Consider the following 569,912-nt stretch of genomic DNA (forward strand, 5'->3'; position numbering starts at 1 on the left):
CGTGAATTGTTTGAACTATAGAAATATGTAGAGTTTTATATAAACTGGTAAGTTATATCATAGACAGATACTTGTATAATCATATATGAAATGAGATCCTTAAAATATGTGATTCGGTACAAAACCACCATGTCGCCGTCGCTAAAGATTACACGCTATTTTACATTTCCGTACAGTTTGGCAAGGCAAATTGAAAATTTCAAAATGATGGATGAATTATAGATATACTAATTGAGCATCTATTTTAATAAGAAACTGAACGAAGAACTATATACAGTTTGATGCCGGTACATTCTACTTTATGAACTAAAGTCGCTGGTCAAAAAGGTTGTTATAATTATAATTCGGTACAAAACGATCGGGCACTTCAGTCAGATTGGGTCCGGTAAGAATCGTCATTATTAAAGCTACTGACGCATTTATGCTCGAGTTTAGGTTAATAACTATGAGCAAGACATTTTATTTTAATTTTTATTGTTATCACATTTTGAATGGAAACATGCATTCTATAAATACGATAAATAAATACGACATTCATTGGAAACGAGTCGTTGATTGCACGCTTTATAGGTGCAATGTACATAAATCAGCACAACTAATAAACGAAAACAACCTGAAAGTTAAACCATATGAACAGAGTTTAAACACAATGTATCTCTCTTGACAAATACAGATCTATACCACAATGGGTTTTTTGAATGATGATATAAAAACATCGTGAATGATGTAGCCTAGACTCTGTATAATGAAGCACTTGTCAATGTGTTTACTGAGCTAATATTGCACATTTGTTAACCAATGTAAACTGAGCAAAAATTAATCAACAAAGCCTACATACGCTCTCTCACACCGACCGCAACCGAACACAAACGGAATTGACAATCCTCCTTTCGGCAAAATACGTAACGTAACGTAACGCTGTAAACACGTTTTTGTAAGTTTACCGAAATATGGCAGTTAAGATTTATCACTGAGGTATTTGGAAAATTTGGAAGCACAGGGATGAATGGCACGTAGGATACGAAAACGTATTTTTCGTGAAACAATTCGTTAATATTATAATAAAAAATATACATCGTGTGTAAATAAATCTTGTTGATATAAACAGAAAATAAATTAATTTAGAAACACATAAATAATCAATCAAAAAATACAGATCAGCACATAATGAAAATTACAATTTAGCACAAAATTATATTTTTATAAATATACATGACACGAGAAACCGTTTAAATCTGAAGTATAAATTAGTTACATACAAATATAAAGTAAACATATATAATTTATTAAGGTGCACGAACACACCTAGGATGGGGGCTCAACTTTTTCTTGTGTATTTTCGAGATCAATGGTTGTATCTGTGCTACTTAGCGTTTTTTTGCCCAGTGCTAATAAATCAACAGCGTCCTTGTATGATGGCGGCGGCGTCTGAACGTAACTGAGATCGGGGGATTGCGGGGACGTGGGTTCCTGAATGGAGGGCAACCGTAATAGTTCAAAACGTGATAAGTGCATGTTGGGAAACCGCGCACGCCATGTTGAGCTGCGCGGCTGGGCGGGTCCCTGAGATGTCCTGTCCCCCTGGACAGAGTTCCGGTACTCCCCAAGGTCAGGCAGACTGCCGCTGCTAAGACGGCCCTGAGAACCGTCCACTGGAGGCGGCGCGATAAGATTCACTGAAACTCTTCCACCGTTGGCGTGTCCTTGTTCTAAATTAGCCTCGCTATTATCGCCATTCGGTACGTCATTTCCGTTAACGTCACTTACACGGAGATCCGGATCGCTTCCAAACAAGAAAGAGTAGGAAGGTGGGAAGTTGCTATAGTCGGTCTGGACGGACTGCTCAGCGTTTTCCGTGGCTGCGCTCTGCTGGCTTTGGCTGCCACGGCCCCGGCAGATTCGGACTACGTGCATTATAGCAACGCACAGGATGGGGACGATGACGGACAACCCCGCAGCTGCACCAATCACACCAATGTTTGGGGAAAGCATGGGCTCTATCACGGCTGAAAGATGGAAAATATAGAAAATTAACATCGTTTTTAATAAAACCACATCTGTATTTCTTTACCGTAAAACGGTATAATTGTTAGAACGTGAACAAACAACAACACTTTTCTCACAGTTTTAAAAGGAACGCTTTATTGAAACACTTGTTATGCACCAGTCAATTGTAAACCACGCCCCCCCCCCCCCCAGGTCCGGGGTATAGCGGAGAAGCCAAGCCCGGGTATAATCTCCGCCCTGCGGGAACGGACTGCTGGTAAAATCCCCGCCAAATGCCCCCGTACCCCAGGGACCCTAGGTAAGGCCCATTTCCCGCTATTTTTGGCGCGAAGACAAAACCACCGCATTCAACCCGGCACTGCGGAGCCACCTGGAAGGTAAAAACACGGCCCATTTCCCCGGCTATTCCCGGTATACCCCCGAACCTTGGGGGACCGTGGTTACAATTGACTGGTGCATTATAGAATCTAAATTGGTGATATTGTTACCTTGCAACGGATTTTGAAAATATATAAGCATGCGAAATATATAAAACTAAACTGCACTTTTGCATTGTTAAGTGGGACTGTTTGTACAGGAAACCTTTAAAAATGGTAAACATGAACCAGATACTCAAAAAGTGACAGTATGAACCAGTTTTATCTGCAATGATTTAGATATTTGATCATCATAATAATATATCTAGTTTAAACATACATGTGCAGTAAATATATGCTATTTTTCTAGGTTAAGAGATCGAAACGGCCTGCTCACTACGCTTGAAATGGAGAAGTAATCAAAATCGTAATTGCATACGATTCATTTAAATGCTTTATCATTTTCAGCTATAATTTGTATTTCAATAACAAGATATTATCAGCGTGGAAATCTACTGCTTTAATGGTTTAAAAATTAAATGAGTTTCATTTTCTCTAAATACACGTTTGTGGTGCAAACCGTTGTATTTATCAATATGGAACGAAATACTGGCATTCTCGTATGGTCACAGAAGGCAACAGCAGCTGCTGTGAAATTAATTGGTCCAAAAAAGACAACGCTGTTTTTGTCATTATTTGACATCAACATGATTCCTAAACTTTTCAAACCCACTGAGTCAAATAATTGTGTATATACTTACATAAACACTCAAAGCGGATCTGATAGTCCAAACACTTCCGGGATCCCGTTTGATCGGCCGCTCTGCACAGAAGTCCCTCCGTCGTGCATCGCACGTACAGGATATCCGGTGCGAGGTGCGCACTCTCCTCGTTAAACAGCACATGGGGACTGTTCTTCGCGCGACACAAGACGTCAATGGGCGCATTTCCATCACAGATCTGATGTCCGCGCTGAAATGAAAGTGCGCTTTTGAGTATAGTCGAAACCCGTTCGGTCGAACTGACTTTGCTCGATGTTCTCCCTGGCTCGAGGCTTACTTACTTGTAATACTAACTATACTCTTGATTTAAAGAACTCGCGGCAATGTCATTTTTCAACCATTTCTGTGCTTTAGTTAATATCCATATAGTTCTCTCAATGGCGACGAAATAAAATTGCATTACTAGTAATTCTTATAATATCAATAAGTGCAGTCATGCTCTTGTGACGTCATCGGCAAAACGGACCAGTTTACATTATGCAGTGCATAAAACGTGTCATTCGGAAACATCGAGCCTGAAGTCTGGAGCCATAGTGGGAGAGGTTTTGAAACAAAGAATCAGAAAAGAGGCAATAGTTATGACCACAAGTCCTTTACAAAAGCCATGTTCAGTTTAGCAGTTGAATATATTATTCAATGAACCAATTATGGAAAGAAATGGGTTCTTCATATAATGAACACAGTATGGGTTGTATCAAATATCATTCACGGTATAAAACAATGTTTATGATCTTGGCAAACCGGTGAATGACCACAGAACACGTTGAAAATGGTATCGGTCGTTGAACCCTTATTTTATGCAAAAGCTATGGTCATTTCATTATAGGTTTGATGTATTGCATGTATTCTATAACATAACGGTTTCTTCATCTTACCATTAATGACACCTGTGAAAACTCAGACACATGCAATGGTTACAGCTACATTGATGGCGTTGTAGTTGCCATCCAACTATAATGTGCGCGGCAGTCCGTACAGAAAGGGGGGAGGGTTAATGGGAGGCAATGGTGATCTACATGGTCATGATAATTTACTTGAATACAATGCCTAAACATGTTTTCACCAAGTTCGTTTGTGAAACACTCGAGAGACTTGGAATTTGAAATATTTAATAAAAAATGAGTTTTTATTCATCTACAATTGGTCTAATCTTACAGAGTCATATTTCTTTGTCGTACTAAATATTAGCGTTTTGACCCCTTTTTTTGAAGTACATATATGTGTAAAAAGTAAGCTTTTGGCCATAAAACTTTAATTTTAATCTCAGCATGAAAAAAATGCTCTTACCTTGCGTATACTAATGACCCTTTCATCCTCCTGATCATCGGAAGTAGGTGTGTCCGTGTTGTACCAGCCCGACCACGTGCGCACGTGCGTTTGTTCTATTTGTATCCCTTTTGTTGTGTTCGCTGAAAAATAACAGTGAATTAGCAAGGTGTACCTCGAATTATCGACAAGTTACTAGTGGGGGGTTTCGCGCTGAAAATCTGTAAAGAGACAATCCTGTATAAAGCCTGTATAAGCCGGCATGTAGCCTGTAGAAACCGGCATATAGCCTGTAGAAACCGGCATATAGCCTGTTGAAATCGGCATATAGCCTGAAGAAACCGGCTATTAGCCTAAAGAAACCGGCATTTAGCCTGTAGAAACCGGCATATAACCTATAGAAACCGGCATATAGTCTGTAGAAATCGACATATAGCCTGTATAAACCGACATATAGCCTTAAGAAACCGGCATATAGCCTGTAGAAATCGGCATATAGCCTGTAGAAACCGGCATTTAACCTGTAGAAACTGGCATATAGCCTGTTGAAATCGGCATATAGCCTGTAGAAACCGGCATATAGCCTGAAGGAAAAAGCATATAGCCTGTAGAATCAGGCATATAGCCTGTAGAAACCGGCATATAGCCTGAAGAAACCGGAGAAAAGGATTCAAGGACCACCCACTGCCACTCATTTGATACTGCGTCAGATTTTCCGTTGTCAATGTGTCACCATATGAGGTTAATATTCTAAGTCAGTTAGGTGACCTGAATCAAAATCGGAAAGATTAAGATGGGCTCATTCGCTACGCTCGCTCACTATACTTAATAATAAATAGTTTACTTCATGTAATCTAACTATAACTAGGAGTTTCTTAGATTGAAAGACATATCACAACACCTAGCTTATTCTCTAAGGAGTATCTTGTTACTACTTTGCATTAGTAAAATATTTTTCATTATACTCTTGTAAATTTGAAAGTAACTCGGGACATGGTGGCGTATAATGACTGCATATGTGGGGTAATTGAGAACAAAATGTAATCTGACCTCACTATCATTCGAGTGTACTCGATCTTTCTTTGTCGGTGCCTGTTATGTAAACGTAGAGGCAACCTAGTATAATATATGGTAGTCTAAACAAGTCTTCAATGCATGATGATTGTCCAAAAGGCTTTATTTCCTGGAGATGGTTTAAATCACATACAACCAATCGTTAAATTGATTAACCAAATGGCCAAATGTTAAATTTAATTTTATTCACTGACCGATAGCCAATATACCGATCGACTAACGATTGACCGATTAATCGATTGACCGACAGTTCAATGAGTATACATACTAATCTGCAAAAACTTAATAAGTGATATGATTGATTCATTGATTTATTTATAAATTGAAATATTGACGTATACATACATGGATAAACTGATTGATTAGTGGATAATTCGTTCAACATGAGACAGGATGATAAATTTAAGTTATAAGCCACAACTATTCAATAATCAACCAAAACTCATTTGAGAATGGTGACTGCTAGATAATGAAGTTTCTTACCAAACACTGAGTTCCATATCAACACAAACAAGATGTAAGACGCTTGTAATGTTACTGGATACATGTGCATTTCCACAAACATAATTGACTAGAACAGTAGATCCAACACTATCATTCACCTGCTGTTGTTAAAATGTGTTCACGATTCCAGTGATCACAATGTTCATAAAACTTATATAATAGAGTCAATAGCGTTTAAGTATTTTGTCACGGTTGTGTAGCATTACGCAACGAATATACATTTGTTCATGGTTGAGTCAGATGGTTAAAATGAATTTAAAAAAAAAATGACAGTTGAAAATAGAAACAAAACAATTGATTTGCAAACTACCTCACGTTAAGTTTGTGAACATAATATCAAACACTAAAAAAGAGAAATGAAAAACAATATATCAGTCCACACGTGTATTTTCACAATGTCTTTATATCTGAATGCCGGTTATTTAAGTAATGTTACCTGTAGTACGTCACAATTACTCAATTTTCATCCAGGGGCGTAGCTACCACATTATAGTATGTATAACAAAATGCATATGTAAAGAAAATGTGTGTATAATGTGAACGCATTCTATCATAATTTCAGCTTACTACAAAAGTTCATTGTATAATTTAAGTATTGCTCTGTGACTTAATATCATGTATTTCATCTCATAAACTATCATTCTCTGCTTTAATAGAATATCTACTTAATATTTTCGATAAAAAAAATCCATTCGCTGAGTCCGAAGACATAGAATTCATCATTTTCTTTTCTATTCACAATATAGAAATAGTACGCACTGTATATTATAAAATAGTGTTGATTTCATACATGTTGGTCACAAGTAGTATTTAAATATCTGATAGCTTCACATCATTTTGGTTCGTACTAGTTAATATATTCAATGAATTTATATATCATTTGAAGACAACACATATCAAAGATGCACTCTTACTCCCAATTAAGATATGCAACACTTAATACGATTGCTTAATATACCAAAAAGGATGAATAAATGTCGAAAACAATGATTCTTTTGAAGGAAACAGAGTTTAATTTGAAAGAAACGTACAAAAAAACACGGTATTTCTACCTTATGAGACGACAGTAGATCACAGTAAATCTTTTAGCACTCACCTGTTATTTAATATTGTACATTTCAGCTAAAAAATACACAGTTACCATCTTGTTATCAGCAATTACTATTTTCCATAAATGAATATTTAGTAAGTAGTTAGAGGTTTATCACTCAAAATTTATGTTTGTTATACATGTGTATGTACTGATTTTGAATAAGGGTGTCACTTTAATGTACACACTAATTTACCAAAGAAAAAAACTCTCTCAGAACTCATCTCATTGGGGTACGCACTTGCACATAATTTGATTAATTTTATTACAACAAAGATAAACATGATACCATTTAAATATAAGGCAAAATTTACCACCACCTTACTGAGGTACGCACCTGTATCGAAGATTTATTTTTATAGCCAACAAAGAGGGAGATGTGTCACCGCCTACACTTACCTGCTCTGGGTTTTCCACACTCAACTGCCTCAGCGATGTCAGTACTCCTTCAAGTTCGCTCGTATTGCGGGCGTCTACCCCAAGTATATAGTATGCTCTTCACATGTAAAGAAATTGAATGATATGATATGTTTACACTACCTTAGCTTAATCATTATGAAATATTTTAATATTGATCTAGAATATAGCCGATTGACATTCAAGGTTAATGTTGGTCGATATTACTTTCATTTTAAGGAGGAGACATTCTGTAAGAATACAGTCTGATGGCTTTGTTAAATCAATATCATGTTATACATTTTTTCTATGATTCATGAAAATTTACAATTTGTAAATTTGTGCCGTTTATAGAATTTTATTTTGTCGAGAACCATGTTGAAGTATTAATTGATCTAGAATAGAGTCGATATTGTGGTCGATAGAACTTTCGTTTTTAAGAACAGAACAGAACAGACAGTTTATACATGTGTACATCGTCGTAATACATATAGTTATACATATAAACATGTCACGTATCTAAACTTACAAACATAATATAATAAAATAAAATATAAGTAAAAATATTATGTAAATTGAATACCAAATAATTATTATGTTAACTTTGGCAGTGAGGGAATGTTTCATAACTACTATATCAAGTTAAATTATTTATAAGTGAGTTGCGTATAATAAATGATTCTTTAATATATTTACAAACATTCATAACTTCCTTTTTATCACATGATACCAATAATTGATGGAATTTGAATACAGATGGATTAACATAATAGCATCGTTTTATATAAGTTTCACGTAACTGACGATAGCATGGACAAATACATATGAGGTGATATTCATCCTCTATATCCCTACTATTACAACATAAACAATATCTTTCGTTACGAGGTATATTGTAACGTGCATAACGTCCTGTTTGTATTCTTAAAGGGTGTGCAAAAACTCTCAATCTAAGAAAGTATAAATGTAAATTCTTTGGAACTAAATCTAAATATATTTCATAATCAAAGGAAGTTTTGAAAATTCTATACATATCCAAAACAGAACTGTTACTAATATTATCATACCATTCTTGTTTAAATGTATCTATAATTGTACATTTAAAGTCGTTTATGAATACATTAACATGCACAATATTTGGGTTATCAAATACGTATGCAAAACCATAATCATTTTACAGTTTTTTTTTACCTTAGAAACCCAGTTTATATTACCCTTATTACAGTCATCAATGGCCTGTTTATACACGGACTTTATTATAATGTTATTACTGTTGCAAATCTTAAACCAGTATCTAATAATTCTTACATATCGATTAATGTATGAAGGGTATCTACCTAGTTCTCCATACACTGTAGCATTACATGTGTTTATTTTAACGTGTAACAATCGCTTACAAAATTTTAAATGTATACGTTCTATTTCTTTTGACTTACTAAAACCCCATATTTCACAGGCATAATTCAATATTGAGCCAACAAAAGAATCAAATAGTTGACAAAATATTTTAGGTTTAAGGTCGTATTCTTTGCATTTATATAATAAAGTGTTTATGGCCTTAAGAGCTTTTCCAACCAAATGCTCTTGATTCAATGTAAAACTTCTAGTGTAATTTATCACAGTACCTAAATAATTAAAGTTATCAACAACATCGATAGTATGGCCATTATATGTCCAATGCTCGTTACGACGTATTCCACCCCGTTTACGGAAACCATTATTTTTGTCTTTGATGTATTTACATTTAATCCCCATGCTTTGCAATACGAATAAAGAGTGTTTAAATGGTTCTGGACTTCCTCGGCCGATTTCCCTAAAATGGCCATATCGTCAGCAAATAGCAACATAATTACAGTCGAACCTCGCTATGTCGACGTCGGATAAGTCGACTTTCCGGTTATGTCGAATTTTTTCCGGTCCCGAATTTATTCCTTCTTATTCCATATAACATAAATATGTTTATGTCGATATTTTTATCTCGACTTTTTCGCTATGTCGACCTCGTTTTTAGTCCCAGTGGTCGAATTTCACACATTTCCAATGTTCTTTATGTCGAACTGTAGATCGAGACATAGGTGTGAAAATATTCATGACGGTTTGCGGCATGTCGCAAAATACCGTGCGTGTCAATATAACAAACTGTCATAATTGGGGGATACAAAAATGTAATTGGTAAGTGCGAATAATTAAAGTTGTTTGTTTATGTATTTAATTAAAGAGACATTTATTGCTCAAGCTCTTTGGTATCGTATAAAAGATTAACACTTTATTGATTAGATATAGATCCCGAATGGGAACAGAAAGAATGACTTCAAAATGTCAAATGTTAGTTCCACTGCTCTGGTCGACCAATTCAGAGAAGGACCCGGTATAAAATCTTACAATGTACACATGTATGCAATTGTGGTTTTATATGTGTTTTGTGTGATCCATACACGTAAAAGAAATAAATTTGACACATATAATTCTTCTTTTGTTTCACTTTATTTTTCAATAATAAGTTTGCTGTTTTCACGACGAAACAAGACCGTTCAATTGTGGACGTAAACATCGTACAATCCAACTCAAACGACTTTTCGTTATCTCGACTTTTTTCACTAGGTCCCGAAAAAGTCGGCATAACGTGGTTTGACTGTAATACAATGTCATCAATACTTAAACCGGAAGTGATGGGAAGAATCGGGGACATAACCTTCCCCTCGCGCAGGCCAACGGCATAACTAAAGTATTCAGAGTAAGATGTACATTATTTCACACAAGATTTAACATTTTCATGTATATCTTTCACTATTCTAAGTAATTTACCTTTTATACCAGATTTATACAACTTAAGCCACAGAGCATTGCAATAAATACTATCAAAACACTTCAACATGTCGACATAAATAACATATAATCTTTTATATATCATTGATATATTTCTGCACAATAGACATTAAAATATGAATTGCGTCAACTGTTGAGCAACCTTTTCGAAATCCGAATTGTGCATCCGAAATAGTGGCATTAGCCTCACAAAATGACTCGATGCGCTTATTTAAAATTGTTGTAAATACTTTTGAAAAACAAATAACAAGTGTAATTCCTCTATAATTATTGACATCATTAACAGAACCTTTTTATGGAGTGGAATGATGACACCTTCTGTCCACTTTTCTGGAAAAAAAACACAGTACATTTAATATACAGTCGCTACCAGCCGATTTATTTCGTTTTAAATGCTTTATTGCGTTACGTACTTCAATAATAGAAATAGGTTGGTCTAACTCTGGAAATGTAGTGTTCATCAAAATCATTACTTGAACAAAACTGTTCAGCCTCGTCGTTATTGCAATCAAACGTATTGTTGCTAAGATTTTAAAAAAATCTTCCAAAGGGATATTACAATTCTTAACTTTATTTTTTGTTTAAGAAAGGGAAATTTTCTAAGAAACCAGTATGATGACTAAGCTTTGTCATGACAACATCTTGTTTTACAATGTTTTCTATAAGTCATTAAATTGGACGGTTTGTTAATTTATGCCGTTTTAAGGATTTCCTTTTGTCGTGATTCGTTTGAACTATAGAATTATGAAGTGTTTTATATAAACTGGTAAGTTATATCATAGACAGATACATATATAATCGTGTATGAAATGATATCCTTAAAACATGGGATTCGGTACAAAACGATTGAACCATGTCGCCGTGGCAAAAGACTAAACGTTAATTTACATTTCCGTTTAGTCTGGCGAGGCAAATTGTAAATTTCGAATGGATGGATGAACTATAGATATTATAATAATAATAATAATATTAAATAATTATGATTCTATTTAAATAATAAACTGAACAAAGAACTATATACAGTTTGTTGCCGGTACATTTTACTTTATGAACTAAAGTTGCTGGTTGAAACAGTTGTTATTATTATAATTCGGTACAAAACGATCCTTAAAATATATTCATTACTAATGCCACTAGGTAAATAAAAACTACAATCCTTTCAAAAGGGAAAGGGTACATACTTCATTCAAATCAGCAGTATTTTCTTCGAGTGCATTTGATATAAGATAATATAGCCGCGTGAAAATTATGCGGACAAGAAGGCATGAAACGCTTGTATTCATGTTTAACATCTGATACAGTATACTAGCTAGCACTTGAAATGCGAGATCCGTGTTTCATGGGGTACAAGAGTACGTGTGAAGTATGAAGTAATATTTAATCTCTGATCTGTGGCGCAGAGATTTACATCGCACCTAGCTTATTCCTCGTTATGAAATTAATCATTTTGAATTACAATATTTTACAAGAAAGACCATTGATGCAAAGCATCAAAGGGCGCCGTTTAATAGTTTATGCACTTGTTATATGTTGAAAAACAAGGAATGTCAAGGCCAACAAGCATATTATGGTGCATTGAACCGCGTCTATGAAATTCTCAAAATGTTTGTAGTTTTCTGCATGACAATATAGGCAAAAGCATTGAAATTGAAGATTTTCAAGTTGAACATTTCATTAGGGGTGGGGTACATTAATGAACACGACAGAATTAGGGTGCTTGTGCACTGTACTTTTTGTCATTGCCACATACCCATATACCAAGTTTTATTTCAATACCATAAGTAGTTTGAAAGTAATGCTCTGGTCAAGAAAAAGCGACAAAGGCAATAATTATGTAATTAGCTCAAAAACAGCTATATTGGTTGATATTAACACAAAACAGCATGTGTCTTATTGGACAATGGCATTTTTTTCAAATATGATAAAAATAACGCATTCAAACTGAATATGTATCAGACTATGTATGAAGGAAATAATACTGTTTCTATTTTTCACAAAGGTTTTGAAATACAACAATGCACATATAAGAAATAGGCCAAATATGCAAAAAAATAATAGTAAACAATGTGTGAAAGTGATACTGAACACTTAAAATAATTTCTTTGTGCATTAAATGAATATATACCAGAAAAGCAATACTAAATCAAGTCCAAAATGTATAATAACATGAAGAACACCCCTTTATGAATATCTTCATAACAAATCAGAGTACATGTAAACAATAATCATTTATATCATTAGTATCAAATGTGTCCAGTTTAAAGTGTGTTTTCATTTGCATTAAATTACATTGTAATATATACCAGAAAAGCAATTATAAAAATCCTTAAATGTATAAGAAACTGAAGACAATAAAGAATAACACCCATTTATGAATATCTCCAAAACAAATCAGAGGTCACCTATATATAAAACAATAATCATTCGTATAATTAGTATCAAATGTGTCTAGTTTTTGTGTGTCTGTTCATTATCTTTAAATGAGCATCTTTAAAGTGAAACTCTTATTTGAAATCAATACATATAATTGTATATATAACACACATCAAATTGAATGAAAAAACAATAACTACTTACTAAATAATGCATTTACTGAAATATCGTTTACTGATAACAAGCTTGTCACCCTGTTTATAATAGCAGAATGCATGACAAATATTAAATGATCAATTGGTGATTGCTAAAAGATTTACTGTGGTCTACTGTAGTATCAGAAGGCAGAAATACCATGTTTTAAGTTCATTCTTATTAGCAAATTGAACCCAAGATCCTTCATTAGAAACATTGTTGTTGACATCTATCAACCCATTTTGAAAAATGAAAACAATAATATTAATTATCATAAGTCTTATTGGAGAGTAAGAGTGCATCTTTAAAAATAGTGTGTGTGTTTTTTCACTTAAATATGTAACAATTCAATTTGACAAATGAGACACAAGTTAGGAAATAGAAGTAGTAATTGTACATAAAACAAAACATCAACACAAATTGACAAAGCTCAATATAACAGGAAATCTATATTATGAAAACACAAATCCTTAAAGGCCATAATTATTTTAACTGAATTAAGGTATAAGTAATACACACTTTTATAAAGCTTTTACGGACAACATAGTTATTATCATGGTACACTATGGGACTTTTATCCAAATTTTGAAGATTTTTTACTGTTAATTAAAAATATTTTGTCTTTATTTGATTTCTTTTTCACATTATCAGAGATTATGAAATAAACACAACAGTTTCTGGTAAAATAAACTTCAGTTAACAGAAAAATTACGTTCAACCGAACATATTATTGATACACATGGAAAAAAATCATGTTGATTGATCTTGTGAGTCTTCGAAACAGAGCAGTATTTCGATGTTTGAAAATATATAGCAGTTTTATAAATTCATAAAAATAGTTAATAATAAGACAACCTGCTGAAATCATTTAAATATTTTCTATGATGTCTAATGAACAATTCAAAAGACAATTTATGATAGTTTACCGTTCAGTTTTGAAGAAAATATACATAATGTCATGTAACTATACATTTTTATAACTAATAAAATGCTTAAAAATCAACCTTTTTCTTGTAAAAAGCTCAATTGGACTTATTCATAAAATGTAATCATTCAAATAAATGAATTTTACTTATGATACTAACTCAGAATTCAGATTTAAAAACAATGATTGTACTTTTAAATTAAAATATGTAAAGAAACAAGAACACTAAGTAGGCGGTAATGCCCCTCCAAAAATGTCAGAGTGAAAGTTCTCAACTAATGTCTTTTTAATATTATAACATGTAAACAGTCTCTGTTGGTAATCGATGTCTATTTGTTTTATTTAGTCAATGGTATTCTAACATTTAGAACTTTTCACAATAATTCTTCACTCTTCAACATTTGAAGTTTGGTTTGTTCCCATGCGTTTGTACTTGTAGTGTCTGCACAGATGAAAATTACTCAATGCTGAGTCAATGCCGATTTAACAGGTCTTTACCCATCTAGAATGTTTAGTGCTGTAAAAGAAAAAAAAAGTACTTTCTAACTAATTTGTATAGATAATAATACTGCCATACATATACAAAATAAAGTATAAACAGTTTAATATTTCTCAACATTATTTAAAAATAACAGCAATAAGCTGATACATACATGTATATAATATAAAGAAAATTACTAAATTTATCAATAAAATTCATCATCACCATCACCATCACCACCACCACAACCACTGGACTATTGAAAACAGTGAGTTTATAAAACAACAAACACCAACTCAAATATGTTTTATATGAAATACTCACATCATCTCTATCAGATGTGGATAGACATGGATGTCAAATCTGTCTCAATGATCCAACAAAGTATTTCATGCAGGCTGGAATTCTTCATATAATAGTAATATTCAGTCATTTTCCTGCCTGAAAGAAATTAGACTTCTGATTATCAACCAACAGAAACTACAACCGTAAAATACAAATGCACATGTATTAATTATACATTCTGCACTAATATCCGTTTTAGCCAAGAGTAAGGGTTGGTAGGCACAAATGTGTAGATGTTGTGCATATGGTTGATAATGATTCACAACAGTATGGCGTTCAACGAGACCTACACCAAGCAAATGAATGTCGCTTGTGTCCAAGCTGTTGTGGCTTCCAGCCCGGAACCATGTACATCTTTTAATACAGGTTTATTTTGAAAATATGCAGTTTGTACATAAATAATGGGTATTTTTAAGTCTAATATTTTTCTAAGATAAAACAATCAAATAAAAGATTACATACTCATATCATATACATAAATGATGTACATAAGTACATTTAAAAATATGTAACATGTACATAATGCACCAGTCAATTGTAACGACGGCCCTCCAGGTCTGGGGATATGCCGGGGAAATGGGCTGTGTTTTTAACTTTCAGGTGGCCTCGCAGTGCCGGGTGAATACGGTGGTTTTGTCTTTGAGCCAGATATAGCAGGGAATATGCCTTACCTAGGCTCCCTGGGGTACGGGGCATATGGTGAGGATTTGACCATCAGTTCGTCCCCGCAGGACGAGGATTTTACCCGGGGTTGGCTGGACAGAAAGTCAAAGTCCCAGCTATTCCTCGGACCTCGTGGGGCTTTGGTTAAAATTGACTGGTGCATTATAAGTCAAGTATGTAACATGTATATTTATAGTACATGTAGAAATATTAAAACGCTGTCTTAACGTTTAGCAAATAAAAATGATTTAAGAATTCCAAAGAAATTAAAAAAACAAACATTTTTGAACACATAAACTTACACAACTACTCAAGGATACTTACATGAATAGCCCTTTGATACGAATATCCCATGCTGATTTTTGACATTAGTTTTTTCGACAGAAAATCTTCTCTTACGCGTATAATTCACTTATAATCCATGTTTTACTGTAATGACTCAAATTGTTCGATGTATCGTAATCAACTGTGAGTGTGCACTTTTAGTGTTTACTTATTTTAAACGTATATTCATGACAAAACCGAGTTTCCAACTATTAATCGACGATGTAGAAATTCCATTATTGACCTATGAATAGCGGGGAAATACCTTCTGGTTCTAAAAATAGCAACATCCGGATATGTGTAGTGTTCTAAAAATAAAACAACTCGGGGGCAATCGTAATACAATTTTACTAATGTCACCTTCAACACATAAACAAATAAAGTTAGGTGAACATTTAATCCAATATCGATTAAATTAAAGAAAACAGCTTACCTCATTGTTTATTAATGCAGTAAACATAACAAAACAACATAAAACATAATTATTCCCATTCACATAATTACCGGTCCACACATTTTACATTTCATTCGGAACTCCTCCGAATATTTACATTTCCGGTACAGTTAACCAATCGGAAAACGTAAACGAAACGGGAACAGTTATTAAACTTATTTGTCGTTCTTCAAATATAATGTTTTGAAGATAAATTGAAGACAATCTATTCAACCACAAATAGCATTTTTAACACCCATGCAATCGCCATCCATTTGCATTTTTTAATCATAATAAAATAACAGTAAAACCCAACTGTCAATCAACTTAAAAACCGCTCTTACCACTAACTAAAATAAATTCCCATTCCATAATAGGCGCGCTCTCCAGAGCGGCGCCAATCATTCTTAGCCTAAACCAACTAGAATTATCACAGCTTAGATCACTACCCCCGCACGTTGCCTTATATATTCTGAATTAACTCTACTCAATTTTCGCCTATTACAACACCAACTAAAATTATCACAGGTGTGAGCACTTCCCCCGCACGTTGCCTTGTCTTTGTTCAACTCAACTCAATTTTCTCTTATTACTCTACCAACTACAATTATCACAGGTGTGAGCACTTCCCCCGCACACTGCCTTGTCTATTCTCAACGCATCTCATTTTGCTTTCATAACTATACCCATATTTGTTTATTTTTGATTAGCTGTTCATGTAAAATGCGGCGCAAATTTATCATAATCGAATGTTCGGGCCGGGTCGTATACTATGCAAATATGGGGTATTTGAGAACAAAATGTAATCTGACCTCAGTATCATCCAGAATACTGAGTGTACTCGACCTATCATTGTCTGTGCCTGTTAATGTGAACGTAGACGCAATCTAGTCTATTTTATAAGATATTAATGATATTAATGATATTTATGCATGTTGTATTCTAAACAAGTCTTCAATGTATGCTGATTGTTCAAAGGGCTTTATTTCCCATCTAGACAAGATGGTTTTAATCACGTACAACCAATCGTTAAACTGATTAACCAAAAGGCCAAATGTTGAATTTAATTTTATTCCCTGACCGACTGTTAGCCGATCAGCTCACTTGACCAGAAAGACTGCCCGAATAGCCAATATACCGACCGACTAACGATCGACCTATTGACTGACAGTTTAATGGGTATACATACTAATCAGCTAGGAAGTGATATGGTTGATTCATTGATTTTCATTTATTTATTTATAAATTGAAATATTGAAGTATACATACATTGATAAACTGATTGATTAGTGGATTGTCTGCTTAATATAAAGCAGGATGATAAAGTTATAAGCCACAACTTTTTTTAATAATAAACCAAAACTCAATTATGAAAAAGTGACTGATAGATAATGAAATATCTTACCTAACACTGAGTTCCATATCAACACAACCAAGATGCACGTCACATGTGTATGTATTGATTTTGAAAAAGAGTGTCACTTTAATGTACACACTAATTTACCAATGAAAAAACTCTCTCAGAACTCATCTCATTGGGGTACGCACTTGCACATAATTTAACTTATTTATTACAGCAAAGATAAACATGATACCCTTATAATTTAAGGCAGGTTTTACGACCGCCTTTAATACTGAGGTAACGCACCAGTATCGAAGATTTATTTGTATTATTAAGCCAACAAATAGGAAGATGTGTCATCGCCTACACTGAGCTGTTCTGGGTTTTCCACACTCAACTGTCTCAGCGAGGTCAGTGCTCCTTCAGGTTCGCTCGTATAGCGGGCGTCTACCCCGAGTTTATATTATGCTCTTCACATGCAAAGAAATTGAATGATATTATATGTTTACGCTACTTTAGTTTAATCATTATGAAATACTTTAATATTGATCTAGTATATAGCCGACTGGCATTCAAGTATAACTTTGGTCGATAGTACCTTCATTTTCTGAGGGAGAAATTCTGTTAGACAGTCTGATAGCTTTTTTGAGACAATATCATGTTTTACATTTTTTTCTCTATTATTCATGAACATTTACATTTTGTAAATTTGTGCCGTTTATGGGATTTTATTTTGTCGTGAATCATGTTGAAGTATTTTTTGATCTAGAATAGAGTCGACTGACATTCCAGGAAACTTTCATTATTAAGAAATGGAAACTTTCTATGAAACCAGTATGATGACTAAGCATTGCCATGACAATATCTTGTTTTACATTGTTTTCTTTAAGTCATAAATTTTGACGGTTGGTAAATTTATGCCGTTTTTAGGATTTCCTTTTGTCGTGAATTGTTTGAACTATAGAAATATGAAGATTTTTATATAAACTGGTAAGTTATATCATACACAGATACATGTATAATCATGTATGAAATGATATCCTTATAACATGTGATTTAGTACAAAACCACCATGTCGCCGTAGCAAAAGAATACACGCTATTTTACATTTCCGAATCGCTTTGCAACAAGGCAAATTGTAAATCTCAAATGGATGGATGGATTATAGATAAACTAATTGTGCATCTAATTTAATAAGAAACTGAACAAAGAACTATGTAGTTTGATGCAGGTACATTTTATTTATGAACTAAAGTCGCTGGTTAAAATACTGTTGTTATTATTATACATTCGATACAAAACGATCCGACACATCAGCCAGATTGGGTCCCGTAAGAATCGTCATCATTTAAGCTTCTGACGCATTTATGCCCCAATATAGGTAAATGAATATGAGCAAGACATTTCATTTTCATTTTTATTGTTATCACATTTTGAATGGAAACATGCGTAATTTAAGGTATATACATAAACACGACATTCATTTAACAGAGTCGTTCATTGCACGCTTTATAGGTGCACTGTACATAAATCAGCACAACTAATAAACAAAAACAACCTGAACGTTAAACCATATAAACAGAGTTTTAACACAATATATCTCTCTTGACAAATACAGATCTATACCACAATGGGTTTTTTAAATGATGAGATGAAAACATCGTGAATGATGAAGCATAGTCCTGTATAATGAAGCACTTCTAAATGAGATTACTGAAGTAATATTGCACATCTGTTTACCAATGTAAACTGAGCAAAAAATAATCAACCAAGCCTACAAACGCTCTCACACACCGACCGCAGCCGAACACAAACGGACTTGACAATCCTCCTTTCGGCAAAATACGTAACGTAAACGTGTCACGCTGTAAACACGTTTGTTTAAGTTTGTCGAAATATGGCAGTTAAGATTTATCACTGAGGTATTTGGTCTATTTGAAAGCACGAGGATGAAAGGCACTTGAGATACGAAAACGTATTTTCCGTGACAAAAATACGTAAGTTTTTATACATGTAATTAAAATATATAAATCGTGTGTAAATAAATCTTATTGATACAACAAAAAATAAAATTATTTCAGAATCACAGAAATAATCAATCACAAAATACAGATCAGCACACAATGAAAATTACAATTTAGCACAAAATTATATTTATATAAATATACATGACACAAGAAACCGTTTAAATCGCAAGTATAGATTAGTTACATACAAATATAAAGTAAACATATATAATTTATGAAGTTGTTCGAAAACACCTAGGATGGGGGCTCATATTTTTCTTGTGTATTTTCGAGATCAATGGTTGTATCTGTGCTACTTGGCGTTTTTTTGCTCAGTGCTAATAAATCAATAGCGTCCTTGTATGTGGGCGGCGGCGTCTGAACGTAACTGAGATCGGGGAATTGCGGGGACGTGGGTTCCTGAATGGAGGGCCACCGGAATAGTTCAAAAAGTGATAAGTGCATGTTGGGAAACTGCGCACGCCATGTTGAGCTGCGCGGCTGGGCGGGTCCCTGAGATGTCCTGTCCGCCTGGACAGAGTTCCGGTACTCCCCAAGGTCAGGCAGACTGCCGCTGCTAAGACGGCCTTGGGAACCGTCCACTGGAGGCGGCGTGATAAGATTCACTGAAACACTTCCATCGTTGACGTGTCCTTGTTCTAAATGAGCCTCGCTATTGCCGCCACCCGGTACGTCATTTCCGTTAACGTCACTAACGCGGAGATCCGGATCGTTTCCAAACAAGAAAGAGTAGGAAGGTGGGAGGTTGCTATTGTCGGTCTGGACGGACTGCTCAGCGTTTTCCGTGGCTGCGCTCTGCTGGCTTTGGATGCTGCGGCCCCGGCAGACTCGCACTACGTGCATTATAGCAACGCACAGGATGGGGATGATGACGGACAATCCCGCCGCCACACCGATCACACCAAGGTTTGGGGGAAGCATGGGCTCCAGCACGGCTGAAAGATGGAAAATATAGAAAATGAAAATCGTTATCCATAATATCACATGTGTATTTCTTGACCGTAAAACGGTATAATTGTTAGAACATGAACATGCAAAACCTTTCTCACAATTTTAAAAAGAATGCTTTATCTAAATACTTGTTATTAGTATCTAAGTTGGTAATATTGGTACCTTACAACACAATTTGAAAATATATAAGTATGCGAAATATATAAAACTAAACTGCACTTTTGCATTGTAAGAGGGACTGTTTGTACATGAAACCTTTAAAAAAGGTAAACATAAACCAGATACTCAAAAAGAAACAGTACGAACCAGTTCTTTCTGCAATAATTTAGATATTTGATCATCATAATAATATATCCAGTTTAAACATATATGTGCAGTAAATATATGCTTTTTTTCTAGGTTAACAGATCGAAACGGCCTGCTCATCACGCTTGAAAGGGGAAAGTAATCGAAAGGGTAATTGCATACGATTCATTTAAATGTATCATCATTTTCAGCTAGATTTTGTTTTTCAATAACAAAATATTATCAGCGGGGAAATCTACTGCTTTAAATATGATTTTAATGATTCATGAACATATAAACGTGTATTATTCCGTACAAATTAATGTACGAAATTGTTTAAAAATGATTTTTCCCCTTTAAATACACGTTTGTAGCGAAAACCGCTGTATTGATCAGCGTGGAACGAAATACTGGCATTCTCATATGGTCACAGATGGCAACGGCAGCTGCTGTGAAATTAATTGATTCAAAAAGACAACGCTGTTTTTGTCATTATTTGACATCAACTTGATTCCTTAACTTTTCAAACCCATTGAGGCAAATAATTGTTATATACTTACATAAACACTCAAAGCGGATCTGATAGTCCAAACACTTCCGGGAGTCCGTTTGATCGTCCGCTCTGCACAGAAGCCCCTCCGTCGTGCATCGCACGTACAGGATATCCGGTGAGAGGTGCGCACTCTCCTCGTTAAACAGCAGATGGGGACTGTTCTTCGCGCGGCACAAGACGTCAATGGGCGCATTCCCGTCACAGATCTGATATCCGCGCTGAAATGAAAGTACGCTTTTGAGTACAGTCGAATCTCGTTCGCTCGACGACTTGGCTCGATGTTCTTCCTGGCTCGAGGCTTACTTACTTTCGAATAATAATTTTACTCTTTATTTAAAACAAACTCACGGCATTTTGAATGCCACAATCTCTGCGTTTTAGTTAATGTCCATAAAGTTCACTCAATGGTGACGAAATCAAATTACATTACTATTTATTATTATATTATTAATAAATGCAGTCAAGCTCTTGTGACGTAATCGGCAAATCGGATCAGTTTACAATACGAAATCCAAAAAAAGGGCTGCAAGTCCTTTACAAAAGCCATGATGAGTTTAGCAGTTGAATACATTATTCAATGATCGAATTACGGAAAAATGGGTTCTTCATAATTAGAATGAACACAATATGGGTTGTATCAAATATCATTCACGGTATAAAACATTGTTTATGATCTTGGCAAACCGGTGAAAGACCACAGAAAACGTTGAAATTGGTATCGGTCGTTGAACCCATATTGTATGCAAAAGCTACGGTCATTTTATTATAGGTTTGATATATTGCATGTAATCTATAACATAACGGTTTCTTCATCTTACCATTAATGACACCTGTGATAACTCAGACACATGCAATGGATACAGCTACACTGTTGGTGTTGTAGTTGCCACCCATGTAAATGGGCAGTCCGTACAGAAGGAGGGGGGGATAATGGGAAGGCAATGGCAATCTGCATGGTCATCATATTTTATTTAAATACAATGAATAAACATGTTTGGATCAAGTTCGTTTATGCTACACTCAAGACACATTGGAATTTAAAATATGTAAAGAAACAATGAGTTTTTATTCATCTAACATTACAGAGTCATATTACTTTGGCGTATTAAATTTTAGCGTGTTAACCCTTTATTGGAGTAATTGATAAAGGTAAGGGTCATTTCAGCATAAACTGCAGAAATTTATTAAAAGATGCTCTTACCTTGCGTATACTAATGACTCTTTCATCCTCCTCATCATTGGAAGTAGGTTTGTCGGTGTTGTACCAGCGCGACCACGTGCGCACGTGCGTTTGTTCTATTTCTACCCCTTGTGTTGTGTTTGCTAAAAAACACCAGTTAATTAAGTTATAAGTGGGGTTTATCGCCATTGTCATTATTTTCACTGAAAATGTGTATAGAGAGGAACCCGTATATAACCTATAGAAATAGGCATGTAGCTTGAAAGAAACCGGCGCATGTAGCCTGAAGAAACCGGCATAATTATAGCCTGAAAGAAACCGGCGCATACAGCCTGAAGAAACCGGCATATAGCCTGTAGAAACCGGCATATAGTCTGTAGAAACCGGCATACAGCCTGTAGAAACCGGCATATAGTCTGCAGAAACCGGCATATAGTCTGTAGAAACCGGCATACAGCCTGTAGAAACTGGCATATAGCCTGTAGAAACCGGCATATAGTCTGTAGAAACCGGCATACAGCCTGTAGAAACCGGCATATAGCCTGTAGAAATCGGAATATAGCCTGAAAAAAACCGGCATTTAGCCAATAGAAACCGGCATTTAGCCTGTAGAAACCCTCATTAAGCCTGTAGAAACCGGCATATAGCCTGAAGAAATCGTTATATAGCCTGTAGAAACCGGCATATAGCCTGTAGAAACCGGCATAAAGCCTGTAAAAATCGGCATTTAGCCTGAAAAATCCGCCATATAGCCTGTAGAAACCGGCATATAGCCTGTAGAAACCGAGTAAAGGATTAAACGACCACCCACTGCCACTCATTTGATACTGCGTCAGATTTTACGTTGTCAATGTGTCAGCATATAAAGCTATATTCTAAGGCAGTCAGGTGACCAGAATCAAAATCGTAATGATTAAGATGGGCTCATTCGCTACGTTTGCTCACTATTCTTAATTATCAATATTCTAATTCATGTTATCTAACTATAACCTGGAGTGTCATAGATGGAAGACATATCACCTAGCTTATTCTCTAACGAGTATCTTGTTACTTCTTTGCATTAGTAAAACATGTTTCATTATACTTGCGTGAATTTGAAAGTAACTCGGCATATAGTGGCGTATACGGACCGCAAATACGGGGTATTTGAGAACAAAATGTAATCCGACCTCACTATCATCCAGAATACTGAGTGAACTCGACCTATCATTGTCTGTGCCTGTTAATGTGAACGTAGGTCTACGCAATCTAGTCCAAGATATTTCTACATGTTGTATTCTAAACAAGTCTTCAATGAATGCTTATTGTTCAAAGGGCTTTATTTCCCATCTAGACAACATGGTTTAAATCGCGTACAACCAATCGTTAAATTGATTTACCAAAAGGCCAAATGTTGCATTTAATTTTATTCACTGACCGATTGCGAGTCGATCAGCTCACTTGACCAGAAAGACTGACCGAATAGCCAATAAACCGACCCACTAACGATCGACCGATTAACTGACAGTTTAATGGGTATACATACTAATCTGCTAATATAAAAGTGTCATATGGTTCATTCATTGATTTATTTACAAACTGAAATATTTCCGCATACATATATGTACATTGATAAACTGATTGATTAGTTGATAATTCGCTTAATATAAAAGTGAGGCAGGATGATAAAGTTATAAGCCACAACTATTTAATAATCAACCAAAACTTATTTAAGATTGGTGACTGTAGGATAATGAAGTTTCTTACCTAACACTGAGTTCCATATCAACACAAACAAGATGCAAGACGCTTGTAACGACACTTTATCCATGTGCATTTCCACAAACTCGTATGACTAGAACAGTAGATCCAACACTCGCATTCACCTGCTGTTGTTAGAATGTGTTCAAAATTTCAGTGATCACAATTTTCATGAAACTGATATAATAGAGTCAATAGCGATTAGGTATTTTGTCACGGTTGGGTAGCATTACGCAACGAATGTTCTACTTTCGACTCCGTATTTTAAGTGTAATTATTGAACAATACTCAAGTTACGTTGTTCGCATCAAAATAGCTTTGTTCATGGTTGAGTCAGATGGTTAAAATTATTAAAAAAAGACAACTGAAAATAGAAACAAATCAATTGGCTTGAAAACTACCAACGTGCAGCACCTCACGTTTAATAAGATCGTGAACATAAACTCAAACACACAAAAAAGAGAAATAAAAAACAATATATCAGTCCACACGTGTATTTTCACAATGTCTTTATATCTGAATGCCGGTTATTTAAGTTATGTTACCTGTAGTACGTCACAGTTAATTATCTTCACCCAGGGGCATAGCTTGTCGCGACTTTCGCGAGTATTCCGCCGGGTCATATCCGACGGATATAATCCTTTCGGATTGTGCACGTTTTTCTCGGGCGTTTCGTGCCCGAGTGGCGGGATAGAAAGGTATATTAAAAACGTCAATGATAAACGATTTATTGTGTATTATTTAGGAAAATCATATGAGAAAACCATATTAAATTTAAAACAAATTAAAAACTGTAAAAATTAAATTGTGTTGTTTCTTGTGAGAACATTCAAAACCAAACCAATGTGGCAATTAAATCTCAGGGGGCAATAACTCAATTAAACTTCGCCACATAGCTACCACATTTAAGTATGTTTATCAAAATGTTTAACAAAATGCATATGTAAAGAAAATGTGTGTATAATGTGAACGCGTTCTATTATAATTTCAGCTTATTAAAAAAGTTCATTGTATAATTTAAGAATTGCTCTGTGACTTATTATCATGTATTTTTTCTCATAAACTGTAATTGACTTCTATAATAGAAGATCTATTTAATGTTTCCGATAGTTTGTTTACATTCACATTGTCCTGACTCCGAATACATAAAATTCATCATTTTTTCTATTCACATCAGAAATATGATGCACTTTATATTATTAATTATAGCTTCACATCATTTTGGTTCGAACAAGATGATATATAAAACGAATTTATATATAATTTGAAGACAACACATACTAAAGATGCACTACTACTCCCAATTAAGATTTACCACACTTAATACGATTGTTTAATATGCAAAAAAGAATGAATAAGTGTCGAAAACAATTATTCTTATAAAGGAAACCGAGTTAAATTTGAAAGAAAGGTACAGAAAACACGGTATTTCTACCGTATTAGATGACAGTAGACCACAGTAAATCTTTTATTAGCATTCACTAATTACTTAATATTTAGCTTCAGCTAAAAAATTACACGGTTACCATCTTGTTTTCAGTAATTACTATTTTAAATAAATGCATTATTTAGTAAGTAGTTAAAGATTTATCACTCATTTGTTTGTTTTTTATACATGTGTATGTATTGATTTTGAATAAGAGTGTCACTTTAATGAACACACTAATTAACCAATGAAGAAAACTCTCTCAGAACTCATCTCATTGGGATAAACACTTGCACAAAATTTAACTAATTTATTACAACAAAGATAAGCATGATACCCTTATAAGTTAAGGCAGGTTTTACGACCGCCTTTAATACTGAGGTACGCACCAGTATCGAAGATTTATTTGTATTATTAAGCCAATAAAGAGGAAGATGTGTCATCGCCTACACTGAGCTGTTCTGGGTTTTCCACACTCAACTGTCTCAGCGAGGTCAGTGCTCCTTCAGGTTCGCTCGCTTAGCGGGCGTCTACCCCGAGTTTATATTATGCTCTTCACATGCAAAGAAATTGAATGATATTATATGTTTACGCTACTTTAGCTTAATCATTATGAAAATCTTTAATATTGATCTAGTATATAGCCGACTGGCATTCAAGTATAACTTTGGTCGATAGTACTTTCATTTTTAGGAGAAATTCTGTAATTGCTTTGTTGAGAGAATATCATGTTTTACTTTTTTTCTATGATTCATAAACATTTACATTTTGTAAATTTCTGCCGTTTATAGAATTTAATTTTGTCGTGAATCATGTTGAAGTATTTATTGATCTAGAATATAGTCGACTGACATTCCAGGAAACTTTGGTCGATGGAACTTTCGTTTTTAAGAAAGGGAAATTTTCTAAGAAACCAGTATGATGACTAAGCTTTGTCATGACAATATCTTGTTTTACATTGTTTTCTATAAGTCATAAAATGTGACGGTTGGTAAATTTATGCAGTTTTTAGGATTTCCTTTGTCGTGACTCGTTTGAACTATAGAAATATGATGGTAGGTTATATAAACTGGTAAGTTATACCATAGACAGATACTTGTATAATCATATATGAAATGATATCCTTTAATCATGTGATTTGGATCAAAACGATTGAACCATGTCGCTGTAGCAAAAAGAATACAAGCTAATTTACATTTCCGTATCGCTTGGCAACAAAACTAATTGTAAATCTCAAATGGATGGGTGAATTATAGATGAACGAATTGTGCATCTAATTTAATAAAAAACTGAACAAAACTTTATAGTTTGATGCCGGTGCATTTTATTTATAAACTTAAGTCGCTGGTTAAAATACTGTTGTTATTATTATACATTCGATTCAAAACGATCCGACAATTCAGTCAGATTGGGTCCTGTAAGAATCGTCATCATTTAAGTTTCTGACGCATTTATGCTCCAATTTAGGTAAATGAATATGAGCAAGACATTTCATTTTCAGTTTTATTGTTATCACATTTGGAATGGAAACATACGTAATATAAGTTATATACATTAACACGACATTCATTGAAGAAGAGTCGTTGATTGCACGCTTTATAGGTGCACTGTACATAAATCAGCACAACTAATAAACAAAACAACGTGAAAGTTAAACTATGAACAGAGTTTTAACACAATGTATCTCTCTTGACAAATACGGATCTATACCACAATGGGTTTTTTAAATGATAGGATGAAAACATCGTGAATGATGTAGCCTAGACTCTATATAATGAATCACTTGTAAATGAGATTACTAAAGTAATATTGCACATCTGTTTATCAATGTAATCTGAGCAACAATTAATCAGCCAAGCCTACATACGCTCTCACACACCGACCACAACCGAACACAAACGGAATTGACAATCCTCCTTTCGCAAATAACGTAACGTAACGTAACGTAACGATGTCACGCTGTAAACACCTTTGTGTACGTTTACCGAAAGTTGGCAGTAAAGATTTCTCACTGATTTATTTGGTAAATTAGGAAGCAGGAGGATGAAAGACACTTACGATACGAAAACGTATTTTCCTTGACAAAAATACGTAAATATTATATAAGTAATAAAACAATGTAAATCGTGTGTAAATAAATATTTTCGATATTAACAAAAATTGAAAAAAAAAGAGAAACAAAGAACAAATCAATAAAAAAATACAGATCAGCACACAATGAAAATTACAATTTAGCACAACAATATATTTTTATAAATATACATGACACAAGAAACCGTTCAAAAATTAAGTATCAATTAGTTACATACAAATATAAAGTAAACATATATAATTTATAATTTTGTACGAAAAAACCTAGGATGGGTGCTAATCTTTTTCTTGTGTATTTTCGAGATCAATGGTTGTATCTGTGCTACTTGGCGTTTTTTTGCTAAGTGCGTATAAATCAACAGCGTCCTTGTATATGGGCGGCGACGTTTGAACGTAACTGAGATCTGGGATAAATATACATGACACACGAAACCGTTTAAATCTAAAGTATAAATTAGTTATAAACAAATATAAAGTAAACATGTATAATTTATTAAGTTGTACGAAAAAACCTAGGAAGGGTGCTCAACTTTTTCTTGTGTATTTTCGAGATCAATGGTTGTATCTGTGCTACTTGGCGGTTTTTTGTCCAGTGCTAATAAATCAACAGCGTCCTTGTATGTGGGCGGCGGCGTCTGAACGTAACTGAGATCGGGGGATTGCGGGGACGTGGGTTCCTGAATGGAGGGCCACCGGAATAGTTCAAAAAGTGATAAGTGCATGTTGGGAAACCGCGCACGCCATGTTGGGCTGCGCGGCTGGGCGGGTCCCTGAGATGTCCTGTCCCCCTGGACAGAGTTCCGGTACTCTCCAAGGTCAGGCAGACTGCCGCTACTAAGACGGTCTTGAGAACCGTCCACTGGAGGCGGCGCGATAAGATTCACTGAAACACTTCCATCGTTGACGTGTCCTTGCTCTAAATTAGCCTCGCTATTTCCGCCACTCGGTACGTCATATCCGTTAACGTCACTAACGCGGAGATCCGGATCGCTTCCAAACAAGAAAGAATAGGAAGGTGGGAGGGTGCTATAGTCGGACTGGACGGACTGCTCAGCGTTTTCCGTGGCTGCGCTCTGCTGGCTTTGGATGCCGCGGCCCCGGCAGATTCGGACTACGTGCATTATAGCAACGCACAGGATGGGGACGATGACGGACAACCCCGCCGCCACACCGATCACACCAATGTTTGGGGGAAGCATGGGCTCCAGCACGGCTGAAAGATGGAAATATAGAAAATGTAAATCGTTATCCATAATATCACATGTGTATTTCTTGACCGTAAAACGGTATAATTGTTAGAACATGAACATGCAAAACCTTTCTCACAATTTTAAAAAAGAATACCATATCTAAATACTTGTTATTAGTATCTAAGTTGGTAATATTGGTACCTTACAACACAATTTGAAAATATATAAGCATGCGACATATATAAAACTAAACTGCACTTTTGCATTGTAAGTGGGACTGTTTGTACATGAAACCTTTAAAAATGGTAAACATGAACCAGATACTCAAAAAGTAACAGTATGAACAAGTTCTTTCTGCAATTATTTAGATATTTGATCATCATAATAATATATCCAGGTTAAACATACATGTGCAGTAAATATATGCTATTTTTCTGGGTTAACAGATCGAAACGAGCTGCTCATCACGCTTGAAAGGGGGAAGTAATCGAAAGGGTAATCGCATACGATTCATTTAAATGCATCATCATTTTTAGCTAAATTTTGTATTTCAATAAATGTAATTTTTGTCGTTTCAGTTTACGAATTAAGCAAAAATTTATTTCCCTTGTTTGTATGCCTCTGATAGGTGTCGCTAGTTTTGTACAGGAAAAGCACGAGGATTCCGTGCATTTGTAGTGTGTTATCTCCATTCAGCCTTTGGGTACAACCGTATACAGACGTTAATTTTTTCGCTTAACGATATTGGAGCAAAACGGTGGTGGAACTCCAACACGTGAAACAAACGATAGTTCACACGAAATTTTGATAGAGTTGCGCGGACTTAAAAAGGACCTTTCGTCATTGAAAGACGAGGTACGTGAAAATTCTGTCTCAGCAAGTGATTTAAAAAAGTTGAAAACCGAAAAAGACATTAATTGTAGGTTTGAAGGAAACTGTTTGCAGTACGAATTTAACTCGGCAATTGACGATAACTTGAGGCAGTTGGATTGGTCTGTTAAAAATATTAAACTCGAATATGCTTCGGAACTGCTTTCTGAGGTACGTGAGAAGCTTCGTGTCCGTTACAAACACATCCGCATTGCCCACGGAAGTGAGGGCGGTTGGACGACCGTGCGTGAATACGAGTCGCACCCTCTCGCAAGTTCCACGGAAGATGTATCCCGTCTCACTAAAGCTGAATCTCGAGCCATCAAAAAGAGGAAGAACAAGTCCACCAAGAAGAAGAAATCCAAACCTGCTGTTGCTTATGGTTATTCTGATAGCACTGGGTCTACTAGAGTGCTTGGTTCACAGGTCACAGGAACCGGGCATCCGTTTCTTCAACAGTTTACACAGCAGTACGGGGGGAAGCCTTATTCCTTTCCAGGCCCCTACGGACTCTGTTTCGCTTGCGGAGAAGCCAACCACATCAGACGAAATTGCCCATACACCAATAGGAACAGCCAACCTGAACTACCCGCTAGAAAGTGAGACGTTCCATATAACAGGAAATCCTGACAGTGAGATTCAAGATGAGTATTCTAATTTTAGAACTTTTACTTATGATCGGGACCGTTTCACGGATGACTTTTTTGTTTACGGGCAAGATCAAAAAGAAATCATAGTTAGAAACAGGTTAAAAGAGCATTTTAAATTTTGGGAGAGTATAGGAGCAAGCCAGTTTATTCTAGACACTATATTGTTTAGGTACAAAATTCCCTTCTATTCCTTACCTATAAAATCAATAATGAGAAATAATGCGTCGGCATTGAAAGAGAGTGCGTTTGTTGCACAAGCAATTAATGATTTATTGGATAGGAATTTGATGAAAAATGCTTGCATGTACCTACTGTTGTAAACCTTCTTTCTGTATCCGTTCAAAATAACGGAGATCTCAGGCTTGCTTTGATGTATTTAGAAAAGGGTAGCTGGATGATTAAATATGATATACATTCTGCATATCACTTTTTAGATATTTATTCTGAGCATACAAACTATTTAGGATTTTCATTCACCGATGAAAATGGTGATACTTACATATTACAAATTTTTAGTTTTACCATTTGGATTAGGTGTGGCACCCTATTTATATTCAAAATCTACTCGTGTCCTAGTAGCAAAATGGCGGGGCGAGGGGAAAAAGGTGAATATGTTCTTAGATGACGTTTTTGGAACTTCATGTAAGTTTGGGTAGTACTAGACAGTTAGCTTTTGATATAAAACAAGATCAGCTGGACTCCGACCTTGTGCCAAAATTTGATAAGTCGATATGGGAGCCAGTGCAGATACTTGAATTGTTAGGTGCAATTTTCAACATGACTGAATATACAATCTGTATTCCGCAGCGCAGAATAGATAAAGCCTTGGTCACACTAAATGAGATTAATTATCGGTCACGTGTCCCTGTTCGGACTGTTGCTAGTTTTATAGGCCAGATAATTTCCATGAGCATAGTTAATGGTCCGGTTTTTCAAATTATGACCAGGTATTTAAGCATGGATGTTTTCAAGCTCGAACCTGGAATTCATACATCAAATTATCACAGGATATGTAATTTACTTAGTTTGAGTTTACGAATTAGAAGTAAATTATCTTCCTTTCAATTTCGGACAGTCAAACGGACAAGACATAACTTTTCTTTGTTAATTTTTGAAAACCGGTTTTGATTACACTGTGGGCGACCACGTGGTAGATTATGACTTCGGGGTCCATTCTAAGTACTGAGGATACGAGTTGTGGAGATTCGAACCCTATCCAGTTGCAATTAAGAACTATTTTAGCGGAGTTAAGCAGCTTGAAACAAGAAGTACATGGTAACAGTTATTCAGTGTCATCAGAAGTGAAAAAGTTAAAAACTGAGCAAGACATAAAGTGGCGTTTTGAAGGAAACAACTTTAACAATGAATTGTTGGATGCTGTAAAACAAGCAACTTGGGCGTTAGAACATGGAAAGATGGAATATTGTATTGAACAATTAAGCGAGTTTTCGGACAAATTGCAAAAGAGGAATAAGTTAATTAGGATTGCTGATAGTTCCGAGGGCGGATGGGAGACGGTACGACAGTACGAGTCGAATCCGGTAGCGAGTGATAGTGAAGATGAGACCAAGATTCACCGAGCTGAGAGCAGAGCTCTCAAGAAGAAACGCTCTTCAAGGGGTAAGGGGCGTGATTTTGCTAACACTCGTCAGCCTGTGCAGTCGCCCTTTCTTACGGGAGGTGGGCGAGGTCGTTTTCGTCCATACGGGTCCTTCAGCAACGCTTCCGGTTACGGTCCAGGATCCACTTCCGTTTTCGGCTACAACGCAGTCCCAGGCTTCGGCAGACCACCCGCGCCCGGCCCATGCTTCGCTTGTGGAGAGACCACCCACTTCCGGTGGAACTGCCCCCACGTTCGGGCAGGTGCCCAAGGCGACCAGCCTTCCGGTTCCAGAAAACGAGAATTCTGATGTGACATTAAAAGAGGAGAATGATTATAGACGCTTTACTCATGATTTTTACGAGTATGAACAGGGTCAGAAACATATGATTGTTAAGGGCAGATTAAAAGATCACTTAAAATTTTGGCAAAGCATAGGTACTAATGATTATATATTAGACATTATTAAAAACGGTTTCATGATACCTTTGTATTCGGAGCCAGAACAAATTTTCTGTAAAAGCAATAAGTCTGCTATTTTAGAGCCAGAATTTGTTACTGAGGCCACAGAAGATTTATTAGATAGATGCTTAATAGAGAAATGTAGTAACCCCCCATATGTGGTTAATCCTTTAACTGTTTCAGTTCAGAGTTCTGGTAAAAAACGTTTGATATTAGATCTAAGAGAGGTTAACAAACATTTATGGAAGCAGTCTGTTAAATATGAAGATATTAAAACTGCATTGGCTTTAATTTAGAAAGGATGTTTCATGATAAAATTTGATCTTACTAGTGCTTATCATTTTGTACAGATTTACGAGCCTCATACAAAGTTTTTAGGGTTTTCATGGAATGACAAGGGAGGTAATCCTGTATATTATAGATTCGTAGTAATGCCATTTGGATTATCGTCAGCGTGTTATTTATGGACCAAGTTATGCCGCCCATTGATTAAGAAATGGCGTGGTGAAGGTTTGCTTGTTACCATGTTTCTAGATGATGGCCTAGGTTGTTCGAGCACATATGAAAGTGCGTTGAGATTGAGTAGTCATATTAAGTCTGATTTATTGAGATCTGGTTTTATTCCTAACGCGAAAAAATGTATTTGGACCCCAGTTCAAAATATGGAATTTTTGGGCTGTGATCTTGATACTTTAGAAGGTACCATTTCTGTACCAAAACGTAGATTGAGCAAAGTAAATTCAGCTATCAAAGAGCTAATTGTTTCTGCAAGCAAAAAGGTTCGTGTTTCTGTGAGGAAAGTTGCCAGTTCAGTAGGACAGTTGATTTCAATGACAGTAGTTATTGGTAATATTTCTCAAATTATGACTAGGTATTTGAGTGCAGATATTTTGAATGCTAGTCATTGGAATTCGTACATTTTTCTGAGTGATGAAAGCCAACAACCGTTGTTGTTTTGGCAACAAAATTTAGTGTTAGTAAATAACAAAATGTTTGAGCAGTCAAAAACATGTACAAAGGTGGTATATTCAGATGCTAGTGACATTGGTTACGGAGGGTATGAACTTCATACTATGAAGTAAATACTGTAAATGGTGTTTCTCAAGGTGTTTGGTCACAGGAAGAGAGCATAAAATCGTCTACGTGGAGAGAGTTAGTCGCAAAGTACAGAGTACTGTTGTCTTTGGTACATTTCGTAAGACACCAAAAGGTTAAATGGTATACAGATAATCAAGGTGTCAGATCAATTGCTGTCAACGGTTCTATGAAAAGGGAATTGCAAGATGTTGCGTATAGTATTTTCCAGTGTTGTACGGTTAACTCTATTTCACTTGAAATGGAGTGGGTTCCAAGTTCGGAAAATGAAAAAGCTGATTATTTGTCGAGGTTATCAGAGTTTGATGATTGGGGAATATCTGATGTCGTTTTGCAAATGATTTTTGAGAGATTTGGTCGATTACAGGTAGAGTGGTTTGCATCATATTATAATGCAAAGTTACCGAAATTTTATTCCCGATATTGGAATCCAAATTGTTCAGGTATAGATGTATTTGCAGAAAACTGGAATGGTCATATAGGATTGTTTGTGCCTCCAATTGCTGCCATTCACAGAGTCATCATGAAAATGGCTAACGATAAAGCGAGAGGTATTTTAGTGTGTCCGTGTTGGAAATCGTCTTTGTTTTGGACATTTTTGTGTAAAAACGGTGTATTTATCGATGAAGTTGTCGATTGGTTTGATTTACCGATCGAGAAGCATTATTATGTATAATGCAAAAATGGAAAGGGGATGTTCGGAAATACTGATTTGAAATTTAGAATGCTGGCACTACAGTTTGATTTCAGGAAGGGGAATTAACGGTGATTTTGTAAATATGTAGTATAACAGTGAATAACCTACCCTGGTTGGGTAAATAAACGAGTTTTGTAATATTGCAGCTTTGCTGAGAGGCGGTATCGCCGAAACAATAACATTTGTCATTGCGGTATCGCATAAATGACTTAGCAGAATTGCTTTTTATTGCTTGGTCGATTGTATGATTAAGAAATTGCCACAATGCATAAAAATAAGGCGCATCCGATGATTGTTTGTGAGATTATTACAATGCTTATAAGAAGAGGACGATTGTCTTTGTTCATGTTACGTTGTAACTAGGCAAGTTCCATTTAAAGAAACAAGACAAATGCTTATTTTGATTTTTGTTTTATACATTTATTTTTCCGGGTTCATGAGGAAGATATTAATAGCCTACCTGATGTCCTGGCGGATAGAGTGAACCTGCTCCCGGACCTGCTACGCCAGTCACGCGCACACAGTACGGACACAAAATACCATGGTGCTTTCATGCGTTTTCATAAATGGGCGTTGTGTAACGGGTTGGGGAGTAGGGACATTTTACCTGCTAGGAGTCTTGCAGTTGCTATTTATTTAGCATCTTTAATTCAAACCGCAAACACACCTAGTCCTGTGATTGCTGCTTTTTACGCAATAAAATGGTTTCATGACATAATGGGTTTAGAATCTCCTACAAATTCTAAATTAGTAGTAAACATTTTGGAGTCTGCAAAACGCATATTATCTAAGCCTAAAAAGAAGAAAGAACCGATAGATATTAATATTTTAAATGGTATATACGACAGATTGTATACACAAGAAAACATTAAAAGCCAGCGTATTATTTGCGCTTTTTTGGTAGCTTTCGCAGGTTTTTTGAGAAGTTCTGAGTTATTAAGCATTCATGTGTGTGATATTGTATTTCAATGTTCATATATGGCTATATTTATGGAGGGGAGCAAGACTGATAGATATCGTGATGGTGCTTGGGTAATGATTGCCAAAACAAAAACAAAGTTGTGTCCAGTCGAGAATGTTAGAAAGTTAATATTTTGGAGCAAATTGTCAGATAACGATTATTTGTTTTGCAATATATGTTTAACGAAAGACGGTTACAAAACTAGAAGTGCAAATAAGAAAATGTCTTACACCAATCTTAGAGAAGTTTTTCTAGAGGCTTTAAAGCCGCATGTAAACGATGTGAGTAAATACTGCTTTCATTCTTTAAGATCGGGTGGTGCTACTGTTGCTGCAAACAATGGTATTAAAGACAGACTCTTTAAAAGACATGTTCGGTGGGTTAGTGAAAGTGCAAAGGATGGTTATATCAAAGATGATATACATGAACGGTTATCAGTGTCTTTGAGTTTGGGACTGTAGCGATTGTTGTTTGTTGTAAACTTATGAATGTTTGTTTTAACCATACGTATAGAGTTTATAAGGTCCATCAGATTATTATTTTTTCAGTGCCCGTTCTTTTAATTCAGTTGACTGTCCAGATGCTTATTCAAATACAGTATTTGTATTTCTCAAAATGTTGTTCGTTTTTTGTTAGAAAAAACTAGTATCCACCACAAATATAGTGGTCAGTCATAAGTCTTAAGGTGTGTGTGTCAAGGTCATGAGGTCAATGAAATAAGTGAATGGAGTTGTACGTCAGGAAAGCATTGTACAGTTAGAATTTTGGGAGAACACCATTAAGCTTTTGAATACTAAAAGTCTTGAACATTCGGGTGTTCAAAAATTGTATATAGTGATGGGTCGGGAACAGGTTATGCCGGTTTTGAAGTTGGCACAGTAAATGGGGTATCTCATGGTTCATGGTCTGTAGAGGAGAATGTTCGATCCTCGACATAGAGAGAATTGTGTGCTGTTTACAGGGTGCTTAGATCGAGGACACATAATCTCAGTAATTAGAGAATTAAATGGTTCACTGATAATACAAGCGTTTGCAGTATAGTTTAGAAGAGGTCCATGAGAGGAGATTTGTGAGATTTGGCAAAGAAGATTTTTAACATCACTTCAAGGCATTCTATTCACTTAGAATTAGAATGGATTCCCCGTTATGAGAATGAAAGGGCCGATTATTTGTCAATGGTTATAGAGAAAGATGATTGGGGTATCAGTTATACCATTTTATCTATGATTCAGGCTAGGTGGGGAATGTTAGATGTAGAATTTTTCGCCTCGGAACACAATGATAAGTTACCAGTTTTTTATTCCAGATTTATGTGTTATAAATCATCAGGTGTTGATGCATTTACTTATGACTGGGGCTCGGCTTTTGGTTTATTTGTTCCACCTGTCATAATTGTTGCCAGGGCGCTTACAAAAATGCGCAGTTTCAAAGCAAGTGGTGCTCTGATTGTCCCTGAGTGGAAAACGGCAAGTTACTGGCCTTTGATATTTGATAAGTCCGGGATTTTCAGGTCAATTGTCAAGAAATGGATGTTCTTGCCCACTGATAAGACATATTATACCCCTTGTAGAAACGGAGTAGGTATTTTCAGGAATGAAAATCTAAAGTTCAATATGTTGGCCTTGAGAATTAAATTAACGTGATCAGTTACCAGTTTTTACGTGAATTGAAAGGCTGCTCTTGCTTTTATAGATACAATGCAGTTACTTATTCAAGTTAAGTGAACTTTTCTGTAAGACGTATGTCGAAAGTTTTGCAATGAGCTGGTAACGGCACATTGGTTTACTATGAGCGGGTATCTGCACATAGTGTGAATCTAGTGTATTTTGTTGGATGATTATATGCTGACATGTACATGTATATTCTTTTTATGAGTTGTATGAAACAATTCGTTTTTTTAAATTAGGGCGTTTGCTATATTATTACAATGAGCTGGTATCGGCACATTGGTTATTATGAGTGGGTATCCGGGCATTGTATTGAGATAATGAATTATTCATAAAGTAATGAATGTAATAAAGCGAAACAGTTGTTTAATTTGATATTATTAACTTTTGTTATCAATAAAGACACATAATTTATAACTCTTAATTTCGTCTATGAAATACTAATTCGTTTCTTTTCTTTTTTACATGTTATGCTGAAGATATTGAAGAGTTACCTGACGTCTTGGTGGACAAGATCTCCTTGCTGCCGGATTTACTCAAAGAGTCTTGAGCTAGAAATACGTGTTCCAATTACACTAGAGGTTTTAAACGCTGGACAAAATGGGCTTTGAGTAACGGACTTAACAGCAAGAAGACCTTGCCTGCTAAGACGTATCATGTGGCTTTGTATTTAGCTTCTTTAGTTCAGTCAGCAAATACACCTAGTCCGATAGTTCAAGCATACTATAGTATAAAATGGTTTCATGATCTATTTGATTTCCATTCTCCAACGGATTCTAGTTTAGTAAAAAGCACCCTAGAAGCAGCAAAACGGAAGCATGCTAAATCATTTATTAAAAAAGAGACGGTTACTATTGATTTGTTAACTAAGATTTATGAAACATTATTTGTGGAGGGTAATGTTAAAAATCAGAGGACAATTTCTAGCATATGCTGGCTTTTTACGTAGCGCAGAACTGTTACAGTTACGTAGACACGATGTTGTGTTTAATCCTGTTTACAAGAGTTTGTTCATAGAGTCTTGTAAAACCGATAAATATCACGATGGTGCGTGGATCCTTATTGCTAGAACTGGAACTATTTTGTGCCCAGTTCTGAATCTAGAAAAATATTTTTCATGGGCGAACATTCATTGTGATTCCGATACGTTTGTTTTTTGTCACTTAACAGCAACTAAATCGGGTTACAAAGTTAGAAATGATAGTAAACATTTGTCATACAGCAACCGTAGAAGGTTATTTTTAGATGCATTAAGACCTCGTGTTAAGGATACAAGTCAATATTGTTTACATTCTCTAAGGAGTGCAGGTACTACATCTGCTGCGTATCGTGGTATACCTGATAGATTATTTAAGCACCATGGCAGATGGCGGTCTGAGAATGCCAAAGATGGCTACATTAAAGACTCGATAAATGAAAGACTAAGAGTGTCTAAGTCATTAGGACTATAAGGGCAAAGATTTTTAGTATTACATATAGTTTGATTCATTCATACTACATTTGCCCGTTCTTTTATGTTCAGCCGGTCTGTTGGCACCCACTAGGCTAATACCAAAAAAATATATACTTTTTTGTTTTGTTTTTGGTTTGAGGACATTTGATAGGTGTCGCTAGTTTTGTACAGGAAAAGCACAAGCATTTCGTGCATTTGTAATGTGTTATCTCCATTCAGCCTTTGGGTAGAGCCGTATACAGACATTATTTTTTGTTTCTTATTTATTGATAAATAAATAGCCGGTCTGTTGGCACCCACTAGGCAAATACCAAAAAAATATATACTTTTTTTGTTTTGTTTTTGGTTTGAGGACATTGGACGGTGGCGGTAAATGTTGCATTGGTTTACACTTATAGTGTTTTGTGGTACCAGTGTGTCATTTACAGCAGCTGGTTTGTTTTTGGGCTTTCAGAGGTGTGGTCCATAAGGGAACAACAAAATATCAGCGGGAAAATCTACTGATCTAAATATGATCTTAATGATTTACGAAAATAGATCTCTATATTCTTCCGTTCACGGACCACAAATTTTAGATTCGTGTACGAAATGGTTTAAAAATGAAATGAGTTTCATTTTCTCTAAAAAAAACACGTTTGTAGCAAAAACCGCTGACCACCCAAATGATTTCTTAACTTTTTAAAACAAACAGTGAGTCAAATCATTGTGTCTATATTTACATAAACACTCGAAGCGGATCTGATAGTCCAAACACTTCCGGGAGTCCCTTTGATCGGCCGTTCTGCACAGAAGCCCCTTCGTCGTGCATTGCACGTACAGGATATCCGGTGCGAGGTGTGCACTCTCCTGGTTAAACAGCAGATGGGGACTGTTCTTCGCACGACACAAGACGTCAATGGGCGCATTCCCGTCACAGATCTGATATCCGCGCTGAAATGAAAGAGCGTTTTATGTGCAGTCGAAACTCGTTCGCTCGACTTTGCTCGATGTTCTCCGGGGCTCGAGGTTTACTTACTTTCGAATAATAACTTTACTCTTTATTTAAAAAAAAACTCACGGCATTTTGAAGGCCACCACCTCTGCGTTTTAGTTCATGTCCATAAAGTTCGCACAATGGTATGAAATCAAACTGAATTATTAGTAAGTATTATAATATTTATAAGTGCAGTCAAGTTCTAGTGACGTCATCGGCAAGACGGGCCAGTTTACAATACGAAATCCATAAAAACGGTCATACGAGATCAAACTTGAAGATTGGAGCCTCTCGTGGGTGAGGTTTTAGAACAAAAAAGCAAAAGAGTTAACAGTTATGACTAAAAGTCCTTTACAAAGGCCATGTTGAGTGTAGCGATTGAATACATTATCCAATGAACCAATTATAGGGGAAAATGGGTTTTTCATATAATGAACACAATGAGTTGTATCAATTATCATTCACGGTATAAAATAATGTTTATGATCTGGGCAAACCGGTGAATGACCGCAGAAAACGTTGAAATTGGTATCGGTCGTTGAACCCTTATTGTATGCAAAAGCTACGGTCATTTTATTATAGGTTTGATGTATTGCATGTAATCTATAACATAACGGTTTCTTAATCTTACCATTAATGACACCTGTGATAACTCAGACACATGAAATGGATACAGCTACATTGTTGGCGTTGTATTTACCACCCAAATATAGGGGCGTGGCAGTCTGTTTAGAAGGGAGGTGGGGTGTAATGGGGAGGCAATGGCAATCTGCATGGTCATTATATTTTATTTAAATACAATGCCTAAACATGTTTGCACCAAGTTCGTTTACGATACACCCAAGACACATTGGAATTTAAAATATGTAAAGAAAACATGAGTTTTTTACCATCAACCATGGGATCTAACCTTACAGAGTCATATTTCTTTGGCGTACTAAATATTAGCGTTTTAACCCTTTTTGGAGTATTTGTAAAAAGTAAGTTATTGCGCAAAACTTAATTTCAGCATGACCTTCAGACTTTAAATTATGTAAAAAAATGTTCTTACCTTACGTATACTAATGACCCTTTCATCCTCCACCTCATCGGATGTAGGTTTGTCCGTGTTGTACCAGCGCGACCACGTGCGCACGTGCGTTTGTTCTATTTCTACCCCCTCTGTCGTGTTTGCTGAAAAGACAACAGTGAATTAAGCTATTAGTGGCCTTTATCGCTATTGTCATTATTAGCACTGAAAATGTGTATAGAGACGACCCCGTCTATAGACTGCAGAAACTGGCATATAGCCTGTAGGCAGCGGCATATCGCCTGTAAAAAACGGCATTTAGCTTATAAAAACCGGCATTTAGACTGTAGAATCCGGCATTTAGCCTGTTGTAACCGGCATTTAGCCTGTAAAAACGGCATTTAGACTGTAGAAACCGGGTTAAAGGATTAAAGGACCACCCAATGTCACTCATCCGATACTGAGTCAGATGTTGCGTTGTCAATGTGTACGAGGTTATATTCTAAGTCAAGTATTTAACCAGAATTAAATCTTTATGATTAAGATGGGCTCATTCGCTACACTCACTTCGCCCAATCTTACGCATTAAGATTTTATTTTATATCATTTAAGTATAACAATTTAAAGAGTTTCTTAGATTGAATAACTTATCGCAACACCTAGCTTCATCTCTAGGGAATATCTTGTTACTTTAATAATTGCAATAGTAAAATATTTTTCATAAAACTCGCCTGAATTTGAAAGTAACTGGGGATATGGTGGCGTATAAGGACTGCATAATTATATGGTGTATTTGAGAACCAAATGTAGTTTGAGCTCGGTATCATTCAGAATACAGAGTGTACACATGACCTTTCATTGTCGGCGACTCATTATGTCCATATAATTCTAAATTCAATGTATGTGAACGTATAGTCTACACGTTGTCTATCTAAACATCTCTATAAGTTGTTTTCTTTATAATACTGCAATATATGGTGAATGTTGGAAGGGCTTTATTTCCCTGAATACATCTAGACAAGATGGTTTAAATCAAGTACAACCAATCGTTCAATTGATTAACCAAAAGGCCAAATGTTAAATTTAATTTTATTCACTGACCGATTCTGAGTCGATTAGCTCACATGGCCAGAAAGACTGACAGAATAGCAAATATACCGACCGACTAACGATCGACCGATTGACTGACAGTTTAATGGGTATACATACTAATCTGCTAAGAAGCGGTCTGCTTGATTCATTGATTTATTTATATATTGAAATATTGACGTATACATACATTGGTAAACTGATTGATTAGTGGATAATTCGCTTAATATAAACACAAGAAGGGTTGATAAATTTAAGTTATAAGGAACAACTATTTAATAATAAATCAAGACTAATTTAAGATTGGTGACTGTAAAATATAAAAAAAATCTTACCTAACACTGAGTTCCATATCAACACAACCAAGATACAAGACGCCTGTAACGACACTTTATCCATGTGCATTTCCACAAACACGTATGACTAGAACAATAGATCCAACACTCTCTTTAACCAGCTGTTGTTAAAATGTGTTCAAGATTTCAGTGATCACAATTTTCATGAAACTTATATAATAGAGTCAATAGCGATTAGGTATTTTGTCACGGTTGTGTAGCATTACGCAATGAATGTGTTACTTTCGACTCCGTATATTAAGTGTAATTTTTGAAGCGTACTCAAGTTACGTTGTTCGCATCACAATAGCTTTGTTCATGGTTGAGTCAGATGGTTAAAATGAATTTAAAAAAAGAATGACAATTGAAAATAGAAACAAATCAATTGTGTTTAAAACAACAAACGTGCAGTACCTCGTGTTAAATTTGTGAACATAAAATCAAACACACAAAAGATAAATGAAAAACACTATATCAGTCCACACGTGTATTTTCACAATGTCTTGGTATCTGAATGCCGGTTATTTAAGTTATGTTACCTGTGGTACGTCACAATTGATTTATTTTCATCCAGGGGCGTATTCATTGAATAATTTAAGAATTGCTCTGTGACTTAATATCATGTATTTCTTCTCATAAACTAAAATTATGACTGCTATAATAGAAGATCTGTTTAATATTTCCGATAGTTCGTTTACATTCTCAGTGCCCTGAGTCCGAAGACATAGAGTTCATCATTTTTTTTTATATTCACGTCAGAAAAATTATGCACTGTATATCGTAAAATATTGTTGATTTCATACAGGTTGGTCACAATTAGTATATAAATACGAACTGATAGCTTCACATAATTTTAGTTCGAACTATAACATACAGGCAATGAATTTATATATTTGGAAGACAACAAAGATTAATGTGCACACTAATTAACCAATGAAAAACCTCTCTCAGAACCTTCCCCACTGGGATACTCACTTGAACATAATTAACTTATTTAATTACAACAAAGATAAACATGATACCCTTATAATATAAGACAGATGTTACGACCACCTTACCGAGGTACGCACTTGTATTAAAGATTTATTTTTATAGCCAACAAATAGGAAGATGTGTCATCGCTGACACTTACCTGGTCTGGGTTTTCCACACTCAACTGCCTCAGCGAGGTCAGTGCTCCTCCATGTTCGCTCGTATAACGGGTGTCTACCCCAAGTTTATATTATACTCTTCACATCTAAAAAATTGAATAATGCGATATGTTAACGCTACCTTAGCTTAATCATTATGAAATATTTAAATATTGATCTAGAATATAGCCGAGAAACATTCAAGTATAACTTGGCCGATGGTATTTTCATTTTCAGAAGGATAGATTCTATAACAATACAGTCTGATGGCTTTGTTGAGACAATCTCATATTTTACATTTTTTCTATGATTCATGAACATTTACATTTTGTAAATTTGTGCCGTTTATAGGATTTTATTTTGTCGTGAATCATTTTGAAGTATTTATTGATACGTAGTAGAATATAGTCGACTGACATTCCAGTAGAACTTTAGTTGATAGAACTATCATTTTTAAGAAAGGGAAATTTTCTCAGAAAACATTATGACTAAGCTTTGTCATGACAATATCTTGTTCTATATTGTTTTCTATAAGTCATAAAATTTGACGGTTGGTAAATTTATGCCGTTTTTAGGTTTTCCTTTTGTCGTAATTCGTTTGAACTATAGAAAAATGAAGAGTTTTATATAAACTGGTAAGTTATATCATAGACAGATACATATATAATCATATATGAAATGATATCCTTAAAATATGTGATTCGGTACAAAAAACCCATGTCGCCGTCGCTAAAGATTACACGCTATTTTACATTTCCGTAAAGTTTGGCAAGGCAAATTGTAAATTTCAAAATGATGGATGAATTATAGATATACTTATTGAGCATCTATTTTAATAAGAAACTGAACGAAGAACTATATACAGTTTGATGCCGGTACATTCTACTTAACGAATTAAAGTCGCTGGTTAAAAAGTGGTATTATTATAATTCGGTACAAAACGATCCTTAAAATATATCCATGACTAACTCTACCAGGTATTAATAAAAGCTACAATCCTTTCAATAAGGGAAAGGGTACATACTTCATTCAAATCAGCAGTCTTTTCTTCGAGTGCATTTGATATAAGATAATATAGCCGCGTGAAAATTATGAGGACAAGAAGGTATGAAACGCTTGTATTCATGTTAAACATTTGATACAGTATACTAGCTTGCACTTGAAATGCGAGATCCGTGTTTCATGGGGTACAAGAGTACGTGTGAAGTATGAAGTAATATTTAATCTCTGATCTGTGACGCAGAGATTTACATCGCACCTAGCTTCTTCCTCTTAATGATATGAATCATTTTGAATTACAATATTTTATCATTGTAAACCTCATATATCTAGAGTTATCACAGGTGAGATCACTTCCCTCGTACGTTGCCTTGTCTATTCTCAACTCAACTCAATATTATATGAGTATTCTTAACTTGAACAAAATACAATTAGCACAAAAGAGATCACTTTCCCGCACATATCCTTGTTTATTCTCAACTCAACTCAACTCAATATTATATGAGTATTTTTAACCTGAACCAACTACAATTAGCACAGGAGAGATCACTTTCCCGAACACAACCTTGTCTATTCTCAACTCAACTCAACTCAACTCAATATTCTTTCACTATTCTACAGTTTTATACAAATAAGTAAAACATGTGAAAACTCAATATTAGATTGTATACATGTGGTCAGTGTTATAGAGAGGACGCATCATCATTATATAGAACGACAGTCATTAAAATAAAAATAATATTATATGATTTATGAATTATTTCAAGGGAAGTAATTTTAATTAGCCACCGACGCAATGCAAAAATCATCTCATTCAACATATCGGTCACGCGTAATGCGGAAAAGGTCAAAACTATATCAGACACAAGTACACTTCATTGTGATAATATTTTTGAAGTATCGAAGAGCTCCAAAATTGTATTATACACGCTACTCAAAAACTACAATAGACAATGAGTTAAATTGCATTACTTTCCTTTAATCATAAACTCTATTGCATGTATTGTTGTATAGTTATTTTATTAAAACTGATGTTGTACACTTTCATAGCAATCGCACTTCACAGAGTAAACATGTAGCCAAAACATTGTGTCTTTGTACATCCCACATCCATCCCAAGGAATACAACATGTTGTCAGAAACGGTTGAAATATAGAGTTGATACATGGATATTATAAATATCTTTTTCAATAGTGACAATTAATTAGATTTTATACTGGATTTATTTGACATTGTAAAAATATGAAAAATATGCAAATCCAAAGACAACACCCGCCCATGAACTAGGATGGAAGAGATCTAGCACTTGAATTCAAAAGCTTTAAGGTACACTGTGGCTCTATGTCCAATGGTCCACTCCATGACCAGGATGAGCAGATCAAATATAACTATCTAATTCTTTGGACTGAACTCTACACAAAAGAACACATATTGTCAAAATACACAGGCGCATTTACTGGCTTTGGTAAGGTACCAGGTGATTTTCAAATTTATATGAAACACGAAGCTAAATCTGCCATACATCCTGCGTGACGTGTTCCATTTGTTCTCCAAGGCAAACTAAAAAAGCAACTCGACAGAATGGTCAAAGTCATTGCAAAGGTTAAAAATCCTTCTCAGTGGGTGAACAGCATGGTCACTGATCAGAAACCCAGTGGAACACTGAGAATATGTCTAGAACCGAAATACCTTAACGATGCGATCCTAAGACCGTACTATCCCTCAAGGTCACTAGACGACATACTAGCAGATCTTATAGGAGCGACTGTATTCTCAAAACTTGATGCCCGAAACGGGTACTGGTCAGTTAAACGGAGTAAAAAGTCCTCTTACTTGACGGTATTCAACAATTTATTTTTTAGCAAGCGTAAAAAAAATACGCTCACCATACGGACTTTTATAATGCAAGTGATGCTTTTGTACAGAAAATTTCGAATGTTTAGAAAGTCTTATAAGGGTCAAGGTCACTGTTGGTGACATTGTATGTTTTGGCAAAGGCAGAGCCGAACATGACGCAAACCTCGACATGCTAATGCAAAGACAATTGTATCAAATAAAGGCTGACAAAACAGAAATCGGAAAGACTAAAATTCCATTCTTTGGGCATTTACTAACGCCACATAAACTTTAAATTGACCAAAACAAGACCAAAGCAATCAATGAAATGCCATCACCGACTAGCAAATCTGAACAAGAGACTGTTCTTGGCATGATAAACTATCTGCAACGATTCGCTCCAAATATTGTAGAGATGACAAGTTCATTGCGAAATATGCTAAAGAATTACATTGTATTCCGCTGAGATGCGGAACATGAAAATGCCTTGCAAAAGAATATGACTGTTATAACACAACAACCCGGTCAAGTACTAGCCTTCTTTCATCCGAATGTAGACGTAATATAACACTACAAGTTTACGAAAACCAATATGGTCTTTGATGTGTACTGTTAGAAAATGACAAGCCTATAAGTTTCGCCTCGAAATCACTGACCAATGCAGAGAGAAATTATGCACAGATCACAAAAGAACTGTCTTATTTGGCCGGAAAAAGGTTCACCTTATAACCTATGGACGACACGTGACATTTCAGAGAGACCACAAACCACTGGTCAGTATTTTACATAAAAGCATGAACGCAGCACTTCCTCGTCTACAAAAATAATACAAAAATATGACTACGAAATTGTCCATGTATCTGGAAAATCTATCCCAATAGCTGACGCTCTTAGCCGCAACTACTTGTCTGATAAATACTTCTGGGTATTTTTAAGACAAGTAGTTGCGGCTAAGAGCGAGTGGTTAGACGTACATGTAAACGCAGTCATGGCAAGCATTCCGATAAGTGATCCAAAAATGAACATGATCAAATCAGCAGCCAAATCAGACACAGAAATGCAAAACCTGAGAAGCACAATTCTATTTGGTTGGCCTGAAAAAAGTGAGAACTGTCCCAAAAACATACTTCCTTACTGGAATATCCGGGATGAAATTACGGTCATTAATGACGTACTGCTCAAAAGCAAGAAGGTCATTATATCTCCAACATGTACACAGACGATGTTAGGTAAGATTCATGAGTCACGTTTGGGTGTAGAAAAATGCACTCAAAGAGCCTGTGAAATCATGTTTTGGCCTGAAATGGCAAAATACATTAAGAAACTTGTTGCCTAATATGTCTTGAGAACAGAAATGCTTACGCAAAAGAGCCTTTGCGTTCAAACACTATTCCTGCTCGACCTTGGGAAGTCCTTGCCACTGACATATTCCATTGGAATGACGTATACTACAATCTTTTAGTAGACGTATATTCAAGACTCTTTGAAGTTGGACGACTACCGAATCTCAGATCAAATACTAGCATACACAAGATGAAAGGATTATATGCAACACATAGTATCCCTTTAAACTCATATCATACAAAAGCGAAGTCTTTGAACAATTTGCAAAAATGTGGGATTTCGAGCGCATTACATCTTCACAACTTTACTCACAATGCAATGCCGTAATGAACGATGCATACAAACTATCAAACGCATCTTCACAAAAGCGAAAATGGAAAAAAATATCCATACATAGCCATACTTGAGTACTACAACTCACCACTTTCATGCGTAAGTAGCCCTGCCGAACTATTGATGTCTCACCAACTAAGGTCAATATTACCATTGACATCAGATCACCTACAGCCCAAAACTCACAACAAAAACAAAATGAAAGCAAAAATGTAGAAAACACATGTCAAAATCTTATTATGATAGGTTAAAAAAACCTTGAAATACTATCCAAAAGTTATGTTATACGCCTTAGACAAGGAAAGAAATGGGTAGCAGCTATTGTAAGGAAATTAGTTGATGGTAGGTCGTACGTTGTTGAGACTGCCGATGGAAGTTCGTATCGAAGAAATCGAAGACACTTGCTTAAGACTAATGAAAAGTCATTTCCGATAATAGACTTCAGTGCACACACATCACATTCACATGATACACAGTCATCCGCCTCGTAAATTCTTGAGTAAGAATTATCTGATCAAATACCATCACATGATGGTACATCATCGCAAAAAAACAATCACACACAGTTTAATGACATCACAACCATTGACTTTCCCAGTAGCAACAACAGCAAAGGCAATGAGTTGATGATAATAATAATAAAAGTGATGATGTCACTCGTACTAGGTCAGGAAGACAAATCAGGTAACCTGAGCGGCTGGATTTGTGAAGTTTGACAGGTTTACGAATAAAGCAGTGCCTCTACTACAATTATTGTGTAAATATTCATATTTTGCTATTTTTATATAATCTGTACTTTATTTGTTTTGTGTGAAATAGACAAATTGTGGAAACTCTGCCATTGATTTATGATAACATCATACACATGTATTCATTTAACATTTAATCTGATGTTTCAAGTGAAAAAACAGCTCCAATTTAACCTAATGTGTTGATAAACTTAACGGGTGAAAAAAGTGTCAGCCACAATTATCCAGACCTATATATAAACTGCATATCTTTAATATGCTTTCTTAAGTGAAATGGTATTAAACTGGATTCCTTCAATTTTATTCATGAAGAGAGATAAGTTGTATTATATACACTAACCAAACACTACAATATATATTGAGTTAAATTGCATTCCTTCCCTTTAATCTTTAACTATTGTATGTATTGTTTATTATGAACTGATATGTTGTACACCTTCATAGCACTTGTTAATCGGACTTCACACAATAAACATGTAGCCGAAACCTTGTGTCTTTGTACATCCTACATCCATCCCAATGAAAACAACAGAGACGCAATTTAATATTTTTATTTCCTTCAATAATTGATGATTATTAAACATGAACAAAAATGCAAATGAAATGAGAGGAACAATCAAACATAAACATATGGATTAGCAAGTATACATCATCCAAACAATTTACAGTGTACAGAGATAGTAACAAAAGATAAATATTGGTTTTACACTACATACGTTATAGTATTTACTCACAAGCCTCAAACGACCTTAAATAGTCGAATGAATTTATGTATTATTATCAATAGGATGTTGGAACAGAAATCATTTCGTCAACACGCTGTGTAGTGATTTTTAGCCAAAGAGGTTCGGTTAGATATTGATTAGGCATTTCCTCTCAAAAAGGGGGATACTTTAATGAAATCCGATTGTAGACTTCTGTCCAATATACATTCACAAGGCAACTAATCAGGTTAGGTAAAACCTCTTTGCGTCCATTAACAGCAGTTCTTCTGTAATACGTAATCCCATTTCTGCTTCCTCGCAGAGAAACTGCCACCTGGTTCGTTCGGTTGTACTGCAAGCATACACGAGGTGCACTTCTTCACCATGCACACAAGAAGGTGAACAGTTAGTGAACCACTGGTAAGCTTCTTTATACAACCGAGTCCATAGTTTTGCGACACACAGTTCAATGTTCTTATCCCTATTTTTTGTCCAACACTTCATAAATGACAGCAATATTGTGGGATGCAGCATTTGAAAGTAACGAAAGTCATCATCCGTTAGAGTTTTGATATTATACTATTGATAGTAAAACTATCATGGTTATATTCCACAGTTCACTGCCATATAAGGCTATAGCCAATTTGCATTTCATGTAAAATTTAAAGAAAAAAAATGGATTTTAACCAAAGCCTTGTGCAGACATAGCAAAGAAGGCGGTTTTGGTTTTTGGGCAGCGTTCCTTAAATTTGAATTATGTCTAATTCCCAAATGGTTTGCGTTATCGGACTGCTCAAGAAATTTGTCCTCGTTTAAAATACCAACAGGCGGTACATTGGGTTTCTTTCTGAATTTTGAAACGGTCGATTTCTTATGCCATTTTTCCATTCCGTGCAGTAGTGAAACATCCCGTCAAGCATGCGTTGTAAATTCAAGGGAGATAATGGGACGGGTGAAATATCATCAGCGAATGATGAATTACCTCCCTTAGTTGAAAACACTGAACATACAAGATTACTTTTCCCCAGTTTATGTAAGAATTCATCTACAATACATAAGATAATATAAAGTTGACAATACGCCTTATTGTCTTTTTGATTTAAGAACTGGTATTTCTTCGGAAAGCTCCCCGTACAGCTGCACTACACATTTTAATCCCATATAGGCAGATAGCAACACACGTAGCAATTTTCCTGTAATTCCTAGTCGTCCGAGCTTGAGAAAGAGACCTTATCATGCCAAACCGCATCAAATTCAGATCTCTGATCGAGCATGCTAACATACACACTACTGTAACGTTCGATCTGGTGGTACACAGTTTCTTGGAGGTTTATGTTTAAAAGCGGCAGTAACACAGCTTAAGTTTTTCTAAAAGCCTTGTTGTTGGTTTGAAGGGAAAATGGCTTGTTTTACTAAGAAAAAAGTCATTGAATCTATTAAGTAGAACTCTTTTGGAAATTTCGGGGATACGGGTCTATAGCTGCTTCGGTCGGATCTGAGTTTCCCCTTGCTTTTGTGGGATCAGTAAGCAGTTTTTCCATTTTGCTGGGTATTCTTCTTTCTAAACAAAATGTTGATGAGTATACTGCCTAAACGATTCTAAATGCAATGATTGTTGCCATGCTGGCTATATTTTGCATCTCATGTATGTAAAATATATTCACTAAGATTATCTGTTCAATGTTGTAATATATTTAAACTCCTACTTTACACTATTTTTTTAAATGTTGTTATTCCTTTGATTTCAGGATCTGATTCTCAAACATATGCGTTTCTAAGTTAATCTGAAGGTGTTATTTTCTGATATTATGATACATCGTTTAATTTATTTTATTTTTATTTGCAACTACAATTTGAAACAATTTTCTGATTGCCAGAACCATAGAGACACTATAGTATCAAATGAAAATTGATTAAACATAAAGATGCACTAACAGCTCCAACCTATTATATATATATATAATTGGTATGTTTATCAAGAATTGTTATGTACCGCCTTGGAACGGTCGGTAAAATGTAAATTTACTGGGGGTTTAAACCAGTTTATGTGCACAAACCTCACTCTTATCCCAACAATTCTTAAAAAAGATAAAACGCAAAGGGTAAATCTTACCAAAGTATGCATTAACTGGAGGAAACTTATCAATAAAACAAATAATAATAAAGAAACGAAAAGGTAAACCCCAAGTACTTCAATGATTAGAGATCCCAACTGTATCTGCAGACGGAGGGAAACAATTCAGAGCACCTAATGCAAATACTTTTCAAAGATACGATGCAGGATCGTTAGAAACAAAAAACATCACACACAGTCTGCCTTATAAAATAAAAGGTTTAAAACTGTGTGATCATAGAGTTTCATAATTAAAAGCATCATTGTACTAAAACTGGGAACAAATAAAGAAAAAAACATTATTAAAAATAAAAGCGACTTGTATATGTCGTTCTCTCCTTCCAAATGATTTGAAAACGTAAAATATTTGAAGAAAATTAAGTCACAGCCAAAACAATCGGAGTCAGTCAACACGTGTCCGCCAAAAAAGGTTTTAAAGATAACATGAATTAGCAAATTCTTCATAAAAATCAAAGCACTGAAAGTTAGTTATGAAAGGATGCTATATTCAACCCAATATTTTGTTTCAGGTATTCATCTTCAAAAACAAGAAGGCAAGTGCTCTTCAAAATATTGCCTTTATATCCACGATTTAAATAAAATCCAAGTAATTCATTAAGTCTATCTGCCCAACTACATACTGGAAACATTTTAATTTTACGAATTATCTTTAAAACATCACCATAAAAATCGGGATTAGCAATACTATCAGCAATGAGCGATATAAGACTACTATTGTACTTTGATATGAGATTATAATGACCATTAACAAATTTTGAGAAAGTTTTCCTTAATTTAAAATATCGGAAACCCTGTTTTAGAAGTTTTTGCGTCAAAAGATTACTGCGAGAGTTGATTTTTTTTTACATCTGTACATATTCTAGCAAATCGTATTAACTGCAATAAAAACACCATATGATGGTGAAATAGGAAAATCACCATCTAAAGAAGGGTAATTAATTATTTTAAAATTAAAATTATCACGTTTATCATAAAGATTGATGCTCAATATTTCTTCCTTTTCTTCTAGTTGCAAATCTAAATAGGATGCTTTTAAAACGGTTGTATTAGATTTATTAAGTTGCAATTGTGAAGGGTATATCGAATGAATGTTATCTGTAAACACAGAATTATATAAACTTAGAATATCATCAATATATCTAAACGTGCTATTGAATTTATCAACAAGAGCTAGATCTCCAGACTTAAATAATTTTAACATATATTCACTTTCATAGCAGTATAAAAAGAGGTCTGCAAGTAAAGGTGCATAATTGGCACCCATTGGAATTCCAATAGTTTGCTTATATAAACATTTACCAAATTAAAGAAAAGAATAATTGAGTACAAAATTTAAAACTTCAATGACATCTGTGCATGTCTAATAGATATATTTATCTGAGCGACCATTAGTAAAAAAAAAACCTTTTTTACATTTACTGCCATGCAAGTAGTTTTCTCCCTCGCAAAAGTTTTTTCGATAAGAAGAGTCAATTTGTTTGTAACTAAATATTGTGGAATAGATGTATAGAGCGTTGAAAAGTCATAAGTATTAAGTACTGAGACTTTATACCGTCTATTTTCAAAATCATTAACTAAATCTAAAGAATTATTGATAGACCAAAAGAGATTAATTCCAGAATTCTCATAAACTTTACTACAGTATTTTTTCACATGAAACTTTATAGCAGTTAAGCAGGATGTAAGTAAAATTGAAACTTGCTTAGTAGAGCAAGAAATAGAATTAACAATAAATCGTGATTTATACGGATTGTTATGCATCTTAGGCAACCCTAACTTTCACTGTCCACCAAGTCTTACTTTCAGTTTACAATACAATTTGAATTAAAACATAAGCGTCACCTTAATGCTCTACATTTACATACTCCCGCAAAATGTTACATATATTAATACACGTAATGTACTGAAATGGTACCTGCTACAGAAATAAATAAATAAATGGAATAAATATATACATATATAATGAAACCGTTGTCAAATACGAATGTTTTGGGGCTTGTGTGTTTGTTTGTTCATTTGACCCCGGTGTCGTATTATGAGTTCCGTTACTTGGCAGGGAGTGTTCCTCCAGTTTTTATGATAGATAAAGTTAGCGGCGTTTACGACGCATGTCACGCGTATACATTTTTTGTTATATGTATTTTTACTGGGTAGGTTCTAATTATTTTACAACGTAGTTTCAATTTTCTAAAAATGAATGCGTCTGCATTTTCCATCTAGGTCAGGTTCTTTAAAATTGCACTGTAACATACCAAACACATGTATTCATCGCAGCATATTGCGTATCTGAGATTTACAAAGGTCGGTACATTCCGGTGTTACCACTTTCGACTAGGAAGTGATCGTTTATCAAACCTCGCGATTATCGAAATAAATATGTCCGTTCTCGTACCGAGCTATTTGTTTTTAATGATATCCCGCAATTTATCAGTTATTCGTTGTTACCGCACGACCTTTGACAATAACTGTTGGATGGAAACGGACTGGATCAGCAGTTTCAGTGTATCATATTAAGGTAAGCCTTTTTTGAATTACAGACCTTGCATTTATTTTTTTGAAAATTGTGCTATATCAGACAAATATATATTTTCCGCAAAATTACTCATTAGAGTACGAAATTTCTTTACATTTCAGAGCCGCAGTAGGACTAAAATACAATAATGCTGGGAAGCAGCTCTATCCTGGTAAGTTCGTTACACACACCTCTGTTTTACTGTTACACACACGTCTAACACTAAATACCATCATAAACTATTTGTTGCAATAAATATTATAGTTGTATGTGTATAATGGATATACTTTAACGAATCCGTATCAGTCACATATAGCACTGTAACGACCCAAACTCCTCCACCGTACTCTACTTCTTTGATTTCTGAAGTTATTGCTGCTTCCATGACATTTGAATAGATTTTTTTCTGGTTGTTTTTAGTGTTTGGTAGTGATCAGCGCCTGTCCATTCCTGATCTACGGTCAATATAGCGAAAGCTTGTGCCCGTCCCAAGGCGTTTCAAGCAGATGCCACTGTACAGAAAACGTCATCGAGTGTCGTAATCGAGGACTTACCAGTCTTCCTAATTTCCAAACTTCTCCTTGGCCATTTAAGCGGCTCGACCTCAGTAAGAACAACATTACATACATTCCTGCTAGAGCGTTCGAGGGTATCAACGTAACTGAAATAGATTTGTCATTCAATATGTTAACTGGCATCCATAGGGAGGCATTTATTAATCTGAAAAAGCAGCTTAATGGTGTAGACCTTCACAACAACTTGTTGTTTGCCCTGCCTGAGGTGCTGTCAACGCTTGAAAACATCACGAAGTTAGACGTCAGTTACAACCCCATACCACATGACAACTTCACCGACAATGTAATGCGTCTCATCGGTGATTGGATCACTGAATTCCATTTCGGAGATCAAGATTTACAGCAGTGGCCGCATTCACTCCATCATCTTGCAGAATTGCAGTTCCTGAAATTTTACGGTGGCAAGATGGATAGGATTCCTATAACGGCTTTTAACGGATTTGAGCACACTTTGAGGAAACTGTGGATGCAGAGCACTCACTTAATTGCTGTTCCCATTGCTCTGCAGTACTTACACAATTGCAACGAGCTTCACTTTGACAACAACGTGTTTGTTAAGGACGCTGGAATCTTGATACCCGCTTTCGCCGGAATGACGAAAACCTTGGACACATTATCGTTGGAAAACAACAGTCTATCCACTTTCCCTCCTGTGCTTCGTACGCTGGTTTCACTACACAACCTAAGTCTGGCACGGAACAACCTACAGATAGTCAGCGATCAAGCAATTAGCGAAGTTGGAAGCAACCTTACAACCTTGAACCTGCAAGGCTGTAACCTCGATCGTATCCCCGGCGCTCTGTCAAAACTATCCATGCTTAAGAACCTTGACTTCTCCTACAACAAAATCACAACCATCGAAAAGAACGACTTGCAAGCAATGAACCACCTGGCCAGCCTCAATGTATCGTACAATCCATTAGCGTACGTGTCCAAGAGTTCGTTTCATGACCTAGGCTCTCTGGAAGAGCTGGTACTCAAGAACACAAGCCTATATGAGGTACCACAAGCAATCACCAACTTGCCGCACCTTAAGATTCTCAACTTGGAACAAGATCAACCAAGCATTGAATGTAACTGCGATCTCAGCTGGCTTTATTGCTTTACCAAGACAAACAACAGTGCCCTAACCATAGTCGGGGCTTGTTACACCATCGTGCTCGATATTGGATTATACGTTAAGAATGATGTACGCACAACTTGCCCAAATATGTGCTGACAGTTGAAATGAATTATTGTGCATGTATGTGTCAATGCAAATCAAAGGTTACCTAACGTACTCATATGTGCACGTGTACACATACACCTATTAGTATGTATAGTTTTTTTTGCATCACCTTCGGGATTGCTTTGTCCGGCATCGCCGCCGTTTTTAACTGCGTCGTCATTGGCATCACACTCGTTTCCGCTTGATAACTTTCGAAAGACTTTATGTACGGTCTTTATACTTGATATATCTTTTTGCATTGTCAGTTTATGACCCCTGATTGATTTTGGGCAATATATCTAATGTCAATGCCATGGTGACCTTTAATAAATAAATACTTGAGATTCCAAGATATGACCATGAAACGACATGGTTTAGTCTTCAAACATTGTATGCACTTTGGTCATGGCTCGTATTGATTTTACCTACAGGTAAATGGTTAAGGTCATGGTGCCCTTTACTACAAACAATATGAGCGCTTCTGACAGGTGACACTCTATAATATTCACAATTTTACTGTACATATAATAATAAACTTGAAAGCAGTTCTATTTGTTTGCATCTAGAAATATCTTGTTTCACTTTCCATAGATAATACGAATAAGAAAAACATATTATGGATGTTCTATTGGGTGTTCAACGGATTTTTGATATCGTTATTAAAATGATAAGGGTCGGAAACCAACATAAAAACAAGAAACAGCAACATTTATATTGCGTTGGCAATTACACATATCAACAGAAAAAAATAAGTACATCCAAAACTAATCGATGAAGGATATACTCATTTAAAATTTTGCAAATAAGGATATATATAATTTATATAAAGTACTACTGTTTGCACATGAACTTAGTATATCAAGGTTTTGAAGCATTAATTGAGCGTAGCCTGCCCATCGAATGAATTTCGAATCAAGTGCAACATCTTTGGCCTGTCAACTGACTGCACATATTAAACGAAATCCATCTGCCGTTTGTTTCCTACCAGGGAATTTTTAAACATAAACCCGGTTTAATGGCACTGCATATCACCATTTAGCTGTCTTCACAATCCAGCCAAGATCAAACCAATTAGGCAATGAATATACGATTGCCGTTCAAATTTAAATAGACAATATTTGCCCAGGCATGTAGATCTGGTCAATGGTATAACAATATACCTGCAATTATGCTGGTGTTCATAAGAAATGAGATATTTTAGTATGCCTTTATCATTTTAACTTTTTCGAAGGGGAAAAACATTGCATGGTGAACAATTCGACAAGTCTTATTAACACGGTTATTCTGTTTAATTCATGTACAACACGCAACTTCTGAGGTGTATACTTACGTAAGTGTTGTATAAGTTTTATTAAAACATCAATAATTGCAAACTAAAAATAAAGATGCAATAATTGTAAAACAATATTGATTTTTGTTAATAAATATGCACTTTGTACTGTTATATATTCCCACAATATAAAGCCATTACAAAGTGCATATTTATGAGAGAACAAAATATATTTCAATAATTTTTTACACTTTTGCATCTTAATTTTTTAGTTTGGAATTATAAGATTTAAAATAAAATTAAAAATATGTTGAAAATCCGGTGCAAGTGGAACATTTTGGGGATTCGATTTTGACATAACGTAAACGATTAGTGTAAGGGTTAGTTATGAATCACTCCATCATTTAAATAATTCGAAAACATTTCCAATATAACCTCCACCGTATAAAAAGACTATGCAATGTAGAGGTTCGAATGAATTATAAAACTTTAAGATATTAGCATGTTGCCATATTTAACTAAACAGCATTTTAATATAGCATCTTAATCATAGTTTTCAAGCTGATAAGTAGCCAGTAAAACAACTAAATTAGTAAGCACTGTAGCCTCATACAACATTTAATTTGCGGAACCTCAGTTGTATTCTTGAGGACCAGTTACTCCTGAGAGCGTAATCATGGAGAAGTACTCTAATTTGATGCACGACGCAAAATATATTATAGGCTTGTCAGTCGGTCCATTGCTTTGAGATCGCTCCGTTTGATGTAAAATTATTCATTACAAAACATGCTGTGGTTTAAATATGCCAAGTAGAGAAAACCCCTTCATATGGTTCTACATTATAGACTATCTCGCACTTTTTTAACGTATGGCTACAACATAAATGGTGATTTTTATTTTCACCTATTAAGAGCTAAACAGCATTATCTCAAAGTCTTGTGTTCTAAATGAATTTTTGTTTTGACCGACTTCAGTGAGCTCTAAGGGGAATTTATACGTTTTCCCATGAAATGCTGATAACATGGTCTTATGTGGTGCCACATTGAACTTGATAGACGACAGGGGAATTTTCGAAAATTCAAATGTGTTAAGGCAAACATTGTGCAACATCATGTTTATCTTTTTAAGAACAGGGTTATCAATGATATCATTGAAGGTCAATTTGATCACTAATATCAAGCATGCAGGAAATCCTCTTTTGGTTTTGGTAATTATAAATGTAATATCAATTATCCCGACGTATAGAAAAAGTATATTTTCGATTTAAAACAACGTGCATTGTTTTGCATGTTCAGCACGAAGAAGAAGAATTTTTATTCAGTACCAATGTTTACCATATATTTGTTCGAAAAAGTCAATATGAACCATGATTCGAACATTTGAAAAAACAAAACAATGCAAACTTTTTATATTAACATTCATATTGAAAAATCGTATTACAAAACGTAGTATATAATACAATTAATACATATTGGACACGACTTTAACGAAATAATTTCGTGTTTTTTTTAATTTCTGCAAACCGAATGAAAAAACCTTGACATTATACAATCAATGGTAAACTAATGAAATTAATATCGTTCGGGTTTTTTTAAAGTAAAAACAACAGCACCTAAATAAATGTTGCCTTAACATTATTTTCCGAGTCTTTATTATCTTAATTTAATTCGTATGTTCAGACGTGACATAGTGATTTTCACAAGCTATACAGACTTGCAAACCAGCGCCGGAGCGTTCAAAGTGCATGAACTGTTAAACAGAAAACAGTTATCTTTACGACCTAAATAACTTGCGGGACTAAAACTTCCTAGTCCTGCTATCGCTCTGGTTTGTCAGGTGTCCTAAAAACTCTTCTTCCTAACCCGGTCTTATCAAAACTGACGACATTTGTGATTGCCCTTACCCTTGAAATTACCATTCAACCAATGTTTTTTACTGCAAAATTTGCAAAACTTTGAGGAACCTATTCTACTGAATTGTGGAGGAGAAGGAGAAGGATTGCAATGGTAAAAATACTTTATGTATGCTTTAATTAAAATGAAATAAATACTTTTATGATATGTTCCATGTGTTATTTTGCCGAATTTATATATGTATTAGTTAAAATAATCATTACACAATAAAAGTTAATCGGGCGGTACTCCAATTTTACGCTCTGATTAATTTCTCGACGACCATCTTAATGATTATTGCAACATTAATATTTCTATAGTAATGAGTGTCAGTCAAATTTTTTTTTAATTGCAATAGATGGAAAACTTATTATTTTTTTTGTAATGTATACGTGTATTTACTGTGCATAATTCTTATGCTGTCCTTATTATTTACAGGGTTCGTATCCTCTTGTTTTTGTCATCCTTGTGGCATTACCATTGCAAAGCAAGGCTGCAACTCCGTGTCCAAACACAGCCCAATGCAGCTGTTCTCAGAATATCATCGAATGTCATGACCGCCATTTGAGCGCAGTTCCACATTTTACATCAGACTCCACCTTCACCGAGCTCCATCTTCAAAACAATGATATTGATACAATACCCGACGATGCATTCAAGAATTTGCAGGGGGTTGTGCACATCTACCTTCAAAACAACAACATCTCCGTCGTGGAATCGGACGCGTTTAGAGGAAATGAACGGACTACCTTACTCGTCAATTTCTCTCGTAATAGTCTAACGGATTTTCCAACAGCACTGGGCGTTCTCCAAATTGTTCAGAGTATAGATGTTTCCTACAATCCAATCGACCAGAATCATTTTGATGAACATACAATGTACGAACTGGGAGATACACTCACAAGTCTTGTTTTTGGATCAAACGATCTTGAGCAGTGGCCAATAACTCTTCGCCATCTACAAGCACTCACAGTCCTCAGCGTGCTAGGAGGATCGTTTTATACTCTCCCTCCGACTGCGTTTCACGGTTTTGAAGGGACCCTCAAAACACTGACAATACAGAACACAAAGTTAATTGCAGTTCCGTTCGCTCTTTCAAAACTCAGGTTTCTTACCCACCTGTATTTTGACCACAACCACGATATTGGTGACTCAGGAATTTTGATAACTTCTCTTAGCAATAGGACACTCAACAATCTCGAATTCGTATCGCTAAAGGATGACGCACTGACCATCTTTCCATCTCTTCTGCAGTATCTTCGAAACGTGGACACTCTTATACTTGATTCAAACAGACTTGCGTTTGTCAGCGATTCGTCAGTACAAAATGCCGTCGGTACAGCCATTCGATATTTGAGTCTCCGAAACTGCTCTCTGTCCAGAGTGCCAGGGGCCCTTTCAAAGCTTACCAACTTGACCAAGTTGGATCTTGCAGAGAATGACATTAGGAGTTTCGAGAACAGCGATTTTACGAACATGAGAAAGCTACAAGAACTTATAATAACCAGAAATCCGCTTGAATTCATCGCCAACGAAACATTTAAGGACCTATATTGTCTAGAAAAACTTGACATCAACGAATCAAACATCAAAACTATGCCGCAAGCCATCAAATTTCTTAACAGTCTTACAACACTACGCCTTCCACTTGACAAAATCGAATGCACGTGTAACATCGTATGGTTGAAGCAGTTCATGGAGAAATGTAACACCAACTTACATATCGATGGCTCGTGTGAAACAATCGACTCGTCAGTAGCAGATTACCTGAGGATTCACATACCGAACTGCCCCAATTTCAGTGGCAACTCTACCCTGTGCTCCCCTAACCATTGCACCCCGTCTGGGTAAGCAGGAGACGCATGAGACCACAAGTATTGATTATGACTTTGAATATTGACATGAGTTACCGCATTGTTAACGTTGTACATATATCTAATAAAATATTTGATTGCATTGTATGTTTATTATCAGTTTGTTTGGCTAGAAAATATAGTTAAAAGTAAACCTTAAGTTGATGAATCCCAACCCGTGTTAAAGATGTTTTACGAACTCGAGATTTACCTCTAAAATATTCGAAGTTATGGCTGGGATAATCTACCTTCAATGAAGGAACGTGGTAGATGCTTTTTCTCCTACGCTGTTTCCAACGAAATGAAATGTAAATTGGTCTACTTGAACTGTCATCACATGTAAGCTTGTATCATTGGCCATGTTCCCGGCCAAGTTTTTATGAATGTCCATAAACAATCAGAATAATAGAACACCCCTTAGCATTTATTGGTACCCAAATAGTCTGAATACCTCTTTTGACAGCGTGTGTATATCCAATTTATTTCGATACCATTCCATTAGAGGAATCGACTCAGTTTGAATTGGAAATCGTAGATAATTGTCCAAACGCATATCCGAAATGAATATCTATGTGTTCAAAAGTGAATTTGACCATGGATAAAAAGGATAATATATAAACAAGTCAAGAAGCCTTAAATGTAACCAAGATCCTGTTTAAAGGCTCAATTATCAAAGCCAAGATAAAATTAAACAAGAGTAATATAACGTCGCATAACAAACACATTCTACAAATATCAAATAGTTTTATTTCTTAATATTGGGGTACCCAGCGTGGAATGGTCAGCGAAAACTAAGGAAGAAATAACCGGAGGTAACACCGGTCTGTGAGCGCTTAACGTCACATATTCCCCAATATTATTAGATGTATAAACAAACTGTGCAGATCATCTAGACACGCACATAAACCAAAAAGGGCTTGTGAACTAGTGAGCAACGAACTATTAATGCATCAACTGTTTTATTAATAAATATTAGGATTCCGCTTTAAAATGGTAAATGGAATGACTAAATAATTCACGAGTAATGAACCTCACGTCCCAACAATTATCAATTCGTGAAAAATTAAGCATATTAATCGCAAAGAAGCAATAAACACTTCGAGGCAATACACTTTAAACAAAATCATCTCAGCTAATCAACTTACTTCAGGTACACAGCGGACCGGTACAGGCATCTCTTGCAAATGAGGTAATCGCATCGGGGCAGCACTGCTGGTCCGAGGCACGATATCACCTGTCGAATTCGCCTAAAACAAGTGTAAAACTAAACAAGCTAACATTATAAAAAGTCTAAAATACAGAGTATGTTAAAGTTGAGGCACTAGATACAAACATTTCACAGCAAACTGGCTGTTATGATAAAATGTTACACATATCAGCAACATCGAATGAACTAGTGTTATTCCACTAAAAGCACCTAAAGTGTTGGCTGCGTATATATTGTCCTGATGTCCATGGGAAAGGCCATCAGCTGTGTTTGGGTTGTTGCCGACCGTAGCGCCGCCTTTGCAGAAGTGTTGGCTGTTTTTTGAGAACATCTCTTGCCCTTGCAAACTCAATGACACTTCTGAGGGACATTTTGGAATTGGTTATTCGAAGGTGGCGATCAATGCAACGAATGAATCCCAAAACGTGGCGGGTTCATACTCAAAACATCCTTCTTCCAGACACTCCAAAGAAACCCGTAATGTAAAAATACTAAATTTTAGGTGAAAGCAGTTTCATTATTTTTCTTCATTTCGGTGAAGAAGGAATAGTCTGTACAGTTGTATGTCATGTTATGTATTCGTTATGGTGTTCACATTAATATTCTCAGTCAGGAAGTTATCCACATCCACGGACATAAACAGGCTATCACCAGCTGTATTTACAAAAATAGTACATCAAATAAATCTGCATAGATAAATTGCAATTCATTTTTAATTAATTTCTCCCTTTGTGTGTATTGACTTATTACTGTTTGTACGTGTTCTGTATGGCCTTTACCGCATGCCTCTAAACAGGTTACTAGTATTTGTTCTTGTATCTACTGGTCTTGTCACTGTTCATCCCTTTAGTATATTGTCCATATTAAATGCAAAAATTATCAACAGCGAAACACTTGTTGGTATCAAAATGTTTATGAATGACCAGAACATGCGTTAAAACAAAGTTATCACTTTTAAACTAAAAGCGACGTCTTTAGTTAGGAGCTCCTGACATATGTAAAGTGTGAGATAAGAATTCATTATCAAAAAGGCAGAGTCTCGTCATGGCATTGTTTGTGGTAAGTCATCTGGATTTATAAAATTGTTATTTGTATTCATTATGTTATGTTATTATAAGTCACAAATTCATGCCGTCTAAAGCTTCAAAATGTTATAGGAATATTAAAAAAATATATGTTCTTATATTTTTTCTAGCTTCTGCTGGCGGTTTTAACGCAATTGCGACCGACTGTGGCACAGCAAAGCGTTCCCTGCCCTATTACCGGAGTCAATAAATGCGTGTGTACGGCTCACATTGTAGATTGTAACAATCATGGGCTTTCGAACACTCCTCCGCTGTCAAGTTCAAGTGAATTCACAAGTCTAGAATTGTCAAACAACTCTCTGACTGTTATTCAGGCGGCTTCCTTTGCCGGTCTTAATTTGACCAATTTAGATTTGTCAATGAATAAAATATCTTCGGTGGAAAACAATGCATTCTCTGGTATTTCAAACCAGTTGAAAAGGCTTGATTTGTCACACAACAATTTGAGATTTCTCCCCAATGCGATTGGATATCTTACAACTATAAGCGAGTTGGACGTACGCTGGAATCCAATGCCTGGCTACTCAGGTGGACGCCATGGTACAGATGGACTGACTGACAGCGTTATGAGAAGCATAGGAAACACCATTAAGGTCTTCAAATTCGGCGACGCTATGATGACATCTTGGCCGCAAAGTTTGAATCATTTCAACAGATTAGCAGAACTCGTCGTGGCTGGTGTGAACATACCGTACTGGCCACCGAATGCCTTCCATGGGTTTGAGCAAACGCTTAAGAAATTGACAATAGAAAACCTACCGATCGGTTCTGTGCCATATGGCATAGCTGGACTGCGACATTTAGAAGAGCTGCACCTTGACAATCTACTTTACCCATTCGGTGACAGCAGTCTTGTCTCCCTTCCTTTTACTGAACTTGGTGGAACACTCAAAGTTCTTAGCCTGAAAAATGACAGCCTAACAACATTTCCGGAAGGCATTAAACAACTAACGTCCCTACAGGAACTCTACCTAGATGGAAACAATTTGGATTTCGTCAGTGATGAAGCTATAAGCCTGCTTAAAACGGCCAACGTCACGCTGTTAAGTCTTCGTAACTGCGCTCTGAAACGTGTTCCAGGGGAGATTTCAGATCTTAGGAACCTGGAGACTCTTGACCTCTCGGAAAACCTTATAAGAAGCATTGAGAGCACCGATCTTCAGAACCTCCATAACCTTCACACGTTGCGTTTGAACGCGAATCCTCTCTTGTATATTTCTGACAACTCCTTGTGTGGCCTCGACAATCTGAGGGTATAGTTTTCATATTTTAGTCGATTTACGTGCTTTTTTCAATTTTGTACAATATTGGAAAGCGTTCTGTTTGTGCTTTTCGGCTAAATAGCATGATATTTTAACTCCGTTTATTGTTTCTTAGTACTGCTTTATTGCTTAATTAATCGTAGTAACGAAACGTCTACTATGCCAGTTTTGAGAACAATGTTTAAAATGACGTTCTCAAAATAATGACACGAAAGAAACAGGCTGCGTCTCTCGTGAAGATATTCATTTCTTTGATGTTCGTTCAGTAGTTCTCATAAACAAACGGTGACCAAAAGGAAAAGCTCTTACCGTGAAATTACAACGATATGCTCAAATTAAAACATAATATGGTACACACGCTTTTCACGCCATTTAAAGTTTATAACTCGCGTTTCGCGCTCATGTTCAATTTCTATGATTGAGATAGTGGTTGTAGCTACTGTTAGTTAACTCTAGATGTATTGTGTGCTGTTAGTTTATATGAATTGAAGTAGAGTGTGTTCTGTAGATGTATTGTGTGCTGTTAGTTTATATGAATTGAAGTAGAGTGTGTTCCCTGGTAAAAAGAAAACTGATTTGGGAAACAATAAACGTGCAGGTGGTTGCGTTCGAATCTAAAACCTTTTGTGCAAGATGAAAATATAATATATTCTATCGTTAGTCGATAGTTAAAATTCAGACGGTTCATGAAAAAGTAAATGATATTAAGATATTCAAATATTGTCCGATGTACAAAACTGCAGCATATATTTGCTGTATGTTTATATTTGTATTGTTTTTTTCAATGTTGCAGGACTTTTTCTTACAAAATACATACCTAACAGAAATGTCTGTGGCGTTCAAAAACATGAGGAGATTGCACAAGCTCGATCTAAGTGGCTCCCACATTGACTGTACGTGTGATCTGACATGGGTCAAGTCTTGGATACAGAAGTGTCGGCTTGACGAAGGAACGCCAGAAATCGAGGTAAGATAAAAGAAGTTTTTTAATATAATTTAGAACTTGTGAATATTCCGAATTCCGACCGGAAACTCAGGAACATCTTAAAAGTACTTGCATAACTATTCATTTAAGGTATTGGCCACGACACACTTTTTTAAAAGCTTAAATCATCAATTTAATTATAATCTTGGTAAAATATTGGACTTTTATCAAAATTTTAAAATATTGTAACCATTAATTCAAAAAGTTATTCGTGTTTCTTACGCACACTCACAAACTTTAAAGGCTACAAAGAGTGACAAGTTAATGTATAGTATATCTTTGAGTTTTTATCACATTATCAGAGATTTAGAAAAAAAGCACAATAGCACCTGGCAAATAAACTCTAAACATGACTATAAATTACTGAAGCTTAGCAATTTCTCAGAACTTTGTTTAAGTTATATTACACCTCAACTTCCATTCCTGAAATGAACTGCCTTTCGGCAATTTTAGAGTTTGAAAGTGATTTCAAGTGGTTGATCTTTTCCCGCGTTATTGTGACGAATTTGAATCAAACTTTTTCCGTTTCCGGTTGGGTCGTTCTATTTACATTTGGGTGAGAAAGAATAACATCAAGGTTTTCTTAAATGGAAGTATATTTTTAAACAATTATTGAATGAAATAATGAACTATTGGTGTAAATATTAGTAATGAATTGCGGGGTTGATGTCAGTATCGGGGATATGAATACAGTTGTGCTGGTTAAAGTACGTGTGGACTCAACATACTTTAACCAGCCAAACTGCGTTCATAACCCGATAATTACATCAACCCCGAAATTCATTCCTTATAAAACGCTGTTAACGTAATCTTTGTTTATTTTCAAATCGCTACTGCTCTGAAAAATAAATGGGTACACTTTGTGTTCTGTGGTATTTAAAACAATATTTTAGATAATTGTTTTACCTGTACTTGTTTATATATTACTATGTGAACACACCTTCCAATAATTGTTTACGTTTAAAAGTTAACAACAATGGCGTTTATCACGTTGTTATACTTTGGTGTTAACAAAGTTCTAAACAATCGGTGTAAACAACATGTGCGGATACTCTACATTGAATATTTCAAGGGTATTTGTGAATCAAAATGTATCCGATATTGATGGTATATGTGCTACAGATATGTACAAAATTGATGGTATATGTGCTACAGATATGTCTGAAATTGATGGTTTATGTGCTGAAGATATGTTCGAAATTGATGGTATATGTGCTACATATATGTACGAAATTGATGGTATATGTGCTACAGATATGTACGAAATTGATGGTATATGTGCTACAGATATGTACGAAATTGATGGTATATGTGCTACAGATATGTACGAGATTGATGGTATATGTGCTACAGATATGTACGAAATTGATGGTATATGTGCTACAGATATGTACGAAATTGATGGTATATGTGCTACATATATGTACGAAATTGATGGTATATGTGCTACAGATATGTACGAAATGGATGGTATATGTGCCTGAAATTAATGGTATATGTGCTACAGATATGTACGAAATTGATGTGCTACAGATATGTACGAAAATAATGGTATATGTGCTACAAATATGTACGAAATTAATGTTAAATGCGCTAAAAACATGTACGGATACTCTTGTATATTTTCAGGGCGATTGTGAAACGATAGACAACAAGCTGATGACATATGTCAACAGCCGTCTCCCGAACTGTCCCGGATTCCATGAGGATGACTTGGTGTTCTCGTGCACAGGCACTTGTATTGAGCACTAAAGTTGTACGAAACGTACGCTCTGTATGTCAGAATATAACCGTTGAATACATTTGCGTGTTATTTATTTAAACAGTGTACTTGTGAACTATAATTAAATCCCTTAGCCACTTTGCTTTCACTATATGATGAGGAAACAGTTGATTGATACGTTCAGGTACAACAAAATATAACATGAAATATCAAAGAAAGGACATTATTTGGACAGCCTTTTTGTATTCGAAAGAGTTTGCGTCCTGTGTAGCACGAACGAAATAGTATTAGATCATGCAGGCGCGTAGCTGCCTATACGCGAATAGGCGGCTGAATCCACATGATTCTGACAAAAACATCAGCCAAAGTTGTAGTATGCGTACTTGACTACATGATCCTTAAACTGTCCATTTTCCAGTACTAAATAAAGCAACTCAGAACGCACAGAATGCACCAGATTCCACCATGGTTTTCAATATTTTCCGAGGGTGTATGCCCCCGAACCCGCATAAAACAATTATAAATCCACATTAATATATGGCTAGCTACGCGCCTGACATGTACTAAGCTATATCTTATTATTTGAAATCCACTTTCCGCAACGAATCCTAACATATAAAGAACGAACTAAGAAACAACTCTCTGTAGAAAACATTCAATTCTTTAGTACGCATGCGTTTTAATGATAAATGGCTAGATATCGGCCTTATTCCGATTTTCCGAAGACCATTTTTCTTAAAGAGACATGTGAAACAAACAAGATCGAAAGTTGCGCTGTATTATTTGAAATTGATATCGAAGATACCAATTTCTAAAATAGTACCGAATACATCGTACTACAAAGAGCATGCACTCGTGTAGTTATAGCGAAAATTACTTTATATTAAGAAATTTCATATAGTGTATATGAAATCTAAATTATAAGATAGGTACAAATGATCGTTCACATTGTCGTCACGTAAGAAATAGTACAAAGATAAGGATCGGTTTATCCTACATGCTACATTTAAGGAAGGGAAAAGTTGTAACTAATTCGAACTTGTGAACTTTTATGCGTTTGATTTCAATTCGCTTAGTTAAATGCAACTGGACTTAGAGAACCCTACTACAACAATTCAGTAAAGTTTATTTACTATGAACACATGCGCATCTGTATAGAAGTGTAATCTGTCTACAATTATATCTTCAATCTTCCAGATTGCTTCATGCAATCCAGTGAATTCTACAGCCAGTGCTTTTCAGAATGAGTTACAAACGAGCTGGAATAATAGGTATGTCAGTTGCGTTCATCATGATCCTGACGCTTTTCACGGCGGTAATATCCAAAGGCCTCCGTCCAACACCTCTTACGGACGGCTCAGTTTGTGAGTGTGTCGGAGAAGTAATCAACTGTAGGGATCGAGACTTTTCTTTCGTCGAACCATTTGAGTTTCATAGCAACCAAGCAGAATTTACTACTCTTGACCTGAGTAATAATCGCCTTTCAGATTTGGGACGAAGCGTGTTTTCTCCTCTAGAAGTATCCACCTTGAACCTCAGCAGTAACAACATTTCCCACGTTCAGGCGGACGTTTTTAACGGCTTACAGCGCTACCTCAGAAGAATAGATATCTCTCACAATCGGCTCCACACACTTCCTGACATGAGCCAGTGTCTGTATGTGCAGTTTGTAGATGTTCATGACAACCCTATTGATGGATCTCTGACTGCGGGTGTACAAGCAAGCAGCAATGAAGAGGGATTTCTGGACCATGTCATGCGAGCGCTTGGTCGAACCATCGAGGAACTTACGTTTGGTCATGAGACCATGTTACAACACTGGCCGAAAACGCTTGATCATTTGCAACGGTTAAAGAAATTGAGTATCATCGGTCTTAACATAGATATGCTGTTTACTGGATCTTTTCATGGATATGAATATACTCTAAAGTCGCTAAGGATTACAAATGCAAAACTTCAACAAATACCTGTAGATATCGGCCACTTCCACTTACTTGAGGAATTGAGCTTCAGTACCATAGTGCCAAAATACGATTTGGGTATCCATATTCTACTGGATCAGCCGTTCCAAACATTAAACGAAACACTAAAGGTATTGTCATTAGAAAACAATAGTTTCACAGAGATTCCATCCCAAATCAGATTCCTGACATCTCTGCAAACTCTTAGCTTAAACGGAAACCCTATTGAAAGTATAGCAGACGAATCTATTAGTTTTCTCCGGCGCACCAACCTCTCAGATCTAAGTTTAGCCAACTGCCACCTAAAACGGATACCAAACCAGCTCGGACATATAGCCACCCTTTGCAAACTCGATTTTTCGTTCAATAAAATCAGTGTTATTGAATCAGGGGATTTGTCAAATGCTGGACAGCTTCATACATTGTCTCTTAAAGGAAACCCGTTACAGTTTATAGGACGCGCAGAGTTCTTTGGTTTGAATTCGCTGACAACGGTGGACCTTTCCGATACTCTATTGTCTGAATTTCCAAGAGCTGTTCAAAATCTGCCAAATGTAAAGTTGATCAATCTCGCAGGAACGAGGATTGAGTGTATATGTAATATGAGATGGGTATTTACTTGGATAGAAATGTTTCAAAAGACCACATTAGAAATAGTGGGTAACTGTGAGTCTATTGACCAATCTTTACAAGATTATATCAAAATAAGGCTTAAAACGTGCCCTGGTCCTGGTATTCTTGGATGAAAAATTGGGCTCTCTCGTAGAAACATTGAAGAAAATAGTTATATACAGGATAAAAATGCCTTTATTGTTATGAATTCTCACATGAAGTGCTTGGAAATGCGATGCCATATAACGCCAGCATTATTTCAAACGCATGTGCAAAACATTTGGTTATTTGATACATATCATTATCATATGCTTTATAGTGGTTTATTGAGATTTATCAGTGAAATAAAATTGATATTCTTCAGGTTTTTTTTACTGTATTCCGCAGGCCTACATACTTACGTAACACTTATCGTATTTAGGTATCGTGATATTTACTTTTTGACAATGCCAGGCTGAGGAATCACTCGACTTCAAAGGGGTTGTTTGATTTTAATGATGCAATCCTTGGCAAAATATATTACATGTATTATCATACTTGACGGAACTTTGTAAAACGGTGCAACACTGAAATAAAGGCCGAGGATTGCATCATTAAAATACATGCAAAATAATCTAAAATAGAAATTGAAAGACCACGTCCTTTTAATACGTCCATAAGATTGCAACGCTCATGTGAATTTGAAGGAAAGACAAAGAATCTTTAATAAATCTTGAGAGGGGATAAATAAATTACAAATGATTACGCAGAAAAACGGAAATATATAATCAAAACGTCCTGAGCTAAAACGGTTTTTCAGGTTATGACAGGCAATTATCGGTTACAGTTTGAGACCACTTCAAATATCATTTTGATTCGAATTTAACGACCTGTGAACAAAATTGTAAAAATGAAGTAAAATAACGCTTGTCGAGCCAACAGCCTTTTAACGCTTTTAGCACTTTCATAAAATTTAAACGGGCTTTTATTTCCAAATCAGACACTAGCTCGCACAGGGCTGGGGCACAATTTCAACGACGTTATGCCGACGTTACGTTACTGGTCCATACATTTTGGCGCTCTTTTCTGAAACTCAAATTAAGTGTCATTTCATTTTCTACTTTGGCAATAATAAGAAGAAGAACAAAAAATAAGATCGCAAAATATTTCACCTCGTGAACACCAAAAGTAAATATTTCACTCGTGGCTACGTCAATAGTGAAATATACCTTATGGTGCTTGCTCGATGAACTAGATTACGATCCAAAGAACGTAGAAAAACACTTATGGTTCCCGATCCTGATCTTAAGTGTCTGACTGATTGGCTGATTGAATTTTAAATGAAGTGTATGGGTTAGTGGCTGTGTTGTCAGTATCTAACATGAAACCGATTGGTAGTTATAGCTAAACGAGAACCACATCCCGGATATGATGTTAATGTTGAACAGATTAACGTCCATATTTATTAAGACTAAAGCTGTATACACGTGTTTAAATGTTGCGCAAGTAGTGATATTGGACAGCCAAAACATACATTTAAGTCCCTGTCTAAGTTGCATATCCTGTTTGTTCAAATATTTCGAGAGTTGATAATAATTTCAAGTGAATACTTCCTATAACACATATTCGAATTATATACTTTATATTTAGTAATATGCATTATTCAGTAGCCATTTCAGATGTGTATAAAGGACATTTTTGCTACTCAACGGCAGACTAAAATGCACAGTGCAAATAGTGTTTAGACTTGTAAGAATCACTTTTAATGTACAGTTTTGATCTATATGTTATATGTGTTTGTGAAATAAACGAATGATGGAATCTACTGACGATCTGAATAAACGTTACGCGAACGCCTTATTGCCATTGACAGTGACATTCGGCCTCTTCACGATTTGCGGAGTCCTCGGGAATATTATAGTTCTCGTCGCGTTCTCTCTGGGAAGAGCGAGTAGAAACAGCACATTCCGGGTTTTCGTCATTTGTCTGGCAAGTGTGGACTTGTTAACAAGCGCTATTATATTTCCTTCCGAGATGGCCAAGCACCGGAATTACTACAATTTCAAGAGTCTTCCGATGTGTCGGGTGAAGGTGTTTATCAATACTTGGGCGGCAACCTCCGCAGCCTTTGCGCTGCTAGTGATATCTGTTGACCGGTATAGGAAGGTGTGCCATCCGCTGAAGACCCAGATGACACAGAGAGTTGCCTTTTGGCTGTGTATGGGGCTTACTTTAGTCGTTGCGTGTGTGGTTTCGACCCCTGGCCCGGTTATGAGCAAAATCCTGGAGACAAACAAAACTAACATGCATGGAACCAACACTACAGTGTACGTGTGTGGTATGCATGAGGAATATGAGAATCACCCCCTGAGATTCGTGTTCAACATGACATCCGTCGTTATACTGGTCGGAGTATCGGTATCGACCGTAGTCATGTATTCCTTGATCGCGTGTCAGCTCCGCCGGCACTGGGGAGCGTTTCCTGTCACATTTCGCCAGGACTCCGGCAAGGAGAGCCACTCAGAATTTACATCTGAATCTTGTCCTACACACTCGACAGTTACCGCCAAGTCTTCAATGGACAGTGCGAAATCTCATGCAATAATGAAGGACATACCACTAGATGATGTTAAAGACAAGGATGGGACGTTAACGTCGAAAAGTGGTAGCCTTACAAGAACACCACCGCCACTACTGAAGCAAGGCAGCTCAAACAGTATGGTGAAGGAAAAGGGCGTATTTCGTAAAACGCTGCTTAACAATCGTGGTGAATCATCGGTCAAATCAAAGACAGGCAGCATCTTTTCAACACGAAGCACGATTTCTCGCCAGGGCTCTAGAACAGGGCTGCGACGATTTCCGTACAAAACGCTGATCTGGTTCATTCTCACCTTGGTCTTCATTCTTACCAACATCCTTTCAATCGCCCTGGCTTTCGTCTTCCCTCCCCATATCGTGATGAACATGCATCCACAGCCCTACGCACTCTACTCCGCTTTCCAGAAGCTGTTCTACATCAACAACATTATCAACTTCTTCATCTACGCCATATTGGATAAGCATTTCAGACACGTGTGTAGGAATATCGGACCAAGACTTAAAGCCCGTTTTGCTGAGTGCTGGGAATAAAAAGCAAGCTGCGGAGCTTTTGTCTATGTAGAAACAGCTCTTATATATTTATATATATTAATACATCTATGATTTGTGTTATGCTTGATATTATTTTCAAAAATAAGTTCAAAAGGACACATTAGGACTAACATGGAATGTAATCGCGCAATATGCAGTGGTCTAAATTAGATTTCCCTAATTAAGTATATGGTTGATTTGATATTGTATAGTACATGTATATATGATCTATGATGTGTATAATGTATACTGTATTAAACATTAAATATTCACAAATGTGTAACAATAGCTTGCCAGTACTCATGCGGAAATACTTACCAGTGTGTTGGTCCGCCGTCTGCCGCGCATCCAGCATCAATCGTTTTTAACATATCGCTTATAGCCACATTTAAAACTCTTGGTCAGGACAAGTGGTCATATCTAATATCATTCGGAACTCCTCAGCCATTTTTATCGAAAAAAGCCTCGGATGTATGCCGGTTACACCAGTTGAAGTAGTTCGTTTTTTTAATTATATCACTAATTAAATGTCGTGTTTTAGAGTTGTATTTATTGATCTAAGTTTAATTAATTGTCAGTGAAGTGTATTATTGCAAACATAGTTAAGTTTTCCAAGAGTTAAGTCATAAAGTTTAACTGCTAAATAAAAATACTACGCGATCTACTTGCAAACGTACCACTTTTTGTGTATGTAAGTCGTCCAAATACATCCGAGGTTGTTTTCGATAAATATGGCAGAGGGGCTCTGAGTGCTTTTCCCGAAGTTTAACGAGATCTCGCGAAAAAAGATGGCGCCTCATCCCGATTATCTCCTAATTTACATAGGATGTCCTCGGGGTGCCAGGGCATTATGCGGCGATTTTACCAGTAGTTTGTCCCCGAAGGCGGAATTTTACCTCGGATTGTCTTGACCGAAAGTCAAAGTCCCCTTCTATATAGATGGAATCCATGTGACTACCAGATGGAACCAATGTGACAACCAGATGGAGCCCATGTGACACCCAGATGGAACCCGTGTGAGACCCAGATCGAACCCGTGTGAGACCCAGATGGAACCCAGATGGAACCCGTGTGGGACCCAGATGGAACCCGTGTGAGACCCAGATGGAACCCGTGTGACACCCAGGTGGAGCCCATGTGACACCCAGATGGAACCCGTGTGAGACCCAGATGGAACCCGTGTGAGACCCAGATGGAACCCAGATGGAACCCGTGTGGGACCCAGATGGAACCCGTGTGAGACCCAGATGGAACCCGTGTGACACCAAGATGGAACCCGTGTGAGACCCAGATGGAACCCATGTGAGACCCAGATGGAACCCGTGTGACACCCAGATGGAACCCGTGTGAGACCCAGATGGAATCCATGTGAGACCCAGATCGAACCCATGTGACACCAAGATGGAACCCATGTAAGACCCAGATTGAACCCTTGTGACACCCAGATGGAATCCATGTGAGACCAATATGGAACCCGTGTGAGACCCAGATGGAACTCATGTGACACCCAGATGGAACCCATGTGACACCCAGATGGAAATCGTGTGAGACCCAGATGTAACCCATGTGACACCCAGATGGAACCCATGTGACACCCAGATGTAACCCATGTGACACCCAGGTGGAATCCTGTGAGACCCAGATGTAACCCATGTGACACCCAGATGGAACCCATGTGACACCCAGATGGAACCCATGTGACACCAAGATGGAACTCATGTGACACCCAGATGGAACCCGTGTGAGACCCAGATGGAACCCGTGTGACACCAAGATGGAACCCGTGTGAGACCCAGATGGAACCCATGTGAGACCCAGATGGAACCCGTGTGACACCCGGATGGAACCCATGTGACACCCAGATGGAACCCATGTGATACCCGGATGGAACCCAGATGGAACCCATGTGACACCCAGATGGAACTCATGTGACACCCAGATGGAACCCATGTGACACCCAGATGAAGTCCATGTGACACCCAGATGGAACCCATGTAAGACCCAGATGGAACCCGTGTGACACCCGGATGGAACCCATGTGACACCAAGATGGAACCCGTGTGAGTCCCAGATGAAACTATGTGAGACGTGTTATTGTTACTGAGAGGACGTTATCCATGACTACACAATAAGTGTTTAGTAACCAAAAATCGAAATAACCTGCAATCATTTTGCGAGATAACTAAAGGATATATGTTTGTTTCAATGTAGTATCATAAAAAAATCAGCGAATGAACACCGAAATATAGTCTAAGGAAAATGAATCTTTAGAATTTTGGCGCATTTCTGAAAATAAAAGAGGAGATGGTGCGTTTTTGTTGTTGTTTTTTAACCCAAAACAAATTCTGCATGCATTTGGCAAAAATAGGCAATGAGTAATTCATGTTAACAGCCATTATCATTATATGTTTACAGATTTTAAAATTGTAAAAAAATAAGTTAAAATATCTGAAATGCCTGTCTTATAAATAAATTTATCATCGATTGCAGGAAAACTCAAATAATCGCATACTTATTTTCAAACATACTTTTAAATAATATTTATTAAAACCAGTATAACAAGTTATTTTTGCGGAAGCGACAGTAGCGTAGCTACCTTTACGCAAGATGCACGGTGTTTGAGAAACTAATATTTGTTTTGCCTTATATTGTAGGAGCATAAGTGCACTTGTGATTATTGGATGCAGTGAAATTTATTGTGAAATATTACCAAGGCAAAATGGTAAAAAAATGAATTGATTTTTTTAAAAACCCGTAAAAAATCGATGTTGATGATAAATGAATTTATAGCATATCAATAATATCAGTAGGCGGACGCAAAAACCGGACGGCAGAATAATATCAATTACTCCATCAAATGTGTAACCGACACAGTATTGGTGAAACATCATTTCAGATAAACATCTAAACATAAGTTACTATATTATGTGGTTTTGTGTTTGCCACTAAATGCACTTATACAATTTATTATTTCCACGGAAAGTGATACTGTATAGTTATCTGTAATTTAACTGTAATTTCGAATATTAGTTGATAAACAATTTCACAGAATTTCATAAGTTAAAAAACAAAAAACAAAAACATTTGCATGGGATCAGGCGGTGCTGGTTTTCGAGTCTGGAACTCAGATCCACCGTTTGTACGTGTGGTCTTGATTAGTACAATATCTCTCATTGCAAATCTGTAGTCTTACGTCGACAAGGTTCGACCCCCGTCTCGAACAGCACTAACAAAAATAACCATCTTCCGGTAGAGACGTTAATCGGTGGTACCGTGTGACAGTGTTATCATGACACATGTTCAATTTAGGTCAGTTCAATTCAATTCAATATTTATTGATAGTCGGGTACTATGACCAACAGTAAACGTAAGCTTTGTATAGCCATTGACCGACATAAAAGAACCAGAGTTGCTCTAACCAGGATAACATCCTGTCTGAAAAAAATGACTTACAACGTTATTTCAATATTCCCGGTGCCGTCGAAAAATAAACGTACATCACTCTTCCGAACTCGTATAATGCATCAATCAATTGTTACCACGCCCCCCCCCCCCCCCCAGGTCCGGGGGTATACCGTGGATAGCCGGGAAATGGGCCGTGTTTTTATCTTCATGGTGGTCCCTCAGTACCGGGTGAATGCGGTGGTTTTGTCTTCACGCCAAATTTAGCAGGGAATGGGCCTTACATAGGGTCCCTGGGGTGCGGGGCATTTGGCGAGGATTTTACCATCAGTTCGTCCCCGGTGCGGGGATTTTACCCGGGCTTGGCTTGACCAAAAGTCAAAGTCCACGCTCAGATTCCCCGGACCTAGGGGTGGGGGCATGGTTACAATTGACTGGTGCATAAGTGCCACTTCTGGATCTTTTTCGGCTCAATGCAAGAGTATAATTAACGTCCTAAATCGACCGTCTATCTTCAAACCACTGTGATGAATCTTGAGTCATAAGTTTCTGATTTAGTTGAGTGTAACCATAATGATACAGGCGATTTTGTTAATTCTTTAAATAATTTTAATTAAGCTTCTGAGGTTTTAATTTTTCACGTAAGTTAACTCTATCTGATTAATGTAAGGAAATCGTTTTCGTTTTCTTAATAAGTTCGTTAATTTGTCGATTGAATATCTCTGTATGCATTTTATATCCAGACGATTCATCAGAGTTCGACACTCTGTGGGTACGAAACGCCTTAACATCGATCACTTCCGGTTGTGCGCATTGTTTATGTTGGTTGCTTCCTTGGTTACATTGTAAGGCAAACAGTTCAAGAGCAACAGTAGCAGTAACCTAAATGCATTTTCTTAATTAATCGGACTGTTTATAGATAGTATTACAGCATGTCACTGCCTTTCCTACCAGGAAATTCATTCAACCCAGCGGTAAGACAATTTATTTCTAACATTTTTAAGAAAAATAGCATTTTTACTCTTTTATATATATCAATTTCAAGTCAATGAAAACATCGATTCATGATGATAGTATAGGCTACATGGGACTTCTTAACTATCATTTTGTGGAATATTTTAAGTCATCCTAGATAATTGTCAGTTGGTCACTCATGTTAACAGCTGTATTTGTTTCACCTTTAATGTGTTAAGCAAATATCATGGCAAACCTTTCCTCAAAACTTGACATTGGCAGAATTAAGCAGTAAAATCTGAGAATGGTTACATGCTTAATTTTGTTCATGTGAACAAATTGTTTAATATCATAATCATTACAGGTTGGGAAGAACAAATTTCACAAATCGCACCATTTCGATGTCAGCAATGATGTCTCAATGCTTGTCGGTCATGAGAAGCCTGGCATTGGAGGAGAACTTCTTAGAGGGCAGAAGTTAAAGGCGAAAAACAGTAACTACCCTCGCGGAGAGGGTTCCAATCTCCCGGCATGGGTGGCCTTCGATAGGCAGGTTCTGTGTTTTGATGCTTTCTTTCAAGAGGCTGTGTATGAGAAGAGAGAAGAACAATACAGAGTTAGGAACTGTAAAATATATTTCTACCTTGAAGATGACTCCATTCAAGTTATTGAACCGAGAGCAAAGAACAGTGGAGTTCCACAAGGTATGCATTGAATAACTCCATTTTAAATCTTTAACTTAGTTATAAAATAAGCTACTTTTTGTTACTGATTTTTGTTTTCAGTAATTACTTAGTTCAAAAGCTACTTTTTGTTACTGAACTTTGTTTTCAGTAATTACTTACATTAAAAGCTACTTTTTGTTACTGAACTTTGTTTTCTGTTATAAATTGTATATGTTCACAGATACATGTCCATATTTTTTTATATAGAAATAAGGTGCGGTAAAAAAAAGTCAGAATGTATCATAATTGGTCAGCTGTTGGTTCTGTATTTGAGGATGCTAAAATTGATTTCTGAGAAGTTGTATTAAAAATCCCAGAATATAGGGTTAAAAAACATTTTGTAAGTCATCAATGTAATTTAGTGGAACAGAAATATCTCATTAAATTAAACAACTTGATTTTATTCAAATTTTTGAAAGTTGTACATGATGATGTACTTTTATATTTTCTCTTAATACAGGAACACTCATCAGAAGGCACAGAGTTTCCAAACCACCACCGTGTGATGATGAGTATTACACAGTAGAAGACTTCAATATCAACAAAGAGATCAACCTCTACTCTAAAGTATTCAAGATTACCAACTGTGATGAGTTTACTCGCAACTTTCTCAAAAAACTTGGAGTCCGAATCCAAGAATCAACAACTGGTCCAAATGATCCATACTCCAACTACAGAAAAGCTGTAAGCTTTAAGTTCATTTTATTTTATTGGACATAAATATAAATAAATATTGTTGTCTTTGCTACTTTTCAATTTGGTCATTGACTTTGACAGTGCCAGCTATATATAGAAGTGGTTTTCAGAGAATGAGATGCATTATATTGAATTTCATGTTGATGGATTTTTTTTCTTTGAGTATGAAAATTCATTGAATTTTCAATACATTTTTTATTAGATCTGAATTATTCTTTTACCCTTTATCACACTTCAATATCATTAAAAATCTTTGAATAGCTAATCTTTGTGTATGTAATTTAATTAACTGTTTAGACAAGATCATTGAAACAAATCAGTGCCCATAGAAAAGTAAAATGTACATTTCCTTGAAAAATATCCAAATATTTCAATCTTTCCTCCAGATGGATGAATCTATGCAGCCCCTGCGACCATATGAGAAACATGACACTTTGAAACAGTTCCTGGATCACGATCGTCACGTCCTAAGGTTCTACTGCTACTGGGACGACACAGAGGCAATGTTCGGTGACCCGCGCGAGATGGTGCTTCACTATTTCCTGGCTGATGATACCATCGAGATTAGAGAAGTAATCCCAGCAAATTCAGGTATAAAATTGTTTTAACTTTCAAAGTTTTACAGATAGACTAATTACTGTCAATATTGATTGACATCAGTAAATGTTAAACAAAAGATCTAAATGTTTTGAGTTGATGATTTAAAAAATTGTATTGTTGGCCGATAAGTCATGGTTGAAGATTGCTAGTATGTACTTACAAAAATAAATGTTTTTATGCAATACACTTGCAAAACCAATTATTTTGTGTAAGCATGCACCAACAATCATTAATATTTTATCATTTTACATAATAGTTTGCTAACAACTAACTACATGTAGCTGGGCCAGCCACTGTTTATATCTACCTCTTTAGCTGATTAAAATCAATAACTGCTGACTGCTGATTTAAATAAATAAATGAATTGAAGACTTGAGTGTCTGTTGTCATTTAGAAGAAATTTTAAACTTTATATTTATTTTATTACAATTAAAGACAGTAATTGGTTATTGTCTTAACCAACCATTATAACAAAATTTCATAAAAATCTTGTTTTCTAGCTTTTACCTTAAAAGAGTAGTGTTTGCAGTATATAAAACAAACTTGGTTTTAATGGACACCAAATTGATTGTTAAAGACAGCAGTGATTAAGAAAAGTATTATATTTTCTATATAAATCTTCTTAGGTCGTGATGCTGCCCCAATGTTTCTGCGACGAGGCAAGCTGCCCAAGAATGTTGAAGCCCTGAAGCAGCCTGGCAAGGTGACCGACAGGACGGTGCTTAACGTTTTCGGCCCCACTGGACATGGAGGAAGATACATTCTTGACAGTCTTAAGGTTGGTGGCACATGAATCATGCTCTTCAGAGCTTATGTTACTTGTCCATCTTTGCGCAGTAAAGTAAGTTTTATCGTGACCTAAAAAAGTGGCCATCAATGGTTATATAAGAATACTGAACATTCATTTCTTATTCATTTTCCTTGATCACCCTTTCATTCAGTGCATTCAGCCAATATTTTGTAGTCTAAGAATTTAAGACACAAATTTCCCCCAAATCTAAGAACATTTAATGTGGTCATAGATAGAGCTTCTTTAAACCAGACCATATATATGCAATTTGTGGAAACCTGTACTATGATGCTAGAAGCTTAATGCATGCAGATGCCTAAATGGCACCCTTATTTAAACCCTTATAACATCAATATACTTATGTTTATTACAGACTGGCGCAAGCCCCACAGAATTCTACAATGACAGTGACCTGACCCTGGGTGCAGTTGTTAACGTGTGGGGACGCAAGTATCTCCTGGTCGACTGTGATGACTTCACCAAGGAGTACTACAAGACCAAATATGGCATGGGTATGTCATGTAATGACCTGATATGTTTTCTTGTTTTGAGTATCTTATTTTATTAGATTGAAAGACTTCATCTGTATTTATTCAAAATTAATAATAAACAAGATGAAACAGTTAATTTATTAATGTCCAAAAAAGACAACAGGATTTTTACATCTGTCTGTTTAAAGACTTCTTTCCAATGATTTTATTTTAATTTTCTATTACAGAGGAATTCCCAACCATCCAGTACAAGCAGAACCCCATGGGTGGCCCGTCCAAGGAATGGCCACCTTACAATGGCTGGGGTAGCGAGGAAGACTCTCTGTGCTCTTGTATGGGTCTCCTACCCAAACCTCCACGCAGGTATGGGTTTATAACCTATTAGATTAATGTCAATAATAATCGTTATTCCTCATCTTGTCTCTTGTAAAGGGTCAATGTTAGTCATTTCATGTAGCCTTGGTTGGTAGTTTCAGTATAGGGTTTTAGCTGGATGTTTTAAAATGGTCATGGTACTGCAGGGTCAGGGTCTCCGAGGGGTGTAAAGGGGAAATTAAATCAGGCTCTGAAGAACTTCAACATTATGTATTTGACAGATTTTTGTTTAGTTAAAGTAATGTTAGGTATCATTTACTGGCAGATATGTAAAGTTTGTATAAAAGTACAATAATGTTAGAAAATTTATTCAAAACAAAACAATATATGATTAATTATCTTAAGCATTTAAATCTATGAAGGCAGAAGGTGCCTATGTTGGTCTCCTTTAGGCCAGACAGGTGATACCAAATGGACAAGGTGCAGCATCCTTCCATATCTGACTATAGCTAAATCTCTACAATAATCTATCCGCCAGAAACTTGGTATGCATGTTTGAAGAATGTAATTTGTGAAGCAGATTAAATTTCTTTGATTAAAGTACGTTGGAGGTATTCCCCTTTATCAAACTTCTTTGGATTGTATAACAGCCGATGTAATTGAAGGTTCAAACAATTTAAAACCATAAAGAGCTTTCAAATTAATTATAACATGAATTATTTTTAGGGACTTTATCAAGTTCATGGAGAAGGACCGTCGTGGTCTGGACAGCAACGTTCTCCGCTTCTTGGCCCGTATGGACACAACAAAGCCCATCGACATGGATCGACGATTCATCATCTCCTACTTCCTGTCTGACGATACCATCTTGGTGTTTGAGCCTCCCGTCAGGAACTCTGGTCAGTAGTTTTGCATTTTTTGTCAAAAAACATGACTGCCATTTAGTTTTGCTTAATGAAAATGCTTTTAAATGATGACTAGCAAGTTTTAGTCAGTTTAGGTTCGACATAAGACTTAAATGTAAAGATCTCAAGGAAGTTTTATTATTACTACCCCTAAATTTTCCACAAATTTGACGTGGAAAAAGGGTGGCTTGAAGGAACCATATAAAATCATATCCCAATCTCAACTCATTTGGCAACATTATGAAGAGCAATTATTGGTATGATTCAAAATCTTGAAAGATTTTACTATTTCTAATTGTGGATCTTCTCACTGAATGTGTTGATATAAACTTCTGGCCCCAGTTTCTCAAAAATGTACTGTATTTGAGTTGTTAACTTTATGATTCATTAAACACCTTTATTCATTTGCAGGAATTATCGGTGGCAAGTTCCTAGAACGTACCCGCATCAAGCAGCCTGCCCAGCCACTGTACAGTACGAGTATGTCCGAGTATTATCTAGCCCAGGACCTTTATGTGGGGGCTCACGTTGACTTTAACAGCCACAAGTTCATCCTGATTGATGCTGACGAGTACGCGTTCAGATACATGGAGGCTAATTCCTCAGAGGTACGTCACCGAGTGTTACATTACTGCATGTATTTTGGGCCCATCTGGGTTTTTTTGAAGAAAAAGTCAGGGTATTTAGAAAGCTTTGGTTCTGTTGTCTTTAGCATCATTTAACCTTGGCCATTGATAAAACTGTTCATTTTTTTTTAACTGAAATGTTGCCAAAGCCAATGCACACTGGTACAAGGCCCATAACTCTGCCTTAAATAGTAGAGTTATGCCCCATTCAAGAAAGTAAAAGCAGCATACAACATAATATTACAAACAAATCCTTTAAGTAAACTGATTGAGGCCTATTTCAAGGTACATTATACTCCAAACTTTTTGAAAATTAAATAATAATAAATACAAAAAAAACATCATTATTTCATAAATAAGAATGGATTGGCCTGAAACATTGCATAATATTGTAAAAATTATTTGTCAAACTTCTTCTTCTGCACATTTTTATCATTATGTTAGTGTTTTTCAGTGATAAAGACTTTTCCCTTCATTTTCTCTTCATGGCAACATTTTTCTTCTTTTCAGTTTGAAAAAGCCAATGTTGAAGCCATTGTGAACAGGGTGCGACAGTCAGTTGGCAACAAGCCGGATGATGTACGATCCTTCTTCATGCGTAATGACTCAGGGGGAACCGGAATCATCCAGTACGACCAGCTTGGTGCCCTTATACGCCAGATTGTTCCTGGCATCTCCGACCACGAGATTATGGCTCTAGCTAGGATGTATGCCGAGAGGTAACATAATGGCTTTAGTGCAGTCATCAAAATTAGTCTTTTGATTTAGTCTTTTGATGAACAAGCCCGAATTTATATACTACTGCTTGGAATTACATTTTTTAACGAGCCCTGCAGTATCAAACTCAGAATTTGAGCAACCCCAAAAAGCATTTTACCAGTGCAGGGCTTGCGTGCTTGTGCTAATTTCGACCACTGCTAGTGTTGTCTTTGAAACATAGAATATTTAAGATCTTTAATTGAATTAAACCAAGTGTCACTATTATCTACAATATAATTACCTATGTATTTATGTACATAAAAAGCAGTCTTGCTTCATATCTATAATCATGGATTTAGATGAGTAATTTATAAATCTAAATAACATCTACTTGTAGTTAGGAGACTTTTGGAATAACCGTCAGCCAAGAGCAATAAATTAATTTTATTGTAAAGCCCATTTCATCCCAAATAGTAAATGCAAAGCCATATTTTGATATACAGAGAATGTATTTATGTTTTATATGCCATACAACCAATAACTGATACTTATTCAAGGTCCAGCGATGACGGTGTTGATGCCAGAAAACTTGTTGCCATCGCCCAGGAGCAGCTGAGGAAACGCAACTATGAGGGCTTTGCTAAACTCATTGAGTCTTTCCAGCAGGCAGATAAGGAAAAGTATGTACAAATGTGAAAAAGTGTGACACATTTGTTCACTGCTCAATGGTCACTAGTCTATGTTTGCAAAGCCGAAAAGAATCTTGGTTCTTCTTTATTTAGATTTAACTTACAAAACCCTGTTTAAAGGGAGAAAACTGTTATTCCTGGGTTTTCACCAAAATAAATTTCCCTTCATTTTAGCATAATGAGAAATTCTGACATTTATTCTTACATTAATACATAAATCTTATTAATAGAATGTTTCCTGAAACATGCTTTACAGTTCTTTTTAGACAATATAAAATCATGATAAATAAAAAGGATTTTTCACATACACCACCAAACAGTTTGAAACACATATTTTTTCAAAAATATGTTGCCATTTCGGGAGAGATTGCTTTATAGGATATTTTCTTCAGTAGCCAACTCATTGTACATTGAAATATTTCCTCAGGATTATTTCCCCTTATTTTCTCCAGGAGCGGATGCCTTGACGCCGAAGTTATCAGGAACGTTTTCCAGGCCCACCATGTCCCACTGCCAGACGACATCTGCCGTGCTATCATGTGCCTGTAAGTGCTCAACCAATGATCTTACATTAAAAAATAGAAACAAAACTTCTCACTAAAATCTATGGTATACAAATATTTATGAGTTTATATGGTATCAAATACATTAGACAATTGATTTAACTTGGGATTTACCTTAATAAGATATTTCATGAATATCAACAAAATCCCAGTGGTCGAAAATTAGCACAAGCCTGCAAGCCCTACACTGGTAAAATGTTTTCTGGGCTTGCTCAAATTGTTGGTTTTATACAGCAGGGTTCAAAAATGTTATGCCAAACAGTATAAGCATATGAATTTGGCCTTGTTCATCCAAAATACTAATTTCGATGACTGTAACCCCATTATTGTTTTCTTAGCTGAGCGTCTCTGAACTTTATACACATTCACATTATTGAGCAGTTATATAGCATTAGGATGTATGATCCTCTATAAATAAGTTTGTTCTTTCACATACTGTATGATCATATCTAAAAATCTCTTTTTTTACATCCCACAGAGCTGTAGTAGAGAACGGCAAGGTCATGTACCAGGGCCTCGTCGATCAGCTTAACTGGCGTGATTGCCCTGTGGCGCCTATGCAATATCAGCCAATCACATCGGACGAGAGCTGGTCGGGAAATAAGCCAGGAACCGTCGTTAGCAGGATACAGTATCAACCACTTCTAGATGACATCTTCGGCAAACAGACAAATAATTGAGAACTGTTTTTGTTACACCTGAATAGGACATAAAAGACAATTTTAATCGGTGGATTTTGAATATTTTAACAAAAAAGTGCAAGTGTGCAACTGTTTATGATAATGAATCATAGAACATGAAAACAATGTTTACAGAATATATAAGAAATAAAACATCCTCAAGCTACCAATGGTTTATAGATGTGGCTAAGTGTTCGGATTGATTTTATAGGTACATGTATCTCTGTTTCCAATCTGACGAGAACAATCTATCAGTACATCAAACAACTATATTATCAGTAGTCCAGTACATAATTATCTTTTATATATACATTTATAAAGTTGTTTAAATTAATTAAAATGGAAGAAAATTATCATTTAATGTCACAATGCTATTTAAAACATGATTATATTATTAATAATCAATTTACAAATAAAGCTTACTGTTAGTTATTATGAAGTAATTCGCTGAGTATGTGGCAGTGAAAAAAATGCTTTGTTAAATTCTTATATTTGTGATAGATTTACACTATACATTTTACTTGTTTGTCATTTAATACGTGTTTTGCAGATGATACAATATTCTGCTGTCATGTTAAGAATAAACCTTAAATATTATTTTTGTTGTGGCTGAATTATTACAAACAAGAGCATTTGAAATCTGCTGACTTCTCAAAGATGCTGGGCCCATTTCAATAAACTTGATCTTAGTAATGAATTTTAAATATCTTTGTTTCATATCTTGCATATATATACAGTTGAACACCCTTAATCCGAAATCGTAGAGACCCAACAAATTATTTCGGAATAGCAATATTTCATATTAACAATTTTCAGAAAATGACAGCGTTGTGCAAATTGAACTTAAGCCAGTATTAGAAAAGGACACAAAGTTGATAAACAATCTACATTTGTGACTTATACGGATTGATTATTTAAGATTATTGAAGTTACAACTAACATCCTTTTTATGAGAGGCCACTGGCGCCTAAATTAGCAAATTAATGCAAAACTATTCCATATTTAATGTCTGGACATCTTGTTTTCATTACAGTATTGTGACCTTGGCCTTTGCTCTACTAAACCCAAATTAAAAAGGGTCAATTATTTTGGTTAATTTATGACGGCTACAATTAAAAGCAAATACTACACAACATACTTTATCAACTTATTTTGTTGTTGACAGTTGTTGGGAAAAACCTCTGGCTTGACCACCTTCCAACATGAAACCAGAATTCAGAGAGTAGGTGTCACCTGTCGATTACCAAATCCTTGATCTTTGACACCAAAATCAAAGGGGTCATGCATTTACTGACCATTTTCAAAGTGCATACAAAGTTAATGCTTTGCAGATGACACAAAAAAATCAATTCAGTATCATGATCTTATGTTCAGATTTTTCCTCTAATGTAGTTAGTGGTATTTGTATAATATTTCATGATCCTTTTATTTAACCATTCTCTAATACCAACTTAACGTTATTATTAAGTTCAATGTTTCCTTAAAATGTTTTATTTGACCTTGACCTTTAACCAACTGACCATTAAATGAGGGTGATCTGTATAAGTAAGGACCATTTACTATCCATTAGAATGTAAACATTTGCAAGGCTCAATTTTAGATAACTCTCTTCTTTCAATGGTGGGCTTCGTAATTAAACAATATATGTGTCATTTGAATGCTTTTTATTTATAATAAAAACGAAAATAATCACCAAAAATTCTTTAATACATAATATAACATTATACGGTAAGCAACCCTAAAACATTCACTTTTTAAACAACAACTCTTCATTTGACTAACAGCACATAGTAACAAAATGGTTGAATACCATTTGACGGAAATTGTTCTCTGCAAACAGCATGGTGATTTGTCATTCAAAGAATCTGAACAAATGGAGAGTATTTTCACAAGGAGATGCTAGATGACAATATTTATATTTAATACTGTGACTGACTGTTAAAATGTTTTACTCAAGGTCACAAACTGTTCACACCAGGCTTAAAAGCGATCAGTTCAGGTTTTGAAGCTGTTCAGACAACTTGGCTACCTCAGCTCTTGTTGAATCAAGGTCCTTGTTCATCAAAGTCCTAAAACAAATGGTAAAAACATTTAAGTAAAGCAATCTTAATCAGACATACAAGTTCTGAATGTGATTTGAACACCGAGATGAGGTTCTTCAATACTCTTTTAAACAAGGTTTTCTTCATCATGGTCATTGCTTAAAAGAGCATTTAAGAACCTCAAATGAATCACAACATTAATTTTGTCAGCTTCTCTACATGTATGTAAAGAGGCCTAACTGAAGAATATTTTCACAAGATTGAAGGGATCATCATTCCCATCAAGCATAAAAATTACTAGTATTGCAACTGTTTACACAATTGTGGACCATTCCTCATATTCTTGCATAATTTCAGAATGGCAACCAAGACAAGACTACATGGTGTTCTGGGGCCATATTCAATAAGCAACTTAGATTGAACCTATATTTAAGATTAAATTAGTATTTTGATTGGCCTGTATACTCAGCTGACCAACAGGCTGAATGGAATCACTTAGGCTAAGGATAGGAATAAGATCAATATTGAATACTGGCCCTGGTATATTTCTATGGCTGTTAATGTTATATCATGATTTGCATGTTCAGAGATATACTCCACATATAGCCGTATGTATTTAGTCGCTATAACAAACTCAGTATACAAACATCACAGTTGTTGATCCTCATAGACGAATAAAAAACAGATGGTGTTGCTGAAACCATAGTCAAGAATTGACCTTACAATTACCATATTCATTTTCTTCAAAATACACAGCTAGTCTAATAAAAGTTTCATAATAGATTCATAACTGTAATGTCCCAAGGGGTATCAAGCAAAGCATGACAAAATATTGCAAGATCACAAATTTCAATAAAATACAGAGGGAGTGTAAGAAATATATCTAAAATTTTGCCTTGTAAATATCATTAAAGATAAGCCTAGAGTACTAATTCGAGCAAAAGTACTTACTTCAAATGTATCTTTTTTCAACCAACAAAAAAAGGCTCAAAAATGAATTGTATAATAAGATGGCACAAAAATGGTCAATCCGTCATTATCAATTTTCCTCCTAGCATCGACTGCCTACCCGTCTATCCTTCGTTTGCCCTCTTGCCCTACATCTCAGCCTTTCAGGGTCATTGTTTACACCTACCCCCAACTTTTTTAAAAACTATTTGCTTTACAGTCAGTCCAATCCACTTCTGCACTTACCAGACTGCCTGCCTGTCCAACCCGTCTCCCTCAGGCCCTACTTCACGTCCCTCAAGACTCCGAGAATAGCTCGCAGCAGCCTCCAATTCTTTCGAAACTGTTTGACCTGGAACATAAATGGAGTGGTACTGAAACAACTTCTTCAGTGAGTATATTCTTGTAAAGGAACATTCATCAGCCAATAGCGTGAAAGGTGGGATTTTGACAGCCACGAATCCATGAATTAGACTTTGCACGTATCTTCTTTTTTATACTTAAAACATCTCAGACCTCTGAGATTTCATAATCCTTCTCTGCTGCTATGAGCATCATTGTATAAACAACAGCATTTGTAAATTACCCTATACCGACAGTGTTCCACTGCCATTTGTCACCAAATTTTAAGACCATATTTCATTATGGTTTGTAGAATTCAAGTATTCTACTGTGTACCAGGTGTGGCACAGAGCAAAACTCCAACACATGTCTGTTGCTAATATTCAGTCAAATAAGGGCAAGTTATTGACTGATGTCCTTGCTTTATATCAGTGTATTGTCTCTGAGAACATACAAGTGTGCCAAGTTTCATTTGAATATCTTGCCAACAACCATGCCAAGGCTATGACAATTTTGCAATCTGGACCTTTCTTCGAAATATAGGCAAGCTAATGAAATTTAAATAGGGCATAAAGCATAGGAATATTATATATATAAATATGTTCTTCTGGCAGTGGTCTACTTTTCATGGTTATCAAAGCAGAGCCTTCTATTACTTTTATTATGACATTACAATTGATCAACATTGAGTGATTGGTCTGACTACCGGTAATAATTGATTTCGCATAATCATTCTCAGTCTCTTTGAGAAAAGTAAACTAACTTTGTTTCTGCAGTTTATTGAACTCCTCCAGTCTTTCCTCAATTGTTTTCTGTAGATTCGCTTCAGACTGAAAAACAGAACCTTTTTATGAATGGCATTAGCATTAAAATTCTGCAAATTGATTATGAAGCCTGCTTGGGGTGCTCTCCTTTCAGAACAAAGAGAATGGTGCAATCTGGTGGTAAATGATATCTTACAAAGTAGAGATACAAAGTTTGGTATAGATAAAATGAGAAATGCTCAAGTTTAGAGAGCAGAGATGAAAAGAGTGACAATTTGCATACACAACTTGACAACATCCCTATATATTGTGTGTCATACAATGTAAGCAAAACAAAATTTATGTATTTAAAAGAAAAAAAAACACTCAAAAATAAACTCTTGAAATTCACTATTCATTTAATCGTGTATCATAGAGAGCTGGGTCTTACATATTGCTGTTTTGCTGCGATCAAGGCCTTTGTCAGCTGACTTAGTGCATCCTCAAAGCTGCGCCTACAAAAACATTCATCTATTCATTTTTACATTCCAAATATTTCTTTCAAATCAATACATTAAAGTTTGTATTTCAGCCAGTGTATTTTTCAAAACAGTTTATAGGAAAGAAATTAGTTACAGAGCATTTTTACAATTATTTACTTTAATAATACAGGTACATACTTAAAAAGACAAACAAAATACAGCAAATATTTTGTAAACACATTGTTTCCTTTTTTTACTTTTAAAAGATACATGTGTATATTTTTCGACTTATGTAATAACTTAAGATTGACAAAGTAATAATAAATTCATTGTACAAGTTGTCGACGGCTACAGTGCTTTAAAGAGGATAGACTTTTCTTTATATATTAGTGTTGCAATTAGCTTCATTACTTAATTTTAATCAAAGTTAGATGGCTGTTCATCAATATAGTTTGTACTAGTGTTGGGAATCAGTCCCAGTTTGACTATAAGGATAATCAGTTCCACTCAAGTAAGCCAATTATTGATTAAGTACAATCAGTTTCTGACAATATCTTAATTCAAATTTTATTCTTGTACAAAGTCTTAAATAACTAAGTTATTTAGTGTTGTTATTCTGTCTGAGCTTCCGGCCAGTTTGTAAATGATTTATAACAACTAAGCACTTCCGAATGTATAAATGAAACCAAGGCGAAAAATTGTCAGACATAAACCAAACGCAAATAACAAGAGGAATTTTAGACGAAAACCAACTTGCTGGTTAAATCCTTTATGACCGAATACAATCAACTGTCCCCGATTTCAGGCCCAACTAATCAATTTTCAATCATCATTTAAACATCACTAGTTTGTACTTCCCAAAGATTATGCGAATTACTCATTCTGTATAAGATCAAATAACAGAAATGTTCAATGAAATCACCTGCCAGTGTTACATAATTGACAAGTACCCCTTTAATAGCGTAGCATAGTTTATATACACATACATGTCTTTCACCATGTTATCATTTTCATCAGAGATTTGTCGATCAATTTTCTGCAGCAGATTCTTCTTGTCTTTTACAGTAGCCTCAAGGCTGAAAATATTTTAGACAAGAATAAATATATATATAAATATAGAGAGATTTTAGCAAAATGAACTACTTTATAATTTCACACAATAATATTTTTTAATGATCAGTCGAGGTCACTGTAAGGCTCAGAAAAGAGTGCAATGGTTCGCTCTACCATCTGAGCCCTGATAGCTCACACAATCTCAGACTTGTATGAGTCGGTACCTCGTCATTCTCCTAAGGTGTTCTTAAATTTCAGCACACCAGTGCTGAAGTGATACACAATTAAACACTGATAGCACATTAGTATGCCAAACTGTTCTGTTACAGTCTCATGTTGGGTGCCATGGTCAAAGACCCAGAAAAGCAAGATTTTAGAATTAATACTCTACTATATAAAATTAATCATAGTACTTGTACCTGTCCAAGTATGCCTGACTCTGGTTTGTCTTGTGCTTAGATATTTTTAAAGACTCTGCAATACAAATACAAGTTTTAAAATAGAACTCAATTGATATACAAGTTTTGTTCTTTTTTTTCTGTCATGTTTAAACTCCTATAGAAAAGTATTCAAACAGATGGTTTAAGATATTGGACTTATGTGACAAAAATTGTTTGCTTTATTTCTGTTCATATATGAAGATGTTTTAAAAAGTGCAAATCCTCATCCTAGCGCATTTAGGCCATTCCAAATCATTTCTTTGTTGAGCGTACGCAGACAAATAAGTTTTGGTCCTCCTGATACCCACCCCCCTCCCACATTTTACACGATCAACGATCATGCCAAATATTTTTAATTTCCTTTTTCTATAATTCTGACTACAAAACACAAGTGTTTACGACATGCTTCATACTTTGTACCAGTATTCTTGGCATTGATATCAGAAAAGGATGCATTCTGTATGATTCACATGATTAACACACTTACATCAAGTTTTATTTGAACTCATTTTGCAGTGGAAATCTAACCATTGAGAATGGTCTAAAATTGATTAAGGAGGCTGTGGTGTCTATATTCTACATAGGATGTCACAAATTTAGTATTCATGTTATTTTTGGGGTTTCCTTTGTTTTTCAGGATAGCTAGATGAATTTTGTACTAAGAGTTGATGGTAAACATAAAAACAATTTGGTATGGCCTAACTTAATAACTGCTTAAAGAAATAGAAGCAGATAATGGGTTTTTGCATCATGGTGATGAAATATCTAATGATCTTACCTGATATTTTTGTGTGGACTGCAATTACATTTTTATGTTTGTTTGATGCTGAAACAAAAAAAAGTGAAAATAACCATCTGGAAAGAAAAGAAAATAATGCTATTATAGGAAATGAATCATACTATATTGAGTTTTAGTAATTTAGCCTTTCCTAATTATGTTTACGGCTGGCTGTATTACTTATAGCTTTACATTTATGCATAGGGCAGTAGTCATGGAAATTTGACCCTCTTATGAACAAGCCTTAGCCTCGGGTAACGGTTCCCTCATGTTGACCAGGAAGCCATGCGATATTTATATAATATACATAAGCACAAACTGTATGTTGAATAAATGACAAAATTTATCAGGCATAATCATATACCTTCCTCTGCAGCTGTTTCCAGGGTTCTTCTGGCTTGCCGCTGTTCATTCAGCAACCTCTCTAGGTTAGATTTGACTGAAAGACACAATCTTTCCAAATTTAATAGGACTTCAAAAATAATCATGAACATTTTTTATCTGTTTGAACCTTTGGGGGTTAGCCTTTGATATACCAGAAAATATAAAACGATTACGGAGAATACAAAACAATACTGGATAATACAAAATATTAAACTACTAGTGATACATTTATTTGCAACGTTTACTTACAATTATATACTTGAAGATAATAAATATGGCGTAAAAAGGTACATTTTAATTGTTTTGATTGCTTTTTTAAATCATTTTATAATATCCAAGATTTGTCTCCCTTTGTATTTCCCCTAGATGTGTATCAATGTTGCCTCCCTTTATTTGCCACTTTGCATGTAAATGTGTTATAAAATGCTTTTGAAAGAAACCTTTTATCCAGTGATTGAAATAAGCACAAGCCCTGCACTGGTAAAATGCTTTACGGGCTTGCTGAAATCCTGGTTTTTATGTAGTACGGCTTGTTGATTTTTTTTGTTCCAAGCATTAGATTAAGATTTTGGGCTTGTTCATCCACATTCTAATTTCAATGACTGTTTACCTTGATTTTATTGTATGTATTCAATTATTGATATATATTTGAATTCATACAAAATGGTATGGAAGTTGGAACACTGTATTATTTGAATTCTATTATCACGAAAGACTTCCGACGAAAATAAAAAAATTGGGATTAAGTAAGATTATCGGCGAAAAGAAAATGTTTTTCAACAGATTTGGAAAACATATTTTCAAGAAATGAATAGTGCTGAATGATACGAAAAATAAATAAAAAATGTACTGCTCTGAGGCTAAACTTGAGTTACTGTAATATTAAATTTTATATTATTTATAGATTTAGTATCATTTCTGAGCCCCAGAATCCAGGAATAAGCCTTAAGGTAATGGGATTTGTTTTAAAGTCAGGATGGTCAAGAATAATATATTTAGGTATTTCTCCGGATATTAAGTACAGTTGAACACCGCTATTCCGAACATCGTTTATCCGAAATGATCGCTATTTCGAAATTATTTTTCGGTCCTGATTTCCCTTCTTTGTTTTACTAAATTTTTGGTCTTTAATCCGAAATCACTATTCCAAAATAAGTAAAATTACGGTCCCGATTTGGTTTTTCTCACCTATTTATCAATTCTTATTTCGAACTCGATGGTGTCAAAGTTTTTCACACCATTCTGCGAATGCACTCGGGCATCGGCTTGAGGTGACAATGGAGACAATGGAGCACGATTAGCGCTTGTTAAAGAATGACATTGAGCACGCGTATGTTACAAACATCGATGTCAGAAAATGAACGATTCATTGAGGTGATGTAGTGTGTATGTAATTGCTGGTTAACACAATATTATTTGAAAATGTCTACCTCATCTGATTTGATCGCTGCATTGCATACATGTGCTGTCATTTAGTTTTAAATGTTTTATGTTGTTTTAATAAAGAAGTATAATAACAAATTACTTGTCAATTATTAAACACTAAATCAACAAATATTTTTGTATACGAAAGATAACTCAAACCGAGTGTATCATATTGGTAACGTGTAACCAACATTGCAATCTTCACGACTTAGTATTTCACGTCATCTATAACTCGCGAATGCTGTCATTTGCGGAAAATTGTAAATCCGAAACATCGCTATTCCGAAGTAATTTGTTGGGTCCCTACGATTTCGGATTAACGGTGATTAACTGTATAATATTAGTTATGGTATAGATTTAATTGTAACCGTTACCTCGCTTACTATGCGGTTCATGTTTGGATGATCCGGGGAATGAGGTTTACGAGGATCATAAATAGAAGGGTGGTTACAAGATTTTAGGAAGATTGACAAAACGTCCCCGGATTTGTGGGGTTTATATACAAAAGTAGGGGCTCCGGTGACGTCATCAATAAGATGACATACATCGGAGAAAATAATCGAGCACAGCCATTTTCGTCATACAAAGACATTACCGATTACCACTTTGGCAATTCTCGGTTTTAACAAGGATTCCGAGCATAGAAAATGGCCCTTGATAGGCTACCTCTAGGTGGGAAAGGTGTGATGATTAAAAGGTTATTTTATCTGTTTGACCGAGAACTACGGACTTTTCCTGAAGTAGGAAATACTGTACTCAATCATTGAAATTAGGCTTTTGGATCAACAAGCCCAAATTCATATACTATATAGCTTGGCATCAAATTTTTGAACAAGCCCTGCTATGAAATTCAGAATTTGAGCAAGCCCGGAAGACATTTAACCAGTGCAGGGCTTGGGGGCTTGTGTTAATTTCGACCACTGTGTACTAAGTTCTACGATATTTAGAACTAACTGATAACCTATGTTAACTGGCTAGGGGGTTTTAGCTATACAGAGAATATTGGATATGGGCCGGAGAAGATGGTGTACATGTATAAAACGATTTGATTATGACAACATGACGAGCACTGACCATAAACTGACAAAAACAACTGTTTCACACTAATATATAGTAACAAATAGCGATCAGTATAGAAAAGAACACTGATTTTGACAGACCAAAACATTTTTCTTCTTTGACAACATCATCTCACTGGCATGTTGTTAACAATTCCCTGACCTCAATAGTATTCTGAACATATTATTGTACTGTTTAACTCAGTATGTGCATGCCAATGCATTTACTGTGATATTCAAAACGAAATTAAATCAAGAAATTGAAATGAATAGGGACACCTTGTTGATGTTTATGCCATGTAATATCCAAATCATTCAGAATAAATGTCAAAGAACAGTTGCAAATTATTTTAAAGTGGTTCAGGAAGATAAGTTGTTTCAAACCCTTTCCTAGGTCATTACCACAAATATATAAAACAGACATTTTTAGAGCACCATATGCTAAAAAATGGGTTTTCATACCATAATTATATAATTTTTTTATATATTTCACCTCTAATCATATGATTATAAATGAGTACACTTTGCAATGTAAATGTATTCTTTTGTAGTTATAGCCTAGTTACCGTTTGTGGATCAGTAAGGAGACAATGTTGTGCATTGAACAAACGTTCAGTATTTTGGAACTGCAGTGTTTACAGTCCAAAAGAAAATTCTTCACTTACATGTAGGGAGTTTTATGAGCAGTTCTCCCAAAAAGTACATGTCACATTCAAAATGGGGCTGGCATAAATGGGCCTCATGAACACATGCATCAATCATTCTAATGCTACTGACAATTTTTAAGTCTGGTCAACAAAATATTTATTGTACAGTAAATTTAACTAATTTTGTGTTTCTTTTCATTTCCTGCTTCGCGACTAGTCCACATGCAGTCATTGAAATTAGACTTCTATTCTTATACTATTGCATGGAATCATATTTTTGAACAAGCCCTGCTATATAAAATTCAGAATTTTAGCAAGCCCGGAAGACATTTTACCAGTGCAGGGCCTGCATGCTTTTGCTAATTTCGACCATTGAGTCCACATAAATGGCTGTCAATGAGTCTTTTGACAATTTTTTTACTATGAAAGACTTGAGACGTCCACCATCCCAGCAAAAAGTAGCGAACGGTCCTTGCGCAGAGATCCATGCGGCCACAATTTTTGAAATTATCTGTTATCAATTCAAATTTCTAAGAAAATATTGTTGCCTCCTCTTAAACACATATTTATTTATGTCATTATGCCTAAAAACATGTTCAGATATCATAAACCAGTAATGTGTGTGGATTGTTTATCAAGTATCCAGATATCTGTAAATCTGGGACAAATCTGACAGGTTGTATGTGTATAAAATGGTATTCATGACCAAGAATATATTTATGTGAAAATAAGACTCTATTGACCATACATGCCATATTTTCTGGAGCCCATTCAGAGGGAATTTGTTCAGAAAGGCTGAAAATTCAGGGGGATTTTGGTAATATTCAGGGGGACTTTTTAGCAGGTTTAAATTGGCGAAATTTCAAAGTATTTTTAGACGCAAGTACGAAAAAATGTATTCACTTTATTATATTTTGCTATGAAAACCTCTAACTTTTTCATTATACTGAATTATTTAGTCATGATTTATCATATATTCTTATGATACACTGTCATGTCATACTGTAATACTGTAAATTAAATTTAATTTCCTCCAAAGTCTTTTAAAAAATTCTGCTTAATACTATCAGCTATGATGACGTTCAGACACTAAGAGAATGGAATGAAAATTATTAATTTCTTCCTTTTCCAAAATAGTAATATTTCTTTGCCTTTGATCATTACTTCAAATTAATTGATCACTTGTTGTTATTAAAGGTTTCACCCTTGCAGAGTTGTTTCTTTACATTCAGTTTCACTCACATACTGTGATTTCACTTTGTCATTATTGCCTGATGTAAAAATATCTAAAAAAAATAAAATAAAAAATAAAAAAAATAATTTTTTTTAAATTCTGGGGGATTTTTATCTCCCGCCGGGACACCGAGGATGGATCGAAATTCCGGTGGATATGGCATGTATGATTGATAAATTCAATCCAGTTTAGATCACTGTCACATATATATATTGAACAATTGTGTAATCATTATTCAACATTGATGCATAATATTACTGTACTGTTTATTTTTTCGCCCAGTGTAAAATGGTAGAGAGTTGTAGCATTACAAGGATACATTTTTATTTATATATATATAAGAAGTGTCAAAACAATAAAAACAAGTATCCCTGATCGCTCATTATTGCACTTGCAGCTAGCTTCGCGACCTATGTTTTTTTAGATACAGCATTTTTATCTACGGTAAAACGAAAATGTAATAAATAAAATGCTTTTGTGGATTATAAACAAAAATACCTGTTTGGGCATCTTTAAAACTGTCGCGTAGCTCTTCTAAACGAGAGGTTTCCATATTATTATTTTTGAATTTCCCTCTGCTGCAAACTTAACTTCTTCAAAACAGCGTCCAAGTGACTGTGATCAATAAACGCCATCTAAAATAGGCTACCGTGTTGAACGGATTTGGCGTACTAACAAACGAAATACACTTTATCCACACAATACAGAATACCCTTGATTTATGAAAACGTCTAACGGAATTTTTTTATCTACAAATGTTTTATTGATATAATTTAAACAATATGTACACAAAATTTAACCAATTGCCTTTATTATTATACAAATACAATTTCACCAAATTCATCAAATGTTTATGTATTTAGTTCTATTTAATGGAACCATTTATGTGGGTTTTTTTACTAGTTGAAGGGACTTCTTTTACGGACATATAAACATTGTATAAAAAAAGAGAAGTAACATGACTTTGCAATTATACATAGAAAACTCACATATATACATATGAAAAGTAATTAATAAGTACCTCATTAAGTTTACAAAGATAAGTTAATGTTGTGTGTTTCGAATTCGATTTTCATATTTACATGTATTTAGCGAACACGTTAAAAAAATATACACTATTGAAATTGGTCCGAGCATCATAAATATACAAAGCAAATTTAAAATTGTGATATAGTATTTATAAAGTCATGGCCTACTTGCACTTTGTATACATGAACATGTACGTCACAAAACGCGCTTTATAATCATATAACATACTTTTTCACAATTTCATTTGTAAATCAACACATATCAACCGATATATCCATTTGCTATACACACATGAACGGATGAAAGTAATCAAAATAGCAGCAAACAACAGGATAATGTTTCCGACAAAGGAATTCCACAGCACCATGGTTCTCATCAATGAGCACATAGTTCAACAACAACGTGTCCCATGTAATATTTTGATTGCACATAGTTCGACTTGCGAAGTCCCCTTCAGGTGTGAAACTTCGGGATCCACTGTAAGTCTACCCTTAGTTGTCTTTTATCTGCAATAAATTACAATAAATGTTGATAGCCAAATATAAATATACGTACATGAACTAGAAAGGCCGATAAGTCATTTTGGTTTTAGATGGACATATGCTCTGAATTTCGAGAGGTTGCCAAACACGACGCGCAGGTAAAGCTACATGTAAAAGTTGCAGTTGTAATTTTCACTTTAAACTTGTGCATGTAGGATCACTCATACTTGTATAAATCACTGCTTTCCTCGTTTTATCGTTCATGTAATTCTAAACTAGAAGAATGAGCGCATATCTTGATGACGTAGTGCACAGAAAGTAGTATACAGGTACACGTACCCGTACAAGCACTATTCCGAAACCTCTCTATTAGAATACAACCTACATTTTCAGCCAATGGTATCACAGATAGGCAACCATTAGGTAGTAGACTTAATCATTAAGAATTTCGACATTCGCGGGTGTTTAAAGGTCCGCCTGCTGTCAATCATCCGATACACACTACCTGCGTCAGATTTTGTGTTGACAATGTATCAGTCAATGAGGTTGTATTCTAAGTCAGTTAGATGACTTGAAGTGAATTCTTAATGATTTAGAAGGACTCGTTAACTACGCTCACTCCGCCCATTCTTAATCATTAAGAATTCTCTTCATGTCATCTACTACATAACACACATTCATTGGCTTGCGAAAATATTGTGCAATTGAACAAGGATGGAATAAAAGGAATCATACAGGAAATTAATAACAATACAGTCCATGAGTAAGACATTAAACTTAACTTATTGCCAATGAAAAGGCGTCATACAAAATCAGGCTCTACCAAAAACCTTATTCGCAAAGTATGTATTACTTTGTTTATTTTAAACCTATGCTGCGAGTTATGCACCAGCCAATTGTAACCACGCCCCCCCCCCACCCCTAGATCCGGGGAATAGCGGGGACTTTGACTTTCGGTCCAGCCAAGCCCGGGTAAAATCCCCGTCCTGTAGGAGCGAACTGCTGGTAAAACCCCCGCCAAATGCCCCCGCAACCCAGGGACCCTAGGTAAGGCCCATTCCCCGCTATTTTTGAAGGCCGTGGTTACAATTAATTGGTGCATTAATGCAGTTTATTTTCCAAAATTCACTCGCTCTAACAATTTCTCTAAACCTGTGAATTAAGACACATAAAGTATGGCATAAACACTAAACAGGGATGGTCAAAAGGAGGTTGTGAAAGAGCAACGTACCATGATCGATGTCCCTGCTGCGGGGAGGACGAGCCCCGGCTTTACGGAGCGGAGTCGGGTTTAAGGTCACTGGGCCACCTGTGATTACCTCGTCTGTAAAACAGAACATAGACGAAGTTTTGTTTCATAACCACTTAGCCATACGGCCCATGTGGACAAATAAAATATTTACAAATATTTAGAATGCAATACATAAACCGAACAGGTGGATTTTAGTACACATACATTGACAATATATAGCCCCGACAACGCGTCAGGATGGGATTGCATGAAACAGAAGGCCACCACAAATATCAACACAATTTATTATCAAAGCTGGGAGTAGGGTCCTAGATCAAAGTTAAAAATACCTCTACCTCTAGGCAACCGAAAGCGCTCAGAAATTGGGTGATGGACCAGCTGACGTCGGAAGGAATAGGATGGACCGCCGCTTCGAGTCAATGAGTCTGTGATCGAAATTTATAATAAATTACTGTACAGACTGATTTACGACTTACAACAAGAGAGCATCCGATGTTAAGACAACAACCATTATACCAATAATATTAAAGAAGTGTATGAACCTTCACCAGTAAATGAGAAAAACATTCAGGCTGCGTGTTCTTACTTTGAAACTGATGAAAAAAAGAAGTTATCTATTGCATTAAAGCTGCACTCTCACAGATTGAAAAATGCATGTAAACCAGTCATAAGACTTCTGACAAAAAATAGATTGCAGATTTTTATATTTAAATTCAAAAATTGATGTTTTATGCATTTTTCTTAAACCGTTAGTAACGCTTTTAAATAGCCATAAACATATTAGTTTTCGAACGGAAATATTAAAATTTGCGATCTGATCTTTTTCAGCAGCCTTTTATCACTGGTTATCAGATATTTACGCGAAAGTGTGCGCATTCTAAGACAAAAAAAAATTAAAAAAAAATGTAAAAACAATAAATCTGTGAGAGTGCAGCTTTAAGTGGTTTACTGGTTAAGACGATAAAATATCAAAAGAAAAGATTGCACGTTGAAACTAGTATACACACAGTCCATGATAACAGTATTAATTACGACAGAATACAAACCTCTGCAAATGCATACGAATAAGGTTAGAAATAAAATCAATAAAAGTAAAGCTGCAGATCGATGTTAGAGTTACTGGAAGCCAACAACTGATAAGCCAACATAGTTTACACCATCCTCGGTACCCACTCTATTCACAACTTTTAACTCAATAGAATACCCTGTGTAAATCTTTACTCGAATCCGAATATTTGGTTGACGCCATAGACACACCTCAACAGTGTGTGTATAGGACGTGATAAATAACGTCATATATTCTACGTCTGAAAGCAACATTTTGCTTAAAATGAAGACTTGAAACAAGAATAACTTTTCTTTTTCGTCACCATTTTAAATGAAACAAAGGGCAGGTTATGTTGATTAAAGAGCCCCACCATCGTTTTGTTGTCAGAGTTTTATAAGTTGATTAGATTCCTCAAACACTTCGTCAAATCTGTGGTTTTGTGAAAAGGTTTGTCGAAGTGTTTTCTGAAACTAAACTCTCAATCAAACTCAAATAAAAGACCGAATGCGGGGCTCTGTAAGCGGCGTAGAATGCTTTGTGTTTCATTTAAAATGGTGAAGAAATAGTAAAGTTATCTGTGTTAAAAGTATTCCTTCATGGCAAAACATTGCTTCCGACGTAGCATTTATGACGCAATTTAACACGTGGTATACACACACTGCTCAATCGATACGGAAATGGCCGATAATATACGGTTGAATATGAATATTCATCCATTTCGTCATTAGGAACTCCTCGGCCACTTTTTTCAAAAACAACCTCGGATGTATATGGACGGTTTACACACTTAAAAAGTGGTACGTTTAAGTCCGCTGCAATTAGATCGCGTAGTAATCTTATTTAGTAGTTAAAATTTATGACTTAACTCTTGGGAATCGTAATTATGTTTGCAATAATACACTTCACTGGCAATCAATTTAAACTGAGAGCAATGAATACAACTCTTAAACACTACATTTAATTAATGCTTTTATTCAAAAAAAATACGGACTACTTCAACAGATGTACCGGCATATATCCGAGGTTGTTTTTGAAAAAATGGCCGAGGAGCTCCGAATGCCATTTCGTTAGCCCTTTTTCCCACATTACATTCTTTAGCTTAGAGTAGAATGGGTTCCGACGATGAATTTGCACAGTCCACAACAAAACCTTCGATACCTTTATATTTTTTACTTTCTACAATGCTAGGTAAGGGGGTTCTCATGATTGGCAGCGGGTTTAACTCCGCTGGACCGCTTGTTACGTACAAGCCATCTACAAAACATATGTTGTGTTTCAATCCGTCATGTCCCTTTAATAGCTAAGTGTTTTGTATTCTTCAATAACGTCAAATGGAACTAAATCGCATGCATTTATATTTGCAATTTAAATTTAATACACGTTTAAAGATCCGACGATTTTAAAGCTGCTATAATTAAATGTGAATTTATTGAGTGTCTAAGATTTCTATTATTAAGTTAGGTTTTATTGAGCTTTTGCATTACATGCTCAATTACATTTGATAAAAAGATGCAGTTAGTACTGTGAAGGAAGTATTCAACAAAAGTAATAGTTAGATGATATTCAGTGAAATCTTAATTATTAAGAATGGGCGGAATGAGCGTAGCGAACGAGCCCTTTTTAATAATTAAGATATTATTTCAGGTCACCTATTTGACTGAGAATACAATTCTCATTGGCTGACACATTTACATTTTCGACACAAAATCTGACGAATGAGTGGCAGAAATTTAAACAACCTCGAAAGTTGAAATTTTTAATGATTAAGCCTAGTACTTAATGATTGCCTGTCTGTAATTTCATTGGCTGAAAACGAAGGTTTTTTTTCTAAAAAATATATATTTATATGTGTCGCTTACATTGTTTTCATATATAAAATGTGTGCATCAGAGTATAGAACGGTATAAGCAACAAGTGCGGTGCCAGTAGATAGTTATACGGTTATAGGTTGGTTACTGACAAATGTAAGCGTTAGGACAACCGGTACCTTTCACATGGGATTTGCTGGGTTCTATATTAGGAAGTGGGGTTCTATGAACCGGAAGTGGATTAAGAGCTGCTGGGCCACTGGTTATATCTAATCCCTCTAAAGACAGCATAAACGAAATGTCATTTTGTTAAAATCTTACCACAAATGGCTGAGTGTTTGGTGGAGACCCAAAGTTAGGCTACATGGAAGGCAACCCAACACAATTCAAATAACTAAAGTAGTTGAAAAGTTCGAATACTCTGTAGGAAATATAACTTATGTTACCAAACTATTTTGTTTCCATTAAAAGAAATAAAATGAATTCAGATTAATTAAATCTCTTACAGAATGCAAAATATATTCTGAATCAAAATGTTTCCATCATTTTCTTTGCTTATATAGTTTGGAATACATTTAGTTAAAATTTTATCTAACAGTTTAGGTTATTCTAGACTTTTTGAATTAACAAGCCAAGCCTAGGAAGCGTACCAAGATCGGCCCGTTCTCCATTGAGAAGCAACTCAGCACCCTCCGTCTGTCGTGTGTACTGGTCCTGAGCGTCTACCAACCACTTCCGGATACGTCGCCGTTCGGCTGTTGGGTGCCATGCATGTATACGTGAGTCAGAGAAGCGAGAGGGACACATGTCGACAATGAACAACACAAAGTTATACACCAGGCCCAATTTCTCGAAATGGAGGGATTAATATAGGATTAATATTTTGTTTGGGTAAAGTTTGTGTTATATTCCCATATGAAGAACTTTGAAAGGAAATGTTATTTTTGATATCACCAAAATTACTATTGATTGTGTTAAATGAATATTAAATAAAAAAAATTCTAATTAAAATTATATTCTTCAGCTTGAAAGGCTGTATATGTTTTGAGAAATCGGGACCTTGGAATGAAAACAAGTTTGTTTTCAATGTATAACAAATGCAGGAAGAACACAAACAAATATCGTTGATGGATAAAATGACTTTTCACACAGGATTTGCACATCCCTATTGTTTACAGCCCTTCCCCTTTGGTTTGAACAAATTCAAGGCTTGAATGTTATTGAAGCCATACTCGAATAACAGAAGTTTGCATTCAGATAAAAGAAAATTCTTTGCTTAATCCCGTGAATAAAACCTGACAATGATGTTAATGCCGTGAATATATGTCACAGAAATACTCTTTTGTATTCGGTTTCCAATTTAAATAAAAACATAACTTTATATTCCAAAACAAATTTTGTTCAGTGTATCTTATGTTCAAGCCATGTGTATGAAATCTGGGGCATCATGCATAACACACAGTTGGTAGCAATGCAAAGGTGTACATCGCGATAAAAGGGATCAAAAGCTCTGAAGTAAGTTAAAATTAAAACTAAGATTCCATTGTTCTTAGAACCGAATAAAACATCGTGAACATCTACAAGTATCTAAAAAAAACATACATAAATTTTTGCTGTGCATAAATATCAAAAGCAATATTCTTGTCCGTTTATCGTAAAAAGCACGTGTGATGGGGCTTTAACAAAATGTTTGTGTCCGGTCCATGCCCCCAACAAATATTAAAGTAAGGTAGGATTTAATTTTTTGGAATATTTTTTAATAGCCATTGTTTCTTGACAGTTTACTGTTATCAACAATTATAGGTTTCGACTCAGTATAAGCATTACTGGCATTGTCCAAAGCCAAAAACACACCATTTTTATTTTTAATAAGATTAAAATCAAACAAATGAAACATATATATATATATATATCGACAATAAAAACGTCTATGGTCGGGGGGAAAAGGGTACGGCGGGAAACCGGATACAAACATATTTTACGCCTTATTAAGTATGTGAAAGAAAAAAGGGATGCATAAGTTACAACAGACAAGGGACTGTTAAACATTTATAGGCATACCTGCTTCTTTTTGTTGAAATATATCTGAAAAGAAAATTGTCTTTAATATGGATATACAATTAAATTTGATGAGTTGATGTCGGTGCTTTTGAAGACTGTTTCCAGGAAAATGAAACAGAGTTACCTATTTAAGGTCCTCTCAATATTCAGTTACTTTAGTTTGGTACAATTAAACAACCAGCATGTCAATATTTTTTTGGAATGGCATTGAATAGTGTGTGCCAATATTGTCAAAAATGCATGAACTCACTGACAAATTCTTCTCTCTTTTCGCGCTCGGTTTCCATGGTTTCGCATGTTTCATCGCAGAAGTCGCCTTCGCCGTCTTCCGTAAGCCTCTTGGCACAATTCCGGCATCGTCTTCGTCGTCTTCCGCGTCTTCTTCCGCCTGAATAATGCAGAAAGAAGTGAACGAATGTCGAATGCGGAACACTGGAAACAAAACCATCACATACTGTTAAATGCATTCTTTATGCTGCAACTTATAAACCAGCGTACATATTTGATCAATACAAGAAATGTTCGTTTCACTTAAGCATGAACCCTTGAACAGTTAACTGAGAAAACAAATTGGACCATTTTGTTGAAATTTATGAATATTATATTTCTAAAATAGATTGAATGCAAAAAGAGTGTTAAATACCTGCAACCGGGAATACTATGTTGTTTTTCCATTAACAGTCCTTGAAACTCACTTTTAAAATCCAATCATAACATAACAAACATTATAATAAAATGTAGCGCTTATGTAAATATATCTATTAAATACAATCGGCTAACACTCAAAAAGCTTTTATTTTAATAAGCTCCTTACAATTTGAGCGTAAATGAAACAATCCGTTAACCTCTAGTCGCTTCTAAATGAACTACAGTATAGTCCAAAGGTGAATGTCTGCGACTTGAAAAAGAACCATTTTTTACAATATATTAGAAGCGCTACAATGTGACGAAACCAGGATTTCAATACGGGCAGAAGTTATAGTAAATTCATTTCATGTATGAGGAAAAACTGACAGCATTTAGCTTTACTTTTATCAAAAAGAGACGTAACTGAAAATTACACTAGTTAGTTAGTTTATGTGCTTTGTTTCCATCAATTATCTATCAATCTAAATTGTTGGGCGGAAACCATTTTTCTGTTTTTGTAACAGTGACCTTGACCCAAACCCCCTCAAAACCACACCAAACTTGCTCTTCACATAAGCTACTTACACATCAACTGTGATAACTATTCATCAATTCTAACTTATGTCTTGGGCGAAAACTGTTCTTCTATATTTAAGAATAGTGACCTTGACCCCGACCCCCTCAATTGCAATCCCAAGCTTGCTCTCCACATCAGATACCCACACACTTAAGCAATTTGGCGGAAACCAATGTTTGTCGCCCAAATACGACATCCCTGTTCTAACAACCTTGTTTTCGTTGAAAAACAGGTTAAAAATACCGCGCTTATCAGCTGTGCAAAACGAGTAACTCAAAGAATGCGCTCGCATGATCAATGACAACAAACTAACAAGAATACGGGTAAAACTTGATTATCTATGTACGTTTTCATTTACTTGCATACATGTTACACACAGGCGAGAGAAAATGCAACAGAGTAAATCTACGTCTTATTTAATGCGCTGGTCAGCTGCATGTTTACCGCTGAAGGGGCTTAAAAGAAGGCTTTGTTGTTGTTGACCAGCTAGGATGTTGACACACGATCAGTATCATGAGGACCAACAGTTAATCTGATATAATCGACAACGTACTTTTATCTATTGATTAACTATTGACAGAGCGTAAACATAAACTGGGTAACGGTGCTTATTTCGAATAAAAAAGAGGAGTAAACTGCTGTTCAATATAAAAGTACTTGCCATCACTATGAAAGCGCTTACCTGCATAATCACCTGACGACCGCTGTGTCAAACCCTCTGGAAAAACCAAAATTCCTTCTGTATAACAATCTATCAATCATATTCATTCTAACAACATTGGTTATTCAATCAAATTGTTACTCTTTTTTCAAAATGTTCATATTTGGACCTGGTTTATGTACATATCTACTCAAAATAATATTCAAAGCTTCTGTATACACCAAACTAAAATGATCTTATTTAAAAAAGAAAATGATCTTACAGCTGTTGTACAATTAAAATATAAATCAGAGATAAGTTAGTTTAATCTAAATAGCAAAATAGCAAATCTCGAATTGTATGGCATCTAGTTCACGTGGCCACACATATAAGACATTCATGGACTCAATATGATTTACAATCACGTATTAGTACCGTATCTTACCACCCCCCAAACTTATATTACCTTCGCCTGAAGCTATGGGCAGGCCTTGGATGCTTAGCTTCACGTTACCATAGTAATCGACCGAAATGTTGAGGTTCTGAAACGTATAAAGATGTTCACAAGTTAAATGAAACAGTAATAACCTTCCAACATACTATTTGTAAGAGATCTCACTCAACGTATAAACTATTTTCAAATGTCAATATAAATGTCCAATTGTTGCACTCTAGAACTGTTCACGAATGCATAGTTTCGTTACTGCCTGTTTATAGATTATTTGGAAAACACCAATAAAGCAAGATTCAGGTAACCGCGTTGACATGGTCAGTCATAACACACAGGGTGCCAATTGTATTTAAGGATAGAAACCTGTTTCTCATCCCGACGTCGTTGACAGAGTTTGAACTGTGCTGCGCAGTCGGCGGAACAAAACTGTCGTCTCTGGCCAACGTAAGTCAAGCACCACTTGCACAGGTAGTCTGAAAACGATCACAAAGAACTGACAGGGTATTCCACACGCACCATACTTCCTCAAATGCAGGCAAACGACGCAACTCCTATGGGGGTTTTTCTTTATTGTACCGAACGTCAACCTCAGGAGTTGCTACGGCACATCGTTGTAAACAGTTTAAAAACTGTTGATATCGGAATACGTTGTTTAAATGAGGTATGTGGGAAAACTGCAACTTAAACATGGTAAAAAATGAGAAAGTTTGGAATAGGGTGACTATGTTGTGTCAGTAATTTAGCAGAGAATAAAATGCAAAAATTTGTTCTGTAATATACATTTATAAACTAACGTTCATGCTTTTGCTCGAGGGTTTTTCGGTACGTTTTGAGTTTGTGTTTTATAAAAGAACTCATACTATCTTCACAGATGAAATGTGCATTTATTGTAGATTATTCCTGTAGGGTTCCTGTACGGTTCGTTTAATGTTGAGTGGGACACTACAAATAACAGACACACAGATACATAAGGGGCAGTGCATGAAGGCATCACGGAGGAACAGTATGTAGTAGACCGATGTTACTCAAAGTTGTCAAATAATAAACACTTGCGCATCTGCTTCAAAATTATTCATTTAGCACAACTTATTGATGAATATAATTCCTTACTTATGATAAAATAAACATGTGCTCAACTATCCATTTCGATTGCAGTACTAACACATTTAATTTATTATCGTGCACCATTGTTGATCGTTACTAGTCCCACATACGGCCAGTGGCATCATGACAGTAGACTATCAATAAAGAGAAGACCACAGCTTAACGTGTATGTTAAATCACAAAAAAAGTCACACGCAACTGCATGACTTACATGGCAATGTTCCAACATTTTAACTGTATGATTAGTTGCATTAAAACGTTGCATGTACATTCCACATTGAACATGTCCTGCTGAACTCAATATAATGGCTGTACATCTTTGACGTCATTTACTGTAAATGCCCGTTAATTAATCAACTCGCACACTAATGCTGAATTAACTAGCACAGCCCAATGCGACCTATGTCTGAAAACAAATCAAATGCAAAAGATGCACCTGTAAATGTCAGCGTGGTTGTGAATGGTGGAAGGTGTTCTTTACTATCATCTGATCTATCCGTGTCCATACTCTTGAACTCGATGTTTACCATCTTCATCCTTCCTCTGGATCGCGCCCCGCGTCTTAGTTTACGAAAGTGGGTGGTCAACGGTTTCAGTGGAGCGAGGTTACCCTTGATCTTGAACGTCGTCGGTCGTTGGCTTTCCCTTTCCGGGGTATCCGGCTTGGTCAGGAACTCTGGTATATCAGAACCACTTAGACGTATAACATAGCGACCCTGTGGCCCGTTTATACCCACTCGCGGACGGTTAAATCTCCGAATCGCCTTTGTATGTGGCATCGATGCTTTATTAAAAATTAGCGGTTATATCTCGAACTCTGAATTTCCGAATTACACACATTATGTCTATTTCATACATTAACCTTAACTTCACCACCACACCACAGCTCCTTTCCTTTCCTCTTCTTCCATTTGATAACTCACATTGTGTTCGCGTTATATGTTAAGAATGTTGAACAATCACTCCAAAAACTAATGCCTAATTAAACCGGTATATCTTTTCACTATTACATCTTAATTACTTGAAGATAGCTTTGAAAAATAATGTTTTAAAGAGTTGTTCAATAGCTTGTATTTGAATACTACAAATACGTCTGGATTACTGTTTACTCGGACCTTTTAAAATCAGTCATTTACATATTTATTATTCATTAAGTGTTGGATATTTGATAATATGGCCACACAGACCCTGATAAAATTTGGAGATATCATTGACTGTGAGATATTTAAACAATCAAGTATATTTGACATCCTCTATACAACTATTAGGTGTATATCTACCCTGTTCAATGGTTAATTTGTATAACAAGAATGTTTTTGTGCTTTGTCATTTTTATTTATTTTACATTGGCTTTTATAAGAAACTGATAGAAAATAACTAAATGGTTCTGCCATGTGCTACATAAACATTGATGGACAATAGTTAAATGCACGAGAAATGGTCTCATATGTAGTTAGAAATTAGGTTTGAAACTGGTAATCCATTTTATTTTACTTGATATTCAGCAAAGATGGCTGTATACCTAATTTAGACTTATAATGTTGGTTGGCTGGGGATAATATAATTATCCTTATTAATTGATTGGCACCAATTACCTAGTTACTACATCAATCATTTTTCCAAGATAATCACCAAAGGCAAGCTGATATGGCCATATGATGGTTTTAACGAATCCGATTTGAATAGCTCTTTGTAAATACAGAATTGTCTACTATATACGTAAGTTAATACACACAAAAATATACAGCACTTTCAAGCTATTAACGGTAGATTGCTGACACTTTCGTAAGACCTAAAGAAATACTGTATTTACCCATTCATATAGGCATGTAGGTAATGCAAATCTGTAAAGTATTTGGCTTTCTCGCACATACTAACGTATTTATTTATTCATATGAATGCGTTTTTCAAAATTTGTCCAGGGAGGAAGTGATAGTTATGCTCTAAGACAACTCAAACACTTTCAAACACGAAATTGCAGAGAGGCATTACAAATATTATACGTATATTAAAAGTTGATGTCGTGTATACTGATAAATCTATACAATTTGAAGACGAAGAAAACACACATTGAATAAACAGTTGTGTTTGTATTTTGTCACAAGACAGTCATGTCAAATAGTTTGTTTTTCCTTACAAAATTTAAGTAGATATAAGTAAAATTACTTGCGATTGTCGACAATGCATGTGAAAATTAATACTTCAATTATTCATATACGAATATAATGATGTCAAAAAGAAAGGCACACGTAGAAGGACGAAAGTGAAAGAGATCCATCTTTCCATATAATAATGTTGTTACTTTTACCCCTTTCGACGTGGGAAGCCTATGATACTAACCTGGAATTGCTGGAAAGTCCTCCAATACAGACGTCAACTCCCGAGACTCGTACATAATGAGGAACACCACCTGATGCAAGTTCCTTGTACTAATTCAACATTAATGAAGGTTACTTATTGTCAGAATACACGAACCGCTTCACTTATAGTAGTCTCTTTAAAAAAAAAACTCGAATGAAAACATGAGTGTAAGTTGCCTATAAAAATATCTTCTATACGAGATTGCTTATTTCTTATTGTCATTTAAAATTAGAAACCATGTGCTCATTGTCACAATAAATATGGAATCAGAAATAACTTCACGTTTGTGCTGTTGACAATTAGACTAAATACTTGCATTGAAAACGATAGAAAGAATAATTAAAATGGAACCAAAATATAGACTATAAAATTATCTATTGCTCCTTTATGCGTACATTTAAACAGAAAATTGAGTAGCAAATTTTAAGCGCACTTGATCAGATTAATTTTAACAAAGAAGAGTGTTTGAAAAGAAAGCCATCCTATTAGCATTTGAACATTATTTGACAATAAAGATAAAGTACAAAACATTCGGCATTAACTTAATGATCAAATAACAAAGCAGAATAGGCATCGAAATGTCTAAATATTGATTTCGCTTCTGTTAATGTAGTTTTAACAATCGTTGATTGGTAAACATCAATAAATCTAAATGTAAATGGAATCTGAAGATCACAGTTATTTAAACAATAATCAATGAACTTTCTTCATGTTTTTTTCAATGGATAACAATGCATTCATTTTAAGTAGTACTTTTATGTTCGTTTAGTGACAAAGATTTACGTTTCTCTTTTCACAAACCTGTGCACATCTGAATTTTGTTCATATGCTCTTAGTTTTGTATTTCAGCAATATTTTAAGAACAGCTTCCTTGAAAACAATTAATTTGTATTACAGACTTATGTATTGAAAAGAAAAGCATACCGAAATAAATCGTCAATAGAAACAGTGACAACGATAAATTGAATATGAATCTGTACATTAATTGCTATTCGAAAATTAATATCCTTAACTCTTAATTGCAAAATAATCATGCGAATCACAAATAATCCTTCGCAATTAACATTAAACACAACATATAAATAAGTGAATAACGAAATACCTTGCTTAATATTTGGGGAGTTCTTGGCTACAGTTGGCGAATCCATTCACACAGGTGGACAAGAATCACAAAACACTTTTATGGCATCCATTTAACATTTTAAACAATGCTATTTTATCACGTCGTCACATTAGTAAACAAGAAGTCAGAATAGCCCTTATCATTACACGTACTACAATGTGGCTTTAAAAGAGCAATTCAACTCCATACAAATGAAGTTGGCACATGAAACACTGAGCAATGAAGGCTTTATGTGTCAACAAGTATTGGGTTTTTCATTGTATCATTTCTATGTTTTTCTTTAATTTCAATGCAAGATTAATATAGATAGTAGCAAAACAAACAGATGATAGGGACGTTCTCATATTCGTTCAAGATTGCTCCGAGATATAATCATCACTTAACCTATCGAATGTCTTAAGATAAATTTGAAGCATGCCATATAATGGTAGTGTTTATGAAAAATTAATTTGATTTCGATATTGATGGTTAATATTTTACTACAAAGTGCATACTGACTTGTATTTTACTAGCAAAAAATATTTCATTAGTGAATTGTCGATCTTGTATTATCACTGACACGGCGCATTTCATTAGAGAAATGTCGATACTAAAACAATGCATTTCATTATGGAAATGTCGATCATATTTTGCCACTAAATTTGTGCAACTCATAAGGAAAATGTCGAGCATATTATGACACTTATTTAGCGCATTTCATTAAGGAAATGTCGATCATTTTATGTCACTGACTCAGTGCAACTCATTAGGAAAATGTGGATAATATTTTGCCACAGAGTGCATTTTATTCTGGAAATGTCGATCATATTATGTCACTGACTCAGTGCATTTCATTCGGGAAATGTCTATCATATTATGTCACTGACAAAGTGCATTTCATTCGGGAAATGTCTATCATATTATGCCACTGACAAAGTGCATTTCATTCGGGAAATGTCTATCATATTCTTCCACTGACAAAGTGCATTTCATTTGGGAAATGTCGATCATATTATGTCACTGACAAAGTGACAAAGTGCATTTCATTCGGGAAATGTCGATCATATTATGTCACTGACAAAGTGCATTTCATTCGGGAAATATCGATCATATTTTGTCACTAATGCAGCGCATTTCATCAGCAAAGTAAATGTCTATCGTGTTATGGTACTTTTCAACAAAGATAAAGCAAAACAAACCTAGCGTCAGAAACATATATATATATATAACTATGATAATGCCTCGAAAGATAACGTTCCCATACCACAACAGAAGAAAATAAAAGAAACACACAAATTTGGCGTCAATATCAATAATCGTTACACAACATAAGGCGGTTGACGGAACCACAGAGCTGGGGATAAAACCGGTTTGTGAGTCCTAACTTCGCACTACTGTTCAAACAGCGATGTTTCCGACTGATTTTATAAACGAGGACTATTCGACGGCAACCAAAATGTGTGCTTCTGGTGACATTTTTCTGCAAGCGTGATGTCTGTTATTGATCGCGTACGTATATTGGTCATGGGCTGAATTTTAGATATGGTCGCATTGTTTGTGTTTACGAAATAGTTTGTTATTGTCGTTGGTCATTTGCTTATTTGGTTAGGAGTTATATCTTCAATAACTGTTTTTTACCTTCTTATACTATTTTTACGAAATATTCAGTATTGTCGTTTTGTTTGTTAACGATAGCACAGTTGTTAAAAAGTTATTTCAGTATCGACGTTTATGTGTTCGCTTCGGGTGTGGAAGGTCATTGGTTCAATTACCCGATCGCGACATACCAAAAGACGTTCAATAATTGTTACCAGTAGCTTCATTGACTACCTATTCGAATTAATAGGGTAGTTTAGGGATACATCATGGGATAAGTGTGAGGTTATGCACATTTAAACCAGTTTAAAAATCCAAATGAACGTGTGTTTCAGTGAATTTATGTTCCATCGGCCGTTCAAAGGCGACAATATCGTCATTTATTGATCGAGACATGTCGAAGCATGCGTGGTCTGTTTGTGGTGCATGTACGTTTGTGTTTCTTACTCAGTGTCGTTTTGGCCCGTACCTTGAGCAACTTAACAGGGTTAATATCATTCGGAGCTCCTCGGCCATTTTTATCGAAAACAACCTCGGATGTATGCCAGTACATCAGTAGAAGTAGTTCGCATTTTTTTTTAATTATATCATTGATTAAATGTAGTGTTTTAGCTTGTATTGATTGATCTAAGTTTAAAATGATTGCCAGTGAAGTGTTTTATATCAAGCATTATTAAGATTCCCAAGAGTTAAGTCATTAAGTTTAACTGCTAAATTAAATTACTACGCGATCTACTTGCAGCGGACTTTAACATACCGAGTATGTAAACCGTCCATATACATCCGAGGTTGTTTTCGATAAAAATGGCAGAGGAGTTCTAAATGGGTTTATATTTGAATTTTGACTACTGGGTTTGTCCCTGTAGTTGTCATTGGATTACTGTTTAGGATAAGCATATTCGCCTTATACTGAACGATTTCTTCTGTTTGCTTTTATTGCGGTCTAACTGGTAGAAGGTTCGCCATGTTCATTTCGATTCGCCATAAAGTATCTTTCTAACTAACGCGATCTTGTCCCAAAAAAGTATTCTATCAAGGAATATCGTCGCCACATATATGCATCTGGAAAAAATGCGCATAGTCATGAATACTCTTTTAACGAGTTCAAATCTTTACATTGATTATTATTTTTTATTAATATTATGAAATATTCCTAAAGCTGGCGTGGTTAGAACCGCAGTAGTCCGTATTAAGAGCAGTATAGGCCAAAATCATTTAAGCATATCGTCTCATCGAGATCGTAAACGCAGCACGCATGCATACATCTATAAATACACATGAACAATTAAGAACACCGTTTTCTTTATAAAAAACAACAACAACCACATGGAGTATATATACACTTAGAACTTAGCATGGTTAAGACAAAACATTTAATTTTTATTTTCTTTGTATGTATTCTCTGCAGCGAGTGTTTTAATTCATGGCAGTAGTGGTAATATTCGTCGCCGGTTTTATATTCATCAGGAAAATATGCAAATTAAGGAAATGATGTTGACCATGGAGAAAAGGCTATGTCGGAGCATGCTTACATTGATATTACAGTCTGGTACAAAATCATCATAACACCCGGTGGAACAGATTGTGTAACGGTTCTTCAAGTGGAGAGTATATAGCTACCTAACTATAACCTACAATTTAATACGATATAGTTATTTACCTTGGTCGTATAAATGTATCATACATGGATACCGTATACATGTATTGTGTGCTATTTTATAAATGAAAAAAGGCTAGGCAATGTTTCGAAACGTGTGTATTACTAACTGGATGTTATATAATAAAGTATATATCGATTGACATTTTGTTCAATACATAATAGCAAATTGTTTTGGCGGGAATTTTCCTTTAAATGTCTAGTGCAAAGGACATGGGTAGCGTCTGGGAAACTAGATTCAATAGCCTTGACCAAGGTCTTTTCATCGTCAGTTCCAATGGCCAATTTGTCGGAACTGACGCCTAACTTGAGCTTCAGGTGATGGAAAAGGTGACTGTATGATTCATAACCACTGTGGTCGTGTATGAACATGGGGCCTAAGAAAATTGGTATACAATGTATAGGTGGTTCACTTGGGTAACCAAATGGTTCACTTAGGCAGTGGTTCACTTGGTTAATGGTTCACTTCGTCCTGCACCCCTTTCATATATGATGATTAAGTTGATATATAAATAACACGAACCCACTTTATCTTTGCATATTTTTCAAATATTATTTCAACTATGTTATCATTACCACAGATATTTTAATCAGAGTCTTTGCTCACACCGACATGTTTCGAATATTTTGTTTACGCTGTTTAGGAATACAGTTGGTCGGTAGTTAGACAGACAAAGGTAATGCAAGCGTCTGCGAAACAACCTTGATCATGTCAACTTCCGTCATGTGTTAAGAATTTTAACTTTCACTTTAGAACATTAAGACATTTTATGCAAATCTAAACTAACTTTAGAAAAATGAGACTTCTATTAAAGCCAAGTTACTTTACACAATCGTGTAGAATTCTGTTTGAAAAGGTATGTATTGGCTTTAATGAAATAAAGCTGGTTAGTCGCTAGCCGGTGTGTTAATGAAGTGGGTGGGGAGTGTGATATATCGTTGCATAATGTTTAAACTTACATTGAATTAAATGTTCACTTCATAACGAATACTTTTAAGACAAGTTGAATGGAAATATGACCGAACTTGAAAGAAAATCTAATCTTAGATATTCATACAACTCTGCTTGACTGAATCAGTGACAGATTTATCCAGTCTTGGTTGGGTCCATCTCTAGTCTAAAATAATAGACGTGTTATACGGGATTCTTCCAATCCCTAACGTCTAAACGGGTTAGTGCTAAAACCGGGGGTGTTTTAAAAGTATTGAAATTGTTTTAAGTGAAGTATTTTATGGTTGAAATTGACCATAAAGGTTTATATTCATATTTTACCATGTAAGTGAAAAGTTATTTTGCACTGAACAAGCATTTAATGCATTAAAACACGTTGTTTACCTTTCCAATAAAACGAAAGTTGACTGACACAGACAACAATTATGCCAAGGGGAGCAACTCGATTCAATCGTAATAACTCGGCCTCCTCCGACAAGCTTCGAGATAGACCTCGTTAATACAATCGTAACAACTCGGCCATGGCCGAAATATTCCGAGCGTTTTAAAATTGTGACTTGAAAGCCTTGCAGGTGCCCTTCATGTATATATCGATGTGTTTTGACAGCAAGCAATAAAATAAACACGTCAAACTCATAATTATTCGAAGGATACGACATTTTAGTGTACGGAACTAATATAAAATAACATAATCTGGTAATATTTCTTGTTTTTATGGTATTTTTTAGATGTTAAATGCTTTAACCCGGAATCCTGATCGGAATAACTACCCACTTTTGATACTAAACAATTTGTACGTGATGGATTTGCCATATCAAAAATCGTAAAAAAAATCCGTCAAAGTACAATTATTTGGACTAGGTCCATCTCTTATTTTAGTCACTGGTGGCAGCCAAGTGGTTAGCATGTCAGTGTCTTCATCAGAGAGTATACGTTTGATCTTCATTCTAAGCTTTGATAAATGGTTGTTTATAAACTCTTTCTTAGGAACTATGTATACCTGAACCACAGTGGCTTGATGGCAAAGGCTCATTAAAGTCACAATAAATAATTTCAACTAGCCAAAATTATATTTTATACATACTTGAACATGTATTTTATCAATATAATACATTGCCATAAACATAAAATGAGATTTGAAAAAATAAAAAATACCCTATACTGTAATATGAAACAAGTGAAGAATGTTCGCTCTGCGAAAACGTAAACAAAGACCAGTTCTCGTTGAAAATTATAACTTCTTCGTAAGCTACAAACAAAATACCTGGCTCATAGATGCAGTGGCCCGTTATATACACATTAAAACCGGTATTCTTGTCGAGAGAAACAGTATACGACGAAAATGCTTCAAAATGCGAATTTTCCCAAGCGCTAGCCAGACTGTCAAAATGACGTAGTACCAGGCGCGCCTTAATCGAATAGCGAAAGCGGCCGAAGGGCGGGAACCATCGGAAAAGAGTTGAGTGTTCCGGTGGTTCCCGCCCTTTGGCCGCTTTCCCTAATCGATTAAGGCAGGCCGGGTACTACGTCGTTTTGACAGAACAATGTCTGGCTAGCGCTTGTGATAATTCGCATTTTGAAGCATTTTCGTCGTATACTGTTTCTCTCGACAAGAATACCGGTTTTAAGGTGTATATAATGGGTCACTGCATCTATGAGCCAGGTATTTTGTTTGTAGCTTACGAAGAAGTTATAATTTTCAACGAGAATTGGTCTTTGTTTACATTTTCGCCGGGCGAACATTCTTCACTTGTTTCATATTACAGTATAGGTTATTTTTGAATTTTGTCAAATCTCATTTTATGTTTATGGCAATGTATTATATTGATTATATACATGTTCAAGTATGTATAAAATATCATTTTGGCTAGTTGAAATTATTTATTGTGACTTTAATGAGCCTTTGTCATCAAGCCACTGTGACCTGAACTAGGGTTTTAACCCTGTACCTCTCAACCTGCAATTGACACCAAAACCAAATTGCATTATGATTTAAATCTAGCTAAACAGTGAGTCTGTTGTTAGTGCTCTTTATGGCTACACTACACTCCACCCTCTTTAACCTTTTTGGGGACCAGACCGGAACCCTCTTGACATGGATGTGTTGACTTTAACAAGTTCTGATACAGCCCCATTACATTCATGGGCTACTGAATTACCTCTTACACCATTTAAGTGCTGTGTTTGTCTATTAAGAATGCACGTTCCTTAAATAATATAACACTCATTAATCGACAACACTTCTATCAGAATGGTTAAATAACTCTCAGCAGTTCAATTCTGTCAACCCAAACTTTTATCCAAGACCATCCTAATCTTGTCGTAAAACATCCCAAAGAACATGAAAAGTAGACGGCAGCAATTTTGTATCACACAATATAACACTATTAGCCCAAAAATCATTATAATATTCATAAAAACAAAATGTGTTCTGGTTAAACATACTTTCATCTTCTCCAATTACTTTATTTTCAGAAATTTCACACGCAGGTCACAGCATTTTCGGCAAAGAAAGTTGGTGTAAGTATTAAAAAATGTAATTTTATTTAAAACCAAGAATTTGCATTAGTGTTCTGTATAATTCCTGTAAGCCTTATGATGTTATATGTTAAATTGATAATCAAGTTATAACTGACTCTTAAATTGATCCCAAATATGATCATTTCTTAATATCCTAAAACTGTTCCATTTATGTAATGTGAAACTTTGCCATGAAATTTTTAGCATCAGAGTAATTCATTTTCATAATTGCTTGAATGCATCCCTTGGACAGAGCCATGGGCTTAAGCCCTACACTGGTAAAATGTTTCCTGAGCTTGCTGAAATTCTGGGTTTTATACAGCTTGGCTTGTTCAAGAATGTAATGCCAAGTAGTAGTATATAAATTCAGGCTTGTTCATCCAAAAGACTAATTTAAATGACTGAATACTTTCGATCAATGCATTTAAGAATAATGAGTTCTCAGGAAAATAAATTAGTATAGGACGTGGCATGTGTTATAAAATAAAAGCTCTGAAAATAGTATGAAAGTTGTAGTACATTTGTACATACATGTAGACAAGAATTGGCAAGACCGGTCCTTATTAATATATATTTTGTTGCAGGAAGTGATCAAGGATGTTGAGCGCATCAGAAACATTGGAATCTCGGCTCATATTGACTCGGGCAAAACCACCCTGACAGAACGTCTTCTGTTCTACACTGGTCAGCTAGACCAGATGCACGAGGTAATAAAAAGACTTAAACAGAGAATTTTTAAAAAAATTATGTAATCATAACAATAATATACAATATTTGTTATTTCATTACTTATTACTTCAATGGTAAAGCAAACTTTCTCTTTTGTTACCTCCATAGAGGGGTGAAGTTCATAATTGAAAGTATGATTTTGTTATGGAGGTACCAGGTTTGGATGAGATAGTGGCTTAGATGGACTTTATTTAGCTAGTATCACCATCCAGTCTGCCACCTCCTATGTCTTATGGGCGAATATCAACATCATACTTAGAGTCAAACTTGTATAAGCTGTCCTATCTTTCAGGTATAAGTTCAGGACGAAGTTGGAGCTAAGATGGACTTTTTGGAGCTAGTATTCCCATCCAGTCTGCCACGTTATGTCATGTGGGCGAATATCAACATCATTCTTAAGAGTCTAACTTGATTTTAAACTATCAAATCTTTCAGGTACGAGGTAAGGATGAGGTTGGAGCTAAGATGGACTTTATGGAGCTAGAGAGGCAGAGAGGTATCACCATCCAGTCTGCTGCCACCTATGTCATGTGGAAAAACATCAACATAAACATCATCGACACACCTGGTATATCTCATAGTGTTATTCTGACAGTTAAATCAGTGTAACCTTTCAGCTAATGATTCTGTTTAAGTATGTTATATTTGAATGCAAGCTTAAATTTATCTTCAAATGACATTACATTTAAGCATTTACCAAAATTTTTGGCTGACATTTATTCTGAATGGTAGTGAAGGGTTATTAAACATTCTTGGCCAATCGACACTGGCCTGAAATCTTCTTTAAAAACTAAGTGATATTACACACAAGAATACTACATTATATCCACTAAATTACATTAAGCACTTACAGAATGAAAATATTTCCACATTACAGGCCACGTAGACTTCACTGTCGAAGTAGAGCGAGCCCTGAGAGTTTTGGACGGTGCGGTGCTGGTGCTATGTGGGGTTGGGGGTGTACAGTCACAGACACTCACAGTCAACCGACAGATGAGGAGATACAATGTACCCTGTATAGCCTTCATCAACAAACTAGACAGAACAGGTGCCAACCCCCTGAGAGTACTCAGTCAACTTAGGTGGGCATTCTCTCAAGTTGTTGGTGAAAAAGAATCAGGCTTTCATTTGAATGTTATTGTTTATTGGTCAAGTAAACAGAGTTCATCACTATCTGAGACTCCTAAAGTTTGGCTCAGACTGGCTTGGAGTTTATCCTACTCTTATTTTATGCAAAAGAAAAAAATTGTAATTAATGCTTTTTTTTGTATTCATAAGCATTATAAAACCCAATTTTAAGCTGAGGTTTGCTAAATATTGCTCATTAAAGACATAATAATTAAAAATATTCTCCTTTCTTTATGATAAGGAATTTTCTTTAACCACTGAGCCCATTGATTACGTCTTTGACACTTAAACCTTTGTAAAGTGGGAGTCTTGACAGATTCATATGCAAAAACTGTGACTAACACTGGTTAACGTGACTGTTCACACCTTGTTTGTGTATCAATGAAGCATTGTCTATGTGGTCTTGAATTGTTCAATTGAAAAATTTAAATTGATTCTTTTCTATACTAGAAACATTAGGCTAATGTTAAAAAAGAAGTTTAAAGGTTTTCATACATATATAATTTACTAAAGCATAGATGGTTAGGTAACAAAGGTTTTGTGATCTTTGTTGAATTTTGATTTGGGCATATAATTTCCGACCAATTTGTTAAATAACCCTTAGATCCAAAATAGGTCACAATTCCACCTTTCCACAGCTGCCTTTTGACTAAATTGGAGTAATTGACCTCATACACAAGTTTGTCTTTGCTATAAGACCCTCAGCGATTGATATATTTGCTTTGCAATATGAGCCTCAATTTTTATTTTTTGTCCGACATTCATATCCAAGCCCAGTCATAATGCAGCCTTCCTACAGCTGCATTATGACTAAAAAGGAGTTATTTACCTCCTATAAATGTTTGTCTTTTTTATATGACACACAGGGATTGTTATATTATGTGCTTGGTTTATAAAACCCTCACACTTATTTTTTGTCCACCATTCAGATCGAAGCTAGGTCACAACGCAGCCTTCCTACAGCTTCCTATTGGATTAGAGGAGCACTTGGAAGGAGTCATTGACCTTATAACGATGAAGGCCCTATACTTCCAGGTTAGCACGGATACAATCTGTAGTTCATTCATGGCTTTTGAATTGGATAGTGCACATTAAAGGGACTCATTGACTGTTTTTATATTGGCAAATTTCCCTTTCAAACTTTGTTAAAAGGTATTTATTTCATTACTTTTATTCACATACACCAAACATCAACCAGATGATGCTCGTTGAACCAAAAGTTTATAATTTTAAGCCTTATATCAATTTACAATAGTATTACTGAAGCTTTTCTCCAAAATAGAGCATTTTTTTGTCACATTTCTCAATATATGTTGACAATTGAGCTCTTATTTGAAATTGTGAGGATATTTTATCAACGTTACATGCTTCACTCGAATTATCCTCTTGACACATCAGAGTTTACGGTCTTGAAAGATTAGTGTATAGATTGAACATGCGCCAGTGTTAGGACCTTTTTAAAGTTGTACACTGCTTGATAGCAAAAATAGAACAATTCAAAGAGTTGTGTATACATTTGAACTATCAATGTTATACTGGCACAAGTTATTCAATGAGTTGGTTCAGTCTTCTAGTCCACCTTTCACCCTACAGGTTTTGCGCTTGATTTCCACCAGGGGTTCTTTCTCTTTGCCTCTGAAAAAAGACAAAGTACTGGTTTCTACCCAGGAAACGGACTGGAGAATGATTCATATTACCTCTCTTATATCTTCTCAATCAATATATAATGAATAAGTGTAAACCAAAAATATCAATACTGTTTGCTTCCAGGAGCCCCAGGGAATGAAGATAGTGGAAGAGGAGATTCCCGAGGACCTGCTGTCACTGGCCAAGGAGAAGAGACAAGAACTTATAGGTATGTGGTGGTAGTTCAGTTTTAATGGGGACTTCATCTCACCAAAGACCATCATAAGAACGAATCCAAGCCGATGAAGGTTTTTGAAGAAGTTTGATCCTATCACGGAACTTGGCATTTGAAGGTTTGAAGAATCGAAAAATTGTGGCATTAACGAAATGTCAATGCTTTATTCACACAACGATTTCACTGCTGCTACTCTTTAGTGACTATCACATGACGATAACTATAATACTATACTTAGGAGGTTGGGGGGGGGGGGGTGAAAACCCAAGTATCATTTTCTACTTTGGAGCACAGCTTTTTAATACAAGGTATACATTGCAATTTCGGTAATATAAATCCAAATGCATTGATAATACCAACTATTAGTATGATAATTGATTGACAATTCACCTCAACAGACCATTTAAATCATTGCCTTCAATGTTCACTAGAGCTGAAGCAAGAGCAGTGGTGATTGTCAAAATTCATTTGGAGTGTGGTAATTTGAGATATTTCTGGGCAGCACCATTTGACGTTCTCCGCTTTGAAAAATGGCATTCCAATTTTATTTTGTTTTACTGGTCAGCAAATGCATTTTGCTAATAAAATCCATTTGCAAAGTAGTAAGTGACTTCAGATAGTTTGAGAATTTGGGGCCAGCTGAACTCATTGATATTTAGCTCAGTTTAAGAAAACCTCATGACAAGGAGCTCCTGTAACATAAGAGGACGATTTTCATGTCTAGTTTGAACTGTATGTATACATATTGGTGCCAAGTGGTCAGCACATTGAAAACTGGATCAGAGGGTCCCAAGCCCATTCAATAGCTTCATCAAGTACTAGTTATTACCAAGGAATGGTTCTTAACTTCTTAGTCACATGCGTATACAGTTGAACCCTGTTTACTCGAACTTGTTTGGCTTGAAATCCTCGTTGGCTTGAACTAGATGTAAAGGATCGATTTCTATATACTGAAGGTAAACCATTCCGCTTGGCTAGATTTTTCTAAGGCTCGAAGTATTTTCACCTGTCCCTGTTAGTTCAGGCCAACAGAGTTCAATTGTAGCAAATTTAAAAAAAAACATGTACATAGCTTATGTTTCATGTCCATCATCACGCTGTTATACAAATCTCGCCTTCATTTTTACCACTGCTAACAATGCATACTACAATCTCACTGTTTTTTTCTACAGAGCATGTAGCAGACGCTGATGAGACACTCGGGGAGATTTTCTTGGATGAGAGGGAACCAACTGTGACGGAACTCCAGGTATTGGCTTCACGTAGTTGAATTCACAAACTATAAACCTGCAACCAGTTGTATACAAAAGGATTAGCTATCCAGATGTTTTTCTTTTGGCTAGTTTGCATATTGAAGCAATTTGATTGGTTAACATTGATTATTAAATAAATATTGACCATTGAATCAAATAACATTTTGGCTAACTTTAACCAAACCAAAGAATTAACTAGCTTCATACCCTTCAATAACTAGCAATCTTATAGTTTACTGCACTTCATCCATCCCTACCATAGGAACAAGATTTTTGGACATTGGAAGTGCAGATTTTTGACAATCCACCTCAAGTGTAGTGGTATGAAAGTGCATTTTTTTAGCAGCTCTCTGCTCTCCATTGTTACACAAACACTTTACATCCTTAACCATGGCTAGGCTGATAGTGGACTACCGGTAGGTTTTTGTTCAACCAAAACTTCTCAGCTTCCTGTATATTGCCTGAGCTGTGTCTTAGGCATTTAATCAAATGTCTGGGTCTCGCCCTCATTAATTAGCTCTACTGGCCAAAGGCCAGAAGAGCTTATGCGATGGTAATGTGTACGTAGTATGTGCATCCGTGCGGTCGTGCGTTCGTGCGTCTGTAAACAATTGCTTGTGAACACGATACAGTCTTCAGTTTTGATTGTATCTCCATGAAACTTGTACAGTATCTAGATATCCATTAGAGCTGGGTTCCTTTCGAAAACCAGCCAGATCCGCCCATGCATGCCTAGATTATGGCCCTTGATAGTATAAAAAAATGCTATTGTGTAAACAATTGGTTGTGAACATGATACAGTCTTCAGTTTTTATTGTATCTCAATGAAACTTGTACAGTATCTAGATATCCATTAGAGCTCGGTTCCTTTCGAAAACCAGCCAGATCCGCCCATGAATGCCTAGATTATGGGCCATGAAAGTTTTAAAGAAATGCGCTTTATTTTTAGCCAGGTCTGCATGAGCGAATTCTATTTTTAGCCAAGTTTACATGTACATGTAAATTCAAGTCTAGAGTTAAGGGAGACAATTTGCAAGTCTAGGATTTTGAGAGACAATTTGCTTTTTGCTTCTGCAGCTGATTTTGTGAATTACTCTGCCTTGTTCTTGTTGAAAGCCCAAAGGCCATTTTTTAGCTTTAAGTTCTGTAGTTTGCGCATTCATCTTAACAAAATTGGTTGTGAATGTTTAAGTTATGCACCTGGTGTCATTACTGGCCACACCCAGGGTTCACAGGTTTGGTAAACATAAAACTGGAAAGGTTTGAAAATCTTTTTGTGTGTTCGTGCATCCATCTCAGCACAATTGATTGTGAATGTTTGTTCAAATTGATCAATGTTGTCCTAGGATGCCCTTGACTTTGACCTTTTGACCAACTTTTTTTAACTTTTAAAACTACAGAAATTTTTACTTTGAGTACAGTTTTGAAAGCATTTTTTTTTTGTCAGATGACTTTTACTTGGCACATATTAAAATAGTTCATGGAACTAATCTGCTTACAATACTTTCTGGGCTCAGATGTTGAACGTGCTTCGTTTTCAGGTAAGCCAAACACAAAACATAAATCATGTGTCTGTTGCCTTTTACCCATACATACATGCTCTGGATTGATATGACCACAAAAGCCATGCCAGTAGAGCATAGGCCCTTTTGGGCCTCTTGTTATTTTAATATATTAGCAGTATGAAGTTTTTGCTGTTTATTTGCCCAAGGTATTCAATTTATTATAATCAACTGGGTACAGAGGATGATTAAACAACAAAAAGTCAAAACAAAACTTGATTCAAGCTGATCATACTTTTGTATCCAGGATGCTATCAGACGTGCAACTATCAAGCGTCAGTTCACTCCTGTCATGCTGGGCTCGGCATTGAAGAACAGAGGGGTACAACCATTGCTGGACGGTATTCTTGAGTACATGCCGAACCCTTCGCAGGTCACAAACTACGTCATTGACAACAGTAATGAGTAAGTGATCGTCAGGGTTATAAAGAGATTCTTCAGTCTCCATCTATTCAAGAGATGTTTATAAAAATAAATTGTATATATTTTGTTTAAATAGTTCAAGGACCATGGTCATATGTTTTTTTGTAAAAACTGTATCAGGTCTTAATTATTTGCATATGAAATCAATGAAAGAATTGATTTATATTGTACATGAAGTCAACATTTCAAAAAATGAAATTGATAAAATCAGTAGCAAAAATGATGTTGAAGCTATCGCAGATGATTAACCCTTTAGCGCATGTATACGAGATAGGCCGACATAGCTCATTACCAGATGTATACGCATTCGGCCGACCGTATCCATTACTGGATGTAAACGCATGGCCCGCATATTTCAATAGGGTCATTTCAATATTTCAATTTTGCATCTTTCTTTTTGTAAACAATATCCCGGATGTTTATAAAATTAAAGTTTAACCTTTTGTGTATTGATTTTCCCTTGAAAATATCGTCTGCTAAATTGAGGTGTTTATACTCCCAAACGCAGGTGTGATATCCCATTGTGACGTAATAAGACCACGAGCTAAGTACTGTATGGAATTTCCCCCAAATTCATTGATGCGTAAATCATTAAATATATTACGTCAGTTCAGTTTACCATTAAAATCAATTGAGATTATATTTACTTAAAGGTAATTAAACAATAATTATTAGTAAATGAGAAAATGATGGGTAAATTTTCTGTGAAGCTTATATAATGTCCATCATAGTTTTGGCTGTAAAATAGGTCATGTGCAAGGGTTTTGTTTGATCTAGATCTTTTTATTCATACCGGAAAATCATTTATCGGCTTTCTTTTTTTGTAAACAATTTTATGAGGGGGTAATAAAGTTAAACAGACACCTTGGACTGGATCTCTCAGCTGGATGACACCGGATATTCCTGACATATTTCTGTGTATTAATACACAAGAACATAAATTGTCGGCTTTTTAATCCAGATGGGTCTTTTTTTATGATAGGGGTAATAAAAATTAGATCGATCCCAGCATTTTATTACCCTTTGATTTAATGCAATTATGACATTTCAAAGAAATGTTACAAATCCATCTTGAAAATACATTCACAGATGAAATAAAATAATTTAATATTTCATCATTGACACCATTTATTAGATAATTTAATTATCTATAAAAAATGAATTCACATAAAAAAGATTTGGACAAAATTATTTGGAGTAACATTGATTTTAAGGTCATACTGCTGTATTCATTTTCTCATTTTCAAATATCCAGAAAAGTACCTATGCAGATAAGGACTGCTTATCAGTAAGATGGCTATTGACTGGGAGGTGTAATCTGGCCACTTGTCTATGTGCTAAAGGGTTAAGGAATTGTTGTAAATGGAAAAATGAACTCTATTGCAGGGAAGAAATGAAGACAGTCATGGATCCAGAAAGAACTGATGAGAAGCCTTTAGTAGCACTCGCCTTCAAACTCGAGGTATGGAACTATATAATACATTGACGGCTATTTGCAATTTGATATTTGAGGGTATAACTATAACAATACAGACATAATTTTATATAAAGATAGGTGTTACATCGGTCATGTGCTGAAATCTGCATTTGTAAATAATTCAGCTTTAGAAAATTGTCACTTGAATACAAACAGCTGCATAAATATATGATTGCTTTATTGGAACTAATACCCTTTTACGTATGGTCAACTTCATCGTGATAGCATTGGCCTAGTCTGTTATAGGAGAGACTCACAGTTTTATGGATTACATGTCTGGGGCCAGTTGCTCAAATCCTCTGTTAAATATAATGCTAAGTTACCTTAACAGTCTGTTAAATCCCTAACAGGGCGTTACTTAACGCTCTGTTAAATATGAGTTGCTCAATGCAATTTAACGGACTGTTAAGCATTTAATGCTGCCGTTAGTTAACGTCAGCATTAAATGCTTAACAGTCCGTTAACTCCTACTTCCTGTCCCATAATGCGTCTTCAATCCAAAATATCCCATTCCAAGATGGTGGACTGCCAGATTTCTTCAAAATCTGAAGAAAAAGATAATTCTTTTTAAAGAAGTGAATTGGGAAAATGTATCAAAAAATAATAAGAATTTGAGAAACATGAAAGATTGGTGGAAGAAGACAAAATCAAATGACGAAGTTATAAGTAGAAACATTATAACGGAAGAAGAAATATTTTATATTTTTATGTTTTATTTTACATGGACGTGAACTAATCTTATGTATTCTGGGACCAACAGCTGTATACTGTATTATAGAAATCAGTATCAATGACATGAAACTCACAACATAGTTTACCTTCAATAGTAATTCCATTATCAATAATCCAAAGTCAATAAATGTATTTTCGTCTTAAATGTTTATTTTGCTAGCTGTCAAATCTGCAACTTTATAACCTTGTAAAATTTCCAAAGAACTTTTGTCAATACGTCCAGTTAATAAAACGGGCTTCGTGTCCATTACCGGAGTGCATTGGGGCCGCAACATAAATTGTATGATGTATTAGGCACCGAACATGGTTAGGGGAGTTTCATACCCTACACAGTTCTTATTAAAACATTATAAGGATTGAACAATGACCGTTACCTGTATGGTCAAGGAGACTTATAATACATTGTAGGATATGAAATGACCAACTGTAGGGGGTCAGTTTGTGGAATTACCGAAAAACGGAATAACCGGAAAATAATACGAGTGTACAAGGTGTGTAGGAGGAGGCTTTGATTCATACTGAAGTGTTGTGAGGGGCTATATCGTGTTTGAGGGGGAGGTGGCTATAGAACGGTTTCACATATATATATATTTATATGTTTTAAAATAATATATATATAAACCCTCACACACAATATGGTATAAACCCCAGCCACCCACATCACCCTATCATACAATATTGAATATGACAAATAAACATCCCCCAACCCCCACTCAAACACAATATACCCCCCAACACACACTAGGTAAATAACATTTTATTGGTAATTAAAAAAATATTTGCAACCATTTTATAGTACCTCCCACCTCTTCCACCCCCTTCAAAATGATTTACCCATCATTAAACACAATACAGTACTGAGTGTACACCCGGCCTCCCCCACCCCTTACATACTAAATTACATATATTTATGGACATTTTAAGTGATTTCTGGAAATTAAAGTAGCATTAAAATCTTTCAATATAGCTCCCACCCTCACACAAGATTTATTCACCTCATACACACTATATATGATGCAGGCAAGACACTTGTAAAACTGGCTTATCAAATGAATTAAAAAAAAAATGGCATTGAGGCAATACAACCATGCAAGAAGTCATCTCACTTTAGGTAAAGCATTGTTGAATTATACCACTCAGTCAAACAAACAAACGTTATATATATATATATATTGTATGTATAGCACACTTTTGCAATGCCCTTGTTCTAGGAAGATAATTTATAAGTTTTTAATCTTGTTCTTTCAGGCAGGAAAGTTTGGTCAGCTAACATACATGAGGATGTACCAAGGAGGTTTGAAGCGCGGAGACACAATATTTAACACACGTACAGGCAAGAAGACCAAGGTGGCTCGACTTGTACGCATGCACGCTGATGAAATGCAGGTGGGTGCTGCCTGGGTTCGGAAAGACTTCTCAGAGTGGCAGTGAACAGTTTAAATTGTACCTTTGTCGAAAATGCTTTCATATTTAAATTTGATCGAATAACATGCTCAATATATTACTCATAGATCCTTAAGATTTTTTTGTGAAATTTTCTAAATTGGAATATAATGATTCTCATGCTTCAAAATGTTAAGTGGGATTCTTTGACAGTTGTTCTGTTTATTAAAATGAATGCTATTTTGTTCCTGCTTTTAATATATGTTGATAAGGCATTATATTATTTTGGTCGGAAACCTAGATGTGTAATTCAGAAAAAACAGAGCCATCTTATCAATGTCTGACAGTATTTGGTCAGTTCATGAAACTTGTAACTACTTAAGGCTACTTTTATGAAAAATTGGTCATATGGTATGATCTTTGACAAGATACTTTTTGTTTTTAAAATGTGCACAATAATTTCACTACTCTTTCAGGAAGTAAGTGAGGCCTATGCAGGTGACATCTGTGCTCTGTTCGGAGTGGACTGTGCCAGCGGAGACACCTTCGTCACCAAGGGAAACATGAATCTCTCCATGGTATTGTTCCATTAGTATTAAATTTCAGTATGAGTGGACAAAAAGTGGTCATTTTAGAATGAGTAAATTTCAAGATGTATTAAGATAAATCTTTGATGAACATTATTTAAAACCTTTACACAATGAGGTTATCCTAATTCAATGATGTAGTGGCATATTTGTCTTTTGCTCACTTAAAACAATGTGGTTTTAAGCCGAACCAGGTGAAGATTGTCATGGACTCTCATAAATGAACACCAATGCTGGATTCAACCCATGAAACAGAGATCAAAGAGATTCATATCATATTAAACAATAAAAAAATCCTGATTTTTTTATTAAGCCTTAAGGTACATGTATGTTGTTGTGTGGGCCTGCAGGCATTAAACAGGATTTTTCTGCTCAAGTTCTTTATTTCTAATCAATAGATGGTGTTGGTATGTAGGCAGCTAATGTGAAGACGCAGCATTGGCTCGTCTCCGGGAGTTGGTTTGGGCAAGGTTGCTGCTACAAAAAATAAAAAAATGGTTTCTGACAAAGAACTAAGATGGAATTGCCATATAGTGTTGAAACTTCTTGTTCAGAAAGCTACTGTAAAAATGTACTTCGCAAATGCTTTAAGAGTCAAGGTAAGAACCTTGTTACTAAAAAAAAGGGAAATGGTTTTGACTCAATACGACTAAATTACTTCAGTAAGGATTAAATTATTCAGCATTACAAGCTTAAACCAATCGGTATACACAATAAATTAAAAAACATTTGCCATCTCTTTAATAAGATGTTCAAATAGTTTAATAACTTATTTTTTTACGACAATTGTGAAGCAAGTTATTATAACATTATATTAATCACTCACGTTGGCACCGTGTTAGGGGAAAAAGGACTACCTATGGAAAACCCACTTGACCAGCTTGGTGACCACAAACCAAACTCATGCGCCCAGATCGGGAATTGAACCTGGGTCGCCTATGTAAGAAGTGAGTAAGCTAACCACTTTGCAAACTGGACAACCTATAAGATGATGGTACTGGTAAGGCAAGGAAAACAACACTTCACAACTTTCTATTACTATCCCTGTCAACATATATACCTCATGCAGGAGTCGATGTTCGTCGCTGAGCCGGTGATAGCCATGTCCATCAAGCCAGCCAAGAACTCTGACCTGGACAACTTCTCCAAGGGAATTGCAAGGTATCTTTCTCATTTCAATCTACCAGGCAACCACAAATTATGTACTAGCTATTTGGTCCAGGATTAAACAATTGGCTATTAATCACACAAGAATTTTATATTTTGCAAAAACTTGCCAGTCTCTTTACATTCCCTAAAAAGTATGATGACACGGTTTCTCTTTTTTAACATCAAAGAATATCTACCAATGAGCATTTGGAAAAGTCATTGACTTGGCATATTCTAGAATGTTATTATAAGTTACGGGGTTAGTAGGTGACCTGATATGGGATATACGGGGCAAAGGACATCATATCAGGTGAGACTGAAACTCAAACCCGAATATGGTTTTCTGTGCCCCGTATATCCCATATCGGGTCACCTACTAACCCGTAATGTATATATCACGCTGACAACCTGTTAACATGTTTAAATGTTTCATTTATTCATCGGAATATTCATCGGAATCAGAAAATAGACACCATTTTGGTACAATATAAATTTGCTAGCCCAATATGGAAAAATATCTAGTCACTGTGTGACCAGTCCTGTACCAATGGTGTTGTGTCTTTTATGTTGGAGGTGGGATATTTCTAATTACCGGTCATTCCAAAAAAATGATATTTTCAAGGTATTGAATTAAGATCTACTTTTGAAGTAGCCCACTGTTGTCTATGTTCATGTGAATTCACTGTATTTCAGGTTCACGAAGGAAGATCCCACATTCAAGGTCCACTGGGATGATGATAACAAGGAAACTATAGCCCAGGGAATGGGGGAGCTTCATCTTGACATTTATGCTCAGGTAGACTAACATGAGTACCTCTTATCAATCTCATTTGTGTTTATGAAGTGTTGGAAGGGAAGGGAGGGGTAATGTGTGTGTTGACCTTTGTAATGATAACAGAAACATAATAGCACTGGGAACTGCATTTCAGTGGCATATCACATATATACATATTTATCAGGATAATGGATTATTCCTGCAATCGGGATTGAGAGCTTTCAACTTCAGACTATTGTTCAGGAGTATAGACTGTTTTTTGCTTCAACATTAGCAGTGTGCAAAATTAACCTTTTTTCCCTGGTAGCCAATGATGCTTCAAACTTTGATATTTCTGTAGCCCAAGCCAGATTTCCGTAGCCAATCAGTTAAGAGGAAAACATGCGGCATCTTTAAGAGGGCGGGGTCTCTTTCTGTAAACCTCTGTTTCAAACGGGTGGGGGTGTTTGTGTAGGGGGGTCGGGTGGGGGCTGGTTCTGATATGGCTGTAATATCAATCCATGTGAATGTAAATATCTATTGCAATACACTTAATATTGCACATTGATTTATAAATGTGATGAATAATTCCCAAGACTTAACATCCATTAGAATGATGAATAAACATCAGATTGGGAAAAATATCATATAGTTTGCTAGGGGAATAGGTCCAATGGTCGGAAGTTAAGAAAAAGGCCAGTGTCAACGTATGCTGCGTGTGCTTAAGTAACAAGATTTCACTGTTAGTAACAGGATTTTTCTAACGTCTTTTTCATATTTTTCTGTTACTACAGAAAGTTCATTAAAAAATAACTCCATCAAATCTTCAGTATATCCCTACATCAAAAAGAGTATTGTCAGTCTGATTCATAATTTCGGTCAAAATAATTATTTTTTAGCTGTACATATTGCTAAACAAGGGAGACTACTCTTAAATTCTTTTATCTGTACCAATTAGAAATTATCCAGAAAGCAGTAATCGGTGTCGAGGTAAACATTTTTTTAAATCATCAAGCCTGATGATTTTATCGCAAATCAGGCAATCGTAAAGGATTTTTTATAGCCTGGGTCATTTTTCTGTTGCCTCAGGCGATGGGGCTACCGTTACACACACTGCATTAGCATCAAAACCAATAATTAGCTTGAAATTATAATATAACTGATTGAAAATATTTTAAAAGGGGTGTAAGAGCCTGAACCCTGCTTTGGGAATGAATCCCTCATACTTATTATCAGAATTGACAATGATCATCTGTTAGAACCCAAATATATACATATGAATACAAGCAGAAAACTATACAGTATTTGTCTGTATAGATGTGCGTGCCATAATAAATGTCCTGTTGGTGTTTTCTTACACACGTTTATTTCAACCATGTGCATATTTCTGTTTTAATAGCAATTCCCATTGGTGGCTCAAATTTTGTTTGAGTTATGTCCTATTGTCAACTGACAAAAACAAGCTAGAATTTATATATTGTTTTAAATTGATGATTCCTCGTCGAAAGCCATGTGACTTAAAACTCAGTACTTTTATGAATTTATTGTGAAAAGTGTTCAATAGCTTAACAATATGTACCGTATGTCTGTGAAATACCTTTGCCCTGGTTTACAGTAACTGGAGAGGTGGTCTAACTATAAGATGGTTATGGAGAGGTCCTCTCCATAACTCCTTGTATTATATACACTATATGTATATAGATGTTCATTCTGTATTTTTTCAGAGGCTGGAGAGGGAGTTCAACTGTAAAGTGGTTCTGGGTCGTCCCCGCGTCTCCTTCAAAGAGAGTCTGAAAGAGCCAGTCTCGTATGTGTTATACTTTTTAACTGTTTGATTTGAATAATGTAAAAGTTCTTTTTTGATTTCATTGGTCTAAAAACTAATGATGTACCTAGAACAATGATAAATTGATTTTTAACACAGAAAAAGAGAGAAAAAAATCCCCTTTTTCACTTTTTCTGTTTAAAGGAAAACTGATCCTATTTGGTGTGTAAATACTTTGTTTTGCTGATTATTTGGTGTGTAAATACTTTGTTTTGCTGATTATTTGGTGTGTAAATACTTTGTTTTGCTGATTATTTGGTGTGTAAATACTTTGTTTTGCTGATAATTTGGAATGTGAATCCTTTGTTTTGCATGTACAAGTATTTTGTTTCCTTCTATAAGTAGGACTTCAGCGTATTTAAGGTAATCAAGCACTGTCGTGTTGCAGTGGCGAACTGGTTAACTTATCCGACTCTTAATCACAAGGGGGGACAAGGTTCAATCCCCACTTGATTAAACAGATTTTGAACAAATGTACATATGTTCATCACTATTAAAGCTCTTCAGCTATTCTCTCTTTTTCATTAAAGTTAAATCAATCCTGCATTTTATATATTCCAGGTTTGATTACCTGCACAAGAAGCAGTCTGGAGGTCGTGGCGAGTTTGCTAGGGTGTCAGGAGATGTAGCTGTAAGTGATTATGTATCACTTTGAAATATCTTAATCACTTGACTTTTCATTAATTTTACCATTTCTTAAAGACAGAATATGTTGAAACAAATTGCAGATACTGTATAGGAATTTTGCTTGTCTTTATTTTTGAGTAATAAGCGTAGACATTGTCATAGCCTAAGTCTCACCGTCATTCAAAAGTTTGAAACATGGCAATGACTAAAAATGATGTTTAAGAGATTCAAATGAAACTTGGTATACATGTTGCCAGAGACAAAATACACATTCTCATTAAGCCCAATGGCCTATATATATATATATCTGTTGAGCTATGCCGCTTTTCCAGATAATACAAAAGAGCATCGGTGTTTGCTTTTCAGTGCACTTGTTCTAACATTTAAACTGGTGGACTGGCTTTACATCAGACATGAATGTAGATTGAAAGTACTAAGGGTATTTGTATCAAGAAGAAAAAGTGATTAAAAATATAATTTTGATACATGATTATGGTTTGGTTGCAGCCATTACCTGTGGAAGAGAACACGAAGCTGGACTTCCAGGATAAAACAGTGGGAACAAATGTGCCCAAACCCTTCATACCAGCCGTTAATGTGGTAAGACTGAGGCTATTATATGTATAGGGAGATTTCTGGGGAAATTAGGGCTGGACTTCCAGGATAAAACAGTGGGAACAAATGTGCCCAAACCCTTCATACCAGCCGTTAATGTGGTAAGACTGAGGCTATTATATGTATAGAGAGATTTCTGGGGAAATTAGGGCTGGACTTCCAGGAAAAAATAATGGGAACAAATGTGCCCAAACCCTTCATACCAGCCGTTAATGTGGTAAGACTGAGGCTATTATATGTATAGAGAGATTTCTGGGGAAATTAGGGCTGGGCTTCCAGGATAAAACAGTGGGAACAAATGTGCCCAAACCCTTCATACCAGCCGTTAATGTGGTAAGACTGAGGTTATTATATGTATAGAGAGATTTCTGGGGGAATTAGGGCTGGACTTCCAGGATAAAACAGTGGGAACAAATGTGCCCAAACCCTTCATACCTGCTGTTAATGTGGTAAGACTGAGGCTATTATATGTATAGGGAGATTTCTGGGAGAATTAGGGCTGGGCTTCCAGGATAAAACAGTGGGAACAAATGTGCCCAAACCCTTCATACCTGCTGTTAATGTGGTAAGACTGAGGCTATTATATGTATAGGGAGATTTCTGGGAGAATTAGGGCTGGGCTTCCAGGATAAAACAGTGGGAACAAATGTGCCCAAACCCTTCATACCTGCTGTTAATGTGGTAAGACTGAGGCTATTATATGTATAGGGAGATTTCTGGGAGAATTAGGGCTGGGCTTCCAGGATAAAACAGTGGGAACAAATGTGCCCAAACAATTCATACCAGCCGTTAATGTGGTAAGACTGAGGCTATTATATGTATAGAGAGATTTCTGGGAGAATTAGGGCTGGGCTTCCAGGATAAAACAGTGGGAACAAATGTGCCCAAACAATTCATACCAGCCGTTAATGTGGTAAGACTGAGGCTATTATATGTATAGAGAGATTTCTGGGAGAATTAGGGCTGGGCTTCCAGGATAAAACAGTGGGAACAAATGTGCCCAAACAATTCATACTGGTCTTTAATGTGGTAAGCTTAGGGCTCTTATATATAGATTACTGGGGAGTAAGGGTTAAAATAAGGCTGGACTTCTAGGATAAAACTATGAGGATAAATGTTTCCAAACTGTTAGATACAGTCTGTTAATGCGGGAAATCTTGGGCACACAAAGATAAACTACAATTAGTTTATCAATCAGGATGTAACACTTAAACAGATGTGCACAAACCCTCCATATATCAGTTGTTAATGTCATAAGTCGAGGACTCATGGATGACTTGCAGTATGAATGATCCTATATTAAGGATTAAATGCTAGCCAAACATGTTATCTGAAAGTGGCACTATATAAAGTGTAATTGATAAAGATGTTTTTTTAAGACATCAAGGTATCCTGTGTATAAGTGTGTGATTTTTGGATGCATGGTGACCCTACTTTATTTGGCAATATTGAAAAGGGTTTGATTTATAGAAAAAATATGAACACACTTTTTCAGCTTTTAAATGATTCGAACATTTTTCAGGGGTAGGTTTCAGCATCAGAATTGAACATTGTAACAGCAAAAGCTGATTTGTTCATTGGATACTATAAATAAAATCATCACTAAAAGGAATTGAATTAGTGCAAAGTGCACTTTTATGATTCATACGAAAACTGGACATTCATCACCTGAAGAAACAATTATGTCACAATTGTTGAGTTGTCATATTTATAATAACCATAAGACCTATATCTGCTTGTCCTGTTCACATTCTACACCTTTAAAATGTTCTGACTGTATTACTCAAATTCCCTGCTCATATCTGCAGGGTTTCCGGGATTACTGTGAGAAAGGACCTCTGACAGGTCACAGAGTATCAGGAGTGGTGTTTAACCTTCGAGACGGTATGTTTTACTTAACCTGTAGTAGTTGGGTTTAACCTTAGAGGTGGTATGTCTAATGTTCCCAGAATTTTAATAATGTACATTTTATAAATGGGTGTGAACAGGTGCGTGTTCTTGTTTTAACATATCAAACTATGAAATGTTACTTATTATGAGGCAATAACGCTGGTGTAACTGATCAAACCAGACCAGGCTTGAATGTTTATAACAAAACTATGGTCATACACGACATGCAAGTTTTGTTTATTTCTGTCTTTTAAGAAAATAGTAATAACTATCGGCTCCATTTGGACAGATGGACAATGCCAAACATATATCCCTTGTCTTGAACCTTAGTGTTAAGAACCGTAGTACACAAAACAAAAATGTTTTTCAGGTGCCAACCATCCGGTGGATTCGAGCGACCGGGCTTTCCAACATGCAGCACATGGCGCCATGAAACATGGTATGTCAATGACAGATCGATAAAGATTTAAGTCAAATTTATTTGTCAAGCCATCTATTAGGTGAGCTTTACTTACTTGTTAACAATGTATTCAAGGGCTGATCCAAAGGTTATTTACTTGTGACATCCAGTTTTAATGACCTGATGTGGATTCTGATCGATGATTATTTTGTACATTTATCTTCTCAAAACATCTATTATTGTATTTCCTATAAGGTAGAGTTTGCAGGTTAAGTCAAATTTTACTTTAATGATTATCTAGTTTAGAAAATGTTCCTAATTTTGAACCTCAAAAATGTGGCTAAAACCAAAAAGGACCTTGCAAATAATCTTCAGTATCGACGTAGTTCTGTTGTTCTTACATCGTAAGTTTTAATGAGTGTGTGGTTATGATGATTAAACTTGATATGACATTAGTTGACTCTGCTAAAACACAAGATAATTTGATAAAATGAAGTTCATTAAACGATAATATTTTCTTCCATTCTATCCAGTGTTCACCCATGGTGAATGGCAGATCCTTGAGCCGGTGATGATGGTCGAGGTGAATATTCCGGAAGAATTTCAAACAGCTGTTATGGCCGGACTCAACCGTAGAAATGCCGTAATCACCAGCACAGATGGCATAGAAGGATATGTGACCATCTTCTGTGAGGTAGGACAATTTTGTGTTGCTAGTGAAGCATGACACACACGGGAGTACTTTGTCCATGTTGTTGACTGCATCACACTTTCCTTTCACTTCAATAACATTTCATCTATTGGTTGTGAAGCCTTCAAGCTGCACATTGGTCATGGTCAATAAATTTTGGGGTCAGTAGGTCAATGTTAACCTTTACTTAAAAAATATTGGGCGCTGCCGACAGGAGATACATCTGATTCACAGAACACTTAATTATTGAGCAGTCTTTTATGAATTAGTTTTTTGATGTATTTAAAAATTCATTGACGAGATTGGAATTTTTCATACAAATTGCCATACACCCTATATAGATCAGTGAGAATGCTATTTATCAAAGTTTTGTACCACCTTGTGTTCTTTTATATGATTGTTGCATTACATTTGGGGGAAATAGTGCGAGTATGACCGTTCAGAATTGATTATTAATGATTGTATATATTTAAGCATATTTTACGAATATCATATACTTCATACCAAAAGAAATGATAATATTACAATATTCAATATTCATATCAAATGCATACACTATTATTTATCTCTGAACCTTTCCCATCCAGGTTCCTCTTAACGACATGTTTGGCTACAGTAACGAACTGCGATCCCAGACCCAGGGGAAAGGGGAGTTCACTATGGAGTACAGCAGGTACTGTCCTGTTTCCATGGATACGACAGAAAAACTCATCCAGGAGTTCCAGGAGTCAGATGAACAAGGGAAGAAACGGAAGAAAAACTGATGTGTAGTTTAACTTATTGTCTTGAATTCTCATTTTAATATACTAGGATGAACTCTGTGGGAAGGCTAAATGACTTTCTGAAATGAAGTTCAGGATAACATCAAGAGGAGAATACATAACAAACATGTTTTCTCTGGTGTTCTTGATTTGGGCAGTTGGAACTTTCATAAAACCTACAGAATATTACCTGTGTACAGTGATGGAATATAGCAATAGCCCAAAGCAGGCCCGGGCTTACGGGCTTATACAACAATATTGGTTTTGTCATGTCCATACGATCGGGCTTGTGGGCTATAATCTTATTACTATATGATTAAATAATAGGAACATTCAGGCTTGTTGAAGGATTTCATTATGTTTATTGTTGTGTATAATGACAAGGATCCATGGTCGTTGTACCATTCTGGTTATATTTGAATAACAAAAAGGACCAGATGTGTTTTTCTACTATTATTAAATAAACTTGTCCTTTTGAAAAAAAGAAGATAAAAAATACTCTAAATGTCATTTGGAGTAAACACACTTGCATTTTAATGTCAGTGCAAATTATTCACAAAATAAAATAAACTGACAATAAAAAACAACCTTTGCTGCATCACATTGAATAGCTTAAATGACTTTGATTTTATAATGATATATGATGAAGTGTGTCACCAGTGGTCGTATTTATTTGTTAAAGCGTCTTACTGAAAATAGTGGGTCAACTGTTACATAAGTAATTATAGTTATTCTACTTTTAAATGAATTGCGTGCTTACCTACATGTATGTTTAAATCACTTGTTAAAGAACAAACAGCGGTGTTAAAGGAAATGGGTTGTAAGTGGTATGAAATAAAGAATCAGATAGAGGCTTTTAGCCCCACCCCTTGAAATGTAAGATTCCACTATGAGGAATCTTCACAGTGTCCACTATGAGGAATCTTCACAGTGTCCAAGAGACTGTTTGCCAGTCTGCACTGGTCTGATCATAAAGTAGTTCCAAAAGTCGTTGTTGAAGCTTTTACCATGACTAGGTCTTCGTATATTTTTCACCTGTTCTGCACATTACAAAAACTCACAATTAATAGATTATTTGTTTAGCGTTTCCCGACTCACACACAAAAAAACTGTGACCTAAATGTTTATTTAGCCTCTCTTGTGGTCTGTTTTCTTCCTATTTTGTTACGGAATGAATGGCTTGGGAAATAAAAAGTGAAAAGATCTACCTACCCACAACTCAACTTGTGCATAGGTAAAAACTATTGATTATTAATCGTCACATTGGCGTTATTGCATACATGTATGTTACACGCATGTTTTATGTGACACTTTGAAACCAAATGAAATATTGAATCATGTTATGCTAAGTTATATCAAGTTTAAGTTATTGTTCCATTTTGTTCTACTGAGCTCATGGTCAATGCCTGTATGGTCACTCTCATGTCTTTATGGTCAATGCCTTCATGTCTTCATGGTCATTCTGATGTCTTCATGGTTAATGTCTTCATGGTCATTATCAATTGTCATATCTGTGATAATAAATTTTACAAAAACTATACTTATTTTTGTTTATGATATATTTATATAAATTATGCAAGATTTGGTATAATCGTGAACCTGAATATATTATCGAATGAGTTTAGTTAGCTCTGGTGCCATCTTATGAACCCATGTTTTGTACCATCGATTGCTAGAATAAACATTTCTTAGAAGATATAGTATCACTATCAATTTCAAAACTAAGAGGTTTAATTTATTGGTTAGTTCAGGTGGATTTCTTGATATGTGCAATTAAAACATTTAATTTGATATGTGACAATTAAAAAATATTTAGTTCAAAATCTTGATGTTACAATATTTTGGTGTATGTTCGTGGATAAGGTGGCGCCAATATCCTAAACTTTGAGAGAACTTTACCAGACACCTTGAACACCAATATTAAAACAATGTTATTTGATCACATGAGAAAAATATGCTTCAGAATGTACATAGATTACCAATGAAATATGTACCAAAGCAAATATATTAAAAAAAATCTGCACCCTGGCAGTTTACTTAATTGAGCAAGTGGCGAATAAGAGTGCTTGCGGGTGAGTGAATATCAGCTTTGTAATGAGTAACAAAAATCTCTTGTTGGATTAGGAATACATGTGTGGACAATCAGTCATAATGAAATTATTCTGTGAAGTTTATTTTAAATCATATTAGTTTGTATTTATTATATATTCTAAATATATTTAAAATATAGAATGTAGTAATCACAAATAGTCTACAAATAAAGCCTTTACAAACGTCGCCTAGGAAGTGAAATTGTTATTTAAGGTCAGGAGCTGTATAATTAATTATACATTTTGTCTTCAAAGGGAGAGAATTATCGACCAACTTTATCAGTAAATAGTCTCCCTTAATGTTCGCAAGTAAACAGAATTATCAGTATTTGTTTTATTGTCGAGATTTCGTCGCATTGATCGGTAGTTTTCAAGTATGTCAAGTTTTCAACTTTGTCTAATACATCATCGATAACACTGGCCCGACAATGGGATAGATTAAATACCGGGCTGAAATTGGAAGTAAAATATAGGAATAATACAACTGTGCTTTAATGACTGCATGGTCAGTTAATTTTCAAGTTTAGTGAATGGATATTTTCTACATCGAGGTTTGTAATTACTATGAATTTATATTAATATTCGTAGTCTGTTATCAGTACGTTATCTTCAATATTGCCCCACCTTTATATAGGCCTGCGCTCTTGCTGTTTGATCAGTGAAAAAGGGTGATATATCATTTATAATGATGTTTACTGCATTTTTGCAAAATAATTTGTGAAAAGTCACGCATGGCAGTATGTTTTCATGAATTTTAATCAATTTAGCCATCCCGAAACGCATTAAAATATTAGATACACATTGTGTGACACCGTGTTTTCGAATATCAATTTGTTTAAACACTTAAAATATCAGTTGGTAGTGTATGAAATACTTCTTGTATTTGTCTTATCCAAATACAAATATTGGCTCAACTATTATTGTTTATTTTCGATGCCCTCATGCATGTAAGTCTTTATAAATAAAGGAATACAATCGATTTGCCGAGCACTTAAACAATTTCCCAATACTATCGTACCCATAAGCTGGATAAAGTCAATGTAATATACACGGAAAGGTGTGCAATTTTCATTTTCGAAAATGCGATAACATTTTCAGTGTTGATACAATGTTCATTTCCTAGTATCATTATTTCAGTCAATATACACGTCACAAAAGAATGTGAAGAAACTAGCTTACTTCTTGAATGTCAAGTCCGACGTCAAAGGCTCATACTAGCAAAGATGTGAGGCCAAGGCTATAAACAAACAGGAATTAAGCGAGAAAACGGAAGTGTTAACGCAAAGAATAGTTTGTCACGTGTTGAAAAAAACATTCATCTTGCCAAAAGCAAACAATATTATACCAAGTTAGCTACGGTACGTTACGTTTCAAAGTCAACCTGAGCTGTTTAAATCTAGTGAATGACGTGATCACTTCATTGGCCGATAACACGTCATAGAGTGACGTCATCATCGAAACGTCATTATGGGCGAACAGTGGGTGACGATACAGGAGACGACGTTCCGGAACTGGTGTAACGAGCAGCTTCGCGTGAGCGGCCGGTCAATAGGGAACCTGCTCACGGACCTGTGTGATGGCGTATGTCTGGTGGCTCTGGTCGAGGCGTTACAGGTGAGATGGGTTGAAACTCCAGCAGGCCCCAGCTTCTCGAAACTTCTTAAGTCCCTTATAACAGGATTAAGCTCATCTCAGGCACTGTTTTGTCTTTAATTCGCGTAATATTAACTTCATTAAGAGTTATTAGACTTTAAATAGCAATTACTTTTATGGTTATCACAATAAACCATATTGTATGTAGCAAAATCACATTTGAGTATGTGTTTTGTCTAATTGAAATAAGCTACTTAAGCCTGTTAAGCTTAAGAAGTTTCAAGAAATTGGGACCAATATCCAAGTTGAGTTACTATCTTTACTTCCTGCTTTAGACCATATATCCGAATGTTTTGTTCCCAGTATTCTACGGTATACGGTAGACTTTCAATTTTAATATGCATTTTTCTACAGATTTCGGTAACACTTTTAAATATATATGATTCTCGAAGTACTTGACAATGCCATAAAACAGTATTTCAAAACTTAAGCCTGTCAGATAATGTTGATGCGCCTTTGCCCTTTAAGTCAGGAGAACTTTCTCGTCAATGGCTTCTTTCGGGAAGTGGATTTCTTAAACAATTTAGCGATAACAAATCAGTTAAAACTAAATAATCAACCGAAATGTGCATTTCATAAATTGTAACTCGGTGTTTTCCCGCCGCAGCTTCGTAAAATCGGGAAGGTATACACAAAACCGACGTCGAAGATCCAGCAGCTCCAGAACGCCTCTCTGGCGCTCAAGGCCATTGCCGACGACAACGTCAAACTCGTCAACGTAGGTGAGTGACATCACGCTACATAAAAGTCAGTATGTTCACTGGCTCGGAGTCTTAAAAAACTAGATTACATACTGAGTTTTTTCGATTAAACGTGATCAATAGAGGTGGTTTTTGAGTTTTAATTTATTACCTGGTGTCAATAGTTTAATCATCCGTCGATGACCTTGATTTTATTATTAATTATTTTTTAAATTTAAATTAAAAAAGTATAATGACAATTATTTATAAAGGCAAATGTAAATATGCATTAAAAGATGTCAAATGTTCGTGCCACCTAAGATTATATAAATCTTCCATATATAAGGTTTTCTATTATTATCAAATGGTTCACATCATATGTTTGAATACATTATAAACTTCATCTTTAACAAAAGCAAACAGCGGCAACCCACACATAATTTGCACGCAATGGTGACTCCATTGTGTCACCCACCCACCCGACTATAGACGTTACAAAGCTGTTTTAATGAACCACTTACCTGCGGTCCTTTACACTACATATATGTTTTGTATTTTATCTTGTTAACGCTTGATTTGATAGAGGTTTTATCAGTTTTTAATTTGAATTTAAATCTGAACATCTATCAATTTGATGTAAACGTTTCTATGTTATAAATTTGTTTTAGCAGAAATATTTTTTTCCCACAATGACCATCATTTTAGATTAAAATAACTCCTTAATGGTCGTTATCGTTTGCCTGAAAAGACATCCAGCATACCATCTAGAAATTATTCAATTATTTTGCATTCTTCAAATGCTATTAGTCAATAAAAAGAAAAAAAAATATCACTCAAATCTCTCTTTTACAACTTCAGGCGGTGATGACATAGTAAATGGGAACGTCAAAATTATCCTGGGTCTGGTCTGGTCCCTGGTCCAGCGGTACCAGATCGCCGGCCGGAAGGGCAAGGCGCCGCCGCGGAAGCTGATGACGCTTTGGTTTCGGGCGTTACTTCCGGATCTTGACATCACCAACTTTACAAGTGATTGGAATGATGGAGTTGCATTGCAGTAAGTATAAGAATTCGGGTGTTTAAATATGACATTGTCGTTATTCATTTCATGAACTTCGAAAGAGTACCGAATGCCATGAAACTTTTTCCGTTGGTTAAATATGTGTGAGGTGTACACTTTCAATGGTTCCAATTTAAACTTTGTTGAAATAAATCCAACTCCATCTATAACCTACTGAAAAAAGTTCTTTGCATGTGCCCGTAGGTTATCATTGACATTTGGATAAGGTTTGCTATTTTTGAATTGTCGTGCTTCCAAAACACCATGTTGTATCTGATTCGTAGCAATTGGAGACATACATACTAACAAGAACGATGGTAATCATATAAAGTGATAAACATGTTTATCTCCATTTACAGTGCCCTCTTGGATCACCTGAAGCCAGGGACATCCCCAGACTGGAGAAAACTGAATAGATCAAATAGGTGAGGTAAATACATCAGAGGCTGTATCATCAAGAGTCTAGGAGCGATTTCGCATGTAGGAGAGACAGTGCACTACTACTGCTGATAATCTCTTCTAGATGCGAAATCTCACCTTGGATTGTTGATGAAACAGCCCATGATCTGATTGAGTTGAATCGAATGTGTAATTATTTTCTTTCCGGTAACATTTATCTGTGAAATATGAATGGATATTTTCACTGTGTTGAAATTTAGCCAGTTATACTATCGAATTCAAACATCAGCCCGCTCAGGGCAGCGACAACATATCAACGACATAATTTCCGTGATGACGTTACGTGCGCATACAGTTGGTCACGTTTTTTTTTCTTCTAAAAAATGATATTAAATGCCATTTAAATGGCATACACCGCTTATAGGCATTGTTGGTTTCCGTGTGGATCGCAATATATTTGATTTCGTGAACACCAAACAATCCATTTCGATGCCCTCCTTTCAATGAATGTATTTAGGCTGGTTGGTATCCGACGGGGGAAATAGTCCCGTCGTTCAAATGCCTTTTTGTTCACCATGTTTTCTTTCAAACAAACACAAATCGTACGACGGCGAGTTTTGGTCAAAAACCGAAAAAAACATACGTTCTTCAAGATACCAATACAGAACTGAATTGTTACAATCAAATATATGTACCCAATTATCCCCCTTGAAAACAATTGTTGGTTGACACTTGCTTGCTGAACTGTTCATGTAGTTTGGGAACATAATTATAGACGTCAGCACTCCTACCTCTTTGGTTTTCCCATTCGACAAGGGTGACAGCTCAAATTTATACAACTTTCTTTACAGTCGTTGTTGAATAAATTTCAGAACTATTCAATTCTGTTGACACAAAGGTATGCAATTCACCAGATAGTATCAAACATATGATCGTCAGATGGAAGACTTCTTTATTTCAACATTGGTTTATCACAAGTGTCTTGTATATTTTTTATTAAGATTTTTCACCTTTTCCAGAGAAGAGAATTGTCGACGAGCCATGGTTCTTGCCAAAGAGCACCTGAATGTACCACGGGTTATCTCCCCTGAAGATTTCGCCAACTCTGCTCTGGACGAGTTATCTGCCATGACGTATTTGTCCTACTTCGTGAAACACGAGAGCGCCGGATACTATCATACACTGAACTGGGCGTGCAGGCAGCTCAGGACCACTAATATTACTAACCTCACGGTAAGAGTGAATGTGATCTCGTACATTTTCGGAGATTTTTGGAAGATGTACTTCGGGGACGCAGATTTTCTGACTTACTTTAGTAGCTAGTTTATTAAAAAGTATAATTTAAATGACTGTAGAAATCTTAATACAAAAGCGGACAAGAGATTACACGCTCATAAACGTTTGTCACATAAGTTAAACACAGATTTGGCGTATTTAAAACAACTGTTCTGATTCAGACTGACTGGAATAATGGGTACTTCCTATGCGCGATCGTGCAGTCCCTGGGCGGGGAAATACCCGGATGGCCGAACCTTGACCGCTCCGAGGCCGTGGAAAACTGCCAGAAAGGTGAGAAGGCAATTTGTAGACATTCCCAGAAAAAGAAAAGGAAACGAAGCAGAATCCAAGATTTCACAAAAACCTGGTGATGTCATGAATATTTCAATATTTGGACATTTCTCAATATTATGGGTTTTTTTAAAGGTTGAAATTTCTTACGATTATATAGTTCAGCAAAGCTATTGGCATGCATTTATCATTCACTGGTGTATAACTGATATTTATAGGACTTGATGGTGCAAAGGCGCTGGGTATTGAGCCCCTGATGTCGGCAAAGGAAATGGCGGACCCTAACCTCGACCACCTCACACTCATGGCATACCTCTCAAGGTACCTTGGTATAATCATTGGGATGAACGTGGGAATTTAAAATAGAGGAAACTCGTCATTGGGAACTCCTCGGCCATTTTTATCGAAATCAACCTCGGATGTATTTTGACGGTTTACATACCCAAAACGCGGTAGATCGCGTGGTAATTTTATTTAGCAGTTAAACTTTATGACTAAACTCTTGAGAATCTTAATCATGCTTGCAATAATACCCTTCACTGGCAATCAATTTTAATTTAGATCAATAAATACAACCTAAAACACAACATTTAATTAATGATATAATTCAAAAAATTATGAACTCATTCAACTGATGTACCGGCATACATCCGAGGTTGTTTTCGATAAAAATGGCCAAGGAGTTCCGAATGGGAAACTCATATGAGAATAGGGCCGATTGTTTAGAACGTTCCGAATGGGAAACTCATATGAGAATAGGGCCGATTGTTTAGAACGTTCCGAATGGGAAACTCATATGAGAATAGGGCCGATTGTTTAGAACGTTCCGAATGGGAAACTCATATGAGAGTAGGGCCGATTGTTTAGAACGTTCCGAATGGGAAACTCATATGAAAATAGGGCCGATTGTTTAGAACGTTCCGAATGGGAATCTCATATGAGAATAGGGCCGATTGTTTAGAACGTTCCGAATGGGAAACTCATATGAGAATAGGGCCGATTGTTTAGAACGTTCCGAATGGGAAACTCATATGAGAATAGGGCCGATTGTTTAGAACGTTGTTGAAGCGACTCGTTCGTGTTTTATAAGGTCGCACATAGTTTTATTATTATTCGTGTGAAATGTGAACAGAATGCTTGTAGCAATCATAAACCTGCTACAAAAGTTCAAATGAGCTCTTTTTAATGATCGTTGGAAAATGTGACAAAGGATATTTTTGCCGTAAATCGTTAGTTACGCTAAGGAAAATTGAATCATTTTAGGCTTTGATTTACTTAGTAAAACAACTACAGTTAAAACAGTCAAATCTTGTTAGAAATACTGCTGCAGGTCATATCCCTGAAACTTTGAGAGCAATACAGGTTTGAAAGTTGACGTTAACAACAGTATTTGCCCGCAAAACATCGTCGGATGCATTTCTATGCATAATATATATATTTTTGACCGGCTTTGCATATGAAAACTGCTTTCAAGATTTCAGACCATACAGCCAAGAAAGTCCAAAGCAGAAAGAGTACAAATTCGGTTCAACTTTGACAACATCAAAGCTGGCACTAGGGTATATTTATTCAATATCAAAGTTAGAATCATCAAATATTTTACATTAGATATATATTATGAGTTTTAAAGTAAAAATTTATTTTAACTAGATATAAACCTTGAGATGAACGTTTAAAACGACTTAATTGCGGTTAAAAATAGCAACTCAATAAAATGTGTATGAACAAATAATAGTATTTTAATAGTATCTTTATTTCACAACTGTAAATACAGCTATAGTTATGTTTCGTCAAAGAATTAAAGCAAACTGCCAATCAACGAAAATGCATCGTTATGGAAACGTCTTTATTTCGATTGGTTACCGACAGTTTCGATGATTGTTTGTAGGCGGAGTTTCAGCTGATCAAAGTTGATGAGGGCGTGGTCACCGGCAAGGTCAAGGTCGAGCTAACCTGCGAAGCGGGTCCCGTGCCTTGTGACATCACGTGGGCCACAAAGATCGCCACGTGCTCATTCTTGCCAACGGTGACTGGTGACCATAAGGTAGTTTAAGCGAAATCCTTCTTATTTAAAGTTATAGTAGAAAAACAATGATGTTTTTTATTTAAATATTATGTTGTTTTTTCTCAAACAGTTGCCGGTACGGACGAGGACATAGTTATCCACAGCTGTTCCTAACCGCCAAGGTTGATCCTGCTAAGCTCAAATTGCTAACAAACAACTCTACTTTTCGCATGGATATTGTCAACTATAATCTTATTAACAAAATGCTTTATTCTCCACAGTTGTCGATGCTTTATGGGGAATCGGATGTCTAAGGCTATCAAGTTTCTGGCCAAGGGTGATCCTGCATATGTCAATATATTACCGAACTACTCTATTGGGCGCATGGGCAATGTGTATACTTATACTTTTTTCCGCAGTTGATGGTACATTGAGAAGAATCGGTTGTCCTATCTTGTTTCTTGCCAAGGCTGATTATGCAACGGTCAAAATGATTACCGTTTCTGCAATTTGCCGCATAGGTAACAACCTCTAAATCTTAATAATGTTTTATCATCACAGTTGACGGTACAGTACGAAGAGACAATGATCCAGGGCTGTCCCATCGAGTTCCTGGCAAAGGGTGACCCTTCCAAGATCAAACTACTTACAACCCACACAAGTTTGCGCATGGGAGATGCGCACGAAATCAAGGTATACACGTGAGATTTTAAATATCTCTTAATACAAAATCAAGCAAATTTTGCACATCATGATGTATTTTTGATCAGATTGACACGTTAGTTAGTGGTCAAGGGGAGGTTACAAATAAATCAACCCTGCATATTGAAGAGTTACGGTACATGACCAGTGTGATAGAGGGGACTCGTATATGGCTCTATGGCATTTACTTATCTTTCTCCCTCCACAGGTTGATACATCAGGGAGTGGTCGAGGGGAGGTCATCATGGAATCCACCTCGCCGACGGGAGATTTACGGTATTTGACCAGTGTAAGGGAAGGGACTCTTGTCACAGCCACGTGCCAGCCGAAGGAAGTCGGTAAGCAACTGATGATATACTTTATTACATGTTTTATCAGCGTGTCTGTTTTTGAAACATAACCGTCGAGGTATTGTCATAGCCTTTGTATCGGCGGTAATGACGTCGTTGGCGATGCAGGCGTTTTCTGGCAATAACTTGGAATTTATTTAACTCAATTATTTTCATGAAACATGACTAATATAATGGCAGTACGCATATGCCTAGCAAGTCCTTTAGTCTGGCTTAGCCTTGATGATAAACTTTGAGCTATTCTCCTTGGATACCTAAAGAAAAAAGAACGGACGAGCGTCGGCACTCCGTGTAGTGCTCACTCCGTGTAGTGCTCATGATGTAATTGCATGGCTTCTCTGTGTATAATCCATTGAGACTTCTTTATTTTTGCGTGTAGTTTTGCTTTGTACTTATTGTTATTGCAAGATGTCTGTACTGACCACCATGCATATAAAGAAGGCATCATGTTTATAAGTATATATTGTGCAGGTGTCTGGATTGTGCACGTGTATTTTGGGGAGGAAGAGGTAGAGGGTAGCCCATTGCAGCTGAAGGTTTACGACCCGCAGAAGGCCTGGCTCGCTGGACCGGAACAAGGCTTCGTGGGGGATCTTGTCATGTATAAAGGTAGGTAACCATGACAACCGTTTGTATTATATTGTTTCTTTTTACTAACTCATTGTCAGTGTTGTATCTTAACAGTGTTAACAGGCGCGCAGCTAGGGCAAATTTGGGATTACGCAGGTCGATGCCTTGTGGGTAAATGTAGGAGGGGGTATTTCAAATTCGTTTTTTTTTCTTTTTTTTTTTGGTATGACCTGTTAAAATTTCATTACGCAACTGCGTATTTGCGTACAGTTGGCTACGCGCCAAGACTGCCTAGAATGTACTCGACGTAGATTAATACCTGTAAGATAAACCACACATACCTCTTTTCACTTAGCAAAACACTGTTAGTGTTGTTGTTGTTTTTTTCATTAATAACACCTCAGTAGTTATTTCATTTACATCTTGCACATATTTACACTGTAGTTTTAGCCACATTTTATTTCTTTACTCACACTTGTTATAGCGTTTGTATTGACATTAACCAAATACTAACCTATACTAACCCAAACCATCTCTAGTGAACTGCAAATCCGCCGGAGAAGGCGTAATCAAAGCGGAAGTGACGTCAGACCACGTGGATGTACCACATGACATATCACGTGACTCCGCGGAAAAAGACGTACACGTGGTCATGTTCACGCCCGAGGAACAGGGCTTGTTTGAAGTGAAGGCGTGGTTTAATGACATTGAAATAAGAGGTACCAGCAAACATTGTATCAAAAGAGACCAGATTTATTTTACATAATTATCATTGTTTTATTTATAAACTGTCCTTTTATGAAGCTGTACTACTTGACGTTCAACTTCGGCACATTATCTCGGAATTGGCGTTTAGAACAAGGTGCTGCCGACATATATAGTTTGTGTTTCCCTATCATCTTCGTTCTCAGTCTGAAACAGAAGAAAAACAATCGAGTTATTGACAGCCTTGGCGACATTGTCGGTGGCGTCATGGTCGTTGGCGTCATGATCGGTGGCGTCATGGTTGGTGGCGTCATGGTCGGTGGCGTCATGGTCGGTGGCGTCTTGGTCTACGTTATAAAGTATTGGCCTTTGTCATAACTAAAAAGAAACATTTCAATCTATTCAAATGAAACTTGGTACACATGTTGCAAAAGATGATAAGGACATACACAGCAAGATCCATAATACTGCTTTAAGCAAAAGACGGGTCATGGCTCTTGTTTTAAGTAGATGATTTAAAGTTGATTTACATTTACAACTATACAATGTTTGTTGCCACCAAACAATCGGGTTAATAGAAACATAACCACCAACTTTGTGTTTCCAGGTTCCCCATCTCGAGTCACTGTCGAGGACCCGAGCCAGATCACAGTGTCAGGGGAGGGAATTTTACGAGCAACTAGGGGCGACGACTCCTCTTTCTCCGTCAACGCTTCCGGTGTAGGTGGCAACATCACTGTCAAGGTCAAAGGTAAAATAAAATTAACGTTATGTCTTTAGACTTTGTCAAATCCAATGACCCTTTTCATATTATATTCACCGGCAAATTCGAAACGACTCGACATACTTATGAAATTAAAGTATCAATGATTACCACCATTAGAACATTTTAATGAGAACGAATATTAAGCTTATCGACGAGACAAAAGTAAAATAGTATCTGCAAATGTATCGTACAGAAAATGTTTGAAATCCTGTTTCCATGTTACAGACGCCGAGGGCCGTGACGTAGAATGCACGTGGCGTCAGGAGAACCCGGATGTTTACCTGTTTACGTACCGTCCCCTTACCGCGGGAATATACAGCGTTGACGTCATGTGGAACGGAAAACCGCTTCCAGGTAACGTAGCGTTGACGTTCGTATAGGTTAAACTCTTTTTTAAAATTGTCCAGTGCTATATGACTTAAAAAAGAGTTAAATACCTGTGGGATTATCATGTTAAAGTCTTTGAACAGACGTACAGTAGTTGATGATAGCAAAATAGTAGGCAAAACAAACACCATAAAGATACAGAGGCTGTTTTATTTCGTTTATATCGTCGTTACCATTATCAAAGTTTCTAGTTTAAACATTAGACAAGTCAATCGTCAATATTTGATGTGAAACTTCATCTCATGAAAAGTAATATATATTTGATCGCCATACAATAAACTAGTACATGTACTTGATGTCAGAAATGATCGCATTTACGTCTCTATATATTCCTAAAATATCATCTTTGGTGTTGTTTTTTTCATGAAAATTAAGGATAATACACACGAATAAGAGGTTTTGGTTAAACGATCTATTTTTATAGTTAAATTGGTGCTATTTGGAGTTGAAATAAATGTTTTGGTATACGAACTATTGAATTCCTTCAAAATACCGTCACCTCTAACCGTGTAAATTGGAGTCGATATTGGGAGCACGTTTCGAAGCCGGTGACGAGACTGTCCAACTTACCATGCCATGGCGTCGTCATTATACTAGTCAAAACGTCACCAATAACAGGTCCGTTATCAAGTTGTCATAGTGTAATTCAACACTTCTCTGGAGGTATATTTCAGCTACCGTTACGGACCGGTCAAGCGTGATTACTTTACTTTTACCGGATATCCTAGTCATGACGTCACTGAATGCGTATTTACAGGGAGCCCGTTCCGGCCCCCAGTGACGGACCGGTCACGCGTGGTTCTGATGGACGATCTGACAGACCGGAAGGACGAAAACGATCATTTGGCGCTGGATTGTGGCACCGAGACCGTGCTTAGCTTCAACACCAAGGACGCTGGACCGGGTAAGATCAGATAATGGGTGTTGTTGTGAAGGGCGGGGATAAAATACACCGAGACCGAGGTTAGCTTCAACACCAAGGACGCCGGACCATGTAAGATCAGATAATTGGTGTTGTTGCGTAGGGCGGGGATAAAACACAACGAGACCGTCCGTGTTGTTCCAACACGAGATACATCTGACCGGATGAGCGACAGAGGGTACAACAGGGAGGGGGGGGGGGGGGGGGGGGTAGTTACTCTCGTTGTATCATCTAGCGCTCAATTGTATAATATATTCGACAGTACAGTACGTCTTTCGAAATACTCGTTTTATTTGAACCGTTTATGTAAAATTGCAGTTTTATTCTTATATCTATATACTTATTATCGCAAAGGTTATAAAATGTATCTGTTTACGTTAACGCAGGGAAGTTCTCAGCGGAGGTGCTTTCACCAGATGGTCGACTCCCGGTGAACATACGTGAACAAGATCTGGGAACAGTGCAGGTCGGCTTCACCGCGAAAGTCGAAGGTTTGTGCGTCAAATTTAAATTATGACTATGTTCTGGTATACATGCACACAATTGCAGTTGCGTCCACGAGCGGATGCAGGGGTCGTCCAAGTTTACTTTTAATTTCAATAAAGGAGCAATAAGAATAAAATACACCTAAAATGCACCATTTCGCACAAGAAATTGTTAAATGTCATGGGAGAGTACCCCAAGCTAACACTTTAAACCATACTGTATAAATCTTGGACGGACGGGTTTGTATGCCCCTCTAACGTCAATTCCTTGATCCGCCCCTGGCGTCGGATAAGTTTTGTTAAGCCATGGAGCGAGTTCTTGTGACAAACTAAAGCGTTTAACACATCCTTATTTCTACTTTTTTTGCATGATAAAGGTGTAAAGATTTGATATAAGTAAGTGCAAGTGTAAGTGTAAGTTTAGTCTAGTAATTGCCATGGTCAATGTGTTCGTACAATCTGCTTCAGTACACTCCTATCCTCCCATCTAGGTGACCATTACATCCATCTCTACTGGTCATCGGTGCCACTTGACCGCTCCCCAATCCTTGCCTACTGTCCTGGACCCGTACTTCCGGTAAACCACGCGCACGTGATACTTAGAGGAGAGGGCTCGTCCACCGCGAGGTCCACGGTTCCGGCGGAGTTCATGGTCGACGGGAAGAAGGCGGGGCCAGGTGAGTTATATGTATTTACTAAGCCACGCGCACGTGATATCTCAGGAGTGGATGCGTATATCGCCAGTTTCACCGTTCCGCCGAATTCTATGAGGATGGAAAGAAGGCGGGCATAGGTAGTAAACTACTAACTATTGGAAAACTGCATGCTGTTCTTAAGTTTAAAGATATTTTCTAGTGTGATTTTCCTAAAAAGTTCGCAAATATCCCTTATGATGAATGCATGTACTTCACAACATAAAAATACAAAAATAGCTACTTTGAGACAAAGGGAATTAAAAGCATGGCTTACAGGCTAAGTATTATTTTGATAGTCTCCAACGTTAGTTTGATTATATACATTTAAGTACTACAAATTATTGAACACATGTTTAAATGTTCTCTGAATGTATCGAAGGTCTAGTGAAATACTTAGGTTCACTGAAAAATTGCTTTCGCGCAGGTATCCCCCGTGTCCGTATGACGGGCGTACGGACGGACGTGGACGTTGAGATGCGGGCGATGAAGTATGACCGTTACAAGTGTAAATACGCCGCCCCATACCCCGGTACGTAAAATCGGAGCCGGGTTCATTGTATTTGTGAACGTAGTAGTAGTTTGCCCTCCAAATCGATTCTATGTTGAGTTCTACTTCACGCATTTGCATTGATTACAGTGTTATCCCGACGTATGCTTATGTACTATGTATATAGCTTAGAGTTTATTAAGTTGACCCAAGGAGCGGAGCGCAGCGTAGCGGCTGTGGTTTCTTTTTAGTGAATCTGTACAGTTACAAATGTTCGTAAAATCAGGAATTATTAAAGAAACCGAAGTTGATGATATTGAAAGTACTTTAAGTATTTATAGCATTGTTTTGAAAGTTGATGTACACATTGGAGTTTTGCAGGCGGCTACTTACTTCATGTCGAGTGGTCGGGTTTCCACATTCCTGGGTCACCGTTCAAGGTCAATGTGACGAACAAAGGTCACAGTGACAAGGTCACAGTAGAAGGAGCGGGGCTGAGAGGAGGTTACGTTGGACAAGAGCTGAGGGCTGTGGTCGACACCACAGCGGCCGGAAATGGTAAGGGCTTTGAATTAACATGCTACCAAAAGGCTGCAGTGTTTTTACATATTTACCATTCGATTTGTTACCAGATTCGTATTATTTTAGAACTGAGTTATGAAACTTTGCAACACTACTTTATAATAGTGTCTAGTTAAGTTTCGCCTGACAATTAACCAAGTATTTTAGCTTTACAAACGGTTAACATGTTTATAGAATGACTGTTAAATTAATTTATAAAATTATGAGCTCTTGGCAAGGCCTGTGTTACACGGCATGGTGGTACTTGATCGTAATTACTTGCCATGCTTTTTATAACTTTTCTCCATTCAAAATAAATAAGATTAAAACCACCCGCTAATATCTTGCAGGCGAGGTGGCAGTCGACTGCCAAGGCCTGCGTCACACGGCGCGCTGCGACCTGATCGACCACCGGAACGGGAAATACACACTGCGCATGTTCCCCACGGAAGCATGCAGGCACCGCCTAGAGGTTAAATACGACACTGAACACGTGCCAGGTACGGGCAGGGCTTCATTCACTTATGTCTGTGTATCTCTATGATACATTTTATATTATATCTACAGTGACTTTGATGTTGTTTTGTTATAAAAAATCGAATGATGCATTATCTTAATACAAGCGACAATAAAACAATTTCTAGCAGACAACAAATGATTACCAGGTGTAATAAACGTTTGTATTGTCAACAATAGTCTTCACGTACGTCGCAACTCACTTAAAAGAGCCGGTCTACTTTGAAATGATTGTTTAAGCATTAAACTGATCTTGTTATTTTATCTCAAACCACAGGAAGTCCGTTTATGATCCCGATCGGCGAGCCGCCTGATCCCCGTAAAGTTCGGGTCTACGGCCCCGGAGTACAGTCAGGGGTCATCCAGACGTTTGAGAGCAAGTTTATTGTGGAGACTTATGGAGCCGGCGCCGGGCAACTGTCCGTCCGTGTGCGGGGACCCAGGAGTGAGTCTCTGACTGTTTTTGATCTTTGTTGTAAACAAACAAAATGGCACTTTACAGTCGCTCACGTTAGCAAACTGTGCTGTGTTGTTTCCATGTTATATCGCATGCGAGGAACCAATTCTCTCACATCAGCAAACTGTGCTGTGTTGATTCCATGTTCTATCGCATGCGAGGAACCATTTCTCTCACGTCAGCAAACAGTGCTGTGTTGATTCCATGTTCTATCGCATGCGGGGAACCAATTCGCTCACGTCAGCAAACAGTGCTATGTTGATTCCATGTTCTATCGCATGCGGGGAACCAATTCGCTCACGTCAGCAAACAGTGCTGTGTTGATTCCATGTTCTGTCGCATGCGGGGAACCAATTCGCTCACGTCAGCAAACTTTGCTGTGTTGATTCCATGTTCAGTCGCATGCGGGGAACCAACTCGCACACGTCAGGTAAACTGTGCTGTGTTGATTCCATGTTCTGTCGCATGCGGGGAACCAACTCGCACACGTCAGGCAAACTGTGCTGTGTTGATTCCATGTTCAGTCGCATGCGGGGAACCAACTCGCACACGTTAGCAAACTGTGCTGTGTTGATTCCATGTTCAGTCGCATGCGGGGAACCAACTCGCACACGTTAGCAAACTGTGCTGTGTTGATTCTATGTTCTGTCGCATGCGGGGAACCAACTCGCACACGTTAGCAAACTGTGCTGTGTTGATACCATGTTCAGTCGCATGCGGGGAACCAACTCGCACACGTTAGCAAACTTTGCTGTGTTGATTCCATGTTCAGTCGCATGCGGGGAACCAACTCGCACACGTTAGCTATCGTGATCGACTGTAAGCCTTAACGGAACTCAGGGTTGATGCATGTGTTTCCTCATTCTTTTCACCGTAAATGCTGTTTTAGTGAAGTTTGTATCTTTTGTCGACGACTTGAACTGAAAACCACTATCATTCATATTATTTTAGTTACAGTCAAACCTGTTTTAAGTGGCCACCTTTGAGAAAAGGTCAAAGTGGCTGCTTAAGACAGGTAGCCACTTAATCCAGGTGGGAAAACAGAGGTCGATTATATATCTTAACAGTTACCCCACACCACCATTATTATCATCATCATTATAGAAGTTTAAATACAAATGTAGATAAAATAACTATGAGCTACAGAATTATGCCATGCTTTTCCAGGCGCGTTCAAGGTGGATATGCGCCGTGACCGCGAGGAGGAACGTACGATCGTGTGTCGCTACGACCCCGAGGAGCCCGGCGAATACCACATCATGGTCCGCTGGTCGGGCGTCAACGTACCCGGAAGTCCTTTCGACATTAACATCTTCGAGACCATGGAATCGCTGTACAAGCATGTTCGCGAGACGAAACAGGTACAGTGCAGTGTTTGTTTTATTTCATTTAGTTTTCAACGCGCATTTTTCTTCATACACATGATATCAATAGAGCTCGACGCATTCAACTTAAACCTGGTTAATGGTTAAATATAAAGATTCAATTTATAATGTACCATTTCTGCAATATTTTTTTCACTGATTTATGAACATTTTCCTTTATCTCATTAAATCGTCTACAAAAGATATTAACTGTCTAAAGAAAGATTATATTCTTGTTGAGCATTTGTTAAGGCAATATTTTTGTAGCTGGCGTTTGTTCGTACCCATCCTCTTTAACGTGTTTATATTTACTCAACAGGTGGAGCTAATCGCTGACTATCAGTGGAAGGAGGAAATCTGAGCTTGCGCAAAGCGACATACTTCCGCTTCCGGTGTTATAATGAAAAATGGTGCTTATGGCGTCGCCTAATGACAATCATTTTCTGACCTAGTTATCAGAATGAGTTATACTAATCAGTTAAAAGAGAGATAGTCTGTGATGCCAAAACTGTTGAACAACCATTTTATTATTGCTTTCATACACAAATATGCCCCGGATATACCGTGTACATGCGGAAGTGAACATGCAGCAGACTTCACTGTTTAACAAACAAGTTATGTTTTTATTGTCATTTAGCAAATATTTACAATTGTGTGTATGCAAAGTTTATAAAGTAAGCATTCCTAGACTGTGTTCAATTACACTTATGCTGTGATTTGAACAAAAAAAGTGTTTGTGCCAATGTTTAACATCCGGTATTATACAAACAGAAACCGTATTGAATATAGCCTTTATTTGAACATGCATGTTCATGTGTATCCGTAATAAATATTGCATTTAATGTTTTGCATGTGTTCTTCTCAGTGTAAGTAGTGTAAACTGGGATGTGGGGAGAATGTTACCTTTATAAAAGATTTGCCCCTCAAAGGTTAGAGTAAGCACTTATTGTAAGATTTGCCCTTTATGTAAGATTTGCCCCTAAAAGCTAAGATTTGCCCTTAGGGGTAAGATTTGCCCCTTAATGCAAGATTTCCCCTCAAAGCTAGGATTTAACACTTATTGTAAGATTTACCACTCAACGGTAAGAGTTAGCACCTGCTATTGAAAGATTTGCCCCTTTATGTAAGATTTGCCCCTAAAAGCTAAGATTTGCATCTGAATTTAAGATTTGCCCCACAGAGGTACAATTAGCCAAATTTGTTGCCCCTTAAGTGAAAAATTATCCCCTAAAAGGTAAGATTTGCAATTTGCATCTCAAAAGTAGGCTTAATCATTTGTGGTACAAGGACAAGAATTGCTTCAAATTTTATATAGAATACCGTAAGGAGTTATTCGTCTGAACAAAAGTTTAACTCAACTTATATGTAATTATTTTTGTTGAAAATATTGATTTTAAATACCATTTTTTCCTGAAAAGCTACAGCTTACATGGCACCATTACAATTTCTCAATTGTTTCTCAATCTTCTACACAATAATCTTCCTGGGCGAGCAGCGACAAATGAACAACTACCCATTATGCTAAGTTGATTGTTTTGCACTGTCATTGATTCATTTGATGTATAATCATTGATTTCCCATTAATTTACTCTTTGCTGTAGCTATGTGAAGTTAGCTAAACATACGACATTGGACATTGGACATTCAAAACCGAATGTTGTGCTGGCACGACATTGGACATTGGACATTCAAAAGTGAAAGTCGTGCTAGCACGACATTGGACATTGGACATTCAAAATCGAATGTTGTGCTGGCACGACATTGGACATTGGACATTCAAAATCGAATGTTGTGCTGGCACGACATTGGACATTGGAAATTCAAAAGTGAAAGTCGTGCTAGCACGACATTGGACATTGGACATTCAAAACCGAATGTTGTGCTGGCACGACATTGGACATTGGACATTCAAAAGTGAAAGTCGTGCTAGCACGACATTGGACATTGGACATTCAAAATCGAATGTTGTGCTGGCACGACATTGGACATTCAAAAGTGAAAGTCGTGCTAGCACGACATTGGACATTGGACATTCAAAATCGAATGTTGTGCTGGCACGACATTGGACATTGGACATTCAAAAGTGAAAGTCGTGCTAGCACGACATTGGACATTGGACATTCAAAATCGAATGTTGTGCTGGCACGACATTGGACATTGGACATTCAAAAGTGAAAGTCGTGCTGGCACGACATTGGACATTCAAAATCGAATGTTGTGCTGGCACGACATTGGACATTGGACATTCAAAAGTGAAAGTCGTGCTAGCACGACATTGGACATTGGACATTCAAAATCGAATGTTGTGCTGTCACGACATTGGACATTGGACATTCAAAAGTGAAAGTCGTGCTAGCACGACATTGGACAATCAAAATCGAATGTTGTGCTGGCACGACATTGGACATTGGACATTCAAAAGTGAAAGTCGTGCTAGCACGACATTGGACATTGGACATTCAAAACCGAATGTTGTGCTGGCACGACATTGGACATTGGACATTCAAAAGTGAAAGTCGTGCTAGCACGACATTGGACATTGGACATTCAAAATCGAATGTTTTGCTGGCACGACATTGGACATTGGACATTCAAAAGTGAAAGTCGTGCTAGCACGACATTGGACATTGGACATTCAAAATCGAATGTTGTACTGGCACGACATTGGACATTGGACATTCAAAAGTGAAAGTCGTGCTAGCATGACATTGGACATTCAAAATCGAATGTTGTGCTGGCACGACATTGGACATTGGACATTCAAAAGTGAAAGTCGTGCTAGCACGACATTGGACATTGGACATTCCAAATCGAATGTTGTGCTGGCACGACATTGGACATTGGACATTCAAAAGTGAAAGTCGTGCTAGCAGTTAGCACATTCAAAACAATGTATGACATGTTTTATGAATGAATGGTTTTTTTTACCGACTTTAAATTAATTTTGATGGCATGCAATATTCGGATTTTTTATTTGTTTGAGATATTGTCATGAAATTATTTGAAAAGGGTCAGAGATCACAAAGCAATGAACCATTATAAAATTTATTAGCACCAAGAGAGCATTGTCATGACGATTCCATCGAAATATTTGAAACTTAAGCATGATTCAGATATATAAGATGTCACATATGCAGAGAAAGATTCAAATGAATATACTTATGAATGGTCGTGGATTATATGTAGACAAACAGTGATAATGTTTTCAAAATGGCATATTTTTAATAAGCTTAATTGTTTACACACCACTGCTACACATCTAGTACCATTTATAAAGGAAGTGAATATAATTATATCCACAGTATATAATGACATATGGAAAATATAGACATGCATTGATGATTCCTACAAGTATAAATGTAATCGTCCGTACATCTTTTTTATCTGGTTTTACGTAAACACAAAAAAAATATTGCCAATGAGTCGATAAAGTAACCTATTCCTGCCTGTCGACTTGTTTTTTTATCGACTCAGTTAGTCGAACATGCTACGTCGTCTTCATTTGGTAAAGTTTATATGAAATAATTGTGTTCGATAAACCTTTTTGATAAGTCGACAGAATTACACAAAGCGTTTTATAATCAATCGCATCGACATTAAAGAATTCAAAATGACGTCTTCATCACATACGACATACGTTCTGATAGGTTTTACAGAATATACAATTTATACATGTAAAATGTGACACCAGAGCCATTGGAAATGGCATCTTGGGCAGAACTGACAATGGTTAAAGGGTTGAAAGGAAACAAAGCGCAAATAATTATATAAACCCAACAAATGTGCACTTCAGTATGTGTTTATCTACAGAGCTTTAGAATAATTATATTACATTAATGAATGTGTCTGCATTTACATGGGAATATGTATGTATATCAATCAAAAGGATTGTTTTAATACAACTCTCAATGACAATGGATGTGACTTAAGGCAACATACACACAGTTAAACTTGTCAATGCATAAACCATTGGCGATAATGCTACATTTTGATGCATGGGGATCCCATATAATTTTGGTATTATTTTAAAGGGTACTCCTGACAGATAATTAATGAGTAAAAATGACCTATGTCCAACAATTATTATTTGTATACTGGTTGTCGTTTCATTATATTTTTTCTCTTAATAATTACCACTTCCAATGGATGCCTAAATAATATTTGGTCACTATGAATAGACAGATATACGTTATAATAAACCATATTTTAAAAGATAAAAGCCAAGTTGAATGTCGTTATTTAACACAATAATTTGAATGGACAAATTAGAATTGCAGCCTTATCACCAGTCCAAGATTTCGGATATATATATTTCTGCCACCTCAGAACAGTAGATTCAAACATTTGTCCATGTGTGAAATTCTTATCTTCCCAACGGGCAAAGATAAACAAGTACCCGTATGGAACTCTGTTTTATTGCCTTCACTTTGCTGCATCCAGAACTATTTAAAGAACGATTTGACTATTAACATAATCTGAATCACTGCGCGAATATCTATGACAACCAGGAATTGTCATATATCTATGCGCACATTATTTTCACTACGCACAAAAAAGTTCCAGCGATAAAATACATTTTTACATTATTTTGTTTAACTGCGGTGAGAGAGAAAAACATCTACCATAGTCGCTCGTGTAAGATAGGTTCATGCCAACCCTCGCACAGGGTGTTCTGCGGAAACAGGTAAACCTCGTTTCCGCAAAAGACCCTACGCTCGGGTTGGGCTGAACCCATCTTACAATCTCGGCCATGGAAGATACTAATAGGCTACATAATGTGATTCTTGAGAAAAAATAAACTTGAATGCTTCTACACTTGACAAAAAATAGCGTGAGACGGTGTCCAAGTGTGCAGGTCGTGTGGTAATGGACCTAGCTGTCCGACCAGCCCGTCATACCACACGTTTCCAAAGGTTTCTGAATGAAGTACTGCACAATAGTGCGTCTCTCTGTGCATCGTGACTCCTGCAAGTTGATACACGACTTTCACTTTTGAATGTCCAATGTCCAATGTCGTGCCAACACAACATTCGATTTTGAATGTCCAATGTCGTGCTAGCACGACATTCACTTTTGAATGTCCAATGTCCAATGTCGTGCCAGTACAACATTCGATTTTGAATGTCCAATGTCCAATGTCGTGCTAGCACGACTTTCACTTTTGAATGTCCTATGTCCAATGTCGTGCCAGCACAACATTCGATTTTGAATGTCCAATGTCCAATGTCGTGCTAGCACGACTTTCACTTTTGAATGTCCAATGTCCAATGTCGTGCCAGCACAACATTCAATTCTGAATGTCCAATGTCCAATGTCGTGCTAGCACGACTTTCACTTTTGAATGTCCAATGTCCAATGTCGTGCCAGCACAACATTCGATTTTGAATGTCCAATGTCCAATGTCGTGCTAGCACAACTTTCACTTTTGAATGTCCAATGTCCAATGTCGTGACAGCACAACATTCGATTTTGAATGTCCAATGCCGTGCTAGCACGACTTTCACTTTTGAATGTCCAATGTCGTGCCAGCACAACATTCGATTTTGAATGTCCAATGTCCAATGTCGTGACAGCACGACTTTCACTTTTGAATGTCCAATGTCCAATGTCGTGCCAGCACAACATTCTGTTTTGAATGTCCAATGTCGTGCTAGCACGACTTTCACTTTTGAATGTCCAATGTCCAATGTCGTGCCAGCACAACATTCGATTTTGAATGTCCAATGTCCAATGTCGTGCCAGCACAACATTCGATTTTGAATGTCCAATGTCCAATGTCGTGCTAGCACGACTTTCACTTTTGAATGTCCAATGCCCAATGTCGTGCCAGCACAACATTCGATTTTGAATGTCCAATGTCCAATGTCGTGCTAGCACGACATTCACTTTTGAATGTCCAATGTCCAATGTCGTGCCAGCACAACATTCGATTATGAATGTCCAATGTCCAATGTCGTGCTAGCACGACTTTCACTTTTGAATGTCCAATATCCAATGTCGTGCCAGCACAACGTTCGATTTTGAATGTCCAATGTCGTGCTAGCACGACTTTCACTTTTGAATGTCCAATGTCCAATGTCGTGCCAGCACAACATTCGATTTTGAATGTCCAATGTCCAATGTTGTGCTAGCACGACTTTCACTTTTGAATGTCCAATGTCCAATGTCGTGCCAGCACAACATTCAATTTTGAATGTCCAATGTCCAATGTCGTGCTAGCACGACTTTCACTTTTGAATGTCCAATGTCTAATGTCGTGCCAGCACAACATTCGATTTTGAATGTCCAATGTCCAATGTCGTGCCAGCACAACATTCGATTTTGAATGTCCAATGTCCAATGTCGTATGTTTAGCTAACTTCACACAGCTCTTTGAGCTGTAGTGTGTTAACAAACTGACATTGAATTTCTGGACAAAGTATTTCTGGCGGTGTGATTATGAGTCGTTTATTTGTATAATACACAGCCTTCTTCATCATTATTTTCATCGTGAATCTGTTTTTTACCGACGAAAACATCACCAGTCACTTTGCCATTTGTTGACACTTTGCCGTCGACAAAAAAATCGGTCAGCGCTAAGTTTGGAGGCGCTACCTCTAAGAGGACAACTGTATTTAAAATCGAAGGCTACCCAAAGGAAGGATATATCACAAGGTCATTAACGATATATCACCAGGAGAAGGAAGATGACAAGTTTTCATTTAACAGGGGTTGTATTCCAATATGAACGATGAACTAGTTATAGATATACGAATGCAATACGAATGCCCTCTAATAAAGATATATCTATTCATCTATTAATCGTTTATTGTTCTGTCGCATACAAGTTTCCGGCACACACAACAAAAACAACATTGAACAACGACGAGATATCCACGACTGAGTTGTGTCACAAGTCGAACGAGCTGTAACCCCGATATTGGTCATTGGTTAGTACATACCGACAAATGCACATACGTACGTTTGTGCGGACAGGTAAACGCGAACATGGCATATTAAATCGAAAGGTTATTAAGAGAAAAGCCAGCGTGATTGTTTCTCCGTAACTCTAATGGTATACGAAATGTTCAATCAGTCTTGCACATTGTGCAGTATGTTGCAGAGACAATACGAACGCGCTCGTGAGCAAATATGATGTCAAATAAGTTTAATTTATGAAGAAAAAAATATGACGCAAAGAAATATTTCATTGTTTTTTGCAAGTCTTCAACGTACACGATCCACTGCCTACCTATCCAATATAATCAATACGGGTCGAAACAACTGAATTAACTCATGATTCCAAATAGTTTCAACAGTTCACATAATTACAATTGGCATTATATATGTCAAAAGTGTTCATAATGACCTAATATAATATAGATATACTAGTAGTTAAATGAACAATTCAATAACTTGTTTCATGTTATGACAGTCCGCACAGTTATATAATGTAGCGACGCTAACCAAGCCAGGTGGCAATATGTTTGGAGATCCGCAGACGGGCCTCTGTGAGTTCTTGCGGGTCCGTGGACATCGGGGGAAGCATGTCAGCACAGTGGGATGTACCTAGAAATAGAAAATAACGTCTGTCTGATGTTTAACTCAAAATGATTTTATACTTCGACAAATAGTCAAATGTTTTAAACAAATTTAATAAGTGAGGTGTCTCCTATCTTATATAAAAAACTGTTTGAAACATAGTTATAGCTAAAATAGTGTTCCATTACCGAATTCATCTCACTGACAGGTATAATTGTTTAATCTATGCACATTTCTGAACATGACAATAAATTGATGACACTTTCAAGATCACATCTAGATTATGAGTTGAATATATCAACCCTTAGTACTAGAGTATCCCGTTGGCTCGAACTCGCTTGGTTCGAAATCCTCGTTGGCTCGGACCGAATGTAAAATACCGATTTTTATAATTAAAGGTAAGCATTCGCGCTTGGCTCGATTGTTACGAGGCTCGAGGTAATTTTGGCGGTCCCTGGGAGTTCGAGCGATGAGTGTTCGACTCTATTCAATTGTCGAAGATTTACGTCACAATTCCGCTGCCGTTTGAAAGCGACTCAGGATCAGGGTCATTTATGGGTATTTTTTTTCACTCTTTTAACCCTTACTTTCGAGAAGAATGACCTCGTAGTCTCCGCTAGCGTTGGGTAGCTGCCCGGTGGCGCTGATGCGGTGCCAGGGATCCACAGCGCCGTTCACAATCACCACATTGGAGACAGGAAGGTTAAGACCGCCATAGTAACGGTTCGTCTCCGCACAGTTGTCGGTCACCTAAAATATAAAAGAACGATACAAATTGTCAAAAGCTTACTGATCTCTAAGCACAAAACGAATTTAATCGAAAAAAATCGTTTATTTTTGAAACGTTTTAAACGTTTACCGATCTTAGATAATGTTATAACTTTAACAGCATGTTTGTGCTAAACGCTTCAATTTTCAACTATTTTTCATCTATTTTCGTTAAATGGCGTTTCTGAAACAAAATATATGAATACATCATGGTTTATATTTGAACTTTTGACTGCTGGGCGTATCCCTGTCGTTAACATTAGTTATATTTATTTACTATATGTTTTTGTTGAATTGAATTATACGACTAGTCATTTCATGGAAATTTGTAAAAAACAAAGTACTTGCTCTCCGCCGAATATCTGTTGGAAAGCATCGATGCATTGGTCTGTTGTAAAACTGAAATTTCAAATGAAAAGCGTTATTCTAATCGTGTTATATTTCAATGACCGGACATTTGCCAATGGGAAATATCTATGAAAGACAAGAAAATGTCATGACAAAAGAGCACCATTCAAAATTATTTTAAACTATATATGCCTGTTTTTGCACTTGTTAAAAAATAAACTCAAAATGGAACATGGGCATCCAGCGGGAATATATCAAGGTATGCTGTAGCCTGTATCAAGGTATGCTGTAGCCTGGATTACTTGTCCTTACCATCTCAACTCTTGGAGTGCAGAGTACGCCGGGTACCAGAGTAAATGTGTTGATGCCACCTTCAATTAGGGCTAAATTTTGCAGCTATTATGAGATGTTTGGACAAGTGGAAGATTGAGTCCTCATAAACTAGTCTCACTGACCGTTCCCAGGCGGTAACACCAACGTTTGCTTATAAATATATGTAGATGCATGTGTGGGATGTCTGTGGTGATTTGAATGTACACAGTCGAACCTCATTGGTTCGAGCTTCCAGGGACCGGTGAAAGCCCTCGAGTCCCGGAAACATCGAGCCAAGCGGGAATGATTAACATCATGGTCATTTACATCCATTTCGATCCAACGAGGATTTCGAGCTAAGCGAGTTCGAGACAACGTGGTTCGACTGAAGTATGTTTATGTTGTTTCGAATGTTTTGTTTCTCTCGCTAAGTGTCTGTTACGCTTTGACATGGTACCATTAAAAGGGTCATAGTAAATTGTTTAGCTACTGGGCTTGTCCCTGTAGTTTTCATTGTGGCATTGTAGTGAATAAGGAAATGTGTATACTCTTACTTCCAAGGAAATGCATAAAATCCGAATGGTTGTTTCATTGAATCACCGCTTCTTGCAAAACCAAATTCAGCACACTGTTGGTATAATCGTTGTCGGCCTGAAAAGAACGCATCGTGTTGCTTGCTTGATGTCCACAAATATTGTATATCGCGCAAAATTCATATCTTTTAAACTAAACGCAAACCATTTGCTGTTTCTCGAATGTCATTTTTGAAATAATTCCGTCTAAACCATCTGGTTCTTAAATAGTAAAAGATGAACACAAATACATTGTATATGAAAAGAGTGATTGGCCTATACCAGCAATATAAATCATGAATAGAGTATTCTTATAAATAACCCTATTAAATGTTTTATATACATTCGAACCCCGTTGGCTCGCATGTGCTTGGCTCGAATACCTCGTTGACTCGAACTATAGGTAAAGAACCTATTTACTTTAACTGAAGGTAAATATTTCCGCTTAGCTCGAATTTTTAGAGGCTCGATGTTTTTCCGCGGGCCCCTAAGAGTTCGAGCCAACGGGGTGCGACTGTGCATATAACTGAGAGGCAACATATTGCAGAGCGCATTGATACCATTTACACCGTGTCCAATCCTTACGAGGTAAAGAGGTGAAAGTAACGTTGGTTAGTGGTTGAATAACGCCGAATGATTGGGGAAACGATGATATTGGGGAGGAAATCAAATGCATGTATAAACTCAATAATAAAAGTGGATCATCTTACACCTATTATTGAAAAAAAAAGTTTTAATTTCTCGATCAATCATATGCAGTTTATTGTCTCTGGTATTGATTGGTTACCATCACAAACCGGGCGTTATTCCACCACTTACAACATTATTTTGACCACTTCAACGTTGGGACACGATGATTTACAAGCATTATTTGTTCGCAATAACACTCGCGAAATGAAGTTAATGAACAATACTCCCGTTTGTTAAAGGTTTCTTTGTTGATTTTATAATGACTTTTAATGGTGTCGCGCCGATATTTTGTGTGGTTTCGCGTCGATTAGCTTTTCCTTCCCTGACAACAATACACTATACTTGTACAAAAATGGTGCTCTTTTGTCATGTCAGACACACTACCGCATATATAAATATAATGATCTTAGTTTTACAAATCGCGAACTTCGCGCGCCTTACTTGAACGGAAAGGCGAACCACGGGTTAAACACTTTGTTAGTCCATGAACTCCGAGACCATCCGAACTCTGAACATTGTTGGTACAAGCGCTGTCGACCTGTCGTGAGCCAATTGTATTACACTTTGATAAGTTGGGTGGATGCTATTTTTCGGTAAGTTTGCAAATTAAGTAATTGGTTGGATACATATTGACCAATCAATAAACGATTTTGTTAACATTCATCAAACCAAAGAATTAATCAGTTTTATACAATATAAACTGCTAAAAGATCTGTACGAGATATCAATTTATTGTATTTGCAAGTACAAACTCAATTACAGCAAGGTAAGGTATTACACATGCGTCAGAGGACAAAAGACATTTCTTGACACTGTACTACATAACACCACATGTTTCATGATTTTTTCAAGAAACGTTGTGGAGATTATTTTATAACTGGGTGAATATGTTCGTCATAACCTATTTTATAAATATGACACAATATATGCGCTTACTCTTAGTTTACAGTACATATGTCTGCACAAATAGTACACCAAGCAAAGGCGTTCGGGGATGTGGCTGGCAATATAAATGAATGGATAGCTATATATACCTCCCATGGCGGACCAGCTGCCCCATGTGGTTTGGTTGAGGGATTGCACAAGCTGTGGGTACTTGATGTTGGTACACTGTCGCCCGTCCGTGTCCAGAAGCAACGAGTTCACCGCAGCGTATCGGTGAACCGGGTCGCCTGCAGAAAGTTGCACTATCAACTAAGCTTGACGACCATTTGATAATTTGTAACTGCTCAATAGGAAGCAAAATGTTTTTGAAAGTTCACTGTTTCAGCATTATCGGATCTGATGTGTTTCTAAGACGAATTCATGTATGTTTTTGAATTGCAATTATTTTCATATTCTAAAAAATATTCTCTAACATATATCAAATCATTTTTTTTAACAATATAATTACTAACAGGCTCAAAACGTTCTAAAGTCTGTAAAACTGTAATAGACCTAGTGACTCATCCGTCATAATGGCGCATACGTCATCCATCGTGACGTTATTGTTCGTAATACCCTGAAATGAGAAAAATGGCAAGTAAATAATGAGCGCATCTGAACTTGTAGAAAAAAGCGCAGTCAGTTACATTCAACTGACTTGCAGTATTAAGATATCCTTCAAAACTAGAGAGTTAGTTTAACGCAGTAATTCCCGATTTATTTAAGAAACACTCGCTTTAACTTTCTACTCCTTGATTTTTAATTAGACAAAACATATCAGGTTTGGTCTTTAATCAACCGTGTATCCCATTAACACGATCGTTCCAGTAAAAACATCGAGGTTTTGACGACATATCAAACCTTTTTAAAGTTTGGACAGGTTTAATGTAAAAGGCAACTCCTACCATGAACGAGAGGTCAAGCTTGTTATACTGAACAACACGAGCGAAGTTCTCAGCAAATCGCCAGAAGAACATGGTGAGATCCATCAGGCTGCCGTGGTTGATCTTCTCACACAGTCTATGGTGGAAGACAAAAGATAAGAAGGAGAAATAAGCAAATGGTACAGTTTAAACGTTTTCAAACTATTGACTAAAGACCACAACCTTTATGAATGAACCAAGATCAGTGTTTATCTTTCCGCATACTATATAGTTAGCGGGGCTCTTCTCCAACGTTACTTAGTGACCACATCCAGGTGAACATCATTGAATAACATATTTGAATATGGAATATGTCTTCAGAAACAGAAAAGCAACAACAACAATCATGAAGACTTTATTGTAGCAGGTACAGGCATTATTGTTGGTGGTCTTCTATTACCTACATAATCATTAACCAACATTTAAAATGTAAAAGCAACATATCATTATCACCTAAATATGTTGTTCATGATTGAGCGTTTTTCTGGCTGACCGTACCACTCGAACATCGTGTCTGTAGCCGTCTTAATGTTCGCCCGGCAGGCTGGGCTCACAGAAGAAAGGCTGTTGGCCACACCGACGTAGTAATCTGGTATAAAGCATTTGTCGGTCTTTTTATTTTTGCAATCAAATGATCTATAAATGGCAAAGAGTTGACTTTTAGTATCGGTCAATTTTGCAGCTGATTGTATAACGTATGCACCTTTTATAGTCCATTGCTTGCCGCCTCTTTTATATGGAATCATTCGTGTGTTGTTGTTTTTCAACTGGTTAAGAACAATGCGCGGGTCGTTGGTTATTAACTATTATGTCACTTGTAGAATTTTAATTTACAATTGTGTTAGACCCTGGCAAGCAAGGACATTGCGGTATAAAATCATTATAACATATTAACAATATACTAGTAAGCATATGTAGAAAACAATTCCTTTATTATATAAATCAAATAAATGATACCCGCAAAGTCCATGATCGCAGTCAGGGGCGGGCTTGAGGCCACAGCACCATCCACCACGTACGGGTACTTGGATCGCATCCACACCGCTAGGGAACCTTTTTATGTATAAACTTAGCAATCCATGACTGCAGAACACGATGCAATGAAACCACCCGCAGAAAACAATATGTACATATGAATGAATATTCACTTAATTCATTGTCAACATATTCAACTCCTTGACCATGACTTTTTTATGAAGGGATTTTAGGGAGTAGTAAGGTATTTTTGGGCTGTATATGATTCAACGTTACATTTCAGATTAACTAAATAGTGAATACCAACCGGCGTATCCGCCACCGAACACGATGACTTTGCTGCCCTTGAGATGGTACATGTAGAATTCCTTGATGTAGTCCACGAAGGATGCCACGTCGGCTAAGGCCTGTCGTGAACTCAGGAATCGCAGACTTTCGCTAGTAACGTTACTGAATGGAAACATATCGAGTATTAAAAACGGCGACCTATGGTTTCCTGTGTTTGAGTTTATTCCAGGTTATAAACTGGTTGTGCATCACAGCGATACTCTCTGTAGAGCTTCTCCATCAAAGCTACAATAATGAGCGAGCACGGATACTTTTGAATTATTTTGACATTTTTTATCCCGTGTCTGCCATAGTCAAAGACTCGTCAAAAGACTCGTTGACGGCCATAAAGGTGGGCTTTAAGCTTGGTTAAGGCTTAGTTAAGGCTCCCGTTAGCTTACGGTTTGGTTTTGTATCTCTGTTAAATCATGGCAAATACACTGCAAGCAAGAAACCAAATTTTGAACTTGAAGAAAGTGTTGTAGGGCTTAGTTAGGGCTGTTTTCAAGACTTATATTGAAATAACAGGTATGACTCACTCGGTAGGTTGACTCTCGCCAAAGAACCTGTGCTCGAGCATCACCATGAGGGCGCCATGTTGCCGTGCATACTCGTGCCACGCGCCCGTAACCATCCACACTGGGTTTGCTGCAGATTGCCCGTGCAGCATCAAGAACAAAGGCCCGTCCGGGCGGTACGTAGCGTTGTTAACGAAGTAACGCTGAAGATAGGAGTGGGAATATATACACAATAGCTGAGAGGAAGAAAATAATTGTAATATGGTAGCGACGCGTTTGGGTATTTATGTCGAAAACTTATGTTATTATGTTCAGTCGAACCCCGTTGGCTCGAACTCCCAGGGACTGGCGAAAATACATCGAGTCACCGGAAATTCTAGCCCAGCGGGAATACTTGCCTTCTGTGGAAAGCAATCGGTCCTTTACATCCATTTGGAGCCAAAGAGGAAATCGAGCTAAGCGAGTTCGAACCAACGGGGTTCGACTGTATATGTTAGTATGTACATGCTAGTATGTTCATAGTATGGTGTTGTTATGTACATTTGATAACATTATCAGTGTTAAAATTGACGAAAAATTTAAACAGTGTGACAAATGAAACATATTTGGAAATAATAACTCCATACAGAATGCCCAGTTCCATATACTACATGTGCATTGTATATACAACTCGAAAACGAGTGGTATACGAGACTCAGTGGTATACGATGGATTTATGAAATACATGTGAATTTAATGGATGCTTGCAAGACATACCTGTCGCCAATACTTGAAGTCGCCTCCATCAAAATGGTCCAAGGTCTGAAATTCGTAATACATTTCCACCGGAAGTCGAACCCCTTCCGGTGTATGAGCCTTCATTTCCGGTCCATAGCTCCAAGGATCCGACAGAATAAATCCCAGCGCCGACCCCGCGTAACAGGCGAACACTATTCCGTATATGTATAATGCCACATACATTTTCCCTAACCCTAACCCTGAGTTGTTTCAACACCCGAGAATTTAATTTTGGTTTGTTTACTACAAATTTCGTTTATATGCACGTATGTAATATATCGCAATCAAGTGTAACTTCAGATAATATTTAGTACATGCGATAAGTTTGTACCCGATACATAGACTCATTTTCATAAATGTCCAGCATATAAAAAAAATTCAACGTCTAATGAAGCGAATAACTATTTACTGATTTTCGTTTTACTTTTTATTTAACGCTGAATGCAGAAAAAACAATCCATACGTTTAAAGTGGCCGAAAAGGAGTACGTTTTCTCCCACCGTAGATAAGTAGATCCCAAAATATTTGAAAAGTAAATTAAAATACATTTTATTATATTTTGTTTTACTGAGGTGGGAGAAAAAGCATCTACCATGACCTCGTTTAAGCAAACACCCTACGCTCGGTTTGTGAAACATTACGCTCTGTCATACCCGTTTTACTTACGCTTTGTCATACCCGTTTTACTTACGCTATGTCATACCCGTTTTACTTACGCTCTGTCATACCCAGGGTTCTCAATTACGCTCTATCACACCCAGGGTACTCAATTACGCTCTGTCACACCCCCGGTTCTCGTTTACGCTCTATCATACCCCCGGTTCTCCATTACGCTCTGTCTTATCCCCGGTCCTAGATTACGCTCTGTCATAACCCCGGTTCTCGATTTCGCTCTATCATACCCAGGGTTCTCAATTACGCTCTGTCATACCCTCGGATCTCGTTTACGCTCTGTCGTACCCCCGGTTCTCCATTACGCTCTGTCATATCCCCGGTCCTAGATTACGCTCTGTCATACCCCCGGTTCTCGATTACGCTCTGTCATACCGCCGGTTCTCCATTACGCTCTGTCATACCCCCTGTTCTCAATTACGCTCTGCCATACCCCCGGTTCTCAATTACGCTTTGTCATACCCCCGGTTCTCGATTACGCTCTGTCAAACACCCGGTTCTCAATTACGCGCTGTCATACTCCCGGTTCTCAAATACGCTCTGTCATACCCCCGGTTCTCCATTACGCTCTGTCATAACCCAGGTTCTCCATTATGCTCTGTCATACCCCCGGTTCACCATTACGCCCTATATCCCCGGTTCTCCATTACGCTCTGTCATATCCCCGGTTCACCATTACGCTCTGTCATACCCCTGGTTCTCGATTACGCTCTATCATATCCCCGGTTCTCGATTACGCTCTGTCATACCCCCGGTTCACCATTACGCCTTATATCCCCGGTTCTCCATTACGCTCTGCCATACCCCTGGTTCTCGATTACGCTCTATCATATCCCCGGTTCTCGATTACGCTCTGTCATACCCACGGTTCACCATTACGCCCTATATCCCCGGTTCACCATTACGCTCTGTCATACCCCTGGTTCTCGATTACGCTCTATCATATCCCCGGTTCTCGATTACGCTCTGTCATACCCCCGGTTCACCATTACGCTCTGTCATAACCCCGGTTCTCCATTATGCTCTGTCATACCCCCGGTTCACCATTACGCTCTTTATCCCCGGTTCTCCATTACGATCTATCATATCCCCGGTTCTCGATTACGCTCTATCATATCCCCGGTTTTTGATAACGCGCTGCCATACCCCCGGTTCTCCATTACGCTCTGCCATACCCCCGGTTCACCATTACGCTCTGTCATACCGCCGGTTCTCCATTACGCTCTGTCATACCCCCTGTTCTCAATTACGCTCTGCCATACCCCCGGTTCTCAATTACGCTTTGTCATACCCCCGGTTCTCGATTACGCTCTGTCAAACACCCGGTTCTCAATTACGCGCTGTCATACTCCCGGTTCTCAATTACGCTCTGTCATATCCCCGGTTCTCCATTACGCTCTGTCATACCCGCTGGTTCTCCAATACGCTCTGTCATAACCCAGGTTCTCCATTATGCTCTGTCATAACCCGGTTCACCATTACGCTCTGTCATAACCCCGGTTCTCCATTATGCTCTGTCATACCCCCGGTTCACCATTACGCTCTTTATCCCCGGTTCTCCATTACGCTCTGTCATAACCCCGGTTCTCCATTACGCTCTGTCATACCCCCGGTTCACCATTACGCTCTTTATCCCCGGTTCTCCATTACGCTCTATCATATTCCCGGTTCTCGATTACGCTCTATCATATCCCCGTTTTTTTTTGATAACGCGCTGCCATACCCCCGGTTCTCCATTACGCTCTGCCATACCCCCGGTTCACCATTGCGCTCTGTCATACCCCCGGTTCTCGATTACGCTCTATCATATCCCCGGTTCTCGATTACGCTCTGTCATACCCCCGGTTCACCATTACGCTCTGTCATAACCCCGGTTCTCCATTATGCTCTGTCATAACCCAGGTTCTCCATTATGCTCTGTCATACCCCCGGTTCACCATTACGCTCTTTATCCCCGGTTCTCCATTACGCTCTATCATATTCCCGGTTCTCGATTACGCTCTATCATATCCCCGGTTCTTGATAACGCGCTGCCATACCCCTGGTTCTTTATCACGCTTTGTCATACCCCCGGTTCTCGATTACGCTCTGGTATACACGCGATTATAAAAGGACGGTCGATTCAGTGAATCGAAACCATATATGGCAGAAGTTATTAATGCATAATGTTAACGGTAACTTATCTCCATTTTATTTTCAAGAGTTTGGAATGATTTTACTCAATTCGCGTCCACAAAATTTGATGGCTAAGCTTCAATGTCCATGGCTACATGTACTTTGGTATGCCTTAGTGATGACCCAGTGTCCCCCTTAAATCGTCCAAATTTACCTTTAGTATCAATATAGGAGGGAAAAAAAGTAACAAAATACGCCCAAAATGCACAATTTCGGACTAGATATGGTTTCAACTTTTTTAGATCAAGGTTGCATTGCTTTTGTGGCCTCTTTTTAGTTTACAAGGTTTGTCTTTGATTTGACCTGATGACTTACATGTACCAGTGGGTCCAAATGGCCCAAGTTTATTACAAACATTCCGACCAAGTTTCATTTAATTTGGACAATAAATGCAGTCTAGAGTGTTAACAGGGTTTTTCTTTTTTTATACCTTGTAATTTAGTTTTTGACTGCACATAACCAAGTAATAAAATGGCATACACTGTTGGCCAAAATTGAGACCTATGAAGTGCAAACAAGATCTAGTGTCCTACATTTTAAGCCCAAAATGACCATGTAGCAACTCAAATTATACTTTATAAAGACAAACATTCTGACAAAATTTCATTGATTTTGGACTAAAAATTGTGGCCTGAAGTGTTTATGAAGTACTGATAATTGTGGGCAACGGACATCGAACGAACCTTAGAAACAGTCCCATTTTCTGTCAATAACTTGCATGAAACTTTACCAAACTTGTCTATATACATTTTTGTCAATTTTGAATATTGACCAAATTTAAGTTTGGTATCAACAGTTTTTCTAGCCAACACCAAAAGGCCAAAAGGGGGGGGGGTACCAACTCTGATCCAAAATGAAATCGTTTGAACATATTTAGTCAAGTTAATCGTACTTTCAAAATATATATAAATAGAGAATTTATTTGATTGAACATTTTATTGGATAAAATACATGTACATGTAGATATGTATAACATGATTAAAATAACTTAAATCCCAACAGCAAGTGGAGAAATATATGAAACATGATACAGTGGTTAACACCACTATGAAGTAATACCATATGTGGAGAAGTCACCCCATATATACGAGTATATATATATATATATATATATAATTATATTTATATATATATAGTAGAAGTATCCTGTATACATGTAAAGTGTGGCCAACAATGATGACAATCGGCCAGGAAACCCTTTAGCAAAGAAATTGATAACCGGAGATTAAAAAATATTTCTTTAAATTATTTTCAATTCCTTATGGACCTCATTACGTTTCTGGTAATTCATTTTGATCTATAAGTATTATAATTAAGTCTTGTTTTAAATGATATATTACTAAGAAGTTTTACTCTATAACATGTAAGCGTATACAAATGTATATGTGACTACTGCCCCGTTAAAGTGGTACAGGTTTGTGATTGTATACGACCTCAGTTTCTGAACATGTAAATGATGCAGACTTACTGTTCTTGAACCAAGTTTCTTATTCCTAATCCACTGCACCCCGCCATTTTACAACCATATAATACATGTAATAGAGATACAAATTTAACAAAGCGTTTAACAGAAGTATTTTAAGTGTTTTTCCGTCAGTCAAATTTGTTGTATATATAATTATATATATTAATTCTTATCAAGGAACAGTGAACTATCATACACAGACTAGAATGAACATTGTATGCGTAGAATTTGAAAAATAAAATAAAAAAAATAAAAATCACCATTTATATGGGACAAGAAATTCACAAATACTGGTTATAAATGAAGTATGTGAATTTTGTTTCACATGATAATACTTTGCAGAATTGTTCACTAACAAAGATAAACAATTGTTCACTTATATCAACTATCAACTATTTAGACCAGTGATATACCTAGAACTTTTCAACAAAGCTACACATGTATGTAAGGGCGATTTCTCCTCAAGTAATTTATCGCCTTAAAATGAAAACAGTTTGAAATAAACAAGGCATACGGTACTTGACACATTATTCTTAAACTGATTGACGAATTATTTAAATTATGTTTGAAAAATTATGTAGATAACTCTTTCATTAAACCAGCACTGGTGAATTATATCTATAAATAACATATCAGTAAACAGAACATAAACAGATGTCTATCAAACACATTTTGGATCAATTATATCACAGAAAAACTTTCATAAATAAAACAGTAAAGTATAAATAAAATGGCAAAATTGATACAAATGTTTTTATCACAGTCATGTAAAAAGCCTTGGTGCTAACTAAAAGCTATTTCATGGACATATCCTGTGTTAAACAGACGAACATGGCATATTGGCGATTCTCAAGTCAGACACATGAATTTCTTCAATAATTATTATTATCCTGCATTTTCAACCAAAGGCAAATAAGCATAGGGGAAAAAGTGGTATGGTGGTGTAGGTGTCTGCCTCTCACCCAAAGGCTGTGGGTTCAATCCCTACCAGAACTATGTAGCTAACTGACAAAGGTCACAAGTATTAAAAACAATTCTGTTTTAACCGTCAAACTAGAGGTTTTGAATTATAATAATTATAACTAAATGGCAGATTACAATTATTGATAATTGTGACAAATATGACAAATACGATATTTAAATGAATATATTATATGGCCTAACAGAGATGTCATGTGAAAATTTATGGCCTAACAGAGATGTCATGTGAAAATTTATGGCCTAACAGAGATGTCATGTGAAAATTTATGGCCTAACAGAGATGTCATGTGAATTTTGTTTATCAACATAAATTTTTATACACATCAAATATTTCAACAAAAATAGAAGAAAATCAGGTATATATACCTTTATTTTTTACTTATTCAATGGAGTTTACCGTACACTAACAGTATTGAATACTTACAAGTACATCATAAAATTCGTTACATTAACGAATTGCACAGTCTACGGAAAGAAAAGGCAAGATTGAAGATTCAACCAGTTTTCTTTACCTAAAAAATACTAAGATCGACACTTTCACATTTATCTAAGGAAGCACCCAGCTTGTGTTTGAAATTGAAGCAGGTTATTGCAAATAAATGGTGAATATATTTTGACATCAGTCTCTGTCTGTAACTGTCATATCACCTTTTGAGTAAGTTGTCATAAGCAGATCTCTGAAAGTCCCATCACCCTTTAAATGAGTACCGTAGTCATTGGTTCTGAGAGATTATCCATTTCTTGAATTTAAAGGGAGACAACTGCAGAAAAACAACTAGGTTTTCATGGTGAATGGGTTAATGTTCTTGATTGCAGGCAACGTTATTTTCTCCTGTTTTGAAATGGTTGGCTTTTTCTTGGCCAGGTCGGAAGGGGCAATGTCCAGCTCTGGGCTTGGTCTGTGAACAGATTTAGCATCCTGAAAGAATATAAAATAATATGTACCTAATAGTTGAAATTAACTGCAATTTACCTGTAATTATAAAGTTTATAATAGTGTTACAACTTACATTAACTTCAGTAATAGCAGTTATTAACCAATAACTACTATGTCAAACAATAAGGTCATTGCCATAGATTGACCAGTATAACACATGAAAGAAAATATGGATAGGTCTGTGATACTGTTTGAGAGCAGTTGAACTAGCGAAGCATAGAAACCATTAACATGAGAAGTCAGCAACACATTTACATTGACAACACAAACTGAATCTGTCCATGTGTTTAGGCTCAGAGGTAACGACAGCTTTAAATAGATGTTAAACTTTTTTTAGTCTGTTTCCTGGATGGAAACAAGAACTCATTTTCAGAGGCCAACAGAGAGCGACCTGGTGGAGTTCAAAACCAGACCAACATCTTCAGCTAGTCAGGCCAACACCATGAGCCCACTCGCACCTTCAACTAAAGGGAATGATCAACCTACCGTCATTTCGATGATTTTCGACTGAAGGTCCATGATGGTGTAATCCCCAAGGCTCTTGGCCATCTCAATCTGCTCCTGTTGTTGCTGCTCTTCAATCTCCAACCGCTTAACGCCCATCTGACAGGAATACAATTTAAAATGAGTGTTCAGGTGCAAAAAGAAATGAGGTCGCCTTATAAGTATTAAGGTGTTGTGTAACCATCTGATTGTTGTTATACACTTGGGCAGTGGATTATATTAAGAAGTTAGAACACTGCTGCACTGTCAACAAAAACGCGAGAAGTGCAATTATTAACAAAAGAGGCAACTGAATTTGCTTTAAAATATTTCGTCAAGGTAAGCCTTCCAGAACTTTGAAACTAATACTGCGGGGGAGACGCACCACACCACTATAAGGGCAAGTATGTGTTCAAGAACATATATTTACACCTCAACTTCCATTCTTTAAATGAATTTTCGGCAATTGCGGTTATCATCCGATGAACGCAACATCTTCGGATATGTTTTGATAACATTCATCGCTTAACAATATACATGAAAATTGTTCATCTTGTTGTTGTTTGTAAGGTCTCAACAAGTCCGGTAAAATATAAATCAACATTTAAGAAAGTGTTAATTTATGATATGTTAAATGTATTGTTGTCATAAGTGTTTCAATTTTACATTTAAATGTGATTTCAAGTAGTTGATCTTTTCCCACGTTATTGTGACGTCATTTGATAAAATGTTTCCGGTTACAGTCGGGTCGTTCCATTTACAGATTGTGTAAGAAAGGATTACTGAAAGGTTTACTTAAATGAAATGAAGTATTGTTTTAACTATTCTTGAATGAAATAGCTTCGAACTATTGGTGTAAATATAAGTAATGAATTGCGGCTTTGATGTCATTATCGGGGATATGAACGCAATTGGGCTGGTCAAAGTATGCATGGAGTCCTTTGGACTCCACACACTTTGACTAGCCCAATTGCTTTCATATCCCGATAATGGCATCAACCCCGCAATTCATTCCTTAAATACATACATATATACTTATAATAGTCCAGAGAAGATTTATATATGACAAACCTGGATATGCTCAAGAATGTCTTGCCGTTTGATGAGGGTCTTCTGTCGCTTGACAGAGGGTTTTTCCCCTGGGCCCATCATGGATTGGCGCCTGTTGTCGCCCATTTCTGAGAATGAGGTATTTTATTTAAGTTTAAATTCACATAGTATTTGACTATAAAGGATTTCTACATTTATGTGCTTGTAATAAGTGCAAATACAGCTATAAATAACTTGGCACTCGTTTGTGAACCAATAATAGTCGAGGAATTTTTTGTGGTTTCATTTGAAGTTATTATACAAAACCTTTACATCACATAATCAAGATGTTATACTGATTCTAAAATTTTCCAGGTAGACACCACTTCAATTGAAGGCTGGTGGCAATAATTGTAAGATATATTTTTCTTACTTTGCCAACATTGTTTGGAAATCTAATCCACTCTTTATTCGTGATATCACTTCATTAAATATCTTTAAGGCTATATATGCATAAAGAATACCTTATGGCAAACATGAGTAGATTAATATTACTGTGACATCATTCAAAATGTATTTTCCTGATAATGAACACTCATATTTCTGATTATGATCAGCTGTCGCATTATGAGTATTGTTGATGCATGTTTTCATAATGGCTGTATTTATGTGTAAATGATTGATGATTTGTTTTAATATAATTATTGTCAAATCAATTCATGTACATTGTATTCTCTATATTTATTCATAACTGAAGACCAGATTATAAACAAGGTACTGATGTACCTTAATGTGTTTTCCACATAAAACAAAGTTCTTCTTCCTATGATTATATTATTCTATATGAACAATCTTACATTAAAACCTGTATTAAGTGGCCACCATTGCGAAAAGGTCGCATTGGCTGCTTATGACAGGTGGCCACTTAATCCAGGTTGGAAATTACTGCCACTTATGCTTTATTTAAACAGAGTGGCCTTTTAAAACAGGTAGACCTTCAACCAGGTTTACCTGTACCAGGTTGGAAATTGATGCCACTTACGCTTTATTTAAACATAGTGGCCTTTTAAAAAAAGGTGACCTTCCAACAGGTTTGCCTGTACCAGGTTGAAAATTGATTCCACTTAAGATATATTTAAACATAGTAGCCTTTTAAAACAGGTAGACCTTCCACCACGTTTGCCTGTACATTGTAATATATGAATCAAGATACAAAAACAACACATACTCAAATTGTCTGTTTGATCCTCTTGTGATTCTGTGGTGGACAGCGATATGAGGCCCTTCCTGGGAATAACAGCAACCCCAACCTTCATTTCCTGTTTCCCGCCAAAAGTGCCACTATCCCGTTGCCCTACCTCGTTCAGGTTACTAAACTGATTGTGCACCATGGGTGACTTCTGGGAAAATCAAAGTATGCATGTAAATTTACAGTAGGGACTGTTGGAAAGTTTAAAAAAAAGCGCTACTGGCCCAAATAATTAGCAATAATGACAAAAAATTATGTTCAAGTGAGACATCATTTCTGAAGGTTACTTCTAACACAAATGTGCATATATTTCAAGAATATGCCCATATACGATATAGTTATGGCTCTTTAAATTTTCCATTTTTATTATCTTTTCTGCCAAAAGATCTAAAATTCAAAACCTTAGCATTCAAATTAAATAAATGATATAAAACAACACATTTTTGAATTTTTCTATGCTTTGAATCCACAAATCTAAATATTAAAGCTAAAATAAATGTGACCTTGACCTTTGAGGTAGTGATATGAGTCTTGCACATGACATGTCATCTTAAAGTTCTGAACACTATGCTAATAAATTTTCAAATCCCTCCATGCATGACAATTGATGAGGTACAACTAGGACACGACCAATAATACTCTATGTGCATCTATTCATACTTCCATAATGATTAAACTCAAAGTGTGACCTTGAACTTTGAGGTCAGGATTAGGGTTTTGCATGCGACACAACATATTCATGTACTGAACACATGTGCTCAGTAATTTCAACATCCCTACCTCCATAACAGAGTAACACTGGAAATGTAATGTTATTATTCACAATAAATGTGTTGTGACCATGCTTGAAGTCATTGTCCTACATTCCTTCCACAACATAAACGTTAATTATGCAAGATAACAAAAGCTGTCGTATGACAAAGCACTCGACTATATGCTGCTTCGTCTTATAAATGAACACAATAATGATGTAATATGTGCCAGACAAAAGCAATAAAAAAAGTCAAATTAAAAAGTAAACAAGAAACGCTGCAATACAACAAAACCAGGTCTCTAATGATTCAGAGAAGAACTTTAGCCTTTGTTGTGAGATTCAGTTTCAACTGTTTTTCTATTTGCAGTAACAGTGACCTTGACCCTAGAGCCCAAAATTAAATCCCACAGAAGTCCTCAATAAACTCTTCCTTACAAACCAGATTACATACAAAGTTATTCAACACCATATATCTATTTTTTGTAAAGATGACCTTGACATTGACATTGACCCTAGGTGCCCCAAATGCATATCCACCTTGGCACTTGATTTCTGAAACGCAATCTCATCAAACATCTCTATAAGCTTGTCCAACATACCAAAGTCAAAATACATCAACCCTAACTAAAGTTATTCAGTACTTATCATTTTTCAATTTTTAGTTAGAGTGACCTTGACCTTGACCATGACTCTTATTGGGGCACCAAACACAATCCCACTGACTGGCGTTTTAAACTGTTTGCACCTTTTTGACTCACTAGCTCCGCCCTTATTGTAGTCGAGGGTTATTTTTGCATGAAGTCGTTCTTGGCTTTTATTAAATCAGTAAAGGAATGTTGTATGATAAGTAGTAAATTGTCAAAGTCTTTCATGGAACATTCCATGAAAGAAATTAAAAGCAGTCGATCGTTGGTTGTTTAAAATTTTTGTCGAACACTTCATCCAAGAATGTAAGCGCCATGCCCACCTTGTGCAATATATCCTACATGCAATACATTTTTTACTTGTAACTGTGTATAAATTAGAACCAATACCTTCTCAAACACACTTCCTCCCATCAAGTTGAAGCCCTGACCCCCTAGGAGGGTTTCCCGCGATGTGTCCAGATCGGATTTGGAGCGCTGCATGCTGAGGACGTGCACCGTTCTCTTTAATTTCTGTTCAGATTCCTGCAAAAGAATTAAATGTGGGGTTAATGCGAGAATGTACCAAAACCTGCTATATTTTAATGTAGCTTGCTACCTTTTGGCATTAACTCCATGAATTATAATGGATGCGAATAGTGAAATGATTTAAATCCCTGAATTCAACAGTCCAGAAAAAAAAAATCAAGGACCATAATTAACTCGCTAGTGTTTATACTTAAACTGAAAAATCAACTTTTCCAAATCTGTGAGTGTGAGGAAGAAAGTCACAGTGCCAGCTTAAGTTTTACAATGGGTATTATGTGTCTTCAAGTTTTTGAAGGACATAATAAACAGGTAATGCATAATTTCATTCAGATATAAAAAAATAAGAGAATTTAAAATTAATACGATTTAGGAGAGTGAAAAAAGAAACAAGGCGAAATAAATGAATGATAAAAACATAAAAAAGATAAACCATGCATAAAGTACTAATGTAAATCAGAACAGTCAGAAAGAGTTATACAAAGAGACAGACAACAACAAAAGGCTAGATCTAGAAATAGACAAAAAAGGCACAAGGGTAAGTCTAGACAGTAGACAGAAAGAAAGCAACACTAGTCTAGACAATAGAAGAAACAACAACAGTCTAGACGGTAGACAGAAAGGCAGCAACATTAGGCTAGACAATAGGAAAAACAACATTAGTCTAACCAGTAGACAGAAAGGCAGCAACATTAGTCTAGACAGTAGACAGAAAGGCAACAACATTCGTCTAGACAGTAGATAGAAAGGCAACAACATTAGTCTAGACAGTAAGGCAACAACATTAGTCTAGACAGTAGACAGCAACATTAGTCTAGATAGTAGACAGAAAGGCAACAACATTAGTCTAGACAGTAGATAGAAAGGCAGCAACATTAGTCTAGACAGTAAGGTAACAACATTAGTCTAGACAGTAGACAGAAAAGCAACATCATTAGTTTAGACAGTAGACAGAAAGGCAACAACATTAGTCTGGAGAGTAGACAGAAAGGCAGCAACATTAGTCTAGACAGTGGACAGAAAGGCAACAACATTAGTCTAGACAGTGGACAGAAAGGCAACAACATTAGTCTAGACAGTGGACAGAAAGGCAACAACATTAGTCTAGACAGTAGACAGAAAGGCAACAACATTAGTCTAGACAGTAGACAGAAAGGCAGCAACATTAGTCTAGACAGTAGACAGAAAGGCAACAACATTAGTCTGGAGAGTAGACAGAAAGGCAACAACATTAGTCTAGACAGTAGACAGAAAGGCAGCAACATTAGTCTAGACAGGAGACAGAAAGGCAACAACATTAGTCTGGAGAGTAGACAGAAAGGCAGCAACATTAGTCTAGACAGTGGACAGAAAGGCAACAACATTAGTCTAGACAGTAGACAGAAAGGCAACAACATTAGTCTGGAGAGTAGACAGAAAGGCAACAACATTAGTCTAGACAGTAGACAGAAAGGCAACAACATTTGTCTAGAACATAGTCTAGACAGTAGGCAGAAAAACAGCAACATTAGTCTAGACAGAAGGTGAAACAACAAAAGTCTAGACAATAGACAGAAAGGCAACAACATAAGTCTAGACAATTGACATGAAGGCAACAACATAAGTCTAGACAATAGACAGAAAGAGTACAACATCAGTCTAGACAAAAGGAGAAACAACAAAAGTCTAGACAGAATGAGAAACAGAAGATTGAAACACACTGAAAAACATAGAAACTATCATAGAAAATTCTCCCTTTATGATGCAATCTTTGAAAGAAAAGATCCACAAGTCATAACAAACGAAAGTCTGATGCACAAGATCAAGCTATTACCTGATTGCTGCATTTCAAATATCTAATATAATGTGAGGTGCTGGAGTCCACAAAGTGTTTATGAGGCTTGAAAACCTGCTGTTTCTGCATATTTGCAGCCTGACCCAACATCGTTGTGTGACAACGTCGCAACCCTGACCTTGGTAAGGGCGTTATCACAGGAATATTCACAGAGTAGCGTCCATATCCTTGTGACATTTTCGTTGTCGGCCGAGATAGGCCTGTAAGGCTCATTGGTGCCGTCTTCATTTCGAGACGTGACCAGCCATTTACTGCAGCCCAGTCGTGCATGGTGAATCAATAATTGTAATTTTCCAAAAAAATCAGCACTTGCATCAAAACAATAACTTAACCAAACATGTACTGTAACACACACTTTAGTACAGATGTTTTCTCAAATTCACTAGTTGACATCATTTTAATGAATCCTCTTATTCTTTAAATAATTTCACTCACTGGCACTGCCATAGAAGTCAACCCATCTTGTTTAGACTTTCCCCTGTTCATTTGATTTTTATTCATTTTCGCGGCATGTTTTGTATAACTGATTAATAGATCCTTTTCACAAAGGCTCAGAATTCATTCTCTGCGCGTACTGGGTTTTAAGCTTCAATCACACAGCCTAAGTCTCTGGAAATGAATAATCATTATTATTATTATTATTTTTATTATTATCAATATTATTATTAATATTATTAAATATTATTTTATTAAACTTTTATGAATTGTATTTCAATGCAACATATGAACAAATATTCATCAAACATTGTTTAAGTTAAACATTTTCTATTCAAAGCGATCAATATTCCTTAACCAGCACCTGATAGAATCAAGCTACTAGCTTACTTAACCAAACATAATCAACAACACTCTGCATCTCGAACTGACTCGGCACTTGATGCCAGACAACATAAATTATTCATCTTTTTCCTGATTTACTTTTTCCTTGGACAGATAAAAGCCAAAAAGTATAATCCTTAGAAACAGGTCAATACAATGTAATAATTATTGGTGGCGATGGTGGTGGCGATGGCGGAGATGTCTATGTTAGGGAATCAGACTCTTATTCAGAGAGTCCCTGGTTTGATGCCCAGCTCAAGAGCTTTGTCCACGATTAAACTTGCTATTACCTCACATATTCACAGGTACATAACAAATTTTACAAAAGTTGTTCATTCTTTTATATTTATATATATGTCCTTTGATAAAAATAGCTCATAACACAGCTTATGTTACAAAATCATTCTCATCAGTGCCACATAAAACAAATCTTATCTATTTTTATTTAACTCCACCTTTAATTGTTTTTGTTTTTTTTATTATTTTACAATAACATGCATGTTTTTCAATGCCCTCTGCCAATAGTTACTTCGATCATTTAAGTGGCCTGCTGCGAAAATAATGGTACAATAAGAAAGCACAGTCATCTTGAATATAATTGTTACGCAAAAAAAGATTTTTTATTATTTATTTTTTTCAAAAATTCTACTTAACTCTTCTATCAATCTACCAAATTTGTGCAAACTGTATATCAATATTCCATTCAATTAAAGATTACTAAAAAAATTATAGTGGAGTCTTAGAAGTAATACATACAGTAATATAATTATATTAGCTTTTGTTTATATTTTTTCAACAGCTGGGCTGGGAAAATATAAATAATAACTTACTCAGTGTTGACGTGAATGCCTCTATACTAAAAGCAGTGTACATGAGCAAACTGCTATATAATACATTTAAAAATCCAATGGATGACTGAATGAAAATTTTGTGGTAACATTTTCATTAGAGCCTTTTTAAACAATTAAATAAGAATCCATCCGGCAATCCCATTGGCTGAAGCATAAGCTCTAACACTAAATAAGGTCTTACAGCCGACACAACTATAAAGCTTTAATCCTTAGTTCCTATTGGAGAGAATAAATGTTGCAACTGAAAGTTGCTGCCACAGGAAGAACAAGAACATATCTAGCAGTGAGAGCCATGGAGATGTTTTGTTGATCAAAATAACAAATTATATGAAGTGTTCTCCAGAGTAATGCGACTCTGTTTAAACACATTTCCATGTTTTATCGTGCAAGCATTTAACCATAATCAATTCCATCAGTCTTGTTTCTATTATGTAAATGGCATGTTCATCAGCTTAAAAATATGAAATGGCTAACAGAAATTCAGATAGAACTGTAATCAATATACAGGACTTCAACGGCAATTAATTGGAAGAAATAATTGTGTCAGTTAATGCAACAAATCAATGCCGAAGATCTGATCGTCACCATTGAATTAACACTGTCTTATCACATATTGTGATCATCTTCAATGGTGCTTGCATGGTGCAAAAACATTCATTTCAGACTGTTGAATTTCTGTTAACCTAACGAGATTCAAGCAATGGGTTTTTGCCAGAAATATATATCAATATAGGGTAACATTGTAAGGGGCGCTATTATTTCTCAATGTGCATGCATCAATATAATGACTAAATATGGTAAGAAAATTAATTTAAGTTTAATACTTTTAGAAGTACTTGTTACAAATTAAAATAAAGGGGTTGCTTGCAAAATCAAATAAATTCAATAATATTTAAACTGACAAATACAAAAATTACATTCAAATTAGACATTATTCCTACAAAGAAATATAAATTTGAAAAAGCAACCATACAATCTAAGGATCAATGATAAGATAACGCCTGCCACTACCAGCAGTAGAAACAGTGTGTGACGATCTTAGACTCACTTTTTGAATAGTCCGTAAGATCAACTAAAACTGTGTGACCATCTTAGACTCACATTTTGAATAGTGAGTAAGATCAACTAAAACTGTGTGACCATCTTAGACTCACATTTTGAATAGTCCGTAAGATCAACTAAAACTGTGTGACCATCTTAGACTCACATTTTGAATAGTGAGTAAGATCAACTAAAACTGTGTGACGATCTTAGACTCACTTTTTGAATAGTCCGTAAGATCAACTAAAACTGTGTGACCATCTTAGACTCACTTTTTGAATAGTCTGTAAGATCAACTAAAACTGTGTGACCATCTTAGACTCACATTTTGAATAGTCCGTAAGATCAACTAAAACTGCGTGACCATCTTAGACTCACATTTTGAATAGTCCGTAAGATCAACTAAAACTGCGTGACCATCTTAGACTCACATTTTGAATAGTCCGTAAGATCAACGAAAACTGCGTGACCATCTTAGACTCACATTTTGAATAGTCCGTAAGATCAACTAAAACTGTGTGACGATCTTAGACTCGCATTTTGAATAGTCCGTAAGATCAACTAAAACTGCGTGACCATCTTAGACTCACATTTTGAATAGTCCGTAAGATCAACTAAAACTGTGTGATCATATTAGACTCACTTTTTGAATAGTCCGTTAGACGCATTTCAAGCATGCTCTCTAAGCTCAACTTTACCTTCGTGACAACCTTTCTTAGACTCATTTCAAGCATAGCCTCCCAAGCTCTTGAACAAACTGTATGACAATCTTAGACTCATTTCAAGCATGCTCCCTCAGCTCAACTAAAGCTATGTTACCATCTCAGACTCGCTTTAAGTATAGTCCATAAGCTAAACTAAAACTCTGTTACGATCTTAAAATAAATATTCCCTTATATTATATTATATCATCACATTTACATGCATCCTTGTTCAATTTAATGGTGCCAATAATTGTCATAAGACTGAAAACAAGTATTTAAAACACTTTATGATGAAAATACATCAAAGAGATCAAAAGATGATTTAAATACTAAACTGTCCACAAAATTCCGATTCTGACCATTCCATAAATCCAATAAATTGTAAATTGCTATGTAGATCAATTCTGCTAATATTTAAACAAAAAAGGCAGACAGCTATCTAGGGGACTATTTAGACAAAGGGTAAATAATGTTTAAAATTACTAAACAAATACATGGCCAGCGCTGGCCTCAATTTACCATTAAAAGCCTTTTGACTTTGTCTTTAATTACAGGGAAAACAGCCATCATCTCCATTTCAAATTTATTTAAATAGCAAGACATTTCATTTCAAATAATGCTGAAAACGCAAACATATTAAATGATTGGTGAGTGCTTAAAGATTTACTACGATCTACTATAGTCTCATAAGGTAGAAATACCGTGTTTTCTGCACCTTTCTTTCAAATTAAAATCAGTATCCTTTATAAGAACCATTGCTTTCGCCATTTATTCATTCTTTTTGGTATTTCAAAACAATAATTATAAAATGTACTAAATGTGGTAAACCTTCGTTGGGTGTAAAAGTGCATCTTTAAAGCCACAGTTAAGAGATCATTCTTGAACTACTTGGCCATCTCCGGCAAGCTTCGGGATAGACCTCATAAAAAGGCTACAAGATAAACAAAAATGTGATGAGGCAGCCTGCAATTAGCTCATTTATCAGTATGCTAAGTAGACCCATTCGATAACATAAAAAATGTACTGGAATGGTAATTTAAATTTATGTCTTAATTACGCTTTGGAGAAACTTGAAATAAGACTCAAATTAAAACAAAAAACATCTTCGATCACTACTACTCCTCTCTAAAACATTAAATATGTCAATTGAAAACACATAAAATAAGTTTTTAATAGTGGTGCAGCCATGATGGTTTTATAATTTTGAAAGACCCGTATTATTCTGTTGGATAATTGGCCGAGGTGTTTTGGTTGCTAAGAGATTTGCTTAAAGTAACTTGTACTTTTTGCATGTTGCTACTGGTAGAAGGAATACTAATTTAACATTCTATAATGTCTCTAACAATGGGGTTGCCATAATTATTCTAAAAACTTCTAATGTAAAAATGTTCTCAAAAGTTTCACTAAGTCCTAACTGGTTTCCTTGCACGGGCTGTCTAGTATAGGAACATTAGTGCCAAACATTAAGATATTTATTATCTAGTTTTTGCTAGAGTTAGGTTTAGGGTTATTAAGTCAGCAGCCTGGCATTATAATATCTTGAGAGAAATTTAAGTTATGCCCAAGTTAACATTTTTTTCAACATAAGCACACACTTATTATAATGTCAAGCCATTGACATTATCACAACTTTAGTTTAAAACAGACCAGCTAAAAATATAACATAATACCAAGTCGCTCAAAAGCAGCCCAACTTTCTAGGGGTCTAAGGTTATTTTTAAGCGTTTATTTAAAATCATTTAAATACACTTAAAGTGATTTCTATGTGTGGTTCAGCTGGTAAGTAAATATATTAACACAACAGTATCAATATTTGCCAAGTATCATAAAAGTCAAAATACCTACAAGGCCAACAAATATGGCTACATTATTTAGGCAATCGGAATAAAATGTTATGGTAATATAAAACTTAAAATAAACTTATGAGCTATACAATTATAATTATATTTGCATGTGACAATAAATACAATCCAAAAATAAATTCCTACCTATACCAACTGAAACCAGCTTTACAAACATAATATACAATGGAACTGTAGCATAATTATGGCCAGTTTCAAAGGATTCAAAGTGCCTACAACTTTAAAATTTTGACAATGAAAATCCTTAACTCAAATTAACTCAAACAGTTCCCGAGTCAGAGCCAGAATTAAACAGAATTTTCAACTACAATGAAACCCTGTTGGCTTGAACTCCCAGGGATTTTGAGCCAAGCAGGAATTCTTACCTTCAGTATAAAGAAATGGGTCCTTAACATCCAGTTCAAGCCAAGGAGGAATTCGAGCCATTTAACCAGTTCGCGCAAACAGGGTTAATTCAACTGTATTTCACATTCGGAAATTAAACTTAAAATAAATTCCATGTTATGAAACATAAGGGAAAGGAATCAAAACAAACATGCCTTATTCCTTTACAGATACATGAACTGTTTATAAGACTATAAGAAGATAAAATTACTGACATTTTATGGTTTGTCATTATTACATCAACAAGAATTCACAGACAATAGGGTAATTGACAAGTTCCCACCGTTAAATCACTAGTGTCAATGCTAAAGCTTCGGCCATCCTTATTGAAAATCTTTAAAACTATTCTTTTGCTTGATTCAGAGATATAACGCAAACTGATATTATCGGAAGAACCATGGATGTGACCATTTAAAGCAAAGTATTTCATACAGTCCTGGGGGTGACCATTATAGATAAAATGAGTTATGGTTCTTGAATAGTTAAAAGCTTTTTTTAACATGATCCACCAATGTTCTCTGTATACACTTTTCTTTTAAATATTACAGATTTTCTGAGTTTGTGTTATTCATTAAATATAACATAAAGGAATTGCTTTTAATTCTCTCAAATAATCACAACATGCATGCATTGAAAATTCCGAACACCTCGCCTAACAACCTTGGATGTATGCCGGTACATCAGTTAGAAGTAATTTTAAATAAAAGTATTAATTAATTGTAGTGTTTTACCATGTATTTTGTATAACTAAATTTAAATTAATTCCTAGTGAAGTACTGTATTATTGCAAAATTAATTAATATTCCTAAGAGTAAAATCCTTAGTTTTAACTTCTTTTTTTTAATTACTACCCATCATCTACTTGCATTGTTAAATGTAAAGAATTCTGACATTGTACTGTCCATATATATTGTACATCCCAGGTTTAAGTTTTCGATAAAAATTGCCGAGGTATTCCGATTGACTGTTGAAAATGCATTAAAGGGAGATAATTTGTTGGCTCTAAATCCTGAAATGAGTACTTGCCCTTTGTATACTAATTGCCTCCTGGTATAATAATTCCGTAATTCAAAATCGCTATATCCGAATTCCTTCACCTTTCCATGAGGCAAAGAATGATTAATACCATGTAAAGCATCTCAGCTTGAAAAGTTATGACAAAAACATTCTTTAAACAAACCTTGTTGAAAAGCAAACTTTAAATTTAGTCCTGGCATGACAGTTTAAAACAAGAAATAGTTTCGACAAAAAATATTTCAAATTATCAAACCGTGCTCCTGTCACCTTCAACAAATTTATAATCAAACTTACAAAGCTGTTTTTAACACCCGTTTATGACACATAATCCATTTTGAATTGGCAGTGGTAAAAGGTTTGCCTAAGAATTTGCGTTTAATAATATTTCCCATTTAGCTACAATTAATCAATTATAGAATAATGGCCATTCTGCCTCCTCTGAGTGTTTACCTATTTACAGAAACAAATAACAAATGACAAGTCTCAGAAAGGCACTGTAATATTTGTCCTGTGCGTTTCATAATAAAATGAACTTTTACTGCTCATGTAATTGTTTGAACACAGTTTTAAAACCTGAGTACGTTTTTTTCATTTTTCACTCAATAATTTCCTATGAAGAATTAACAGGGAAATTGATACAGATATATCTGTACGCACATGCCTTATAAAACGTCTGTTAAAATACAACCTTCATTCTCAGCCATTGAAATTGCTGATAGGCATTTATTATCAATAACACTACGCTTAATTATTATAAGAATTTCTCCTTTAGCGGGTGTATAAAGGTCCCGCTACTGCCAATCATCCGATACACACTCCCTGCTTCAGATTTTGTGTTTATAATGTGTCAGCCAATGAGGTTGTATTCTGAGTCAAATAGATGACCTGAAATATGCTCACTTCCCATATGCCCATTCTTAATCATTAAAATCTTACTTCATGTCTATAACTTGGAAACAGGAAATTAAAATATCCCCTCAAATATTTGTAATGTACATTACATAATTTCACACATTATATTCTACAATAATTAGCCCTCTAGGCCTAATTTTCATGAAAGGATCTTCATTTTTATACTGGCTTAAGTTCAATGTCGCACAAATATGTAGCAATATAACAAAATATGGCACTTAGAGATAGTTGTAATTTACGACTAAGATTGACCAAGATTTTTATTGAATCGGTCCATATCCTATTACAACCATTGCCTGGTCTGTGTAGAGGCTTATAAGCTGCAACATTCACTTCTCATCAATATCACTAAGATTAATTATAAGTTACAATTTGGTTTCATTTGTCGCTGCGTGCATGCAATTTGGTGAAATATCAATTAATATCCAACTTTAATATTAAAATAAAGACACTAAATCCCTTTTAATAAAATTTACAATACATTCATTTACAGTATTATATCAAACTTTTCTATGAAAGTTGATAAAGCAAAATTTACTAAGTTAAATAATGAAAACCAAATTTGTAAGTGGCATTTGAAGAGCAATATCAATGTTTTTACAGTACAAATGCAAATTTGACTTAATTTTGTGCATCAAATTCCATCATTATAATGCAATATTTTATGCAAATCATATGCAAATTTTGAAATTGATGGCTTATAAATGACCACAGCTTCGTAAAAATCAATCTCAATTGTTTGAATATGTATTCAAAATCATTTTAAATATATTTGTACAGAGCTAGTGCCTTTATTATGTACACCCACTTTAAAGTGACTTGCATATCATTAGCCCTTATTGGTAAAACAACATTATAACACAGAGACTTGCATATCAAACAATCACTTTTTATTGGCGCCATTGGTTGTTTAGAAATAACCCTGAAAGGATGGATGGACTTACAAATGTGCAGACTAATGAAGAAGCAAATATATATCAAAGGCTCAAAAATGATGAGGCCAGTCTGGTGATCAAACCCAAGCCAGGGCCCCCTAGCCTGCAATTAAGTCAAACACGCTACCAATTCCAATTAAACTAACCCACCCAAATAGCTCACATGACCAAAGTCAGCATTCACGTCCTGAATCTAAGTTTCAGACTCAGAAAACTTAACTCACATAATATTATACTCTCTGACCAAAGTCAGCATTCATTAATGTCTTGAGTCTAAGTTTCATACTCAGAAAACTGAGTTCTTGTTTCAAAAAATCTATAATGTAATGCACCAGTCAATTGTAACCACGGCCCCCCCAGGTCCGGGGAATAGCGGGGACTTTGACTTACGGTCCAGCCAACCCCGGGTAAAATCCCCGCCATGCAGGGACGAACTGATGGTAAAATTCCAGCCAAATGTCCCTGCACCCCAGGGACCCTAAGAAGGCCCATTCCCCGCTATATTTTGTGCAAAGACAAAACCACCGCATTCACCCGGCACTGCGGGGACACCTGAAAGGTAAAAACACAGCCCTTTTCCCCGGCTATCCCCGGTATACACCCGGACCTGGAGGGGCCGTGGTTACAATTGACTGGTGCATAACTAACATTGACAAAAGTTGTGTCCCTAATTGTAGAACAGATTATTTGTGATATAGATACAGCAATATTTACCGTCTTTGCTCCCATAATAACATTTTTTGAAACAAAAGTAAGATCTTGCTTTTTGGAGTCTGTCTGTCTCAAACTTAGACTCAAGAATTAAGTGTATACCGACCCTGTGTGAGTCAGTTCTTTGAAAGATAATGATACCACATTTTTTTACAGAGAGCTATAAATTTAACTATTAAGCCTCTTTGAAATTTTCATTTAAAAAAACTATCATGCCTAACACTGGGACTAAAATAGGTTTTTATGATACCGATTATCAACATTTTGAGCTCTTATCAAATCCAAAGAGGAAAGCTAAAAGGTGGAGGAAAGAATTAACGAAAAATAATTTAGCAACCTTACTTTACATAATGCCACATTGAAATCGCGATAAAGTCGATCTGAATTTTGTCATAAAGAGGCAATTATTCCTTAAAGAGATCTTTAATGAAATCTACCTGTATACTTATCTTATAATAAATCACAAGTAATAAATTGGATATTTATTATTACATGTCAATAGGCCTTTGTGACAAATTTGATGAAAAACATACTCAATAATTTGAATATCGCTGGTAATAATTATATTGACATAACTAAGCTAAGGTTTTTACAGTTTTAGAGGTATGAAAGTGAACAATGCTTAATAAAACTCCAGATTTTAACACTGTAAAACACAATAAAAGGATTTAATTGAATGATAAGACAGAAGATATCAACCATCAGCGATATTTTTCATTAAGTTGGGGGGTTGGAATCAATGAAATTCAGAAAAAAATTCGTAAATTATTAAAATTTGAAACAAGGTAGAAATTGAGTTTTTTTTCTATAAAGTTCACACAAATGTCATTTTTGGCCAGACTGAAGGGTTCCTTATATTTTACCAGCCCAGCTTTAAAAAGAAAACATTAGTAACCAAACACAATTTTCTTAAAAATTTAAAGACAAGACTTAGTAATCGGCATACTGTGTTGCTGGTAACTCGGCCGCTGAAGCCTCACATAAACATCTTCCATGCGTGCCCTCCGGTCATATTTATTATTCATACCACAAGTATATCATAGATATTATTCATTGTAGCATGGATTTACATAGAATCAAGATGTTGTAATACATAAACGCCATTTATATTTTGATTACCATGAAATTTATGGTCTGCCTAAGATAAAGTGAAACACAAGAGAATATTTTATGTCCGACAATAAGGGATGGTGACAAAATATAAGTCAGCAGTAGTTTCATGATGTACTCCATTTAATTCCATTACCCTGGGCGAATTGTTACTAGTCAGTACAAGTGTGATAACTCGAGGACGCCAGGGCCCAAGCTAAAACCTCGAGTGATCCGATGTTTCGAACAACCCAAGTGTCCATTTAAATCCCTTATGAAATGTCATACAATGTATTTTCAAAGTTTGAAGTCATCATACAGATTGTTTATTTCGGCACCAATTATATCTTGCATTGTGGAAATGGCTCATATGTTCAAAGGCTGTCTTATACTAAATGTGAAAATGTAAAAGATGAAAACATGATAAACTGCAAAGTTTATTTTTACAATTTTTTTTCTCATCCAGCAACATTGGAATATGACAGTACATGTCATTGCATCACTCAGATTTAAGTTTTGCAAAATCAAAATCAAGGATGGATAATCGGCGCATCTTGTCTTTCTCATGGAACTGTTAAATTATAATATCAATATATTTCAGTGTTTCAGATGTTGGACCAGGAACAATATGGTATGTAGGTTTATTCATATATAACTGATTTACATTTCTCACAATTAAATGTAATCATTACCTTCTCACAATTATTTTTTCAAATTCTCTTTATCAAGTAATAGCGGTCATGCATAAACAGTGATAATCGGTTTCACACCTTATCAAACTTCCTTTCATCTGTTGTTGCAATTTTTACAACTTGCAGAAATTTTAACACCTGGCAATTGTTTGTCTTTTTTGGAACATGCTTTCGGTATAATGAAATTATGACCTCAAGGTTATCATAAGGTTTTGAGCATGATTTGTGTATTTGGGACCAGTAATAGTGCTGGATTCCTCGACTTATTTAGGTTTCGATCCAGCGTCAGTATATTTTATATGAAAACAGAAGGAATAATGGTCGGGACTAAGCCTCGACTGTTCGCCAGTTCTTGGATGACTGCCTGTTCGAACGACCACTGTTTTACTGTAAATGATATTCTGTTTTCATACCAAATATTAGCATAACTTCAGTGTCACCATTATTAGATTAATGCATTGATGCTCGAGGCCTTGTAATTCAATAAATATTTTAATATTACATTACTTCTATCTGAATTCCAAATAATAATGAATATATTATTTAATACACTATCAAAAACATCACCATATAAGGTATATAATAGTTCCACAGAATCATTAAGTTCTGATCTATGTACCAGACACTTTTAAATTTCACAATTTCTTCGTCGTCATCCATAGGGAATTAGTCAAGTAATTCAATAATAGTTATTTTAACACAATTAATATGTTGGGCAAAGTCCTGCCTTGTAATTCTCTATTATAAAGTTCAAAATGGCTGCGCCCATAATGTAGAAAATAACTGAGATTTGTTAAATCCTGATGAAGATCTACAAACAAAATATTTATTTAATGTGTTAAAATGACTATTGTTCAATGAATTTTTTAAACAGAAATAATGATAACAAGAGATGTTAGTGAAACATTTATGCCCCCTTGGGAGCCAAATTGTTAGTAGGATTTGGACACTTAAATAAAATATGGACAATCAGAAAACCTTTTTTCAGCTTACAGTCACACTGACCTTGACCTTTGACCCACTGACCTCAAAATCAATAGGGTTCATCTGCTGGTCATGACCAATAAGCCTACCTAGTATGAGGTCCCTGGGTCAAAGCGTTCTCAAGTTATTGATCGGAAACCGTTTTTCATGTTAAGGTCACACTGACCTTGACCTTTGACCCACTGACCTCAAAATCAATAGGGTTCATCTGCTGGTCATGACCAATACACCTACCAAGTATGAGGTTCCTGGGTCAAAGCGTTCTCAAGTTATTGATCGGAAACCGTTTTTCATGTAAAGGTCACACTGACCTTGACCTTTGACCCACTGACCTCAAAATCAATAGGGTTCATCTGCTGGTGATGACCAATACACATACCAAGTATGAGGTCCCTCGGTCAAAGCGTTCTCAAGTTATTGATCGGAAACCATTTGGTATTCCGACCGACCGACAGACAGACCGACCGACCGACCGACCGACATGTGCAAAACAATATACCCCACTTTTTTCAAAAGGGGGCATAAAAATAATGTACTTACATTATGAAACTTAACATCCATTAATTTCATTTAGCGACATTATCACTCCAGAACAAAAATAATGCTCTTAAATTTGTAAACGGAATATCAAATTTCTGACTGTATTGCCATAAATTGAAGCACTTATCCTTAAATTAAATACTTCTCCTTATATCAAGATAAAAACCTTTCAGTGTTCTGTATCTACACTCGAGTCGAGAACAAAACTTGGGGATCAAATAGGAAAAAAAATACGAATGATCTAAAATTGGCACTTCACAGCATAAAAATATTATTGGTCCTTCACAGTAAATCATACTTAAATGCAACTTGTCAGGCTGGATTAAAGTTTGTCTTTTTGATATCGTGGATCAATAGTTATCAGCATAATGAATCAGTCTAACACATCTAATTGATACAACTCCTTATTAATCCAATTATATGGTCTCTTTAGTGCTTCTGAAATTTGTAATAAGCATATCGTGCATACAAGAAAAATTCTTAATGCTAGATCAATATTTAATATCAAACTTAAGATCCCGATGTTTTTCTTTATACGTGCATGATTGTGTATAACAACCGTTGACCCCAAAATTTAAATAGGAATAAAATCAAACATATTTAAATTAAAGTGTTGAAATCTGCTGTAGTGACTATCTCAGCTTGATTGATTGATTGTAATTGAATGTGCATATGTTATAACATTGAAACATTTATTGGCATTTAAGCAGTAGTTTAAATACATTACTTGCATAGAATTTCTTAGCTCTTATATAAAATTCAGATTGCAAAAACTATAAAAATGTAGGTGAGAAATGGTCTGGAACTAACAGGCTAATGATGGCATTGACCCTGTTATATATGGCCTTGACCCTGTTATATATGGCCTTGACCCTGTCATATATGGCCTTGACCCTGTTTTATATATGGCATTGACCCTGTTATAATTATGCCCTTGACCCTATCATTTAAGGCCTTGAAGCTATTATATATGGCCTTGACCCTGTCAAATTTGGCCTTGATCATGTTGTATATGGCCTTGATCTGTCAAATAAGACCATGATCTGTTTATATATGGCCCTTACCCAGTTATATATGGCCTTGACACTGTTATAAATGGCATTGATCCTGTTATATATGGCCTTGACCTTGTAATATATTCCATTATAAATGGCCTTAACACTGTAACATATCCTGTTGTATATGGCCTTGACCTTGTAATATATCCCATTATAAATGGCCTTGACCCATCATATATAGCCTTAACCGTGTTAAATATCCTGTTATATATGGCCTTGACCCTGTTATATTTCTCTTCATATATGGCCTTGACCCTGTTATATATCCTGTTATATATGGCCTTTACCCTGTTGGTCTTGACCCTGTTTATATATGGCCTTAACTCTATTATATTTCTGATTATAAATTACATTGGCCCGGTTATATTTCTTGTTATATGTTGCTGTTACATATATCCTGTTATATATGGCCTTGACCCTGTTATATTTCTCATTTTATATATGGCCTTGACCCTGTCATATTTTTCACTATATATGGCCTTGACCCTGTCATATATGGCATTCACTCTCAACTATTAGTATGGCCTTGACCCTGTCATATATGGCATTCACTCTATTAATATGGCCTTGACCCTGTAGGTATAGGCTTTGAGTGTTGTAACCTTTACCTGCAAAGGTCAACAAGTTTATTCCACTTAATTCATGTTACAAATACATGACAAAGAGACATGAAAACATACATCATATACATATTGAGGCATTGTAAACATTATACATATTAAGCATTAAATAAATAAATGTTCATTTTATATATTTAAAATTTCTGAACAAAAGTATGACTTACATTTAGATAATTATATCTTACACCTTAGGGATCTAGCTCATTTGCATATTTTATACCATGCATTGAACAATTTTGTTAAGGTTGAAACTTAACATTTTTTAAGTTAAAACTCCCAGTTGAAATGAAAACACTTACAAAATAAAAAAACAACTGCATAATATTAGCGATAGATTTTTGCATGCCGTCTGACAAAGAAGTAGGCTACATCGGAATGTTGACCATTTTGGAAATGCATGCAAGCCCCATGATTACGTCTTATGAATGCCGCATTATAAAAGGTATCTGTCAATAGATCTACTTAAGTTTCAAGATATTGGAAACCATTCATCAAAGGTTAAGGGACCATTCACGGTGTATCGAGCTATCAAAATATTGTTACAAATAATAATCGCTATGGAAGACATATCACCATGATTTGGTAGACAAACTACAATCAATGTAATATGAAACACAATACACCGATACAATCATTATTCAAAACTGATATCAGGGACAAAAATGGCTAAATTATATTTCTATCATATCTCCAGATAACAAAGTAACGTTGATAAACAACACCTCGGTTTGATATATGATATTAAGTTCTTCAATGGATTAGCACAGTTTTGTGAAAACATCTTGAAATGATACTCCATGGAATGATAAGAGTTAATTGAACTCTGCTTTCAGCTTACTGAAACTTAATAAATAATTTATCTTAAGGAGTTTTCAAATATGGAAATCAGGGCCGGATCAAGGATTTGACGTTAGAGGGGGTATAACTCAGAGGATCAGCAATTTAAAAAGTTTAAAATGTTGGCAGGGGGTTTTGGGGTTCTTCCCCCTAGTCTGAAATGGTGCATTTTTAGCACATCATTTATTACCCTTTTTTCCGTCATTGACATAAAAAGTAAACTGGGACGATATAAGCGAGGGGGTGTGCTTGGTGTACCCCCCCCCCCCCCTTTATCCACTAATAGAAAAAAAAATCTTGAATACCGCAAAATATTTGTATATATATCATGGATTGTAAGTACAAAGAAACAGTCCTGTCACATGGGTTTATCATCATGCACATACTAAAATTCTAGTTTATCATTTATTAGGCCCCAGTTTTATAAAAAAAAACTTCATAATTCCTCAATAACTTTCTCAAGTCATTTAACTGCTATACATATTACCATGTTAAAAATGTAAAATTCTTCTAAGCTGTTGGATTTGCAGTTAAGACATATGTTAATACAAATTTACAGACAATTCTTTAATAAAAAATGTTTTAGAGCAAAATGTTTACTTGTGTATTTACACAAATATTTGATGTACTCAGCTGGTTTTTGATATTTAATGACCTTAAATAAATAAAAATAATGACCCCTCATTGGCACAATTCCTGAATAAATTTGTCAAGCATTTACTAAATCTTGCCCATTATTCTAATAAAATGTTCCTCATTTATCAAAAAAAGCATTCATACTGTATTTATATCCATCTGTAACATTTACTTAGTCACTATTTATAATTGCGCTAAAAAAATATCCATACGTTCTACCATATGATTTCAAACGTTGATTATAAAATTTATGACCTCTCTGATCATTGGTGAAAAATGACTATCCAATTTCTAATCCCTACATGTACAATTAATTGCCTGGGTGACATACATATATACATATATACATATTGTTACAGGTGAAACATGCATTCTAGTAATAGGGCTCCTACATTAAAGATTCTGCAGGATGAAGATACTGGTATTAATAAATACACCAAGGCTATGACAACACCATGACGTTTCTTTCTTCCAAATTCAGACAAGCTTTAAACTCTTTGGGTGCCGATATCACAAAAACTGTGCCCGCCAAAGGCTACTGCCCAGTCCCATGGATTGTCCAGACCAATATGTATACAAACTCGTTTTATATAACCTGGGCTGATGTCTGATTATTGCAACATAGAATGGTATGGTATGTATTTAATAATTTATTTGGGGACATAAGAATAAAAATCTTACCTCATCTTCCTTGTTGCCTCTTTTACCGCCATAGCTGATGCTGTAAATAATATATAAAAAAACTTTAATATAAATAGTGTTTATGATTATATGTATAATATGGGTACATACAAAATGTACATAAATAAGAGACAATTTACAAATTGCAGACATACAGACTCCGAAGTAATATGCTCTCACATTCAATATTTTTTTTTGTGTGTAAAAAGTAGGGATGGCAACGAGTAGTAAAATTGGTACTCGAATCCTTGGACAATCTTTCAATCGAGTACTCAGGTACTCGATTACTCGGATAACTTGAATTGGTTTAAGGAAAGACAAGTTTGTGTATACATGTATCATTCATGTACTTTGTGCGTTGGTCGTAATATTGGCCATTTTCATCTTTAAATAAGACTGTCATTATGTACTTTAACAGAAAAAAAAAAAAAAAAAAAAATAATGTTGTTTCGTGCTTTTAATTTGTCCTTTTCATTTCATTTTAAACATACATGTGTACTACAATATGATTTGAAAGTAAAACTCGGGTCATATTCGAGCGTCTCGATGATCAAGACTTCACTCAATAATGAACAACATTCAGAATTACAATAAACGAAAATTATTTATAAACTGTTTAGTTGTTTACTCTTTTTTTAAAATGACAGTTTTTCATACTGAAATATTGTTGTTTACATTATTCCTGAATTAAGATATCCACCAATTAATTGTGATAATCATTGCAAAAATACGCCCATTCAGGAATCATTGCATGTTACGGTCTTTATTACTAATTCGCTCGTCAACCTCCATGGTTTGGTGAAAACTCTCTAATTGGTAAACAATACAATTTCGTCGGAGATGTACCGCTATCAATACATCGCTAATTGACATCAGTGCTATTTGCAAATTAGGGCCCTTGGTTGACAGTTTGCAAATCTCACAACAAGTGTCAATTAATTTATTAGGGTCAACTGTGTACACAGCGGGGATTAGAGGGACCGTAAATTATATTCTTTGAAACGCACCAGATATGATACTTACTTTCTGTAAATCGTGTATTTGGTGAATTTTATAAAAAACAATTTTTTTCGAGTACTCGAGTAGTGTTTTGGTACTCGGGTACTCGGATGATTGATTGAGTACTCGGGTACTCGTTGCCATCCCTAGTAAAAAGTCACAACGGCTCTTGTCAAATTTAGTTCCCTGCATGCTAATTATAAACCACTAATATGTTGTTCATAATATTATTTTTGTAAACATGCATACTGTACAATATGGTAGTCTGGGTTGTGTAAAAGCCATCAGAAAAAAAAATGATGCCCTATACAATTCGCTGAAAGATTTTCAGTCAGGCTAGGCATAAATATTGAAGTCACAGAATCACACAATTTACCCACCAAAAACATCCACGCCTGCAAGGGTATACATTCAACAAGAGGTTTCTTAAGACAGCGTGCTCGACTACGCTCAGCTTTGACTTAAAAGTGAATACAATAATGATGTATTTGCCTGCAATAAAAAAAATCAAATTAAAGAGTAAACAGTGACCATAACTCTTGGGGGCCCAAAACACAATCTCATGAAAGGTCTCTATAAACGTTTAATATATATACCAAGTTTGCTTGCAATATGTTGACCCTTACTTAAGTTATTTAATACCAACCATTTTTCTAATACTAGTAACTTTGACCTTAACCTTAATCCTAGGAGCCTTAAATGCAATCCAAAGAAAGGTCTCCATAAACTCTTCCGATATACCAAGTTTGGTCACTATATGTCAAACCTAGCAAAAATTATTCCCTACATAAGGTGACTTTGACGCTGCCCTCTGACAAGCCTGCCCAAACAATGATGCAAATCATTCTAATAACTTGTTTTACCTTTGTGAACACCTGGTTAAGAATTATATAAAAAAACTGCCTGTCAAAAGAAACAAAAAGAAAATTAAACAAGAGGGCCATGATGGCCCTAAATCGCTCACCTGAGTAAAAGAGTTTAACCTTTGTTATTAATATAGCTAGTTTCTCAAAGAATATTGAACAAGAGCTGTCAAAGTATGTGACAAATGCCCCCCAATGTGACATTGATCTATGAACAAGTACATAAAAAGTTGATCTTGCCTTTATGTGTCAAATACATATTGCAAGTTATATTAAATTGCCTCTGAGCATAGAAAAAACCCCAATCATACTAAATGACAGCCAACACTCTTTATGTCCTCATATTCAGCATTCCATTGTGAATAAACACTTAGTGTATCTTTCACCTTAGAGGTAGGGACATGGGTCTTGCACACGACACGTTGTCTTGGTATGTCGAAAACATATGGCAAGTCATTTTAAAATCTGTCCATATAAGAGTAAGTCACAGCGCGGACACGACAGCCTATATTTTCCTTCAGGTTGCCATGGCAACCAGAGTTCTGCATGGAATTAATTTTTTTGAACAATTTTGAAAAAGCACCAACCAAGGATCATTCCTATGAAGTTTCATCAAAATTGTCAAAGCGGTTTAGGAGAAGAAGATGATTGTAACCAATTGTTGACACTTTTCCTTTAGGTTGCCATGTCAACCAGAGTTCTACATGGAATTAATTTCTTTGAACAATTTTGAAAAAGCACCAACCAAGGATCATTCCTATGAAGTTTCATCAAAATTGTCAAAGCGGTTTAGGAGAAGAAGATGATTATAACCAATTGTTGACATTTTCCTTTCGGTTGCCATGGCAACCGGGCCAAACAAAATTATGTGAACAAATTTAAGAGAGGTCCATGCAAGGACACTTCAAACCAAATTTGCTGAAGATCTATCAAGGGGTTCATGCGAAGAAAATGTTAAGTTTTTTTTACTAATTTTAGCTCTGGTTGCCCTTAAAAGGGGCCAAACAAAACTATTTGAAAAGACCTGACAGAGGCCCATGCTAGGATGCTTCAGACTTGAAGATCCATCAAGCAGTTAATAAGATCAAGTTGTTTAAAGGTTTTTCTATTTTTTGCTCTGGTGACCCCTAAAGGGGGCCAAACAAAACCATTTGACCAAAGTTGAGAGAGGACCATGTAAGGATGCAACATATCAAGTATGGAGTCATTCTGACCTTTACTTTCAGAGGAAAAGATGTTTAAGTGACAAGACAATGTAAAAACAAATGACCCCTGAGCAAGGCAAATTTGACCCCGGGACAATAATTTGAATACCTTTGGTGTAGGTCCACTAGGTTACACTATATACCAAATATGAAAGCTCTAGGTCTTATATTTTGGAGAAGAGGATTTTTAAAGTTTTATTATATAAGACTATATACAAATATTGAAAACCTAAGCCTATGAACACGGGGCGTGGCCAATTTTGAACCCAGGGCTAAAGTTTGAACAATCTTAATAGTGGTCCGATAAACAATGCTTCATACCAAATATCTAAGGCCTTCGCCTTTTGGTTTCGGAGAAGAAGATTTCATCATATACATATATAAGGAAACCCATGACCGCCCGGGTGGGGCCATTTTTTGACCCCAGGGCCAAAGATTGAACAATATTGGTACAAGTCAACTAGATGATATATCATGCCAAATATCTAAGCTCTTGTCACTACTTGATTTTACGTGTGTATCTATATATGTATATTTGTTATTAATTATTGTATGTGGCCCATATTGAAAATTGGTATGTGTACTAAATATGTTATCCAGTTTAAATTAAGACGTTACTTGTCTTTGTGAGTTCGGAGAAGATTTTTTAAGTTTTCACTATAACACATATAGAGAAAACCCATCAGCCCCGGGGTGTGGCCAATTTTGACCCCAGGGCCATAATTTGAACAAACTTTGTAGAGGTCCACTAGACTATGAATCATGCCAAATATCTAAGCTCTAAGCCAGGTAAGTTCAGAGGAGATGATTTTTGAAGTTTTCACTATAAACATATAGAGAAAACCCATGACCCCCGAAGGGGGTGGGGCCAATTTTGACCCCAAGGCCATAATTTGAACAATCTTTGTAGAGGTCCACTAGACGATGAATCATGCCAAATATCTAAGCTCTAGTCCAAGTAAGTTCAGAGGAGAAGATTTTTGAAGTTTTAACTATAAACATATAGAGAATACCCTAACCCCCCTGGGCGGGGCCAATTTTGACCCCAAGGCCATAATTTGAACAATCTTTGTAGAGGTCCACTAGACGATGAATCAAGCCAAATATCTAAGCTCTAAGCAACGTAAGTTCAGAGGAGATTTTTGATTTTTTTTAATAGAAACATATAGAGAAAACCCATGACCACCCAGGGGCGGGGCCAATTTTGACCACAGGGCCATAATTTGAACAATCTTTGTAGAGGTCCACTAGACAATGAATCATGCCAAATATCTAAGCTCTAGTCCAAGTAAGTTCAGAGGAGAAGATTTTTGAAGTTTTAACTATAAACATATCAAGTATACCCATGACCCCCCGGGGCGGGGCCAATTTTGACCCCAAGGCCATAATTTGAACAATCTTTGTAGAGGTCCACTTGACAATTTGGATGAAATTGGCTAAGCGGTTTATGAGGAGATGTCGTTTAAAGTAAAAGTTTACGGACGGACGGACGACCGACGCCGGACAAATTGTGATCACAGAAGCTCACCTTGTCACTATGTGACAGGTGAGCTAAAAAGAGCAATAATTTGTATTTAGGGTTAAAATGGAGTTATGTAACCTTATTGTAAGATGGTGGTCATTAAGTGTGCGAAGTATTTAGTCAATTGAATGAAGGGTATAGAAGTTTTTTTATTAAAATCAAAACTTGCCCTTAAACATTAATCTGCCCTAAAACTTTAACCTAAGTTCCTAAGACCATCAGGTGCCATAACTTGTATCAAGGATAATATGGAGTTATGTGACCTCATTGTGTGATGGTTCTGAACAACTGGGTGAAGTATTAAGTCAATTGAATGAAGTGTATATAAGTTATTAATTAATATCCCAATCTGCCTAAAACTCATAGTCAATCAGGGGCCATAATTTGGATGAAGGATAATAGTCTCATTATGTGATGACCCTGAACAACTTTTTGAAGTAGTAAGTGCATTGAATGAAGGGTATTGGACTAAAGGTAAAAATCCCAGCTTGCCCTAAAACTTTAACCTGCCCTAAAACTTAAACCTAAGTTCCTAAGTCAATCAGGGGCCATTACTTGTATTAAGGATAATATGGAGTTATGTAACTTCATTGTGTGATGGTCCTGAACAACTGTGTGAAGTATTAAGTTAATTGAATGAGGGGTATAGAAGTTATTAATAAATATCCCAACCTGCCCTTAAACTTTAACCTAAGTTCCATAGTCAATCAGGGGCCATAATTTCTATAAAGGATAATATGGAGTTATCTAACCTCATTATGTGATGGCCCTGAACAACTGTGTAAAGTATTAAGTGAATTAAAAGAAAGGTTTTGGACTTATAAGTGAAAGCTTGCCCTAAAACTTTAACCGGACGCCGACGCTAGGGCGAGTAGTATAGCCCTTCTTGTTCTTCGAATAGCCAAGCTAAAAATATATAGAGGATCTGACACTTGATTTAAAACGTAATTTATTTATTGATATTAATTAATGAGCCTTGACTATTTTTTTTTAAATTTTACTAAGCGAGTTTAATAAATTTTGTATTTAAATGAATATTAGATTTTATTAATATCTTAAATACTGATGTGCTAATTATTATTGCTAAATACATAAAACATTCCTATATTATAAGTGCCCCATTTTAATTGCTATTTATTTATACTGATGAATCATCAAACATTTTGGATAATTCTTACACTAGTTTTATATCAAAAATAAATAAATAATGACATTATTTCATGATGGCAAGGTCATTTATGATTGTATGTTCAACTCTAATTTAAACTGTTCGCATTAGCTGCCATACTTGAAATAGGATGTCAAGAAATGGTCGGCGCCGTAAGTTTCCTGGATCTTCTGTCTCTGTTGCTTATCATACTCTTGCAGCGCAGAGATCGGCAACCGTCCCATCATCACTGCCTTACGAATCATGTGACGTTGGTTGTTCATCTTGTAAGAGCGGTACATAGCCTCGTACTCATCATGCTGAAATGATTATACAAAAAAATAAGTAAATGGTTCCCATCATTACTTCTTTTTAACTGTAGTGGCATTGCTGGTTCATTCTGAAAGTGGTAGATAATCAATCCCCATAAGGCCAAAAATAATATTGTAATCTATGTCCCATCATAGGCATTCGGGACCATTTTTAATAAACCGTAGTTAGCCTCATACTCATCTGCAATGAAAAATGACTTGAAACTTAAAATAACCCATTTTTTTCTCTCTGTACTGGAATTTAAAGTGCAGTTTTTAACACAATTTGAACCTATTGTTACTACTGTATTAAGTTACTGTCAAATACATTTTGGCAATAAACTTTTATGAGCAAATGACCATTATAATTATTCTAGAAAATCAATTTTAAAGAGTTAAGATTTTTCTTCTATTTTTCTATGCATCCCCTTGGAAAAAACTTCTCAAGGTAATATTCGGATTCATTGCACTAAAAACATAAACAAAATCAATAAAATCCAATAAATAAATAAGAAAGGAACAGAATTAATTAACCCAGTAGTAAAGTGACTTGTGAAAGAAATATTAAAATTCAAAACTATATTTTCTAGGGATGGCAACTAGTACCAGAGTACTTGATCTATTTTTTGAGTACTCAAATCCTAAAAATTCTTGATCGAGTACTATTAAAAAAAACTTAAATTGGTTTTCGCGAGAGACATGTTCATGTACCCTGCAGGTGCGGGTCATCATAATATTGGCCATTTCCATCTATAATGTTTCTTATCCTGAAATAAGTGTCAACTCTTGCACTACATCAGAAAGATTAATAAAAAAAGATTGTTTGCTATGTTTTAATTTGTGGTTTGTCCTTTTTATTTTTTTTTATTTTATTTAAATATATCACACTTCAAATATAGCACATGCAAAATAATAAATAATGTCTTGTCAAAACATTATCATGGCATGAAGTATCAATTTATTTTGCAAAGGAAATCAGCTAGTATAAAATTTAGAAAAACTTGAATAAAAGCCCTTGTGCTCTCATTCATTTATTGTCAAATTCTTTAATAAAACTTAATATTTTACTGGAATATTTAAAAACAAAATAACAATACGGTGTTGAAACTCTTAACTTTCAAAGCTTGATGTGTTATGCTTTAAATGGAGACCAGTAGCTTTTAACATATATCATATCTAAAGGTAAGCTAGAACTCCATATGAGCCTTCAAAAGGAGACCAACTAGCTAAAACCTGATCAGAGAAATAGTAAAATCAGACGTAAGCATTGTAATAAAACAAACAAGTCACCGTTTTAGAAACATTCTGCAGGAGAATTATGAAAATGATTTCTGAAAACCCATGCCAATATTGATACATGCTAGTGGAATGAAATAAGGTTTTGTGTTTCAATGACAAGAAATACATTCAGGGGCATATTTACCCGAAACCTCTAGAGCTGGTGAATCTCATCATGTAAATGGGTTTTTACATAAGATACAATTACCTGGAGATTAAGTGACCTTGACAGCAACTCATAGGCCTCCCGCAGTTTGGCAACAGCATGCTGCCCACTAAAAAGAACCTGGTCCCGCTTCTGTTTCTGTTCGTCATCCTTATTGTCACGGGCTTCAACCGGGCGACGGGAATTTCCCGTAGGAGGCTGCTTATCAAACGCAAATGCCTTCATGGACTGGACTTTGCTGCCCTGGAGAAGGTGAGGTTGAATTGTGATAAGTTTTGTCCATGTTCTGTAGGCAAGTCCCTTATAACATGAACAAGCTCAGCAGACTATTTTTCATTTAGTATAAATCGTGAAATATTCAAGTTTTTAAAGAGTTTTGATGCTTTTAAAGGAAATGATATTTGAGATTAAAAAGATAAACTACTTTTAATTTTACAAAATCATATTTTAGAAAGTAATTTTGGTAAATGTAATAAGATACCTAAGTGAGTTACACTGAAGAATTTTTGAGAAATTCGGGCCAGACGTTTTATCTGACAATGCCGTATACTGGTAAATGACGTTCGGTTCATATCTTGTATCAAATGTTTGTGTATCAGTCAAAAAAATGCTTGCATAAAAGCTTGAAAAACACTTTTTTCCTTTGTTATTTTTGTATCATTTTCATCCATGCAGGTAGACCTTATTCACAGGTCTTCAAAATGATGTGCCATATTGATGCCGTATAGTAAGTTACTGCTGGCAGTTTTGTCATTGGACATGTAAATGAATGTTTATAATGCATGTCCACTTCAGTACTTTATACAACAAATTTGAAACTAAAACGCTTGTGCATATAAAAATTCAAAGACAATTATTTCTCTAACTTATTATCTCTATAAAGGGGTTATCATTTATTAACAAAAGACGTCCAACTTTAAATCAAATAATGTGTATTAAATTATTGAAAGTTGTTACCTTGCAATTACTCAAGATATAATTATCAATTAAGTGGGATAAAATAAGGTATTATACTGACTGCATACCCTTTCCTAAATTTGCCACCAACTTCCACCAAATGCCATGGATTTTGGTGGCATTTGGTGAAATATCAAGAAATTCACTGCCACGAAATTTCCACCCAACTTGAGGTGGCCTTTGGTGTAACATTGAACTCATTTTTTTTTCATATGGCACTCGGTGAAAAAGTTGGACTTAGTTAATTTTTGATATGGCAGTTGGTGAAAAAAAAGGTGAAAATTAATCCCATTTTCTTCTGTTTTTCATCGTTTTACACCAAGTGCCATCTGTTCCAATACTCCACCAACTGCCACCCATTTTCCAAGTCCAATACGTGGCAAATTTAGGGAAGGGTAGGGCACACCAGAATTGAGAAAAATATAGCCTGCGTCCTATCTATATTGTATGGTTGTGAAATTCAGGGTTGAATTTTATTCACTTAACTTTTGGCATGTATGAAAACTAGAGCTTACAGCTCACTTAAAGTCTTATTAAACCAAATGCAATGACAGGGGAGCTGACTGCTAATATGAGCTATGTCATATTTCTAAAGAAAAATGCAACCAATGGTCTTGAATGCCCTTGATGTTTAAAATGTGACCGTATGTTCACCTGTGTTTCCTATTGTGCTAATAAAAAAGTCAAGCTGTAAATATTTCATCATGTAAACTTCTTTTACTACAAATTTTAATCCTAGAAAAACATCATATGAAAATCGGGCATCGGTTATTTTGTATTGTTATTCAAATATCGTAACGCTCATTTCATTTCATACAAAGCTCTAGTAAATACTACATAAATTCTACCAAAACAAAGTGAGCTTAGCTTAGTCCTATTATAAGGGACTTGAGATGTTTTGAGAAATTAGGGTCAGTGTATAGGGTCATGCTACACAGTATGTGAGATAATATTCATTGTCATTTGTAACAGAACTGTATATATTTCGTGAAAAATAAATTAACGTATAGCCAGCCACAACAATCTTATTTCCATACCTGTATCTCATCTTTTTTTTATTCGTAAAACAGACAAATTTATAAGTTAGTTTGTTTGTTTCAAAATATAGATCAATGTTGTAATCTTGTAAATGTTCACCCCCCCCCCTTTTAAAACTATTCCCACCCTCGACCTATCCCCATCCTCAAACTATCCATTCCCTCAACAAACTACCCCTACAGTCAAACTACCTCTACCCCTATCTAATATATCGAAGCTTCATGAGCTTTGTCACCTTGTCTTCATTTTTTTCCTCATACAACATCTGGCCAATCTCTGACACAAACTCCATAATATCTGAGCTCAACATGTTCAACTGAAATACAAAATATCATTTTTTACCACATTGTCATAAAGTCATGTCATGCAACATCAGAATGATACACTTCTAACAAAAGCTTTGCAGAGCAAATAAATCCTACAGGGCTTGTCTGTTCATTTTTAATCAAACTAATTGAGTTAGTGGCCTTGCTAAACATATGATTGTTTTCTCTGGCAATATATTAAAAAGTTTCTATATATATATTCCATTTTCTAATATCTTTAGCAGTTTTTGAGTAATGGCCAAAGTTAAAGAATTTGAACTCCTGGACACGGCTTACACCAACACTAAGGCTATCTCAATACCTTGTCTTTTTTTTTAAAAATAGAAAAGCTTATATACTGTGTACCCCCATTGGAACAAAGCAACAGTGCGCATAAACATTGAGTTGCCATTTCATACAAACAAGCTGTCACAGGAACCTTACAAATGCCCCTGACTATGCCTTGTCAGAACAAGGGCCTATCTACCAAGTTTGAGGTTCCTTGGCCAAAGCGTTCTTTAGATATTGATCGGATAGCATTGTGAACGAAGGACAGACATACAGATCGACAGTCTTATAACTAATTTATAAGTCTGTTCGGGGAAAACAAATAATGAAATAAGTTGAGGTGAGCTGTAAGATTTGTTAATGATGTGACCCATTGGTTGCCACAATTGATCATTTTTCAGTAAAAACTTTGACGCTTAAATTTATTGGTAGTGTAAAATGATGACTCTATTTAACTCTGGTGTTCTCTTTGCTTGTGGAAGAATCCTTTTTGCACTCGACCTTCGGTCTCCTGTGATACAGATTCTTCCACAAGCAACTAGAAGTGATACAACACCACAGATCAACTGACTTAGATAATATTCCCTATTTATCTCCACGAGAACTAAAATGCTGAGTCATTCGAACAAATTTTCCTCAGGGATCATAGTCTCAGTCAGATTGCGTAAACTAAAAATGCTCAGGATGGACAGAAGTTAAGCTACCAACCTTTCCTTGCATATCGCCTGCCTGAAACAGCATTAACTCTCTGGACATCCCAGGAGTCAGGTCCTGTTTAATTTCATCCGGAATAACAGGCGTTGGGGTCTGGAAATCTGGCAGCTTTTCCACCTTGTTGGACTGTAAAATCTCTTATAATGTAGGAGAGCCTTTCAAAAATGACATAGACAATAAACATAAAACATTTACTAGAGGCAGCTACTTTATTTAAAGCTGTACTCTCACAGTTTGAACATTTTGACAACTTTTTTATTTTTTGTCTTGGAACAAGCCAATTATTGTGAAAATCCATGGAAACCAGTTATATAAGACTGGTGACAAAAAAATTAGATCGCAGATTTTTATATTCAAGTTAAAAAATTGATGTTTTATGCATTTTTCATTGATGAATCATTAATTTTCGAACGGAAATATGACAATGTACGATTTGATTGGGAATGGGCCTAACCCAGGATGCCCCTCAGGTGCGGGGGCTTTTGGCAGGGATTTAATCAGGAATTTGTCCCCGCAGGGCGGGGATTTTACCGGATTTTACCGGAGGTTGGCTGGACCAAAAGTCCTGGCTATTCTCCGGACCTGGGGGGGCCGTGATTACAATTGACTGGTTCATATTATTCCTGTAAGGACCCATACATATTTCATTGCTATATGCAGGAGGCTTTGTTATTTCACTGTGTGCTGTGTCTGTAGTATAAACCCTGTTACTCTCTAACAAGCGTACACAGACCCCAGTGATTTGTGTTTCATAAAGATTTCAGAAATTCTCACCTTCTGCATGTATCTTGCTCTGACCTCCTTCCTGGGCATTTTGGGTGCGTGAGGCTCCTTGGGTTTGGGCGCAGACAGTGGGCGCTCCTTTTCAACATTTTCAACAGTTGGCTTGGCACTGGGCTTGGTACTGGGCTTGGCACTGGGCATCGCTTTAGGCTATAGAAGTTAGAAAAATATGTATATGGGCTTAATGTTTAGTCTAACTTTAAACTTATTTATTTTACAACAATTGTAAAACAAGTTATTACAACATGATATTTATCACTCTTGTTCAAAGAGAAGGCTTAATGTTTTTAGGTAAAACATATTTTAGACAGCTTTTAACTGAATTTGTTTGTAAAACATATAATATTTTAATGTTACATTAATTTAGTTGACAAAATATTTGGTTTAGCATTCTATTTCCCATTGAGCAGTTACTAAAACACCTCAACCAAGAAACAGTCAAATACAACGGGAAGAACCTTTTCAACAGTGTCAATCCAGTGAACTTTCCGAATCTCAACCAGACTTTATGACAGTCAGAATGGGGCACTGTTTTATTATTTTAAGGGGAAAAGGCTTAAACTTCAATATTCAACATGCAACCTGTTCATTATGCAGTGATCTCCCTTTAGGAGACATAAGAATGTGGTACGTTAAGATGTTGACACCCTTTGCCTAATTTTGGAACACTCCTTGCAGAGGCAGATTGGAATGAGAATCCACATTTTAAAGGCCAGTCATGTATGCATAATTACTATTTGAAACTGATTGTTAATTTAGTAAAACAAATTGAATAAAGACGATTCTTTGTAATTAAGGTGCTTTTCTAAGTCTGAGTCTAGACTCGGACTTGAGGCTGCTGTATTCATGGACCCTAGGAGCCATATCAACTATAAAATCTTTAGTCTGAGATTGCAACTCGGAAAACTGAATTCTTAATTTTGACAGAATATATATGCCTGAATGTAAAACATATACTATTTGTCCAGATACAATAATACTAACCTTTTTCATCTCCTGTAACAGGATTTTTACAACTTAGTTAAACGTTTGATTTTCTGAGTCTGAGTCTCAAATTCAGCCTCAAGACGTTAAGTGAATATGGGCCCTAACCTCACCTGTTCAACCTTGGCAGCTGGTGGTGGAAGGGGAAGTTCCCGCTCCATACGGAGGTCTGAGATCTCCCGGAAGGCGTCACTCAGTTTCATCTCTGTGTCTGCCAGACACTTCTTGAAGTATTCACACTTGGCCTGCCACTTCCCAGCATCCTTCTTCCAATTTGCTACTTCCTCCTAGCAAAAATAAGGAATAATTCTAACCATAACCTTCTGAAAAATTCCATAACCACTTAATTGTTCACACTCTGGTTCCATGGGTAATTAAAACCTTTACCTTAGAGCTTGAACTATCCCATGTTCAAACTTGACCGAGGCCCATCAACACTGTAAACTGTAAAGATTCTCCATGATTGGATATTCAGGAGGTCCAATTATGGAGGTGTTCAGAACAAAATGATTCTTTGAGTATTTTGGTGTGTTCAAAGGATATTTTGACCAGGTAAATAATTTAAATATATCACTTGTATTGTAATATAAATACGCCTACCCAAAGGCCAGACTTGTTAGTTCCTCTCAGATTTTAACATGTTTCTAGAGGCCCAAACAAAAAAGTTATTGAATTTATAAGCTGAAGATATTTTTGTTTCCAAGGTGAAAATAAAAAATTGCATGACTTGAAACTGTGTATTTAGTCAAATATGATGTTCTCAAATTAGATCTATGTTAGCTAAAATTTATTGAGTCTTTGCAGACTTTTTCTTTACAACGGATTGTGCACATAACACAGGTACTATATGGCCATTTTTTTAGAACACCTATTATGTTGGCGGTGAAAGTTTTATATGCAAAGATAATTTACATTAGACCCTTAAATGAAATACTTCAATTACTGCAGCCACCACCAATGCCAGGTGTATTACCTATATGCCTTCTTTTCATGAGACACTAAAATGGTGACACAAAAATGATCCTGGTGATGATGTGACTTAAAAACACAAATGAAAAATTATTTCCCCCCTCTTTTAAAGGAATTTTAAAACACTTTGATTTATGGAGAAAGTGTTTCTGTAAAATTCATTGTGTGTACACCTAAACTACTCTTTGGATAAATTTTTATGGGAACATTTATGACATAAGCATCGCTATATCAGTCATAATATCAGACCGATAATACTGATCTACATTGGTATAAATGCCATTTAACTTCTTTTTGACCCTTTAGGTTTGTCCAAGAAAAAAGACAAACTAAAAACAACACCATACCTCCAACTCATTGTCCTCCACGTGACATTTGCAGTGTTCACTTGTGTGTTCATTTGTTGTTGGTATCACAGGAGCTTGAGCTGCCATTGGCACCTCCCTGAAAAAAGGTGGGGACAAGGTACGAATCTGGGCTAAAGAAAAAAATAATAAGAGAAAAGCAGGTAAAGAAGCTGATAAGACACCTTGCTAATGTAAAATTAACAAGAGATGTTTGTCAAACATTATGCCCCCCCCCCCCCCCCCCCCCCCCCCTGAGCGCCATGTTGTCAGGATTATATGGACAATTGAATGAAATATGCATGGACCGAAATGACAGCTGATTTGTTGCCGTTAAGGCAGTTTTAAGATTATGACCATTAAAGTGTGAGGATAGAGTGTGTTATGACCATGACCTTTGACTCTATGAACTCAAAATCCAGAGTCATCAGCAGGTCACCAGAAACCTAAATGTCAAGTTCGAGGGCCATGGGTGCAGGCATTGTCAAGTTATCACACAGACAAGTTTTTTTCGTTCAAGGTCACTGTGACCTTGACCTTTGACCCAATGACCCCTTAAATCATAAGGGGTCATCTACAAGTCAGATGCAACTCCAAGTCAAGTTTGAAGCCCATGGGTTCTGGCATTGTTGAGTTATCACTCGGACAACCTTTTACCATTCAAGATCACTGTGACCTTGACCTTTGGCTCTATGAATCCTAAAATCAATAACGGTGATCTACTGATCAGGCTTAACATCCATGTCAAGTTTAATAATCATAGGTTCAGGCATTGTTGAGATATCAGTGGGAGAAGATTTGTTAACTTTTTTGCGTTAAAGGTTACTGTGACATTGACCTTGGCCTGATGACCCCCAAAGACGATATGGGTCATCTACTGGGCAGGCCCAACCTTCATGTCAAGTTTGATGACCATAGGTCCAGGAATTGTCGAGGTCGCTTTCAAGGTCACTGTGACCTTGACCTTTGACCCCTAAAATCAATAGGGGTCATCTACTGGTCAGGCCAAACCTCCATGTCAAGTTTGAGGGCCATGGGTGCAGGCATTGTTGAGTTATCACTCGGACAACCTTTTATCATTCAAGGTCACTGTGACCTTGACCTTTGGCCCAATGACCCCTAAAATCAATAGGGACCATCTTCTGGCCAGGCCCAACCTCCAAGTCAAGTTTGAGGGCCATGGGTGCAGGCATTGTCGAGTTATCACTCCGATAACCTTTTACCATTTCAGGTCGCTGTGACCTTGACCTTTAGCCCAATGACCCCTAAAATCAATAGGGACCATCTTCTGGCCAGGCCCAACCTCCAAGTCAAGTTTGAGGGCCATGGGTGCAGGCATTGTCGAGTTATCACTCGGACAACCTTTTACCATTCCAGGTCACTGTGACCTTGACCTTTGGCCAGATGACCCCCCAAAGCCATAGGGGTCATCTCCTGGTCAGGCCAATTCTCCAAGTCAAGTTTGAGGGCCATGGGTGCAGGCATTGTTGAGTTATCACTCGGACAACCTTTTACCATTCAAGGTGACTGTGACCTTGACCTTTGGCCAGATGACCCCCAAAAACAAAAGGGGTCATGTACTGGTCAGGCCCAATTCCAAGTCAAGTTTGAGGGCCATGGGTGCAGGCATTGTCAAGTTATCACAAGGAAAACCTTTAACCATTCAAGGTGACTGTGACCTTGACCTTTGGCCCGATGACCCCCAAAAACAATAGGGGTCTTCTACTGGTCTGGCCCAACCTCCAATTCAATTATGAGGGCCATGGGTGCAGGCATTGTCGAATTATCACTCGGACAACCTTTTACCATTCAAGGTGACTGTGACCTTGACCTTTGGCCCGATGACCCCCAAAAACAATAGGGGTCATCTACTGGTCAGGCCCAACCTCCAATTCAATTATGAGGGTCATGGGTGCCGGCATTGTTGAGTTATCACCTGGACAACCTTTTACCATTCAAGGTCACTGTGAACCTGACCTTTGACCCGATGAGCCCCAAAAACAATAGGGGTCAGCTACTGGTCAGGCCCAACCTCCAAGTCAAGTTTGAGGGCCATGGGTGCAGGCATTGTCAAGTTATCACTCGGACGACCTTTTACTATTCAAGGTCACTGTGACCTTGACCTTTGGCCTGATGACCCCCCAAAACAATAGGGGTCATCTACTGGTCAGGCCCAACCTCCATGTCAAGTTTGAGGGCCATGGGTGCAGGCATTGTTGAGTTATCACTCGGACAAGCTTTAAAATTATTTTACCATTAAAGGTCACTGTGACCTTGACCTTTGACCCGATGACCCCCAAAATCAATAGGGGTCATCTACTGATCAGGCCCAACCTTCATGTGAAGTTTGATGACCATACGTCCAGGAATTGTTGAGTTATCACTCGGACAAGCTTTGGTCTACCGACGGACCGACCGACCGACCGACATGCCTGTGCAAAGCAATATACCCCTCTTCTTCGAAGGGGGGCATAAAAATAAATTGAGTACATCAAGAAACCAACCACCAGTGGGTGCTGTTTCAGAATGAAACCAGGAACCACACTTGCATGAAACACCAGGCACCACTCCTGCATGAAACAAGACGCCAGAATCCTGCATGAAACCAGGGGCCACTCCTGCATGAAACCAGGAACCACCCCTGCATGAAACCAGGTACCACAATCCTGCAAGAAACCAGGCGCCACCCCTGCATGAAACCAGGCACCACTCCTGCATGAAACCAGGCGCCACCCCTGCATGAAACCAGGCCCCACTCCTCCATAAAACCAGGCACCACTCCTGCTTGAAACCTGGCAACACTCCTGCATGAAACCAGGCACCACCCCTGCATGAAACCAGGCACCACCCCTGCATGAAACCAGGGGCCACTTCTGCATAAAACCAGGCCCCACTCCTGCATGAAACCAGGCGCCACCCCTGCATAAAACCAGGCGCCACCCCTGCATGAAACCAGGCGCAACCCCTGCATGAAACTAGGCGCCACTCCTGCATTAAACCAGGTGCCAACCCTGCATGAAACCAGGCGCCACTCCTGCATAAAACCAGGTGCCACTCCTACATGAAACTAGGCTCCACTCCTGCATGAAACAAGATGCCACAATCCTGCATGAAACCAGGCGCCACCCCTGCATGAAACCAGGCGCTACTCCTGCATGAAACCTGGCACCACTCCTGCATGAAACCTGGGGCTACTCCTGCATGAAACCAGGCGCCACTCCTGCATAAAACCAGGCGCCACTCCTGCATGAAACCTGGCACCACTCCTGCATGAAACCTGGGGCCACTCCTGCATGAAACCAGGGGCCACTTCTGCATGAAACCAGGCGCCACTCCTGCATGAAACCAGGGGCCACTCCTGCATGAAACCTGGGGCCACTTCTGCATGAAACCTGGGGCCACTTCTGCATGAAACTGTGCGCCACTACTGCAGGAAAGCAGGGGCCACTCCTGCATGAAACCTGGGGCCACTCCTGCAGGAAACCAGGCGCCACTCCTGCATGAAACCAGGCACCAACCCTGCATGAAACCAGGCGCCACTCCTGCATGAAACAAGATGCCACGATCCTGCATGAAACCAGGCGCCAACCCTGCATGAAACCAGGTGCCACTCCTGCTTGAAACCAGGCACCACTCCTGCATGAAACCTTGCACCACTCCTGCATGAGACCAGGGGCCACTCCTGCATGAAACCAGGGGCCACTCCTGCATGAAACCAGGCGCCACTCCTGCATGAAACCATGCGCCACCCCTGCATGAAACCATGTGCCACCCCTGCTTGAAACCGGGCACCACTCCTGCATGAAACCAGGCACCACTCCTGCATGAAACCTGGCATCACTCCTGCATGAAACCAGGCGCCACCCCTGCATGAAACCTTGGGCCACTCCTGCATGAAACCAGGCGCCACTCCTTCTTTAAACCAGGCACCACTCCTGCATGAAAACAGGCACCACTCCTGCATGAAACCAGGTGCCACCTCTGCATAAAACTAGGCACCACTCCTGATTAAAACCATGCACCATTCCTGCATGAAACCTGGGGCCACTCCTGCATGAAACCAGGCACCACACCTGCATGGAACTAGGGGCCAACCCTGCATGAAACCAGGCGCCACCCCTGCATGAAACCAGGGGCCATTTTTGCATGAAACCTGGGGCCACTCCTGCATGAAACCAGGCGCCACTCCTGCATGAAACCAAGCACCACTGACCTGCTTGAATCCTGGTGCCACTCCTGCATGAAACCAGGCGCCACCCCTGCATGAAACCATGGGCCACTCCTGCATGAAACCAAGCGCCACCCCTGCTTGAAACTAGGCACCACTCCTGCATGAAACCAGGCACCACTCCTGCTTGAAACCAGGCACCACTCCTGCTTGAAACCAGGCACCACTCCTGCATAAAACCAAGCACCACTCCTGCTTGAAACCAGGCACCATCCTGCTTGAAACCAGGCACCACCCCAGCTTGAAACCTGGCACCACTCCTGCATTAAACCAGGCGGCACTCCTGCATGAAAAAAGGCGCCACTTCTGCATGAAACCAGGTGCCACCCCTGCATGAAACCAGGCGCCAATCCTGCTTGAATCCTGGTGCCACTCCTGCATGAAACCAGGCGCCACCCCTGCATGAAACCATGGGTCACTCCTGCATGAAACCAAGCGCCACTCCTGCTTAAAACCAGGCACCACTCCTGCATGAAACCAGGCACCACTCATGCTTGAAACCAGGCGCCACTCATGCTTGAAACCAGGCACCATCCTGCTTGAAACCAAGCACCACCCCTGCTTGAAACCTGGCACCACTCCTGCATTAAACCAGGCACCACTCCTGCATGAAACCAGGCGCCATTCCTGCATGAAACCAGGCGCCACCCCTGCATGAAACCAGGCGCCACTCCTGCATGAAACCAGGCGCCACCCCTGCATAAAACCAGTCGCCACTCCTGCATTAAACCATTCACCACTCCTGCATGAAACCAGGCGCCACTCCTGCATGAAACCTGGGGCCACTCCTGCTTGAAACCAGGCATCACCCCTGCATGAAACCAGGCGCCACTCCTGCATAAAACCAGGCACCACTCCTGCTTGAAACTAGGCACTATTCCTGCATGAAACCAGGCGCCACTCCTGCATGAAACCAGGCGCCACCCCTGCATGAAACCAGGGGCCACTCCTGCTTGAAACCAGGCACCACTCCTGCATGAAACCATGGGCCACTCCTGCTTGAAACCAGGGGCCATTCCTGCATGAAACCATGGGCCACTCCTGCATGAAACCATGGGGCACCCCTGCATGAAACCTGGGGCCACTCCTGCATGAAACCATGGGCCATTCCTGCATGAAACCAGGCACCATTCCTGCTTGAAACTAGGCACTATTCCTGCATGAAACTAGGCACCACTCCTGCATGAAACCAGGGGCCACTCCTGCATGAAACCATGGGCCACTCCTGCTTGAAACCAGGGGCCATTCCTGCATGAAACCAGGGGCCACTCCTGCATGAAACCATGGGCCACTCCTGCTTGAAACCAGGGGCCACCCCTGCATGAAACCATGCGCCATTCCTGCATGAAACCAGGCACCATTCCTGCATGAAACCATGGGCCACTCCTACTTGAAACCAGGGGCCATTCCTGCATGAAACCATGGGCCACTTCTGCATGAAACCATGGGCCACCCCTGCATGAAACCATGCGCCATTCCTGCATGAAACCTGGGGCCACTCCTGCATGAAACCATGGGCCACCCCTGCATGAAACCATGCGCCATTCCTGCATGAAACCAGGCACCATTCCTGCATGAAACCAGGCGCCACTCCTGCATGAAATCTGGGGCCACTCCTGCTTGAAACCTGGGGCCACTCCTGCATAAAACCACGCGCCACTCCTGCTTGAAACCTGGCACCACTCTTGCATGAAACCTGGCACCACTCCTGCATGATTCAAATATGCTAAAACAATAGCGTGTTTTCACAGAAGCGAAAATTAATTGGTATGTTATAGGGATGCAAATGAATATTCGATCGAACATTCGGTATTCGAATGTCAAAATCGGTATTCGAATATTCGATGTTTTAGTTGAATTAATAAATCAATAAACTTTTTTCCTATAACTGTGTTCTTCGTCTGTATTGTTTTTGCAATGATTGGCTCCTAATGCGAAAGGTGTGAAATTGATGACACTATACACGAGTCATATCAGATATATCGTTAGGAACTATAAACACTCCCCATAATTTTGCATTTACTGGCTGTTAGACAAGTGACATTAAACACATTCCAATTCATTTGAGTACATTTAAATGACAATGCCAATTAGGGGTTTATGAGATCGGCCTTTATACCAATGTGTTGTCTTCACCGCTAATCAAGCTTGGCGATATTGCTCAAATCGCCTTGATGATATGACGGATATGTGCTAGTTGTGTGCTTTAAATTGTAAACACCAATCCCAGAACTAGGCTGCAAGTCCCATGTTGGCACACATCGTCATATAACTGGGAAAATATGAAATTCCCCGATCTTATTTTGTACTGTTTACAAATATGAACGCAAAGGAATTGAAATTATTCAAATTTTTGCTTAAATGTACCGGTTTTTCTTGGGATATATTATGAAAATGGGGATAATTTGTGGAAGAATAAGGGCATGTCCGTCCCCTGTACCGGATACGACAAAGAAATGTAACAGGGCCCCGGCTGTTACTTTAGTGAATAATAGTTTACTACAATTCTAACAGGTTCATTTTGGTATTCGAATATTCACATATTCGATCGAAAGAATTACCGAATATTCGAATGTCAATTTTGCCATTCATTTGCATCCCTAGTATCTAAACTAAATAACAGCATTCTTACACAGACTTCCTTATCTCCTGACGTAGACGGCGTATATCCTTTGACAACTTCTCATTTTCTTCTTCAATCGAGTTCATGTACTCTCGCTGTAAGACAATTATAATCCATTAAAGTGGACGACGCATTGTTAAAAAAAATAAGATTAACTTGGATCCTTTTTCAGGTAAACACATGTGCAATGTTCATTATTTCATTAACAAGTTTGGTGAGAATCTTCCTTAAATAAAAAAACAAAAAAAAACAAGTAATAATATTTGTAGATCAAAGTGTAAAATCAAACAGTCCGCTTTCAGATTGATTTCAGAGTCTTAATGTTGAAGCAGTATTTTTGTATTTCATAACATTTAAACAATCCGCAATTTCTTCTTTAAATAAAGTATATAACCTTTTCCTCCAGCTCTTGTCTCATTTCTGCTTTCTCCTCAGAAGATCTTGAAAATTCCTAAAAACATTAAAAAAAAAGAATTGTGAATAATACCCAAATCAATTTGACACATTAAATTGCAGTTGCTAAGACTAGACATGTGCAAATTTGTTGCCATTGGCTTTATATACCTACATGTGTACAAAGTTTCATTTGAACATCCTGAATGGTTTGGCCAAGTTAAAGGCAAAGGTGAAGATTTTGCATGACGCCTAAAAAAGGCCAAATGCTATAATAATGAATCAACTTTAAATCTTCAAAAAACAGACAAGTTCAAAATTGTTTTCAGAAAAGCCTCCATTACAGAAAGGTGGGGAAAAAATACTGGCACTTCTTACCTCTCTCAGAGATTCCAAGGTCTCCTCGCACTCCTTCAGTTTTGTACGTAGGAAAGACGGGTCACTTGTACTCGTCTGTAGTTGAGGCTGCGGTTCAAACTGTAAATGGAAATGTTTTCTTTTTAATACAAATTTTAAGTATAACACATCATCTTGTTGACATGTACATTTTTTACCTCTCAGTGACAGTGACACACCGTTATTCAACAGTTGAATTCTGCATGCTAATAGGTTAAACTGTAATTTCAATTTATTAAATTTAAACATTTAGGAGAGAAAGCTCAGAAAAATAGATTCTACTCATTACTTAAATATTTTCATGGTTTACATAAGAAATAAATAGACATTTGACAGCAGACAGTCACCAGCAGCCCCGCAGGGTTACAAGTACACAATGTCATTTCATAAAGAACAATTTTTTTCTTAAGTAAGTTATGAAGGGAAGTAACCTGAGCAAGCATTTTTGACATGGACTCTGAGAGTGACTTCCCCTGGCCCTCAGGAATCTGTCCCTTTTTCTCTTCCACCTGGGCATGGAGCTGCCGTATCATCTGCAACGGGAAATGCATCAATAAATGAAAGTGACCTTAGGCGAGAAGGAACTAATACTCCAAGTATGTTACTGTCAGGGGCATAGTTCAGCTTAAGATAAAATGTAGGCCTATTTCTAAGTGGCTTTTGGGTTCCTGGGAAAGAAAAATTAGTTAAATTGTTGGAGGTGCATTTCAGTGTATATTTCCGAAAGGAAAAAAATTATATTTATATATATATATATAAGTGATTTCCTTCAATTTTACTTCAGAACATTAAATTTATTAATGTTTCGGGTGAAATAGTAGTTTACTCATTTGACATTAATGATCAATTTAACAACAAAATAGCCTATGATTTGCGCACAGATTATCTAATACTCCCTTTACATACGTAAAAATACCTGCTGTGCAGCTCGAAGATCTTTCTCATATTTGTTGTAGCGAGCACGAAGGATCGTGACATCCTGGGACAGATCGCTGTTCTCTGCTGTCAACTTCAACACTATCTCCTTCTTCTCCCGTAACTCTGCTGTCAGGCTAGAATATAGATCAGAAACCATTCCAGACCTAGAGTATGATACCACATTGTTATTTTGTTTCTTAATTATTAATAAGTAAACTTCAATATTTTTTTATTTAAGTCAATCACAGACCTTTTCATTATAACATTTATAGGTCGACGATTCTATAAAACCATAAAAACACAGTCAAATTAATTGTATACCGACATATTCTTTTACAATTTTTGATTTGGCTAACATGTCAAGTTTCATGGATTAGAAGAATCGCGAAAATAATGTACACTGTAAACATATTATTAATAAGTGCGTGAAAGCATCAAATACAGTTTCAAAAAATAATCATTATCGGATATAAAGAATGTAGTTATCGGATAAAAAGAATGTAATAAGATGAAATAACTTTACAAACAACATTCAATAGTTGACAATTAAAGTATATATATATATATATATATATATATATATATATATATATATATATACATACTTTAATAAGACGAACAGCCTTCAGGCATTCTTAAAGTTATAAACTTCGCTTTTGTCTCAGCATCTCGTCCGACATTTTCCCGCCGTTATGTCAATATTATCTATTTAGTTCAAACGGCAATCGATCAAACGGGCAATGACTATCCATAGCCTGTTCAATTTTATAGGAAATACCTTACCTCTTGATAGTGATAGCTTGCCTTTCTAGATTTTGCACCATTTCTTGCATTTTCTTTGAAATAGCGCCCATCTCTGAAAAAAATGATCGGAATCCGGATTCCCAGTTCAAGACACAAATTTATTCATGATCTCTCCAGAATCCACACGATTGTCTAAATCATTAGAAATTATAGCCAGACTTCAGTTCACATGTTTATTTCAAAATATAAAATGTATATTAAATTGTATGCCCTTTATCACAAAATTTCCATTCTAAACAAACTGATCGCAGACAGAGTCGGGACACTAAACAACGAAAAGGTTTATAAAAAATATGAGCTGTCGAAACTTCCGTGGTGTAGCTGTACCTTGTGTTTACTTCAACAAATGTAGAATGATTTATATTTTATTTGATAATTTTATTAAACGGACATATTTCAAAAATCGGAGAATGTGGTACCGTATAAGAACACTGCAATAATGCAGGTTGGCTACGAGTTCTTTTTGATCTTTTGCGAACTGTGGTGCAAGGAGGTTTTCTCCCGATTCGAATTTTGTTAATCTCAAATGTTATAAAACAACGAGGTTGAGCGTATTCGGCGCCTTGGTTGAACTTCTGCCAACAACCATTTTTTTTCAAAGATGACTTAACTGATTTATGTTACATGTTGCCTTACGCTCAGTGTTTTCTCCCCGCACCGACTGGAGCATGTTCACAATCTCCTGGGCTGCATGCATCCAGGGGGCTGTCTCAGAATCGTTCAGTTTTAGCGTCTGCATACTCACTTAAATACAGCGTTAGTAATGTTTAAAATACGGAGTAAGTTTATCGATAAAATACGGGGTAAGTTTATCGATGAAATACGGGGCATTTTTATCGATGTAATACGGGGCATTTTTATCGATGTAATAAGGGCTCAGTGTATCGATGAAATACGGGCTCAGTGTACCGATGAAATACGGGCTAAGTGTATCGATGAAATACGGGGTAAGTTTAGCGATGAAATACGGGGCATTTTTTTCGATGTAATACGGGCTAAGTTTATCGATATAAAACGGGCTTAGTGTATCGATGAAATACGGGGTAAGTTTATCGATGCAATACGGGATATTTTTATCGATGTAATACGGGCTTAGTTTTTCGTTGAAATACGGGGTAAGTTTATCGATGAAATACGGGTCATTTTTATCGATGTAATACGGGCTAAGTTTATCGATGAAATACGGGGTAAGTTTATGGATGAAATACGGGTCATTTATATTGATGAAATACGGAGCATGTTTATCGATCAAATACGATTATGAGCGAACTATGGGGGAGTAAAATGATGAAATAAAGAGCTAGTTTATGGATGGAATACGGGTTGCGTTACTGGTTAAAAACGGAGCGAGTTTATGGATGAAATAAGGGGCCTGTAATTGGTTAAAAACGGGGCGAGTTTATGGATAAAATACGGGCGTGTTAATGGTTAAAACGGGGCGAGTTTTTGGATGAAATACGTGGCGTGTTATTGGTTAAAAACGGGGCCAGTTTATGGATGAACTATTGGAAGCCTTAATAGATAAAAATATGTGACAGGTTGATGAAGGAATACGTGATGTGTCTAAGGGGTGAACTAGAGGATGAGTTCATGAATGAAAAATTGGATAAGTTAATGTATGAAATACCGCGTGAGTTTATAGATGAAATTTCGTATGATGTTCTGAATGAAGTGCGTACGAGCGTAAAATGATGGGCTAGTTTTAGTATAAAATATCAGGTGAGTAAATGGCCGAAGTATAAAACAAGAATTACTGTCTTTCATGCTCTTGAACTTGTCGATGACATCTTTCTCCAGTTCATGCTTCACACTGAAACAAAAATTTTCTTTCAGATTATTTAAACGAAGAAGAAGAAATATGTCTCCGATGTTCAAATTCATTTTTTTCGTTTTGGAGTGTTTCTTGTCTGTTTAACAGAAACAACTTAAATTTCATTTTATCTCGATAGTAGCGCTTTATGACTTTCAGTAGAAATGTTTATAATTTAGTTATGATTACATCGAAATGAATTGAATTGTTTAAAATACAGAGCGTTGTTAGACTGGACGATATATTTACCATCTGCGCAAGTGTGCAATAAACCTGCTTTTCCAAGTTTCGTGGTTTTAAAAAAGTTCCGGCCGTTCAATTGCAAAATCATTATTGAACTAATTTCATATTCCCAGAGAAAAGTCGTAAACATACGTTCGCGGATGTTCACCCGTGACGTTTAATACGTCACTTTAATAATATGTAGACATGAACATGTACACGAAAGTCAATGTAACAGCCATGAGTTCAGTAAACGCGTTTTCTGTTTGGTTCCCCGCTTGTAGTGTATGCGCTGCGGTGTAACAGGGATACAAAACAAAACAGTTTACATTTGGAACTCCTTGGCCATTTTTTTTTTCAAAAACAACCTCGGATGTATGCCGGTACATCATTTGAAGTAGTTCGTATGTTTTTAAATGAGTTGTATTAATTGATCTAAGTTTAAATTGATTACCAGTGAAGTGTATTATTGCAAACATTTCCAAGAGTAAAGACATAAAGTTTAACTGCTAAATAAAATTACTACGCGATCTACTTGCAGCGGACTTAAACGTACCTCTTTTTGAGTATGTAAACCGTTCAAATACATCCGAGGTTGTTTTTGAAAAAAAAAATGGCCGAGGAGTTCCGATTGTTTATGAAAAAAAATGACCGAGGAGTTCCGAACGAACAGTTTACTGATTTTTTTGTAAACACTCGCCCTACTGAACTGATTAACTACATTTCGAATTATTAAAGTTTATCGTCTGATGCAATATAAATATTCTCATCAATCATAAATAGACGCACGCCTGGAGCGACTTTGTAGATTTTCCTTCCTTCGTATTTCTCATGATCTTGTTTTGAAGGCTTTTCAACTTCTCAAAGTTCGTCACCGTATCGAAATAACTGTTCCTGAAAATGAATATGGATATTGATAATACCTAAATCATGTTTTAACGGTGCCAACGGTAAATGAACACACGGCTTTTAAAGGGATCGCATTAATTTAAATATTATTTAAAAAAAACATTATTCAAGTTTTACATCAAGCTGAAGACATTTAGAGAGGGTAAATTAGAAGGCATTTGCACATGGATATGTGCAATATTACTTAATTTAATAAATAAAAAAGTTACTGTATATTGTTATTAATAAAATATCATATTTATGTAATAATAAAAAAAAACATATTGTGTATGATTGAGAAGGACGGTTCTAGCGTCTAGCAAAAAATACTTATCACAGGCGGGGAGCTACATATTGACGTGAAGCTGTTATGCCATTTCATTGGCTGTAAATGCAGGTTATAATGTACCAGTCAATTGTATCAACGCCCCCCACCCCCTCGCCCCCCAGGTACGGGGAATAGCGGGGGCTTTGACTCTCGGTCCAGCAAGCACGGGTAAAATCCCCGCAGGACGAACTGGTGCATAATCAAAACGGTTTGAGCATGATACCGTCTGAAACATGTGGGTCGTTATGAGTCGGCACGCTGTCCAAGAACAACACAATGGCCTCCGGTTTGGCCTAGATATGATTATTTATGGGGGAAAGGTGTTTTTGTAAAATCATTGTCAAAAATTGCGACCTACTTCATGGAATCCTGTTCCGACTCATCGAAAGACATTTTAATGTCGTCCTGGAAAATAATTGAACAAATATTGTTAAAAAATTCTGTTGATCCATTCTTATAACAATAAAATCAGTAAAATAGACTATAATAAGCCTAATCAACAGTCATAAAGGAGTCTAAAAAAAAAAAAAAAAATACGGAACAAAATATTAAAAAAATATGTATATTTTTTAATCAGAAATGAAAGTGTTCGTCTTACCAAATCCACGTGATCCGTCGTAAACCACTGAAAATGCAAACATACATGGTAACGATAAAACTGGATCGTAATTTGTAAAAGAAATATACAATTAATGCATAAGGCTCGTATCTATAAACTGAACATGTCCATAGCCTTTCTAAAGTCGAGCGTTTCGGTGTCTATTCCATTCAATTTTATTAATGGTTCTTTCTTTTTTAATTATTCTTTTCCTTTCAACAGAATTCTAATACAAACCTTAACTATAAAAAAGCCACTGCTTATAGCGCACTTAAGGGGTTTATAAAATTTTAAATAATAATAATAATAATAATAATAATAATAATAATAATAATAATTACGTCCGCAAGTTGGAGCAGCATCTGAAATTGAGAAAAGTGTCTAATTACATGATCATATTTGCTGTATATCTAATAACATGATCATATTTGCTGTTCATCTAATTACATGATCATATTTTGTGTTCATCTAATAACATGATCATATTTGCTGTTCGTCTAATTACATACTCATATTTGCTGTTCATCTAATTACATAATCACATTTGCTGTTCATATAATAACATGATCATATTTGCTGTTCATCTAATAGCATGATCATATTTGCTGTTCGTCTAATAGCATGATCATATTTGCTGTTCGTCTAATAGCATGATCATATTTGCTGTTCATCTAATAGCATGCTCATATTTGCTGTTCAACTAATTACATGCTCTCATATTTGCTGTTCAACTAATTACATGCTCATATTTGCTGTTCAACTAATTACATGCTCTCATATTTGCTGTTCAACTAATTACATGCTCATATTTGCTGTTCAACTAATTACATTATCATACTTGCTGTACATCTAAATATGTTTTCAAATCTTTCTGGCAAAAGCTGAAGTGTTTTTGATGTGTTGTTTTTTCAAGCTTATGCCCTATGGAACATGACTGTCATATTCTCCATCGAAGAGTGTACACAACGAAAAAGGTTTAGTTCGATTCCTTTCGATCTTTCATGTCTTTGTATAGGTGATAGTTCATGTATCATACATCCAAGAGAGCAACAGGGACTGCTGGAATCAGTTCGATACATTTGTAAAACGATGAACTTTAACCGCTTGAAGAAATGAACTATAAGTAATAGTAAGTGCATCTGCAGCACGAGTTGTTGAAATTAATTTCAATCACGAGGGTTAGTGGGTGACGTACCTGTTTTGTATCACGGTGTTGATGACGACTTTTCAATAAATAGCGTGCGGTAAAAGTGAAAAGAGTTGCTACTTAATATCCGCATGCTCATCGCAGGTAATGCACCAGTCAATGGTAACCACGGCCCCCAGGTCTGGGGGTATACCGGGGATAGCCGGGGAAATGGTCCGTGTTTTTACTTTCCAGGTGGCCCCGCAGTGCCGGGTGACTGCGGTGGTTTTGTCTTCACGCCAAATATAGTGGGAAATTTGCCTTATCTAGGGTCCCATAGGGTGCGGGGGCATTTGGCGGGGGTTTCACCAGCAGATCGTCCCCGCAGGGAGAAGACTTTGCCCGGGCTTGGCTGGACCGAAAGTCGAAGTCCCCGCTATTCCCCGGACCTGGGGGGGGGGCGTGGTTGCAATTGACTGGTGCATAAGCTGCGCCTACCACTTGTTGCCATTTCGATATGGATGTTAGTGAACAGACAACAAATGAGACCATCACAAGCATGGTATACAGAGAGGACATGGCTCTCCTATGTAGATCGTTAGTGTTTCTTAATACAATGTCACTTCATGCCTATATATACATTACCTCATCTCTGTCTTTGTGAGCAGCGGACACCTGGTCGCTCATGTTCGTGTATTCACCCATCACAGTGGCCAGGGTGGACCTCACCTGTGAAGAGACACACACAACTAAAACAGTTGCATGGAGACAAATACACAAATCCCATTAACTGCATGGAGACACATACACAAATCCCATTAACTGCATGGAGACAAATACACAAATCCCATTAACTGCATGGAGACAAATACACAAATCCCATTAACTGCATGGAGACAAATACACAAATCCCATTAACTGCATGGAGACAAATACACAAATCCCATTAACTGCATGGAGACAAGTACACAAATCCCATTAACTGCATTGAGACGCAAACAAAACTTTCATTATCTGCATGGAGAGACATTTACATAACACAACTGAAATAAGCTGCATAGTTACAAATATACAATAATGATTAGCTGCTTTGAGACACGCAAACAGTAACCATTAGCTGCGTACGGACACGTAAACAATAACCACCCGATATGCTTGCAGACAGGTAAACAATAACCACCCGATATGCTTGCAGACAGGTAAACAATAACCACCCGATATGCTTGCAGACGGGTAAACAATAACCACCCGATATGCTTGCAGACGGGTAAACAATAACAATAATCTGCTTACATATATGTACACAATAGCCATAAGTTGGCTTGCTTGCAGACAAGTAAACACACCAGAGACACACGTACTCAATAACAAGTAGCTGCAGAGAGACACGTTAACAAGATCCAGTAACTGCAGATTGGAGCAACCGGAACAGTAATGAACGTAATTCCGATGCTCCCGGTTTTTGTGAATTTTAGACAATTCAACCACAGTCTATTCGAGCACTCTGTGTAACTAACATACCTCAGTATCCCTCGTGTTGTTCATCTGTCGCTTCATCAGCTCAACAACGGGATCCACTGGCTCCTCCTCATCTGCAAACTCGTCAAACGTGTACAGAGTCTGAAAATCATAACGCATTCTTAGAAAAATTCAATTCAAAAAGCAATTTATCTGACAATTTGCACATAAGAGAGATCTTTACTGAAGTTGACTACTAGTATATTATGTTTGCCTTTGGTGTCTTTAATGTTTAGCACTGCATTGACAGTATTTCATAATACTTTGTTTACCCTATGTCTGTGCTATGTTTGTTAGTCACCTGTTGTATTTTTTCCTACTGATGAATATACCGACCCATTTAAAGATAAGTGGTTAGTTTAAACTAATTTCTTTTAGCTCGATTGTAAGCTGATAGCTTACTGAATCTCCCTCGACTCTGTTTTCTGGGTAGAAACCAGTACTGGAGTCCATTTTGAGAGGCCGTGAGAAAGTACCCCTGGTCGGTATCGAACCCACAACCTCTTGTGTGAGAGGCGGACTCCTATGCTACAAGACCACCCTGACCCCATTTTGTGAGAAATATCAATACAACAAATTACTGGCAGTAAACGCGAAATCAATGAAATACCACACTTGAAAGACTTGTTACCTTGGCGAGGTTCTTCGTGATGTCCCCTAGCTGCTCCTTGATTCGTTCAGTCTGTGTTTTCGCAGGTACGTACAGAGGCCCGACGAGGAGGTCAGGATCAAAGCCGAGACCGAAGTCGGGCTTGCGGGGTTCTACCATATTGCCTAGGATTGTTTTAGGTATATTTATTGCCCTTTTATTTCAACATGATCAGTACATATGATAATGATACAGAGTAAACATATCAAAGCACTGAAAGTGCTGAATGGCTTGAGCGATGATTCCTTCTATTCAAAATGATTCATATGAATGTTTGCATGACACTCACCACCAACATCATCAACACCACAACCTTTAATAAACATAATTAAGTGTTTTAATTGTTAATGATATTATCAGTACAAATTGATTCAGTGTATTTCATGAGGTAGATATGTTATACATGTATTGTAAATGTTAAGCAGACAGAAATGGGCAGCATTTCATATAGACCTGTCTACAAAAGTAGTATTCAGGTTCAGCCATTCATGTGTACTACTGAGTTATTCGACCAACTTCAATTTCTACAGAATCATGACACCGTGAGCACAAAGGGGGAGTAAGATAATATTGTTTCTATTCGTAGCAATACTATATGGATATAAGAATCAGTTAAATGTTCACATAAACATATGATTAACGTACGCAAGGATGGAAAAGGTTTGAACAAAAAATACGTAATACGGTATGGAAAATGAATACAGGAGATACGTGTTTTTCCATTTAATATAACTTGCTACTGGGATTGTTTCGTACATTTAGCTTATATCACAGTAAGAGCAGTAAGAACAGTGCAAAAGGAAGAAAATCGCACAGTATTAAATATGTATTGTATATCTGAATTCACTCCCCTGTAGTATCTTATCTTTATAATCATTATGCATCATGAAAGTCATCTATTAATATAGGTGATATATTTCTTATTTTCTTTAATGGTTGTTTTTTCGGTATATTCTGGACTTTTTTGAGACGTGTCATATAAACGATTCTCTTAATGTCCGTAATGTTTATAATAACTTTATAAACATTTAACTTGATTATTATCCTTTTTTCCGCAAGATTGTATATGATTATATCAGACAAAACATCCAATAACGCTCTGATATGAATGCACCATTTAAGACTAAAATTCTAAAACAGACACACTTTTCTTAGGGCATCAGCCCTAAACACCCAATTCGCATTTGAACCATATATGTTTTGGTATTGTGGAAGTTGTGATCCGAAATGGCGACCACTCCAAACCTAGATCTTGGACCCGCCCTTGCTGAGAGTGTTAGATTTACCTCCAAACTTCATTTCGCCGTGTTTGAAAACATCAAGTAACTGCCCATTTGGACCCCTGATGGGTGGATCCATGTCTTGTCCACGGCCGGCAATCTTGTTTAATTCATTCTTCGGAATGCTTCCGGGGCCACCTTGGACGGAGCTGTGTCTCCAGCGATCCATTTTCCCACTAAGACCGGACGAAAACAATCACGTGCCCCAGTCACTGCCAAGGCCGGCAAGCGAGAGACGATCTTTATCTACGTTTTGATTAGTTATTCTTATGCAGTGTAAAGATAAGATATCAAATAAAAAAAATGAGAGCAGCCTCAAGCTGCACTAACGTTGCGTAAATGAAATAGATACGTTGCCAAAGGTGACTACGTTGATTGGATGACAAATGACGTCATATTTGATTGTGACGTTGCCGCGTCATCTATGACTTGTATTTCTTCCTTCCCTTTTGTTTATTTGATTTTATTCCATTTTTCTTTCAATAAATAATAATAATAAAATCTTCTTTCCATTTGGTTTTCCTTTCAATGAGTAAATGAATGAATGAATGAACGAACGAACGAACGAACGGACGAATAAATGAACGAATAAATGAATGAAGAAGCTGGTTTGTTTTTGGATGGATGGATGGATGGAGAAGCACACTAACGACAATTTAACCAATTATGTGATTATTATGTTTCGTCCAATGACCAAGCTTCTGATTACATCTACCACTACCGATTTCCGATTAAAACCGCTACTTGCTGTTTTACAAAAATAAATGTATTATATATTTGGGGGACAACTGCAATCTAATTGAACAAAAAATAATTTCGAACACTTATCATGATATGAGACTGCTCATCACTGAAGGAAAACATCTTGTTACAATATATATCAGACCGTTGGATAAACAGTTTGGTCATTTTTGGTGATTCGGTCTGGTCCCTGTAAACTTATACATGAAGGGGCACATTATCATATGGGTTACACTTCATAGGTGCACAAAAATGCATTATTAGGTTTCTCTCATTTGACTCACCAAATACAAAAATCATTTTGAAAAAAAAAAAAACACCCACAAGCTTATGCATAAAATAAACCGAAACGCACCAATTAAGACAACATTTAGCAAACGTTTTGGATAGAGGACACCTAAATTCCCTTACCTTATAACTACAAATAGTTAAGGTACTACGGTCGGACGCGCGTCCAATCTTAAACCCTAGACAAAACAAAACTTAAATGCAAAATATATAAGCGATAGTTTGATGCGCATTTAACTGTGAAAATTGCGGCCTTGTAAACCGCATTTATAAAGGCTCGTATGTTTTAACTGTACCAATCATATGCGCTTTTGGTTTTGATCATTAGTCATCGAGTGTTCACCTATATAGTTGCCCTTTAAGAACCCCGCGTCATAAGCATGTCCAATCTGTGACCCCATTCTATTTTTGTATCGTTTGACATAGTTTTGTGTGCTTTAATAGAAAATATTGACATTCTACCGTAACAATTATATGAACAAGTGCAATAACCGTATATTAAGATGCACTAGTTATTTCAACCGGGGGGGGGGGGATGGTAAAGGGCGGCACAACCGGCGTGTGCCCCCCCCCCCCCCGCCTTAAATCGTCAAAGTTGACCGTTTATTTTTATATAGGAGATGAAATGTAATAAAATACTACCAAAATGCACCATTTCACAATAGAAATTGTTAAAATATTCTTGGGCGAGTACCCCAACCCCCACCCCAACTCCCTATATTTCTTTATTAAGGTATATGTTAATAAAACAAATGATTACATAACAATATTAACACTCTCTTGTGTACATGTACTGGTTTAAGTTGGTATTTGCTTGTGAAAATAAAACCCATCAAATTGTTACTGTCTGAAAAAATACGTTACTAAAGTCAAACTACGATTGTATTATTAGAAAGGAGAGTCACATGAAGTATCGTGTCATTTTGGTTTGTGATTGGTAAGTTAACTACGTGCTAGCAAAACTAAAATTATTAAAAGTTTGAAAGTTTAAGCAGATGGCAATGTCATGTACGTAATGTACGTTTCAATGTCTACTCAGCTCATTTACATTTTCTTATTCTGGGATTCATAATCATCGTGTTTAAAATATAAAACTGTATCCGAGCGACAAAATTTTACTGCATAATTTCAAATGTACAACCCATGTAATGCATGGTTACAATGAAAAGTAACATACGTTACTACGACCACTAAATTTCAGTTCTTTTTGACGACTGATAAGCATCGTTATGAAAATATAAAGCTGTAACATGGCTCAAAACTGAACAGAATAATGCTACGATTATACATTTGCAAATTTTAGCAGAGGTCAATTTCATACATGAGTATGTAATGAAACTTGCGTTACCACGTCTAGTTAATTAATTCTTTTTACGATAAATAAGCATTGTGGTAAGAATATTAAAAATATCCATGAGATAAAAAACGGAAATTATACTTAATATTCTCAATACTGATAATACCACAAAAAAGAGAATAATATTGTATATTAAAGTTATCTACATAAAACAATTGTTTCATTTGACACGTTTTGATTTCAGTGTTTCATCGGTCAGCAAGTGTATTCATTGATTGCCTATTTGTTCTCTTCGTGACAGCACATATTTTCTCCACGACAAACACAGAACATAGTGCATGACAGTCGAGAGCTATAACAAAGACATCGCATACTAAAGCACAACATTTGGTTTTCAAATGAACACCTTATCAGTTTAAAGATGTCCTGTGGTTCCTGTTTATTTCTGTAGCTTTTCGCATTAATATTGACGGCGTATTTCCATATACTAGTACATGCATGGGGAGTGACTGAAGCTTTGGCGCTGATGCTGGATATTTTTCAATCTTTTTTAGAACCTTAATAGCTGTATCCTTTCCCATTCCATGACAACACGCCAATGTGTCACAACCGGATAGTGCTTGAGATGCTGGTATATCCAGTATTATATCCTTGTTAGCCTCAGCAGTCGTCTTTAACTGCAGGGCATTGTATTGGTAATTCCATTAATACTTTCAAAGACACTAGGTGTACTAGAAAATGATAAAGGGCCAGCATAAACACATGGATGTCTTCAGATATTATGCACATACCACTTTCGGTCTCATTGGCAACCACAACCATTTGTTGAACAAGGATATTATTCGCCTCTTCATGTTATGTGCGCATGTCTTGTCGTTACACTCTCTGTAACGTCGAGTTGAAAATCGTCTTTCCCAGTTTTAACGAGTTTGTGTCTTGAGCCAGTTTCCGGGAATGTTACATTTGTCGACAAATCGTCACAGATAAGAGAAATCAACTGTTTTAGTTTTCTGGTACAGTAAAAATGGCCTACTGTGTGGGCAATTGCATAACTGTAGAAAGTTGGTGTATTCGACAATACGTAATTCCTCGTGATTCTCGCGTTTCACCTTTTGCGCTGTCAAATACAAAGTACATATTGAAGTAGGCCAGTTTCCTTTCAATATATCTTCTTAATTGGAAAATGTAATCCATCACCGTTCCACTTATGGGCCAGCGAATAATACATACAATTGCAGAACCGCCAATTATAACCCATTCTATCTGATTTGATGAGTGTCTTGCAGAGGTTTCTACATGTAAAATCTTCTTCATTTGTGACTTTGATTTGGCTATTCTGAGATCACCTGATGCAGGAAACAAAGAGGTGGAAACAGGCGACAATTCATACGATTACATACATTTCAAGTCATTTTCCCGTGAACTCACTTGCAGACCAATAACTCTGGTATAAATCAACTCTGTGTCAAATGATCTCAACTCATCTTAAGCGACTTCTTTGATGCGGATTGAGTTTTAATTGATCGCAGAATGGCTTCGTAGAATGATACTGACTATCCGTTTTCAAAGTCTTTCATTTGCTTCGTACCAATTGCGATGACGTCGTGTACATTAGCTACAAATGGAGCAAGCTCTCAGGTAACAACATTTACCAGCTCTTGTGGATGATCGATGGGCCGCAGTTGATGAATACATTCATTGATCTTGGTCTTCATAGAAGTGCGGTATTTTATATCGGTTTATATCCTGCTTTTCTTATCTTCGTTAAATGCTTGCCTGTGTCTTGTGGTCGTTCTCCTTCACAAATAAATTCGATGCCATATTCCATTTGACTACATATGTGCAGACTGAGTGCCCATACATTTAGAGTTTCAGGCTTGAGTATAATTCCTATTATTCCACCGGCTCCATGTGCATACCTCATAAAGGTCGTTTCAATGAACATATCGCTCCATATCGCGTTCCATGTTTCGGGTATGTGACGTATTATGTGTTCACCTTTTAAGATTTTTTCTCGAACTGGTTTCGGAAGCGATTCGATCGATCTCAAATGATAGAGACAATAGCGGGCATACTTAAAGTTACCCGCTGCAAAAAAGTTTAGACTCATAGCTAGATGTAAGCACCAATCACTTTCCCTTTCAGTACGGATAAACATTATCATGATCAGTACAACTTTTAGATGACATTCCACCCATAACTGTTGCACGCTGTTTTGCTTTCTGGCACACGAAATACGATCACTTTATAATTGCTTTATAATACATTGGCACCCTTTTTAACTTTTGATATCCATTTCAAAGAAGACCAGTAGCAATACCACACTGTGATAGAAAATGTCTTGCATGTAATTTACTTGAAGACGAATTTCATTTTATTCTTGAATGTCAACTGTATAAAGAACTAAGAAAGCAATACTTGAAAACATATTATTATACTGCACCGAATATACATAAATTTATAAAATTATTTAAATCGCAAAATGTAACTGTAAACAGAAACCTTGCCATTTATGTGTATAAGGCAATGGAATCAAGAGAAAGATATTTATTGTATTACGGGTAATTTTATTCGTTAACATTAACTACTTCACGCTTAAATGTAACTTTATTGATGATATATCATTTGGTCGCATGATTTGATGTATTTATAATTTTGATCAATTGCTTATATGAATGTATTGGACCTTGACTATTTTTAGAAACATGTTTCGTAATTATATTATGCATACGCATGGGCATTTTTGACTAGATGTATTTGGATCTAAACTAAACTTTTATGCTTTTATTTAAACTTCAAAATTTTGAAGAAGGGTAGTGATAATGGATTAATAATTATGAACTTTCAGTATTTCCCATAAAATAGTATGTCAGTCATATGCAATCATGTCCTAATGTTTGAATGTATAAATTGTCCGTTGGCGGCCATCTTGGACGCCATCTTGAGTTCCAAGGGTTGCCCACCGATGCCAGAGTGGCATTATTCAGATTCTGTTATGTTAAGAAACGCTATTAAGAAAATGCATTGTGTATAGACGCACTGTTCACATCGGGTACAAATTGTCCGTTGGCGACCATCTTGGACGCCATTTTGAATTCCAAGAGTTGCATACCGATGCCAGAGTGGCATCATTTAGATCATGTTATGGTACAGTCTTGCCATTAAGAAAATGCAAAAACATTTTGTATATATGCCAATGCACTGATCACTCCGGGTACAAATTTTCCGTTGCCGGCCATCTTGGACGCCATCTAGAATTCCAAGATATGCCCACCGATGCCAGAGTGGCATCATTTAGATAATGTTATGGTGCAGTCATGCCATTAAGAAAATGCAAAATTATTTTGTATATACGCCAATGCACGGTTCACTCCGGGTTCTGCTGGACTAAATGAAGGCTTTTCATTTTTAAACGTTATGTGGTCCAAGGACACCAGGCCTGTTTACTTGCAAGGTTTGCAAACTTGCACGTATTGCAACAAAACAGACAAAAATCAAAACAGCTAATATCTATTATTAGACATATTCCATTCTAATCTGTCTGTTAACGTGAACTTCAGACGAAATATAATCCACACTTTATCTAGAAAGACAGCTTGAGTAAAAAGATAGCTAAAATATAAAAAACACGATTCATGATATTTGAGACGAATGGGAAAAAGTGGTGAATTGACTGCCAAATTATTTAGTACACATCTATTTATGAACATTTATGTTTATGCAAACGTTGAATATCTCTTTCGACAAATGCCCGAATAACGGAATTAAAATGCAATGAAGTATTTGAGCTTATAATAATATTTTACCATGAGTTCGGCCTACTTAAATTAATTATCGATTTAAGTTTTTACGTCAAAGGTGCATTTTGTTTACTTTCTGCCCTGGTTTGAAGACTAAAAAGAAGTTTAATATTTTGACAGCACGTAATGCTGCACAGCGCTTAATTTAGTCGGATAGAACTGCTGCGTATGCATATATAAACTGGCCTTGTATTTTAGTTTATATCTTATCTATCTCCCCAGTAACTATTATTTTCATCCGAACATGCACATATTTGATATCTTACTGAACTCAACATCAGGTAGGAATGTTAATAACTTAGCAATGTTCATCTTGTATGCCATAAAATTGCGGGAAGAATTTGTAAATAATAATCTACAATAAAAGTGTAAAAACACCAAACTTGAGAATTATTATCAAAAGAAATGTACATACAATGTACTGTTTTCCTTCTTTGTGCCTGATGTTAGATATTTAGACAAGATATTATCAGCACAAATATCACTACATATATTCTCTGTCAAATTATTTTGACAAATAACTCGTGTTCACCATTCAACGGTAATTGTCTTATCTCATATATATGTCCATAATGATTGTTTTCACTAGCGGATCCAGGGGGGACGGGCGACCCCCTCGCCCCCCCCCCACACACACACCTAAAATCGCCCAAGTACACATTATATAACAGTAAAGGAAAAAAGTAATAATATACGCCCAAATGCACCATTTCGGAATAGAAATTGTTAAAATTTTCTTGGGGGAGTACCGACAAACCCTCCTGCCAACATTTTAAACTAAATGAATTCCAGTTCTGAGGGAGGGGTGCAAGTCAAGGTTACGCCCCTAAGTTACGCACCCTCTTACGTCAAATCCTGGATCCGCACCTGATTATGGGCCGCTGGTGTTTATCAAATCAATTATTTGAATATGAATATCACTAGACTATAAAAAGGGGCAAAATATCGGTTGATACAATTTTAATGTTGATGCATTAATTTTCATGCATTAATTGATTAAGTCATTTGACTTAAATGACAAAAACGAAAAAGATGAAGATTTAAGTACATATAATGTATGTAAGCTATATATATTCACAATTTTGTAAGTTATGTGTTGAACGTATCATGGCATTACAGCGTTTAATAGAATGCTGTGAATTTTTCTTACTTTGATTTCCACGTTTAGTTCTGTTCTGTTCTGTTATAAAACGTGCAATCAGTTCAAACACGTTCAGTTTCAAACTGAACTAAACCTAGAAGAGCTTGGTGGGTTATAATCACAGTCTTGAAGTGAGGTAACTCAAAATTTTACAACCTGATTCCGCCGCTGAAAACATTTCCCTCAAACGGACGTAAAACCAAAGTTCCGTCACACGGACGTACAACCGTTCATGAGCATTAATTTTAACGGCTGAACACTTTAATTAAGAAATAGACTAACTATATTCTGGCCCCAATTTCTCGAAACATCTAAATTCCCTTATAACAGGATCAAACTCAGCACCCTATATTGGTTTGGTATAAATTGTGTAATATTCTCTTTTTAAAGAGTTTTGTGACTTTTACAGGAACTATTATAATATTTAAGATGTTGTTATATAAAATCATACATGTCAGTAATATTGCTAAATGAAATAAGAAACTTAAGTGTATTACGCTTAAGAATTTTCGAGATATTGGGGCCTGGCAATAACTCGAGTTTGATTTTGGGCTTATTATTAATATTAATAAGTGGAATGTATTCGTACGCGAAAATTGTCCGTTTTGTACCATGATTGTTTCGTATCCAGATATTTGTACGCTTCGCAGCAATCGTACAAAACTGTTAACAGAAATTAATTTTGGCGTTCCATAGCCAATGAGACGTTTACATGTGTATATAATAATTCGTACTCTCTGGTCTTTAAATACGTTGATTGATGAACAGCCATCCAGTCTGTTGAATGTGAACTCTTTACGAAAAGCCATTCTTAGTTTACAAAAGCACAATATAATTAGTTATTTCAGGATATTAAACTGATAGTTTGAAGGTAAACCATTTAGCAAAAGAATTTCAAGTGTAAAATGCCTTATATACAACTATTTCCACTGCAGACATCAGTTCCACGACCTCCCCTCGGTAACTGTGCCATCCAAATAAATGGTATATTATCGCATTTGTGATATCGACAGTGGTGATGATGATGATGATGATGATGATGATGATGATGATGATGATGATGATGATGATGATGATGATGATGATGATGATGATGATGATGGTGGTGGTGGTGGTGATGATAATGTAGATGATGATACTTTTTATTTTTACATACCATATTTCTTGACAGGTTCTTTGAAACTCAATCACACCACTAGTCTGTATTAATTGACTTTTCAATCTAAATTATTGACAAAATGCTTATTTAATGTGGACTCATGAATTCCGTTTCGGTTATCGCCTGTGAATGTGTTGATCTGAAACGCGATTCTTGAACAGCTATGGTTTCCTTTGCCCCGTATATCCCATATCGGGTCACCTACTTACCCCGTAACTTATAGTATTGTCAAACTTAAAACACTGAAATGAACACTGTTCATTGAACTCGTTTTTCTTCCATTTCCATACTTGAAGAGGACGAAAATTATTCGCTGTGCTCTCGTTAGTATTTTAACCTCAGTCGTATTGTTTACTCGATGAAAATCGATATTGATAAAAAATATGGAATCGAGTTTTAATGTTAATACTGACGTAATGTTTAAAACGTATTTAACGTTGTCCACCGTTCACTTCAACAGGATCCAAGGAACACGCTAGTGTTGATTAAAGTATTGTATAACATTACGCCTCCAACATGAATGGTGCAACGCCATTGGTCCAGGACTGGTCACGCGGTGACCGCATATTTTTTCATACTTAGTCACTAATCTTTATATCGTACCAAAATGGCGTCTTTTTCCGATTTCGATGAATAAATGAAACATTTATCAATTTAACAGGTTGTCGACGTGATAAAATGCGTTACAGGGTGAGTAGATGATTTGATACGCTCTCACCCGATATGGTTTCCTACGCCCCGTATATCCCATATCGGGCCTGGGGTGTTCTAACCCCGTAACTTATAATACTTTGTGACGATAACAAATAATAAAGATTTAAAAAATACTCTTTTTCAAAAACATATAAATTAGAAACGATATGTTAGGCAGGACATCCTAACAGAGAGGTTTCATCAACGCTTGTAAACAAAATGATTCCTTTTTTATCAGTATATTTTGGTTTCTAAGTCGGGAACAGTATCTACCACGTGGTTGTCATAATCCTATTAATAAGTTAATATTACTTAACATACATCCATGCTCAAATGCCGTATCTAGAAATAAGACATATTGACATAAGCAGTATAGATAACTATCTTGCGCATGCACTTGTAATGTGATAGATCTGTTACGCACAAAAGAACACTGTAATATGTATATTGCAATAAAACAAGATATTGCAAAATATTTATACTTTCAAAATAAAAATAAAATGCAAAAATAAAATTGCTACAAGTAAATTATTGCAAGCAATTGCCAATGTAGCAAAAACTGAGATAAGATAGTAAGATAAGATTTATTTTGAGTCGGCAAGATAGCAAACAGTACAACATAAGCTCTGTGTGAGCTGTTAAACCATAAGGTTTTAATAAACTTGACTGAAACAACTTTTCTTATTGCGATGGAACATACTCTATTTCAATTCCAAAGCTGCCTCTCCATGTTGTATGTATCCAGTCATGCAGTTCGTTCAGTACTTTGATTTTTAATATTAGAATTGAATGAAACCACTAGCGAATCCAGGGGATTCGGGTGTGTGTGTGTGTGGGGGGGGGGCGCCCCACCTTTAATTGTCCAGGTGATACTTTTCTTACTATAATTAAACTGGAAAGAAAATGATTATATACCAGATGGTACTATTTCAGACTTGCGGCAGTGCCCCAAAAGTGCCCATATCAAATGTCAAGCCTATCCTACCCACCCCCGACGCACCCCTAGAGTCAAACCCTAGAGCCGGCCCTGTAAACTACAATTACTGACATGCGCATTGTTAACACTTGTACTGCTATATATAATTATATATATATAGTCGCAAGCAGGTTGTTATTCCGTATCAGCTGGAAGGCTCGTACAGTAATCTTGTTCGAACACGGAATCACTGTTGAAGTTAACGACAGCGTAAACTTGAAAAGTGGTGTGCATTTTTACTTCGCTGGAGTTTTTGGACTAAAACCCGTGAAACATGTGTGAGTATTCAATGAAATTTTGCTTAATTTTCAGCATGGGTACTAGGCTTGCAATGCGACAAATAAGAAGAATGTCCAATACAAACTATTTGTGTTTATATTGCACATTTATGGCATACTGAATTTTGAACCCTTATTGATCTGTTTAAGTCCCGTTTAGCTGATAAAGAAGTTTCAAAATGTCTGCCATTTACGTACAGTATATGTATTTATTTAACAGAGTACACGTTTTAAGCAAGCAGAAACCGGTTTTTTTTCATTGTAGACTTGAAACTCAAGTATGTTTTTTACCTTAAATTTAATAGGCGTTCAATGCATTGCCATGAATATCAAGAAAACACTAGTAGCCAGAAGAGTTTATATCCAGCTACATAATGAATGTTCAGGGACAATAATTTATTATTTGACATACCTTATGTTCCCCTGTAACTCTCCAGCTACATAATGAGTGTTCAGGGACAATAATTTATTATTTGACATACCTTATGTTCCCCTGTAACTCTCCAGCTACATAATGAATGTTCAGGGACAATAATTTATTATTTGACATACCTTATGTGTCCCTGTAACTCTCCAGCTACATAATGAATGTTCAGGGACAATAATTTATTATTTGACATACCTTATGTTCCCCTGTAACTCTCCAGCTACATAATGAATGTTCAGGGACAATAATTTATTATTTGACATACCTTATGTGTCCCTGTAACTCTCGTGTCTGCCGAAGTCATTGACCAAAGTATACAAGTTTAAATTTGATTTGAATGAACTCCTGCTTTGGTGTTATATGACCTGTAGAATTTTAGTGACATTTAACCTGAAATATTTAAAAAAAAATGTCAGAAAATCTAGAAATGTCTAAATATCTGATAAATAGGCATTTTGAGAGTTTCTGACATTGTTAAACTGCAGAAATGCATATTTACTTTATGTTTGATCGTTCGTACTAGTGACCCCTTAGATAAATCTAAAGATTTTCTTTAAATTTGTTAGGTTAGATATCACAATTTTTTATCAGGTCATATGACAACAAAGCAGTGTTGACGGCCATTTAGGTTGGCTAGTTTTTTATCCTTAGTTGCTAATAAAGAAGCACTAAAATAGATAGAGATAACAAGTTAAAGGAAATATCCCCATTGAAAACATGAATTGTCACGCATCAGACGGTAACTCTTATTTTATGATCGAGTCTTGTTGGAGTCCACACATAAAACTATCAATATAACTTTTTTACGTAATTGTGAATGACTTTAGAACGTACTGAAGTAAATGATTGTATTGTAATTGTACTAAAAATTCTTATCTTATTTTTAATAACTTATCTGACATGAATAAATTAAGTGAAGTTATTTGTACAAAATATTTATTACTTCGAGGTTAAATGAGTGAGTCATGGAAATCTCATTAGCTTTAAAGCTACACTCTCGCAGATATACCGTTTAGACAACTTTTTTAGTTTTTGTCCGGGAATTGGGGGGGGGGGGGGGGGTGCAGTAACAGAAGAGATTGCGCGTATTTAAAGTTAATCATACTGCAATGCTAAAAGTCGGTCAGGGTTAGCGCGAGTATATGATTTCAATCGCGAAGGTTGCGGTTGACGAAACTGCTTTATAAGGTCATACCCTGTTTTCAAGGAGAACATTTAATAAAAATGGTCGATATAAGTGAATATAGTCGACGGTTATCCGCACGGTAGTTATTGAACGGTTACGCCCATTCCACTTGTTACCGTTCCGATATGGATGTGAATATATAGACGAAAACAAAAGAAACACTCGATTCATACCTGCTAAGAAAATCCCTTGATGCATTCAAGGCTGATGTAAGTTTCGTTTGCATGTGTCATAACTGTCAGTACCGTGTGAGAATCAGCAATGGTTCTGCTGGGCTTGCCAAGCAGGGCGGTCCCTTGCAAGATGTCACTGGGGTGGCTCGGTGTAGGAGAGGGTGCGTAACTGAACAGAAGTTATATCTGCTTAATACGGGAGCATGTCGCAGGCTAACAAGTGTAGCCATTGTGTTCTTGATGAACCTTTCCTGTATGTCTTATATTGTGCTAAACAAGCCAGTATGAAATGTCCCAAACACCTTAATGATTAAATCCGATAGTGCGCAGCCGTTGTTTATTTCATTTTTGGGGGAATGACATTCCTCTGTACAACGGCGCGATCGTACGCCCGCACCTGGATTTCACGAAAAAACGTCCCCCAAGTTTTGTGAGATATTGCATATTCCATACATTATCATATATATGTACCCCGGGGATACAATTACATGTCACAGTTTACATAAATATGTGACGTTTCCTGGATTAAGCCAGTGCCACGACTACGCTCCGTCCCTAGTCGCCATTAGAAACGGAGCGGGAACATATCGCCTACATTCCGTGTATAACCATGTCTATGTATCACCTCGATGAAATTTCACTTGTTTTTACAAATATTTGTGACGTTCCTTTCAGCTTGCTGCAAAGGCCCCGGGTATGCCTCGCCCCTGGACGCCATGAGAAACGGCCCGCGGGAGGAGATCGTCTACATTCCGTGTATAATTCCGCCCAAGGACCAGAGCAAAAGGACGGACTATCTCTCCACAGTGGACGTCAACCCTGCCTCCAAAACCTACGGACAGGTTTGTCCCCTAAATCACAGTATCGGAAAAGGATGAACTCTTCTTAAAATGTTATTATATATGAAATGCAATGATAACGCTGACATTTCACACTTACACGCTTATTTTCATTTGTACACTTATATCAGTTGAGGAGTAATACCATCTCTGGCTGAGTTCACCACCTGTAGTTTTCCCCATTAGTTATACAGTAGGCTCAAAACACAAGTTCAATAGGAAATATATAATCTGCGATCCAAGATCTAGTTTAGCAGGGTCTAACCTCAGGGTGAGAAATCTCGTTTGTAGAACGGCGCAACGCTGAAATTTTGGCCAAGGACTGCATCATTAAAATATAAGTGTACAACACGTGCAGAAGCAGAACATAGCATAGTCTTTTTTAGGGTAGAAATGTTTTCATATACTTTCTGTCAAAAAACAATTTAGAAATAAACGTCACATAATTGAAGTCACGTGATTCCGCACCCTGAACCAGACTCCTGATCATACGGAAGGTTATTCAACAATACGGCGTCCAGTACAATCCTTTTTTTATGCAACGCCTCCTATTTTGCAGGTGATTCACAGGATGTACCTGCCGTATGTCGGAGACGAGATTCACCACACGGGATGGAACGCGTGTTCTAGTTGCCATGACGACGAGTCCAAGTCACGTAACCGCTTGATCATGCCGAGTTTGAACAGTGATCGGGTGTACGTCGTGGACACTGGGACGGACAAATACGCTCCCCGATTACACACGGTATACTAATAGACGTTGTTTCCATAATCTAGATACATTTTGCTCACCTTCAGTGTTTTCATAACATGAGACCGCAGCATCCTCGTCGACGCCGTCGTTTTCTTGAGCTACTTATGTGTCAACTTTGAAATTAATATGGGTTAAATGAAAATAATATGTTACGATAATTTAATTTTCATTATGATTTCAATACAGTAAACAAGACATTTACTTACTCCATTCACTTAAAAGGTATATTGTGGTAGTTTTTTTTGTTTCTACAATCTCTTTAACACAACTCATGGAAAACAGGCCAAAAACTCTAACATTATTGTTCACATACATGCGTGTTCTGCCCAAAAATCTATCTAAATGTACAATAGACACGAATTGACATCCACTACATCTTGTAGCGACTTGTCATCTTCATGTTCATACTTTGCCCTTCAGAAAAAAATACAACAATATTTCTGAACTGCATGATGGTCGTCATGAAAATATGTCAGATACTGAAGACTATCTCTCCATATACAGGGCTCAAATACTATCTGCCCAACGAGGTCTTTTCCTGTGACAGTGCTTATTCTATACATAGATTAGAGCAACTTTAAAATCAGGTTTAAAATAAAGATTCGTGTCGGGTCGTTTAATTCGTTTTTTCATCGTTTATAACTCATCTGGTAACGTTTAACTCTTAGGATTAAGGCTTACGTGCAGAACATTAAGTACAGTCTTTTGATCTCGCGACCGGGACCTTGATGTGTTGGAAACAGTTTCATGTCGTCTGCAACGCATGGTAGACACATTCGGGTTACACTCTAGTGCACAGTGGTCAGAAATTGGCTCAGTGTGAGCATTATTTGATAAGCTCATAAAGAGCTGAATTTTCTACCTTCTGTACCCTGTGTGAAGGAGTGGTTACTCTGTCTGGCGTCAATGTCCGCGACGTCTAAAGAGCCATCGCCAACTACTCTAGTTGAAAAACGGCCTACAGGCCATACTTACACATACCGGTATCAGGCGCGTAGCTGCCTTTACGCGACTTTGCGGCTGAATCCACATGATTCTGACAAAACAAATCAAAGTTGCAGTATGCCTACTTGACTACATGATTCTTCAGCACGCACAGAATGCACCATTCTTATTATCAAAATTTCCTGAGGGGGCATGCCCACGGGCCTCTTAGCACTATCATGAATAGAGTGCTAGCTACGCCCCTGGCCATTACCGTCGAGCGATGTTTGGAAGTTCAAAATTGAAAACAAACCTATATCTGCTGATTTTTTTCAGTGCGTGTTTCATCTTTAATTCAGCACAGTATTTGACCTTTAAAGATAAACATCCATTTCAAGAGCACAATACATGTGTTGTTATCATAAACGATTTATCACCAAGGTCAGAAAATAAGTCATGGTTATATCGCTCGCCAAATTGTAAAATGAAAATTCACACGCATAATTCACAAGGATAATTAGTTATAAAATCTTGAATAAAACATTAGCAAACATGCAGAATTTTGCGTTCTCGCCATTAAATGATCTTACTAACTAAAATTAATGTTATTGGCTATTGGCGTCCCTCTACAAATGGTTGGGCGAAATATCAAACACCTGTAACATACCGAAACTTAATCACTTAAGTTGGCCATAAAGAGTTTACCGACTCCAACAAAATAATAAATTAATTGTCAAAAATGTCCTTAAATTACACACCATCATCATCGACATAACATTACCATGTCCATGAAGTTAAAAACAAAAATGAGTCCAAAAATGCTATAGATGTAAAGTAAAAACCTAGAAAATAAATGTTTAAGTTAGAACTTTTATTAGATGTTCTACATTAAGTAATAAAAACATGAAATGGATGACATTGAAAACTAATATGTAGATAGCATATTTATGATGACGAATGTTCCAGAAGGTCTGTTATCAGTCTTAGTGACATGTTATGATGTTTTCAACAATTAATAACCTATTTACACTCGCATCTCGTATATCTGCCGGTTTTTCCTTGATTGATGTACAAAATTAAGTATGTTTTGTAAATCATGTTTATAATGACTCGAATTGGATTGTTGAATAGTTTAATGGTGATGAATGCTTATTGTTCAGATATATATTTAACACTGACTTCCCTATGCAGATGGTAGCCTTAATATTTAAGGCAGTGGTGTATAATATGTTCCAAGATGGTAAGGTGTCCGCCCCTCAGATATCTGATCGATTGGTTAAGGTGTCCGCCACTCAGATATGCGATCGATTGGTTAAGGTGTCCGCACCTCAGACATTGGATCGATTGGTTAAGGTATCCGCCCCTCAGATATGGGGTAGAGTGGTTAATGTGTCCGCCCTCACATATGGGATCGAATGGTTAAGGTGTCCGCCCCTCAGATATGGGATCGAATGGTTAAGGTGTCCGCCCCTCAGATATGGGATCGAATGGTGAAGGTGTCCGCCCCTCAGATATGGGATCGAATGGTTAAGGTGTCCGCCCCTCAGATATGGGATCGAATGGTGAAGGTGTCCGCCCTCAGATATGGGATAGAATGGTTAAGGTGTCCGCCCCTCAGATATGGGATCGAATGGTTAAGGTGTCCGCCCTCAGACATTGGATCGAATGGTTAAGGTGTCCGCCCCTCAGATATGGGATCGAATGGTTAAGGTGTCCGCTCTCAGATATGGGATCGAATGGTTAAGGTGTCCGCCCCTCAGATATGGGATCGAATGGTTAATGTGTCCGCCCATCAGATATGGGATCGAATGGTTAAGGTGTCCGCCCTCAGATATGGGAACGAATGGTTAAGGTGTCCGCCCCTCAGATATGGGATGGATTGGTTAAGGTGTCCGCCCCTCAGATATGGGATCGACTGGTTAAGGTGTCCGCCCCTCAGATTTGGGATCGATTGGTTAATGTGTCCGCCCCTCAGATATTGGATCGATTGGTTAAGGTGTCCGCCCCTCAGATATGGGATCGAATGGTTAAGGTGTCCGCCTGTCAGATATGGGATCGATTGGTTAATGTGTCCGCCCCTCAGATATGGGATCGAATGGTTAAGATGTCCGCTCCTTAGATATGGGATCGATTGGTTTAGGTATCCGCTCCTCAGATATGGGATCGATTGGTTAATGTGTCCGCCCCTCAGATATGGGATCGAATGGTAATGGTTTCCGCCCCTCAGATATTGGATCGATTAGTTAAGGTGTCCGTCCCTCAGATTTGGGATCGAATGGTTAATGTGTCCGCATATTTTAAGATGTCCGCCCCTCCGATATGGGATCGATTGGTTTTGTAAATACGTAATAAAAACATCTGAAAACCCAAGGACGCTTACGTGTCCACGCCAACGCTAGCCAATGCCTCGCCCGTTTACCTCTATAAAAAATATTTAAAATACAGTTTCTTATGAAGACAAATTACACCAATTCGTAAGTGCCTACTTATTGTCGCACGCCTTATTCATTTCAATAAACACATGACAGCGAATCAAAATCATGGTTATACCATCTTAGACCATTGGCTCCATTCCGTATTTATCAGGTTTTGCAATTAAATGGTTTGTGGTGTTAAAACAGGCTTAACATGTCGGATCTACTTTTTTATGCCCCCGAAGGTGGGCATATTAAAATCGCACCGTCCGTCCGTCTGTCCGTCCGTCCGTCCTTCCGTCCGTCCGTGTGTCCGGCTCAATAACTCGTGTCCGGACTGTAACTTTCCCTTGTATGGACAGATTTTAAAATAACTTGCCACATGTGTTCCACATACCAAGACGACGTGTCGCGTGCAAGACCCGTGCCCCTACCTCCAAGGTCAAGGTCACACTTAGTGTTTATTCACAGTGGAGTGCTGCATATAGGACATAGAGTATAAGTTGTCGTGTCCGGGCTGTTACTTTCCCATGTATAGACAGATTTTAAAATAACTTGCTACATGTGTTCCACATACCAAGACGACGTGTCGCGTGCAAGACCCGTGTCCCTACCTCTAAAGTCAAGGTCACACTTAGTGTTTATTCACAATGGAGTGCTGCATATTGGACATAGAGTATAGGTTGTCGTGTCCGGGCTGTAACTTTCCCTTGTATGGACAGATTTTAAAATAACTTGCCACATATGTTCCACATACCAAGACGACGTGCCGCGTGCAAGACCCGTGCCCCTACCTCAAAGGTCAAGGTCACACTTAGTGTTTATTCACAATGGAGTGCCGCATATAGGACATAGGGTATAGGTTGTTGTGTCCGGGCTGTAACTTTCCCATGTATGGACAGATTTTAAAATAACTTGCCACATGTGCTGCACATACCAAGACAACGTGTCGCGTGAACGACCCGTGTCCCTACCTCTAAGGTCAATGCCCCCGAAGGTGGGCATATTAAAATCACACCGTCCGTCCGTCTGTCCGTCCGTCCGTCCTTCCGTCCGTCCGTGTGTCCGGCTCAATAACTCGTGTCCGGGCTGTAACTTTCCCTTGTATGGACATACTTTAAAATAACTTGTCATATGTGTTCCACATACCAAGATGACGTGTCGCGTGCAAGACCCGTGTCCCTACCTCTAAGGTCAAGGTCACACTTAGGTGTTTATTCACAACAGAGTGCTGCATATAAGGACATAGAGTATAAGTTGTCGTGTCCGGGCTGTAACTTTCCCTTGTATGGACAGATTTTAAAATAACTTGCCACATGTGTTCCACATACCAAGACGATGTGTCGCATGACAGACCCGTGTCCCTATCTCAAAGGTCAAGGTCACACTTGGGTGTTTATTCACAATGGAATGCTGCATATATAAGGACATAACAGTGTTGTTGTCAACTATGGGTGGTATTTTTATGTTTAGAGGCAATTTAAAATAACTTGCCATATGTATTTGACATGTAAAGGCAAGATCCACTTTTCATGTACTGACCTTGTTCATAGGTCAATGTCACAATCGGGGGCATTCGTCACATACTGTGACAGCTCTTGTTGTTTACATTTTTTGCCTCTTTGTTTGTATTCCTACACCGGATTTGGTCTATTTATCGTTACACGGTGGTTATGTTCAACCAATTTTACTTTTTTTATAAAACAACATATTTTTTCTACCTTTGTTAAACGTTTAGAATACATGTAGACTCTCTCCCCATATATGTGCTAGATGTTTTAAGCACTAGAAGTCATATTTCGTAACAATTGAGCTAGTAAACCACACATAGCCTAGCCTATTTCGAGATAATTGAGCTAGTAAACCACACATTGCTTAGCCTCTTCCGAGATAAAAGAGCAAGTGAACCACACATTGCCTAGCCTCTTCCGAGATAAAAGAGCTAGTGAACCACAAGTTGCTTAGCCTCTTCCGAGATAATAGAGCTAGTAAAACACACATTGCCTAGCCTCTTCCGAGATAAAAGAGCTAGTGAACCACGCAATGACTAGCCTTTCCGAGATAAAAGAGCTAGTGAACAACACATTGCCTAGCCTCTTCCGAGATAAATGAGCTAGTGAACCACACATTGCCTAGCCTCTTCCGAGATAAAATAACTGGAAAACCACACGTTGCCTAGCCTCTTTCGATATTAAAGAGCGAGTAAACCACACGTTGCATAGCAACCTTCGAGATAAAAGAGCGAGTAAACCACACATTGCAAAGCCTCTTTCGAGATAAAAGCCTATCAATTTTCGAGATAAAAGAGCGAGTAAACCACACATTGCCTAGCCTCTTCCAGGATAATAGAGCTAGTAAGCCACACCAATCATTTAATATTTGTCTAATTTTGCTAGGGAATCCTAGCCTCTTTCGAGATAAAGAGCTATCAAACCATACCTTGCGCAGCCTCTTTCGAGAAAATAGAGCTAGTGAGCCACACATTGCATAGCTTCTTTCTCTAGTTGTACACTTAGGTACCTATACAAGTAACTGTCTAGTACAATACTGAGAACACTATGTTTAATTACTTGCCCCAAGCGTAGTTCACACGTCGTAAAGTACATGCACAAGTATCGTTTTGCAACCTAACTTTCGACCTTTATATAAGACATGTACACTAACCGTCCACTCTTCTCGTGCAGACCGTTGAGCCTGAGGAGATGCACGCGGTGAACGCATCTACGCCCCACACGACGCACTGTCTTGCTTCCGGCGAAATCATGATTTCAACCATGGGCGACAAAGACAAGAACAACAGAGGTAGATTGGTCCAGTGCCTGTTTTAAATACAGAATAATCCGGCAGTTTTGCATTAATTCATAATATTTAATATGTCCATTTTAATAGGAGCTGTATATTTAAGTTTACAAATATCTGTCGTTCGGTCTGTGGGATGGTCGGACGGTAGACTATATATATATGTCTTGTCCGTGCAATAACTTCGGAACGGTTTTACCTGGTGTCATAACTCTTACTGGTAGGTTGCCTCTCACTAGAAGTTAGGGTTAAATCAAAGGTCAATGTCAAAACCTACGGTGTCTTATTAACTTTGGGTCATATATGTCCAAACAGTTTAAAATTAGGCAATGCGCTATTACATGTTTTCCTTGACCAGTAAATGACCCATTTAGTTTTGGGTCAGTATGTCAAAGGTCACGGCGGCAAACTGCGATTTCTAGCAAATGTTGCCCTTGACGGGTAATATGTTTCTATTAAGTTTTTTTAGGTAAAATGTTAGGTTTATAACAAACTTTATTTTACAATTTTGTCGTTTTATAGTTACTTAAAGTGACACTCTTATTCAAAATCAAAACATACACTGTATGTTTTGATTTTGAATAAAAGTGTCGATTTAAGTAACTATGAATCATGTATAGCAAACTTAATTTTGAGTGATAAACCTTAAACAACTTACTTAATAATGCATTTATGGACACTATTAATAACTGATAATAAGATTGGAACCGCGTATTTAAAAGCTGAAACCCGAAGAATATTAAATAATTGGTGAGTGCTAATAGATTAACTGTGATCTAGTATCGTGTAGAAATACCGTGTTTTCTGCACCTCTCTTTCAGATTAAACTCAATATCCTTCATAAGAACCATTGTTTTTGACATTTACTCATCCTTTCTGGTATATTAAAACAATTGTTTTAATTATGGTTCATCTTATGTGAGTGTAAGAGTACATCTTTAAGTATATTTTGAAAAAGCGACAAAACACTCAGTATTTGGTGTTATTTATAAGTTGTCATTTTCTATTGGAGTCAATATGTTTTTAAGGTCAAGTTCAGGGCAAACATATCTATTAAATTTCAAATCGAACAATAAGCAAGTAGTGGTTTGTAATTTGACACTTTATATTGCCTTTGATCAGTAGATGACCCCTTATATTTTGGGTCAGTATTTCATAGGTCCATGTAAAGACTCCGCTACAAGTGTTTTGAACATTTTATCCTCACACTAATTAATCACAACTTTACCTAAGACCATGCAACTTTAGTGGAAGGTGGTTCTGGTTAAGTGGTTTTTATTTATTGATTTTGTGGTATGCAGTTATTTCTTCACATTTTTAGAACGAAAGCTGGACACTAGGGCTACGAATTAAACATATTGAAAAACATTTTTTTTGGTCAACTGACGCCAGTTCTAGTATATTGGTCCACTGAAGCTAGTTCCAGTTTGATACACATATCAATGTATTGACAGGAGGCTTCGTGGTGCTCGACGGGGAGACCTTCCGTATCAAGGGGAACTGGGAGGTCGGCGGTGGCACGGAGTTTGGCTACGACTATTGGTACCAGCCCTACCACAACGCCATGATCAGCACGGGCTGGGGAAGTCCAAAGGCATTCTTTAAAGGTTTCGACCCCAAGGATGTTGAAAACGGTTCGTATTTGCCCTCATTTTGCGGAGTCATAATTAGTACGGGACGGGGCTTCCCCAAGACCGCCTTAATGGTTTTGACCACAATAATGAGAGGCAGGGTATGTGTATATGGTAATGTCATGCAGATTCATAATGGATTTTATTGGTTATGATGATACGGGCTGGGGTACCTTTGTCGAGGGGTGATGATAAGGGCTTGGGAATCCTTTTCCGAGGGGCGATGAAACCGGCTGTGCGACCCTCTATGGAAGGGGGGAGGATACTACATTGGGGACCCTTTATTAAGGGGTGATGATACGGCCTTGGGGACCCTTTATCGAGGGATGGTAATACGGGCTGGGGTCCCTTTATCGAGGGTGATGGTACGGCCTTGGGGACTCTATCTATGGATGGTGATACAGGTTGGGGACCCTTTATCGAGAGTGATGGTACGGCGTAGGGGATTCTTTATCGAGGGTGATGGTACGGCCTGCAGGACCCTTTATTAAGGGGTGGTGGTACGGCCTGGGGGACTCTTTATCGAGGGATGGTGATACGGGCTGGGGACCCTTTATCGAGGGTGATGGTACGGCCTGGGGGACTCTTGAGCGAGGGATGGTGATACAGGCTGGGGACCCTTTATCGAGGGTGATGGTACGGCCTGGGGGACTCTTGAGCGAGGGATGGTGATACAGGCTGGGGACCCTTTATCGAGGGTGATGGTACGGCCTGGGGGACTCTTTATAGAGGGATGGTGATACGGGCTGGGGACTCTTTATGGAGGAGTGATGGTACGCCTTGGGGCCTGTATTAAGGGGTGATGATAGGGCCCAGGGGACCCTTTATTCAGGGGTGATGATACGGTCTGGGAGCCCCTTAATCGAGAAGTGAAGGTATGCCTGGGGGCCTTTATCAAGTGGTGAGGATAGGGCCCGGGGGACCTTTTATCGATGGGTAATGGTACGGTCTAGGGACCCTTTATCGAGGGTGATGGTACGGCTCAGGGGAACCCTTTATCGAGGGATGGTGATAAGGGCTTGGGATCCTTTATCGAGGTTGATGGTACGGGCTGGGGACCCTTAATCGAGAGGTGATGGTCCGGGCTGGGGAGCCTTTATCGAGAGGTGATTGTCCGGGCTGGGAACCCTTTATCAATGGTGAGGGTACGGGCTGGGGACCCTTTATCGAGAGTGATGGTACGGGCTGGGGAGCCTTTATCGAGAGGTGATTGTCCGGGCTGGGAACCCTTTATCAAGGGTGAGGGTACGGGCTGGGGAGCCTTTATCGAGGGTGATGGTACGGGCTGGGGACCCTTTATCGAGGGTGATGGTACGGGCTGGGGACCCTTTATCGAGAGTGATGGTACGGGCTGGGGAGCCTTTATCGAGAGTGATGGTACGGGCTGGGGACCCTTTATCAAGGGTGAGGGTACGGGCTGGGGAGCCTTTATCGAGGGTGATGGTACGGGCTGGGGACCCTTTATCAAGGGTGAGGGTACGGGCTGGGGACCCTTTATCGAGGGTGATGATACGGGCTGGGGAGCCTTTAGCGAGAGGTGATGGTACGGGCTGGAGACCCTTTATCGAGGGTGATGGTACGGGCTGGGGAGCCTTTATCGAGAGGTGATGGTACGGGCTGGGGACCCTTAATCGAGGGTGATGGTACGGGCTGGGGAGCCTTTATCGAGGGTGATGGTACGGGCTGGGGACCCTTTATCGAGAGGTGATGGCACGGGCTGGAGACCCTTTATCGAGGGTGATGGTACGGGCTGGGGAGCCTTTATCGAGGGATGAAAGCGATCTTTTCTTATATATGTTTTACGGGTTCCGCTGGTTGTCTGCCATTTTCTGTGTGAATTGGTTACACACCTGGGTCATGCGACCGCTCTTAACTTATCTGATAGTGTCATGCATACAGGAAGTGAGATATTTCGTTGGACGCATTGCACTACCATATTAAAGAGAGTTATTCTAAGATTGGAATGTAGGTGATAAATCTTGGACCGACTTTCATAGATTAAATATCATATTAAAAACCCATACTGTGTTCTTGATCAACAATGTTTTGACGACATTTTAACGACATTTTCGTCCATAAATATTCTTTAATTAAACTGAAATTTTATTTCCGAGCCCCATTCTCACCCGTGTTATGCACCAGTCAATTGTAACCACGGCCCCCAGGTCCGGGAAGTAGCGGGGACTTTGACTTTCCCCTTGTGGGGACATTCTGCTGTTTAGATCCCCGCCAAATGTCCCCGCACCCTAGGACATCCTAGGTAAGGTCTATTCCCCGCTTTTTTAGAGCAAAAAAACCCACCGTATTCAATCGGCACTGCGCGGCCACCTGGAACGTAAAACCTGGCGCATTTTCCCCGCTCTCCCCGCTAGTCTCCCGGACCTGGGGGCGTGGTTACATTTGACTGGTGCATAAATCACAACTTCAGGCAAGTACGGGCGGCACTTGTATTTCTGGAATTGGACTGAACACAAGCTCATCCAGACGATAGACCTGGGCCCTACCGGCTGGATACCCCTGGAGACTCGCTTCCTGCACGACCCCCGTGAGCCCCAGGGTTACGTGGGATGCGCGTTAAGCTCGACTGTGTTCAGATTCTTCAAGAAACCCGTATGCATGTCTGCTATTTTTAAGCTATTTGCAAAATAATACTTCTGAACTAATTAACTACTATGCCAAACTCTAACATCGAAAATCGTACAAAAGGCACATATCTAAAGTGCAGTCGAAACTCGCTATGTCGAGGTCGTTGGGACGTCTGAAAACACTTCGAGATAACGAACATTCGATATAACCGAAATATCAGAACGTCGAGATAAGAGATTTCGACATAGCGAGTTTTTACTGTACTTATTATTCCAGGGGTTTGTGCAACACTGTAGTAACTACATGAATTTGTAGAAGGAGATGCTAGAGTCTTGCAGGCACTGCTTGATAAAGACGACTGTATTTGGTAATGAGACCCTATTTCCGGACACGACTGAGTACGTAAAATTCATTGGCCAGGCTCAGAATTTCGTACATTAAGAAATATTGTGAAACGTGTCTTATGTATAAGCATCGCTCGCCACAAATATTATGTCAACAAACCATAATTATAGGTATGTGGTCGGGTTCGCAATACCAAATATGCAACAATTTTCAAAAGCTCAAATGAGATTTATATTTTTCACCCTGACGGGTGCATGTGGGGTGTGGACAATATAATAGGGTCTCTCAGTAAGATACCTGGCTCGTATGACCAAACACTTCGTTAATGTTCATGATATAATCGGCGTCAATTGAACGTGAGAAGCAATCTTCAACGTAAGTCAATAAAAAAATGTTCTTACTTCTTCTTTTTTACCACAAATTTTTAAAACACTTCAAACAGTCACTGCTTGCTGCATTGGACGTATTTAAGAGATTTAACAAATTATCATCTCCACCACTTAGTATAATTCCATTTCTTTTGTCGCTTGTGGTAGTACCAATGTTCAGTATAATTCCATTGCTTTTGTCGCTTGTGGTAGTACCAATGTTCGTTACTTGATTTCAGAATAATACGTATTTCAAAAGGAATTTGATGGTAAATTGACAATAGTTCTAACAACCGTCACACAATGGCATTGAGGTTCTCGGTAAGAAAATTGTGGGCTGGCTTTATTCTACCGGTCAATTGACGTAAGCTTTTTAACAACAGGATGGCTTGTGGGGAGCAGAGAAAGTGATCGATGTCCCTAGTAAGAAAGTGGAGGGCTGGATGCTTCCGGAAATGCCCGGCCTCATCACAGACGTAATCTTGTCCCTGGACGACCGCTTCCTCTACTTCTCCAACTGGATCCACGGAGACATCCGCCAGTATGACATCACCGATAGGCGTAACCCAAAACTTGTCGGACAGGTAGGGAATGATCATTATAGTTCAAAACGGAAGTGACGTCATTTATCAGTGACGTAATCGTCATAAGGACATTTTAGACAGCTCAATCCGAAGCTTCTGGGTCAGGTTCCTTTTGGTTGTATAAAGGTGTAGTTTACCGGAAGTGACGTCATATGAAACATATGTTTGTACTTCTTGAACTTGAACATGTACTGTAAGTGACTGAGCCGACAAAGCCAACGTCGGGACAGGTTTGAAAGTGCGACTTTGGCACAATGCAATGACGTTAAAACAAGTCTTAAAGCGACAGTCCGCAAATCGGGCAAATTAGCCATGAAAAAAAAAATCATCTATGTGTTGATAAGCATTCCTGACTGACGAATCCAAAAAAAATTTGGTTCAAATCGACCTAGAAATGAGTTTTTCGTGTCATTTTCAATATCTCTTCTTAACTATCGGCCCCCGAGAGTTAACGGTTATATAAATAGAAAAAACAGTGGGATTCCAAAGTTCTTGCGCATGCGCAGGGCGATACTATTTCCCGGTCTCTCCTCGTAAAATCCGGTCTCATCCGGTCTCATAATTCCCGGTTCATAACTTATGGCCCCAGGCAACGGATTGTGTTGCTGATGTTTATAACACGATTTTGACAATCTTATTTGTTTTTATATGTAACAAAATGGTATAAAATAAATAAACATTATGTCTTAATTTATGCAATTTGTTATAGGTATACACTATTTATGCAATTCGTGTTAAAGGTGTAGAGAAAGATGCGATGCAGTACAAATGCTCATGTTTTTTGCATAAAAGATTGAGGACTGCTAGAGTATGAAGTAACTTAGAATTGCACCTTTTAAATTATGTTATGTTATGTTATTGTTCTTCCTTTTATGCTTACCCCCCCCCCCCCCCGACATAAAAAAATTTAAGCATAAATGATTACAATTGAAAAATTCCATGTTTGCATATCCGACTCATATCTGATTTACATGTAGTCAAGCATTGTTATTTTTTGTATTACTATTATCAATAGTATACTTATAACTGAATTTAATATGAAAAAAAACACACACTCAATGTGTTTGTTATTCATGACATTAATTTCAGTACATGTGCATATTTCATGTTTTTATCTTTGCCTAAATTTATTTTATGTTTTATTGATATAAAATTTGAAATAAATAGTGACATAATTATCATCAAATATCTAATGTTTTAATCAACTGTAATATTTTGTAATCCTATTACCCCCCGCGGTCATTAACACCTTTTTGATCACGCCCGATAGCTACTATAAAACAGAGACCGGAGGAGACCGGGACCGGATGAGACCGGGACCGGGAAATAGTATCGCCCCCAAGAGTAGTCGGAAAAACCGTAGACCTACTTTCTCTTTTGCCGTCTAAAAATAGCAACTTTCGGCAATTTGTTAAATCTAAGTTATTAAAGCGATTTTTTAAAAAATAATTGCGGTTCAGTCGGTCTGAAACAATGTGGAACTTATTAAAAACTTTTAAAATACGGTTACTTTTGCGGACTGTCGCTTTAAATCCCAGTGTGTGTATACCACGTGATAAATAACGTCATAAATGCTACATCGGAAGGCAATATTTTACTTCGAATGAAGACTTAAGACAACGATTACCTTTATTTTTCTTCACCATTTTAAATAAAGCAAAGGGCAATTTATGGCTTTTAGAGAGCAGCGCCTTCGTTTTATTCCCGGAGTTGGTTAAGCTGATTAGTTTCCGCAAACACTTCGACAAACTTGTTTCCAAAATAATGTTTTGACAGTGCTCGATCAGGCGGCCGTTTTGTGAAAATGTTTGTCGAAGTGCTTAAAGAAACTAAACGCTCAAACAAACTCAGGTAAAAGACCGAATACGGGGCTCCGTAAATAGCGTAGGCTGCGCTATGTTTCATTGAAAATGGTGAAAAAATAGTTAAGTTATCTTTGTTTTATTTACAGTCTATATTCGAAGCAAATATTGCCTTCCAACGAAGCATTCATGACGCAATACGTCACGTGGTATACACAATACTGAAGCCGACTTCCTGGAAAATCACTAGTGTTATGTATTACTTTTCCAGGAATAGGAAAATGCAAATTACATTAACATCTTAGTTGGATGGACTTCTGATGAGTGTTTTAATTGCAGGTTTGGCTGGGCGGAAGTATCTGCAAGGGCGAGGGAGTCCGTGTTATCGATGACCCGGAACTCAAGGTCAGTTAGAGGTTTGGATATATTAACATGTTTCATTTCTCTTGATTGTTTCTGCTTAAGCAAAAGCTATAATTCTGTTTAGAAATAAGAAACATTTTATGTTTAACATGTGTGCCAATCTGCTCAATATTTGAGACGCCAATTAGACTTTAATCAAAATGAAGGCTCTTTATTGCTCGCTCTGCCAAATTGTACACCGTACATTCGGAAGCCGAAACTTAACTAACCGAAACACAATTTCAGAGCCAGCCGGAACGGCCATTAATCAAGGGGAAGCCGATCGTGGGATCGCCTCAGATGTTACAGCTTTCACTGGACGGCAAACGCCTATATGTGACCACTTCTCTCTTCACGCCCTGGGACAAACAATTCTACCCGGACATGTGCGAGTAAGTACCCGACTATTTATCGGTCAACCATTCGTTAGACTCTCGATGTTTCTGCTGACCCTTTCTCTCTTCTTGATTAGGGATAAGGTTTTCTACCCGTACAGATGCGACTGAGTGCCATGCGACACTTAGTTTATGCTTGTTAAATGGAAGGAGCAAGTAATCGAAATAGAGGGTACCTGGTATGGCCATCTCTCTCTGTTTTGTGATTGATAATAACAGCGGCTCCACTGATTTATCGTACCAGAAGTTACAAATACCCAGACTAGGGGAAACTTGTTTTTTTGCATGTCTATAAGTTCGGATTACCTTTCTTCTCAGGGCTTGGGACACAAAGTTCCGATCGGTACCACTTTTGCGAATAAGTACTTGAGAATATTGAGTAGCCAGTAGTGTTAAGAAACTGTTGATGTCAAGAGTCTTAAAATAGTGAGTAACTTGAGGTAATAAGTACCTTCAAGTTGTGAGCACCTTCAAATAGTGAGTACCTTTAAGCAGTGCGTTTCTTTAAGTGGTTAGAACAATTAAATAGAGAGCACCTTAAATTATGTAGTACCTTCAAGTGGTGCGTTATTTCAAGTATGAGTAATGAGAAACCTGAGGTAGTGAGTACCTTTAAGTTTTAAGTGCCTTCAAATACTGAGTACCTTTAGTTATTAAGTACACTCAAATAGTGAGTACATTGAAGTAAGTAGCTTCAAATACTGAGTACCTTTAGTTATTATTTACACTCAAATAGTTAGTAGATTGAAGTATTAAGTGCCTTCAAATAGTAAGTACCTTTAGTTGTTAAGTACATTCAAACAGTGAGTACATTGAAGTATTAAGTACCTTCAGATAGTGAGTAGATTAAAGTATTAAGTATCTTCAAACAGTGAGTACATTGAAGTATTAAGTACATTCAAACAGTGAGTACATTGAAGTATTAAGTACCTTCAAATAGTGAGTACATTGAAGTATAAAGTATCTTCAAATACTGAGTACATTGAAGTATAAAGTATCTTCAAATAGTGAGTACATTGAAGTATAAAGTATCTTCAAATACTGAGTACATTGAAGTATAAAGTATCTTCAAATACTGAGTACATTGAAGTATAAAGTATCTTCAAATACTGAGTACATTGAAGTATAAAGTATCTTCAAATAGTGAGTACATTGAAGTATAAAGTATCTTCAAACAGTGAGTACATTGAAGTATTAAGTACCTTCAAACAGTGAGTACATTGAAGTATTAAGTACCTTCAAACAGTGAGTACATTGAAGTATAAAGTACCTTCAAACAGTGAGTACATTGAAGTATTAAGTACCTTCAAACAGTGAGTACATTGAAGTATTAAGTACCTTCAAACAGTGAGTACATTGAAGTATAAAGTACCTTCAAACAGTGAGTACATTGAAGTATAAAGTACCTTCAAACAGTGAGTACATTGAAGTATTAAGTATCTTCAAATAGTGAGTACATTGAAGTATAAAGTACCTTCAAACAGTGAGTACATTGAAGTATTAAGTACCTTCAAACAGTGAGTACATTGAAGTATTAAGTACCTTCAAACAGTGAGTACATTGAAGTATAAAGTACCTTCAAACAGTGAGTACATTGAAGTATAAAGTACCTTCAAATAGTGAGTACATTGAAGTATAAAGTATCTTCAAATAGTGAGTACATTGAAGTATAAAGTATCTTCAAACAGTGAGTACATTGAAGTATTAAGTACCTTCAAACAGTGAGTACATTGAAGTATTAAGTACCTTCAAACAGTGAGTACATTGAAGTATAAAGTACCTTCAAATAGTGAGTACATTGAAGTATAAAGTACCTTCAAACAGTGAGTACATTGAAGTATTAAGTACCTTCAAATAGTGAGTAAATTGAAGTATTAAGTACCTTCAAACAGTGAGTACATTGAAGTATAAAGTACCTTCAAATAGTGAGTACATTGAAGTATAAAGTACCTTCAAATAGTGAGTACATTGAAGTATAAAGTACCTTCAAGTACTGAGTACATTGAAGTATAAAGTACCTTCAAACAGTGAGTACATTGAAGTATAAAGTACCTTCAAATAGTGAGTACATTGAAGTATAAAGTACCTTCAAACAGTGAGTACATTGAAGTATTAAGTACCTTCAAACAGTGAGTACATTGAAGTATAAAGTACCTTCAAATAGTGAGTACATTGAAGTATTAAGTACCTTCAAACAGTGAGTACATTGAAGTATAAAGTACCTTCAAATAGTGAGTACATTGAAGTATAAAGTACCTTCAAATACTGAGTACATTGAAGTATAAAGTACCTTCAAACAGTGAGTACATTGAAGTATAAAGTACCTTCAAATAGTGAGTACATTGAAGTATAAAGTACCTTCAAACAGTGAGTACATTGAAGTATTAAGTACCTTCAAACAGTGAGTACATTGAAGTATAAAGTACCTTCAAATAGTGAGTACATTGAAGTATAAAGTACCTTCAAACAGTGAGTACATTGAAGTATTAAGTACCTTCAAACAGTGAGTACATTGAAGTATTAAGTACCTTCAAACAGTGAGTACATTGAAGTATAAAGTACCTTCAAATAGTGAGTACATTGAAGTATAAAGTACCTTCAAACAGTGAGTACATTGAAGTATAAAGTACCTTCAAATACTGAGTACATTGAAGTATAAAGTACCTTCAAACAGTGAGTACATTGAAGTATAAAGTACCTTCAAATAGTGAGTACATTGAAGTATTAAGTACCTTCAAACAGTGAGTACATTGAAGTATTAAGTACCTTCAGATAGTGAGTAGATTAAAGTATTAAGTATCTTCAAACAGTGAGTACATTGAAGTATTAAGTACATTCAAACAGTGAGTACATTGAAGTATTAAGTACCTTCAAATAGTGAGTACATTGAAGTATAAAGTATCTTCAAATACTGAGTACATTGAAGTATAAAGTATCTTCAAATAGTGAGTACATTGAAGTATAAAGTATCTTCAAATACTGAGTACATTGAAGTATAAAGTATCTTCAAATACTGAGTACATTGAAGTATAAAGTATCTTCAAATACTGAGTACATTGAAGTATAAAGTATCTTCAAATAGTGAGTACATTGAAGTATAAAGTATCTTCAAACAGTGAGTACATTGAAGTATTAAGTACCTTCAAACAGTGAGTACATTGAAGTATTAAGTACCTTCAAACAGTGAGTACATTGAAGTATAAAGTACCTTCAAACAGTGAGTACATTGAAGTATTAAGTACCTTCAAACAGTGAGTACATTGAAGTATTAAGTACCTTCAAACAGTGAGTACATTGAAGTATAAAGTACCTTCAAACAGTGAGTACATTGAAGTATAAAGTACCTTCAAACAGTGAGTACATTGAAGTATTAAGTATCTTCAAATAGTGAGTACATTGAAGTATAAAGTACCTTCAAACAGTGAGTACATTGAAGTATTAAGTACCTTCAAACAGTGAGTACATTGAAGTATTAAGTACCTTCAAACAGTGAGTACATTGAAGTATAAAGTACCTTCAAACAGTGAGTACATTGAAGTATAAAGTACCTTCAAATAGTGAGTACATTGAAGTATAAAGTATCTTCAAATAGTGAGTACATTGAAGTATAAAGTATCTTCAAACAGTGAGTACATTGAAGTATTAAGTACCTTCAAACAGTGAGTACATTGAAGTATTAAGTACCTTCAAACAGTGAGTACATTGAAGTATAAAGTACCTTCAAATAGTGAGTACATTGAAGTATAAAGTACCTTCAAACAGTGAGTACATTGAAGTATTAAGTACCTTCAAATAGTGAGTAAATTGAAGTATTAAGTACCTTCAAACAGTGAGTACATTGAAGTATAAAGTACCTTCAAATAGTGAGTACATTGAAGTATAAAGTACCTTCAAATAGTGAGTACATTGAAGTATAAAGTACCTTCAAGTACTGAGTACATTGAAGTATAAAGTACCTTCAAACAGTGAGTACATTGAAGTATAAAGTACCTTCAAATAGTGAGTACATTGAAGTATAAAGTACCTTCAAACAGTGAGTACATTGAAGTATTAAGTACCTTCAAACAGTGAGTACATTGAAGTATAAAGTACCTTCAAATAGTGAGTACATTGAAGTATTAAGTACCTTCAAACAGTGAGTACATTGAAGTATAAAGTACCTTCAAATAGTGAGTACATTGAAGTATAAAGTACCTTCAAATACTGAGTACATTGAAGTATAAAGTACCTTCAAACAGTGAGTACATTGAAGTATAAAGTACCTTCAAATAGTGAGTACATTGAAGTATAAAGTACCTTCAAACAGTGAGTACATTGAAGTATTAAGTACCTTCAAACAGTGAGTACATTGAAGTATAAAGTACCTTCAAATAGTGAGTACATTGAAGTATAAAGTACCTTCAAACAGTGAGTACATTGAAGTATTAAGTACCTTCAAACAGTGAGTACATTGAAGTATTAAGTACCTTCAAACAGTGAGTACATTGAAGTATAAAGTACCTTCAAATAGTGAGTACATTGAAGTATAAAGTACCTTCAAACAGTGAGTACATTGAAGTATAAAGTACCTTCAAATACTGAGTACATTGAAGTATAAAGTACCTTCAAACAGTGAGTACATTGAAGTATAAAGTACCTTCAAATAGTGAGTACATTGAAGTATTAAGTACCTTCAAACAGTGAGTACATTGAAGTATAAAGTACCTTCAAATAGTGAGTACATTGAAGTATAAAGTACCTTCAAATAGTGAGTACATTGAGTTATTAAGTACACTCAAATAGTGAGTAAATTGAAGTATTAAGTACCGTCAAATACTGAGTACCTTTAGTTATTAAGTACACTCAAATAGTGAGTAAATTGAAGTATTAAGTACACTCAAATAGTGAGTACCTTTAGTTAATAAGTACACTCAAATACTGAGTACCTTTAGTTAATAAGTACACTCAAATAGTGAGTACATTGAAGTATTTAGTACCTTCAAATACTGAGTACCTTTAGTTATTAAGTACACTCAAATAGTGAGAACATTGAAGTATTTAGTACCTTCAAGTAGTGAGTACATTCATGAAACGTTCATTTCTTTTTTTTTCCCGACGACAAACTTTTCGTCCAGGGCTTATGTCTCCAATTTGGGTTCATGCACAAGTGTCTGTCGTAATTGTAAATGACCATTAATAATTAAAACAGTTGTCTATAAGCTTTTACCATTCACATGTGACACGGATATTTTCAAACAGTTTCTGTACATGTTATAAACCAAACTATTTTAAAAGGACTGGTCCCTGGTTGTGAGTCTAGAGTCAAAACTTCTTTTAGAAATAAAACGATACACCTCCATAATATTATAAATACATGTACAATTAGGTACGCAACCTTAATCTAGTTTTAAACTCAAAAAATCTACAATTTCAATGATCTGGCCTACTTAATGGAACGAATAAATGGGGAAATGGGTCAAATGTAATTCATGTTTCGGTAGTTCAGTCATATGATATGTACGAAACAGACGAGATCATTCACATACTCGTTAGGTTGATACTCAACACCAATTTAAGGATATTGGTTTCAGGGGCATATCCAGGGTTTGACGAAAGAGTGGGCATAACTTAGGGGCGTAACATTTTGACTTGCTCACCTCCCTCAAAACCGTAATTGATTGGCAGGGGATTTTTTGGGGGTATTCCCCAAAGAGAAAAATTTACCAATTTCTAGTTGAAAATGGTGAATTATGGCCGTATTTTATTACTTTGTTCTCTTATATAAAATGAAAAGTAAACTTGGACGATTTATGGGTGAGGGCGCACGCAAGGTGCTCCCGCCCTGGATCCGCTAGTGGACTTCAGCTTGTTAATATTTCATTAAAACATTCACTTGCTGTCTGTTTTGTTTGATTTAAGGACATGACCGCAATCAATGTCCTTGTTATTTACACTTTTATTGATATCCCCTTATTTATTATTATCGTTAAAACTTATTGGTAAGGTTTTACGTCGCCAGGACCTTCATCCGCTACGAAATAATGATGGCCATTTACTATTTAAATTGTCGTATCAGTTGCTTTGTTTTAGATTACAAACACCAAATACATGATCATACATTAATAAAACTGATTTTGAAACAAAATTTAAGAGGTTATCTATCAAGCTTCAGTGACTTCGGTGTTAAAATAATAGAAGCGGGGGTCATGTGCTTCGTTTGAAAATTTATGTGAAAAGCGCGGACATTGATGAGATGGGTTTTTTTCTGTCCTTATATGATGACTTACTGTGAATGTATGCTGTGTTTCAAGGAAAGGTTCCATGCTCCTGATCGTGGACTGTGACACCAAGAAGGGCGGCATGTCCCTCGACACGAACTTCCTGTGTGACTATGGCAACGAGCCCGGCGGTCCCGTCCTCGCTCACGAGATCCGCTACCCCGGGGGAGACTGTACTTCCGATATCTGGCTCGCTGAGCCGGAAACTGCGCAGAAAGGTGCGCAGCCAAAATCGCGCATGTAGGGCGCTTGCAAGTGCGCGAAAGTAGCGCAGTCATCGAATTCATGCCTTTCTAGTCGCTTCTTTGATTTAATTTGCAATTTTTGGTGACTATCGATGAATTGATTATGTAAATGAAAGAAATCCATTTGACACCTGAAGAATTAAGCATTCTTGGTTCATGGTTTGATTTCATTCGATTTATAGAATTTCAAACATACTATAAATGTTTTACCAGTATGTATAAACGAACATTGTAATCTGTTATATTGCAGCGTAAATGTTCAGCTGAGTTGGTAAATAAATAAATATATTTTATACACATTTGGTCTTGCAGTGGATAAATTATATACGCTTGATATATCGTGTGGATGGATTTCATTTAATAAATAACACATTCATTATCTGCTTTTGAACACGTCAACTTACTAACCGCTGTGCATTTGTGATATCATTTAGCACGAAATTTAACCTCTTACCTATATATTATTAATTACAGTAAAGGTATTTCAGTTACTAACACACAAGCTGATACGATCTTGGTGCACTATTTGATCTATATCTTAGATTCTTCAAACAAACAGCTTATAGAACTTCTACCTCATGGCGTTTGTAGTTTAGTGCGCTTTGCCTGCATTTCTATTATCGTATTCATCGATCAATGATCATTTGAAAGATAAGGCCACTGTTATTTACATTGCTGTTGCATCAATTAATTAGGAGTATGATGATGTCAACAAAGAAATGTTTTGTAATATGGTTTATAAATAGTCCAGATATTCTTAAACAGATTTTACGTAGCATCGTACAGGGGAATGAACTCTGTTTCGATTGATCCTAGCTGGCTTTAGATATTAGTGATATGTAGCCTCAATTATAACCTTTCAATTTAGGTCACATACCACTAATTCTTACTAAACGAAACCGAGTCACGAGTTCATTCCCCTTGTCACAGTTGCGTTAGTATTAACTAAGACCTTCATGTGAAGGGTTTATTACAATTTCTTTCAATAGTATTTCCTTATGCTATATTGTAATTCTAAATCTAATTTGCTGTAGTAATGGGCTTTTGCACACCTTTTAAAAAAGAAGTTGATAGTTAATGCGATGCCGTGTCATTGTTCCATCCTTTATTATTGTTTGCAAGTGAACAAAGGAAAGGGTACTTAACAATCAGGCACGATCATAATGACGGTCAATTTGTACTGCCCCAAAACTGACCTCAAATAGTAATCGTAAGCACTACCAAGAGTTTTGCATGTCACAATGCCGTTCTTGTGAGCGTAATTAAAAGTCCTTAAAGTAATTTTTAATTGGTCGATTGATAAGAAATCATGCAAATTGCCCCATCTGCAGAAGTTCGTTCCTTCATCAAATCAAACGCCAAATCGCTGATGCATGCAGTTGGCTTAATTGATGATGGGTGTCGATCGACATGTCGTAGATACAGCATTAGCCATTTGATATGAATGCTTCTTGACGGATTTTGGGCGGACATAAAGCCACTTGAATTGCTAAAATAATTTGCAACCAGTACTTACAGCATGGTCACAGCACATGAGTTTATATTTCATCTCTTTTGTTGTATGGCCACATGTTATGCCTTTGTAATATGGTCATCACGTATTCTTCTGTATTACACATGTGTATTATAAATCATATTACATTGCTGTGTTTCGATTGATTAAAAAGTATATCACCCCTGTTAACAAATATATTGGCAAAAAAACTGCATAATTGGCTATATTTAGTCACGTTTATTTCTTATTTTGTATTTATGATGACGATTTATTTAAATTCAGCAGTATTTTTCTAAATCTTTAGAGCAATGCGTGATATTTCGTCTTGACTACGTCAAAACCAATTTAAAAGAATTTTGGTTCTTATTTTGTTTAAACAGGAAATGACGTCATGAAAATATAACACATGATGACGTCATCACACCATTGAACACTTCACGTCGGCAACCACGATTTGAAGTTAATTCTTACTGGATAGAGATCATTTAAGTATACATTTTTTTTGTAAACAGAATTAAGTAATTAAAATGATGGGATTCATCTGTTGTTTTAAATTATACGGGTACAACATTTCTGTTATGTATGTAGCGCAGAAATTGGTATTGCGTTGTGGTATACGGCCCATCACTAGAGCAGGTGAAGCAGGTTGGTTGTTTTTGCTAAATATTACTAGAAAAACCATGTAATAAAAAAGAATCTAACACTCGTTATAATATATTACACAATTTTATTCGACACTGGCCTAAGGCTCGCTTACTAACAGATTTCCTGAACTTGTTGAATGAAATTGAGTATTGTATGACAGCTCGTGACAGAATCTTTATATGCATCATACATTGCATGTAACCTCTCTCGCCATCAACATATATATATGATATATATGATTGAACTACTCTACTAATGAGCAAAACTAATGTTAATATAGATAGAATGGTGATTGTTACTTTTCTGCTGGCACTGTCGTAAACGTTGAAAAAAATGTTGAATACAATCGTTTGTCAAGAATAAAAACATAGTACTGTATAGTGTTAGGCTTTCAGCCAAGTGTTAACGAATCTGTTTAATTCAAGTACTATTAGGTTTCAACTGCCACACTTGATATTGTTACGAAGGGTCATAAGGTCGTTTTTCATTTTATTTTTCAGAATAAAGAAGAAGAAAAAAGCTACTAGAACGCATGCGTTGTATGTGTTTTTTTATGAAACTCTTAAAAAACTTGAATATTTCCAGTGGACATAGTCGAAGTCAACTAAGGCATGAAGAAATGTTAGTTTCCACAAACACGACCGACCCTATTTTCCCCGTAGTTTTTTTTGTATTTCGTAATTCCCTAAAGGAATTTTCCCCTTTTATATTTTAAAATATCTACAAAAGGGACGCACCCTGATATAGTTCGATTTTGAACAGAATCCCTGTTCTCAAAAAACAAACAAAAAAAAACTGAAAAAAAAAACTACCTACCATATTTTATTTGGAGACGTTAGTGGAAGTCAAACTAAGAAGTTTTTGGGGGCCCTATGTTCTGAACTGCCAAAATTTGGATCAAACGTGTTCTTAGTTAAATTTTCACATCCAACGTTCAAACAATTGTGCGATCATAGTTTGTTTCCATGTGTTGTCTTCGTGTGCAAGTATGCATCTAAACAAATGACCACCAGGATGTTTTATATTATGTTATATATAATCAGTAATTCTATAGCCCTTTATTGTGTTACAAGGTAGTGTATAGTCTTTTTTAACTATCATACCACTTGGTACTTTTAAAAGTATATTGTATTATTGTTTTTTGTCTTAAAAAAAAACATAACAATAAATAGCTTACAAAGTATTGAATTATTTTCTCCATTATTTTAATAGCATAATTATATGTAACTATATTTTAAAGATATAACAATGAATAGCTTATAAAGTATTGATTTTTTCCCATTATTTAGCATAATTATATGTAACTATATTTTAAATATATTACAATAAATAGCTAACAAAGTATTGGATTATTGTTTCCACTATGAAGTATAGTTATATGTAACTATATGTTGCATATTTCCAATGTCTTTATCGTGTTTTGAATACAATTTTGCAATGACAATACTATGGTTCAAAATACCAACACAACTCAACTATAACGATGGTAATTACATTTAACAATACAGAGATACATAGTAAATATAAATGCTCCAAATATGTGAGGGATATGTGGTGTTTGATTGCTGACGTAATAGAAGTTTCCGAATTATTGTCAATGCCAGTGGACAGAGAAATATTCTTGCGCGGAACATACAGATATATGTGTTTCAATAAAGCTGTTTGAATGTTTCAGACATAAATACATACCTTCCTGAAGCGGCCATATGTGTTTCATAAATACATACCTTCCTGATTTAAACATATTTTATTCAACATTTACAAACAAACTGCACTGAATATACACACACACTAGTTGCCTATAATATTGAAATGGATTGGAACGAAAGCATAGCTTATAGAGTTCATCTCAAAGGGAATTAAATTACTCATTTACCAGAAAAATGCGTATGATTGACGATTAGACGATATATATCTTTTATGCGAGAAAAGTTGTTTCTAATGCTAAACAATAGGAATAAGTTTTTTTTAGATATGGATTCAATAGTTCAAACACGATACATAATAGATACAAAATAAGCACAAGCGACAGGGATATAAAAGTAGGGTGTGGACAGATATGAAGGAAGAAAAGAAGTTGGGTACATACCATATTGGGGAAACACTGTAAGTCAGGTAATGATCAGAAACGTTTCGAGTCTTGTATGAATTTATGAACAGTATCAAATATTTTGGAGGTATTCTCGTTGTTTAGGGTTGGATTGCCATAGAGAATGAAACCAATGTTAATTTCTGTGATAATTGACATACCACGAAAGAAAGTTTGTCGAGAGTCGGTATATAAAGGACAATGCATAAAATAGTGAGTACTACTTTCAACTTCACCACACTCGCAAAGAGGAGAGTTGATAATATTTTTACAATAAAGGTGATAGTTAAGACCACTGCAACTAGTACGCAGTCGAGTGTGAAGTGCTTGTAATCGGCGGTTACCGTAATAATAGTAAGGCGGGCAGACTGGCAATCGACTACGAAGTGCATATTTAAAGGATGCAATTGAACGACAATCCCGCATATTCTGTGAAAGTTCATTCCATGCACGTAAAGTTGAAGGTAAGAATGAGGAAAAGTAAGAATCTGTGATTGACATAACCGTTCTTGTGTTAGATGCATTCCGTAGTGAATAATTCTGTGTACTGACATTTAAAGGTGCAAGGGATGATAGATATTCTGGGACAAGGCCGTTTTTCATTTTAGAGAAGAGACATAGTTTGTGATTAATGCGTCTTTCTGATAGAGTAGGCCAACATAGCTCCGTATGGAGAACATCAATCGAAATTAACTTAGTAGAGCCACAAACTATTCTACCGGCTTCATTTTGTATCTTTTGCAGTTCGTTTTTTTCGTAGTCCTTACAATTATCCCAGACAATATCCGCATATTCAAGAATCGGACGGATGTACGAAAAATAAATAGTTTCTAGACATTTTCTGTCCAGACGGAACTTAAGCCTTCGCATGATACATATTCTTTTAAGAGCTTTACTTCTGATGTACTCAAAGTGTTCATGCCATGTACAGTCACTGGAAAGAACCAAACCAAGATGTTTATGCGAATTTATTTCTGAGATTTGTTGACCATTCATAGACAAATCTGGATAATTACGCGGAAGGCGTTTTCTGGAGAACAGGATTGACTTAGTTTTTGCAGGATTAAAGGTGACTAGCCATTTATCAGCCCATTTAGTAATGCTATCAATATCTCTCTGGATTATTTCAGTGGCCTTCCTGAAGCGGCCATATGTGTTTCAATATAGCTGTTTGAATGTCTCAGACATAAATACATACCTTCATGAAGCGGCCATATATGTTTCAGCATAAATGTTTGAATGTGTCAGACATAAATACATACCTTCCTGAAGCGGCCATATATGTTTCAATATAACTGTTTTAATGTCTCAGACATAAATGCATACCTTCCTGAAGCGGCCATATGTGTTTCATAAATACATACCTTCCTGAAGCGGCCATATGTGTTTTAATATAGCTGTTTGAATGTCTCAGACATAAATGCATACCTTCCTGAAGCGGCCATATATGTTTCAATATAACTGTTTGAATCTCTCAGACATAAATGCATACGTTCACGAAGCGGCCATATATGTTTCAATATAACTGTTTGAATCTCTCAGACATAAATGCATACCTTTATGAAGCGGCCATATATGTTTCAGCATAAATGTTTGAATGTGTCAGACATAAATGCATACCTTCATGAAGCGGTCATATATGTTTCAATATAACTGTTTGAATCTCTCAGACATAAATGCATACCTTCATGAAGCGATCATATGTGTTTCAATATAACTGTTTGAATCTCTCAGACATAAATGCATACCTTCATGAAGCGGCCATATGTGTTTCAATATAGCTGTTTGAATGTCTCAGACATAAATACATACCTTCTTGAAGCGGCCATATATGTTTCAATATAGCTGTTTGAATGTCTCAGACATAAATGCACACCTTCTTGAAGCGGCCATATATGTTTCAATATAACTGTTTGAATCTCTCAGACATAAATGCATACCTTCTTGAAGCGGCCATATATGTTTCAATATAACTGTTTGAATGTGTCAGACATAAATACATACCTTCTTGAAGCGGCCATATGTGTTTCAATATAACTGTTTGAATGTGTCAGACATAAATACATACCTTCTTGAAGCGGCCATATGTGTTTCAATATAACTGTTTGAATGTGTCAGACATAAATGCACACATTCTAACAGTTATATTGAAACGTATTAGAATGCTAGAAGAAGGTATGTATTTATGTCTGAGACATTCAAACATATTCATGTTATGAAAACGTACAAATGACAACATATATTTCATTCTAAAAAAAATAAGAATTTGAACTGAAGCTAAAAACTAATAAAGATAATAATCATCGGTATAAAGCAGTTAAATCTATTTATTTGGTTTTCTTTTTAAAAATAAGTGAATTTAAGATAAGTGAATTCTATGCCCGGATGGAGGAGGGAATAACAAAATTGTAAAATAACGACGTTTTACAATGTATAGGTGGAATATCTGTGGAGTTTCTAAGATTGCATCAAGAATCCCGTGGACGGATAGGAATCAATTTCCAAGGTATGGCGGACCTATATGTGTTTATATTTTAAACATAAAACAATATAAGCCGGTGGTTTGATCTTCTTTCAGAGAGGGACCGCCAATTAAGGTCCATATAAAGTTTTTCTAATGAGAATAATTTCGTAGCGCTGGTGACGATTCTTGCTGCTTCGTGTTGAAACTTCTCTAGATCCTGTTTTCCGACTGCAGTTTAGTTGTCAAATATAATATCGCCATATTCAAGTACCGATCGGATACAAGATTATTTCTAGAGTTATACGATCAAGCGTATATTTAAAATGTTTATCCGCACCCATGCATTCTCTTTGATGTAATCGATATGGGATCACCAAGAACGGTCGCTTGATAGAACCATGCCAAGATGCTATGATTGAGCGAAGTCAAAGGGGCATGAACAGGTCGACGAAGTTTCCACGAAACATAGAATTTGTCTTCTGTGGATTAAATGAGACTTACCAGGTCTCCGCCCATTTACTATTTTTTCGGAGATCAGAATTAAGAATAGTAGCATCATACGGATTATCTACAACCATGGATAAATTGGTGTCGTCTGTGAAAAGACTTATTTACGCGTCAGTGTGACGAACTAATTCGTTGATATTTACAATAAAGAACGAAGGGAAGAAGTCGAACCCTGAAGTGTTACTCGTTGTTTTCTATTTTGTAGATAGCTACCAAGCCAAAGAAACATATGACGGGCACCTATAGCATGTAACTTAAAAAGAAGGTCTGCATTCCAAACACGGTCGAATGCTTTGCATATGTCGCAGAAAACACCACGAACATCCTTGCCATTATCAAGAGACTAATTGGTTAATAGTTGAGGTATGTTACCAGACTGGAAGTCAGTAAGAATATTGTTGTTGGGAATATGATTATATATACGTTTATAAACATCTCTCTCGAATACTTTGCTTAGAGAGTTTAGAAATGATTGATAAAGGACGATAGATATCTACTAAGTAAGACTCGCCTTTCTTGGGGATTAGACAAGCATAAGCAACTTTCCAAGATTCTGGAAAAGATCTAATAGTGGCTGTGCCAGCACAACATATAGTTCTTTTAAGATTATATTATCTATCGTACTTGGCCCGACAGCCCTTCCAAGGAACAGAGAGCGTAGTCGAGCTTCGATATCAGAGTGGTTAAACCGTACCATTTAGAGAAAGGAGTAAATGTCGTACTTTGGTGGAGCTGGTTGGGTGTTTGGTTCCTCAAGAAGAGTTCGGTGTGTAAAAAAAGTGTTGAGTGCATTTGCCTTTTCTTCAGTGTTATACACATGTATATGTTTTCAGAATTGACAAGCGGGGAACGTAAACCGGAGTTTGAAGACATGAATTGTTTGACAGTAGACCATCATTCCTTTTCTTTCTTTTCGAGAATTGACTTAGAGAAAGTAACACTGTGTACCTTAAATTGTTTCATTAAAATACAAGCAAAATTAATCCAAAATAGATCACACGTATAGAAGCAAAAAAAAACAGAGAAATATGTTCATATCATTTCTGTCAAAATAGTTATTTAGAGAAAATCGTCCCAGACTTGGTTTGTTTACATCAGTCGTGTTCCGAGATGACTGATCATGTGAGAACCCCTTTAGGTCTCGAGATACGGTCAAAGTTTGGTATCTAGCTATCACATTCCTTTTTCTCCAGACACCCCTATCAAAAATCTCATTAGAGAAACTTAAATAGGTCGGGTTAGAGTACCGCGATTAGGAGCTATGTAAAAACATTAAAATAAAATAAAAGCTAAGCATTGTTTTAATTTAAAATGAAGAATTTGTTTTGTGGATGTCTGTTGCTTGTGGCATTCTGCAAGGGTAAGTTGACTGATGGAGGCGAATATTTTTGCATTTTCAATATAAATACTCTTAAAAGTATACATATTTTGTATAAGCACTGCGTTTTACATATATAATTCAAACCTTTTATTGGCGTGAATGATGTATACTAGTATACACAAATATGTACGTATATATTCCCATATGATTTAGTATTTTATTGATAATTTTCTTGAACCTGCCTTTGATATAAGTATATATACTGATTATTTTTATATGCTCAGTTGTATTACGCGTGCGTGAAACTTGACAGATATTACAGTGTTAGTACGATTTGCGACTACGTAAAGTTCTGATTAATGCGTTTCATATACTTCTTTTAATCGATTGATTTTAACCAAATGTGTTGACCATTGGCATCATGGTTATCTTAAGCCACACCAGTGTAAACTAAGCATGCGATAGATACTGGAAAAACACAAAACTTGTTTTATTTAGTAGTACAAAGATCAAGCGCAAAATAAAACCCACTGGCAACGCCCCTGACGTCTGACAAACACGCGAATATACACAATACATTACAACACATATTATCTACATAAATAACAATAAAAAAATATCAATAAAACAATAAACGGTCATCGTTCAGTTTAATGTATGTTCAAGAAACTCGGACCCACTAATAATCCAATTTTTCATTCGCTACAATGTTCAATTTTGATGCCTAGTGATACTACACACTTTCGGTATTAGCTGGAAGGGTATTGCTAGCTGATTCAGGGCTTACACAAGCTTACACAAGCTTACACGTGTGGTCTCCGGGTAAACGTATTTATATTGCGAGAAAAGTGATAAAACTTACTTACCAGGTGAAAATATCCTCCCAAAACACCAAAATGTCTTCGAACACCGCCATTTTATTCCGCATCACACATTTCCCTCACTTAATTTTCGGCAATCACAAAACACGTTGGACCTCCTGTTTAGCAGATATCTGAAGACACACATATCTGATAAACATGCAGTGGCTTTATTATTCGAGAACATCTTCTTGTTATCTAGGCGCTCTGTCCCTGGATCCTTGCGTCCAGAACACCGTGCTCAACGGCCAGTGGCGCCACCAGGCGAATGTCATCCATAACCCAAACATCGACCATGTCCAGGTAATGTTTCGAGTATTGAAGCAGAGACATTGTGGGTTAAGGGCGGGCAACCACCCTTGCTAACCACATAGCCATTCTTCTTTTACCCAACTCGACCACGTTTCAGTAAAATCTTTCCCAATGTTTTTTTTTTCATTTTTGTCTTCTATATCCATATCTCCTTTCTCCCGCCATTTTTATTGTTTATTCTTATTCTTAACCGTTTCTACCCCCTATCAATAACTTCTTCTCTCGCCCTTCATCCATTCTCACCAATTTTCATTTCTTAAATCAAGTCCATCCCTAACAGTACCAACCTTCTTTAATCATACAACCGAATTCATTTCCTTTCCCTTTGTCACCCACTAGCCATGACCCCCTTCTTCCTTGCATCCCTTGCATTAATACACTCGCATCAAATCAATTCATCCTCTCCTTTCGTTTCACTTGCCATCCGCTTCTTACACACTTCCGTTCCTCGTCGTTCCACTCATCAAAAATCTCTACCCGCTTTAACTCCCCCTCCATTCCTCACCAACTTTCCTTTCACAGTCAAACTTCTTCGCCTTGCATCTCTTGTCCCATCTACCTTCTACCACGCAACTACTTTCCTCTCCAAAACGTTATCTGCCCTTTCCGTTTGTCCCTTTTCCATCCATTCATTCCCTCCTCTTCACTCTTCACATATTTCCATTTCCAAACCTCATCGGGCCCCTCTTCATTCTCTTGTCGATTTCTTAACTCACTCCATGTGTTACGTTCTTTACCACCAGACATGTCACGTGTTGTAAAACATTAGCATAATTCAGTCAAGTTAAATAATTCGTAAACAGTCTCATATTTTGTAATTGTTTACTAATATTTTTTGTTTAAAGTACAGTCGTGTTGATCTATTTTAGAGTATCGGTATGATCAAAAATACATTTTTGAAATTTGACTGTTAGGAACCGAAGTACATGTAGTCCGCTCATAGACTTATACACCTACATAAGCGGTTTGTCACTCCATTGAAATATGATGTTCAGCTTACTTAAACACGACTTTTAAAAAACGTTTATATAGTATTTTTTTCTTTTATAATTATTAATGATAATTATGACAAACAATTGAATATTCTCTACCCCAGTGTGACCACACTCTGTCTTCCGGCTGGTACGTGTTTGACCAAGGGGAGATGGTGTTCGGCACATGCGTGGACAACTACCACTGTGGGACGCACGTGCCCTTCTGGGTGAATGGGACCAAACCTTCTGTAAGTAGTTTACTTGTTTTTTGTTTTATTTTAGCTTGTTTGAAAGTGGTTATCAATGATCACTATAGTTGCAACCTACAGATATAAGTTCGGAAATAAGTTCTCTGAAAACATTATTAGTGTGTGAAATAATACTGAGGCTGAAGTCGAACACTGAAACATCAGTATCCATACCAGTTAACTGAAAACATACAGTCTGAATTACCATACAGGAAAGATCAAGCTTAAAATATCTTTGAAGTTTCCTTGAAGCTGACAGTTACGTCAGTGTTTTATTATGTAATTATCAAAACTAGCGTTGAAAATACTCATTCGCAACTCAGTCGAAAGCACCTTATTTCTTGAATTACATTCCTGTAATCTGTTGTATGTTCTCAAGGCAGCTGACGGCCCCGTCATCCTGAATGCGTGTGGGAAATACAACGACGATTGCTGCTTCTACCAAACCGAAGTCGCTGTGAAGAATTGTGGCAATTTCTACGCCTACTACCTGCAGCCAACCAAGGGCTGCTCCTTGGCGTATTGTGTCGACCCTGTGGCCACCTGCACTGGTGATAGATACTCCAAGACTGGACATGAACCATGTGTAGGTAAGGACTACTTTAATTAATTCAAAACAATAATCTGTTTTGTTATTCTCTTACCGAAATATTACTCTTGTTTTTCACTGTTCAGTGAGAGCTATTTCTTCATTTTTATCATGAAAGTCAGCTACATTACAGTGATAAATCGACTGACACCCAATTAAACGCAAATGAATAACTCATCCATTAAAAGCACCATTTATAATGTTTGCTAATTTAAATGTTACTGTAAACGATTATAAAAAAGTCAATATACATGTAAGAACATACTCTTAATACGAAACATGAATCATATTTTTTATTTTCAGATGCTTATCCTAAACTTACACATACTCCGTTCCTGACGAAACCGGTGGTGGAAGGAACTGACTTCAAATTCATGTGTCTTGTACCCTACCCGCTAAACAATAACGACGCCATATTGGAAGTCACATGGTTAGCAGATGGCCATCCAATCAAAACTCCCGAACTGTTGACTGGTTCAAAACGCGACTCAGTCCTGTATGGCGAGGAGCTTGCGGGTGTCATGAATTCAAATATAACATGCGCCGTCAAGACTTCATTTGCAGACTACCACACTGGAGTAACCAGTCCGCCTTCTATAAGTAACAGTTACTGGGCAGGAATAAATGTACGAAATAAGTTTATTTTATTTTGAAATAATGCCGATGTTAAATATGCTTCAACTAAAATTTGTCACGATTAAATTGATTAATTAGGAATGCGTAATTTGAAATTTATTTACTATATATTGTTATTTATATACTGAATGACAATTAAACTACTTCAAACGATGCAACTTTCATCTTACAGCTGTCGTCTGAGATACTTACTTTGCATGCTGGTGATACTAATGTAGCCGTGACGTTGACGTCAACGCTCCCAGTCGTGTGTAAGACGTTAACGTCAGATTGCAAGCTTGAATTCGTCATCTCGACTGACAATGGTAACGTGAAATAAACTCATTTGGTTTTACTCAAATTCAGATAAAAGCACTAACTCTATTTTTAACGTTCAACTTTATTTCTCAAAAAGGCATGAGGCCCCAACATTGGGACAGCATAGGCACACTGTTAGCTACACCCTCGGCCCAATTCTAGCATTGATCAAACAATCGGATTTATTATTACGACTTAAGTTGTTTGTTGTACATATGCTTCACAGAAAACGTGTCTCCTGACAAGTGTACGCTAACGCTTCGCCCCACTGACTGGGAACCAAGCCTCAACCACGCACAAACAAGCCTCGTCCTCAGTCCAAATCCTAGCTTCGCCCCGACTGCCGGGTCGGTTACAACATTGACCTTCACCCCCACATCCAACGGGAACTGCGGGAAAGAGTGGATCACTTTTAGTTTACCAAACGTGATTGTGAGTTATATTTTGCTTCTGTTCACAGCTTTAGAATACAATCTGCAGTTTAAGCCTATGAAATTGCAGATAGGCAAGCATTAAGTACTAGACTTAATCATTAAGACTTTCACCTTTCGCGGACGTTTAAAGGTCCGCATTCTGCCACTAGTGCACCAGTCAATTTTAACCAAGCCCCCCCCCCCTCCCCCCAGGTCCGGGGGTATACCGGGGATAGCCGGGGAAATGGGCCGTGGTTTTACCTTTTTGGTGGCCCCGCAGTGCCGGGTGAATGCGGTGGTTTTGTCTTCGCTTTAAATAAAGCGGGGAATGGGCCTTACCTAGGGTCCCTGGGGTGCAGGTGCATTTGGCGGGGATTTTACCATCTGTTCGTCCCGGCAGGGTGGGGATTTTACCCGGGGTTGGCTGGACCGAAAGTCAAAGTCCCTACTATTCCCCGGACCTGGGGGGCCGTGGTTACAATTGACTGGTGCATAATCCAGACCACACTCCCTGTGTTAGATCTTGCGTTGTCAATGTATCAGCCAAAGAGTTTGTATTCTAAGTCAGTTAGATGACCTGAAGTAATTTCTAAATGATTAAGCAGGGCTAGTTTGCTACGCTCACTACACTCATTCTAATTCATTAAGAATGTTATTCATGGCATCTAACTATTATTTATACCGGTGGAAGCAGACTGGTTATTGTACGGTTTAACACATCGATAACTTTGAAATTATGCGAAGTTTAAGTTCTCGTTAATTGCATAACAGAGTAAATCATTTTCAACAGGTTCAGTAGTTGTTTATAACGACGAGAAATCGAGTGACTTACTAAATTTTATCTACAGATGCAGCCATTTTGTAGAGATGTTTCAATAGTATCCATTAATTGTTTCCTCCATTTTAATTAGGCCCACAAGGAGGGGTCGGGGAAAGGGGCCTCGTGTTCATCGATCGGTGACCCCCACGTCATGACCTTTGACAGCATCAGGTAAACATAGTAATTTATAAAAGGATTGAATACATCCGTGTAGAATTTTAATTACGTTCTTGATATATAATATCACAGAAATATGACGTATAATTAGTCTGTGATAATGAATTCACCGAAGCAAGCCGTAAAACATCCAAGTTGTTTAAAAAACGGCGTATTTGCAGGTAGAATAACTTGAAAACTGATTAAAATATTCTTGTAAATTCAAAATTTTAACTGCGGCTCTTGGGCATAAAACAATAACTCACTTGACCAAGTATACTGTGTACAATTGATTGGGTAAAGTGTCTCATTTATTTATTTATTAAAAAACAATTAATCTGAATATTTTTGTGGTTGATATATTCCATTTCGTGTTGATGCGAAATGGCAGAACTAAGCTACCATATAGAACACTAATTGTAGGAAATCTATAAATAAACATCAAAGGCTTGATTCATTTGTTCATTTATTTATTTTCAGTTTATTTCATCTGTTTCAGGCGAAAATACACTAATTTGCATGTTGGACAATACGTAATGCTGAAAAGGAAGAAGTCAAACTTCAGGGTATATGGATTTCGATCAAAAAAATAGATAAATATTTATATTAATTTTTAAATGGACACTACCATGCTAAGTAAAATCAGCTGACTTAAAGGGGCGAGCTAGCATTAAGGAAATATCTTAGAATTGGGCAAAAAGCAATTGTACTGTGTTACAACAGATTTGTATTTTAATCGTTCACCATTTACAATTATTAATAAAAAAAAAAAAACATTATTAGAAAAAACGACAACGTACTACTGTCGAACCCCGTTGTCTCGAACTCGCTTGGCTCGAATTCCTCGTTGGCTCAAACTGTATGTAAAGGACCGATTTCTGAATACTGAAGGTCAAAAATCCCGCTTGGCTCGACTTTTTCGAGGCTCGAGGTATTTTCACTGGTCCCTCGGAGTTCGAGCCAACGGGTTTCGACTGTAGTATAACAATACTCTTTATATGGAATCGCAAGGTCCTTAATAGATATATAAGTAAATGACCTGAGCTATATTTTCAGGTTGATGCCCGAACTTTTAGCAACGGCCGTGCCTCTTTTAACTGCGGAGTGGCCATGCGTGACGGAACTGACGTCATCATTCTGGACATGTGCTGGGGCCGCATGGGCACAACGTACCCTAAACTGGAGATAAGAAACAGGGCGACGTTCTCAAACAAGACAGAAATTGTCCAAAGTGGGACGGGGAACCAGTTTGTGGTGAGATAAATGAGAGTGATACTACACTTAGCCAGACAGTGGGTTGAGTGACAATTGCTCAGAGTGGGGCGGGGAACCAGTTTGTGGTGAGATAAATGAGAGTGATACTACACTGCACTATGAGAGTGAGATGGGTGATAATTGCTAAGAGTGGGACGAGGAGCCAGTTTGTGGTGAGATAAATGAGAGTGATACTACAATGCGCTATGAGAGTGAGATGGGGGACAATTGTCAAGAGTGGGACAGTTTATGGTGAGACAAATGAGAGTGATACTACACTGCGCTTTGAGAGTGAGATGGGTGTCAATTGTTCAGAATGTGACTGGGAACTAGTTTGTGATGAGACAAATATGAGTGATACTACACTTAGCCAGACAGTGGGTTGAGTGACAATTGCTCAGAGTGGGACGGGGAACCAGTTTGTGGTGAGATAAATGAGAGTGATACTACACTGCGCTATGAGAGTGAGATGGGTGACAATTGTTCAGAGTGGGAGTGGGAGCCAGTTTGTGGTGAGATAAATGAGAGTGATACTACAATGCGCTATGAGAGTGAGATGGGGGACAATTGTCAAGAGTGGGACAGTTTATGGTGAGACAAATGAGAGTGATACTACACTGCGCTTTGAGAGTGAGATAGGTGTCAATTGTTCAGAATGTGACGGGGAACTAGTTTGTGATGAGACAAACGAGAGTGATACTACACTTAGCCAGACAGTGGGTTGAGTGACAATTGCTCAGAGTGGGACGGGGAACCAGTTTGTGGTGAGATAAATGAGAGTGATACTACACTGCGCTATGAGAGTGAGATGGGTGACAATTGTTCAGAGTGGGAGTGGGAACCAGTTTGTGGTGAGATAAATGAGAGTAAGATGGGTGACAATTGTTCAGAGTGGGACTGGGAACCAGTTTGTGGTGAGATAAATGAGACTGATACTACATTTCGCCATGAGAGTGAGATGGCTGACAATTGTTCAAAGTGAGACGGGGAACCAGTTTGTGATGAGATAAATGATAGTGATACCAAATTGCGCGATGAGAGTGGGATGGGTGACAATTCATTTCAACAAATACGGATTTGACCGGCGCTTTCTGAATCTGAATAAAATAACATTTAGTAAAATGTGCTCAACTTCTTATCACATAATTATAATCCTATATGATTACTTTAGCCATGCAATTTAATATTCCGCGAGACTTAAAAAACTGAAATGTTTTATTTTTTGCCTTCACCAGCCACTTTGTATTGTGTAAGACCATTACAACAATGTGTTGCAGGTATTCTGCTTTATGTTACTGCTGGTAACTATCTTTCTCGACTTGTATTTCAGTTCAAGTTTCCTTCCGGAGCAATTGTAACTGCTAAACAGATGAAAAACTTCTTGAATCTGGCCATTTTTGTTCCTGACACGTTCAGAGGGTAAGTTCCCATAAAGTGGCATATCCAGATGAGAGCTTCTCATTAAAAAACTCATTGAAATGATAAGGGTTTTTTATAGAAGTTAACTTTGAAAATGTAGGTTCTCATATAATTACATATTCGAAGGTTATGTTCAAGTATAATGATACATTCAATGTTTATGTAGACATATAACGACACATTAAAAAGGTATGTTCAAATATACTTACGCATTTAAAGTATATGTGCACATATAATGACATATTCAAAGGTTATGCTAAAACATACTTACACAATTAAGTGTATGTAAACATAAAATGACACATTCAAATGGTTTGTACACATGTATATAATGACATATTCAATGGATATATGTTATAAAACGACACACTCAAAGTGTTTGTAAAAATATAATGACTCATTCAAAGGTATGTACAAATCTAATTACACATTCAAAGTGTTTGTACACATATAATAACACATTCAATGGATATGTTCAATTATACCGAAACATTCAAAGGTGCAAACATATCGACACATTCAGTGGTATGTTTTCATAAAATCTGTAATAATATTTAAAGCACATTAGGAAATGAATGCATATACTGTTTATAGAAGAAGAAACTTTTAAGAAAATGACAAAATTTTAAGATTAAGTTTATGTTCTATGAAAATGCGTCCCATGTATAGATGTCTTGATTGTTTCCTTCAGCGATACTGACGGTCTTTGTGGACGATTTGACGGTAACCAAGACAACGACTTGAAAATGCCCAATGGCAATGTTGTGAGATTTTTCCAGAATCCTTCGCAGAAACCATATCAGTTCATTGAATCATGGAAGTACGTTTGCCCACATACGGACCAACCAGCACAAACGTTACTTTTCCGTGGACTATGTTTAAAGTTTCGCTTTGTTTACAAAAATGCATGCAATGGTTTTGAAATAATTCTATTTTTGGGCAAAACATTTCTTTTTTGTTGGGATTTGTTTTCTGATGGAGAATTTGGGGAAAATCAGGGTCCGTCGCAGGTACCGGGTATGACAAAAAGGGTATAGAGGAAACAAATAGTTTACTGCAACTTTCAAAATGTTTGATTTTGGTAATCGAATATTTGAATATTCGATCGAAAGAATTACCGAATATTCGAATATCAAATTAGCCATTCGTCTGCTTCCCTAGTTTAAATGGCGATTTTAATTCAAATTGTCGAAAGCAGCTATACATATCTATGGTATTTAATGATAAATACTTCATGAATTTAAGACAATTGTCTGCACCATTTTACTATTCTCTTTTAGAATACCAGCCGGACATAGCCTTTTTGAGATGACGTCAGTTCCGCAAGTGACGTCACCGAATTATTGCATATGTTCAAACAACAAATTTTCATGTCAGACGACACCAACAACAATTCCATTCTCAACGGTATAGTCTATTTAGGTATATTAAAATAAAAAAAATATATAGGTTTCGTAGTGTGGTATTTTAAAAACGTGCGGTGCAAAATCACTCTTTACTCGTCATTAACACATTGCTGATATAAAGACCTTCTCAGGGGTAAGACGAAAGTTCATCTATATAATATATTGCGATTTATGTATATTCACTAACTCCAGCAGCTCTGCCCAGGCTGTCACAATATAAATAACCCTATGACGCCATCATCAACCGCAACTATGACGTCAGCAGCACCAATCACCCACGTGACACAGACTAAGGCCGTCACAGCTACTTCAACAACAACAACAACAACAACAACGACTACAACAGCAACAACAACAGCCAGAACAGCAGCAACTACCCACTTACCTATCTCTACCACTCCTTATGCATTTTCTTGTAAGTAAAACGAAAGCTTCAATTTAGTGTCCGAATAGTTTCACTGCATGCTTGATGTGTCATATTTGCCATAAATATATGAACGAAGATGGTTTGCAAGCTTTGTTCTGTAAAATCAAAACGCCATAATTTAACCGTCCATTTAAACGCCCTCATTTAGGTTTGTTGTGCGATAGGTATATTTTAGATTGATGAACAGATACTTTTTTTCCCCAAAATATTTGACGTACATGTAACAAAATATAGACAAATTTATATTTATATTAATCAGATAAACCTAGATATGAAGACAATTATAATAAAGCCCGATACCGTGTTTAAACACACTCCTATATCCCCATTACACTCCCAGATTCCTCACCCCTCCCGCCACCCGGGATGCCCACAATCTCACAACCGGACGCGCGGCGAGTGTGCTACAGTAAGCTGAACGAGTACTCGTTTGCGCGCGAGTGTGCTGTTCGCGTGTACAACATGGACCTCACTGAACTCGTCAACGTTTGCGTGACAGATTTAGAGGTAAGAACAGTGATCAACTAGGTGAACAGGGATTATAGTGGCCAAAAAAGTAAAATTAAGTGAAATAAGTTCATGTCCGACTTTTAATTTACTTACGCATTTCTCTTGCGTACAACGTGATTTACATATTGTTCACGTGATGCACATGTGCATCAGGGGTTTGCAGGGATGGAGGCAGTGTTAATATTATGCGTTGCAAAGTATGGGGACTAAAACAAAAACGAGACGGATGGCATTTCCCAGTATCCATCCATAGGAATGGTTTCGTGCTTCGGCCTTATGCTATTTATTATCTTGTCAATAATGATTATCTAATGTTCCTTTATATCAATTCATGAAAACTGGCTGCACTATAACTGAGACGTGTTGCCAGGATTGCACTTAACCTTGCTTTCTGAAAACATACAGTCACGCCTGTCATACGCTGGATGTAATTTTGTATTTTAACGTCAGTTGACCGGTGACCCTGGAATGGCCATGTCCTCCCTGGATGCCATGTTGTCCGACTGTCAGTTCGCCGCCCTGTCCAACGCCTCCAACTACGGAAACGGAACATACAAGCCACCACCGGAACTTAAACCATGTCCAGGTAAAACTTACCTGTTTATATTTAAATCCTTATATATATATATGATACTTGGATTCTATTTATCAAAGCAACTTGCAGAAGCAGTATTGGAACTGTCCTAGTTCAATGACAATGTCAAGAACATCGTGCATTGACGACGATTTGAAAAAAGCGTTTCAAGTCAGCTGCAATTCTCGTACATTTATGTTAGAACCTTTATAGAACTTGACTTATCAAGCATTGTGAAAGAATCTACATTTCAACTGCAATGGTTAAGGTGTACTAGTTCGAGGATTTTAGCCCGTTCCATATCTCCTACACGTATTGAAGGATCTTGAAGAACCTTGAGTTCCATGTTTTACTCATCAAAGCAATGTTCAGAGGCGATGGTGGAACTGTCTCGGTTCAAAGTCAAAGTACATTTGTCTACATTTATAATCTTGTCCATTTTCTGCCCCCAATGGAGTCGTTTCTTAATCGTAATGCTTGTCCAATTGTTTGTTCGTCAGTATGTCCATAAGTCACTGGCACCGGATTTTCAAACTCAATCATTTTTTTAATAAATAAAAAAAATCTTATAATTCTAAACTAAAAATTATAATACCGATTCGGGTCATGTCTCAGTCATATCTCTGTCACCATTTTATGAGTTATTACTCAAACTCAACAACATTGCAGTGCGCTACGCTAAGGCGTTTTTTGGTAAACGCATGGGTGACAAATTGTTTTTTTCATTTGCAGGCGATTGTTCCGGAAATGGCGACTGTGTGCATGGCGTATGCGCATGCGCACCGGGATTCGAGGAGGAAGACTGTTCTATCGACCACCGACAGCCGCCAAGCTTTACAGGTGTTGCTGGGTAAAACGTAGTTATTTTTTACTATGTTTTTTTACTATGTTTTAAATATAATACATAAATTTAGCTAGACACAACTCTTTTGGTATTGCCTTTACTGGTGTCGGCAGCGATGTGCAAAAACGGTAACAGTTGCATTTTTGCCGTCATGACTTAAAACACGGCGTTCGATATGCTCACATTAAACTACGCACACTAGTTAGCCATGACAGTGCGTGCAAGCATACTCGTATGCGTAACAATGCGAAGCAATTCTGGCTTGATAAATGTTTGAGTTATGTCCCTTGACAAACAGCTCATCCCTTGGCTTGCCCAAATTCCTCGAGAAAAATCCATCATGATTTTTTTTTTTTATATTTGTGCACGAGTTAATTCCATTTTGCTATAGTGCCATGTTACTGCAAACCAAACACTATGTAATAGGTCCACACATTGTAACCATGGCATTCTCTTTTAAATTCTACCACAGGGGTGGCGCATGCGCAATAAACGAAGAAGAGTGTTATCTGCCGGTGCTGGTGGGTGGTAACATCAAGCCCGGGGACACTTCCTGCTACGCTCGGGCAATGCAGGTAAAAATGTGCGACAATAGCATTAGTCTTATATACATGTATACTAGATACGTATGGTGTATAAGTCCCGGGTACAGTGTTGACCAATTTTGGGTTGATTTCTCACTTGGCGGGAATTTTTTACGTGAGGAGTTTTGAATATAAATCAAAACAAAACAATTTATTCATAAAATTATGTGAATTTATTTCAAAACACCACACATAGAAGCTAATACAGTAATTAATTTTGAGGTGCTAGTAATATCCTAAATTGAAAAAAAAATGAATATTAAGAACTTTCCTGACCTTGACCACAGAAAGGACTAAATGGGAAGTGGACGATGGATACCACGGCCACAGAGAACAAGGCGGAGTTCCTGTCCACCAATCATGCCGTGTGTAACCTGCCGAGGCTAGAGTTGAGTATGTACCATGTTCCAAGTCAAATACGTCTGGGAATGAGATATGTCTAGTTTGCCAATATATAATATCTAAATGTAAATTCAGAGTATAGTTATAAGGTCAACTGGCCAATTATTGCATGATCCGGTTAATACCCTTTTTGCAAAATAGATGCATCCGGCTGAATACAATAAGGCTGCACCGATTCGATAGTTGCTGTTATGTTAGCAAACGCCGGTATATGACGTCGGCGCAAACATCTAGGTTGTCGGTAGTGTAACCCAACGTCGGTCTACGGCGGAGATGTAAATGAAATCATGCCCTAGTTCATTTGTCATTTGTCAGACAAGCTGCTTGTAGCTTCTGCTGTATATCACGAGCATAGTAAAACATGAGTTTGTTTCAGCGAATAATAATCGGAAAATCTACATTACTTTGATTAACTACATATATCAGGTTAAAGTTTTTATCCCTGAAGTTAAGTGTTCAATACTAATATTGTTGATATTGAATTCCCTACACAGGTCGTGGCCAAGCTATGGCGGGCTTCATGGTGTCTCTGAGCAACAACCATGGCACCAGCAGCAGCCCCGAGCGACCTTACTACCTCTATAACTCACGGTGTATGATATGTCATGACGGGAACTGTACAATCAAGGTAAGCATGTGTGAGTTGACAGTCCTTGACGCTCCGCTAACTTTTAGACTAAAGTTATATGCCCGATAAAAGCCTTGTTTTTGACATACGTATTTTCTTATTAGATCGAAGTTCTGAAATAATGATTTATTAAAAGTGTGTACATTGTTAAACTTTTCCGAATTCTTTCTTTTTGTTCTGCCTTCCGGTTTTTGCGTAAGTGCTCTATTATTAAAGAATCTAAATATAAATGTATTATTACGAGAGCAATGCTTTGCTATGCGAAAAACACCTACATGAGGAGCAAATCGTCGCCTAGCCCGAAGGTGGCAGAACCTGTTGGGGCTCATATATATATTCTGTTGCATCATGCAACTCTGTCAGAATATGTCGGCATATGTTTCCTTAAAGATGCACTCTTACAGATTTAACGTTTCGACAACTTGTTTTTATTTATTTTTTGTTTTGGAGTGAGCCAATTTTTGCGTAAATATCTAACAACCAGTGATATAAGACTGCTGACAAAAGATCGCAGATGTTCATATTTTCGTTCGAAAATTGATGGTTTAAGTCTAAAAGCTTTACTAATGCTTTAAGAAAAATGGATGAAACTTAAGTTTTGAATATAAGTATGAAAACCTGCGATCTGATATTTTGTCAGCAGTCTTATATCACTAATGTCCATGCATTTTCGCAAAAAAATGGCTCGATCCAAGACAAAAAAAGAAAGTTGACGAATCGTTTAATCTGTGAAAGTGCAGCTTAAAAGCATCTCGGTCAAAATGCAGTAAAGCTCATGCCGGGACAAGAAAGGGTAACACTGCCAATCAATAAAGTATATTATTGGTTATACTTCACCAAAATATATATGAGTCTTGGTCAGAAGGTCTGTCCCTGTTTTGCAGCCTGACACGTGCGTCATTGAAAACACGTGTTACGATGCCGGTGACCTGGATTTATTGGATAACAATGGTGCATGTCAACCACTTGTCAACAACACCGCGTGGTCATCGGACTCCGGCGCGAGTCCCAATGCACCTCCATCCGGTAGGTTGGGTGTGATATAACTTTTGGATTGTTCTGAAGTTGGAAAAAAACGAATACAGCTTTGCATTAATGCCGTCGTTTTCGGCTGCGGTGTCGGTCGCTGTAGTCGCCATCGGCGGTGCATTGTTGGCGACGTGTTCGGCTGCGTTGTCGCTGTAGTCGCCGTCGGCGGTGCATTGATGGGGTCGTATTCGGATGCGGTGTCGCTGTAGTCGCCGTCGGCGGTGCATTGATGGCGTCGTATTCGGATGCGGTGTCGCTGTAGTCGCCGTCGGCGGTGCATTGATGACGTCGTATTCGGATGCGGTGTCGCTGTAGTCGCCATTGGCGGTTCATTGATGGCGTCGTATTCGGATGCGGTGTCGCTGTAGTCGCCGTCGACGGTGCATTGATGGCGTCGTATTCGGCTGCGGTGTCGCTGTAGTCGCCGTCGGCGGTGCATTGATGACGTCGTATTCGACTGCGGTGTCGCTGTAGTCGCCGTCGCGGTGTCACTGTAGTCGCCATCGGCGGTGTCAAAGATATCAATAATGATTAAATATAAAACCGTCTAAGATATTGAAATGCCCTTTCGCATATTTGGAGGAAGTCCCACAACACGAGCTAAAATATTTGTCACGTGATGCCCCTCGATCGATTGCATATATCCGTTGTCCTTGTAAACAGTTTGATTTTTCAATATTGCAAACCTAACATTGAAAGAACAGGCCCATTCTTTGAATTGTAGTGCCCTAAGTGTTTTTTGTCGATTTAAATGAACAAAACTTTTAAAAGCTATCATGGGCGGCTTTACTTTTGACTATATAAACTAACCTAGTAATGGAGCTCAAAGTTCACTTCATTTAAACATTTCAGCCACCCTGAACAAGTACACATCAGCGGATGTGGGTTGTTTCTGCCTCTTCGACCCCTCGAGCGCGGAGTGCGCGTGCTGCCAGAACGCCGGATGTCAGTGCTCGCGTGCGCACAAACACGCCTGCTACGACTGTCTACATCCGGAGATGTGCGGACAATGAGAATTTCATTGTACTTTCTCTATGAATAAACTCTATGTCTAACATTCGTATACAACATATTTACTTCTCTCGTCGTGTTTAAAGATTAAAAGTAGGTTTTGAACTCTTTTTAAATGGTGCAAATTTTGTGTAAAATCTGCAAATACTAGAAACTCAAATGAGTGAAATAATTTTAATGATGAAATAAAAACAAAATTGTATACCAACGCCAATTATTATGGCAATCAATAAATTATTGCATCGTCGAATACCCCGCGGGCCTCGCTTCAACGATATTCATGTGTGGCATTAATATAATGCATACCGTTTATGTCGCCTGCCGACGATTTTTCAATCCATAACATTCGGTCAATCCCTGACATCCCATGGCACGCTTTGTAGCAGACGAAGCCGTTGCCTAGTTACCTCTTTATCTGGATCCGGTTTGAAAAGATGCGCAGCCGATTGATTTATCTCTTTAATGCGGGACTTGATTTCTATCAGCGTTTCCTGCTTCATCAGCATATCCTGTTGTTCCCGAAGGTTCTGTTGCAGTAGCGCTTTGATAGTTACTTCCTCTTGCTTCAATACGGCGAGTGACTTCCGGGTAGATGCGGTTTCTGTATCGAACGTTCGCTGTAAATGCCGTAGATTCTCGGGAATCTGCGTAATCGGCGAGTTTACCTCCGAACTGCGAGATTTCGGGTAACGTCTTATGTCATCTTTCTCGCGCTCTCTTATAGAGGTATATTCATGTCGTCTGCTCGGGGATCGGCTGTTAACCCTTCCGCTATCAACCTCGATATGTTTTTGTTCGAGTTTAAAGTCCTGAATCGCGTTTTTCTGTGCCAGGTTGTCTTGGTGAGCTTTACTGATGACGTCACGAACTGTTATAAGACCGGAAGTTACGACAGCTGATCGATCGATGTTACACTCGAGAATATCATCTGCTATCCAGCCATGGAACGTTATTCTAAGAACTTGCAGAAATCCCTGGAACGACGCGAGACCACGTGTCTTTATGCAGACGAGAAGTAATGTCATCTGCTTGTCTGTGTTGGATGCATTCGCCTGCAAAGTTAAAACAGTTCGCCCCCAGTTAATGGTCCGACTGTTTCGCGTCTTTTTTGAGGTCGTTGGCGAGGTGCATATTGTAATACAGTTTATGACCCGTCGAAAAAGATTTATCATGGCCATAAAGGAATTGTAAAGAACAATTTATTTTCACAAATAAAATATAGCATTCCAATCTTTGATAAAAATGTGTTGTCTGTTGTTTTAAACAATGAAAACGAGACTATGTTTACGAAACTTACCATCATCTGATCGTAAGTGAACTGCCCTATGACGTCATGCTTTTTAAGCAGCTGAATAACGGAAGTCGACAAGACAATATGACGTCGGATGAAATCCTCTTTCTTGTTTAAAATTTCTTTCACTGCATTGTAAGTATCATCCATGTTTGTTCACAAAATAAAGTTTTCAAAAACTCGTACCAAATAAAATGTACTTCTTTCTTGATTTCAAATATATTTTAGAATCTGATAACTGAGCCCGATTCTTGCTCCTAAAGTTTTCCCATAATTCATAGTTTGGTCATCCCATTACTTTTAAAAGTTTCACCTTTGACCTTCACATTGTTGAATGTGGTCAATTAATTCATCTTAGCAGAACATTTACAAAGAAGTTTGGTTTGAGGAAATGCTTTGATTTCGTTTCCGGAAAGATTTGAATGCTCCGTATTTTTGACAATTGCGATGTTTGTACAGCATCGAAACTCAACATACATTCAGTGGAAAATGTATGTAAATACAACCCAATAGTCTGGTGTATTAAATCGTTTCATTTTGAAATACGTTAATATTCCTTGCATTGTTGACTTTAAGGAATAAATAATAAATAATAACCTCAGTTTCAAAATCCTTCTTGATTTAAAGGGACTCGCTCATGTTTTGGACCAACAATTAGTTTTCACGATGATGCATCGGAAAACCCCCACTTATTTCATCAATACTTTACTCTATGACATCGAAATTGCAGAAAAAGTACGATTTAAATTTAAAAAAAAATTCGGTTTTATTGGAGTGCGGTTCCACGTGCCGCTAAAGTCAAGAACAAAAAGAAAACCGACGCCTTAACCCCTATGCCACAATGTCTTATACAACATAGTGGATATTTTGACATTTTAACAATGCATTGACAGCACCACGTTAAAATGTTAACCAATCACACAACAACGGATCGCTGAAGGCCGTTATTAATACAATGCAAAATTGTGGTGTTCAACGACGATATATCAACATTTGCTGAAGGGTTCCAGCTGTCGATATTTTTTAGTTTTAACACTCCTAATGATTAGCAACTTTATATTTCGTAATAAAAAAGTATATTTTACAAGAACATGAGCGAGGCCCTCTTAATTTGGAAAAGTGACGATAATTCAGCAGACGTTAAATTGAATGCTAAAGCATTTGGGTCAAGTAAGATCTTAAAAAAGTTGAGTCGAAACATGTTTGCCGTTTGGCGTTATACACTATAACCGAGTTGTGTGGCCGATTTTCCGACCTGCAAATCGCAGAATTAAGTAAGAAGCAATGCTGCTTCTTCATCAACAACCAAAAAGTACAAGTTTTCCGAGAGGGTAAGGGGGTTAAAACGGGTTCAATTTGTACAATTTATTTAAATTTACAAAACGGCATATTTACACAGTGATATAACTAACAAATTCATTCATAAATAACATGAATTAACAGGCAAAATAAATGTGTTTTGAAAGTTCTGTATTTTATTAATAACGAAAATAAGACATGTAGTGTAGACGTTTTGACTGCACCCAGAAAAAAAAGAAAAAAACTATTTTTAAACTTTTAAATAAACACAAAAGAACCGAAAAACAGTGGCTGGAGGAAACAGTTTGCTGGAATCGATAGTAATCAATCATATCAAAATAACTGATAAGGGGCATCTTCAGTGTTTGAAGAATGTGTTTAGAAAGTTCGTCTCTCTGTTTAAAAGAACCAAATCTACGCAGCGGTTACCTCCCTTTAGAGTTCTAAATACTCTCCAAGGGAGATAAATGCGTAGGAGATAGTAACAAGGGAGAAAATAACAATTATCAAAACTAACTAAAAAAAGGTGAATGAAATGATTTGGTACAAATGGAAGACAGTGTTTTTGGATATAAGTGTGATTAATGAAAGAGGTAACAAAAACATCACCATTTTCACACTTCACGTCAAATGTTCACACTTTTCACCGCGTGTGTCTATTTGGAGATTCAAATACCACTCACATTTAGAAGATGTGAGTTTATTTTTCGGTCTCTGGTTCGCCGAATCACTCTTCTAACATCGCCTAGCACTAAATAATATACCAAAAACTCTTGAAGAATTTTTTTCACACTTTCTCGCCTGGAAATTTCCTCCAGTATTCAAACCGTTGTCGGTCACAGAATAGCGAAATAACACTTCGATGTCAATTCAGCAAAACAACAATTGTCTGAATGGTCAGTCTTTGCAATATCATGCCCATAAATAATCGGATTTCTTGGCTGCAGCATTTCACATCTATCGAAGTCAAATATCACAGCTTAAACTCCACATCCGCCGCTAATAATCTCACTTTGAGACAACTCACACTTTTTTGCGAGCCACAAGGCACAAACGTGTCAGGTTAAATTGCATTTAAATATCTAACAATATTGTAATTGGTTAATTATCTACAGCGATGAACACGTAACGTTTTGGAGCACGTTTTACACTTGACGTAACAGCACCAGTAATATTTACACTCGCACCGCTCCACGAGTGTGACGTCACTAGATTCATACCCGCGCCCACAACACATGATGTCACATCCGCCCGGTCCCGTGCTGTCCGGGTCACATGACCTATAATTGAATGAAACACATATGATTAATCACAATTTAATAAATAATTGAATTTGTATAAAATGTAACATAAAGTACGAATTTGGGAGTGATGAAGTGCGGAAACAACGTACAATTTCATTCAGTTCGTCAGGATTTCTGATTTAGAATCGGGTTGTTATTTATTTTCACCTTTATTTCCGGTTATTCAGCTTCACCAATCAGAACATAATTTTTATTTACCAGAAGGTCATATGATTTACCAATGTGGTCAAATCACCAACACAATTGTGCTTTAACACCATGATGTATAAACGATATGACTTTGGTAATAATGTATGTGTTATATTCTAATTAATATAGATCAGAAAAATGCCAGTTACATAGTATTTTGTTCATGAAAATTTTCATTTATGTATAGCTAAGGGATAACTCTACAGAGCTCGCTTCTCTTGTCTAGAATGTATGATCTCCCTTAACATCCATTTTTACTAAGTTATCGTTCACCAAACGACTTCTGACAGCCTATAAGTTTACGGGAAAACAACATACCTATCTTTTGTGCCTATTGACCCCAATTTTCTATCGGGAGAACAATAATCCGGGGACTTGGAAACGTAGACAAGCTCGTCCATAGGAATGGAATCCATCTTCTTATAGCGGGGCACAAACTTATGGAATTCTCCCTTCCGCTTCCGTTTTACTTCGATCGCCATTCCGAACTTGTCCTTAAGCGTTTCTGCGATATCATCAAAGTCGGCAAGCGATCGCCAGCAGGTCTTGATGGAGCAGGAACCGGAAACGCCGTGACACTTGCATGCCGTCGTCAGACTGTCGTATACGACCTGGAGGGAAACAAAAAATTAATTATATAAGTCCTATAGGTAGTCCAGAAAAGAATTCTGTACGAACGTTGATACATACTGAAACCCAGGGGCGAATCCAGGATTTCACATTGGAGGGGCGTAACCATTCGACTTGCGCCCCTCCTTCAGAACCGAATTCTCTCTAAGACTTAAGTGCAGGCAGATGCGTTTGGGGAGTACTCTCTCTAAGAAACTTTAACAATTTCTGGTCCGAAATCGTGCATTTTGGGCGTATTTTATTACTTTTTTCTTCTAAGTTGAAATAAAAGGTAAACTTGGAACAATTGTTACAACTAGTTGATCGTCTTCAATTTATTGTATTTCGTATGAGAAGACTAAGCGATGGTATACAATTGATGTCGCGTTTATTTTGTGAGATATTGGTGGTCTAAAAGAGCTGTATTCGAGCAACAGGGGACCAGTCATTATTACTTTAGATTGTCCATGTAAACTTGACATAGTGACGTCAACGGAACCACTAATTAAACTCAGACGTTTGTAACGATGGAGATACACCTACAAAACGTCAAAAGTATAGGCTTCCAATCAGGTTCGAAGTCGTAAAACACCAGTTATTTATTCCAAAATATCTCCTCAAAAGCGAAAACCACCGCAATTATCGTGGTATGGAAATCATCAAAAGCTCAAAGTGTTCGTAGATATTACAGTATAACATCTGCCCTGTGTGCAAAGTACTGCTTTACTGGCAACACCTATCGTTGGCAATAAGTAAGAGGGCTTATCATGGTTTAGGCTTTGACGTTTTATTGCAGAGAAGGGCTTTAAACTTGAGGCGAGATGAATTGGTTTAATTGACTGATATGTAATTGGGAGTTTTTTGGGATCTCGTAAAAGGCTAATTGGGCTAAGCTGTTCTACAAAGCCCCTTGATAGTTTTAACCTCGTTCACGTGTGTGAGTCAAGAACCATTATGCCTGATCTTTCTCTAACAAACAATACGAGAATTAATAGATATATTATATACATACTCTTACTGAGGCAAGAATTCTTTGCAAAATCATGTAAACGTGTTTTGGTACAACGTCTGTTTCATGCAAGGGCATGATTTCGGTTAGAGGCTAATCTTTGGTCAAGCGTCTCACAAGACAGACCAGTGTGCTCCCTGTTAGAAGACAGACTGGTCTACCAGTGTGCTCCCTGTTAGAAGACAGACTGGTCTACCAGTGTGCTCCCTGTTACAAGACAGACTGGTCTACCAGTGTGCTCCCTGTTACATGACAGACTGGTCTACCAGTGTGCTCCCTGTTACATGACAGACTGGTCTACCAGTGTGCTCCCTGTTACATGACAGACTGGTCTACGAGTGTACTCCCTGTAACATGACAGACTGGTCTACCAGTGTATACCAGTCTACCAGTGTGCTCCCTGTTACACTACTCTTAGACAGAACAAGACAAAGCTTTGTGGAAGACATCAAAGACGCGGCTGAATAGGTTTAAGTGTGAATATATATATTTTGATTATAATTCTAATGAGGGTAAACATAAGTTCAAACATTCTAATACATGTAAGTGATTATATAATATATTAAATCAAGAAAATGTTAACACGTTGAAGATTAAATAAAACATGAATCCCCCAACAACCGAATGGCTATTGCAGTAATCCTAGCATTGAGGTAAACTACAGACTTGAACCCTGTGGTTCTTATCGTTAAACTTTTCAACAGATATGCGCGTGCATATGTTACAATTTAGGGCATGGATTTCCCTTCACAAAGGGAAATAACCCCTGTGTCTGACCAGCGACCAGTCTAAATAAAATTGCAGCAAAAACGTTTGTACATTATCGTTTTACCCGTCTGCCTAACATTTGTTTATACAAATGTTGTTATGTTATATATCGATTGTTGAACTATTCATGGACATCAATGCGGTTCCTTTTCAACATAGATTAAGGACAGTTGAAAGAAATGTGCTATAGATAAGTATTCATTGTTCGTACAATAAAAACTCCATAGACCCTTGTGCATTAAAAACGTGTAAACATGTATCTCTATAGGCCGCGTCTAATAAAGCAAAAGAATGCAAAGAAGGTCTACAATGACGAATACACATGCACATGCATTAATTGCTCATTAAATGTATAACTGTTTAATGCAGCAGAGGCGATAAACTGTAATGAAACGTTTCTTTGTCCAGAAGAGAAAACTCTGGCTTGCCCCAATGTTTAAACCACGTGTCTACAATCACGTGACGTGTTAAATAGTCGTAAACTTAAGCAAATTGGCCGTCTGTCAAACATGTTTGTGAACTTTGAGTATATTTTCTTCTATAATGCTATGATTTTTCTCTTGGTGAAAACAAAATTTCGATGCTTTGTATAGCAGACGTTATACAGAAACTGTTCACATCAATATGCGTTTGAATTTCGTGAAACCGCAACTACAGCATGTAAACGTTTATTTAAAGATTTAAAAACAACACAGTGCCAATGGTATTTCAAGTTGTCTGTTAACTAAGATCCTAGAATAACGTTAGTTGCTATGTTATTTAAGGTGTCAAGCTATTAACAGCGTGGTCCTATTTCGATATTTACACGTTCCACGTGCATCTGACCTCCACCTTAAGGCACTAGACGTCTGATATTTGTTGTTTTCCTATGTGCCCCATACTTTATCAACGAGTTTCACTGATTTCTATTCCCCTGCCAAAATTCGCTAATAAGCCACTGGCGGATGCAAATTAAAATTGTTGGCAATTCTTTGCATGTTATTGTAATGTGATAAAAGAGCGTTTTATTTTATAATGAAATGTGTCAGAAAAACACTGTATCACGGGGTTAACAAGATGATGTGCATTTTTTGTGTTGTGTGAATTTGTAGAAATGAGGATAAGCGTGTTGTTTTTTTCGCAGTAAATGTTTCCTATTTTTTGTATTTTTCTAGACAATTTGTACAGGTATCTCAAACCAGCCAAGCCGAGTTGAGTTTTTTTCCCAACGACGTCGGTGTCTTGCATATTTTAGTATTACCAATTTTCAAGTATCATGATTGCAAAAGAGATGCGAAATGCATCACTGTTTGTCCACTACATTGAAGCCAACAAGTCTCATTATATATATAGCCACGGAATCGCCTTTAAACTTTGATTGCATTCTTTTGCTATTATTTGCTCTTTAGAACAGTTCATCGTTTCAATTATATTGCATATGGTGGTCAGGCGCGTAGCTGGATATACTTGATTCTGACAAAAAGTCAAAACAATCAGCCAAAGTAGCAGTATGCGTGCTTGACTACATGATCCTAAAACTGTCCATTTTACTAAAGAAAGCATCTCAGAACGCCTAGAATGCACCAGATTGCACCACGTTTTTCAAAATTGTCCAAGGGGGCATGTCCCCGGACACCCTAGCACAATTTTGAATCCACATGAATAGAAGGCTGGCTACACCCCTGGTGGTAAACAGTCTTTCTTGCAATAATTTGAAATCGAACAATGTTAAAAAGAAAAGTGCTGAAACTTTCATTAACGCTCTATACCAAGACAGTCAGAGAGAATTGTCGAACAACATTGGTGGTATTTCTTAAAAATATGTCCAGCAATTATAGTGAGGAGCTATCAATCGACTAGGATTATGTTACTCCTATTAACCTAACGGAAACCACATGTACTGTGCTTGTTTGTCGGCAAAGGTACAACTGACCGTGTCTACACTGTCGTCGGGAATTAAGGAATCGCTTAATCAATCTAGCCGACGGAGGATTGCGCTAATGGTGTCAGAATGTACAGGAGCCTACCAGGTCGCTATCTCGGGCTTCTTGGTAGTTCTTGTTCAAATACCTGTTCGGCGTCTTTCACATTTGGGAGGTCTTAACGTTTTATCGTATAGCAACTTAATTTTATAATACGCTGTGACAGTTAAAACACCCAGGATATGCGACACTATATTGGGATGATGTAGATACCAAGTTGTTACGCTGTGACAGTTAAAACACCCAGGATATGCGACACTATGTTGGGATGATGTAGATACCAAGTTGTTTACTGCAGATAAGGGATAAAAAAACATTCGCCGCATAGAGAAATAAAAAAATGTGTAAGCTCACTAACGGAATCATTGTTCACCATCTAATGAAAATGTAGCAAACCTTGTTTCCGGCCGCTGTATTATGCGAATTCATCATGGTTTTCTTTTTCTTGGAGGTTTTGTCCACATGGTAGTCCGTAAACAGCTCGCTGAAACGGAGCCCGAACTCGACGTCATCTCCGCACCCGCCCCATTTATAGTCACCTGTGAGTTTAACACAGCCATTTTATTTCCATAAGATTCAGTGTCTTACAGCAACTTCCTTCGTGTATTTGGTCTTAACTTATTATTTCCAAGAATATAATGCACACAAAATTGTATACATCATATGCTATACTGATTGTAACGTATGAGCCTCTGCTGTAGACTAACGATATTTTTCTTTTAATTTCAAAAGAATTATATATTTTAAACATTACAATTTGCCAGTTAGTGTGTATTTTAGCATAAACTTGGATTTTAATAGGCTTAAGATGTATATTTCAGCCACTTCCACTACTTAAATATTCATATTATCTTACCTGTTGGAGCCTCGCTTGGAAGTTTTCCACACGAGCACTTGGTTGTTATACCGACGCTGCACGCCCGCGCGATCGAATGCGTCAACGCTGCCGACGCCATGGCGTAAGCGAACGCTTGTTCCCGTGTTCCTGAAATATCAAACACGTAAGTGATGCAACTTAGTCGTTCAGGTACAACAGAATGTCAGGTTCTTTGCGAAAATTGAAGGCGTTTAAAGATACCACAACAACAATCACCACATCAACCACAACCATCATCATCATCATCACCATCATCATCATCATCATCATCATCATCATCATCATCATCATCATCATCATCATCATCATCATCATCACCAACATTTTCATCGTCAGCAGCAGTAGCAGCAGAAGCAGTATCAGTATCAGCGTTATCGAATTTGTGAGGTAGTTTGCAACGGATTATGTACATTCTGTGCTCATTGACCTTAGAGGCTATTAAATGGCGAACACATACACAATATTACATTAAGTTGATGTTGAACAGGTGAAGCCAATAAATAAAATTGTGGTGATTTGTTTCAACTAAGGTTTAGAAGTGATCGATAGTAAAAATAAAATGTGTTGTATCAAATGCACAGAAAATTATAAATAAAATCGAATAAGAATGTGACATATTAAACATATTGTTTTATATTTACTGCTGCATCCCTAAAAAACTATTCTAAATTAATTTAATTCATGCTTGACTTCATCAAACATTGTTTAATAGCCATAGTGTACTCATAAATGGTATTTCATATGTGTATTTTATTTAAATATGCTTTAACGCCCGCTTATTCGACAGTTCGAAACGCATTGAAAAATAAGGTAAACGTATTTACAGCAATAAAAAAACAACAGGGTTCTTTCTTTACTTCTAAATTTTATTCTACAACCAAAAATTAAATTGTAGGAAAGAAGTGCCAAGCAGTACACGAATAATGAAGAATGACTTCTGTCCTAATTAAATCTTGATTTACGGAGAAATCTTCGACATATCACCCCGATTACAATATCAACCCATTAGAAACTCAATCTTGCTGATGGTTGGGTGGTCGGGTTTATAGATGAATTAACATAAAATCGTAATCTTGTAGTAGTTAATAAATTAATAAATCGTAATGTTAAGAAGCATACACTATTTTGCTATAAAGTTGTTTAATTTTATGGATATGTAAGTGCACCCTGTCGGGAAGATAAATCATTCGCTGGTTAATTTGATGAAAAGTCAGACATTTCGGTGATGGGATATAGCATACAGCTGATTACCTTAATTTGAGTGTTAATTATTCATTCCCAAAACACTGCCTTTGATGTGATTTGATTACATACATACTATCAGCTGATGTCTTCATTTTTTATTCCAGCAATTGCAGATTTTCCAAGACTAGTGAATACAAATTGGTCTAAAATCTTAATCTATCATAGGATAAAAAGTCACTTTGATTACATGCATTTTATCAGTTGATTTCTTCATTTTTTATTCCAGAAATTGCAAATTTTCCAAGAGTTGTGATTAAAAGTCGTTATAAAATCATAATCTATCGTCGGATATAATCGGTAAAGCCACTTTGAGTTCATATTTTTAAGCAATGGATTATCACCGATTCCAATGGTAAATAATCGATTACTTGTATTGATCATTGATTTATCCCTAGCATTGATTCAACAGATTTTGGAAACCCTATAATAGGTAACAAACCGAATTGTAATGTAAGTATGCATATATTAACGTTCAGTCTGTCTGTATTTTGTTTTTGTATAATGTGACGATGAGCTGTTTATGCGTATGTCAAAATAATGGTTCTGTTCTATTCTGTTCTATAAACTCAAAACTGGACCAAAAGGGTAGCTTGTAGATCATGATGCGGCTTATATTCAGTCTTAACATTTATAGTCATGACCCCACTGTGAAACTCATCTTACACCATGTAATTTCATTTTCAGTGTGTATGATGTAAAGATCCAGACAGTATTGTTCCTTAAGAATGTTAATATTAGTGTTTCATCCTAAGATGGCGTCGATACCCGCTGTGAACTATTTTCTGCCGGAGTGAAAACAGGCGATAAATTACTACGCCTTGTCAAGAAGTACCGTATTTCTATCATATGGTAGCCAGGCGTCGCCGCAAATATTCAGTGGAACGTTATTTTATCAGTTTACGCATACATAGTTGACGTTTATTTTGCATATGAAAACAACCTACAGGAAATAATAAACCCAGGGAAAAAACATACAACACTGATGCTGTCTCACTCAAAATGTCTGGCTTGGGTGGATTTGTGAGCCAATACAATCCCAATCTATGGATTGTCTTGTACTTAAAACTAACTTATAGAAAAGGTGCTTTGTTTACCATACGTATACAGGCGCGTAGCTAGGGCCATGTAGGGATTACGCAGATCGATTGAAGGATAGCATATTGACCCCTTCACCCCCTACTCCACTTTCGCTTTTGATTTCAAATTCGGGGGTTTTGGTATGACAAAAATGTCGACCTGTCAAAATTTCATTACGCAACTGCGTATCTGCGTATAGTAAACTACGCGCCTGGTACCAGTATTGACGATTTAAGTAACATTGACTAAAGTAATTACAATAGAAATAGAGTGTGTTTGGTATTGTTTTAATTTCATACAATAATGATGGTATGCTCAACATATTAATCAATGTTTGCAAGTAGAAATAACCAAAATATTGAAAGTTGCAGAATATGAACGTCTCCAGAACAAATATTTGGGAAAGAATTGTAGTAATTGTTTTGATATCTATAGACAAAATAAGTGAAGTACAGAACGTGACCTTGCAGAAGAAAATGAAAAAGAAAATGGCAGAACTATTAGTTTGACAAATGAAGACGTACACCTTGTAGCCAGGTGCATCAATGTTTCGGATTTCCAGCTCCAAAATAAACATTTAATCAACCTCCGTCATAACATTTCAATCATTTTATCTAGCCGTGCAAAGCATTCTTACATGATAAATTTCCGCAATTTTGTCTCATCAATGTCGAAAAACCGAAGAAATTCCAAAAACAATATTCAGTAGTTATGAATAATGACAAGAAATTATAGTGGAAATACAAGGCATTCACCACCTTCGCTAAGGGTAAGAGGGTTAACGTGTAATCTTAATTTAGTTTGGAATTATAAGATATCTGGTTCGATAACAAATGGGAATCGTTATTAAACTATGGGGTACAAATGCGTCGTAGCTTTATGCCAAATGAACATCTTAAGTCGGAGAATAAATCATGTACCTTCAACACATCAAACGAGATATGAAAATGTAATATTTGATTAATTTGAGAGCATCCAGGTTTTTAGCGCCTATAAAAATATCTTAATGTTCTATTTGTCAAGATACGATGAGAACGTTTCTGTTTTGAAACGAGTTTTACCAATTTGTTCGTCTTTATACGCACGATAAGGAAATAATCTCACTTAAGTTAATCTACTCGTTGTCGGTGGTTTTTAAAAACACTAGCTTTTTCAATCTACCCAAGGTTTGCCGTAGAAAGTCTTCGAAGGCCGATGCTACAGAATCCTTACAACCGTATTTCAACAAGCCATTATTTCGATTTTACGATGTCAGCACCATCGGTACTTACCATTAGGTAATTAATGCACCTTTTGAATGTACAAACAGACGAGACTCGTTATGTCGAAGTCGTCGGGACCTCCGGAAATATTTCGAGGTAACGAACGTTTGACATAACCAATTTACCAAATAAAATATAAAAAAAAACCATTATGTTCGACATAACCAGAACAGTGTGATTACAGAGGTCGACATAACGGATTTCGACCGTTTTTGAAAATGTTTTTATGTGCACATTATTTTAGATAATTATATTTCGATTTGTTTAACCATCCACTTTTTTACGCTGTTCCACGTGCTCAAAACCAAAACAAAGACTTGTCTTCCGAGGTAAGAAACATTTACAGTAAGGTACATACCACGCTTGAGGTCCTTAGTAAGTTTGGGCGCCTGGGACAGCGATGAGCAATTCCACCTGCGGTCATAAAATTGGCGCGTACAAGCATCGATGCCCTTGCCGCTGGCGATGGCCACCGTTCCCATAAGATCTAAGTGCCCCTGGCAGAGTTTGATCTGTTGGGAGGATAGGCCATACGACTTCCGGCACTCCTTGCCGTTCGTCCACGTCTTCTGACGGTTCCGGTACAGTGCCCTGAAAACGGAAGTGGTGAATTGAAGTCATGTGAAGAAGAAGAAGAAGAAGTAAAGAAGTTTAACATTTAAGTTTGAATATAAGGCCATCAATATATATACATGTACTTTTGTTTGGCCGGAGCCCGACCGACTCACAAAATGCTCCCACTCCCATTCCCCGGTTCTCCTGTTTAGTGGTTAGGTCATTATTTCACAAATAAAACAGTTAAACATCATTTGTCTAAAGACCTTCCCACAGAAAAGTGTGGGTAGGGCAACTGCTAAGAACTTAAAAAAACACATCTTACAAACTGTAAGTAGGTATAACCATTTGCACTGAAGTTTATGGATTTCACAAGCAATTTGTTGTTTCGGGGTACAACTAAAATTAGAGGTACAGAAAAACACCAAATCAAATAAATAGCGTCTTCCTGTCGTGTTTGAAATGAATTTTCTAGGCGTTACGTTCAAGACATAAATAAGAATTTACGAGTTTCAGAGTTTATTGTCTACTTTTCAAATTCAATCAGCTTAATGAGACATTTTTCACCGTATGTCAGCCATTCCAAATCATTTTAATGAGAAAATAAGTCTGAAAACAGCCATTTGAAGCATCATAAAATATCCCCTGCGCCATAACACTTGAAATATGCACGATATGACTGCTCATTATCCATAATCAATACAACACACAGTAAATAAAACAGTCTAATAAGTTTAAATTTAATAGGAACTTATCAGTTTTTATTTTCCAGTTTATCTTCTTAGTTTATGAACAGAGGTTGTATTTCTCTCTATAGAGCAAGAATCTGGATACGAATTTCATTATTTTTCCTGTGTCTGTCTTAGATATGTGAATTATTTTACAATAAAACAGAACCATTTTGACAGACAAGTTTTCTTCTAAGACTCTCGTATATATGAAAACATTCATGCTTTTCTCTGATTGGTTTATCTCGAATGACCCTGTAGTGACCTTTTTACCTTCAGTCATTATTTTCAGTGCTGAAGATAGTACCATTGCTAATGAGAAAATGTTTATATATTCGGCATATAGTACACTATTTAAGTTTATGGAATCTTCAAATAAGAACAAGGGTATATATAACAAAATTCTTGGTGAACGGTTCTTAAGGGCCTTCCACAGAGCAAAACATGGTATGGTGTGCCAAGACATATTTTTTTTCAAAGTTTCATTTTTCTATTAGTTTTTAGGTTCAATTTTTAGCAATCAAAATCCATCAACCTTTGAAACATCTGTGTTAAAAGGAGTTGAACAAATTTTACGAAAGAAAATTTTATCAGATTATGACTGATAGTGAGAAAGCATTTGTATTTTTTTGCAAGTATTATGGATTGGTTGTGATTGTTTCTATTTGATAAAGATATTTCCATCTTCGTAACCAGGAAATGAATTTAATTCAATACTTTTCATTGATTTTTTTTAATATTTGAAATTATCTCAAAATAGATCACCAAGAAATCACAGAACATCGTTTAATATGCACTCTGGAAATTTTGACACAAAAACATGAATATTTAGATTGCGTACAGACTTATCAAAATCATGATAAGGCTTACTTTCCGTATTACACTCAAACATGTTGCAAAGGCTTGAAAAAGAGTGTTCCATACCCTCGGACGTAATAAAACATGAACTTTTAAAACATTTAAATAGTTTGCCTTCCCCAATCACTTTTGTACTGCAGGCTATTATTAATTATTGTGTATTTAAAGATACCCTAAGCAGTGAGAACGAACATGCACGAACAATAAACACCGGTAAATATATTGTTGTGTTTTTTTCTTATAAGAATATCTAAGTACAATTTAAAAAAAACCCATACTTTTGTTCATACATTACACTTATCTTTAATAGTGCTACTAAGTGTTCAGTGTGTTATATACAGAGCAGTCAACAACTTTCCTGGTCCGTCCAGTTCCTATATTTATAGGTACGGCTTATTAACCGTCGGAGGCAAACATAATTTCATCTAATCTTCTTCTCTCTAAGAAAACACAGATAAGACAGAGAGAAACAAATAGGAAATGTGTATCTACAAAGAGATCCCGTCGAGTCTCATTTTCCTTTACATTTTGTAGAAAATGATTGAAATAAAAAATAAAAAAATAAAAAATAGGCTCCATGAACAGTATTCAGCTACGCATATTTGCGGCGGGTTATTATTATTATTATCATTATTAGTTTCCTTGACTTCAATGAAGTGTACAAGTTTATCTTTCATCGGTTGCACGAACTAAGATTCGAATTTGGGTAATAGAAGACATAAATATTTTCGTCTGAAGCCAATTTGTCATGACCAACACGTCTGATTTGAAAGTTTGACAGGCGCTTGGCTCATCCGTTTACAAGACCAGATTTTATTTTGGCACAAACTCAACGGCTCAGAATTTTCGAGAAAAAATGTGAGAATGATATATATATTAAAGTATGTCAGATTTCTTTTACAAGTCGTTCATGTCCATGATTTGCAAACATTGATTTTACAGATAATTTCAGGGGACATTATTTAGTGCACAGGTAAACGGTATAATTGGCAACCTCGACCAAATTATGCAAATTGAAATATTTAACATATCATTTTGGTCTTTGTGATGAGTAAGTGATGTTTTTGAATGGCATTCTCTCTATTAGAGAACTGCACAGAACATAACAGAACGAAATAGGACAGAATATGTATTTATTATACATCAAAGTTCTATACTTTTGTATAGAGAGATTCAAAAGCATTTAGACTGTCATTAATACAGACAAAACATGAATGCACTTTTCAACTTACAAGATAACGGAAAGTATACGACACTATTCAAACTGGAAAAGATGTTTTCTAGCTGTTCATTTCAAGCGTCTCTGATTGAAATCGCAAAGATTTACAATACAAATCATTGACAATGTTTGAATTAAATTATGATATATAACTTAGTTGCACATCAAAGCTGTACCGCCTCTTAAATACAAACACAAGGGTCGGTTCTCCCATTCGCAAACATTGTGAAGTGCACTCGAAAACTAGCATTCGTGATTAAACCTGAACTCATAGGGCCACCTATATTTGAAACCATAGTCGATTGATATACCAATATTCTGTTATAAAAGACACACAATCCATACTGTTTAATTGGTTGAAGTAAATTAGAATTAAACCACTGCACTTGGCATGCCAGAATCTGCTAAAATAGATACAAATTACAAATGGTTAAATATTTGAAAACCACTTTATGTCATGCACATTTTGATCTTATTAAATCGCCAGGCACTTCAATAAACATGGATATTGCAATGAAACAATGGAAACTATGGGGACAAGAATGTTACCAGGCTATTGCTTAAAGGTACAAGGGCAAATATTAAACACACGCCTAACGTCAAAAATAAGTCACAATATCGACTGATCGTTATTTTGAAATGTTGGAGTAACCGCCTTTACACATCGTATAATATATCAAATTTACAAGGCATAGTTGAACTTGCAAACATTGACTTAAGTTTGAACTCTGCTTAACCAAGAATTCAATAGATACTAATTGAAATACATGCTGATAGTATAAACCTTGATCTAAGAATATGTTTTTATTAATAGATCATATATTGTCATATAACTCGAAAGTGATTTCATAATATCAGATTTCGTCACCTCCAGCTGACAGAAATTAGATGTTTATACGCTTTTAATAATGATTATAAACCACTCAACATTATAAAAAAAAAACGTTCAACATTGATTCAAACTATAACATAACTATCACTATCCGTTTCTGGTTGAAATATTCTTAAACAAATATGTTATTTCAATTAAGTATATCTCTTTGCGCACCCCCTCTATTTGCTTACAAATCAGATTGAATATTTATATAATACGCGGCATCTTCCAAGGAAGTGATTCAAGTGAAATATGGTAATCTCATTATTTCACTGAGCGAGAACAGCCAACATAACTCCTGCATTGTACAGGTCATAAAATGAAAGATATCTGTTGCATATCAAGTTTATATTTATTAACAATTTGTTTCACTCATCAAGATGTATTTGTGTTTTTTTTTGGAAAAAAACTACGTAAATGTAAAAGTTAAACATATTTTATTATTTGTAATAAGATCTTAAATATTGTCCAATTATCGTTATCCCAAGTAGATAAATTTACAATAAATATAAGTGTCTATTTTATGTGGAAGATCAAGTTAAAAAAATAAATGCTGAAATGGAATTTTCACTGACAGCCGCCTTTGTGAGTATCATGAATGTTGCAAATGTTGTGAATGTTATAGATGAGCGTGGGAGACAAAATAAGGCCGACAAATAAAGGTCCTCCGCGGCTCCGGCCTTTGCGGTGGAGATGCGGCGAGACAACCTATGTCATTAACTCTTGGACATCAAATAATTCCGTTAAAAGTCACATAAACCATTTATACTAACAAAGATTGTTTTTAATGAGTTCTAATATGTATGTAGATATACAGACAAACCATATAGTTCTACATAAGTCTTTAAATACAGACAATGGTCTGCATTTTAAACGTCTGACCATTTGACCTAGGTCATTGGAATACACAGAGACACCCTAAAGGAAGAAAAACAGATTAAAAAGACATTAAACATTTTCGACAACCTAGTTATGTCCGTCATTAAATATCAATAATAGTGTTATTCCTAAATTGCCCATTAAACCAATGCTTTGTTCTCAACGCAGTTACCCGAAGGCGTGCGCATGCGCGTTGAAACGTTTTTGCCAAAGCGTGTAATAATAGGTTTGGTTATTGCAACGAAATCGCTGAAGGGGTTTCTGTAACATTAGAATCACTTGACGCGGTGGTCATTAAATGGCAATAATGCATTGTCCATCTGTTCAAAGATAATTTAAATAAATCGTTTAACAAATTTTATTTCCATAGTTATTGTCAAGTCAAAGTTATTTATTTTCTAAAATATAGGAGGATCAGCGTTTGCTATTGTTAATACGTAATTGAGACACAAAAGTCAAGGAAATTTAAACATTTTGACATATGTACCACGTAACTTTTTCCCTTGCTTTTATCAAGATTAAAACACTTAAACATCTGACTTCATGTGACTGACAGTTATACGTATTTAAAATGAAAACCCAGAAATAAAAATTTGACATATGAAGTTTTGTATTAGGTGCAGTGCAAGTGTTAAGATGAAGTTAATAGTCAGCATTTCCCCCGACATCTGTGTAACAAGCAACAACACTTCAAAAAGTGAAGGCTAGGTTAAACTCATTTTCATTAAAACGCACTTTGATACCTCTTGCAACTGTATTTAGCGAATATTCTCAAGTAAATATAAATCTTGAAAATGCTCTCTTGAAATAAGATCCTTCGATAGAACATGAAACAGACTGCTAGGCTGGTATTTTCTAATGATTTTCTTTGGATCTTAGAACGATGTAGCTAATCGGATAACGTGTTATTAATAACAGACCTATACAGTGAATCATTTCAATTATGTATGACAATAGGATTATCTTTTGAATAGTGAATATAAACCCAGGCTTGATTGAGAATGGTCATTAATAAAACTAAATGGTATACAGTGCAACATTGATGAAGCTAATCTGATAACGTGTTATCAATTACTGACCTTTACAATGAATTATTTTGTTTATATATGGACATATCATTAACTTTTGAATATTGAATACCGACCTTGGTTTGATTGAGACTGATCATGGACAAAACTAAATGGTAGATCAACATTGATATAGCTAATCGGATAACGTGTTATCAATTACTGACCTATACAGTGAATGCTTTCAATAATGTATGACCATAGGATAATTGTTTGAATATTGAGTATCGACCTAGGTTTGATGGACCAAACTAAATGGTAGTGCAACATTGTCAACACCCTACCCTGATCAACGAATGTTTGCCGATGTATCACTGGCTTCAGAAATGATTTACACCAAAGACAAATTACAATTTTATAAAGCACATGAAACGAATAGACAAACGTTTCCCGCCAACCTAAAATAAGCTGGGTGTAAGACATCACATTGAATTCTCTCACGTCCCGTTTCATTGATGTATAGAGCCAAGACGTCAGCACTTCTGTAACAAGGTGATAATTTACACACTGTTTAGATTTCTATTATCTTAACAAAGTCTTAAATGTCGATACAATAGTAATATGAGGAATCGTTTTTTGTGCTTTCCCTGGAATTTGGAACTTGTTAGGGGAGATTTCCTGTTCCGTGTATTCATGATTAGATGGTCTATGTCATATTGCTGGAAACGCTGTCTTGAAAAATCTGATAGTGTTACTGTCAGAATAGTTTTGCCATTCCAAATGACATGTTCCATAACCACTGCCTATTCCTTTTCTCAGTGGGGAATAGCTTGATTAGTAACGTCAACGCCTCTTGAATAGGATGAGGCAATTCTCATAGGCTTTTTGATGATTTTGATGATTCTGACGATTTATAGTTTAATACAAGACTTAGGTATAAAATATAATTCAAAAGAAACATGTGATAAATAAGAACAAATATTTTGCACCTATATAAGACAGAATCCCCTATACACCAGCCAATTGTAACCACGGCCCCCCAGGTCCGGGGGTATACATTGGATAGCCGAGGAAATGGGCCGTGTTTTTACCCTTCAGGTGGCCCCGCAGTGCCGGGTGAATGCGGTGGTTTTGGCTTTGCTTTAAATATAGTGGGGAATGGGCCTTACCTAGGGTCCCTGGGTCGCGGGGGCATTTGGCGGGGATTTAACCATCTGTTCGTCCCCGCAGGGCGGGAATTTTAGCCGGGGTTGGCTGGACCGAAAGTCAAAGTCCCCGCTATTCCCCGGACCTGGGGGGGCGTGGTTACAATTGACTGACGCATTAGCAATATGAATATACATGTATCACTTTTATTAATAGTATAAATCATGCAGCTCGGTGTTGCTACAGTGTGAAATACTTTAATTGGTATATACTATTTATCTTGCAAAAGAAGAGAGAAAGTGAAAATGGTTGGAAACTTGACCTCAAACTGGTTCAATCTCCCCAAGCAGACGGTCGGTTTTTGACGTCGAACCCAAAGGCGATAAAGCCGAGAGAACAGCAGATAAATTTCTACAACCTACTGAAGATAAGAACCAAAAAGTCGTAAAATGAGGCAAACAATATTTCTATTTCAGCTTCCCAACCGTTGATTTATAGCAAAAGTACTGCACCACAGCTGTTCCAGTCCGGGGAAAACCCAGACTGAAGTTTTCTTTGCACGGTAAATCAGTCAAATGGTGGCAATATAAGAGCCAAACCACTTTTTCTACAAATGTTGCATGCAGTACACGTTCTTTAAGTACAATTCCTCGACTGAAATATGTTTGCAATGTTCATACCAATTACCTTCTTGACATACTGGACGCCTTGGTGGTTGTAATATACATTATATACCAGACACAGACCGACAGTCCGACCGAACGACCGACCGACCGACCGACACAGACAGACAGACAGGCAGGCAGACAGGCAGGCAGGCAGGCAGGCAGGCAGGCAGACAGGCAGGCAGGCAGGCAGGCAGGCAGGCACGCACGCACACACACACACACAGAGACAGACAGACAGACAGACAGACAGACAGACACACAGGCAGACAGACATACAGACCAACACGAAAGTTCGGTAAACTACATTTAAGCAGAACTCGATTCGAATTCCACGATATCAGTTAGTCGAGTCAACTTTAAGAGGTTGCTAGAAAGTGTCTTTGGTAGGGTCAGAACTCATGACATCTATGGTTTGAGGTGGGTATCTACTTAGTATTTAACCCTCTTCCTCTCAGAAATCATTGCATTAAAGTGCAGTGCAAAAATTCATCTGAAACAGGTATAAAGCGAACATTAACACTCTGTTTAAATATCGAAAACAGTTTTTTTGGCATTTATCATCATGCGACTCGCCCATTGGAACGTATGCATCAATAAATCACAGGCCTACCCCAATAATTAATTTTCAGTCATTGAAATATGGCTTCCGTTTTGAACCAAATTTAAACAAACAAGATTGGGCAGTCATTCGTAGATGACGAGCATTTCCGTGCTAGGATTCTTGTCTTCAGTCCAGGAGGGGCATAGTTATTTTGAAAGCTTTATTTCCTGTGGAAATGTTGCTAAAATCATGGAGATGATGGAGCAAGACTTCATGGGACAAAGCCTAGGAAAACTACAGATCTTGTGACAGACAACTTATAATGCTCGGGGTAAGTGTCAGAAGATATCAAGCGACATTCAAATAGTTTTGGTTCCTTCTGGCACATTCGGAACACCTCGGCCATTTCCTATCGAACACAAACTTGGGTGTATGCCGATACATTGGTAGAAGTAGTTTTAATGTTCTTTTTTTATAATACAATGTAGTATAAGTTGCCAGTGGAGAGTATTATTGCATAAACAATTAAGATTCCATAGTGCAAAGTCACTAAGTTTGATAGCTTAAATGAAATACTATGCGATTTACTTGCAGCGTAGTTAAATGTTAAGAGTTTTGACATTGTAAACCGTCCATATACATCCGAGGTTGTTCTCGATGGGAAATGGCCGAGGACTTTCGAAAGCTTCTGTCATTAACCCCACAACTATGGATATAAGTTATAAGTAAGATATTCGACTTCAAATTCATACAAGTTCAAGTACATTTTTATAAGCACCAAATGATTCATTAAGAGGATCTAAAGATTTAACGGAGATCTGTACAATGTGAGTGGAGATTTAATTTTATGGAACAAATTCAAATGAGATGAAACTACACATGTACGCAGAAACCCCGTGAACATCATTGTCATTTATTGAAGGTGATATATGGTCACCGATTGACAAGATATTCAAACTAGATGACCCTGTTTCACCCTGACGGACGTATAAGTAGAGTAGCTGCCCCCTACCCCATCCGGCCTCCACCCTTTGGTACGCGGTATTTTGGGGAGTAATTAGTCGGTACTCAGGAAGGTTTTCTGTACGCAGATACTTTGACATTACACATACGCAGACTCGCGAAATAGTTGCATTTAACTTGTTACGCAGGATTCTGGTAGAAAATGATATACAATACCAAGACCATAACTTTACCAGAAACAGAAATATGTAGATCATGCAAAAGGTAAGTTGAAAATATAGCTTACAGAGCAAGAATTTCACTTTATTAACCTTTATATTATAAATCCTCTTTTGGTGTAATACCCATTGATAAGCTGCGCATTCCCGTCGCAAATGTGGTTACCACTGAAACTGCAGTTTAAAAGGACACAGAAAGAAAAAAAATCATGCTTGTATAATGTCTTAAGCATATGAAGATACAATTGAAAACGACAAGTTAAAACTGGGATGTCAAAATCCGACTGCGGAGTGCAGAATAGTGTGTATCGTGCCAAATTGTTCACAAACGCCAGCCATAAACACTGATTGTTTAACTTTTTTCTCCATACCGCGAAACCGTAGACACATTCGTTTTCTAAAGAAGAATGTTAAATGGCGGTAAGAAAAACAAACAAAGTAATATTGTTGAACAAGAATGCTTTTGCCCGTGTTTTTGTTATGAAAATGGTCGATCTATTATCTAATAGATGCGAAGACAGAACGCGCGCGTGTTGACTTTATGTTACAAAACTGCAGATTAAATGTGCATTCTTGGGAAGCAATTCTCCTCCAAGGAAGACATATGGGTAGACTTTCCTCGGGAACGAACAACCGTTTTAAATATTTAGTTAAGATTTGAAAAAGCAGACTAATCTGCACATTAGCTACAGATTCTAAGAACATTTTTTACATTCAGCAATAAAAAAGTGTGTGTTTTATTTAAAGGAAAAAAAAGTAAAAGGTTTGAATTTTTAAAAAAGTCCCATTTACAGTATGCGAACAAAAACCTCATTATTGGTCGCTTTTTGAATGATTAATGATTGGACATTTATACGTGAATCACATATGAGCTAAGGGTCTAACCTCGCAAGAATACTAATACAAATTACATTTCCCTGAAACGTCAAATAAATAACAAAATAAATGAAATACTAAATAGCGACATACACAGTACGGTAACGTTTTTTTTACCGAGCGCGTGAGATGAAAGATTCCCGCGCCCTATAACAAATTGTAGACGACGAAACATGACATGTGACGAACAAGGTGAAAATAAATGGATGGAAGTTCCAGTAAATCAAGAAAAATATGCCGAACAAACGCTGGAAAAAATGGTAAGAGGAGAGACACGGCTGTGTGATCTATGATGCAACATATACTGTTTGCTTTGGTAAGAACTATTTTCTAGAAAATATTTCTTATGCGTTTGCCTTCTAAACTAGAATATAAAATGCTCTCTTATTTCATCTTTTTCAAGTTTTTAAGTCACTTGTATCATTGGAAATTGTCTAAATAAACCAAGAGAGGCTAAACAGGTTTTTAATAATAGTATAAAATAAACTTACTGTGTTTTTACGTAATTTACAAGTTTAGTGTTTAACGAATTGTTACAAACTTGTAAGTATGTATTTATATGATATAACATGTATACACATATTTCAGATTGTTTCAAACCCCGGTATCGTTGCCTGAACATTCCAGTGTTGCGTAAACGAAATAAGAGGCAAAAAACTGGCGAGCATCAAAATAACATCAAGGTAGTAAATAATTCCGTGTCTAATAAAAAGTGAGAACAATAATTGGTTTTGCAGGTTTTCATTTTAACTAAATATTTACTTAAACCCGACTTGTCTGCAGATCCCCTGCCTCTTAATCATTACAACTGATGTACAGGTCTGGGCCAGGCGATACCCGTTAGGTTACACCGTGATGATACATAGTGAATGTGTTGAATTTCATGAAAGAAAGTACGACACATAGAAAATAGTACAACGCATCGTTTTCTGTTTTTTGTTTCTTGTTTCTTTATCGTAGATTCATCGACCTCATTTAGGATGAAAAGAAAAAAGAGAGTATATTTTATTTTAAAAAACCCACACACTTGTGTCGTGTTACCAAACTTCGTAATGTTCAGCCTAATTACCATTACGCTTTTTGAGCACTTGTGATAGTTATTTTTAAACACAGACTTATATAACCATATTTGTTTTGTCTAAAAAGTAGTGGCAACATGTCGTTTATACAAATATGATGATACATGTTTAGTGTGAACGGTAACTTCGGTACATGACAAGTGGCAATTGTTTCTTTCAATGAAGATCTGACGATATGCATTTAGTCTCTACAGAAGTGGCAATTATTATTATTCTGACTGTAGAGTATTAAACGGCGAAATTTCATTAATCCAATCCAATTCTTACGATAATTTGCCAGACTAAAGAAAAGTGGCAACAGTTTTTATACAAATATGACAATGTTGTTTAGTCTGAAAAGACGTATTATAGTAGCAATAGTATCTCTTTCAAGGTAGATATAAATGTTAAGTCTTTTATGGTCTATATAATAAGTGGCAACATTCCTTTATGCAAATTTGACGATCTGTACTTATAGTATGTTGACTGCGGAGCAGGGGCATTTTAAATACAAATGAACGACATTTGCTTAAAAGTTTAGTTTGATAACTATTGGCATTAATTTATTTTCGATACAATTTTGATTATTGTTTTTTCAGTAAAAAATGGCAATAGTTCGTATCAGGAAATGTACGGTAATATCGAAGTCATTCAAAGCAATGAAAATTATCAAATAAGCACGTCCATTGAATAAAAGCATTGTGTTTTTTAAAGCTTCCTTAGACTTAAATTTATGATAAGCAAACGAATCAACACACGAAGGAATGAAAACTATAAATCCAAAGTACAAAATGCAGACGGGTATTAAATTACATCTGAGAGTAAAATAATAAATTCTTCCAAATTGCATGTGAAAATGTGGAATTTTATAATTGGCTCAATAGATCAAGTAAAAAGTGATCTGATTTGCATAAAGATGGGTAAAATAATATCCTTTGGTTTAAAATGCACGGAACGATAGTTATAATCATTTTAATTTCAATTTAGATGACAGTGTCCATTACGAATGGTAGGGTGCAGTATTTTACGATCATTAAAACCCACACCCTACTGAGCCCCTGACAAATTTACAGGGGCATATAATTAGTGGGCGACTTTTGGGTTATTTAAAGGCATCGTCGTGATTTATTTACAGCTGCATAGCTTAAGAATCAGTTGCTATCACGGTCTGTATGTTTGTATTCGAATATTTCTTTTGATAATATTCGTCCAGTCTTCTTTTTCGTAGAGAGAGAGGTTACACCAGAATGTTCATTAACCACAGTATAAGTATATTATCACATACACAAAACTGGTCCTTTCAATCCGGTTCGAGCCAACGATGATATCGAGCCATGCGATATCGAGCCAATGAGTTTCGACAGTATTTAATTTATAGTTGTGAAGTTTGTCCACCTTATTCCCTAATGTTGGTGAAGGAACATGTGCTTGCCTACCAAAGTATACCCGTTTTCGGAGTGTTTTGCCTACCGCGTACACCCTCTTGCGTACCAATTCTCATTTAACTGACGTGTAGGATAGCGCAAATTGAAGTCGGGGTGCGTTATTAAAATTCTTAGCAAAATTTCACTTGTTCAACGCATGGACGCATTATGTAATTTCAGTGAGATCCTACTAATCACCTGCACGGTGTTTCCAAATGTTACAAATTATTCTGCAAGGGTTACCCGCCGGGAAACTTGTCAATTATTGAAAGGTAAACATTTGCAACACACACAACACATTCAGGATGATTTTAAGGTGAATGAATTGACATATGAAATATATAAATGCGTTTTTTCGGACATTAACAGCGTCAGTCATACAAACACTTTCTCAGTAATCTGACAAGTATTTACCTAAATGAAGAACAAATTGATGTGTGTTGAAAGTTAACGTTTAAATGTCACTGTAACACAGTTGCACTTGCCTTGTTCATTATTTAACTGCCTATGTTTATTAATACACAAGTGGCAGTCTCAATCAGAGAAGCTGAAGCTATATTTTGCTACATTATTATAAAGTTGAAACTCGCTATGTCTAACTTTTTTATCTCGATGTACTGGTTATGTCGATTTTTATTTCAAAAGTGTTTGGATTTGTTAGATATGTGTTGTATGTCGGTTATAACGAATAACCGTTATCTCGAAGAATTTCATGAATTCCCAACGACTTCGTCTTAGCTATTTCTGACTGTATAAATTATACATAATATAATTATAATCATTTACGATTGAATTGTACAGATACGGACACATATGTATAATAAACAAAGAAATGTATATATAAATATAAAGTAATAAACGCCTATGTATTGTTATGAAGTTATAATATAACTTAAAGTCAATAGTCATACTATTGTCTATTAGGAAAAGAATACGTTTCTTGAGTTTAAAACAAGTTCAACGAAATTAACCTTAGACTTTATGGTAAAATGGTATGTTTTTATAATTTTGATTCTAAAACCATTAGTTTTAAAACAAAATAATTATTTCGATCTTACTCGAAAAGAAACCAAATATATCGGAAAAATATATTGCTGATTTTGTTTAAACTGCATGAAAAGAATGCATCTTTAGTTGTGCATAAATTTTCCAAACTGCACCAAAGAATGCTTCTCACCAAACCATCTGCTGCCAATGCTTACGTCTTGTGCCTCACTGTAGCCTGGAGACAGTTGGAATTAGAAAGATTCAATTTCGCACAGAATTATGTGAAATTATCCATTGGTTCTCATGGACACTTGAAAACTCCGCATTAATGAATATTATGTAAATTCATCACTTCAACTCCTATATAATTTGTAGAAACTTGAATAAGTGGAATCCTTTGTGTAATTTTACAGTTTTCATGAAAATTAGAGGTTAGTGTCGCTTGATATTGCAATTTTGGGTTAACAATGTAATATCTTATTTACCCGCTGTCCCAAAGTCTCTTTGATCCAAGTGTCCCCATAAAACGGGGCTATCTTTTGGCAAGACGTTATAACTAAACCAAATGATTGTCTTTATTCTGTGACAGCATGCTACTCAAACACGTTGTTTATTACATTCCATGGTTTGTAGATCATTTGTTCTTTTATAAAATAGTGTTTAAAGCAGAAGCGGTGTATATGTGCCTTGTATTTTCCAGCATGGTTATCATAAGGTGTTCAAATGAACAAGATCAAGAATAGGGCTTTTGTCCCTAATATCATAAACTTTGATAACATTAACTCTTAGGAAATATTGCCGGGAAAAGCATACTTTTCTAATAAATAAGTTGGCCTTCTTGTGGTTCTTTACACATCATCTTGTACAGAACTATTATATAAGTGTGCAATTGGACGTATGGCCAAGTAAAAGACAGACAGACAAGAATACAGACGGACGGATGAATATGCGATGTAGTTAATAGCACTAGTCGCACAAACTTTTATATGTTTGATAGACAGAAAACATTATATATACGACAACAGTTGTGAAAAATGTTTTGGTATGCTTTTCGACAAAATAGAGCATTTTCTTTCATTTTTTAAAATACTTAATATTAACAATCGGTCTCTAATCTGATAACGCGTTATCACTGAAACATAGAGCGCATGTTTCAAATGAAATTAATGTGTTGGATATCTGACCCTTTAAATCGTGACAGAGTCCCTTTAAAGCGTGAACGAGTCGCGTAAAAACGTGAACGAGACTCTTTAAAACGTGAACCAGACATTTTAAAAATAGAACGAGACTTCTAAACGTGAACGAGTCCCTTTAAAACGTGAACGAGTCGCGTAAAAACGTGAACGAGACTCTTTCAAACGTGCACGGGTCATTTTTAAAATAGAACGAGACTTCTAAACGTGAACGAGTCCCTTTAAAACGTGAACGAGACTCTTTAAAACATGAACGAGACTATTTCATACGTGAACGAAACTCTTTCATACATGAAAGAGTCCCTTAAAAACAAATAGAACACATATTACAATAGCTTCAATCTAAACAGGTGGTCTTCATGAGAGAGAGAAAAAACGAATAATTTACCCATACTTATAAATGATAAGTGCACTATAATGTTGCATGTGTTATTTCACGGTCATTTAAAGGCAGTTTGTCATAATAAAGTTATAAAACTCCTTAGTTTTCTTTAAGCTTGTTGAGGTGCATTTGAAGTGTTGAATGATATTATTGTATATCAATATTTAATACATGGTTGAAACGTTGTGAAAATATTTCACGACAAAACAGTTTTTATTCGTTTATTTGATTTTCGCCTTTGAAATATGATTCCTTTGTATATTTTGATGTCTCAACGAATTTTCATCATATTGTGATTCAACATAGCCTACACATTATTCAGTTTATCATTCTTATGTATAACATCTTTCTCTGTCTGTTTGATAGAAAAACCAGTCTTTTAAGTGCAAATAAATTGATTGAAAAAAAACATGCCCTTATAATTATACGATGAGATACTACGTGCCTACTCTTACTGTTTTTACGAGCGGATTTCGTACGAGGTATTCCTTCATTTGATAAAACACAGTATTTTGTAAACCGGAAAATCTAATTTTGTTGGTCAGTTTTAAAGACAAAAAAGCTCTTTTATCAATGTAGCAGCCGAGAAATTCCCCATCTACCCCATCAACCGCCCCGTATTAAACAAACGAATTCCTCATGCGAAATCGTACAAAACTAACATTAGATTATGTGCAGCATAAAAAATAACGGGTTTTAATGAGAAAGTTATAAGATAAGAGTGTGCATTTTAAATTATAAACCTATATTATTTAATTGAAATATTATGCCACCAATATGCTTCCAGAATTATGTTTTTATTCAAAACCGATGCACTGACATTTTAAATTAGTTGTAAATTTAAAGCTAATATTATTCGAGTTAAATTTAGTTGAATACATTCACGATTACATTTAAAATTACTTTAATTGGTTGTAATAGGCAGAAAATGGGAATTAAACTGTGAGATGTTAAAATATGTATCTATAAATCAGCTTTAATGTTCATTAAGGAAACATTACTGGCTTATGAATATTAATAATTAAATAAGCAGCATTTATGTTACAATATTTTGACTGTAATTTGAAGATTCTTCTGACAACATTACTATAGATCACCGAATTGACGTCAATTCCAGAAACAACACATACATACACGTGTGTCATTCTCCTCGTTCTTAAATGTCATCTTTTGAAACAGATTTCTATAATAGCATGTCCATCATATTACATGTACTTGCATACAGTGAGTCTATCTGACTGTATGTCTGTATGTCCGTCTCCGTCCGTCTGTCCGTCTTTCTCTTTTACTTTTACTTTTCTTTCTATCTTGCTTACCAAATGGAACTATTTCGAACTATTTCTAACGTTAATAGTATCATAACTCTGATAAGAAAATATGTCCTAAGTTCACTTTCAATTTTTAGAACAGTAATCATGTAAAAGACTTCGACTTTTTTTTAGACTTTCTGATAATATTGCACAAACCGGCAATGTAAAAAGTAACTACTAAATTTTGTTGTTGTTGTTGCTGATGATGTTGTAACAATAAAAAGGTACTTACAGCCATTTAACCCCTGAGCATCTGTCCACATCCAGGGCTAGTACTATAAGTACCACACTAATAACACAGTAACTCCATTCCTTTATATACATGGCGGTAGTGCTGTTCTATTCGTCGTCGTTGCTGTTGTTGTTGCTGATACTGATATATGACTTTGATGTCGGCTTCTCAATCGTTGATATTTCTGTTCACTTTGCTTATTTGGTTTCGCTTATTATTTTCATTATTATCACTGTAAATTAGTAAACATTTTTTGTCACAATATGTTCTGATGCGCCTCCCATGCGTAAATTATGGAAATTAATACAACTGGTTGTCGCCCAAGTTGCACGATTGATAAATTTAAGTATTTATTTATTTTTTGTTTTGCATTTAAGTACGAGAAAACTATTTATCAAAATAATAATAATTATAATAATAAATCACTTGTGTATATCTCTTTCTTTATACTGGACACACCCCACTTGTGTTAAATTAAGAAATAATAAATCCAATACAAGTTATCTGTTATCATTCAGATTTTCAATTAACATCAATAAAACTTCAATCACTTTTCAATGTTTCATCTATAAGCATTATCCACTAATTGCAAAAAATAACACTCCAATCCTTGTAATTTAAGTATATTATTTGTTTAATTTATTTCTTACACATCAGTCGCTCTGTGAGAATTTTCCTCAATGGTACCCGATATTCCACTGAATACCGTTTTAAGGCAGTGCAAGGGATCCGCACAATAGCAATGCCCAGTGTAAAATGTCAGGTATTCGGTTCACACCTTTCCCACTTTACTTTTTATTGTGTACTTTGTTACCTAATAAATGCCACGCGCCTCTGTTTAACACCTCTTCTTCAACGAACCATATGTCCCGTGTAAAGAAAACAACAGTTTTTCTTTCTTCTTCTTCCTCAACCAAATGGTTTCATTTTCGTCCAGATGTTAGTAAAAAGAGATCAATCAATTATTCCACAGCATTGTTTCAGTAATTTGTTAAAATTGGATTAAATCTTAGTAACAATCCAACTTTCTTGGACGTCTGGTAAGAAATTCCAAAAATCCAGATTTCTACTTAATTTTACACTAATCTTCTTTCAAAAGAACGTTAATAAAAAACAATAGCGGATATGCACGGTAAACATTCCGGTTAATCAATTCAAGGTATCTGTATGATTTTTGTTCACAGTATTTCCATAGAACAGTGGACCTCCCAACAAAAATGCCCGTATCCCCCAAGTGAAACACACCCCGAAATATGCATTAAAACACACCGGTATGCACTTAGGGTCACTGCGGCGGTTAATCCTAACGGCCAAATTTCCGCTGATTTTCACTTTCCAAACATCCGCTAAATTATCGTCGCGGAAAACACCAATTTTAGCAAATAGTTCCTCTGCACTATTTTCTTCTGTTTTATATTTTTCTATAATTTATTCGCAATTCAATTAAACTTCAATTAAAAAATAGCCGATTTTTACTCTGTAAAATATCCTTAACCAAAATTTAAGCTACACTATCAGTAGCTTTCGTCTCTCAAATTGCACATTTGTTTGAATGACACAGAAGTATACATCGTGCTATCATGACGCTGAATAACCTTTTGTAAAAAAGAGAAAATAAACAAAACTTAACTTTCTTGAATGAAATAGAGAAAACTGAGTTGTTTAAATGACAACCACGATAAAAGCACACGCTTTATCCGATCAGGATGCAACCTTTCATTGGCTTTCACGAAAATAATGTATCGTTTTTCTACCGCGGTGGAGTTATATTATAGTCGAGAGTCAATTCCGAGGTTAATGTGCGTTCCGCTATCGTAGAATGCGTTTTTGACTTCTGATTGTTAATATTATGGGCATTATGCGGCTGATTTCACTGCAAGAAAACCATTTAAATAGCATGTAATGAGAATTTAGCGAAATGCTTTGAATTTTAACAGTGTTTCGAACCAGTTGCATCCGGTAAATGTAAAAAAAAGAACGCGTTAAAGGTACTTCTCGAATACGTCAACTCATGGTAATAATATTCGGGGAAATTCAGCGTTGGGAATAATCCTCAATAATAAATTAATTCACAAGCGCATAGCTAATTATAGTGATCCAAATATACCAGCAAAGGTTTACTGCGCGTTGCAAAATACTGTATTGGTTTTGCTAACGTATGTGAGAGGAGGGATGCGTGCACCGTCCGAGGAATGTATCCGGAACGTGGCCGTCACGCGCGGCTGACGTCACTGAGATGGCGATCAATCAACGTCACGTTCCACGAACATCAACGCCCTCTCTTGTCCAGAACTGTTATCCATAGGTGAAACAATGAAACCCTTTATAAAATAGCCTGGAAGTTGGGCGCAGTTTGTATTTCTTTATAGTATTGCTTTACTTCAGAAAGCAATAGTTGGTCTTGGCTCCCATGACTATGTTATATTTTCTAGCTCTGTTATAGATTTGTAGGTCAAAATTGAGGGTGGGGTGTCTTAGAGGCTTGATAGGAAATTAATGTCGAAATGTTCCATCGTATATATGGTGTATATCAAGTCCCCTACGTGAAGAACATGTTATGAGGTAGGGGCTATTTTTCTTCCGGTCTCTGGTCACGGCATGTCGGGACTAAACAAGCTTCTTTGAAGCGTTCCTTTTGAAATCCTTTACATCAAACTTGCACGAGGGATTCCGAAACACCCTTGGACTTTAACGGCCCTCTTCCATTGTCCAGTCCCCTATCTGCAAACAGAGATAATAGAGATTTTCAGATTGACATCGGCAATAAATCGTTTACTGCTTTGTGACCGCCTTTGAACACCTCATTACCGTAGACCGCGGGCAATGTCGTAAAACGTCCGAAAAGCTAAATAAAGGTCAGTTCCTGTTTACGACTGCGGTTTTATTTTTATGCGTTTTTGCGCCCCTGGTGCAAAAGTTTTACGACTCGAAACACAAGCCCATGAAAGGAATTACATTGCGTATCAGAGTTCAAAAAGTTTTATTTTGTTGACATTTGGTATCTAATTCATTCTAATGATGTATACAAATCAGTTTAGACAAACATGATTAGATTTAACCCCGAGGTTTTCACACAAGCAAAGAAAGTGAATGAAACGAAAACTAACAAAAAGTTTTACTTCTTTCATTACATGTAATTTAAAATAGGGAATTTAGTCATAAAATTTCAATCCTAGACATATAATTGTTTATTATCATAAGCAAGGCTACACCGTCTAATCCGTCTGGACCAGAAAAGAACCCATTTACTTAAAACACTTATGAAACTTCTTTAATTAGCGCTTTACGGGATCCGACCTTTGCTAGACGGAGTAAAGGATAAGACAAGATTTTGAAATCTCTTGAATGTTTACTTAATATTTTATGAAACAACATCAAACCCTGATCAAAAGTATTTTATTTAAAATAGCGCGAATGCAGTCCATAATCTGTGTTTGCACAGGCAATTAAGAATGTTCTTTCTGACGGGCTTAGGCCAAAAGTATGTCAACCTAACACTTGAAAAGTTGCCGAGTTGAAATTATTAGCTACCTTGATAGTTTAATTGCTTACTTGTATTTTTAATTGGCGAGTATACATTTTGTTTGATCGGACCTTTCAGTCATATGTCATGGAAGAATGGGTGCGAATTTTCAAACAAAAAGCGCGTGTGTGCTTTTACAACAATAAATAAACTGGGTAATTAAAATCAAACAGTCTTTCAAAACTATCAATATTTGAATCATTTACGATGACATATGTTGTTGAAATACTTGAATCGAAATTGTATGAAGCAGTAATGACCTAAAACAGTTAAAACATTTATACGACAGATCTAAAGTGCCGTATACTTGGGAGCAATATAAGCGTCCCGGATAAAATTGGAAGCCGTTTTCAAATCTTTGAATGAATTATCTTAAAGTAATAATAACACGGACCTATACACAATATATAATGGTCAATGATAATGATAATAATATAATATAACATAAAAATAACAAAACTATCATAACCATTATTATTATAATTATTATTTTTATGATTAAAAATATTATATTATGAAAAATATTATATTATTTATATAATAATAATAATAATAATAATAATAATAATAATAATAATAATAATAATAATAATCATAATAATAATAATAGTAATAACAATAATAGATCGATCGTCCGGTCAGCCAAGACTTTCTAAAATCAGCGTTGCTGTTCTAATTCTTCTAAAGTTATAATCCTAGTTTTTCTAATTTCGTTATTAACTGCAGTGGTTTTAATCCGTCGTCTGCCCGTATTTCCCTCAAAACCGAAAAATCTGGATGTTACATGGTTACTCAATTAATGGATGGCGGCATTGTTTAAAGTATACCTTCTTTAAAGCGGCTATTTGTAAACAGGTCAGTATTTTGTCCGTTTCAGGTTATCTGTGTGTTCATCAAAGAAGATATTTTTATTTCGTCATTCATTCACTCATAGACACCGAAGCACGGACAGATAACCTTAAAGATTAAAGACAAGATAAAAACCGTTTAGCGAGTATCACTTTTGTTTTAAACTTATTCATTTCAATGGGCCGACAATCATGTTGAACTCTTAAGTTTCAAACTTTTGAAAAGCACCGAAAGGTGAGTCCATAATTAGAAGGATTGCAACTACTAATAAAATACTACAATTACAGGTATAAGCCCTTGGCACGCCCCTGGGAATTCCTATAATTATACCCCTGGACTCACTCAACAGTAAATACTGAGTATTTCAATTTCACTGACATGGAATTAGAGTGCCGGTGTGACCAGATTGCGAATAAAATAGGACAATTGGTTGTAAAGAATTAAAGTGCATCTATTTCGTAAAACTCAAGGCGTTATTAACACGATAATCAACGAGAATGAAATAGCCTGTTAACGAAAGTTCTTCAATTGATATATTGACAAGATAACAAAAGTTAAAAACAAGACGTTAGTTTGTCTGTTCATAGTGCTTACTTTCTCACACAAATAATTATATCGCACAATTTAACTGCTTAAGAATGATAAAAAGGGAAACATCTGTTCATTTTTGAAGATTTTGGACGAAATTAAAATGTATAATATAGACCATAATTGTAAATGTAACAAATAGGTATATAATTAAACAATAATGATTCATTTTTGTGTGCAATTGATCAAAAGTATCGATGATTTTATCCCGTCTCTTATATTTCTTACAAACTATCTGAAGTTGGGGTAGTGTTATAGCCATGGTGTTGACGGAGTTGTGTACAGCCTAGATTGTTATAGGAATGGTGTGGTCGTCGTTGTCTCAAGCCTAGATTTCTAAAGCCATTGTGCGGTGTAAAACCCAGATTGATATAGCCATGGTTTGGACGTCGATGTTTTAATTTTACATTGAAATAGCCATGGTGTGGTCGTCGTGCTAAACTTACATTGTTATAGCCATGGTGAAGTCGTCGTCGTGCTAAACTTACATTGTTATAGCCATGGTGCAGTCATCGTCGTGCTGATCTTACATTGTTATAGCCATGGTGTGGTTTCGTCGTGCTAGTCTTACATTGAAATAGCCATGCTGCAGTCGTCGTCGTGCTATTCTTACATTGTTATAGACATGGTGCAGTCGTCGTCGTGGTAATCTTACATTGTTTTAGCCATGGTCCAGTCGTCGTCGTGGTAATCTTACATTGTTATAGCCATGGTGCAGTCGTCGTTATGGTAATCCTTCATTGTTTTAGCCATGGTGCGATCGTCGTTGTGCTAATCTTACATTGTCATAGTGCAGTCGTCGTTGTGCTAATCTTACATTGTTATAGCCATGGTGCAGTCGTCGTCGTGGTAATCCTTCATTGTTATAGCCATGGTACAGTCGTCGTTGTGCTAATCTTACATTGTTATAGCCATGGTGCGATCGGCGTTGTGCTAATCTTACATTGTTATAGACATAGTGCAGTCGTCGTTGTGGTAATCCTACATTGATTTAGCCATGGTACAGTCGTCGTTGTGGTAATCCTACATTGTAATAGCCATGGTGTAGTCGTCGTCGTGGTAATCCTTCATTGTTATAGCCATGGTGCGGTTGTCGTCGTGGTAATCCTACATTGTTATAGCCATGGTGCAGTCGTCGTCGTGGTCATCCTACATTGTTATAGCCATGGTGTGGTCGTAGTCGTGGTAATCCTACATTGTAATAGCCATGGTACAGTCGTCGTTGTGGTAATCCTACATTGTAATAGCCATGGTACAGTCGTCGTAGTGGTAATCCTTCATTGTGATAGCCATGGTGCAGTCGTCGTCGTGGTAATCCTACATTGTTATAGCCATGATACAGTCGTCGTCGTGGTAATCTTACATTGTTATAGCCATGGTGCGGTCGTCGTTGTGGTAATCCTTCATTGTTATAGCCATGGTACAGTCGTCGTTGTGCTAGTCTTACATTGTTATAGCCATGGTGCAGTTGTCGTCGTGGTAATCCTACATTGTTATAGCCATGGTGCGATCGTCGTTGTGCTAATCTTACATTGTTATAGCCATGGTACAGTCGTCGTCGTGCTAATCTTAAATTGTTTTAGCCATGGTGCGATCGTCGTTGTGGTAATCCTTCATTGTTATAGTCATAGTGCAGTCGACATTGTGCTAATCGTACATTGTTATAGTCATGGTGTGGTCGGCGTTGTGCTAATCGCACATTGTTATAGTCATAGTGCAGTCGGCGTTGTGCTAATCGTACAATGTTATAGTCATAGTGCAGTCGGCGTTGTGCTAATCCTACATTGTTTTAGCCACGGTGCAGTCGGCGTTGTGCTAATCGTACATTGTTATAGTCATAGTGCAGTCGTCGTTGTGCTAATATTACATTGTTATAACCATGGTGCAGTCGGCGTTGTTCTAATCTTACATTGTTATAGCCGTGGTGCAGTCGTCGTTGTGCTAATCTTACATTGTTAAAGCCATGGTGCAGTCGTCGTTGTTCTAATCCTACATTGTTATAGCCATGGTGCAGTCGTCGTTGTGCTAATCCTACATTGTTATAGCCATGGTGCAGTCGGTGTTGTGCTAATCTTACATTGTTATAACCATGGTGCAGTCGGCTTTGTGCTTATTCTACATTGTTATAGCCATGGTGCAGTCGGCGTTGTGCTAATCTTACATTGTTATAACCATGGTGCAGTCGGCGTTGTGCTAATCTTACATTGCTATAACCATGGTGCAGTCGTCGTTGTGCTAATCTTACATTGTTATAACCATGGTGCAGTCGTCGTCGTGCTTATCTTACATTGTTATAGCCACGGTGCAGTCGTCGTTGTGCTAATTATACATTGTTATAGCCACGGTGCAGTCGTCGTCGTGCTAATCGTACATTGTTATTACCATAGTGCAGTCGTCGTCGGGCTAATCTTACATTGTTATAGCCACGGTGCAGTCGTCGTTGTTCTAATCCTACATTGTAATAGTCGTGGTGTGCTCGTCGTCGTGCTAATCGTGAATTGTTAAAGCCATGGTGCAGTCGTCGTCGTGCTAATCTTAAATTGGTATAGCCATCGTCCAGTCGTCGTTGTGGTAATCTTACATTGTTATAGACATGGTGCAGTCTTCGCCGTGCGTCGTGCCAATCCTACATTGTTATAGCCATGGTGCAGTCGTCCTCGTGGTAATCATACATTGTCATAGCCATGGTTCAGTCATCGTTGGGGTAATCCTACATTGGTATGACCATGGTGCAGTCGTCGTCGGGCTAATCTTACATTGTTAGAGCCATGGTGCAGTCGTCGTGGTGTTAATCTGCTAATAATAGCCATGATGTGGTCGTCGTCGTGCTAATCCTTCATTGTAATAGCCATGGTGCAGTCGTCCTCGTGCTAATCCTACATTGTTATAGCCATGGTGCGGTCGTCGTCCTGCTTATCCTGCATTGTAATAGCCATGGTGCAGTCGTCGTTGTGCTTATCCTACATTGTAATAGCCATGGTGCGGTCGTCGTCGTGGTAATCCTACATTGTTATAGCCATGGTGCAGTCGTCGTCGTGATAATCTTATATTGTTTGTAATCATGGTGCAGTCGTCGTGGTGCTCATCCTACATTGTTATAGTCATGGTGCAGTCGTCGTTGTGCTAATATTACATTGTTATAGCCATGGTGCAGTCGTCGTTGTGCTTATCTTACATTGTTATAGCCATGGTGCAGTCGTCGTCGTGCTTATCCTACATTGTTATAGCCATGGTGCAGTCGTCGTTGTGCTAATATTACAATGTTATAGCCACGGTGCAGTCGTCGTTGTGCTAATATTACAATGTTATAGCCATGGTGCAGTCGTCGTCGTGCTAATCGTACATTGTTATAGCCATGGTGCAGTCGTCGTGGTGCTCATCCTACATTGTTATAGCCATGGTGCAGTCGCCGTTGTGCTAATATTACAATGTTATAGCCATGGTGCAGTCGCCGTTGTGCTAATAGTACATTGTTATAGCCATGGTGCAGTCGTCGTTGTGCTAATATAACAATGTTATAGCCATGGTGCAGTCGTCGTCGTGCTAATCGTACATTGTTACAGCCATGATGCAGTCGTCGTTGTGCTAATATTTCATTGTTATAGCCATGATGTAGTCGTCTTCGTGCTAATCTTACATTGTTATAGCCATGGTGTAGTCGTCGTCGTGCTAATCGTACATTGTTATAGCCATGGTGCGGTCGTCGTCGTGCTAATCGTACATTGTTATAGCCACGTTGTAGTCGTCGTCGTGCTAATCGTACATTGTTATAGCCATGGTGTAGTCGTCGTCGTGCTTATCCTACATTGTTATAGCCATGGTGCGGTCGTCTTCGTGGTAATCCTACATTGTTATAGCCATGGTGCAGTCGTCGTCGTGCTAATCGTACATTGTTATAGCCATGGTGTGGTCGTCTTCGTGGTAATCCTACATTGTTATAGCCATGGTGCAGTCGTCGTCGTGCTTATCCTACATTGTTATAGCCATGGTGCGGTCGTCTTCGTGGTAATACTACATTGTTATAGCCATGGTGCAGTCGTCGTTGTGCTAATCTTACATTGTTATAGCCATGGTGTGGTCGTCTTCGTGGTAATCCTACATTGTTATAGCCATGGTGCAGTCGTCGTCGTGCTTATCCTACATTGTTATAGCCATGGTGCAGTCGTCGTTGTGCTAATATTACAATGTTATAGCCATGGTGCAGTCGTCGTCGTGCTAATCGTACATTGTTACAGCCATGATGCAGTCGTCGTTGTGCTAATATTTCATTGTTATAGCCATGATGTAGTCGTCGTCGTGCTAATCTTACATTGTTATAGCCATGGTGTAGTCGTCGTCGTGCTAATCGTACATTGTTATAGCCATGGTGCGGTCGTCGTCGTGCTAATCGTACATTGTTATAGCCACGGTGTAGTCGTCGTCGTGCTAATCGTACATTGTTATAGCCATGGTGTAGTCGTCGTCGTGCTTATCCTACATTGTTATAGCCATGGTGCGGTCGTCTTCGTGGTAATCCTACATTATTATAGCCATGGTGCAGTCGTCGTCGTGCTAATCGTACATTGTTATAGCCATGGTGTGGTCGTCTTCGTGGTAATCCTACATTGTTATAGCCATGGTGCAGTCGTCGTCGTGCTTATCCTACATTGTTATAGCCATGGTGCAGTCGTCGTCGTGCTTATCCTACATTGTTATAGCCATGGTGCGGTCGTCTTCGTGGTAATACTACATTGTTATAGCCATGGTGCAGTCGTCGTTGTGCTAATCTTACATTGTTATAGCCATGGTGTGGTCGTCTTCGTGGTAATCCTACATTGTTATAGCCATGGTGCAGTCGTCGTCGTGCTTATCCTACATTGTTATAGCCATGGTGCAGTCGTCGTCGTGCGTATCCTACATTGTAATAGCCATGGTGTAGTCGTCGTCGTGCTTATCCTACATTGTTATAGCCATGGTGTGGTCGTCTTCGTGGTAATCCTACATTGCTATAGCCATGGTGCAGTCGTCTTCGTGCTTATCCTACATTGTTATAGCCATGGTGCAGTCGTCGTCGTGCTTATCCTACATTGTTATAATCATGGTGCAGTCGTCGTCGTGCTTATCCTACATTGTTATAATCATGGTGCAGTCGTCGTCGTGCTTATCCTACATTGTTATAATCATGGTGCAGTCGTCGTCGTGCTTATCCTACATTGTTATAGCAATGTAGTGGCCTTCTTCGTGTAAAACGATTATCACAACCAACTTGGTACTCATGCCTGCAATTACAATGTCTACATGTGTACCAAGTCCCACCATTCAGATCAATACCATTTTCAGATATTTTCAGGGTTATTACTGAGGCCAAAATAAACTTAGTAATATCCCTTTTAATCACTCAGGTCAAAATATATTTACATAAATGTAGTTACTTCCCTTTTTATCACTCGGATATGTTGAGTAATATTCCCTGTTTAAATGAGAAAAATGGACGAGCGTAGGTATCCGCATACGGTTTTCTTGCTCTTGTTAATAAACGCTGGTTGGAAATTTGTGGATCATATTTCCCACGTATATCTCGAAGGTAATCACTGTATAATAACTCAATTGGAACACAAATCATTTTGCACGCTAATTCACGACCACATTAAACATATATATACGATACCGTGAATAGAAATATTAGACCTATAAAGACATATATTTTGTATAATAATCATTATCTTCTCCATATAGTCCTCCGTACTTTCATTAAAGTTGTATTTTCTCAATTGTAAATCAATTCGATTGGGGTTTTCCGTACTACCAAGATAAAAATCAGGACATGTAAATCACATTTTATAGGTGATTCACATCTGTGTCCACACAATTTAACAAGAAAAGCAAGAAATTAACAATAATTTCTAAATAGTTTTCATTTATATTTATCATTTATTGTAATGACAAAGCGATAATTTTTCCTATCTGAATTCCTTCATAACAAGACCTTTCCCATTTAAAAATGTTTTATGAATGAATATACTATTTGAAAGTGAAATTTATGTGATACTAAATTAGAAAGCTCGCACACGTATGAAATAAATGTCACTACGTCGAATGAACCATAACGTGACTAACAATTTAAAGGCACAATATGTCGATCCTTTGGTAGATGAAAAGAAAGAGTTAATCCCTCACGAACTTTATACGAGAATATTGTTAAAACCCGTATTTGGATGGTCTGAAAACATCCCATTGAAGACTTCTATCACGTCTAGGACGGAAAGATCAACATACTCATACTTCGGTTTATGTGACATGTGGAATACCTAACAGCGAAATTTCAATATTTGAAAGCAAAAACGCTTATGCATAGAATACACGGGGACGCAGCAATTAAGACATTTAGTAAACGTTTTTGATAGAGGACTCATAAATCCCATTACCTTATAACTATACAGTCAAACCCCGTCGGCTCGAACTCACTTGACTCGAATTACTCGTTGGCTCGAACTAGATGTAAAGGACCGAATACTTTAAACTGAAGGTAAGCGTTCCCACTTAGCTCGAGTTTTTCGAGGCTCGAGGTATTTGCGCCGGTCCCTGGGAGATCGAGCCAACACGGTTCGAATGTATATATTAAAGATATGGGAGCGGTGTGCGGCGCGTCCAATCTTAAACCTTATATCCGGCCAAACATTTTATTTAATGAATAATTATTATTTTCATCATTTGAACAAACGAAAATGTATGACCTTGAAATATGTCTCTTTTAAATAATAACCATACCGTGAACGATAAAATATATTTTGTAAGTCGGGTATTTATACACATTAATATCGTATTATTAACATCAATTACAATACATTTAACTGGACAAACAAAAATATGTGGTATCTTGTTTAACAGAGTATAATAGCATCTTTATCAGGTAATGGTAAGGTCGTATAACCATTTATTTCGTGTAAGTACATACTACCAACCTTTTAACCATTTTAATGGTCTTCATACTACTGTGTGAAACTACCAACTAAGTGGCCCAGTCACTGTTTATATCTACCGGTTCACCTGATTAAAATAACAAATGGCGGACTGCTGATTTACTGAATTAAATGTTTTGTCAAATTTGAAGTATCTGCCTTCTCATTGGATAAAAACAACGGCTGACCACTTACACCAGCAGAATACATAACATATGACTACTTCGCTGGTAAATATGGTATTAAACATTAGAAAACAAGATTTTATTAGTATTCCATTCTTTACATAAAAGGACATACAAATTCCTTTGCAATAAAGCTGTCAAAAGATACAATGAAATAAATATGGATCGTTCACATGTGTGGTCCTACCTCTCACAATAAGTAAACCATTAAACGTTTTAATATTATTGCCCGCATTTCCACCACTTTGATCCCCTCGTTTATCTGATAAGCCCCGGGGCTTTGTACAAGCAAGTACTACCGCTTTAGTGATGGGAAGCATTTAAGACTTCAGTTAACTGGAGACTTACCAACTGAGATCAAACCCTATAACAGCTTTCATATAAGAGCACTGCATTGTAAATTGATTTATTACAAAGTAATTTGTATACAGATAAAAAGCAATTTAAATTAAATACCTAATAATGCATTCCAAACTTAACTTTCAAGAGGTAATTGAGTGGTTGCGAAACATAACGTTACGTGTATATGTGAACTTCTTTTTGTGTACTACGTAATCAATGTACAGTCCAAACTCGAAGTCTTCGAGACTGAGGAAAATAATTCGAGATAAAGAGCGTTCGACATATCCGAAATACAAAAATATAGCACCAAACCCAGCATATTTAATTCAGAATTATGTCTGATGTTTACATCCGCAATTGAATTGATCTTGAAATAAATTTCTCTCTTGAAACAGCAGACCCATTATTGAAAATAAAAATTGAATTATTTATGCAAACTGTACTCGTTTTAAATGACATGTACAATAGCACGAGGAAACTGATTTTTTATTCAAGTATCATTGAGCCTACAAGTATGTGTTTAATGGGGATTTTCACAAACGACCTTTAAACCGAGCTGCAATTTCTACACGTACAAGCACACGTACAGGTCTGGTTTAGCAGCCTCTCCATCGACTACAAACTTAACACCATAAGAAAGGCAAAGCATAATTATACTACAGCGTATTACGTTTATTCTAGTATTTTGGATAAAAGTTTGCAATACATTAATACAAACTTATATAATATACATGTACACTACTAGTAGTCCATTGACATGATTTGTCCCCGTACCCTAACGTGAGGTAATGGACAGAACCTATTCTAGCAACACAGATGATCATCTAATTGCCAAACGACAAAAACAATACAATTTTTGTCTTCATAATATTAGCCTACAAATTGTCATCGGCGTATCTAGTCATCATTATCTCATGTTGATATGTACTAAGTATATTTCCGCCTTTTGATTGGTCGAGGGACTGTCACGTGAGAAACCTTAAAAAGTCGTATACACCATTCCAAAAGTGATACTGTTGTGATACTGTTGTAATCAAATATGTATGCGTAATAGGATGTTACACCATTTCCATTGTATGGTATGATAAGCGACCGGAAGTTAACGTGAGTGGGGCTTTTTTCTAAGTATAGTGTTTTCGGGCGTTCTGCATAAAATATGATGCACACCGATTCTCTAGAATGATTATTACGAAAAGCATATAAAAGAACACTTACAGGCTGTTGATATCGGTGTATATCCCCCACCCCCACAAAAAGGGCTATTCACCTTGACCTATGGTGAAGGAGTGAATAGCCCTTTTTTATCGTCCACAAAACGGGATACACACCTCACCATCAGTCAATAACTGTAATTGCATGTAGAAGTAACAGTGGCATTGGCCTTGATGTTACACTATTTAAATAACATCCCAAGCTACAACCTCCTACCGAATTTAAGAAGAATTCAAAATAATCCTGTTTCTTTCGTTTTACTTGTTGTATGGTCCCAGATTGGGCAAACGATTGCTTTCGTCACGATAAAAGAAGTCAGTCTGAGGAACACCAAACGAGAGGCACACACCACCAAAAGACAACAGACGCGAGGCACACACCGCCACAAGACAACAGACAAATACCAAACGCGAGGCACACAACACCACAAAACAACAGACAAATACCAAACGCGAGGCACACAAGACCACAAGACAACAGACGCGAGGCACACCCCACCACAAGACAACAAACAAATACCAAACGCGAGGCACACAGCACCACAAAACAACAAACAAATACCAAACGCGAGGCACACAGCACCACAAAACAACAAACAAATACAAAACGCGAGGCACACAACACCACAAAACAACAAACAAATACCAAACGCGAGGCACACAACACCACAAAACAACAAACAAATACCAAACGCGAGGCACACAACACCACAAAACAACAAACAAATACCAAACGCGAGGCACACACCACCACAAAACAACAAAAAATACAAAACGCGTGGCACACACCACCGCAAGACAATACACAAATACCAAACGCGAGGCACACACCACCACAAGATAACAAACAAATACGAAACGCGAGGCTCACACCAACACAAGACAACAAACAAATACCAAACGCGAGGCACACACCACCACAAAACAACAAAAAATACCAAACGCGTGGCACACACCACCACAAGACAATACACAAATACCAAACGCGAGGCACACACCACCACAAGATAACAAACAAATACGAAACGCGAGGCTCACACCAACACAAGACAACAAACAAATACCAAACGCGAGGCACACACCACCACAAAATACCAAAAAATACCAAACGCGAGGCACACACCACCACAAGACAATAAACAAATACCAAACGCGAGGCACACAACACCACAAAATACCAAAAAATACCAAACGCGAGGCACACACCACCACAAGACAATAAACAAATACCAAACGCGAGGCACACAACACCACAAGATAACAAACAAATACCAAACACGAGGCACACACCAACACAAGACAACAAACAAATACCAAACGCGTGGCACACACCAACACAAGACAACAAACAAATACCAAACGCGAGGCACACAACACCACAAAACAACAAACAAATACCAAACGCGAGGCACACAACACCACAAGACAACAGACAAATACCAAACGCGAGGCACACACCAACACAAAACAACAAACATATACCAAACGCGAGGCACACACCACCACAAAACAACAGACAAATACCAAACGCGAGGCACACAACACCACAAAACAACAAACAAATACCAAACGCGAGGCACACAACACCACAAGACCATATTTTATACACGAATTTCAAATATTGTAATTGGTAAATATTAGAGTCGACGTCTGTTACATAACGTGACTTCAACTGCCACCAGACAACGGCACTTTTAGCGGTCAATAATAGTTACTTCGCTTGTTTGCAGAGGGAACATCGAACTATGGATCATAAACGACTGTACCCAGTCACGTAGACCGACACAATATGTTCTATGAAAACAAATGCATGTATTTGCCGTCAGACCTGCTCTACATGATATGAAGCTAAAGTGAATTGTGGTAAATCCTCGACTGTCATTGGCCAACAAATAAGTATAAACACCAAGAGACCTGCATGTTATAATAGGTTACAGAAACTTGCGAGATGGCATGGGCACTTGTTGCCAGTAAAAATATGGACTCCACCGTACAGTTAAAATAATTATACACAGTTGTCAACATGTTTGACGAATGAGATTATGGTCTTGAAATCTAGTGTTACTGTATTTTAACCCCGAAAGTTTACCAAAACAGAGTTGTTCACCACACTATCTTAATTATGAAGACTGGCGAAATATTTCAAATAGACGCATAGTGTAAATTCCTCATTAAATCTTGAATTTCGATTCTAATTGAAGTTATATAATTAGCAGATCGTTATTATAAAAGTTTGAGTTACCAATTGTACGTGATATATACGGTTACATCAATATTTGTACATAATTTGGGCCCGTTTAATATGAAATGCAGCCAGAAGAAACCAAAGCTTAGTAAAGTAATTTGGCATAGCATTTCAAAAGACCACACCTTTTATACTCTTTTAAATATTCGAATTACTACATGCTAATTGAATCATGAGATCCCTTTGATATTCAAAATCTTAGTTCTTGACACATTTAAGAGCAGGTTAATTTTATATCTTTATCATCAACAAGTTTATATTGAAAATGATTAGATCGTATTTGATGAACATTGGCAGATGTATTCAAATTTGTGCAAATTATGTATTGAAATATAAAGGAATTCTAAACGACAATTAAAGATGCACTCTTATTAAGTTTAATGCACAAACACGCTTAAGGTGTCGATTTCACACTGCGATTTATAAGACATAGTTTATGTCAACTAGTTTCTACAATGAATTTTGAAATATACAAAGTTGCTTAGAGATATACATGATATCATGTCATTCTTTGCAAATAAATTAAGATAAATCATAACCATAAATGATTGTGATCGCTTTTTTTCTGCTCCGCTGGACAAAAACATCTATTGATACTGCGGTAACTATTTCTCACCCTTTATCACCTTCGTTACTCATGGATTTACAATTGTTGAATGTTCTTTATCGCCAACCTCATATGATCCCAGCCGGTTAGCCCTTTATACAAAATAGCCCGTAAAGTTCTACAAAATTACTGAAAAGGACATTGAGCCCAGATGATGCACTGTCTTTGGTCAAACTAAATCTGAAACGTCTTAGTAAAAAAGGAAGATCTGTCTTCAAATATGAATATGGACAGGCAGGATTCATGCCTTTGCCAGCACGAATTCGTAAAAGCAAGACAATAATCAAACAGAATTGGAACGAGTCATGCAAATTATACGAATTGATTTTGAGCAACCGGAGTAAGACATTCAAGTGTTATCTGCTTCATGGAACAGTACACACATATAAAGAGGGATTTCTGGCGTCCGGAGTTATTAGCCAATGCAGGAGAGCAAAAACAAATAATAAAGGAAAAACATATTCAAACTGTATCAAGGTCAATGTAAAGGCAAGCGAGAAGACGCAGACATGTGTGTCAAGTAGGATAACAGCAGAATAGAAACATATACTAGCGGATCAAGTTGGCGACCGCGCATCTGCTTTAAATTGTTTAAGTGAAATGGCATGCGTCCATAACACTAGAAAGCATACTATAATACTGAAATGTGAAAACATTGTCACGGGGTTGGACCCCTCAATCCCAGATAACACTTAAACCGTATATATGTTTATGTTACGGACTGGAGGGTGCGCATGTCCGCAATACACCCCCACGATGAGCCACCTCTAACTTAAATTCCTAGTAACTCAAGAACAATGTCCATCTCCGGGACGGCCCGTCTCACCAAACAAAACAAATTGTGTAATTGACGGAGCAGTAAAACTAACCTATGACACACACACGAGTAACATACAACTTCACAAAGGAGAGAGCAGTTGCATACCGATGCAGGGACTTATCATTAACGCACATAGTCTTGATAGCACTTCGCCAGAATCTTAAAAGCACCTGTCTCAACCACTGCGTTGATTATTCAATTGAACAAGACATATCCGATCAAGAAAAATTCCAATGAAAATATTTGACGGAACTTTTTAGAGAGTGAGCACGGCAGAGATAACCTCCAATCATTGTCGTTTCATCGTATTTTATTATTTCTAATGTACAGTCGAAACTCGTTATGTCGACTTCATCGGTTCGTCGAGATAACGAACATTCGACACATCCGAAATTCAAAAATATGGCACCAAACCCAACACATTTGAGTCCGAATTATGTCTAAATGTTTAAATCCGCAATTGAAACGATATTGTAATATATTTCCGTCGTGAAAACAGCAAACTTATTATTGAAAATAAAACAATGAATTATTTATGTCCATTTAATTTAATTTACGTTCATTGATTTGTATGTTTCGAGTTAATAGGCGGCATTTTATGGTAATGGGTCAGTCAGTCGACCATGCAACACTTTCTTGATAAACATGGAGATACCTGATTGACCTTTAAATTTAAGATTGACACGGCCATGGAGATTACTTAAGCAACTCCACAGGCCTGGTTATACTCGGAGGTCAGCTTAATAGACAGCATTGCGTACCTAGGCAGGACTGGAAGCAAGATATTGTGACTCCATGGAAGAATGAAGTACGCCTTCTCCACACACCATCACCAAGAACATTCATGTTAAGCAAAAGCCATGAAGTGTACGTCAATATCACATTGAAGACGCGTTCAGTGAAAACGAGATGGAATGCCAAGGACACGAATATGGTAATCTTTTTCTTATAATCACATCACCTCCATCAATCAACAAGTCAAGGAAAACGATTTGGACAAGCACAACGTTCAAACGATTATCGCGATGTTGTTTATACTCATAAGGATACAAAGACAAAGAGACAACAAACATAATATATACGAGACAACAACCACACTCTAGTCCAAATACATATTAGAAGGTGCCTATCAAATAAATGTTCTGGAATACCGAATTGGGACGACCTTAAAAGCATATTGGACAGTCATTTATAATAGAAGGAAGTACTCTTTAAGTCCCTATGTCAGTCTATACGATATGTGCAAACTCGTAGCGTTTAAATGCGAAACGCTTCAAACCTTCGAAAGCATTGAATTGACCGGTCGCCAAAGCAATTTTTAACTTGTCGAGATCATAAGGCGGACTTTTTATCAGTTATTCGCTTGCATAATATAACCATGTGCTTAAACTTATTTGAAAATTGTGATCGCATTTTGTTCAACAATATGTTTGATTTACAACTGACGACTAATGAATTACAAGGAATGTACTCGCCTTTAGGGTTTGCTTTTTTTTAATCCGAGAAGAGCAAGAATGTTTCTTTTTGCAAACAGCTAGCTCAACATTGCACTGGAAGGACTTTCATTTGCGTTGTAACGTTTACGAGGTAACTAAGGAAATAGAAATGGCAAACGTTATCGCTTAGTACAATCAACCATCTCGACCCAGGGGAAGATTACTTGGAAAGCGTTGGCGATGATTTGCTAGTTTTGAAACAATGTTGCTCTTTTATTATCATTTTATTTCAGTTTTGTCGTAACTTATACAGTTCCGGATGCCTATTTTACAAAAAAACACGAAATAAGGGAGTCTAAATTACCAGTTTAATGGCGCACGGTAATTAGTAGTAACTTGCCGTGAAATCAGGTCTGATCAAGTGGTATAGATTGACGCCATGCTTGAACTAATAACTTTCTAGAAAGAACTCCCTGCTCTTGAACATATATAATTTGAAGTAATTGTCGGTTGGGTATGCCCGTGTTCAATTCCAAATATATATTCCTTAATAGCATGAAAAGATTGTCAGAAATAAGATATTCGACGTAAAGGACATTGAAGTATCTTTAAATGAGTTGATATATTCTATAATTGTTATTCCATTTTAACGTTTGAAAGCGGAACTGGGGGGGATTGTTTTTGCGTAGACATTGTCAGATATTTTACACCAAAATAATCTAAACCAGGACCATTTGTTTATCAGCCTTTATACACTGAAATAAGTTGCCAAGCTGTCGAATACCGTGTAAACGGTTCCCTATTTCGACATTTATGAGTTTTAAAGTCAGGGAAACACAAGATTTGTTGGGATCTGGTATCTTGCGAGCGGCATTCCGCCCATGACTGTCACGTGTAACTGTCACGTGGTAACAGGAATGATTGCGGTACCCCACCCACGTGGCAGGGGGGCGCTGATATCGAACGTGACAGTAATGGCCGCCAGGTGCAACTGACAAATAAAACGAGGAAGTGTCTAGTCATGTTCAATTTTTCTGATTCTTGAACGAATCAAATCATTCATACAACGTATAAAATACATGGCCAGTTCAGTGGATTACTAGTTTCATGAGCATAAACGATACGTCTATTGCTTTTGGTCACGTTGTGAGGTTTGATGGAAGCATTATCATCAAGATGAGCATCAATGTCATCGCCGGGCAACTGCCAACTTCGCCGTATGCAATATTAAAATAATTTGACGACGCTGTTTGTGTGAAAAGTTAAGAAGTATGCACACTTTAACAATAAAGATTAAATACACTTAAGAGTTCAATCAAGAGTCAGTCAGAATTGTGTGAATATTTACGGATTAAGACTAATAAGAATGATCGTTTATAATCAAAGGATAAGTATGCAGACCAAAAACAGTATTATCGTGTCACTAGCAAAGTATTTGCCCACCAAATAAAACATGCAACTAAAATGCAATAAGATTTCATGTAACAGCAAACTTCAAGCTCAATAGTTAAACATATCGCTCTACATGTACGACTTAAATCAGTCCTGCTATCAATGAATAATTGTTCAATCATTTTTCTTTCCAAATGGGTGGACCAAGCATGCGCCATTTTGAAATCGCGGAACTCTAGTATTACAATGTTGGTGTACACTTACATATGTTGTAACAGTGTGACCTTTCAAACAGTACCTTCATAAATAAAGCCATTTTGAAATTGACCATTATCAACCACTATCATGTGTTATGGAGGCTATATTTATGCCTTTGGAAACGCTACCTGAAATAGTAAAGTTATTAACTATGTCAAGAAACATGGTAAATATAACACACTACAAACTACATACTATACTGCAAACAAAACTTAAATATTCATACGATGAAATGGCAACGCATCTTCGATAAGAACTATCTGTCTCCTAGGTTCCTGGGACGACATGTAGTTCAGCTAACTCTAATTTCATCACTTACATCTGTTTGTCCTATTTCAATCATATATATCTATTGCACCTTTTTCAAATCGTCTACATCTGCTGACGCTTTTTCAAATATTACTACGACTTATCCTATTTTAGTCAATAACATTAACTTACCCTATTTTAATCATTTGAATTAGCTGGCCATATTTAAATCATCTAAATCTCCTGACCATATTTCAATCATCTAAATCTGCTGACCATATTTCAATCTTATACATTAGCTGACCATAATTATTTTAATCATCTAAATCTGCTGACCATATTTCAATCATCTAAATCTCCTGACCATATTTCAATCATCTACATCCGCTGACCATATTTCAATCATCTACATCCGCTGACCATACTTCAATCATCTACATCCGCTGACCATATTTCAATCATCTAAATCCATTGACCATATTTCAATTATCTACATCCACTGACCATATTTCAATTATCTACATCCGCTGACCATATTTCAATTATCTACATCCGCTGACCATATTTCAATTATCTACACCCGCTGACCCTTATGTTGATCATCAATCTCAATCATTTACATTGGGCACAGTAGGTACTTGTTTTCCTGTACATTTCCTTCACAATTTGTTTTTAGTTAATAGTGGAAATGATTTCTCTATGTACGCATTTTGCCGAAGGTAGTTTTAGAGGCCAAAACATTCAAACAAATGCAATTTCAAACACAACATACTAAATTCATACAGGCTTGCACCTTGCATTGGTTCGAAGTGATTATCACGGTATCAGTGCAGTTGGTTATTATTTCGAACAAACATTTCCATAACACGTTCATTATCCGTTGTATATTAAAATAGCTCTGATGTTGTGCATGATAAGCAGGTGTTCTTTTATTCGAGTCCTCATTGAGGCAGTCACTATTTTGCTGTATTATTTCCTATTTTGGTACTGCTAGCTTCATGACAAGTCTATTTTTCATGCATTTTCTGTTGTTTCCTTTCTTCTTACGCATCAATTAAAAACTATTTGATATTTTGCTTCCGTATTTTTTATTGCAGGACTTTTTGAGCAAATGTTGCCGTTTAATATTTGAGAAATTTAATCGACATGTATGAAATTGAGAAAACTAAAAGAAACTGAAAGTTATCTAATTGGAAACTATGTCTATGTCGATCAAACCATGGCTTATCTTCTTGAGGACTTAACTTGTTTCTTCATGTTGAGCCTTTTTGACTAAAGTATGTATACTTATTGGATATTGTTATTGAGCAAAATTATGTTTGGGAATTGTTGAAGCAAAAATGTTTTTTGGCAGTTGGGAAGTAGCCATAGTTTGGCTTCAATTTAATAAATAAGGTGAAAAGGTCTCAATGACACGTACATGTGAATTGTCCCTTTAAGACGCTCGTTTTTGTAAGCATCTGTGTTATTCTTGCTTTATCGTGTCTGGGCTTTGTTTACCGCCTGTTTACTATAACGAGTTATCAGCGATGTAACATCACATTTCAATTATCCTAGAGGTCGTAAAATTTCACTTGTGTTTTATTTGCATACTAACAATGGGTGTTTGCTTTTTGCTTTCAATATCAATAAAGTGTTCATTAAGCATGTTGAAAACTACCGAGGTTTTCATCGCCGGAAGTCTTTGTCACCGCACTTGACGAGCAAATTAATGGATGTATTAGATGTTAATAAATACGCATAATATTACGACCTATAAATTGTCCATTTCTCACTTTTATAAGAATACATTTTTTTTGTAAAATATTAAAATGCAATGCGACTTTACAATGCCATGTAAATTCTCAAACTCTAGAATATATGGAATATAGGAGACATATGCTTGTTTGTGGTTTTTGGCCAATAATATATTCATTTCTTCTTAATAATTCTTTTCTTGCACAAGATATTATTGTTTTTTTTTTGTAAACGAATACAATTAGTAGTTAATTAAAACATTAGAACATCACGTATAAAATGTGTCAGTTTGGAAGCCAAAATGTGTTACCTTCTATAGATAATGTAAAATAAACATAACATTTTACGTTTCAAAATACAGAATCGTTATGTACTTACTTAAAAACAGTAGTGTATATCCTTTTTTCACAGATTTTCACTTCTGTTATTTCATGTAGAGCTTAAGGTTTTAAACGCCTGATATAATATCTTGAATTGTTGAACTTTTGTAACTCTTCCCTTCAACTGCAGCAAATCTGTCGTAAGTAAAATCCAACGCAATGATTGTTCAGCGCACAATAAATAAAAGATTAGACAAGCATCTTACTCCTAAATTCACCCTGTCATCGAAAAATACTTCATTTGGACGTATCTAGCTAATTTTAAACTTGCGCAATTTCGCCTTTCAAACTCAATAAGATATAACTAAAATATCTGCAACTTGGGTAATTGTTATATATTTCGGCTAGTTTTCACATTTGAATTAATTGATTTGTTAATAATAACTATATTATTGACAAATTATTAAACAGTTAATGACGAATTCAAAGATTTTAAAGAAGTTATTTACAATTTGATGCCGAAACATAAATTTGAAGACGCAAGTACATCGTTTATTTTTATCATAACATGGAAAATACACACACCTGAAATGTTGGTATCATTGTTAAAACCTTTGATGGTATTTTGTCCAAGTGATTATAACTAGGAAAAATGTACATCTATCGTTTATAGATGCTCTAAGTGAATGTTACAATGTCTGTTACAAATGTGAACAAAACGAGAAAGATCAATTTAGGTTTGACTTTGTTTGTATTCAAGCATAGCAATGATAATACCGACGATGACACGGGAGATAACTGCAAGTGTTATCTGTACATAGTCGTCCATGAGTAATATATTGTTGGACTATTTTTTACCACCGCCTGTTTTTGAGTCATTTCTCATGTTTTTCAATGCAATATATATATATATATGTATATATAATTGAGGAGAAAGCCATTGGCTTGTATGAAAACTCTTTTCTATTTTCTGTTAAAATACTATGGATAAATGAATTAAATCCAGCGAAAACGTATATACTGTGTTAATTGGTATATCGATAGTTATAGAAAATTAAATAATGAATAATTGAATATGTTAAACATATGAAAAACTATATATGTCAGTATGTACCTGGTTGGAGAGATAAAAAGTAAAATTTAAGAAGCTAATCCATATGACAAAGATAGTTGGGGATACAGAAGGATACTTGTACAATTGAAGTTCGACAATCATGTTACTAAATTACATATTCATTATACAAAATGTATGTGATTGCGTTGCAAATGTACTGTAGTAGCCTGCATAAGTATTTCGAGTTGAAGTAACATGAAGGGGCTCTGTTTGTTATTGTAGTCATATATTAAGACAATAGGTAGGAAAGGAAAGTGAGAAGAAGATAGAAAGTAAGGTAGTAAGGTCGCCCAGCCCAAAGAATTGGTGTAGGCCTTTATGAAAATTCAACGCACAGTAGTAATTAAGTAACATATAGAGTGAATCGATCAGTTTTTATTTGAATACTGATACACTTCCTTGGTCGCGAACCTCAGCAGGGAGATCGTTCCAGAACACAATAGTAAAGGGTAGAAAAGACTTTGAATAGAACTGTGCACGGCATCGTGGAACACGGGTATCCAGTGGGTTTCTTTTGTGATAGCGTGTCGCTTACACTTCTGGTAATAAAGATGCTAAAAACGACTCCAAAGTGTGTATGTGTGTCAACTTCAGAGATAGTTGTATCGAGCATTGTCAAGTGTGGATGTTGTTCTTAAGTATGCTTTCGAGAAATGACAAGCGATTCTGTTTGGCTTGAATTGAATGAAACTAACCACATATCAGCCCATTCTGATTTGTTTTTAGAAAGGTCAATGTTCAACTGAGTCGCAGCGGAAACAGGGTCGTCGACTAGTACGTATAGACTGGTGTCGTCTGCAAAGAGACCGATATTAGAATGAATACCTTCAACAATGTCATTTATACATATATATTACAAAAAGAAGCGGACCAAGGATTGAACCTTGGGGAACACCGGCTTGATTTGGAAGAGTGTCTGAATAGTGTCTATTCAGGACTACGCACTACTGTCGACCATGTAAATACTCAGATAACTAATCGAGAAGAGCTCCTGATATACCCTTATTTGATTATTTGTGTAGAAGACCTTTGTGCCAGACTCTATCAAATGCCTTTGAAATATCAAAAAACACAGCACGAATTTCTTTACTTTCATCCATAGCTTGACATAACCTATGATATATATACGAAAGCTGATAAACAGTTGAATTATTCGGAACAAAACCAGATTGCAAGGAAAAAATGCAATTGTTGGCAACGAAAAAGTTGAACATGTGCTTGTGAATGACATTCTCTATTACATTACTTATACAACTTTTCTAGACATTATTAATAATGCGGAATTCAGCTTTCTTTCATGCTTTTCGTTAAAAATTGGAGTTTTATCAGTGAAATAACAACAGCGAAAATATCTGATATATTTGATATTTTAACTGCGAAGTAAGGAGTGAAAATATCAGAATTAAGAACTACTTTCAAAATTAAATGTTGTTACTTTTTATTGATCAAAAACAAACGCATCACTTTTAAGCATTAAATGATGCCCAAAATAATAATGTGATATTAAAAAAAGGTTTCATATGTTTAAACAAAGATGTTTTTCAAATAAACATAACTTACTGTTCATTAGAAAAATGACAATCATGTTTTTAAATATTCTCTTAAACTTGAAGCTGAACATTTGCTTTTGAACAACACACATTATAGACGATAACAACTGCTCGAACATACACATTCGATGTTATATCATATAACAGATATCGTTAACCGTATGACTTTGTAGTACAAACTTTCCGAAAAATTTAGCCAACCCCACCAAATAATTGATCAACAACCAAGCGTGGTCTTCACTCTTTACATGGAAAACGACAAGTATTCCAGGACGTTAAAACTGAAGTACAGATTGGGTCCAAGATGTCCTCTCTATATCTGAGATTATAAATGCTACTTCAGATGGGTATTTTGTTTAAGTCTGAGTGATGCACATAGTTTATATTTTTTATACTTCAAATTTAGTCTAGTACCTGCACACAGATAGAAAAGACCCCACAAATATCTCATAGATTGAATATCGTTTGCTGGACCAGAACTTGGCCAACTTCCGGCCTGATGCAAAATGGATTCCTTGAAAAATAAGTTTGCTTAACTCCAAAGTGAGTAATTTTTCTTAGGAGAAACGTGACATTCCTATTTTGTTGCTTAAATCAATTAAGTTTGAACCGAAGTTCAAGGAAATGTATGGTGATCAAGTACGCGAAACGCTAGAAATGACATTTTTTTCCCGATCGGATCTTTGCCTGTTTGCATTGAAATATATATAGAGAACTTAATTAGTAGTGTATAACCTCAAGCGAATCAGACTGATATCTTACAGTGAGGGTGATTAAATAGCCATGTTCTTGGAAAACTGTTTCAAATCAACCGTTAATTTACATATATTTTCCTTACATGGCGACCAGTGCAATTTGGTCATGTGTTCCGGCCATGTTCAATTTAAAAGTACTTTCTTGCATTAACTGTAATTATTTGGAAGATTGATGCATTAATAAAAGTTCATTGATGAATGTTCATAAACTGTTTGCACTTCAACCCGAATAAATAATAAATTAAAAACAAATATTTCTCCACTAGCCGGAAAAATGAGATGACAGCTACGTCCATCTGTCCAAAGCGTTACGGCGTACCAAACAGAGGGGGTATTAAGAACAATACAATAAAATACTCCGAAAAAAAAGATATAAGAAAAGAAAATTTATTGATTCCAGTGTAAGAACCTATCTAATTTCATTCTTGAACATATGTTTTAACTGAAACAGGTGAAATGTAATACGATCTTACACTGAACTCAACAACTATCCTCTATAACCTTGAAATATGCAAGGTGAAATAGGAAACATGCTTCATACTATTAAAGAAACATTGGATAATTAAAATAAACTGATTTTGTTGTTGTTTTGAAAGACAAAACATCATAACATCAAAACACGTAGAAACAATGTTGCCTTAAGATGAAGAAAATTATTTTCAATCAAGATAAATAAACAGACTCCTGGAAATTCTACTAGATGGAATTTCATTTGCCTTGCAGTTAATGAGGTAACTCGATCTAGTGGAAGATATCTTGGAATGCGTTGGATAACATTTGCTAGTTTACAAACAATGTTGCTCTTTTATTATCATTTAATTTCAGTTTTGGCGTTACTTCTACAATATCGGAAGCCTTCTTTACAATAAATGAAAGTAAGTGAGTATAAATTACCTATTTTATTGTGCACGGTCATAAGAAATGACATGCCGTGAAATGAGGTCTTGTCCCTGTAGTTTTCATTGTATTACTGATCAGGTGGTATTATGTTTGACGACCTGCTTGAAACAGTTTCTGTTCAGAAAGAACGCCCTGTTCTAGAACTTCCTGCTTTTCGACATCATTGTTCGTTGGGATTGCCATTACTAGTTTTGGATATACGCATTCTTTTGCATCAGTAAAACATTTAATAGCTTTTTTATTTAGCATAATGTATATAAATAATATCTTAATAAGATTAGATATAAGATGTTTGACGTTATGGACCCCTGGAGAGTTTCGCAATAAGTTTATTTGAAAGGAGAACCAGCCAGAACCTTGATGATATATCCTATAATTGTTATTCTAATCTGATCTACATGAAAACGTTTGAAACGGAAATTTCGGAGAAAAATGTCGAACTAAAGAAGGAAATGTCAGTTCTGTTTGAAAAAAACGTACGAAAACGTATCAAGACAGTATCATTTGTTCATCGACTTTTATACACTATAATTAGGTTCCAAGTTGTTGAAAACCGTGTATATATTTCCAAATTTCGACATTGATTTGTTTCCATGTCCGGGGAACACAATAAATGATGAGACTTGGTATCTTACGAGCCGCATTCCGCACATAACTGTCACGTGGTGACAGGAATAATGATGAAACACCACCAACTTGGTACTGCCGATTAACACGTGTCAAATTCCTGCCAGGTGAAATCAGATTCTGTATTGTCTTTTTCTCTCTATTTTTTCTTTTGATTATATACATTAATTAGTTGTCTGGTTAATATTACATTATCAATTGACCGATTAATAACGGATGACCACGCTTACGATTTTGTTAGTAGTATAGCATAAACTGAAGAATTATTACAGAGAGACTAGAACATAATAGTTATTTTGATTTAAGCATAACAAGCTCATATTTATTCAAACACAAACATGGCATGTGACATTTAAGTTCTCTTTATGAGGCAGAAATTCAAGCACGGATTTTTTAAAATCACATAGTGATTTCAATTGTAAAAATAGGTAATATATCAAATGCATGCAATTGATGATTTCATGGGGTTGGTAAATGTTTAACAGTTAATGATAAAATTGGAGGCAACAATACACATACTATGCACAAATGTTTTATGCACCAAACACGGCAAAACAAAATAATATTGTATAGTGGGGTCTCCCAATTTGAAGGACTTATATCAATAAATGGCTAATTTTCTGAGGAGTATTTGATTACTTCTTTGCATCAATATAATATATTTATTAAAGTCTTTGGAGTATCGGGATATATTGACGTCTAAGGTTTGCATATTTGATAAATAATTGCTTAAAGATGACCTCTCTTTTTAAGATTGAGAAGGTACTTTAGATGGGTGCTGTGTTTAAATTGGAGTGATGCACATACACTATTGTTGTTATACTTATATTTTGTTCGAAACATATACGGTCTTACAATGAAATCAACTACTCTATATATAATTCCTTGCAATTTGCAATTAACATGTTTCATATTATTAAAGAAATATTGGATAATTAAAATAAACTGTTGTTGTAACATCATATAGTCAAAGCGCGTAGACAAAATGCAATCAAAATAAATTAACAGCCTGCTGCAAATTCCACTGGATGGAATGGTCCAATTCCCCATATAAGGACAAAGTATTGGTAGATTGCTTTGTATTCAAACCCATTTACAAAATATTTTTACAATACAATATACATGTTCATGCTTTAATGTAAACATTTATAAAAATATCTCAATTCATTTGTCCTAATACATAGCATACTACCTGTTTTGTCATATAGATAGAAACCTATGCGATACTTCACGGATACTCGTAATAGTTACGGCATCTTCATAGTGTGTATATGTACTGTACTGTATTATTGATGATTACTTGACTCTACTTATATATCTCGTTTGAACAACATCTACTTCAATTTTAAGTAAACTGAGGATCTTTCAAGAAAAAATGTTAAATAGGTTATGACTTAAAGTGTTTAGGTATCCTTTGTGTATCTTTACAAACTGACATGTTTATATTTATGCTATCAACTTGTACATACGATTGATTACCATTTAGTGTAAGTTAATGTTCAATTCCTTAAGAACACAGTTTAAACTCTTCGATGAAAATATGAATTACTATTACAGCAATAAGTTCATTGGTCTGTAGGTGTTAAACACTTTTCTCTTTTTTTTGCATCTAATATGTTTTCCTGTTGTTTTTTCTTCTAGTTGAATAACCACTTTACCGGTCAATTGTACAGCTATAATAATAATATTTTCGATCTCATTTAAAACAGATAATTTTTATTTTTTTTAATCATCGGTCTACAAGAACGCTTCCCCAATGCTTACTTGTGAATTGCATTTATTACTGTTTTCTTTTCTCTCTCTTCTCTCTCTTCTCTCTCTTCTCTCTCTATACAGTTTCTGTGTTATTTGGTGGTTAGAGTCGAATCATGTCTTTTTTGTCCAGCTGAAAATTTACAGTATAGTTTTGAGAAGCATGACAACCGTAGAAATGTATTTGTTTTTACTTTTGCGCATATCTTGACTGCTCGTAATATACCATCAATAATTGTCATGCCTAAGTACTGTCTATATGTTCAATTCCCATTATTTTTGACAATATTTTTCGCATTAGTAATAGTTCAAAATAGTCATAGCAGCTACTCAGTCAAGTTAAATATTGTTCGTTCGAACAACATTCACTTGTCTATGTCCGATGGAGCCCGCTCTTATCTTCCAAGTGAAACGTATCGTAATAATGCTTGTTTTGCGAAAAAAATAACGGAATTTTTATTTTCCACGGTTATACTTGCTTGGTTGTACACTATTATTTTATTGTCCGGAGATATTCACCCAAATCCTGGTCCTAGCTCAAGTCACAATTCATCCACTGTCAGTTTGAATGGTGAAAGTTCTCTTAATATCTCGAATTTCTTGTGTAGTCCAAACTACCTGTCCCCTATACACTACAATATTCAAAGTCTTTTACCGAAATTGGATTTACTTACAACTGAGCTAGCCTCCTTTGATATTCTTACCTTTTCGGAAACGTGGTTAGCTTCTTCAATATTAGACGACCAAATTCTTATTCCTGGATTTTCGCGGCTGGCCCGGCGAGATCGTTGCGGTGATTCGTATGGTGGTGTTGCCGCTTATATCAAAGACGGTATCAATTTTAAAAGAAGAAACGATTTAGAATTAAATGATATCGAGTGTCTTTGGTTGGAAATTAAGATCCGCACAACTAAGCGTATTCTGCTTGGTGTCTTTTATCGCCCTCCTAATTCAGGTAAAAACTACTTTAATAACATTGAAAACTCAATAGGTTTGGCAAGAGAAAGCGGTATTGATGATAATATTGTAACAGGTGATTTCAATCTTAACATTCAAGTTAATAATTCAGGTCGTAAGATTCATTCTCTGTCACAGCAGTTTGGCTTTGAGCAATGTATCTCAGAACCAACACATTTTACTGAGCGTTCGTCCTCAATTATTGACATCTTATTCGTCTCTAACTCAAACTCTCTTGTCCATAGTGGTGTTGGTGAGCCTTTTCTCGAGCAAAACATTCGATTTCATTGCCCTGTATTTGGAATTTTTAGATACCAAAAATCAGTACAGAAGTTCTCTCGTCGTAAAGTATGGAAATATGATATTGGCAATTATGTACAATTACGACAGAAGCTTTCGGATACTGATTGGACAACTGTTAGTAATGCTAATATAGATCTGTTTACCTCTAATCTAACACGAACTATTACTGATATTGCCGGCAGTTGTATTCAAAGCAAGGTAGTAAATATTTATCCAAATGAACCTCCTTGGATGAACGCTAGCATTAAATTAAAAATCCGGCAACGAAAACGTGCCTTTAGAAAAGTTAAACGCTCAAATAATCCGACACATTGGACAAGGTTCCGCAGCTTGCGAAACGAAGTAGTTGCTCTCGTCCGTAGTTCTAAATCACTTTATTTTGATAAACTTGCTTCGAATCTCAAATCCAGTGAGCTCAGTTCAAAGGACTAATGGAAAACTTTAAAATCATTAATCACTCCGACAACATCAAGGGGCATTCCGTCACTAGTCAATCCACTTGATGGTGAACTTGTTACGGATGAACAACATAAGGCGAAATTAGAGCTGAACAAGGAAAACTAGAATCCTTCATCATTTTACCTTCTGAGGTTGAGGATGCAATTAAATATCTCAAGACAGGTAAAGCATCGGGCCCAGATGGCATTAATAATCGTATCCTACGTGAAGCATCTGTCCAACTTAGCCAACCTTTATGTGAATTGTTTAATGTTTCGCTTAATTCTTCGGTTATGCCATTAGAATGGAAATGTTCAAATGTCTGCGCCGTCTTCAAAAAAGGTGATCCTTCAAACCCCTCTAACTATCGCCCAATCTTTCTTCTTAATACAATGGAAAAGGTCTTTGAAAGAATTGTATTTAACATGTATTTAATTTTTTTCGTGATTCACACTTCTTTACCAGTTTCCAATCAGGTTTTATGCCCGGTGACTCTACTGTTAACCAGTTAACTTATCTCTATAATACATTTTGTCAAGCTCTCGACGATGGACTTGAAATAAGAGTTGTCTTTTTCGATATAAGTAAAGCCTTTGATAAGGTTTGGCATCGTGGTCTATGGTACAAACTTGAACAAGCAGGACTTTCTGGTCATATACTGTCTTGGTTTTCCAATTACTTAGGAAAAAGGTCTCAGCGCGTTGTAATTCCAGGAGCTACTTCCTAATTATCTGAGATTAAAGCTGGAGTCCCACAGGGATCAATTCTAGGTCCTCTTTTGTTCCTCGTATACATCAACGATATTGTTAAGGAGGTTGATTCAAATATAAACCTTTTTGCGGATGATACGAGTCTCTTTGTTATTGTCGACTCCTCTCAGTCTACAGCCTTAAAACTACAGAATGATATTAACAAAATATCTCTCTGGGCCGACAAATGGCTCGTTAAGTTCAATCCATCAAAATCAGAATCAATGGTCATATCTCGTAAAAGAAATAAACCCATTCACCCACCAGTGAATATGTTCGACACAGCTATTCCATCTGTTGAATCTCACAAACACCTTGGCATTTTTCTCTCTGATGATGCAGTTGGCATGCTCATATTAACTACATCTAAGATAAAGCCTGGTCCAGAGTTAATATAATGAAACGTCTTCTTCGTTATCTACTTGATAGGCGGTCTCTGGAGGTAATATTTCTTTCCTTTATTAGGCCTATCTTGGAGTATGCAGATGCTATCTTGGATAATTGTACACAATACGAAAAAGACGAACTGGATAAAATACAAAACGAATGTGCACGTATAGTTACTGGTTGTACTAGACTTGTTTCTCTGCATTTACTACAAATTGAATCTGGTTGGGAAACTATAAGTACTGGACGCGAGAAACACAAACTTCTTCTCTTCTTTAAAATGAAAAATGGTTTTACACCAGATTACTTGTCGGTTTTGGTTCCCCAGACAGTAGGACAAGCTTCATCAAGAACACTTAGAAATTCATCCAATATATCTAGTTTCCGAGCCCGCACATCTTTGTTTATGAATTCCTTCCTTCCTTCTACAATATCTGCATGGAATTCCTTCCAGTTGACGCAAAGGCTATAAACAATATCGTTAGTTTTAAATCATACCTCTATTCTGATAAGCCCAAAACACTTAGAATATTTTATTACGGGAAACGCCGGCTTCAGGTCCTGCACACTCGCCTACGCAACGATTGTAGTTCCCTGAATCACCATCTCTATGTTAAAAATTTTGTTCCCTCACCATTTTGCATGTGTGGAAGACAGGAGACTACATACCACTATCTCTTTATTTGTCCTCTCTTTACTGAACAAAGGCAAAATATGTTTAATACTGTTCAATCTCTAACTGATGTTACCCTCCGTTGCTTACTATATGGTGATGACACACTGACTGAAGAGCAAAATAATACTCTGTTTGATGCAGTTCATCGTTTTATTTATTTGTCAAAAAGATTTGAAAGCCAGTGATCGACTCAAACCACCAACACTCACACATCTTTTACTTTGCCTCTCCTTCTTTTCTTCTTCGTTCTTTCTCATACTATATTTTTTTCTACCTCAATACAGTTGATTAATTTAGAATAAAGTTTGTTTTTTTCTACAATAAATGTTTTTGCATTTAACGTCTATCATTCAATTGCCTAAATTTTAAACATTATTTAATATGAGCTTGTATATTAATATGATTATAACTCCATCACTAGTATCCGCCTCAAATGCTAATTGTAATTTATCATAACAGGGAAAGGAACTCTATTAGTTTATTTCTACCGTTCCAATCCTGAAATTTGATTATGTGTTTGTATTGAAATGTTGATAAATTTTGCTCAATAAAATATGTTTAAACCAAAATATTTTTATAAATTCTCTCTATAACACCCGAATTAAAAAAAATACCGAAACCATAATTTAAAACAGATAACACGTAGGTGTCAAAAAGATTAAATATGAAATGTTTTGGATCTTAAGTATAACAAATCGAAGCCATGCTAGGGGGAAAAATGTCAACCCTTTCCAGGAAAGATTTTTTTGCAGCCTGTATAAAAGATCGTCCACTTGAAAATAAAACTCCCAGACTATTGAAAGAACTTACACTTTCTACTTCCTGGGTATTATAAAACCATTCATCATTAGTTCTCAACCTAGAAAAGGCCAAGGCTGCTGGGAAAAAGTGTTTTACTCAGTTTTACCTCAAAACACATAGATCTGACAAGGGACAAAAATTTACCGTCGATTCCCAACTAATGATAAATTGTAAGCTTTTATTGAACAATAAAGCAACAGTTTAACTTCATTTTGCATTCAAGTTGTTTTTGAATTGCCGTGCGCAAAATGAAACAAAACAGGACCCACTGTGTTTTATCTATTTTTGAATCCAAACTGATCATCTGATGAAATACAATTTTCTTCAGCCGATGGCGTTAGTATTTCATTCAATATGACAGTGAATAATCTTGCAAAACAGCTTGTACGGGTGATCCCCCTTTTGGATCGGATTGGTCACTTTCTTATAAATTGAAATAATAACACCTGAAGACCAGGAACGTGGAAAAGACTGAAAGCGCTACTAAGGAGAAGCTTGTTTTGCGTAGAAAATGTCAAATATTTTAAACAAAAATAAGCCAGCAACATTTGATAATCAGTCTTTATACATGGAAAAAAAGTTGCCAAGATGTCTGTGACCCTTTCCATTCGACATTTATGTGTTTCAAATCTAGGAAAAACTAGATGTATTGTGATTTGGTGGTACGAGCGGCATTATGCCCATGACTGTCACGTGTTACTGTCATGTGTTAAAATAAAATATGGCGTAACCCCCATACCACCCCTGTGGCAGGGGACGATGATATAACATTCAATGGGTGGTGAGGTGAGGCTTGATGGAAGCGCCATCATCAACAGAAGCAGCATCAATGACATTGTCGATCAACATATAAACTTCACCGTATACAATATCAAAATAATATGACGACGCTGTTTGTGTCAAAAGTAAGCACATTTCAGTAATAAAGATTAAACACAATACACTTCATCAAGATCAATATTGAACTATATCGCTCTACATGCAGTAACATCAGTCCTTCGCAGAATAAATAATTGTTTTATCATTTTCCGTTCAAAATGGGTGAACCAAACAAGGGACATATTCTACCCGCGGAATTGTAGTATTAAACAACATGTATTGGTGTGCAATTATGTTTAACAGTGTGACATTTCCTTTAAACTTTAAAATAAGCAGTCAAATTCGACCATTATAAACCAGTACAATATGTTTTGGAGGCCAATTTCAAATGATAAACTTTATGTTTTTTCAAAATGTGATCTAATGGGCTAATGTGTATGCTTACTAAGAGCTGCATATAGGTTTGTTCTGATCTAAATGGGCTTAATGGTTTCCCAAATGTAGTCTGATGGCAAAGCTGTAAACAGACCTGCAACATTGATTTGTAAACTTCATCAATGAATAGGTTTACCTAGGTAATCATAGGTAATCATAGGTTTGTTTTGCTTTAAGTTGGCTTTATGGTTGCCAAATATTGTCTTTATATCACTGAGTAGGTTTAATAAGGCTGCACATGAACTTTTGGGTTTAAAATATAGTCTGTTTGACACTGAGTAGGCTTAAATAGAGCTATACATGGGTCTGTTCGCTCAAAATAAGCAATTATGTAGCCAGAATTGAGTTGACAAAAACGTTAACCGACTCTTTTTGGTTTTGAACTATCTATATGCTTGTCTGTGCACTGACAATGGCACTGTCACTGAAATAACTGCAAAACAATGGATCACTTGCCACTTAATTGGCTTCATACAGTCTATATTTGACAATAATCAGAATGAAAATAAGTGAATCGAACACAAAAGTGGATTTAATAAGAGCCATAGTTGGATTACCTTCACGAAGATAGGGATTGGTTAGAGTCATAATGCGGTTAAGCTCTGACTTGGCTATCATGGAGCCCGTCTTGGGTTTGTTTGCGAATGAATGGGAATGACTGTGGCCACCATAGGGATTTTGAGCTCTTAAGGAACCCCTCTGCATTGAGAAATGTACACAATTGGCTTAATTATAATATTTCAGAGGCCTTTATTGTCATGTGGAACTTGCTGGGCTCTTGGAAGGGCACACTATGAGTTCTAAATGGTTTTCGGGTACTCAGTGGGCTTACTTAGACACAACGTATGGTTTGCTATTAAACCGAACTGAATTTTGGTACTTAAGTATTACACCTTTAGGTTGGTAAAACACCAGATGGACTTGAAAAGCGATACTTCATTTAGGCTTGATATGCTAACATGGAACTCACAAGAATATATTATGTAACTTATTCAGCCAACACTAGCTCAAGAAGGAACATTTGTCGTTATGTTGACTTTGTTAATGTGGGAAATATATGAACTATATAACTGCCTGGTGATTTTGGTTCAAATAAAGACTAACTAAAACATTTATACATGCAATAATTACACAATTTTATTGAATATATTTGTATTGTGATATTAAAATGAGTTTGACCTTGATTTTGAAAAGCTGAATGTTGTACTTCAACATTATGTTGGGTGTTTTAAGATCTTGACCGTGAAATAACCATGAAATGGCTGAAAGGGGCTTGTACTTGACGTGGGAGGGATCAGAAAGGTCTGTAAACATAATGCTTGTTATGAAACAGATACATGCCATACATCTAGGAAAAAATGTTAGTGTTGTACTAGCAAACTTTGCCATAAGATTCTTTCAGAAATAGCTATATTGCGAACGCCTTTGACATGTTGTAAATGTATCTTAACGTTTTCATAAAATACAAAAGCTATAAGCTAGAATATTGTTAAAAAGAAGGAACATTCAATTTAAAGTTGTGTCACCGGTTTTGACACCAATTAATATAAACAAATTGTAAAAGAAGAAAATTAAATAGGAAAAATCCATTTTTGCGGAATTGTTCATACTTTTACCTTGAAATGACCTTGACGTTTACATTGAAGTGCTAAATGTTAAAGTGGCTAAACACTCTTTTCATAATACAATACAATACGATATAAGATTACTATATACAATTCCATATGTCTATTTATTAATATATACTTTTGTTTCAAACACATTGAATTGCAATGCTTATCAACAATGTTATGTTATTCCACAAAATTAGAATAAAGGAGAGATATGCTTGTTTATGGTATTTGGTCAATTATCTATATCTATACATCAAATTTATTATAGTCTTGTGCATGATAAATACGTTTTGTAAACAAAAACAAATAGTTTGTTAAAATATGAGCAAAATATCACATGTATTTGATTATAAAATATTTGCATATATAAGTGTGTAAATTCCAATATAACATTTATGATAAAACAATATTTAATGTTTTAAAAATTATCGTCGTTATATACTTACTTGAAAACAGTATTGTATATCCTTCATATTCCACATATTTTCATTTCTGTTATTTCATGACGAGCTTAAAAATTTAACGCCTGATATAAACTCTTGAATTGTTGAACTTTTGTAGCTCAATCTCTCAACTGCAGCAACTCTGTCATAAACAAAACCCAACGCAAGGCTTGTTAAGCGCACAATAAACAAAAGATTAGACAAGCATCTTACTCCTAAATTCACTCTGGCATGGGAAATACTACGACGAATATAGTGTATTTTGAAATTGCGTAATTTAGCCTTTCAAACTGAATACAATATAACTAAAATGTATGCAGCCTACTGTATACAACTTAGATAAGTTGTCCAAATTCTATCTTACGGCTCATTTTTATATTTAAATTCATTGATTGAATATTAAAAACAATTTGATATACCAATTTAAAATCATTTTGGATCAATTAGACCTATCATAAGAGTTTAATAGTTGTTTACAAGTGGTTGCCGAAATATCTTCTTTATTTTCAAATTAAATGTTACACTATCTATTATAGATATCAGTGTAACAAAACGAACGAGAACCATTTAATCTTTACTTGATTGTGTCTGTAATTTCTTTTTGCATATCAAAACAGAGCAATGATAATACCTTGCGTTTGATAGAACACAGCAAAATTACACCGACAAGAAGAATAACTGCAAGTTCTGTCTGTTCACAGTCGTCCATGGGTAACATAATGTTCATTGACAAATGCAAATTATTGGCCAAGAATTATCTTACATGTAAACGTTTAACATCCATTTAAAGGGCATGATAAAGGCAAATGCAAAATCTTGAGTCATTTGATTATAATTTTATAAAACAAAGCAAATGATTCGTGTACAAATAATTATATTTCCCTTTATAACTACGTGGCCACTTAATTTCAATTTGTTTTTATCAAGTCAAATGAGTTTAACATTAAAATGCTTTTTGTTTGCATCAACTGCACTGTGCGTCTTTAAGATGCAGTAAACATCTTTAAGGTGACACTCTTATTCAAAATCAATACATAAATACATGCATAACAAAATTAATGTTTTACTGATAAACCTTTTACTTCTTACTAAATAATGCATTTATAGAAAATATTAATTATTAATGGCAGGATTTTAACCGTGCATTTAATAGAAGAAAGCGCAAAAAAAAAATAATAATTGGTGAATGCTAAAATATTTACTATGATCAACTATTGTCTCATAAGGTAGAAATACCGCGTTTTATGCATCTTTCTTTCAAATTAAACTCGGTATCCTTCATAAGAACCGTTGTTTTCGACATGTATTCGTCCTTTTATAATATTAGAACAATATTATTAATTGTGGAAAATCTGATCGAGGAGTAAAAGTGCATATTTCAATGAATTTGAAACATTTCTTATTATATATGCTTTGGATTTTTAAAGATTTCCTATGTTTGCTGTTTGTACGTTTGAAATATGTATCACTCTGAATATGAATCTTAACCAATAAATCTACGATAATTCTACACCCTCCTGGTCATTTTATCACGGCTGAATCGTAATCGTTTAGAAATGAAAAAAGTATCTTCCAGTCATAAGTAGTAATTTCGTGACATTATTAATTATGCTGAGAACATTTAACCTGGAAATGTGCGATGTGATACATGAAACCTGTTAAATGACATTAAAGAAAAATTGGATCGTAAAGAAACGGTTTAACTTATTCTTAACGTCAAAACAACACGTATTTTAAGGTATCAGATCCATAACTAAGCTAGATATTTGATCGTGTCTTTGGCGATAGTGTTAAATTGTGATGCCTGTTGACTCCATATCATTTTTGCAAGTATGCATGCTGACTACTACTTTTAATTCAATGACCAGACTATTTGGTTATTGCAGTTTGTAATTTTGTATATTTGGTCTTCATTATCGTCGTAATTGATCGTGACATTAACAATCTTGTTATATTTCAAGCAAATGTTTCTATGCCGGGCCCAAAAGGGCGACATATGACCTTCAGTCCGCCCGTCTTCACAATTTCCAATCAATAACTTGTCAACGCTTAGGCCGAGGGGCATCAAGCTGGTAGGCAACCAAATCAATTTTTGAAGCTATGCTTATGGTTGAAGGCCAAGTTCATGATAACTTCGAGCTAAAATACAGTTTCCGATTATAAACGGAGGAACATTTAAGCCAAAGATTTTCTTTGAATAACTGAAGAATGGTGTGGCGTAAAGATCTCAAACTTGATAGTGTGGTCAATCACAACCCGGAGATGAACCCTAATTGAAGGTCAGTGGGTCAGAGGTCAATGTCGTGATGATGTTGAGCAGATTGGTCATGCCACTTATTTATTTTGAGATAAGTGATTTAAAGGTTACGGTTGATAACTAATGTAAACTTCAGCCCAGGAAATTGCAGTGAGACTCTCTCTTAAAAGGAGTTGATTTGAAAGTAGATCCAGCCAGAACTATAATGAAATGTTCCATGAATGTAATTCTAATACGTGTTTTAATGATAACGTTTGAAAGTAAAACTAGGGAGAAATTGTTTTCTAGTAAATAATGCCCTATTTATACAACGTATAAAATATGTATGACCAGTAACATGGGTTTTCAGTTTCATGAACATCAAAAATCATCAGCAGGAGCAGCATCAACGGTATCTTCGAGCAACATATAAACTTCGCTTTATTCAATATTGAAATAACATTTCGACGATATTTGTGTAAAAAGCTGGTAAGTAAGCACATAAATTATATTCTTTTTTCAAAGGATAAGTATGTAGGCCATAAACAGTAACAAAAATCATCATCATCATCATCATCATTATCATCATCATCATCATCATCATCATCATCATCTTTTTCTTCTCAAAGTATAACAATATTGGTGTGCATGAACATATGTTGCAACGGAGAGGCCTTTCAAACCTTCCCTGATTAGTTAAGTTGACCATTATCAACCATTAGCATGTGTTTTCTACATTTGTTTGCATTTTGTCTTAAACTAATTGAGGAAATGATACCTGTGTGTATGCATGTTGATGAAGGTAGTTTCAGAGGCAAATGTAAGTTCATACTTAACATAATGTCACAGGCTATTATCTTGCATTGTTTCGTTTTCGTGATTAAAGGGATCATTGCGTTATCAGTGCAGTAAGATAATATAGAGCGAAAATACTTCGATTGTTGACACTTTCAATCAAACATGGTTTAACTTGTTTTATCTGTTGTTAATTAAGACAGATATGTGTTGGTGTATGATTAACACGTGGTTTCCTATTCGGGTAATGAATGTAGCAGTATTTATCTATGAAACTTTTCTTTTTTGTGTTTTAATTTTAAATGCATTTTCTTTTGTTTTTTATCTACTTATTTATAAATAAATTTCACTAACTTGATACACAAGTTGATATTTTGCTTCTGTTGTTCAGGGTAGAGCTTTTTCAGCAAAAAATGCCGTTTAATTTTGGGAAATATTAGCGACCTGTCATATAAAATTGTGAAAACGTCAAATAAAACTAAAATTATCTAAGCGGAAAATAGGTCTATGCTAATATCATGGTTTATTCTTGAGGTTTTAAAATTGCTTTTCATGTTTACGAATTTTGAATAATATTTGAAGGCTATCATAATTTGAGCAAGATGTACCCAATTTTGGGAGTTGTTGAAGCAAATTCTGAAATTGTGTCTGATCTCACAGTTGGTAAGTAGCCTTCGGCTTCAATAAAATAAGGTGAAAAGGCCCCAATGACACGTACATGTTAATTGTCCCTTTAAGACGCTCGTTTTGGTAAGCATCTGTGCTATTTGTGCTTTATCACGTTCCGGCTTTGTTTACCGCCTGTTTACTATTAAGAGTTATCAGCCCTGCAACATCGCATTTCAATTATCCTAGAGGTCGTAAAATTTCACTTTTTATTTGCATACTTACAATGGGTATTTTTTGTATGGGTATTCTGCTTTTAGTATCAATATATTTTCATTAAGCATGTTGAAAACTGTGGAAGTCTTTGTCACCGCACATGACGGGCAAATTAATATCTATATGTTATAGACGTAAATTAATTTTGATACGGATACGATATCATTTGATACAACAATGAGTGTGGTGTTAAACAATAAATGTTTAATTACAATGGTGTATATTTACATTCATACTTCATTCCTTAACGATGGTTGTTGTTTATCAATTGCACTTTATTTCTGTATAAAGTGCAATGGCATTTCCCATCGATATCGCGTGCGTTTGTTCGATACTTCTGTCCTGATATTGGGCGCAGTAATACTAAGGGGCGGGGCATATGAATTTACTACGGAACTATTTTTTTTAATGAAATCGTAGTAAAATTATTGGCAACATGCAAAACTGTAATCTGAGGTAAAGCAGTTAAAACAAAATAAGCAACGATAATTTAATTGATTTTAATGTAGATAATTTCATGATGGATGAAACCGTTGAAGAAACGTTTGTGTTTAAAAATGCTGCTAAATGTCACGAAAATGCAAAAACAGTTATTTCAAAATAACCTTTATAACGGGTGCTTGTTTGACGTCATGAGTGATGTCATTGAAAAAGTTTTACATTAAGCTCGATTCGGGCCGCAACATAACTCGGCAGCTGCATTTTGTTTCAACGCCATATTTTGCAGTGTTCATTCGTTTTGAAAGTGTTGTTTTTTCAAAAAATTTACTGGATTACTGGGATTATTTACACACAATACCTATTTGGTAATCAATTAATTACCTATTCAGTCCTACTTTAACCATTATTTGTTTTGATAACTAATTTAAGCCTGAACATTTTGTAAACATGTTCTTGATACAATGTACAGCATCTTCAGCATCAGAGAAAAAATATTTGAAATTCCTCTGTTCATTGCATACGACGTAATGGAATCATGTCCATATAAGTCGTATGTTCTGAATAAAATCGACAGAAATAACTAAAGTTCGGAGGAGTTAGTCGTTTTAGACATAATTTACTGCTTTTGATAGTCAAAACAACTGCAGAAAAAACAATTTGCATCAGCTTGCCAGGAAAAGACAACTCAGCAGAAAATATGTAAGTTATATGTGGTTTATTTCATGTTTTGGTATTTGTTTGCAGCTACATTATATATTCTAAAATATATTTTTGTGCAAAAGTTTGCATCGTTGACCAACTTTCGGTCAGAAACCAGGTCGCTCAGCCTTCATTGTTATGATGCGGGCCCTGAAAGCGCATATGTAAAACAAACAAAAACGGGCATTAACGGCACGTGAATTTACTGAATAATGCACGTTTTCTACCGATAACGCCCGGGTTTTTGCGTTTTAATACACCACGATAACGGACCGGATACACACATTGTATGCAATAATACGTATTTATAATATTCTTGACCTTCAAAAGATAGAAAATAACATATAAATAAGGAACTATTTTATCTGTGCATTCATTGTCGTATAAAATTAGGGTACGATAGCTGTTCTAATTTACCCACCGTTGAGAACAACGAGAGAAAGAAAAGAGAAAATGCTCTTGAATAATCAATTTATTTTAGCAGAAATGTAGATTTAAATGAATATAAATATAAGTATTAAAATTCGACATGTTGCATTTTATTGGGATATGGTAAAACAAACGGACTCCACCCATTTTGAACAGCCCCATTGCATACCATACCCCAATAAAATGCAACATGTCGAATTTTAATCCTTAAGTAAATCCTCAAACACTAGAATATAGTAAATGATGCAAAAAGTAATAAATTGATATTAAAAAAAGGTTTCATTTCTTGATATGAAGGTTTTTTTTTAGATAAACAACTTGCTGTTTATTAAAAAAATGGAAATCCTGTTTTTAAATGTTCTCCTAAACTTAAAGCTGAATGTTCGAACAGCTGCTTTCGTACAATACAAAATACAGACGAAAGCCACTGCTGGAACATACATTCGATGTTTTATCATGTATCAAAAGTCTTTAACGGTACGACTTTGTAGTAAAAACTTCGAGGAAAATTTACACAAACCCACCTGCACCTGAAAACTTATCAACAACCAAGCCTGGACTATATTCTTATATGGAAAACGACCCGTCTTCAAGGTACGTTATAACTGAATGCTAAGTAGAGGATGTGGTCCAAGATGTCCTCTCTATATCTTAGAATGTAAATGCTACTTCAGATGGATATTTTGTTTAAGTCTGAGCGATGCACATAGTTTAAAATTGCTAAACCTCAAATCCAGTCTAATGCATGCACACAGAGAAAAAAAATCTCAGAGATTAAATATTGTTTTCTGGACCATAACTTTGCCTGGTGCAGCATAGATTCCTTGAACAATAAACGGTGCTTAACTTCGAAGGGAGTGAAAGAAACGCGACATATCTTATTTATTGTTTAAATCAATTGAGTGTGAACTGAAGTTTAAGGAAATTTATGGCTATCCTATACGAGAAACGCTAGAAATGGCATTTTTCCAAAGTGAAGGGTTGTCTGTTTTCATTGAAATGTATAGGAAACTTAATTAGTAGTGTGTAACCTAACGCGAATCAGACTGATCTCTGACAGTGAAGGTGATTGAATACCCATGCATCATGAAACAATCTTAAAACTCGATCTAGTGGAAGATAACCTGGGACGCGTTGGACAAGATTTGCTAGGTTTCAAACAATGTTACTCTTTTATTATGAATTTATTTCAGTTTTGGCGTTACTTCTACAATATCGAAAGCCTTCTTTACAATAAAAGGAAGTAAGTCAGTATAAATTACCTATTTTATTGTGCACGATCATTAGTAGTAACATGCCGTTATATCAAGTCTTGTCCTTGTAGTTTTCATTACTGATCAGGTGGTATGATGTTTGACGACCTGCTTGAAACAGTTTATTTTCAGAAATTAACGCCCTGTTCTAGAACTTCCTGTTTTTTGACATAATTGTTCGTTGGGATTGCCAAATACTAGTTTTGAATATAAACATTCTTTTCAGCAAAACAGTTAACAGCTTTAGTATTTAGCATTATGTATAGATATTCTATTTTCGACGTTATGGGCACTGGAGTGTTTCGCAATAAGTTTATTTGGAAGAAGAACAAGCCAGAGCCATGATAATATATCATATGATTGTTATTCTAATCTGATCTAAATGAGAACAAAATGGAATTCATCTTCAATATCGGTCAGATTACATAAAATTCATTTCCTTACCGTTCTAATGTGTTTTTCAATAAAGGTGTCAAAAAGATTAAATATGATATGTTTTGGAACTTTAGTATTGCAAATCAAAGCCATAATGGGGGGGGGGGGATCTCAACTCTTTCCATAAAAGGGTTTCTGTAGCCTGTATAAAAGAGCATCCACTTGTAAATACATCTCCCACATTATTGAAAGAACGTTCACTTCCTGGGTATTATAAAACCATTGATCATTAATTCTCAACCTGGAACAGGCCAAGGCTGCGGTTGAAAAAAAGTGTTTTACTCAGTTTTACCTCAAAACACATAGATCTGAGAAGGGACAAGAATTTACCGTCGATTCCCAACTAATGATAATCCGTAAGCTTTTATTAACCAATAAAGCAACAGTATAACTTCCTTTTGCATTCAAGTTGTTTTTGAATTGCCTTGCACAAAATAAAACAAAACAGGATCCACTGTGTTTTATCTATTTTTGAATCCAAACTGAGCGTCTTATGAAATGCAATTTTCTTCACCCAATGGCGTTAGTATTTCATTCAATATGACAGTGAATACTCTTGCAAAAACAGCTTGTACGGGTGATCCCCCAATTGGATTGGATTGGTTACTTTCTTGAATTGAAATAATAACACCAGAAGATCAGGAACGTGGAAAAGACTGAAAGCCCTACTAAGGAAAAACTTGCTTTGCGTGGAAAATGTTTAATATTTTAAACAAAAACAAGCCAGCAACAATTGATAATCAGTCCTTATACACGGAAATAATACGGTGACCGTTTCCTTATTTCAACATTTAGGTGTTTCAAGTCAAGATGTGTTGAGATTTGGTACCTACGAGTGGCATTATGCCTATGACTGTCACGTGTTACTGTCACGTGTTAAAATGAATTATGTCGGTACCCCACAGCCCACGACAGGGGACGCTGATATCACAATTAAGGTGAGGTGAAACGAGGTTTGATGGAAGCGCCATCATCAACAGAAGCAGCATCAATGACACCGCTGAGCAACATATAAACATCATCGTGTACAATATTAAAATAATACGACGACGCTGTTTGTGTCAAAAATTAGTAAGTAAGCACATTTCAGCATTAAAGATTAAACTCAACAAACTTCATCATGATCAATAATCAACTGTATTGCTCTACATGCTGTTACATTAGTCCTTTACAATATGAAAAATCGATTGATCATTTAACATTCAAAATCGGTGGATCACCAAACAAGCGACAAATTCAAACCGCCGAAAAGTAAAATTAAACTATTGGTGTAAAAGTATGTTTAACAATGTGGCATTTCTAAATTTTATCTGCTGGGCACTGTGTATGCTTACTAAGAGCTGCAAACTGGTTTGTTCTGATCTAAATGGGCTTAATGGTTGCCCAAATGTGGTTATGGTAAAACTGTAAACCTACTTAGACCTGCAACATGGATCTGTGAACTTGAACAATGAATAGGTTTACGGAGAGCTGATCATAGGTTTGGTTGCCTCTAAGTTGGCTTTATGTTTAGCAAATATTGTCTTTATATCACTGAGCAGGTTTAATAAGGCTGTTTATGGGTTTGATTGGCTCTAAATGGACTTTTTGGCTTTAAGTATAGTCTTTTAATAAACATAGTCCTTTTGACACTGAGTTGTCTAACCTTGAGCTACACATGGGTATGTTTGCTCTAAATAAGCAATTATTGTAGTCACAATTGTATTGATAGGAATTTTAACAGACTAAATAATAGCCCTTTTGGGGTTTGAACTTTCTATAAGAGTAATTGTACACTGGCAATGGCACTGACCCTGAATTGACTGCAAAACAATGGGTCACTTGCCACTCACCTGGCTTCATACGGTCTATATTTGGCAATAATCAGAATGGAAATGAGTTAATTGAACACTAAAGTTGACATAAAAAGAGCCATGTTGTGATGACCTTCACGAGAATTGAGGTTGGTAAGAGCCATAATTCGGATAAATGAGTTCTGGGTTGGCTATCGTTGAGCCTGTCTCGGTTTGCTTGATAATGAATGGGATTGACTGTGACCACTATAGGGATTTTAAGCTCTTGAGGAACCCCTCTGCAGTATTAATCGTACAACATTGGTTTTACTGTAATAATTCAGAGGCCTTTAGTGTTATGCGGAAAATAATGGCCTCTTGGAGGGGCACACTATGAACTCTAATGGGTTTTCGTGCACTCTGTGAGCTTTACATAGAAACACCTTATGGCTTGCCTTTAAGACAAATTGATTTTGGGTTGCTTGGTACTAAAATATCAACACATTAGGTTGGTTAAGCACTAGACTGACTTGAAAGCGAAACCTTATTTAGCCTTGATATGCTAACATGGAACTCACACGAATATATATCATGTACCTTGTTCAGTCAACACTGGCTCAAAAATGAACATTTGTAGTTATCTTGACTTGTAATGTGGGAAATATATGAACTATAAAACTGCTTGGTGATACTGGTAATGTTTTCATTTTATCCAAAAAAAGACTAACTAAAACATTTATACACGCAAAAATTACACAGTTTTTATTGAATGTATTTGTATTTTGATCATGATTTTGAAAAGCTTAATTTTGTACTTCATTATTATTTTGGGTTTATTAAGATCTTGACCTTGAAATAACCATGAACTGGCTGAAAGGGGCTTGAATTTGACGTGGCAGGGATCAGAAAAGTCTGTTAACATAACATGCATTTAGCAAAGATGTTAGGTGTTATACCAACAGCGTTTGTCATAAGATTCTTACAAAAATAGCTATATTGCAAACGCATTTGGTATGCTGTTATTGAATCTTAGAGTTTTCATAAAATACAAAAGCTATAAGGTTGAATATTGTTAAAAAGAAGGAGCATTCAATTTGAAGTTGTGTCACCAGTTTGACACCAATTAATATAAATAAATTGTAAAAGATTAAAATTAAATAAGAAAAATCTGTTTTTGCGGAATTGTTCTTACTTTGACCTTGAAATGACATTGACGTTGACGGTGAAGTGCTAAATGTTAAATCTTAATTTGAAATACCTTATGAGAAAAATAATATCTATCTAAATATTCACTCTTAGTAGTTTAATGAAAATAGCCATATTTATAGCCTCTTTGGAACCATTTCAAATGGCCCGTTTATAAGTAAAACTATATATTCATTGCACTTCAAAAGATAAAGTATTAGTATTTTACTAAAATGGCAATTCATGTTGGGCGCAATCTACAATATTTTCTTTTGCAAGAGCCGCCAAGGGGCTAAACAGTCTTTTCATTATACAATACAATACGATAAAAGATTACTATATACAATATCATATGTCCATGTGTCAATTTATACATATATACTTTGATTTCAAACATATTGAAATGCAATGCTTATCAACAATGTTATGTAATTCCATAAAATTAGAATAAAGGAGATATATGCTGGTTTATGGTATTTGGTCAATAATCTATATCTATACATCCAATTTATCATATTCTTGTGCATGATAAATACGTAATGATAACGAATAAAAACAGTTTGATAAAATATGAACAAAATATCACATGCATTTAGTTATAAAATAAGTGCATAATTAGATAAGACAAAGTGAGTAACTTGCAATATAACATTTATGATTAACACCATATTTAATGTTTTAAAAATTATCCTCGTTATTTACTTACTTAAGAACAGTATTGTATATCCTTCATATTTCACATATTTTCATTTCTGTTATTCATGACGAGCTTAAGAATTTTAGCAACTGATATAAACTCTTGAATTGTTGAACCTTTGAAGCTTTTTCCCTCCCTTGCAGCATCTCTGTCATAAAACCCAACGCAAGGCTTGTTAAGCGCACAATAAACAAAAGATTAGACAAGCATCTTACTCCTAAATTCACTCTGGCATGGGAAATACTACGACGAATATAGTGTATTTTATAATGCAAATATTTCAGTTGCTGTTTTTAATTTGCTGGCGAAATATCACTCAGAATTTCTTTTTTGTAATTATTAAATAAAGATATCAAAACTAAGAATATATATACACATGCAATGTCAAGTCATTATTGAGATATTTGATAATGTTTGTCCCAGTGATTATAATTTGAAGAAAAATACGTATTACCTTTATATATGCTTATTTGCAAATTAAATGTTATACTGTTTATTGCAAGTTTGTGAGTGTAACCAAATGATCGAGAGCCATTTAGGGTTTTCTTGATTGTGTCTGTATTTTCTTTTTGTATATCCCAACAAAGCAATACAAATACCGTGAGTTTGATATGAACACAGCAAAATAACACCAACAAGAGGGATAACTGGAAGTTGTTTATGTTCACAGTCGTCCATGAGTAACATAATGTTTATTGACGAATACTAATTCTCGGCCAAGACTAATCTTACACAATAACGACGAACATCCATTTAAAGGAGCACAATAGAGGTCGATGCAAAATCTTTTGATAAAAGTCATTTCACTATAAGTATATAAACAAAAACGTTTTTGATTTGCGTACAAGTAAAAATATTAGCCTTTATAAATTGTTATTTGCAACTGATAGCTACGTGGCCACAAAAGCTCAAGTTTAAAAAGGCCAACATATCGCCTATATCTCTTTATATGTGTAGATATCATACGTGTTTTAACAATTGAAGTCAACTGAGTCAAACATCAAATCGCTTGATTTTGCTTTAACTCATATTGTGCGCCTTTGATATGCAATAAGCATCTTAAAATGAGTATGAAACATTTCTTATTATATATGCTTTGGATTTTGAAGGATTTTCTATGTTTGCTGTATAGACACATTTAAATTATATCACTCTGAATATGAATCTTAACCAATAAATCTCTCATAATTCTACACCCTCATGGTCATTTTATCACGGCTGAATCGTAATCGTTTAGAAATGAAAAAGTACCTTCCAGTCATAAGTAGTAATTTCGTGACATTATTAATTATGATGAGAACATTTAACCTGTAAATGTGCGATTTGATACATGAAACCTGTTAAATATTATTAAAGAAATATTGAATCGTAAAAAAAACGGTTTTACTTATTCTTAACGACGAAACAACGCGTATTTTAAGGTATCAGATCCATAACTAAGCTAAATATGTGATCGTGTCTTTGGCGATAGTGTTACATTGTTGACTCCATATAGTTTTTGCAAGTATGCATGCTGACTACTACTTTTAATTCAATGACCAGAATATTTGGTTATTGCATTTTGTAATTTTATATATTTGGTCTTCATTATCGTCGTAATTCATCGTGACATTATCAATCTTGTTATATTTCAAGCAAATGTTTCTATGCCGGGCCCAAAATGGCGACATATAACCTTCAATCCGTCCGTCTTCACAATTTCAGATTTATGGTTGAAGGCCAAGTTCATGATAACTTCGAGCTAAAATACGGTTTCCGATTAAAAACGTGGAACATTTAAGCCAAAGATTTTCTTTGAATAACTGAAGAACGGTGTGGCCAATTTATCTCAAACTTGATAGGGTGGTCAGTCACAACAAGGAGATGAACCCTACTTTGAGGTCAGAGGTCAATATCGTGAAGATGTTGAGCAGGTTGGTCATGCCACTTATTTATTTTAAGATAAGTGATTTAAAGATTACGGTTGATAACTAATGAAAACTTCAGCCCAGGAAATTGCAGTGAGACTCTCTCTTAAAAGGAGTTGATTTGAGTGAAAGTAGAGCCAGCCAGAACCACGATGATTAATTCCATGAATGTAATTCTAATACGTGTTTTAATGATAACGTTTGAAGGCAAAACTAGGGAGAAATTGTTCTCTAGTAAATAATGTCGGATATTTTAAACCTACTTAATATAAACTAGTATCATGTGTATTCGGCATTTATACACCGAAATAAGTTGCCAAGCTGTCGTAGACCGGGTAAACGGTTCCCTATTTCGACATTTATGTGCTTCCAAGTCAGGGTAAACAAGATTTTACGTTTAACTGTCACGTGGTGACAGGAATGATTGCGGTACCCCATCGACGTTGCACGGGGTGCTGATATCACATATGACAGTAATGGCCGACAGATGAGATCCGAAAGTGTTTGGCAGCTTCAATGTTTTGATGATCTGGCTTTGGGAAGAATTGCCCTATTTATATGTATAAAATATGTATGACCAGTAACATGGGTTTTCAGTTTCATGAACATCAAAAATGTTCCGATTTCTTTTGATCGTAAATGTCATTTAACCTGGACAGTGAGGTTTGATGGCAGCATTATCATCAGCAGAAGCAGCATCTATGGCAGCGTCGAGCAACATAAAAACTTCGCTTTATTCAATATTGAAATAACATTTTATCATCATCATCATCATCATCATCATCATCATCTTTTTCTTCTCAATATATAACAATAAGGGCGTGTATGAAAATTTGTTGTAACGAAAAGGCCTTTCAAACCTACCTTGATTAGCAAAGTTGACCATTAGCAAACATTATCATGTTGTTTTTTTAAAGTTGTTTGCATTTTGTCTCAAATTAATTGAGGAAATGATACCTGTGTGTGTGCATATTGATGAAGGAAGTTTCAGAGGCAAATGCAAGTTCATACTTAAAATAATGTCACAGGCTATTTTCTTGCATTGTTTCGTTTAAGTGATTACAGGGATCATTACGTTATCAGTGCAGTAAGATACTATTTAGCGAAAAGACCTCGATTGTTGACACTTTCCATCAGGCACGGTTTAACTTGTTTTATCTGTTGTTAATTAAGACAGACCTGTGTTGGTGTATGATTAACACGTGGTTTCCTATTCGGATAATGAATGTTGCAGTACTTATCTCTGAAGCTTTCCTTTTTGTGTTTATTTGTCCATGCTTTTTTTTTGTTTCTCATCTACATGGTTATCAAAAAGACTTTAACTAGTTTAAAAACGGTTTGATATAGCGAATCTGTTTTTCATGGCTTTTTCAGCAAAAACTGCCGGAAATTATTAGCGACCTGTCTTATAGAATTGTGAAAAAATCAAATAAAACTAAATTTATCTAAGCTGAAAATAGTTGTATGTTAAGCATAGCATGATTTATTCTTGAGGTCTTAAAATTGTTTTCATGTTTAGGAATTTTGACTAACGTATGTATGTTTAAACGCTATTATGTTTGAAGCAAGAAGTACTCAAATGGGGAATTATTGAAGCAAATTCTGAAATTGTATTTTGAGTAGTGGTAAGTAGCCTTCGGCCTCAATAAAATAATTTGAAAAGGTCGAAATGACACGTACATGTGAATTGTCCCTTTAAGACGCTCGTTTTTGTAAGCATCTGTGTTATTCTTGCTTTATCATGTTTGGTCTTTGTTTACCGCCTGTTTACTATAACGAGTTATCAGAGATGCAACATCACATTTCAATTATCCTAGAGGTCGTAAAATTTCACTTGTGTTTTATTTGCATTCTTACAATGGGTATCTTTATGGGCTTTTTTGCTTTCAATATCCATATAGTTTTCATTTAGCATGTTAAAAACTACAGGGATTTCATCCCCGGAAGTCTTTGTCACCGCACCTGACGAGCAAATGAATATCTATATGCTATAAACGTAAATAAATTCTAATACGGATACGATATCATTTGATACGAATATGATTGTGTTGTTAAAGTGTGTTACTTGTAAAACATCATACAGAATGTTTCGAAATATCTTATCGTTATGTACTTACTAAAAACAGCTTTGTATATCCTTTATATTTCACTGATTCACATTTCTGTTCTTCACGAAGAGCTTAAGGTTTTAAACGCCTGATATAATATCTTGAATTGTTGAACTTTTGTAGCTCTTCCCTTCAACTTCAGCGAATCTATCTTAAGTAAACTCCAACGCAATGATTGTTCAGCGCGCAAAAAAATAAAAGATTAGACAAGCATCTTACTCTTAAATTCACCCTGTCATGGACAAATACTTCATTTGGACGTATCTGGTGCAATATTTCTATTAAACTCAATAGAATATAACTTAAACATAATTGTAGCATATTGTATACAACTTGGATAAGTTGTCCACATGTTATATTTTGGTTAATTTTTAAATTTAAATTAAATGATTTATTAATTAATAGCTATATTATTAACCAATTATTGATCATTTTTGCTAACTTCGACCAATTCAAAGATTTCATCAGGGTTTTTTTCTACAGTTTGCTACAAGGATATAACAATGTTTATGGTTGAAGGCCAAGTTCATGATAACTTCGAGCTAAAATACGGTTTCCGATTATAAACAGAGGAACATTTAAGCCAAAGATTTTCTTTGAATAACTGAAGAACGGTGTGGCCAAAATTTCACAAACTTGATAGTGTGGTCCGTCACAACCCGGAGATGAACCCTACTTTAAGGTCAGTGGGTCAGAGGTCAATGTCGTGATGATGTTGAGCAGATTGGTCATGCCACTTATTTATTTTGAGATAAGTGATTTAAAGATTACGGTTGATAACTAATGTAAACTTCAGCCCAGGAAATTGCAGTGAGACTCTCTCTTAAAAGGAGTTGATTTGAAAGTAGATCCAGCCAGAACTATAATGAAATGTTCCATGAATGTAATTCTAATACGTGTTTTAATGATAACGTTTGAAAGTAAAACTAGGGAGAAATTGTTTTCTAGTAAATAATGTCGGATATTTTACACCTACTTAATATAAACTAGTACCATCTGTATTCAGCATTTATACACCGAAATAAGTTGCAGGATCAGCATCAATGGTATCGTCGAGCAACATATAAAATTCGCTTTATTCAATATTGAAATAATATTTCGACGATTTTTGTGTAAAAAGCTGGTAAGTAAGCACATAAATTATATTCTATTTTCAAAAGATAAGTATGCAGGCCATAAACAGTAACAAACATCATCATCATCATCATCATCATCATCATCATCATCATCATCATTATCTTTTTCTTCTCAAAGAATAACGATATTGGTGTGCATGAACATATGTTGCAACGTAGAGGCCTTTCAAACCTACCTTGATTAGTAAAGTTGACCATTATCAACTATTAGCATGTGTTTTCTACATTTGATTGCATTTTTTCTTAAACTAATTGAGGAAATGATACCTGTGTGTATGCATGTTGATGAAGGTAGTTTCAGAGGCAAATGCAAGTTCATACTTAACATAATGTCACAGGCTATTATCTTGCATTGTTTCGTTTTCGTGATTAAAGGGATCATAACGTTATCAGTGCAGTAAGATAATATAGAGCGAAAATACTTCGATTGTTGACACTTTCCATCAAACATGGTTTAACTTGTTTTATCTGTTGTTAATTAAGACAGATATGTGTTGGTGTATGATTAACACGTGGTTTCCTATTCGGGTAATGAATGTAGCAGTATTTATCTATGAAGCTTTTCTTTTTTGTGTTTTATTTTTAAATGCATTTTCTTTTGTTTTTTATCTACTTATTTATAAATAAATTTCACTAACTTGATACACAAGTTGATATTTTGCTTCTGTTGTTCAGGGTAGAGCTTTTTCAGCAAAAAATGCCGTTTAATTTTGGGAAATATTAGCGACCTGTCATATAAAATTGTGAAAACGTCAAATAAAACTAAAATTATCTAAGCGGAAAATAGGTCTATGCTAATCATATCATGGTTTATTCTTGAGGTTTTAAAATTGCTTTTCATGTTTACGAATTTTGAATAATATTTGAAGGCTATCATAATTTGAGCAAGATGTACTCAATTTTGGGAGTTGTTGAAGCAAATTCTGAAATTGTGTCTGATCTCACAGTTGGTAAGTAGCCTTCGGCTTCAATAAAATAAGGTGAAAAGGCCCCAATGACACGTACATGTAAATTGTCCCTTTAAGACGCTCGTTTTTGTAAGCATCTGTGCTATTTGTGCTTTATCACGTTCCGGCTTTGTTTACCGCCTGTTTACTATAACGAGTTATCAGCCCTGCAACATCGCATTTCAATTATCCTAGAGGTCGTAAAATTTCACTTGTGTTTTATTTGCATACTTACAATGGGTATTTTTTGTATGGGTATTTTGCTTTCAGTATCAATATATTTTCATTAAGCATGTTGAAAACTACAGGGGTCTGACCTGTGGAAGTCTTTGTCACCGCACATGACGGGCAAATTAATATCTATATGTTATAGACGTAAATTAATTCTGATACGGATACGATATCATATCATAAACGTTTCACATTAAGCTCGATTCGGGCCGCAACATAACTCGGCAGCTGCATTTTGTTTCGACGCCATTTTTTGCAGTGTTCATTCGTTTTGAAAGTGTTGTTTTTTTCGAAAAATTGACTGGATAACTGGGATTATTTACACACAATACCTATTTGGTAATCAATTAATTACCTATTCAGTCCTACTTTAACCATTATTTGTTTTGATAACTAATTTAAGCCTGAACATTTTGTAAACATGTTCTTGATCAAACGTACAGCATCTTCAGCATCAGAGAAAAAATATTTGAAATTTCTCTGATCATTGCATACGACGTAATGGAATCATGTCCATATAAGTCGTATGTTCTGAATAAAATCGACAGAAATAACTAAAGTTCGGAGGAGTTAGTCGTTTTAGACATAATTTAGTGCTTTTAATAGTCAAAACAACTGCAGAAAAAACTATTTGCATCAGCTTGCCAGGAAAAGACAACTCAGCAGAAAATATGTAAGTTATATGTGGTTTATTTCATGTTTTGGTATTTGTATGCACCTACATTATATATTCTAAAATATGTTTTTGTGGAAAAGATTGCATCGTTGACCAACTTTCGGTCAGAAACCAGGTCGCTCAGCCTTCATTGTTATGATGCGGGCCCTGAAAGCGCATATGTAAAACAAACAAAACCGGGCATTAACGGCACGTGAATTTACTGAATAATGCACGTTTTCAACCGATAACGCCCGGGTTTTTGCGTTTTAATACACCACGATAACGGACCGAAAACACACATTGTATGCAATAATACGTATTTATAATATTATTGACCTTGAAAAGATAGAAAATAACATATAAATAAGGAACTATTTTATCTGTGCATTCATTGTCGTATAAAATTAGGGTACGGTAGCTGTTCTAATTTACCCACCGTTGAGAACAACGAGAGAAAGAAAAGAGAAAATGCTCTTGAATAATCAATTTATTTTAGCAGAAATGTAGATTTAAATGAATATAAATAAAAGTTTTAAAATTCGACATGTTGCATTTTATTGGGATATGGTATGCAATGGCGCAGTTCAAAATGTTGGTGGAGTCCTTCGGACTCCACCCATTTTGAACAGCCCCATTGCATACCATACCCCAATAAAATGCAACATGTCGAATTTTAATCCTTAAGTAAATCCTCAAACACTAGAATATAGTAAATGATGCAAAAAGTAATAAATTGATATTAAAAAAAGGTTTCATTTCTTGATATGAAGTGTTTTTTTTAGATAAACAACTTGTGTTTATTAAAAAAATGGAAATCCTGTTTTTAAATGTTCTCCTAAACTTAAAGCTGAATGTTCGAACAGATGCTTTCGTACAATACAAAATACAGACGAAAACCACTGCTGGAACATACATTCGATGTTATATCATGTATCGAAAGTCTTTAACGGTACGACTTTGTAGTAAAAACTTCGAGGAAAATTTACACAAACCCACCTGCACCTGAAAACTTATCAACAACCAAGCCTGGACTATATTCTTATATGGAAAACGACCCGTCTTCAAGGTACGTTATAACTGAATGCTAAGTAGAGGATGTGGTCCAAGATGTCCTTTCTATATCTTAGAATGTAAATGCTACTTCAGATTTTGTTTAAGTCTGAGCGATGCACATAGTTTAAAATTGCTAAACCTCAAATCCAGTCTAATGCATGCACACAGAGAAAAAAAATCTCAGAGATTAAATATTGTTTTCTGGACCATAACTTTGCCTGGTGCAGCATGGATTCCTTCAACAATAAACGGTGCTTAACTTCGAAGGGAGTGAAAGAAACGCGACATATCTTATTTATTGTTTAAATCAATTGAGTGTGAACTGAAGTTTAAGGAAATGTATGGCTATCCTATACGAGAAACGCTAGAAATGGCATTTTTCCAAAGTGAAGGGTTGTCTGTTTTCATTGAAATGTATAGGAAACTTAATTAGTAGTGTTTAACCTAACGCGAATCAGACTGATCTCTGACAGTGAAGGTGATTGAATACCCATGCATCATGAAACAATCTTAAAACTCGATCTAGTGGAAGATAACCTGGGACGCGTTGGACAAGATTTGCTAGGTTTCAAACAATGTTACTCTTTTATTATGAATTTATTTCAGTTTTGGCGTTACTTCTACAATATCGAAAGCCTTCTTTACAATAAAAGGAAGTAAGTCAGTATAAATTACCTATTTTATTGTGCACGGTCATTAGTAGTAACATGCCGTTATATCAAGTGTTGTCCTTGTAGTTTTCATTACTGATCAGGTGGTATGATGTTTGACGACCTGCTTGAAACAATTTATTTTCAGAAATTAACGCCCTGTTCTAGAACTTCCTGTTTTTTGACATAATTGTTAGTTGGGATTGCCAAATACTAGTTTTGGATATAAACATTCTTTTGTATCAGCAAAGCATTTAACAGCTTTACTATTTAGCATTATGTATAGATATTCTATTTTCGACGTTATGGTCACTGGAGTGTTTCGCAATAAGTTTTTCTATTTGAAAGGAGAACAAGCCAGAGCGATGATAATATATCATATGATTGTTATTCTAATCTGATCTAAATGAGAACAAAATGGAATTCATCTTCAATATCGGTCAGATTACATAAAATTCATTTCCTTACCGTTCTAATGTGTTTTTCAATAAAGGTGTCAAAAAGATTAAATATGATATGTTTTGGAACTTTAGTATTGCAAATCGAAGCCATAATGGGGGGGGGGGATCTCAACCCTTTCCATGAAAGGGTTTCTGTAGCCTGTATAAAAGAGCATCCACTTGTAAATACATCTCCCACATTATTGAAAGAACGTTCACTTCCTGGGTTGTAACCATTGATCATTAATTCTCAACCTGGAAAAGGCCAAGGCTGCTGTTGAAAAAAAGTGTTTTACTCAGTTTTACCTCACAGCACATAGATCTGACAAGGGACAAAAATTTACCGTCGATTCCCAACTAACGATAATTCGTAAGCTTTTATTAATCAATAAAACAACAGTTTAACTTCATTTTGCATTCAAGTTGTTTTTGAATTTCCGTGCACAAAATAAAACAAAACAGGATCCACTGTGTTATCTATTTTTGAACCAAACTGAGCATCTGATGAAATACAATTTTCTTCACCCAATGGCGTTAGTATTTCATTCAATTTGACAGTGAATACTCTTGCAAAAACAGCTTGTACTGGTGATCCCCCAATTGGATTGGATTGGTTACTTTCTTGAATTGAAATAATAACACCAGAAGATCAGGAACGTGGAAAAGACTGAATGCCCTAAACTTCATCGTGTACAATATTAAAATAATACGACGACGCTGTTTGTGTCAAAAATTAGTAAGTAAGCACATTTCAGCATTAAAGATTAAACACAATAAACTCCATCATGATCAATAATCAACTGCATTGCTCTACATGCTGTTACATTAGTCCTTTACAATATGAAAATTCGATTGATCATTTAACATTCAAAATGGGTGGATCACCAAACAAGCGACAAATTCAAACCGCGGAAAAGTAAAATTAAACTATTGGTGTAAAAGTATGTTTAACAATGTGGCATTTCTAAATTTTATCTGATGGGCACTGTGTATGCTTACTAAGAGCTGCAAATGGGTTTGTTCTGATCGAAATGGGCTTAATGGTTGCCCAAATGTGGTAATGGTAAAACTGTAAACCTACTTAGACCTGCAACATGGATCTGTAAACTTGACCAATGAATAGGTTTACGTAGAGCTGATCATAGGTTTGGTTGCCTCTAAGTTGGCTTTATGGTTGGCAAATATTGTCTTTATATCACTGAACAGGTTTAATAAGGCTGTTTATGGGTTTGATTGGCTCTAAATGGACTTTCTGGCTTTAAGTATAGTCTTTTAATATACATTGTCCTTTTGACACTGAGTTGGCTAACCTTGACCTACACATGGGTATGTTTGCTCTAAATAAGCAATTATTGTAGTCACAATTGTATTGATAGGAAATTTAACAGACTAAATAATAGCCCTTTTGGGGTTTGAACTTTCTATATGATTAACTGTACACTGGCAATGGCACTGGCCCTGAATTGACTGCAAAACAATGGGTCACTTGCCACTTACCTGGCTTCATACGGTCTATATTTGGCATTAATACACATGTTACTATATATAATAACATTTTAACGTTGTCAGAATAGTCATTATCGGCGCGGCGGGACCATAATCATCAAAATTGATAATAGCCCCGGGGCTATTATCAGTCACGTGACCGATAATGACCCTGCAATTGTCCGCACGTGCAACGTGACGCAATTTCACGTTGTTGAAGATGGCTGACGGAGTAGACATGGGCGAACGTACGCTCGAAAATTTAGCCAACAGGCTACTTCAGCTGGATTCTGCCATCGAAAAAAATGAACATTTCACTGAGGCACAAGCCCGCCAATTCATTGAAGCAAAGAAAAACAAGGCTACGGTAACAAAAACAAGGAGTGACATGAAAAAGGTGAACGATTGGCTGAATGATGACGGCGAGACCCGCCAGATCAAAGACATTCCACCAAAGGAGCTAGATATTCTTCTATCCAGATTCCTGCTCAGTGTCAAGAAGACCAAGCTTTCGGCAGAGGCGAATGGCCCCGCTGCAACCAACTTCGAGCCATCTACCCTGCGTGGCATCTTGTCAAGTGTAAAGAGACACCTGTCCGAGAATGGTAGGCGTATGTTTGTTTGTTATTATTATCTAAAACAACTAAAGTTAATATATAAACACCTTAATAGTTATATATTTTATAGTTGCCTATAATTTTATGCACAGACTTTGATTATTTTAATCATAATCAACTCGTTTTGCAGAGTACGAAGGCGATGTCATGGGCGGAAAAGAGTTTAAACTCACACGGGACACGCTAAAAGCGAAATGCGTGGACTTGAAAGAAAAGGGACTTGGCAACAAAAAAACAGAGAGCCGATCCCTTCACTTCCTCAGAGATTCAACAACTCTACGAAAAGGAACTTCTTGGAGCCGATAAGTTTGGCAGTTAATTGATTGTTTACATATCACTAAGCAACAAAGACAAGGGAGACAACTAAAGCATTAAAGAGAACGATATAAGCCGGTCCCCGGTATTCAAAAAAGCCTACCTTTATAATATGTATTGCGTGGTAATAATGGATAATGGGTAATTATTATTGTATGACGAAATTCATGGATTTTATGTCTGTTATTTTATATTTCTTTAACCTAATATATATTTTATAAACATTCATTACTATATTAAGGTAGAAAAAAGAAATCTATATGCATTTAGAGTGAGTTTACAGTGCAGTACATTGTTAAACAGTAGAGAACATTATACAACATAATAATCAAGCACATTTTAACTGTGTAATTGTTTCAAATGGTATAAATTTCGAATTAATTACAGCCTCTCCAATTTCCCTCACAAATACCATTTGGCTTAACAACACCATGCACCTTGGATTGCGAGGAAGACAGGAGCACTTGACCATGTTGTGGGGGGACTTGGAATTAAGCCAGACCTCCGATGGTGTGAGTTACTTGGCCTTCACGGAGAGGGCGACAAAAACAAGAAACGGAGTTCCTGGTGACCACAGGCAATATGTACCTAAGCTCTTTGAACAGCCAGGTAACCAAGTAAAAATAGCATTGTTATAAAAAGGTTATTTTTTCTATTGTTAACAGATGATGTTCATTTATTGCAGTTATTAGCAAAACTTTTTAAACTAAAATCCATTTAAAATAAGAATTCAAATGTTGATTTTGTAAAAAAGAAATAAATATGTGATTGAGTACTCTAAATGTGTTTTAAAATTATTTGCAGGAGACCCAAACTGCCCTGTAAGGTTATATCAGCTTTACAAGGAAAAGAGACCACCTCAGATGTCCGCCCCAGAAACAAGGTTTTATGTAGCCCTGAATCCAAATTTTGGAAAGGGAACAGAATCAAATGATCTCTAGTTCATCAACCAAAACCTGGGAAAAAATAAATTGGGACAACTGGCCAAAACCATGAGTGAGCAGGCTGGATTTCAGGCTAGGCATGTTAATCACTCTGCAAGAAAAACATGCATTACAAATTTGCTGGATGCCGGTTGTTTCCCCACTGAGGTGACACAGCTGACTGGTCACAAAAATCTGATGTCTCTAAATCATTACCATGCAAACAATATAGAAAAGCAGCAAAACATGTCCAATATTCTTCACATGTGTAAGAGAAAAGAACCAGTGACAAATCCAGAACCAGAACCAGTTACTAACATGGAGGAATTTGATGATGATGACAATCAGGAACTTGTAGCAGCATCCCAGGAAATTGAGCAAGCGCTATTCTCCATCCAAACATATGAAGAGATTCCTGTAAGAAAACCAACACATGATGAAGCTGAACAAGTTTTAGACCTTCCCATTAAACAAAGCCCAGGTGGAACACTGAGCCTGCAAAAAATTATGAAGGACACTCAGTCACTGTTTAATGGCTGCACCTTTAATGGGCCTATCAGCATTAATTTGAGAAATTAGGAACCATACAGTATGCATGCATAACTGGTACTGCCTCCTTAAGTTGTAGGCACTGGAATGAGTGAACAAAGTTATTCTGCATACATGTTTCATTCCATTCATCCACTGTTATTATTATATTGTTTTTATTTCACATGTTTTTGGGTTGAAAAATGTTCTTTTATCTTCACTTCCTGTGAAATAAATGTGTGCTACATGTATTTTATTTCAATTTGCTTTTCCAGTATCGGCATATAGACAGACTACTGAATACTTGAGTCAAAACATGTGTATTAAACAGTTCAATATATGGCCTCGCGGGGCCAATGAGTGATAATAGCCCCGGCATATCGATAATGGCCCTCGGGCTAAAGCCCTCGGGCCATTATTAACATTCCGGGGCTATTATCACTCATTGGCCCTGCGCGGCCATATATTAATCTCTAAATAATCAGAATGGAAATGAGTTAATTGAACACTAAAGTTGACATAAAAAGAGCCATGTTGTGATGACCTTCACGAGAATTTAGGTTGGTAAGAGCCATAATTCGGATAAATGAGTTCTGGGTTGGCTATCGTTGAGCCTGTCTCGGGTTTGCTTGATAATGAATGGGATTGACTGTGACCACTATAGGGATTTTAAGCGTTTGAGGAACCCCTCTGCAGTATTAATAGTACAACATTGGTTTTATTGTAATAATTCAGAGGCCTTTAGTGTTATGCGGAAAATGATGGCCTCTTGGAAGGGCACACTATGAGCTCTAATGGGTTTTCGTGCACTCTGTGAGCTTTACATAGAAATACCTTATGGCTTGCCTTTAAGACGAATTGATTTTGGGTTGCTTGGTACTAAAATATCAACACATTAGTTGGGTTAAGCACTAGATGGACTTGAAAAGTGAACCTTCATTTAGGCTTGTTATGCTAACATGGAACTCACAAGAATATATATCATGTAACTTGTTAAGCCTATATGGGCTCCAGAAGGAACATTTGTAGTTATCTTGACTTGTAATATGGGAAATATATGAACTATAAAACTGCTTGGTGATTTTGTTAATGTATTCACTTTTTTTCAAATAATGCTACACTAAATTAATGTTTCGTTCCTCGGATTTTTGCCCCCAAAAAATGGAGCAAGAGAGAATTTTTTTGTCAGTTTTCATAAATCCCGAACTGAGCGAAGAGCGAAAAAAAATTTTTTTCTTTAAATCAATATAAATATTGTTCAATAAAATTGCCATGTAACCCATTTGAGTGCAATCTTGAACTGGACCTCTAAAGGACATTTGGAAAATGTCCGAATACATACTATTTAGTCATCCCTTTTAATACACACATTATGAAGATAAGCCATTTTTTTAACATAATTAAAACATGTTTTAAGTACGACGATCATTCATAATAAAAAATAACGCTGCTTTCAGGAATAAGTTTGAAACAACTTATATAAATCTACCTGAATCACTTTTTGAAACTGTATTTATACATTCATTAGGATTAATTTCGAATGTTTAAAAATGATGTTTTACACTGGTTTCATCAAATATCAAACTCCATATCCATTTAAATTTCTTGACTTTATTATCACAGTAAATACAATGGCATGTGCTTATCGGACTCCATTTTGAACAGCCCCATTGCATACCATACCCCGATAAAATGCAACATGTCGAATTTTAATCCTTAAATAAACATCTTAAAATGAGTATGAAACATTTCTTATTATATATGCTCTGGAATTTCAATGATTTTCTATGTTTGCAGTATAGACACATTTAAATTATATCACTCTGAATATGAATCTTAACCAATAAATCTCTCATAATTCTACACCCTCATGGTCATTTTATCACGGCTGAATCGTAATCGTTTAGAAATGAAAAAGTACCTTCCAGTCATAAGTAGTAATTTCGTGACATTATTAATTATGATGAGAACATTTAACATGTAAATGTGCGATTTGATACATGAAACCTGTTAAATATTATTAAAGAAATATTGGATCGTAAAAAAAAACGGTTTTACTTATGACGACGAAACAACGCGTATTTTAAGGTATCAGATCCATAACTAAGCTAAATATGTGATCGTGTCTTTGGCGATAGTGTTACATTGTGATGCCTGTTGACTCCATATAGTTTTTGCAAGTATGCATGCTGACTACTACTTTTAATTCAATGACCAGACTATTTGGTTATTGCATTTTGTAATTTTATATATTTGGTCTTCATTATCGTCGTAATTGATCGTGACATTATCAATCTTGTTATATTTCAAGCAAATGTTTCTATGCCGGGCCCAAAATGGCGACATATAACCTTCAGTCCGTCCGTCTTCACAATTTCAGATTTATGGTTGAAGGCCAAGTTCATGATAACTTCGAGCTAAAATACGGTTTCCGATTAAAAACGGAGGAACATTTAAGCCAAAGATTTTCTTTGAATAACTGAAGAACGGTGTGGCCAAATTATCTCAAACTTGATAGGGTGGTCAGTCACAACCAGGAGATGAACCCTACTTTGAGGTCAGAGGTCAATGTCGTGAAAATGTTGAGCAGGTTGGTCATGCCACTATTTATTTTAAGATAAGTGATTTAAAGATTACGGTTGATAACTAATGAAAACTTCAGCCCAGGAAATTGCAGTGAGACTCTCTCTTAAAAGGAGTTGATTTGAGTGAAAGTAGAGCCAGCCAGAACCACGATGATTAATTCCATGAATGTAATTCTAATACGTGTTTTAATGATAACGTTTGAAGGCAAAACTAGGGAGAAATTGTTCTCTAGTAAATAATGTCGGATATTTTAAACCTACTTAATATAAACTAGTATCATGTGTATTCAGCATTTATACACCGAAATAAGTTGCCAAGCTGTCGTAGACCGTGTCAACGGTTCCCTATTTCGACATTTATGTGCTTTCAAGTCAGGGTAAAACAAGATTTTACGTTTAACTGTCACGTGGTGACAGGAATGATTGCGGTACCCCATCGACGTTGCACGGGGTGCTGATATCACATATGACAGTAATGGCCGACTGATGAGATCCGAAAGTGTTAGGCAGCTTCAATGTTTTCATGATCTGGCTTTGGGAAGAATTGCCCTAATTATATGTATAAAATATGTATGACCAGTAACATGGGTTTTCAGTTTCATGAACATCAAAAATGTTCCGATTTCTTTTGATCGTAAATGTCATTTAACCTGGACAGTGAGGTTTGATGGCAGCATTATCATCAGCAGGAGCAGCATCTATGGCAGCGTCGAGCAACATAAAAAACTTCGCTTTATTCAATATTGAAATAACATTTAATCATCATCATCATCATCATCATCATCATCATCATCATCATCATCTTTTTCTTCTCAATGTATAACAATAAGGGCGTGTATGAAAATTGGTTGTAACGAAAAGGCCTTTCAAACCTACCTTGATTAGCAAAGTTGACCATTAGCAAACATTATCATGTTGTTTTTTTAAATTTGTTTGCATTTTGTCTCAAATTAATTGAGGAAATGATACCTGTGTGTATGCATGTTGATGAAGGAAGTTTCAGAGGCAAATGCAAGTTCATACTTAACATAATGTCACAGGCTATTTTCTTGCATTGTTTCGTTTAAGTGATTACAGGGATCATTACGTTATCAGTGCAGTAAGATACTATTTAGCGAAAAGACCTCGATTGTTGACACTTTCCATCAGGCACGGTTTAACTTGTTTTATCTGTTGTTAATTAAGACAGACCTGTGTTGGTGTATGATTAACACGTGGTTTCCTATTCGGATAATGAATGTAGCAGTACTTATCTCTGAAGCTTTTCCTTTTTGTGTTTATTTTTCCATGCTTTTTCTTTTGTTTCCCATCTACATGGTTATCAAAAAGACTTTAACTAGTTTAAAAACGGTTTGATATAGCGAATCTGTTTTTCACGGCAGGGCTTTTTCAGCAAAAATTGCCGGAAATTATTAGCGACCTGTCTTATAGAATTGTGAAAAAATCAAATATAACTAAATATATCTAAGCTGAAAATAGTTATATGTTAAGCTTAGCAGATTTCTCCTTGAGGTCTTAAAATTGTTTTCATGTTTAGGAATTTTGACTTACGTATGTATATTTAAACGCTATCATGTTTGGAGCAAGAAGTACTTCAATTTGGAATTATTGGAGCAAATTCTGAAATTGTGTTCTGACAATTGGTAAGTAGCCTTCGGCCTCAATAAAATAATTTGAAAAGGTCGAAATGACACGTACATGTGAATTGTCCCTTTAAGACGCTCGTTTTTGTAAGCATCTGTGTTATTCTTGCTTTATCATGTTTGGTCTTTGTTTACCGCCTGTTTACTATAACGAGTTATCAGAGATGCAACATCACATTTCAATTATCCTAGAGGTCGTAAAATTTCACTTGTGTTTTATTTGCATTCTTACAATGGGTATTTTTATGGGCTTTTTGCTTTTAATATCCATATAGTTTTCATTTAGCATGTTAAAAACTACAGGGATTTCATCCCCGGAAGTCTTTGTCACCGCACCTGACGAGCAAATGAATATCTATATGCTATAAACGTAAATAAATTCTAATACGGATACGATATCATTTGATACGAATATGATTGTGTTGTTAAAGTGTGTTACTTGTAAAACATCAAACATAATGTTTCGAAATATCTTATCGTTATGTACTTACTAAAAACAGCTTTGTATATCCTTTATATTTCACTGATTCACATTTCTGTTCTTCACGAAGAGCTTAAGGTTTTAAACGCCTGATATAATATCTTGAATTGTTGAACTTTTGTAACTCTTCCCTTCAACTTCAGCGAATCTATCTTAAGTAAACTCCAACGCAATGATTGTTCAGCGCGCAAAAAAATAAAAGATTAGACAAGCATCTTACTCTTAAATTCACCCTGTCATGGACAAATACTTCATTTGGACGTATCTGGTGCAATATTTCTATTAAACTCAATAGAATATAACTTAAACATAATTGTAGCATATTGTATACAACTTGGATAAGTTGTCCACATGTTATATTTTGGTTAATTTTTACATTTAAATTAAATGATTTATTAATTAATAGCTATATTATTAACCAATTATTGATCATTTTTGCTAACTTCGACCAATTCAAAGATTTCATCAGGGTTTTTTTCTACAGTTTGCTGCAAGGATATAACATGAACTGCGAGATTACATAATATTTTTTTGTAATTATATATTCAATATATAAAAATTGAAATACTATACAAATGCAATGTCGTATCACTATTGATAACAATTTTAAAACAGATAACTGAATTTCATAGATGCATCTACGACGTATTACAGTTTTTATATATTAAGTTTTATAATACTTTTTGTGAATGTGAGTTTAACCAAATGATCAAGGACCATTTAGGCTTTACTAGATCTTGTAACCAAGTTACATCGACAAGGGAGAAAACAGCAATATGTATCTGCTCAAGGCCGTCCATGAGTAACATATTGTTAGACTATTAGTTGCCAATACCAGTTTATGACACATTTCTCATGTCTAAGAAATGCAAGTTCTTGGAACATAATGATTCTGACATGTGTACGTTGAACATCCATTGTTTAACAAATGAAAGTTCTTTGCCAAGTATCATTTTAACATGTCAACTACAACATTCATTTAAGATGCAATAAACATTAGGAAAATGAATATGAAGCATTACATTTCAAATTGCTTTGCATTTAAAGGAAATCCTTATCATTCTGGAATACTGTGAATACTGAAATTGAAAACGGCCCTGAATTTATTCATTTTAAATAGATGAAGGATATAAGGTACTATAACAACTATATTTTTCTCAATCTCCTACGCAGAAATCTCCCTTTGCGAGCAGCTAAGTAATATTTAGCATTATCGCTTGTTTTGCAAAAGTCATTCAAAATAATTAATCCCAAAGTAAACACAATGTATAGTCGTTTTTATCCCCGTTCAATTTACCCACAACTGTAAGATGTGTTTACAAAAACAAAATACAATGTTTAGACAGTGTGTGTATACCACGTGATAAATTGCGTCATAAATGCTACGTCGGACGGCAATATTTTGATTTGAACAAAGACTTTAAACAAAGATAACTTCACTATTTCTTCACGATATTTATGAAACATAGCTCAGTCTACGACGTTAACGGAGCCCCACCTTCGGTCTTTAACCAGAATTTGATTGGGAATTTACTTTCTTAAAACACTTCGACAAACCATTTCACATTACGGCCGTCTGACGGAGCACTGTCAAAACATTATTTCGGATACAGTGTTTGAAGAAAATAATGAACTCATCAAATTTCGGAAATAAAACAATTACGGGGCTCTTTAAGCGGCATCGACTGTCCTTTGTTTCATTTAAAATGGTTTTGTAAATAAAAAGTTATCTTTGATTTAAGTCTTTATTTTTAGCAATGTTTTGCCATCCGACGTAGCATATATCACGTTATTTATCACGTGGTATACACACATCGTTAAAGAATTAACAACAATACTGGTACTGTCTTCCGAATATACGCGTACATAATATATTATCATTGAAGCATGCATTTTTTTCTCTTCTATTTGCATTGCGCCTACTTGATACTAATGCATCATTGATTTAGTATGGTTTCCTATATACATATATAAAATATACATAACTCTGGGTAATAAATCTTGCATAACTCTACACCATATCAAGACTTAAGTGTTATTGTTTAGAAATTGGAAAAGTATCTTCTAGACATAAGTAATAATTGCCCGACAGTGTGAAAAACACTCAACCAGGATATATGCGATGTGAAACATGAAACATGTAAAATGTTATTACAGAAATAGATGATAATAAAAGTGAGCAGTGGAAAATTACGTAGGCCAAGATTTTCTAGTTTTTTTACAATGTTGCTCTGTTGATATCACTTTATTTCAGTTTGCCATAACTTTTACAGGTGTGTAAGTCTACTTTACAATATTTACATTCACACTTCATTCCTTAACGATGGTTGTTGTTTATCAATTGCACTTTATTTCTGTATAAAGTGCAATGGCATTTCCCATCGATATCGCGTGCGTTTGTTCGATACTTCTGTCCTGCCATTGAGCGCAATAATACCAAGAGGCGGAGCATATTTACTACGGAACTATTTTTTAATGAAATCGTAGTAAAATTATTGGCAACATGCAAAACTGTAATCTGCAGTAAAGCAGTTAAAACAAAATAAGCAACGATAATTTGATTGATTTTAATGTAGAGTATTTCATGGCGGATGGAAAAGTTGAAGAAAAGTTTGTGTTTAAAAATGCTGTTAAATGTCACAAAAATGCAAAAACTGTTGTTCAAAATAACCTCTATAACGGGTGCTTGTATGACGTCATGAGTGATGTCATTGAAATTTTTTTACATTAAGCTCGATTCGGGCCGCAACATAACTCGGCAGCTGCATTTTGTTTAGACGCCATTTTTTGCAGTGTTCATTCGTTTTGAAAGTGTTGTTTTTTCGAAAATTTACTGGATTACTGGGATTATTTACACACAATACCTATTGGGTAATCAATTAATTACCTATTCAGTCCTACTTTAACCATTATTTGTTTTGATAACTAATTTAAACCTGAAAATTTTGTAAACATGTTCTTGATAAACAGCATCTTCAGCTTCAGAGTAAAAATATTTGAAATTTCTTTGTTCATTGCATACGACGTAATGGAATCATGTTCATATATGTCGTATGTTTTGAATTAAATCGACAGAAATAACTAAAGTTCGGAGGAGTTAGTCGTTTTAAACATAATTTAGTGTTTTAATAGTCAAAACAACTGCAGAAAAAACTATTTGGTAAACACATCAGCTTGCCAGGAAAATACAACTCGGCAGAAAATATGTAAGTTATATGTGGTTTATTTCATGTTTTGGTATTTGTATGCAGCCACATTATATATTCTAAAATATGTTTTTGTGCAAAAGTTTGCATCGTTGACCAAGTTTCGGTCAGAAACCGGCAACGCATTTATTAAAGATGTTTGCGGCAAACGTTTGCTGTTTGGTTTCCCGCTTAACTTTTATGCGCTGCGTTGCAACAGGGATACAAAACAAAACGTTTGCGAGCGTTTTGTAAACGCTCGCCTTACCGAACGCACTGCAGGTCGTTCGGCCTTCATTGTTATGATGCGGGCCCTGAAAGCGCATATGTAAAACAAAAAACTGGGTATTAACGGCATGTGAATTTACTGAATTATGCACGTTTTCTACCGATAACGCCCGGGTTTTTGCGTTTTAATACACCACGATAACGGACCGAAAACACATTGTATGCAAAAATACGTATTTATAATATTCTTGACCTTGAAATGATAGAAAATAAACATATAAATAAGGAACTATTTTATCTGTGCATTCACTAATTTTAATTTAATAATATTTTATTGCATGAGAACACATTTCACAATGACAATATCAATACAAATTTTAACACAATATTTAGACCGACATTATAAAATCAAGCATGCAAAGGGATTGGGCCACGAGTTATGCCAACATCAGTTACGGCCCTCTTCCGAAACGTCACATTCTATACCAAGCAAAGGTGTTTTATAAGCAAAAAAAACCAAACAATAAAAGTAATATCTAATGTATATTGCATTGTTTAAGTGAACCCCTCCCCCCCACATGATACTATAATAGAAGTTGTAGAGAAAGGCGTGTGAGAGAAAGAGAGATCGAGAGAAGATGAGCTCCTGATACCGATTGTTAAATTAGCTAAAACGTTTGGAAGACTTAATAAAACGTTGAACTTCACTAAAGATCAGGGCGTTGTCCTCTTCTGAAAGGTTGTTTAAACCAAATAGCAGTTTATCTGTACTGAGCGGATGGAATTTTCGAGTATTTCTGAAGAGATTTAATCGCTGGTTGGTGAATAGTGAACACCGATATAAGAAGTGTTCAGCATCTTCTTCTACATTGCAATTAATACATAGTGGAGAGTCTCGAAGGTGGTTGTTAAACAAGTCGGAATTTAGGTTACTGCAAAAGTTTCTAAGTCGCGCATGATAAACAGAGAAGCGACGTTCTCCACAAGTATAATAAGATGGGATGGGGGTTTGTTTAAATTGATCTATTAATTGACGCTTAAACATTGAGAGAGTTGGTGAGTGCCTTGTTTCTATATCTAGTGAATTCCACAATGACAAGGATGACGGTATCGTTGAACGATTATATATTTCGAGGCGTCTATTCATTGTATTAAAATTTTCATTGTTTCTCAGATTATAAGGATTAGAATCGTTGACTGTTTGTGGAAAGTGTGCTGATAAATACGACGGCAGTTCACCGTGGATATATTTGTAAACTAAAATTAACTTTTGCATTTTTCTTCTATCCGACAATGAAATCCAGCCGATTTCCTTAATTAATCTAGCGATTGAAACTGAACGTGTGAGACCAGTAACACTTCTTGCTGTTTCGTATTGCAGTTTTTCCAAGGTCTCCTTTTCATAAATTGTACAACTATCCCAGACAACTGAGGCATACTCTAGAATTGGTCATAAATATGATATATAAATTTGATGAAGGGTTTTACGATGAAGTTTATATTTTACAAAAAGATTAAAATTAAATAAGAAAAATCTGCTTTTTGCGGGAATTGTTCTTACTTGTACCTTGAAATTGACATTGACCGTGACGGTGAAGTGTGCCTAAATGTTAAATCTTAATTTGAAATTACCTTATAGAGAAACAATAATATCTATGCTAAATATCGCACTCTTAGTAGTTAATGAAAAATAGCCATATTTATAGCACTTTTCGAAAACCATTTTCAAACAATGGCCGTTTATAAGTAAAAATAGATATTCATTTTGCACTTCAAAAGATAAGTATAGCTATGTTTACTAAAAATGGCCATTCATGTGGGCGCAATCTACAATATTTTCTTGCAAGAGCCGCCACAGCGGTGCTAACAGTCTTTTCATATACAATACAATCGATAAAAAGATTAACCTATATACAATATTCATAATGTCCATGTGGTCAATTTATAACAAATTATACTTTGGATTTCAAAACATATTGAAAATGGCAATGCTTATCAAACATGTTATGTAATTCCATAAAATTAGAATAAAGGAGATATATGCGGTTATGGTATTTGCGTCAAATAATTCTATATCTATCACATCAATATTCAATTCTTGTGCATGAAAATACGTAATGATAACGAATAAAAAACAGTTGATAAAACATGAACAAAAATATCACATGCTTCAGTTATAAAATAAGTGCATAATTAGATAAGACAAAGTGAGTAATTGCAATATAACATTTATAGATTAACACCATATTGAATGTTTTAAAAAATTACCTCGTTTATTACTTACTTAAGAACAGTATTGTATATCCTTTCATATTTCACATATTTCATTTCTGTTATTCTGACCGAGTTAAGAATTTTAAGCAACTGATTATAAAACTCTTGGAATTGTTGAACCTTCGAAGCTTTTTCCCTCCCTTGCAGCATTCTCTGTCATAAAACCAAACGCAAGGCTTGTTAAGCGCACAATAAACAAAAGATTAGACAAGCATCTTACTCTAAATTCACCATCTGGCATGGGAAATACTACGACGAATATAGTGTATTTTATAATGCAAATATTCGATGCTTGTTTTTAATGTGTTGGCGAATATCATAAGAATTCTTTTTGTAATTATTAAATAAAAGATATCAAACTAAGGAATATATATAACACATGCACTGTCAAGTCATTAATTGAGATATTTGTAATGTTTGTCCCAGTGATTATAATTTAAGAAACATCGTATTACTTATATATGCTTGAGTTGGCAAATTAAATGTTATACTGTTTATTGCAAGTTGTGAGTGTAAACCCAATGATTCGAGAGCCATTTAGGGTTTGTTATGATGTTGTTGTAATTTTCTTTGGTACTATCCAACAAAGCAATACAAATACCGTGAGTCTTGATATCGAAACAGCAAAATAACACCAACAAGAGGGGATAACTGGGAAGTTGTTTATGTTCACCGTCGTCCATGAGTAACCATAATGTTAGGGACGAATAATAATTTCGGCCAAGGACTAATTCTACACAATAACGAACGAACAATCCATTTAAAGGAGCACACATAGAGGTCGATGCAAAATCTTTGGATTAAAAAGTCATTTCACGTATAGTATATAAACAAAACGTTTTTGATTTGCGTACAAGTAAAAATATTACCTTTTATAAATTGTTATTTGCAAACTGTAGGCTCGTGGCCACAAAAGCGCAAGTTTTAAAAAGGGCCAACATATGCCTAATCTCTTTATATGTGTAGGATATCATACGTGTTTATACAATTGAAGGCAACTGAGTCAAAACATCAAATCGCTTGATTTTGCTTTAACTCAATTTGTTGCGCCTTTGATATGCAAATAAGCATCTTAAAATGAGTATGAAAATTTCTTATTATAATGCTTCTGGATTTTGAAGGATTTTTCTATTGTTTGCTGTATAGACACATTTAAATATATATCACTCTGAATATTGAATCTTAGAAACCAATAAATCATCTCATAATTCATACACCCTCATGGTCATTTTATCACGGACTGAAATCGTAATCGTTAGAAATGAAAAAGTACCTTCCAGTCATACAGTAGTAATTCGGACATTATTAATTATGATCGAGAACATTTAAACCTTGCTAAATGTGCGATTTGATACATGAAAACCCCTTGGTTAAACTATTATTAAAGAAATATTGAATCGTAAAAAAAAACGGCTTTAACCTTATTCTTACGACGAAACAACGCGTATTTTAAGGGTATCAGAATCCATAACTAAGCCTAATATGTGATCGTGTCTTCTGGCGACTAGTGGTATTCAGTTGACTCCATATTAGTTTTTGCAAGTATGCATGCTGACAATACTTTTAATTCAATGACCAAATATTTGGTTATTGCATTTTGTAATTTTATATATTTGGTCTTCATTATCGTCGTAATTCATCGTGACATTATTGCAATCTTGTACTATTTCAAGCAAATGTTTCTATGCTCGTTTTGGGCCCCAAAAATGGCGACATATAACACTTCAACCGTCCGTCTTCACAATATTCAGATTTATGGTGAAGGCCAAGTTCATGAAACTCGAGCTAAAATAACGGTTTCCGATTAAAAACGTGGAACATTTAAGCCAAAGATTTTCGTTGAAAACTGAAGAACGGTTTGTGGCCAATTTATCTCAAACTTGATAGGGTGGTCAGTCACAACAAGGAGAGAACCTACTGTGAGGTAGAGGTCAATTACGTGAAGAGTTGGCAGGTTGGTCATGCCACTTATTTATTTAAGATAAGTGATTAAAGATACGGTTGAAACGTAATGAAAAAACTTTCAGCCAGGAAATTGCAGTGAGACTCTCTCTTAAAAGGAGTGATTTGAGTGAAAGTAGAGCCAGCCAGAAACCACGATGATATTCCCATGATATGTAATTCTAATACGAATTTTTAATGATAACAGTTTGAAGGCAAAACTAGGGAGAAATTGTTCTCTAGTCAAATAATGTTCGGATATTTAAAACACTATAGTAAACTAGTATCATTGTGTATGCGGCATTTATACACCGAAATTAAGTTGCCAAGCTGTCGTAGACGGGTAAACGGTTCTCCTATTCGACATTTATGTGCTTCCAATGTCAGGGCTTAAACAAGATTTAACGTTTAACTGTCACGTGGGTGACAGGAAATGATTGCGGTACCCCATCGGACGTTGCACGGGGTGCATGATATCACATATGACAGTAATGCCTGACAGATGAGATCCGAAAGTGTTTGTCAGAGCTTCAAATTTTGATGATCTGGCTTGGAAGAATTGCCCTATTTCTATGTATAAAAATGTAGACCAGTACATGGGTTTTCAGTTTCATGAACATCAAAAAATGTTTCGATTTCTTTTGATCGTAAATGTCAGTTTAACCTGGACAGTGAGGTTTGATGGCAGCATTATCATCATCAGAAGCAGCATCATGGCAGCGTCGAGCAACATAAAAAACTTCGCTTATTTCAATATGAAATAACACTTTATCATTCAATCATCATCATCATCATCAATCATCCATCATCTTTTTCTTCTCAATAATTATAACCAAGTAAGGGCGTGTATGTAACTTGTTTAACGAGAAAAGGCCTTTCAAAAAACCTTACCTTGATTAGCAAAGTTGACCATTAGCAAACATTATCATGTGTTTTTTTAAAGTGTTGCATTTTGTCTCAAATTAATTGCGTGAAATGATACCTGTGTGTTGTGTGCATATTGATGAAAGGAAAGCAGTTTCAGAGGAAAAATGCAGTTCATACTTAAAATTAATGTCACAAGGCTATTTTTGGCCATGGTTTCGTTTAAGTGGATTACAGGGATCATACGTTATCAGGTGCAGTAAGGATACTATTAGCCGAAAAAGACCCTCGATTGTTGACACTTTCCATCAGGCACGTTAACTTGTCTTTATCTGTTGTAATAAGACAGACCTGTGTGGTGTATGATTAACACGTGAGTTTCCTATTCGGATAACTGAATGTGCCAGCACTTATCTACCTGAAGCTTCCTTGTTTGTGTTTATTGTCCATGCTTTTTTGTGTTTCCTCATCTACATGGGTATCAAAAAGACCTTTAAACGTAGTTTAAAAACGGGTTTGATATAGCGAATCTGTTTTTCATGGCTTTCTTCAGCAAAAAAACTGCCGGAAATTATTAGCGACCTGTCTTTATAGAATTGTGAAAAAATCACATAAAAACTAAATTTATCTAAGCTGAAAATAGTTGTATGTTAAGCATAGCTGGATTTATTCTTGAGGTCTTAAAATTGTTTCATGTTTAGGATTTGACTAACGTATGTAGTTTAAAACGCTATTTATGTTTGAAGCAACGAAAGTACAAATGGGGAATTATTGAAGCAAATTCTGAAAGTTGTAGTTGAGTAGTGGTAAGTAGGCCTTCAGGCCTCAATAAAATAATTTGAAAAGTTGTCGAAATGGACACGTACATGTGAATTGTCACCTTTAGAGACGGCTCGGTTTGTTGAAGCATCTGTGTTATCGTTGCTTTATTCATGTTTGGTCTTTGTTTACCGCGCTGTATTATATAACGAGTTTATCAGAGATGAACATCACTATTCAATTATCCTGAGAGGTCAGTAAAAATTACTTCGTGTTTTATTTGCATCTTACAATGGGTTATCTTATGGGCTTTTTGCTTTCAATATTCCATATAGTTTTTCATTTCAGCATGTTTAAAAAACTACAGGGATTTCATCCCGGGAAGTCTTTGTCACGCACACTGACAGCAAAATGCAATATCTATATGACTATAAAACGTAAATATAAATTACATTACTCGGATACGATATCATTGATACGAATATGATTGGTTGTTAAAGTGTGTTACTGTAAAACATTCTACAGAAGTTTCGAAATATCTTATCGTTATGTACTAACTAAAAACAGCTTTGTATATATTTATATGTTCACTTGATTCAATTTCTTTGTTCCACGAAGAGCGTAAGGTTTTAAACGCCCTGATATAATTATCTTGAATTGTGGAACTCTTTGTGCTCTTCCTTCAACTCAGGCGAATCTATTTCTAAGTAAACTCCAACGCAATGAGCGTTCAGCTGCGCAAAAAAATAAAAGATTAGAAAAGCACTCTTACTCTTAAATCACCTCGTCATGGAAAATACTTCATTGGACGGTATCTGGTGCAATATTCTATTAAACTCAAAGAATATAACTTAAACATAATTTAGCCATATTGTATACAAACTTGGATGAAGTTGTCACATGTTATACTTTGGTTTATAAATTTTTTAAATTTAAAGTAAATGATTTATTAATGTATCTAGATAATTATAACCAATTATTGATCATTTTTGCTAACTTCGAACAATTCAAAGATTTAATCAGGGTTTTTTCACAGTTTGCTACAAGGATTTTACTTCCTTCTTCTTAATGTATAACAAATGTTTATGGTTGAAGGCCAAGTTCATGATAATTCACCGCAGTCTAAAATACGGTTCTCGATTATAAAAGGAGAACTATTTTAAGCCAAAGATTTTTTTGAATAACTGAAGAAACGGTGTGGCCAAAATTCACAAACATTGTAGTGTGGTCCGTCACAACACCACGGAGATGAACCCTACTTTAAAGGTCAGTGAGGTCAGAGTCAATGTCGTGATGATGTTAGCAGATTGGTCATTGCCACTTATTTATGTTTGAGGATAAGTGATTTAAAGATTACGGTGATAACCTAATGTAAACTTCACGCCAGCGAAATTGCAGTGAAGACTCTCTCTTAAAAGAGTTGATTTTGAAAGTAGAGATTCCAGCCAGAACTATGAATTGTAAATGTCCAGAATGTATGCTAATACGTGTTTTAATGATAAACGTTTGAAAGTCTAAAAACTAGAGAAGAAGAAAGAAAGAAATTGTTTTCTAGTAAATAATGTTCGGACTATTTTACACCTACTTAATGATAAACTAGTACCACTGTATTCAGCATATACACCGAAATAAGTTGCAGGGACAGCATCAATGGTTATAGTCAGAGCAAACATATAAAATTCGCTTTATTCAATATGAAATATATGTCGACGATTTTTTTGTGTAAAAAGCTGGAAGTAAGCACATAAAATTATATTCTATTTCACAAAAAAAGATAAGTGATGCAGGCCATAAAAACATAACAACCACATCATCATCATCATCATCATCAATCATCATCATCATCATCATCATTATCTTTTTTCTTCTCAAAGAATATAAGATATGGTGGCATGAACATATGTTGCAACGTAGAGCCTTTAAAACCTACCTTGATTAGTTAAAGTGACCCATTATCAAATTAGCATGTGTTTTCTACATTGTGATTGCATTTTTCTTAAACTAATTGAGGAATATGATACCTGTGTGTATGCATGTTGATGAAGGTAGTTTCAGAGCAAATGCACAGTCATACTTAACATAAGTCACAGGCATTATCTTGCATTGTTCTCGTTTCGTGATGAAAAGGGATCATAACGTTATCAGTGCAGTAAGGATAATATAGAGCGAAAAATACTTCGATTGTTGACACTTTCCATCAAAAACATGGTTTAACTTGTTTTTATCTGTTGTTAATTAAGACAGAATATGTGTTGGTGTAGATTAACACTGGTTCCTTATTCGGGGAAGAATGTAGCAGTATTTATCTATGAAGCCTTTTCTTTTTTGTGTTTTATCTTTTTCAAATGCATTTTCTTTTTGTTTTTTATTCCTACTTATTTATAAAATATAATTGTCACTAAGTTGATACACAAGTCGATATTTGCTTCTGTTGTCAGGGTTTAGAGCTTTTTCAGCAAAAAAATGCCGTTTAATTATTTTGGGAAATATTAGCGATTTTGGCCGTCATATAAAAAATTGTGAAAAACGTCAAATAAAAAACAAAATTATCTAGCGGAAAATAGGTCTATGCTAATATATCATGGTTTATTCTTGAGAGGTTTTAAATGCTTTCATGTTAGAATTTTTGAAAATATTTGAAGGCTATCATGAATTTGAGCAGATGTACTCAATTTTGGGAGTTGTTGAAGCAAATTCGAAAATTGTGTCTGATCTAACAGTTGGTAGTAGCCTCGGACTTCAACTAAAATACAGGTGAAAAGGCCCAATGGACACGTAATGTAAATTGTCCCTTTAAGACGCTCGTTTTTGTAAGCATCTGTGCTATTTGTTGCTTTATCACGTCCGCTGTTTGTTACCCGATGTTTACTATAACGGAGTTATCAGCCCTGCAACATCGCATTTCAAATTATCTAGAGGTCGTAACATTTCACTTGTGTTTTATTTGCATACTACAATGGGTATTTTTTGTTATGGGTTATTTGCTATTCAAGTATCAATATTATTTTCTATATAGCATGTGAAAACTACATGGGTCTAGGACCTGGGAAGTCCTTTGTCACCGCACATGACGGCAAATTAATATCTATATGTTAAGACGAAATTAATTCTGCATACGGATACGATATCATATCATAAAGTTTTCACATTAAGTCGATTCGGGCCTGCAACATACCGGCAGCTGCGCATTTTGTTTCGACGCCATTTTTTGCAGTGTTCATTCGTTTGAAAAGTGTTGTTATTTTTTTCGAAAAATTGACTGGATAACTGGGATTATTTTCCACCACACAATACCTATTTGGTAAGCAATTAATACCTTTCAGTCCTACTCTTAACCATTTGTTTTGATAATAATTTAAAAAGCCTGAACATTTTGTAAAAACATGTTCTTGATCAAACGCTGACAGCATCTTCAGCATCAGAGAAAAAATATTTGAAATTTCTCGATCATTGCATACGACGTTATGGAATCATGTCCATATAGTCGTCATGTTCTGAATAAAAATCGACAGAAATAAACTATCCACACCCTAAGTTCGTAGGAGTAGTTAGTCGTTTTGACATAATTTAGTGCTGTTTAATAAGTCAAAACAACTGCAGAAAAAATATTTGCATCACGGCCCCCTTGCCAGGAAAAAGACAACTCAGCAGAAAAAATGTAAGGTTTTTATAATGTGGTTTATTTCATGTTTTGGGTTTATTGTATGCACCTCAACATATATATTCTAAATTGTTTTGGGAAAAGATTGGCATCGTATGACCAACTTTACGGCAGAAACCCAGGTCGCTCAGCTTCACTTGTATGATGCGGGCCCTGAAGCTGCATAGTAAACAAACAAAAACCGTGGCATTAACGGGCACGTGAATTTAATGAATAATGCACGTTCTTTCAACCGACTAACGCCCGGGTTTTTCGTTTGTTACATACACCACGAACAGGACCACGAAAACCACACATTGTATGCAATTACGTATTTATAATTATTATTGACACCTTGAAAAGATAGAATAAATAACATATAAATAAGGAATATTTTATGCATGTGCATCATTCGTTATAAAATAGGGCTACGGTAGCTGTTCTATTTACCCACCGTTGAGAAACAACGAGAGAAAGAAAAGAGAAAATGCTATTGAATAATCAATTTATTTTAGCAGAAATGTAGATTTAATGAATATAAATAAAAGTTTTAAAATTCGACATGTTGATTTATTGGGTATATGGTATGCAATGGCGCAGTTCAAATACGTTGGTGGAGTCACCTTCGGACTCACCCATTTTGAACAGCCCATTGCATACCATTACCCCAATAAAATGCAACCATGTCGAATTTTAATCCTTAAGTAAATCCTCAAACACTAGAAATTTATAGAAATGATGCAAAAAGTAAATAAAATTAGTGTAGTTAAAAAAAGGTTTCATTTTTGATATGAAGTGTTTTTTTTAGATAAACAACGATGTTGTTATTAAAAAAATGGACAAATCCTGTTTTTAAAGTTCTCCTAAACTTAAAGATGAAGTTTCGACACAGATGCTTTCGTACAATACAAAATTACAGACGAAAACCACTGCTGGAACATACATTCGAGGTTATATCATGTATCGAAAGTCTTTAACGGTACGAACTTTGAGTAAAAAACTTCGAGGAAAAATTTACACAAACCCACGGCACCTGAAAACTTATCAAAAACCAAGCTGGACTATATTCTATATGATTTCTTTTTTAAAACGACCCGGCTCTTCAAGGTACGTTATAACTGAAGCTAAGTAGAGGATGTGGTCCAAGATGTCCTTTCTATATCTTAGAATTGTAAAAATGCTACTTCAGATTTTTTTAAGTCTGAGCGAGTGCACATAGTTTAAAATTGCCTAAACCCTCAAATCAGTCTAATGCATGCCACACAGAGAAAAAAATAATCAGGGAATTAAATTATTGTTTTGGGCCATAACTTTGCATGGTGCAAGCATGGATTCCTTCAACAATCAAACGGTGCTTAACTTCGAGGGAGTGAAGGAAACGCGACTATAATCTTTTATGTTTAAATCAAATTGAGTGTGAACTGAAGTTTAAGACATGTAGGCTTATCCTATACGAGAGAAACGACTAGAAATGGCATTTTTTCCAAAGTGAAGGGTTGTCTGTTTCATTGAAATGTATAGGAAATTAATTTAGTAGTGTTTAACCTACGCGAACAGACTGATCTCTGACAGTGAAGGTGATGAATACCATGCATCATTGAAACAATCTTAAAAACTCGATCTAGTGGAAGATTAACCTGGGGACGCGCTTGGACAGATTTGCTAGGTTTCAAACAATGGTTACTCCTTTTATTATGATTTATTTCAGTTTTTGGCGTTACTTACTACAATATCGAAAAGCTTCTCTTCCAATAAAGGAAGTAAGTCAGTATTAAATTACTATTTTATTGTGCACGGTCAGTAGTAGTAACATGACGTTATATCAAGTGTGTCCTTGTAGTTTTCATTGACTGATCAGGTTGGTATGATGTTTTGACGACCTGCATGGAAAACAATTTATTTTCAGAAATTAAACGCCCTGTTCTAGAACTTCCTGTTTTTTGACATAATTGGTAGTTGGGATGCCAAATACTACGTTTTGAATATAAACATTCTTTTGTATCAAGCAAAGCATTTAACAGCTTTACTATTTAGATTATGTATAGAATTCTATTTTCGAAGTTATGGTCATGGAGTTTTCGCAATTAGTTTTTATATTGAAGGAGAACAAGCCAGAGCGAGAAATATATCATATGATTGTTATTCTAATCTGACTAAATGAGAAAACAAAATGGGAATTCATCTTCAATATCGGTAAGATTACATAAAATCATTTCCATTACCGTTCTAATGGGTTTTTCAATAAAGGTGTCAAAAAGATTAAATATGATATGTTTTGGAACTTTTAGTATGCAAATCGAAGCCATAATGGGGGGGGGGGGGATCTCAACCCTTCTTCCATAAAGGGTTTCTGATCAGCCTGTATAAAGAAAAGAGAATCAACTTGTAAATACATTCTCCCACATATGGAAAGAACGTTTCACTCCTGGGTTGTAACACCTTGATCATAATTTCAACCTGGAAAAGGCCAAGGCTGCGCTGTGAAAAAAAAGGTTTTACTCAGTTTTTACCTCACAAGCCCACATAGATTCTGACAAGGGACAAGAATTTACCGTCGATTCCCAACTAACGATATTGTAAGCTTATTAATCAATAAAACAAACAGGTTTAACTTCATTTTGCATTCAAGTGTTTTTGAATTTCCGTGCACAAAATAAAACAAAACAGGATCCACGTGTGTTATCTATTTTGACACAAACTGAGCATCTGATGAAATACAATTTTCTTCACCCAATGGCGTTAGAATTTCATTCAATTTGACAGTGAATACTCTTGCAAAAACAGCTTGTACATGGTGATCCCCCAATTGGATTGGATGGTTACTTCTTGAATTGAAATAATAACAACCAAGAGATTCAGGGAACGTGGAAAAGAACTGAATGCCCTAAACTTCATCGTGTACAATATTAAAATATACGACGACGCTGTTTGTGTCAAAAAAATTAGAATAAGCACATTTCAGCATTAAAGATTAAACACAATAAAACCCATCATGATCAACATCAACTCCATTGCTCTACATGCTGTACATTAGTCCTTTACAATATTGAAAATTCGATTGATCATTATAACATTCAAAATGGGGTGGATCACACAAAACAAGCGAAATTCAAACCGCGGAAAAGTAAATATAAATATTGGTGTGTAAAAGTATGTTTAACAATGTCGGCATTCTAAATTTATCTATGGGCATGTGTATGCTTACTACAAGAGCTGCAAATGGGTTTGTTCTGATCGAAATGAGCTAATGTTGCCAAATGTGATGGGATTAATCGGTAAAAAATGTAAACCTACTTAGACCTGAGAACAAACACTGTGACTGGAGTGCTGTAAACTGACCACTAGAATAGGTTACGTAGAGCTGATGCTTTTTTATTTACGGTATTTGTTGGTGACCTCACGTTTGGCCTTATGTGTTTTTTTTTTTGGCAAATATTTCTTATATCAATGAAAGGTTTAAAAGGATGTTTATGGGTGTTTGATCTGGCTCTAAATAGTGGACTTCTGAGGCTTAAGATAGTCTTTAATTACATTGTCACTTTGACACTGAGTTGGCTAACCTTGACCTACAACAATGGGTATGTTTGGCTCTAAAGTAAGAAATTATTGTTAGTCAACAATTGTATGTAGGAAAATTTAAACAGAATAAATAATAGCCCTTTTGGGGATAGAATCTTTAGTAGATTAACGTACACTGCGGCAATGGCCACTGGACCCTGAATTGATGTCAAAACAATGAGTCTCACTTGCAACATTACCTGGCTTCATACGGTCTATATTTGCCATTAATACCAACATGGTACATATATAATAACATTGTTAAACGTGTGCCAGAATAGTCATTATCGGCGCGCGTCGGCGACCATAATTCATCAAAATTATAATAGCCCGGGGCAGTACAGTCACGTGACCGATAATGGACCTGCCAATTGTCCGCACGTGCAACGGACCGCAATTTCACGTTGTTGAAGGAGGCGTGACGGAGTAGCATGGGCGAACTACGCTCGAAAATTTAGCAAACAGGGCTACTTCACGGATTCTGCATTCGAAAAAAATGAACCATTTCACTGAGGCACAAGCCCGCCCAATTCAAGACCTGAAGCAAAGAAAAACAAGGACTACGGTAACAAAAACAAGGAGTGGACATGAAAAAGGTGAACGATTGGAAATGAATGATGACGGCGAGAACCCGCCAGATCAAAGGACATCTCACCAAAAGGGAGTAGATATTCTTCTACCAGATTCCTGCTCTAGTCGTCAAGAAGACCAAGCTTTCAGGCAGAGGCGAATGGCCATCCACGCTGCAAACCAAACTTCGAGCATCTACCCTGCGTGGATCTTGTCAAGTGTAAAGAGGGAACCTGTTCGAGAATGGTAGGATCTATGTTTTGTTGTTATATTATCTAAAACAACTAAAGTTAATATCAAAAACACCTATATAGTATATATATTTATAGTGCCTTATAATTTTATGCACAGACTTTGATTATTTAATCATAATCAACTGTTTTGCAGAGTACGACGAGGCGATGTCATGGGACGGAAAAGGGTAAACTAACTACGAGGACACGCTAGAAAGCGAAATGCGTGGACTTGAAAGAAAAAGGAGCACTTGGCAACAACAAAAAAACAGAGAAGACCGATACCTCACTTCCTCAGGAGATCAACAACTCTACCGAAAAAAGGAACTTCTTGGAAGCGAAAGTTTGCAGTTAATTGGATTTGTTACATATCACTAAGCAACAAAGAACAAGGGAAGGACAACTAAAGCATTAAAGAGAAACGATATAAGCCGGTCCGGTATTCAAAAAAAGCTACCTTTATTAATATGTATTGGCGTTGGGTAAATAATGGATAATGGGTAATTATTATTGTATGACGAAATCATGGATTTTATGGTCTGTTATTTTATATCTTCTTCTAACTCTAATATAATTTTATAAACATTCATTACTATATTAAGGTAGAAAAAAGAAATCTATATGCATTTAGAGTGAGTCTACAGTGCAGTACATGTTTAAACAGTCTAGAAACATATACAACATAATAATCAAGCACATTTTAACTGTGTAATTGTTTTCCAAATGGTATATAAATTTCGAATTAATTACAGCCTCTCTCAATTATTCCCTCACAAATACCATTTGGGCTTAACAAACCACCATGCACCTTGGATTGCGAGGAAGACAGAGCCAGCACTTGAACCATGTTGTGGGGGGACTTGGAATTATAAGCCAGGACCTCCGATGGTGTGAGTTATTGGCCCTTCACGGAGAGGGCACAAAAACAAGAAACGGAGTTCCTGGTGACCACAGGCCAATATGGTACCATTTTAAGCTCTTTGCAAAGCCAGGTGTAACCAAGTAAATAATTGCATTGTTATAAAAAGGTTATTTTTCTATGTTAACAGACTTGAGTTCATTTATTGCAGTTATTAGAAAACTTTTTAAACATAAAATCCATTTAAAATAGATTCAAATGTTGATTTGAAAAAAAGAAATAAATATGTGATTGAGTACTCTAAATTGTGTTTTCAAAATTATTGCAGGGAGACCCACAAACCCTGCACCTGTAAGGTATATACAGCTTTACAAGGAAAAAGAGACCACCTCAGATCGTCCGCCCCCAGAAACAAGGGTTTATGTAGCCCTCGAATCCACAAATTTTTGGAAAGGGAAACAGAATCAAATGATCTCTAGTCAGTCAATACCAAAACCTGGGAAAAAAATAAATTGGGAAACTGGGCCCAAAAAACCATGAGTGAGCAGGCTGGATTATCAGGCTAGGATGCTTAATCCACTCTGCAAGACAAAACATGCCATTACAATATTTGCTGGATGCCGGGTTGTTTCCCCACTGAGGTGACAACAGCTGCTGGTCACAAAAATCTGATGCTCTAAATTGCATTACCATGCAAAACAATATAGAAAAGCAGCAAAACATGTCCAATATTCTTCACATGTGAAGAGAAAAGAACCAGTGACAAATCCAGAACATGAACCAGTTTAACTAACATGGGAGGAAATTTGATGATCGATGACATCAGGAACTTGTAGCAGCATCCAGGAAATTGGGAGCAAGGCTATTCTCCATCCAAAACATATGAAGAGATTCCGTAAGAAAACCAACACATGATGAAGATGAACAAGGTTTTAGACTTCCCATAAAACAAAGCCCAGGTGGAACACTGAGCCTGCAAAAAATTATTGTGAAGGCGACACTCAGTCACTGTTTAAATGGCTGCACCTTTAAATGGGCCTTATCAGCAGTAATTTGAGAAATTAGGAACCTAACAGTATGCAGGAATAAACTGGTACGCCTCCTTAAGTTGTAGGCACTGGAATGAGTGAACAAAGTTATCGCATACATGTTTCATTCCATTCATCCAGTTATTATTATATTGTTTTATTTCACATGTTTTTGGAGTTGAAAAATGTTCTTTTATCTCTACTTCCTGTGAAATAAATGTGTGATACAATGTTATTTTATTTCAATTTGCTGTTCCAGTATCGGGCATATAGAAGACATATGAATACTTGAGTCAAAAATGTGTATTAAACAGTTCAATATTAATGTCCTCGCGGGGCCAAGAAGTGATATAGCCCCGGCATATCGTAATGGCCTCGGGCTAAAGCCCTCGGGCCATTATTAAATTCGGGGCTATTAATCATCATTGGGCCCTGCGCGGCAATATTAATCTCAAATTAATCAGAATGGAAAAATGAGTAATTGCAACACTAAAGTTGGACATAAAAAGAGCCATGTTGTGATCGACCATTCACAGAGACAAAATTTTTAAGGGTGGTAAGAGCCATAATTCGGAAAAATGAGTTCTGTGGTTGGTATCGTTGACCGTCTAGTGGTTTGGCTGATAATGAAGGATTGACTGTGACCACATAAGGATTTTAAGCGTTTGAGGAAACCCTCTGCAGTATTAATCGTACAAACATTGGTTTATTGTAATAATTCAGAGGCCTTTGTTATGTATGCGGAAAATGATGGCCTCTTGGAAGGGCACACTATGAGCTTAATGGGTTTTCGTGCACTCTGTGAGCTTTACATAGGAAATACCTATGGCCTTGCCTTTAAAAACAAAAGACGATATCATTGATGGTTGTTGGTACTAAAATATCAAACATTAGTTGGGTCCTTAAGCACTAGATGGACTTGAAAACGTGAACCTCATTTAGGCTTGATTATGCTAACATGGAAACGACAAGAATATATATCATGTAACTGTTAAGACCTTTATATGGGCTCCAGAAGGAACATTTGTAGTTATCTTGACTTGTAATATGGCGAAATTAATGAACTATAAAAACGCTTGGTGATTTTGTTAATGTATTCACTTTTTTTCAAATAATGCTACACAAATTAATGTTTCGTTTCTCGGATTTTTGCCCCACAAAAAAGGGAGCAACGAGAGAATTTCTTTGTCAGTTTTCATTAAATCCCGAACTGAGCGAGAGCCCCCCCCGAAAAAAAAATTTTTTTTCTTTAAATCAATATAAATTATGCTTCAATAAACATTGCATGTAACCCATTTGAGTGCAATCTTGAACTGGACCTCTAAAGGACATTTGGAAAAATGTCCGAATAATACTATTTGTATCCATTTTATACACACATTCATGAAGGAAAGCCATTTTTTACAAACAAATTAAAACATGTTTTAAGTAGGACGGGATCATATCATAATAAAAATATAAACCTGCTTTACGGAATAAGTTGAAACAACGTAGAAATCTACCTGATATCACATTTTTGAAACTGTATTTATTACATTCATTAGGTTAATTTCGAATGTTTAAAAATGATGTTTTACAGTGGTTTCATTCAAAAATATCAAATCCCATTATCCATTTAATTTCTTGACTTTATTATCACAGTAAATACAATGGCAGGCTTATCGACTCCATTTTGAACAGCCCATTGCTAACCATACCCGATAAAAATGAACAGTCGAATTTTAATCCTTAAATAAAAATCTAAAATGAGTATGAAAAACATTTCCTAGTATATTATGGCTCTGGAAGTTCAATGATTTTCTATGTTTGCAGTTATCGACACATTATAATTATATCACTCTGATACGAACAATAACCAATAAATCTCTCATTAATTCTACACCACTCATGGTCATTTATATCACGGCTGTGAATCGTAATGCGTTTAGAAATGAAAAAGTACCTTCAGTCTAAGTAGTAATTTCGTGACCAATATTAATTATAGATGAGCAAATTTAACATGTAAATGTGCGATTTGATACTGAACCTGTGTAAATATTATTAAAGAAATATTGGATCGTAAAAACAAAAATAGTTTTTGACTTATGACGACGAACAAAAAACACGCGTATTTGTAACGTTCAGATCCATAAAACTAAGCTAAATATGTGATGGTCTTTAGGCGATCAGTGTTATCCATTGTGATGCCTGTCGACATATAGGTTTTGCAAGTAGCATGCTGACTATACTTTAATTCAATGGACCAAGACTATTGGTTATTTGCATTTTGTAATGTTATATATCTTGGTCTTCATATGTCGTTAATTGATCGTGACATTAGTCAATCTTGTTATATTTCAAGCAAATGTTTCTTTATGCGGGCCCAAAAAATGGCGACATATAACCTTCAGTCCGCCGTCTTCACAATTTTCAAGATTTAGGTTGGAAGGCCAAGTTCATGAGTAACTTGCACGAGCTAAAAATACTGGTTTCCGATTAAAAACAGGAGGAAATTTAAGCCAAAGAGTTTTCTTGAATAACTGAAGAACGGCTGTGGCCAAATTATCTTCAACTTGATAGGTGTGTGCAGTCACAACAGAGATGAACCATAATTTGAAGGTATCAGAGGTCAATGTCGTGAAAATGGTTGAGAGGTTGGTCATGCCACTATTTATTTTAAGGATAAGTGATTAAAAGATTACGGTTGATAACACTAAATGAAAAACTCAAGCCCAGGAAATGAGTAGTGACGGGACTCTCTCGTAAAAGGAGTTGATTTGAGTGAAAAGTAGAGCAGCAAACCACACGATGATTAATTACCATGAATGTAATTCTAATACGTTTAATGAATAACGTTGAAGGTCAAAACTAGGGAGAAATTGTTCTCTGTAAATAATGTACGGATATTTTAAAACCCTTAATATAAACTAGTATCATGTGTTCAGCATTATATCACCGTAACAAACGGTGCCAGCTGTCGTAGCCGGTCAACGGTTTCCCTATTTGGACAATTTAGTGCTTTCAAGTCAGGGTTTAAAACAAGATTTTACGTTTAACTGTCAACGTGGTGACAGGAATGAATTGCGGTACCCCGATGACGTTGCACGGGTGTGATATCAAACAATATGACAGTAAATGGGCACGACTGATGAGATCCGAAAGTGTAGGCAGCTTTCAATGGTTTTCATGACTGGCTTTGGGAAGAATTGTCCCTAATTATATGTATTAAAATATGTTTATGACAGTAACAAGGGGTTTCAGTTCATTCGAACATCAAAAATGTGTTTCCGATTTCTTAGTTGATCGTAAATGTCATTTAAACATGGACAGGAGGTTGATGGCAGCAGCATTATCATAAGCAGGAGCAGCAGCTATGGCAGCGTCGAGCAACATAAAAAACTTCGGCTTTATTCAATTATTGAATATAACATTTAATACATCATCATCATCATTCATCATCATCAACATCTATCATCATCATCTTTTGTCTTCTGCAATGTATAACAATAAAGGGCGTGTATGAAAATTGGTTGTAACTGAAAAAGGCCTTTCAAAACCTGACCTTGATTAGCAAACGTTGACCAATTGCAACATATCATGTTTGTTTTTTTAAATTTGTTTTGCATTTTGTCTCAAATTAATTGAGGGAAATGATAACCTCGTCGTGTATGCATGTGATGAAGGAAGTTTCAGAGGCAAATGACAAGTTCATACTAACATTATGTCACAGGATTTTCTTGCATTGGTTTCGTTAAGTGAGTACAGGGATCATACGTTATCAGTGCAGTAAGATATACTCTTTAAGCGAAAAGACCTTCGATTGTTGGACAACTTTCCATCAGGCACCGGTTTAACTTGTTTTATATGTTGGTAATAAGACAGGACCTGCTGTTGTGTGTATGATTAACACGGGTTTCCTATTCGGATAATGAATGTAGCCAGTAACTTATCTCTGAAGCTTTCCTTTTTTGTGTTTATTTTCAATGTTTTTCTTTTGTTTGCCCACCAATTTACCCAATGGTTTAATCAAAACGACTTTAAACTAGTTTAAAACGGTTTGATATAGCGGAATGCTGTTTTTTCACGAGCCGGGCTTTTTCAGCAAAAATGCCGGAAATTATTAGCGGACCTGTTTATAGAATTGTGAAAAAATCAAATATACAACAAATATATCTAAGCTGAAAATAGTTATATGTTAAGACTTAGACAGATCTCTCTTGAGGTCTTAAAAATCTGTTTATGTTTAGGAATTTTGACTTACGATTTCATATTAAAAAAACGCTATCATGTTGGAGAAGAAGTACTTTCAATTGGAATTATTGGAGCTAAAATCTAGGAAATTGTGTTCTGACAATGGTAAGTAGCCTTGGGCCTCAAAAAATATTGAAAAGTCGAAATGACACGTACATGTGAATTGTCCCTTTAAGACGTCGTTTTTGTAAGCATCTGGTTATTTTGCTTTATCATGTTTGGTGCCTTTGTTTACGTCCTGTTTACTATAAACGAGTTATCAGAGATCGAAAAATCACAATTTTCAATTATCCTAGATGGTCGTAAAATTTCACTTGTGTTTTATTTGCATATCTTAAATAGGTATTTTTTATGGGCTTTTTGCTTTTATATATGTCCAGGGTATAGTTTGTCATTTAGTCCCCCCCCCCACTCCTGTTAAAAATACTACAGGGATTGCATCCCCGGAAGTCTTTGTTCACCGCACTGACGAGCAAAATGAATTCTATATGCATAAACGAAAATAAATTCTAATACGGATACGATATCATGTTGATTACGAATATGATTGTGTGTTAAAGTGTGTTACTTGTGAAAACATCAAACATAATGTTTCGAAATTATCTTATCGTTATGTATTTACTAAAAACAGCTGTATAATCCTTTATATTTCACTGATTCACATTTCTGTTTCTTCACGAAGAGCTTAAGGTTTTAAACGCACGATATAATATTCTTGAATTGTTTGAACTTTGTAAACTCTTCCCTTCAACTTCAGGAATCTATCTTAAGTAAACTCCAACGCAATGATTGTTCAGCGGCAAAAAAATATAAAGATTAGACAGCATTCTTACCTTAAATTCACCCTGTCATGGACAAATACTTCATTTGGAGCTATCTGGTGCAATAGTTCTATTAAACTCAATAGAATAAACTTAAACATAATGTAGCATATGTATACAACTTGGAATAATTTTCATCACTATGTTATAATTTGTGGTTAATTTTTAACATTAAATAAATGAATTTTATTAATTAATAGCTATATTATAAACAATGATTGATCAATTTTTGCTACACTTCGACCAATTCAAAGATTCATCAGGTGTTTCTTTCTTACATGTTTGCTGCAAGGACTATAACATGGAACTGGCGAGATACATAATATTTTTCTGTAATATATATTCAATTAATAAAAATTCAATACTATACAATGCAATGTTCGTATCACTATTGATAAACAATTTTAAAACAGATAAACTGAATTGCATTAGGACTGCATCTACGACGTATTAAGTTTTATATATTAAGTTTTATAATACTTTTTTGTGAATGGTGAGTTTAACACAAATGATCACATAGGACCAGTTAGGCTTTACTAGATCTTGTAACCAAGTTACATCGACAAGGGAGAAAAACAGCAATATGTATCGCCTCAAGGCCGTCCAATGAGTAACATATGGTTAGGACTATTAGTTGCCAATACACAGTTTATGAAACATTTCTCATGTCTAAGAAATGCAAGTTCTGGGAACATAATGATTCTGACATGTAGTACGCTTGAACATCATTGTTAACAAATGGAAGTTCTTTTGCCCAATATCATTTGACACATGTCAACACAACATTCATTTAAGATGCAATAACATAGGACAAAGAAATATGAAGCATTACATTTCAAATTGCTTCCTGCATTGTAAAGGAAATCCTTATCAATCATGGAATACGTGTGAATACTGAAATTGAAAACCGGCCCTGAATTTATTCATTTTAAATAGATGAAGGATATAAGGTACTATAAACAACTATATTTTTCTCAAATCTTCCTACGCGCAGGAAAATCTCCCTATTCGAGCAGCTAAGGAATATTTCGCATTTATCGCTTGTGTTTGAAAAGAATTCAAAATAATTAATCCCAAAGTTAAACACAATGTATAGGTCGTTTTTATCCCCGTCTCAATTGTACCCCACAACTGTAAGATGGTGTTACAAAACAAATAATACAATGTCAAAAAAAAGGGGGAAATGTGGTTAGACCAGTGTGTGTATTACCACGTGTAAAATTGGCGTCATAAATCTACCGTCGGACGCGCCAATATTTGATTTGAAACAAGACTTTAAATCAAAGTAATTCACTATCTTCTTCACGATTATTTAGAAACATAGATCAGTCTACGACGTTAACGGCCCCACCTTCGGTCTTTAACCAGAAGTTGATTGGAAGGTTACTTTCTTAAAACAACTTCGACAAACCATTTCACATTACGCGTCTGACGGAGCACTGTCAAAACATTATTTCGGATACAGTGTTGAAGAAAATAATGAACTCATCAAAAGTTTCCACGGGAAATAAAACAATTACGGGGCTCTTTAAGCGGCATCGATGTCCTTTTTCATTTAAAATGGTTTGGTAAATAAAAGTTATCTTTGATTTAAGTCTTTATTTTAGCAAGTTTGTTTTCCATCCGACGTATGCATTATATCAGTTATTTATCACGTGGTATACAACATCGTTAAACGAATTAACAACAATACTGGTACTGCTTCGAATATACGCGTACCATAATATATTATCATTGAAGCATGAATTTTTTTAGTCTCTCATTTGCATTGCGGCCCTACTTGATACTAATGATCATTGATTTAGTATGGTTTTCTATATCAAATATAAAATATACATAACTCGGGGTAATAACTCTTGCAAACTCTAAACAACTATATCAAGACTTAAGTTATTGTTTAGAAATTGTAAAAGTATCTTCTAGACATAAGTAAATAATTGCCCGACAGTGTGTGAAAAACACTCAACCAGGAATTATGCGATGTGAAACATGAAACATGTAAAATGTTATTACAGAATAGATGATAATAAAAGGTGAGCAGTAGGAAAATACGTGAGCCAAGATTTCTAGTTTTTTTACAATGTGCCTCTGTTGATATCACTTTATTCAGTGTTTGCCATAACTTTTACCAGGTGTGTAAGTCTACTTAAAATATTTACATCACACTTCATTCCTACACGTATGTTGTTGTTTATCCAATCTGCACTTATTCTGTATAAAGTGTAAATTGCATTTCCCAGCGACTATCGCGTGCGTTTGTTCGATTACTTCTGTCCTGCAAAACAGGATCCACTGTGTTTTATCTATTTTTGAATCCAAACTGAGCGTCTTATGAAATGCAATTTTCTTCACCCAATGGCGTTAGTATTTCATTCAATATGACAGTGAATACTCTTGCAAAAACAGCTTGTACGGGTGATCCCCCAATTGGATTGGATTGGTTACTTTCTTGAATTGAAATAATAACACCAGAAGATCAGGAACGTGGAAAAGACTGAAAGCCCTACTAAGGAAAAACTTGCTTTGCGTGGAAAATGTTTAATATTTTAAACAAAAACAAGCCAGCAACAATTGATAATCATCCTTATACACGGAAATAATACGGTGACCGTTTCCTTATTTCAACATTTAGGTGTTTCAAGTCAAGATGTGTTGAGATTTGGTACCTACGAGTGGCATTATGCCTATGACTGTCACGTGTTACTGTCACGTGTTAAAATGAATTATGTCGGTACCCCACAGCCCACGACAGGGGACGCTGATATCACAATTAAGGTGAGGTGAAACGAGGTTTGATGGAAGCGCCATCATCAACAGAAGCAGCATCAATGACACCGCTGAGCAACATATAAACATCATCGTGTACAATATTAAAATAATACGACGACGCTGTTTGTGTCAAAAATTAGTAAGTAAGCACATTTCAGCATTAAAGATTAAACTCAACAAACTTCATCATGATCAATAATCAACTGTATTGCTCTACATGCTGTTACATTAGTCCTTTACAATATGAAAAATCGATTGATCATTTAACATTCAAAATCGGTGGATCACCAAACAAGCGACAAATTCAAACCGCCGAAAAGTAAAATTAAACTATTGGTGTAAAAGTATGTTTAACAATGTGGCATTTCTAAATTTTATCTGCTGGGCACTGTGTATGCTTACTAAGAGCTGCAAACTGGTTTGTTCTGATCTAAATGGGCTTAATGGTTGCCCAAATGTGGTTATGGTAAAACTGTAAACCTACTTAGACCTGCAACATGGATCTGTGAACTTGAACAATGAATAGGTTTACGGAGAGCTGATCATAGGTTTGGTTGCCTCTAAGTTGGCTTTATGTTTAGCAAATATTGTCTTTATATCACTGAGCAGGTTTAATAAGGCTGTTTATGGGTTTGATTGGCTCTAAATGGACTTTTTGGCTTTAAGTATAGTCTTTTAATAAACATAGTCCTTTTGACACTGAGTTGTCTAACCTTGAGCTACACATGGGTATGTTTGCTCTAAATAAGCAATTATTGTAGTCACAATTGTATTGATAGGAATTTTAACAGACTAAATAATAGCCCTTTTGGGGTTTGAACTTTCTATAAGAGTAATTGTACACTGGCAATGGCACTGACCCTGAATTGACTGCAAAACAATGGGTCACTTGCCACTCACCTGGCTTCATACGGTCTATATTTGGCAATAATCAGAATGGAAATGAGTTAATTGAACACTAAAGTTGACATAAAAAGAGCCATGTTGTGATGACCTTCACGAGAATTGAGGTTGGTAAGAGCCATAATTCGGATAAATGAGTTCTGGGTTGGCTATCGTTGAGCCTGTCTCGGTTTGCTTGATAATGAATGGGATTGACTGTGACCACTATAGGGATTTTAAGCTCTTGAGGAACCCCTCTGCAGTATTAATCGTACAACATTGGTTTTACTGTAATAATTCAGAGGCCTTTAGTGTTATGCGGAAAATAATGGCCTCTTGGAGGGGCACACTATGAACTCTAATGGGTTTTCGTGCACTCTGTGAGCTTTACATAGAAACACCTTATGGCTTGCCTTTAAGACAAATTGATTTTGGGTTGCTTGGTACTAAAATATCAACACATTAGGTTGGTTAAGCACTAGACTGACTTGAAAGCGAAACCTTATTTAGCCTTGATATGCTAACATGGAACTCACACGAATATATATCATGTACCTTGTTCAGTCAACACTGGCTCAAAAATGAACATTTGTAGTTATCTTGACTTGTAATGTGGGAAATATATGAACTATAAAACTGCTTGGTGATACTGGTAATGTTTTCATTTTATCCAAAAAAAGACTAACTAAAACATTTATACACGCAAAAATTACACAGTTTTTATTGAATGTATTTGTATTTTGATCATGATTTTGAAAAGCTTAATTTTGTACTTCATTATTATTTTGGGTTTATTAAGATCTTGACCTTGAAATAACCATGAACTGGCTGAAAGGGGCTTGAATTTGACGTGGCAGGGATCAGAAAAGTCTGTTAACATAACATGCATTTAGCAAAGATGTTAGGTGTTATACCAACAGCGTTTGTCATAAGATTCTTACAAAAAATAGCTATATTGCAAACGCATTTGGTATGCTGTTATTGAATCTTAGAGTTTTCATAAAATACAAAAGCTATAAGGTTGAATATTGTTAAAAAGAAGGAGCATTCAATTTGAAGTTGTGTCACCAGTTTGACACCAATTAATATAAATAAATTGTAAAAGATTAAATTAAATAAGAAAAATCTGTTTTTGCGGAATTGTTCTTACTTTGACCTTGAAATGACATTGACGTTGACGGTGAAGTGCTAAATGTTAAATCTTAATTTGAAATACCTTATGAGAAAAATAATATCTATCTAAATATTCACTCTTAGTAGTTTAATGAAAATAGCCATATTTATAGCCTCTTTGGAACCATTTCAAATGGCCCGTTTATAAGTAAAACTATATATTCATTGCACTTCAAAAGATAAAGTATTAGTATTTTACTAAAATGGCAATTCATGTTGGGCGCAATCTACAATATTTTCTTTTGCAAGAGCCGCCAAGGGGCTAAACAGTCTTTTCATTATACAATACAATACGATAAAAGATTACTATATACAATATCATATGTCCATGTGTCAATTTATACATATATACTTTGATTTCAAACATATTGAAATGCAATGCTTATCAACAATGTTATGTAATTCCATAAAATTAGAATAAAGGAGATATATGCTGGTTTATGGTATTTGGTCAATAATCTATATCTATACATCCAATTTATCATATTCTTGTGCATGATAAATACGTAATGATAACGAATAAAAACAGTTTGATAAAATATGAACAAAAATCACATGCATTTAGTTATAAAATAAGTGCATAATTAGATAAGACAAAGTGAGTAACTTGCAATATAACATTTATGATTAACACCATATTTAATGTTTTAAAAATTATCCTCGTTATTTACTTACTTAAGAACAGTATTGTATATCCTTCATATTTCACATATTTTCATTTCTGTTATTCATGACGAGCTTAAGAATTTTAGCAACTGATATAAACTCTTGAATTGTTGAACCTTTGAAGCTTTTTCCCTCCCTTGCAGCATCTCTGTCATAAAACCCAACGCAAGGCTTGTTAAGCGCACAATAAACAAAAGATTAGACAAGCATCTTACTCCTAAATTCACTCTGGCATGGGAAATACTACGACGAATATAGTGTATTTTATAATGCAAATATTTCAGTTGCTGTTTTTAATTTGCTGGCGAAATATCACTCAGAATTTCTTTTTTGTAATTATTAAATAAAGATATCAAAACTAAGAATATATATACACATGCAATGTCAAGTCATTATTGAGATATTTGATAATGTTTGTCCCAGTGATTATAATTTGAAGAAAAATACGTATTACCTTTATATATGCTTATTTGCAAATTAAATGTTATACTGTTTATTGCAAGTTTGTGAGTGTAACCAAATGATCGAGAGCCATTTAGGGTTTTCTTGATTGTGTCTGTATTTTCTTTTTGTATATCCCAACAAAGCAATACAAATACCGTGAGTTTGATATGAACACAGCAAAATAACACCAACAAGAGGGATAACTGGAAGTTGTTTATGTTCACAGTCGTCCATGAGTAACATAATGTTTATTGACGAATACTAATTCTCGGCCAAGACTAATCTTACACAATAACGACGAACATCCATTTAAAGGAGCACAATAGAGGTCGATGCAAAATCTTTTGATAAAAGTCATTTCACTATAAGTATATAAACAAAAACGTTTTTGATTTGCGTACAAGTAAAAATATTAGCCTTTATAAATTGTTATTTGCAACTGATAGCTACGTGGCCACAAAAGCTCAAGTTTAAAAAGGCCAACATATCGCCTATATCTCTTTATATGTGTAGATATCATACGTGTTTTAACAATTGAAGTCAACTGAGTCAAACATCAAATCGCTTGATTTTGCTTTAACTCATATTGTGCGCCTTTGATATGCAATAAGCATCTTAAAATGAGTATGAAACATTTCTTATTATATATGCTTTGGATTTTGAAGGATTTTCTATGTTTGCTGTATAGACACATTTAAATTATATCACTCTGAATATGAATCTTAACCAATAAATCTCTCATAATTCTACACCCTCATGGTCATTTTATCACGGCTGAATCGTAATCGTTTAGAAATGAAAAAGTACCTTCCAGTCATAAGTAGTAATTTCGTGACATTATTAATTATGATGAGAACATTTAACCTGTAAATGTGCGATTTGATACATGAAACCTGTTAAATATTATTAAAGAAATATTGAATCGTAAAAAAAACGGTTTTACTTATTCTTAACGACGAAACAACGCGTATTTTAAGGTATCAGATCCATAACTAAGCTAAATATGTGATCGTGTCTTTGGCGATAGTGTTACATTGTTGACTCCATATAGTTTTTGCAAGTATGCATGCTGACTACTACTTTTAATTCAATGACCAGAATATTTGGTTATTGCATTTTGTAATTTTATATATTTGGTCTTCATTATCGTCGTAATTCATCGTGACATTATCAATCTTGTTATATTTCAAGCAAATGTTTCTATGCCGGGCCCAAAATGGCGACATATAACCTTCAATCCGTCCGTCTTCACAATTTCAGATTTATGGTTGAAGGCCAAGTTCATGATAACTTCGAGCTAAAATACGGTTTCCGATTAAAAACGTGGAACATTTAAGCCAAAGATTTTCTTTGAATAACTGAAGAACGGTGTGGCCAATTTATCTCAACTTGATAGGGTGGTCAGTCACAACAAGGAGATGAACCCTACTTTGAGGTCAGAGGTCAATATCGTGAAGATGTTGAGCAGGTTGGTCATGCCACTTATTTATTTTAAGATAAGTGATTTAAAGATTACGGTTGATAACTAATGAAAACTTCAGCCCAGGAAATTGCAGTGAGACTCTCTCTTAAAAGGAGTTGATTTGAGTGAAAGTAGAGCCAGCCAGAACCACGATGATTAATTCCATGAATGTAATTCTAATACGTGTTTTAATGATAACGTTTGAAGGCAAAACTAGGGAGAAATTGTTCTCTAGTAAATAATGTCGGATATTTTAAACCTACTTAATATAAACTAGTATCATGTGTATTCGGCATTTATACACCGAAATAAGTTGCCAAGCTGTCGTAGACCGGGTAAACGGTTCCCTATTTCGACATTTATGTGCTTCCAAGTCAGGGTAAAACAAGATTTTACGTTTAACTGTCACGTGGTGACAGGAATGATTGCGGTACCCCATCGACGTTGCACGGGGTGCTGATATCACATATGACAGTAATGGCCGACAGATGAGATCCGAAAGTGTTTGGCAGCTTCAATGTTTTGATGATCTGGCTTTGGGAAGAATTGCCCTATTTATATGTATAAAATATGTATGACCAGTAACATGGGTTTTCAGTTTCATGAACATCAAAAATGTTCCGATTTCTTTTGATCGTAAATGTCATTTAACCTGGACAGTGAGGTTTGATGGCAGCATTATCATCAGCAGAAGCAGCATCTATGGCAGCGTCGAGCAACATAAAAACTTCGCTTTATTCAATATTGAAATAACATTTTATCATCATCATCATCATCATCATCATCATCATCATCTTTTTCTTCTCAATATATAACAATAAGGGCGTGTATGAAAATTTGTTGTAACGAAAAGGCCTTTCAAAACCTACCTTGATTAGCAAAGTTGACCATTAGCAAACATTATCATGTTGTTTTTTTAAAGTTGTTTGCATTTTGTCTCAAATTAATTGAGGAAATGATACCTGTGTGTGTGCATATTGATGAAGGAAGTTTCAGAGGCAAATGCAAGTTCATACTTAAAATAATGTCACAGGCTATTTTCTTGCATTGTTTCGTTTAAGTGATTACAGGGATCATTACGTTATCAGTGCAGTAAGATACTATTTAGCGAAAAGACCTCGATTGTTGACACTTTCCATCAGGCACGGTTTAACTTGTTTTATCTGTTGTTAATTAAGACAGACCTGTGTTGGTGTATGATTAACACGTGGTTTCCTATTCGGATAATGAATGTTGCAGTACTTATCTCTGAAGCTTTCCTTTTTGTGTTTATTTGTCCATGCTTTTTTTTTGTTTCTCATCTACATGGTTATCAAAAAGACTTTAACTAGTTTAAAAACGGTTTGATATAGCGAATCTGTTTTTCATGGCTTTTTCAGCAAAAACTGCCGGAAATTATTAGCGACCTGTCTTATAGAATTGTGAAAAAATCAAATAAAACTAAATTTATCTAAGCTGAAAATAGTTGTATGTTAAGCATAGCATGATTTATTCTTGAGGTCTTAAAATTGTTTTCATGTTTAGGAATTTTGACTAACGTATGTATGTTTAAACGCTATTATGTTTGAAGCAAGAAGTACTCAAATGGGGAATTATTGAAGCAAATTCTGAAATTGTATTTTGAGTAGTGGTAAGTAGCCTTCGGCCTCAATAAAATAATTTGAAAAGGTCGAAATGACACGTACATGTGAATTGTCCCTTTAAGACGCTCGTTTTTGTAAGCATCTGTGTTATTCTTGCTTTATCATGTTTGGTCTTTGTTTACCGCCTGTTTACTATAACGAGTTATCAGAGATGCAACATCACATTTCAATTATCCTAGAGGTCGTAAAATTTCACTTGTGTTTTATTTGCATTCTTACAATGGGTATCTTTATGGGCTTTTTTGCTTTCAATATCCATATAGTTTTCATTTAGCATGTTAAAAACTACAGGGATTTCATCCCCGGAAGTCTTTGTCACCGCACCTGACGAGCAAATGAATATCTATATGCTATAAACGTAAATAAATTCTAATACGGATACGATATCATTTGATACGAATATGATTGTGTTGTTAAAGTGTGTTACTTGTAAAACATCATACAGAATGTTTCGAAATATCTTATCGTTATGTACTTACTAAAAACAGCTTTGTATATCCTTTATATTTCACTGATTCACATTTCTGTTCTTCACGAAGAGCTTAAGGTTTTAAACGCCTGATATAATATCTTGAATTGTTGAACTTTTGTAGCTCTTCCCTTCAACTTCAGCGAATCTATCTTAAGTAAACTCCAACGCAATGATTGTTCAGCGCGCAAAAAAATAAAAGATTAGACAAGCATCTTACTCTTAAATTCACCCTGTCATGGACAAATACTTCATTTGGACGTATCTGGTGCAATATTTCTATTAAACTCAATAGAATATAACTTAAACATAATTGTAGCATATTGTATACAACTTGGATAAGTTGTCCACATGTTATATTTTGGTTAATTTTTAAATTTAAATTAAATGATTTATTAATTAATAGCTATATTATTAACCAATTATTGATCATTTTTGCTAACTTCGACCAATTCAAAGATTTCATCAGGGTTTTTTTCTACAGTTTGCTACAAGGATATAACAATGTTTATGGTTGAAGGCCAAGTTCATGATAACTTCGAGCTAAAATACGGTTTCCGATTATAAACAGAGGAACATTTAAGCCAAAGATTTTCTTTGAATAACTGAAGAACGGTGTGGCCAAAATTTCACAAACTTGATAGTGTGGTCCGTCACAACCCGGAGATGAACCCTACTTTAAGGTCAGTGGGTCAGAGGTCAATGTCGTGATGATGTTGAGCAGATTGGTCATGCCACTTATTTATTTTGAGATAAGTGATTTAAAGATTACGGTTGATAACTAATGTAAACTTCAGCCCAGGAAATTGCAGTGAGACTCTCTCTTAAAAGGAGTTGATTTGAAAGTAGATCCAGCCAGAACTATAATGAAATGTTCCATGAATGTAATTCTAATACGTGTTTTAATGATAACGTTTGAAAGTAAAACTAGGGAGAAATTGTTTTCTAGTAAATAATGTCGGATATTTTACACCTACTTAATATAAACTAGTACCATCTGTATTCAGCATTTATACACCGAAATAAGTTGCAGGATCAGCATCAATGGTATCGTCGAGCAACATATAAAATTCGCTTTATTCAATATTGAAATAATATTTCGACGATTTTTGTGTAAAAAGCTGGTAAGTAAGCACATAAATTATATTCTATTTTCAAAAGATAAGTATGCAGGCCATAAACAGTAACAAACATCATCATCATCATCATCATCATCATCATCATCATCATCATCATTATCTTTTTCTTCTCAAAGAATAACGATATTGGTGTGCATGAACATATGTTGCAACGTAGAGGCCTTTCAAACCTACCTTGATTAGTAAAGTTGACCATTATCAACTATTAGCATGTGTTTTCTACATTTGATTGCATTTTTTCTTAAACTAATTGAGGAAATGATACCTGTGTGTATGCATGTTGATGAAGGTAGTTTCAGAGGCAAATGCAAGTTCATACTTAACATAATGTCACAGGCTATTATCTTGCATTGTTTCGTTTTCGTGATTAAAGGGATCATAACGTTATCAGTGCAGTAAGATAATATAGAGCGAAAATACTTCGATTGTTGACACTTTCCATCAAACATGGTTTAACTTGTTTTATCTGTTGTTAATTAAGACAGATATGTGTTGGTGTATGATTAACACGTGGTTTCCTATTCGGGTAATGAATGTAGCAGTATTTATCTATGAAGCTTTTCTTTTTTGTGTTTTATTTTTAAATGCATTTTCTTTTGTTTTTTATCTACTTATTTATAAATAAATTTCACTAACTTGATACACAAGTTGATATTTTGCTTCTGTTGTTCAGGGTAGAGCTTTTTCAGCAAAAAATGCCGTTTAATTTTGGGAAATATTAGCGACCTGTCATATAAAATTGTGAAAACGTCAAATAAAACTAAAATTATCTAAGCGGAAAATAGGTCTATGCTAATCATATCATGGTTTATTCTTGAGGTTTTAAAATTGCTTTTCATGTTTACGAATTTTGAATAATATTTGAAGGCTATCATAATTTGAGCAAGATGTACTCAATTTTGGGAGTTGTTGAAGCAAATTCTGAAATTGTGTCTGATCTCACAGTTGGTAAGTAGCCTTCGGCTTCAATAAAATAAGGTGAAAAGGCCCCAATGACACGTACATGTAAATTGTCCCTTTAAGACGCTCGTTTTTGTAAGCATCTGTGCTATTTGTGCTTTATCACGTTCCGGCTTTGTTTACCGCCTGTTTACTATAACGAGTTATCAGCCCTGCAACATCGCATTTCAATTATCCTAGAGGTCGTAAAATTTCACTTGTGTTTTATTTGCATACTTACAATGGGTATTTTTTGTATGGGTATTTTGCTTTCAGTATCAATATATTTTCATTAAGCATGTTGAAAAACTACAGGGGTCTGACCTGTGGAAGTCTTTGTCACCGCACATGACGGGCAAATTAATATCTATATGTTATAGACGTAAATTAATTCTGATACGGATACGATATCATATCATAAACGTTTCACATTAAGCTCGATTCGGGCCGCAACATAACTCGGCAGCTGCATTTTGTTTCGACGCCATTTTTTGCAGTGTTCATTCGTTTTGAAAGTGTTGTTTTTTTTCGAAAAATTGACTGGATAACTGGGATTATTTACACACAATACCTATTTGGTAATCAATTAATTACCTATTCAGTCCTACTTTAACCATTATTTGTTTTGATAACTAATTTAAGCCTGAACATTTTGTAAACATGTTCTTGATCAAACGTACAGCATCTTCAGCATCAGAGAAAAAATATTTGAAATTTCTCTGATCATTGCATACGACGTAATGGAATCATGTCCATATAAGTCGTATGTTCTGAATAAAATCGACAGAAATAACTAAAGTTCGGAGGAGTTAGTCGTTTTAGACATAATTTAGTGCTTTTAATAGTCAAAACAACTGCAGAAAAAACTATTTGCATCAGCTTGCCAGGAAAAGACAACTCAGCAGAAAATATGTAAGTTATATGTGGTTTATTTCATGTTTTGGTATTTGTATGCACCTACATTATATATTCTAAAATATGTTTTTGTGGAAAAGATTGCATCGTTGACCAACTTTCGGTCAGAAACCAGGTCGCTCAGCCTTCATTGTTATGATGCGGGCCCTGAAAGCGCATATGTAAAACAAACAAAACCGGGCATTAACGGCACGTGAATTTACTGAATAATGCACGTTTTCAACCGATAACGCCCGGGTTTTTGCGTTTTAATACACCACGATAACGGACCGAAAACACACATTGTATGCAATAATACGTATTTATAATATTATTGACCTTGAAAAGATAGAAAATAACATATAAATAAGGAACTATTTTATCTGTGCATTCATTGTCGTATAAAATTAGGGTACGGTAGCTGTTCTAATTTACCCACCGTTGAGAACAACGAGAGAAAGAAAAGAGAAAATGCTCTTGAATAATCAATTTATTTTAGCAGAAATGTAGATTTAAATGAATATAAATAAAAGTTTTAAATTCGACATGTTGCATTTTATTGGGATATGGTATGCAATGGCGCAGTTCAAAATGTTGGTGGAGTCCTTCGGACTCCACCCATTTTGAACAGCCCCATTGCATACCATACCCCAATAAAATGCAACATGTCGAATTTTAATCCTTAAGTAAATCCTCAAACACTAGAATATAGTAAATGATGCAAAAAGTAATAAATTGATATTAAAAAAAGGTTTCATTTCTTGATATGAAGTGTTTTTTTTAGATAAACAACTTGTGTTTATTAAAAAAATGGAAATCCTGTTTTTAAATGTTCTCCTAAACTTAAAGCTGAATGTTCGAACAGATGCTTTCGTACAATACAAAATACAGACGAAAACCACTGCTGGAACATACATTCGATGTTATATCATGTATCGAAAGTCTTTAACGGTACGACTTTGTAGTAAAAACTTCGAGGAAAATTTACACAAACCCACCTGCACCTGAAAACTTATCAACAACCAAGCCTGGACTATATTCTTATATGGAAAACGACCCGTCTTCAAGGTACGTTATAACTGAATGCTAAGTAGAGGATGTGGTCCAAGATGTCCTTTCTATATCTTAGAATGTAAATGCTACTTCAGATTTTGTTTAAGTCTGAGCGATGCACATAGTTTAAAATTGCTAAACCTCAAATCCAGTCTAATGCATGCACACAGAGAAAAAAAATCTCAGAGATTAAATATTGTTTTCTGGACCATAACTTTGCCTGGTGCAGCATGGATTCCTTCAACAATAAACGGTGCTTAACTTCGAAGGGAGTGAAAGAAACGCGACATATCTTATTTATTGTTTAAATCAATTGAGTGTGAACTGAAGTTTAAGGAAATGTATGGCTATCCTATACGAGAAACGCTAGAAATGGCATTTTTCCAAAGTGAAGGGTTGTCTGTTTTCATTGAAATGTATAGGAAACTTAATTAGTAGTGTTTAACCTAACGCGAATCAGACTGATCTCTGACAGTGAAGGTGATTGAATACCCATGCATCATGAAACAATCTTAAAACTCGATCTAGTGGAAGATAACCTGGGACGCGTTGGACAAGATTTGCTAGGTTTCAAACAATGTTACTCTTTTATTATGAATTTATTTCAGTTTTGGCGTTACTTCTACAATATCGAAAGCCTTCTTTACAATAAAAGGAAGTAAGTCAGTATAAATTACCTATTTTATTGTGCACGGTCATTAGTAGTAACATGCCGTTATATCAAGTGTTGTCCTTGTAGTTTTCATTACTGATCAGGTGGTATGATGTTTGACGACCTGCTTGAAACAATTTATTTTCAGAAATTAACGCCCTGTTCTAGAACTTCCTGTTTTTTGACATAATTGTTAGTTGGGATTGCCAAATACTAGTTTTGGATATAAACATTCTTTTGTATCAGCAAAGCATTTAACAGCTTTACTATTTAGCATTATGTATAGATATTCTATTTTCGACGTTATGGTCACTGGAGTGTTTCGCAATAAGTTTTTCTATTTGAAAGGAGAACAAGCCAGAGCGATGATAATATATCATATGATTGTTATTCTAATCTGATCTAAATGAGAACAAAATGGAATTCATCTTCAATATCGGTCAGATTACATAAAATTCATTTCCTTACCGTTCTAATGTGTTTTTCAATAAAGGTGTCAAAAAGATTAAATATGATATGTTTTGGAACTTTAGTATTGCAAATCGAAGCCATAATGGGGGGGGGGGGATCTCAACCCTTTCCATGAAAGGGTTTCTGTAGCCTGTATAAAAGAGCATCCACTTGTAAATACATCTCCCACATTATTGAAAGAACGTTCACTTCCTGGGTTGTAACCATTGATCATTAATTCTCAACCTGGAAAAGGCCAAGGCTGCTGTTGAAAAAAAGTGTTTTACTCAGTTTTACCTCACAGCACATAGATCTGACAAGGGACAAAAATTTACCGTCGATTCCCAACTAACGATAATTCGTAAGCTTTTATTAATCAATAAAACAACAGTTTAACTTCATTTTGCATTCAAGTTGTTTTTGAATTTCCGTGCACAAAATAAAACAAAACAGGATCCACTGTGTTATCTATTTTTGAACCAAACTGAGCATCTGATGAAATACAATTTTCTTCACCCAATGGCGTTAGTATTTCATTCAATTTGACAGTGAATACTCTTGCAAAAACAGCTTGTACTGGTGATCCCCCAATTGGATTGGATTGGTTACTTTCTTGAATTGAAATAATAACACCAGAAGATCAGGAACGTGGAAAAGACTGAATGCCCTAAACTTCATCGTGTACAATATTAAAATAATACGACGACGCTGTTTGTGTCAAAAATTAGTAAGTAAGCACATTTCAGCATTAAAGATTAAACACAATAAACTCCATCATGATCAATAATCAACTGCATTGCTCTACATGCTGTTACATTAGTCCTTTACAATATGAAAATTCGATTGATCATTTAACATTCAAAATGGGTGGATCACCAAACAAGCGACAAATTCAAACCGCGGAAAAGTAAAATTAAACTATTGGTGTAAAAGTATGTTTAACAATGTGGCATTTCTAAATTTTATCTGATGGGCACTGTGTATGCTTACTAAGAGCTGCAAATGGGTTTGTTCTGATCGAAATGGGCTTAATGGTTGCCCAAATGTGGTAATGGTAAAACTGTAAACCTACTTAGACCTGCAACATGGATCTGTAAACTTGACCAATGAATAGGTTTACGTAGAGCTGATCATAGGTTTGGTTGCCTCTAAGTTGGCTTTATGGTTGGCAAATATTGTCTTTATATCACTGAACAGGTTTAATAAGGCTGTTTATGGGTTTGATTGGCTCTAAATGGACTTTCTGGCTTTAAGTATAGTCTTTTAATATACATTGTCCTTTTGACACTGAGTTGGCTAACCTTGACCTACACATGGGTATGTTTGCTCTAAATAAGCAATTATTGTAGTCACAATTGTATTGATAGGAAATTTAACAGACTAAATAATAGCCCTTTTGGGGTTTGAACTTTCTATATGATTAACTGTACACTGGCAATGGCACTGGCCCTGAATTGACTGCAAAACAATGGGTCACTTGCCACTTACCTGGCTTCATACGGTCTATATTTGGCATTAATACACATGTTACTATATATAATAACATTTTAACGTTGTCAGAATAGTCATTATCGGCGCGGCGGGACCATAATCATCAAAATTGATAATAGCCCCGGGGCTATTATCAGTCACGTGACCGATAATGACCCTGCAATTGTCCGCACGTGCAACGTGACGCAATTTCACGTTGTTGAAGATGGCTGACGGAGTAGACATGGGCGAACGTACGCTCGAAAATTTAGCCAACAGGCTACTTCAGCTGGATTCTGCCATCGAAAAAAATGAACATTTCACTGAGGCACAAGCCCGCCAATTCATTGAAGCAAAGAAAAACAAGGCTACGGTAACAAAAACAAGGAGTGACATGAAAAAGGTGAACGATTGGCTGAATGATGACGGCGAGACCCGCCAGATCAAAGACATTCCACCAAAGGAGCTAGATATTCTTCTATCCAGATTCCTGCTCAGTGTCAAGAAGACCAAGCTTTCGGCAGAGGCGAATGGCCCCGCTGCAACCAACTTCGAGCCATCTACCCTGCGTGGCATCTTGTCAAGTGTAAAGAGACACCTGTCCGAGAATGGTAGGCGTATGTTTGTTTGTTATTATTATCTAAAACAACTAAAGTTAATATATAAACACCTTAATAGTTATATATTTTATAGTTGCCTATAATTTTATGCACAGACTTTGATTATTTTAATCATAATCAACTCGTTTTGCAGAGTACGAAGGCGATGTCATGGGCGGAAAAGAGTTTAAACTCACACGGGACACGCTAAAAGCGAAATGCGTGGACTTGAAAGAAAAGGGACTTGGCAACAAAAAAACAGAGAGCCGATCCCTTCACTTCCTCAGAGATTCAACAACTCTACGAAAAGGAACTTCTTGGAGCCGATAAGTTTGGCAGTTAATTGATTGTTTACATATCACTAAGCAACAAAGACAAGGGAGACAACTAAAGCATTAAAGAGAACGATATAAGCCGGTCCCCGGTATTCAAAAAAGCCTACCTTTATAATATGTATTGCGTGGTAATAATGGATAATGGGTAATTATTATTGTATGACGAAATTCATGGATTTTATGTCTGTTATTTTATATTTCTTTAACCTAATATATATTTTATAAACATTCATTACTATATTAAGGTAGAAAAAAGAAATCTATATGCATTTAGAGTGAGTTTACAGTGCAGTACATTGTTAAACAGTAGAGAACATTATACAACATAATAATCAAGCACATTTTAACTGTGTAATTGTTTCAAATGGTATAAATTTCGAATTAATTACAGCCTCTCCAATTTCCCTCACAAATACCATTTGGCTTAACAACACCATGCACCTTGGATTGCGAGGAAGACAGGAGCACTTGACCATGTTGTGGGGGGACTTGGAATTAAGCCAGACCTCCGATGGTGTGAGTTACTTGGCCTTCACGGAGAGGGCGACAAAAACAAGAAACGGAGTTCCTGGTGACCACAGGCAATATGTACCTAAGCTCTTTGAACAGCCAGGTAACCAAGTAAAAATAGCATTGTTATAAAAAGGTTATTTTTTCTATTGTTAACAGATGATGTTCATTTATTGCAGTTATTAGCAAAACTTTTTAAACTAAAATCCATTTAAAATAAGAATTCAAATGTTGATTTTGTAAAAAAGAAATAAATATGTGATTGAGTACTCTAAATGTGTTTTAAAATTATTTGCAGGAGACCCAAACTGCCCTGTAAGGTTATATCAGCTTTACAAGGAAAAGAGACCACCTCAGATGTCCGCCCCAGAAACAAGGTTTTATGTAGCCCTGAATCCAAATTTTGGAAAGGGAACAGAATCAAATGATCTCTAGTTCATCAACCAAAACCTGGGAAAAAATAAATTGGGACAACTGGCCAAAACCATGAGTGAGCAGGCTGGATTTCAGGCTAGGCATGTTAATCACTCTGCAAGAAAAACATGCATTACAAATTTGCTGGATGCCGGTTGTTTCCCCACTGAGGTGACACAGCTGACTGGTCACAAAAATCTGATGTCTCTAAATCATTACCATGCAAACAATATAGAAAAGCAGCAAAACATGTCCAATATTCTTCACATGTGTAAGAGAAAAGAACCAGTGACAAATCCAGAACCAGAACCAGTTACTAACATGGAGGAATTTGATGATGATGACAATCAGGAACTTGTAGCAGCATCCCAGGAAATTGAGCAAGCGCTATTCTCCATCCAAACATATGAAGAGATTCCTGTAAGAAAACCAACACATGATGAAGCTGAACAAGTTTTAGACCTTCCCATTAAACAAAGCCCAGGTGGAACACTGAGCCTGCAAAAAATTATGAAGGACACTCAGTCACTGTTTAATGGCTGCACCTTTAATGGGCCTATCAGCATTAATTTGAGAAATTAGGAACCATACAGTATGCATGCATAACTGGTACTGCCTCCTTAAGTTGTAGGCACTGGAATGAGTGAACAAAGTTATTCTGCATACATGTTTCATTCCATTCATCCACTGTTATTATTATATTGTTTTTATTTCACATGTTTTTGGGTTGAAAAATGTTCTTTTATCTTCACTTCCTGTGAAATAAATGTGTGCTACATGTATTTTATTTCAATTTGCTTTTCCAGTATCGGCATATAGACAGACTACTGAATACTTGAGTCAAAACATGTGTATTAAACAGTTCAATATATGGCCTCGCGGGGCCAATGAGTGATAATAGCCCCGGCATATCGATAATGGCCCTCGGGCTAAAGCCCTCGGGCCATTATTAACATTCCGGGGCTATTATCACTCATTGGCCCTGCGCGGCCATATATTAATCTCTAAATAATCAGAATGGAAATGAGTTAATTGAACACTAAAGTTGACATAAAAAGAGCCATGTTGTGATGACCTTCACGAGAATTTAGGTTGGTAAGAGCCATAATTCGGATAAATGAGTTCTGGGTTGGCTATCGTTGAGCCTGTCTCGGGTTTGCTTGATAATGAATGGGATTGACTGTGACCACTATAGGGATTTTAAGCGTTTGAGGAACCCCTCTGCAGTATTAATAGTACAACATTGGTTTTATTGTAATAATTCAGAGGCCTTTAGTGTTATGCGGAAAATGATGGCCTCTTGGAAGGGCACACTATGAGCTCTAATGGGTTTTCGTGCACTCTGTGAGCTTTACATAGAAATACCTTATGGCTTGCCTTTAAGACGAATTGATTTTGGGTTGCTTGGTACTAAAATATCAACACATTAGTTGGGTTAAGCACTAGATGGACTTGAAAAGTGAACCTTCATTTAGGCTTGTTATGCTAACATGGAACTCACAAGAATATATATCATGTAACTTGTTAAGCCTATATGGGCTCCAGAAGGAACATTTGTAGTTATCTTGACTTGTAATATGGGAAATATATGAACTATAAAACTGCTTGGTGATTTTGTTAATGTATTCACTTTTTTTCAAATAATGCTACACTAAATTAATGTTTCGTTCCTCGGATTTTTGCCCCCAAAAAATGGAGCAAGAGAGAATTTTTTTGTCAGTTTTCATAAATCCCGAACTGAGCGAAGAGCGAAAAAAAAATTTTTTTCTTTAAATCAATATAAATATTGTTCAATAAAATTGCCATGTAACCCATTTGAGTGCAATCTTGAACTGGACCTCTAAAGGACATTTGGAAAATGTCCGAATACATACTATTTAGTCATCCCTTTTAATACACACATTATGAAGATAAGCCATTTTTTTAACATAATTAAAACATGTTTTAAGTACGACGATCATTCATAATAAAAAATAACGCTGCTTTCAGGAATAAGTTTGAAACAACTTATATAAATCTACCTGAATCACTTTTTGAAACTGTATTTATACATTCATTAGGATTAATTTCGAATGTTTAAAAATGATGTTTTACACTGGTTTCATCAAATATCAAACTCCATATCCATTTAAATTTCTTGACTTTATTATCACAGTAAATACAATGGCATGTGCTTATCGGACTCCATTTTGAACAGCCCCATTGCATACCATACCCCGATAAAATGCAACATGTCGAATTTTAATCCTTAAATAAACATCTTAAAATGAGTATGAAACATTTCTTATTATATATGCTCTGGAATTTCAATGATTTTCTATGTTTGCAGTATAGACACATTTAAATTATATCACTCTGAATATGAATCTTAACCAATAAATCTCTCATAATTCTACACCCTCATGGTCATTTTATCACGGCTGAATCGTAATCGTTTAGAAATGAAAAAGTACCTTCCAGTCATAAGTAGTAATTTCGTGACATTATTAATTATGATGAGAACATTTAACATGTAAATGTGCGATTTGATACATGAAACCTGTTAAATATTATTAAAGAAATATTGGATCGTAAAAAAAAACGGTTTTACTTATGACGACGAAACAACGCGTATTTTAAGGTATCAGATCCATAACTAAGCTAAATATGTGATCGTGTCTTTGGCGATAGTGTTACATTGTGATGCCTGTTGACTCCATATAGTTTTTGCAAGTATGCATGCTGACTACTACTTTTAATTCAATGACCAGACTATTTGGTTATTGCATTTTGTAATTTTATATATTTGGTCTTCATTATCGTCGTAATTGATCGTGACATTATCAATCTTGTTATATTTCAAGCAAATGTTTCTATGCCGGGCCCAAAATGGCGACATATAACCTTCAGTCCGTCCGTCTTCACAATTTCAGATTTATGGTTGAAGGCCAAGTTCATGATAACTTCGAGCTAAAATACGGTTTCCGATTAAAAACGGAGGAACATTTAAGCCAAAGATTTTCTTTGAATAACTGAAGAACGGTGTGGCCAAATTATCTCAAACTTGATAGGGTGGTCAGTCACAACCAGGAGATGAACCCTACTTTGAGGTCAGAGGTCAATGTCGTGAAAATGTTGAGCAGGTTGGTCATGCCACTATTTATTTTAAGATAAGTGATTTAAAGATTACGGTTGATAACTAATGAAAACTTCAGCCCAGGAAATTGCAGTGAGACTCTCTCTTAAAAGGAGTTGATTTGAGTGAAAGTAGAGCCAGCCAGAACCACGATGATTAATTCCATGAATGTAATTCTAATACGTGTTTTAATGATAACGTTTGAAGGCAAAACTAGGGAGAAATTGTTCTCTAGTAAATAATGTCGGATATTTTAAACCTACTTAATATAAACTAGTATCATGTGTATTCAGCATTTATACACCGAAATAAGTTGCCAAGCTGTCGTAGACCGTGTCAACGGTTCCCTATTTCGACATTTATGTGCTTTCAAGTCAGGGTAAAACAAGATTTTACGTTTAACTGTCACGTGGTGACAGGAATGATTGCGGTACCCCATCGACGTTGCACGGGGTGCTGATATCACATATGACAGTAATGGCCGACTGATGAGATCCGAAAGTGTTAGGCAGCTTCAATGTTTTCATGATCTGGCTTTGGGAAGAATTGCCCTAATTATATGTATAAAATATGTATGACCAGTAACATGGGTTTTCAGTTTCATGAACATCAAAAATGTTCCGATTTCTTTTGATCGTAAATGTCATTTAACCTGGACAGTGAGGTTTGATGGCAGCATTATCATCAGCAGGAGCAGCATCTATGGCAGCGTCGAGCAACATAAAAAACTTCGCTTTATTCAATATTGAAATAACATTTAATCATCATCATCATCATCATCATCATCATCATCATCATCATCATCTTTTTCTTCTCAATGTATAACAATAAGGGCGTGTATGAAAATTGGTTGTAACGAAAAGGCCTTTCAAACCTACCTTGATTAGCAAAGTTGACCATTAGCAAACATTATCATGTTGTTTTTTTAAATTTGTTTGCATTTTGTCTCAAATTAATTGAGGAAATGATACCTGTGTGTATGCATGTTGATGAAGGAAGTTTCAGAGGCAAATGCAAGTTCATACTTAACATAATGTCACAGGCTATTTTCTTGCATTGTTTCGTTTAAGTGATTACAGGGATCATTACGTTATCAGTGCAGTAAGATACTATTTAGCGAAAAGACCTCGATTGTTGACACTTTCCATCAGGCACGGTTTAACTTGTTTTATCTGTTGTTAATTAAGACAGACCTGTGTTGGTGTATGATTAACACGTGGTTTCCTATTCGGATAATGAATGTAGCAGTACTTATCTCTGAAGCTTTTCCTTTTTGTGTTTATTTTTCCATGCTTTTTCTTTTGTTTCCCATCTACATGGTTATCAAAAAGACTTTAACTAGTTTAAAAACGGTTTGATATAGCGAATCTGTTTTTCACGGCAGGGCTTTTTCAGCAAAAATTGCCGGAAATTATTAGCGACCTGTCTTATAGAATTGTGAAAAAATCAAATATAACTAAATATATCTAAGCTGAAAATAGTTATATGTTAAGCTTAGCAGATTTCTCCTTGAGGTCTTAAAATTGTTTTCATGTTTAGGAATTTTGACTTACGTATGTATATTTAAACGCTATCATGTTTGGAGCAAGAAGTACTTCAATTTGGAATTATTGGAGCAAATTCTGAAATTGTGTTCTGACAATTGGTAAGTAGCCTTCGGCCTCAATAAAATAATTTGAAAAGGTCGAAATGACACGTACATGTGAATTGTCCCTTTAAGACGCTCGTTTTTGTAAGCATCTGTGTTATTCTTGCTTTATCATGTTTGGTCTTTGTTTACCGCCTGTTTACTATAACGAGTTATCAGAGATGCAACATCACATTTCAATTATCCTAGAGGTCGTAAAATTTCACTTGTGTTTTATTTGCATTCTTACAATGGGTATTTTTATGGGCTTTTTGCTTTTAATATCCATATAGTTTTCATTTAGCATGTTAAAAACTACAGGGATTTCATCCCCGGAAGTCTTTGTCACCGCACCTGACGAGCAAATGAATATCTATATGCTATAAACGTAAATAAATTCTAATACGGATACGATATCATTTGATACGAATATGATTGTGTTGTTAAAGTGTGTTACTTGTAAAACATCAAACATAATGTTTCGAAATATCTTATCGTTATGTACTTACTAAAAACAGCTTTGTATATCCTTTATATTTCACTGATTCACATTTCTGTTCTTCACGAAGAGCTTAAGGTTTTAAACGCCTGATATAATATCTTGAATTGTTGAACTTTTGTAACTCTTCCCTTCAACTTCAGCGAATCTATCTTAAGTAAACTCCAACGCAATGATTGTTCAGCGCGCAAAAAAATAAAAGATTAGACAAGCATCTTACTCTTAAATTCACCCTGTCATGGACAAATACTTCATTTGGACGTATCTGGTGCAATATTTCTATTAAACTCAATAGAATATAACTTAAACATAATTGTAGCATATTGTATACAACTTGGATAAGTTGTCCACATGTTATATTTTGGTTAATTTTTACATTTAAATTAAATGATTTATTAATTAATAGCTATATTATTAACCAATTATTGATCATTTTTGCTAACTTCGACCAATTCAAAGATTTCATCAGGGTTTTTTTCTACAGTTTGCTGCAAGGATATAACATGAACTGCGAGATTACATAATATTTTTTTGTAATTATATATTCAATATATAAAAATTGAAATACTATACAAATGCAATGTCGTATCACTATTGATAACAATTTTAAAACAGATAACTGAATTTCATAGATGCATCTACGACGTATTACAGTTTTTATATATTAAGTTTTATAATACTTTTTGTGAATGTGAGTTTAACCAAATGATCAAGGACCATTTAGGCTTTACTAGATCTTGTAACCAAGTTACATCGACAAGGGAGAAAACAGCAATATGTATCTGCTCAAGGCCGTCCATGAGTAACATATTGTTAGACTATTAGTTGCCAATACCAGTTTATGACACATTTCTCATGTCTAAGAAATGCAAGTTCTTGGAACATAATGATTCTGACATGTGTACGTTGAACATCCATTGTTTAACAAATGAAAGTTCTTTGCCAAGTATCATTTTAACATGTCAACTACAACATTCATTTAAGATGCAATAAACATTAGGAAAATGAATATGAAGCATTACATTTCAAATTGCTTTGCATTTAAAGGAAATCCTTATCATTCTGGAATACTGTGAATACTGAAATTGAAAACGGCCCTGAATTTATTCATTTTAAATAGATGAAGGATATAAGGTACTATAACAACTATATTTTTCTCAATCTCCTACGCAGAAATCTCCCTTTGCGAGCAGCTAAGTAATATTTAGCATTATCGCTTGTTTTGCAAAAGTCATTCAAAATAATTAATCCCAAAGTAAACACAATGTATAGTCGTTTTTATCCCCGTTCAATTTACCCACAACTGTAAGATGTGTTTACAAAAACAAAATACAATGTTTAGACAGTGTGTGTATACCACGTGATAAATTGCGTCATAAATGCTACGTCGGACGGCAATATTTTGATTTGAACAAAGACTTTAAACAAAGATAACTTCACTATTTCTTCACGATATTTATGAAACATAGCTCAGTCTACGACGTTAACGGAGCCCCACCTTCGGTCTTTAACCAGAATTTGATTGGGAATTTACTTTCTTAAAACACTTCGACAAACCATTTCACATTACGGCCGTCTGACGGAGCACTGTCAAAACATTATTTCGGATACAGTGTTTGAAGAAAATAATGAACTCATCAAATTTCGGAAATAAAACAATTACGGGGCTCTTTAAGCGGCATCGACTGTCCTTTGTTTCATTTAAAATGGTTTTGTAAATAAAAAGTTATCTTTGATTTAAGTCTTTATTTTTAGCAATGTTTTGCCATCCGACGTAGCATATATCACGTTATTTATCACGTGGTATACACACATCGTTAAAGAATTAACAACAATACTGGTACTGTCTTCCGAATATACGCGTACATAATATATTATCATTGAAGCATGCATTTTTTTCTCTTCTATTTGCATTGCGCCTACTTGATACTAATGCATCATTGATTTAGTATGGTTTCCTATATACATATATAAAATATACATAACTCTGGGTAATAAATCTTGCATAACTCTACACCATATCAAGACTTAAGTGTTATTGTTTAGAAATTGGAAAAGTATCTTCTAGACATAAGTAATAATTGCCCGACAGTGTGAAAAACACTCAACCAGGATATATGCGATGTGAAACATGAAACATGTAAAATGTTATTACAGAAATAGATGATAATAAAAGTGAGCAGTGGAAAATTACGTAGGCCAAGATTTTCTAGTTTTTTTACAATGTTGCTCTGTTGATATCACTTTATTTCAGTTTGCCATAACTTTTACAGGTGTGTAAGTCTACTTTACAATATTTACATTCACACTTCATTCCTTAACGATGGTTGTTGTTTATCAATTGCACTTTATTTCTGTATAAAGTGCAATGGCATTTCCCATCGATATCGCGTGCGTTTGTTCGATACTTCTGTCCTGCCATTGAGCGCAATAATACCAAGAGGCGGAGCATATTTACTACGGAACTATTTTTTAATGAAATCGTAGTAAAATTATTGGCAACATGCAAAACTGTAATCTGCAGTAAAGCAGTTAAAACAAAATAAGCAACGATAATTTGATTGATTTTAATGTAGAGTATTTCATGGCGGATGGAAAAGTTGAAGAAAAGTTTGTGTTTAAAAATGCTGTTAAATGTCACAAAAATGCAAAAACTGTTGTTCAAAATAACCTCTATAACGGGTGCTTGTATGACGTCATGAGTGATGTCATTGAAATTTTTTTACATTAAGCTCGATTCGGGCCGCAACATAACTCGGCAGCTGCATTTTGTTTAGACGCCATTTTTTGCAGTGTTCATTCGTTTTGAAAGTGTTGTTTTTTCGAAAATTTACTGGATTACTGGGATTATTTACACACAATACCTATTGGGTAATCAATTAATTACCTATTCAGTCCTACTTTAACCATTATTTGTTTTGATAACTAATTTAAACCTGAAAATTTTGTAAACATGTTCTTGATAAACAGCATCTTCAGCTTCAGAGTAAAAATATTTGAAATTTCTTTGTTCATTGCATACGACGTAATGGAATCATGTTCATATATGTCGTATGTTTTGAATTAAATCGACAGAAATAACTAAAGTTCGGAGGAGTTAGTCGTTTTAAACATAATTTAGTGTTTTAATAGTCAAAACAACTGCAGAAAAAACTATTTGGTAAACACATCAGCTTGCCAGGAAAATACAACTCGGCAGAAAATATGTAAGTTATATGTGGTTTATTTCATGTTTTGGTATTTGTATGCAGCCACATTATATATTCTAAAATATGTTTTTGTGCAAAAGTTTGCATCGTTGACCAAGTTTCGGTCAGAAACCGGCAACGCATTTATTAAAGATGTTTGCGGCAAACGTTTGCTGTTTGGTTTCCCGCTTAACTTTTATGCGCTGCGTTGCAACAGGGATACAAAACAAAACGTTTGCGAGCGTTTTGTAAACGCTCGCCTTACCGAACGCACTGCAGGTCGTTCGGCCTTCATTGTTATGATGCGGGCCCTGAAAGCGCATATGTAAAACAAAAAACTGGGTATTAACGGCATGTGAATTTACTGAATTATGCACGTTTTCTACCGATAACGCCCGGGTTTTTGCGTTTTAATACACCACGATAACGGACCGAAAACACATTGTATGCAAAAATACGTATTTATAATATTCTTGACCTTGAAATGATAGAAAATAAACATATAAATAAGGAACTATTTTATCTGTGCATTCACTAATTTTAATTTAATAATATTTTATTGCATGAGAACACATTTCACAATGACAATATCAATACAAATTTTAACACAATATTTAGACCGACATTATAAAATCAAGCATGCAAAGGGATTGGGCCACGAGTTATGCCAACATCAGTTACGGCCCTCTTCCGAAACGTCACATTCTATACCAAGCAAAGGTGTTTTATAAGCAAAAAAAACCAAACAATAAAAGTAATATCTAATGTATATTGCATTGTTTAAGTGAACCCCTCCCCCCCACATGATACTATAATAGAAGTTGTAGAGAAAGGCGTGTGAGAGAAAGAGAGATCGAGAGAAGATGAGCTCCTGATACCGATTGTTAAATTAGCTAAAACGTTTGGAAGACTTAATAAAACGTTGAACTTCACTAAAGATCAGGGCGTTGTCCTCTTCTGAAAGGTTGTTTAAACCAAATAGCAGTTTATCTGTACTGAGCGGATGGAATTTTCGAGTATTTCTGAAGAGATTTAATCGCTGGTTGGTGAATAGTGAACACCGATATAAGAAGTGTTCAGCATCTTCTTCTACATTGCAATTAATACATAGTGGAGAGTCTCGAAGGTGGTTGTTAAACAAGTCGGAATTTAGGTTACTGCAAAAGTTTCTAAGTCGCGCATGATAAACAGAGAAGCGACGTTCTCCACAAGTATAATAAGATGGGATGGGGGTTTGTTTAAATTGATCTATTAATTGACGCTTAAACATTGAGAGAGTTGGTGAGTGCCTTGTTTCTATATCTAGTGAATTCCACAATGACAAGGATGACGGTATCGTTGAACGATTATATATTTCGAGGCGTCTATTCATTGTATTAAAATTTTCATTGTTTCTCAGATTATAAGGATTAGAATCGTTGACTGTTTGTGGAAAGTGTGCTGATAAATACGACGGCAGTTCACCGTGGATATATTTGTAAACTAAAATTAACTTTTGCATTTTTCTTCTATCCGACAATGAAATCCAGCCGATTTCCTTAATTAATCTAGCGATTGAAACTGAACGTGTGAGACCAGTAACACTTCTTGCTGTTTCGTATTGCAGTTTTTCCAAGGTCTCCTTTTCATAAATTGTACAACTATCCCAGACAACTGAGGCATACTCTAGAATTGGTCATAAATATGATATATAAATTTGATGAAGGGTTTTACGATGAAGTTTATATTTTAGGGCTTGCATAGAACCAAGAATTTTCCGGGCAGAACTAACGATTGAATCTATATGATGGTGCCTTGTACCATCAGGACTCAACGCGACTCCTAAATGTTTGTGACAATCGCTAAGTATTAGCGGCGTAGTATCAAACAAGAGAGATGGCCGTTGCTGGTTAGTAAGTGAACAAAATATAGCTCCTGTTTTAAGGGGTTGAATAGTACCAGCCATTGTCTAGACCAGTCGGAGATTTTCTGTAGATCGGTATTGATAGTAGTTTCTATGTCAGCTGTGTTAGAAGATGAAACGGCGAGAGAGCCGCAAAAGGCCTGGTTGTGCTCTCAAGGGTATCAGCTATATCGTAAAGAAGAAAGAGAAGTGGACCTAGAACAGAGCCCTGTGGGACCCCAGCTGTGACGGGCTTAAAAATAGAGAAGGATGTACCTATGAACACTCTTTGAGACCTATTTAGTAGATAATGAGACAGCCATCTTAGAACATGGCCTGAAATTCCATATTCTTTGAGTTTAAAAATACGGCCCCTGTGCCAAACCCTGTCAAAAGCCTTCGATATGTCGCAAAAAAACAATGCTTGTAGATTGTTTGTCGTTGAAAGATTTACAGATTTGGTAATATATATCTATTAGTTGATGAACCGTTGAGTGTCCGGGGATAAAACCCGACTGGTGCTTATAAATAAGATTGTGCATTCACTGTCGTATAAAATTAGGTTACGATAGATGTCTAATTTACCCACCGTTGAGAACAACGATAGAAAGAAAAGAGAAAATGCTCTTGAATAATCAATTTATTTTAGCAGAAATGTAGATTTAAATGAATGTAAATATAAGTATTAAAATTCGACATGTTGCATTTTATTGGTGTATGGTATGCAATGACGCAGTTCAAAATGTTGGTGGAGTCCTGACTCCACCAATTTTGAACAGCCCCATTGCATACCATACCCCAATAAAATGCAACATGTCGAATTTTAATCCTTATATAAATAAAAATAAGTATGTCTGAATAAGAGGTTTAATGAGTCATGGTCTTAGGTAAAAACTTGCTGAGAATCCAAGACATTATTTTGATCCCATGGTTCAAACAGTTCCTTTTTAGAAAGACTTTCCTGTTCCAGAACTTCTTGATTTTACATAATTGTTCGTAGGATATGCCAATAGTATTTTTGGATAATAACTTTTGTTTTATTTAAGCTAAACGTTGTAAACGCTTAATTTCAAGCATTATAGGTATAGATAAATATCAAACTAAATATTTCATAAAAAAACTATTCGACGTAATGTACAGTGAAGTATCTTGCAATGAGTTTCTTAAAATGGACACTTTAATGATTATATACCTTATGACTGTAATTCTTCAACTAATCTTGATGAGGAAATTTGAAAGAGAAACATCAGTGAACATAATTGAGCTTGGTAGACAATGTAAGTCTTTTCAAAGAAAAAATAATATTATTAAGCAAGTATCATTTGTTTATCAGCTTACAATACTTTTAGATAAGCTGTCAAAAACCTGTAAATGTTTCCTTATTTCGACATTGATTACTTTTCAAGACAGGGAAACACAGAATGTGATGAGATTTGGCATTTTATGAGCCGCAATCCGCCTATTACTGTCACATGTTACTGTCACGTGGTGACAGGAATAATGGTGGTACCGCACCAACGTGACATGATGCGATGACATAACACGTGCCAGACATGTAGTGGAGAGAGTGCAAAGTCATGTTTAATTTGTTCTTTTTTTCTGATTTTGGGAACGACTTCATTAGTTGTACAACGCAATTATATATAAAAACAGATATAAGGCCAGTTCAATACAGCTGTGCTCGCCGAATCGGAATCATGGATCAAGGTTGACTAAGCAAACTTTCACCAAATCAACGATATTACCGGGTTAATGCAACTACCTAAACCACCATAACATGAAAAGCTATAATACACAGTTTGTTTTCGTAATAAGACATTAAAGCTGATAATGGACAGACAAATGCAATGTTGTGTCATTATTGAGCTGTTTAATGACATTTTACCCGGTGGTATTATTTAAAAAAAACATTAAACGTTCATAGATGCTTCTTACGTTTTGTAATATTTATTACAAATGTGAGTGTAAGAAAATCAGCTAGGTCCATTTAAGTCGTACATGATATTGTTTTTATTATATATAAGCACACCGACAAGGGATTTATCTGGTAGTTTTATCTGTTCACATATGTCGACGAGAGACATATTGTTTGATTTACTTTAATACACATTTAAAGTCTACTACCAGCATTCGACAAATTTGTCATGTCTTACAAAAGTTCTTGGCAAAATGGCAATACCTTAAACGCCCAATATCCAGTTATGGAAGATTTCTATGAAAAATTGCATATACTGCATGCTTTAACGTTTTCAATGATATTTTGAGTTTACTTCATATACAATTTTAATCTGAACTGATAAATCTCGGATAACCCGGCACCCTATCACGGCCATATGCAATATTTTCGCGACATTACTAGTAATGCGGAACACTCTTAACCTGAAAAAGTGCGATGTAAAATATGAAATATGTTACATGATATTAAAGAAAGAATGGACAATTAAAATGAACTGATTTTTACTTGTTTTAATCGAAAGAAACACAATATTTGTTTGGATCTGGTATCTTACGAGCGGCATTCCTCTCATGACAGTTATGTGGGAGTACCCCACCCACGTGACAGGGGTGCTGATCTCAATGACCGCAATGGCCGCCAGGTGCAAGCGGGAAATGAGATGAGGAAGCTTTAGGCAGGTTCAATTTGTCGATGTTCTGGTTTTGGAAAGAATTGCACACTAAAAATTATAATACCGAAAATGAGAAAAAAATATTGAAAACTATTTTTTTTTATAAATAAGCACTCTGTATTGTATAATATACTAACATGGTATTGAACGTTTCGCTTCCCGGGTCACGTAATCATCTAATTACTCAGTTCAAAAGAACTTTTGCAGATTAAAAGCCATGGGAATTTATGGACATGATATCCATCTTCTAAACACCCCACCTTAGCCCGCGAAGAAATTAGCCGATCATACGATTGTTTTTACTTTATTCCCATTTTTCTGTTTTCCTAGTTTTTCTACCACCCTTGACTTCCGGTATTATTACTGTTTTTCGTCCAGTTTGTAACGTCCGATTTGATTGGTCGAATGAAAAGACCTCCTTAGCGGGGTATTTAAAATCTCAAATCGTTAACAAATTTTGACTATAATATTTTGGCCCTTCTACTCCGTTAACAAGCAAATCATGAATGAAAGTCCACATGAAATATGAAGTTACAATGATGAAATACAATGGTTATACTGATTAAGGCCTATTTATAAAAGAAAACGACACTCACTTTGCACTCAACATAACAGTGTACATTTCTCATATATTGCTACATTCTTATTGTTCAAAACGAAGTAAAATCGATAAATATATGAAGGAGCTCTGTTGTTCTTCATATTTGAGTGACTAACCACTAACAGCTATAGGGGAACGCACCCGTGGCAGTCCCCCCCCCCAAAAAAAAAAAAAAAAAATAAATAAATAAATAATAATAATAATAAAAATAATAATAATTATAATAAATAAAAAATATGTAAATAAAATAAATACATATTCCTGTTGTAAAAGAGATTTTTTTGAGAGATCATCTTCTGATGTCTTTTCCAATGCACTAGTCAAAAAGGGTTTGGTGCATTAGGATGTCTGCCTCCAATCTAAGAGTTATTTGGTTATATCAAACCTGGTTAAAAATTGAACATTCTGATGACCTCTTGAAAGTACACAGTACTGGTTTCCAGGGGCGTAGCTAGCCCTCTATTCATGTGGATTCATAATTGTACTAGGGCATGAAAAGTTTGAAAACAATGGGGCAATCTGGTGTATTCTAGGCATTCTGAGGTTCTTTAATATAGGTAAATGGGCAGTTTTAGAAAAATAAATCAACAAATTTCTTTTCTTTGCTGATTTTTTCTACAAAATAGCAAACAAATAAGGTTCGATAATATGATAAACACTCAGATTGTCTTACAGAAGTCTAATTGTCTGTCCTTTTTGCCATTGAACTGTATAATAACATACTCGATGACAATGTACATGTGTCTGTTACATCATGTAGTCAAGTAAGCATCAATCAATCAATGCAAGAAATTATCAAGACAGGGGACACAACTTCAACGTTTTCAACTACTCAAACTTTATACAAGCAGTAAAGCAAGTAAGTATTCGTAAGTAAGTATTTTTTTGTCAGAATCATGTGGATTCAGCCGTTTATTTCACGTATAGGCAGCTACGCGCCTGGTTTCTACCTACCAAACAAACTTAGGCTGTTAAGTTATCAACTTTCACCACAATCAAGCAAATTATCTTTAATTTTTAATGTTTTATTGGACAAATCTTGCTATATAATTTTAAGAAATATTACAACACAACTCCATTAACATCAAACATGAAACGGTTATAGTGACTTAAACCGGACTTAGTCACAATTTATAGAGAGAGCAAAATAATTAATTTCCTTATTGGTAAAAGTTGATTAAAAAGGTAACAAATCACTTAAAGTTCCAATATAGCTAATTTAAAAGACAATACATCACTTAAAGTTCCAATAGAGCTCTATAATGGAGTTTATTCATAAAAAGTTTAAAAAATGCTTTATTTTGCTTAAAAGCATCAGTAACACTTGATACTTTTAAGGGCGCCTCATTTTAAGCATGGATGGATCTTCAAAGTTGAATTCAAAAAAATATTTTGCTTTCGCTCTATATTGATTTAAAGCTACACTCTTACAGAGTGAATGTCTGGTAAACAGTGATATAAGACTGCTTACAAGAGATTTGAAAGTAGTTTTTCATATTTTTGTTAAAAAAATTAATGTTTTATGGTAAAAAAGCATTATAAATGCTTAAAGCTGCACTCTCACAGATTGAACGTTTTGACAACTTTTTTTTTGTCTTTGACCGAGCAAACTTTTGCGAAAATCTATGGAAATGAGTTTTCTCTCAACCTTAGATAAGTATATCCAATAATTTAACCATGCCGGATATTCTTATATTGCCCACGGGCGAAGATAAAATGCCCGTATGGAACTCCTTTTTAATGGTCACCACATTGTAATTACCTCCTTGTTGAAGACTGTCGTCAGTAGCATCAAGGAAATCTTTTCTTATGGTAATATTTAGAACGCTAATTATTTCTCGCTTCAAATGTCACCATAAAACAGTTTTCACGCACCATTCAAGAAATAATGCTTCTTTCTCTTAAGAACTATTTAAAAAGACCGATTTGACTATTAACATTAACTGGATCACTGCGCGCATATCCATGACAACCACGTGTTATCGCATATCCAAACGCAATAATTTTCACTAAGCACAAAAGAGTTCCAGCAGAAAAAAATACATTTTTACTTAATTTTGTTTAACTGAGGTTGGAGGAAAAGCATCTACCATAGCCGCTCGTGCAAGATAGGTTCATCCCGACCCTCGCGCAGGGTGTTTTGTGGAAACTCGGTAAACCTCGTTTCCGCAAAACACCCTACGCTCGGGTCGGAATATCTTACACTCTCGGCCATGGAAGATACTTATAATATAAGACGGCTGACAAAAAGTTAGATCGCAATTTTTTATATTTAAGTTCAAAAATGTATGTTTCATGCCTTTTTCTTAAACCGTTCGTTATGGTTTAAGCCATAAATCAATAATTTTCGAACGTAAATATGAAAATCTACGATCTGATTTTTTGTCAGCAATCTTATATCATTGGTTTGCAGATATTCACGCAAAAATTTGCACTTTCCAAGACAAAAATTAAAAAGTTGTAAAAATGGTATATCTGTGAGAGTGCAGCTTTAAAGAAAATGAATTTTTGGCGTTCTTTCTAACAAATTTTAATTTGTAACAAGATTTGTTCTATTGTAAGCTACCTTTATATAGATAACTGAATTGAAGGCTTTAATGCCAACATGAGCTTATTCTGAGACAAAAAAAACAAACATTTCATATCTGTGTCAAACTGTGAGAGTGCAGCTCTAAAGCCAAACTGATAATACAAATTGAAAGCAATTTTCCTAGAAAAACAATAGCATTAAGTGCTCCCTACTGAAATATTACAAAATGGTCTGAGAAACTAAACATTTACTATCCCTATATTGAGCTGAGGTGAGATACATGTATACCTATTTAGCATTATACCTATATAACATTTCATGCATTTCTAAAGATAATAGTATTTCAGCAACTGTAAGTATCTTTTACTGAGCAAGTACACACAGCTGGTACAAAATCCCACCTCTTGCAAAGATAAAGACGGCAGATTGTCATTATTTAAGTCATTGTTTCCAGGTTGTAGGATATCATGTTAAAACTCTTAACGGGGCAATGTAACATCTGCACCGAGCCCATATCTAGGTGGTGGGATAGGAGCTAGTGCCGGTGTGTCTCACTCTGTGGAACTGCAGCCCACAAGCCTACACTTCAATATATAACCGTCACGGATACGGTGTTGCCATCCATCACTTCCCTGCAAAGATATAAAAATTTATTTCACAGGTATATTTTAACCTAGCTACAACTGTACATACATTTTAAATCTATCAATTAATGCACAATGCGCACAGGTACTTGTAGCATCTGCTTTATAATAAATGTTTAGAAACTATTTATTGATCTTCAACTTTTCAGCAAAAGCTAGGATATGTGCCTGTATAAATGAGTGGTCTACCCCTTTTCCTAATAATTTACTTGTTTCCACAAGTAGGCTCGAATCAAACTTGCGATCGATCTCTTTTATTACTTATTCCCTATTTTTTCTACAATTTTGATATCAGACATTGAAATATTTATGTGAATGTGTTACAGGTAAAAGTTAACATTTTAATTTTTTTGGTATCAAAACATGACCAAGTTCCTTTAAGAGCATTTTGGCAATTGCAAAGGAAATTGAGATGACATTCATTTCTGTGAGGCTGCATAAAACAAAGCATAAACTACAAAATGTATAAAATAAATTAATGTTACTTAATAAATATATACATGTGTAAATGAACCAAACACAAAATACATGCATGTTTCTACAATTACAAAGATTATTATTTAACACAGCGTATTGGTGAACAGCTCTCTTTTTATGAATAAAACATTTTGCACTTCTTACCTGTGAACAGTTTTTGCGTTGAGATCGCTGTCAAGGAAACAAGTCCTGTGGTGCATATTAAGCCACTTTTCGTTGTCTCATGAAGTTTTATATTCGGCTTTGATGGTATGTGTAATCCCAGAACCAGTCTGACCCGAAATAAGCATGCTACAGTCACTCAAAGCGGCATTTAATGCCAAAGACTTCTCTGTGTTTGACATTTTGGGTCCAAATATTACAGTTGTTGACACTTGGCGTGAGACCACAGGTATTTTTACTATATGTTTCATATAGACACTAACCTGGCGTTTCACTTTAAAACAGTCCCAATTGAAAAACAAGTAGCTGGCTGCTGTAGAACAATCCAAGACACAAAATTTAATCACAAGAAAACATAGGGTTGACCATTGCGTTTTCTCACAAAATTGAGTAGTAATACATGACTCTGAGGTCAAGACGGAATAAGGCTACAAACAACCAATTTACATAGTTCCACAGGCAATGATTTTTCCATTTTTTACACTGAAAACTATCCGTTTTTGCAATAGAGTGTCCAATTATGTTAAACTCTATGCAAAAAGGCCACCTGTTTCTTCTCTTTCATTCAACTTTAATAAAATATTGATTCTTGAACACAAGCACATCCGGATCTTGGTCAACGGGGGGGGGGGGGCAGATAACTGTGGTCTTGAGCCACTTGTATGCGAAACGTCTCGCGGAGTTCATGAACCAATGAAATGAGCCGTTATAAAACTTACTCTGAAACCGGAAGTTAAGGGTGAAAATCTAGGAAAACAGAAAAATGGGAATAAAGTCAATAAAATCGTATGATAGGCAAATTTCTTCGCGGGCTAAGGTGGGGTGTTTGAAAAATGGATATCATATCCTTAAATTCCGATAGCTGTTAATCTACAGAAGTTCTTTTGAACTGAGTAATTAGATGATTACGTGACCCGGGTAGCGAAACGTTCAATACCATGTTAGTATATTATACAGTACAGAGTGCATATTTATAAAAAAATATATTTTTCAATATTTTTTCTCACTTTCGGTATTATAATTTTAGTGTGGAATTATAAGATTTTTTTTATTTAAAAAAAAAAAATAATAATTGAGTTTTGAAATCCGGTGCCAGTGGTAAAAATAACATGTTAAAATAACAGTATTCCCGAATAAATTGCATACACCGGCATTAATTCGCCTATATCTGGTCTCGTACTTATATGAATGCTTGATTACTTTTACAATAAAATGTTGATACCTAGTGATAGTAAGAATGCCATGGCCATATATGGCTATAAGCCTGATTATTTCCTTGTACAAATTAATTGCTACAAAGTAGATTTTTTGACTACGTCACTGTGCTAGTTAAGCAGGTAATTATTCTGATATTAAATGATTTTGCATACAAACGTGTTATATTTGTTGCTGGAAATACTGTAATTATGGCCGTGAATCTCTTTTCGCACATATGTTGTTATAAATGCCCATTTGCAAGCGAGTTCGCAGGTAAGTGTGATTATCGTGCGAAAATGTGTTGATGTATTTTTTGTATTCTTATCAAGTATTAAAAGTATTGTAATGGAAAGATAACGTATTAGTTCACGTAACCTCTCCTCGTAATGGTTACAGTACGAAGACAAACTTTCCCGTACATTTGCTGTTTGATTCAAAGAATATTTATAATATATAATACAAAAAACGTACATACATTCAACATAATCATATTAAATACAGTGTAAAAACATTGGAATGAGGCAATATATTTGAAATTTTGGAATTGAATATAATTGGAGAGATTTGGCTAAAAGCTTAATCGATGTTTCTCTTCTGTCACTCCTTCGAGCTGCTTATGAATATGTGAAAGTTGGTTCAAATATAGACTTGAATAAGTTCCATACAATGCTCTTGTAATGATATGGGATAATTTTTGCCACTTGAATGAATATCATAAAGCAATCCAGTTGTTCAATTTAACCCCGTATGTAAGAGAGTCAGTGAGTAAGTAAGTTATTTATTATAGTGGCATGTGCATGACATGAACTATATTCACAATTCAAAAATAAATAATAATAAGTCACCTTCATATGATCTTTTCTAAAGCGTCGGTACACATATAAACATATATAATTATGAAAGTTGTAGTGTTGCTTCTTTTAAGCAAGTTTTTCTCATTCAAATCGTTTTTAAATATGGGTAATAATAATTACTGTACATACATATGTTAAATACAAAATTGAAAGGCACAATGCATAGTAAAACAGTTATAAATGCTATGCATATTATGCTCTTCTTCTTAGAGCATACACATTCACAATGTACTTCCTTATTTTGTTATTCATTATAATCTTATTTTTCAACGTCAGTACGATTAATGAGCGTCTAAGAAACAATGATCCGAAGCATGGAATTATTGTATACAATGAGCAATGTTATTATAAATTCTGGTGTGCTAACAACTATTTTTTAAAAGTAACGTAGCTGGTGTTGGAATACTCGAGGAACAATCTTTCCGCGTGTACATTTTTATATGATCTTAAACGATATACCATTTTACTGTTTCCTTTATCCATTTTTCTTTATGAGTATGTTTTTATTTACTAGTGCAAATGTATCATCAAACGAAAACACATGAACAATGTGTATAGTCATGACTTTCAATGTAAAATTGTAACAAGATATAACATCAATGAATGACATGCAGTTACACGTATTGTGAAACTCGAAATGTTTGACAAGAAAACCCAATAAAAATAATAAGAAAATATTACATCTAAATTGAGGGTCCGCATAGCCATGAGTGCGAGCCAAATAAAAACCTGCTTTTAAAATTAAAATAACATAGATACAAACAATACAAATAGTAAAAACACGTTTGTCTGCATTAATCCGAGTGTGTGTAAAACATGTCACGCAATTTAATTTGTTTTGATCACCGTTCTGTATATTTATTTCTATTGACTAATACAATTTAAATGAAATGATAGTGAAAACAAGAAATAAAACGTTTTGCCTTACATTTCGATGAGTATCATTCAAAACATACTTATCTGGAAAGCTTTCCATAAGCAAACAATTGAAAATATATACTTTACATAAATGTGTCCCTTCTTTGTATATATAAATTCGATCGTTACGTACATAGTGCACCGTAATTTAATAACAATCGAATTAGATGACGTCGGCGGTCCCTATCAGAAGTATTGGCCGGTCCGGACCCCGACAAAAAATGTAATATGGACCGCTGATGTCTTACAACTGGTAAGTGCGACTTGCTAGTTTTACAATCGCGAAAAATTATCTCAAGTTAACATGATTTGCTTTGTTCAATAAAACTCAAATCAAAAGTGCTTTAAAAACATTGGTAGTAATATAAAATTTTCGGTATAATTTTAGAAATATTAACACACGACTTCGGGCTATTAGGCACTATAATGACCGGCCAGTCAGCCCCCAAGGGGTCCGATGGCTGACTGGCCGGTCATTGTAATTTCATATGACCCTCAGTAGTGTGTAATATTTCTTAAATACATGTTAATCATCGGTCGACGTTTGCAATTGCCTTTAAGTCTTACTAAAACGGTAGCCGATTTTACGTATTTGCTTAAATGGAAATTACTTAGTTGTTAATCGATGGCATATCTTACTTAAATATGTCCCTTTTGTGGAACCTGGTTATCAATGTAAATATCATATCTGTTACTTCAAATAAACTGCATGATAGGTCAGTCAAGGCAAATTACTATTTGATTTGTAAATGAAAGTTGTAATGCAATTTGCGCCACTAGCTAAATATCTAACTTAAATTATTCATCTTAAAATATATTTTTTTCAAATTTCTGTCTGATGGAATTCAAATTGGTTGTGAACGCATCATACTTGATCATTTAGAGATACACTCCTTGAAACCCATGTTTCAAATGCTTAAAACAATAACAAGTAATTTATCTATTCAATATGCAAGATTTTAATCTATATAGTTATGTCCTTGTCGGGGAATACGTGTGGACAAGTGATAAATTCAGTGTCTTTTGGGTCCTTACAATGTACGTCTGTGGATCTCGGCACGTGCTTCATGGCCCCTTCCATTGTAAGTCTATGAATCGCGTTCAGTGCTTCATGGCCCCTTCCATTGTAAGTCTATGAATCGCGTTCAGTGTTTTATGGGCAATTACACTGCACGTGTGTGAATCGCGTTCAGTGTTTTATGGGCAATTACACTGCACGTGTGTGAATCGCGTTCAGTGTTTTATGGGCAATTACACTGCACGTGTGTGAATCGCGTTCAGTGTTTTATGGGCCCTTACACTGCACGTCCGTGAATCGCGTTCAGTGTTTTATGGGTCCTTACACTGCATGTCTGTGAATCGCGTTCAGTGTTTTATGGGCCCTTATACTGCACGTTTGTGAATCGCGTTCAGTGTTTTATGGGTCCTTACACTGCACGTTTGTGAATCGCGTTCAGTGTTTTATGGGTCCTTACACTGCATGTCTGTGAATCGCGTTCAGTGTTTTATTGGCAATTACACTGCACGTGTGTGAATCGCGTTCAGTGTGTTATGGGCCCTTACACTGCATGTCCGTGAATCGCGTTAAGTGTTTATGGGCAATTACACTGCACGTTTGTGAATCGCGTTCAGTGTTTTATGGGCAATTACACTGCACGTGTGTGAATCGCGTTCAGTGTTTTATGGGCAATTACACTGCACGTTTGTGAATCGCGTTCAGTGTTTTATGGGTCCTTACACTGCATGTCCGTGAATCGCGTCCAGTGTTTGGTGGGTCCTTACATTGCACATGTTTGAATCGCGTTTAGTGTTTTATGGGCAATTACACTGCACGTGTGTGAATCGCGTTCAGTGTTTTATGGGCCCTTATACTGCACGTCCGTGAATCGCGTTCAGTGTTTAATGGGCCCTTAGACTGCACGTCCGTGAATCGCGTTTAGTGCTTTATGGGCCCTTACACTGCACGTCCGTGAATCGCGTGAAGTGTTTTATGGGCCCTTACACTGCACGTCCGTGAATCGCGTTAAGTGTTTTATGGGCCCTTACACTGCACGTCCGTGAATCGCGTTTAGTGCTTTATGGGCCCTTACACTGCACGTCCGTGAATCGCGTTCAGTGTTTTATGGGCCCTTACACTGCACGTCCGTGAATCGCGTTCAGTGTTTAATGGGCCCTTAGACTGCACGTCCGTGAATCGCGTTCAGTGTTTTATGGGCCCTTACACTGCACGTCCGTGAATCGCGTTCAGTGTTTTATGGGTCCTTACACTGCATGTCTGTGAATCGCGTTCAGTGTTTTATTGGCAATTACACTGCACGTCCGTGAATCGCGTTCAGTGTTCTATGGGCCCTTATACTGCACGTCCGTGAATCGCGTTTAGTGTTTTATGGGCCCTTACACTGCATGTCCGTGAATCGCGTTTAGTGTTTTATGGGCCCTTACACTGCATGTCCGTGAATCGCGTTCAGTGTTTTATGGGCTCTTAAACTGCACGTCCGTGAATCGCGTTCAGTGTTTTATGGCCAATTACACTGCACATGTGTGAATCGCGTTCAGTGTGTTATGGGTCCTTACACTGCATGTCCGTGAATCGCGTTCAGTGTTTATGGGCAATTACACTGCACGTTTGTGAATCGCGTTAAGTGTTTTATGGGCAATTACACTGCACGTGTGTGAATCGCGTTCAGTGTTTTATGCGCAATTACACTGCACGTTTGTGAATCGCGTTCAGTGTTTTATGGGTCCTTACACTGCATGTCCGTGAATCGCGTCCAGTGTTTGGTGGGTCCTTACATTGCACATGTTTGAATCGCGTTCAGTGTTTTATGGGCAATTACACTGCACGTGTGTGAATCGCGTTCAATGTTTTATGGGCCCTTATACTGCACGTCCGTGAATCGCGTTCAGTGTTTAATGGGCCCTTAGACTGCACGTCCGTGAATCGCGTTTAGTGCTTTATGGGCCCTTACACTGCACGTCCGTGAATCGCGTGAAGTGTTTTATGAGCCCTTACACTGCACGTCCGTGAATCGCGTTAAGTGTTTTATGAGCCCTTACACTGCATGTCTGTGAATCGCGTTTAGTGCTTTATGGGCCCTTACACTGCACGTCCGTGAATCGCGTTTAGTGTTTTATGGGCCCTTACACTGCACGTCCGTGAATCGCGTTCAGTGTTTTATGGGCCCTTAGACTGCACGTCCGTGAATCGCGTTCAGTGTTTTATGGGCCCTTACACTGCACGTCCGTGAATCGCGTTCAGTGTTTTATGGGCCCTTAAACTGCACGTCCGTGAATCGCGTTCAGTGTTTTATGGGCAATTACACTGCACGTCCGTGAATCGCGTTTAGTGTTCTATGGGCCCTTATACTGCACGTCCGTGAATCGCGTTTAGTGTTTTATGGGCCCTTAGACTGCATGTCCGTGAATCGCGTTTAGTGTTTTATGGGCCCTTACACTGCATGTCCGTGAATCGCGTTCAGTGTTTTATGGGCTCTTAAACTGCATGTCCGTGAATCACGTTCAGTGTTTTATGGGCAATTACACTGCACGTCCGTGAATCGGGTTTAGTGTTTTATTGGCCCTTACACTGCATGTCCGTGAATCGCGTTTAGTGTTTTATGGGCCCTTACACTGCATGTCTGTGAATTGCGTTCAGTGTTTTATGGGCTCTTAAACTGCACGTCCGTGAATCACGTTCAGTGTTTTATGGGCAATTACACTGCACGTCCGTGAATCGCGTTTAGTGTTTTATGGGCCATTATACTGCACGTCCGTGAATCGCGTTTAGTGTTTTATGGGCCCTTACACTGCATGTCCGTGAATCGCGTTCAGTGTTTTATGGCCCCTTATACTGCACGTCTGTGAATCGCGTTCAGTGTTTTATGGGTCCTTATACTGCACGTCCGTGAATCGCGTTCAGTGTTTTATGGGCCCTTACACTGCATGTCCGTGAATCGCGTTCAGTGTTTTATGGCCCCTTATACTGCATGTCCGTGAATCGCGTTCAGTGTTTTATGGGTCCTTATACTGCATGTCCGTGAATCGCGTTCAGTGTTGTATGGGCCCTTATACTGCACGTCTGTGAACCTCATTTGTTGGGCCCTTATACTGGGCGTTTATTAAGTGTTTCTATCTCGGAAATACTTAGTTTAAACATTTAAACATATTGCATAATGCGTCTTTTATAAATGAGTACCGGTTAATAACGATGAACAAATTCAGAGATGAGTTCAGGTACATGAACAAGACGCAAACTTGGCGGAGCAGTATTCTATTGTTACTGTTGTCTATTATCCAAGATATCGTCATGGTTATCATAACCAGCACAGGGATTGTGCTATTAGCGACAAGAATCCACCCAAGCGTTTTGAGAGCGGACACCTGAGCTTTGAAACTTGCCCTGGAAGGACACGCCGCCGTTGATGCGTCGGATGGTTGAATATTGGACCTCTCAGAAACTGTTGGAACACTTACAAAGTCAACTGTAGGCTCCCTTGGAATAAGACTTCTGGTCCTTGGAGGGTGTCGCGAATATATCACACGAGACGAAGCGGCCTGTTCAGGTGTCTCCAAAGATTTACTTTTCAACTTGTTTGAAGACAACATGCGTATGGATCTAGCTTTGGCCATGAACCAGGCATTTCTATTAGCAATCGTGATTCCGTTAGGACTCATCTCAGTCAAACCTCTTCCTGTTTGTTTCGCATTTTGTGGAATGGGCACCGTCTTTCGCGTTCTTGTCCGTACCCACAAGGTAAGACAAATGAATATCACAATAGAAGCAGTAGATGTAAGTCCAAGCGTTAGAACGTACTCCACAACTACAGCATCCTCACTTTGAAACAAATTATGTGCAAGACACCTTCTCACTATTTTGTTACCTCTAGAGAATATCCCAAGTGGGATAACAGTTACACATATTGCCAATAAAAGCAAACATCCATGGATAAAAAGAGTTAATTTAATTCGTGAATTTCGAATTATGCGCTTGAAAGCAAAACATCTCTCAATGAACACATACAGAGTCTGAAGAGCTTCGAACACAAGGAAAACCACTACGAGGTCAAACGATATGATACACTGTATGGCCGGAACCCCAGAAAACTGAGCGGTGACACCGATTATTGTTCCATATAGTCCTGCAAATCCTTGTAGAAGGTTGGTTGTCAACATTAGACAAATATTTATTGCAAAAAATGGCCACTTCTTTGATCGATTTTTAAAAAAGCAAATTAAAAGAATAAGACTTGATCCTATTTTCCATACAGCAACGAGTAAAGCTATGATGGGGATTATCCCATTCGCGTAAGGCATATTTAAATAAAATGTTATCACATTTTGAACTGATACATAATATATATTTAAAATGTACTTCTGTCTTTATTCGCGCAATCCATATGCTGTAGCGTATATCCAAATGCTATATGAGCCCGTATGCTTTTTCCCAGAGAGAAAAAGGTGCGGAAGTTCATACTATGGAGTATCGCAAATCGAGGTAATGAACGGTATACTGTTAGAACCTTTTGTCAACGATGATTACAACTCGCACATCAAGAGGTGACTGTACGTCATTAAGCGTGTCGATGGATGGATATTTCACTCAACAATATATTTCCGCAAAATGACTTATCTTGCTAATCTAGCTAATGATAACCATATAAGGACTAGATATTTGTAAGAGCAGGTTACGCAAGAGGGAAATAGGGACAGGCAAACTTGTAACGTATTAATCATATATCTTTGTTTTAAAAGGTTGGTAGATTTAGTCAGGACTTGTGTCGCATTACGCAGCTACGGGAAAACAATTAATCAAACCGGTATTGTTCGATCGCTAAACAATGTTCATATAGCTCTCGTTTCTGTTAACATACGAGGTTGTTGCCACTTCGTTTATGCAGCTGTTTTCTGCACAGGTGTACAATGTTAAAGGCATTAACGTACATGTTTCGGAAGTTAAACGTTTTACATGTATTTAACATAGTTCAAGTTGTTATTTGTCGCACACGACGAATCCATTCCATATTGACTTTAACGTTTCTGATTGCATTTAATGTTAGTAAACTCAGCTTCAAATATTTGATACCAAATAACGTATACAGTAATTTATTTTAGAGTCGTAGATGTACGATACGCGGTGTTATTCACTTGTACAATTACGGAGACGAACACCATTTTGATGTTTTATTGCATGATTGAAACTTTTTTTTCAGTTTTGTTAAAACTAAGACATAAGTGTTCTTTTCTAACCTCGTAAAACCACTTTGCTAAAATTAATTACATTCGACCTTGAGAAGATATATTAATCAAATACAATCATTCGTAAATTGGAACCGGTTCCAACCTTTTTAAAAGACCGACGCAGCGACATTGATTTCATATATGTTTATTGTTGTAATATGTGTTTATCCATTCAGTTATGTACACAGCTCAATACGCAATACTCAAAATTGAAAATCTGCATTGTACAAAGTTTATTAGAAAATAAATAATGGAAAAACATGATAAAACATGTTGCAAATATAATGTTTCTTAATGACTTTAACATGTTCTGTTAACAAATAACCACATTCAAATGAACGCATGACAATTGAGTCTCACAATCAGATTCAAGCTGTTAGCGAAAATGGGCCCAGTCGAGGTGCTAAAGCTGTTGTATAGTACGTTAGCTTTAAGCGCCACCTAGGTTTATCTAAAAGTGTTGATTCAGGTTATCGCTTATGCAAAGCTCGCTTTTAATATGTTGAAACATGTCTGACAGTCTCTGAGTTTGCACACGACAAATTTAGTGCAGAACCCTCAATACCTTATAAAGTTGTGTTATATTACGTTTGCAGAGAGCACCGCCTAGGTATATCTATATATCACGCTTCCAACATAAATGACGCAACGCCATTGGTCACGCGGTGACCCCATATTTTTCTATATTGGGTTACTAAATTTATATCGTACCAAAATGGCGTTTTTTCCGATTCCGATGAATAAATAAAACATTTTAACATGTAAACAAGGTCTCGACGTGATATAAACGTTACGGGGTTAGTAGGTGACCCGATATGGGATATACGGGGCGCGGGAAACCATATTCGGGATTGAGCTTCGCTCTCACCTGACGTGGTTTCCTTTGCCCCGTATATTTCACATCGGGTCACCCACTAACCCCGTAACGTATAATGTTTTGATTTGGATGTTGCTTGAGTAATGCGCACTCTCACTTTTGTACAATGTCTGACCGTCTCTTAGAGTGTACTCTCGCGACTATATGATCAACCTGCATCCATATCTGCACACCCCTACGACTGATTGTAGAGGCATTACTCGTGCTAGGTGGCGAGAACATGCTACACAATTAATATTTGTAAATGATTGCGGACGGTTTATCTACGTACCGAGACATGAATACGGATATCAAAGATAAATGTACGTCTAAAAAGAAAGATTTCTCACGATTGCATAAATCACTGTTAGGACCATCAATTGCGTAATAAATTTTGTTGCATTATAGAACTGGCTTGTGCATTTGAACTTAATCGTCATAAGATTGAAGTCAAGTCATCTTCGTGTAACACGAATGGCCACTATGACCTACCCCAATGCATTGTGAATATTTCATTATGTGTAACGACTCCACTAAGATTGCGGTACGTTTATAAATCAAAGCACGCAGAATGCTAAATGCGGCAAACCCATGAGGATTATGAAATTGCAGGTTGAATAACAGCGAATATCAAAATTTCCCCAAAACCGAACTCTTTCAAACGGCTTAATCTGAATTCGACAGAATGAGACAATGAGATGAGTAAATTAACAAACAGAGGCAACGTTCATAATTTAAAAACATGTTCCCAGTAGGTACAAGAAATTCCGTGTGTAAATTTAGTCGCCACAACATTAATTTTCTGAATGTCGAATACGATTCGGTTTAAAAGCTCATCACTCAATGTCGTTTGTAGACCCAGCTTGACATTCATGTTGAGAGAGATGTGTTTGTCGATATTATCTGAATGCTTAATGCCATTGGTTAAGCCAATATTTATTTTCTGAATGTCGAAAGTTGTTTGTCGCGCAGTTGTGGTTCGGAAATAGTTCTAAAACAGTTGATACTATTGTATTTCCCTTGCCTTAATTAACAGAGTGTGTATACCACGTGATAAATTGCGTAATAAATGCTACGTCGGAAGGCAATTTTTTGCTTCGGATGAAGACTTAAAACAAAGATAACTTCACTATTCACACCATTTTAAATGAAATATAGCGTAGTCTACGACGCTTACGGAGCCCCGCCTTCGGTCTTTTACCAGAGTTTGATTGAGGCTTTAGTTTTTTTAAAACACTTCGACAAACCTTTTCATAATACGGCCGTCTGACGGAGCACTGTCAAAACATTGTTTTGGAAACAGGTTTGTCGAAGTGTTTCATGAAACTAATCACATTATCAAACTTCTGTAATAACACGAAGGCGGGGCTCTGTAAGCGGCATAGACGGCCCTTTGTTTTATTTAAAATGGTGTAGTAAAAGAAAAGTTATCTTTGATTTAAGTCTTTATTTTAGGAAATATGTTGCCTTCCGACGTAGCATATGTGACGTAATTTATCACGTGGTATACACACATTGATTAAATACACGGGAGAGTTACAAAACAGCTGTTGTTTCGATTCTTCCGGCATCTAGATGCAACTGGAATCTGCGATCATTTATAACTCATGCCACTGTACTACTTGGATCTTAAAACATTTAAAGTCGTGATTGCGTGTCGGCAGCTTAAACCATTATGCATATAATAATCTCGGGCAGACCATCATCAGCTCCTGGAAAGAAAAATGTCTTGCATATGCTGCGCGTTACTACAAGTTTCCTACACACTCTTCCTTAGCCGATCTTCTAATGATTACGTGTTACATGAATTACATAACTAGCATTCTATTTCAGATTTTGCAAGTATTTACTTTCGATTGCAAACACTCTATAAAGTGTTTATTAAAATTATTTTCATGTTTAAAAGCAAACTTCGTCGTTTTGTAAAACTATTTATCCCACTCATCAATTAAATAATGCGTTACGTTTCAGTGCTTCCGAAATACCATTATTCATTCAATCACACAAGTGGCAAAGGCCTACTTGCTTTGCAGCAAACGAAGAAGCAAATCGTAGAAGCACAACATCTTTGAACTGTGATGGCTCTTCCCGATTCGCCTGCACCACCTAATACTCAAAACGATGCATGCAGATGCTGTAACGCATGTTTTCACGATCTATTAAGATTCATCCTGGTATTATAAATCATTGCCAATCGTAGCCAAAATAGTTAAAGTGACAAACAGGCTTATTATAAAATATATCTGTTATCATTTTTAGTTCATTATTACGTATGATTTGCAAAGGCTTTGCACCATTAATTTCATAACATTGTTTTAAAGTCTCACAGATACTTAGCAAAAGATTTGCCTAATATGCTGAGAAAAATCGTTTGCATTTTTTTTTTTTTTTTAATGCTCAATATTTATGTGAAAAGCTACAGAAACAAAAAAAAAACAGAAACAAGAAACACTCAACTCAACTCATTTTTATTTCCACCATTAACGGTGATATTCATATTATATGTACAAATAGTTACTATGAGGGCATGATATCTATCTGTCAATTGTCTAAATAAATCAGAACAAATATTCCAGCATCTGCATCGTAAATAGTTTCTATCACAAAAACGAATAATGAGACCATCCGAATAAAACACAGTAAAAAGGTCCCTTACACTTTTACGACATCTAGCATACACGTATCATGCTCCGCGTTTTGTTACTTTGTTTTGGTGTTTTGAATGCGATAACTCCATTTTCAATATAAGTTTTATTGGTAAATATATCTCATTCACTATCCAATGTCATCCATACACTAGGCTTAAGCTATTGCATAACAGTATGTGTATGTGATGGTATTCTTTTAAAAAAAACTGTGATAATAATCGTCATCACTAAGGTCGTCATAGTAATCTGCGTTGTCATCGCTATCGTCGCGCAGGGCGTGGATTAGTTCTATCTCAGAGTAGCTATTAATATTTTCAGTGTATACACGGGTTCGGCGCTCTTCGTCTTTGATTCGTTCACAATGTGGACACTTCGCATTGCATTTAAGCTTCGACCGTGGAATCACTATTTCATGAATATTTCGAATGATAGAATTATCTACATAGCCGCCGGGGAGAGGAATCTGCTTCCATTTTACATCGTTCATATTTACCCTGCCCAGTTCATCCAGTGTAAAGTCCAAAGAGGCTTCCTTGCCTTGACTAAAAAAGAGGAAATCCCTTCGAAAACGAAACCATCTATTCCCAGCCACTCTAAAAGTACAAGCAAACTCTTCGTCATCCAACCATTTATCATAAACTGAACAATTTATTTCAATGCAAGAGGCTGTCCTTGATTGTATATAACGGATTGTCTCTCGGCTGTAGATGACAAACCCGTCTTTAAATGGGCTGACCTCATCGTCGTATTTGAGCTTGATGTCAATGTTTTTAATTTTGCAGGAACCTTCGTCGTAAATGCAAAAGAAGGAATGCCGTTTTGAAAAAAGTGCGATTATTTTTGCCTCATTTACTACCAGTTGTACATCGAAATTTACGTTCAATGACAAAATTGGTGTCAAAGTTGTTTCGTCACCACATTCGCTAATTGCCCCGAAAAAGAGTGTCGGCTTTTGAATGGTGTTTTGTTTCACCAAAGACGTCCCTTGTAAGACTACATAACATATTTTGTTTAAAATGTACATATTCTCAAGATCAAAATAATTAGAAGTAACCAGAGGTAAGAAAGTGCAAGAAAACCTGTCGGCTTCAAAATCATAAAGACGAATTTCACACAAATTGTTAGACATCTCCACAAGACAAAGAGTAGGATCACTGGAATTGAATGCAAAGGATCTTTTGAACCGATCACGAGTACTAATTTCCAATCTGAACAATATTTCCATGCCTAGGTCGAAAACCCAGAAATCTCCATGATCATAGTCGTTGTGAGTGATCAATACATTTGCCTTTTTAACACTGTTTCGGGTTCATTTTTAAAAACAATTTGTATCTCTTCAAAGTCCCCTTTAGCTTAAGGGTTTGTCCCCTTTAGCTTTTTCAATTAAACAAGGGGTAACTTCTGTCAGTTCGATACACGCAACTATTTTGTCTACCTCCGGTTTTCTCTGTTTCGGAGAGTGCTCTACCCATCGCATGACGAATTCAAACCTCACATCTGCATTTACATAAGACAAAGTTTCATCCGATAACATATTTTCAAGCGTATCTGCTGTGATTGTCAGTAATTGGTTGCCACCCAACAATTCTAGCAAATTCTGCCTGATGTACTTAGTCAATTTAGGCATTTCAAAGTCATAGCGGCTAGTGAGATGGAGCAAGGTTTCTACGTTTTCAGCATCCACCTTGATATCATTATTGATCCACTTGAAAAAAGACGCTTTCAGATCTGGTATCAACAAAAATTCGGCAAGGGATACGTTGTCTATGGTGAACTTGGGACACTTCCCATATAAAGACATGATCGCCATGTCGATGGACTCTGGTGAGCCAAGTTTCAGCTCTAGAAAACCTGAAAACAGATTGGCTTATATCATGTTGATCATGATATCATTTAAGTAGACTTATGTACTCGAGCCTGTCAATTTCAAGCATACAAACAATTATAGTTAAAATGATTGTCAAACTGGTGTTTCTTTAAAGAAATGCAATGCTTATTATCGGATTTATAACGTTAGACAAGAAAAAATTTAACAGCAAACAACGTGTTTAAAAGACTGTTCATCGTAGCCTTGCCATTTGACGGAGAGACCTAACAAACACTATGAGTCATATGGTGGTCAATTGAAACAAACGACTAAAATATTATGGTTGTATGTTTTAATGTTAACAGTTTATTGTGTCTATTCTTTTATAACACGGTTGACCGTGGCATTGAACTTTGTCCTACTCACCAAAAGACAATAGGAGTCAATAACTTAAAGGGCAACATTCCAATGAAACCTTTGTTCCTAGGTAAAGTGTAAATTATTTTTTGCATGACGAATTAAAGTATGGCAAATCATTCAGAGTGTTAAAACTAAGATACTGACGGCTGGAACCCATTAAGAAATGTTTTTAAATGCTCAAATATTGTCTTTGAAGTCCACGATTTCGAATAGCGTTACTAACGCGTTTCAACAAAAGGCTTAAATGTTATGTTATGTTTATCTTTGTATATGAGTCCTTAAGAGCGTGTGGTTTTGTTGTCAGTTTTCTAATTTTTCATTGATTGTACCGGAGTGGGTTCGGTCCCAACTAAAACCAGGATATTTTATTATACTTAAAATATTTTATCTGCAAGTTTGGCATTAAAGAGTTGACTAGTTTTCTATAAGTGTTTAGAGATGTGTTACCGGGGAGAAAAAAAAAGGTGCCGAAACATGCGCGAGTTCCTTTAAAATCGACTGACAAACTGGCCGAGGGACAAAAACTGATGTCTTGCATACCATATGAGGCAAAAACGTTTAGAATCATTAAAAACTTTGAAGAGTTCAAGTATTCATTTTTTGGTGATGAAAGATTTGTATGGTCAATTTATATAAAACTATGTAATGTGTTTGCAGTTTGCGCTAGTGATCTTTATTTGATAAATAACGGTAAAAAGCTGATGAATGGTTAAAATTAATTGGAAAAACAAGAATCAGAACATTTAAAATGGCCTTCGTACAAGTGTATTTCAATATTTATGTAAGAAACTACAGAAACAAGCTCACTAGCCAAAAGTTGGTTCTTAGTTTACCGCTGTATGGAACTATTTGTCAAATCCGGAGGATTGTTTCCACAAATATATAAATATATTTGCGTTCTTTTGCCCAAAATATGCATTCTGATTGGACCAAACCAATCATATGACCGACCTATAATTCCCCATGAAGCAGATTTGTTTTCTATTAGCGCAAAACAGCATTTACTTGATGTGCCTAAGTTTACGGACGTTATACTGCAATGAGTAAGTCTTAATATACCAATCGTGCCTGTTAGGACTCAGTGTGTGTATACCACGTGGTAAATTACGTCATATATGCTACGTCGGAAGGCAAATATTTGCTTAAAATGAAGACTTAAATCAAAGACAACTTTTCATTTGAAACACCATTTTAAATGAAATAACTGGCATTCCATCCCTCTTAAAGAGCCCCGCATTTGTTTTATTTCCGAAATTTGATGAGGTCATTAGTTTCATCAAACACTTCGACAAACCTGTTTCCAAAATAATGTTTTGACAGTGCTACGTCAGACGGCTGTATTGTAGAAATGTTTGTCGAAGTGTTTTAAGAAACTAAACTCTCAACCAAATTCTGGTAAAAAACGAAGATGGGGCTCCGTAAGCGGCGTAGACTGCGCTATAGTTCATTTAAAACGGTGAAGAAATAGTGAAGTTATCTTTGTTTAAGGTGGAACGCGACTATGAATTTTTTTTTCGAGTTACTGTCTGAAAATTGGTACGAATAGAAGAGCATATGCCCAATTATGAACTGTTTTTACTTTTTCAATATTCGGAACGGTTTTGAAACTATGACTCCTCAAAATATACCACTGACGTCAATTTTGACACGTCTCTCATATTTTTGCGTTCCAGCTACAATAACCGATAGTTTCACCAATTCTTCGTTTACCGCTAAGAAATTTAAACCTCAAGTGCGTCTTGTAAAAACGTTCACGCTCATATATTTTTCTTTCTATTGTTTTACGTTATTTATTTAAAATTCGTCTTTAACGTCATTTTTCGCGGGAAAAACGGCGTCGTGTTTTGCTGAAAAAAGTGCGCCTTTCTTTAATTCTTGAAAAAACTGCTCGTTTAATTTTTGATTTTTTTAAATACATGTATTCAATGTTTTATTACAAATCGCCCGATATCAAAAAAAGGGTACCTCACCGACTTCGTTTTTGCGCAGTATCAAATAATCTAACCCCTATACCTGTTTTTTTTCATTACGTATTGTTATAAAATGTTTAGCATGACGTAAATCGAACTATTATTTACGCTAATAAGAGCTTAGTTTTGAATAAACCACTGATCAATAACATATAACAGTTGTTGTTAATTTTAGTTAGATTGATAATTCAACATTGTTTTCTTCTGTTGAATTACGAATAGTTAACATTTTTAAATAATTAAAGCACTGATTGTAAATGAATTATAGTTAAAGTGACATGCTTATCCAAAATCCATGCATAAACATGTATAACAAGATCAATCTTGTCTAATAAAACTTTAACTTCTTACTCAATTATGCATTTATGGAAAAATTAATTACTGATTACAATATTTTAACCGCGTGTTTAATAATAGAATGCACAAAAATATTAAATTATTGGTGAATGCTAAAATATTTACTGTGGTCTACTCTAATCTCAAAATGTAAAAATACCATGTTTAATGCTCATTTCTTTCAAATCAACTCGGTATTTCTCATAAGAACCTTTGTTTTCGACAAGATTTCTGCATCCAAGCGTCAGATCACATACGACCTTACTTTCATGAAAGTCAAATAGACTTATTTTATTTGCATGTAAATGTAAGCTTTTTATTTATACTTATATATAGCTATATCCTACCTATATAAATATTATGACAACAATATGCTATACTTTTCAACTGTACTATTATTGTATATACTATTATTTATGTTCTATGTCTATCAATGTTTGGATATATTATGAATATGTCCAGCCATGGGGAAATTAAGATATTGAGTTGAGTTGAGATGGGAGAGTAAGTGTGCATCTTATATAAGCTCATTTTGTTAAGGGTTGTTATAGCACGCACGCACGCACGCACGCACGCACGCACGCACGCACGCACGCACGCACGCACGCGCACGATTATACGCACGCCCATACACACGCACACACACGCACGCGCACACACACGCTCTCACACGCATGTACGCTCTCACACGCAGGCATGTATGTACACACGCCCGCATGCACGCACGCGTGTACAATAGCACGGCAGGGACATTGAGTGCGGGATAAGGTAGCTATGTTGGCTTCTGTATCATGGGCATTGAATGCATCGCCAAAAGTTGTCTCATGAATTTGCTTGTACGCACGAGAAGCTTTGATTGGGTGGTAAAGTCAGGAAAACAAAATAACTCGTTATGGGGCATTGATTAACAAATTAAACATTTTACTGCACTAAAAACATTAACTTTAAGATCATCATTTGAGCCATTTGGAACATATATTTTATCATAGTGTGTGTGTGTGTGTGTGTGTGTGTGTGTGTGCGTGTGCGTGTGTATGGGCGTGCCTGCATGTACGAGTATGTGGGCGTATACGTGCGTTCATGTGAGTGCATTTGTGTGAACTATAACAACCCTTAATAAGATGAGATAATAGAAACAATTAAATGTGATCATTTACAATCAGTGCAAACACAAGTATTAAACACAAATACGATTTACCACAACTAATACTATTGTTTTAATATGCCTTTAAGAATAAATACATATCGAAAACAATGGTTCTTATGAAGAATACCGAGTTTAATTTGAAAGAAATATGAGACCATAGTAAATCCTTTAGCATTCACCAAAAAAAATGAATAATTTTTGCACTTTACTAATAAATAAACAGTTACAATCTTGTAATCAGTTAATAATATTTTGTATGAGTTTATTATTTAGGAAGAAGTAAGGGTTTATCAGTCAAAATAAATGTTTGTTATACATGTGGAATATTGATTTGAATAAGAGTTCCACTTTAAAAATTCTGTATGTTTTAAATTAACGCCGATTGACCCCGTTATATATTGACCACATGAGTCATTTTCTTTCTGTTCAAAGAATGACCGATCATTTTTTAACGTCAAGAACTGACCATCCCCCACACCCCTCCCCAAACCTTTGCGTGTTCAAGAGTTATATTCACTACCGAACTTAGTCAATAATATGGTTACCAATATTAGTGGAATTTATTAATTGTATATGTTTTTATTCAACGATAACCGATTGACTACATCAAACTTAGATTAAAAACACTGAACTCTGTAGTCGCGTATTTTATAGATCTGTATACTATTACATTTTCTCCGATAGTGACATACAGAAGAAAACTTGGATGATTTTAAGGGGGGGGGGCTGCAGCACCTCTACTGCCGCGGGATCCGTTTGTGCTTTTAACAATGCAGATTTCTGTCGATTATCATTTTTTGGTTTGTTAGTTATATTTTGTGTATGAAATAATTGTCACACACTGGATTTACTATACTTTTGCTTAGTTTAGAGCCTTATTACTGCAGATTTCTACTAATACTTATTAAAGAAATTGATAACTAATAAAGTAGTAGAACCGTTTATTGTTGTGTTATTACTGTAGATGTATAATTATATAAAAAAACAAAGCACTAATCAGCATAGTCACAGCTCATAGCATAGTGACTGGAACGATTATTGATGTGTATTATCAAAATATTATAATTCGGCAAATGAGATTGCTTAATAATAAAGAAAGCCCCTCATTAAAATAGCCGCCAGATTTAAGTCCTTGATGTATAAAGCTGGTTATTCAGCGCCCGTCTTGTGAGGAATTAGATATTTTCACAACAACAATAACAAATATCCCTAACATAAAACTGATCAGACACTCTAAGATTTCTAATCTTTCCATTTAATAAACAAAAACAATTCGATTAACGTCATGCTAAACGTTTAAATACACTACGTATTGAAAAAAGAAACAGGTATAGGGGTTAGAGTATTTGATACTGCGCAAAAACGAAGTCGGTGAGGTACCCTTTTTTATATCAGGCGATTTGTAATAAAACATTGAATACATGTATTTAAAAAAATCAAAAATTAAACGAGCAGTTTTTTTCAAGAATTAAAGAAAGGCGCACTTTTTTCAGCAAAACACGACGCCGTTTTTCCCGCGAAAAATGACGTTAAAGACGAATTTTAAATAAATAACGTAAAACAATAGAAAGAAAAATATATGAGCGTAAACGTTTTCACAAGACGTACTTGACGTTGAAATTTCATAGCTGTATACGAAGAATTGATGAAAATATCGGTTATTGTAGCTGGAACGCAAAAATATGAGAGACGTGTCAAAATTGACGTCAGTGGCATATTTTGAAAACTCGTAGATTCAAAACTGTTCCGAATATTGAAAAAGTAAAAAAGTCCCAAACTGGGCATATGCTCTTCTATTCGTATACCAATTTTCAGACAGTAACTCGAAAAAAAAATCATAGTCGCGTTCCACCTTAAAGTCCATTTTCAAATCAAAATATTGCCTTCTGACGTAGCATTTATGACGCAATTTATCACGTGGTATACACACAATAGGACTGTACAGTATAATATATTTCTGTGTAACAAAACAACAAAATATTAATGTCAATGTTTTTCTCCAAAATCAACTTCTTACATACTTTTGTTAGATCTATGTCAGTTGTGAAGCTTCCGGAATACGTCTACCTAGCGGGTCGCAACAAGCTGGTTAAGAATTTAGCACAACTGTTCTTTAACACTAAACTTTAACACACACAAGCCAACTTTACCTTTATTTTTTTCATCGAAGTTATTTCTCATCATTGCCTGGAGAAATGGGCTGGCATACACGACACAGGCATGGTACCGCTTGGACTGTCAAAGAAAGCAAATGAAACCTTCAAATATAATGATCAGTTTTAGGTTGGTTAAAGTTTGGGCTACTGGACTTGATTTGTCCCTGTAGTTTCCCTTGGTTAGCAGTATCATCAGCAATAATTAGTATAAATCACATGTGCTTTTGAGGACATTATTGCGGGCCGCTACCCGCTATATCTAATACGTGGTGGGTAAAAGGTTAATGGAGACTTAAGAACTTGGTTGAAAATATGCGTCTCTTTTTCCTAAAAAAATCAAGTACTTTTGAACTTAAAATGTATCCACAGTAAATTTTTCCCTTGAATACATGAGCTGTCGTTCTTACCAAAAAGATTGTCTCGTCATTAAATAAACGGTGTTACTTTTGACATTAATAATTTTTTACAGAGTTGTCTTTCGTACGTTTGTTTTCGCAACGTTTCTGGTCACGTACTAAAGTGCTGACGAGTTAGCTGACGATATAGAAATAGAGTAGAGTTGCTGACCAATTGCTGACCATATAGACAAAGAAGGAAAAACACTTTTGAAATTAAAGATTTTTTAAGACATATTTTGTTTATTTTATTTACTCCTTAAAGTGTACGTAAAGACGGATGTTTATTTTCTATTGAAAATGGCAGTTCATTAAAATGAATTGAGTATTTTTTTGCTGGTTTGGTGAAAAGATGAGAAGATATCACGGATTAAATTACTTTTTAGGGGTTTCATTTACAATTGTTTGAACCAATTCTTTTAATTGTAAATGTAGCTTTAAATGTTAGCCTCACAACTTATGGAAAACTATCTACACTACATCAAAGAACGATCAAAAGAATGTTGTTTGTCAATCCATTATTGATCATTTTAATTAAGAAATGATTTCTCTTTAATCTGTTGTATTTTCGAAGTTGTTTTGTGGAAAACAAGGCAAAATGTTGCTAATAAAAAGTGACTTGTTTGCATAGTGAAAACAGGTTTATCATACTCAAACAAAGTTGCAATATTAAAAACCAGTGACATCAATATCTGAGTTGTTGTTCTTTTGCTTTCAATGGTTTATACAAATGAACTAGTTCGTGTATATGGAAAGGAATTAATTAGTTTAAACCCATTGACAGCTGTGCTTGTACAAGAACTGTAGCTTTGGTTTGCCTTAGTTATGTCTTTTCACGAGTAAGCAAGAGACATTGATTTAGTGCTGTCTGTCTGTCACAAAACTTTGTCCCTTGTAAAATTTATAGTTGTACTGAAACCTGAAAGAACTTCGAAACAAAATATCTTTTTTTTTCTTTTTTTTTAAAATCATTTTATGTTTTGGTCATCCAAAAACTTTTACAGTGTGGAAGCAAGCTTACGTTCCTTCGTTTATCACTTTAAGACCGTTATACTTTGTGTATGCTATTTGTATTGTTTCTGTATAGTGATGTGTTCAATGTTCAAAAGATATTGAAGTATGATAAACATTTATTATTTGCTTTCTGGTGATTTTTAGAGATTTACTGACGAAAACATTTTGATATGTTTTTCTGTTTGAAATTTGAGCCTACTTTCACTACCAGATCAATCGTCAGTGCACACAGAGCTGGGACAAAATTTAAAAAAAACGTCGTAAAGTTCGCATACAATCAAGCGCGCTTTTCGGAACAACAACAATTAAATGACATTTTATTTCCTTTTCAGGCGTATACTGAAAAAACAAATATTGTTTTCAGTGTATAATCACAATATATTTAACCTCATGAACACCACAAGTAATTATTTTTCTCGTGGCTACGGCACTTATAAAATATAGTTTTTGGTGCCCGCTCTATGAAATATTATACGATCTAACACTGAAACAAACAATTACCTGTATGTCTTTAACATTGATTTTATAACTTAATATACGTTTATGCTTAATATTCAATAACCCAGAGCGTATTTATGGAAAATGTGTTCAATAGTTCGTTTGTTTATTGAAACGTATTGTATGCACTAATCATTGCCGCCTTACCCATAGTCCATGTTTAATTGTGAAGTCGCAAAGGTCACTTTGTTCTTCTACCTGTTGCCTTAACAACGCCCTTATGGACACTGTCCTTACATTTCCCTCAGAAAATTCCATGTCTGAAAATTAAAAATCGACGAAATATAGTTCCTTTAAACTTCCTCAGTCTTTATACAGGGTAACCAATGATTAACTTAAATATAATAAATCTATATACTTTGAATATGAAATTCACTGATCAAGTCACTTCGGTGTTCTGTTAAATGGAAACAATATAAAAAGCTTACCGAGTACGATATTGAATTACAAAAACTACGTTACTCCAGTCACGGAATGTACTTTCGATTTGTATTTTCAAAAAAATAGAATGTATTTGTCATCAATCTTTCTTATCTCCAATTGCCGCGCAGGCCTTGAGCACCAAAAAACTTTTGTGAATTTAATCTTATTCTCTTAACTATACATGTAGATCACGCAATACAAATGCATATTAAAGGCGTGCAACCAAATAAATCTCGTGAAAATGTTTGAGCTTTTTAATGATGTTGCATGTTAGAAGATTCATGTTCGAGGTAGTTTTAGTAATTTATATTGTAAAATTGGTATTTTATTTCCTGTGAATTATTCTATTTAAATTCATCTGGTCATTAAATAAGAACCTAGCCTTTGAAGTGTTTATGTCAACTTTCCATGAAATGTTTTTTACCTTGATATAACTGATTTTAGATGTATCACATTAAGAAATATTGTTGAGGCTGCACCTCCCGGGGCTCCTGTGTTGCTCAGCCAGGATTGCCTGAACCTTGGGAACAGCATGTGTTTGAAAGACTGCCGTTGGTAGCACGAGACAGCCTCATAAGTACTCCAATATGGATAGTGTTTACAAAAAATCGTGTAAACAAATAAATCAGAAAATATTTTTGTTTTCTGTTTTCTTTAGGTGTAAGTTGAAAATGGTCAAAAAGGTTTAAAAACGTAGTAGGTAGTAGATGATGTTTAAGAGAAAGCGGTGTTGATAAAAATTGTATTCTCGAATTGGTGTTTGCATTGAAGTTGATTATTGTTCGGTAAAAAATATTCAACGGGATTGTAAAAAAGAAAGAGTATATTTGAAGTTATCAAGAACAATCAAACATTCTTAAAAGTAACACTTCCAAGCATGTATTGACCTGATATTAAAACACAATTGTTGTTTGTATATGAATAATGTGATTACAAATATGGAGTGTATAATCTTTGAGTATATCAAAACATACAAAAAAGACAAAAGCAGTTGCATTGCAAACTAGGGTCAGCTCACCCTTTATGTTTGATTCAACATACACAGATTCTATAAGAAACGGTTTAACTCAAGCACAACCAATTTACTTTATAAAGGGATTGGCATTACTTTAACGCAAGTACAAACTAAGCCATACATGCAAAAGGAAATGAAAAACATCAGTTCTAACCAAAGTTATAGAAATACAGCTGATTCTAAGACTATAACAAAGCCTAAACGGGGTCTATTGGACTATAATTTGAAAAGATAGCTTCCGCAATTTACAAGCAAAAGGAAAAAAATCTTTATATTATCTTACATTTTTTGTTGCTTAAATAATACGCGCTTTCACCTCCTTGTAAGACGCCAGGGCACATGACAAATTAAGTATTGAACGTAGCTAAAAATACCCTCATCAGACAGAGGTGATATCGTCAAAAATCAAGGTCGCAATCAAACGGCTAAGTCTGAATTTGAAATTCTCGGCAATATGTAAACATGTACAGAATATGACACTTAAATGTGATAAAGATTGACCAACAGAGGCAGTGTTTGTAATAACTAGTAACCAAATAACCAGAACAAACACCAAGTTTCGTTTGTCAAGCCGCCAAAACATTTTCTGAATGTCGAATAAGGTATGTTTAAAATCTCATCATTCAATGTCGTTCTTCGAGGCGAAACAACATTCATTTTCTAAATGTCGACTAAAGTTTGTCTAAAAAGCACATGTCGTTTGTTGAGCCAGCTAAAAATTAATATAAAGAAACGATATATTTGTCTACATTTTCTGACTGCAAAATGCCTTTTGTTGAACCAGCACGACGTTTAATTTTAATAGATGAATGTTGTTTGCCACATAGCTGCGGTAAGGAAATTAAGCCATAATGAAAACATGCATAAGCTCAAAAAAAAAAAATATATATATATATATATATTGCACACATTCTTCCTAAGCCGATTTAGACGTGATTATGTATAACATGAATTATATAACTAGCAATTATGTTTCATTTTGTGCAAACATTTACTTTTGGGGTTTCATATCTAACGTTTTCGCAGCTTTGATATTAGTAATTTGTGTTTAGCATACACATGTTTTCCAGTAGACGAATTTTTAAAATCCAATATCATTTGACCGCGTATAATTAATGTCAAAAACAACAAATATTTCATAATTTTGGAACAGTTTTTAGTAGATGCGAAATATTTATAGACTCATTCATCTTTGGACAATAATCGAGTGCCGAGTGGTTCATACGCCATGGTATGATTCATTTCTTAAATATTGTCTAAAACGCAATCGAAAAAAATATCGATGGTAAACACTTGCAATGAAGACTTTGTTAAAATAAATTCAATATTTATAAGCTACCTTCATCGTTTTGTAGATTTAAATCGCGTATTCATCAATTGAATAATGCGCTGGGTTTCGTTGCTTCAAAAAGGTCCTTGTTCATTCACATAGGTGGCAAGGGTCTTAATGTTTTGCCGCTAACTTAGATGTTAAACGTATCAAATCCTTGTGTCTCTTCCCTATTCATCTCCATCACACACGGCTTAAACGATGCACGCAGTTGTTGTTACGAATTTTTACACGATCTATCAAGAATCGCCACCATTTTCTTAATTATGGACATTCGTAGCGAAAGTCGTTATAGTGACCACCATGTAAGATAATTAATAGGTTTGCTATTCATAGGATATGCATTATAAGTATCATTACAATTATGACAGATATTTAACAACAGACTTGCCACTTACAAAATATGTAAATACAAACCTCGAAAGAATCAACACCTTAAATCGCAGTAGCATTATGTGTTGAAATATTTGTTTTGATATGCTTTTTAATCAATACAGTGATAATCATCGTCATAACTCATCGCTTTCGTAGTACAAGTCGTTGTCAGTTTCCATCTGAGAGTACGTAAGAATGTTATCACGGAATACGGCTTCCAACTGTTCGTCTTGGATTCGTTGACAGTGCAGACACTTCACATTGCATTTAAGCTTGGACCGTGGAATCTCTATTTCTTGAATATTTTGAACTATAGAAGCATGTACATGGTCGTCGGGGAGAGGGATCTGCTTCCATTTTACATCGTTCGCACTTACCCTGCCCAGTTCATCCAATGTATAGTCCAAACAGTCTTGTTTTACACATTTCCTTTGGAAACGAAACCATTTGTTTCGAACAACTCTAATTGTTGAAACACCGTCTTCATCACGCAGGCATGTCTTATAAACTGAACTTTTCCATTCAAAGCAAGGGTCTGACCCTAATTGGATATAACGGATTTTCTCCCGGCTGTAGATGACAAACTCGTCTTTAAATGGACTGACCTCATCGTCGTTTTGGACTTTGATATTGATGTTTTCAATTTTGCTGGAACGTTCGTCGTATATGCAAAAGAAGGTATGCTCTTTTGAAAAAAGTGCTATTAATTGTGTCTCATTTACCACTAGCTGTACATCGAAATTTACGTTTAGTGAAATAATCGGTGTCAACGTTGTTTTGTCTCCACATTCGCTGATTGCCCCGATAAAGAGGGTCGGTTTTCGAATGGTGTTTTCTTTCGAATTTCTTTTCCCTTCATTTAGACCTACTACAACACAGGTTGTGTTAGATATGTAAATAGATTGTTGCACTAGTTGATTTGAGATCGTACAAAAGTCCAAAGGTAGGACAGTGCAAGTAAACTGGTCGGCTTCAAAATCGTGAAGACGAATTTCACATTGATTGTAAAACCTCTCCACAAGACAAAGAGTAGGTTCACTGGGGTTGAATGTAAACGCTTTTTCAAAGCAATCGCGAGGGCTAATTTTCAAACTAAACCATCTTTCCTTGCCTAGGTCGAAAACCAAGAATTCTCCATTAACATATTTATTGTGAGTAATCAATACATTTTTCATTTTTACCGCTGTATCGGGTTCAATTAAAAAAACATTTGGTAAGTCTTTAAAGTTTGTGTCCCCTTTTGCTTTTTCAATCAAACCAGACGTCACTTCTGTCATTTCAATGCACGCAACTATTTTGTCTACCTTCGGTTTTCTCTGCTTTGGACAGTGCTGTACCCATCTCATGAAAAATTCAAACCTCACATCAGCATTTACATAGGACAACGTTTCATCCGATAACATATTGTTAAGGCATTGATTATAATTGTAGCCCAACGTTTTAAAGAAAATGAAGACAAACATTTCGAACTTTGAACTGCAAACAAAGTTCTCTTAAGACTGGTGACCGTTGCCTGAACATTTGACCAAGTCACCTCATGAACACTACGGGTTATCTACAGGTCAATTGAAACCTACAACTGAAGTGTAACGGATATATGTCAAAACGGTCAATTGAAACCTACCACTGAAGTGTCATGGATATATGTCAAGTTATCGCGCGGAAAAAAACATTCATTTTACCGTTTACCTTCACATTGACCTTTAACCTTCTGACTTAAACACAATAGGGACATATAAAGGTCAGGATAACCTACCACTGTAGTTTTATTGTCCTCAATATGAAACAAACGTTTGATAATAATAACCACAGAGCAAGTGAAACCGTTCTTGAATATTTGTGCGAACAAAGTATTTATAAAACTGTTGACCGTGACCTTGACCTAAGACCTAATGGTTTTTGACCTCTTGGACACTCGGGGTCACCTACCGGACAAGGACAACGTACCACTGTCACGGAGTTATTGTGAGGGGAAAAATGGCCTTCCAACCGACAGACAAACAAACCGACCGGCGGTTTGATATCAAATATTGCAAACCTATATTTTTTGTCCTATACAAGAAAACAAAATGTTGAAGATTTCTGAAGAGCTCAAGTATTTACTTCTGTTATAGTTCAAGCAATTGTATTAATTTTGTTTCCATTGTTGTAATTTTGATTTGGTAGATTTTGGAAAAACAGCCAAGGAAAATTCTTTATAAATTCGGAACATAATAATCATATGTATTCCCCTTTCTACATTTTATTGTACGTATGTATCGTGTTTCGGTTAGGTGTTTAAAACATCTGGTGAATGCATGTCTTTTAAAACCATTTTTATCGAAAACAAATTCAACTTTGATCGTTTGCTCAAAGGCGCATTAGATAAACCATTTATGTGACAGGCCTTTAAATCCCTATGTTCTGCTCAGTTTGCTATTAACGCAAAAGATATGTGTGCGAACTACATGGTTCTTTACTTTGACGTCGATATAAAGAATTGTTGACATATGAATGAATTAATGAGTAACGCACAGTATACCAAATTTATCTCTTAAGACGAGTTAATAATAAAAAATATCTTTTCTTTGTAATAAATCAACAATATATTAATCTTTTTCTTTTTTTTTTTCTCAAAAAATATATATTTTTCCTATCAATTCGCAACTGAATGCTAGTAAATAAAACCGAATGTTTATCAGATCTATGTTTTGTAGCTTTTGGTTTAAACAATATTTATTTAAAAAAGCATTTTAAGGATACACAAAGTTAAGGCATAATCAATAATAAAGAGTTTTCTAATGATAAAAAATGATATATGCACAAAACAAAATAGTTTCGACAGAATTGAGAAGAAGCTTGTTAGCTTATACTATGCCTAGCTTCTGTTACTCTTTCAAGCTGTTTCAATAATATTCTAATTATTCAGTTTTGTAGCTTTTGAACGTTCACATAAGGGGTCAAATAAACCGTGTTAAGGTTTTATCAAAAAGACTGATGAAGAAGTTTTGTTCGTACAAAAGGTGTCTTACCTTTGGTCTTCTCACTGAAGTTATTTCTCATCATTGCCTGGGCGAACGGGCTTGCATACACGACACACGCATGGTAACGCTTGCTCTGTTTGAGAAAGTAAAAAAAGTAAATACAAGAGGCACATCAGTGCCTGTGCTCCACTGGCCAAAAGGTTCAAGCAAAGACCACCTAACGAACATTTTCGTCAAGTTTCATAGAAATTCAATCATCAATTTTTGAGGAGAAGTTATTTAAAAAAAATTTTACTTTAATAGCTCTGGCTGCCATGTTGTGCAGTGGACCGAAATGATTTGGGCAATTTGAGTAAAGGAGCACCAAACAAACATTTCTGTCAAGTTTTATCGAAAAAAGGTCATCGGTTTCGACGACAAGTCGTATAAAGTTTTTTTTATTTTTTAGCTCTGGCAGCCATGGTGTGCAGTGGACTGGAACCATTTAACAAAATTTGGTTAATGACCACCCAAGGAACATTTCTGTCAAGTTTCATCAAAATCTGATCATCGGTTTCTGAGGAGAAGTGGTGTAAAGGTTTTTCCTATTTTTAGCTCTGGCTGCCATGTTGTGCAGCGGAACGGAACCATTTGGGCCATTTTGTCAAAGATTTTGTTGAGATGACCCTTGTTATTAAGTCTCATAAAGATTATGTCAAAATTGTGACGCAGGCAATTTGTGGACTGACGATTGACTAACATGTAATCTTGTCTTGTCGCTGTTTAAGATATAAGTTTTTCCTTTAAACTATAAATATCGACCCAAAATAATGCTTAAAAGTTAAACAATTAATAAACATTTAATCTGAATAGATTATAAAGCAAATACCTAACCTGAACAAGAACTGACGAGATAGAATCGACTTGGTGTTTCACTTACACTTTTCGGCCATTTATGTTACTAAAAATAGCTGTTTCATAAACTTTCAGAATGTCACTTAAACGAAAATTAATGTTCAGTCTATATATACTTTCCTATGTATAAATGTAAGGTTTTTAAATTGATCTTTTTGTGAGAACTTTATGCTTATATGTTTACTCATAAATTATTATTGTTTAAAAATTATTTAAAGATGCTATACGTGAAAAATTAAGACATTATTTTTTTTCTATTAAAGGGAGGTAATTCAGTAGTAAAATGTAATCAAAGCTATTAAAGCATGGCATTTCTTTTCTAACCATGTTGATATTATTACAGTCTATTCAAGCAAGATGCCTTTTGTTTTTACATAGTACCCATAGGTTCTGAAAAACAAGGAGCACTATTCCCAACAGAAGGATGTCACTCCCTATCACTGCATGAGCATCATAGTAAAGAAATGTTTACTCAAACTGCAAGCTGCTCAATTGAAATAGGTATTTACCTCAAGCATACAGTTTTATAATGTGGCAAAATAGTCGGACTACTAGATTGTCATTCGGACTAGTAAAATATGCCATTATGCTAGTCCAACTGGCTAGTAGGTTAAAATGTTTTTCGTGAAGACTGCGGACGAGAAGTCCTTAAAGGTTTTTCTATTTTTAACTCTCGCAGCCATGTTGTGCAGCGGACCGGAACCATTTGGGCAATTTTGGTTAAAGGGCATCCCGATGAACATTTATGTAAAGTTTCATCAAAATCTGATAATCGGTTTCTGAGAAGATGTAGTTTAACGTTTTTTTCTATTCTTAGCTCTGGTGCCCATGTTGTGCAGCAGACCAGAACTGTTTGGGCTATTTTGGTTAAGGACTACCCAAGTAACATTTCTGTCAAGTTTCATTGCAATACGATCATCGGTTTCTGAGGAGAAGTCGTTTAAAGGTTTTTCTATTTTTACCTCTGGGGGCCATCTTGTGCAGTGGACCGAAACCATTGAAGCAAATTTGATAAAGGACCATCCAAGGAACATTTCTGTTAAGTTTCATCAAAATCTGATCATCGGTTTCTGAGAAGATGTTCTTTAAAGGTTTTTCTATTTTTTTGCCCTGGCAGCCATGTTGTGCAGCGGACCGAAACCATTTGAGCAATTTTTGTTAAGGACCACCCAAGGAACAATTCTGTCAAGTTTCATCAAAATCTGCCTATCCGTTTCAGAGGAGATGTCGTTTAAAGATTTTGCTATTTTTAGCTGTGGCGGCCATATTGTGCAATGGAACAGAACCATTTGAGCAATTTTAATAAAGGACCACCCAAGGAACATTACTGTCAAGTTTCATCAAAATCTGCCGAACCGTTTCAGAGGAGATGTCGTTTAAAGATTTTGCTATTTTTAGCTCTGGCGGCCATATTGTGCAATGGACCGGAACCATTTGAGCAATTTTGGTAAAGGACCACCAAAGGAACATTCCTGTGAAGTTTTGTCAAAATCCGCTTATCAGTTTCAGAGGAGATGTCGTTTAAAGTAAAAGTTTACGCACGCACGCACGCACGTACGCACGCACGCACGCACGCACGCACGCACGCACTCACGACGGACAATCTGTGACGACATAAGCTCCATGGCCTTCGGCCAGTGGAGCTAAAAACCAGTAAATGTAATGGTCATTATTACACGCCAGGAAATCATTTAAGTATTTTTATATTCCAACATGTCCTCCGAACTTGCACAACTTGCTAGAGTTTTATGTTGACAACTTCCAAATCTGCATTGGCATGAAAGGTGTTATCGATCCGTAACTTTTAAAATTTCAACACGTATTCGTAGTTTTTTTATTGACAAAAGGCTGCCTCTTTACGAATTTTAGAACTGTGTTTGGTATACTTGGTGCACTTGACAACCTTTTGTCTATAAAAAGTTTTAAATATGTGACGGAATGGCTAACGCTCAACACCTGATGATGTACAACTGATTCTGATTATCCGAAAAATAAACTCGTTGGAATACCAGCAACAATCACATTGTCAATACGCTGGCTAAGAGTATCTGGTTAATATACATGCTTTTTTTATCAAAGACGGGTTTACAGGGATCAAGGTTCAACAGCGCAAAAAGACAAATCATTCTCTTATACAGCTGCTGTTTTTTACTTTTTTAACGAGACAAATTGTGACGAAAATCGCTCCCGTTGTGAATGTTATGCGATAAGACTTAATTATATAAACGGTGGTATTCCCATACACTGAAATAGTGAACTATATTCTCTTCCTGGTTACAAAAATGCTAATATATTTCCTAAAACAGTAACTATCACCTCAAAGACACAATACATTATTGATTTGGTTGTCTTATGTATGTATTCTGTATGTTTATGGTTTAATAAATATCAAATTAAACTTTCGAAAGTAAATACAAAAAATGAAAATAATTATGTTTTGGTCCTACAAACAAACTTTGCACTGTGGAAGACCTTAAGAATGCTTTCAGTTAAAGATTGTTATTCATTGTATATAATTATATTTTTATCATTTTTGTAGAATGATTTGCTCGATAGTCTAAACATACGTCAGGTATTGCTCAATATCAAAGTATAACGAACATATATGTTACATAATAGATCTAATTTAATATACATGTTTTATTCACTGATTAGAAAAGTAAATAAAGAATTGATATTGTGTCTGTTTTAAGATTTCAATGCGCTCTCACTTCAAAATTAAATGTCACCGTGCACAGGGATGGGACACAACTTGAATGATGTCATTTCCGAAATACGAGTTTGCGTGCATTCCTGAAAACTAATATTAACTGTCATTGTATATCCTTTCAAGGCTTAAAATAAATGAATGGAACTTATTTTCCACATTTATCACTTCTGCATTACCCATAGTCCATGTTTAACTGTGAAGTCGCAATGGTCACTTTGTTCCTCTACCTGTTGCCTTAACAACGCCTTCATGGACACACTCCTTGCATTCCCCTCAACAAAGTCCATGTCGGAAAATTAAAATTTGACAAAAAAAACTTTTTTAAAACTTCCTCAATCTATGTACAGGGTAACAAAATATAAAAATAACTGAAAAAACTTAATTTAAATATACTTAAACTATATAACTTTATATGATATTCAAAAGTTGTATGAAGTGACTTCGGTTTCACAGTCTATTATTAATAATGTTAAATGAAAACAAGTTTAGAAAGCTTACCGGTTGTAATGGTGACATTTATTTCCTTCACGGAAAACATGTACTTTCGATTTACACCGGGGATGAGCAAAAAAAGTCACGTGACCACAAATGCAAACGCCAGTAGTATTTTGGCTCGATTGATCGTCAATCAAGGTAAGTTTCTTATCGATATTTTTGTTATACGCGAGAGTTCGTTCAAATGACATAGCGCAAAAAAGAATGCATTGTTTTGTCTTTCGATCGGTGTATTGTTCACCATTCATGTCTGCATAGTTTCCGAGAACACTTCGATACAAATTGTGCCCATGAATGCAAACGCACGTAGGTAGTGTTAAAATGTCACATATTTTAATAAATTGCCACATTTTATTCAAATGTTTGTTTTTCAGTTGTTCAATAATTGTTTTTAATTGTTTTATGAATACTTTATGCGATGCAATATGTACAAAAATGCACTTTCTGAAGTATTTCAAATTTGGCAAACGTACGTAGTCTACCTAAAATGGCAAACGCACGTAGGCATCTTATAATAAGGAGCATACGAATATTTCGTTAGCCTTTAAAAACTGAAAATGTGTTCAAGATATTGAAGATATTTATCCGCTTTATTATTAAATATCCATCATAATGAAAGTTATATAAATTTATGATACGTAACAAACACTGACACGATATTATGCGGGAGTGTTGCGGGAAATATGAGTTCTCGAACAAACTCTCATCCGGCCATACCGGTGGTATACAGACTTAGCTAACTTAACAATTCTTGTTAAATGTTTATCTCGAATATTTAGAACAGCTGTTGTAATGTCACATTTCAGGAACCACACGTTTGATACAAAGAGTCGGAGTCCAGTACAGTACGGGACTGTTTTGATAAACAGAAATGCATTACAGAAGGGAACCATTGGTGTGTGCTGGGAGCGGGCCAGACGCAACGATTCTAAGATGCTTGTAACAGATCGCATGGGGATAAACGTTTCATTTGAACATAATTTAAACATCTTTAATGAACCATTCTTCGTGTTGTGATGATAATACTGTCATGATAATTGTTAATGACAGATATTGTGATAATGATAACCATAAAATGATATTGCGGTGATACAATGACAATGTATGCTCCACCCGGAACAATGTTTATATCACTGAAAATACTCTTTGCACTATATGTATAAGTGCTGTTTTACAGAAATAAAGACATTATAATGGACATGTTCTTCATTTATTCTATAACTGTATATCTTAGATTTGTTTTATACATTGAATAAAATGATTGACAATAAAAGCGATCACAGATAATCAGATAAAATCAAAGATAAGTAATCAAATAACATAACGATTAATTAATAAACAAACTTTTGTTATGATCTGCCTGAGATTCTACTTTCTTCCACATCAGATAAGTTGACCTAAAAATTTGGCAAGGACCAAGATAAAAAAGTACCCGTATGGAATTCATTTTTTTCAATCGTCATCACACAATTACCTCCCTTGTAGACGACTGTCGTCTGTAGCATCATGGAAACATTGTCTCGTGGCAATTTTTAAATTCAAAATTGGTTATTTCTCGCTTCAAATGGAGCAATAGAAAAGTTTTCGCGCTCCATTCAAGAAATAACGCTGTCCTCTTTTTAGAACTATAAATATTTAATCATAACATAAACATAATCTGAATCACTGTACGAATATCCATAACAAACACGAATTATTACAAATCTATACGCGCATTATATTCACTACGCACAAAAGATTTCCAGGTTTTTACAGGATCATCGCCGCTCGTGTAAGATAGGTTCATCCCACCCCTCTCGCAGGGTGTTTTGCGGAAACACGGTAAACCCCGCTTCCGCAATACACTCTATGTTCGGGTTGGGATGAACCTTGCACTCTCGGCCATGAAAGATACTTATTATCTAAAATTTGATGTTTTATTTGGTGTGTTTAATAACTTTTGCTTGCACAATCTACTTCTATGCCGATAACATTTCCCACATTCAGCGCACTGGTATGATTTCTCGCCAGTATGGCCGTCCATATGAGCCTTCAGGTCTATTTCTCCTCCATTGAAATCCCACACATTTCGCACGTATAACGTGTCGTGCCATCTTCTCCTCGCCAATGCCTGTTCAGGCACGTATGTGTGGTGACCTCCTGCATGCATTTCGGACATAAAAACTGCTTATTGGATCCATGTGTGGTGCACCTGTATAAATACATGTATGCCTTTAAAAGTATGCAATTAAAATACTTGTAATTGCAATATTTTGGTAACCTTTAATAAAAAACGCCTGAGCTTGTGACTGGTAGATAATTGCTTGATTATAGAATAATATAGAATAAAACAAGAATAATATAAGCATTTTTTAATACTAGAATACACTTACATATGGCGCGTCAAACTCTCCGTGGTGTATAACTGTTTCTAACAGCATGTAAATGCTTTTACACCGTCATAGCGGCGCTCATGCAATTTCAGCCCCCATGTCGTTTTCAACGCATTCCCACAAACGTGGCAAACAAATGACATCACTGAAACAGACACTGTCATTCATTAATTAAGCGCCACTTGATTTACTTCGCAAAATATATTACACAAATTGTAGTTTGTTAAAAGAATATCGTCTGTAAAAGCATGTTCATAAAAAATACGTCTCGTGCAAACAAACGCTTATTAAAATCTTAAAAGATGGCTTATCTAGCTAAGTAAAACGACATAAAGCGTTTCACTTTCCCTTATGCATATGACCGTAAGCATTATGATCATAATAATAATTAAATATAAATTCAAAAATCTTTCAGCAATAGTTATGGATATGAAAATAATGAAAAGTTTTAAAAGCTTTCGACATATACGATAAGTTATTATTATTATTATTATTATATAAGATGCCTACGTGCGTTTGTCATTTTATGTAGACTACGTACGTTTGCCTTATGAAAATGCCAACGTGCGTTTGCCAAATTTAAATACTTCAGAAAATGCATTTGTTTGTACAAATTGCATCGCACAAAATATTCATTAAACAAATAAAAGCAATTATTGAACAAGTGAAAGTCAAAACAATTGAAAAATTGTGGCAATTTATCAAAATATGTGACATTTTAACACTACCTACGTGCGTTTGCATTCATGGACACAATTTGTATCGAAGTGTTCTCGGAAACTATGCAGACATGAATGGTGACCAATACACCGATCGAAAGACAAAACAATGCATTCTTTTTTGCGCTATGTCATTTGAACGAACTCTCGCGTATAACAAAAATATCGATAAGAAACTTTCCTTGATTAACGATCAATCGAGCCAAAATACTACTGGCGTTTGCATTTGTGGTCACGTGACTTTTTTTGCTCATCCCCGGTGGATTTATGTTTTTTTAAAAATAAAAAGAATACATCGATAAACAGTAACTGCGTATGCGAATACTACTTGATAGGCAAGAGTAGCGTTCCTTTATATTTCGAGTAACATGTCGAGTAAAACAAGCTGATAATCATAGATAAATATAAAAGCTTTGCTTTTTTCTGAGCTGGCAAAATTAACTGATAGATTGGTGTTGAAGTGAGGTTGTCTGCGTTCTAACATACAACAATATTATTAATCACCTTTTTGCAGATCACCCCAACTACAATCATCATAAAATATCGGTGCGGTCGGGAACAAAACAAATTGATGTTGATTTTTACAAGAAATTTGCTCTTTTTTTGCATTTTCACTAGATCTTACCATTTATTTTCTGTAAATATGTTATAAATTACCAAATCAATATATGTCACAAATATGTATCAAAACCAAGCCGGGGTCATTTCAAATTAATTGTGAAAGTACTATAATAAAATGTTCAAAAAACATATAAAATATGAATGCAGCTCAACCTTTAAGGGGTCAATAGAGATCATGAAAGAAAATCATGAAATGTGCATCCCATTTACGAAGAAAAAGATGCTCCAAATCCTGGAATCTGGACAGCTCCTGCGATTCCGATTTTAATGTTCATTTCTTGGAAAAAATAAACTTACAAATTCAAACTATATGACCGATGGTGTTTTGTGCTTTGAATGGGTTCGCTAAGGGTTACAAATATGGCTTACTTTTCAAGAACACACAACTCTCTTACCAGAAAATCATTTGAAAACCGTTCAGTTATTCTATATTTAATATCATAATTTGTCTAGTGATCTGGCGGACTTTTAAATTGGCACACTGTCATCAAGTTGTATCATTACTTGATGAAAATACCGACCCGCGCTAATACGACAATTAAAATGTGTATTGTATATGGGCGCTCTTTATCGTTTGGGTGTGTTGGCGTCCTGCAAAAAATGAGCGCGCCGACTCGACAAATGCGCCCGCCGATACACAAGAAGGACATATGAGCGCGTCGACTCGACAAATGCGCTCGCCGATACATAAGAAGGACATATGAGCGCGCCGACTCGACAAATGCGCCCGCCGATACACAAGAAGGACATATGAGCGCGCCGACTCGACAAATGCGCCCGCCGATACACAAGAAGGACATATGAGCGCGCCGACTCGACAAATGCGCCCGCCGATACACAAGAAGGACATATGAGCGCGCCGACTCGACAAATGCGCCCGCCGATACACAAGAAGGACATATGAGCGCGCTGATACTACAAATGCGCCCGCCGATACATATGAAGGACATATGAGCGCGCTGATACTACAAATGCGCCCGCCGATACATAAGAAGGACATATGAGCGCGCTGATACTACAAATGCGCCCGCCGATACACAAGAAGGACATATGAGCGCGCTGATACTACAAATGCGCCCGCCGATACACAAGAAGGACATATGAGCGCGCTGATACTACAAATGCGCCCGCCGATACATAAGAAGGACATATGAGCGCGCTGATACTACAAATGCGCCCGCCGATACATAAGAAGGACATATGAGCGCGCTGATACGACAAATGCGCCCGCCGATACACAAGAAGGACATATGAGCGCGCTGATACGACAAATGCGCTCGCCGATACACAAGAAGGACATATGAGCGCGCCGACTCGACAAATGCGCTCGCCGATACACAAGAAGGACATATGAGCGCGCCGACTCGACAAATGCGCTCGCCGATACACAAGAAGGACATATGAGCGCGCCGACTCGACAAATGCGCTCGCCGATACACAAGAAGGACATATGAGCGCGCCGACTCGACAAATGCGCTCGCCGATACATAAGAAGGACATATGAGCGCGCCGACTCGACAAATGCGCCATCCGATACACAAGAAGGACATATGAGCGCGCCGACTCGACAAATGCGCCATCCGATACACAAGAAGGACATATGAGCGCGCCGACTCGACAAATGCGCTCGCCGATACACAAGAAGGACATATGAGCGCGCCGACTCGACAAATGCGCTCGCCGATACACAAGAAGGACATATGAGCGCGCCGACTCGACAAATGCGCCCGCCGATACACAAGAAGGACATATGAGCGCGCTGATACTACAAATGCGCCCGCCGATACACAAGAAGGACATATGAGCGCGCCGACTCGACAAATGCGCCCGCCGATACACAAGAAGGACATATGAGCGCGCCGACTCGACAAATGCGCCCGCCGATACACAAGAAGGACATATGAGCGCGCCGACTCGACAAATGCGCCCGCCGATACACAAGAAGGACATATGAGCGCGCTGATACGACAAATGCGCTCGCCGATACATAAGAAGGACATATGAGCGCGCCGACTCGACAAATGCGCCCGCCGATACACAAGAAGGACATATGAGCGCGCTGATACGACAAATGCGCCCGCCGATACACAAGAAGGACATATGAGCGCGCTGATACTACAAATGCGCCCGCCGATACACAAAAAGGACATATGAGCGCGCTGATACTACAAATGCGCCCGCCGATACACAAAAAGGACATATGAGCGCCCCGCACCAATACGACAATTAATATATGTATTGTATATGGGCGCTCTTTATCGTTTGGGAGTGTTGGCGTCCTGCGAAAAATGAGCGCGCCGACTCGACAAATGCGCCCGCCGATACACAAAAAGGACATATGAGCGCGACGACTCAACAAATGCGACATATGAGCGCACCGACTCGACAAATACGCCATCCGATACACAAAAAGGACATATGAGCGCACCGACTCGACAAATGCGCCATCCGATACACAAGAAGGACATATGAGCGCGCCGACTCGACAAATGCGCTCGCCGATACACAAGAAGGACATATGAGCGCGCCGACTCGACAAATGCGCCCGCCGATACACAAGAAGGACATATGAGCGCGCTGATACGACAAATGCGCCCGCCGATACACAAGAAGGACATATGAGCGCGCCGACTCGACAAATGCGCCAGCCGATACACAAGAAGGACATATGAGCGCGCCGACTCGACAAATGCGCCCGCCGATACACAAGAAGGACATATGAGCGCGCCGACTCGACAAATGCGCCCGCCGATACACAAGAAGGACATATGAGCGCGCTGATACTACAAATGCGCCCGCCGATACACAAGAAGGACATATGAGCGCGCCGACTCGACAAATGCGACCGCCGATACACAAGAAGGACATATGAGCCTGCTGATACTACAAATGCGCCCGCCGATACACAAGAAGGACATATGAGCGCGCTGATACTACAAATGCGCCCGCCGATACACAAGAAGGACATATGAGCGCGACGACTCAACAAATGCGCCATCCGATACACAAGAAGGACATATGAACGCACCGACTCGACAAATGCGCTCGCCGATACATAAGAAGGACATATGAGCGCGCCGACTCGACAAATGCGACCGCCGATACACAAGAAGGACATATGAGCGCGCTGATACTACAAATGCGCCCGCCGATACACAAGAAGGACATATGAGCGCGCTGATACTACAAATGCGCCCGCCGATACATTAGAAGGACATATGAGCGCGCTGATACTACAAATGCGCCCGCCGATGCATAAGAAGGACATATGAGCGCGCTGATACTACAAATGCGCCCGCCGATACATAAGAAGGACATATGAGCGCGCTGATACGACAAATGCGCCCGCCGATACACAAGAAGGACATATGAGCGCGCTGATACGACAAATGCGCCCGCCGATACACAAGAAGGACATATGAGCGCGCCGACTCGACAAATGCGCCCGCCGATACACAAGAAGGACATATGAGCGCGCCGACTCGACAAATGCGCCCGCCGATACACAAGAAGGACATATGAGCGCGCTGATACGACAAATGCGCCCGCCTATACACAAGAAGGACATATGAGCGCGCCGACTCGACAAATGCGCCCGCCGATACACAAGAAGGACATATGAGCGCACCGATACGACAAATAAGATATATTTCATATCGGTGCGCTAATATATTTCGATCTTGCGTATTGGCACACCACCACACGGCAAATATTTGGCATAAATACTATATGCGCGTTCAGTTGATAATATTTGTAAATATGTTTTTGTTCCGGGCGTGGAAATGCAATAAACACGAACACCACAATTTAGCAAGTTTTGGACCGAGTTGCGTGCTTGCGCATGTAAGCTTTTGTGTGCATGTGGTGTCGACCATCAAACTGCAGTCCAACATTTACTGATGACAAACATATGCAATGAAGATTTTGTAAGTTATTGTTAAGTTTATTTATAAGCTCGTCGTTTTGTAGAACTTAATCGCGCATTCATCAATTGAGTAATGCGGTGGTTTTGGTTACTTCAAAAATGCCAGTGTTCATTCAATCTCATAGGTGGCAAGGGTCTTAAAGTTTTAACGCAAACTTAGTTGTTAAAGTATCAAATCGTTGTGTCTCTTCCCTATTCATCTCCATCACACACGACTCACAACGATGCACGCAGATGCTGTATCGAATGTTTTCACGATCTATCAAGAACCGCCACCATTTTTCTAAATTATGGACAATCGCAGCGAAAGTCGTTATAGTGACCACTATGTAAGATAATTAAAAGGTTTACTTTTTATAGTAATGTGCACAATAAATATCTTGCTCAATTATGACAGATATTTAGCAATAAACTTGCTTTATATGCTGAAAAAAAACGTTTTCCAAGTATAATTAAGTGTCGATGCTCAAGTCATAACTGTTTGAATGAAAAAGGGAATTCATATGATTATCTGACAGTGATTTAAACTGTTGTAAAGTATATACTAGAAGACGAGTTCCACTTTCTTTTCATATGTCCACTCTATGGCAATGCCATGTCTATAAATAATAATCCAAGATAGTTATTTATTTAGCTTCTATAGAATTATGTTAAAGCATTTAAACGTTTATTGTGAAGGCATTTACGAAAAGGAACCCGATAATTAGTGATTTGAAAAAGTTATGTTTTAAAATACCATGCGTTCATTGAAAATACTTGCTTATACATAAGCAAAATATACCACATGCAAATAATGAAAATACATTTCTCGAAAGAATCAACGCCGTTAATCGCAATAAATAAACATAATTAGAGCCTGATAATCAAACGCAGTCGCAGTAAAACACGTGTTATGGCAACAGATATACACGTGTATGATAATATTCCGCGTTTGACTACTTTTATTGGTGTTTTATATTTGATTGATCAATTTACAACATAACGTTTATTTTATAAATGCATCTTATTAACTGTGCTATGCAACCTGTTTATTGGCTTAAGACATTGCATTGCAATCGGTGTATGTTATGGTATACTTTTTAATCAATACAGTGAAAATAATCGTCATAACACGTTCGCAGTGCGGACAACTTACATTGCATTTAAGCTTGGACCGTGGAATCTCTATTTCTTGAATATTTCCAATGATAGAATCATCAACATCGTCGTCGGGGAGAGGAATCTGCTTCCATTTTACATCGTTCATATTTACCCTGCGTAGTTCATCCAATGTATAGTCAAAACAGTCTTGTTTTACACATTTCCTTTGGAAACGAAACCATTTGTTCCCAACAACTCTAATAGTAGAAATACCTTCTTCATCATGCAAGCATGTCTCGTAAACTGAACATGTCCATTGAAAGCAAGAGTCTGTCCTTGGTTGGATAAAACGGATTTTCTCCCGGCTGTAGATAACAAACCCGTCTTTAAATGAACTAACCTCATCGTCGTTTTGTAGCTTGATATTAATGTTTTCAATTTTGCACGAACGTTCGTCGTATATAGAGAAGAAGGTATGCCCTTTCGAAAAAAATGCGATTTATTGTGCTTCATTTACCACCAACTGTACGCCAAAGGTACTTTTAGTGAAATAATTGGTGTCAAATCTGTTTTGTCACCACATTGGCTGATTGCCCCCATAAAGAGTGTCGGTTTCTAAATTGTATATTCGTTCACATAATCATCCCTACATTTCGACAAACTACAAAACAGGTTTTGTCGGATATGCAAATAGAATCGTACACCCGTTTATCTAAAATCTTACAAAAACCCGGAGGTAGTGCAGTACAAGATAAGATAAGATAAGATAATCTTTATTTAAAGTCGGTTATGATAAAAATAAACAACACTAGCTGATAGCTATTTTCCGACATAATAGATTATCCAATAACAGACAAACAAAATACCTGCAAATATACAAGATCATAATCACATGTTAATTAAAATGTTAAAACAAGTAAAGTTGTCGGCGTCAAAATCATGAAAACGAATTTTACATTGACTGTAAGAACTCTCCCCAAGACAAAGAGTAAATTTACTAGGGTTGAATGTAAACGATTTTTCAAAGCGATCGCGAGTGCTAATTATCAAACTAAACCATCTTTCCATGCCTAGGTCGTAAACCAAAAAATCTCCATGATCATAGTGTTTGTGAATAATTAATACATTTTGCCATTTTACCACTGTTTCGGGTTCAGTTAGAAAAACAGTTAGTAAGTCTTCAAAGTTTTTGTCTTCTTTTGCTTTTTCAATCAAGCCAGCCGTGACTTCCGTCAATTCTATCCACGCAACTATTTTGTCTAGCTTTGGTTTTCTCTGTTTGGGACAATGCTCTACCCATCTCATGATGAATTCAAACCACACATCTGCATTTACATAAGACAACGTTGCATCTGATAATATATTTTCAACCGTTTCAGCCGTGATTGTCAGTAATTGATTGCCATTTAACAATTCCAGCAAATGTTGCCTGATGTACTCAGTTTAGGAATTTCAAAGTCATAGATGTTGGCCAGATGGAGCGAGTTTTCTACGTTTTCCTCCTTCACATTTCTTTTTGTGTTAATCCAGTCCACACAGAACGCCTTCAGGTCTGGTATCATCAAAAACTCGACTAGGTTGATCAGTGGAGATACGTTGTCCATGGTCAACTTTGGAAACTTCCCATACAAGGACATGATCGCCATGTCGATGGACTCTGGAGAGCCAAATGTTAGCTCTAGAAAACCTAAAAAGCAGATTGGCTAATCACATTTATATTACGGTACTATTAAATCCTTATTAAAGTAGATTTATGCACTCGAGCGTGTCTATATCAGGTTAACAAGAGATGTTTGTCAAACTGATGTCCTCTGAGCACCGCTGTTTTTTTCCAAGACACATGTAAAGGATTTTATAAATGTGTTTTTAAAAGAATTACATTGATTTTAAAGGTTGCCCGACGTTTTAAAAAAGTGGAGACAAACATTTCAAACTTTAAACTGCACAAAGTTTTTATAAGACTGGTTAACGTGGCCTTGACCTTTGACCAATTGACAAACTATACCGGTCAATTTAAACATACCACTGATTTGTCATTGACCTGTCAAAATGTTTCAAAGTTGTTGTGCGTACAAAATATTCATTATACTGTTTATTTTGACATTGACCTTTGACCTACCGACCAAAAGCTAAAAGGGGCCATCTACTGGTCAGGGCAACCTACTTCTGTAGTTTCATGGTCCTTAATATGAGGCTGCTGTTTGTCAATTAAAATCACAGAGCTAGTGAAACCGTACTCAAGTTGTTGTGCGGAAAACAGTTTTTTTTATAAAACTGTTGAACGTGATCTTGACCTTTCACCTAATTGATAATGACCCCATATACACTTAGGGTCATCTACCGGACAATGACAATCTATCACTGTCACTGCATACTTCAATATCAAACCGGTCAGGAGTGATTGTGAGGACAAAACATGGCATACCGACCGACTGACAAACAAACCGACCGACGGTTTTTTATTAAATATTGCAAACCTATATTTCCTTCACATCCTACACAAAAGAAATCAAGAAGATCTTTGAAGCTTTGATCTCAAGTATTTACTTCTTTTATAATTAAAATAACGTATTGCAATTGTATTAATTTTCAATCTGTTGCTGTACGATAGTAATTTTGTTTTGATCATGGAAAACAGCTTAGTGAAAGGCTGAATAAATTGAACATAAGAACCTGATATATTGGCCTTTCTACGTTTTATTGTATGTCCAGCTGTTTCTAAACAAAAAGTTGTAGTTTGGTGTATGTAAACATTTGGTGAATGTACGGTTTTTTAATTCCGAAGGACGTCAGGATTTTCAGTGTAATGACCAATGGTTTCCATCGAATAATAATTACAACATTAGCAAGTATGCTGAACATACCCGATGAGGACATAAAACTAATGTCCAAGTAGAGGAAGCACCTACAGGCGGTATATTCGCCTTAAAAAATAATCCCATTATTGTTATAACTTAATGATTTAATTATTTTGACAATTAATCCATGAACAATGAAATTCATATTAGAACAATTCTTAAGTGATAATCATTACAAACAATTTGATATAATCGTCTATTCACTGAATACCTTATCCATACTGTTTGGAATCACCAACAGATAAAAGTATATTTCTGTGTCGTTTGTACAGTTATTTTTACTTATGGCCTTAGACTTGTAAGACTACAAGTCAATATTGTTTGTTCGATTTATTCATTATATCATTATTGTTTGAATATTGAATTAGTGATTGTATGTAGAAACAGTGATTGCAATATCGATTGACATTTGATTTATATAATAATTAACTGACTTTGAAGTTTGATTATTATTAAACAGTGAAAACTGTTGTCGACTGCCAGGCCATATTCTTCCAAATAATAAACTGTTGTATAGATTAAAGTATTGTCAAATTTATTTCCGAGATAATTTAGATGTGCATGTGACGCAGTTTATGTCTTACGATGACATGCCGTCATGGAATTATTATGCGTAGTTTTAATCAAAAAGCAAAGAGCACTATGGCAAGGTATATTTTTTTTTATCTCAACCATCTTACCAGACTGTTTTAATGGTCAGCGTAACGTAGGTTGTTGTTTTTTTTACATCGGTGCATTGTGTAACACTCATAAACTTATAACAGTCAAAGTGGTTTCAATGAAATGTAACACCAGTGTCGAACACCATTGAAAGCGTGGATCACGACATGCGTGCTTTTACCATCGACCGTATGGCTAATGAAGTCTATAAATCTATTATTTCATATTAATATTTTAGTGATTCCTCTTCATCGATCTTCAGTTGATATTAAATGACACGATCAATGATGAGTTTGGTCAGTATTTCTTAAGATCTTGATCAGGTTATGCCAAATCAATGACTGTGCTACTTGGTACGGGAAATAGGTTAGCTATTACAAACATCGAACATACATTTCTAATAATTAAAATTGCACCAGTCAATTGTAACCACGCCCCCCCCCCCAGGTCCGGGGGTATACCGGGGATAGTTGGGGAATGGGTCGTGTTTTTACCTTTCAAGTGGCCCCGCAGTGCCGGGTGAATGCGGTGGTTTTGTCTTCGCTTTAAATATAGCGGGGAATGGGCCTTACCTAGGGTCCCTGGGGTGCAGGGGCATTTGGCGGGGATTTTACCATCTGTTCGGGGTTGGCTGGACCTAAAGTCAAAGTCCCCGCTATTCCCCGGACCTGGGGGGCCGTCGTTACAATTGACTGGTCCATAATGATACCATTTATGTTTTAGGAATAACTTTAAAGAGGTATAACACAATAAATATAAAAGAAAATTTAATAAGTAAATAAGTTATGCTCCTACAATTGGTCTAGAATTGATATTAATGTGAATTTAGTGTTCGTGTGTGCCGTGTATAATTATAATTATAATTGTGTGTTATGTCTGTAAGTATGTTTGTGTGTCATCTTTGAGAGTCAGTTTGTGTTTCATTTGTGTGTGTTTAATTGGGAATCTGTGTGTCATATTTGTGAGTTTGTTTGTTGTGCGTTTGTTTGTGAGTGTATTTATTTTGTGAGTCTGTTTAGGAGTGTATCCATGAGTCCATGTTGTGTCTGTTTGATAGTTTGCTTCAGAGTATGTACGTGAGTCTGTTTGATAGTCTGTTTGTGAGTTTGGATATATAAACATATTTCGCCAATGGGAGCATAACATGAACAATGAAAACATGTAGAGTAAATATACAAAGCTCACGTACATGCATTTATTGATGATCCATGGCATACACCAGCACTAAGAGTAACACAAAAAGGTACCGGAGAACTTTTATTTTCATTGTGGTCCTTACAGTTGGTGGCATCGCATAGGGAGTCAGTCTTACATTGAAAATAAGTTATTTTGTGCATAGTTATAACTTTATCTGGTTTTTACTAAAAAAATAATGAAACATTTAAAAAAAATCTTTAAAGATTAAAGACTAAATTATCAAGTATATGACGCTTAACAGCAACCATAAAATTTGATAAATGAAGTATTTTGGTGGTAAATATAAAATGTTCGCATAAATATTGATACTTGCAGGTAATGTACCAGAATTACTTTACTCAAATACGTATAACTTTGGGAACAGCAAGTCTCATTTTTTTCTAAGTATTGAGCTAAGGGGAAAAGATTTGTTTTAAGAAATATTTTTTCTCCCATATCATATGAAATTCACTTGTTTCATTGTGAGATATACAGCCAGGATTGAGATAAATCTAATTATCTTTTTTGTGAAGTTTGTTAATTATCTTTAAGACCTCAGAAAGGTGATACCATATTAAACAAGCCTAATCATAATAACATTGGATAAGATACATTACAAGAAGTTTCTTTGTATGCCGAGTCAAAAGGTACAAGAACCTTAACCTGGAATTGGCCTTCGTTATAACTGACTGAGCCATTTTATTAAAAAAAGCAATTCTGACCGAACGTAGCACCAAGTTATTTGAAAGATGATGTGGGTCCTTTAACTGTACCATTACACGTAACATGGAGGCTAGAGTTAGATTTAATTAAAACTCGAATCAACACAGTATTGACTCAGACTTTTTTAAGTGCAGTGAAAACTAATTATCACCTATTATTGACTCACAATTTTTAAATTTCCAGTTTAAACCTTCTCACTATCAGACTTATACTTGTAAGAAACGAGTATACCAGAACCATCTGCATTAAGCAAAACTTTGTTTTGAACCACTGTAGACATTTCATTGACATAAATTGAAAATAAAAGTGGTCCAAATATTGACCCTTGAGGGTGATCCTTTCTTGGAAGGCAAATAAAAGAAACTTTAAAAAATCTTGGAGTGATTTTGAGTCATTTTTGTTTTGCTCAAAAATTGCGGAAAACATAATTTCTTGACTTTGCCAATATGAGATTATTCATTGTTTCTTAACGACTTGAAGGATTTCAACAATTTTCTTCACTCTTATCTTTTCTATACCGGTTAATCGCTTTGTCTCTTTCATTAATAGCCTGTTGGATGTCTTAATCCATTCATAGTTCAGTCCTGTATTTAATTCGTGCCCGTTTAACAGGGATCATATTATTTATGATAAAAACAAGTCCTTAAAAGTACTCCATGCATCAGCAGCATTGCCATTGAGCATAACAGGGCTCCGATCTGTTGACAAAAAGATTATCTTGAAAATCCTCTTCATTGTATTTCTTAAGGAAACGCAATGTTACGGTATTATGACTGCCGATTGGTGTTTTTTTACCATATTAGTTCATGTTTTTAGAGTCTGTTCGTGAGTATGTTTATGAGTCTGTATGTGAGTCTGGTTGAAAGTCTATTTGCAAGCCTTTTTTGGTGTTATGTTCGTGAGTCGGTGTATGTGTCATGTTTATGAGTATGTCCGTATATCAAGTTTGTAACTATTTCCGTATGTCATGTTTATAAGTATGTTTGTATGTCATGTTTATTAGTGTGTCCGTCATGCTTGTTAATATTAACGTTTCTCATGATTATGAGTATGTATGTATGTCATATTTATGACTATGTATGTATGTCATGGTTATGAGTATTTCCGTATGTCATGTTTATAAGTATGTTTGAATGTCATGTTTATTAGTGTGTCCGTCATGCCTGTTAATATTTACGTTATGAGTATGTATGTATGTCATATTTATGACTATGTATTTATATCATGTTTATGAGTATTTCCGTATGTCATGTTTATGAGTATGTTTATATGCATTGTTTATCAGTATGTCAGTATGTTAGTATGGTTGTATACGAGTCAAATTCTGCTTATCTGTCAATCTGAAGACTGTCCGTCTATCCGTCCGTCCGGTGCGGTGTTCTTTACTCGTTGAAAACGCACGTTCTTGACTAGTTGTTATTATATAAATGTTGGTATTACATACACTATCTTATTATCTTTTATATTCTTTAATTAAACAATTAAACATGTAAGCATATTTTTATTTACCTTTATTTTAAATTACAACTGAAATGCTCAATAATAATATTCAATAAATGCAAATGCATGTACTTTCAACAAATAATCCTCCTACACCCAATAGCATTTGAACAGTTAATAAATGAATATCGGTAAGTAAATGGGTAATTCAAAACGTTCATTCATAAATACATGTATAATACGCTACTATATCCAAAACATCTTTTGGAACATTTTGGTCAAAATCTTTTTTACAAAGTATGATGCAGTAATGGAAAACTTATTCAATCGTGAGATATTATATATTATATACACCGGCATATGTTTTAACTCTGTAATGAAGTAAATCTTTCCTCATTAAATTGAGAAAAGGAGCTAATTGTCAATTAAATCAACCAACACTAAATCAACAATTATATGGACAAGAAAGAGTTTGTAGATATTTAGTCAGAGTCTCAAAAACGTGCTTTAGGGGCTGAGTTGCTATACTAGATATGACATTTTATGATAAATTTTTAAGTGCTTTAAACATTGAACAAGAGTAAATTGCTCTGACTGTTTGTGACAATGGCTAAAATGCATATATACATGAGGCATACGGTAGGAGTTTTGCCAAAGTCATTATGTGTATTTATTGTTGGTTTGTATGATATTTATCATGTAACAAACATTTGTAGAAAACACTCGTAACTCGTGAGTTAACTAGGTAAGCTGGAAAGAAATACTATATTCGAAGAATTCGCCAATAGAATAATGTCCTCATGCCATGACAGTCTGCTTTTGGAAAAAAGGAACAAAATAAGTTATCGAAAAAGTACCTTAAAAAATCCCGTGCATAAACCGCCAACAAGGGGGAGCAAAAACGTCGCAACACAAATAGGTTAACAAAATTTGCCAAAGAGGTGCGTGGACGATCAGTTTTTTTTATTAATATCAATTTTGTTAGAATCGAAATACACTTTACAGTTGAGAGCTGATGATGTTACCAAAGGACCTAAATGGAAATAAGGGTTCTCTGTGATCCTTTTTTAGTTATCCTTGTTGCTGGTGTGCAGGGCATGGGCCTTTTATATAAGCATATATGTAATATTTACATAACATGTTGTTTTGATTGTCCATGTTATGCACTGATTGCCGGAATAAATCTATCCATCCATCTATCTATCCATCTACTGTACTTTGTCATAGATGTTTGAAATTGTAACGTCATACTTTACTGACGTCGTAATTAATATCAACATATTTCTAAATGTCAAAACAAATCATGTTTGCAAACAGAAAGAAAACAGCAATTATGTATGTTTTAGCAATTAATGCAGTGGTAATGATATTTAAATATTTAAGGAATATGAAGTGTAACCATTTTCTAAAACCAATCCTGATATTTGGAAGGTAAAATGTTCGACGAATACATATTAATTACGCGTAATACAAAATAATTATGCTACACATGTAGCGTTAAACGCAAAGCTTCGTGTATAATAATAAATTATAATGTCCCAGACAATGTGACACACATCCGTGTAAAAATGTGGTCTTACCGGCGGTACGAGAGTCGCAAACGCTGTCCACATCGTAAGGTAAACTGCCCCAGATGACATTTGGGGGTCATCATAGCACCCTACTGTTTGCGGTGTGCAAATAATAACTCGACGCAGGGTTACACTTTACATTCGTTTACGTTTGTTGTAAGTTTTGATACAGAAATCGGATATTCAGATGCCATTGTTTTATCAAATTTAAATACACTATTAAAACTGATAACAAGATTGTAATCGTGTATTTAATAGCTGTGAACAGAATAAGATTAGAAATAAGATTTACCACAATTTATACAATTGTTTTAATACACCAAAAAGAATGAATAAATGTCGAAAACAATGGCTCTTATGAAAGTTCCGATTTAAATTTGAAAGAAATGAGCATAAAACACGGTTTTTCTACCTTTTGGGACTATATTAGACCACAGTATTTCTTTCAGCATTTACCAATCATTTAATATTCTTGCGCTTTCTGCTATTAAATACACGGTTACAATCTTGTTATACCCCCACAAACGAAGTTTGAGGGGGTATATAGGAGTGAGCTTGTCGGTCGGTCGGTCTGTCGGTCGGTCTGTCGGTTTTCATGGTTTCCGGACGATGACTCATGAAAGGCTTGACAGATTTGAACAATTTTTGGTACACAGGTGTAACATCAGAAGATACAGGTCAAGTTCGATATTGGGGCTGGTGGGGCCAAGGTCAAGGTCACTATTACTAAAAATAGAAAAACGGTTTCCGGACGATAACTCATGAAAGGCTAGACAGATTTGAACAATTTTTTGGTACACAGGTGTCACATCAGAAGATACAGGTCAAGTTCGATATTGGGGCTGGTGGGGCCAAGGTCTAGGTCACTGTTACTAAAAATAGAAAAATGGTTTCCGGACGATAACTCATGAAAGGCTTGACAGATTTGAAAAGTTTTGGGTACACAGGTGTAACATCAGAAGATACAGGTCAAGTTCGATATTGGGGCTGGTGGGGCCAAGGTCAAGGTCACTGTTACTAAAAATAGAAAAACGGTTTCCGGACGATAACTCATGAAAGGCTTGACAGATTTGAAATTTTTTTGGTACACAGGTGTAACATCAGAAGATACAGGTCAAGTTCGATATTGGGGCTGGTGGGGCCAAGGTCAAGGTCACTGTTACTAAAAATAGAAAAATGGTTTCTGGACGATAACTCATGAAAGGCTAGACGGATTTGAACAATTTTTGGTACACAGGTGTAACATCAGAAGATACAGATCAAGTTCGATATTGGGGCTGGTGGGGTCAAGGTCACTGTTACTAAAAAATAGAAAAATGGTTTCCGGACGATAACTCATGAAAGGCTTGACAGATTTGAACATTTGTTGGTACACAGGTGTACATTTCAGAAGATACAGGTCAAGTTCGATATTAGGGCTGGTGGGGCCAAGGTCAAGGTCACTGTTACTAAAAATAGAAAAATGGTTTATGCTTCATAACTTTAATTTGGCATGAGATATTGTAATAAAACTTGCTGTATAGGCAGCCTCTGTGAAGACAATGCTTGTGATTGAAAATGGGGCCAGTGGAGTAAAGGTTTTTGTGCACTGTTACGAAAATAGAAAAACGGTTTCCGGACAAACAATACATGCATGATAAAAGAAGATGGTGTGTGCAGTAACCTTGGAGTTATGGCCTCTTTTCAAAGGAATGGTTTGCCATTCCTGTGTCCAGGCGGCATTTGGGGGTATTTGTCACTCCTGTGACAGCTCTAGTTATCATTAATTAATATTTATATTTATATTAATCATGTTTGTAATACATGTAAATGTATTGATTTTGAATAAGAGTGTCACTTTAAAAAAGTACGCAGCATAACTTTGGCATATGAGTGTCTGCAAAATGTTATCTTTTACATTATGTCGCCAGACTATCAAATACCATAAAGTTACTGAAGCGGTATAATTAAAACAACATACTAGGATGTTACGATGCCGTTCAGGAAAAATGTTTTACGTTACAGTCACAAAACTGAAATTATCAAAGTAGATAATGTCGACAATGACGGAAATGCAGATGAAGGTGAGAAAAATAAACTCGAAAATGATTGATACCATTTCAATTTAAAGTGTAATAATTCAATGTTTTATCGCACCAAAGAATTGTAACCTCATTTTATTCAAATCAAAAGGCTTTAGAAAACATCTCCACCCCTACCTCCACCTTTTAAAATGTTGACGCTTAAGAGTCGTAAACTAGTCAGTGTGTATGAAAGCGGGTAAAATGCATCGCTCTCAATTTTAGACACTTGATTCTTATTAATTGTCAAAATTCCAATCTTTGAATCGCTGAAAACGTTTGCAGTTACATCTGTTGCAGTTGTGTTTTCTATCAACAGTCTTCCAATGGATGCATAGACATTTAACACATCTTGAAGATTGTCAACATCACCAAAGCAGTCAACCAACAGAAAGTCATCTATCTCATTTGTTTCAGCAGAAACATGACATCATTGAATTTGTGCAAAGTGATGGCATCACTGTTGAACTGTTAATGTTATCACTGTATAGTACAATGCATGTGCCATCTTAGAATCATCAACACAAACTCATATAAAAAACAGTCTCCTACATTTAAAATGTTCGATGAAGTTTAAAGTACATGACGGAGTTTGCTTGGTATAAGCATAAAAATTGTGACGTTATTTATTTTTATATAGTAAATGTTATACTATAGTCAAGGAATCAAGGACTGAGTTCTGAGACTAGACAAATAATTAGTTGTATTAATTGGTTTTCATATATTTATAGTTGTATATTAATTTGAATCATTTCACTATTTCATTAAAAATGATGGAAATGTGAGGTTAAACGGTTAAACAAAGCAAATGATGTTTTAATTTCCATCTAAATTCTAAATTTATCATCTAAATTTCCATTTCTAAAACTAACATCGTGCTTGATTTCGAAATTTTATTTTTCACTTTTGAAGATTACATATTTCCATATCAATATCTAGTTACCGTAAACTATTCTAAATTTTGTATGCATTATTAGTACTGTATGTACAACTTTTTTATACCAATAGATAGACCAGACGCTTCTCATACCGCAATACAGCTGTATCTTCTACTGTCACTATATAATTGTTCATTTACCCGCCTCTTAAATCAAACCGGAAGTAAAAGACCGACTATTTGATCACTTCAATCTTGTTTTGTTAAAGGGGCACACTTTAGACTAAAAATGTTTTTTATTTCAATGCATTACTTTGTTTTACTATTTTGACTTTAATGATTAAGGCAAAATAGCATATGGTTTTTGGACATACAAAGAAAAATATAAGCGATATTTAGGCGCTATTTTAACCCGTTAATTTGTGGCAACGTAGCTTTTTATTAAAAAAATATCATTTCAAAGACTTTGTATCTGTTAACAAATCAAACGCTTTTTTATCAACGAAAACAAATTAGTTGAACGTAATAAAAAGATCCAGATATTAATCCTGGAAATATGTAAATTATCAAAATAAACAGATATTTATTCAACAAACAGACTCGTACTTTCGATTAATATTTTCACACAGTAAGGACGAATTTTTCAATTATCTCGGTTATCCCTCTCGAGATTAAACGTACTGGTCGTAAGAGGGATACTGATAAACTTATAAACCCTGTAATTGGTTATCAAGTTGTATGGGTTATTTATGAGTAATGTATATACAAAGTCCATAATTGAGATAAACACTTAAGGGTAGAGGGTATAAACCATCACGATGACAATATGTAACACATGTACATATTTAGGCATGCTTTCAGCATGGTTAAAGCTACAGAGATATAGAAACAGTAATAGTAAATGAACTAAATAAGAACATTCAATTTACCATTTTACGCAATATCTATAAAATGATCAAACATACTTCAATCCACTTCTACCACTACAACTACCACCGCTATTTCTACTAATACTATTACTACAACTACTACTACTAGAACAACAACGGCTACTGCTACTACTGCTACTACTACTACTACTACTACTACTACTACTACTACTACTACTACTACTACTACTACTACTACTACTACTACTACTACTACTACTACTACTGCTGCTACTGCTGCTACTGCTGCTACTGCTGCTACTGCTGCTGCTTCTGCCGCCGCCGCCGCCGCCGCCGCCGCCGCCGCCGCCACCACCACCACCACTACTACTACTACTACTACTACTGCTGCTAATACTGCTACTCCCAGTCCACAACTACTACTACTACTACTACTACTACTACTACTACTACTACTACTACTACTACTACTACTACTACTACTACTACTACTACTACTACTACTACTACTACTATTACTACTACTACTACTACTACTACTGCTGCTGCTGCTGCTGCTACTTCTACTACTACTACTACTACTACTTCTACTGCTATTGCTACTGCTACTGCTACTGCTTCTGCTACTGCTATTGCTACTGCTACTACTTCTACTGCTACTATTACTGCAATTGCTACAAAATCTCAAAATATCTTTAGTGGTCTTATTTTCACTCCTCGATCTAGGTGCTGTAACATGGTGTCGCTGACCTAGGGGTCTATGGTTCAGACCTACAACTAACAGAACCAGGTATATGGACCAATTCGGGTGTAGAATCGAATTTATGAGCATAGAATTAAACTGGGAAATGATTAAATAATGGGTGTTCATATTAGGGATATGAATAACCCCTTTCGGGTGTAGGTGCAGCATGGTGAAAATTGGGCTGGGAAGCTGCACTTGGTGGAATAGGATTTTATCTGTGGTTTAGTGGCTTCCTCTGTGGACTGATATCGGTTCCATACGAGAATGAATCAGAGGAGCTTGTATCTCCATCATACTCAGACTCGGGGGCCTGAACAGGTACCGGCCGCGTTTTGATCTTTCGGACGGGTTTAGGTATTTGAGTACCAGCTTCAGTATCTTCTGACTCTGGCATGGAGGTAAAAGTAAGCAGAAGATGTCGGTGTCACTTGCGAGACCTGAGTTGCACTTTGTACACAGGCTGACCTTCATATGGAATATTCAATAATACATATGGGTATTTTCCCAGTTGTCAGCCAGTTACTGTTGCCCTTGCAAGTTTGATGTGCTTACAAGAACAATGTCGCCTTTTGCAATGGTTTTTTTTTCTGAACGTTTGGTCATACTAAGCTTTGTTTTGCCCTCTTCTTGGATGCATCTCCAGCGACCTTGTTAGCGTATTTCAGTCATTCCTGCAGCTGTGATACATATGCGAAGTTATTTCTTACTAGGACCACATTAAACGAGAATAACTGTCGGATTCTTTGATGGCACCGCATTTAAGCATTTCCCTTATGTGTTGACTGACTTCCTCGTACATACCGAAAGGCATCTTACGGCATGGTTGTTTATATCGGGTATTATCAGTGTGGACAATATTGTGCTTAACCAGATTTCAGTGACCAAAATATTTTTGGATCCTGCAGAAAAGATATGTTGCAAATTACCTAATACTTGTCGAAGACGAAGAAGCTGATAAGGTTTGAGGTTTTCTGTGTCAACCTCCACGCTTATCTCTTCTATAGTGGTAAATGAAGTTGATGGTTGAGAGGTGATGCTAGATGTAAGGTCATCAACCACTGTTACATTGACACAACACATGTCAGATTTGGGTTTCATGAAAAGGGGTTTGGCTGAAATGTTACAAACACGGGTAGGATTTTTGCATAACCATCATGCTGTGGCACTTTCATGACATGGGGTCTAACCAATAAAGAACTGTATATTGAGATATATTCAGTACTCACTTTCGAATGTTATGGCCGAGACCTCTTGCAATTCCATTTATTGTAGCGGTACAACTTTTACTGTATGCTCATTTGTTGACCACTCTGTGACAGGGTGTGATACAAGTGAGTCAAACGTCATCAGCCAAGGCTCTGGCAAAGCGGATGCGACTACGGCTGCAGCTGGCTGACACCGCCGTATGACATCAGTACCCAAATTAAGAGGGTATGAAGAGTTGTTATTGGTGTCTGGGACTACCAAAAATAACACTGGAATCTCTAAATCAAGTGCAGGTATAGCAATATAAACTTCATGGTATCCTAATATGTTTAAAGTGTTTCCATTGAAAACAGTAACATCAATATTAATTCCAACATGTATGTTTATACTAATTTATTTTAGCCGGTACCTAATGTATAATTGTAAACACGATAGAGTCTGTCTCTGTATAATAAGACACGAACTCAGACGGATGGCTTAACATTATACCTGTGGCTGCTACGCCTACTGCCCTTTATAATTGTCAATCGGAATTAACCATCGGCAGATCGACGAACAATACTTTAAGCATTTAAATATCAATGCGCTAACGGGCGTATCAATCCCGGCGCTGTCAGACCTGCTGTGGTCACCAACTTATTGTCATTACCAATCCGCTCTAATAGCTACAAAGCTGCGTTTTGCATGAGTAGCTTGCTATAGAAGCCCTGTTGTGAGCGCTGTAGCGCTGCATATTTGCGTAATTACGCAATTAAACACATAGAAATCGCAATTATTTTAAAGTCGACGAGTAACAAAACGCATTATACGAAAAACAGAATATGTAAATAAATTTCAAAATAAACGCGTACTGAATCAAAATCAATACATGTATGCATTTGTGTTTTCATTTTGGAATTCTCGCGGTCGGGGATCTGGAAAACGTTAAAAAAAAGAATCTTGGTCGCTGGCTTTGGACAGGTTTATTCCCAGGAAATAAACCGGAAAACTCGATAAAACCCTGAAAAAAGCAATGGGAAATGGATGGTATTGAATAAACAATTCAATGCTCATTTGGCGTAAGATATCAAACCATAATATTATTAATTATTTTTGGTTACTATGAACTAACACAAAATAAACGATTGACGTTAACTGTGTCGCATTAAACCATTTATTTGTGTTAGTACATACTAACAACACTTAACCATTACTTAAGGCATAATATACACTTTTAAAATTAAAATCAAAGCGCTTAATGCGTTAACAAGCTTTCGTTCTGCTTCGTCGTATGAGTATATTCATGTAATGCCGAATGGAGGGGAAAGTGTATGAATACATACTCGTATGTCTTAGTTTATAGTTTTAAGTATTGTCAGCCCAGAGTCTTTAGCATGCTGCACATGCATATTTATAAACCATTGATATAAATATGTTCATTTTATCCACGTTTTACATAGGTTGAGGGCACAGGATACATCAATACATATAGTGAATAAATAATATGTGGGTTATTCGATCCAGGGGTTTCGCGAATATTCTGTCATGCTAGAAAGATACCTTTAACATAAACTTTATCAACATGTCCAATGCATTTTGTTGGATATATTTGGTTAAGCGGACATACCCATGTTGTAAATTTCATCCGACTCATGTTTGAATTGTAGAGTAGTGTAGGCATGCATTGTATATGAAATCAAAGTTACAGATAAGGTTCCATATGCACTTGAGTATAACTCTATACGTTTGTAATTATTTTGGTATTCCAAATATCATATGAGTATTTCAAGCAACTGATATTCCATGGTTTTAATTTAATTTGATATAAGTATTTCCTGAGTAATTCATGAGCATGCACTTAGGGCTTTGATTAAACATTGGCTTCTTCGGGTCAGCTTTTCGATAACACATAACCATTTTAAAAAAGATCTGGCAACACTTAAGTAGCCCCGACTTAACTGAGTTTGCAAACGAAGTTATATCTATGAATGTGCATAGGAGCTTTTTCTGGCATTATTGAGACAAAGTTAGATATTTCAGGTCTTGGACGACTACTTTGAAACTATCATCTTTCGAGTGAAGAATCAATATTTAATATACATCTATAAAGAAATTACCTTAAATCAGTCTTGCTCGATCAATAATTTAAGAATCCCTTTTTCAATCATCTAAAAATGTGGAAATATGTGTATGGACATTATATCTCAGACATGTTTGATAAACAGCCGTATCATTCAACTCACTCAAAAGATATCTCCCTTTAGTTATATAGAATTATTCTAAATTGTTCTCGTCCGATATACAATTTAGGAAGCCTTTGTCCAATCATCACCAAATTTGGTCAATACGTGTAGGAACATAATATCTCTGTCAGGTTCGATAACCAGCCATGTTGCCCTAGTCGATCAAGAGAAATGAATTTGGCTTAACATACAACCACTTATCATCAAACTTGGTGTCCTAAAACTAGGACAGGATTTTTTGTGACAGTTTGTGGTCGTGTAAAATAATCTAATTGCCTATAGTTGTGTAGAAGATTGTATAAAGAAGAGCATAAATAAATATCTCTGTTTAAATCAGGCATTTTTTATTTTGTATTTCTTAAATGATTGCTGGTGTACCACCAGCAGTTTACCAACTCATACTTAAATGATCAATTAACCTAGTACTGTATGCATACAATGCACAAAATAATGTTTTAGTTTTTCTTTTCAAGGCATGTTTAAAGGGAGGTTGAACACTTGATTTCTATTTGTAGCACAGACACCACTTTAAAAGTCCGGTCGTCATTATGTTATTTATTATCAAATCTTATAAATATTTCACAACATATATCCAATTTATAAAATTAAGAAAGTAATAATATTATCCAAAACTACAAGGACAAGTCAAAAACCTTTACATTTACCAAGATCCTGTTCATTATCATCCGGAACACCTCAGTCATTTTTCATCGACAGCAACCTCGGATGTATACGGATGGTTTACAATGTCAGAAAACTTTACTAACTACGCTGCAAGTAGATCGCATAGTAATTGCTATTTAGTAGTAACACTTTATGATTGTACTCCTGCACATTTTAATTGTGTATTCAACAATAGCTTTTACTGGCAATTAATTTTAACGAAGTAATACAAAATACACTACTTAATATAATTTTACGAACTACTTCTTCTGATGTACCGGAAAACATCCGATGCTGTTTTCGATGGCAAATGGCCGAAGTGTTCCAAATGGTTAGTAAGTGCAATTATCAAGGCAAAACAAAACTCAAAACAAAAGTTAAACAGCTTGAGCACAACAAACATTAAACAAGTATTAAACTATCGTACTCGGTTAGTAATGGTATAACCGCCATCGAACAGTCAGTGCAAATAACCTTAATATTCACTGAAGGTTTAATAAGGGTTGGAATGCAAAAGCAAGTAATTAGGCTGTATGTTTTGTCACATAAAAAAATGATGTTAGTATTTATTTCCTCGTGTTCTCTCTAAACCATCCCAATCATCGTCGTCTGAAGATGTATCATTGCAGTTAAAAATAATTGCTTTCCTCGTAAGCACGCTCAAAATACAACGCGTGGGCAAACAGTTTAATGTTTTTTTACATATTCCTGTAAAACATCGAGTTAATTTGATCGTTGCACATTTGAATATTGTCAATAGATACACTTAAGTTGTCGCTTAAAAACATCTCCTACTTTTTTCCCGCGCTGTATTGAATGCATTGTTTCTCCACAAAACGATAAAATATTTTTTTCCACGCTCGCCTAGCCTCAGGTATCAACTTCTGACTATACAACCACATTTTATTCTAATTGTCAGTATGACTAGATATACATTTAGGCATTTTTCACAACTTTTGTATGATCACACGAAACTTACACTCAATTTGACTATTACGGCCGGTTTAAGGTTTTGCCGAAGCATCGTATACAATATGTTTGTGGTACTTGTCGTCGGATGAATAACTGGATGATTGAAAATACTATGTACCGGTACTGGCTTTTTAAAGCAATTTTGTCATCAATTTGAGGTTATTTGAAATGCATTTCTCCATCGGCTCTGTCACTTTCATCAAACAAATGTATATGGCTGTATCGTTGCTCATTCGATTGGCTTCGTTTTTTTTCTGCATCAGAACCATGGCACTAATGATTCGAAATGCATAAAATATTAATATATTACAGGGTTTTATCATAAAACCAGCTTCATCACGGAGTAAAGTTAAAAAAAAATTAACTCTCACCTGATCTGAACTCATAAGCCATGTAATCAAGAGGAAATCAGGAAAATCTAAAACACTTGAAATACTGGACTTTTCACATTCACAACTAGATGCAAAAAGGTAACCGTGATTAAAGCTATTTCTGGACATCTTTCTTATTGTAATCCGTCCGTGTGTGTTAAAATTGTGTTAAAAAAACATGAAGTGTTATTACTATAAATGTAAGGAAGTGATATCCGTTTGATTGTGTGGCTTAATTTATTTTAAAGACTCGCATCTGGTGAATCATGTCCGTGTTATTAATCCTTATCGCTATCGTCATGACAGTGTATGTGGTCTTAATAATCATCATCGTTATCAGAGTAATCATAACCGTAGTCATCATAATAATCTTCATAGTCGTCCAGGTAGCGAAATGTTCCTATTTGAGAGTGTCTACTGGCTACACGCGCTTCGTCTTTGATTCGATCACAGTGCGGACAAATCACATTGCATTTAAGCTTGGAACTTGGAATCTGTATTTCTTGCATATTTAGAATAATTGAAGCATCTATTTTGACATTGGGGTGAGGAATCTGCTTCCATTTTACATCGTCCACATTAACCTTTCCCAGTTCATCTGTTGTATAGTCCAATGTGTTGCATTCTGCATGGTTTGAGTACTCGTATGTTTGCCGGAAACGAACCCATTTGTTCCCAACAACAGCAAAAATACAAAAATCATCATCGTCATTTGGGCATGTTTCATAAACTGAAAATAGTCTTTCATTGTAAAGACCAGTTCGTGATTGTGTAAAACGGATTTCGTTATTTCGGTTGTGGATAACAAACCCATCTTTAAATGGACTGACTTCATCTTTGTGTGTGAGCTTAACATCAATTTTGTGCATTTTGCAGGACTGCTGGTCGTATATGCAAAAAAATCTATTGGTTTTGGAAAATAGCGCTACTAATTTGGCTTCATTTACACAAATTTTTACATCAAAATTAACATTCAACGACATGAGTGGCGCAAAATTTGAGTCTTCTCTATTTCCTTTGATTGCCCCCACAAAGATCGTAGGACGTTGATACAGTCTTTTAAAATTAAACGGAACACCCGACAGCGATTTTCGATACGATCGTAGTGTCTCATTACTTAGGCTTATTTTCTGTGGTTCATTTAAGACCGTATAACATACTTTATTTAATATGTAGATACTATCAAAGCACGGTGGTAAACGTTTTGAAGTGCAATATAACTCGTCAAGAACTGAAAAATTAAGGAAACGAATTATAGGTACAAGGTACGGATTTTTCTCCACCAGGCAAAGAGTAGATTTATCGTAGTTGTATGTAATGTATTCATTCCAGGGTTCGCGTGTGTTTCTTTTCAGCCTGAACCATTTTTGCTGGCCTAGGTCGAAAACCCAAAAATCTTCACAATCGAAGTGATTGTTAGTGATGAATACATTTTGCATTCTTACCCCAACTTCAGAGTCCGTTCCATTTAAAACTTGTAAATCTTCAAAGAATTTATCCCCTTTTGCCTTTTTAATCAAATTTACGGTTACTTCCGGGAGAAATATGCCTGCAATTATTGCGTCTAGATTTGGTTTCCTCTGTTCAGGAGATCGCTTTACCCATCTCATGATAAACTCAAACTTCACATCTGCAGTAACATAAGACAAAGTTGCATCTGAGAACATATTTTCAAGCGTGTCAGCCGTGATTGTCATTAACTGATTGCCGCCCAACAATTCTGGCAAATGTTGCCTGATGTACTTTGTCAATGCATGTATTTCAAAATCAAAGATACTGCTCAGATGAAGTAGTTTTTCTACATTTTCTTTATCCACCTTGGTCTCATTGTTGATAAAATCTGCACAGAACGCCTTCAACTTCGGTATCAATAAAAACTCGGCCAGGTGCATCATTACGGATACATTTTCTATGGTCAATTTGGGAGACTTTCCGTACAAGAACATCATTACCATGTCGATGGATTCTGGAGAGCCTAGTTTCAACTCTAAGAAACCTGAAAAGCAATTGTCGTACATGGCCTTATGAGTAAGAGACGATTTGAGTAAACTAAAGGTTTTCTATACCAGATAGCGGGCGTGGTTATATGTTCGTGTCATTCCTGTTCAATCTTAACATAAGAATACTATGTTGTTCTTTAAATATAATATCAAGAATTTAGAAAGTTGAAGTTTTAAGTATTGATTAGTTAATAAAGCCATTTATATTTTGAAAGAAAAGAAACAAAATTCCAACCATTTCATTAGCTTGATTATATTTTCGTTTTGAATTTTATTCATCTTTAAGTAAATTTTAATTTGAAATCGATACCCCAGAAAACAATCTTAGCGTAGACGTTGACAATTCTCAATAGGCTGAAGTTGTTTACAGAAGTACAAATGCTACTCTACCTTTGGTATTTTCATTGAATGTATTTCTTATCATCGCCTGGACGAATGGGCTGACACACACGACACACTCATGGTAACGCTTGCTCTGTTGAAAAGTACAGCAGACCATCACAAGTAATTATCAGAAAGAAAACAAGAACAAATTGCATGTGCATATGAGAGCAATATGTTATGGACAATACTGAGTTTAAATGCCCTTCATTTCTAACCTTCAGATGGTTAGATATTAAGTATGACTGGTTAGGACGTAGCTATCATGCGACTTCTTCGATGTTGTTTACCGATTTTATACGCTCAGAGTACTGCTTAGTATAGAACAAAGATCGTGATTCTAGGTGGTATTGTAATATCTTTGACCGGCTTGGATTAAATTTATTGAAATTAAATACATAAAATAATTGTGAATTAATGAAATGTTTGTTTGGTTTGTTCATGTTACATCAATTTTGTTTCGACGAGTGTGCACCGAAAGGCATATAGTAGACACGAGTGAATATGTCTACCTCCGGTTTCAACAACATTTTCAAACATTGAGTATTATTTAAATACGTATGTTTAGTAAATTTCTTAAAAAGTACAGTTTTAAAAAGGTCAATTCGGTTTACCCATAGTCCTTGTTTCACAGTGAAGTCGCAATAGTCACTTTGTTCTTTCACTTGCTGCCATAGCAACGCCCCGGTGAACACTGGGCTGTTTCTCCTCTCATCAAAGTCCATATCTTCAACGAAATTTACACAAAGAGAAAAGTTTTTTTGTTGTATGCAATGAACCACTTAATATAGAATATACCAATATAACAATAAGTATTAGGAACTATTATAGTTTAAAAGCGTTTAAAAAAGTGATTTATGTTAAACAATCAACTAGTAATACGAGTATATACAAAATAAAAGCAACCGTAATTACCTTTGTGCTTTTTCCATTTGCTTTTGATATCTATAATGTCTAAATGGGTCACGGATTTTGACAAGACAACCAAAATATCGAAATGCATGTTCATGTGCGTTGCAACGTAGGAGAGATTAGGGATGGTATTCAATATAGGTTTTATATGGATCTAAGAACGGTGTGACTAATTGGATTGCGTTGTTTAAATGACGGACATATAAAGTCAATGATGAATTACCATAAGATTCACTTCAGTCGCATATCGATGACTTTGCAATATTTTTGAAACCATAATTGATAATTATTGCGTTTATTAATAAAATCGGTTATTGCAGGACAAAAAGTGACCAGTGTATATGTATCATAACCGAAGTGCATTTATTGCTCCAATTTCGTTTATTCTATAACTCAATTTTGTAATAGGGTGATCTGCTAGGGCGTAGCTTAACATTAAAATACATGTCTGAACAAACAATTTGACAACATAGTTATGGCATCTATTATTATAAAAGTCTTATAAATAAAAAATTGGAAAGTAAAAACACGTCTCGTTCAAACGCGGTATATATAATAAGAGTATTTCATTTTAAACATATATGAGGCTTTTCTGCACACCGACAGGCCTGTTTTATGTTTTGTATCTCTGTAATAATTCAAACGCTCACAGCACAGTATAGAACAGTTTACTCAAACGATCATTTCGATGTTTGACAAATCATAACTTTACAGTCAATGAAAGATCGTATAGTAGGTTTGATCTATCTGCACATGTATTTAACCATTTCTTCATCTTTAATAGGACAAATATGCTTCTAGCTAATTTGTCAAAAGTTAAATGGATAATACGTTAAAGCACTGAAAATGTTACCAATATTAAACACGGTGACATTATAATATGAACACACAGACATACCATCAATAAAATACACAGCACAGTACAAACTACAGTATGCCAAGTAGTCACAACGAAACAGCTAAGCTCTGATCATTACACAATATAATCCAAATATATACAAATAATAGAAAAAAACATCATACCTCAAGCCTAGAAACACGTAAAATATCAAAATATACTTCTTGCTTGAAACGCCTCGTAGTTTCGATTAAGATTTTCACACGGTGAATACAAATGTTTCATCGATCTTTGTTATCTCTCACTCGATGAACCAGGTTGTAAGAGGGATAATGATAAACTCTTAAAGATATAACTAAATATATGATAAGAAGGTAACAACTACGTATACCATGTTTACACAGATAAACATTTAACATTAACATTAACTGTCAAGTTATGGAATAAATATACCTGAACTTGCCTTGAAGACCTTGTGTTCATCATGTTGATTTGTAACATAAACATTGCAGGCTAAATGGGGTCGAATTGAAACTTTAAACATTTGAACTTTTATTAAAATGCTTATGGCCTATTACGGGCATACTGAGTTAACAAACAAAATACAATAATAAAATGGAAATAGAGATATTAAATACATCAAACTACCATACCAACACTGCCCGCCGATGTTATAATTTACTGGTGACAAGCCTCATAATCGGTTTATCAAGTTTATGAAGTTGTACCCGTTATACATGCGTAATATGTATATTAGTTAGAAGAACATCATACATTTTACTGTTTATTTGATGAACAAAACGATACTATGTATAAAAAACATACCTGAATCATAGGTCCTTAGTCTCTCCTAATTTTGGCAATCCACTTCTTTAGCGTTATCCATCAACTATTGGCATTTTTACTACTACTACTTCTACTACTTCTGCTACTTCTACTGCTACTGCTACTGCTGCTACTGCTACTGTTCCTGCTGCTGCTGCTGCTGCTGCTTCTGCTACTACTACTAGTTCTTCTGCTGCTGTATAAAGAAATAAGTGCTAAGTTTATAAGAAAACAATTTATTTTTACACTATGACTCTTCTATATACTCGTAATGATATAATGTAGTATATCCTGATAATTCTAAGAAAGTTTCTCCAAAATCGGACTAAAATACCCAACTTAAATGTATGTTGGGAAAATTTGAGTATTTTTATGCAAGTTTAAACTTCCCACTTAACTTTCTGTTTCGCTGACTTTCCAAGATAACATTTATTAATGCAGATCTGTTAATCTTGTAGACATCGTTTGTTTTGTTCAGTGTGTCTTTCGAACATTTAAACTTGATGGGAAACTGGCATACTTGCTGTCCTGCATTCTTTCAAAACAAATGCGACAGTGTATTATATTTTAAAACATAGCCGTGTGTGATGCATTTCTCTCAACCTCAAAGGTTATTGCTGACGCATGTCAATCAAAGCACTGAAAGTGCTGAGGGACGGTGCCTCTGGTGTATGTGCAGAAAAATATACAGGGAGAGCTGCCTGGTTTCAAAATCGTCGTTGTTATCAACTATTGACAGTTTGGTTATTTCAAGAGCCAATTTTCGTCATGTATGACTATTTTTATGAATGCATGTTAAGCAAGCGATCACTTCGTACGAAGTTGCATACGAAGATTTCTGCGACCGTTTTATTAACGCTTTCGTACGTAGCTACTCTTCGAAAGGGGGAATGATCGGACGAAAATGTAAACAAACCGTAGATGTGAGTTTACTAAAAAAATCGCAAATAGTGATTTGATCTGCTTCGCTTTTCGAATAATCAAAATAGATATTTACTATTTATTTTAATAAATATAGTGGGTGGTAACTTTTTGTCGACTACGGTTGCTATGGCATGGTTTGACCCGTTTAAACAGCTGTTTCCTGTGTCACATTGCAATGTTTTCAGGTTATGACACATTTCGATACCAACTATATTCATTTCTTATCGCTTGTATTGTGTATAATAATTGTTATGGCGTTAACATGTTAAATAATCACATTCCAAAAGTTAAATGTACTATTACGTTCGTTAATTCTTTGTTCTATTCGATTGGAAACCCCGGAAGTACAAATTTAAGAAAGAGATTAGTTAGCGAATATTATTTTAACTGTTTCCTTAAGATATGTAAGTTTACACACTCAAATATGTTTTAATATACAATTCTATATACTAACCAGTATACAAATGACATTTTTCATTACAAATAGGTAGACCTATTGTCAATTACAGTTTCCTCTTTGTTTGTTATTGATATGATTTATTAAGTTTTTCATTGCAGGCAATCCTTTGAAAGAAAAGCTCAGTCATCTGAGATGCAGTATTGCAGCACTGAAAAGCATTGGGTATGACTGTATATCTCAGCGTATAATTGAACCAACTATTGCATAAACTATGCAAACAGTAATCGGGGAGTAGGATTATTATTAGATTTTTTATTGTTATTAGACCCAGTCTTTCAAAAACAGATGAAATTGCCATTAAAACATAGTATGAAATAAGAAAATACTTGCTACTGCTTCTTGCAAACTACCGATTATTTACCAATATATGTAATCTTAATGCAAAAAATCACTGTCAAGGCAGGCATTCCATTTGAATTTGAGAAATGGCTTTTAAAAAACAAATGTGTACTGTAATGTTGTTTTTTTATCTCTTAAGATAAATGTGTACTTTTACAAGAAATATTATCAAGAATTATATTTGAAACAAATGGTAGACCATTTCTTTTTTTATTTTACTAACAACTTTCACGTTTTATGGATAAGAGTAAAGATTTATTTATCTTCTATTTTACAGGTGCCCATCATAGAGTGTTTCTCTTTGCCTGCAATCAGGATACATCATCTGACCTTTGAACTGTGTTTTCCAACTTGGAATTCAAACACATGCCCTCTTGGGTAGGAGAAAGTCAGACAAACACCTGTGGCTATATCACTATACTTCTTCAAGTCTCGCTCTATGAGTGATCATGATGTGAAATAAAACAAAATGCAGTCCTCTTTTCGTCATATTAAATAAGTTATGAACAAATAAAATATTTCAAACATTTTATTCATTCGTTATTTTGACAAACAGTATGAATAAACATACATGTATACCAATAGACAAACAAATAATTGGCAAAGAATGGACACAAAAATATGAGAATATTGAAGTTGGAGATTTATTGTTAATATTGAATTTAATGTGACAGAAAATGCCCCAATTTGCCAAAAAGCATTGAATATCAAATGACAATGCTTGGATTTACAAAATTCTGCCCAAATGAGCATAGATCTGTGAGTTGCTGTTTGGTATTTGTTCATAAAAGTCATATATAAGTATAGAAAGTATATAACTCAAAGTTTAAAACAAAAATGTTGCAAACATAAAACAGTAGAGGATCTGATGTTATGTTGAAATGATATACTTATATATTGGTATAAGCTATTTAAACTGTATATGAGCAGATTCTTATGGAAATATGAGCTTTAAGTATTACTTTATTCCAAATCGGTGACCTAGAAGGTTTAGTTCCTTGTATTGGCCAATGTCATATTGTTCACTTAACAGCTTAAGGTAAATGCAAGATATAATACAGTCAAGTTCAGAAACTGCTCAACAGTTATTATAATATACACCTCCTCTCAATATGGTGAACATTTGTGGGAAGTTATATCAAGTCCTTCAAAAGGTTAAAGAGACATGGAGCAGACACTATTTGTTACAGACGGACAGACAGACAACTCCAGTTAAAAGAATTAGTCTATTTCAGGAGGAGACGTACTTAGCCAAATGGTTCTTGAGAAAATTCATTGAAAATAATTTATAAAAAATACAATAAACAGGCAGTCATAAAAGTTAACATGAACACTAACTTAGGCTTAGATGAGCTGGATGAAAAATGTCTTAAACAAAATAATTAAGAAGTTGCCCAAAATGTTTCAGCTACATGTAAGAAATGAGCCAAGTATCAACAAGAGATGTTTGTCAAACATTATGCCCCCACCTGAGCGCCATGTTGTCAGGATTATATGAACAATTGAATGAAATAAGCATGGACCGAAATGACAGTTGATTAGTCACTGACATTGAATGCTGTTGAGGCAGTTTTAAGATTATGACCATTCAAAGTGTGAGGATAGAGTGTGTTATGACTATGACCTTTGACTCTATGACCTCAAAATCCATATGAGTCATCAGCTGGTCTACAAAAATCTAAATGTCAAGTTTGAGGGACATGGGTTCAGGCATTGACATATTATCACACAGACAAACATTTTCGCATTCAAGGTCACTTTGAACTTGAAGTTTGACCCAATGACTCCTAAAATCAATAAGCGCCATCTCCTTGTCAGGCCCAACTTCCATGTCAAGTTTGATGATCATAGATTCAGGCATTGTTGAGATATCCCTGGGAGAAGATTTGTTATCTTTTTTGCATTAAAAGTTATTGTGACCTTGACCTTGGCTTGATGACCCTCAAAGTCAAGAGGGGTCATCTACTGGTCAGACCCAACCTTTATGTCAAGTTTGATGACCATTCAGACTGAATGGCATGATTGGTCCAGGAATTGTCCAGTTTGCTTTCAAGATCACTTTGACCTTGACCTTTGACCCCTAAAATGAATAGGGGTCATCTACTGGTAAGGCACAACCTCCGAGTCAAGTTTGAGGGCCATGGGTGCAGGCATTGTTGATTTATCACTCGGACAACCTTTTACCATTCAAGGTCACTGTGACCTTTATCTTTGGCTCGACGATCCCAAAAACAATAGATGTCATCTACTGGTGAGGCCAAACTTCCATATCAAGGTCTATGCATTGTTGAGTTATCACTCGGACAAGCTTTAAAATGAATTTACCATTCGAGGTCAATGTGACCTTGACCTTTGACCCGATGAGCCCTAAAATCATCTACTGGTCAGGCCCAACCTTCATGTCAAGTTTGATGACCATACGTCCAGGAAATGTTGAGTTATTACTCGGATATAAGCTTTGGTCTACAAACGGTAGACGGTACCGACCTACCGACCGACATGTGCAAAGCAATATACCCCTCTTCTTCGAAGGGGGGCATAATAAAAAATGTCTTATTATGCACAACAGTAATTACATTGACAGAGACATTTTTCCTTTCAAGTATTTATAAATTAAGTCAGTAGCTGAGTCCTTGGATGACATAACAGTGCAGTATGTTGGTTATAATATTTGTTTCCTTTATAAATGATATGCCAGCATGTATAAAGATGGTCTTTTCTTCCTGTATAGAGTCAACATCAAAGTCCACAGTAAATAGATTCATGTGAGTTGCAAGAAGACAGAATTTTCAAGTTTAAACAATTTACAATGTTGAACTGCTGTTAATAGTTGCTCAGATCACAGCAAGGGTAAACTGAATCAGAATGAATCCATTGAATGTGTTGAAACAGTTTCTGTTTGAAGGCTGTTCAACTCAAGCACAATCCTTTGATATGAGATGGTGGCATAAACTGTTTTGTGAATTATGTCCTTGGAAAGTCTTTGGTAGGCTCAAGTATCACCTTGAAAAACAGTTAAGATGAATTTTGTAGAGATTGGAATGTCTATTGCTCTTCCGGTAACTTTTATTCTAGGTTCTGAAGTATTTGTGACATGGGGCTGAGTCTCTGAAACGAAAAAACAAAAATTATTTAAGAGCAAAAATAAACAATGATAAAAAAATTTTGAGTACATTCCCGGTATACAAAATATTTTAAATTTACACCTTTTAACAGTCACAGAATATTTCACAGAGCCACTTGTAAAATATGTATAACAAAACATCATTTGTTTTCTCAGTTAGATAAAGGGCACAACTCAAAATCACTTAAATCACCTAATAGGACCTATACATCATATAGTGATATACAAATATAATACAATAACATTAGTGTATTGTCTCTGACATGATGGACGGCTAATACCTTTAATTTGGTTCTTTGAAAACAGACTTATCTGCTAGAAATCATAAAAAACCCTTTTTATTTCTTTTGTTTTCTTTGAGGCTGCACTCTTACAGATTAACAGTTTTGATATTTTATCTTTTGTCCAGGAATGAGCCAATTTTGTGTAAACATCTGAAAAGCAGCGATACAAGAATGCTGACAAAATATTTTATCGCAGTTTTTCATATTTCTGTCGCAAATTAATGTTTTTGAAAAATGCATAAAATATCAATTTTTAAAAATAAATATGAAAACTTGCAATGTGATTTTTTCAGCAGTCTTATATCACTTGTTGCTATGCATTTTCACATGCAATGTTACATATATACAGTATCCAGTGATGTGGATCATTCCATATATATGCTGCACATCTTCAATATTATAATTATAGAATGTGCATCAAACTATATGCATGATAAGCTTAAAAGTTTGTATTAAATGGAGATTTGGTAAAAAAAATGCTACAAACTGACTGTAAATACATTCATAATGCACGGTTTCCACTTGATTTGTTCTTGTGGTGTATTTACTTTTATCTTGCTTATAAATAACACAAGTAAACCGGAAATATGGAAATTTAGTTACCCATCCAGAAAACTGCAGTTCTGTGAAACAATCCGTCCCGCCTAGTTACCAGCATCTTGGATCCATGTCAAGATCTGAAATAAAAAATGAATAATCTATTTATCTGTTTTCTTTCTGAAGCTTAAAATATGGTTGACATTTTTCTTTAAATGCAAGGTGGTTTCTGTTTTAATAAAGCCATTGCTTGAGCTCAAGTAGTCATCAGTCGTGGGGTTCAAGATCTGAGCCTGTCCCACTTTTGCACCCAGGTTTACCGACTAATACTATACCGTTCATGAGTGTGTCCCAGTACTAACCCACAAAGGTCAGATTGTTTGCAAATTAAGTTATCAGGAACAGTTTGTCGAGCTGGTTGAACAATTCAACTGCAAGCTTTAAGTTATTTTAAGTTCTAAGGGTCTGTAAGCCAAGTTGATAGAGCACAAACTTGCAAACAGGGAGTACCCAGTCCAAGTCCCATTACTAGCTGCACTGTTTTCAGAACCGCAAGAAAATTGAAAAAAAAAAGTAGTTTGGGACATGTCTCCCAACTGTGACCAACAGAGCTCATGCTTACCTTCTGGCTGCTCTGGATATTTTAAAAAATACTTTTGAACACTATTAGAGACATGATAATCTTGTAAATATAAGTCAAAGCAAGTCATTGAAAAAGGATAAAAACTTTGACAGATGAAATGACAGATAAGTGTAAACACTGTCATAAAATCAGTCTGTTTTTAGCTTGTTTGTTTTACTTAAAACACCGTAAAATTCATATACCATGAGTCTTATGGTTGGATAGTATTTCAGTCTATATTCCAGTGTTCTTATCACAACAAAACTCTTGAAAAGCATCGAAATAAGAGCATTTTGTTTTTCAAAACATTTTGACAGCGCGAGGTTGCGTCCCCTGAAAATTTGGTCAAAACGGCGTCTTAACGATTTGTTAATTTACTCACCGGGTTGCAGATTACACAGAGTCGTCTTCTGTCTTGATTTTGTTAAAATACGCCATAATAAATGAAAGATCGCCAATATAGAATATATCTGTTGTTGTGGCGGCCATATTTTAGTCTACGGAGTTCGAACGCCACCCTAAGAGCTTTCGCAGAAATTTTCGTAGATCTACGAAGAAACAGGTGCTTGTTCGTACGAAATTCTTAATAAAACGGCTAAACAGCCTGAGATACATCGTACAAAGTTTGTAGGCAAAACAGACTTCGTACGAAGTTTAATAAAACTGGCCCTTATTCTAGTAAAGCTTGGAGTCCGGATTCATTCTAGCAAGTAATTTGGTTGGTGCCAAAAAAAGGAAAAAGTCCAATGTCATTAAATGTAACGGTCAGCTCGCGCAGGAAAAATCAAGATAAAATAAATCATGCATTCTTAAGCAATGTATTTTAAACATATCCTTTGTGCTTTAGAATTATAGATTTATTGCATAATTATTAATGTTCTTGTAAGCTATTGAATATTATTGGTGTTTTAAGCATTGAAAAACCGCACTCTTTCTTCGACCGAGACAGGCGGTAAATTGGTTTGTAACTTTTCAGCCGATTGCCCCTACTATGAACGCTGCCCTGAGCGGGCACCGTCCAAAAACTGCGAGGTAAACTCTATGACATTTGTAACAGCGGGCTTAACACATATTCACAAAACGCGATGACCCTTAGAACTATATACAAAAGAGCTTTATACTCAAAAGACTATTTGGCAGTGAGTTATGGACAAACATATGTCAAAACGATATCGTCAAACGCAGTGATGAAAGGATTATCGAAAACAATCGATAAATCGTCGCTGACAGTGCTATGACGACGACAATCGATAGTGGTTGTCCAAAATCGATGTCGCTAATGTCACTTCCGGTCACTACGTATTTTTTTTGCTATGCGGTAAAAGTAGAATAAATATCTTTTTTTCTCTTTCCGGTAAATTCTTGTTGAGTACATTTTCGAAAAGGGAGTTAACTCTCATACACAAATGCGGTGAATGTAAACACTTTTGCTTAAAAACTTACAAACTCTCCCCAAATTACACATTGTTTTCAATTGTTTACATATTTCATAAAACCTCAATAATCTGTCTCTGTGGTGTACTGGGTCCGGTCTTACCTGCAAAACCCGGGGATGCCGGCTCGATGCATTCTGTTTTTGGTATCGTTTGTTGTAAACAAATTTATTTTTTTGGTGAAAGTTTTATGAAATTAAGATATCTTAATGAAATTTTCAATATTACAGGTTAAAAATATTGATTGATTAGCTGGTTAATAAATATTTAATATGGTTTTACATGGATAAAATGCTAAGATAACTTACTTGATGCGGTGTGCATCATTTTGCAATTGATGTGGAATTATTAAGTATGTGTTTTGTTGTTATTTCTTTTCGTTAAGTTAAAAAACAGACAGAAAAAGGTTATGAATATTTACTTACTGTTTCAAAAAACATGACCATAGCATCACATGTACTGATTCCAGGTTGAACCATTTTAAAGATCATGATTATACTATGTATAAAGAATGTATTCCTAAATGATATTATGAACTTTCGATTAGTGTCCGATAGTTAATCGAACTACTTGGTCCGATTCAATTCGATTATGTCGAAATGGAGTCCGATGTTTAAACACTAGTCAAACCGAAGAGATCTAATATGTTCTGTGTTAAATTTATACAGTCCTTTAAGTACATAGTAAGTACGGACTTTGCGGTATTTGCAATTGATATTACGTCAGTGGATTGCAGGAGGAAAATACAATTCCTAGGACAGCTATGCTGCTTGCCAAATGCGTATCTGTAAAAACAGTTTTTAATCATAGGTTGGTGAGATTCATAAATTATGTCCAACACAGCCTCAGATTCATACCTGAAATATATAGATTCTTACAGAAGTATAATCTCATAAACTATATTAGAAATTATATACTACGGGTCATTCCCGCCAAAATCATGTTGGAAGACCAAATTGAACAAACATCCAATCCATGTTGAGAAACGGCGACAGTTGATGTCCTTGTGTTCACGCGAGGACGATGGAGAGTAAATGTCAATACTTTTATCTGACAATAAACCAGCATATCTTTGGTTGCTGGCAAAAAATAATTTTGGCAATAATATTGGATACTTCTGTTAACAAATGATGAATATTCAGGGCGGGTAATCGACCTGCACCGTACCATTTCAAATGTAATCAAAAACCGGCCACCTTGAATGTGAAAAGGTATGTTTTTTTTAAATATTTCTCCGTTTTTAGAATGAGTTTGAAGAAGACATAAAGTTATGAACCTGCTCCTCACTTTTCCGCATCTTTTGGTACCTACGTCGAGTAGAAACTCATTTTAGAACAAAAGTTACATGTGCATGGTAAATTGAATTGACGTGGAATGATCACAATTTGACAGGGTAAGGTGAAATATATACGACAATGCACAGGTAGCACACCCCTAATGAAAACCTCCGCTTGTAGCTCTCCAATTTTAAAAAGCTTTATCCTATGTTGCTAAGCACAGGTCTATAAATCGTTTGAGGTTTTTTAGGTAGTGGTTCGAATCAAGCCAGAAGCACAATTTTTTTTCTTCTTCTTTGTTTTCATCAGCTAAATTTTTTTACAGAAGTTAATATTGTATTTTTATTAAAAAGTAATTAAATACATTTATACACACAAATATAAGCTTCTGTGAAGATTTCATAATGTTTAAAGTTGCACTCTCACAGATATACCATTTTTACACCTTTTTTTCTTTTTTTTGTCTTAGAAAGAATAAAGTTTTGCGTAAATATCTGTAAACCTTTGATAAAAGATTGCTGACAAAAGATCAGATCGCAAGTTTTCATATTTCCGTTCGAAAATTAATGTTTAATGGCTTAAACCGTTCCTGGGAAATTTTATAAACCAAGACGTGTTTATTGGTTCGATGTTTGAAGTTCACCTAAAACAAAAATAAGACTAACGCCTTTGCTTCAATCTTCAACATGATTATATGACATATGCCGCTCGTTACAAAAATATTTTCGTCGTAGCGACCTTAATAAATCAAAAACAAGAGTGTTTGGGGTGTTGCCAATAGGCCTTCGGGTATTTTGAAAATGCTTCCATCATAAACACGCTTTATAATTAAGAAAAACACAGTATGCGACGGCTTTATGAAATTTCCCTCCCCTCTCTCTCTCTCTCTCTCTCTCTCTCTCTCTCAATATATAAATACCGCTATCCCTAACTATATACTGGCTCAATACCACAGTTTTCTGCCCCCGTGTTTTCTGCCCCCGTTGACCAAGATCCGGATGTGAATACAGAAAAAAGAGTGCTTGTGTTCAAGTATCAATATTTTATTAAAGTTGATTGAAAGAGAAGAAACAGGTGGCCTTTTTGCATAGAGCTGAACATAATTGGACACTGTACTGCAAAAACTGATAGTGTAAAAAATGGAAAAATCATTGCCTGTGGGACTATGTAAATTGGTTGTTTGTAGTCTTATTCCGTCTTGACCTCAAGTATTACTACTTAATTTTGTGAGAAAACGCAATGGTCAACCCTATGTTTTCTTGTGATTAAATTTTGTGTCTTGGATTGTTCTACAGCAGCCAGTTACTTGTGTGGGACTGTTTTAAAGTGAAACGCCAGGTTAGTGTCTATATGAAACATTTTGTAAAAATAACTTTGGTCTCACGCCTGTTATGAAGGCAGCAGCAAAACCAACACCGCTTAAATTAAAACGTATCGTTATAGACGAAACTAGGAACAAAATAAACAACATTTATAATTATAGAATTGATATTGCGGTCGAATCAAAGTCAATGGATCAATGTTAGGTACGTTGCACAGGACGACACTATAAAGTTTGTTAATACTTAACTGAAATGTGATTGAAGACGTTCTCTGAGCAATTTTATTTAAGGAAAGAAGTGCGGAGTTGATGTCATTATCCGGGTATGAACGCAATTGGGTTGGTCAATGTGTGTGGAGTCCGTATATTGTTATAATGTGAAGACAGTGTCAAACTCTTGGGTGTCACAATAGACTTCAAACTTAAATTTGATGTCCATATTTCAAGCATTTGCAAGAAAGCCTCAAGACAGCTTAATGTTTTAAAGCGAACAGGTCATAACCTTTGTAAACTAGGAAAATTAAACATATATTACTCATTTATCCTATCAAGTTTCAATTTCTGTCCAATTACTTGGCATTTTTGTGGCGAGGTGCATACTAAGAAGCTTGAAAAAGTACAAGAACGAGCCCTCAGATTCATATACAAAGATTACACATCTGATTACCCAACACTTTTATCTAAATCAATGTTGCCAACTCTCAAGCTTAGAAGGTTAAGGTCCATTGCTATAGAAACCCATAAAATTATCCACAAGCAGGGTCCAATGTATCTACATGACTTAGTGGTAATAAAAGAAAATTCCTTTAACTTTAGATATAAGATGATGGCTGCAATCCCAACTGTAAGAACTACAACATATGGGTGCAATTCTTTCCGCTCCGGTGCCCCTAAACTCTGGAAATCCCTTCCACAACATTTCAGGGAAGAAACTAATTTTAATCATTTCAAGAGTTTAGTCCGGGCATGGAGCGGAGATAACTGCAAATGCTCATTTTGCATATAAGAATGCTGTCATATAACATGCTGTAAAATGTCTTAATCAAAGATATGTTGGATGGGACCTCGCGAGCTTAGACTGCCTAGGCAGCTGGTCTCTTTCAATGTGTCTTTGATTTAAATCATGTTAATTAATTGTGACTTCTTCTGTTTTATTTCCCATGCTAAATGCATTGTCGTATTACCTTGTGATTCGTATTTTCGTTTAACTTATGCAATAAATTATGCTAATCTACCTACATTCTATATATAGTCAAATGTCTTTCAACTGCCAAATATGTTTATGTGATTTTACTATAAGAATTATTTATTTGTTTCAAGTGTACATACTGAATATTATTATTTGCATGAACTCATGTGTGTGATATATTAGTTACATAAATTATGCTATTTTATAATGTCGGTCAAAAGCTATTCATAGCTTATGTTAAACTGTTCATGATAGTACCCGACAATAAATAAATATTGACTTGACTTGACTTGACTTGACTTGTTATGCAATGAATTACGAAGAAACACTTGCGCCGAAATAATGCAGGTCAGGGACAAAAGAACTACTTTAGTGCGATGATCGATGGCAAAAGTATAACTATGAGGAATTAGCAGTCTTACTCGAAAATACGTTGATGCAAGAGGCAATGGAACTTACGAAACTGGTGTTTTCTATAAAGAAAAAGAACCAACAAACAGAATAACTTTTTTTTTAACCTATAGGAGGATTGGAAAAAAAACGTCTTAAGTGAGTTGATCCAGTTTAATCAGTCACCAAATACTAACTACGGATAATGTATATCCTTATTCGGGAATAATAAAACTGACAGTACTGATATATTCTATAAAGAAAAACAACAACGAACAGAACAACTTTCTTTTAAATCTATTTGTCAACATTTATCTTAAATCTTATTTCTATATATTGGTAATGTCAATATGTATCAATGTTTGTTTTCATCAATAAAATGTGTTTAAACCAATCTCTGTATATCTAAGATAAGCGACAATTTTAAATATCGACGGATTACACAGTTGTCTCCAGTGGCATTACGTGTGTAAAAAGATAACCATATCCAAGGGTACCCGATGGTCTAGACCATTGTAAACCACTAGCGGTACCTGCTTACTTTTTGTTTCAATATAGGAGACAAAAGTAATAAAACACGCCCCAAACGCACCATTTCCCCAAGCTCCCCACCCCCCTCTAAATACTTAAAAAAATCGGTACTGATGGAGGGGCGCAAGTCAAATGCCCCTAAGCTATGCCCCCTCTAACGTCTAGTCCTGGATCCGTCCCTGAAAACGGTCCGATTCAATGTTAGTTTCTCCTGGTTTATTGCCAAGATGATTTTAAGGACATTATCATAATACTCAAATATCAATTACTCTTCCTTTACTTGCAAAACGGAAATAGAAAGTTTAAACATTTTTGTTAGTTTTTTTTGTTGCACGCATTTAATATGCATGATTAATGTTTTTATGATCTACATGTATATTAAAAGGAACAATATTGAAATAATAAAAGTTTATTGGTTCCCAAAGCCCACTCTGGATTGAGCGATTGGTGATATATAACAATAATTTACAAAATAGAATTTATAAGCCCATATTACGTTAAAGGGACTGTATATCAGATTGGCACCACGTGATAACACCGACTAGCCAATCACGCATAAGGAATAAATTCTACCTGGTAGACTAACCAAGTAATCTTTTTTAATGGAAAAGTACGAAATAACTGCTAAACTTAAATAAATTGTAAACTATGTGGTACTTCAGTTAGTAAGTTTCAATGCATTGTACACATCGATGCCAAGTTTATGTCATTTTTCGATAATTTTCTCTTCTTTTCCCGCTGTTTTATCATACGGAGTACAGCCCCTTTAAAGATTGCCGTTATCTATCAGTTAATTATTGTGGACATGACAACTTCTTCGTAAATGGTTGTCTTATTATTGTTTGAAGTAACAGCATTTACAAAGAAATGAGTAGGATAAGAAAATAACACAAACAAGTTAAACTACTGGTCCTTTTGGCATCGTTGCCAATTCGGTTGTCTCATATATCACAATTCTCTAATAAGTGATTTTAGTATTTCGTCGGAAATACCCTAAATGTGTATTAAAGATGTATTAGGAAAATAATTAAAATATTAAGAGGGCAAGAATAGGAGAATATGGTTATAGAAATGAAGACGGACACTTGCATTATTAAAGATGCACTCTTACTCCCAAATAAGATTTTCCACAATTAATACAATTGTTTTAATATACCAAAAAGTATGAGTAAATGTCGCAATTAATTGTTCTTGTAAAGGAAAATGGTATTTAATTTGAATAAAAGGTGCAGAAAACACAGTATTTCTACCTTATGAGACGATAGTAGATAAAAGTAAATCATTTAGCACTCACCAATTATTTAAAAAAATGCGTTTCAGCTATTAAATACACGGTTACAATCATTTTATCATTAATTAATAGTTTCCATAAATGAATTATTCAGTTAGAACTTAAAGATTAATCACTCAAAATGTTTTGTATACATGTGTATGTATTGATTTGGAATAAGAGTGTCACTTTAAACCTTATTGATCGTTCAAGCATGGGTCCCACTGTCTTTTGTCACCGGGTTTTCAGCGATTGGCACCGATTTGTTCTAAGTAAAGTTATTTTGAAGGTGAAATGCATATTTGGTCTTTCTTAATCCTTACGGACTGCACAGCATTCATGCGACATATGTACGACTATTAAACAAAACAAACCATAGTAGAATTGTGCTAGTCTTCAACACGGGCGTAAGAGATCGGTACTCTCGTCGAAGCAAAATAGGCGCCATTGCCGTGAACATTGGTCACGATTCACGGATTCATGGTTGGTCTTCCATTCACAAAAACTTATGATGAATCGTAGCAATTGCGTGATCATACTTGACGGTATTGCTATAATTATTGAAGTGATGCAAGCTCGTAGATTGACCTTTAATAACACACGTACCCCATCTATTACTGTATACTTTCAATATTAAAAATATGCTTAATCGTAGCCATCAACATGAATAAATGTTAATTCTTGGGTACAATTCAGTTATTCAAAGATCCTGGTTTATTGCGTATCAAAGACGGACATCCAAAGACATATTTGACTTAACATAATGTGGATGCTGTCAAGGCGATGATAAAAAGGACGGACGATATATAGTGGGAGATACTTGCAAGCAGCGTTGCCTTTGGTTTAACGGAAGGGAGCGTTTATACGTTTTGGCCAATGAGATGCGACTTAGAAATATGTGTTTGAGCTGTGTTTCCAAAGATCAGATGAACACGCGGCTAGAATGCTCCTACAAACTTTCCAAAGGCTTAAAAAGTTATGATTATCGAATCATGTCCAACCTGTTAGCTGGATACGAAACTTGAGTCCAAATGTTGGAGCCCCACTGGGGAGCTTTAGGGATAAAAGTTAGTACAAATGTTAAGTTATTTACATTTATTTTTTCAGATTTCATTGCTCACAAACCTGATAAACTTGAGTAAAGACACAGAAAACCAGAAATCCTACGTGAATATCCACGCGTTTATGTAGAGAAGAATGTTTATTTACTTTTTCAATAGTTCTATGACGACACCATCTTGGATTGGCTGTCAGCCAAAATTTGCGTCATTTGACCCAATCTGGGTCGTTTTCGGTCGGGTCATTTACGGTCGGGTCATATTCGACCATGATTTCGGGTCGTTTGACCATATAAGTATATAAGGAGGGTTTTCCAGAATCGGGAGGTGACGTAATTGGCCATGGCTTGAAGCACACATCCCGTACGTTTAGCCCTCGGGCGTGACGTCCAATTTGACATTTGATTTTGGCATTTATCTGGAAATAGAAAACGATAACAAATGAATCGATTTTAATGATTTGTCTCCTTAATAAAATCCAAAACGAATTAAATAGGAAAATAGCGGAAAATTAATGTTTTAAGGACTAATTAAATTCAACACGATGATAAAGCGTTTCCTGCGTCTACCCAGCGATGGCATACTGTACCTTTTCTTCTTCTGATGTTTAAATGATTTATTCCGCCGGTGAACTGTTTTTTCAACGTTTATTAAACTTGTAAACATCGATTTGAGTTGTCTTCCCGGTGAACTTGTTTTTAACACGTAATGATAAGACTACATAAAATTTAACTGCCTTTGGGAGGTTTCGCTACCAGTACCTGAGGGGCAGTCACGAGGGGAACACTTCAAATACTTGGTCACCCTAAAAGGGATAGTTGATGGCGTCGACGGACTACGGGGCTAGGTCGTAACAATATTCTTAAATTTTAAAGGCAGGCAAATGTACTGTTGAGCGTAATTATACACATGCACGCACGTACGTACGCACCCACACACATGTTAAAGAGAATTAGGAAATTATATTTAAAGAAGCGTCCAAACGCATGTTTAAATGAAATGTTTTGTGGCATAATACTGACCAGCCCCATAAAACCAATAATTTGAATGGTTTCCTTTAGTAGTAGCAGTAGCAGTAGCAGTAGCAGCAGCAGCAGCAGCAGCAGCAGCAGCAGTAGTAGTAGTAGTAGTAGTAGTAGTAGTAGTAGTAGTAGTAGTAGTTGTAGTACTAGTAGCAGCAGTAGTAGTGGTAGTAGAAGTAACGGTAGTAGCAGCAGCAGCAGCAGCAGCAGTAGTAGTAGTAGCAGCAGTAGTAGTGGTAGTAGAAGTAACGGTAGTAGCAGCAGCAGCATCAGCAGCAGCAGCAGCAGCAGCAGTAGCAGTGGAAGAGGTAGTTGTAGCAGTAGTTGTAGTAGTAGTAGTGGTAGTAGTAGTAGTAGTAGTAGTAGTAGTAGGAGTATGAGCAGTAGCAGTAGCAGTAGCAGTAGTAGTAGTAGTAGTAGCAGCAGCAGCAGCAGCAGCAGTAGCAGTAGCAGTAGAAGTAGTAGTAGTAGTAGTAGTAGTAGTAGTAGTAGTAGTAGTAGTAGTAGTAGTAGTAGTAGTAGTAGTAGTAGTAGCAGCAGTTGTTGTTGCTGTAGCATGCCCTGGATTTGCTGAGCGGAAACATTTGCATGGTATTCTTCATGTTCATGTTTTTTCTAGTTGCCAACAATTGAGTCAGCCATCAGTAACCCATACCATCGGCGGCAGTGCTGGTCAGGGATTTTTGATAAAATAATGTCTTCATTTTCGTTTCAACTCAATTATTGTTTTCAATACCGTTTCAATCCTAGACTTGAACGTGAAATGTGCATGTAATAAATCAACATTATAAACACAAGCTCTTCAAGGTTTGTTCCGCTACTTAACAGCTTAATGATTATTTGCTTGTCTGTGTAAAAACGGTATTAGTTACCTTCTTATCATGTATATAGTTATATATCAATACAAGTGTTTTATTATACCTCTTACAGGGCGTAGCTATGCCTAAAATTCTTGAAGGCCCGATAATTTTAGAAAGTGTGGGGACACCCTCCCCCACCCTTCTCACGCAAAAGATTTCTTTCTAAATTAGAAGCAAAATGGAGCAATTTGGGAGCATTCCAGGAGAAAAGCAAAAGGCACAATTAATTAATAAGATTTGCAATAAGAACAATAAAATCACGCAATACACCCTGTACGTAGTTTAAATAAACATAACACTTGCTTTGATTATAATAAAACAAACTTTTGAGGTGTTCAAAGTGTTTGAGCAGCTATAAGTTTTTATTGCATATTTGGGATATTTAAATTTTGTCATTTTTCAAAAGAAGTTGTGGGTCATGCCTACAAGGCCTATATGTAGCTACGCCGCTGCTCTTACAACAAGTACGCTCAATCTAATGAGAGATAACAAAATATGTACGTTCTGTTTGACAAATCTAATCGGAAGAACGAGCTCTTCGTGGCTGAAATTTGTGTTTATTTTGATAGTGTACATATTTCTAGACTTGAGGTATGATTCTTTTATTTATATCTATTTAAACTAGTTTGTGTAATGAACAGGGAAATATCGTTAAGTTTTGGCTTCTTGGCTTGTCCCTATTATTTTCATTGTACTTTTAATTGATTTTTGGCATATCTTAGTCGCATTTTTTGTCAGGATGTGAAATTTTCTTTCTTGATTAATTAAGTATTGAGCATGAGGTATATTTTTCTTACTGAAAATGAAGAAATGTTTATATACAAGTATGAAGTGATGTCGCAACATATTTTACGATGTTCCATTGAATGCAATGTTATAATTTGTCAAATAACGATATGATTGAAATTCAAAAGAAAACATTTCGGTAAACTATTCGGTTCGGACATTGAGGATTTAAATCATTACAGAAAATACAATGAATATAAATGGACTGCCGGGTGTGGAAAAGGTTCACGTATATGTTTCCAAAGAAATAAAGTATATAAAACGCGTATATATGGCAATAAAAAATATTGGAATTACTGCCTTGGAATGGTCATGGAAACAATAATTATCTGGAACCTGAATCTACTGGGAACTTAACTAGTTTTTTTTTTCTCATTTATTTTTTACACAGAATACAAAACAATTCACATACATTAAAGCATTAAAAGCATTATAACTATTCTATGTTTTTTATTTATTTATAAGCCCTTATCCCCCCTCCTACACACACGCACGCCTGCACACAAAAGCACACAAACACAGACGCATCCATTCACACGTACACATTCTTCCAGTCTCTCAAGCTTTTTCCCCTAATGGATTTTACAAGCTACGTATTGTAGTTAGTTATACATATTTAAAGGTGGAAAGGTAATAATAATCAATTATTGTTATAATTTACAGAATCACATACTGGTTATAATGAGAAATTTATAACCGTATTATACGTTATGTTAGAGTGCTGATATTACTTTTATCTAAGGATCGAGGTTTAAAACTTTCCATTTCTTCTCGTGGGTATCATATTTATCGTTTAACAGTGCGATTTGCGATTCAATTCTTTTTCTCAATGTCAAATACTGTTTGTATGAGTTAAAAGTCGGTATAGTGTTTTTATATTTCATAGAAAAGATATAAAATTTCAATAACACAATTAAGAAATTACATATGACTGTGTATCTTCCATTTCCCTGAATGCCTACAAATGCTTCTTGTTTTGTTATCATAATATGTATGGATTGCGAAGCTATATAGATGTTAAGTTCTTCCCATAAAGGTTGTATCTTCTGGCAGTCCCAGAATACGTGTTCTATTGTTTCTGTTTCTATGCTACAAAAGTCACATAGAGGTGTTGATTTTATTTTACAAAGATTTTATAAAGATATTTATTTGTCGGTATTATTCTTAATAAAAATTTATACTGAAAACTGCGCAGACACGTGTCTATTGTAGTAATATATGTTTGCCTGTAAATTGACTTCCATTTTTTGTCGTCATCTGAACTTGGAAATAATGTTCGCCATTTACTTTCTGACGACGGTTTTAAAATATCTCTTTGCTGTAATGAATAAAGGAATTTATTAGTTTGTTTAGATTTCAGTAATTTATCAGTTAATTTATCTGGTGATATTTGGTTAATCGTTTCTGACATAAGTTTCGTTTTTAATGATTCTGGTATTGAATTAACAAGTGTTAGATATTTTAGAAAATCTTGTTCATTAAGGTCATACAGAAATCTAAGTTCATTAAACTTGTAGTAGGTCTTTGCTCTATAATCGTAAATGTGTTCAAATAGCTTAATACCCTTCTGATACCATTCTTTATAAAATAAGGTGCGACCATTTTGTTTAAGTAATTTGTTATTCCATATCACCATTTTGCTTATAGTAATTTTATTATTTTCATCGTGATTACTTTTAATATTTACCCACGACTTCAATACGTCGTTCAAAAAGGTTTTTTTCTTGAGAAATGTGTTTAATTTCGTTTTGGTCTAGATTGGATTCAAAAATAAGATCGTTTCCATATTTCTTTAGTTTTTCGTGCATGAATATTTTCCAATCCCCATTATTATTTGGGTCTAGATATCGTTTAATCCATAGAGATTTTAGTGAGCCTAGGAAGTGTTCTATATCTGTTAATTTTAGACCTCCATATTCATAGTTTTGACATATTATATTTCTTTTAATCTTATCAGGTTTATTGTCCCACAAAAACTCAAAAACTGCTTTTTTAATGTCGTCAATTGTTTGTTTACTTGGATTAGGAAGAACCGCAAAAGGGTTTATAAGTTTCGGAAGTGCAAAGGTTTTAACGACCGTAACTTTTCCCATGAGTGTGAGCTTTCTGTGCTGCCACTGTTTTAAGCAGATTCTGAATTCTTTCACTTTGTTTTCTATGTTCTTTTGTATATTTAGTTGTCTATTGTTTGTAAAAGTCATGCCTAGTGTATTTGCGGTGTCAGAAGTCCATATAAAGTTTTGAGTGTTGCAGAAGTGTGTATTTGTATTTTTCAATGATCCCACTCTAAGGACTATAGATTTATTGGTGTTGAGGTTTAGGCCTGAACAATCAGAGAACATTTCTAGTGTCTTAACAAGAGTTTCAAAAGATTGTCTTCTACGATTATTAAAGAAGGTTGAGTCGCCTGCAAAAAAGTTTGTTTAATAGTTTTATCATTAATTTCAATCCCTTCAATTTGATAATTGTTTGCAATATAGTTAGAAAGAGGTTGTAAACAAATTATAAACAATGTCGCAGACAAGGGGCAACCCTGTCGAACGCCTTTCTTTAGTCCAAAAGATTGTGAAAGAGTTCCATTATTAATTATCAAACTTTGAATGTCATTGTAAAATAGCTTCGTCCAATTCAAAATGTCAGGTCAAAAATTGAATGATTTTAGACATTCGTAGATGTATTTGTGGCTTAAGCTGTCAAAAGCCTTCGCAAAGTCAGCAAAGAACAAGAGCCCAGGTTTATTTTTATCTTGTAGATATTCAATGACATCAAAAATCAATCTAACGTTTTCTCCAATAAAGCGACCTTTGCCAAACCCAGATTGAACATGGTTTATTATTAAGGGTAACACTTTTTTATTCGATTATTTATTGCTTTCGTTGCAATTTTATAGTCTACGTTTAATAATGTAATTGGTCTCCAATTTGATAATTCTTCTAAGTTTTTATTTGGTTTTGGTATGAGTGTTATTATACCTTGTTTTTGAAGCGCTGTTAAATGATCATTAGTAAAAGAATAATTTAGCGAGTTTGTTAAGTATTTTTTTTATACTATTCCAGAATATCTTATAGAAGTCTGCTGTTATTCCGTCAGATCCAGGGCTTTTGTTGCATTGCATATCTTTAAGAGCAGTTTCGCATTCATGATATGTTAAAAAACCTTCGCTGGCCTCTTTTTCTTCTCCAGTTAATTTTCTATTTGGATTTTTTAAAAAGGTCTTCATATGTTCTATATTAATATTTCCATTCTCTGCGTAAAGTCTTTGGAAAAATTTCACTTCTTCGCGAAGTATATTTTCTGTTCCAGTTATGATTTCATTTTTAACTGTAAGTTTATATATAGATTTTCCTTCTGCGCGTTTCTTTTCTAGATTTGCAAAATATTTTGTATTTTTTTCATTGTTTTCTACATGAATTGCTTTCGACCTAAGTATATTTCCGTTGATTTGGGCAAGTAAATATTCGTCTAATATTTGTTTTTTAGCTATAATTTGTTCTGTTATTGTGTCAAGTTCATCTGTGTTGTTTGTATTTAATTTTGTTTCAAGATATTCTACATCGTTTTGAAGCTTTGCTTTTTCAAGATTCTTTGTTTTTCTTAGATAAGTACTATATTTGATTGTTTCATTTCTAATTGAGCCTTTGATTAATTCCCATAGTACATTTGGATTGCATTCTTTATTAAAATTAACAGTTTCTTCAATACATCTATTTATATTTTCTTTATATCGTTCGTCTTTTAAGATTGAATTATTTAGTTTAAAATATCTAGGTCCTTTTATTACCTTTATTGTATTTAAACCTATAAGAACAAGTGAGTGATCGGTTCTGTAGCTTGGTTTTATGTCAACTTTTGTTAGTAAGTTGACCAAGTTTTCGGAAATTAAAAAGTAGTCAAGTCTGCATTGTATATGCGGTTTACTGTTTGAGTGCCAGGTATATTGTAATTTGTTTGGATGCTTTAGGTGCCAGGCGTCAATTACATTTGCTGAGCTCATAAAGTTAGTAATGATTTCTCTTTTTCTCTTATGTTTACCTGTATTTCAATTTTTTTATCAATATTTTCATTTAGGACTGTATTGAAATCGCCACCAATAATGTACGATTTATCATCATTATTTAATATATAGTTCTCTAATTTTTTGAAGAACTGTGGGTCATCCTTATTGGGACCGTATACGTTGACTAATGTTAACTCAGAATCGTTCAAGATGATGTCAACAATTAGGATTCTTCCTTGTATTAATTCAGTTACGTTTAATATTTCCAGTTTATGTTTTCCATTGAACAATATTGCGACGCCTTCACTATTACTTTTGTTTCCGCTAAATATACAGTCACCTCCCCATTCTAGTTTCCATTTTTGATTAAAAAACTTTTTGCAGTGTACTTCTTGAAGTATATATATATTATTGTTATTCATTTTTAACCATTCAAATATATGTTTCATTTTCGATGTATTGCCTAAACCTCGAACATTAAGTGATGCTATATGTGTTGCCATAGCAAATTAGTTTTCGAATGGTCATAGTACGGATTAACCATAATATGATTTGGTTTTTATATGTATTGAAAAGAGGCATGATTGTATATTGTAGTAACCATTAGATCTTACAAATAATTAAACATGTTTATCATAATCGTGTTTGCGTATAAAATATATTGGTTTATTTTATTTTTAAAACTCTAGATAACTCCTTTAACGAAGTATATCAAATGGTTAATGTATGCTTTCAAGAACATCTTTTCATATAGTATAATGATATTATATATATATATTTTAGTTCTACAACTAATTTGGATAGAAAATCTATATATTCGTGAATAAACAAACAAAAACGATCAGCAAAAAAACAAAAACAAAAAGCATTCTGAAATTTAATACATGTGCGAATACATTGCGCGATAAACTAATACTTCATAAAATGAATTATATTTCAATTCACTAGTTTTTGTTAAAGCCTAATCCTTTATCACGGTCATAAGCCGCTAGTTTGGGTCCACGTGGTGAAGAGCTATACCTGTCACAGGTGTGTAACGATATACTGCTCCCCCAAAAGAAAGCGTTACGCTGTCATGATGTTACGACAATGCTGTGGTCCTATCCAATGTTTGTAGTCCCGCTGTGGTATTTGTCGAATTTTTTGGTCAACTCCCTTGTGAAAGATCTTTCATTCCCATACCCATACTCTTTCTGGCTCTTGTATGTCTTGTCGAATAATGCCGAATACAAGCTTGTTTATTTTTGTAAGGTCCTCATTTATGTATATGCGGGTACCTTTGAGCTCCTTTCGCCTTTCAGCAGCTCGTTTCTTTTCATTCGTGAAATATACTTCACAATGATTGCCCTTGGTTTTTCGCCAGGCTTCCCTAGCCGGTGGCATATATCAATATCAGTTTCTGACAGACTAAGTCCTTTTATTTTATCGTTTAGAGTGTTTACAATAAGTTTTAATGTTTCGGTTGGTGTTTCAGGCTTCTGCATTGGTGTTTCACTTATGCCTGTTATTACAACATTGTTTCTTCTTGTGTATTGCTCAATTTAATTCAATTTACCTCCCTGCATCATAACAGTATCTTCTAGGTTGATGACAACTTGTTTAGAATTATCTGAGGCATTTTCATAGCTTTTCTGTTGCTCGGTAATTGATTTTTTTTAAATGTCGTTCTCTTTTTCTGTTTCAAAGACCCTTGACTCTAGTCTGTCAATTTTTTCTTGGAATGTTTTGCTCAGTTCATATTACACTTGGTCTACAATCTCTTTTATAATTTCTTTCATAGACTGGTCATTTTTAAGCACAACTTTGTTGAGCTTTTCGTTTAAGTCTTTCAGCTCCTTTTGTATGCCGATGATGGTAAGAGTCTCTACTTTTTCCTCTGTTTCGCCCATTTCATCTATCTTGTCTGTTGTTTTTTCTGTCTTATTTGCATCTTTCTTTCCTTTCTTTTACTTTTGCTTTCCTGTTTGCTGCTCGTTTACACTGCTTGTGCTGTTTTCAAATTCACTAATGCTGCTGTCACTTTCTCTGTTTCTTTTTTTATTCATTTCGTTGCATGCTTTTTTTCCGCAGTATAGTTTTGAATTTCTTTAACGTGGGTATTCGATGCTTAGGTAATCGTCATACTGCATTATCTACACCAATAATTTATCAATGGTAGTTGTTTTTAACATTGTCGCTGTAACGACTCGATCTAATGGTTTCTACAAACGTCTAAAAAAGCATTTTTTTTTCACTTTTCGGAGCTGTGTGAAGAACAAAATTACCTTGTATATAAAATATCCATTTTATAACTTCAAAAAACACATTTAACGGCAAATTATTACTTAAAACCATCAAAATATTTTGACAACGTAAACAAGCATGTATCCATTAGGGGAGGTCACTCTGCGCTCCTAGTTGGCATGGCCACAACCTCACACTTGTGTCGTTATTTATCAATAATTACTAAATTAAAAAAATACAAGCAATATCAGAGAACGCATCAACTTAAAAATAATAAAGAATAAAGCAAAAAAGATACATGCAAATTGAAAGTTTAATTTCAAGAACTCAACGACCGTATTCCATTATCACCTGTAAATAAAGGGATCAAGTCGGAGCAACAGTGATAGCTCTTAAGAGGTTCGATAAATTTACTCAAAGACAACTATCAGACATAACTCGCCTTAACAAATTATGTCTTCATTCAGTAAAATAGTCAGTTTCATTGTACAAACTAAGAAACAAAAACAATGATAATACATGAAAAAATATAAATGCTGTGTTAAATTCTTCGAGATTTAAAAAATAAAGAAAAAATTAAACAAATATGAACAGTGTATTTTTTATATGAGGCTGACTCATTAGCTAAAAATCTTAAAAGTAACTTTCAATCAACAAAAAATCATTAGCGGACGCTCACCTCGAGCAAAAACGGTATTGAGAAATACTATAATATCGGAAAAAAATAAATGAAGTTAAGGTCAATTGACCCTATAGTTAAACGCTATCATTGCTTCAGAGTAAGATGATAAAAGCACCGCGTGTGGAACTTAAAACAAAAATGTCGTAAACGTTTATCAATTAATGTCGTCGCAAGCAGTTGGCGTCAACATGAATTTAACTTCAAGAAAGTCTTTTTCAAATTCTGATAGACATATAGTATGTAAAATAATACCACTTTACCCTCGACTCAAATAAGTATGTAAGAAGTCATTAAGTGAATCAGTTAGTCTTATTAGAGGAAGCATTTTCTTTTTTTATTGACGAATTAGTTACTTTTCTAGAAAGTAATAATGTCCATGGAATACAGTTGCATCCAGGGACTGTAAATCTGTTTTTACTTATGTTTGCCGATGATATAGCGTTATTGTCAGATACTGTGTACGGTTTGCAAAAACAGTTAAATTTACTTTCAGAATTTTGTGTCACATACAAGTTAAAGGTTAACGAAACTAAAACCAAAATTGTTGTCTTTAACAAGTTTAGAATACTCATAGCATCATCTAATGTTAATATTATAGTTAAAAGTGTCTCTACGTATTTGTACCATGGGTTTAATAAAAGAAAAGTTCGACTTGAAGAATGAAATTCTAAAAATCAATACCTATATAAAAACAATATTACTGTATAGTTGTTTCAATGTGTTTCATTGTACTGTTGCACAACATTGTAAATATATACTGCATGTCTATATATTGTAATGGGCCGGTGGCCTTATAGCAAATAAACTTTGTCATTGTCATTGTCATTGTCAATTATACATAATATTTTTAGAATGTCGCCATAGAAATCCGGATGATTAATAGCATTATCAATCAGAGTTTAAAGACTACAATTTCTCAATTTCTGATATCCTTTTTTTAACAAAATAGCAGTAAGTTATTTACTATGGGAAGCAAATTAATCCACGCCCGAAGATACTGTAATTTGCAATTTCAAAATTAAAGTCATCCTGCATGTTATGAAGTAAGATGGTCAATTTACCATCTGTTACCCAAAGTTGTAAAAGAAAACATCTGGATTGATTTTATTAGTTTTAATTCTGAAGGGTATATTTATTTGATGTTTTCCGTAAATGAGGGATTATCCCTACTTTAAAATGTCATCAATTAACCTAAATCTGTTGTTAAATATCTAAGAAACGCAAGATCTTCAGATTTCTCGAAACAATACGAAAACAGGTCTGCAGGTAAAGGTGCATAATTAGCATCCAAAGAAATACCTAATGTTTGCCGATAAAACGTAATTCCGAACTTAATGAATGAATTATCAAGTACAAAACAAAGAATTCATACACATCAGAGCATGTCCAGTAATGATATGTGTCAACTTGAGCATAAGTAAACATGTTGTTTTGTTTTTTATAATTTACAGCTATGTAGGTGGTCTTTTCTTGCGCATTTTTTCAATCAGTGGTGTTAATTTATTAAATAAGCAAATGTTGAGGAATAGAGCTAAAACGAGTTGAGTCAAATGCTTTTACCCTGATGATAACAAACCGTTTAATTTCAATACCACTAACAACATCTAAAAATATGATAGACCAGAATGGGTACAATAAAATTGAAATTATATTGTTATTTTAAGTACTAGACAAGAGTCATGAAGCTCTGACAGTAATAAGTATATGTAAGAGTTGATTTTGGCAATTAAAGTTCGCACCATTTTCTGTAGATCGCCCCAGTTAAATCTAATATGATATTCGCACTTATTTGACTCACTAACTCCGCCCTTTGATTAGTCACGTGACATTTTGGCGTGAAAGTCAAACCACCCAGGCGTCCGTTTCAATAAATGAGCGTCGCGATTGAAAATTGTCTCGGCTTTGTGAATATGTTAAAAAAACAAATAAAATGTTTGTATAAAAAATGGAGAAAATACACCGAAACATGAAGGTTTTTGGTACTTTTCGTAAGAAAGTTAACATGTATTTGTAATACATTAGAATTACCTAAGGTAGTGTTTGCATTGTACAGCACTTTACCTGGATGACCTCGAATATTTTTTTTTATTCATATTGATAAACAAAAGATTGCAAGTTTTTGTACTGAACTGCGTACTGATATATTCCGACTTGAATTGAAATCTTGTTCATGACGTAAGCTTAAAGAGCCTTCAGAAAACCGCTGCCTTAACTGTCGATCAGCGATTGTTACTTTGTGCATGCGCAGAGCGCAAAACGATCTATGAAACATTGTCGACTGTACTCAGTCACGAAGACCGACAAAAAATAACACCAAATAATCTTCTTGCTGTCTAAGTCTTAGCCCTTGATTTTTACACAGATTCCTGGTCTTTGTTTCTGACTTTTCATTTGAGCTCCTCAAATACATTATCTAAATAATGGAATTTCTTGCTGGGTTTCCTTAAACGTTTCCAAAATATTAAACGACAGTCAACATGCGATTTAAGTGGGACCTATAGTCATTAATCATTTAATCGACGAATGACACGAAAAGGGATGATAAATTTTTGAAAATGTAAATCGAAAAAAATACAGTTTCTTAATGAAACATCTCTTTTTTTTGTTTTGCGAACTCGATCACACTACACATATAGTATGTAGCATACAAGCCTGGTGGCTAATACTGTTGTTGTTGTTGGTGTTTTTGTTAAATGTGAACCTCAGTTTCTATCGAAAATCGGTTAAAACCTTTTATAGATAGATAGATAGATTTATTTCAGAAATAAAATGTACACAACATGGCATTTAAATACATGATGAAAATACAAATATATAAATGCATCCATGTTAAAACCACATTATATTGCTAAGGATAACACAAAAAAGAGATTAAAAATCCCTTATTTCCATTGTGGTCCTTTTTATATTAATTGGTTGACATAGGAAGACATTTTAGAGCATTATAAAATAAGATATTATACCACTTTTAAGATTCAGATAAAACTTTCAGTAAATTGCACAAGCTTGAAAGACATGGTTGTCACATAAATATATCACAGTAGTACAAGTGATATATTAAAAGAAAACAACAATCTATGGACTATTACATAAATTTTGCTTTATAAAAAAAACATAGGAAAAAGTACTCTAAATCTATCTAAGACATGATTACAAAAAATATATTGGAATGAAAGAGGAACAGTCCTAGTCCAACAAGTGTGTCTTAATAGAGGAATATAAGTATCTTCCATGGCCGAGAGTGTAAGATAGGTTAATTCCGACCCGAGCATAGGTTTTTTTGCAGAAACGAGGTTTACCGAGTTTCCGCAAAAACCCCTGCGCGAGGGTCGGGATGAACCTATCTTACACGAGCAGCTATGGTAGATGCTTTTTCTCCCACCTCAGTTAAACAAAATTAAGTAAAAATGTATTTTTTGCTGGAACTCTTTTGTGCTTAGTGAAAATAATTGCGTATGGATATGCAATAGCACGTGGTTGTCATGGATATGCGCGCAGTGATCCAGTTTATGTTAATAGTCAAATCGGTCGTTTTAAATAGTTCTAAGAAGAATGAAGCATTATTTCTTGAATGGTGCGTGAAAACTGTTTTATGGTGACATTTGAAGCGAGAAATAATTACTAAGCATTTTAAATACTACCATAAGACAATATTTCCTTGATGCTACAGTCTTCAACAAGAGAGGTAATTACAATGTGGTGACCATTAAAAGGAGTTCCATACGGGCATTTTATCTTCGCCCGTGGGCAAGATAAGAATATCTAGCATGGTTAAATTATTGGATCTACTTATCTGAGGTGGGAGAATTAAACTTATTCAAGGTTTTGATCTTTCTTAAATCTTGTGGTAAATTGTTCCATAATGAACACCCACGGTAGGCAAATGACTTTTTACCAAAACCGTTGACCTTAGGGTAAGAATAGCGTCCACTATCAACGAAAGTACATGTATCTTCACTATTGGTCGTAGTTGACACTCTAAACCTAGTACTATAATTGTGTGCAGTACTTACAGGAATAAAATGTTCCATCATATAGGAAGGGGCTGTTTTAGTATGTATTTTAAAAACATGACAGAGAGTTATAAAGTCAACTCTTTTTGCTACGGGTAACCAGTATAAAGAGGTGAACTGTTCCTTGCCAATATGGGATCTAAAATCTAAATTTAAAATAAACATCATAATGTTGTTCTGGGTAACCTGTAGCTTGTTTCGCAAGTCCTGGGTAATGGAATTAAACCAGACAGTAGAAGCAAAATCAAAATGGCACTGAATAATGGACATAACTAGCAGCCTTTTAGTGTGTTCGTTAAGGAATTCTCAATTTTATTCAGTTATTCAGATATTCGAAGATACAAACAAATGTTGTTGTTTTTATTTCGTTTTTAAGTTGTACAATACAAATACAAATAAGAAACTGTCTAGAAACAACAAATGGACACAGAAACTTACCTATAAAACTGGACATCTTTTGTAAGGGTAGACAAATCTTGACTAAACTTTGTATGTGAGCAGAATTTATGGAGACCTTCCATGGGATTGTGTTCTAAGTGCCCCTGGGATGAAGGCCAAGTACACTGTTTCTAAAAACAGAAAAACAAACGGTTGAAACTGAATAACATTAGCTATGAAATGTGGGAATAGTTTATGGAGACCTTTCATGGGATTGTGTTTTGGGGCCCATTGGGGCAAGGTCATGTTCACTGTAAATTAAATAAGAAAAACGGTTTAAACTGAAAAACTTTCGTAAGGATTGATATGGCTTAACTTGGTATTTAGGAACAATTTATGTAGACCCCTTTATGAGATTGCATTCGATGCCCCTGGGACCAGGTAAAAGTCACGGTTAATAAAAATTGCAAAACAGTTGAATTGTAATTACAAGCGTTAAGAAGTCTTCGCTAAATTGAGTACTAGGAGGAGGGTATGGAGGCCTTTCTTGGAATTGCGTTTGGGGGTCGTGTGGTCAAGGTCAATATCTCAGTTACTTAATATAGTAAAACGGTTAAACTTAATTACTTTAGTCAGGGTTTAATCCGGTCTTAACACATAATATCAACTCGATATACCCTTCACAATTGCAACTTAATAAATCTAATAAATCCAATCTAAAAGCTTCCTATTCAGATCTCAACTCGAAGGTAGAGACTGAAGATAAATTGCGTATCGGCTTCATGATTAACGTAATGATTTTAATTTCAAAATAATTAATTCACCCTCTTTAAATGGAGATGATCCTAGTTCACCATCATATGGTATTTTTATTGCACAGTTGATATGATTCGCTAAATTATGCACAGATGTCAAAAAGTTCAGTTCTCGCAGTAAACTTATAATAAAAAAACTTTTGAAACATATTTTCAGATATCATACATTAAATGAAAGCTTTCTTAAAATTGATAATGGTCATTATAATATTATATCTAAGTACAAAAGTAGTCTTCAATCGCTGATTGCTAACAGTAATGTTCATCCCGATGTTTATGGTGATATTTTCAAGAAACGTTGTAAAATAAAAATGTTTCCAGAAGCTAGTTGGGCAGACTTAATGGGACCTTATTTAAGCCATGGATTAAATGGCAATACTTTGAAAAGTACTTGCCTTCTGGTTCTTAAGGATGAGTTCCTAATACATATATAAAGTTGAATATGGCGCCCTGACAACAAAGTTTTTAGTCCTTTGATTTTTTTCAGTATTTTTTCTTCAAAATGTTACTTAATGATTTTTTTTTTTTGAAGTAAATTAAATGTGTATAGAAATGTGAATCTAGATTTCTGTCAAAAGATAAACAATTAGGTTTAACATCAATAGGATCGACATAGCAAAACCAGTCAGTATTTTGACATAAAAAATATTGATATGTGCATTGCAATTCCTGAAATAAGACAAATATTCAAAGTACAATTTGTTAAGAGGTATCGTTTCGTATCTAGATATCTATCAAAAGGTAAACAATTCGGTTTAACAGTAATATTGTCACAACAAAATATGTATAATGGTTTGTTTGTACAAAACAGAGTTTGGTATGAATGTATTGCAATATTTAGTATAAATAACAATGAACTTTGCATTCAGTGCTAAAAGGTTTTAAGTATCGTCAAATTTAATGTCAGTTAGAACAGTTGAAAAAGCTAGGTTCAATATAGTACTTGCCACCTGAGTGAACAATCGGTACAGATATTGGACAAACGTAAGGCCAAACAAACAAGTTCGTATAGTGCAATATATAAACTTGTTTCAATATTTTACATTATTTAAATTTACCTAAGCAAAATGCCTTATACATTTAAAAAATATCTTTGTGCAATATTTTACATTGATATATATGGAATGCCCATATTCTTCATTTAATATAAATGTTTTGATATAGATGCATAATAAAGATAAACGCATGGATTTTTCATATTTTTTTCCTATGTACTAATATCTATACATATATAGGCATGTACTTATATACATATATATATACATACACGCACATACATACAAATATATATATACATATACATACGCATATACAAATACATATACATATATATTTTTATATTAATTACTGTTACTGTTATGTGGTCTTTACTATTCTTTATGTCTGTTTTTATACAAAGAGACAAATGAACATCACATAATTTGTTATATATGATGAACATAACTTTTGTTAAAAAAACAAATATATATATATATTTTAAAACACACTATTTTTTCTTCTTCTTGGTCTTCTTAGAGACTGCCTGATCGTGAATAACCTCCGTAGGAGTGGGGGGAGAACGTTCTGGAGCAAGTCCTTGTTTGCCTTTATTGGGGGTGTCATTCATGTTACTAGTATTTGACATCGTTACAAACTGTTCTATTTTCTGCTGACCTGCGCTCGGAGTTCTCGAGGAAGATGTTCTGTTTAGACTGGCTACCCGACGTTTAGCAGCTTGCTTTTTCGGAGAGCTCTGCTTTCTCGTTGGAGAGGAACATACTGTTGTTTCATCTGACGAAACTGATGATTCGTCTTCGGAACTTTCGCCGTCGGATTCGGTCGCTGATTCATATTGACACTCGTTTTGCTTATGTCCAGATTGATTGCATTTGGAGCAAACCCACTCATTGACACACTCTTTGAATTTGTGCCCTGTTTGAAGACATTTTGTGCACTTAAGCTCTAGCTGGCTGCCAGTCTTATTTTGGCCATAGTGGATGACCCGACCTACAAATTGGCCGAAATACATGAAATTTGGTAGGGGTTCCTTGAGGGAGGAGGCTTTTACTATGACTAACCTATCGCCTGTTTTACTATGACTAACCTCAGCGTTACGCAGCGTTAGGCTTCTTGTAATGATTCCATCATCGGCAGACAGTGGAATGTTCTTTACTCGTACACGTACGGTGATTTCCCCGTCTAATCTACCCGGGTTTGTAGCTAGCACGCGTAATTGTTTGCCCCTAAAGGGAACCCCATCTGCCATTAACTTCACCTTGTCATCTAAATTATCAAGATATATACGCCACATGTTGCGAATTCTCTGTAAACCTTTTATGTGGGTAGATTCAATCTTTGTTGCAATGGCTTTGAACAGTTCTGTATGACCGATCCATTCATGCTTCTCGGGTTTTCTCGAACCGAAAAGTTCATATTCCATCAGGAATACGAGCGGGACGCCATGTTTGTTTTGGTCAGTGACCTCTAAGTGATCAATATTATTTTCCATAATTTTGGTTCAAGAGAAATAAGATAGCGTTTAAACAACAGTAACTTTGAATCCCTAGATATATATAGTCCTCTTTATAACACTTTTAGCTCTTAATAGCTTGTTAATATGAGTAAATAAGAATAGTTATATCCTGACGAAGAAACACAACCTTGGTACATGTCGCTTACATCAATTTTTTCTTAATGATTTTATTTAGACGAAGTTTTTAGCAATATACACTAAACAAAATTCCTTACCGGCCACTTGGTAAAGTAACCTTCCTGAAAAGTGCATCAAGTATAATCAATATACAGTTCAGTATTCGATATCCGATATCTCGTGGCAATAGTCTTTGAAAATTTCAGCTAAGTCGAAGCATAAACGGCAGAGAAATCAGAGTTCATATGCGGTTACTCCCAAATCCAAAAGTCACAAGGAAAAAACAATGCAAATTCCATAGGGAATCAAAATTGTCATTGTATTTGTAGCAATCTTTTGACTCAGGCTTTGTTTCACAGATGGTAATGGTAGTTGGACATTCATTTGAACTAATTAAGCCGTTGATGACTGTGTTTCCGTCTCACATATGATGTTATAACATTTTAAAGTGATTAAGGGTGGTATTTTTTATTTTTCTTCCTTTACACGATGTGTTATATTTTGTGATTTTTATGATTGAGAGTGTTGTCATTTAAGACACTGTATCTTTTTGACAAAGCGAAATATGTGAACCAAGTTTTCACAACATGTGTACGAGGTAATGGTCTTTTCTTAAAAATAATTTGTAATTAGGCTTATTTGACAGGGAAAGGAATATTAGAAGATAACTTAGGTGGCCGGTTAGGAATTTTGTTTAGTGTATATTGTATATTTATTTTTAATCATGTTTTCTTTGTTTGTTCCTAGATTTGGTACAATGATGCTTTTCATTATGAAACTCTATGGTCACACAGTTTCAAGCCTTTTATTTGCTAAGACATACTGTGTGGGATTTTTATAGTTTCAAACAATAACTGCACCATATCTTGAGTAAACTTGATATTTAGTTAAGGTTATCCAGACGTTTTTGGGGATTTCGTTTTGGGTCCCTGGAAACAAGGTCAAGGTCACTGCTACCAAAAAGGAAAACGGTTAACGTTAAGGTTAAAGTATCTCGACTAACCTAAGTATGTTTGAACAGTTTTTGGGACCTTTCATGGGGTTGCATTAAAATTCCCTGAGGTAAAGGTCACCGTTACACAAGAATAGGAAAACGGTTGAAACTAAAAAACTTTAGTTTAGATTAACAAATTTTGACCAAACTTCAAATATAGGAACAGTTTAAAGATATCTTTCATGGGCGAGCGTTTGAGGTCCCTGAAGCAAGGTCAAGGTCACTGTTTTTAAAAAACAATTAAAAAATGGTTAGTTCTTTAATAACTTTAGTTTGAGTTGACATATCTTGATTACATTTGATATATTGAAACAGTGTATGGAGACCTTTCATGGGTTTCTATTTTGGGCCCATGGGGTCAAGGTCAATGTCTTTATTACTAAAAATAGAAAAACGGTTGAAACTGAATAACTTTCATTGGGGTAAACATTTGATTACCAAACTTCATATAAAATAATTGTTGAGAAATGCCGACTCATTGTTAAATGCCTAATTTCATTCAATTCATACATGGCAGTGAATCAGCAAAATAACAAGATCGATGAATGTCAAGCTGGGTTTGGTGGAAATTAATCCATGGATGATAATAAATTTTGTTTAAAGGATATGGTACAGAAAACCCTTTCAAAGAATAGGACGATTTTACTATTTATACATTGACTTCCGGAAAGCTTTTGATAAAATTTATCACTAAAAACTATTTCAATCACTTCGATAGCTAAGTGTTTATAGAAATTAGAGTTATAGTCTTAAAATCTATGTATTTTAACCTTAGTTCATATGTTAGTATAAATGGTGTAACTTATTCGTTTCCCTGTAATATTGGTACGAGACAAGAAGATAAAGTTCGACAATCCCTATCCTCTTTATTAATGAGTTATATGCCCTTTTAAGAGAGAAATGTGGGATATCTATAGATCCTATATTACAGGATCCATTGCATACAATTGTGTATATATCTTTTCTTGTAGACATGAACTTTAATATGAAGATAGATGAACCTGTGTCCACTAAGATGTTGCTATTGCAGCAGTTGAAAGAACAAAGTGACGTTTGTAACTTCACCGTGAAGCAAGGAAACTGGGTAAGGCGGAATTGACATTTGTTTAATTTATAATTATAAAATGTTCTCTGGAAAAATACTAAATTTTCGTTTAAAATAGGACTCGTTAATGGAAAATATACATATTTTTGACACGGGAAGTTGACATATTCACTCGTAGCTACGCTATGATTGGTGCACACTCTCTAAAACAAATTTGATATTTGACTGAAAGGAATATAAAGAATATAATTTAGCGTTTTACTATTAAATTTAACTAATATAAGATATAATCATAAAAAATCACCATTAATATTGTTAACGCTGAGATTTGTTGACTTGAGCTGCAAAACGGGCGTTTAACGATTTACAATGCAAACTTGAATAACGATTATAGCTAGATACCGAACAGTACTCTCAGTCTATGAAATAGGTTAATAACATTGAGGAAATCGTACGATAGCTATGATCAAAACAGACATATTTAATATAATTAGGCATATCGAACTTGGAAACACTATCCCTGCGTTTTCATTATATCATTATTTAAGTTCTTATAGACAATTTTCTAAGATGGCTTGATTTTCTTTTCAATAGATCAAGCGTTATCATGACTGTGTCCTGTATGTCAGTCCATTCGTCCAGGCAATGATGAGAAATAACTTCGATGAAAAAACAAAAGGTATAGTAATTTTTGTATTACTATTGACAGTTTCAGCCTACCGTGTATTGTGATTGTCTTAAAAAATTGCCAAATTTCTTTGTTAGGTCTGTTTATGTTTGATCGATTTCAAATTCAATAACCTAAAGTAAGAGTACAATACAGATGGAATTAAAACAGATCATTATCAAGCTTTTAAAAGGATTAAGGTTTTGTGACATAAGTTTGTTTCGCACAAGTTTAAACTAGGGACACTTTTTATGGAAAACAAATCACACAACTTCCATGTCCAAATCATAAGGTCCTGTTCGACATGTATTTCAGGCTTCCTTGATTTGAAACTAGGCTCTCCAGAATCCATCGACATGGTGATGATGTTCTTGTACGGGGAGGCCCCTAATTTGACAATGGACAATATATCCGCCGTCATGCACCTGGCCGAGTTTTTACTGATACCAAATCTGAAGGCGTTCTGTGTGAACTGGATCAACAAAGAGACAAAGGTGGATGAGGAAAACGTAGAAAAACTACTCCATCTCAGCAATCTCTTTGATTTTGAAATGCCTACACTCACAAAGTACATCAGGCAACATTTGCCAGAATTATTGGGCGGCAATCAGTTACTGACAATCACGGCTGACACGCTTGAAAATATGTTCTCAGATGAAACGTTGTCATATGTTACTGCGGATGTGAGGTTTGAGTTCATGATGAGGTGGGTTGAGCAATCCCCGGCACAGAGGAAACCGAAGCTAAACGAAATAATTGCAGGGATAGAACTCTCTGAAGTAACTGTCAATTTGATTGAAAACGCAAGAAGGGATAGACTCTTTCAAGATTTACAAACTTTGTATGGAACTAAACATGAAACTCTGGCGAAAATGCAAAACGTATTTATCACTCACGCAAAATATGGTAAGGGAGTTATCTGGGGTTTTGACTTATGCAAGGAAAGATGGTTCAAGCTGAGAAGAAGCCTTCCCGACTTCTTGAAAAATGCCTTCACATTAACTACCCATGATTCTATTCTTTGCCTAGTGAAAAATAAGAAATATAATTGTGTAATTCGTTTTCATGATTTTTCAGTGTGGGGCGACGTATCTTGTACTTCAGAATGTTGTATTACTTCACCAGGAAAATTCATGACGAAGTTTCATAGTTTTTACATTTTAGATAAAGTTTGTTATGTGGTCGTGGGTAAACAAGTGATATTTAGGAAAAGTACAACAGTGCAAGGCCTACATAATCAGGCACAACGATATTATCTAATGTCGGAATTGCAAGGTCCTACAATTCAGACGTCTGATTTTGGAAAGCCGTTTTCGGAGACTCGATTGACGATCTTTCAAGGATCAGTCGACGAGTGTATGAAAGAAACAAGTTTAAAGCCACTTCTGTCGATGAATGTAACTTTTGAAGTACAACTTGTTGTAAATGAAATCAAATCAATAGCTATATTTTCAACAAGTCAGAATTATTTTTGCATATACGACCAGCATTCTTGCAAATTGCAAACTATTGATATCGAGGTCAACAACTATGATAAAGTGAGTCCATTTAAAGACGGGTTCGTAATCTATGACCAGGAGAGAATCTGTTTTTTACAATCACGAACAGGTCTTAACAATGAACTACTTTTTTCAATCGATAAAACATGCCTGAATGACGATAATAATTATAGTTATTTTAGGGTTGTTGGGAACAAATGGCTTCGTTTCAACACAACATATAATGACCTCAAAGACTCTTATGACGACCTCATGTACTATACATTTGATGAACTGGGCAAGGTGAATGTGAACGATGCAAAATGGAAGCAGATTCCTCTCCCCGACCTCAATGTAGATGAATCATTTATTGAAAATCTTCAAGAAATCAAAATTCCACGGTCCGAGATAAAATGCAATTTGAGTTGTCCACACTGTGTACGAATCGCAGAAGAAGATGAAGCCCGTGAATACTCTCAGAGAGGAAAATTTTGGGGCGTGACGGTTGATGAACTTGGAAGTGACTATGGTCAAAGTGATAATTCCTCAGATTAAAGTGGATGATTTTTTAAGCGATAAGGTTAATTATCACTGTTATGATTAATAAGATTTTACTACTCAAGGAGTGAAGCAATAAAATAAAAGGGATATAATTTCAAAACAAATACTACAATGATTCAAAATAATTGCAAAATCTCCAATAGCAAGTACTTTTGATTATCATTCAAGAGAATGTTTTTGTCGATGTTATTTTTATAATATCTTACTAACCTAACGGACTAAGCTTATCAAAGTGGTTAATACCTGCAGTGAATTCTAAGGTAATTATTCATTTACAGTTAAAGGCGGTTGCCCCATAATTAACCATGGACGGTAGTTTGATTGTTGGTCGTTTTGTTGGGAATTCATTTTGCCTTGGTCCTTGTTCCTATAAATAGGATCATGGTTAAATGTTAGGCTAGGTCGCTTGTCCCTGAAGTTTCAATCATTCTAAAAATGTTATCAATTGAATATATGATGTGAATATATATAGGATTTAGTACTACATAATAGACCGAAAGCTGGAGACTGGAAATTGATAGCGGTTTCTGTGCTTCAAATAAATTAATAATGTAGTCTCCTTAAACATCCCCCAAAAGAATTGTATTGTGCATTGTATTCATACATTATGAGGCCTAAGAATAATGTCTGAATGAGTGGGTAAGTCTGTTTGTGATACAAATGTTGTCATTCCAGAAATACAAAAATAAAAATTAACCGGTTGGGTTATAATGTGATTATGCTCTTCTTACTTGAGGCTTTGAGCTTGTTTCTGTTATTTTTTCACATAACTTTTGACAGTTATTTTATACTTTTACCTTAATACAAAATAGCTGATTTTGATAACAGTCTTTTTCTTAGGAACATTTTGCAGGACGTTCTTTTGTTCTTATTTACTAGTCTTAAATTGCGTATTGTGAAAGTAAGTTAGATAAGTAGGGCATGAATGCAATAGTTATTCTATTTGGTATTCGAATAATTGCAAGTTACTGTTACGAATGCTTTCTTTACAATATATCCACCTTTAAATTGATGTCACAATGGAACTGAATAGTGAAGCACACTTTCGTATTGCAATTTGTATAATATTGAGACTGATATTCATGTTATACAATAAAACACTTTTCATTTATAACTGATGACAACCTTTTTGCAACTAAAAAGCATTTCTTTATAAAATGTGGTAATAACTTTAAATTTGTTTTTCTTTTTATAATTTTCGCTTTCGCTCGCTTTTTATTATAATTCCATAGAACAAATTATGAACTTGTTGTGGCCTTATATGAATTTTTTTTTGTATTTCATTAAAGTGAATAAATATGCTAAATTAACTGTTTCCCTCTCGCGCTATGACGTCATCAGAAATTTCAAATATTTTTTGAAGACGGCATATCTTTATACGTTTCCGTATACGATTCAAGATTTCACGGAAATTCCCAATAGCTATGACGCGAATGTAATAGGAAAGTGTGAAGTAACGATAATATCCGAAGCGAACGAGCTATTCATCTGACGCAAACAAACAAAATGTCAGGATTCGGCTATAATTCAAAAAAAGAACTGACCATTTGACTTGAAAACCTAGATTCTTTTATACAAAAAATGTGATAAAGTGCCATTGTTAAAAAGAATTATTGCATTGGGAAACACCTGGTTTTCCGTCTGAGACGATTGAAAAATCTGAACCCAGTAATTTGCTGGAAATTTTTTATTCTACATCTATGAAAACTATTGGACAATTGTATTCATTTCTGTAGCTTTTTGCATATATATTCAAAGAAATCAATGTTATCAATCAGGTATGGTTTATAGAAACCCTTTGACAAGGTGTGCTCTAAAGATGTTGTAAATTATAAGGATTCCAATAGTTCAAATATTCTAATTTAGTCTCTGCTAGTGAATGTAAGCAAGAATTAAGGACTCCAACATAAAGAACCACCCAGCAAGCATGATCTGCACACACTGTGTAGTCCTTTCGCCCTAACGAGACCCTCATGATTGCAGGACAAAGTGTTCGTTTATTGTTAATTTCTTGTTGATCTGCAACAGAGGTCGGGAGAATTTGAGGGAAATCAAGAAAACAGACTACATATATGTGAAATAGGGCTATTTATGGAAATCCGTGACATGGAAACTATTAATCACAAGGGCATTGCAAGCCAAGATGGTCTGATATAAAACAAACTGAAACTGCATTTTGCGCGTACAACTCATTTGTTAAATATGTCTCATTGTTGAACAGAGATTCGAAGGTCTCCTAAGCGACCTAAGTCCAAACCAGCAGGTGAAACCAGGTATGATAAGTCCCCTTCTAGTAGATAAAACAAGACGATTCTTTATGCAATACCTTAAAGAAACAATTGAATAACTTCTAACGTGAATATATATTGTTTCATCATAATTCGAATGAGGGTTAACATCAGTTTAAATTGTGTAATTATTAATTGAAATGCGTAGTGATGGCATGATGAAATTAATATGCCCCGGTTAAACATAATATAAAAATGGTCAGAAACATGTTATTGATTACTAGTTAATAAAAAATGTATTCGCCACCATCCGAGTTGCAGCTTATAGGTCATCAGACATTAAAAGTCTGATGGACAATAAAGGGGATAATTTTGAGAAAATGTTCCTATGTATCTAATGCGGGATCGCCTTTGGTAAACCTGAAACTGCCCCCTTGTGTTATCGTTCAAACTTACGCCAGGCCTGCGCCTGAATATGTAGCGAAATTCAAGCAAAGTGCTTTCCCTTCTTAAACAGAAATAACCACTACGTCTGATCAGCGACTATTCTAATTGAAAAGTTTGCAAATATTTTGTTCTTTTGCGATGCAATATCTGGCTTACGTCTCTTTATAAAAACATATTTTTTCATCGGTGTTTTAACTACTTACGAACATTAAAAATGTTCCGAGTATCTATTTTTCTGACAATCTAATTTTTATCCATATACCCGTGTTCATTGAAAACTGTAAACATGTAGCCCATGCCTTCAGGCCGTGTCTACGTCAGGACGACCTCCATTTCACTACTTGATGATTATGAAGCGAGGCATGTGATTTCTGGGCTCAAGTCAGAGAGCAGTATCCGAAACTATGCGCGTACCAACAGAAAATGATGGCGCACACTTTTGCAAACGCTGTGTCAGCGAAATATAATACTAGGACTAAATAACAAGAATGCAACAGCTATTCATGATTGATATATTTTCTTCAATCGAACAAGATAAAATATTTTCTTAAGTTTGATTTAAAATCTAAGAGTAACATCTTAATTTTAACATTAGCAATTGAAGAAACAAAGCATTAGTTTTAAAACAATCAATTATGATTTGTTGTTTTTTACCTAAAATGATGTAATCTACTGATCTGAAAAAGAAAACATTCCAGTTTAATTGACCTTACGACAGGATTTTATTGACAGGTCCTATCAGCTAATCAGAATACAGCGCTGATAAGCCGTTTTGTTATCCGCTATTTTGTCCGTCAAACTGACCAGCGTCCGTCATATACATGTGTTGGTATTTCATCGCCATACTAATAATTATCGTAAAAAGTCTTGTTATGTCACTTGTAATTCGGAAACAAGGCTTCAAGACCGACTTTAAGATAGTGTAGAATTCGTTCCGTTTCCGAAACCAGTAAGTGATTTAGAAAAATGCAAGCGCTGGATCAAACTCTGTGGAAGACATCACCAACAGCTGAACATGGAAATTTTGAAAAATCGTTCAAAGGTGGAACATTTCTGCGTCTGTACAAAAGAATGTTTCTGAACTTATATCGCAATTAAATGCTTATGAGGGGGACAGATCAATCCGTTATTAATTTATTTATTACAAAAGTTGTCCGCCTTCAATCGGTGACCTAAATTTGTGGTTTTAAACTTTAAACATCGTGCATTTATGGTTTCGCTTGTAAAGTCAAATCGACAACTTGTTACCTTTTAATATCAGGTTCAGCATGGACGCGATCATTTTCATTCAAGATAGCGGTATTTTTGTTGATACAAATATAAACTGTTTCCTCTTCAAAGTAAAACAAGAAGAACTATTGTACAACTAAAATTACTTGATTTTTGTCCGAAACGTCGCATGCTTCTGAATCACATTTACGGTTATGTTTACTATGTAAAACAACGGTTATTGAAGCTGTCATTTCGACACATGTTCACAGTCTTTTTATTTTTATATCAGCACGTTTTCGACTGGAAGCCAAATCCAGAAAACCCTGACCCTCAACTATATTTGTGACCAGCTCACACCAGTTAGAGTTCCTCCAGTATCTGAGCCACCAAAGAAAAAATCAAGAACTGAACGGTCTGAATCGTTACGGTATTATTTGCTGTATAAATCAATTTATTTCGCTGTACATTTTAATCAACTTTTAAGTTCATTAGATCTTGATTCTGCCAAACATGTGCTGTAAAGACTTTGAATCTTATTATGATTAAAAAACAAGTCAAACATGTACATGATTTCAATGTTATTCTTATATTTGGTGCCATTTACGTAAATCTACAATATTTAATGATAGTTCATCCCATGTTCAGCTTCTGAATCTCATGAACATACCGATTACCAGTATTCATATTTGATGTTTGCTTTCTACATGTATATAATAATGAAATATTTCCGGTTACTCATGTCGAGAACCGAGGTTATCAACAAATAAAATGTTAGTTGTTATTAACCGAAGGTCAACATAGGGTCAATTCGCATGAGTTGTTTATTGCTCTTCTAAATTTCTATTGGTCAAGTAAATTCTCGCTTTACAAGCATTAATCCTTTGTGGTAAAGCTTTCTTTCGAATCAAGCCATCGCAATACAATGTGTGTTAAAAGTTTATTTTCAATTTTGGAATTAATTTCATCGTCGTATAAAAATAATTAAATAAAAAAAAATGATAATGGATATTGCAACTATTTTGATATAAATTATATTGCTTCGTCAACATTAAGTTTATAAGGGATATGTCAGTATCAGCAAAATATTTATCGGCTTTCCATTATTATTGGTTTTCATATGTCTAGTCATGATCGATATTTGCTCAGCTGTTTTTGACATAGCGCACGTGGTCACCGGTATAATACGTAACTATACCTTGGTTTGTTATTGTAAAGCTGTATTTAAAACAGAATGGTAATGATAGCTCCCGCATAATTATCTGAGCTGAGAGAACGCGTACTGTCATTCGGGTTTTTGTTTTCAATACTTGACTTCAATATGCATCTTTTCAGCTCAGGGGAAATTAAAATTAATAGCTGTATGAGTAGTATAATTATTATGCAGTAGTGACTTAGTGGTTCCGGTCTTGTCATAAAATAAATATTAACTATAAGAACTGTAAGTGATATAAGCCGTGGTTAAAATATATTTACTCGCTAGTGGTTAATCATGCTGTCATTTCCTTGTTTGCTATTTTCTTTTTCCATTAATTGACTGAGACGGATCTTCGCGAAATCATACACGAGCTGCGGACGGCCAAGCGAGCCAGGTTCGAGACGGCCACGCCGGTAACAGGGACACAGTCCACGTGCACACAGGTGATCACCATGAACGCACCGCCTGCCAGCCACGTGGCTCAGGCGTCAGGAGCACCGACAAGCGCCGCGACATTTAGTGCCACATCATACAGCGACGCGCTACCCATAAGATATTCGGACGTGCAGGCCGCCCAGAGCCAGAGCCCGGAGTATGCTTCGCCCTTGGTGAATCAGGCACATTGTGAGCAAGGTATAATCCCCATATTTAATGTACCTTAAGAGCAGGATGCAACCATGTATATGTCGCGAAGCATTACACAGCCATTTGGGAGACTCGGTGTCGGCTTCCATTAAATCTAAGATTATTTCTGGTAGCTATGTCGATTTTGCTCAATTATTAGACCAAGAAAAACCCGTAAGCACTCAAGATGATGTGAAACAATTATCAATATGACCGAACGGCGAAATTGCGCTTCGAGCCAAACCAAATACGTCCAAAATATCAAACATTGAACAATGGACCGACGCCTTTTTTGTTTATAGCTCTTCTTAACCGCTCACCCTAATACAACCCAGGAGTTGCTGAAATACGGGCGAGATATAAGGCTGGCAGCTAAGAAATTTGCTGGACTTAGCTGGCTTAAATATGATCAGTAATTTAGAATGCGCCTCGCTATTGACCCATTGAGCTTTTCATTTGGTAAAATTGACAATGAGCTATGGCTTTTGTCTATGGGCCCGTCACTCGCTGTCGTGAATAATGTAGGAAAACAAAATTCCACCAAATGTTTTTTATTATAATTACAGGCAATGTTACAACACAGCATGCAAATATCAACACTCTTGCCTGATATGTAACAATCATCACCCTTCTAGGTACTGTGTTTCGAATGGAAGAGGCTATAGTCACAACAGTGGCCCAGTACAGTTCCGTGGCGCAGCCTTCCGCGCGCGGCCCGCTTTCAACCGCGGTTACTTCCCCTCCGCCTTTAAGCAGTACTCTCGCTTTCCCCAATCAGGCAGACCACGTTGGTAGAGTGTTTAACCAGTAATAAAGTTTTACCCAGGTAGAATCTTCTTACTTAGTTGTTATATTCATGACCATAAACAGAATACCCCCGACCCCCTGCATCTACATTTTATTTTCAAAACAATTTGTGTTGTGATATACTTCATGTGTATACAATCTCTATTTTTGGGAAAAACAATGTTGAATTTAAAACAATGTTAAATTTGATAGAAATTAATTCATTTATTACCAGGTTTACACAGATTGGCATATAAACATTAAACTGTCCAGTCATGGCACAAATATACCTGAACTTGCCTAAAAGAGCTTGTGTTCATCATGCTGGTTTATAACATAAACATTGCAGGTTTAATGGGCGAAGATTGAAACAGCCCTGGACACATAAATTTGATTGGAACGGATCAAACAGAACTTTTGAATTAAAATATTTCACCCCCCCCCCCCGACCCCCTGCATCTAGATTTTGTTTTCTACACATGTATACAAACTCTTTTCCTGATACAAAGAGGAAAAACAATGTTGACTTTAACAGAAATGATTTCGATTATTACCTAAAGTAATCTACTCTTTAGATTTTAAATGAAAGTTTTTTGAAGAAAAAAAACAACAGAATATAAAATATTGGATATTTTGGCAGAAAACTTTAACACATGCACTAAAACAAATCATAGCATTGCATGTAATGGTAGATCATATTCTATGTTTGAACTCTCTGCACTTGTTTTTAAACATTTTTTTTTTCAAATTAAGTAGGAGAAATATGTCTCTAGCTGAACTGTTAAAAGCTAAGAGTGGATGTACGTTAACGCACTGAAAACGGTATACGCAAAATTAACATTATGTCATAAAAAACGTATCCTATAATATAAACACGCAGAAATGTCATCAATCAATACATAACACAATGATACCTACATGAGTATGCCAAGTAGCCAAAACTTTAACGATAAGCCCTGATAAAATAGGTACAAATGTATACTAATAATACACATTAAAATTTAGAGATATATTTTGTTCGAAAACCGTTATAGTTTCGATTAGGATCGATAAGTACAAATGTTTCATCGTTCTTTGTTATGTCACACTTGATTGAACGTTCAGTTTGTATAAGGGAAAATGATAAACTTTTATAGATAGAACTATATTTATGATAAGAAGGAAGCCACTACCATGTTAACACAAATTGGCATATAACTACTAAACAGATGTGTTCAGATACAAAAAGGAATTCAAACTTATGCAAAGAGCAATCAAAATTGCGATGAGTATTTACGACTGCCCAAAATCTTCCAAACCCACCAAACTACCGAGTGAACAATTTCAGCTAAAGCCAGACACTATGACTGAATGTAGAAATATAGAATTAGTTGAATTTTTTAAAACCCTGTGTAGCCACAGAAGAGTGTGCATTTTACTTTCCATCAATAACTGTTAACGAAATTATTGCTCTTTTGGAAAGTACTGAAAAGTCCAAGGTACATGGAAAAGGAAACGTGCATCTGAGGCTTAAGTATTCCTAGCTACAGATCTTTACAGGAGATGGGAAAATGAGGAAACAACGTTGTGCACCAGTCGGATGGTTCCGAAAGGATATAGCTATCCTTCCAACATATTGCGCAATCTTGCTAAAGCTGCGCATAATCAGTGTCACGAAAGTGGTATTCACATTCCATGTCAGTCGTTTGACGGTCAGTTCCAAAATCTAGTTGTTCGCGCGGCTGACGACAAGCCATAGACTGTGTTTCTATTATTGCAGACGGAGCTTTTGAAGGAAGTGGAAAATAAAACAAAGAAGGAATTAACCGAATAGCTTAAGGCGTTTAATAAACACTGATCAACTTTGAATGTGACCAGGCTGCTTGTCATAAGGAACTGGGTAGAAAATGCATGCTGTTAACGAATGGACCATTTTGTGAAGAAAATGAAACTGAAACCATGGCTCTTACAGAAGTAGTTCCAGACACTGTTCAAACAATATGTGACGGTAATGAAGCACTTTTATCACTGCGATAAACGATTATTCTCAAATAGACGCATTCTCGAGCTATATTAACGACGAGGAATAAGTGTACAGTAAGAGCGCCTTAAAACTGATGCTAATGAATCTGAAAATGTAGAGGGCAAATGGAAGAATTAAATGAAAGATCCGGTGAAGGTCAAACAAGAAACACTCAAGTTGAATATCCGGCGAATATATTAGAAAATGCAGATATGCAATGCATACGTGCACTTCTTCAAACTGCACAAAATTGCAATTAAAATGGCAAATTGGATGAATGTCTACATGAAGACTTAATGCAGTCTTTTCTGTCAGCCGAGTCGCTCGGAAAATTCAAAGCTGTTGAGCTCAGGGCAGTTTTCCGATATTTAAAGAAAACAAAATAGTCTTTGTAAATAAGAGTTAACGATGACAATCAATATGACCTTTATCAAGATATACGAAAGTGGTGGGGGTCTGAGGATATGGCGGGTATATCATCATCAGATCGTCTGCAACTGAGGAAGCCGCTTCAACAGCGTCTTCTCAAAGGTGTTTATTTCTGTCGATTTCTAGCAACTACACATGTACGTGGTTGACCTATACAATTGCGGAAAGCTCTTCTTGCAAATATCGATTCAAAGGCATTGCTGTACATACCTTGTTCCTGGCGGCATCTACAACATGCGGACATTTAGCAGCCTTGTAGTGGAGACGTTCTTTGCAGAACTGGGCGTTAACAATAAGCGTGGCAAAGGAGTCGTTACCTCACAGGAATTTGGTCGATTCATTGGCGACACCATCGAGAGAAGTCAGATACGATTGGATCCAAACATTTAAGGCTTGTTGTTGGTTACCTAAAAGTAGATGATATTACCTTTGCATAATGTAAGTTGTAAGCCAAAGCATGAAGGTCATGGTGACAAATTATCATGAAATTGGTAGTCAATATTTCCACGAAATAAGAACATAACAATGAAAACTAGAGGGACAAGCTTACAATTTAAGTAAAACCAAACTGACTATGCACGAGGCTAGGACATAATTGACATTGAACGAGAGACACAAAACGTGTAAACACGTATGACACAAATTTCTTTGCAACAATTTAAAACCACCTGTATTTTGATTACAGCTTGATTATAAACTTTACCTCTGTTTCAGGCAGTTTTCGTACTGCACAAGTAAGAAGAATGTTAACAATCTCATTGATGGCACAGAAAAAGACAATCAGACAGTGCGGACAACCACATGTTATAACAGAGGCCCAATTGGCATTGAACATTGTGAGAAGGTAAACGCAATAATTTAAATTTGTTTTACAACAATGGTGAGTTCTCCAGCAGAACGTATTAATTTAGATGGAAGAAAATTTAAGTGAATTCAATGTTTTGATGATCTTATAACAAATTGTAAATTCTTGTCCGAATAATAGCAAATTTCTCATGTGTAAAAGTCATTTGCAAAGCCCAATTTGTTATTTAAAGTTTCTTTTTAAACTATTTCTATAGTCGTATATATTCTTTTACCTGTGGTTAATGAGTGCAAGTAAGAGATGTCATGATGTTCAGTCTGAATAAAAGTAATCTAAACTCCATACGCCAAGAGTTCATGCATATCCGTGTCTTATTTTACTTCCTTTTAATTACATATGCAACTTGCAGGGATCATTCGTTTGATCACAATGAGAGTTCCAGACTGGCCTCACGGAGAAAGGAATCGACAATACCCACAACAAATGCAACACAAAGGGGAACTCTAGGTGTACGTTGGTAAAAGGCTAGATGCAATTTGTCCAAACAACTTCCAACAAAGATCAAAGGAGTCGGATGGGTAATTCTCATAACAAAACATTACGACCAATAAATAGTTCACTGTCAATATCAAGTAAAGTTTTTTGAACAAAGAAATTACAATGTACGTCATGGTGATGCGGTTCTAACATTGGATATTAAAACTAAAGTATGTGTTTAAATATTAATCAATGCACATGTCGTGTTCATTGTTGTAGGATGCCGATTTGTGCATGTAAAAAGCAACGTCCTATACGAACTTGAATATTAATTCCCTATTTTTGTTTGACCTTTTAAAACCCTCTTTGGATGTCATACATATTTGGTCGCCAGTTCATGTAAGCAGTACTCGTGCAAGGCGATGTTTGTCCTTTTTTAGTTATGTATAACTTTTGACTTTGCTACTTTCGTAAAAACAAGATCAACGAATAATACTTGACTTGAATTCAATTTGATCATGCATAGTATCTGTAATTGTACTGTTCAATCGTAGAATGATGTGCTTTAAACCTAGCTTATTTCTCCATTGTTTCATTATCAAACTACATCCATCGTTGTCATCGCTGTCATCGCTTGATTTTCGTCTCGACTCGAGCCTTCAGATGACACCATCTTGCACTGAAACCAACCATTTGGTCACGTTGATTCCCGGGACGCTGTGAATAACGTAACTAAAATAATATGTCTTTTTCAGAAATGCATACCTAGAGTTACACTTCCAACATCTATGACAAATTTGCAATTAACAGTTTGTTAGTATATCGAAAACAACCAAAATAGGCGAGTTTGTTCATCAGACATGCTGAACTTTCACTAGCATATGTTGAGTATAGAGGAAAATACTCGAACCCAAATACAAGTACAAGTATTCGAATCCGTAAACATTTAAAGCATTTACATTCAATTTCCCCTCATAAACTTGAGATAATATACATTGATTCTATACGAAATACTTAAAAATTAAAGTGACACTCTTATAAAGAATCAATTCATACAAATGTCTAACAAACATAAATTTTGAGAGATAAACCTTTAACTACTTACTAAATAATGTATTTATGGAAAATATAAATGACTAATAACAAGATTATAACCGTTTTTTAATAGCTGAAAACGCACAAATATTAAATGAATGATGAGTCTAAAAATCTTTATAGTGATCAACTATCGTCTCATAAGGTAGAAATTCCGTGATTTCTGCACCTATCGTTCAAATTAAATTCACAGTATCCTTTTTTAAAACCATTGTTTTCGATATGTTTTTATCCTTTTGGGTAAAAAAAACAGTTGTATAAATTGTGTTACATCTTATTTGGGAGTAAGAGTGCATTTTTAAGTATATCCGAATAATAACCGAAAAGCAATATCCGAAATACTACCCAAGTATATTGCGTGTAAAATCTTGGCCATTAATGCAAAGGGAAAGTAATACAACAGTTCTAACAAAAGTTATAGAAATTCTGTTAGCTTTATGACAATAAATTCAACCGAAAAGGAGTAAAACAGAGAGTTCCCTGATTGCGAATTACAAGGTAGCAAAGGTTTTTTGCTGTGTGATTATTTAAAACACGGTTTAATCGACTAAAATTTAGTTTCATAAAAAAAGATTGACTTTTAGAGAAAATATTTATCAAATAGTAAAGATAACATAAAACTGTTTCAATGCAAGTCCCGAGACATGCTCAATGTTAGAGTGAATATATTTTGTGACGGAGTCTCCGAGATGTGCTTTGCACTGGTAAGAGTGGGCAATTTATCATTTTGTTAGACGCGCAATGCGAGTTGCATGTAGATCATTTCTGCTTGTCTGATTTGGGAAACTACATCAGATTTCTTCCACATGTGTCGTTATCTATACTGTCGATTCCTCGAAGGAAACTGAGAATCAACTTCAACTTATACATATGTTCCTTTATATAGTAACATATTTGTACAGGGATTCCGCGATTATTTGTATAACTCGGGGATCATCAGTTTTGCGGCTCGGGCCGATTATTGATGATCAGTATACGGCACGTGGAACATGAATTAATGTTTCGTCTTAAAATCAAATTTAACGACTGTGAAATCAACTATGTATGTATGAAATACATTATCACAATTTATTGATCTGCTTGAACAGATTTATTATTAAAAAGGGAGGCAAACGCGAAAGCAGTTGAAGAAAACATGCTTGTATTTGATAACCAGTGTGGACTATTAGTACGGCGTTTTTTATTCAGTGTTGATATTCTAAAATCAAAACAAACGAAACGGCAAATTTGTATTTTCTTGCAAAAAAAAACAACTAACCATACATGTTGACATACATGTTTTTTTTAGTACAAACAGTCGTTTCTTTTGCTACGTATTCATATTCATTAAATTGAGTTGTGACATTCAAAACATGAAAAGACAGATGTCAGTAATTCGAACATAACATATTCGGATTGTGGAATTTTCACACTGAAAATTTGTAATAAATGGGAACATAAAATGACAAAAAAATCTTGTTTGCCCTTTTGGCTTACTCTCAAAAACTAAATTTATTAAATTTGAAATTATTTGATCAAATTAACCTTTACGACTCGATGTTGTAGGCATTTTATTTACAGGCAAAACAGGTTTTAAATTGTGCATCCTATGCATATATACCTCCAAATCTGACTAAACATGATCATGGGGATATGTATTTATCACATCGGTAAGTATACATTCGATGACTGCGCTATTTGCCTTCTTGTTTCAGTCTGATGTGGGACTTGAAATTGAACCAATTCTGATCCATGGAACATGATTTAAAATTGTAAAGGATATCAGGATTATTCTAACTCCTTAAGTTATAGACGTTGTAGGTGTCGTGTTTTAAATAACAAAACAGCGGAATCTAACGTTCTCACATAAATAAACCGAAATTCGCTTGTCCACATTTATTCCACATCATCAAACAGTCAATTCAATTCAACACAAAAGAACGTAATGGAACAGGACACTTGAAATGTTATTGTAGGTATAGGAACGGTTTTCTGAAATAACTAAAACACTTAAATTAAGACAAATACATCATATACAAAATCAAATGATGTAATATGAACCACATTTACTATTACATGAATTCATGTTTATACAACCGGGAATAGAATATCACACTGCAACTTTCATATATTTATATATTCAAATTAAAGGTGTACATATCCGTTAATTTAACTATGATTGTATAGTAGTATAGAGGTAAATAATATTTACTAATTACACCAAAGAAGTGATAACTAATAATAATAACCACACGTGTTAAAATGATTAACACTGTGTAAACGATGTTATGTTAAAATATTTACTTTACAATGTCCTTTCATAACGAGTTTTTGATGTTTAAGTAGTTCACTTTTCATTTTAATTAAAATAAAAATAATTCAATATTTGAAATCCAGCCTCATGTTAAGTATCTTTTATTATCTCTAAGAAAGATTACACTCAAATTCATGGCGGAATTTAAGTTTGCTAGTAACAGCGCGCTCAGTTCTAGAGTGGGCGCTTCTTAAATACATTCAGCCTTTTGGGTGTGAAGACAGGTCGGACATTTCTTTATGTAAAAAATTATTAACACTCATGACCAAGTTATTTGTTAATAAAATATCATCAGTGCCCAGAAAGTGTTGCTAATATGTAAAATCAAGTTATAAATACAATTATATTGGGAATGCGAATATCAGCGACTGTACCACGACAATAAGTAGAATAACAGAGAGATACGAGTATGTACAACTATGGAAGACTTCTCCCGACTGTTTAAATATATGTCACAACAAACACTAGCAAACCGTGTCTACGATTAAGCTAGAAAGGTCACTTAGACCAACACGATGGCAGTGTGATGATGACCGTAAAAGTAACGACTGCATTATGATTTTGCTACGTTTCGAAATCAAAGCAATGAGAGTGCTGAATGCGCAAGTGATTAAAGATATTGATATTGATGCTAGTTAAATAAAAGCGAGAATCAAACATTCCTGAACTAAATTGCTCAAAATGTTTTGACCAAACGGCAAAACTGAATTTCAAAATTGCGGTAATATTTAATTAATGCCAGAGTAAGACACCGACACGACAAATACCCTTTAGGTACAAGAAATTCCATCGGTACTTTCTGAATGTCTAATAAGTTGTGCCTCAAAATCTAATTATTCTATGTCGTTCGTCGAGTCAGCTCGACATTCACATTAAGTATAAATATGTTTGTCGATATTTTCTGAATGCTGAATTTCCCGTCGCATCACTAAAAAATACCAATCGTCTTCCGGTAGGGACGTTATATGGGGGTCCCTTGGAACAGTGCTATACACTGGTGCACGTTAAAGAACCAGGGTAGCTCTAACCAAGGTTACATTCTGTCTGTGCACTATGCTCCAAAAACCTAAAGTGACTACCAATCTTAACGGAGCACTCGCCGAATGGGCAAGGCCCGAGTGAGAGTATAAATAAGCTTACACACCACCTTCTGAATGCTAAATGTCGTTTGTTGAGCCAGTGCGACATTAAATGTATGATGGCCGAATGTTGTAGCTCGCACATGTTATAGTTATAAAATAGTAAATAATGTTTTATTTCTCTTGTCTTAATTGTATTCAAGGGAGAGGTCAATAAACACAGTTGCTGTTTCAATGTTATTGGCATCTAGATTTGACTTGAGTTTGCGAACAATTCTAAATCATCTTCCTTTAACACTGGATTTAAAAACAATATAAGGCGTGATAGCGTTATCATGCTCACGGCAACATTCCTTCAAACCGTTCCTAAGGCGATCTACTCGTGAGTATGTGTTACATGAATTATATAACAAGCAATTTTGTTTCATAATGTGTAAGCATTTACAAAAAATGTGTGTTCTCTTATATAATATACCATAGATCTCGCAACTTTGATATTGGTCATGTGTGTTCAGCAACAAAATGTTTTCCATTCCACGAATTTTTGAATATCGAATACTCATTTGACAACGTATTATTTATGAAAATGTTTTTAATAGGAGCGGAAAATTCAACTTACTTCCCACATATATCTTAGGCAAATCCTTGCCCTTTTAGATAATGTTTTTAATTTAATTCATTGATTTTTACATTTTGATCCTTTTTTAGGGTTTTTTTGTTCACCCAAAGTCACATTGAATAAAAAAAGGAGCTGAAATTTGTTTATGCTATTTGATGTCATTTATAGACATCCGATCGCTAAGCTTTGAACGGATTATGCTGCATAATATTTTTACTTTCAAATGACCTTTTTGAAAAAATGTATTTGAAAATATATTTTGGTCCTTTTTAAACATTTGTGTAAAAATAGTAGAAAATCGATACTCAGGAACTGTGTATTCAATTGTACGATATGGGTTTTATTGTCCCTATCAATGCGTTATTTCTGCGGGGTAAAGGTAATCCATCGGCGAGGTTATGACACTTCAGGGATGGCATGTGGATCAAAGTTTGTCATTTATAGTAATACAATTATTGCCAAACTTTTTCGCTCCTTTGTTCGATCTGGAAATAATTTGTGATTTATGCTTGACTGCAGCTATTGCTTATTAGATGTTCATAAGTTTAACAGTACCGAAGTATATCATTTCTATAACGTTTTGATTCTTTTTCCTTAAACAAAACTAATGTTTCAAGTTTGATTGGCAATAAATATGGGCTTTAAACATAATAAAGAAGGGTTTTGAAAGATAATAATTAACATATCTACACTGGGTCAGAATGTTCATTAGTAATGCTTATATTTTAGCCTGATAAGCTTTAAAGTTGGCAATGGTTTGTACCGAGTGATTTCTTCTCCGAGATTTCGTTCACTTTTTTGTAAAATGTTTAAAACGCAATCCTATATTAATTCGACCTTCGTCGTTTTGTAAACCAACTTCGGGCATTCATCAATTGAGCAAAGGGGTGTTTTCAGTGCTTCTAAAAACATAGTAGCAAATTGTAGCAGTACCACGACAATTTCGAACAGTGTTGGCCGTACCTTATTTACCTGTTTCATCCAATACTTAAAATGATGCACACAGATAATGTTACGAATGTATTCACGTTCTAACAATAATCATCATGATGTTCTAGATCGTGGACACTTGTATCATTTGTTATTTCAGGCAATGCATCATACTTATATTTTTACAGATATTCTATTAAATTATGTGAGATCATGAAAATTCAGACAATTTGTCATACAGCACCTAGCGTACACGTACAATACTCAGCGTTTTTCTTTAAATAGGTGTGTTTAATCAATAGATAGATCCATTTTTAACCTTACTTTTACTTTTTAAAGACATCTCATTTACTTGGCATTTATGGAAAATATGAACTACTAATAACAAGATTGTAACCGTGTATTTAATAGCAGAAAGCGCAACAATATTAAATGATTGGTGAATGCTAAAATATTTACTGTGGTCTACTTCAGTTTTATAAGGTAGAAATACCGTGTTTTATGCTCATTTCTTTCAAATTCAACTCGGTATCCTTCATTAGAACCATTGTTTTTGACATTCATTCATCCTTTTTGGAATAATTAAACAATACTATAAATGGTGGTGAATCTTATTTGGAAGTAAGAGTGCATCTTTAAGTATGGCATATGTCATGGTATATTTTTTAGTCAAAACTTTCTTCATCACTGACGTCTTCATAGTCACCAATGTTAACAACGTATAAGTTTTTCAGTGAAACTTTTCACTCTGCCCTTCGTCTTTGGTTCGTTCACGGTACAGACAATTCCTATTGCATTTAAGCCTGGAACGTGGAATCCCTGTTTCTTGAAAGTGTCGAATTATAGAAAATCAAAGCGCTGAAAGCGCTGAGGAACGGTGGCCACGAGAGAGTGAACAATTTATTTCAATGATGACAGGAATTTCAGAAGCAAATTGATAGGAACACACAGGGAAGTTGAGGGGTGGGGTTCATATGTTTTACAACAACGTACGAGTTGACAGGCTTCAATTTTATTAGGTGTGGTATATACATGTAGAACTTATATACAGTGTAAGATAAAAGTAATGTATGTAGAATATTTTTTAACATTTAAGGGTTGGGACGTTTGTTATTTCGAAGTAGTTGAAAGGGAAATACAGATACAAGAGTTGATATGAAATGTATGTCATTGCATATTTTCATGCAGTAAGTAAGCATAATATGGTCATTTTTTAAAACCCATCCAGGCATGTATGCTTAAAGATGTTAATATTGTCCCCAAGGGATAAGTTTCACAATGGAAATGAACATCATGTTAATGTTGAACAAGAACTGTAACAAAGACAGCGGGTTCGACTATTCTGCCGCTTTTCAGTGTAAGGATTGAAAAGTTTTGGCGACACATGCATGGATCACTGTTAGATAAGATTTTAATGCAATTCATGTGGTGAGATATTAACATAAATGTGGTTACATGGAAAATTTCAACCAGAATGTTTTAGTCTAATAATAAAAGAAAATTATATGCAAAATACAGTTATATATCTTGGTTATTCAATTCCACTGAGTGGTTAACGAAATGAACTTCGAAAACGAAACTACCTGTTCCCACCAACTCTTAGTGTACAAACATCCTCGTCATCATTCATTAATGTTTCATAAACTGATTATTTCCCTTTCAAGGCAAGAGTATGTCCTTGAGTGTATTAAACTGATTTTTTTTTCGACCGTTGATGACAAACCCGTCTTTAAATCGGCTGACCTCATCGTCGTATTCAAGCTTGATTTCGATGTTTTCAATTTTGCAGGAATCTTCGTCGTATATGCAAAAGAAGGAATGCGCTTTTGAAAAAAATGCGATTAATTTTGCCTCATTTACTGCTAGTTCTACCGCAAAACTTACGTTCAGTGACAAAATTGGTTTCAAAGTTGATTGGTCACAACATTCGCTGATTGCCCCGAATAAGAGTATCGGGTATCGAATGTTGTTTCCTCTCACACAAATCTTCCTAATATCTAATACGATTAGATAACATGTTTTGTCTGATATGCACAAATTATCAAACGACTGCGGAACTGAATTCTTAGAAGTAACAAAATGTTAACCATACATCTGCGTCTACATATGGCAACGTGGCATCTGATAACATATTTCCAAGTGTGTCAGCCAAGATTGTCAGTGACAGATTGCCACCAAACAATTCTATCAAATTCTGCCTGATGAACTAACTCAATTTCGAAGTCATAGAGGCTGGCTAGATGGAGCAAGTTTTCTTCGTTGTCCTTATCCACCTTGGTATTTTCGTTGATCCAGTTCACACATCATGCTTTCAGGTCTTGTATAAACAAAAATTCGGCTATGTTGATCAGTGGAGACACGTTATCCATGGTCAATTTTGGATTACGCTCATACAAAAACATGATGATCATGTCGATAGACTCTGGAGAGCCGATTTTCAGCTCTATAAAACCTAAAAAGCAGATTGGCTAATCTATTTTTGATCATAGTATCATTTATGTAGACTAATGTTTTCGAGGTAATTGTTATCTTTTAAAGTAAACAAGATATTTTTGACAAAATGTATGACCCTGAGCGCCGCTTTTTAAGTCATTTGTGGAAGTTTGTTTGTAAGTGTGTAAAAAATGAATTAATTATTATTGTTTAACAATGACTTGAATTAAGCGAAGACAAGATTTTGAGCTTTGAAATACAAAAAAGGCTGTTCACCATGGCCTCGTCATTCAAACAATTGACTGCAAAAACACTATGTGTCATCTAACGATCAATTGAAACCTACCACTCAAGTTGCATGATCTTAGTCAAAATTGTTCTCGAATAATTGTGCGATTTTTTTGTTGACCTAGACATTTACCTTAAACCTAATAACCAAAATATAATAGGGGCAATCTACCGGTCAAAGGCAACCGGCCAGGGAAGTTTCATGGACCTGGGTTGAAAAATTTAAATAATTAAGTTATTCTGTGGACAAAAATTCTGTGGACTTGTTGACCGTGACTCTTGATCTATTGGCTTATGATCTCACATACACTTGGGGTCATCTACCGGAAAAGGGGCAACCTAGGTAAAAACAGTCAGGAGTTATTGTGCGGACTAAAAATTGTCTATCAACCGACCAGCGAAGGTTTGATATTCACAAACCAATATTCCCCTATATTCCCCATACAAAATTCTATTTATTGAAGTTATTTTTCATCATTGCCAGGACGAATGGACTGGCATACACGACACAGGCATGGTAACGCTTGCTCTGTTCGAGAAAGTAAATGATCAATTTTACACGCCAGAAGAGCAGATGAGCCACAGCATATTGTTTACGCTCACGCGTCTTTCGCTGCGGTGACAGTTTGTTGAAAACGGATGTAAACGGTGAATTAAGTATGCTGTTGTTCTTTTATGAGGTTTATTATTATAGTAAAATTTAAAAAATGGGATTTTGTTAATTATAGGATTATCTGCGCTGTGTTGAATGTGAAAGATCTGAACAAAAATAACAACTGTTTGTCTAGAACTCGATAACTTGCTAGGACTTAATGTTGACAACTCAAAATCCGGATTTTATGAAAGGTGTTAAGCTTACATTACTTATCCTTTAGGTAAAATATTAAGTAATCAAAGCTAATTCATGAAGCTGTTTAAGTTAAACAAATTTTTAGTCGTAATGACACAACGGTCAATTTATAAAGCAACCAATAAACTCGGGGCAAACATTCATGGTAAACCATTTAAATTGAAACCAAATTAACTACGTCTACTTTTTTTCCGGTCCTATTTTTTAAAAATCAATAACTTTTGCATGGGCAGAACATAAGGCCCGCTTTCCATTCCGTTGCAAAACACCGATTAAAGTTAAAACTGAATAGCGAGTTTCTTAGTTTAATTAGTAATTTTTCTTAGTAATTAGTAGTCCAAAAATATTTTTACAGGTTTCTTACATTTTTCACAAAGATCAAGAATACGTAAATAATTTCAAACAAGAACGACAAATCTTAGAACACAAACTGACTTACCTGTGTATTTTAATCAAGTTGGGCCTTTAGATGTCTGGAAAAACAAAATATGAATAACTATGATCATTTGCAAAAACATTTATACAATAATTATTTATTATTTAAGCATAATGTATTGCAAGATGAACCATTAACACTTACTATAGGGAATGAAAACAATACACAAACAGAAACAGTGCAATGAAACAAGAATTGATAGTAAATTAAGTTTTCAATTTTACACTGACGCAACCTTCTGTAAATAAAAGGCTACACATGCGTGAGGGATTGACTTTAACCTATGGAACGATATTCACGTTGTAAAACACCGATTAAAGTTAAAACTGAATAGTGACGAATACGTGTTTTTGTTTCGAACGTTTACAATAAAAAACAACAGATCCTATATGAAAGTAAATTCACCAATTACTGTTTTTATTGTTCTCGTAAATTTCTAAAAAAAACACACACAAAAACACAAAACAACCCAGACATACTCACTTTCCATTTTTAATTAATGTATACCACCATGGAAATTTTTCGAAAAGTTAAGTCTCTTATTTCACTAAGAAAAATTACCTATTCAACGTTTATATTACAAAATAGAACAAATATTTTATTGTGATTAATATTAAAAATAATTTCATTTGCCAGTCTTAAACTTGTTCAAAATAAGAAAATTACACAAATTATCATAAAGCAAATAAAGTGGGCTCAGTTTAATGTTGTTATAAGGTAACAAAACTTGTTCGAGACATTTAGGCATTTGCTTGCAAATGCAGTATGCATCGATTTATTAGTAATACTATGTATAACTCACATGTGCTTTCAAGATCATGAAAGAAAATATTCAAATAAATAATAAATAAATACATCAAAAAGTTGCTGAGATTTGAACTTGTGCTAACATGCCAACAACGCAGTCCATGTCTGAATTTTATAGAAAGCTTACCGAATATGCTGTTGAAATTAAAAGAACGCTTTTTGAGTCACGGAATACTTCTACTTTCGATTTGTATTTTTTAAAATAAGAATTAATTTATCACTAATCTTTCATTTCTTGTATTGCTGCGTGGGCTTTTAGAACCAATACAACTGTGATTTTAATCCCGTTCTTTATAATATGCATGTAGAGCACACAAACTTTGATAGTGCACATAAAAATCGTGCGAAAATATCTTGAGTAAATGTTTGAGCTTCCATTTTTGAATCATGTTTGTAGAGAACTGTTCGTTAAGAAATGTTAAAAAATCATTTTGGAAGTAATTTTATATTGCAGTATTGTTTTTGTTTTTGCATAAATCATTTGATGTTGAACCATCCTGGCGGTAATTAAAACGAACACAACTTTATATGGCATGATGTTTTCAAGCAAGAAATGCTTCCTATGTCGCCGTTCAAACGCGCGGACTTGCACGGCCCGGATATCGAACAGTTGCTGCCGACTAGAAGTTCCCAATCCTGTACTACATGGCCCTCGCTGACATCATTAAACCTCAAACTTAGCCCATGTTATGATGACGTTACGCGCAAAAGCTAAGCACAATAACGACGACAATAACGACGTTTGATTCCGGGTGTCACAAAGATTTTTAAGCGTCTAAACAATATTTGGATACGCCAGAATAGTATTCATAACTACAAGAGTGTCCGTTCATTCATATATAAAAAATCCATTCAAAACTAACGCTGAGTTTCGCCCAATATTGGCAATACATACGTCTACTTGTTTCATTTCATTTAGGTTCGTCTACAATTATATCAATAGTTTATAGCCATGAATAATTAGCAAACACTAGAGCTAGACGTGATCGTAAATACATGCACGAGCCATATTTACACTGCTACAAACCCACGGAAGAGATCTTGTTTTGACTTTAATACGTGAAAATAAGTGTCGATCGACAAATGCGTTCGAACTGAATCAAAATTAGATCGACAAATTTTGCAAACAAATTTCCAGTAAATTAATGTACTTCCTAGGCTCAGAGATTCATCAAATGTCCATAAAATCCATGCGTGGTTTCAGTGAAGCACACCAAGCGCTTCACTTCACTGATTTTGTGATGATTGCCATATCTCCCAAATGCCAATTAATTATATATTTTTTCGACTACAGGAACAAGCCGAGTTATGCAATGTAATGTTATGCTTACATCTAAACTCTGCAAAAATTGTAAGTGAGCTTGTTGGAATTGGGATATGTATATGTTTACATTAAAGTACGAGAAAGTAACGGCATACATAGCACACCTGATCACGTTTTCACAGAAAATTTTGGGAATTTTTTTCAAGAATGCATAGAGTTTAAGGTAACAAACATTAATCAACGTAAACTATATGTTTACTAAAATACATTGTATACTAAATAATTGCATAAATAACGTGTCAATATTTCTTGTTTTTCTTCAAAAGTAAGAAAATATTATTTGAAAACCCATATTGAAAAGGTAGCGTATACTAAGTTACAGACATAACATGTTCTGTCTAGCTTGAACAATGGAATATTTCAAACAAAGATCAAATATCAAAATATTAATTACATAAGAAACTGTTCTTAAATATTGGCTAATTTCCATTGAAAAAAACACGCTTTAAAGGTAATGTACCTCAGGTAAACGATATCCCATGCTTTGTTTTGCTTGAAATCAAACTATTGTGTAATGGAACAAAATTATCAGTTCAGTAAATATAAGACACATATCACGGCATATGCCAATTTTCATTACAGCTTGTTACTTCTGAAAGCCACAATTATGATCACTATAACTTTAAAAATCATAATCATCGTCGTCAGTGCTCCAGTCAGGACATTTATTAAATAAAGAAATCCTTTTACGTTCCTCGAATTCAATCCGTGAACAATGCGGACACCTCAAATTGCATTTCAGTTTTGAACGAGGTATCCCTATTTCCTGAAAGTTGCGAATGATCGAAATATCTGCATAGTCGACGGGGAGAGGAATCAGCCTCCATTCTGCATCGTCAACACTAACCCAGCCCAGTTCATCCAAAGTATAATCCAAGGAGACCTCGGAGTTTTCGTCATATGTATATGTTGAAATGAAACGAACCCATTTGTTCCCAACAGCCCTGTAAGTGCAAACTCGCTTGCTTGCATTCAAGCATGTTTCATAAACTGAAAATTTTCTTTTAAAGCAGGAACCTGTCCTTGGTTGAATAAACCGGATCTTCTTTCCGCCATTGATCGCGAACCCGTCGTTAAATGGACTAACTTCATCAGTGCATTCGAGCTTGATATCGATAGTTTCAATTTTGCAGGACTTTTCGTCGTATATGCAGAAGAAATTTTGACTTTTGGAAAAAAGGGCTATACATTTTGTTTCATTTACAACCAGATTTATTACAAAACTAACATTCATGGACATAAGTGGAGTCAAACATGTTTCTTTACCAAATTCGCTGATTTCCCCCATACAAAGTGTCGGTCTTCGAGTTGTGTATTCTCTCTCACTATACACTGTTCCAAAATCATCCGTATGATTTCTTGATAACGACCTTCGATGAACACTTTGTTTCCCCTCACTTAGGCTTTGCATCTTTTTCTTTATTGTCACTTTATCTTTAAAGACCGCATAACATACTTTATTTGATATGTAAATATGATCAAATGCTCCTGCTTTTGTATTGTGTGAAGTTATACGACTTACTGAAGTACAAGATAACTCGTCCAGAACTGGGAA

The 569,912-nt window shown here is 35.8% G+C and overlaps 22 protein-coding genes and 2 long non-coding RNA genes across 44 annotated transcripts; 12 read left to right on the top strand and 12 right to left on the bottom strand.

Annotated features, from left to right (window-relative positions):
* Positions 1–473: 473 nt before the first annotated feature.
* Positions 474–6,381, bottom strand: LOC128218883 (uncharacterized). The gene is made up of 4 exons (XM_052926636.1): positions 5,969–6,381; positions 4,433–4,554; positions 3,125–3,335; positions 474–2,006 (listed from the first exon to the last, which is right to left on the bottom strand). The coding sequence occupies exons 1-4, from the start codon at positions 6,048–6,050 to the stop codon at positions 1,306–1,308; spliced, it is 1,116 nt and encodes a 371-aa protein (XP_052782596.1). The 5' UTR covers positions 6,051–6,381; the 3' UTR covers positions 474–1,305.
* Positions 6,382–13,414: 7,033 nt separating this feature from the next.
* On the bottom strand, positions 13,415–15,950 carry LOC128218884 (uncharacterized). Its single transcript, XR_008258490.1, has 3 exons — positions 15,608–15,950; positions 14,600–14,716; positions 13,415–14,311 (listed from the first exon to the last, which is right to left on the bottom strand). It is a non-coding gene; the product is annotated as an uncharacterized LOC128218884 (long non-coding RNA).
* A 2,853-nt stretch (positions 15,951–18,803) lies between these two features.
* Positions 18,804–24,594, bottom strand: LOC128220199 (uncharacterized). Of its 2 annotated transcripts, XM_052928480.1 has the most exons (4): positions 24,125–24,594; positions 22,400–22,521; positions 21,206–21,416; positions 18,804–20,344 (listed from the first exon to the last, which is right to left on the bottom strand). In XM_052928480.1, the coding sequence occupies exons 1-4, from the start codon at positions 24,192–24,194 to the stop codon at positions 19,644–19,646; spliced, it is 1,104 nt and encodes a 367-aa protein (XP_052784440.1). In that variant the 5' UTR covers positions 24,195–24,594; the 3' UTR covers positions 18,804–19,643. The 2 variants fall into 2 exon arrangements, with proteins under 2 accessions (XP_052784440.1, XP_052784441.1); XM_052928481.1 differs by lacking the exons at positions 22,400–22,521; positions 24,125–24,594 and adding an exon at positions 22,017–22,324.
* A 2,439-nt stretch (positions 24,595–27,033) lies between these two features.
* LOC128220446 (uncharacterized) lies at positions 27,034–42,230 on the bottom strand. The gene is made up of 4 exons (XM_052928840.1): positions 41,687–42,230; positions 40,305–40,426; positions 39,000–39,210; positions 27,034–28,848 (listed from the first exon to the last, which is right to left on the bottom strand). The coding sequence occupies exons 1-4, from the start codon at positions 41,754–41,756 to the stop codon at positions 28,148–28,150; spliced, it is 1,104 nt and encodes a 367-aa protein (XP_052784800.1). The 5' UTR covers positions 41,757–42,230; the 3' UTR covers positions 27,034–28,147.
* On the top strand, positions 30,825–35,009 carry LOC128220447 (uncharacterized). Its single transcript, XM_052928841.1, has one exon. It carries the CDS (start codon positions 31,503–31,505, stop codon positions 32,253–32,255), a length of 753 nt encoding a protein of 250 aa, XP_052784801.1. The 5' UTR covers positions 30,825–31,502; the 3' UTR covers positions 32,256–35,009.
* An 11,081-nt stretch (positions 42,231–53,311) lies between the features above and the next one.
* On the top strand, positions 53,312–55,755 carry LOC128220323 (slit homolog 3 protein-like). Its single transcript, XM_052928685.1, has 3 exons — positions 53,312–53,430; positions 53,550–53,599; positions 53,848–55,755. Exons 2-3 carry the CDS (start codon positions 53,576–53,578, stop codon positions 55,219–55,221), a joined length of 1,398 nt encoding a protein of 465 aa, XP_052784645.1. The 5' UTR covers positions 53,312–53,430; positions 53,550–53,575; the 3' UTR covers positions 55,222–55,755.
* A 2,631-nt stretch (positions 55,756–58,386) lies between these two features.
* On the top strand, positions 58,387–60,332 carry LOC128218929 (protein slit-like). The gene is made up of 2 exons (XM_052926704.1): positions 58,387–58,485; positions 58,810–60,332. Exons 1-2 carry the CDS (start codon positions 58,483–58,485, stop codon positions 60,220–60,222), a joined length of 1,416 nt encoding a protein of 471 aa, XP_052782664.1. The 5' UTR covers positions 58,387–58,482; the 3' UTR covers positions 60,223–60,332.
* Positions 60,333–62,441: 2,109 nt separating this feature from the next.
* LOC128218928 (uncharacterized) lies at positions 62,442–66,565 on the top strand. The gene is made up of 4 exons (XM_052926703.1): positions 62,442–62,490; positions 62,627–63,769; positions 64,572–64,745; positions 66,393–66,565. The coding sequence occupies exons 1-4, from the start codon at positions 62,476–62,478 to the stop codon at positions 66,513–66,515; spliced, it is 1,455 nt and encodes a 484-aa protein (XP_052782663.1). The 5' UTR covers positions 62,442–62,475; the 3' UTR covers positions 66,516–66,565.
* Positions 66,566–67,759: 1,194 nt separating this feature from the next.
* On the top strand, positions 67,760–69,326 carry LOC128219448 (leucine-rich repeats and immunoglobulin-like domains protein 2). The gene has a single exon (XM_052927258.1). It carries the CDS (start codon positions 67,760–67,762, stop codon positions 69,191–69,193), a length of 1,434 nt encoding a protein of 477 aa, XP_052783218.1. The 3' UTR covers positions 69,194–69,326.
* A 1,527-nt stretch (positions 69,327–70,853) lies between these two features.
* On the top strand, positions 70,854–72,167 carry LOC128219449 (5-hydroxytryptamine receptor 4-like). Its single transcript, XM_052927259.1, has one exon. The coding sequence runs from the start codon at positions 70,854–70,856 to the stop codon at positions 72,165–72,167; it is 1,314 nt and encodes a 437-aa protein (XP_052783219.1).
* A 4,220-nt stretch (positions 72,168–76,387) lies between these two features.
* LOC128218783 (EF-hand domain-containing family member C2-like) lies at positions 76,388–84,899 on the top strand. The gene is made up of 13 exons (XM_052926477.1): positions 76,388–76,543; positions 76,888–77,227; positions 77,709–77,932; positions 78,331–78,535; positions 79,171–79,322; positions 79,708–79,846; positions 80,053–80,188; positions 80,867–81,039; positions 81,457–81,653; positions 82,182–82,390; positions 82,928–83,050; positions 83,512–83,604; positions 84,101–84,899. The coding sequence occupies exons 1-13, from the start codon at positions 76,502–76,504 to the stop codon at positions 84,300–84,302; spliced, it is 2,235 nt and encodes a 744-aa protein (XP_052782437.1). The 5' UTR covers positions 76,388–76,501; the 3' UTR covers positions 84,303–84,899.
* Positions 84,900–86,001: 1,102 nt separating this feature from the next.
* Positions 86,002–96,480, bottom strand: LOC128220793 (uncharacterized). The gene is made up of 9 exons (XM_052929336.1): positions 96,377–96,480; positions 91,495–91,569; positions 91,131–91,178; positions 90,332–90,386; positions 89,846–89,935; positions 88,829–88,892; positions 88,398–88,464; positions 87,539–87,644; positions 86,002–86,371 (listed from the first exon to the last, which is right to left on the bottom strand). The coding sequence occupies exons 1-9, from the start codon at positions 96,429–96,431 to the stop codon at positions 86,293–86,295; spliced, it is 639 nt and encodes a 212-aa protein (XP_052785296.1). The 5' UTR covers positions 96,432–96,480; the 3' UTR covers positions 86,002–86,292.
* Positions 96,481–96,641: 161 nt separating this feature from the next.
* Positions 96,642–110,579, bottom strand: LOC128218713 (uncharacterized). 11 transcript variants are annotated; one of them, XM_052926395.1, is made up of 14 exons: positions 110,243–110,383; positions 109,298–109,452; positions 107,394–107,633; positions 106,217–106,326; positions 105,869–105,944; positions 105,445–105,480; positions 103,809–103,946; positions 103,559–103,582; positions 102,148–102,252; positions 101,677–101,775; positions 100,848–100,943; positions 98,977–99,066; positions 98,621–98,713; positions 96,642–97,413 (listed from the first exon to the last, which is right to left on the bottom strand). In XM_052926395.1, exons 2-14 carry the CDS (start codon positions 109,350–109,352, stop codon positions 97,361–97,363), a joined length of 1,215 nt encoding a protein of 404 aa, XP_052782355.1. In that variant the 5' UTR covers positions 109,353–109,452; positions 110,243–110,383; the 3' UTR covers positions 96,642–97,360. The 11 variants fall into 11 exon arrangements, with proteins under 11 accessions (XP_052782355.1, XP_052782351.1, XP_052782356.1 ...); XM_052926391.1 differs by having other exon boundaries at positions 109,298–109,386; positions 110,243–110,378; XM_052926396.1 differs by lacking the exons at positions 109,298–109,452; positions 110,243–110,383 and adding an exon at positions 110,421–110,579.
* Positions 110,580–114,381: 3,802 nt separating this feature from the next.
* On the top strand, positions 114,382–138,532 carry LOC128220386 (elongation factor G, mitochondrial-like). The gene is made up of 21 exons (XM_052928757.1): positions 114,382–114,530; positions 117,101–117,145; positions 117,730–117,852; positions 118,310–118,442; positions 118,752–118,956; positions 119,932–120,037; positions 120,773–120,857; positions 122,036–122,112; positions 123,926–124,083; positions 125,488–125,563; positions 127,559–127,696; positions 128,170–128,271; positions 129,350–129,441; positions 130,123–130,225; positions 131,908–131,990; positions 132,570–132,639; positions 133,143–133,235; positions 135,059–135,134; positions 135,511–135,579; positions 136,074–136,234; positions 136,819–138,532. The coding sequence occupies exons 1-21, from the start codon at positions 114,471–114,473 to the stop codon at positions 136,993–136,995; spliced, it is 2,232 nt and encodes a 743-aa protein (XP_052784717.1). The 5' UTR covers positions 114,382–114,470; the 3' UTR covers positions 136,996–138,532.
* Positions 138,533–139,394: 862 nt separating this feature from the next.
* Positions 139,395–156,259, top strand: LOC128218685 (filamin-B-like). 3 transcript variants are annotated; one of them, XM_052926342.1, is made up of 25 exons: positions 139,395–139,456; positions 140,220–140,696; positions 141,343–141,457; positions 142,274–142,469; positions 142,832–142,897; positions 143,891–144,104; positions 144,329–144,440; positions 144,659–144,761; positions 145,915–145,999; positions 146,329–146,484; positions 147,007–147,138; positions 147,356–147,485; positions 147,969–148,106; positions 148,607–148,786; positions 149,380–149,523; positions 149,764–149,892; positions 150,683–150,829; positions 151,234–151,338; positions 151,824–152,009; positions 152,452–152,556; positions 152,896–153,072; positions 153,426–153,575; positions 153,869–154,036; positions 155,216–155,409; positions 155,732–156,259. In XM_052926342.1, the coding sequence occupies exons 2-25, from the start codon at positions 140,550–140,552 to the stop codon at positions 155,771–155,773; spliced, it is 3,321 nt and encodes a 1,106-aa protein (XP_052782302.1). In that variant the 5' UTR covers positions 139,395–139,456; positions 140,220–140,549; the 3' UTR covers positions 155,774–156,259. The 3 variants fall into 3 exon arrangements, with proteins under 3 accessions (XP_052782302.1, XP_052782301.1, XP_052782303.1); XM_052926341.1 differs by having other exon boundaries at positions 139,397–139,633; XM_052926343.1 differs by lacking the exon at positions 148,607–148,786 and having other exon boundaries at positions 139,398–139,633.
* Positions 156,260–162,199: 5,940 nt separating this feature from the next.
* On the bottom strand, positions 162,200–170,430 carry LOC128220242 (putative serine protease K12H4.7). Of its 2 annotated transcripts, none has more exons than XM_052928552.1 (12): positions 170,047–170,430; positions 169,312–169,493; positions 168,753–168,895; positions 168,428–168,523; positions 167,924–168,059; positions 167,453–167,567; positions 167,061–167,124; positions 166,658–166,795; positions 166,065–166,161; positions 164,046–164,100; positions 163,521–163,683; positions 162,200–162,960 (listed from the first exon to the last, which is right to left on the bottom strand). In XM_052928552.1, the coding sequence occupies exons 1-12, from the start codon at positions 170,248–170,250 to the stop codon at positions 162,854–162,856; spliced, it is 1,500 nt and encodes a 499-aa protein (XP_052784512.1). In that variant the 5' UTR covers positions 170,251–170,430; the 3' UTR covers positions 162,200–162,853. The 2 variants fall into 2 exon arrangements, with proteins under 2 accessions (XP_052784512.1, XP_052784510.1); XM_052928550.1 differs by lacking the exon at positions 166,065–166,161 and adding an exon at positions 164,916–165,012 and having other exon boundaries at positions 170,047–170,428.
* Positions 170,431–183,098: 12,668 nt separating this feature from the next.
* Positions 183,099–230,973, bottom strand: LOC128220779 (CAP-Gly domain-containing linker protein 1-like). The gene is made up of 25 exons (XM_052929305.1): positions 230,849–230,973; positions 229,545–229,687; positions 228,917–229,015; positions 228,041–228,124; positions 226,611–226,631; positions 226,270–226,296; positions 226,030–226,076; positions 225,245–225,349; positions 224,178–224,233; positions 223,060–223,167; positions 222,403–222,475; positions 221,618–221,753; positions 221,133–221,234; positions 220,684–220,782; positions 220,307–220,363; positions 219,922–220,007; positions 213,065–213,161; positions 211,862–212,035; positions 210,756–210,914; positions 209,976–210,107; positions 208,910–208,990; positions 206,722–206,922; positions 205,066–205,244; positions 199,189–199,228; positions 183,099–183,424 (listed from the first exon to the last, which is right to left on the bottom strand). The coding sequence occupies exons 1-25, from the start codon at positions 230,919–230,921 to the stop codon at positions 183,404–183,406; spliced, it is 2,400 nt and encodes a 799-aa protein (XP_052785265.1). The 5' UTR covers positions 230,922–230,973; the 3' UTR covers positions 183,099–183,403.
* Positions 230,974–241,055: 10,082 nt separating this feature from the next.
* LOC128219698 (methanethiol oxidase-like) lies at positions 241,056–268,828 on the top strand. Of its 5 annotated transcripts, none has more exons than XR_008258629.1 (13): positions 241,056–241,215; positions 243,677–243,843; positions 244,400–244,585; positions 250,617–250,734; positions 252,186–252,365; positions 254,791–254,972; positions 256,045–256,245; positions 258,387–258,452; positions 258,696–258,841; positions 265,135–265,319; positions 265,597–265,617; positions 267,222–267,330; positions 267,987–268,828. XR_008258629.1 is itself a non-coding variant. In XM_052927619.1 (12 exons), the coding sequence occupies exons 1-11, from the start codon at positions 241,212–241,214 to the stop codon at positions 265,599–265,601; spliced, it is 1,440 nt and encodes a 479-aa protein (XP_052783579.1). In that variant the 5' UTR covers positions 241,056–241,211; the 3' UTR covers positions 265,602–265,617; positions 267,987–268,828. The 5 variants fall into 5 exon arrangements, 3 of the variants coding, with proteins under 3 accessions (XP_052783579.1, XP_052783580.1, XP_052783578.1); XR_008258628.1 differs by lacking the exon at positions 267,222–267,330 and adding an exon at positions 267,430–267,486; XM_052927619.1 differs by lacking the exon at positions 267,222–267,330.
* A 10,339-nt stretch (positions 268,829–279,167) lies between these two features.
* On the top strand, positions 279,168–282,868 carry LOC128219450 (von Willebrand factor D and EGF domain-containing protein-like). Its single transcript, XM_052927260.1, has 6 exons — positions 279,168–279,187; positions 279,672–279,738; positions 280,229–280,426; positions 281,757–281,845; positions 282,537–282,665; positions 282,844–282,868. The coding sequence occupies exons 1-6, from the start codon at positions 279,168–279,170 to the stop codon at positions 282,866–282,868; spliced, it is 528 nt and encodes a 175-aa protein (XP_052783220.1).
* Positions 282,869–284,131: 1,263 nt separating this feature from the next.
* Positions 284,132–289,330, top strand: LOC128218860 (von Willebrand factor D and EGF domain-containing protein-like). Its single transcript, XM_052926594.1, has 8 exons — positions 284,132–284,185; positions 284,639–284,774; positions 285,495–285,612; positions 286,079–286,181; positions 286,478–286,583; positions 287,087–287,220; positions 288,105–288,246; positions 289,102–289,330. The coding sequence occupies exons 1-8, from the start codon at positions 284,141–284,143 to the stop codon at positions 289,260–289,262; spliced, it is 945 nt and encodes a 314-aa protein (XP_052782554.1). The 5' UTR covers positions 284,132–284,140; the 3' UTR covers positions 289,263–289,330.
* A 280-nt stretch (positions 289,331–289,610) lies between these two features.
* Positions 289,611–290,701, bottom strand: LOC128219451 (uncharacterized). The gene is made up of 2 exons (XM_052927261.1): positions 290,558–290,701; positions 289,611–290,312 (listed from the first exon to the last, which is right to left on the bottom strand). The coding sequence occupies exons 1-2, from the start codon at positions 290,699–290,701 to the stop codon at positions 289,611–289,613; spliced, it is 846 nt and encodes a 281-aa protein (XP_052783221.1).
* A 1,240-nt stretch (positions 290,702–291,941) lies between these two features.
* On the bottom strand, positions 291,942–342,107 carry LOC128219560 (protein Wnt-11b-2-like). 2 transcript variants are annotated; one of them, XM_052927380.1, is made up of 8 exons: positions 342,028–342,107; positions 321,262–321,990; positions 319,270–320,864; positions 302,510–302,742; positions 298,547–298,675; positions 298,087–298,229; positions 293,662–293,954; positions 291,942–293,130 (listed from the first exon to the last, which is right to left on the bottom strand). In XM_052927380.1, exons 3-8 carry the CDS (start codon positions 319,359–319,361, stop codon positions 292,956–292,958), a joined length of 1,065 nt encoding a protein of 354 aa, XP_052783340.1. In that variant the 5' UTR covers positions 319,362–320,864; positions 321,262–321,990; positions 342,028–342,107; the 3' UTR covers positions 291,942–292,955. The 2 variants fall into 2 exon arrangements, with proteins under 2 accessions (XP_052783340.1, XP_052783338.1); XM_052927378.1 differs by lacking the exons at positions 321,262–321,990; positions 342,028–342,107 and having other exon boundaries at positions 319,270–321,150.
* Positions 342,108–502,693: 160,586 nt separating this feature from the next.
* Positions 502,694–508,520, bottom strand: LOC128220363 (kelch-like protein 12). Of its 2 annotated transcripts, XM_052928727.1 has the most exons (5): positions 508,450–508,520; positions 507,129–507,241; positions 506,524–506,608; positions 505,579–506,129; positions 505,170–505,364 (listed from the first exon to the last, which is right to left on the bottom strand). In XM_052928727.1, exons 2-5 carry the CDS (start codon positions 507,237–507,239, stop codon positions 505,299–505,301), a joined length of 813 nt encoding a protein of 270 aa, XP_052784687.1. In that variant the 5' UTR covers positions 507,240–507,241; positions 508,450–508,520; the 3' UTR covers positions 505,170–505,298. The 2 variants fall into 2 exon arrangements, with proteins under 2 accessions (XP_052784686.1, XP_052784687.1); XM_052928726.1 differs by having other exon boundaries at positions 502,694–506,129.
* Positions 508,521–511,328: 2,808 nt separating this feature from the next.
* LOC128220300 (uncharacterized) lies at positions 511,329–515,709 on the bottom strand. Its single transcript, XR_008258746.1, has 3 exons — positions 515,583–515,709; positions 514,824–514,897; positions 511,329–513,920 (listed from the first exon to the last, which is right to left on the bottom strand). It is a non-coding gene; the product is annotated as an uncharacterized LOC128220300 (long non-coding RNA).
* Positions 515,710–569,912: the final 54,203 nt, after the last annotated feature.

This window comes from Mya arenaria, chromosome 15, assembly GCF_026914265.1.
Source record: "Mya arenaria isolate MELC-2E11 chromosome 15, ASM2691426v1".
Taxonomy (NCBI): domain Eukaryota; kingdom Metazoa; phylum Mollusca; class Bivalvia; order Myida; family Myidae; genus Mya; species Mya arenaria.

Excerpts from the sequence above, each read along its gene's own strand:
- LOC128220446 (XM_052928840.1), bottom strand. The coding sequence starts at position 41,756 with ATGCACATGGATAAAGTGTCGTTACAGGCGTCTTGTATCTTGGTTGTG. Across the intron at positions 39,211-40,304 it reads GGGTCATTAGTATACGTAAG|CGCGGATATCAGATCTGTGA; the intron begins GTAAGAACATTT and ends CTTTCATTTCAG. Across the intron at positions 28,849-38,999 it reads GATCCGCTTCGAGTGTTTAT|CCGTGCTGGAGCCCATGCTT; the intron begins GTAAATATAGAC and ends TCCATCTTTCAG.
- LOC128220447 (XM_052928841.1), top strand. The coding sequence starts at position 31,503 with ATGACTTCGGGGTCCATTCTAAGTACTGAGGATACGAGTTGTGGAGAT.
- LOC128218713 (XM_052926391.1), bottom strand. The coding sequence starts at position 110,352 with ATGATTATTTTGCAATTAAGAGTTAAGGATATTAATTTTCGAATAGCA. Across the intron at positions 100,944-101,676 it reads CAGCAAATCCCATGTGAAAG|ATGGCTTGTACGTAACAAGC; the intron begins GTACCGGTTGTC and ends TATGTTTTGTAG. Across the intron at positions 99,067-100,847 it reads AGAAAGTAAAAAATATAAAG|ACTCATTGACTCGAAGCGGC; the intron begins GTATCGAAGGTT and ends TTTCGATCACAG.
- LOC128219450 (XM_052927260.1), top strand. The coding sequence starts at position 279,168 with ATGACCTTTGACAGCATCAG. Across the intron at positions 279,188-279,671 it reads ATGACCTTTGACAGCATCAG|GCGAAAATACACTAATTTGC; the intron begins GTAAACATAGTA and ends CATCTGTTTCAG. Across the intron at positions 281,846-282,536 it reads GTTCCTGACACGTTCAGAGG|CGATACTGACGGTCTTTGTG; the intron begins GTAAGTTCCCAT and ends TGTTTCCTTCAG.
- LOC128218860 (XM_052926594.1), top strand. The coding sequence starts at position 284,141 with ATGGACCTCACTGAACTCGTCAACGTTTGCGTGACAGATTTAGAG. Across the intron at positions 284,186-284,638 it reads TTTGCGTGACAGATTTAGAG|TTGACCGGTGACCCTGGAAT; the intron begins GTAAGAACAGTG and ends TTTTAACGTCAG. Across the intron at positions 285,613-286,078 it reads AGCTTTACAGGTGTTGCTGG|GGGTGGCGCATGCGCAATAA; the intron begins GTAAAACGTAGT and ends ATTCTACCACAG.
- LOC128219451 (XM_052927261.1), bottom strand. The coding sequence starts at position 290,701 with ATGGATGATACTTACAATGCAGTGAAAGAAATTTTAAACAAGAAAGAG. Across the intron at positions 290,313-290,557 it reads TCACTTACGATCAGATGATG|GCGAATGCATCCAACACAGA; the intron begins GTAAGTTTCGTA and ends TTAACTTTGCAG.
- LOC128219698 (XM_052927618.1), top strand. Across the intron at positions 244,586-250,616 it reads ACGCTCCCCGATTACACACG|ACCGTTGAGCCTGAGGAGAT; the intron begins GTATACTAATAG and ends CTTCTCGTGCAG. Across the intron at positions 254,973-256,044 it reads TCAGATTCTTCAAGAAACCC|GATGGCTTGTGGGGAGCAGA; the intron begins GTATGCATGTCT and ends TTTTAACAACAG.
- LOC128220386 (XM_052928757.1), top strand. The coding sequence starts at position 114,471 with ATGAGACTTCTATTAAAGCCAAGTTACTTTACACAATCGTGTAGAATT. Across the intron at positions 118,957-119,931 it reads AGAGTACTCAGTCAACTTAG|ATCGAAGCTAGGTCACAACG; the intron begins GTGGGCATTCTC and ends TCCACCATTCAG. Across the intron at positions 130,226-131,907 it reads ATCTTGACATTTATGCTCAG|AGGCTGGAGAGGGAGTTCAA; the intron begins GTAGACTAACAT and ends GTATTTTTTCAG.
- LOC128218783 (XM_052926477.1), top strand. The coding sequence starts at position 76,502 with ATGTCACTGCCTTTCCTACCAGGAAATTCATTCAACCCAGCG. Across the intron at positions 79,847-80,052 it reads CAAGACCAAATATGGCATGG|AGGAATTCCCAACCATCCAG; the intron begins GTATGTCATGTA and ends TTTCTATTACAG. Across the intron at positions 83,051-83,511 it reads CAGCAGGCAGATAAGGAAAA|GAGCGGATGCCTTGACGCCG; the intron begins GTATGTACAAAT and ends TATTTTCTCCAG.
- LOC128219448 (XM_052927258.1), top strand. The coding sequence starts at position 67,760 with ATGTCAGTTGCGTTCATCATGATCCTGACGCTTTTCACGGCGGTAATA.
- LOC128218883 (XM_052926636.1), bottom strand. The coding sequence starts at position 6,050 with ATGTTTGTGGAAATGCACATGTATCCAGTAACATTACAAGCGTCTTAC. Across the intron at positions 4,555-5,968 it reads GATATGGAACTCAGTGTTTG|CGAACACAACAAAAGGGATA; the intron begins GTAAGAAACTTC and ends GTTATTTTTCAG. Across the intron at positions 2,007-3,124 it reads GATCCGCTTTGAGTGTTTAT|CCGTGATAGAGCCCATGCTT; the intron begins GTAAGTATATAC and ends TCCATCTTTCAG.
- LOC128219560 (XM_052927380.1), bottom strand. The coding sequence starts at position 319,361 with ATGTATATAAAGGAATGGAGTTACTGTGTTATTAGTGTGGTACTTATA. Across the intron at positions 298,230-298,546 it reads TCCAAGCGAGGCTCCAACAG|GTGACTATAAATGGGGCGGG; the intron begins GTAAGATAATAT and ends TTAAACTCACAG. Across the intron at positions 293,955-298,086 it reads ATACAGCGGCCGGAAACAAG|GTCGTATACGACAGTCTGAC; the intron begins GTTTGCTACATT and ends GTTTCCCTCCAG.
- LOC128220779 (XM_052929305.1), bottom strand. The coding sequence starts at position 230,921 with ATGGATCCACCCATCAGGGGTCCAAATGGGCAGTTACTTGATGTTTTC. Across the intron at positions 221,754-222,402 it reads CAAGCTATCACTATCAAGAG|CCTGACAGCAGAGTTACGGG; the intron begins GTAAGGTATTTC and ends TCTATATTCTAG. Across the intron at positions 199,229-205,065 it reads TTCTTGACATCCTATTTCAA|CATCAGCTATGGCGGTAAAA; the intron begins GTATGGCAGCTA and ends TATTATTTACAG.
- LOC128219449 (XM_052927259.1), top strand. The coding sequence starts at position 70,854 with ATGGAATCTACTGACGATCTGAATAAACGTTACGCGAACGCCTTATTG.
- LOC128220323 (XM_052928685.1), top strand. The coding sequence starts at position 53,576 with ATGCTGGGAAGCAGCTCTATCCTG. Across the intron at positions 53,600-53,847 it reads TGGGAAGCAGCTCTATCCTG|TGTTTGGTAGTGATCAGCGC; the intron begins GTAAGTTCGTTA and ends GGTTGTTTTTAG.
- LOC128220363 (XM_052928726.1), bottom strand. The coding sequence starts at position 507,239 with ATGGACTTTGATGAGAGGAGAAACAGCCCAGTGTTCACCGGGGCGTTG. Across the intron at positions 506,609-507,128 it reads CTGTGAAACAAGGACTATGG|AGCAAGCGTTACCATGAGTG; the intron begins GTAAACCGAATT and ends ACTTTTCAACAG. Across the intron at positions 506,130-506,523 it reads ATTCAATGAAAATACCAAAG|GTTTCTTAGAGTTGAAACTA; the intron begins GTAGAGTAGCAT and ends ATTGCTTTTCAG.
- LOC128218928 (XM_052926703.1), top strand. Across the intron at positions 63,770-64,571 it reads GTGGCCTCGACAATCTGAGG|GACTTTTTCTTACAAAATAC; the intron begins GTATAGTTTTCA and ends TCAATGTTGCAG. Across the intron at positions 64,746-66,392 it reads AAGGAACGCCAGAAATCGAG|GGCGATTGTGAAACGATAGA; the intron begins GTAAGATAAAAG and ends GTATATTTTCAG.
- LOC128220199 (XM_052928480.1), bottom strand. The coding sequence starts at position 24,194 with ATGCACATGGATAAAGTGTCGTTACAAGCGTCTTGCATCTTGTTTGTG. Across the intron at positions 22,522-24,124 it reads GATATGGAACTCAGTGTTAG|CAAACACAACACAAGGGGTA; the intron begins GTAAGAAACTTC and ends GGTGTTTTTTAG. Across the intron at positions 20,345-21,205 it reads GATCCGCTTTGAGTGTTTAT|CCGTGCTGGAGCCCATGCTT; the intron begins GTAAGTATATAA and ends TCCATCTTTCAG.
- LOC128220242 (XM_052928552.1), bottom strand. The coding sequence starts at position 170,250 with ATGTATGTGGCATTATACATATACGGAATAGTGTTCGCCTGTTACGCG. Across the intron at positions 169,494-170,046 it reads ACTTCAAGTATTGGCGACAG|CGTTACTTCGTTAACAACGC; the intron begins GTATGTCTTGCA and ends TCCTATCTTCAG. Across the intron at positions 167,125-167,452 it reads AGCTTGACCTCTCGTTCATG|GGTATTACGAACAATAACGT; the intron begins GTAGGAGTTGCC and ends TTCTCATTTCAG.
- LOC128218685 (XM_052926342.1), top strand. The coding sequence starts at position 140,550 with ATGGGCGAACAGTGGGTGACGATACAGGAGACGACGTTCCGGAACTGG. Across the intron at positions 144,441-144,658 it reads CGTGGAAAACTGCCAGAAAG|GACTTGATGGTGCAAAGGCG; the intron begins GTGAGAAGGCAA and ends TGATATTTATAG. Across the intron at positions 155,410-155,731 it reads ATGTTCGCGAGACGAAACAG|GTGGAGCTAATCGCTGACTA; the intron begins GTACAGTGCAGT and ends TTTACTCAACAG.
- LOC128220793 (XM_052929336.1), bottom strand. The coding sequence starts at position 96,431 with ATGGAAACCTCTCGTTTAGAAGAGCTACGCGACAGTTTTAAAGATGCC. Across the intron at positions 89,936-90,331 it reads AGTCAGGCATACTTGGACAG|CCTTGAGGCTACTGTAAAAG; the intron begins GTACAAGTACTA and ends AAATATTTTCAG. Across the intron at positions 88,465-88,828 it reads TCGCAGCAAAACAGCAATAT|TCTGAAGCGAATCTACAGAA; the intron begins GTAAGACCCAGC and ends TCTGTTTTTCAG.